This window comes from Xenopus laevis, chromosome 2S (genome assembly GCF_017654675.1).
Source record: "Xenopus laevis strain J_2021 chromosome 2S, Xenopus_laevis_v10.1, whole genome shotgun sequence".
In the NCBI taxonomy this organism is placed as follows: Eukaryota; Metazoa; Chordata; class Amphibia; order Anura; family Pipidae; genus Xenopus; species Xenopus laevis.
Genome location: NC_054374.1, coordinates 108,510,765 through 109,087,480, shown reverse-complemented (window position 1 = coordinate 109,087,480; position 576,716 = coordinate 108,510,765). Strand labels below are relative to the sequence as shown.

At 37.1% G+C, this 576,716-nt stretch overlaps 2 protein-coding genes and 1 pseudogene across 3 annotated transcripts; 1 reads left to right on the top strand and 2 right to left on the bottom strand.

Moving 5' to 3' along the window:
- Nucleotides 1-226,596: 226,596 nt before the first annotated feature.
- LOC108709742 (transmembrane protein FAM155A-like) lies at nucleotides 226,597-470,139 on the bottom strand. Its single transcript, XM_041584257.1, has 3 exons — nucleotides 468,424-470,139; nucleotides 231,973-232,144; nucleotides 226,597-227,425 (listed from the first exon to the last, which is right to left on the bottom strand). The coding sequence occupies exons 1-3, from the start codon at nucleotides 469,153-469,155 to the stop codon at nucleotides 227,136-227,138; spliced, it is 1,194 nt and encodes a 397-aa protein (XP_041440191.1). The 5' UTR covers nucleotides 469,156-470,139; the 3' UTR covers nucleotides 226,597-227,135.
- Nucleotides 470,140-510,173: 40,034 nt separating this feature from the next.
- On the bottom strand, nucleotides 510,174-512,858 carry LOC108708968 (annotated as a pseudogene).
- A 1,029-nt stretch (nucleotides 512,859-513,887) lies between these two features.
- abhd13.S (abhydrolase domain containing 13 S homeolog) lies at nucleotides 513,888-522,634 on the top strand. 2 transcript variants are annotated; one of them, XM_018248203.2, is made up of 4 exons: nucleotides 513,888-514,035; nucleotides 514,707-514,742; nucleotides 516,622-516,746; nucleotides 517,889-522,634. In XM_018248203.2, the coding sequence occupies exon 4, from the start codon at nucleotides 517,913-517,915 to the stop codon at nucleotides 518,921-518,923; it is 1,011 nt and encodes a 336-aa protein (XP_018103692.1). In that variant the 5' UTR covers nucleotides 513,888-514,035; nucleotides 514,707-514,742; nucleotides 516,622-516,746; nucleotides 517,889-517,912; the 3' UTR covers nucleotides 518,924-522,634.
- The last annotated feature ends 54,082 nt before the right edge of the window (nucleotides 522,635-576,716 follow it).

Below are 576,716 nucleotides of genomic sequence, written 5' to 3'. Positions count from 1 at the left end.
CCTTAAACTAAATAAATACAAAATACCATTTCAGTGCAAGCTTCTCTATTACAGGGACAATATATCATTAAACTCTATGTGCATGTTATATTTGTCTCGTTGCGGTTCATTAATTTTAATTTGGCATTGTCAGTATTACATAAAAAGAGATGTAATTAAACCTGTGACTAGAAAAAGGAATATTTTCAGGCTCTGATACCCACCAATAGTCAACCTGCGGTTGTTAAATTATGATCTAGAGCTCAGTAAAAATGTATTTGACACAAGATATTATCAAAGTGCAGATGTAAAGTATAATTTAAATTTCATATCTGAGGTGCTAATTAAACATAGCACATGTCAGAGAACAATTGAAACACACTGAGCTGATACAGAACAAGGCAGATATCTCTGAGGAGATAAAAAAAAGAAACATATATGAGGGTTGCAAGTGAGATAATGTGATTGACTTCTAAGGGTTAGGCCACACTGGGCGTTTTGGGGAGATTTGGTCGCCTGGCGACTAATCACCTTGTGTTTGCGGCGACCAATCTCCCCAAACACCTTCCCTGACTCTGCACCGGCTAAAATGAAAAAAAAAACACTGTCGCTAATCACACGCGGCGATTCGTTTTCCGAAGTCGTCTGAAGTTTCCTCATGAGGCAACTTCGGGCGACTTCAGAAAACGAATCACTACGTGTGATTAGCGCCGCCGTTTTTTCATTTTAGCCGGCGCAGAGTGAGGAAAGGTATTTGGGGAGATTGGTCGCCGCAAAGATGAGGTGATAAGTCGCCAGGCGACCAAATCTCCCCAAAACGCCCAGTGTGGCCTTAACCTTTGGGCAGTGACACACCAGGAGATTAATCGCTAGCGATAAATCGATGCTTCTCTGGGCAATTAATCTCCTGCACTCTCCAGTAAAAAGCTTTCCCATAAGCAATAATGTGAAATACTGGTGGTAAAACCCATGTGTCGCTCCAGTCTCCCAAAAGAGGAAACTTCAAGCGATTTTGAGTTTCTCCTCATTCTGTCTTCATTCAGGAGTTGGGTGTCATATGAATGATCCAATATATCTTATAGGGGGCTCAGTTTGCCTAGAGGATGAATTAGAGCTCACTCTATTAAAATTACCAGAAATATATATCTTTACATGCAGAATTTTTGCAAAGGGCAGTTATTTTGTTAGATTTTGTTTTTCTGGAATCAGTTATTTGAATGAGCTCTAATTCACCTGCTAGGAAAGGGAGCCCCCCTATAAGATATATTGGATCAGTCATCTGACACCCAACTGCTGAATGAAGACAGAATGAAGAAAAACAGATGCTGTGAGAGGAATAGTCAATATAAACTTGATTATGGGAGGAGCAGCGGATTCTCGGACTGCAGAAAAACGCAGTCCGAAATCCACAATCGTCTGGCCCTAGCCTTAGGCCTTAAGTTGAATGTGCTGTGGAACTATATTGGAGGCAAAGCAATGGGATCAACTCTATTTTACTCACCAGCTGGGTGACTAAACTTAGCAAAGATCTATAAACTATATCTGGCAGCTTCACCAAACAATGTGCTGTCTACCCTTGTCTGCCCATCTCAGCAGAACAAAGCAAATACTTAATAGAGTCATGGGATCGGAAAACCTGTTATTCAGAAAGTTAAAGGGGTTGTTCACCTTTGAGCTAACTTTTAGTAGGATGTAGAGAGTGATATTCTGAGACATGTTTTTCATTTTTTATTATTTGTGGTTTTTGAGTTATTTGGCTTTTTATTAAGCAGCTCTCCAGTTTCTGCAATTTAAGTCATCTGGTTGCTAATCCAAACTACCCTAGCAACCATGCACTGATCTGAACAAGAGACTGGGATATGAATAGGAGAAGCCTGAATAGACAGATAAGTAATAAGAAGCAGCATTAACAATACATTTGTAGTCTTACAGACCATTCGTTTTTTAGATGGGATCAGTGACCCCTCCATTTGAAAGCTAGAAAGACTTATAAGAAGAAGGAAAATAATTCAAAAACTATAGAAAAGAAACAATGAAGACCGATTGAAAAGTTGGTTAGATCCACCCCTTTAATGTCCTTTATAAGGAACAATTCCTTATTTTTAGCTGGTTTACATTTCACTCTGAAATAGAAATATGGTACTTTGTACTTATTGTTAACTAAGCAAACATGAATCCATACTGATGGCAAAACTATCCTACTGGATTTTGTACCTAAACTGCTATGTACTTATGTGAATGTTTAGACATGCATAGAAGATAAAATAGAAATATTTAATCATGGTTTGGGGGCATTAATCATGATTTGGGGGCACAATAGTAGCCGGATAATATGAACCAGGAATAGGAAGAGGATGAAAGGAAACTCGTTCTGTATGTTTTTCTCACAAATCCTTTTGTAAGATGAATATGGATCTAATTTGTAAAGTAAACAAACTGACTTGGATTTTTAAAAGTGTTTATGATTCTACCTTACAAAAGCTGTCTGTTTAAAAGAGTCTATGTTATACAACACTGACAGGTTTCCTGGTGCAATCACACACAACTGCTGTTGCATTGTCAATCATAGTTATAAGTAGAAGTGTGAGCCAGCACTAGGGAAATTGGTAAAGTCACTTCATGCACTGCCTTTTTCTTTTTATAAATCAAGATAATTTTGAAAAGTTTATTTTCACTTCATTCTTCTACAACTGTAAAATATAGGGACATTCTGCGTTGAAGCCTTATTTATCTACATTTCTTATGTATGTATGTATGTATATTTTTATTTTTATAGTGCTCCTTGTGGGCAAAGCAATGTACAGCATAACAATAAGTTAGTACAGGTACTGTATATGACATAATATCAAAGACTATTGTGATACTAAACTCTATAGTTAGTATAGATATGGGTATATAGAATTTATGTGAAAGTAGGGAGGGGTGTGTGTACGGATGCTGGGTTTTCATTTGGAGGGGTTGAACTTGTTGGATTTTTTCAATCCGATTTAACTATGTAACTATGAAATAATTTTAAAAATGTGGATTATTTGGATAAAATGGAGCCTATGGGAGACAGCCATTCTCTAATTCAGAGCTTTCAACCCTACATACCTGTAGTAACAAACAAGGGATCACTGCAATACTAAGTAACAATGAATGCATTATTATACATAGAATTCATATCAATATAAAATATAATTACAAAACAAATTAAGTGCTCAGTGTCATGGAGAAGTAAACTTTGCCTTTGGCAACCTAAATCTGAGAGCAGCTAAATTTTTAAAAATCGTCCTCGGCAAGTGTAGACTGAAGGTAAACTGAAATGTCCTTTATAAACTCCAATCAATAAATGATTTTACACAAATTATATTGCACATGGTTAAATGATTAATAAGCTTTTCTAAACAAGTGTTTCATTAATCTGTTCTCAGAATTAATTTTGCCATTAAAATTATTCCTTTCTTTGCATTTAATTGATCAGAATAATGGTGTAAAAAATACAGCAGTAAGTTTGCTAAGAGCCAAGACCAATAGTTGGCATAGCACACTGGTACAAAGAAAGTCCAGAAACACAAACCACTTTCACTATTTCATGAATTAATAATCCAGGCAAGTATACAAAAATATTTATTGGCACTAGCCTTTTTGTGCTAAATGTATTGGCATAAATGGCCATTTGTTTATTATGCCAAATGCACTGAGGTTAATGGGTGTTTTTCCTTAAATTTTCTTCTGGTGCCAAATGCATTTAAGTTAAAGGGTCATTTTTCACAAGTTTTTTGACAATAAAAACCCCAGCAAGACAAAATGTGGCAAAATTAATTGTTGATTTGTGAGAATTCGAGAAAAAACTAAGTTGAAATGAATCCTGGCAAATAAATTTGCTTATTCCTAGTTACTGATTGGAGTACGTAAAGAAGCTGTATTTGTTTTTTGTATTTACATACTGTATACAGTATACTGATTTATGTATCACCTACTGTAAAATATAGGGATATTATAAGGTCATGGAACTCTATGTCTTCTAATACCTTCATATTTTACAACAGGGGGTACATTATTATAATACAGAAGTTTCATTAAGTGGTACATCACTAAACACCAATTATAACTGATGACATCAGTAAGTACCATTTATAAGAATATTATTTACAGGATATTCATGGCTCTAGTGTATTGTATATATAAAGGGGGTGCTGGAGTCTATGGCTGCATAATTATTTTGACGGCGCACCCCACAAAATATATTCATATTTTACAAAAGGGGGTACAATATTATAATAAACAAGTTTCAGTTGGGGTCATTTATAAAGTTTGTGCAGGGCCTATTTATTTCCAAATCGTTGTATTGCCCATGGTTCTTCCTGATATTAAAATATTGCACTGCTGTGCCCATCTTTCCATCTTTGTGAATTCAAATTGCGAATAGCTTTTCACAAATGAGATGGGTGTTTGCGTGAGTGTGGCCACTGTCCAAGGCTATTGTGCGTGAAAATAGCGTTGACAGCAATTTAAATTCTAAATTTGCTAAGCCGTTTTACGAAAAAAATTTCCGCTTCCAAAGTTGTAGCTTAAGTGTGTGCATAAGTATTGAAAATTGGGATATTGAAATTTATCATGTACTGTCTCTTTAAAAATTCGACTTCGACCATTCGCCATCTAAAACCTGCTGAATTGCTTTTTTAGCCTATGGGGGACCTCCTAGAACCCATTTGGAGTCAATTGGTGGACTTTGAAAAATCTAAGGGTTTTTTTGGAAAAACGAATCGAATTCGGTCTAATTCGCTATTTCTTCGATTAGTATGATTCCAATTCATCCAAATATGGACCTATTTGACCAAAAAAAAAAAAGCCTTTGACTTAATTTGGTCATTTTGCATTAGAATTTCGAAGTTTTTTCAATTAAAAATTCGACCCTTGATAAATATGCCTCTAAATACACCACTCTTATCCAGCTTTATGAATATAACAATGTGCAAGGCAAATATAGACACTCTGCGAATCATTTTGCACAGCTTTGTAAATGAGCCCCAGTGAGTCATGTGACAGAAATGATATCACTAAGATTATAAGCAACAGCCATTTATAATGATGTCATTTACAGAATATTCATGGTTCTTGTGTGTCTATCTATCTAGTGTAAAACTAAAAATGAATGAATATATAATAATATCTTTATATCCTTTCCCAGATATTGTCCTGAACATAAGAATAACTTTATCTCTTCCCTGACCCAAGTTGCATAAATATATCTAGCCTCTGGCCAAAATCTGTTCCTGCTTCTCCCAAATAGACTTGTATTTGTTATGACAGGCATAATTGGTGAGTGTAAGGCAAGATCTCTCTCTCTCTTTCTCTGCCTCTAAATATCTTGGTGTCAGGAATATTTGAAACAACTTTATTCATCAAATTCTTTTTCAAACATTCTAATTCTCACCAGCTGGAAGGTAATCAAAGTTGATACATTTTTTTATTCAACAGAAATCTTGAACCATATTGATAATGTCTTATTTTGAGTAGGGATGCACTGAATCCAGGATTCGGTTCGGGATTCGGCCTTCTTCAGCAGGATTCGGATTAGGCCGAATCCTTCTGCCTGGCTGAACTGAATCCGAATTCCCCTTCCCACCCCTAATTTACATATGCAAATTAGGATTTGGATTCGGTTTGGTATTCGGCCAAATCTTTTCAGAAAGAATCAGGGGTTCGGCCGAATCCAAAATAGTGGATTTGGTACATCCCTAATTTTGAGTTACTAGAAATCTTTAGGCTCAGGGTGTTACAGTCTCCATATCATTCAATGTAGTACCTTTTTTTAGTACTTATCAGCATACAGTATATCCTGAATACCTATGTACTCACAAAGCAACACTCTTGGGTGTAACAAGTCTCTCTCCTACTTGCTACAAATTACAAACTGTAGGAAACTCCAAATATTTAAGTCTAATTTTCTCTGGGCACTGGATGAAGAAATTAATGGACCCTGTGAATAGCAACATTTGAATCCATGTTGTAGCTACCTCTAGTGAAAACTAAGCAGAAAGTGGTAAGTTGGCTAGGTGGCCCAAGGCTCTAAAAGGGGACATTCCTTTTCTAGAGACAAGCCGGGGAAAGAGTTGCTGGGAAGAGGTAAGTATTTAAAGTTGTATATTAAATAAATACATGCTATGGAAAAGCAATCACCTGGCCCCAAATGGTCATCCACATGGTGTTCATGGAGTTATAGTAGTACTATGCACCACCATGTACAATCCACCTAGACAGGAGGAACTGTATTCCTTACCTCTCTTACAACATAAAAAATTACCCCTAGAATAATCCATAGTCTAAAGGTGGCCATACACGTAGAGATCCGCTTGTTTATCGATCTCCCCAAATGAGCGGATCTCTCCCCAATAAGCCCACATTGAGGTGGGCAATATCAGGCTCATCCGAAAGTCGGCCATGGGGCCCAACGATCGCATCATAATGTTGCCAATACGGGTGGTCAGATCGTGGGACGGCATCAACTAATAGATGCGCCCACGATCCAACAGAATTTTTAACCATGCCTGATAGACATCTGGTCGACTTTGATCCAGATATTGATCGGGAAAGCCCGTCGGAAAGCCCGACTCGGCCTGTCAGCAGCTTTTATCGGCCTGTGTGTGGCCAGCTTTAGACCCAGTGCCACTAATAGAATATACTGTGGGAATGAATTTTTGATTTATTTATAAACTACTTGCTGGGAAGTCACAAGTGGATAATTATACAAACACATATATGTGTGTACACACTCTTGGGCCTTGTCTGGTGATTAGACTTTGGCTAGAGGTAATTGTGTTTGGCACAGAAAGGGACCACATTAGTGGCTATTTGCAATATTCTGGGCTAACTGTGAGTGTCTAGCCTTCATACCTAATATTATATATATATTATATTGATATAGTTTTTCAATTTTCATTGCTTAGGGTCAGGAGTTATTTCTGGGCTCAGCAACCTGTGGTTATCCAGCTGTTGTTGGAATATATCTCCCAGGAACCCCAATAGTCAAAGGTTTCTGAGAGTCATGCCTCCCAAACATCTGCAAGGCCGCAGGCTCCAAGTCTTTGGTTTATTTGTAATGGAACTAAAATGCAATGCTAATAAACAGAGAGAAAAAGGATAGCATACCATAGAATAGTAGTTAGTAAATCCAATTTAAGCTTATATTGTTGTGGGATTTTGCTAAGGCAAAATAAAATTAGTATGATAAAACTGTAGGTTCTCTTTATTGCATATATGTGTAGGCTGGTCCAGCGAACTCCACTCTTGACATTGCATCACTGCACTGGTACCTTTATTTGGCATTTATATAAGAGGGAATCAGTTAATAAAGCCAAGCAAATGCAGAGCTGTCATTGCTTACAACTACACCTAGGTTAAGTGAGCAACAGGTAAAATTAAAAGGCAATCTGTATGAATGCAAACTTCTGATTGGTTGCAGGTCACTAAACCTAGACACAGTAATTTCGGTTGAAAAACCTCCCACTTATCTATCATCTTCAACCTTATGTCTAAATGTAAATTTCCTATCTCCTTTTATTAAACATTCCATTAACACCTAGTTGTTATGGTAAAAGAGCCCCTGCTAAATATGCACTTTGTTGACAGGTATTCCTTATAAATATAAATAGCTTTGCTGATTGCCTTAGAAATCTGTACTGCACTTTAAAATCGACGCAGTATGTCTTTTGATACAAATACACACAGACAAACCCCCATCAGGCTTCACAAAGCACTAGCTCCCGTTGTATACTTCAGATTAAACATAGTGATTATTTTCTTTGAGAGAACTGGTAGTAATTTTCCTCTAGTGTAAAAATGTAAACACAAATAAATTGGCGCACAGTGGTAATGAATCGGAAGGCTTTACTTTCACAACTCAGACAAACTCAGCTCAACATACACAGTCACGTAGCAAAAATAAACTTTGCTTGAGCTGCAGTGAAATTGATAACGCCAGATTCCCAAATGTGTAAGTTAAGCAGGAACTTTCAATTTTGGTGTACATTATTCTACATTCACTGGATGACTGAAATCTGTTTGTACAAGTTGCTTCTTTCATGTTTAATCACTAACAAAATAACATTTCCTACATTTCTTAAAAAATGTTAATTGGGGAGAAGAGATTTACCTTTTTCTCGTTCAAGCATAATTCCTGTGGCTAGCGCAAATGAATGCAAAAAAATCTCAGAAGTGGCATTCCCTGAACTCTAGTTTAAAGGGAGGAGAAAAAACTTGTCTATAACAGGCAGCCTTCTGGGTTCATGCTGATTCAGTTCAGAAGCAGCTGAAACATTGATGGCTGACCATTTCTGGTCTATACATATCGGGCCCAGGAAACAAACAAGACTGTACTTGAAATGATGTTATTATTACTGTTTTACTTCAGATAATGCAATCCACTATTGAAAGCAATAATAGTTTTTTTATGCATTATCTTGTTTCTGATTCAGTTCAGAAGCAGCTGAAACATTGATGGCTGACCATTTCTGGTCTATACATATCGGGCCCAGGAAACAAACAAGACTGTACTTGAAATTATATTATTATTACTGTTTTACTTCAGATAATCCACTATTGAAAGCAATAATAGTTTTTTTATGCATTATCTTGTTGAATATATTAAGTCCCCATGTGAGTAATACAGGGTACTTTATTCAGATAGGCCACTGCAAGTCTCTGTACCATTTACCTTTTCCATTGTTTGTTCATGTGTGACCACCTATGACCCCATAAATGGGTGATTCCAGGAAATGCATAAGGTGTTTGCCTGCATGTGTGAGTGGCAGCATATTTCTCATTCAGTGACTGCCAATAGAAATGATTGTCTTGATTCACACCAATCAGAAAGATCTCTATAAAACAGGCATTCCATATTTTTTTCAGACATCAATCATTGCGGGTTAGGTCTGGGTGTGAATCAGACTTGGGAAGTTCTCTCCTCCACTACTCCTGAAGGTTACATGTCTTGGAACCAGATGCATGCACAAAATTAGCATACGGAGCAAGATGACCAGGGTACTGGTGCAGATCCTACAATGGCAACATTTTTCTGGTTAGGATTATGTGAAGCTTGAGTGTTTCTTGACCCACACATCTCTAGTACACTGAAAACATTGGAATGCCCAGGTCTTTAAGATTACTTTTTACCCTTGTATTCCCTTAGCTCAAGATTCTTAAAAAGTAGGCAAGGTAGGAAACTTTTTAGAGAGCTGTCAGTAGCCCAGTGTTCCTACTCCATGAAAGACTTTTTCTAAATGTAATTTTCCTGATATCCCTGCAGATGACAGCCTACCATGATAAGTACAATCAACAAATTCTAAGATCATGTCCAAGGCCTATAAGACTACAGACAGTAACATGACCAACTTATTGAACATGCTAAACATGATAAAATGAAGCTTGCCTTTGTGAAGGGCATGATATGGGTAGATTATTAGGGCAGCCCACTAAATCATACTGCTGACATCTGAAGGGGTGATTGGCAGCTTGGTTTGCAGACAAAGTTAGCAGATTGAGTTCCAGTGTCAGCTGACATTTGTACATCTAGTTCATTTTGGGCCGGTACTGTCTGGGATAAAACAGTGTTCCAGTCTTATAAAGTCATTTTGGAAGCCTATCCAAATAAATATGATTATACTTTTGTTTTTCATGGGAAGCAAGTAGACAAAAAGTCCATAGGAAAATTGACCTTATCAATGCAAGCCGTGAAAAGTGTAATCAGAGTTGTTTATTTTTTTTTATTATTTTTGCAATGCAAGTCAGAACATTTCCTGTATAACATATGATTTATCAGTTTGTGAGAGAAGATCTCCTGTGCATATTTAAGAGATGCATTATTTCTCCTTTGTGTTATAGCACTCATCTCTAATTTATAAATTCAATTTATGAATAAACAAATTACAAAAAGCATAGGAAGTATTATATTTATTTGACCTTGCAAAGTGTATTAAATTGCTGTGTTCGAGATGTCCAATGCCTTGCAATACATTTCATGGGAGACCTTCCTAGCCCTTTTGGATAAAAAGTGACGTTTCTCTTGTTTACTTCAAAACAGACACTGGAAAGCTAAACAATTCTCTTTTCTATATTATGAAGAGACTTTGAAGAAAGAGATGCTATGACAATATAGATGACCCTCTATAGAGAGCTGATATCCTCTTTAGGCTGTATTGTTACTAATCATGGCTTCAGTCCAGATTTTCCTACTACTGAAACATGAAAACAATGGAGATAAATATAGCTGCTGCTGGGAAAAGGATTCCACTTCACTATCCAACCAGCCCTTTAAAGCCACGCCAAAACAGCAGCTTCCTTTATCTTCCTCAGGGATAGCTACTTGACTAACGTATTTTTGCAAACTTAATGGAACTTGAACATACAAAACAATTTGTTGCTGGATATATGATTTCCTACAACTCACATTTTGAAACCACATTTTCTTACATACATTTTGTAAAGATGTAACAAGGAAGAAACTCAGCAATACATCTGCAGGGATTGAATTTATGTTAAATAATGATACAGTGCAGGATTTTTTAGGTACGTGCAGGGCCGCCATCAGGGGGGGACAGGGGGTACAAGTGTCCCGGGTCTGGGCATGAAGGGGGGCCCAGCAGTGCTCCAGTTTTGAAAAGAGCTGGGCCCCCCTTGAGAGTGCCAAAGCAGTGCGTTTTTTTGGTTTTTTAATCCCCTGGCCACCAATGTATTATTTTAATATTCTATAGGCCCCTGCCACCAATGTTTGGGGGTTTTTTTTCAAATTTTTGGGCCCAAATTTTTTTAACTTGTAAGGGGGGCCCTGGTGCCAATGTTTTTTTTTTAAATTTGGGGCCACAATTTTTTTAATTTGTAAGAGGGGCCCTGCCACCAATTTTTTTTTTTCCTTTTAAATTTTGGGGACCCAATTTTTTGTAACTTGTATGGGGGGGTCCTGGCACCAAAGTTTTTTTTTTACATTTGTTTTGGGGCCCCAATTTATTTACTATATATGACATCATGAGAGCTATAAACAATATTTGGAAATCTGGACAATACAGAATCAATGCTGCTTCATGACAGATACGAGTAATAGAAGATTTCAACCTACAGTAGAACCTTCTTACTCAGTGTAACCTACAGGACATGGCCACCATAATATTGCAAAGGAGATGGAGATGGATTGGACATGTATTACAACCGGACATCTTTAAGAAATTGATTGAAATGTTTCACCCAGACTCCAGATAGAAATTACCTGCAAAATATTAGAAGTCACTTAGTAGCAACATGGTCACAGAGCATTTGGTGACTAATAGCAAACAAGTTGCTGTTACTAGAGTTTGAGGCACTTTTATTACATAACCTTATAGCTGTCACCAAAGGGCTCTGTGACAATGTGACTGTAAATCAAATGCCCTTTGACAAACAAGTTGTTTCATCATTAGTGCCTTATAATTTACAATTAGGGCTATATAATGTCTTATACTGTACCTGACAGCATATTTGAACCGCCATCTGCTTTTGAAATACCTCAGTGTCAAACTAGTTTGTGATAACAAAATCTGTAAAACTTTCTTTTAGACTTTATCAAAACAATTTCCAACTATTGCCGTAAGTAATGGGTTGTGTTTACGAAGGAACAGGCTTTCAGCCAAGAAATAAGATCTCACTCTTGCTAAAGGAAGAACATTGTTCACCAAAATAGTTTGTCTTTGTATGTCAAAGGAAATCAAATTGTAATCACGGGCTGAGAATCCACTGAAATTATGAAGGCGGACTTGCTTCTGTGTTTGGCAACTTTACATATTCCCAGGCATATTAAATATAATTTATAATAGCAGGGGACATGAACTTTCTTAAAATACCTAATATTTGTGGGGGAAAAAAGTATTTGGACAAATCATGGAAGTAATTAGTTGACACTTATTTAAGTGCATACATACATATCCAAGAATCCTAAATTTGTAGAATAATAATAGCTTTCAGGGTTAGTAGGCTGTAAAGGTGTAAAGTAAAGAGTATGTTGTTAGATGGAGCAAACTGTACTCTTAGGTGAGCAACGCCAGGTTTCCTAAAGGCCCAGCACAAATGCACCTTTTTATTTATCTTAATGCAGAAGGCTGCTGCACCGCTTTGCACTGAATGCAGCTCAATGCAGTTTTAGTTTCAGCCCTTTGTCCCCCCCACGTGCTTTCCACATTCCCCTTGTGCAGCCAACCTTGCCTACTTCTCTTTCCACTGAGCAAAGCACAACGTGCCACCCCAAGGTACAAAGTAGTATGATGCTCTTTCACATCAGCCAGATTGTAGTAGAAGTAGAGAAGGTCACAGCAGAGAAACAATTTAAGTTAAGTAGGGGACAAACGAAGAGCAACAAATCTGAGATACATAGAGCATGCACCTATCATTTACACAGCAGGGAGTTGCTTGAAGCATTTTTCTACAGGGGGATATAAGAAGTAACTGATTGTGTTCCACCAATGCCTATTGTCCAGTTTAAACAGTAATTTGGTACAAATCTGTAGCAAATTGTTACCATAGCCAACAATCAGCGTGTAGGTCATACCTTTCTATTAAAATGCTATAGATACCTGAATTAGGAATTCATACCGCATTTATGCCCTAATGTATAGCAGCAGAGCCCATAACATCATGCTAGCTTCAGTGCAATGCTATATAATGCAAAGGGCTGGAACATGATGTTATTATGTCATATGATATCCATTATGGCAGCATGTTGCAAGTAGTGACACATTTCACTTTATAGAATAAGCAGACTGTACAAAAAGCATTATAGTTGACCTTTAGCATATACAAGCCGATTATTGTCCTGATTTTTTCCTCCTTCCCAATAGGCTATGTATGCCTAGGTTATATGCCATGTAATCCATTTAGCATTACCCCGTGGAGCTAGGAATGCACTTAACCCTTGCTATTCTCTTTGTTGGAATGAATTCTCTCCTGTTTAGGACCCATCTGTTGGAAAGTTTTCAAAACATCATGTCATGCTTGTGAATACCACATGTGAAGTGGCTTGCTGAGAGGTTCCATGGTGTGCCAAATGGAAAGTGGTTTCTGCAGACCATCCATGTTAGTAAAACAGGTGTATTGTGGATGCTATTTTTGTTCTTACTCTTTGGTCTTCAGCTTTTGTAAACATTTACCAACCAGATGGCAAAGTTACACATCATTATTTATCAGTGAATCATCAGTTAACACCAATATCTTTTCAGTGCCAAATGCACACTCTGTCTAAAATGTAAATTGTGATTATTTTAAAGAGGTGACTGTGAGTTCTTCTATTCTGACCCCTGAACAAAAGCCATTAGTGATATGTCAAGGTAATTAGGTGAAAATGAGTACAGACATGTTTGAAGCTCATTAAAATTAATATAATTCTCCTTGAAATTAATATTTGTATCTTCTTGCAGAAGGTAGAAATGAACTAAAAATGCATTTTAAAGTTATTCTTGCTTTGTTCCCCTGCAGTGGATCTCTCTTGTGTTCTACCACATCAAGTTGCCTTCCACCTGTGTTTTGCCAGTGTATGAGTCAAGTGAATTGGGTCTAATTCAGCTGGCAAAGCTTTATTGTATTGATTCATAGACTGTATTAATCAATTGACAAGCAGTCTAGGACAACTTTTCTATCCTGTCCTCAGACCTCTGAGACAAAATGTAGAATTAACCATTTTTTATTTGTTAATACATATTTGTATTTGTATCATTTTTATTACTGTGTATCATAACTCCTATACAATTTCAACAAGATGTCCGACGTAGAAACTTTTTGTTGCCACTTTTGTTTTTTTGTGTTTGCTTTATTAGCATATATAAATCCATAGTTTGCGTTACATACAGCTCTCCTAGGGGCAAATTCACTAAGATTCATAGTTGTGCCAGGCGCAACTTCGCCGCGCTTTGCCGCGCTTTGCCGCGCTTTGCCGCACTTCGCCAGGTGTAGTTTCGCCAGCGCTCCGCAAATTCACTAAAATCCGAAGTTGCGCACAGGGGTAGCGTAAGGTTGCGAAGTTGCGCTAGCGTTGATTTGCTAAGTGAAGCAAAGTTACGCTAGCGAAGGTTAATTTGCATACGGCGCCAAATTCAAATTTCAATGGAGGAATACGTATCAGCACTACAAATGCCTAGAAAACCTTCAAAACATCAAATAAAAATTTTATTTTGCCCTACACATGTGCCCACTGTATAGGTAAGTTGCCATGAGTCAGGAAATGTAGGGGGGAAGGAGGGGAGCCCTAAAAAAAATTTCGATCTTTTTCAGCCTATCACCCATAATGTAGAAAACACGCCAGCGTTTTTTGGGACTTAGAAAATTTTTTGACTTTTTTTGAAGCAATCCCTATGTACTCTATTGCGCTTCGCCTGGTCTGAGGTGGCGAAGGAAGTCTAGCGTAAGAGGTAGCATTCAGTACACTGCGCGCGTTAGTGAATTTGCGTAGTTACGTCCGTAGCGAAAATTCGCCAGGCGTAAGGGTGTGAAGTAACACTAGCGAATCTACGCCAGCGTTCGTTAGTGAATTTGCGAAGTAACGAAAATGCCCAACGCTAGCGAATTGACGCTAGCGTTCGGCGCTTAGTGAATTTGCCCCCTAGTTGGTATATGGTTTTCATCAATTAATATGACATTTTATCATGTACTATATTAATTTCTGTCCATAAACCTATAACACTGTAATTTATTACACAGATCTTCTTGGTTTAAGCGGTGGTTACATTCACATTATTTAATTATAACCATATGCATTGTGATTATGTTTTATGGAAAACACAGCTTTTATTATGCTTATTTCTGGGAGATTTAGAAAACAGAAATTGCTTTGGCAGAGTATTTGGATAATTTGATTTAATTTTTGCCAATATATCTTTTGTGTCTCCTGCAAATATACAGAAAAACAGAGGCTGCACATGGCATATATTACGGATAGATTTATTGGAGACCTCTCATTTCTTACCTTTGGCCCGTATAGGTTGGTACGGAAGGCAGCACATTTATTAAAAGTTCTCAAAGGAAGCAAAGGCAATAATTCTTTCATGCTAGTGTGAAATTTATTGCTAACTGTGTACAGATTGCTATAGAAAAACCCTAACTGGCCTTCTGTGCAGTGGGCCAATCATACCACCAACAGAGAGCTGTTTCATTCAAAACTCTCCTCACAGTAATCTCTGATTCTTTTGCAAATCATTCTTAGCCTTACAACTTTATGGCCTATTGACAAGCTACTGTGGGTGGCTTTAAAACATCTGGAAAGCCAGTGCAAAGGAGTGTGTGTTGTGCACTCAGTATAAACACAACCCTGAGATTGGTAACAAAGTCTTAATGAGAAATGAATGCAAAATAATGGGATTGTTTAAAACATATATTTCCTCAGACATAATTAAGACTTGCACAATAGTGCAGTGGTTTGGTCTTACACAATGCCAGGCAGAGGAGCACCTTTTAATAGCTACACTCTTTTCAGTGTAATAATATTCATTGTTTTCTGTTAATGTAATCATATATAATGAATATTCACCTAAAATAACTTTTAATAGTTTAAGTTAATGAACAGAAACCAAGCAGTAGATGTCAGGCATATAAAATTTAAATCTTTATAGTTTGTTTGGCCAACGCTGGAACTCTGGTGAACGCTAGACTAGTATCACTAAGGGATTATTCAGTAGTTATTAAAGGATGCTAGATTTTGTACAGTTTAGGTTTATGTAATGTTTAAATGATTTTTAGTAGAGAAAGTATGGAGATCCAAATTACAGAAAGACCCCCATATCCAGAAACCCCCAGGTCCCGATCATTCTGGATAACAGGTCCTGATCATTCTGGATAACAGGTTCCATACCTGTATAATGAAAGAAAATATAATTATAGGCAACTTCCTTATATGCACTCATTAAAAAATTTGAGTGGTTTGTTTGTAAATTTAATTGATATTGAAAGCAGTGTTTCTTTATCCCTTTCAGTTCTCTGAGTTGGACAGACCGAGTCGGCAGCTTATTGGCCCGTGTATGGGGCCCCCCGACGGGCTTCCCCGATCGAGATTTGGCTGAAAGTCAGATCTCGATCGGATGGGACTAAAAATCCCGTCAGATCGCAGCCGCATCTGTTCGTTGATGCGGTCCCGCAATCCGACCGCCCGTTACTATTCGTTACATCTAGGGCCCACGATCGGATCAGCCCGATATTGCCCACCTCAAGGTGGGCATATCGGGGAGAGATCCGCTCATTTGGCGACATTGCCAAATGAGCGGAGCCAAACGAGCGGATCTCTCCTTGTATGGCCACCTTAAGAGGAGTCAGATATCCTCTGGGTATTGTCAATAAACTGGCTTGCAACATTGTTTCAGGAATCAGAGACAGGAGTGCAGAGATGTAAACGAAAGTCAGATTCCGCTTGCAATAGCAGTTTAATTCACAAATATCTTTAAAATTCGCGGAAAACCTTCAATTAATGTAGGCTGGAAAGTTGTTCTTTCACTTTGCAAAAAAATGGTCATTCCCTTGCTTAAAAAAAGTCCCTCAAATGTGACAAATGGCCCCCTATGGTGAAGGGTACACAAGAGTTTGTTTGACACTTGCAAATGAATTATTTTCACTTTAACACACTTGCAAGGGTTGCCACTTGCCAGACAGAAAGGTTTTTATATTTGAAGTCACTTTGGCATTGCGACCTGTATGAAGGTACTTGGTTTGCAGCATTGTGGTCACACATAAGTGACTACGGGTGTAATGTAATAAAAAATATTTTTTCCCCTGTGATTATAGATTTGCTTGTCTTAGCTAATGCAGTACATTGAATAACTTATTACTTATTTAAGAGTATTTAAGCGGGTATTCCTTATTTTATGGATAATAAAATAAATTGAATCCCAGACTAACATTCAATATGCGCATTTCTACATACATATTTTAAAACACAGGCTACTGAATATGAAATGTTATTTTTTAAAATATACAGCATGGCCATGACTAGTCCTCCCTGGAGATATTAAAGACCCTTGTTGATGGGAAAAGCATTATTTTGCACAGCTGATTTCATGCTTGGATGATCCAGGAAGTCCTACTGTAGGGCAATTGTATGCCTATTGTGTACAAAGCAGAGGTTGGGTGGGGGGATACGCAAGAACTTTGTGCTATGGTGGTTACAAACTAAACCACAGCAGCTGACAGAATGCTTTTGTTTCAGTACAGGAGCCTAAGATTTTAAGTCATTTTCCGTACTAGGGATGTCTGAATGTATGGGATTTGCCCATCCTGGATTCACCGTCTCTTGAGGGTGGTTATATTTTAGGGTTAACAACATAGGTGCTGAATTGCTCCATTGAAATTATGCAAAATAGCCAATTAGCACTTAGTTTTGTTTGGTCCACTATAACTTATAAATGAAAGCCAAATGCTTCTTTGCTGCCATAAGTAGTTGCACTGGAGCAATTTAGCACCTGTGTTTGTAGCACTGTTAAGTTCTACACAATCCTGAAAGTTTCTAAATCAAGTCTTAGTTTGTTTGAAAATTCAAGCTCCGATCCTGAGGTAGTTAGCGCCCCCCTCAAGATTACTCACAGACAGGGAACCACGGCGCCAGGCTAATAACTGCCTCTGCTTCACACTGAGGCAAAGCATTATTTTATAAGCTTGCTGGTGCTATATACATAAATTCATGGACCTTATGTCTAATTTTTGCAGGGTGATCTTGCACAAAAAATGTGCTCCATGTGTTTTGCACTTTCAAAAAGAAGTAGTTGGGTTCAGATTGGCTTGGATCAGCTTTTTTCGCCATCTGAAATGACACACATATCGATTTGTCACCCATGGGAGAGCCCATTACCCATGGTGACAAATCAATACATGGCTCTGCTTTTAATGGCCTAGGCCATTATAATTAGGAATTGTAGGTGTTGATGTGGGAATGACGGAGAGATAGGAATCATGGACTGTTGTGAGCACAATTAAGGAAGTAGTTAGGGACTCTTCAAGGAATTGGAAATGACTCTATTCCCCAGTCAGGCTATGAGATAGTATAGCAGGAAATGCGTGTTGAAAAGAAACCATGTATTCCCATGGGAGACAATGCTATTCTGCATTCTATGCTCACTACTGGCAATATGTATTGTTATACTACAACTGATCTATGTAGCTTTTGCCTGATGAATTATTCTGAATTATGGGGGTTAATGTAACAATGGTTGCAAGATTTGCTACTGGTTTAATAACCCTTAGCAACCAATCAGCAGGTAGCCTTTTATAGTCAGCTCGGTACTATGGTTTAATAAGGCTAACCTGGGCAGACTTTGAGACTTTTATTACTTTACCCTTTCAGTCTCCTGCCTAGAATTTCTACTACCCAGATAATGTTTGAAAGTGAGCCTATTTGCTTGTTTTCATAAACAAAGAAACATGTCCGACCTGGTTTGAGCATAGCCTGGAGCATGGGGAAGCCAGTGGCATGGTGCTTGCATAGGTAAATGGTATGTTTATACTTTATCAGGTGCCGTATTGCTCATTGGTTCTGCAATATTCAAAAGTATCAGATATTACCTTCTAACTAAATAGGGGTTCTCCTGTGTTTTCCTTGCGCTCATATTACCATTTAAATATATATTATTTTTCTTGATGATTGTGTTTTATTTTTTTTTAATAAAGGAGAGATACTTTTGTTGATTCCCTGTTTGTTTGCCATACAACTAAATATAACAGAACCTCTTTAAAGTGTTTGCAGCTCTTTAAAAACCTGCACAGTTTGCATAGCAACCAATCAAATCTCTTTAAGAAAACAAAGATAAAACACACTGACGAAAGCCATATGCAGTAACTTCCCTAGTGATCAAATATAGATTTGCCTGCTCTACTGAGATTCTCCCATCTCATAGTCCTTGTAAGAAAGCAAGTAAGGTAAGACTACGCCTTTAATATAACAGTACCTATAGCAGACTACATAGCACCCTAAATATTATTTCAATAAACACTTTTTCTATGTGCTTCTTGTGTTAGGTATTAAGTCTCCTTTATAAGTTTTTGGTCATTTAGATTTGTTTTAGGTATAAATCAGGACAGTTTGTTTGTCCTGCCGCCCTCCTTTCACATCCAATTACAGATCTGAAAATCCTACACCATCTGCTTGTGTTTCATCTATTATTAAATTTTCCACACACAGATACTCATGTTAGTTTTTCATCTGTTTATTTTAAATTAGTGATTCTCCTTAAGTTGAACCTTAGGGCCAAATGGTTCCTCTGCTTTTAAAACCTCTGTTTTTTAAGTGCTGAATGGGTGCTTCTGAGTAGTGAGATAGCTGCTATTGCAAACACTTGCTCCCACAGGCCAAAAGGAAGTTGCCACATCATCAGAGCAGAACATGGCAGTTTCCTATTTGAAGGACGCAGAGGTCAGCATTTATTTTCCTTTCATTATTGTAAGAGAGTAAATGTCAAATATTGCACAAATCAATTGGGTCATCATTTCGTTTTATGTTTTGCTTCAGAGAATAATTTAATAGAAGCAATGTATTAATTCTTAAAAAATAGTCATTATGGCTATGTCATCTTCATTTCACCAGGAACAAATTGTTAATTATATCCTTATAAAGGCCATGTTCCTATGTCAGAAAGCACCATGTATAAGTTAAAGAGACACTGTTCGGCATGTCTCTCCTAACATCTGCCACCCACTGCTCTAGTATCACCTCTTGCCAGATTTCTCCTCCATCCATCCAGCCTTATAATTACTACCAGCTGCCATTGTTTAGATCTCTTGGCATCTTACCGCCCAACCTGCATCTTTTTTCCCGGTGCCCTTGTGCTTCACTGTACCATCTCAGTATTCCTCTGTCCTGGCTCTTTCTCACCTGCTGCTGTAATCCCATCCCTGTCCACAAGCAGCACCTCTGCACACTTGCCTCCATGCCTCACCTCCTTGCCAAATGCCCATTGGCCACCTGAAGTAGGATGCAGCAAGAAGGGTTGCATGGACAGGTGCTTGGTATTGGCAGAAGGGGCTGGTAGGGGTTGTTTATAACTTGTTCTTTTATATTGGTCACATAACATTAGTTTTGGGAATAGATGGTAGCCTGAAGGAAGACATTTAAAAGAGCTGTAGATTATATTGAATAATATATTCCCTAATAGAAGTGACCGTGGATTTACTTGACCTGCGGCCTTGTGCTTTTATATGGTCATGTATCTATGTATTATGGTGACTTCTAATATCTTTATTAGGGATGGGAGAATTTTTTTTTGTTTCACCGCAGAATTGACGCCCATAGACTTGTATGGCGTTGTGCGTTAAAAAAAAAAAAAAAAGACGCGCAACATTTTTTTGATGCCCATAGACTTGGATGGGCGTCGGCGACATTTCGCCGGCGGCAAATTTTTGAAGAAACGGGTCAAATTTGCCCATCCCTAATCTTTATAAATGACAGTAGTGGGTATTTTATCCACTATATATACAGCAGTTTCAGATGACTAGAGCAATACCTTTCAGTGATATGTGATATCTTTCTTTTGTAAAACATTATGAGAAGTCACACATATGTGGGTGTGATGTGATCAGCATTAAAATCACATGAATTTGCTGTGGCAGATGTGAGAAACACTCATGCTGGGAAAAGAACTCACAGGGGTGTCCTTACTGACCTACCAAGAAACCACATGATATTTAGAAGCAATGTGGATTTCAAAACCAGAAATGGCAAATAACCCTATATAACGTGTATAAAAAATCCTGACACCTGCCTGTCTTATATCTCATGCCAAATGGTATTAATATGAAAGTTGATCCCCTCTTGGTTTTTATAAAACCCTTTACTCTTTTAAGAAGGCTTTTCACTAGAAGTATGGGGCAGATTTAATTCAGCGATAAAAACTTTAATGAAAAAGAAATGTTTAATTACTGGAGGGTGCAAATTTGTTAGGCACCTCCAGTGATTATTATTGCTTAGTTGAGACCCCAGGCCTCTGTTCCTGTCCAATGAAAGTTGCACTGAAGAGGGGTGCTAATGTATAAAAGGACTCAAAACAATGTCCTTCTTGGAAAGCAAAGGAGGGCCTTAAACTTCCAAAGTATGAAAAAGTCTGCTCTAAATTAAAACGAGGCATGGTTTTTCCAATACAGATTGCTCATGCTGTAATAGCAGCACAACAATACATTCATCTAACCTGTTTAACAGTTGTAGCAGATTTCTATAGAGGTGTCTCATTTTAGCACCTGCCACCACGCCGGTACAAAACATCTGCCAACGTTTTCATAATATATCTTTCAATTTATATATATATATATATTTATAAATATAGACGTAATTGGTGTTCATTGTTCTGAATCCACATAATTTACGGGCCAGTGGTCCCCAGTAATGAGTACATTTTAGAAATGAAATTGTGACTGTTTAGCGCGTCTATGATTTATCTGCACAAATGAAAAATAGTTGCACATTTTCAGTTTCCTTTAATTGGAATTTTATAATTTCAATACCAGATGCTTTCCTTACTGTTTAGGTAGGCCTAAACCATATGTATAATTACATTGGTGCGTTCCAGGTTTTATGCTGTGCAAGTTTGCAACTGAGAGACAGCTGTTTGATGTTTTCTTTATCTTGAACATATGGAAAAGGATAGAACCCTTAATATTAAAATGATTGCTGTATGTTTGAATGTTAACGTTTCTGTAAGATTTCTGACAGATAGGGTTACTAAAGTCATCTGGTGCAGACACACAATAAGAAAACCAACCATCTTATGTGAACTATAACGGCACGTATCAGTTTTTCCCCTGCCTTGTGTTTCACCTTTCTCATCACCCCTTTGAGATTTGTAGGAAGAAGACAATTAAGAAGAGCTGCTTATCTTGCTTTGGTATAAAGTTCTTGCAAAAGAGGAAGGAATCTGTATTTTTATGATTACTTAGATCATGATATTTGCAAAGAAAATACTATCTTTTTCCTTTGCTGTTTGTCATCTCATCCAATATTTCCTTTGTAACTTGGAGTCTAATATATAGCAATGTCATCTGAAGATTAGCAAAGAAGCTGAGGCTTCAGTTCTGTTCCTAAATGAGTGTGTCTTGAGAAACTTGTTGGATATTTATCATATTTATAAAAATACATTCATCTTTACAGCACATATGGTATGCATAAAGATGAATATATAATACACAAGAAATGAAACTTGTGTGTTATAATAAATGATGTACCCATTATTATGAGAATGTAAGCTAAACGGGACAGGAACCTCCTTTCACTTGTCTCTTTGACACTTAGCTCTTAATCTTTAATGTCACTGTACCGTGTATTTATTTTTATTTATTACTGTATTGACCCTTATTTGTTCTATTAATTAAAGGCTATCACCATATTAAATAGATACAAGATATAAAAGGACTCATGTATGTTCGCAAGAATGCCACTCACTAAAAACAAATTGACTTTCATGCAACTACATCCAATTGTGCTTAAGTACACCACAAATCAAGTGTCATGTGCGTTGTCCTATTTGTCACCACAATTCCGGGAAAAATCGCTGCGTTATGAGGAAATAACATGGTGATTGCAATCAAAATGGCACTTTGCTCGCTGCACTTGCAGACATACAGTACATGTGCTCCATTGGGTTCTATCATGCATGTATAGCTGTGCCATAATAGTTAGAACTTGATGTCTCATATTAAATGGCATATTAACTAAGGACTTTTCCATATCCAAATCTGTTTGCAATGCACTTGTTAGGACTGTTTATTTGCTTCAGAAGTTCTGATGCCGTTTGTATTACTATGTTGAACAACATTAGTGTTGGATACTGCCAGAGACACCTGCAGAGTTTAGAGCCCATTCTGCATAGCAAAAATCAATGTTTTATAATATAATATATTCAGGGGACAAATAAACAGGTCATAAACATGGGACACATATGGTTCACTTTGTATGATTCACTACAAAATTATATGATTAAACTTCTTTCATACGCAAAATACAAACATAGCTGCCAAAAATATTTTATTTGCAGATGTTAAACAGATATTATTTATAAATAGAATTAAAGCATATAAGTAAAGTAATTATTTTTTTCTGTTATCAGCCGTTTGATGGCTCAACATTTGCAGACACTAATTTTGTAAGAATGATAGCTAGAATCTCAGCCAAGAACATGAAAAGCTGCTGCCTTGTGGAAGATGATAACCACAAATAAACTAATTTGCAAGAGTAGTTCTGCAGCAATGATAATCTTTACATCTCTGAAATCCCATGTAGTTACCCTCTGGGGCGCATGGATGCATGTAATTTCCAAGGAAAGCTTTTTGATGTCTTATTGCTTCTTCGGGTAATGATGGTGGCAACTGAGAAGTTTCTTAAAAATCCATGCATAGGTTTTGATGGGATTTGTTCATAAGGGATCACAATACATACTGTACAGTATATATCATAATATGCATATTATCATCACTGTGGCACTTGTACATCACTCATTATCTATTGGAAGGCACTGTCTATTTGTTAATAGCGCCATATATATCAAATCTAAATCAGATCAGAACATAAAAAATAGATTTTTGTTTCCTTAGAGCAGTGATCCCCAACCAGTAGCTCGCGAGCAACATGTTGCTCTCCAACCCCTTAGATGTTGCTCCCAGTTGCCTCAAAACAGGAGCTTATTTTTGAATTGCTGGCTTGGAGGCAAGTTTTGGTTGCATAAAAACCAGGTGCACTTCCAAATAGAGCCTCAATGTCGGTTGACAATCCACATAGGGGCTACAAAATGGCCAATCATAGCACTTATTTGGCACTCCAAGAACATTTTTCATGCTGGCGTTGCTCCCCAACTCCTTGTACTTCTGAATGTTGCTCACGGGTTCAAAAGGTTGGGGATCCCTGCCTTAGAGCCTTATAATATTGATCCTTCAGTTATCTCTTTCACGCCTGACGAACAGTGATAAGGACTGACTTGCTGACCTAAGTAAGACTTAATCGCATCCCAATTTTGCCTGCACAGTATTCCAATTCTTACTTATATAGCCAGCCTTACCACACTCCAATAACATACAGATCTTGAGCAGGTTCTCCACTGAAGTCATCTGTTCTAAAAAAGATAATTTATTGCATTCAGCAATAAAAATTTTCAAATCCATGTTCTCCCAAAAAGCTTTTGCCAACCATGGAGCTCTCTTCCTGGTAACATGCATGGGTATGCAGGCAAGAAGATGCCTCAGAGTTACAGTCTCACCCAGTTAAAGCTCCCAAGTAAATATGAGCAGAATAAAGTGACTAAATGGGAAATTGTGTGCATTCTATTTATACATATTTTTTACACTATATAAGTGTCATGGAGGTACCCATATCAAGTAGACATTCAATATAACAACAGAGAGGTTATATTTTAATTGTACTTTTTATAAAAGTTTTTCCTATTAATTAATTAGCAATTGTAGTCTCAACATTGTTACTAATGCATCTCCATTTTTTAATAGAATAAACATTTGTTCGTTTAGGACAGGCCAGCAGATTGAGCTAGGTGTAGACTAATCAGAAATGTGTCAAGAACAAAAATTACATTTCAAACTTTTTTTTAAAGGTTAAAAGAGTAAATATTTAAGAAATATTCAACATAGTGAATAAATAGTGTAGCTCTGTTCCCTTAAAAAAACCTCAAGAATTTTAGTAAACCTAAGTAACAATATTAAATATCTCCATATGGTTTCTGGGATTAGCTGTCACAGTAGGGCTTTAACCAATAAATGGGGTATGGAAACTGGAGATAGACAAATTAGAGGTGAAGGGAAGAGCTGCTCTGCTGGAAGAAAAGCCTTGAAAAAAATTGAATGTAACATGCTTCCTGCAACTGAGACAAACAAAGCATTGTCTTCCAGAGTATTTCCACTTCCTAAACACCCTACGGCACAGAAGGTATCAAGACAGTAGGAAGCAATTTTGGATGGCTCAGTTCTGAATCTTACAAAACACTCAATTCTTTGCTATGTTTTGTTTTCTTATAAAAAACAGCTCTGTAATGAACATTTTAAAACATTCCTTGTTATTACATAACTCAGGATTATTCTAAACCTATTAACTGAAAAAAGCTAAAATGATATATCTTTGGTAGGCACTGAGCAACAGGCATCAAAATGGCACCACAAACTGAGCAATTAGCCAGTGTTGCTGCAAATTACTGACGTTGATAACCTGATACCAGCAGGGGGATTGATTCCGTGTCTTAGGGATATTGTAAGCTTTCTGGGTAAAATAAAAAAATATACTTGAAGCAACTGTATAAAGTTCATAGAAAACACAGCATACATAAGTTAGAAGCAGATACTGGTTGTTAATGATTCAATTTGTAAAGTCTACAGCACAAAGTGCATTTAGAAAGCGCAAGCTTTCATTGACTCATATTATTATTATTATGAATTCTCTCAGAGTCCAGGGTGTTTCCTTTTTTTATTTTGAACTCAACCCTGTGGGTGACCTTTTACAGAAATAGAGGCAAATAGTGGGAAATGTTGCAAAACAGCAATTTACAATCAGAGTGGGTTCACATTGCATATCAGAGGAAGACAATGCCTGTGAGATAATGCTATGGGTCATATTGATAATATTAACTATTTAAGGGCACAAAGTATGCAAATGCATAATACACGTACATAATACAGACCTGTTATCCATAATGCTCGAGACCTGAGCTTTTCCAGATAATGTCTCTTTCCTTAATTTTGATCTTCATACCTTCTACTTCTACTAGAAAATCATGTAAACATGAAATAAACCCAATAATCTGGTTGTGCTTCTAATGATGATTAATTATATCTTAGTTTGGATCAAGTACGAGGTTATATTTTATTATTACAGAGAAAAAAGAAAAAAATAATAATTTTGGATTATTTAATTATAAAGGAGTCTATGGGAGACAGCCTTTCCATAATTCTGAGCTTTCTGGATAACAGATAACAGTTTCCGGATAATGGATCGCATTACATTTTTGTAATAAAGACAGGATAGGAAAATATACAATCATTTAAAACAAAATATTCAATATAAATCATACAAATGATTATGTTGGAATCAGGTGTAATTGACATGTTCCTATAATTGGTAGGAAAATGTCATTATTACTTGTAATCAATATATGAAATCTTCTTCCTTTACAAATGGTCCCTAAGCTGCCTTTAGCTTGTTAGACTTAACGCTCTCAACTGGCATAAGGAAACTGTGATGACTGGAATCAAATGTGGTAAGGCAGTGATTCCCAACCAGTGGCTAGTGAGCAACATGTTGATCACCAAGCCCTCTGATGTTGCTCCCAGTGGTTTTAAAGCAGGTGCTCATTGCTAGGTATCTGCCATAAAATTAGGGCATATGGCTTGATTATCAAAGTGAAGAGAAGGGGAATAGTGGGCATTGCTGCCAAGTGAGAGGCATCTAACTCTTTACTATGCTACCTTGATGATATTGGGAGTGAAACTGTAAGGGGGTAATTTATCAAAGTCCAAATTTATCTCAATATTTTCTAAAAGCTAGTTCTCCAGTGCTGCAAAGCAGCTTTACTAACCCCTATGCTACATTCCCCATATTAAGTAGAAAGGAGGCCCACTCAAAAATGAGACCTTCCAACCAACAACTAACTGTGTTTTTATCCCCCCAATTTAAAGACTACATACGAGCATTCACTGAGACTTCTTTGCGTCTATGGGGAGCTTAACCTAACCAGGAATCTAAATGTGTCGATAGGAAAGAACAATCTTGCACAGTAATATTATTCCCTCCCTCGCACAAAGGCTTTATATTGCTAAACTGAATTTTAGCACATAAGCTATAACTATGTTAGAGGAAGCTTTTGAAGCATAGTGTCCCAATGGGAATTTATATACTGCCAAGACTGCTCTGTAAAATGCAAAAGTATTTTCTTGCTAGTCTGTTCACTTCCATAAAGTGAATAACAATGTGGCAAATGCTTCTAGAAGACCTGGCATGTTTATTGGGAAAAAGAATACCCAGGTGAGATAAATAAAATGAGGAAAACAATGGTATGATGAATTTAGTCCACACAATTACTCCTGAACACAGGCAGGGTTATCCTACAAGCATGGATGGACATCCAGAATGGCTGCTAAACTACAGCTCCCAGCAATGCCAGCCAACCAGTACAAATAAGAGGCATAGGTTTAAGGTGACTGTAATAAACATGGCACTGGTATGGATGATACTGTGATTGTGGTCTTATTTTTTGAGAGTTTTTATTAGCAGTTGGACCTGAAAGATTGCAGAGAATTGTAACTAGAGGTAAGCAAATTGATTTAGTTCTTTATTTACTGCACATGGTGAACTGGGAGGTGTATTTTCCATCCGATTTGCATTAATTTGCTCCATGACCTAGTCACAGTTGTATGATTCAAGTGATGTACTAATTCCTTGGAATTGACTGTGAAGCATATTGTGGCTGCATTGCTCATGTTGAGTATAATGAACTTGCTGTGAACTAAGTCACATTTGTTTTCCATCTGCGTTGATCTCTTTTTGTACATTGATTACTGTCTATCTGTGCATTTGTATCGGTGTCTTGTTTAACATTTCAGTTATGGATAACAGTGTGCAGTTCCAAATGTAATTTTTTTTTCTATTATTAAAGGAAAGCATTATTATCTTCGTATTAAATAACAAAAACGTTTTGCTGTGATATTTCTGGATTGATAAAGATAGTGTATCAAGATCATTTTATCATTGCAATCTACACCTTGATGCCTTGTGGTGTGAAATATAGTGGATCAGTGTTTTTTCAACCAGAGTGAAGACACTGGGACAGATTTGAATTGAAAATTTGAATTTTTGAATTAAAATGTTGACTTTATTTTAGTGTAATTCGACTAGGGAATAGTCCAAATTCTATTTGAGTTAAAAAAAAATTTTGAATTTTGAAATTTATCACGTACTGTCCCTTTAAGAATTCAAATTCGTCTATTCGCCATCTAAAACCTGCCGAATTGTTGTTTTAGCCTATGAGGGACCGCCTACAATCAATTTGGGGGCAAATTAATCAAGGGTCAAATTAATTTTTTTTTTTTATATATTCTTTATTTTCAAGAAAGCAAAGAAATCATTGCAGAGCATATAAGTACAAGGAGATGCAATATGATAACACATTAAGAAAAAATATGTACATCGGTATCAGCATAATCGGAAGCAAGTTCCAATGAGAGCATATTTCGTTAGTACAAATAAGCTTCTGCAATATGCCATCAATCAAATCAAAAGACATGATAAACAAAAAAAAAAAAGAGAAAGGAAAGGATGAAAAAGAAAGAAAAGAGAAAGAAAAGAGAAAGAAAAGTCACTTGGTCACTCGAAATTTCGAAATTTATCATGTACTAAGAATTCTAGTTTTACTAATTGTGATGCAAAACCTGTCAAATTGGTGTTTTAGCTTATGGGGAACCTCCTACTATCAATTTGGGGGCATGTTTATCAAGGGTCGAATTTTGAATTGAAAAAACGTTGAAATTCGAATTCACCGAAATTAAGTCGAAGTTTTTTTGGTCGAATAGGTCCGTTTTCGATTGAATAGGTCGGTATTGGGCCGAATTCGCATAGTACTAATATAAGGAATAGCGCATTCGACCGAATTTGATTCAAAGTTTTTCCAAAAAAACCTCGATCCTATTCATCCGTTTTTTTAAAACAAAATTGTTTTTTTAATACATTTAGATTGATCTTTTTTTTTCAGATTTCGAGTTCATGGGAGTCGATGGGAGTTTTTAGAAACTCCCATAAACTCGAAATTCAACCCTTGATAAATCTGCCCCACTATGTTACCCTATCCTTAGGGCTGCAGTGTACTCCAATGTGAGAACATTATATGAACGCTAAAAGGGATTTATAAATATCATGTGAGATGTTTATAAAATATGTTAAGCTCAAAGATGTGAAAATCTTTCCTGCTAACTTATATTTTTAAACTGAGATGTGATACCAGTTTTTTACATTTGAATATTTTATCACTTAGCTGCAAATGGGTAACAATTCCTCATGCAAAGTATTTCAGAATTTTAAATTTATAATGGCTTGCAAATCAGTTCATTGAACGCTGTGTGTGTATTTGTTTCTTAAGGGGAATTATACCTAACAGTATATTTAATAACTATATTCATCTTTTAAAAAGGTTAGAAATTAAGCAATTTGAAATAAGAGCTGTTCTTGAAATCAAGGTTGACTGATTTAGATTAAAATAAAAAAAAATCCTTATTTGCTTTTGAAAATTCAAGAAGTGTGTTGCTGCATATGGATACAATAACATGGGATCAATTTTAATTACATTTAGCTGACTCCATCGCTTCATTCATGCATTGCTTGCCTGTGATAGAAACACAATGATATTTATTAGTGAACTTAAAAGTAAAGTCCCTTCCCAAATTTACAACAAAGCTATTATTTTTTTTTTCCCATGATGGAGTGGATTTCCTTATGTCAGAACAAAACTGCTAGTCAGATCTGTTTAGCTCAGTTCACAGTGATTTTTGGTGCCTTTTTGTCTGCTCCTACCGTATGCCTTCCTGCTCGGGAAGCTCTTCACATTAAAGGCTGTATTTTTAAGGTTATGCCTACTAAAATCTATTGCCTGGAAAGCTGTGTATCTACGGATGTGTCTCAAGAGGGGATGTGAACAATCATCTGTTTCTTTGTGCATGGAGGTAGAAAACCAGATCAAATAATAGTGTGGGAAAAAGACAGCAAGGTTAGAAAACACTTGTAGTTGTCCGTCAGTGATGTTGCATTTCTACGCAGTCAGGGACATTTCCCAAGAGCTCACTTCAAGGGTAACAAAGGCCACAAGCTAAATTCAGTGTAAAAAAGAGAAATATTGATTGATGTTACTGTAGCTGTAGGCTATATATCACAGTTATTGCAGGCATTATAATTCCAGTAAATTAGGGTCCAAGTGCTTTCGCTTTTTTATTCTTATTTCCCTATCCATTTAATTTAGACCGTGGGTTCTTCATTCTTTCAATAATTTTCCATGACCTGAAGGATTCATCGATCTGCTTGCAATTATTTCACTCAATATTTCTTCCTCTTAGTGAAAAGGTATGCATCAGCAGCAGTGCATTAATAAGGGGGAGCTGTGGTTTTCCATGATTAGATCTCTGTGTCTGTGGGATGTTACGAAAAAACAGCTAATAGGACTGGGAAAATGCATGAATCATGTAGCTTCACATATTTTATATGTTGATGTTGTCTGTTACAAAAACATTAGTCAGATACTCTATAAACAAAATAAAGCCTCATTTACAGTCACAAGCATGTGCAAAGTTCAACGTTGACACAAAAGGTGCAGAATTGGGTGTGCCTTGATACCAGTCTCAAAGATATTTGCACCCATACTGTATATTCTCCTAGTAACTTATATCCAGTGCCTGTGCACCCAGCCTGATTTGATGAATTACTTGCGATAATGGATGTGGTGGTAATTCTATGGTTCCACTTGTGGATTGCATCAATAGCCACTACTGATGGGTTACGTTAGATGCTAACATGGATGGTGCCAGAAGTCACATTGGGCTCATTTATCAACACTGGGCAAATTTGCCCATGGACAGTTATCCATAGCAACCAATCACTGATCAGCGTTTTAAAGCCAGCTGCATGTAGAACAATGAATCCAACAATATGATTGGTTGTCATGAGTTACTGCCCATGGGCAAATTTGCCCAGTGTTGATAAATGACCCCTACTATCCCTACTTTGAAAGTGTTTGTTGCAGGTTCACAAAACTAATTAGAACACAAATCACTGCAATGTGGGTAAAAAGCATGGCCATTTGCATCCGAAAAAATTGCACTTTACACTGCTTTCACAAATTATGTTTATAATGGTTTCTTAGTAACCATTTTGAATTTTAGATTTCGATTTTTACAAATAAATAAAAATAATGAAAACATTAGTGCAAAAGTTACAGCATCTTAAGAGGGTGGCAACAGAGGGTAGATCCTCCCATGATTTTTGAAGTTCTATATCAGGATCTCAGAAGAATCTCAGATAATGTTCTTGCATTTCTTGATTACATTCCTTACAGTTGAAACTGACAGTTTAAACCTCTGAGATATATTTTTGTAGCCTTCCCCTAAACCATGATACTGAACAATCTTTGTGATTAGCGCAGGCGATTTTTCATTTTATCCAGGCGCAGAGTGAGGGGAGGCATTCGGGGAAGATTGGTCGTGGAAAGTCGCGGCGATTAGTCGCCAGGCGACTAAATCTCCCCAAATCGCCCAGTGTGTCCCTACCCTTAGAGGAGAGTCAAACAGAAGCACAACTTGCAATTGACCACCTTAAATACCTTTTCTCATGATTGGACACACCTGCCTATGAAGTTCAAGGCTTAATAAGCTAATCCAACCAATTTGGTGTTGCCAGTAACCAGTATTGAGCTATTACATGCATTCAAATGAGCAAAATGTAAAGGTTACCCATATTTTTGCACAGCCAGTTTTTCACTTTTGATTTAATTTCATACAACTGAATACTGCTTCACTAAAAATCTTTGTTCAGAAAACACCCCTGGGAAATGAAAGACATACCACTATTATCTTTTTTTTTTTTGTTGCTGAGAGGGGTTCCCAAACTTTTTCATATGACTGTATATATATATATATATATATATATATATATATATATACACCCTTATATAATTTTTTAGGAGCTGCTTTAAAAAAAATAAAGAACACCTAAAACTGACTGGTTTTCTTTTAACTCGTTACCGCCAGTCCATATACATCAGCAATGAATACAGTAAAATGATTCTCACAGGTATCATTATAAGCACAGCAGTGTCTGCCAGAACCCAGTAAATCTATACCCCAGATCTGAGATGGTTGGCAGTGCTATGCCCTACCAAGCGAAAAGAGAACTGTGCTAATGTGAATTTCAGAATTTCATTGACCTGGATCTCGTAAACTGAACCATCAGCCTACAAAGATCACAGAGAAAGCCTAATTAATTTTCCCTTTTTTATCTTGGTATTTTGTCTACCGCTGATTGGCACATTATGAATACTACAAGGTTTACAGAAAATAAATTGAACATCTGGAACTAAGCAGAACAGAATAAAAAGATAAAATAAAAAAAGAAGGAAATAAATGAAAGCCTGGTAATGGGAATCTATTGGAAAAACAGCTGTTTAACTTCAGTGTGTACACTGTTCCTTAACTGTATTCCAAAGCCTTTCTCTCTCTCTCTATGCTGAAAGCCATTCACTGATAAAAGCAGTGCATGTATTGATTTCCAGCTACTTAAAGAAGCAGATTCTGCAATTACCTTCCAAAAAGCACCAGCTAGATTTAACACCCTGAATGGCAACCAGCTTTATCATGGCTGTATATCCACTAAGCAGTTTTATTGCTAGCAATCAGTGTTAGATCTTTATTGGCAGTTGATCATTTTTACATCAGGTCTTTGTAGAAACATATGGCTTCACCTGTCACAAGCTGAAAATTACAAGCTGCGTTGGTAGCAATGCACTTTCCTGTTAATGCTTCGTTTGATATCATAGAACCTCACAAGAATGAAAGAGAGGTTGAGGATACCTGTGCATAAAGAACATATATAGTTACATAGTTACGTTGGGTTGAAAAAATACCAAAATCCATCAAGTTCAACCCCTCCAAATGAAGCCAGTGCACATACACACACATACTCACTCAAACCTTTCCATATTCTCACATAAACTACATATACCAATATCTTTCTTAAAGTGGAACTGTCACCCAGACACAAAAAGCTGTATAATAAAAGTCTTTTTCAAATTAAACATGAAATCCAATTTCTATTTTTTATTAAAGCATTCATAGCGGTTGTAAACTCTTTTAAAAATCTCAGCTGTCAATCAAATATTGACAATTACTTTCACTTTCCATTCAGCACTTACTAGATGTCACTGCTCTCCCCACATTCCGCCCAATCTCTTAACTATTTCATTGTGTAGCCAGTGCATGGGGATGGACATCAGGCCCCCCATTCTGGTGCACAAACAAGATTCTGAGATGATACAAGGCTTGAATTAATAACAGTGTCCACAAAATGGCTCCTGCCCGCTTGCTATAATTATGAATTCCCAGACTGATGGAAACAAGATTCAAATAATTTATATAGTGTAATTAAAGTTCATTTTGCTTGACTGATGTGATAAAATAGGAGTTTGAATAATTTTATTGAGTGACGGGTCCCCTTTAAAGACTGGAGCCCAAAACTGCACTGCATACTCAAGGTGAGATCTTAATAGAGACCTATACAAAAGCAAAATATTATGTTTTCATCTCTTGAGTTAATGCCCTTTTTATGGACTTTATATGAACTTTATTTGCTTAAGTAGCCACAGAATGACACTGCTTGGAATTAGACAAGTTGTTATCTACAAAGACCCATAGATCCTTCTCAATTAGGGAAATCCCCAACTGTACATATATATTATTTCTACCAAAACGAATAACTACAGTTGTACAGTATGGCTTACAACAGAAGGTTTGTTTACTAATTCTTAGGTTGATTCAAGAGGAGGCATGTTATGATAGCTCCCTATTTTTTTATTCTAGGGAGGCCACATGGCTTTTAGGTGGCATCCCTATTCCCTAACATCACCATGGGCCATTGGCTGTAAGAATCTAAAAAAAATCTCATGTTTTATTAAGTATTATATATATATATATATTTAACTTTAGGGGGAAAATGTAATAAAAGTTGCAAAGAGAATAACAATTTGCACAAATAAGAATACACATTTGTAATATTCTGCAATATTGCTTGAAGGTGGCGTAATTGTTTGGAGCAAACTTTTTCTGTAAGAATTTAGAAAAATATTATTATATTATTTATATGTGAAATATATACAGTGTACATCAACCTGTGGTTGATCGAACCCCTCTTGAAGGTCTAACCTTTGGTCAGGGCTCCCTTAGCTCTTGACAAAGTTCTGTGTTTCAACCACATTTCAAGAATATCTGACTCAGCAAATAGGTTTTCACCACTAATATCACCCTAACTGACTTTCAAGCTGGGCATTTAGATTTACCTGGAAAAGCAATCTCACCAATGTTACCCTAACTGGCCTTCAGGCTGAGCCCCTCCCCCATCCTTGCTCCAACCCTCCCCCAACTTCCACTCCCTTCCATGGCCCTTGCAGCCAAACACAATCTAGATAGATATATAGATATACTGTACATTAATAGTTCATCTAATACAATTCCTATTTTAAATTTGTTTAAAACTGTCTCAACAAATCTGGCTGCTCAGAGCAAAATGTCAGTGTAAAAAAATAAACTTTCAGTACTGATGCTCTGTGAGTCTGTTTTTGTTATCTATCACCATTTATGTCTATCAATGAACCTTACAGTCTAAAAAATGATTTATGCTTGAGATGCTGCAAGAATTTACCACAAACACATCTACATGTTGTCTGATTTTTCCTTGTTCTTTTGTAGTTAAACTCCAAAAAAACATTTGAAGAACATTTTCTGAATGGTGTGTTTTCTCAAGTCTGGAAGAATAAGAGCAAAAGTGTCTTGCTGTGCTAGTTGTCTTTAAGTAATGTCCATCAACATAAGGGATGCTTGCAACAAAATCTTTATCTGGCTCCCTGCAGTGCCTTTTTTATTCAAACTTCCTATTACCAATGTTACTGTGCCTTCCTGTTCCATGTAAGCAAAAGTAAAAAAAGGGTCTAGTTTTATTGCGTGCAAAATTCTTCCTTCTTTCATGGTATTCTCTCTTTCATTTGCCCACCTCACAGGGATTCTCACTAACAGACTGAATTCTAGGATTCTGAATTCTTTTAATGGAATAAGTCCCTATTTTTGTTGCATTTTTATTGCATCTCTTATTAAAAAAAGTTTGTATTTTCAAGGTTTGTTTTGCATAACATTGTAAGCATTTATTGTAAATCTCAGTGGTGGTATCCCTTAACTGTATTGTTGAGGAGGAAATAAATTAAAGCTTTTTCCTAAATAAAATATTATGTATCTGGAACAATGTTCCTTTTTCCTAATGTTCCTTTTTCCTGTTTTTATTTGTCCTTTGTGACATACTAGGCTCATTTATAATTAAAGGTAATAATTCAGCAGTCACTGCAATAATTGTTTGCATCAATGGAGAATTAACATTTTAAAGGTCATTTACCAGACCCCATGCAGAAATGCAAGAGCACAAAGTGACACAAGAGTGCACCCCATAGTGCACCATGCAGCAGATAATCTGGCACAAAATGCAGAGCACAAGCCAGCTCTGTCCATATCACCAAATCTATAATTTAAATTATAGTCCAGCATTACATCTATCTGCCATTTGCCCATTTTACGAATTTTATGGCGAAACGGGACAATTCACCCATCACTAGTTGCAATTTAGTTGCCCCACTTGCCCCAGAAAACTGTCACCTATGCAAATAGAACAACCTTGTTATGCTTTAAGGCTGATTATACACATATACACTATAATTAGCCCCATTCAGACTAAGTTGGCAGCTTATCTGCTCATGTATAGGCTCTCCCTGCTAGCTTCCACATTTCTATTCTGCAGGTTTAAAAATCCTGTTGGTCGGGGACCGATTTGGCATGTTGATGCAGTCTTCTCCTAACGGATCGACTCTGATATGACCTTGTAAAATGAGTGGGTGGTATTGTGTATGACCAGCTGAAGAGGGTGGTATCACCTGCTCTGAAAACAAGATAAAATACATTGGCTCCTTGTGCACTTTAACATAACAGTAATGATTTTGCTTGATCAGCCACAATGTAAATATCAGTACAGCATCATACAGAAACCATCCATTTACATAATTTCGACAGTTAGCACATTACAATGTAAGGCCTGTCTATCTAATTAACCAATTTTGCTTCAAAGAGTTTCTGAGACATCTCATTACATCCCATCCTCCCATAAGGGTTAAGTGTCTGTTACAAGAAAAAAAAAACACAATTTCCTGTGATGAAAGGTCAATCAGCTTGTTGGTGATTTTATAAGCTAATTACAATTTACATCATAATGTAGTATTGCCCATGCCTTAGTAAATGTACAGCCATTCATTGGTAAGTGTTAGTGTTTAACTGCTCTTGTGGCTTGATGCAGGATAAAAGCAGGTGGCCAAGCACTTTGCCTTCTGTGAGCCACAACAGCAGGTCACTACAGGATTGAAATGCCACAGCTTCATATTGGACTGACTTGAAAAGGATAACAGCTGAGTAGTTTGACCATAAAACACATATGGCTTCACACGGCCTAGGAATGCTTTTCAGCTTCTCTTTCAAATGTTTGCTTAATGGCAAGTAGAAGCAATCAGCTGAAAATATTTCAAGATGCTCCCTTCTTTAGAACACTTACCCTTTTCCTTACCACATTTCTGGTTGCAAGATTCAAATTGCACACGGTTTAATCTTCTGAAACCATACTTTAAAATAACGTTTATTATGATTTCCTTTTACTATATACAGAAGTGTAGGGTGTGATCTGTAAAATGTTTGCTGTCAGTCTTTGCATGCATGCCGTTCTTTAAAGTATCCTCCTGCAAAGAATTAAAAGAGTGAAATTCCTCATCAGCATTGGAGCAGCACCAGAAGTGTACAACACACACCCAGATGTCATCAAATGATAGGGTACATCACCAGCTCATGCCTGCAATTAAGCTGAAACATGGTACTTATACAAAGAGAGCAGTTTATTATTCATAGTAATCATTGTTCATAGGGAAGAATCTGCTATGATGTAAGTACTGTTCTGCAGACAACAGCATGTGGGCCATTATATGTGTTGTTCCATCCAGACTGATCATGTCACACATTGGATAGAAATGCCCATCATGTTGCATTCCCAGGAACTTGTTGCACACATTTATAGGTTGCAGGTATTTGAGGCAAATAATCAAGAAGCAGAATAATATAAATGGTTCTAAGCCTCCCCTTCTTAATTAACTGGGTCCTTGTACACTTTAGCACCTCTGAGATAGATAAAATGATAGATAGATAGATAGATAGATAGATAGATGATAGATAGATAGATAGATAGATTGATAGATAGATAGATAGATAGATAGATAGATAGATAGACAGATAGATAGATGATAGATAGATAGATAGATAGATAGATAGATAGATAGATAGATAGATAGATAGATGAGAGACAGAGACAGAGAGAGAGAGAGAGAGAGAGAGAGAGAGAGAGAGAGAGAGAGAGAGAGAGAGATAGATAGATAGATAGATAGATAGATAGATAGATAGATAGATAGACTGATGATAGATAGATAGCTAGATAGCTAGATAGATAGATAGATAGATAGATAGATAGAAAATATATAGATAGATAGATAATAGATAGTGATGGGCGAATTTGAGCCGTTTCGCTTCGCCAAAAAATTCGTGAATTTCCCGCTAAATTAGTGAAATGGTGAAAAATTTGCGAAACAGCGCCGGCGTCTCGTTTTTCGACGCTGGCATGCGTTTTTTCGCCAGCGAATTTTCGCGGGTGTTTCGCAAATTTATTCGCCGGCGGCGAATCGCGCAAATTTGCCGCAAATTCACGCTTGCCGAATAAATTCACCCATCACTAATAATAGATAGAGAGAGAGAGAGAGAGAGAGAGATGATAGATAGATAGATAGATAGACAGACAGACAGACAGACAGACAGACAGACAGATAGATAGATAGATTATGAATGCAGACATCTGATTGTTTGTTTGAAATGAGGCAAGTGTTATTACATTAACCTAAAAGTGTTTGCATCCCAAAATGTAGATAATAGACCAATGTAAGTTGCTTATTCCTAGCGCTTACAGAAGGGAATTGTCACGCTGGTTGTTCAATGTCACTTTTTATAAGCATAACTAAAGGTAACTACATCACTGGTTTTTTTTATGATACAGTTGTATTTATATAATCTCAGACAGAATTTTTTTTCATGCTGATTTAGTTATTGATACAATACACATTACTTACATTAATCGCTTTCCTACGATCTCATAAAGCATTTGCCTGGTTGTAAAACATGGAAGCTATAATACAATAGTGGTAGAATAATAGCTAAGAGTAGCTAAAATCTGTACAATTGTTTTTTTTTTATCTGTTAATTCTATTGGAGGAAGACACAAAGTACCAGCTCCCATGTGTTCATTCCAAGTAAAGTAATTAGTAAAAGAATGGAGAAAATGATTTTTCCATTACTTGACTGACATCTGTAAGAATATTTACAGCACAACTTTCCCATACTCCAAATTTGATAGTAGTCCTACTACAGAAAGAAAGGGGCAGGGGGGTGGAAGTACATTTCAAAGTCAAACCACCAACACATTTCTCTGTTTTCTGGCTGGACTTTTGTTGCTTCAGGTGTTGCAGGAAAAACAAATCTTTCATCTGGTTTGGTTCCTAATAGCTGCAATATAGGGAATCCATGTGCGCAGCTGATACTGCCTTTATAAGCAATGAGAAAAGCACCATTCATATATTGATGCACTCTCTGTAAAAAGGATTATGTTTCAATGTGTTTGAAGGACCTGAGAGCCCTTATTATTTTTGTTTGTAGAGACACTGTGGAGCAGATGAAAGCGGGCCAAACTGTGGTCTCTGCTAGCTGGTCACTGATTGCCTTTTTGTTCACTTGAAAAGCTTCCTGCTTGATTGATTTGTGATCTGAATCACTGTTTTTCCCCTTTTAGTCTATGTTTGCTGAATATCTGTTACCATACTCTAAGAGTGCCATTCAGGATATAGATAAACGCAGGAAAAAGATCAATAGTGGGAATGTAGTCCGACTAGTGAAGTTTTGATAAGGAAAGTACCACATTGGAATAGAAGTATTTCTATAAAGGCTCCCCCAAAACACACATAAAATAGGATGTCAGAGGTTTCAGAGGTTTGGAGCTGTCATTTGAAGGGTTGTCATCATATGCTCCCCCTCTTTTTTTTAATTATAAAGGCAGGGGCGTAACTACAGAGGAAGCAGAGCCTGCGGCTGCAGGGGGGCCCAGGAGGTACAGGGGGCCCCATGAGGCTCTCATTGATGAGCAATTTGAACATATATTGGTAAAACAGGACAAACACTGGATATGTTGGGGGCCCTAACATTAATTTGCTGTGGGGCCCAGCAACATCTAGTTACGCCACTGTATAAAGGGGTTTTGTATTATTTTCTGCCATTTTAGAGGTTGAGCTGTTATATAATAATACAGTTTGCATTTGTTCACTTTGCCTTAGCTAAGAGCAATTTTCAGTACAGCTTACTGATGGTGATTGCACCCCTGAACCAAAGGGATCACTCTGGGTTCCTAATTTATATTTAAAGGAAAACTATAACCCCAAACAATGTAGATCTCTATAAAAACATATTGCATAAAACAACTCATATGTAAAGCCCTGCTTTGTGTAAATAGACCATTTTTATAATAATATCCTTTTTTTAGGAATATGTGCCATTGGGTAATCATAAATAGAAAATTGCTATAATAAGAAAAAAGGGTCATCCCCTGGGATCCTAGGATTCAAAGTGCACACAAACAAACCAAACACATTAGATCCCACGATACAATTAACAGACAAAGTTCTGTCTTTTGCTTCAACACACAGTTAGAGCTGCAGTATTTCTGGTCAGGTGATCTCGGAGGCAGCACAGATGATATCATAAAATGGGGGCTCAATGGAAAAGATTTAAAGGGGGCCATGTTTACTTACTATGTACTTTAAAATAAATATATATACCAGTTTGGTAAGATTATTTAACATGTCACTTAATATGATATAAACTATCTGTTGCTTAAGTATTTATCGTTGGGGGTATAGTTTTCCTTTAACTACAAAAGGGTTTGGGGAAGTTTTAAGTTTTAAAGATTATAAACAGAAAGAAATGTTTCCACTGCTACTTTCATATTGGAAATGTTCATTTGTGAAATTAGTTTCAAGTTGATCATCCTCGTTATCATTCTGCTTTCACCCCAGGTTCTGTCAGTGATAATGACAAAACAGTTAATGCAAGTTGTTGTCTAAAGTAGAATTGTTGGGCAAGACATCTAATATAAACTTATAAAAATACTGCATATACATTTCAGTTGCAAGGGATATTGGGGCAAATTCACTAAGATGCGAAGTTGCGCCAAGGCAACTTCGCCGCACTTCGCCGCACTTCGCTAGGTGTAGTTTCGCCAGCGCTTCGCAAATTCACTAAAATCCGAAGTTGCGCACAGGGGTAGCGTAAGGTTGCGGAGTTGCGCTAGCGTTGCTTCGCTATATAAAGCGAAGTTGCGCTAGTGAAGGCTAATTTGCATACACCGCGAAATTCAAATTTCAATGGAGGAACACGTATCTGCACTACAAATGCCTAGAAAACCTTCAAATCTGCAAATAAAAATTTTATTTTGCCCTACACATGTGCCCCCTGTCTAGGTAAGTTGCCATGAGTCAGGAAATGTAGGGGGGAGGAAGGGGAGCCCCAAAAATTTTTCGATCTTTTTCAGCCTATCAGCCATCATGTAGAAAACACGCCAGCGTTTTTTGGGACTTAGAAAAAATTTTGACTTTTTTTTAAACAATCCCTATCTACTCTATTGCGCTTCGCCAGGTCTGAGGTGGCGAAGGAAGTCTAGCGTAAAAGGTAGCGTTCAGTACACTGTGCAAGTTAGTGAATTTGCAAAGTTTCGTCGCTAGCGAAAATTCGCCTGGCGTAAGGTTGCGAAGTAACACTAGCGAAACTACGCCAGCGTTCGTTAGTGAATTTGCGCAGTAGCGAAAATGCCAAACGCTAGCGAATTAACGCTAGCGTTCGGCGCTTCGCGCCTTAGTGAATTTGCCCCATAAACTTTGGGGTTCCAGCAGTTGCAAAGCAACACCTGATTAAATGGCACATGAATTTTAAACTAAATCTCTATTAATGTTTGTGAGAAGTAATATATTTTTGTGGAAACCTACTCCTACTAAGGGACTTAGAGGCAATCTGGGAACAACCCAGGCCTTGGAATTATACTTTGTATATTATGACAACAGGCAGCTCTCCAGCTCTGCAAACTGAAACACCTCCTGTTCCATGTCCACCTTCAATCTTACCTAAATGGTAAAGCACACATTGCTCTATTCTTCAATTTTGCATACATTGTGGCAGACTTATTGATGATCTTAATAGATCATATCTAGTTATATAAGTATATAGTTCTTTAGTTAATATTGATATTCATGCTCCATAGACTTCTTTGCATGATATCATTATTTTAATTGAAATCGGCCCTCGGTCATGTTATATAAGAAATAATCGTCCCACTACATGTAATAAATTGGACAGCACTGAACTAGGATATAGTAGGCCGTGGCTGTAGACAGCTACCTGGTAGTATTCAGGTGTCTACTTTTCTCATAATACTCACTAAAGGGGGCTTAAACAGCTTTGTCTGTGACTCGTTGTGCTTCTTTATTTCCCTCTATTATACATTGATCTGCACATTTTCTCCTGAGACTTTCTCCCTCTCTACGTTATCTGTCCTAGGTTTTTTCTTTGATCTGCTGTGGTTTCTGCTCTGTTGCCCTCTATACATTTCTGACAATAAACATGACATGTACCTAGCTAGTAGTGAAACTACACATTGTTTTCTGAAGGCTAGGACAAGTCAGAATTTGCTGTTCTGTTGTTGCCCACTGATAACATTATCTGGTACATCATCTGACTTTGTAGAGCCTACTCTTTCATTCCTTTCACCCTTCCAGTAGGCATGCAAAGACAGATCCTTCATGCTTTCTGAGGATGCTTCTTCTCTTTCCTGATAACATCCGCTTCTTGAAGACTGCCATCACTCATTGCTTACCCCCCCAACATTCTTTGTTGCTTCACATTTTGCTGGCAATTTAATGTCTGCTGTGTCATAGTGGTTTCTAACTACTACCTTCTACTCTGTCAAAACCTGCTTTTATCATTGCCCAGACTTATCATTTAACTCCTCTCTGGTCCATTAGGTCCTCATTACATTAAACATTAAAGTTCTTATAGAATTACTACAACATAGTTTACCCATGTAAACCTTTATTTTTACCATATGCCTCCTATGCAATGTCCCTGTCTTGTCAGCCTCTGTTCTACTGCATCTCCCACAACCCTTTAAAACAACTATCACTGCAGAACTACATACACGAAATTGGTGATAGTAACAAATATATCAAACTGAGGTTGAAAAAAAGACACACTTCCAAAAAGTTCCCAGTGTACAACCAAGTGCCCAAAAAAATAACTTTGCACCAGGATGAATGTAAATTGCTGCATGTAAAGCAGTTACAGTATCTCTGGTAAAATGTAGCATAAGGCATTTTTGAGTGATTAGGCAAGTTACATGTAGCAATTTTCATTGATCCTGGTGGAAAGGTATTTTCTGACAAACTGTTACTCACCAGGGAGACCCATTTCCCATTGGAGACAAAGCACAATATGCCATCACCAGTGCCGCCATTAGAAATTAGGGGGCCCCGTACAGCAAAATTTTTGGGCCCCCCTGCCCGCCCGCCCACCCCAGCCCCCAGGCTCCACCCAGATCCCGCCCACTCCACACAACAGCTTGTCAGGCAGTAGATAAGGACTGACCACTGGGCAGCATATGAGCAATAATCAGCTGGAAAACTGGGGCAGGTTTCTAAAACAATATGTTGACAGATGCCAAAACATGCCACAGCCCCATAATAAAAGCATAATGGGAAGTGGCGTGTTAAATATCAGACAACAAAGGTCCCTAGTGCCAAGTTATGAAGTGGCCACAGCACCAGCACGTCACTTAAAGAGCCATTAGGCACATTTCCTATCAATCCCCTGAAGGAGACTGTCTTGGTGGGTGGGTGAATATATATTAAACCAAAACATTCCACTGGGAACAATAGATTATGAATAAACACAAAAAGAGTGTTAAGAGACAAGAGGATGGAGGTCTCTGCCCCAGAGAGCTTGCAATCTAAGTGGGCAGGGTAGACATTTAAGCAGAATTCTGTGCCCCAGAGCTGTCACCACTCATGTGTGTACCTCAGTGCCAGGCCTTCAAAAGTCAGAGAGCAAGCCAACATTATCTCTATAGTTAGTGATTCATCCTTCCAGTCACGTCTTTGCCACTTTGTAAACTTTTGTCTGAGTGTTAAATACTTTACCTATGTTCTACAGCAACTGCTCTCCCTCCTGAGACACACTACTGTAGTTACTTCCTAAACTACAATTCCAGGCAGCATTGCATAACAGACAGCCTGCTGAAATCACCGGGAGCTGGAACTCAACAGCAGCTGCCGCGCCGCAGGTTGAAGAGCATTGCTTAAGGGGAGTGCATCAGTAAGTAGCAACTAAAGAAAACTTGTCGCGCATATAATAATAAAAATCCCCCCACGTGTGAGAGCCCAGGTCCATGCAGTGAAGTTGGGATGAGCGAGCCAATTACCTGTGGTGCGCAGGGAGGAATCGATTGTGACACGGGCTTGGAATTCACAGGACAGGGTGCAATGCCTCTTGCTCCCTCACTTACCTCTCCAGCTCTCTCTCATTTGTTCGCTCAGTCCCCCACGTCCCGGAAGAAGCCAAGACATTCCGATCAATTCTGTAGATGGTCGATCTCCAGTGGGCACAGGGAGGCAAGCTTAGGAATTCTAGCGAATGTTTTCAGAAGCACTGCCTGGCCCCCCCTTCAGGCCCGGGCCCGGGACACTCGTACCCCCTGTCCCCCCCTGATGGCGGCCCTGGCCATCACCATAAGATCGGAAGGATCTAATGAAGGTAAAACATTGTAAAATGTATTGTATGTTCTTCTTGCATATTTATACAGTTATCAAATCTCATAAGCATTAAGCAACTTTCTCCAATGTAAACAGGTCTAAAATGGCTTTATAACATTCTACACACTATGCACTTCTTAAGACTTTCTCTATTATTAATATGCCTTTTGAGCACTGGAGACCAAAACAACAATGAATGTTCTAAATAGTGCATTACTAATGATTTGTCCTTCATAAAGCATTACTGATGACTACTTCTAAAGTCATTATCCAGAACATAATCTTGAATGTAATCTCTAAACAAACATCTCACTGCAGATGTCAAATTTACAGGCCTACAGGCCTGTGACATCAGCCCATGTATGAGGATAGTCTCAGCTTGGTATACATGATAGAACAGTAGACACAAGTAGGTAAAATAGGTCTAGTTAATGATGCTCTTTCTTAGCTATTTCTCCTTAAGATTATTGATGCATGAAGTTTTATGTGCAGATATAATATAGGCCCAAGTCTATTTCTTCTTTTTAGTTATCTTGCATTCCGGTACTGTACTATTTGAACGTCTAGCAGCCAAATATGACCTTTGCACTTGTAAACTGTTCTACCTGATCATTGGGAGGAAACATAGGATCATACAGTCACACATGGACAAAATACCTAATCCAGGCATGTCAAACCTGAATGACACAGTAGGTCAAAAATCTGTAATCTCGCCATTTATAATTTGGTGCTAGACCAGTACCTCAGCTGCTAAAAAACATAAAATGGCTCTCTAGAATGAACATTTTCAGAAGTTGAGACCACATTCAACTGAGAATAAAAAAGGGCAGTGAACTGTAGGACAGAAAGGGCACAAATCTCTGGCCTACTCCAGTCAGATAGCCCACAGATTAAATGATAGTTTCACACAATGATTGCTTGGATTGATTAGCTACTGCAGCTTCCTGTTGGATGATATTGAATGATATCCTTTATACAATAGATAAATTATGATTTTTTTCAGCATAAAGAATCGTATTACTGTATATGGCAGTCAAGTAATGATAAATGTCAAACATACAGAGAATAAGCCTGCCAATTTCTTCAAAAACAAAATTTGCCGACCAATGATCAACGTAGGACAAAATTTAATAGTCTTCAAAAAAGAGCACTCAAAAAGTAAGGTTATATTGTGTATGGAACACACTGCATGGCTCCAGGTAAATTAATAACAGTATAGCTAAGAATGGAGATATTAGCACGTCACATCCCTTAGTTATCTACTTCTAAAATATGTTCATAATTAGATGTGGTCGTATTCTAACCTTGTCCTAATGAGGCTTCGCTCATTTGTAAGAGCAGCAGTTTATTGTGTTTTAATAAAACCTCTTGATTCAGTAACAGTAATAAAGTTAAGGAGGAGGGAGAAGAAACCTGAAAGAACTTCGGACAGCAGGGAGTATATTCTAGGTCAGGTCCCTGCAGGATGCCCCTAACTAAACTTTGTGTTAGAGCTGTCACATGTATTAACTTCTAGCCCATTAAACCTCCAATAGGCTAGCCTAGCTTTAACTAATGAAGCGGCATATCACCTCTGCTTGGCCTCTTCTATCTCTCCCTTTCACATATAAGAATAGCATACAAAAGTTCACAGAGGAATCATACAGGGGGGTTGTTTCTTTTAAGTTTCTTTAAACTTGACTAGAAGTCACAGTCTTTTGCTTTCATAATAATCTATTTCTTCAGCTTGTTAATTTTCTCTATTCATTTTCTAATTACTTGCTTTCACCAAAGGCTCATTAAGAAGTTGTGTTATTCTTTAATGTGTATTATAATGATATGCATTTAATATTAGATCCGTGAGAGAGAACTAATGACAAAAATGTGTTAATGCTGAAGTACTTAAAGGAGAACTGAACCTTAAAAGTGAATATGGCTAAAAATGCCATATTTTATACACTGAACTTATTGCACCAGACTAAAGTTTCACCTTCTCAATAGCATCAATGATCCAGGACTTCAAACTTGTCACAGAGGGTCACCATCTTGGAAAGTGTCTGCAACACTCACATGCTCAGTGGGCTCTGAGCAACTGCTGAGAAGCTAAGCTTAGTGGTCATCGGAAATCATCAAGCAGAAAATAAGCTGATGCTACAGGACTGATTATTGAATTCTGATGCTAGTTGCACTGGTTTCTGTGCTGCCAAGTAGTGATTATCTGTATTAATTACTAATCAGCCTTATATTGTGACATTTACAGTATATATTCTATGTGTACTGTATATTGTGCTTCAGTGCCTAAGCTCAGTAAAGGTGGCAATAGACGTAGAGATCCCCTCATTTGGCGATGTCGCCAAACAAGCGGATCTCCCCCCGATATGCCCACGTTGAAGTGGGCAATATCCGGCTGATCTGATCATGGGCCCTAGGGCCCAGCAATCGGATCATAATGCATCTGATACGGGTGGTCAGATGGTGGGGCCGCATACATGTACAGATGCAGCCGTGATCCGACGGGATTTTTTAACCTGCCTGATTGAGATCTGGCCAGATATCGATCGGGGAAGCCCATCGGATGGCCCCACACAAGGGCCAATAAACTGTCTGTGGGCAGCTTTTATCGGCCGGTGTATGGGGGCCTTAAGTGAAAGCAGCACAGAGAATTTGCAGTGAATCACATGCCTGGATTTGTGGAAAGGCCACAAAGGCCTAGGGTGGCAGAAATTTAAGGGGGCGGCATGCCACCCAACCACACGCACATTGGTTTGGAAGCACTGTGTGGTGTTAATACAAATGGCCTGTAGATGTCACTGTGCTCAGATTTATACTATGCATTCTTTCTGACAGCTTAAAAAGTGAAAGTGAAAGTTACTGTTGTATAATGGCTGCATGAGTCTCTGCTAATAAAGCACTGTTATACTCTACTCATCCTCGGCTACCCAAAACATAACACACTGTGATTTGCAGTTTTTTCAAATTTCCTGTGCACCAATCCCCAGTACTCTGAACCCGATGCTGAAAATTTGCGCATTTGCACAAAGGTAGGGAAAGAGACAGGGTCGATGAACGGCAGCGGGCCTAGCGGCGTCTACTATGTGAATCCAGCCCTAGTGAATCAGCAAAAAGAAGATGTGGAGCTACTGGGGCATCTTTGGAGACACAGATCTGTACTGATAAAGGACTGTGGTTGCCTTGGGCTGGGACAGAAGCCAAAACATAATGTACAACATTTCTAGCCTACTTCTTTAATTAAGCTTTAGTTTTCCTTCAATGCTAGAACACTTTTTCAAAATGTGAGAATTCACCCACTTTCTATTGCTTCCAAAGGGGTTTTTAGTATCATATTTGTCAAATGGTGAATTCATCTAATGAGAAATACACTTCAAAAAATCCCATAGGAATGACTAGAAGGTGTGTGAATTTTCAGTGAAGAGCTTTAATCTCACATTTTGAGAATTCTGCCCCTAAATGGCATTCTATATAGCATCAACATAGCTAAAATTGCATCTTTTGTGTTTTTTTTAGATACCATTTTAAAGGAGGATATTGACCAATACTGATTTTGAAATTCTTGCCTGGTTAAGACAATCTGGCCTAGATTTATTAAACAGTTGGAGGCTCTTAAATTACTACATCATTCAATAGAGATTAATTGTCAAAATGTCTAAAAGTCTCTTGTATTTTCCAAAGACTCATGGGGTCACATATGTTTAAATATCTTGTATGCCTCCACTAAATTCTTTCATTGATGGAGAATCTTTAATACTTGAGGATTTTATGTATAGATCCTTGGGGAAAGCATCTGCTGCTATGAAGGTTTTCACAGTGGGACCTTAGTTTCCTCGTGTATGGAAATGCATACTCTTGGCAGGGTTTCGTACATAATTTCAGACTGTCATCATACAACTGTGTCCTTCAGAATGTGGTTTAACAAAAAATGACTTCTTCAAAATATTTTCTGTATACATTATATGTAATGTACATACATGTTACATTTGATAGAAATATTTACAGTTCAGTGATCTTTCTTTTCAGTTTACTTTCCGATTGATTGTTTTAGTCATCGCATAAATAGAAAGCTGAAAAAATGGGGTTCAGTTACACTTATAGAGTTGCATTCTTATAGAAATAGGAGAATATTTATAAAGCTAAGTAAAACATTTATAGTATTTTTGAGATTCTGCACAAGTCTTTTAAACTTGCAAGGAAATTTTCTAGTTCAGGTACCCATATATTTTAATCAGCTTCGCCAACTCCTAGAATTATGTTAGTCAGTGTAGTGTGAGAAAGATTTCCATGACATACAGGTTTTCTAATTTGATTTTATGCTAGACCTTCATACTGCTCATACAACAGCAACATAACAATCAAAAATGTTATACCAAAAGCATATAAAGATAAATACATAATCATCCTTACAACTAAAAAATGTACTCTCTTGCTTTGTTGCTTTAGAATGATAACATTCAATATTTTTGAGAAAAACATTCACAATCCAGCTTTCTTATAGTGCAGGGTGATGGTTTGTTATTTTGCTGTAAGGCTTATTAGTGACGCAGAGGAGAGATGTGAAACACTTCTTTTTAAAACAAGAAAATTATTTTAAAGGCTTTACATCATTCACATCACGTTTTTTTATTGTTGGTTTAGTAACATGTTTTCACTCTCAAGATGTTATCTTTACTCATACATCAATAATTTCATCTTTCAGCAAATATCCCTTCAGTGTGAATGGAAGTTAACTGTCAGAGAAACTTGTTACCCTTCAGCTATCACTATTCTTGCCATCTGTTGATGGACAATTAGCACTAAAATCATGGCTACTTTAAACAATCAGCTTTAGCCAATGGAATTGCTGCTTCTTCACGGAGCCACTTCTTGTCTGGGAATGCAAATCTTTTGATCAATAAAAAGAGGGGAGATGTGTGATATAAAAGAACGCTACATGATCCCTCACATATCTGTTTGACTTTTCAATAGCCATAATTCACATCTACAGTACCTAATTTACATAGTAAGTTAGCCCAAAATAAATTAATGAGGAAGGTAAACAAAACAATACAAACAATCATTTTATCCTCTGGAAGCAAATGAATCCTTCTTAGCCCCAAAATGGCAGTCTGTTTGCTTCCTGGGTTAATTATTGATAGTTATTATTTGTCACAAAAGGGCAACATATATACCATAACAGAACATGGTGATATAATGTACTGTATGTCATATGATTCATTGATATAATTATTGTATTAGAAAATTTGTCCTTAAAATACAGTTAGAAAAAAGTTGCCTTGATAACTATATAGAAGCAGTAAGCCCATGTTTGAAACCCATAAAAACATTACAGATATTTGCAATACTAAAAAAAGATTATTAGTCTTATTAGTCTTAAAGGAACAGTAACACCAAAAAATGAAAGGGTTTTAAAGTAATGACAATATAATGTACTATTGTGCTGTACAGTACTGTTAAAACTGAAGAGAAAAAGCACAGGATACACAGCAGATAACAGATAAGGTCTGTAGTATACAACTTGATTCTTCAGAACATATCTGTTATCTGCTGTGTATCCTGTGCTTGAATGGCTGCCTCTGTGCTACACAGCAGCTTGTCTATATAAACTATAGTTGTTTTACTGAAGCAAACACACCTGTTTTACCAGTGCAGGGCAACAGTGGATTATATTGTCAATCATTTAAAACATTTTTGAAGTTACCATTCCTTTAAATAAAATATGGTCTCTAAACACTCTTTTCCCCATAAATATTAATGGAACTTTGCATAGGTAGATCTGCACAATGAGCGCTTTTGTTTGCACATATTCTTTTGCGTGTGACCTACCACCATGCAGAACCAGTTAATACCCCATAATCTCCAGTTTAACATCAGCTTCTGAAGCCCAAATTGACATCCAAAATGGTAAAACTCTATCTTAGTTTTGCCACTCTTAATTTTAATGGAGTAGCTTATAGTCATTGGAGTACCATTATTTTACTCTATAAGAAAATCTGTATATGATTTTATTCTTTTTCAAAATGAGTAAGTGATTGCTATATTATTTAGTGATTGACTTGCTTTTGGTAGTTGAAGTATTAAGACAGCATTGTTCTGAGAGTATCCAGGAGCTGTCTCACGAGGCCTTCTTGTATCCACCAGATGTCTCACCCTCCACCAAACCTTTAAAAGAGCTGTGCTCAATCAAGCAAAAATGCAAAGAGTCATGCCTTCAGCAGTAAGCCAAAGGCCAGGGACCCCCTGCCGGACACTCCACAAGGCAAATCTTAATAATAAAAAAAGCTACAGACACCACCCATGTGAAAGCCATAGAGGAAAAATAATGGCACAGCCAAATAATTTAGATGATATATTAGGTATATTTTCAATAGGATATTACATACAAATTCATTCAAATTCCATAGTAGAAGGAACATTACAGAAAGAAATGCAGTACAGGAAAAATTTTTCTATCTAGGACAAAACTGTTCCAAAAACTACAGCTGGACTAAATAGTAGGTTGGGATCTGTGTGTAAAGCGCACACATGGGGGCAGGACAACATGACTTATGAACAATTGAGAGGTTCTGAAACCATGTTAAATTCTTAAAATACACCATGCAATTAAACATTTTTTGTATTTCTTAATTTTTGTAGACAGATAGATATCAAGGTTATTTATAGTGAATGATTTCTATCGAGTTAGCTGCATTTGTCCAGTTCTAAAATGTTCTCCTACTATCTCATTATCTCACTGACGTAGCTCACCAGCCAGATCTAAAATGTTTTGGCATCTCTCTGATGTTCCTGGAACTAAATGAAAGATTATATAATAATTTTTGGCAACTATGTTATGACACTAAACTCTATTGCTGGTGCTGCTGGGGCGCCTAAGTCCAATTACCCTGTCTGCTCTTTCAAACCTCCAAAAATCAATATTTTAGCTCTGTGTTTTAGACCTATAAAGTTTGAAGAGTAAAGAGGCAAATGTGCCTGCCAATTCCCATGTGCAGTGTTATGTAGAGTTGGTAGTACTAAGAGAATAAAAAATATATTTATTTGTATGTAATCATTAGGTAATCATTTTATTTGACGTTATTTGAAACAACATTGTATGTAGTGATTTGATTAATTAACATCACTGCCATCATTTATAGGGAACCCAATCAATTTTGCATTAGTCAGTAATTTTGGGGGATTTATCAAATGACTTATACATGCAATTTCTACACTAAATGCTTCTTTTATGTATGGGGTAAAATGAGTTCTAAGTACTGACTCATTATTGTATCTCATCTTTAAGAACAGGCAATGCGGAAATGATTTTATCTGACCAAAACAAGACCCCAAGAGGGCCAAACAAGGAATGTAGTTTAGGTCTAACTCTTGGGCCACTGGTTTTCAATAAGAGAAATCTTCTTTGTAAACAGTGTCTTTCATTAAGTATGGTGGATTTAAAACTGCAAGTTTTGAGTTAAAATTTAGTTGAAAGCCTCTTCTGATCAGATTAACTCTGTTGTATACTATGCAGAAGCTGGATTAACCCCTGAGAAACTCCCCATTGTTCCTCTTCATTACATTTATCCCTCTGTCTCCTATTATCTTTCCCTTTCAGTGGACAAAATGGTACAAAGTTTAATCCTTGATTAGTTCTTGAACTGGGGGCTTTGTTTGGCCTTCATCTATGAGAGTTGATTCTGATTTTAAAACAAACAAGCTGTCGGAATAAATAACTTTCCAACCCCTTAATCAAAAGTGCAAATAGTCAAGCTTTGTAGTCTCATAGCACAGAAAGTAATATGACATCACCCAGATGAGTCAATTCATTTTATTTTTCAGCTGAAAATTTTAGAGTGACTTCACCCCCTCTTCCTTCCATTACAAACATGGTACAGCTTGATAATTACAAGTCCAAAATAAATCTGTATTTTCTGATAATTACATGAATATTGAATGTTTTGCCAAAGTCTACATGAACAGGAAACACTAGCAGTTAAATAAATCAGCAATGATGTGGCAGAATCTGACACAGAAACCATGTTGCTTGGCCAGCGGGAGCCCAATCTACATAATTTAATCTGTAAGAAGAAAAAAATATATAATGTGTTTGTGTGTGTGTGTGTAAACTGTATATACAGTACATCCAGTATATAAAAAGGCCAAGAACACCGAGATCAATGCTTGAACTTTGTGAATTCAAAAAAACATTTATATATTACCAACATTTTAGGATTTTTTTTCATAGTAACAGAAAATGTAATTCTAAGCAACCTTTATATTTTAACTTTTATATTTTTAACCTTTTATACATTCATTACACATTTTCAGCAATTTTAAAATATGTAATTTTAATTGAATTGAAAGATGTGTCTGTCTGTTTCTATTCTGTGCACTGCTAGTTTTGACTCTTTAAACAATGTAGCAGTAGCCATCTGATCATCAGACCTGCAGAAAGTGATAAATAAATAAATACAACTTATTTTATAATAGCAAAACATATTTTTCTTACTATATTACTATGTTGCTTCCTATGAGCTGTATAAGACATTTAAAAAAATTAAAAAATTATTGTATCTCCAGTGCATCCCCAGTGTTTTTGAACCAATGTGGGTGTGGTTGGGCAGCATGCCGCCCCCCCTAAAATCCTGTCACCTTAGGCCCAGGCCTAGGTGGCCTTTCCACAAATCCGGGCCTGTGTACACTGCAATTCCCACAGCTATCCTAATGTGAATGATAAAACGTAACCTTTATTATTTGAGCAAAATATCACATTTAGGCTTCAGTAACATGACAGTGGCAGCATCAACCTGACGGGTCCCTCCCAACAACACCAAGGGAGTTATTTACTAAACTCTGAATGCAAAATTTTTCAGAATTTATTAAACCCAGAGGATGGAAAAGTCCAAATCTGAAAATCTGGCATCTCAGACCTGTCGAGGTTGCATATACTGGAAGTCAATGGGAGAAATCCCAATGATTTTTTGATGTGCGCTGGGTTTCGGGCAATACCCCAACGTTTTTGGAGTTTTCGGGTAAAAATCACCAAAAAATCGTGAAAATTGGATGAAAAAGTCAGAAAAATTAGTAAAAATCAGATTTTTTTCCTGCAAAGCAAATTTTCGGGAAAATGTAATAATAAATAAGCATTAAAAACCCGAGCGGATTTGATCGCAGTTTGTAGCAGAAAATATTGAGATAAATTCAGACTTTGATAAATAACCCCCGAAATATCGCCCTCCCCTGCTTTCCATAAATAACAAACCAACCACACCTGATATCTTGGGTGAAAAGGCCACAGCTTATTTATTAAAACACATAAATAACGACAACATAAACCAAAAGCATTGAGTGTCGGGCAATACACCATCACATTTATCAAATATTTAACTATAAACTTACTTAGCCACTGAACAGAGCCGGGCCAACCCAGCCAGGCACCCTAGGCAACCTGGCTGGGTACGGCGCCGGCTGAGCGAAGTTTCTGGCGCGCATATGCGAAACTGCGCTCTGGCACACATGCGCGAAACTTTGTGCGCACATGCGCAAAGGCGCAATTCCCCAAAAAAAATATGCGTGCAAGTTGGGGAGAGACGGGACCGGACAATGGGGTAGGCGTCAGAGCAGGTACGTGCCTGGCGCCCCCCCAGCTTTGCGCCCTAGGTACGTGCCTACTCTGCCTACCCCTAGTTCCGGCCCTGCCGCTGAAGGCTTCAAAGAATTGTACCCAATAATGAGGGGCCTGCCTGCTGTCCTTACTAGGCGCGGCTTTCCTTCATAACGCATGCCCCTTCCACTGGGCCCTTTCCATCACTTTGTCACCAGGCCTCTCACTGGCTCCCGCTTAGGGGAGTGCCTTCCTCTGCAACATTATGATAACACTCCCACTCCCCCCTTAGCCAACTGCCCCTCTATTATGGGGAGGACGATTGTTCAAGGTAAAAGAGCATGCTCCCTTCACTTCCTTCCTCTTTTAACTGCTTGTGTCTCCACCCACCCCAATAGTGACCCAGGAACTACAACCCCCATAATCAGGCCCGGACTGGCAATCTGTGGGTTCTGGCAAATGCCAGAGGGGCTGCTATAAGGTCCCATTGAAAGTCAGTATTTAGTGGGCTGGTGGGGCTGTTTGGGCCTCTATGTGGGCTGAGTGGGCCTCTGTGTACCTGAAATGCCAGGGCCTAATTTAATTCTCAGTCCGGAGCTGCCCATAATCCTTAATCTCCTCTTCCAGTTCCCTCATTCCTAGCCCTGTCATGGCCCTGTTGTTTTCTGTTCCTGGCTCACTACCCCGGGCATTCTTTACATTTAACTGTTTACGTTAGCATGAGCCGGCAGAGAACCCATATAGACACCACAGAATCACATATACCACAGGTTTTCAAAATGCAGAAATGCAAAAGCACTGGAAACCCCAGTAGATTTTGAATATTGTTTATTTCCTGGAAAAGTGGAAAATGTATGTGTTTTATTCATTAAAATACATTAGCTCAAAGATCTGGCTGCAGAACTGAACGGGTTAATAATTTTCCTCTTATCGCAGCAGTAAAAATACCTACTAGCCCCTATGTATTACTTTGCAGTGACATTAGCACACACTGCAATATTTTCAGGCTTAAGGTATGCTTATCAATAAACTGTGTTTGCCACAGGCCTAAAAGTCTATTATACAGTATATAAGCAATGATTGCTGCCCATATATATGAGTGAATGCAATATTAACAAGATAATTGAAATAATTTTATGAGTCATATCAGTCGAAAATCTCTGATATTACTGGTGCCTATATTGCATTTGGTAATATTTTCTCTGAAGTATTCTATTCTTAGTTTTACATATCTCATATGTGTGTGTTGTTTAATTCAACAGAATATAATTGTTTCAGGAAATGTGACTCAAATGCACACATAATACTATATTTTCAACTTTTGAGGAGTACAATTGCACAGATATAAATTGGGCCATCTACAAAGTGAAATCCACCCTCAATTTGAATTGCTCATTACCAAGGAAGCTTATCAGAAGGAAAGCTATAAATACAATTTAAAAGGAGACTTACACAACTGCAGGCTTTACCTGTCCCTTAAAGGAGAACTAAACCCTAAAAATGAATACGGCTAAAAATGCTATATTTTATACTCTGAACTTATTGCACCAGCCTAAAGTTTCAGCTTCTCAATAGCAGCAATGACCCAGTACTTCAAACTTGTCACAGGGGGTCACCATCTTGGAAAGTGTCTGTGACACTCACATGCTCAGTGGGCTCTGAGCAGCTGTTGAGAAGCTAAGCTTAGGGGTCATCGCTAATTATCAAAGCAGAAAATGAGGTTGGCCTGTAATATAAGCTGATAGTACAGGGCTGATTATTAAATTCTGATGCTAGTTGCACTGGTTTCTGTGTTGTCATGTAGTAATCATCTGTATTAATTACTAATCAGCCTTGTATTGTGACATTTCTATTCTATGTGTACTGTATATTGTGAGTGGGTGACAGCAGCACAGAACATGTGCAGTGAATCAGTAGAAAAGAAGATCGGGAGCTACTGGGGCATCTTTGGAGACACAGATCTTTCCTGCTAAAGTGCTGTGGTTGCCTTGGGCTGGTAGAGAAACACAAAACATAATGTACAGCTGCAGTACAAAACTGCAGCAATATGAAATATGTAGAAAAAAAGGGTATGGAGGGCAAATTATAAATTCCTCATGAATTATGCTTTGTACAAGATGGCCAGTTCTGATTGGTTGTTTCTGGTAACTGCAGTTAAGAAAGTACCCAAAAGACCATAGATCCTTGAAAGAGGTCATGTAAAATAAAGAGAAAAGCAGATATAGTTTTTCTCTACTAAGGATAATATTTCAAGTTTTTTAAAGTGATTCTGTCATGATTTTTATGGTTTACTTATTATTTCTAAATTACACTGTGTACACTGCAAATAAATCACTCTACCATGTAACATTGTATAACTGTAATATTAGTCTGGAGGCAGTTCTCTTAGCGCATTGTGCCTTATTCTGAGCTTTGAGAAGGAGCCAGGACTTCAGGATGGAACTGTTTTGAGACAGCTATTGTTTCTCCCCTTCTCATTATACATAACTAAGACCCACATTGTCCCTAGCCCCACCTAGTAATAGACATGAGAATAGCACCCAAGCAGGAAAAAGCAGGGTTTCTGGGGCTAGGGAGCACTTTTAGCAATGCAAACAAACCCTTCAGCAGAGGTGTCGAGTAGTTGCTATCTGGTTAGCTGCTTGTTGTTCTGTTGATAGGCTGCTGATGGGGGGGAGGGAAGGGGTGGAGCAGTAAAGAGTGACTAAAGTTTATCAGAGCACATGGTTCGGTGCACCTGGGAAATGGACATCATATCTAGTCCCATGCTAAATTTGAAAATGACATTTTAAAAATGCTCTTTTAAAAAATAGATTTCAGCTCAGAATACTGATGAAGTAGCATTTTTAACTGATGCGTTTTGAAAAATAACATGTTTTCCTGTGACAGTATCCCCTTAAAGTTCTCATTCAAAAGTTCTCAACCAGACGAAGGGAGGGTGTATTATACCTCACCGAAACGTTGATACTTGTGGTGTAGCAATAAACGGGGTAAGCTCCCCAGCTGCATTAATAGAATATGTGCGGCTCCATATTTTGCAACATTTCTACATGATGTCGACAAGTATTAGCTTGGGAATTTTCATATTAGTAATTGTCACAGTTTTGTCGCATAAGCTTTTTTCCCAACAACTTTTGTCATCAGCCCGACCCGAAAAAGTTTTGGTTTAAAGGACCAGTAACATCAATCTTTTTTATTAAAAAAATTGTTAGTGTAGAACGAAAAAAAAAAACACAAAGACATATTAAACTCTTAAATCACTAAGCCTTTATTAAGAAATAACTTACTAAAACTCCGCTTGCGCTTCTCTTCAGAAAAGGCGATTAGGCGATCCATTGTGCATCGCTCAATTTCTCCTCCCTGCTTTCCTTATAGGAGATATCCAGAGAGGAGAAATCGAGCGCTGCATGATGGATCGTCACTGTGTCGCCTTTTATGAAGAGGAGCACAAGCAGAGTTTTGGTAAGTTATTTCTTAATAAAGACTTAGCGATTTAAAAGTTTAATATGTCTAACAATTATTTTCATGTTACTGATCCTTTAATAAATCAGCTCCACACAGTGATAAGGGCCCTGACATATAAAGGATCAAGTTTCACATACACTTTGCCCTATCTGGCACATATAGAGAAATAATTAATAGGTTATGGGGTATAATATTACTCTAAAGTTAAAGACAGGTATGGGATCAGTTATCCTAAAAAGCTCAGAATTATGGAAAGGCCATCCATCTCCCATAAACTCTATTTTAGCCAAATAATCCAGATTTTTAAAAAAAAAAACATTTCCCTTACTCATAAAATATTAACTTATACTTGATCCAAACTAAGATATAATTAATCCATATTGGAAGCTAAATCAGCCTATTGGATTTATGTAATGTTTACATGATTTTCTATTAGATTTAAGGAAATTACGGAAAGGTCTGTTATCTGGAAAACCCCAGATCCAGGGCATTCTGCATAACAAGTCCCATACCTGTACTACAGAAAAGGAGAACTATTATAACTAATACCTACTACATTTAGGTTGGTTGTGGGGCTTCTAAGAATGTTTTGCTGCCCTCTCAGCCCAAACCATCCTCAAACATATTTGTATGATGTCATTATTTATATAGGTTTAGGTCTGCTAACACATAATTGACTGGATAATTACTTTAAACAATAAATTCTCAAACCAGCGTGTGATCCTAATGGATTGTAAGAACCCAGTTTGATGTTATTTATTGGTATTTACTTGACAGCTCCTGTATTTCTACGTTCTGTGCTTTTAGAGTTAATGTAACAGCATAAATCATTCTATTATCAGGGTTGTTGTTAGTTTCTCAGTTAACAGAATGTCCCAGTTAATTATCTACACTGGAGGACTACTCAATGTATTCTTCAGGAACTACATAACTGTGTTGTGAATTGTTTTACTCAATTATTGTAAATGTATTTTTTATGGCAGCACAAACTTTGGGAGTGTTCTTCTAACCTGGTTTACTGAAAACCAATATTTAGAACTGTAATTTACACAGGGACCATCATATCCTTCTTGCACAGACAGACCAACTAAAGACTGGTTGGTTTCTCATGGCACTATTCTGGAAGATTAAGTTAGCGTTTAATTATACTTGAGTGCCATGCTTTAAGTAGCTGAAAAAAGTTGTGCCAAAGTGCATGCAACCACCCCATTGGCTTGCATATAAATTGACTGCAAATCCTTGTTAGACAATAGTTTCCTGGAGAAGAAGGTATGCCTCTTTACTCATCCAGCTAAAACAACACACGGTTTTTTGTACAAGTTCTTGCACTCCACAGGAAAACAATGTTCTCGTTTCTGTCCTCTTACTGTTTATTTTGTCTATGCTTTGTTGTAATAAAATTTTAATAATTATTGTGCACTGGATGAAAGACTTAAAGGGATACTTTCATCAGAAAACATGTTTTTATAGTTAATAGTGCTACTCCAGCAGACTTCTGCACTGAAATCTGACATGGGGCTAGACATTTTGTCAATTTCCCAGCTGCCCCTGGTCATGTGACTTGTGCCTGCAGTTTAGGAGCGAAATGCTTTCTGGCAGGCTGCCGTTTTTCCTTCTCAATGTAACTGAATGTGTCTCAGTGGGACATGGGTTTTTACTATTGAGTGTTGTTCTCAGATCTACCAGGCAGTTGTTATCTTGTGTGAGGGAGCTGCTATCTGGTTACCTTCCCATTATTCTTTTGTTTGGCTGCTGGGGGGGGGAAGGAAGGGGGTGATATCACTCCAAATTGAAGTACAGCAGTAAAGAGCAATTGAAGTTTATCAAAGCACACGTCACATGACTTGGGGCAGCTGGGAAATTGACAATATGTCTAGCCCCATGTCAGATTTCAAAATTGAATATAAAAAAATCTGTTTGCTCTTTTGAGAAATGGATTTCAGTGCAGAAGTCTGCTGGAGCAGCACTATTAACTGATTCATTTTGAATTTTTTTTTTCCATGACAGTATCCCTTTAATAAGTGTAAGGTATTTATTCTGGTAATGTACAGTATGTGTTTACAAGTTGCTACATATGAGACAATCTAATTAAACTGTTCCTCTGGTTATTATACTTTCGTGCACAAATTTTTTCATTTTAGCAGCAGGGAAAAAAAATAAAAAACCATTTCATTTACTGATATTCTTATATAGCACAGCTAATTGTATACAGATTTATACACACCCTTACATTTTAGCATTTTGTGGCTCTAGGTAACTATGGTAACACCGAGAAGGCAGGTGTAAGGGCTGTGTCCTCATGTTTCTTTAGAAGACAGGGCCGGCCAAGCCAACCTTGCACCCATAGCAACCCGGCTGCCTACTCACCCCCCCCACCCCCATGTGTGCATAAGGAGACACAGGGCAGAGCATCAGAGGGAGGGAGAGCAGCAGATGGTAGGAGAGGAGGGGGTAGGAAAGAGCGAACACGGAGTGGGGGTAGGCAGGAGACCCTTTAACAGATACCTGCCTAGTGCCCCCTTATCATTGCACCCTAGGCATGTGCCTCTTCTACCTACCCCTAGTTCTAGCACTGGTTGAAGATCTGGCAGCAAACATTTGACCAAGCATTTTCAACCTGGAGTAGAATTAAAAAGACAGACAATTTCTACTGACAATTTCTTATGCATTTATTCTACATTTTTCTTCTTCTTTTGTTTTTATATATGATCATGTGCCAATAACATCATCAGCCAGTTGGATTTACCAACATGTCTAAATATCTTAGTTTGATCCAGACACACAGGCAGGTAGAAAATTGGCCAAAGAGACTGAGTTCATCCGCTCATCATGTGTACTCAGCTTAAACTGGAATGTATTTGCTCAGAGAGCTAATCAGATTATAACATTGTTTACATTATTGACCTACTTGGCCAACTATGTGAAACATCCACTTTGATACTGCAACTTAACGCCTAGATGCTACCTCAGTTTCCATTTTCTCCACTAAGAGCTACAGTAAATAAGGAGCATTTGTCAAGACATTTTCTTATGGCCTGTTCTATTGCCATCCCAAGTAGTAATGAAATGGTGCATTACATCAATTTTGATACTGCAAAAAATGTTCTTTGTGAAAACTTTTCTCAGCGAAGTGATTCTCTTGGTTCTTTTGACAATAATGGGACTGGCATGATTAGGTAATTGTGAAATATAATAAACGTGCTCATGTAGCAATTTGTATCTATCATTTTCTATGATTTGAGTTTTATGATTTAGGGTTTTAATAGAACACAAATCAAAAGGCAGGTTATATGCATCATAGAGGATTACAGGTTACCCATATCACACCTGATGGCATGCAGAAATTACATTTCAGTCTCGCTGAAAATGACTGGAGCAATTCAGTTTGTTTGTGTTCAATTTTTTCCTTGATTAAATGCAATCAGAATGAACCCATTCCTAGGTCCCTTGCTTTTCAACTTGTTTATTAATGACCTGGAGGTGGGCATTGAAAGTACTGTTTCTATTTTTGCAGATGATACTAAATTGTGCAGAACTATAGGTTCCATGCAGGATGCTGCCACTTTGCAAAGTGATCTGTCTAAACTGGAAAACTGGGCAGCAAACTGGAAAATGAGGTTCAATGTTGATAAATGCAAGGTTATGCACTTTGGCAAAAATAATATAAATGCAAGTTATACACTAAATGGCAATGTGTTGGGAGTTTCCTTAAATGAAAAGGATCTAGGGGTCTTTGTAGATAACACGTTGTCTAATTCTGGGCAGTGTCATTCTGTGGCTACTAAAGCAAATAAAGTTCTGTCTTGCATAAAAAAGGGCATTAACTCAAGGGATGAAAACATAATTATGCCTCTTTATAGGTCCCTGGTAAGGCCTCATCTGGAGTATGCAGTTCAGTTTTGGACTCCAGTCCTTAAGAGGGATATAAATGAGCTGGAGAGAGTGCAGAGACGTGCAACTAAATTGGTTAGAGGGACGGAAGACTTAAATTATGAGGGAAGACTGTCAAGGTTGGGGTTGTTTTTCTCTGGAAAAAAGGCGCTTGCGAGGGACATGATTACACTTTACAAGTACATTAGAGGACATTATAGACAAATGGCAGGGGACCTTTATACCCATAAAGTGGATCACCGTACCAGAGGCCACCCCTTTAGACTAGAAGAAAAGAACTTTCATTTGAAGCAACGTAGAGGGTTCTTCACAGTCAGGACAGTGAGGTTGTGGAATGCACTGCCGGGTGATGTTGTGATGGCTGATTCAGTTAATGCCTTTAAGAATGGCTTGGATGATTTTTTGGACAGACATAATATTAAAGGCTATTGTGATACTAAACTCTATAGTTAATATAGGTATGGGTGTATAGAATTTTAATTAAAAGTAGGGAGGGGTGTGTGTATGGATGCTGGGTTTTCATTTGGAGGGGTTGAACTTGATGGACTTTGTCTTTTTTCAACCCAATTTAACTATGTAACTATGTAACCCATTTGGGGTTTTTCTTATATAATATCATGAGGGGAAAAAGCCACCCCATACTCTCCTGTCTCACTGACCTGCTTTTTGATGCTGAAACCTCTTTTACTAGAAGTAACAAGTGGTTTTGCTTCTTGTCAATGGCAGAAACAAGGAAAAGGTAAATACACTGGTGGAGAAATGTTATTTGTCCAAATGGTAACCCACCAGCACACCCTGGCCTCTCAGCAAAAGTTAATTTGGTGCACAGTAAGAGGGATTGGCACCCTCCAAACTCACAATGGGGCGTGCCCTCAGAACTTTACACTTCAATAAACACGCAGGGGTTATCCCACTTGCATGGAGTCCTGTGTCCCGTTATTCTTTTCTTGGTGAATTGTCATTTGTGGCATTAAATTATATAACCCTATAGGTAATAAAAGGCCATATATTTTTGTAGGCACAGTAATCCACAGCTATCAATAAGATGTTTACTTTTAAACTATTAACCAGTAAATTGTATTTGAACTCAATGTTGTGTTGACCTAAAACTAAGATCTCCCAAGTCTTTTGTCTGGTAGATGCTAGAACAGCTTTATCTGGAGAGCACAGGTAGGCCTAACCCTGCTATGAGGCATAAACATCTCTAGGGCAGCTGTGCTGTTTGTAGCCATAGTGTTTTTCATACTATGGATGTGTAGACAGTCATGAATGACATTTGACCCCCAAATCCTCATCTCTTTACCACGCCTGTAGAGAATCAGTTGTATTATAACTGGATTATCTGTTATTTGCTATGCAAAGTAAGCTTTAAAGCCATGTCGGACAGCCGCTATAACTAAAACATTAACAGCGCATAAGTTTGGATCTTTTGAAATAAAAGTAAATATTGTATCAAAGTAAATAAATAGACTAAATTAAAATACATAATAGCTACATTAATCTCTATGTCAGTCATATTTTGTGACCTTGGTACCACTATAAAAATAATTATGAACGACCAAGATAATCTCTTGATTCATGTATTGATACTGTATTTTGGCAGGGCCGAACTGGGCCTTCTTAATTTTTTGGTCCACTGATAGTTGCTGTGGCTGCTACCCCTATTATTATTCCCCAAGGTGTGTGTGATTTTTACTGAAAAAAAAGATATAATCTTGAAATGGTTAGCCTACATATAATGTTGACACATTTGAGTAACCTCATTGCACAGATTTAACAAAATAGACCAGTCATTCAGATTCATATGCAGAGGTACATGTGCACATACATGTCCATGTAGTTCCGGGTCAGCAGATGACCTCACATAATTGATAATGAAAGTCTCTAGTCAACCTGGTTTTCTGTTTTGGTCTCACAATGCTAAAGTGCAGCAACATATTGTTTGTTATGCAGATTGTGTGAAAATTACCACTTTGAATGAAACTGTTGTAGTGTTGCGTATTTGTGTTCCATTTCTGCATATTTGTATAGCTAAATAATGGTACTTTACTTGCCTTGGCAACAGGACTAAATTGAAGGAATGTAATATGGCAGCATCAGCTCCCCTATAAAGTACAAAGAGGAGAAATGCTCTGTGCTCGCAATGTGCTGGGCCCTTATAATTATGCTGTGGTTCTGCCTGGCTCAGCAGCTAGTTGTGCCCACCCTAACGGCTGGTTACATGGAGACTAATTCATAGTGATGAGTGAATTTTTTCAGCTAGCCATGGATTTGTGGCTATATTCTGCACTTTGCCATCTGTGAATTTCTTTTTGCAACATTGAGGCAAAAATCTGCAGTGAAAAATTTTGCCTCGACAAAAAAAGTCACCAAGACAAGTTAGAAATAGCCATAAGAAAAAATGGCCATTTAGTTTAATGCATTTGAACAAAAAATAGACCACAAGAAAAATGCCCATAAAAATAGTTTCAAGTAAAAAAAAAAAAATGTTGAAGCCTTGACTTCAATGCGTTTTGCAAATTTTTTGCAGTTTCACGATTTTTTTTTTTGCAGTTTTGCAAATTTATTTAGTGACGCGAAATTGGAAAGATTTGCGTATCACTATTTATTTACTAAAGGTCGGTTTTTAGTGGTTTTAGAGGTTTTTGTAGCCATGACTAAACTCACAAACTCTAAAACAATGATTGTGATTGAATTTATTAAAAGATCCAAATAAAAAATGTACGAATGAAAAAAGAGCTGAATGATGTGCTTAAAAATCTGAATACCTTGAAAAGAATCCCTAGCGAAAAAAATTGGAAAACCTCTAAAAGTCTGAATTGATTAAAAGCAGTCCAATAGGATCGGAGCAGCTCAGATTGACTTCTATAGGACCTTGAAAACATTTACGTTTTGTCATAGAGGTTTAAGTGGCTTTAATGCTTAATAAATAACACATTTTCAGAGCTTTTAAGAAATATAGAAAAACTACACATGTTTGAGATTTGTGTAAATAAATAGTAATTCACTTGTTAGGGTCTTTTGTGTGGGATTTCGTGTATACACTTACTTGCTATCCCAAATATATTTTCACTAAATGACTAATAATGTTTTCCAGTATCTGGAACACTGTTACAAGCTAAAGGAGTTGTGACCAGTTGGACTTCTAAAGGAGCTTGAATGTAAAAAAATCATAAAACCACTAGAAAAAGATTGATACAAGGTAATATTAAAGGAGGTCCCTACTCAAGAGTAGATAGAAGCGTTTGGTTTTAATGTCCCATTTGAACAGAATTAACAGAATTCACAATCCATGTGATAGCAGTGTTTCATTTATTTATTCTGTTTATCATTAAGGATATGCTAAAAAGAAAAATAGATACAAATATTACCTCCGACATACTATCTGCATTCCTAGTCTTCTCTCCTTTCCAGTTTTCCCAGTTGCAATCTCAAACCATAAATTGTGGTTCTATATTGACTCTCATCTGCTTTTTAGCAGCAGATATTAAGATGATGGACAGTTCCAGTATGTGCACTTAAACCTCCACCTCCCCCTGGCTGGCTAGCTATTATTTGTATGTTATAAATATTGCATGATTGCTTTTCCACTGCCTTCCAATTACATTGCTATATATTCTTTGTTATCTAATTTTCTGTTCTTTTGGAAAAAAAAAAGAAACAGCGAGCTTTGCTGATATATTTTCAAACCAATCTGGCCATCTCTATAATTAATTTATCAATATAATGCTACATGTTCTGGAACTTTAATGAGTATTTAAAATATAATCTGCGCTTTTTTCCCCTGTTCTGTGGATAGTGCATTGGAGATTAGCAATGGATATGGGCACATATCTAAACTGATATATATATTCTTACAATCACAGGGTTCAATTGTAAACTGAACTCTGTTGGGCAATTTTAGAGATGCTGCTATGGAAAACAAAATGCTCTACTTAAGTTTCCAACAACCTTAAACATTTCTCCAAACAGTAACTTGGTCAGCATCATGTCCAACAATTATCCCTTACATTGTAAGAGCCATAAAATCTCTTTGCTAGACAGCAGCCTACAAATGTCACTTATTTGTTAACTGAAATGACCCAAAAGAGAATATGCCCCAGAAGCAGAAGATAATATTTTATGCAAAAAACAAAAATACTTTTTAGTGTTAAATATATTTTCTTTATGATGGATACTACAAAAGTGAGACTATAGCTCACAATGTTGCAGGAATACTGACTTCATATGTTTCGATCTTGAAAACTTTCCGCAGGGTGCAAATAACGCTTGCATTTTTGACAGTGTTTTTATAATTGATTTGATTGACAGTTTTTTTGTGGGTACATATGGACATGTTTTCTCTCCTCCGGTGGTATCAGCTACAGTATATGGAGAACATTTGCTCTACTAACATGTCATTAAAAGAACATTGTAAAGAACAGAAATCACTTTTAGTTTCAGCATAGTTTATAACGATGTTAGTTCTGTGAATTTTGTTGCTAATAATATGTTTCATTGTTCTAGCTATAGCTGATCATATTCTTTACAATGATATTCCTAAAAGAAGCACATGATTTCTGTGGGGCAAGTGACAAGAACATCAGTCATCCTTGCCTCTTGACCTGTATGTCCACATGATTATTCTCAGCTATAAAGTCACCTTCAGCTAAAAAGCAGTTTCAGCCAGATACCTGCTATAATTGTATTGACCCAGCAGAATGAAGTCTGTGCTCCACATGATTCGCTGGATAATATCCAAGCTTTTAGCTACTTAATACTCATCTGCAGTCTTTGGACTTCCTAAATATTCGCACAGGACACATTTTTCATACAGACTGACAGTGAATGGCTCATCAAAATAAGTGGTTTTGGCAAATAATGTACTGTGCAAAAAAGATTGTTTTTTTTTTTCTAAGATAGACATCCCTTTTGGAAGTGATACAGAAGTCAGATTTTTAGCTTATTATGTTTTACACAAAATATTTGCAATAAAATATTTTCTATATTTATAGTTATTTTTCATGAATTAAATCTGTCCTTTGTCATTGTATAAACCTTAAGGATAATGTCAGATGTAAGTCTTTGAAGCCTTGGGCAATACTGTCCAAAAAAAAACATTTTAATCCAGAAAAATTGGGATTGCCGCAATTCATTTTAAGGCTATGGGCACATAGGCTAAAGGTTCTGGCTATTTTCAGCAAGAGTATTTTCTGCAGACTGAGAGAAGCAGATCTGCTCCGTGCCCCTGCTCCAGTGATTTGAATCTGATCAGCCTATGTTCGCTCACACACAGCGTAGCTGATGCTGAGGTCTGCTCAAATTCGTAAAAGGACGCATCTCCGGGCTGACCTCAGCAAGCACAAGCTGTTTTTATTAAATCACTGGAGTAGGGGCACAGAGCAGATCAGCTTCTCTCTGTCTGCAAAAATACTCAGGCTGACAACAGCTAAAACCTTCAGCCTGTGTGCCCATAGCCTAAAGAGTAGAAGGCTTTTTTCCATGTTGGATGCCACATATAAGGTGCTTTACATACCAAATGGACTTAAATCCATAGTACTTAAATATTGGTCTGGATCAATGGATCGCCATTCATGTACACATCATTTTGTATGATATTATTGGTATGTGTATGGCCAGTTTAAACGTTGCCTAAATTATCTGTAAGTCAGCTATGAAACATGTAATTTTTTACCAATATAGACTAGCACTATTCATTAACACTCTACATTAATTGCAGCTTTACTTGTATATTTTCTCTTTTGTGTGATGGCATGTACGTCCTATTATTGCATTGTTTAAGCATACAATGGGACATTGTATTGGAGCCTTAAAGCCCATGCTAAAACAAAACAATTCTGAAAAAGAAGCACAGGAGTTTCCATCTGACTTGTTTGACATTATTGATCTGATTTAAAGGGATAGTAACACAAAAAAAGTATTTGCATTTATTTTGTGGATAACACTAATACCTTTACTTTTAAGGGTCAGGGCAATCGCTCAGATTTGGGGAGATTAGTTGCCCGGCTCCAAGTGCCAGCCAATTTAAATTAGATTTTCGAAATGTATAATGTTTGAATTTGACTATTTGCCACCTTAAACCTGCCGAATTGCTGTTTAAAGGAAAACTATACCCCCCAAAATGAATACTTAAGCAACAGATAGTTTATATCAAATTGAATGACATATTAAAGAATCTTACCAAACTGGAATATATATTTATATAAATATTGCCCTTTTACATCTCTTGCCTTGAACCACCATTTCGTGACTCTATCTGTGCTGCCTCAGAGATCACCTGACCAGAAATACTACAACACTAAGGGGCCGATTCATGAAGCTCGAGTGAAGGATTCAAATTAAAAAAACTTCGAATTTCAAAGTGTTTTTTGGGCTACTTCGACCATCGAATGGGCTACTTCGACCTTCGACTACAACTACGAATCGAAGGATTCGAACTAAAAATCGTTCGACTATTCGACCATTCGATAGTCGAAGTACTGTCTCTTTAAAAAAAACTTCGACCCCCTAGTTCGGCAGCTAAAAGCTACCAAACTCAATGTTAGCCTATGGGGAAGGTCCCCATAGGCTTGCCTAAGTTTTTTTGATCGAAGGATATTCCTTCGATCGTTGGATTAAAATCCTTCGAATCGTTCGATTCGAAGGATTTAATCGTTCGATCGAACGAATAATCCTTCGATCGTTCGATCGTAGGATTTGCGCTAAATCCTTCGACTTCGATATTCGAAGTCGAAGGATTTTAGTTCCTAGTCGAATATCGAGGGTTAATTAACCCTCGATATTCGACCCTTCATACATCTGCCCCTAACTGTAACAGGAAGAAGTGAGGAAGCAAAAGGCACAACTCTGTCTGTTAATTGGCTCATGTGACCTTACATGTGGTTTGTATGTGTGCACAGTGAATCGTACGATTTCAGGGGGCGGCCCTTGTTTTTTAAAATGGCAATTTTCTATTTAGGATTACCCAATGGCACATACTACTAAAAAAGTATATTATTATGATAATGGTTCATTTACTGTATATGAAGCAGGGTTTTACACATAAACTGTTTTACTCAGTATCTTTTAATAGAGACCTACATTGTTTGGGGGGTATAGTTTTCCTTTAAGCCTATGGGGGATGTTCTGGGATCAATTTAGAGTTGTTTGCAGCGTTTCAGAAAAAAAACTTGAATCAAATTAGTTTTCGAATCCGATTTGAATTGGATTATAGTTTGCAGGTCAATTTAATTTACCCGAGTATGAAAAATTAGATTTTTTTTTTTTGATAAATTTCAATTGGTTGTTTTTAATTCGAATTTCGAGTTCATGGGAGTTTTTACAAACTCCCATGAACCTTTTTGATGAATTATTGAGACTGAGTTATTGCTGCCCTTATTGTGGTCAATCTATTATGGCTAGTTTGCTCTAACCCTCTTAAGGAGCCACCAAGGATTTTGTGATTGTCAGTGATGAGGGACTGGCACTTTGTGACGATGACCTCTGCATTTTGCTACCACTTAATGGGAGGGAAAATCAACATGATGGTTTCCTGAAAGCCTCACCTCAGGCTGCTACCTTTTCTGTTGTAAACATTTCTGTAATGGCGAAAGGTTTATAGTTTTTCACTGTTTGTTGTTTTAAGATATGTTTTCATCGGAAGACCTGTTTCTGAATTCTTTTAGAATGACTTGTTTTGAGGTAAATTTAGAAATGAGTGATACCTGATGTTTGCCAGAAATAACATGCTCATTTTTCTCATTAATTTAAATTACTGACAGGCAGCTGTATTTTGCTCATTCCAAACAGTCTCACTGACTCAACGAGTTCACTTGCCTATTTCCATATGACACTTTGCCCACAATGTTTCTATACATGGCAATAAATAACATCTAGAAGAGTCAGTTCTTAATGACAGCTTCCATGTAAGAGACAGGTAATAAGCTGTAGCAGCCTGTGCCCTCTGAGTTTATATTTTCATTATACGTGACTGGTCATAATAATTGTCTTATTTTTCTTCTTATCAAGAGTTATAAAGTTGCCCATGTTTCTTCACACCTTTGTGAAAATAAAGAAGATGGTGCATGCAACAACATATACAAAGACAGATAAGTCAAAGGGCGATGCACAGATTGGCTATTTTTGAAATGGAAACCAAATTAGCATTAGTTGCATCTTTGAAACTGTAAAAAAATCAGACACTTATTACCACTTATAGAATTCACATGACAATTGAAATTGTAACCATTTATAGCAAATACTTTTGCTTTTACTGGTTCTTTTGTGGTTTTACTGGCTCTGTCTACAGTGGTTTAAAAATATATGGTTCATGTTTTGGACAGATCCCCTCTAATTTCATAACATGGTTGCAGTTATCTTGAATATCCTGGACAGAAAATAAGTATTCCTCCTAAATGTCACCTTATTGTCCTTTGACTGGGTTTCTAGAAATATCGAACACATCAGAAATGATTCACTGCATCAAAGCCTCACTGACACTTCAAGTTGGGTCCCATTCACTGCTTTGCTTCTCCACCATGGGTCTGCTCCACTGGTTTTGGAAATCTATGATCTAGGACAGTGAGCCACAAGTAATGTCTCGTGAGCAACATGTTTACCAAACCTTTGGATAATTCTCCCAGTGACCTCAAAGCAGGGGCTTATTTTTGAATTCTTGGCTTGGAGGCATGTTTTGAGTTGCATAAAAAACAGATGTACTGCCAAAGTGAGCCTTCTGTAGTCTACTAAATAGCAATTCATGGCCCTTATTTGTCATCCCATCCTTTTTTCATGCTTGTGTTTCTCTTCATTTCTTTTTTACATTTGAATGTGGCTCTCAGGTAGAAAAGGTTGGGGATCTACTGTAGGAGAAGAAAAGTAAAATAAATGTTGTTTTTAATGAGGCACCACAGGCACATTAGAAACTGAAACTGGGATTCTCAATCAATCCTTGTCAGGAAAATCTGCTTTTTTACAAGGGTCTTTTAAGTTGTGTTTTATATACAGCACCTCACTTACAGCAGGTATAAAATATATATGCCAGATTCTCCTGCAACTCTTCCTCTTCTGACCTGCCAGAATATTGTATTTTATTTCATAGTATGACTTTCTGGCTTCCTGATTAGAGAGGAAAAGCACAGGAGGGCTCAACAGAGTAGTGGGGGTCATGCTTTTCTACGCCCTGACTAGGGCCAGTAGAAGACAAATTAAGGTTATGACACCATTGTTAGACAGGTAGGAGCTGCAGGTTGAAATTGTCAGCAAGTCCTAGTCAGAGGATAAAAATAAAATGTTTTGATATGTTGTAAAAGAGAGGGCAGCAGGAGAGCACAGCCTCAGGCACAATAGAGGACATCCATGGAAACCAAAAATCTTCTTGTCATCTTTCTGGCACGGTCAGCCCAAAATCTAAATAACAGCAAATTCAGCTAAGAAATGTAGTTGCTTGTAAGTTCCTAAAGGTACTAGACAGACACATGCAGTCCCTTATCTTGTGCTAACTAAGGCCCACTAGTCAGAAATATGAGAAATTCCAATGAGAAATATTAAACTGCAGTTAGAGTGCAATGGAGTGATGCTTCAGGGACTTGTCTGTGGGCACGTCCTCAGCCCTCCTCCCACAATGCCTGTAGAATGATTTATCACACTGGAGAAAGTGATAGCTGCCCTTGTCACAATGGGTGAGAAAAATCACACAAGATATTCTAACCTAACACAGAGTAGGTTTGTGAAAAAGAAAAAAAAAACATTTGTGTGTTCTTTGATCTAATTTGTTTTAACAAATGCTATTTTTTAGATTTATTGGAATAATTAAATATTTGTTCATGTCATTATATAAATATTAAGCCTTAATGAGCTTATGAGAGAACTGATGATAACTAAACAATGTAATGCTTGGGTCCTCACAGCTGTTTTTAATGAACTCTCAGTCTCATTGCTCCTACTAACAAATGGCTTCGCTATGAAAAATATTGTTTCAAGTTAATCTCGCTTGTATTTGTAAATCAAATTCTACTTAATCCATACTGGATATGGTAAAACAAAAATACTGCTTGTATTCATACGTTACTTTATCTTTGTTATTTTGGGCGGTGTAGCACTGTTAACAGTCTATTCAACGGCCATTACATGCATATTAGGTCTTAATGGGTTTATGAACTAACTGACGATAACTAAACATAGTAATCTTTTGCGCTCCACCAGGCAAACAAATGACAAGGAAACCAAAGTACTTTGTCAGCAAGTAAGCATGAGATTCCTGGGATGGTTTTAACATAACTAGACAAGTTTCAGTGTCTGGCACTCATAGGATCAGAATGTCACTATGATTGATCACAGAGCAATTGAAATTTTAATACCCTGGAGAATTGAAGAGTGAATAGGAGCCGAAAAGTCCAGATGTAACTTCTTTTTTTTTTTATATTTTTATGAAGCATGGTTTCTATAGTTACAGAATCACAAAAATCATTGTTTTGGTAAGCCTAGCAAAATCTTTTTTGCATGAGAACACTGTGTAAAATTTAGAGAATACAAACCATGCTGGAAAAATTATTTTCATTTTCAAAAATGTATAGTTGTGTGGGCAATGTATTACATGCTAATTATTGCTGATGAAAGAATCAGTTAATAGGATACTCCATTTGTTGCAGATTATGGTGTGTCTGATGCCAAGGAAATCACTGTGCTATATTGTAATGGGATTTTCAGTGATTTGCAGCTGATTTGCACAGTTCTAGTAAACTCAACATTATGTTCTATTTTTTTTTTTCAATGTGTCATATAAAATGTCAGTGGAAGCCGTGTAGAAATAAAGAGTGGAACCAACTAAAATGCTGATTTCACCACCATGAATTGCTGATGGAAATTCCTGTCTTTCTTTCTGCATCCCTTTGGAACTGGAGCGGGAACAGAAACCTAGATGCTTTCACATATCTGGACTGACTTTATATGTGTGCATATATATCTGTATAAAACTGGAAAAAAAATAACAATTTGGGGAAATAAGTAACGTCAGCATTAAGGGACATGTAAAGCCTACATTTTCCTACATGTATATAAGTTGGGCATATCTTCCCCACCCAAACCACATCATAAGTATTGCATATACCCCCTCCATTTGCCAGTGCCATCACATTTCCCTAAAACAAATAGCAGCTTTCACCTGGCGACCATTTTCACTCTGACACATCATCAGTATAGGACATGGACATGTACTGTATGCTGTAAAGTTCATGCAATGCAGAATGCAGGCTTTATACAAGAACAACATACTCTGATAAAAAGTTCTGCTGGGGTTGAGCACTTTAATGGAAAAGGAAAACTGTAGCCCTAAACAATGTAGGACAGTTCATGTGTAAAACCTGCTTCATGTAAATAAACCATTTTCATAATAATATACGTTTTAGTAGTATGTGCCATTGGGTAATCCTAAATAGAAAATTACCATTTTAAAAAATAAGGCCCGTCCCCTGGGATCGTAGGATTCACTGTGCACACAAACAAACCATACATGTTAGGTCACATGAGCCAATTGAAAGACAGAGTTCTGTCTTTTGCTTCCACACTTCTTCCTGTTACAGTTAGAGTTTTACTATTTCTGGTCAGGTGATCTTTGAGGCAGCACAGAGACCATCACGAAATGGTGGTTTAAGGCAAGGGATGTAAAAGGGCAATATTTACTGAAATAATAAATAATAATATAATATATATACCAGTTTTATAAGATCCTTTAAAATTCCACTTAATTTGATATTAACTATTTGTTGCTTAAATATTTATTTTGGGGGTAAATTTTTTCTTTAGTTACATAGTTACATAGTTAAATCGGGTTGAAAAAAGACAAAGTCCATCAAGTCCAACCCCTCCAAATGAAAACCCAGCTTCCATACACACACCCTTCCATACTTTCACATAAATTATATATACGCATATCTATACTAACTATAGAGTTTAGTATCACAATAGCCTTTGATATTATGTCTGTCCAAGAAATCATCCAAGCCCCTCTTAAAGGCATTAACTGAATCAGCCATCACAACATCACCCAACAGTGCATTCCACAACCCCCCTGTTCCTTCAAATGAAAATTATTTTCTTCTAGTCTGAAGCACCTCTGGTGCAGTGATCCTCTTTATGGGTAAGAAGGTCCCCTGCTATTTGTCTATAATGTCCTCTAATGTACTTGTAAAGTGTAATCATGTCCACTCGCAAGCACCTTTTTTCCAGAGAAAACAACCCCAACCTTGACAGTCTACCCTCATAATTTAAGTCTTCCATCCCTCTAACCAGTTTAGTTGCACATCTCTGCACTCTGTCCAGCTCATTTATATCCCTCTTTAGGACTGGAGTCCAAAACTGCACTGCATACTCCAGATGAGCTTAGTAGAGGTGGTTAGGAGAAAAAAAAGGATCAGACAGCTAGAGTTTCTATGGGAACCAGCAATGCTATCTCTTCATTGGCTGTAGACTGAAGGGTGTGTTCAGTAATATGAGCTGAGAAGAACTGAGCATGCTCATAAGACAGCCTAAGTAAATTCCTGAGGGAGGGGGCAGAGTAGGTTAGAGGAGGAGAAGGATTTCTAAGTGTTTAAGGGGATGCTGTAGCATTACTGATAATATTTTAAAAACAAAGAATTGCAGGTATATAAAGATTTCAAAGAGGCTGTTCACTGATTAAATTGTTGTGGGTGCGGTTTACATGTCCTAAGAATACACTATTAACAGGTTCTTACCCACCGGGTTTTAAAGAATGATACTGTATATGAAATACAAAATGCAGTGGTGCCAGAGATGGAACAGTTTAGAGCAAATTATGAAAAATAATGTAATCCCTGCTGTGGAAAATAAGTACAGTAGAATCCTCAGATGACCTATATAAATGTCCTCTCTTTAATACACTGACTTCTAAAATTCTTACTTTTCAGAGTAATAGGATAATATATACAATATGTAGAATATCCATTTGCCAAAGAGCATAAAACTGCAAGCTAAGACATTAACACCTTCATAAAAGGTAGAGGGGAAAGCTAACTAGTTCAATCATACACATCTCAGACAGCACAGGTAAAGATTTTGGGCATGCTGCCTAGTTTTGTCCAAGTTCAAAAAAGTGCAACAAAAACCACTAAATAACACATTTATGTCAACTGGAATTGTGTGAAATCACATTACAGGGTTTTTTATTAAGCTCCAAATTTTTCAGGTCGGACTTTTAAAGGGGAAAATACAATTTAAAAAAAAAAAACTTGAATTTTTCGCGATTTATTAAAGTCCGATGGTGTCAAAAGTCTGAATAAAAAAGTACTCCAACTCAGACCTGCCGAGTTTATGTATATGTCAATGGCAGATGTCCCGTTGATATCCTGATTTGTGCTGGGTTTCGTTCAAATAAGATTTTGTGGTTTCGGGCGTCATATCTGAAAAAGTCACAGTTTTTGCCAACAAATCTGAAAACGTGTACAATTAATGTTTTTCATGATTTTCCACAAGAAATTTTAGAAAAAATGTAATGATAAATAGGGTGGAAAGGTCTGTGCAGATTTGGTTGAAGTAGTTCTCCGAAAATAGTGAGAACTTTTCGGATTTTGATAAATAAACGTGTTTTATGGGTGAATATCATAAAAATACTGTGATTTTGTAGGTCAAATTTTAGTATTTGATGCAAATTGTTAAGCTCAAAATACAAAATGCAATGTATTAATCAGATTTTTTGGCTCTATAGTTTAAAGATCTAGTTATATCATATAATGAAGCAATAGATAAGAGGCATTACATGTGGCCACTAACCGCACAAAAGTGGCACCACCCCCAAGGTGCCATACGTGCCAAAATGATTGGGATATGCATGGCCGGCTTCAGTTGGAAAGTTGTGTTCCTTAAAACTTCTAGCACCTCTAACTGTGCTACTGATGAAAAAAAACATCAATCAGGTCCAGACTCCGGACATCAAGAACCAACTGTGCACGACCGATTCATCTCCTCCCCCCACTGCTACACCATAGGTTTTAAAGTCAGAGAAGTCACTCTGACCATTCATGTTATGAAGCAAATATGATACTTTTGCATAGTTTAGTTGAATGGAGGCAGTAATGCATAGCCACATTGTGTTGAGGGAAGAGCACACTATGCAGCATATTGCCTTGATAGCTTCGGATCACTATACAGTAAAGGTGAGAGATGTAAAAGCGACTTGGAGTCATCCCGTACAAACTGAATCTTCTCAGTGCAACAAGTTCCATAACAATCTGTGGAATGGCTGCTTTTATAAATATGGAGTCTTAATTTGTACCAGAATTAATCTACCTTTTTTTTAATATTCATGTATATTAATGAAAAATAAAAAATGGAATGATAATATTGATTTGGGCCCTTGCTTAGGTTAATTTTTTCAGGTATTTATTCAGGACTGAACACAAACACATTTAGCCATGGTACTAGATAGCCCTTTACTAGATAAAATGTTAAGATTAGACATTTTTAGAACCCCTTTTGAATTACATTTTTTTATAAATGAAACTCCTTGCAGGCAATACAGGTAACCACAAGCACAACCTCAACAACCATTAACACACATGCACATGAATACAGCTGTAAATATTAGACTAGTAAATCTTTTTGCTACAAATGCTATATCTATGAAACCTCCAGAGACAATTTAAAACAAATTATGTTCTTCTATTCTCCAAACTGTGATCTAATGTCAGAATAGTAAAGGTGATGTCATTTCCACGTTCTGTTGTAAAAGAGAGAACTGATATTTCAATTACCAATTCAGAAGTCTTTTATTGGATAGCCAAGCCCGCACCACATGCTGTTTTGTCACTATTTCATTGGGGAGCACTAGGAAGGCTGCAAGGTGTAGTTTTAGCACAAAGGATAATACAGTAGGTCCGACTATAACAAAGCAATATGCTAGATTTTATTATTTTTTTATCCCTCTTGGGATGTTTTATAAAACGCAAAGCCCAAAGACTTCCTGGAGGCTAATCCCTTTCTGGGTCACATGGTTCCTTTGAGATTTCATCAGAAAAGTGTTTTCAAATAACAATAGATTCTGCTGTCTGTGAACTGGAGTAAATCCTGTGCTTTAGAGCTAACAATAAGTGGAATTTCGGTGCAGCATGGCTGTTTGCTTAACACAATGGAAGTTGGTATAGGCTGGACTTGGAAGTGTCAAAGAGTCATTGTGGGAAAATGTTTATTACTGCAACTGAGTCAACAAACATTTTTTTTCTAGAAAGAATTCTGGTCTAATTACAATGTAAAAGATCAGTACAATATTTCAGTGTTTTATAATTTCTGTATGGAGATCATAGATTTGTGTATAAAGACATAGATTTCATTATGTTTGACACATGCCAAGGACTGGAATATTATAGAAGGAATTTATATTTAAAAATACAGCATACAAAGTGAAAAAAAAGAGACCATATTGTGTGATATTTTATAAAACGAACTTGTCATAGACCTGAACATGCACCATGAATGACTACAGCAGTATTCTTTTATTGTTATTTTCCAGGTAATTTGCTTTTATTTTATTTATTTGTATGACTTTTTTTGACAGCTATATTCATATATACCCTGTTATTTCTTTATTTTTCAACATCTGGGGGTGATTGTAGACTCTCTGCATGCCACTATCCTAGCAAAAGGCAGCCCAACTAATAAGTAATCCTAAATCTATTAATATTTGTAGAGTGCTCTCATTTACATCAGTGGTATATAATACATTGAGATACAATACAAAAAGTGCAGTAAAGAAAGTCAAGTATAAGAATAAGTTAAATTTAATATTAAATATACAATGGTCAATTAAAATAATTTTATTAAGGGGAAGACACCTCTAAAAAAATCCACATTTCAATGGTGAATCATTTTCCTCCATTGTTAAAATTCAGATAGACAGTCATGCCAAGAAAGTACATATTTTGTAGAAAACAAGTCTTTCAAATAATTCAGAGAGTTTTAGTTGTCGTGACACAATTCCTAAGAAATCCATTTGTACACAATGCACTGAAACTGAATGCATTTTGCTAGCTCAGTGTTTATACCTGAGATCAGATTTTATCTGAGGGTGAGATAGTGCCGTCTTTTAAGTACACCAGCCTGTAAGATGTGAAGTGGTCTTAAGTGAAATGACTGCCATTTTCAGCACACGGAAATGTCTCTTCTAGAACACAATGTACATACAACAAAATAATGCAGCTCCTTGTATAACCTGATATTGTTCCATAACAGAAGCACTCATGTTAAAACTTGCAATTCATTTAATTAGTAATAACATCTAACAATTTTTACTTTATTAAACTTAGCATTTTTTTATATAACTTCCCACCTCTCAAACTAGAATAATCATTGTAGATGTAAATAGCAATTTTTTAAGGCAATGGCAGATAAATACATTTTTTACACATTTTTATAAGGAAAAAAAAAAACAAAAAACAAGTAAGCATGCATTTTGCTTATAACCACAGAGTTTTTGTCTATTATGGTGCTTTTCATGGACCACAATGGGAAAGCCAACTGTAGCAATTAAGGTACTTTGTCCTGGGAAAAGCAACAGTATCCAGCTTACCCTTGCAAGAACCCATGGTAATGCACACTAATGACTTGAGTAAGATTCCAGTTCCAGACACGATGAAATTGGCTGCAACTGAATTAAATCACAATCATCACATTGGTTGAAATGTCTTGTGCCCAACTTATTAATCCTGACAGTCATTTTAACTGCCTATAAAACTCATTCTACTCTTTCCCCTCTCTTCCCTTCCTTTACTAAAATGCTTAAATTAAACATTTATAATGACTTGCTGGCATATAAAAAAATATTTTGATTTCTGTCTATATATATATATATATATATATATATATATATATATATATATATATATATATATATATATATATATATATATATATATATTTCCTTCTTTAAAAATCTGAATTTCCCCATGTGTCTCTTTCTTGCTGATCCAATTACACAGGGATAGGTGGTGCTGAAAAGAACCAGTTGACTGGGGTACTTCACAAATAATTTCGCCCATCTTTTGGCATTTGTTACTCTTTGTTTGTTACTCTTCTTCAACTTCTGCATTTAGGGGTGGTGCAAAATCTGATGTAGATATATATATATATATATATATATATATATATATATATATATATATATATATATATATATATAGATATATAGATTTTTTACTTGTATTCCAGAAACCTATTATCCAGCAAGCTCCAAATTACAGGAAGGCCATCTCCCATAGACTCCATTGTATCCAAATAATTCAAATATTTAAAAATTATTTCCTTTTTTCTCTTTAATAATAAAACAGTACCTTATACTTGATCTAAACTAAGGTATAATTAATTCATATTAAAGGCAAAACCATCCTGTGTTTTTTTAATGCCAAATTACTGAAAGATCTGTTATCGGGAAAACCCAAGGTCCCAAGCATTCTAGGTAACAGTAGCATTCCTGTACAACAGGAATATAACATTTAGGGGCAGATTTATCAAAGGTCGAAGTGAAAATTCAAATTAAAAAATTTGAATTTCGTGCTTATTTTTGTGTACTTCGACTAGAGAAATTCGAATTTTGAAATGTATCATGTACTGTCTCTTTAAAAATTCGACTTCTACCATTCACCATCTAAAACCTGCCAAATTGCTGTTTTAGCCTATGGGGGAACCTCGTAGAACCTATATGGAGTAAATTGGTGGACTTTGAAAAATCGAAGGTTTTTTTGGGAAAAACTTCAAATAGTACGATTCAAATGTGCTATTACTTTAATTTGTATGATTCAAACCTTTTGAGTTTATTTAATGTTTAAAGGATTTTCTAGTAGAGTTAAGGTATAAAGATCCAAATTACAGAAAGATCCATTTTCTCAAAAACCCCTAAGCATTCTGGAAAACAGGTCCCATACCTGTACTGTTAGCATGTTCTTATGGGTTAGTACTATTATGTTACTGTAATGCATTCCGATATTTTTGTATAGAATGTCCAAGAGAGAGATTCTGTTGCAAACAAAAGTAATTGGTTGTATCTTGTTTGTCATCTGATTTTCACCCAACCTCACTATTTTACTCTTTTGTATCAATTATACATGTGTTGATAAGGTTCTGTCAACATGTTTGTACCCTAAGGACCCATTAAGTTGCATGGAAGTAGAGGGTGCTATGAAAGGTGTGTAGAGTGGGGTCATTCACATTCTTGAGTAATCAGAAAGCAGTTCTTTTCTTAGCTGAAATCTTAGACAGATAGGAAGAGTAGGTACAAAATCTACTCACCAGGGAGAGCTAAAATGAATGAGGGAAGGCAGCTGTAACAAAACAACACAAGGTAACAGTGGCAGGGTTGTACAAGTCAATGTATAAGGAACAAATATGGATGAAATTAGACAGGCTTCCAATAAACCTTAACTGCAAATAATAAACAAACTCACCAATATGCTTGGGTGGGACATTCTGTATTTATTTTTACATATTAATGGTGTGGGATTAATGAAAGGCTGTTTGGTTGCTGTGGTTTAATTCACTGGTGAATATTTTAATTGCAGTAGTAGTAAATAAGCTTCATTTTGTCTTGATGTACAGCTATGGCCTGTGGAGTCTGACAGATCACTGTGCCCCCTCATGTAACATAATTGGTTTGAGGACCAAACTTCAGTATATGAAAATGCTAATGCCCTTAAAAGAAGTGTATGGACTGCAAACCTCAAGTTGTACAGCCCTGAATTATGGCTCAAATCCTCTTTATCTTCAGAGCAGTAGGATGCTAGGAGCCCAGTACTTGTGTATCTAGGGCAGATTTTATGCAGCTTCTCTTCACTTCCTCATCTGCTGAATAACCATTAGCTAGCAGACATGGTGCATTGGTAGACAAAATTTTCAAACCATATCAATATCCATAGTAGCTACCAAAAAACAGACACAACAGGAGTACAAGGGAAGGCAGGGATACAAGGGGAGGCAGGGGTACAAGGGGAGGCAAGGGTACAAGGGGAGCTGGATCCTGGAGTCTGCTGTATGGTAGCTGTCCCTCACCTGCACTTTAAACTTCACTGCCTGCTCACTTCTTTGATGTCGGCAGAAAGGGACTGTCATACAGGAGGTAATGGAGTCTTGTAGATCAAATGTTTCAATGTCCTTAATACATTGATAATGGGTTGAGTGCAGAGGACCTCTTGTATTTGTCTATGGGAATTTTGTGGTCACAACCTCATTGCACCCCGCTTAATATTTTTTAAAAAATTAGCGGTGAGCACAACTTTCCCTTGTTTCTTATAATTTATACAGGAGCAGTGTTGTAGCTCCCACCCTTGCCAGCTAAAGTCAGATGATCCCACTGGTGGCCAATAAAAGGGCAACAGTTTGGGAGTTTTACTTTGAAAGCAGAAAGTGAGTTTCAGGTAAAACTTAGTCCCTTTATAAAATGGATATTGAAGCAATAGAATTCTTAATGAATCAGATGCAAGCTGAGTGTAGGAACTGGCCACACTGGGGATGACTTTGACATAGTTGGCCAGCTTAAATATATTGCAATATATACAAACAATCCCTGTTTTATTTAAAGTTTCAATGTCCTTAATATATTGATAATGGGTTGATTACATAGGACCTCTTGTATTTGTCCTGTAGAACAGGCCCAGTACAGTTAAGGTATACCACTTGAACATGCGGCGAATTAGCGCGTACTGCCGTCTGCGAATAAATTTGCTGCAAATTTGTTTTGACACCTGTGACGATTAACGGGCGCACCCATTTTGTCGCCGACATCAAAATCTGCATTCCGCAATTTTTTTTACCAGTTTCGCGAATTTTGCGGGACATTCGCGAAATTTGCGGCAAAGCGAATCGGGACAAATTCGCCAATCACTAATTGTAAACTCTTCAGAATAGGGATCTCATACTCACCATGTAACTACTGTAAATGCCTTTCACATATGCATTTACTCTCTGTACCCCTATTTTTGTGCTTCTGCCTTGCAAACCACTGTGTACATTTGTGGTGATCATGTATTCATTCCAACTCCTAACAAAAAAAATATTCTTCTGGGATTCTGAAAAATTAATCTGCAATAAACCATTGTTAATCAAGTATTTGTTTTAAATAATCCACATTCAGACTGGTATGATTTCTCTTCTGCATGCATATTGCACCTTACTATAAACATACTTTCTGAATGCAGCAGAGGTAAAAGCACTCAGTTGTGGGTTTCTATATTTGGCAAAGCTGGCTTTCAGCCTGTTCCCATTTACAGCAGTATGTGAAAGTAACAATCATCAGAGCAGATTGCCATGGAAACTGTGTCTCAATAATACAAAATTAACATTTGACTCCCGCTCTTGAAATCATTGGTTTGGGCAAGTCTTACTGTAAGTAACCAAAAAAAGGAAAAGATTAATTTCTATATACAGTTTGTATAAAGGAGTGAAAAATATGTTTATAATTATTATTCCTAGTGTTGACATGTGCATCAGTGCTTTATAGAAATTATGCATTATTCCCACCAGTCCCTTCTCTGGTGGAGCTTACAATTTAATGCCCTTATCACAATCACGCACACAATGGTTCATTTAATCAAAAGACAATTAACCTTTCTGTATTGGATGTGTACCATTATTAGATGCTGCTCTTTTTACACAATAGCCCAAGTACAAACCTAGGAAAAGTGTTTCTATCATAAACCATAATGGGCTGCTTCTGACTGCAATGAGAGGAGCTGTAATTTGTTCTTGGTTCATAATTGTTGTCTAAAAAGCCATTTTTCTACATATAGAGGCACATTTATCAAAGGCTCAAGTTTCGAATTCATGTGAGTTTTTTTAAAACTCCCATAAACTAGAAATTTGACCAATCTAAATTTATTAATAAAATCAATTTTATTTTTTGATCCCTAGACCTTTTCCATTGACTGAAACAGCAATTTGGCAGGTTTTAGGTGGCGAATAGTCAAATTCTAATTCTTAAAGGGTCAGAGTAAATCTCAAAAATCAAATTAATTTTTTTTTTAAAAAAACTCGAATCAAATTTGGATAACTCCATTGTCGAATTTGCGACCTTTGACCATAAAAAAATTGGAAAATTTGAATTTTCATTTTGACCCTTGATAAATATGCCCCATAATGTAGTGAGATACTGTAGATTACTTTTATCTACCTAGCAGTTTTCAGTATTCAAAGTGTCTGCAAAGAAACCACTGCAGTGTGCAGAAGACATCTGCATTAATTTCTAGTTAGCCATGCATCATATAAATCTAGTTAATGGAGAAGAAGAGAAAAAAACTGTGATATACCTCTAAGATTTTGGACCTATACAAGGGTCTGACTGGGTCAGTGTGTAGAATTGAATTGAAAGGAGAAAAGAGAAAGTACCCCGTATATTCCCTAATTGCTGGTTATTAAAAACCCTTGAATTAAATTTACTTGACAAATCAATTCTTTAACCTCTAACCGATCAAATCACCAATTTAATTAATCTAATTAAGACTGCCTTGATAAAGCTTTTTTAGCGAAACGCGCGTCGGCAAGATTTAAACTTTTAAAGCTATTTTTTAAAATAATTTTTTCAATTCTATCAGAACTCTTTTTTACCTTAGTGCGCCTTTGTCCTATTAATAATCGAAGCACTGAAGGGTCCTTTTTCTCATAGAAGTTGGGGCAGCTGGTTACCCGGTGGGGCTCCCTAGGATTTGGAGTGGCATTGGAATTCATTATCTTCTCTTTTTCTCTCTAATACTCTTAAAGGTTGCTGGATTTGTGGTCTTATCATTTAGACAGCTCTTCATGAGTTATCTTAAAATAATATCACGACTACAGTCCAGTATAGGGATTGAGATAGGGATCTTGGGACGATCCACACTCTATAATTTTTCCTTTTCTATCTATTTCAATGAACTCAAGAGCTCAATTTATTTCATTTTTAATTCGCTATCTGATCATTAATTCATTTGTGTGGCATAATATAAACAACTGTAGGATAATTTGATGTAATCAATTGAGGCAACTGGCACTTTATATTTATTAGAGATTAATATTGGGGATAGATGAATTCTCCCTTGGATTTGAGCATTTTGCACTTTTTGTTTTTTAGTTAATGAATCACCACTATCTATCTAATATCTAAGAATGTTTTAAAAGGGAATAATGTTGAATTAATGAATGAGGAAATAATTAATTACTAAGCACTTTATTTTTTAAGTCAAAGAAAGCAATAATCACAGAACACAAATGATGGAAATAATTTAATACCTTTTTAAAAATTTTACTGCGTAAGATTATCACATACAATTAATTGAATTGGTGATTTGATCGGTTGGAAGTTAATGAATTAATTTGTCAAGTAAATTTAATTATAATTATATACAGGGTACTTTTCTCCTTTCAACATGTATGAAATCTGTTATCTGGAATTCTTGGGACCTGGGGGTTTTCCAGAATAGGGGTCTTTCAGCACTGTTCCTTAAGGCTAGAATTTCGTGCGAAATTTGCGAAACGGCGAAAAATTTGCGAGCCGGCGCCCGTTTTTGTCAGTTTTTTCATAAAAAATGTTTTTTGACGCCGGCGAATTTTTGACGCGAATTTTCGCGGGCGTTTCGCGCATTTATTCACTGGCGGCGAATGGCGCAAATTCACGCCTGGCGAATAAATTCGCCCATCACTACTTAAGGCTGCTAAAAACTAATGCATTAAAAGAAATGGAAAGTCAAATTCTATGGAGGAAGGTGTTTTTCAGGGGGGTCCAAGTACCAGTAATGAAATAATTTACATTATACCCTATGCCTGCATGCCTATTTTGTAACATTTACACCAGTCCTTGTTTATTTCCATCACAGCACCATAGTCCCATTTTCTGTCAGTCTCCCGGAGATCCCTTGCACCACCCTTTATGAATGCAATATAGTAATTTTAATATGCACTGAGCAAATAAACACAGCAAATGTAACTGCTATTGAACTTACTTTCCCTTCACTGTAAAATAAATGAGAAAAAATGTCTATGATTAGACATTTCAATATCAAAGTAGAATGGCAGTTTCTAGGGCAGGGCAGAGTAGATTAGAAATTCAGGAAGCACCATGCATCAGAGTGAAACTGCTAAATATCATATCATTGTGTGTAGGAATTGAATGATGTGTATTCTACAGTATATAGCTGATTTTTATTGCTATGATAATAATTCATTTGGTTCCATTTTTTCTGAAGCAAAGTAAATATAATATATGCTTAGAATATCTGAAAGAAATTGCCTAGCTATGGCTTACTGCCGAGCTTCTTCAGTCCTTCACTGAAGAGGTGACATATTCTTAGTATATTCCAACTTGCCATCTGTAAAGCATCTCTCAGAAGAAGATCTCATGACTCCATGACAATTGTAGTGAAGACACACATCTCTGTGTTGATAATGTATTACCTTTGTACTTCAGAAAAGCACCAGCTTTAAAGGTCAATAGATATATGCTTTCAACAACATGCTTTAGAAAGATATTTTATTATTGTGCACTCTCAACCCACATTTTTACTGGTACAGCTTATTATTTGAACCCAAGGCATTAAGCATAGTCCCTTTGCTTTAATAGGCAGAAATATTAGGTTGACAGTTCAGGAATACAAACAGTAATTCCTGGAAAAAATAATAAAGGAAAGCCCTGGAGCTATAAACGCAGGGGCTGCATGAAAAGGGATCCAAATGACCAGCAGCCAGAATATATTGGTTTATATTTAAAGATTTGCAGAATCAGATGCAGCTGGGATTGGGTGAGAAGGAATGAGTTAAGGCAGGGGAAAGCTGGGCTGGGGGCGGAGAAAGACAGGGATATGATGTCAGAGGAAGAAGCAGTTCACTTCCTTATCTTCTGAGCAGGTAGAAACATTCCACCCAACCTCTCCTCTTTTTGCATATATTGTGAAATTTAAGGTGTTTTTCTTCTTTATGTCCTCATATTATCTATAATTAACCAAAAGTGGATGTTTTTCTGCATGCATGTTATATTGTGGTTTCTGTACAGTTATACAGTATAAACGTGAGGTCTGCATGGTATTAGTCATGTTAAATGAATGTCAAATGCTTGATCCAGGGAATGTTTCTGATCGCCACCAGGGTAAGGAAGTATTTTTCCCCTCTTGAGGCATAGGGGTATATTTATCAAAGGTGAAGTTAGAGATCACCCCAGTCCTCTAGAGTGAAATTCTGCCACTCTCCAAAGGATTAACTTTCACCCATTGATAAATACTCTTTTAAAAATCCCATAAAAATTAATGGAGAGTAGTGGATTTTCACTTTAGAGGACTGTGGTGACCTCTGACTTCACTGTTTGATAAATATACCCCTATATAATTGGCATTGGCTTCAGGCTGAATTTTTTTCCCCTTCAAAACAGTGGATATATGATATATAAATCTGTGGGGTCTGGCAAATGCCAGAGGGCCTGCTGTAAGTAGCCGTAGACAGTCACTATATATTGGGCTGGTGGGGGCTGCTTGGGCCTCTGTGTACTTGGAATGCTAGGGCCTATTGTAAATCCCAGTTTGGACTATTATTCTAAATTTTGACAGAGTGCTCATCTCAAGTGAGGAACCACACAGCATAATAGTGATCTCTTGTTAAATTCTGGCTTTGAATATTGCCTTGGGGTGAGGCTGGCAAGGTCCTATTTATCTGATAAAATGTGAATAAATGCTGTGGCCATTTTACACCATTTCTGGCTCCTGGTGTTTCATAAAGGTAAAGTATGTAACAATCGGGTTCAGTGGAATGGTTGAAAGCGAAGGGTCAGTTGAGGAGTCCCCTTGTCAAGAATGTTATCTTGACTTGGTTAAAATTTATGAAAATCTTCAGTAACTGCTTACTAATAATTGTGCAGTTCTGCCAGTATGCTGCAGCAGCTAAGGACAGGTTATCATACCACTTTCAGAATATATTGATACACTAGCTGTAGAATATATTGAGAAGGGCCATTTTACACATGAAATCCAACTTCACACCTGTTGGAGTGACTAATTGCCAGGTGTGCCCTTACCTTTAGAGAACATGCATTTTGTGTCCTCTTTGATATACAAATTTACTTTTTTCTCTTATGTATGTAGGTATGTTCATTTTTATTTCTATAATCCTATTAAAGGACGACTAAACTTAAAATAGCTGGGGGGTACCATAATGTTCTTTGTCTTCAATGTGAACTTGTTTTTTGAGTATTGATCTTTAAAATAGTCCATAGTTAAAACATTCATAACTAATGATGAGCTAATTTTTTTGCCAGGCATGGATTTGCTGTGAATTATTGCATTTCGCCATCTGCAAATTTTTTTGCAAAACTGCAGCAAAAATTTACCATGAAAAATATTGCTGCAACAAAAAAGTTGCCATAAGAAAAACGTCCATTGACTTTAATACATCTGGACAAAAAAATTGCTGAGACAAAAAAGTCACAGAGACAAAAAAGTCGCTGAGACAAAAAGTTGTCACAAGAAATTGAGTTTCACAAATTTTTTGCAATTCCGCAAATTGTTGCCAGTTTTGTAAATTTTTTAGCTAAACGGGACACATTCGCTTTTTGCTATTCATTAGTCATATACACCTCCCCTACTACTTTTTGTGAACTGTACCTCTATATCTGTTCCTGCACTGCTAACCATCACATTTACTTCACAATTCTTGTGTCGGTTTACAAATCCCTTGACAAAATTGCATCTTGTGATAACTCCATTGTGATGTCCATGTACACCACCAGACACCAATTTCACTTTGTGCATAAAATCCTTCTTTTCTAATGCCTTTTCAAATCTTTTCCTACCAGTCATGGCTCTGTGACTAGATCATAGCTTACTATTATTTAAGAGCTAACACAGGTGGTTCAAATGCTTGGAATTCAGAGGATCTGCCCATGTGCTTAAAGCTGACCACACACATGCTGGTTTATACTATTTGGTCATGTGTCGGCCTCTTTAAAAAGCAGGAAAAAACTAGGATGAACTATAACCCTTAAAGACACATGTATTGGATCATAAGGCAAACTTAACTTCAGCTCTATTTCAGCAGAACCAAATCAATGCCAGTTAATTGGAATTGACATACATTTCATTATGGCTAATTTGCTCATCTCTACCTCGAATCATGAAACAGCATTACTAAACTGTTCCCGTACTACACAATTGTCTATCAAAAAATTCATATGTGCCCGATTTAAAAAAGTGAATGGTAAATGTGTTATGTTCACAAATGATGACACACGTGTTTGGCTGTAACTACTGTGGAATTCTAAAAAACAGCTGCATTGAGTAAAAACATGGCAATATTTTATACTTTACCACAATGTTACCACAACCATCAGTAATAAATAATAATCAGGCTCGTTTATTATGATACTAAATTCTATAGTTAGTATAGATATGGGTATATATAATTTATGTGAAGGTATGGAGGGGTGTGTGTATGGATGCTGGGTTTTCATTTGGAGGGGTTGAACTTGATGGATTTTGTGTTTTTTCAACCTGATTTAACTATGTAAGGTGCAAAATGAGAAAATGGGGAACAAAGCTCTTTTTTTTGTACTTTGTATCTTGCCCCCATAGAATTAGCTGCTTCCATCCCATAGGTGCAACTGTTTGGTCTCGCAGAAGGAGTGTGGCGACATACACAGCACACAGTTGTCCTCTACCTTGCATTATATTCAATAAGCCAGGAGAATTGGGCGCTTGGGATGCCTGCACTTACTGCCTGCTTATGAGTGTGGTTAAGTATTGGGCTCCCTTGTGCCTTTCAGCATAATGCTTTCCTAATCAGTCACACAACACAATTACACTGCTGGTAGGTTAGGATATGACTCTATGAGACACTGCACTCCTAGTTTTGCATAAATGAAGCTGTATATATTTTCTATGAACATTTTGGATGCTTACAATCAGGGCAGTTGATGTGCCACACCACTCCCAACATTTGGGGGCCATTTTCTTCTATAGTATGTTTCCATGAAGTGAGGGCCTAACACAAGTCCTGCAATGGAGTCCTTCTCTTTATTATTCTACCAATGCACAGGAATATATATTTTTTACTGGAAAAAAAACTAAACATTTTTTTAAAAAAAAATTAATTTTGTTGGTTTGTTTCAGTGAAATTGACACTGATGGAATTTGTTTTTACCAGTGAAGATGTCTTAATAATTACTCTTACAGAAAAGTGTCATTATTTAAGAATACAAGACATATATGCACCCTTTATTTTTTTTACATGATAATTTAAGAACAATCTGTGGAGAAGCTCAGTGTATTTGTTAATGTAGAGCAGGGTTGCTGTTAAGTAGACATCCTCCAACAAAGACTGATCTACAGGTACCATTGTCATACATCTGTGACTTTCTCCTATTAAGTGATGGATCATGTCCCTTAGGTCGGGAATACATTCATCATGCTGTCAGCCAGACACTCACAAAGACACAATTACTACAGTACAGTGTGCTATAATTGCAACTGCCTGTGTCACAGATGCCTCTTGTTTGGATCTTGAAGAATATTTTTCATGTCCACTGCAATTTTAAAGTTTTATTTAATGTGCATAAAAAACCTTGCATTGAAATTAAAATGTTAATACTTTCATGTAGGGTTGGTTAATAGAGAAACCATTACAGTTAATGTATAGTTCAAGATACAGTATGTCTAATGCTGAATGTCAGTGGCAATGTTGTAGCATATATACTTGTATGATGTACATTTAAGAAGTCTAGAATGTTGAATGCCCGTGTGAAAATGTACAGTAAGTTAAATGCAAGAGGGATCATTTACAAATGCCCTTGACACAAATTCAAAAGAATCCCTTAGTGCTCATTCACTTAGTACTTGCATCTGGGGCCAACCATATGATTTCTGGTTACCCCTAACTTGTGTGTCTGAATGTTATGCAAGTTAAAGGGGGATGCCAATATTCCTCCCAACTGTTATATACATTTGGAAAGCATGGGTCTTTAATCTTTGTATTGGGCCACAAGGATCTGGATCTATGGGGAGCTTAAGGGGTTTGTGACCAGTGCAACGCTCACAGTGAAACCTGCAACAAGCTAATCATCCATCTTCTTCCCATTCACATGAGTGCAGAATGTGGATTTTGATGCTATCTGAAAAAGAAGATCGCTTTCGAATGCAGCATGTGTCCTATTTATATTAATGGGAAATGGCAGAGAAAGTCATTTTACTGAGTGAAAATCACTGTGAGCTAATGGGGGTCTGGTCAGGTATTGAACCCTAAAGGGGAGAGGGTATTGAACCAAAAATGTCTGGAAAAGAAAAAATTATATAAAGCTGTACCTGGCTAAAAAGAAGATTCTATCATTTTGACCATTGTTTTTTATATTAAAACACAACTCTACTGCAGTAAACATAAACATAAATTACTCCATGCGTGAATAGAATTAGAGTTTAAGATTAAATGCAGAATACAGCTGGGATAATGTCTAGTATAAACTGGATGGTCTAGACAGAAACCAACAGATCTATATTCAGACAAATGATTACCAGTATGACAGGTCAAAATGTACTGAGACATATGTACAGTAAGTGGGTGAAGGAGTGAAGTATAAAATAAGCTTGCAAAGGAAGCACAGGTGCCCAGCTAGCTAAGAATATGGTTAGGACTCCCAGAAAGTAGTTCTAAAATTACCGGTAATGCTAAATCCGTTTTTTTTTCTTCTCTGTGTAATAGATGGATCTTATGGTTACAGAATGTAATGATTTGTCTTTTTTAATGCTCTCTTTTCAAGTATACTGTTTGAATTTGATGAGAAATAGTACCAAATCACTGTCAAATTTATTTGTGTCAACATAAAATGTGGAAATGGAAGTTAAACACAGAACATTTCCCTGAAAACTGTATTCAGCCATTCTGTCTGGCTGTCCAAATATTGTCATAAACATGAGCAGTCTGGCTATTGCTACATGGGTATTTGTAATCATTGTGTTCCTCTTAGGGTAAGGTCACACTCATGAGGCAACTTTGGGTGACTTCGGAAAACGAAGCACCGTGAGTGCCATGCCACAGGCGATTTTTCATTCTAGCAGGCGGAAGACAGGGGGAAGCAGTTCGGGGAGATTTGTCGCTCCAAAGAAGAGGTGATTAGTCGGCAGGCGAATCTCCCAGTGTGACCTTACCCTTAGGGAGAGCAGACTTCAGATAGGATTTCCTGCTGGAAAAAGACTTGTCTAGTGATATACCTAAACCTACTTTGTCAGATTTTGTGTGTGCATTTCACCCAAAGTACTGACGTCTCTTAGGCTCTGTTTATTTGTGTATTATCCTTTAATTATACTGCAGCCTTCTACTATTTGCCTCCTAACTTCCTCCTCTACAGTCTGCAAGAATCCTTCTCCTCTGGCTCCACCACTATTTAAATCCTTATTATGGCTCCTCATTAAGTAAACAATAACATACAAAACCCCCTTCTCACTACATCTCTTACATATATTGCTGGATGTCTCCTCCATCCCATATAGAGCCACTGTCTTTTCACACCGACCACTTTCATTGTCATCTCCCATCTTAATCCTTTCTGTCTTGCTGCTTTTTACCTCTGGAAATCCATCCATTAATTCCTGCCAAAAACAGATTCAATCCAAGCATTTATGAGCATGTGCCCCAACCACTGTGATGACTGTGTGTATAAACCCTATCATCCATAGCAATCTCTTTTCTATTGTGACATCCACACTGGAATTACATTTCATCTATGAAAAATCTCCCATTGTATTGATTGTGACTAGGTCTCTCCATTATAAATGATCATCAATAAAACAAAAAATGTGTTTCTGCTCCCATGAAACAGGGGACATAAGCAAGTACAGGAGGTGGGGGTTACTGGAGTCTGGAATGCTCTTAGAAAATTAGCAAATGGGATGTTGAAAATATGAGCTGCAAAACCATTTGCAGTATCCAAACTTATTCTGATGTTATGAAAATATTTTCTTAGGCAAATAAGAAATCTTTACCCTGTACCTGTACAAGGAAATTATTATTTTGGTAAAATGCAACAATGGTCATCCCAATCTGAAAATCCTTATAACCAGGAACACAGACAGTACAATATTTCCATAAACTATTTTCAGCACCAAATCTCCATGCCCTAGACCCAGTACCCATGAACAAGTAATTCTTCATTATTGCCTTATTTGCTTTGTTTCTGTAACAACAATAATATATTGCTATTTATAGTAACTAAGTAAAATGATCTAATAGAAAAATCCCTTAAAATAAATTCCATGCCTTTTTTCTAAACTATTTTGTACAAGAGGGACTGATTTATGATTTCTTTATTTCCTGCATCAGGAGAGAATATAGGATCAGGCAACTGCAAGTACACTCATCTCTCAGGGTCTCATGCCCCAAGGGGACCCCTAAATGCTATCAGCACACTTGTGCTTTTTTCCCCTGGGAATATACCACTGACACACACCATAGCCAGCATTCCTACCATCATGACCATATGGACACCAAAAACTAGGAGGGTGGGCGGGAACACTTTTATAGCTTGCTTACTAATGTGAAGTATGCTTCCCTTTGACAAGCTGCTTCCAATCCCAACTACCAGCACCTTCTTCCACTTTCACATTCCAAACTATCTGAGCCCCTTTATGTCCTACTCCTTCCATACCAGACAAACTTCCTTCTTTTATTCCTGTTAGTTAGAGCACCATTAGCAAAGATGAACAATACCATATTTTTCTAAAGTTCCTTTCCCTCTGTAATCACTCACTACAACAGAGAGAAGAGATTTTCTGCATCATTAAAAGAGAAGGAAAGACTGAATTTACTTGGGGGTTCCAAAAGTTAGGCACCCTCAAGTGATTGAATATACTTACCTGAAACACCAGGCCAGTGCTCCTATAAGCAGAAAACTGCACCGGTCCGGGGTTCTCCTAGTGAGCACCACGGAGCAATCGGCTTCCTTCTTCTTCTTTCTTCGCATGGGTGCGCATGCACAGTAGCGGGAAAAGTCAAACTTCAAAGAAGAAGTCGGCTATTTCATTCTACTGTGCATGTGTCTGCCCCGGGTAATTTGAAGAAAGAAGAAGAAGGAAGCCGATAACTCCATGGTGGTCGCTGGAATAACCCCCGGACTGGTACAGTTTTCTGCTGATAGGAGCACCAGCCCGGGGGGTTCAGGTTAGCAACATCCCACAATGGACCACTTACAGTATCGCAGTTGACCATATTCTAATGAACTGATACATTGATAAAACAGTAAGCCTATTAATCATGTTGGGTAAAATTAGATTCGCCAACACAAAGGTGTTAAACCTGTGTAAAATAAATGGCAAATTTATCAAGGTGTGTGATATTTTACGCCATGCGAATTCCAGATTTTTGTTATTTTACACTGCTTCTGACCTTCAGAATTTCTGGTGGAAGTTGCTCAAAGAAAAAGGGAGTTCATTTGAAACAATTTGAACAAATTAAACTGATTGGAATACTTCTTGTTTCCCCAATTTGATATTTAGCAAATCTGTCCCATAGTTTAAAAGTATTTTTGAAGGCATTTAAACTAGTTTTTATCTTTTTATTAACACTGATACACTATGATAGTGAAGTATTTAAGAAAAATGTAATCCCAAAATATATATATTTGTTAGACAAAAGGACATCAAAACACTACCTTGCAGCAACTGCCCTGGTGCTAAATTCAGCAGGAGTACTATAGAAATGTTATTACTGGTGTTAGTACATAAAAAAGGCATTCCACCAAATGAGCTATCATTTGTTCTGTCTGCAATCTTGCTGACAAAGTTTGTCAAGCCCATTGTGTTCATTTATGTCATCTTATAATAAGCTGCAGTATGAACAGCGAACAACAAATTGTGATAAAAGATTCAGAACACCTGCTAATAATATACAAAGTCAACATGCAGCTCCTTTATTTTTCAGATTTCATTGCTCTTTCCTCGGCTGTACGCTGTGCCATTGATACAGCCATATTTAGCTTTAATTGGAAAAAGAGAGACAGTTTTGCTTCAAGTGGCAAATCCAAACACCTTCATTTATCCAGAGACTTACAATGTTATTTTAAGGACTGGAAACAGGAATAGCTTAAAGGGAAGGTAACACTAAAATATAATTTACTGTAATAGAACATTTCATGTTGTAATATCACTGTATATACAGTATAAGGAAGGTAAGAGCTGGAGAATTATATTCCACCTATTGTAAAATATAAGGATATTAGAACTGATCGAGGAGTTCCATGACCATTTAAAAGCACGAAGCAAAGAGCCTTTTTCAGTGAGTCATGTGAAACAGATTACATCACTTGAGAAAACCAGATGACATCACTGTTTATAAGGATATATTTCACAGAATGCTCATGGCTCTTGCAAATATATATTTATATATGTCATGTTGGCAGAGTGAAGAAGTATTTCCTGTTTCTTGCAAGGATGTAGTATATAGTGATGGGCGAATTTGGGGCGTTTTGCCGAAAAATTTGTGAAATTTGCGAAAAGGCGAAAAAAAAGTAAAACGGCGCTGGCGACCATTTTTTTTTTGATGCCGGCGAATTTTCGTGGCGGTTTCACTTATTTATTTGCCAATAAATAATTTGCTACGAATTCGCGCCTGGCGAATAAATTCGCCCATCACTAGTAGTATACTGCAAAGGCAAGTCATAGCAGGAAGTCCATAAAGTCCATAATTTGGCATGAATTCTAGAAAACCATACATGTGGTATGGAAGCAGATTACCCCTTTACAAATAGCGAAGAGCGAATAAAAATTGTGCACATAAAAATTTGGAGTAAAAAAAAAATGTTGTCGCCTATTGGCTTCAATGCGTTTCGCAAAATTTTTGCTGTTTTGAGAATTGTTTTTGCAGTTTTGCAAATTTTTTGACAAAGTGATACGGGACAGATCACTACAAATGTCAAAGCAAGAGAAGGCTTTATTAATGCAAATAACCTTATTAACAATCACTAATCATCGATTGATAGGCCACTCTAGGGAAAGGGTTGTTTTTCCCAACTAAATGCAGTCCATGATGCTATCTGTAGTATATAATAGCATGGTCAATATTGTTGTAATGTACATTGAATTTACATATTTGTATCAATAATATATACATAGGAAACTTTGTATTTGAATCTATGTGCAAGAATACATTGATCGCTAGTATTGGAACTGTAGAAGATTTTGCATCACTTGACATCTTTAAGTTGTGTTCTCATGGACAGCACCGCGTCTTACAATGTATACAGTATTCTTCTGATTAGCTAAAGTGAGACACACATGAAATGTGCCTCATATAGGGCAGCACATAGTTCTTATTAAAAGGGGTTGTTAGTAATCCTACAAGGAGATATAAAACGTATAATCATAATTATAAAAACCTCTATATATTTAAGCTATTTTACTGGTTCAGAGTTCCAAGACTCATATGCAAAGACATTCATCTGTTAGTAATTCTAGTGAGAGTCTGGGCTTGGTTTCACTGACTTAAGTGATGTTTAATTGATAGGTACCCCAGGAGTAAAGCTCACAAGACTCTAATTGTTATTGATAAGGAACTCATTGTACCATTATTTTAAGAATATAGCTTTCTATATCCATCTTACCTTTTTGTATTTTTCTCATCATCATTGTGTCATGCTAATTATGGATTAGGCCATAGATCATCTGCTTCCTTTCTTTTTGACATTCCCTAGCTCTAGGGATAACCCTCCTGTTCCCTTTCCAAATAGCTAAATGATAGATGATCGACATAAACATGTTCCCCTTCGCCCCTTCATTCAGTTGCCTGATAGATATTCTGCAAATAGAAACACCATGGGAGGTAAAGACCAGGAAGGCACTGTACACAGCTGGATTTATTTCAATTCCAAAGGAAGGGATGTGGGACACAAGGACAGAAGGAACATCTACATTTGAAAAGTCATTAGCAGTGGTCTAAGTGCCAAAGTATTTCCACCATATAATTATGGCATAAAAGTACAGTATGTTAAAATGAGAAAATTAGTGGGGAAATGGCTTTAGAATGGAATACCAACTGTTACATATCGAATGATGTTTCAATAGTGTCATACTGGCTTGCAATTAACTGCTATTCCGTTGTATATATATTTGGAAAAAGATAACTCTAATTCTAGATTAGTCTTTAAATAACATAATCAATATGTTGCAATTCACTTGTCCCATTTAAATTTTCATAGTGTATTTATCTGTGTTTGTTTATTCACAAACAGTGAAAACTGTCTGAATAATGTTACCTGTCAGAGAAAGCAGTTCACTTGCCTATATTTTGTAAAAATGTTATTCTCTATCAAACATATTTTTTATTAAAGCCCAAACAAAAATGCCTCAATTTCACCCAAAGTGCCAAAGTGCAAAACACACAAAGTGCATTAAAGGTGCAGGTAGACCTGTCCTAAAAAAGACAGGGTCCCAAAAAGACACCACATCGCACAGCCAAAATGCCCCCAATGAAATAGAGTTTTTGGACTCCTCTAAGCCTAAACTGGGGGGGGGGGGCTTTATCCCTATCCCCCTGGCCAAAAGGCCCGCAGGGGGCAAAGATTCAGATACCCTTTGTTGCAAGGCTAGGGGGTCCATTTATTCCCCTTCTCCAGCAAAGAGTATTCCATGGATAGAAAAAAATGATCGGCACTCCGGGGAAGTCCCATCAACTTTTGCGCCCATCCCAGGGGTTCGGGGGAAGGAGCCTTTGCACCAGACCCAGGCAGAAAAAAAAACACATGAAAAGAGTTGAAGTAGTGTAAAAGAATAAATAAATGTAATCATAAAAGTAGCTGTAACTTTAACACCCAATACCCAACATGCCAAAGGCAAAAGTGTATAGCACCTTCATCATGGTCTTGGTACACCTCAGTAATCTTTGGCACAAAAGAGTTTGGACTTCAAATCTGCTGGCTCCTAGCCAGACCCAATGTTTAGCCATCCCAAAGCCAGGTTCCCCAATACCTCAACTGAAAAGAACAGGTATTACACTAGATCTTAGTGATTGTTGCAGTGGAACATTGCCATCTGCTGGCCAGTGTACTTTGAGTACACCACTCAGACTCCTCTAAGATATAATAGGGCACATTGGAAAAATATACCGGCCTTCCTATATTTTTATCTTTTTTTCCCTATTATTAACATTGGCATCAACCATAAATTTTACCGGCCAGGCCGGTATAATACCGGCCAGGTGGCAAACCTATTTACAACCCAGGGGGTGCAATTGCAAGAGCACTCCCTCAAAGCTCATTTAATATAACTTGTGCCCCATGGAGTTGTTGCTCTCTGCATGGAGTGCCAGATTGAAAATCAATTGCTCAGTGCAAAGAGCAGCATTGGGAGACCCAGCTCAGCCCTGTCCTTACCACCTGCTTTTAAAAAGGCAGTAAATACAAGGCACTACCTCCTACACCTGCCCATTTTAAATATAGCGAGGCCTAATACATGCCATCCTAGATTCAAACAGCAGTCTGCAGATCCCTGGCCAGAGGTCTGTGGCTATTTACACAATGTCCTGGATGATTGCAGCCTTTTTTCACTGCATGGGGCATTGTAAATGACCCCCTCATATATTTCCTTTAAACAAATAACTGTATGCACAGTATAACCTTATTTGGAATGGTATCACCTAAGGCACCTATGCCCTTACAGTTCTAAATATTTATCCAAATTATTTACCCATGCATGAGAGAAAAAATCAAAAAAAAATCATCAAATAGTTTCATAAATGTATGTCTACGTAATCTTTCAAACCACTCTGTGTGGCTGAGGGTTCAAATTGGTGTATGTGGGTACAACAAAGACTGCAACTGTGCATGTCCCTTTGTTTAAACTTATTACATAAAAAGTGTATTCATGAATGCAAATACTATGTGTAAAATCGGTTCTATTTTGCATGCCGTTGAACACTGTTACCAAAGGTACTTGCACTGCACAGATTCAAGGAAGTCCTGAAATTAACATCTAGGTTCCCTTAGCATGTTGTTCCAATACATGTAGCTGACTTGCTGCAAGTGAATTACACGCTAATGTGGTTATTGACACCACATATATCATTGTACAATAAGTGACTTTGTAGTGAGTTGTGGACTGTCACAATAAAGTCATTGAATTATCCAGGTGGAGGAGATCAGATCTGAATGTGCATAAATATCCTTATCAGGCCAGTAGATACTAATATGCCAAGGCTGGATGTTTTGCCAACCTTGTTAGCAATTCAAAATTTACAGTATTTGCCCTGCATTCTGTATACAAGCTGAAGATAACCTCTACTTTATTTGAAAGTTAGCCCTTAAGATTCCAGTTTATGTTTCATACTGTACAATATTTTTTATCTCTCAGATCACCTGAAAATGTTTTTTAAACTGCATAGATCTCCTCTGAATTGCATGACTATGTCATGTCATGCATGGCTGAGTAGCTGATTATTAGCAATTGAACCGGAATATTGATGGGCGAATTTATTCGCCAGGCCCAAATTCGCAGCGAATTCGCGCGATTCGCCGCCAGCGAATAAATTCGCGAAACGCCCGCAAAAATTTGCGTCAAAAATTCGCCGGCGTCAAATTTTTTTTCTCGAAAAAACGGGCGCCGGCGTCAAAAACGGGCGCCGGCGTCAAATACGAGACGCCGGCGCTGTTTCACGAATTTTTTGCCGTTTCGCGAATTTCGCGCGAAATTCGCAAATTTTTCGGCGAAACGGCGCAAATTCGCCCATCACTAAACCAGAACTATCCCTTTTATAACCTTACGGTAATGTCAGGAGTTATTTTACAGTTAAAGCATCCAGCTTTAAAGTAATGTTGGGAAATGTTCCGTTGTTTCATTCTGAAAAGTGTTCATTTGCAAACCAGTAGAATGGCAGTAAAAACAACTAAAATCTGCATAACAAAAACCTCCTCTAAAGAAATGTAAATCTTTGAGGGAGCCTGGTTACACACCCTCAAGGCTACCCATGGGGCACAGCTCGGATTTCAAGCATGGGTCTCTCCAGCCAAGGAGACCTATAATTTACTCTACACTTCCAGTGTGTAAACAGCTGCTGAAATTAAAGGTTTATTGTTACAGCAAGTAAATAAGACCATTAGCCATTGATAGAGATAACGCAAAGGGCACACACCACTTTTATCAGAACAAAATTAAAAATAATTTTAACGGTAAAGCACAAGATGGTGGTCTGATCACTAATCACTTCCATAAGATCACTATCTTATGGTGTTGACAGCCGCAGTGCTCTTACGTGACAAACATGGTGGTCAAAACACCCTTTTCTGCCTGTCACCAATTCACATTTAGAAAGAAACACTATGGATATTAGAGACACCAACTGTGACAGATGGGTGACATTCAGGATTGCTAGCTTGAGTGCGGGCTAAATACAACAATCAGCTTCAATATTTGCCATCTAAAAATACAAGGGTAAGAAATGCTTCCATGTGATACAGGTTACCCTTTTGTGTTTTGCAAAGTAGTTCAAACTGATCATATTTTGACCATGCAATGAAAATGGCTTCATTTGAAAAATCTGCTTAAAAAGGTTCCAGTAACATAAGTTGCTTTAATTATGAAACATTTTTTAATGGAGGGGTAAATGACATAGGTATTGCTTGGTAAGATTTCATTCCCTTAATATGGTAATTTCATTAGTTTTCAGAGAGGGTGGTCTCTTATTTTGCACTTTTCATGGTCTTTTTCCATAGTGGAAGAAAGTGAGTGGAATCCCAAAGCTGTTTATAGTGCAGAAAGTGAATGAGTGAGTCACAATGATACAGATGACAGATGCTAAGAATTAAGACAGTAATACTAAAAACACAAACACTGATTTGCCTCATCACAATACTATTAAAGGTGTTTTTCTAAACATTCACTGTCTAAGAGCCAGGTGCTCTACTGGGCAAACATACTAAGATTTCACCCATTGAAAGCTCACTGTGCTCTGCTCAAGTTACAAATAACATACCTTTGGTCCTAAGTGAGATCAAAAAGAATACCTGTTGGTAGCAATTCACACCAAACTAAACAGCTTCATCTACATTTCTATTTATGCACCATAATGTAATACTGCTCGCTATTCTAAACATTCTTCCAGCAAATCAGTATTTAAATTAATAGCCCTCTCAGTGCTTAGAATTGTCTAACTTGTGGATTGGAGTGTATTTTCTTTACTTTACCTTCATGGATGAAATAGTGACTCATTGTTCAAATGCTTTGCAGAAGCTGCCCTTCGGTTATTAGGGTTGCAGTGAACAAATGAGGGTCCATGTCACTGTAATACATTATTTACTCGGGCATTGCCTTGAGTAAAGTTGCAGCATACACTTCCAGACAAGGTGCTACCGGAAGACATAATAGGCATTAAAATAGTATAATAGTGTAAATATAGTATAATAGTGTAAAAATAGTTGGAAAGATTCAGAGGAAGATACATATTCTATCTATCTATCTATCTATCTATCTATCTATCTATCTATCTATCTATCTATCTATCTATCTATCTATCTATCTACCTATCATCCATCTATCTATCTATCTATCTATCTATCTATCTATCTATCATCTATCTATCTATCATCTATCTATCTATCTATCGATCTCATCATCAATATAATGTTAATTCAGTCCAATACAATTTGATTGTATAAATCTACATTTTCCCCTAAATGAGACAAAATGTTGAATTCATTCATGTCCTCTGTTCTGCTATCTCACACTATCTGTAGGATAGAACAGTTATCGTGGTATAGTCACAAATCTGTATTTTACTTATACGTTTATTTACTGTGACATCAATAAGGACATTTTTTTCCAAAGAAGAATAATCAAAAGTGATTTATTTATTTTTTTTGCAATTTTTTTAATATAACTAAAACGGAAAGGGATTCTGCAAGTCAACCTGTTCTGAAAATGACTTAATCAACCTGTCATCTGTCTGGACATGTTCACTTTGCTGACAAGAAAAATACTTATTTCAGATTGTGGCGACACTAACATAGAGCACTTTGGTGCAAAACTCCAAGAAGGAAATTACATAAAGGTCAAAAGTCAGAGACAAAATGACTTTTCTTTTGACAGGACACTAGTTTTGACCAATTTAGCTTTGAACATTTACACAGTTTCAGACCTTTTTAACTTACAACTTATGGGTATGACAATATTTTTGTTTTTCCAAATAAAGGCATGTTATGAATATATTTACTGTATCAGTTTAAAATAAGTTATGAAATATGAAAAATTGCCAGCTGTGTGCATAAGTGAACATCTTTTGTCCCAAGAGCAACAAAAATGTCAGCAATAGTAGTTCTATTTGGCTTCTGCTCAAATGTAAAAAAAAGTAGGGTTTACACTATAAGTGATAAATATAATGAATCTTCTCAGATCCCAGGGTTAATGCAAAATAACAATATTCAGATTTAGTAGAGAACATGTTTCCCGAGAACTGAATATGTTTTCAAAGTCCTTCAGAATGAATTTAGAACTCAAGTTTTAAATTCAGCAGATAGAGCAGCTCTGGACTGAGATTCAAAATAGGCCCTGGCATTCCAAGTACACAGAGGCCCATACAGCCCCCACCAGCCCAAAGACAGCATTTTTTACTAGAGCAAGGCAATGCAGCATTATATTTTTATTACTTTAAAACAATTTTATTTTTTGATGTTACTGGTCCTTTAATAGTCACTTTCTATGACATCTTACAGCAGCCCCTCTGGCATTTGCCAGAACCCAAAGATTGCCAGTTCAGGCCTGAGATAGAGTATTATAATTCTACAGTTAATGCTGCCCATAGACGTGCAGCTTTTATCCTCATATTCGACGAATGATCATTCATTGCAATCTTCCAACGTACAACTAACCATTTAGATAGATTGAATAAAGTTGTGAATAGAACAGATCAAATTATGTTCTGGCCATGAATTGACAGACAGCAATTGTACAAATGTTATGTCCTACAAATAGCAGTGATAGTCACCCATTGATATTGTCAAATAAGCAATACATGCAAAGATATTATCGTTAGCTGACAGAAATCTTACTGTCTGATCGACTAAACTAAGCGGCCGATCGGCATGGTATTAAAAATTCCGGGATGATCTTCACATGGTTCCGAAAATTGTATGAACCTTAATTTCTACGACTTTATCTTTTGTGTCTGTGCCCAGCTTAAGGGCCCTTACACGGGCGTTTTTACATGCACTCCCCTGCATTGTACTTTCTTCCATTCAGCCGCAGGGGAACGCAGGAGTAGACACAGTCAATTATTTTGAAGGAGGCTGTACTCACATAGACGCATGTAAGCGCCAAATGCAAATTAAGACGCAGCATGTTGCATTTCACCTGCTTTTGGTGCATACATGCGTCTGTGTGAGTACATCCCCCTTCACAATGATTGAATGTGTTTACTCCTGTGCTCCCCTCCGGCTGAATGGAAGAAATCACAATGCAGGGGTGCGCAGGTAAAACCACCCGTGTGTAAGAGCCTTTATACAGCTTTATTACATAAAAACATGGTATCCCATTACCTTAATTACCACCACATTTTCAGGTGTTAACAATTTAGGTGACTTTTGTAATTAACAAATTGTAGGATAACAAAGAGTATCATTGCAGCAGGTGACAAGGTGAATGAATACCTTTTGTCACTGTAACAGGATTTAGGAGGCAATAAATCTGTGCTAGTAAACAGAACATCAATAACAATGCATTATAACATTATTTTAGCTGCCCTATTTGCAGACATTGTAGCTGTAACAATAGTAAATTAGTTTGTGCAAAATAATCCTATCCAACATTTGAGGGGGGGATAATAATGTAAAAACAACAAATATTGTCCCAGCTTGTTGCTCTCATAAGAAATAAATATTCAAAATATTCAAAATCAGTTGCTCCATCTGTCAGGAGGCCTTGTATTTTCAGCTATTGGTAAATAATGCTTTGTGTATACTACTATTTATATATACTGCAATACAGTGCCGGGTCATATGTTGGTCTCATACATGGGCACATTTGTTTTTTGGCTTTCAGGTTAGTTCCTGTGGAACAAGGCAACAGCAGTAGGATCATACTTATTTGGAAGTCATTTTCCCAGGTTGTTAAAGAACCTTTTTTAAGAATTCAAAGCCCTCAGAGCATATAGAAATCACAAACATATCACTTTATTGAAACAGGAGTGCCAGACACCTAAACATAAAATACATTTCTTGGAAAATAACGTTTCTCTTTGTTACCATTTGTATTATACTTGACAAAATGAGGGAAATTGATGCTTTGGAAGCAAGCAATTATATATGGTGTATACGAATAAAATCAGGTACAGAATTTAAACAATACAATCTGTCAGAAGTAGGAAAAACACTATTTTCTTAATTCTTAATTGGGATAACTCTAAAATCAATGGCGCAAGGTGGAATTTTGGGTGGTTTAGCCTCAATTATATTTTTTAGCTCAGAAGATAGGCCCAAACTGACCAGATTTACCCACAATAACCATGACAGCAATTAATTAAAAAGAATATGTATATGTGTGTGTCAGGTGATTGTCACGTGCATGTGTAGCTTTTTGTTTGTCCCAAATCAAAATGCCCAGAATTGCAGTGGATCAGATCATATTGACTGCAGGGCAAAGCCCATATTGGGATCATCCCAGGAGATGTAACAGAAAACATGGTATGATTCTAATGCAGTAAAATGAAACGACTGGTGGCAGAATAGCACAAATTGAACACACTGTTAATCATATGCAGTTTATTAGACCAATGTCAGAAAAACTCGTTCCAAAGGTGACTAATTGTTTAGTACAGTTCAAGGCTCACAAGATGAGACAGTCACTCCTGCACCACATCTGCTGTATAATCTCCTGCCGTAAGGTTAGGTTCTCCTGCACCTTGAGGTCCCTGGCGCTCTATAACCAGCACATCTGAATAATGTCCAAGATAGGGTAGGTTTCATGGGGTACTCACATACCACTCATCTCCTGTCCCTCTGGATGCAGCACAGCATTAAGTCGATTCTAAGATCCCGAAGTTTTGTGCCTCAGGGTGCAACTTGCAAAGTGGGCTCCTTTTGCGAACTTTCCGATTGCCCCATGTGAGGTCTGTGAGGTCCCATCTGTTTTACTGGTCTTATTCTAGACTATAAAATTCCTCAGTGTTTATTCCAACATATTTAGCATTGGAAAATTATAAACTTCTTGTGTCTGAAGCAGAATGTATTCTAGTTCTGGTGCTATGTTCATAGTAATGTATAGATACAAGTATATGTGGCGTACTGATGCTAACATAAAAGACTAAAATGGCTTTAGTGCCATATGATTCACTCTGCATCATCAAACAGTTCTGCTGTGCATATAAGGAAAACATGGGACATTTTGGTTAGGAACATATAAAAAATGAAGTATGTGTTTCAGACTTGAATCCATTTATCCTCCCTCTGTCCCCGGTAGCGGTGACTGAAGTGAGCGCCGTGCAGCCTCCCTTCTAATGCCTTAATCTCGGGTGTGACAGTGAGTGGAAAACTCAGCAGTTAAATTCACTTCATGGTGGGAAGAAGTGACAGCTCTATCCTCCCCTGCCAGGTCCAGTGAAGAAAATGTCATCCAGTGCCTGCAATCTACATAGAAGGGTGAATATTTTCAGCTGTCAGATTCAGCTTGATGCTGAGCAGGGTTGGAATAGATAGCGGATTTACTTTGTAGCTGCCTAATGCAAAAGGTGTATAAACTCGGTTTCACTTGACCTGTTACTAGGAGTTTGTCTTTAAGATATTGCTGGTATTAGATCCCTGCTTTGTGCTTGGGGCTTTGTAAAAAAGCATATTTCATACAAAGCACTTCTGGGTTTTTACCGCACACAGCACACAATTTAGTAGACACAGAGCCTCATTTCTGTGCATGAGACACAGAGATATCAAGTGACTTGCCTAAGGATAACCGAACCAGCCAACAATGCGTCACAGATCAGCATACAAGCCCACAAAGACACTCCTCACTGCCACTGATTTTTTTTATTGAGGAGAATATGAAAACATTGCATTTTGTGTTTTCTTTCTTGTCTTTTGGCTCAAGGAAAGAAGTAGCCCCTCCGAAGAGCCTGTAATTTCTGCATAGGGTTATTACTGGAATTATTGATAGTATAGTTTATTTTGAAGCACAGCACTGTACCACTGGGACGTAATCATTGATACCAGAATGTTGTTTGTCTACAGGCAGACCTGAATAGCAGCTGGTGGAGAGGAATTGGAATCTAGTTAACACTTTGCTAACAGGAAGCGTACTGATAAAACATCATGAACAGTTTTAATGTATGTATTTTTTAAAAGGAATATTATATTTTCTTATCATGGTTGCATTCAAAACATTTTGCACTCTGAGATATGCTTAGGCCAAACATTATTACTTTATAGGGTTTATAGTAGCTCAGCAGGCACCACCTAATTGTCCATAAGTATCCCACACTGCCCACCGTAGCAATTTCCTGAATGTTCTAGTGCAGTGATCACCAACCAGTATATCATGAGCAACACGTCGCTCTCCAACCCCTTGGATGTTGCTCGGAGTGGACTCAAAGCAGGACCTTATTTTTGGATTCCAGACTTGGAGGCAAGTTTTGGTTGTATAAAAACCAGGTGTACTGCCAAACAGAGTCTCAATGTAGATTAATAATCCACATAGGGGCTATCAAAAGCCAATCACAGCACTTATTTGGCACCCCAAGAACATTTCATGCTAGTTTTGCTCCCCAACTTCTTTTACTTCTGAATGTTGCTGACAAGTTCAAAAGGTTGGGGATCCCTGTTCTAGTGTACTGAAAATCAGATAAATAAATCCAGTGCAGTAAGACAATGTTTAACTGAGCTTTAGCATAAAATTTATCTAAACATGACAAAAATTGGCATTCTTTCCTTTCATTTTCATCCTCACTTACCAGACTAGTTTCATGTGTTAACATTGATTTACTTCTTGTATCTTTAAAATTCCTTTTTTTATCTAAGCAAATATAAAAGATAAATATGAATAGAGACGGGCTGACATAGATTCACCCCATCCTGCCCTCTACCTACCCCCTAACTTAATTGTCATTCAAATGTGCAAATTAGGGAATGGGCGTGTGGTGCAAAGAAGCTGCGGTGCAGAGTGCAGCAATGCAACAGATGCAAGTGGACAATTGCGTTTTCTTTTATCTGGGGAATTAGTTACTGAACCCCTTTGTATTAAATGATGTACAATGATGAATCTTGCACACACACATACACACCCCTCCAGAGGTGATATGATTATCTAAATAATAACCATCAGCTAAAATACTACAGCAACTATATTATATTGATACCTGTATCTAAATACAGAGGCATTTGTAGCACCATTTGTTCTCTTCATGTTATTCTTATCATATGCACTTCAATAAATACACAAATGGGTGCTTTTACATATAGAATTGAAACACAGTGTATGGAATTTGATATGTTCTCCCTGTGCTTGTGTGGTTTTCTTTTGAGTACTCCGTTTCCTCTTACACATACTGGCAGGTTAATTGGCTTCTGATAACATTCGCCATAGTGAATGTGATAGGGATCTTAGATTATAAACCCTACTGGGGCAGGGACTGATGTGTTTGATGTATAATCTCTGTAAAAGTCTGCAGAATAGTCTATCAATAATAACAACAGAGGTTTAGAAATACAGGATATATTTACTGCAAATGTTCTGCTTTTTTTCCAGACGTAAGTTACATTTACCTGATGGTTTTACTAAGAACCAGCTTCCCAGTTTTGTTTTTAAAAGCCGAAAGTAACATCATAAAAGACAAAGGACAAACACAAAAGCATTGTCTTTGTAGGCTTTGTTGACTCCATTAAATAAAATTAACATCAATATAGTGTCATTGGTATCCTTACAGAGGGTCAAAGGTGTAAGCAATGCAAATGATTTAGGGGAGTAATTTGCAAGCAAGTTCTATTAAAATTCTGGGATGTAATTGCCTGTGATATGCTGCCACCTTCTGGTTACCATGAACAGCAAGTAAACAATCCATATATTTGTAACAACCGTATGCAGAAAGAAAAGTTTGCATTGTGTTAGATAAAGGCAATATGTGTAAGTGGATACCTTAGTTTTAAAGATGCAGAAAGCAATAATTTTATAGGTAAACGTAAAAGAGTAAATATTTATGTACGATTAAGTTAAAAATAAAAATAAGTTTTGGCAAATAGAAGCATGTATGCACACGCTCACACTGAGCAATTTCAACAAAGGTGCCCTGAAATAGTATTTACTAGCTAGGCATATTGTACTGAAAGTAATTAGGCATTTACCCCCAGGATACCTTCTCATTTCCACACATTGTGCACACCTTCATATCCAGCTTGCATTGTGTGATCAACTTCCTAGCCTATGGCAGAGGGTGGGTCACACTGACGTTGTGTATAGTTTGTTCCTTCCTTAGTGAGTCAGGGAAGGAGTCTGTGAGTCATAACAGCCCTAAACTGTCAGTTACAGGCTCCTTAACTGTATTTTCATAAAAAAAACATAAGCATTGAAAAGTACAGAGTAGCATTAAAGTGACTTTAGTATACTACTTATTCAGTAACATGTAGTTGTAATGTATCTCAGCAAATAAGGCATAGGGGTTATCCTTGTACAGTTATGAGCATACTTGTAGGTGGTTTAAAGTTCTGCTGTTGCAATATATGGCTTTGCTCAAACCTTTCCTGTCCAACTCTTACTTTCTATAATATTAATTAATAAATTGCTCCTTATCAGGGCCACACTTGGATGCAGTGCAAAAAGTGTATGCAAAGTGCCATATTCTTTACCATAAAATACAGCATTTTTTTTTCTCAGATTGCTAGTGAAATTTAAGGTGCCCCACAAGTTGTATCCCATGTGATACAATAATATAAACACACATTAGCATAATATTGTCCCTTCATGGGCTTCAGTGGCATCATTTCTGACACACAGGGTCAATAATGGTGCACTAATTTGCAACAAGTCGTTTGATGTAAGTTAGTTGGGACAACTAAAGCAACCCGCTAAGGGTCTACGCTTCTAAAAATTCCAGGGTTCCTATTTATCAATCCATGTATGCTATTGATCAGAGCAATCTGAAGGGGCACGTTGGTGCTTCCAGGGAGTCGCAAAGGAGTGTGTATTGACAAGTCACTGATTGCTAAATTATGCATATTTGTATTTGCATTAGTAAACAAGCCTAATAGTTTAGTGACAGGGGGACCTCCATGAAAAAATGTTCTATGCTCTGTGTAAGCTCATGTATGTGTTGACAAAGACTTGCAGTAGAAGCTGAGAAGTGAAACAGCTTGGCTGCAGATATTAAAATATTTGATGGCTTATACAGTCTCAAGAGGGGACAGAAAGAAATTAATGGGTTTCTTTAGTCATGGTGTTAAATGGTGACAAATTATATTTGTATATAGGGTTGTCACCTGGCCGGTATTTTAACGGCCTGGCCGGTAAAAATGATGGTTGAGCCCAATGTTATTAATAGGGAAAAAAGTTTAATATATAGGAAGAGTGGTATTTTTTTCTAGAAAAGGTGGCAACCCAATTTGTGTACCAGCTTGATACAATCACATGCAGATTTTTAAAGCCTCTAAATGTAAAGGAAAGAAAAGAGCAACCCGTCTGAAGAGGAAGGACCTTGGGCATGGTGTGATATCAGCATAATGAAAATGATAATCAACAGAGAGATGTGATATGATGTTTGTCATACAGATACAGTATATGTTTCATTCAAAGCTTCCAGTTAGGTTCAGTGAGGTGCTTGTTCCATTTGCGATTGATTTATATATATAGGAAACCTCATTTAGCTAAGCAAGGAACAGGTGTACTGTCTGATTATGAGTCTGTGGAATTTTCATTTAAGCACATTTTAGATCTTCTAAGTAAACTATGTAAGAGACTTACCGTAACTCATTCTAGACAATAACAGTCTACACCAGAGCTGAGCTTTTCTTATTTATAACAAAATTTGCCTAACCCATATTCAGCAAAAAAATCTCTGTATTGCACTTTTCAGTGCTGATCAACGGAGCTGGGGAAAGGAATGGATCTGATTCTCTCAGCTTGCAAAAAAAAAAAAAGCAGGCTGAGACCACCGGAGCCAAATGTTTGGGTGCCCAGGCCTCTAAATGCTGGATTTCCAATCTGGTGCTAGCTACAGAACACAGCTAGACACCGAACGCAAGTGCATTTTATTTCCCTTAGTGCTCTAACACAAATGTAATTGTTAACGACCACTTCTGGATTTGTAAAATCTTCCTATATGATTAAGACCTCCAGGTCTCTGTAGGACACAAGGATGTATATTCTTTGATGGGATTCCCTGGCACAGGAGATGACAGGGCTTTTAGTTTTGTGCTAGGCATACAAACATAAAAAAAACAGTAAATACTGTACTCCAGTTTTGCTGAACCATTTATCTCATTGTATTCAACCAATGAGAACTGCAGTTTAGCATTATCTACTGGGCAGCAAGTTGCACAGCTCTAATGTAAAAGACTGAGCACAAAACACCAATGGACAGCAATATGCTTTTTATTTAGAAATAAGTAAAAATGACTACCATGAACCAGCCAATCACTTATGTGCCCTAACAGAGTTTAATTTTGGTGAAAGGCTGCCTCTGGGTTCTGAGCTTCGTTTTCAGCCACATCTGGTTTGTGAGTTGTGGAATCCACTAGAGCTTTTATAGAATTCTGTTAAATGATTTGTATCATGAAAGAGCCTGTAAATCAGTGCGATAATAAGAATGAAACGTTGGCTAATGTAAAAAGTGTTAAGTAGTCCCATATCTTTCAAAAGAAATGCAGCCTGTGGCATAACTGTAGGTGACTGAGCCCTAGAACAAAATCTTTTGAGGCACCCAGTCCCAAACCTCTATGAAATCATCAGTCAGGATCAGGGTCGGAACTAGGCATAAGCAGAAGAGGCATGTGCTTAGGGTGCAATGCTGTAGGGGCGCTGGGTATGTAACTCCTCTATCTACCTGCCTACCCCTAGTCCCTCCACTCCAAGTGGTCTCCTGGCTCTGGTCAGGACCCCTACTGATTCCATTGTGCTCCTGGGTCCCTCCAGCAGCCACTGAGTTATCGTCCTTTTTGTAACATCTTTGAATGGAGTTTTCCTTTTGATTTGGAATATAAGAATTAAGCCCTGTGCAATAACTGTGATTGTATACAAAAAGCTCTTTTCTTTTCTATATGGAAAGTGTCATGTAAGTTTTATATTACCTGTGCATTACTTGAGGGATATGGTTACAATGCAGATAATAGACATATCAAAGTAGTGATTCTTAGTTGTAGTACCACATAGTCCATTAGTTATATGCTTTTTAATAGGAAAATTGACTCTTACAATGCTGCCTGAGGTAGGTTCTGAGCCAAGTCGGCTCTCAGTGGGATACGGGGAGTTGTAATCTAACAGTAACAGCAGGTCTGGACTGGGAGTCAAAATGTATCCTGTGATTTCACGTACACAGAGGCCCAACCAGACCCCCACCAGCCCACTCCACAGTGACTGTCTATGGCATCTTATAGCAGCCCCATCTGGAGTAACAGATGTTCTTCGGGGGGAGGGGCTGACATTCATACAGTTTATACAGTACATATCAAGTTATACAGTATATAATTTCATCACATTGTGTTTGAATGCAGCACCATTCTGTTCTACGTTATATTAGAGCTAAGGTGAAGCACTAAGATCTTAAGATCGCTATACACTGGCCTGCCCTATACCTACATCCAACCAACTGGCCCATGGGCTGAACAGACAAATACTTTAAGAGGGGCCATACAGAAAGAGATGCTCTTAATTTTTTCTGTCCAACCAATATAAAATCCCCCAATTACTTTCTAGCTGTGCTTCTATTAGATCCCTAGGAAAACAAATAAGCAATCTCCCAAAAACTCAACCTTACTGTCACCCATACTGGCTTTTAGGCTGGGCATCCCCAATCACTGCTTGAGGCCTCTCAAAGGATAGGGCGACAGAGGAGACAGAGGAGAAACTGCACACAGACACCATGCTTCTCTTGCTTCAAGAAGACATAACTTTATTAACACTTCTGCAGTAGTAGACAAAGATCATGTCACATGACACTTTATCAGTATCAGATCAGTATGAGATCTGTATGAGCGCACACATATTAATACATATCTTAACAAATTGCAATCAGTGCAGCCAAGCAACATAAAAGTGGCCCTGATTTTTCAAGTGAAAAATATACTTATGGTAGCTGCCATTCAAGTGCCATCTGGGCTTTAGGGTCAACATTTATACACCATATAGACAACAAGCTGTTTAGAATGCAGTAGTCAGACTGTAGATGCTAACACATATTTTATTTTCACATGCTGAACAAATAGACGCAACCTTTAGATGTAAATAATCTATATTCGGTTTATGGTCCTTTAAGCCCTCTCCCGTTTGAGCAAATTTACTAATGGCTATGTTCCTGATTACAATGTCTCCTCAACTGCAAACTTTCTGTGGCCTGTTTCCATATGATTTATTATTGTAGAGAACATTCATTTTCAGAGATATACAAGTGGATATAATAGTTTGTGGAAGGCCTTTTAGACTCATCTGTCATATCTTCCCACTGTTTAAAACACTTGTTTTTGGCTGTACGTCACTTTGAAATAGCCCCTCTGGAGTCTTATCACAGCAAGTTGTTAATCTATCATTGTCCCTGATAACATTTATATATGCACATTATCACTTTCATCTTCTCTTCTCCGTAGGCCTCTATATATAGCTTGGTCATAATTCACTGCTCCTTCCTTATCCCCTGGTGCCTCAGTAAAAAAAACAATCTGTTCTGTAAATCTTCAGGTCAGCGCTGGGTACAACTTTAAATTACAGTGTATAACCTCTGTGTTTAGATACAGATCACTTTACTAAAAGTCCTCATCTATCGGAATAAGCTACTTAAATACGCAGGAAAAACTTTTCAGAGATATTGCTGCACACTTAACCTTTACAGTTCTAAAACAATCTAAGCTGAAACTTACATTGTATGATAATCATAAGCAAACATTATACTCAACTACGTACCGAACACTACAATATCTATATACTCGCGTACATTTTTTCTTGAATTTCCTACAAAAAACATTCAACAAAGCGAAAACTGTAGGTCATTTTTGGGTCCCAAAGCTGATTCTGCAACATAACAACTAATGCTGTATATGAATGCTCCCTGTTTACACAACAGAATCATCAAACATCATTCTACCCCCCCCCCATGTAGACATGGCCAATCTAAGGGAAAATAGTGCCCTGTTTAAAATAGTGTAATTACTGCCTAACAACAATTAAAAAGAAGAAAAGCAATATAGAGAGTATTACGCCCAGAAGCATAGATCAAAGGCAAAGTAAGACAAATATAGACTGTTTTGTAAAAACCACATCTAGAACTTGTTTCCCTTCAAATTTTATACCGCCCCCCCCCCCATCCAAGTTCAAAGGATGCAGCAAGAGGGATGTTTTCTGCTCCTTATAACTGAAAAAGGAGGGATGATGTTCCCCTAAAGGTAAGGGCCAGGGCCACCATCAGAAATCACGGGGCCCCTTACAGCAAAATTTAATCTTTTACTCTCAACTGGACTGTTTCCTTCTCAACTAAAACATTCTCTTGTCACCCCCATTCTGAAAAACCCCTCTCTTGATCCCTCCAATCTTGACAACCTCCGACCTATCTCTCTGCTACCTTTGATCTCTAAACTTCTTGAGCTCCTAGTCTACAACCGACTAACCTCATTCCTCTCTGACAATAACCTGCTGGACCCCCTACAATCTGGTTTTAAGCCACAACACTCCACGGAAACTGCCCTGACTCGACTGACTTCTCCCTCTATACTTCCTCCCTCGGCAAATTAATCAACTCGTATGGTTTCCATTACCACCTCTATGCTGACGATGCTCAGATCTATCTCTCATCTCCTGATCTCAACCCAGAACTCCTAACTCGCGTCTCCTCCTGCCTGTCCGCTATCTCTACCTGGATGACGCAACGCTTCCTTAAATTAAACCTCTCTAAAACTGAAATGGCTCTCTTTCCTCCAACTAACACCAGTAACATCCCAGAAGTATCCATCATAGTTAACAATTCCACTATCACCCCCTCTCCCCAGGCCCGGTGCCTTGGGGTTATCCTAGATTCTGCCCTGTCATTCACTCCTCATATCCAGTCACTTATTAAATCATGTCACTTCCACCTGAGGAACATATCCAAAATACGATCATTTATCACCCAAGATGCTGCCAAAATTCTTATTCACGCTCTCATCATATCGCGTCTAAACTACTGTAACTCTCTTTTAATTGGCCTCCCCCTCTCCAGTCCATAATGAACACTGCTGCAAGGCTCATAGACCTCAGCAACCGCTCCTCCTCTGCCACGCCATTCTGTCAATCCCTGTCAATCCCTGCACTGGCTTCCGTTACCTTTCAGAATCAAATTCAAATTAATGACACTGACTTTCAAAGCACTTCATAACTCTGCCCCACCCTACATCTCTGAACTCATCTCTATATACTCACCCAATCGCTTACTACGCTCCTCTACTGACCTGCTACTCAACTCTTCTCTCATTACCTCCTCACATGCTCGCATTCAAGACTTTGCAAGGGCTGCACCCCTCCTCTGGAACTCTCTCCCACGGTCTGTCCGACTTTCTCCCAACCTATCTGCTTTCAAGAAATCTCTGAAAACGCATTTCTTTCGAGAAGCCTACCCTTACTCTTACCCTTACCCTGCTTAACTACCAAACGCAACACCACATACAATATCACATTTCTCACCCACTTAATTCGATCTTGCCCACTCCCACACCTTGTGTATTACTCCCTTCCCTTTAGACTGTATGCCTATGCATAGGGCCTTCCTCACCTTTATGTACCTGTATTGATTGTGATGTTTGTTACTCCATATGTTCTATGTATGTAATTCATGTGATTTAGTTGTATAATCGCATTTACTTTACTGTGCTATGCAATATTTTGGCGCTATATAAATACATGTTAATAATAATAATAATAATTCCTCCCCAGCTTCTACTATTGGTTCTTTCTTAAGTCCTGGTAGATCTACACAGGGATTGGATAGGCCGGAGGATGAAATTTGACCTGCCCTCCCAGCTTATCCAATCACCATGCGGCTCTACCGGGACTTCATGAAACTACCAATAGTTAAGAAGCTGGGGAGGGGAAAGATGTGTAGAAGAAGCTCCGCCCTCCCCACCAGATTCTACAGTTTCCTGACAGCAGTGGGGGCTTGGCTACAGAGTGAGTACAGTGGCCTGGCCCCCCTAAGACCCAAAAATCACTGGTCCGGGACAACTGTCCCCCTTGTCCCTCCCTGACAGAGGCCCTGGCAAGGGCACATATACTGATTCATCCACTGACATTTTTTTTTCAGGAAGAGAAACACTAGTGGCTGCCCCCTACTACCTCTACCTTCTGCCATATTCTTTACTAGTATCTGCCTTTCACTGCCTACATAAGGCCACTGTAGCCCAACCTTGAATGTTTTTGGGCCAACGTCTACTCCATGTGCTCACTGACAGTCAAATACAAGCAAAATGCACAGCATGATGTAAAGGCAGCATCTGAAAACCAATGACATTTCTCCACTAGTGTAAAATGGCAGCAGAGGATCCAAAGATAGGTGTGTCACAAACTGAAGACTATAGCACTTCCATGCCAAGCCCCTGTTCCACCCATCTCTGCATAGAACACTCAAAGTAGCTGAATGCTATCCTCTACCCCAGTCAACTACACCCCAATCAGCAGCTGTAAACAAGGGGAGGGGGGTCTTAACTTTAATTTTTCATGTCAATTTGGTCATTTATGGTCACTGAGTTCACTTATGGAATTTTACTGAGAAGGTATAGAATGGCAGCTCTAACGTATATGCATGACATAACAGAAAAATACTCCTGTAATACAACAACATTCGAGTATTTACTTTAACATACAGTATATAGAAAGTGAATGCAAAGCAGATTTATATGTACTGAATATATATTCCCTTTAATACCAGTGTACAAAACACTGTTCAGTATGAAGCTATTGCCCTGGGTCAGGAAACATAAAGTGCACATTTCTCATGCACTGGGCTCTTTTCTTTTCTTTTGCCTGGCATAGCCATTTGTTTCAGGCATACACTATTGATTTCATGATCTCATGCTATTTTCCTGTTTATCATTTTTAATTGTCTCATTGTTGCCTTGAGTTTGCACTTGGTTGTTTTTCCCACGCAGTACACAGGAAGCTGTTCTATGGAGTTCGGCTTCCTTGGATTGATTCTCACAGAGACCAGGACCTGCCTACTCCTGTGCGCTTTGTAATCTGTGAAAGAGTCCTCGTTTATCCGACCTCAGGAGACTTCCTTCCTAGGACCTGGTATAGACAGTAGCCTAATCATGTCTGTTCCCAATGAGAGTTCCCCACGTAATGCTGATATTCTTATCTCGAGGCCTGTCATGTCATTTGGATATATATTTACTTGTCATTTTACCTTCACTCTCTATAGAAAATGTCTGCAAATGTATTAAAATTACCATAAAATACATCCATCTGTAAACCAAACTATATACACTTTTTGTTTCACCTTATAGCACAGCTTAATTGCTCTACAAATATATAAAAAACTTGGTAACAGAATCCCTTGTAAGGTAAATGAAGATATACTGAACTCCCTGTGCTCATGTCATGTTTATGAGCTATAAGCGAGAAGGACTGCTCCAATAAAACAGATAAAATAATCAGATTTTTAGGAACTTTGGCTTGAAATGAAATGCTGTTAGTGTCATGCAAACGTTTCTGTTTTACAATAAAGATGGCAATCCTTAATAGCTAATGGCTTTTTCCAGACACCTACCCATAAGGATTCATTTCAGGCATCCACAGGACATACCTCCCCCAGCAACTGACCACTCTATGCAGGCTCCCCACTGAGAACTGAAATAACTAAATGTGTAATATTGATGCTTATCCTGAAAAAGAATGCTTTGTATCACAGCAGGGCTTGTATGCAGAACCAGCAGTCGAGTGCAATGTCAATATGCTGACGCTGTCTAATAATTATATTCCTACAGGTTTGTTTTGAGAAACCAAAACTGTTGTTTATTGTGTCATCTCTTTCTTACAGATATCTGATCCTTGTTCTTATGTGTTTATTTTCATGCGAAAAAAAAAATGACAGCAATTAAAAACATAGAACCGTCCTTACATAAATAGACTGTGGAGCTGTTGTTAGGATGGGGTGATTAAACTCTTGTTTTGTATTGCTACAGCCTACAAACATGATCCAGTGTTAACCCTGTTCTGTGAGTGATGTAGTGCTGTTAACAATTATTTGTACAAGTTCTTGATTTCCATCACAGTAATTGTTTTAGGCAAAAGGTAATTAACACCCCAAAAAATGTACAGGTACGGTTATGCCTTATCTGGAAACTTGTTATCTAGATAGATAGATAGATAGAGAGAGAGAGAGAGAGAGAGAGAGAGAGAGAGAGAGAGAGAGAGAGAGAGAGAGAGAGAGAGAGAGAGAGAGAGAGAGAGAGAGAGAGAGAGAGAGAGAGAGAGAGAGAGAGAGAGAGAGAGAGAGAGAGAGAGAGAGAGAGAGAGAGAGAGAGAGAGAGAGAGAGAGAGTGAGATAGATGATAGATAGTGGCAAATTTACTGAAGGGCGAAAATTCGCCAGCGTGACGTAATTTTGCCACTTCGCCAAATTACTAACGGTGTCCCTGGAGAAAATTTTGCTAGCGAAACTTAGCACCCTAACGCCTGGTGAAGTTGCACTCTTGCGAAGGGGCGAAACTACGCAAATTTACTAACTTTTAACCGCTGATTGTGACATCGCTAGCGCAACTTCGCAAACGATCGGTAACTTGTGCGCAACTTCGGATCTTCGTGAATTTGCACAGCCCTGGAGAATCTACGCCTGTCGAAGAGCTGTGAAGTGCAGCGAAGGCTACGCTGGCTCAAATTCAGAGGTAAGTAAATTTGCCGCATAGATAGATAGATAGATAGATAGATAGATAGATAGATAGATGATAGATAGATAGATAGATAGATAGATAGATAGATAGATAGATAGATTTTTTTACCATTGGTTTTAGTAACTAATACATGACATGGGCAGAGACAAATACCTGCCTTCTTACTCCAAACTGGCGCAGAAATAATGCACTCTTACCATTCCCTTTACTATTGGAATATTTTAGGCCACAGCTTTATTGCACAAATACATAAGTGATAACAATGCATAACATAAATATATAAATACCATTTCCACATTAACAACAATATAACCATACCAAACATCAACAGTGATATAACATAACTCATTTATCCTCTGCAAGATCCCTGGCAATGGACCCAATTAGGTGTATGCTACCGTACCAGCCACAAGCCGCTTGTGCCTTCCAGCATGGTGGGTATGCTGGATTGCATGCTTCAACCAATGTAACATACCCTCCAAGAGACCAACGCTGAGGAACACCACCAACCAAGTCCCATTAGTCAAATAGGGAACCACTTCCTTTTGCACAGCAATGGAAGAAGCAGACCCTTTAGAATGTTAAGAAAAAGCACACACAGGCAGATATTGTCCTGTCTGGAATAAAATGTTAAGTGTTGAGTGTTACTGAATTAACACAAAATAAAAACTTTTCACTACAACTTTTGAAACTTAAGTCTTCAGTATTTTTCACATAACACAATGTTAAGCACCCACCAGTGCATTACCTGCAAATAGTTAGTATGTTCCAATGGTGCCAAAAATATACTGGTACGTTAACTGGTTTCTGTTGGCTGGATTTTCTTTAATAAGGAAGACTGAAAACTCAGTCAAGAACTGATGTGTATGATTAAAGTTATGTTAAAGCTGTTCAGGGACCACAATACTACCTACATCTATGGTCAAAGGTTATAGCATGAAGAATATGTTAAAAATATAAAAATATGTATGAAGGTCATTTTAATGCCTTCCTTCTGCAGTCTATTTGTTTTTTTTGAACAGTTATTTTCCTGAATTCTGCTGGAGCCATTGCCAAAATATTACATGGTCATGTGTTTTCACATGTTTTCCCATAATTGGGTAGGTGATATCACCCCAGCAGTAAATGATGTGATATCACTCCAACTTGCAGTGCAACAGTAAAGAGTGACTGAAGTTTATCAGAGCACAAGTCACATGACTGGGGGAACCTGGGAAGCTGACAATATGTCTAGCCCCATGTCATATTTCAAAATTAAATATTAGAAAGTCAATTTGCTCTTTTGATAAAAAAAAAAAGTATTTCAGTGCAGCAGTCTGCTGGAGCAGCACTATTAACTGATGCATTTTGAAAAAAAACATGGTTTCCAATGACAGTATCCTTATAAATTCAATGGAGGATTGGTAATGTTTTTAATTTAATATACTGTATATGGTATTTTACCCATTATCAATGCTTTATATTGTAATAATAGCTATAGAAAAGGTGTATGTACAAATAAGGCCATATCCTGTAAATAAAAAAAAAACAATTTTCCTTCTTTACTTGAGGGCATATTTATCAAGGGTTGAATTTGGAATTGAAAAAACTTCGAAATTCAAATTCAAAAAGACCAATTGAAATTAAGTCAAAGTTTTTTGGGTCGAATAGGAACGTTTTTGATCGAATAGGTCTGTATTCAGGGGAATTTGAAACGTTCGAATTAATAGCACAATCGATCAAATTCGATTCAAAGTTTTTCCCAAAAAAACCTTTAATTTTTCAAAGTCCACCAATTGACTCCAAGGAGATCCCCCATAGGCTAAAACAGCAATTCGGCAGGTTTTAGATGACGAATGATCGAAGTCGAATTTTTAAAGAGACAGTACATGATTAATTTCGATATTCTAATTTTCTTCAAATTCTAATCGAATTTCGATGATTCCCTAGTCGAAGTACACAAAATTCTAATTTTTTTTATTCGAAAATTCACCTCGGCATAAATCTGCCCCTTAAAGTATAAATTTATTGAAATAAATATATATTGTGATTCCAGCTCTTGCTAGATGTGATCCAGTGACATTTTTAGGATTTTCTAATTAAACAACATACTCCACTTGAAAGATATCAACTTTGTAGCTGCTATCTTATCAAGTGAAATCTGATATCTGACTTTACCCTGAAATTCCAACATGTGTGAACATGGCATTTCCTGATTTCAAATATAAATGAAGTCAGTGAAGTAAAGACTGATGTGCTGTCCTAGAGTACTTTGTGGTTTTTGCTTTTATAACCCTGACAATTGTCAGCGTACTTTTCTCATGCATTTTTTCTCTTTAAATAATACTCTGACGTGAGAAGGCTTGCTTCTAGTTTTCTGTGAAAGTTTTATTGAAGGAATTTCCATAAATACATTTTTTAATAAATGCAGTAGGGATTTAGAAAGCAGAATTAAGAGGTATTTGCAGTATGGATTTTCCATTTACCTACATTCCATTAACATTTAAAGGATTTAAAAACAATAGCAAAAATGTAGCATACAGAATAGGGCTCATCTAATATGATGCAATGTAATGATCTAGGATGATTATTGTGAATCCCAGAAGAAAGGAAGCAAGAGGTATAGAAATAACAAGTAAATGAAAAAACACAAAACCTTTTTATGGTAATGGAACACATAGGAGGTTATTTATTAAAGTTCGATTTTTTCTGGTCGGAGTTTTAAAGGGAAATTTTCTTTTCATAGAACAAAAAAAATAATTTTTTTGAGATGTCCCGTTTACAATTGAAGATATCCTGATCTGCGCTGGGTTTCGTTCAATAATCCAAAGATTTTGTGGTTTTCAGACGATAATTCGAAAAGGTCACAGGTTTGGTTGACAAATCCAAAAAATTTATACCATTCGGATTTTGTCACAATTTTATAGAGTCTTTTCCCTGCACAAGAAATTTTCGTAAACATTTATTGATAAATAGGGGGAGAAAGTCCATGTGGGTTTCTTCGGAGTGGTTCTCAGAAAACTTTGGATTCTGATAAATAACCCCCATAGCATTTCTCTCCTCTGTACCACTTTTTCATTTACATGAATGGGAACATGTGTAAAAATGGTGCTATGCCTTGTTGTGAATATGTTTGCCTATGAAAAGCAGAGTTTGCCTATAGCATTGTTCCACTTGAGACCAAGCAAAAGGTCTTGTTAGAGTGCTTTAGTCACTTAAGAAAAAATCTACTGATAATATCTCTATACTTCAGTTACAGTTACAACCTAAATAGAGCTCTGTTTGTTTGCTTATTTGAAAAGTATGAAGGAACATCGCCAAGAACATCTTTAGAAATGCAAGGGAGATTAAAAGACTACACAGCCTTTACCTCTACTGGGTACATGTCATACTTTAAAGAAAAACTATACTCCCAAAATGAATACTTAAGCAATAAGTTTATATCAAATTAAGTAGCATATTAAAGAATCTTACCAAACTATAATATATATTTAAGTAAATATTGCTCTTTTATATCTTTTGCCTTGACCCAACATTTAGTGATGGTGTCTGTGCTGCCTCAGAGATCACCTGACCAGAAATACTACAACACTATCTGTAACAGGAAGATATGTGGAAGCAAAAGACACAACTCTGTCTGTTAATTGGCTCATGTGACCTAACATGTATGGTTTGTTTGTGTGCACAGTGAATCCTACGATCCCAGGATTTTTTTATATGATTACCCAATGGCACATACTACTAAAAAGTATATTATTATCAAAATGGTTAATTTACATGAAGCAGGTTTTTACATACAGTATGAACTGTTTTATGCATTATCTTTTTATAGAGACCTACATTGTTCAGGGGTTATAGTTTTCCTTTAAGGCTGCTGTACTTAAACATTAATTAGAAAAAAAGTGTATAGCCTATTCTAGTTCTCAAGCCTTCGCCTAAGCAGACACCAAAATTCAGTTACTACTGCATCATCACAGTCAGACTTAGAGCAAGGCCAGACGTGGCGTTTTTGCGGTGTTTTTACATTGCGTTTTTAAAAAAAACCAGCCAGGCATAAATACGCATAAACTGCACTACCACTGAAACTAATGGAAAACGCACTATGTCAATTCACACAGGGCGCTTGCAAGCTGAAATCCGCCGCAGGATGCCAGTATTGGCGTTTTTTAGCAGAAACACCAATACTTCAAGAAACTACCAAATCAATAGACTCTATGGGATCTGCACGTTTGAAACCACACTTTGCGTAAATACGCAACATATTTTAAATATGGCTTCCAAATTCTCAATGAGAACAATGAGAACAATGAGAAGTGCATGTTGGGAAAAGAATCCTATGTGCTGAAAAACGCATGAAAAATCGCATGTTGATGGTCCCATGTGATTTCAGTGGTGTAATTACGCCTGCCTGTTCTTTTTTAAAAACGTAACGTAAAAACGCCGCAAAAACGCCACGTATGGCCTTGCCCTTAGGGTCACATAATCTACTCAGCTTCTACTTCTGCCATAGAATCTTTTTTGGCAATCCAGTCCAGGCATCTTTTCCATCTACAGTACTTCACTTATAGGATGCTGTAAATAGGAAGATGTATCATTCTTGATCTCCTGAATTTTTAAGTTTTTCCAGCACTGCAGATGAAAGGTCTTTCAGTCTGAATAAAGACAGCTGCCTATTTTTGCAATACATAAAGGAACCACAAGTGTAAGTCGATTTTATATGTAGAAAATAAAGCTGAACAAATGCAGATTTAAATGGATTTGAAAGGATTTTGGATCTGCTATTCCTTGTGTGTATAAAAATAAAAAGCAGCAGGTTACAAGATTCAGCCTTCAATTTAAAATATTCTATTAAATATCTAATTTGTAATAGTATAACTCAGTTGGTTCCAAACATTGGGAATACATTAAGAAAATAAATATACTGTAAGTATTTGGAAGTCATTGACATATTAAATACCCCACATTAGTAAGTATATGGTAAATATTAATCCCATAATTCCCTAAATAAAATCTTAGGGTAATGGCAAATTACCCTGTGCTTCCATTTGGCAACAGATCTTTCACGGTGAATTGGTAGCACTTTGACATATGAATCACGGCATAACCAATGGAAATTTTCTTCTCCCACATTTTCCAGCAGTTAAATGATTCATATGTTTTACCACCAGTGATCACACCAATGCTAAAGTATTTAAAGAGATTAAGGGGTAGATTTATCAAAGGTCGAGGTGAAATTTCGAATTGAAAAAATTATAATTTCGAGTTATTTTTGTGTACTAGGGAAATGTCCAAATTTGATTAAAATGTAAAAAAAAATTCAAATTTCGAATTTTATCATGTACTGTCCCTTTAAGAATTCAAATTTGACTATTGACCATCTAAAACCTGCCAGATTGGTGTTTTAGCCTATGGGGGACCTCCGACAATAAATTTGGAGTCATTTGGTGGACTTTTTGAAAAAAAGTGAAAAGTGAAAAAAAGTGAAAAGACTCGAATCGGATTTGATCAAATTTGCCTATTGGTAATTTTTTTTTTTGAATTTTGAGTTTACGGGAGTTGATGGGAGTTTTTAGAAACCATAAACTCGAAATTCGAATTCAAAAAGACCAACCGAAATGAAGCTGAAGTTTTTTTGGTCGAATAGGTCCGTTTTCAATTGAATAGGTCCATATTCGCTCGAATTCGAATCATGCGAATCTAAGGAAAAGCGAATTCGGTAGAATTCAAGTTTTTCCCCAAAAAAAGCTTTGATTTTTCAGTCCACAAATTGACTTCAAATAGGTTCTAGGAGGTCCCCATAGGCTAAAACAGCAATTCAGCAGGTTTTAGATGGCAAATGGTCGGTCAAATTTTTAAAGATGATAAATTTCGATACATGATAAATTTCGATATTCAAATTTTCAAATTTTTTTCAAATTCTAATCGAATTTGGACTATTCCCTATTCGAAGTACACAAAAAATAGTTTGAAATTTTTTCATTGACCTTTGATAAATCTGCCCCTAGGTGTGTAATATATTAAAATCCGAATAATTCTCACTATTTTCAGAAAACTACTCTGACCAAATCCACACAGACTTTTCCCCCATTTATCAAGAAATTTTCGGAATCCTCTGATTTTTTTCGTATTTTGTTCCTGACTCCTACAATTTTTTTTGTTGTAAAATCACTCGAAAGCTACGATTTTTTCAGAAACCCAGCACAACTCAAAAAATCTTCCAATTATTAATGGGACATCTGCAATTGACTTTTGCATGTTCTCTGCAGGTCTGAGTTGGAGTACTTTTTCCATTGGACTTTTAACACCATAATAAATCTAAAAAAACCCACATTTTTGTCCTCTTTAAAAGTTGACTAGAAAAAGTCAGAGTCCACAGGTAGTACAGATTTCTCAAGAGTGACAGTTCTGCTCATCTGCCATTTCACATAACACTCAACACACAGATGTACATGCCATACGTATTTACTCCTTGAAACCATATTATTCTCCTAAACTAGATTAGTTGAAGTGATGGGCGAATTTGCAAAACATTTTGAATAATTTTGAAGCACAGCAATTTTTACGCGCGCAACTATTCTGTTGCACGTCCAAATTTTTTCGAGGGCAAATTTTTGCAAATTTATCCGGCGGCGGCGAAACGTGGGAATTCGCATTGAATTGGCACCTGATGAATTTATTCGCCCATCACTAATTAGCTGTCCTTCTATAAATAATTGCCATTGAAAACCAATGGCTCATTCTGTAAGGCCGATAAAGTGAACAGTATTTTATGGTTAATGAAGTACAAGTGCACTCACTCATTTTTCAGTTTTATGCCTTTCATAGAGTGCATTTTCTCCTGTTTGCACAAGAAATGACTCAAAAGGTTTAATACCAATAATGCCATACCTTATTTCATGTACCAACTAGCTCTACCCACTTCTCAATCACTGAGATGGTGAAAGTGTTTTTCATCCAAACAGCTGGTCTTTTTATAAAAAGGTGTTTAAGTAAAGTATTACATGGGATTAGCATGTTTAATACAAATTCATCATGATATACTAAAATAGTTCCCGGGAGATTAAGTTATAAAAATGGTGTAATTCCATTTCATCACTTTTTTTGTAGACACTAAGGTACATTCTCAAAAGCAAAAGATCTGTTTCATAGGGGAGATCTTATTGCAGATAAAGGCTTGAATGCTTTAGCAAAGCTCCTCGTTCATTCTTTATCTATGATGAAATATTGGTGAACACCTGACAGGTTATTTCAACAAGAGTGGTTGTTGTTTTTTGTCTAACATCTGACTACTTCCTCTAGATAATATCACTTTTTATGAGTCATGTTTCAATACCATGTACATCTAATTGTTTTTAAGAACAGATGTGCTATTTTCAAAAGCAGGCATAAACAAAAAACATATATTTTAAATTGGGAACAATGTATATCAGTACAGATTGTTTTTATGTGAAATATTAGCCTCCTCAGCTATCTATTTGCTGTTGGACTCCTTGTTGGATCCTTAAGAATCATGGATTGGTCTTAAATTGATCTCTGCTTGGACATATCTGAGATGATAGAACATTTAAATTTAGTCATCAATGCTACATTAGACACACACAAACACACACAAATACAACAGAGGGCTAATAAAAGAGCACAAAAAAAGAGCACTAATGTATAAATAATTTGTGCCTAAATTATAGTTGTAGATAATAATCCATTTTAAATCTGTTTAGTGATGCAAAGTAATAAACCAAATACAAAAAAGCATATCTTTAGAAAAAGTATTTTAAATATTTAGATAAGATCCTTGTGACTTGTCCAAAGTGGCCCTATATGGTGCCATCTGATATAGTAGAATGGGTAACAAAGGGGAAAAACATTCATCAACATTGCTCAAATTTGCCCATGAGCAGTAGTCTATGGCAACCAATCACATTTTTGCATTCATTGTTCTACCAGCAGCTGCCTGAAAAAGGCAATCAGTGATTGGTTGCTATGGGTTACTGCCCACTGACAAATTTGCCCAGTGTTGATAAAAGTGATTGTAAAAATGTTTTTGTAAAGGCTTACTATGTTGTTTCTATAGGTGAGAAAACATGCATGTCATTATTTACAGGATTTTCATACTATAATGTATATATGAAGACCAGGGGTGTAAATACAAAGGAAGCAGACCCAGGGCCCAGGAGGTATAGGGGCCCCATGAGGCCCTAATTCATATACAATGTGAATAAATATTGGTAAAACAGCTCAACCTCTAGACATTTTGGGGCCTGAAAAATAATTTGCTGTGGGGCCCAATAATATCTAGTTATGCCACTAATGAAGACCCCATCCATTTGCCAGGATGAATCAGTGTTCTGATGAAATGTGCACAAGAGCGCCTACTAACGCATAGGCACCCTAAAGCTACTTCTAACCTGAAGGTGGTGGTAATTCCAGTTTTCCCACTGTGGGCTGTATCCCTTCTGTCTACAGAATACCACACCCACAGACAAAGCGCTAAATATTCAATATTTATGTTCACATATTAGATCACACATTTTCTAACACTTTTTTAGTGATAAAGTGCCCAGTGTTCATATTTGATGGGTATGAATTGGTTCAGCTTTTATCTGTAAAAAAAGCAATTCATCTGTTTTACATGAATTAAACAAGCAACTATACAGCTTGGTCTCAAAGTATTCAGCATAACTAATTAGAGGAATTCATTATAGAAGCATGAGACAAACGATACCTTGTTTAATGTTCAAAGATTTTCTTTTATTCTAATGTGTAATTGTTTGATTTGTGCCTGCTCCACTCTTCTCATCTTTGGAAAGAATGTTCTGTGACTCTAAATCACAAGCTTCCCACGCTGCTTATTAAAAATTAGGAAGTGCCAGTCTGTAACAGTGATAGGTCTATTTATTACTTGTTTTTAATTTGTCCAGAGACTGCCAAATAGCTGATCATAAGCAATTCTGTTTTTTTAATACAAGCATTAGGCAGTAGATTGGGACCACCAAATAGCTGTGTTAGTTGTTGCAGTATTAGATTGCCCTACATTTAATTTTATCATGAAAATAAATCATTAATAATGATATAATTAATTGCCATTACCGTGCAGAAACACCATAAAAATGCAATGCACGATGACAGATGCATTGTGAAAGGCTCATAATGAAGGAAGGTATAAAGAAGCTGCTGCTATGGCTGCTGAAGCCATAGCAAATGTGTAAAGGTAAGGAAGTAGTAACAAGCAATGAAAGTATTCTTACAGAACGTGGCATACTGGAAATATTATTATTACAAATCATGTGAATGGCGTTCTCCTTCTTTTGGTTTTTTATATGTATATATATATATTAAAATACATATGTTTAAAACAAACATAAAATGCAGGCATGGGACCTGTTATCCAGAATGCTAGGGACCTGGGGTTTTCCGGATCTTTCCGTAATTTGGGTCTTCATGCCTTAAATCTTCTTGCTACTAGAAATTCATTTAAACATTAAATAAACCCAATAGGCTGGTTTTGCTTCCAATAAGGATTAATTATATCTTAGGTGGGATCAAGTACAAGCTACTGTTTTATTATTACAGATAAAAAAAATTTAAATTTGGATTATTTGGATAAAATGGAGTCTATGGGAGCCATTCTGTAATTCAGAGCTTTCTGGATATCGGGTTTCCGGATAAGAGATCCTATACCTGTACCAGTAAGACTGTAATGCTGTAATGTAATGGGGAAATTTAAGCATTGTGGAGTTAGTGACCCAAACAAATAACCTATTTATTATAATTTCTATAGAGCTATTCCCCATAGTGTTTTACAGAGTAAGGGACTACAAATGCAATTTCTATATACAGGCATTTCAACATAATAGGTTCTCATTTGCATATTATGTTGAGAATTGTTCAGTTTTTTTTACCACACTTCTTTTTTATGCCTTAATTCTGCTTTAAGGAATCGTTAACACCAAAAATTAAAATGATTTTGTTACCTATTTTTAACTTGCGCAATCACATCTGCAGATGTCTCGTGGAGTATGGGTTGGTGGAATTTGGTGGCTACATACAGTATATCAGCTGACCTGTTTAAATGCTGTATGTAAAAGGTTTTAACAATATAAGTAAATGGAGGGCACACCTAGTTCCAATAAACATAGGCAAATATTAAATATGAGGTGCACAACAAACCATGAGTCGCCCCTACCGAGCGACCAAATATAATAAGTACAGAAAATTGGGTCTGCACACTCAAAAGGAATTTTCGACTCAGGTGGTGAAATTTAAGATATGCTTTACTTAATAAAAACAGACAATGACATCGTCATCACAGCGAACAAAAAACATTTCACATTGTCATAATATACATACCACCCTTAAGTACAGAGAAGGCAGACAAGGGAATACAAGTAGCGGATACACCTGCCTAAATGAGAATGACCCCAACGTTTCGGCAAAATAGCCTTTGTCAAGAATCCCCTTGACAAAGGCTATTTTGCCGAAAACCATCTTCACATCAATACAGTGAGTGCTGATCCTTCTTGTTCTATATATCCTGTATTTGATCGTGCACCACGAACCTGTTTAAAGATCGGAGTGCTGGTACTGTGGGACTACATATATATATATATATATATATATATATATATATATATATATATATATATATATATATATATATATATATATATATTGCAGCTCAACATTAGGTGATTAATATCACTCACTTTACTTGCAAAAGAGAAACTGAAAACTAGTGCTGATTCCGAGAATCAGCCTGTGGGGCAATGGGTCAAATCAATTAAAGGAGGTGTAGGGAATTCAGCTCTGTGTAGTTCTAGATGGCCCTTCACATGCTTCAGGGAAACAGTCAGCAAGATATTTGGAACTTCGTGCATTTTAATTTGCCACTTTGTTGACAGGTGCATTACATGCATTTTACTCACTCTCCCCAAAACTTTAGTAAGATATTTTACAAGGCTATATTGAATTTGGTCATCAGTCAGGGCACATCTGCGTCTCTTTGTATTACAGGTCCCCTGTATCTATCCACCTATAGCTGTGCCTTCTCTTAGACAGTGTGATAATTCAATGAACAAGTCTAATGTGTGACCTGGTAGTCAGGTGAAAAGGCTGATGAAAATTTGTGGCATGACCTAATCATTAGGAAAGTGACTGTATAAGTCCAATGGGGGAATGTAATGAAAGTAACAAAGAGTAAAACAATTTGCACAAATAAACTTTGCATTTAGCAATGTAATATTCTTCCTTAAACTGTTATTGCATTGCAAGGTCTGGCAGGATTCATTGAGGTCTGGCATGGTGCCGAGAGACTGGCGAATTGCTAAAGTGCTGCTATTCAAAAAGGGAACCCGTTCTCAGACTCAAAACTATAGGCCAGTTAGTCTGACGTCAGTGGTAGGAAAGCTTTTCGAAGAGTTAAAGGATAAGATACTGGACTTCATAACAAATCATAATACTATGAGTTTGTGCCAGCATGGTTTTATGCATAATAGATCTTGCCAGACTAACTTAATTTCTTTTTATGAGAAGGTAATCAGGGACCTCAATTCTGGGATGGCAGTGGATGTGATTTACTTAGACATTGCTAAAGCATTTGATATAGTGCCACACAAAAGGTTACTTGTTAAATTAAGGAACGTTGGCCTGGAACATAGTATTTGTAGCTGGACTACAAAGAGTGGTGGTAAATGAAACATTTTCTAATTGGACCAGTGTTGTTAGTGGAGTACCGCAGGGCTCTGTACTAGGTCCCTTGCTTTTCAACTTGTTTATAAATGACCTGGAGGTGGGCATTGAAAGTACTGTTTCTATTTTTGCAGATGATACTAAATTGTGCAGAACTATAGGTTCCATGTAGGATGCTGCCACTTTGCAGAGTGATTTGGGAAACTGGGCAGCAAACTGGAAAATGAGGTTCAATGTTGATAAATGCAAGGTTATGCACTTTGGCAAAAATAATATTAATGCAAGTTATACACTAAATGGCAGTGAATTGGGAGTTTCCTTAAATGAGAAGGATCTAGGGGTTTTTGTAGATAACAAGTTGTCTAATTCTGGTCAGTGTCATTCTGTGGCTACTAAAGCAAATAAAGTTCTGTCTTGCATAAAAAAGGGCATTAACTCAAGGGATGAAAACATAATTATGCCTCTTTATAGGTCCCTGGTAAGGCCTCATCTGGAGTATGCAGTGCAGTTTTGGACTCCAGTCCTTAAGAGGGATATAAATTAGCTGGAGAGAGTGCAGAGACGTTCAACTAAACTGGTTAGAGGGATGGAAGACTTAAATTATGAGGGTAGACTGTCAAGGTTGGAGTTGTTTTCTCTGGAAAAAAGGCGCTTGTGAGGGGACATGATTACACTTTACAAGTACATTAGAGGACATTATAGACAAATAGCAGGGGACCTTTTTACCCTTAAAGAGGATCGCCATACCAAAGGCCACCCCTTCAGACTAGAAGAAAAGAACTTGCATATGAAGCAACGTAGGTGGTTCTTCACAGTGGGGACAGTGAGGTTGTGGAATGCACTGCCGGGAGATGTTGTGATGGCTGATTCTGTTAATGCCTTTAAGAATGGCTTGGATGATTTGTTGGACAGACATAATATCAAAGGCTACTGTGATACTAAACTCTATAGTTAGTATAGATATGGGTATACTGTATATAATTCATATGAAAGTATGGAGAGGTGTGTGTATGGATGCTGGGTTTTCATTTGGAGGGGTAACTATGTAACTATGTAACTATATAATTGCAGATTTTAATTGCATACTTTAAAGAAGTGCATGAAGGTGGTGTAATCTTTTGGCAAATATAACAACTTTTAACAATTTGCCATTACTGAATTTTATCAGTCCCACAGGACTGATAGGAAAGTAGGTAAGTAGGTATTTTCTTATCAGCTTTGTACTTATAGGTACAGATGGATGGAACTTGTCCCTCTCTCTAGTCATTATTAATCAATATATAAGGGGTTGCAATTTCTTCTGCACAAAAGATGTCAGCAGTTGCCAACATCTCAACATCCCAACAACCATGCTTGTGGCACTTCCATATAGTTGCACCTGTGCATTATCCCAACCTCCTGTTCTGAATTGTGCATAAGAGCATGTATTGCCTGTGTCCTCATGGGCAGACATCCTTTTGAATGTAATTTTGCCACAAGTTAGGAAATTGTCATCACAGTTGTGTTCGGTTTGGGTCAAAATGTATGCACAATTACAGATATAGCATCTAATATACAGAATGATCAGGATGTGGGGGTTTCAGATTAAGGATCTTTCCATAATTTGGATCATCATATCTTGCACCTTCACAAAATCATTTAAACTTTATATAAACAAAATAGGAATATTTTTCCACCAATATGAAATCATGCAGCTTAGTTAGAATCAAGTACAAGGTACTGTTTTGTTATTACATGAAAAAAGGGAAATCAATTTTAACTTTCAGAATTATTTGCTTAAAACATACTCTGTGGGAGATGCCCTTCCCACAATGTAGAGCTTTCTGGATGGCAGGTTTCCAGATAAAGGATTCCATACCTGTAAGCTGGAAGGATGGGAAAAACACTGCACTCTAAGTAAAAAAACATGTTTCTTAAATTGCACTTTGCACAGCTGCATTGCATAAGTAATTTCCCCTCATAGTGTTTATTGATCTTTTCACCATATAAATATATAAGTAGAAATACATTGTCTTCATAGATATATGCTATGCAATGATAGATGACAGGTACATACAGTACACTGTGGAAATTCTTTATTTCACAATATATTCCTATAGTCATTGTGATTAGCCATGGGTTCTAAATGGAGAAAGAGTTAACTGCCTTGTATTGTTTATTATGACAGCTGCATTGGTAAATCTGCAGTACAACTATTAATAGCGTGAAAGATTTATATTTCTTGGATAATGGAGCTGTGATATTTTCACGCTGCACAATTTATATAAATATAGCCGCTCTTTATTTATATTGGATAAGCAGCATATATGTTTTAGTGGTTTAATGTAGGACGTTAGAGCTGAGATTCATTCCAGCATCTATTTATTGCTGTACAATGAATTAAAATGAAGGAAATTAAAAGCCTGATATTTGGCCATAATTATCATTGCTGGAACTTTCTGTTTTAAAATGACTGTGCAGTGTCATCTAACAGTCATTAAAAGACGGTATTCATTTTAATTAACTTTAAAGAATTATATTTGATATCCCCACAGAGAAAGTTTCTATTATAATCTAATTTCCTATTAAAGCTACTGAGCTATACATCTTTATGCTGCATTCAGAGGTTCTCAGGATTTTAATCTTTGCAGAATGGAACATGGAACATGCATACAAATATGCCACCAAAGATTATTTATAATGGATTATGTTTCCCTTATGACATGGCTTTAAAAACATGCAAGGGAAAGGAAAGCAAGGGAAAGAAAAGCCTTTACCCAGCAAGGTGAGGGCAACTCCTAGGAACTGTAAGCAGAGCAGGCATTACATGTGACTCTTACCCTCAGGATGATCTCTTGCGATAATGGTGGAGGAAAGGTGTTCAGGTTCAATATATTTTTCATGTAGAATAACCTCAAATGGATGCCAGTAATTTTTAACCAATGACAACTACTGAGAAACTATTTATTTCTTAGAATGTATGTCAGTCTCTTTGGAGGATGATTAAAAAGTATACAGATATGGGATCCATTATCAAGAAATCTGTTACCTGTATGACGGAAAGGCCCTCTCCCAAAAGCACATTTTAAGCAAATCATTCTGACACAATTCGATTTACCCATTGAATCAAAAAGTTTAAAGGCATTTATGTTTCAAAAATATTTTGTTCTTAATGGTACCTAAAATATAAAGAGAAAGGACTCTGGTCTTATTAAGAAGATTCTAAGCAACATCTTGTACTTTTCCTCTAAGCTTTTTGTATTGGCCTCTTCTGTGCTATTACAAGTTCTTGCTTTCTAACCATGTTCCCTGTCAGTGTCGCACTGGGACACCAGGAGCCCACCAAAAAACCTTAGACCAGGGGATCACTCAGTAATATTTTCTTCCTCCCCTCACTCAACCTCTATTCTCCTAGTCTCTTTTCTTTACATACTATAATCTATTATTCCATCTATTTAGCCTCTTTGTTCTCATAGAAATAGGGAATGGCCATGTAACAGGTTTAGCAGCATGAGGCCCACTGACACCTTGGCCCACCGGGAGTTTTCCTGGTATCCCAGTAGGCCAGTCCGTCACTGTTCCCTGTCATCAGGCCATGATTCTGAGCACTAGGCCATTCTGCAAAGGCTTTCCATAACTAGAGGTTTCTAGCACAAAACTGGCACTTTAAAAAGGGGATATATTTATCATGCAGTGTAAAAAAGCAGAGTAAAACATTGCCTGTGATGTTGCCCAGAGCAACCAATCAGCAATTAGATTTTAACAGTTAGAAAATAAAAGCAAAGATGTGTTTGGTTGCTATGAGCAACATCACCGGTAATGTTTTATTCAACTTTTTATACAGCATGATAAATATACATTATAAAAAATAAATAAATAAAAATATATATTGGGATGGTATTGGGTGATAAGGAGTATGAGAGAGAGAATAACCTATTCAAGGGAATAAACAGCAACTGGAGTTCAGCTGAACATATTATTCCAATAATTCCATTACACAAAATTCAGTGTAATGCCATTAAAAAAATAAAACCACTATTTTTGCAGCACAATCTATCGTGTTTGCTTTTGTTTTCATGCTTCTTGCAATGAGAAAAGTATATTTGTGTACTAAATATGTCGAGTATTGAGCACAGCGATCCATCTCTTAAAGCCATACAGTGTGTGTTCTGCAGTGCAGTGTTCAGTTCCAGTTTGTGTTATTCAATTATTTCTACATTTGTTCAGGGTTCTATTACAGATATCATTTTCATGTTATAGAACTTCATCTGAAAACTGTGTGTGGGGAGTTCATTGAAATTCAGTGCTTTAAAATTAAAAAAACTACATTTGACAATGTAATATTCTTTATTAGTTAATTGTACTTTTTAATTGTGCATAATATATGTTTTTTCTTAAAAGTGGCATACGTTTTATTTTTTTTTACATTTAGGGGCAGATTTATCAAAGGTCAAGGTGAATTTTCAAATTAAATTAAATCAAATCAATTACACATCACCCAAACTGTAGGTACAAATATATCAGAGCTGCTCCTGCCATGAGGCAAGGTACCAGGGGTGGCAAAAAACAGCTTTCTGTAACTTTTTATCATGGGTCGAATGGAAAATTCGAATAAGAATTCTCTAATTTTTTTATGGTCAAAACTGTCAAATTCGACTAGGGAGTTATTTAAATTCAATTTGAGGTTTTTTTTTTTTTAAACTTTAATTTGATTTTGAGATTTATCATATTCTGGCCTTTTAAGAACTCAAATTTGACTATTCACCACCTAAAACCTGCCAAATTGCTGTTTAAGTAAATGGGAGAGGTACAGAGATTAATGTTGAGACGTTTGAAGCCTTCCTGACATTCAAGTTTTTTTTCTGAGAAAAAACGTGAATCGAGTTTGATCGAGTTCAATTCAAATTCAATTGGAATTTTCAGGATGTTTCAATTCGTTCAAGTTTAAAACATTAGATTTTAATAATACATTTAGATTGGTTGAATTTCAAATTTATGAGAGTTTAAGGAAATTAAAAAAAAAACTCATATGAATTCAAAATTCGACCTTTGATAATTGTGCCTTTAAGAGTCGAATTTCCGTTTTTTAAATCTATAATTTGGCACCAATTGTGCAGAGATCGCTATCGCTCTTATTGGCCCACTTTTGACCCGCTCCGTTGCTAAAGTTTTAAGTGTTGAGTGGGGGGGGGGCAATTCATATAGCCCCTGGACTATATGAATTGATAGCCAGTTAATATTAGTGCTGCTAAGGCACTTCATTTATATAGCAATAAAACATATTGGTTGATGTATAAAATGAAACATAGTATTCTAATATGTACCAAGTTCGCACAATAAGTTCCAATTAAATACGTTTTTGGACAAAATAAAAAAGACACAAGATTGTTTGGAAAATAAGGGGCAGTATTTACCTTCATCAGTAGAGTAGCTGCTTCTACTGTATGTGTTGTGATTGTAATTTGGAACAGTATAAACAGAAAGAGAAAGAAAAAACAAAGGCACAGAATGTTTCAGATAGAAAAGAAGAAAACAGTGGGGGAAAGCCACAAATGGTTAAGTACTTGTTCAGAGATACAAGTGTAATACAGAATACTCTGAGGGAAAATTGTTCGACAAGATATAAAAAAGCTATTTACTGTTTGTAATTGTATTACTACAGAAACTTCCAGGTTTAAAGCCATTCAGTCGTTAAACCTGATACTTATAGAGAAGAATCTTGATAAAATTTAAAAGGCAGCAGTGTTAGCAGGAAACAAAAAAACTAATATTTTCTAACATGTCTTCTCCAGAACGCTCTGATGGGAAAGAGCGTAATATACTCTAGAGCTAAACTGTATTATATGATCTGGAAATATGTATTGTCCATCCATAGAAAGACAAGAAACTGTATAACCAGTGTACATGTTTCAGACTACTTTGCCATGTTTTTGGAAACACATGTAATATGTTAAGTATTTACATAGGGGCCGATTTACTAAGGGTCGAGTTTCGAAGTTAAAAAAACTCAACCCTCGAATTGAAATCCTTCAACTTTGAATATCGAAGGATTTTTAGCGTATTCGATTAAATAGAATCGAACGATATTAGCGAAGGATTTCTATTCGATCAATAGTAGCTTTAATTTGGCGAAATATGAAGTCAAAGTTTTTTTTAAAGAGACAGTACTTCGATTATCGAATGCTCGAATAGTCAAACTAATTTTAATTTGAATCATTCGAATAAAAGTCTAAATTGAAGGTCGTAGTAGCCTATTCGATGGTCGAAGTACCCAAAAAAAATACTTCGAAATTTTAACTTTTTTAACTTCGAAAATTCACTCGAGCTTAGTAAATCTGCCCCATAAAGTGACAACATAAGTTTTCCAGGTTATTTTTCTGAGTAATTAAAGTTAATTTACAACAACCTCCTTTGGTCTTTTGGAGAAAAGTCAAAAGTGGAAAATTTAGTAAGTAAACATAAAGAGCAAGAGCAGAGGCAAGATAAGAGAATTAGCACTAGAAGCCAAGGAGTGTAGAGGGCCCAATCACACCCTTAACATTTAGGAGACCTTACAAGTAGTTTGTTGTAGGGTCCAGTAAGTTCTAGCTAGGCTACTGATTTCTGTTTATCCTTGCTTTTTCAAGGACAAGGTTTAAGTGAATTTTCCTTCTGATAACCTTGGTGATTACTTAATTTGGAATTAATATTCCATAGTTTCTTTTCATGGTAAATTATTAGTGCTATTTGGACTAGAGGAGAAAATTTACTTACAACTTATTTACTTTTTGCTTATTGCAATATTGAGGCAAGCTAAATGGTTTCTTAAGACAGAACATGCATTGGACAGTAGCACTTGCATTCTACAGAACTACTTCCCCTAATTTAATTACAGCAAAGATATTGGATTATGACACTTAAAAAATCAGTTCTTAATAATTCTGAAAATCACATTTCCTATTATAAGCTAAGACCATATTTTTTTCTGTGCACCTGGACAGATGTTACAGATGTTATCTCTTATTTCCTAGGGCCTTGCCGAAATCCAGGATGAGAGTTTCTGGATAGAAGGTAAATCCACATTTATATCCTCACAAACAGCTTATGAGATGTACCAGTATTATTGTTAAGTCTGAAGCTAAATTGTATATTTTCCTTATTCTGGCTGAATTTTCTTTAAGTTCAGTGTGCTAGAATAACAAAAGCAACTGAGGGATTCCACTGCTCAGTGGTATGTTTTTCAGCTCAATCTATATTTGAAGTTTTTCCTAAAGCTCCATTAATCTTTCCATTACAGGTATGTGCTAGCTTTCCCATCTTGTGCTCCCCATTTCTATCACTATTATGAGTAAAAGGCATAGATTTATATCATTCATTTTAAAGCAGTTATTAAAACAATGAATGCTCAGATAAATGTATGAATTAGTGCTGTGTTCTACTGCTGAAATATAAATGGACTGGGAATTTGCTAAATACAAAGAAACGTGAAAGCTCAGAGACATAGGGAAATGAGTTTGTGAATTCTACCAAACTTGGGTCTTCTGGGATACTTCATCATACTCCGTTATAAGGGATTTAGATTGTCATTGTCCATGATCTAGGGATTACTGAGACACAACATAGAAATTTAGCTTGAATTAGATTTCTAGCAATTTAAAGCATTTCATGCTTGAGCGATACAAAAACAATTACTTGTCAAAGTCTAAATTTCATGTAGGGATGATTACATTATAAGATCAGCTTTATATTTTAGTAAAAGATTCTCCTCTGAATTTCATTCAAAGCACTTATATAAATTGTGTAAACAGTTACATCTGCCTAATCGATGAAATGACAATTCTGAAATCCAAATACAACTGTAAATATAATTTAAATGTTTTCTCTGCTTCATGCAAATAGTTTCCAAACATTAAATGCAAAGTTGTCAACTCCTGCTATTTTTTTGGGGAGTTACTGAATATTGGCTCCCTTCCCACCCATTCTCCTGTTGCCCTACAACATTCTCCAGATGTTTTAAAGGTTCTCTTTTCAATATTCTGCATGCATAGTAAGCATTCAATGACCTCATACAGAGCATATGTGCATGCATGGGTAGCATTCATCAGCTTGAGTAGAGCATTTGTACATAACATCACTTCTGGATAGTGATGAACATATTATCATCCCCTCTGCCCCCCCAGCATGCACTCTTCCATAGTTGACAGCTGTATAAATCTTTTGTATACATGTTTTCATTGCAATACACAACGTGGAATCAAGAATTTAGTTTTAAGTAATGATTGTATTTGTCATTCTTGTCTTACTATTTTTATGCTTTCAGTAAGCCTTTAGTTTCATTCACAATTGCACTTGCCATGAGATTATTTTCAGGATCTGCACTGCATGGTGTTCAATAGGAAAATATATTCTGAAAAAGCTTGTCCATCCTGTGAACCTCCAGCTATTGTTGAAGTACTATTACCAGGATCTCTAGACAAGTCAATACACAGAGCAGACCATACATCAAAATTCAAGCAATATCTCAATTCAGGACCAAAGTATTAAAATCACAATACTACACAAGAGCCCATGACATAACACAGTTATAGCAGGCACAAATGTTCATAAACATACGAATGTGCATACATATACACACTAGTGTGGGCCAAGCCCCCTGCAAAAGCGAAGCACACAGTGATGCCTAACTCCCAGCCTCCTGTCTACATCTCCAGGCCACCTACATCCTTCCTCCAGCTTACAAGTAGGAGAGCAGCTGGGGGTTGGATAATTTCCAGCTATAAATAAAGCAGACTCCGTGGTCCGGGCTCCCCTGCGACCGTGGGGGTTTGCTTCCTTCATAATTACATGCCACTGTACACACATTAAAATACCTGGCCAGTGGCCACATATTACTTATCCCCTTTCACAGTTCTTTTGGAGTGTTATACCTGCCATAATGGTCAGTAGCAAGTATGTCCTAGTAACGCTAATCTTCCATTTTTTGAGCCTAGGCACAATGATCAGAAACGACTTTCCCCTTTAGGTTTTTTCAGGGACTGTACAAAATAATACTATAAAGTTACAACAGCAGAGCTCTTCCACTCAACTGAGCACAATTATAACCATTTTAGTGTATAGTGCTCCTTTAAGCACATACATGAAAGATAATCTTTTTTTGAAGGAAAAGTGCAATAAGCACAGACATGATGCATAACCAATCATTCATAATCTAGCATCAGTCTATGGCACCATTACTTTATTATGCTTTTAGATAAGTATGAAAAGTATAAAAATTATGAATTAAGTTGTTTAGCCTGAAGACATTGCTTGCAAACACTGATACTAAGATATTCATGGTTTTCCGATGAGACTCTTATGGCTTCTTCATTTTAATATTTAAAACTTTGCATTTAACTTGCGAATGTTCATTTGTTATATTAAGAGCATACTGCACTTAGTGGTTGGTCCCTGCTGTGCCCATCTTTTTAGACTTTACCAAGTCCATTATGAAGTAATTAGGATTATTAAAGAATAATAGGAATGAATAAAAAACAGATGTAGAAGCATGTAAAGGAACATGAAATGAAAAGAAGATAAATGGGAATATCCTACAATAATTAAGCCCAACCGAATGTAAAAAGATCTGCTCAAGAGGACACAGATAAAATGTTTTCATGCAGCCTATTGCAGTACTAGGTAGGCATAACAAACTGCAAATGACCACATAAATAATTTTCAGTATGAACCTAGTTTAATTAAAAATTAATAACAATCTATGTCTACCATTATTCAGCTATATATATGGTACAATCCAGCAATTTGTGCTCACTAATGAGCTCCCTTGCTCTATTATTATACTAGGCACACCAAACAAAGGACCTAATTCAATTATCTGCTAAACTTGCAAGGGAACCATTTTTTTTTTTAATTTTTCCTCTAATTAATTGATCTTATTTTGTGCGTTTTGGTCTCCTTTAATATGGCTACCTCCCAATCACTTTCACCTGTGTTCCTTTTCAGGTGAGCTGGTCAATATCTACAGTAATTAGTTTAAATCTACCCTTAAACCTACAGCCTCCACCCAATTAAAACTTACTTCAAAGGTACTAATTAGCAATCTGTTTATAATCTTATAATAGGGCAATACTTATTGTGGTGTTAAGTTCAAAAAATGATAGCCTGTAGCATTTAGATACAAAACTAAACTTTTCTCTCCCTGTGGGCAACTTCCAAAATCCAGTGAATGACCGGATAAAAAGCTTATGGATATGTGACAAATGGTCGTTATGTACTACTTAGAGGTAACTCATTAACTGGTCATCAGAAACCTGAACTAAGCCTTAAATACAAAGAACTGAATTCAAGTGCTTAAATAGATCCATTAATAAACTGATTGCAAAACAAATGTTCTTACTGCTATAAATATTTGTATATGAAGTGGGAGCGCAGCAAGGATGTGACTACATATATACACAAAATAATTCTCTGCATTTGTGCTCTCAACATATTAAAGAACCCTAAGGCATTAGTTCAATGAGACAAACACATTTCATATCACGTGAAAACTCTATTAAGCTCTATAGGAAAATCTGGAACTGAAATAGGAGATGTTTTTCCAACTGCATTGAATCTGGGCCATTATGTTGTATACTACATTCATAATGCCCTCATCTTTATAAAAACAGAGATTGTTAGTACAGTATATTGTAATATGATCAAACTTGGTCTATTACGGTTTAAAACTCCCCTAGCAATAAAACGATTTTTCTAATGGAAATGTGAAGAGATGAATTTATAATTCTTTCCCCATTATGTTATTTCCACTAGGTTCTGTAAATGTGTTACTGGCTGCTTGTTATTTCAGCCTCATCTCTTCTTGATTCTAGAAGCCAGCAAAAGAAAAATACTAGTGTCCAATTTTCCAGACCATCTGAAAATGTTCTTAAATGGAAACTCTGGGCATTGATTTTTAGATGCTTTCTGGAAAAACATGAGATCAAACATATTTTAGCGTAGCTATAGGTGAAAATGATCAGAGACTCCATGCTTAACATAATCTGCAGTACCATCACCAATCTATCCACAGCTCATCTTCCACCCACTATCTGCATTCCTGACTAATAACCTTCATGACAATACTACACCTTTAGAATTTACTGATAATGTCACTGGATTGGCCATTTATGTTTTGAAACTAAATAACAATGTTAAATAAGACATATTGGTTTCTATAATTCAGAAACCACATTTATGTTTACAGTGTTTTAATTATATTACAAAATGTTTTGAAGCTTATTTTTATAGATGTCATCCTATGTTTCCCCTTTACAAAGAAAGGAGGGGGCACTCACTGATAGTAGGCGAATTTCTACTGTTTTCGCTTCATTGAAAAATTTCGAGAATTTACTGCAAAATTTTCGAAACGACGGAAAATTCTAATTTTGACGACAGCGTCAATTTGGACGCCCATGTCAATTCAATTTTGATGCCGGCATTAAAGTCAATGGGTTTCCGAATAGTGTTGACGTGCAATGGTTTTGATGCGAGCGACTCTTCCGACGTGTGTCCAAATTTTTTTGAACCAGCAAATTTTCACTGGAGTTTCAGGAATTTATTCGCCGGTGGTGAAGTGTAGGAATTCGCCACAAATTCAGGCCTGATGAATTTATTCAGCCATCACTACTCACTGACCCTTGAAGTATATTTCACTGTGCTGCTACGTGAGTCCTTAACCCCACAGCGTGAATGATCCAACCAAAGTCCTTAGACACAGACACTTTATTGAATATTTTTTTAAAAACATGAATGGAGTGCACAATGAACTACACACTTGATGTGTTTCATGGGTAAAGCCACTTGCCCACGTACTTGCCTACAAACTGGGCTCCGCATATGCAGGTAGCCAAGTAAATGACGCATTTCGAACGACAATTAAAGTATTGTTTAATGGTATAATCTTTACCAGTATATGTGAGACATTCAGTACTTTACATGCCTTAGATCTATTTCGACCACACTTATACGTGCCTTTATATGAATCTCAACCAAGCTGAATCCATGTTACATTCCTTGGATTAATATCGGCTAGGAGATAACCAGGATGCTAAAGATTTCCCTTCCTGAAAAACAAAAGAAGGAGATTGGTCTAAAGTATCTTTTAAGATCAGATCTTGTAGCAATATGCCCCAATGTCTATGAATGCTTTGTTGTATATTATAAGCATCTCTGGTAAAAACTGTGCTAAAACACAATTTGGAACCTCGTTCTTGTACCCTGGTATTTTTCCTCTTTAATAAACTTTTTTCATTCTGAAGAGGTTTCAATAATCTTCTGATGGTTCTGTAATATGAGAAATCACACATTAGAATTTATACATTTTGGTGCTTAGGAGAGTATATGTCAGTGTTGCATCTGCTTCTTTCCTTAATGGATAACTAAAGCTTAACAGAAGAAATAAGACAGAAATGTTGTACATTATGTTTTGGGCTTCTGTATCACCCCAAGGCAACCACAGCCCTTTAGCAGTGAAGATCTGTACCTCTGAAGATGCCCCAGTAGCCCCCCATTTTCTTTTTTGATTCACTGCACATGCTCTGTACTGCTGTCATTTACTGAACTTAGGCACTGATGCACACTATATTAAATATATATATATCATATAACGTCCAAATATAAGGCTTATTAGTAAATAATTCAGATTATTGGTACATGGCAGCACAGAAACAAGCACAATTGGCACCAGAATTTAATTATCAGCTGTGTAGGATCAATTTATATTATAGACAAACCTAATTTTCTGCTTGATGATTTGTGATGACCCCTAAGCTTAGCTTCTCAACAGCTGAGCATATGTGTGTCTCAGACACTCCTAACAAAATCCTGTGACAACTTAGGCTGGCTTTAGAAGTTTAGCATATAAAATAAAGTATTTCTAGATATATTCATTTTTATATCAAAACATCACGAAGTGCCATAGTTTATACAAATGTAGGATTCTCATAAGCTATCAATACCTATGGAGACCAGTAGTAGTAACTTGTAGCTGCCTATAAACAGGTTCAATGCTCCTTGCTGGAGTCGTCTGAGATCGAGTGTTGTAGAGATGCACCAAATCCATTAGTTTTGTGTTTGTCTCTTGACAAAAGATTTGGGCAAATACCAAACCAATTCTGAACCCTAATTTGCATATACAAAAATGTAAGATGAATTTTAAAACCTGTGAACACAAAAGATATGTGTCAGATTCAGTTGCCCAAAGCTTGTAGTAAAAAAAAAAATCCACAACTGAGACAAATGTCCATGATTTCAATTACAACTGTGAATTTCTGAGAATTGAACCTTATTTTTTTTTAAATAAATGTCTTAATCAAGATCAAGTTAAAGCCATTTGAAGAGTTTGGAGACAGTAGGGCTCATCTACAATGTCCCACGCAGTGTGCAAAGTGCCAAAAAAAGCCTCACTCAACTTCTTTGTGCTTTATCCGCTCCATGGGGCATTGTGCAAATAAATGCAGGCCTCTGCTCCCTGTTTCAGAGATAAGGGGGGTGGACAGGGGGGAGAGATGTAGGAATCCTCTCCTTCTGCCCCCTACCTGACTCAACTTTGAACATCCTTCCACCCCTACCTTGACTTAACTGTGGCAAGATGTGTAGAGCACATTGGGACCCTGATTCTTCCTGTAAGGACAGTGCTGAACTGTGCACCCTGCACTTTTTACTGAGGGCTGTATTTTTTTTTAGCCTATGTGGTCTTTGATTGACTTGATTTTCTGCCAGCTGATCAATATCTGAATGACTATAAGAAAATACCACTCAGTAAAGGCAATGAAACTGGTCCCAAACACTAGCCAATGGTCTGGCAGTTGAGTGAAGAAATGCAGTTTGGGTCACTTTACACAAATATGGGTAATTAGCTGAGTAGTGAGGTTCTAAATTGGTGAATTAAGAAATACACTAAAGGGAATGTAATTAAAAATTGCAAGTGTTATGGCATTTTTGTGAATGTTTAGCGCTGCTCGCAATCTAAAATAATTTGCTGGCAAATATTACATCGCCAAGAAAAAGTTAGCATTAACACCTGCTAATGCACTAATGAATGTTTGGTTGGACTACTATAAACAAGGTAGTTAAAGGTATAAAATGTAGATAAAAGGTATGAAGTGTGAAAAGTGACTAAAATGACATTTTACATTACTGTAACCTTTTAGTCAGCTAAAAGCAAATATATATTTTTCTCTCAAGATGATGTCCATTTAGTCAAATGCAAATGTAACTTTGTATGTCTATTCTGCATTTTACATGCATTTCCATGATACAAAAAATGGTGCATTAAAACGGTAGCAATCATATTTTCCTTTAAAGGTGTAGCATTGGTGGGTGGAAGAAATATCTAAAGTAAGTAATGTATAAGCTACACAAAAAGATTTTCAGTAAATTTTGCTTTTTAATACATTTTTTCAATTCCAGAATTAGTCTGTACCACACACTAGCGAACAAAGATAGTAATAAAAAGGTTTAAAACAAGCATATGGTTGCTGCTCCTCTAAGGTGATCATTACCCTGCCCAGTCCATGTACAATAATAGCTGGGATGATAGATTTAAAGAAGATGTGTCTGGTATGTGTGCGGATAACTGATGATGTGTTTAGGATATAACATTGATATTATCCATGTGCACACAGGAGCGTGCCTGCCATGTAAAACTTAACATTTTGTGGGCTGAAATTCTTTTATTTATTTTAACTTCAGTATATTCATTTCTTAGATCAGAATCATTTGTCTGATGAATATGGTAACCAACATATGTTGCTTATATTAACTCTATTTCATGTATTAGAGACTGATTTTCTTTATCTGCTCTCTGGTAAGCAGCATCTGGTCAATCCCTTGACTATTGGAAGGGCAGCATTTATACATGGAAAAGGATAAAACTACATGCACAGGACCTCTTTTCCAGAATCCTCAGGACCAGGGGTTTTCCAGATAACTGATCCTTCCGTAATTTGGATCTTCATACCTAAAGTCTACTAGAAAATCACAAAAACATTAAATAAACCCAATAGGCTACTTTTGCTTCCAATAAGGATTAATTATATCTTAGTTTGGATCAGGTAGAAGCTACTGGCTTATTACTACAGGGGAAAAAAGGAAATAGTTTTTTAAAAATTTGGATTATTTGGATAAAACGAAGTCTATGGGAGACAGACTTTCCATAATTTGGAGCTTTCTAGATAATGGGTTTCCGGATAATGGGTTTCCGGGTAATGGGTTTCCAGATAACGGATCTCATACCTGTACTTCGATGTATTTTAATTCCACCCTAAGCCTATATAATAAAGTTTTAAGATAAACAAAAATGAAGGGAAAATAATATAAATGAAGGTGCACAAGCAGCACACATTACTTTTTTTGTAATTACTATAGCATTTAAGTCCAAGTTCAAAATTCAGAAAGAAGTTTGAAAACCTACTACTAGTTTCTTTAGTCTGCCTATGTTATTATGGGGCAGGTTTATCAAGGGTCGAAGTGAAAATTCGAATTCAAATTTTGATATTCGAATTTTCACTTTTTTTGTGAAATTTGACTAGGGAATAGTTAAAATTCGATGTGCGTTTTAAAAAAAATTCTAATTTGATTTTCGAAATTTATTATGTACTAGCCCTTTAAGAATTTGAATTTGACTATTCGCCACCCTAAACCTGCCGAATTGCTGTTTTAGCCTATGAGGGATGTCCTGGGATAAATTTGGAGTTGTTTGCAGCCTTCCTAAAATCGAGTTGTTTTTTTTTGCAGAAAAACACCAAATCGAATTCGAATCAAATTCAATTTGAATTTAATTCGAATTGGATTCGAGTTTGTGGGTCGATCCCATTCACCAGAGTTTGAAAAATTCTAATTTTTTGATAAATTGCAGTTGGTTGAATTTTGAGTTCATGGGAGTTTGAGAGTTTAAAAAAACTCCCATGAACTCTAAATTCGACCCTCGATAAATCTGCCCCATGTATCTATTACTATAAAATTTTGTCTATGGAATGTCTACAATTTTTACAATTTACTTGTTGTGTTTTGAAAAGAAAGTTTTTGAAGGTTATATATAATAATATATTTTGTTTTTTTCTGCTTTAGTGGTTTATATAACTTTGTTTACTTGAGGGGAAAAAAGCGGCCTTATCACCCAAGTAGTAATATGTATCTGAAAAAAAATGTTTAAACAGGAGAAAACATTTGCAGATAGTTTCTTTATATAAGTTTTTGCCATTGCTGTAGCTGTTTATAGCTAGTTTATAACTACTGCAATGAGAAGAAACAAGTAATCGTAGTTCCTTTACTGCATCCTATAGCTCCTGGCATTAGTGAGTGCCCTTGCAGAACAGGTTTGTTTCCTTATGTCAGTCTGCAACTACCAAGAGAGGTGACCCATATAACCTTATAGATAAACAATACATTTTATGGATATTTAAATGTAAAGTAGCATGTTGTCCAATGGACTAAGGATATGACTGTGCCCTTTTTAATAGGGAATAGCAAAAGAAAGATAAGGTGTTGCCATAATAAAAATAAGTACAGGTATGGGATCCATTATCGGGAAACCTTCTATCCAAAAAGCTCCCAATTATGGAAAGGCCATCTCCCATAGACTCCATTTTATCCAAATAATCCACATTTTTTTTAAATTATTCCCTTTTTCTCTGTAATAACAGAATAGTACTTTTGTACTTTATCCACACTTTGGAATAATTAATCCTTATTGGAATCAGAACCAACTTATTGGGTTTATTTAATGTTTACATGGTTTTCTAGTAGAATTAAGGTATGAAGATTCAAATTACAGAAAGGTCCATTATCCCGAAATCCCCATGTACCAAATATTCTGGAAGGTCCCATACCTGTATAATAGAATAAGTATTAAAGTGAAAATTATCAGTGTGTTTACATCAGGTGCCTATATACAGTAGCTTAACATTGTTAATATGGATAACTGCAGATTAGAATATAGAGTGCCACTATACAATATGATTTTCTAGCTCATTTGTCCTCAGCAATGCAGAAAACTATACCTTCCAAAGTTTGAATAGCAAACATTTGGAGCATAGTTACATAGTTGCATAGGTTGAAAAAAAGACCAAAGTCCATCAAGTTCAACCCCTCCAAATGATCCATCCCCAGTGCATATACTGTATATACACATACTTATACTGACCTATCTATACACTCACTGGCTGGATAAGGGAAAAAGTGTGCACTAATTATCCCTTGTAACTGTAGCGACTAGTAGAACCCTGGAATAAAATCATTTTTTTAGTAGAGCTGATGTTAGCTGTTTCCTGATAACCACTGTTCCAGTAATAATAAATGATTTGTTTAATTAATAAATAAATAATTAACATGTATTATAACAAATATTACAGGTCATTTGGATGATTCTTCTAGTTGACTTGTGCTTCTGTAATTAATTGTCATATTACTATAGTCTCTTAAGTGTGCAAAATAAAATATGAGCCTCTGCAAATATTTAATCATATGCTGTATAAGCAGAAAAGGTGAGTCACAAAGCTGTCCATCTAAAAAGCAACAAGGAATGAGACTAGATAGAAACTAGATTTGAATGTAGCAAAGGAATACAAGTCAACAGCCCTGGAGATATTATCTAACAATCTTGTGTCTCTTCCTTAATCCACTGCACTACTCTCATTACCTAGACCTTTGAAGATTACTATATAAGCTCATCTCAAGATCAACCAGTAAGACCCATTCAATTTCTCTTTGGCATATCTCAACCTGGAAGATAAGGGCCGCAATTGGTGGCAAGCCCTGCAGCATTGCCCATAGAAGCACAGCTTTGCCTTTGAACTGACCCCATATTTTACTATGCCTTCGATGTGTGAAAATATAGTTTGAAAAATACTTCAAAAAGCTTTTTTCTAACTGGGTTAACTGCCAAGACAATTCAAGAGAAGTGGACCTTAAAGTGAATCAATTCTCAGAAGAAGGTCAATGATTTACATGAGTAATTAATTTAGCATGCAGAGCAGAACAGTTGCACTTGTAAGTACATAGAAGATCTTGCCAAGCATGAACAACTTCTAAATCATACTACAAATCATGTTACTATATATTTTTTAACAAAGTCCAAAGTAGCTGTAGCACACGATTCAGTTTTGTCAATGCAAAAAGTGACTTTTATTGGCTCATTGCAAACTTCAAAAACATGGCAACGTTTCGAGCCGCACAGGGCCCTTTCTCAAGCCTAAAATTACATTCAAAGTGCTGTGTTAAATAGACAATTGAAGGGGGGTGGTGTGACAACCAAGTGGGAGGGACCAGGAAATTATCCAATTAACAATTTGTTAAACTGCATCCACATTTGTTAAACATTTGCAGATCCAATGTATTCCACTTTTATCTTTAAGGTATATAAAAATATTAAAAAAACGTCCATCATACAGACACCTTGTGCAAATTCATGTATCTTCATAAAACATTAAAACATCAGTGAAAATAGATAGTGCAATTATCATTTTCTAGAACAAGTTTCTTACAAAATCTGAGAATTTTTTAAACAAAATTTGAAAAAATTGAAAATTTTTTTGTTAAAAATACAGCAATCTGAGACTCAAGGTTAGTACCTCTACCGCATCAAATACCCATTCTTTCAAAGTATTTCGGGGTATGTAGATCATGTGCTGGTACTGGTCTTCAGATTGTTCTCTGTTCAGTGGCCTTAAAAGAGAAAATATCTTTAGTAATCATAAATATAAATAAATTCAATAAGATACAATTATGTACAAAGAAGTCTGCGTACCTACTGGTAAATAAACATTGCTGGTGTATAGTCCTTATTTAGACCCCGTGGCCACACTGTGTCTAGTCTATGAATCCACTGCATCTCTAGTTTGTGTAAAGCCAGTAATCTATTACCTCCCCTTCTGGGTATTGGGACTGTGTCAATAACCTGATATTTTAATTGACTCACTGTGTGGCCAGATTTTTGAAAATGTGCGGGTACAGGTAGGGCAGTTTGTCCTGTACGAATCGTTGATTTGTGTTTAGATATACGATCTTTAATTTTCTGTGTTGTTTCCCCCACATACAATGGGCCGCAAGGGCACTTTAATGAATACACCACAAAGGACGATTCACACGTAAAGTAATGTTTGATATTGTATTGTTTGCCAGAGTGTGGATGATGGAATGTGCTCCCTTTTATTACTGAATTACACTGACAGCAGTGGAGGCAGGGAAAGGTGCCAAATTTAGGATTTTGTAGAAAAGGTCCCTTTTGGGGCTTCCGACTGCCCACATCAGCTTTAACCAGCCGATCCCTTAGATTTTTAGCCCTTTTATAGGCCAACATTGGTGGTAGGTTGAAACTTTGAACTTCTGAAAGACAAGATTGTAATATATGCCAATGTTTGTGAATGATCGTGCCAATCTGTCTGCTAGCTGTATTATAACGGCTAACAAATACAAGTCTCTTATTATCATCTCGTCTATCCTGTTTCTTGGTTAATAAAGCTTGTCTATTGTATTGTTGGACTTGATCTAAGCACTTAGTGAGTGTTTTTCGAGGGTACCCACGTTTGTCAAATCGTGACATCATGTCATTTAAAGAGTTATCACATTCCCCTGGATCACTCACTATCCTTTTAACTTGCGTAAATTGCGATATGGGAAGAGAATTTTTAAGAGAATTTGGATGGAAACTATCATAGTGTAATAGATTATTCTTATCAGTTACTTTTCTGTATAGACGAGTCTTGAGATGATTGGCATCTTTTGTTATTTTAACATCCAAAAAATTAATATATGTCAAATCATAATTAATTGTGAATTTGAGAGTCTCCTCTATATTGTTCAAAGATTGATAGAAGGTCATAAGACTCTCACTATCCCCATCCCATAGCAGTAGCAAATCATCGATATATCGAATATATATAGGATACAGTGGGATTTGAAAAGAGGATTATTGTAAATATTAGATTCTTCCACATGGGCCATAAATAAGTTAGCGTAAGCGGGGGCTACATTACTCCCCATGGCTGTCCCCCTCTGCTGTATATAAAAGTTGTCTTCAAAGAGGAAGTAATTTTGATGCAATACTATCTCCAACAAATCCAGAAAAAACTTTTTTTGTATACATGAATAGTCTGTTTTGTTCAAAAAGAAATTAACCGCTGCAGTCCCTGACTCATGATTAATAGAGGTGTACAGACTAGATACATCTAAACTGACTAATAGAATGTTGTCATTAGGTAATGTGATTTGTTCCAATATATTCAAAAGGTGTGTAGTATCTTTCACATAAGATTTAGTATCTTGTACCAGGGGTTGTAGTATTTTATCCAAAAAAGTGGCCAATGGACATAAAACTGAATCTGTGCCTGCTACAATAGGGCGTCCTGGTGGATTTTTAGGGTCCTTGTGAATTTTTGGCAAAATGTAGAAGACAGGGGTAGAAGACAGGAGTAATTAATTTAGCATGCAGAGCAGAACAGTTGCACTTGTAAGTACATAGAAGATCTTGCCAAGCATGAACAACTTCTAAATCATACTACAAATCATGTTACTATATATTTTTTAGGATTTGCACAATCCCTGCATGTTTACTCTAGCTCCTGTAGATGGTACACAAGCACACAATATTACTTAAAGGTCAGCATTTTTACTAAACAGACTATATGCAGATAATACAAAACTGAAGGCACAATTTACTGTTTATTCTTTTATCAGCCAAAAGCAGCAGATCAGTCCAGATTTACAATCTTTTCTGGGGTTGTTTGCAAATGAATTAACTTGGCATTTAACCCATCTAGAAACAACCTCTTTGAAGTATTATTCAAACAAGTAAAAGATTTTACAATTCACACGAACATTCCGTAGGCTTGTTGTGTAGCATATAAATTAGCTCAAAATGGATCCATGATAGCATGAATCAGATCAGTAACAGAGTTTTTAAACATGCACAATCTTAGCCTATAGGATATTCATGTTCTGGAAAATACTTTCTCATGTTGAGGAATGTTAGAAGAATGAATAAATCAGTAAAATAATTAACAAAATTCTAGAATGTCATAAAAAGTTAATAATGTGATAAAATTAGAAGCTGTGAACATTCTGGGAACATACAAGGAATCCCAATCCAACCTTTGATAAATCTCTCCCTCAGTCATTTAGTAAGTGTATCACTGCAGACAGCCACCTAAAATATTCAACAGAACCATAAAGCCTGAACAGCTTTGATGTTAATCATCTAAGATCTTTCTTTCTGGGCCCTTTTGCTGCAGTACCAGTGAGAATCCAACTACAGCAAACACAGATAAGACAACAACTTGTAGCACCAAGAAATACAAGGGCTTTAACTTTTTCCCTCTAATAATAAAACAGTACCTTGCACTTTATCCCATGTAAGATACAATTCATCCTAATTGGAAGCAAAACAATTGTATTGGGTTTATTTAATGTTTAAATAATTTTTTAGTAGCCTAAAATTTGGACCTTCTATCCAAAAAGCCATAGGTTGCCAATATTCCATACCTGTACTCGATTTCAACTAAGATATAATTAATGCTTATTGGATGAAATCAATCTTATTGGGTTTATTTAATGTTTAAATTATTTTTTATTAGACTTAATGGAGGTCCAAATTATGGAAGGAACCCTTATCTGGAAAATCCCGGGTCAAGAGCATACCCATACTATCCCGGGTCAAGAGCATACCCATACTTGTATTACATTCTTAAGAACCGGTCAGACAAATATGATTCACAAATAAGAAGACAGGATGGTGTTGGCCATAAATCAAGAATTCAATGGTAAGTAAACAAGACATATCCAGAATTGTGCAGGATCTAAGGCAAACAATCAGCATGCTCATCATCATCAATATAACCATCATTTATTTATATAGTACCAGCAAGTAACACATTGCTTTACTTTAAGTATCTAGGGGTCCGTTTACTAAAGTGCGTTAAAAATATTCGCACAATATATAGACAGAATTTTCGCCAAATATGTTATCGCCAGTTTACTAACCTGCGGTAAATATAAATTTGCGAATTTTCTTGCGCAAGAATAATTGTTCGCCAGTTATCGCATTTGCTGAAAATAACGCTACGTACACATTAACGCATGGTTTACTAAACAGCGAAATGTGCTAAAGACAAAATTAACGCCAGAATATTCGCAAACTTTTACCGCCACCTATGAAGTGGCGTAAAAGTATTTTTTCCGCCAGAAAATTCTCAAGGGGCAGGAAATATCCCATAATAATGTTTTTTTTTTTACCCATCATTCTTTGCTGACAGGAGACAGATCTGTAGCTATTGCTGACAGGATGTTTTGGCTTCTGCTTCTATCTGGTGCAACAGCAGCAGTTTCAGCTCAGAGGTGTATTATTGGCAGCGGCATCACAGTCCAAGGATTCGTCAGCCTCTACACTTTTTTGGTTTCATTGTGATTGGCTACATTAAACTGTGCATTTCTATGAAGCAAAGAGATTGACTGGTATCATTTCCTATGATTCTATTGGCAGAAGGGTTTATATGATGCATACATGTTTGATTGGTGTCACGCTGGTGATGTTGTTGGATGGTATAATCATCAGTCAATAAAGTTTATGAGTTTTGAAGATGCATTTCTGGCCATAAATGTCACAGTAAAAATTGCCATAATAACCGCCATAAAACAAGACTATTTTATAGCATAAATATTCGCAAAAACGTAATTTTTCGCCAGAAAATTCGCAACTCGCTAAAATTACCGCTAACGTAAGCTAGTTCCTTAACGTAGTTACCGCAAGTGATCGCAATGACTTCTGAGCGCATCGCTGTTTAGTAAACTTAGTCGCTGCGAATATTCTGGCGTAAAAATATTCTCAGCGATAACATGCGGAAACTTAAAGTCAGATTTACCGCACTTTAGTAAACGGACCCCCTAGAATCTGCCTATAATTTATAAGTGTAAATGTATCTGTATATGGGTAATTGCACAAATTATATCTGTCTCTACAGACAAGCAGGTACAGTGGTACAAATGAAAGTGTTGCATATTAATACGCCTTACTGAAATAACAATAAATCTCTAAATGTATTTGGAATTATTCCAAACAGGACAGACAATAAAACAGAAGACACATCTAGTTCTGTTTTCCTAAAAAATATAACCAGGTCCCTTCTATCAAAAATTATATTTCAGAGAAACTTATTTAAACTGTTGATATTAATTATTAAACTCGTGGTATTCAACAGAATGTGTTTGGTTAAATTAAAAAGTCATGGTTTGCTTACTTGCCGATAATTCACTTACATGTGTTTCACATATGAGGCAGGATTTTCCAACAATGAATCCTCACTTACAATTTTTTTCCCTGTGTCCATGCATAAATGTGAAGAAAGTTGAGTTCAGCTAATTTGACCTGTGGGGAATAAAAAAACATTGATTTAATCACTTCAAGGATTGCAATTTAAGACACACTGCAATCATATCAAGTATCAGCACCTTGTTATTTTTAAGCAGTGGAACAAGCCGAAAACGAGACATACACATAGAGAGTGATATAAACAAATGCAAAGGCTCATTTTAACAGAATCTAAGCCCAGGAGCAGGTCCTTTACAGACCTGAAAGGCAGGTCCACTGCTAATACAAAGCACAATATATCAATAATATTTAGAATTTCCTTCATAGTGGGGTCCAAATCAATAGATGGCAGTATTTCAGAATACTCATGAATCAGGATAAGACTTGGGGATTTCTTATGCTAACTAATAGATACTTTTAGAGTTATAATTACCACTAGGTAAAGCTAACATTCAAGTTAATGAGTCATATACATGGATTTGTGGGGTGGGTTATGAGCTTATGGGTTATGTTTTGGGAGACTAATACCACCAAAATTCACTTCTTCTAACACCAACTAAAATTGAATTTTTCTGTACTTCCTAACATTATTTATTTAGTTATAAACTTTGTGCTTAGCCATGCCCATGGTCCCCACATTTAAGAGCTAAAAGATTACTTGTATTTTATCCAGTTTTATCACACAAAAAGTAATCTATTAGCCCCTGGAAAGGTAACTAATGGCATAGGGTCATAGGATATGATGTAGAATAACTCCAAGGACAAAGTCTCGGCAGACTAATAATTAATATTATGTTAAGGGAGGTTAGAGGTCCAGTTGGCATCTCCTAACCACATTTACTGTGCAACAATGTATCTATGTATCATATTCTAAGAACAACATAGATTCAGTAATTACAAATGATTATGGGGCCCAAAGATATATAAACCAATTATCAGGTTAATTAAAATGACAGAAGGTATTCCCATATATATGATTTATGTAACAAAGCCTTCCATCCAGAACATATCCATGATCATTATTGTTATTCAGGAAAAAGAATGTTTTCTAGATTCCACTAAGTTACATCAAAAATATATCCAATGAACAACTTACAATATACACTACAAATGCAATATTATATTTGAAAAGGCTAAAGTAATTTAAAATTTTTGAAATCATACACAAAAGCCTGAAGGCCTTTTAATGGTCCTAGTCTGCTCATTTGGACAACTTTACTCCTTTCATAAAAAGTGTTTGATATTTCTCATTGTATAAATCTGAAAGTCTTATATGTCTGTTGTCTTTCCAAATAACGGATACCATACCTGTAGACAAAGGACCCTAGACATACAGTATACACAGTATATACTATTCTAGTACCTCAGGCAAGGGCATTTCTGGGGTTTTTGCCGCCTTTGCGGCCTTTCAGTAGATGCCCCCAACACCTGGTGGCTACCTTTCCAAGTGCTGGAGTGGGTCGAGGGGGCCACATTACTAGTGCAGAGAACGCAGTTGCACTCTCTGCATTAGAAGAGTCTAAATTCTGATTAAAAAAACTAAATTTCGGCTCTTTAAGTTACCAGCAGCAGCTTTTTGCTGCCCCAGTAACCTGTGAGCTGCTGCCATCTGGGGCGAGTTTCTCAACTGTCCTCAGGGTCCCATGAGCTTGCAATTATTTGTCTAACTTTAACCCTTTTTCCATTTTATACCTCTTAAGTTTAAAACAAAAGTGTCTTCCTTTGGCAGACATATAACCAGCACTATTTTCGTTTATGGCTCCCAAGTATGGTATTTGAGCAAAACTGTAATTGTTAATACAAAAGACAGACTCCATGACAAATTTATTATGAAGGTAAAGCTAACATTAAAGTTAATGAGTCATATATATTTATCCCCTGTCCCCCCCCCCATGTACCACCTTTCGCCCTATGCGGCGTGACTGAAGCTCTCCAAATATTTCCTGCTTGCTTCGGGCTGCTTTTGAGTATTAGACATGAAAGAGGGATGTGGCTGTTGCTTACCAATGTGATTGGGAGCACTTAAGAAACCACTTCCAGCAAATGGGATTTAAATCAGGCAAATAGAATAAGCTGAAATGCCTGAGGCAACAATTCATACCATAAATAAAAGAATTCCCTATTCAAAGAAAATGTGTTTATTGAAAGGGATAAAGCTTAAGTTACTAAAACCTCTCTCAATAAAGAGAATGGGTTAAATAAACACGACACACATCTCCTCTTACACAAACTGTGTCACTGATGCTACCTTGGATGCAGTCTCTGTTAATAAAATCTGCACACTTCTCTGTTATTCATTCACCGCATTTGTTTAGGCTGAATATTTCCGTACAGTGCTGGAATTAGGTTTTTCCATTTTATGAGCGAGATAGACAGCATGTTGTTAAACTCGGCAGTGCTAAAATCCAAGCTGCATGTTATGTATGCTTATAAACTTATATCACTATTAAATTCTGTTATCTTATTAACAGCTAGCAAAGCAATCATATTTATAGAAAGGGAACACACAGAAATATGTTGTAATAATGTCAACAACTGCATAACCATAACCATCTATTTTTGAGTTGTGCTGAAATTAATAACCTGATAAAAATTCAACTGTTTTAAAAGCTTTCAGATAAACAGGAGCAATGGTGCTTCTCACTGACAATCAGCTGCTAATACTTACATCTCAACACCAATTTTGTAGGTATTTTTATATATGCCCTTTTTGTACTTGTCTTTTCTTTTATCCCACCCACCCTTTATAGTACTGATTCTTGAACTGGTAATGGATATGCAAGATCTAAATGTAATTGTTTTTGTGTAGGGTTATTGTATATGAGGACCATTGTAATAAATGGTCCCCCTCCTCACAGACATGACAGACACAGAAACATCCCCCCAACTGGCATATAAGGTTCTGCTTGGTTTTTAGGGTGCTTTATGTTCTTTGGAACTACATGAATAGATGGCTATCCAGAGTAATGGTACATTTTTAAACCCCCTTCCTTTCCCAATATGCATGCAGGGGCACAAGCACTGCCTGTCACAAACTGTAACGAGTTACTGTATATCAAGGGTCAAAGCAGTATTATATAAATAAATACTGATTTCAACTGTAATTGCACATAGGAAAATACAGGACATGTGTTGCCAAGAGATAGCTTAGGTGTTGGCTGTACAGATACACATTTTAAATAAAAACAAATCACTTAATAAAGTTAATGATCTTTTAGAGACTGTACTAATACAGGCCCTTTTGTACCTAAAATGGTCACCATTCAAGAGTGTAAAGAGTATCACAATCCCCATCTTGTGACCAGGTGATAGCATAGCATGTAGTTCTAGACAGCACGTACTTATATTACTACTTATTTATGTCCACAAGCACAGTGACCAACTTGCGATTTTGAGTCAAGAAGAACGGAGCTGGACACACATAATTATGCGCAGTCGGTGGCTTACCCCATTTATTGTGACTACCTGTGCATCAGCTGCTCAGGTGGTCACAATATGGGGGGTATTGCCCATAATTATGTGTGTGCACCTCCGTTCTTCTTGAACCAATGTGAAGACCTTGCCGGGTATACAGGAGACCAGATGGCACACACTATGGCAATTGTGCTAAATCATTATAGCGATCTATTGAGATCTCCACACAACATTTCGGTGGTACAACCTCCTTTCTTAAGTGCTCTTGAGAAAGGAGGTTTCATGATAATGATTTAGCACAATTGCAAAATATCCAACGGTTTACTAAGAAAAAGCCATAAGCAGATCTTGCTGCAAATCTGCTTATGGCTTTTTCCTATTAAACCGTTGGATATTTTGCACTTGATGTCTACACCTGAGGCGGGGGTGTGTACTGGGAATTAAAAGCCTGGAGTGAGCCGCACTTAGCTACCTGCACTGACTTGATTTAGCACAATTGCCATAGTGTGTGCCATCTGGTCTTCTGTATACCTGGCAAGGTCTTCACATTAGGTCAAGAAGAACAGAGGCGCACACACATAATTATAATTATGCATTATATGCATTTTTGAAACATTTGTGTGCAGCAGAGTTTCCAGATTGAGCACCACATTTAATTGCACACAGAATCTTGGACTTTTATACTTTGATACAGGAGACCAGCACCACTAGTGCAGTATGTGTGTCTACAAACAGGTCTTGTTGCGCTTTTCCCTGCAATGAGTTGCATCTAAAACCACTTTAATTAAAGGTACTTGCATCAAAATACTATTTTGCAATCACTTTGCAATCTTTATTCTTTTGCTGCAGCGTCTGACCTAAGTGAACAAGGTTGTACACCTGGAAATAAATAGTACACCAGCCATGATACTCTTATTCATCACCAATAGAATAAGAACTTTCAGTAAGTTGTTCCTACATGGCTTTATTATTTAGATTATGATTTACACTGAGATTAAAGAGGCTAAGCAGTTCCTGTGCATCGGGTTTATTTAGCTCATGAGATATTCTTTAGCTCAGACTTTTGATGCAACAAAAAACAGCACCATATGACTATACCAGAAGGAATAAGAACAACCACTGAAAAAAACCCATAGTCTGATTATTATCTAATATACAATAGGTTTTATATTATAACAAATGTTTACAAATGACAACAAGTATATCAAACTGCCTATAATTTGTTAAATTAACTGCAGAATGTAAATTTTTTTTTACATTCTTGATATATGCAACCGCCACACTAGAAATGCCCTGTACAGCATGTTAGGATGTGTAATTGTTCCAATATGTTCTTTAAAACAACTGTGAATTGCAATGGCAGCTAACACAGCATCTGTTTATAAAAACTTGTAAATAGGAAACCTTTGGCACGCCAGATGTAAAATAAAGAAATATAGCTCTCAGCAATCTTCCAGTGATAATGGGATGTTTGGAACTATCTTAATGCTGTATTTCCCCAAACAATGCCACCTAAGGCCAATGTCCAAGCAAAGGGATTACTTTGGTACCTTCAGGTGCAACCATAGACAGTAGAAAATAAATGGTCATCATCATCAAAAATAACAATCCTATATCTAGAAGCATAACATCAGTGAATATAAAAGAAAATAATTAGTGCCATAATAAGCCTGCAGCACCTGCAAGTATCTTGGCCTCACTATAATCTGTGCGTTCTTACAAACAATTCAGCAAATGACAAGAAACATTACTGGACAGGAAGGAAGTTGTTTAACCCTTTTGCTCTATCTGCCAAGTTAGCTTGACAGATTTCTGGACTCCAGAAAGGAACACTGACAGTTATTTGCTCTAAAGGCAACTTGTCATTAGCAATTTGTGCCAACAATTATATGGCCAGCTACCGTATTTGTTTCAGTCTCATGATGTCCAGGAAACAGGCCTAATTAGCAAACTGCTGTTTTTGGTCTTGAAATTGGATCTTTACTTGGAATCTAATGTCAAACTGAAAAAGGAAGAACCTATGTATGGGTCATAACATTAAATATGTGGCCCTAGAAGTGCTATGTTACACAGAGCAACATGTCCCTTAAATGCGCTTAATTTACCAATAACATTTTTCGAAAAAAATCAGCTCAACTAAATCGAGTGACAATTCAAATCAACTTTTTCGAATTGACGCTTGCAAAAATTCAACTTTATCAAATTATCGAACAAAAACCAGAGCAAACAGCCCAAAACTATTGAGAATCCTGAAGGTAAAAACCATGTTCCAATTGTTAAAGGGACAATCTACCATTGACTTCTACATGATTTTGACAGGTTTTAGCTGGAGCATTTTCAGATTCAGTTTTTTAGCAGCTACAGAGCATAATAAATCCTAGGGTTTCCCCTTTAAAAACCCGGCCAGAAAAATTTGAAATGTAATAAATAGGCCCCTTAGTGTGTGTAACGTTTATAAATGACCATCAGTAAACCACAGCAAAAGACTGGGCTAGAAATTTTCTGCAACATCAATTTTTTTTTTTAAATTTGTTAGTATACAATGAAAAAAAAGCACAAAGACAAATGAAACTCTGAAATTGCTAAGTCTTTATTAAGAAATAACTCACCGCTCGATTTCTCCTCCCTGGCTATCTCCTATAAGCAAGGCAGGGAGGAGAAATCGTGCCCCGCATGATGGATTGCCGGATTGCCTTTTCTGAAGAGCAGTGGTGTAACTAAGCAGACCCTACCATCACGCAATGGGAGAGGGTTGGATAACAGGAGGGCCCTGACCACAGGGTCTGCTTCTTACCTTCGGCCGGGGAAGTGGAATGCCGACAGCCTGGGAGACTCTGGGGCAGGAGGAAGAGGAGTGTGGGCAGGTAGTGGTCAGGGCAGGCAGCGAGCAGGAGTGAGGGGGTGGATTGCAGTGCTCAGTGTCCCTCAAAGATTTTTTAGCAGGGGCAAGCACACTCTATTGATGCCACTGCTCAACAGGCAATTAAGCCACAAGGTTTCTAAATGTATAACCTTTTGGGCAGCACCCCTGCAACAAGGCATTCATTTGAATGACTGAATGGTGAATACACGAGTGCCTAACTCTAAAAACAAGCCATTACAAATCAAGCCTTATAATCCATCTGCATTGTTGCTGCCATAGTCACTGCATTTTCCTTTCAGAGAGAGAGAATAAGAAAATGCTAAAAGTTACAAAAACAACTAAAGTAAAATAACAAGTAAGATTGATTGTAAGGTTGGTATAATCGCTTTCATCTGCACCATACAACATTACATTTAATTTTGAACTTTTCGTTCATCTCTATTTTCTCAGCTATATTGATTCACTTGACATGCTTCCTTCTTGCAAGACGCTAGTATACACCTTACCCTTAATTCAGCATCAGCTTTACTGAAGAATTCGAAATGAGAATCAGAACTGAATTTAATTTTTTTTTTTTAACAATACAAAACAAACTAAGGGTTAAGAGTTAACCAGAACTGTGAAAATACAGCGATTATGTTATTTCTATAAATTGGAATCATCTGCAAGTTACTTCGCAGCTTCCCTTACTGTAGGCCATGAAGCAAGAAATGAAATGTAATACAGCATAATACACAAGAAATTAAACACAGAGAATATATTTATTAATGACAACATGCTGTCTTAGCAATTTATAACAATAGAACAGTTCCTGAGCCTCATGCAGAGTCCATTTGTTAAGAATAAGCAAAAGCTTCATGACTATGACTTACTGTATAAATGTTTTATGTTTTTCTCGGGGGATTAAATAAGAAAATTACAAGTACAGTAAATCTACACTGTAAAATTTGGTACAAGGAAATCATACTTACTATACTTCCCTTGTTATTTCATCCAAGTCTTCTATAACTTCCTCCCAGACTTTGTCCCCTCTGTTTTATTCTCTTCAGGATGTCAGCACAGTCAGGACTTGAGGGAATTGCGAAGCATGGTTGGTTGTATGCAGCAATAACACAAGGCCTTGCAATCCTAAGCCTTTTTAATGTGTACTCACAACATCTGGTGTATTCATAAGTAATGTAAACTGAGAAATAAGCAAATATATTGCTTAGTCTTGTAGTTTTTATTTTCTGTTATTATACGCATGCATTGGTTAACAAAGGGCCAGATTCAATGTGATGGGTGAAAATCCGCATTGAAGTCATCAATTTGCTGCTAAATTTTTGACGCGAGCTTCGATTTTTATATGACTATTTTGTCCAAATGCATTTAATTCAATGGGTGTCCGGATAATTCAACTTTTATTTGTCTGGCCGTTTTTTTTCGCAGGCGAATTTTTTACACAGTTTCAAGAAAACATTGGCGGGTGGTGAAACGTTGAAATTCGCTGCTTTGAAAAAGTAGAATGCTAAACTTACTTTCGATTCCAATAAAAAAAAACATAGTTATTTTTTAGGTTGTGAGAAATACCTTGGAATGCCATTAAGTCAATCTGATTTGTGAATGGTTCAAAATGTTTTTTTTTATTGCATATCAGTTTCAGGATTATTATTATTATCATGTATTCAGTGTCTGGGACTAGGATGCCAGGGTTCCCCCCCAGAAAACCTTAGACTGTGGGGCCACTTTTCAAACTATTATTCCTCCTCTCAACTGCTTTATTCTCCTAGACTTTTATATCTACTTACTATATTCTTCCGTTTTTTCCCATAAAGAAACAGGGAATGACTTGGCATACACGAATCATTTTGGCATACACGAATTTGCTGCAAATTTCTGCATTTCACCGCAAGTGAATTGATTCACGTAACTGCGGTGACAATTTAACGGTGAAAAATCACCTGTGGCAAAAAAAATTGACACGCATCAAAATTGTTTGTTGAATTTTTGCATTTTTCCAGATTTATTATACCCCAGGGATGTAAAAAGTCTTAATCTGAAAATCCGGCATCTCAAACCTACCAAGGTTGTATATAAGTCAATGGGAGAGGTTCCTATCCTATTTGGAAGTTTCTGTAGTCTGTGCTGGAATTAGCCAGAAAATACGACTTTTTACGGCAATAATCTGAAAAATTTGTTCTTTTCAGAAAAAGTCAAAAAACATTGTGTGATTCGGGAAAAAAATCGGATTCGGATTTTTGCCTGATTTTTTTCTTGTTTGTCCCCGATCCGATTAAATCATGTTTTTTTTTAATAATAATTAAGGTCCAATCATGGATTCTATTTTGGTTGGACTTTTTTAATTTAAATAATCAGAATAATTTGGATTTTGATAAGATTTTAAAAAAAATGGATTCATAAAGCAACAACACATTCTGCAACATTATATAACAGAAATGTGTCTTCATCAAACATACAAATGACCTACAAATACTGACAGATACAGAAGGTAAAGAGGGTTCTGCTCATCAAAGCTTGCAATTTGAAAGAAGAATGGGGTCAGAGATACAAGGTGTTTCATCTTTTTCAAAAGACTGCTCTACCAGAATTGTTGCTAATGCTATTCATAAATGTAATGTACAATACAGTCATAATCCCCCTTCTCCTGGATCAGCTTAAAGCTACGAAGGACCAAAATGTTGAAATGGTTTTTTTTTTTTTCAAACTAAGATACCATGTGACTGTAACCAAACCTCTTTAGAAATATGAGTTCAGTTTTATGACAGGTCATTGGACACAAGCAACTGATTTCAGTTTAATAAGGACAGCAAAATTAAAACAATGTTTAATGCTAGATAAGTGGTTCTTGCAATGTGTTCCAGAATCTGAAATTGGCAGCATGGTTCTTGTCCCCTTCTCATTCGTAGGGCTCTTACAAACGGGCATTTTCTCCTGCGATCCCCTGCATTTCTTCCGTTCAACCGCAGCAACAGTAGACACACTCACTTATTGTGAAGGGGCTGTACTCACACCCCGCATGTATGCGCCGAACGCAGGTGAAATGCAACATGCTGCGTCCCACCTGCATTTGCTGCTTACTTAAATGCGTCTGTGTGAGTACAGCCCCCTTCACAATAATTGAGTGTGCTCCCCTGTGACTGAACAGAAGAAATCGCAATGCAGGGGAGCGCAGGAGAAAACGGCCGTGTGTAAGAGCCCTTAAAGGGCATGTAAAGGCAAAAAAATAAAATCCCATTTTTACTTTCTTTAATGAAAAAGAAATCTATCTCCAATATACTTTAATTAAAAAATGTGTACCGTTTTTATAAGAAACCTGACTGTATGCAGTGAAATTCTCCCTACATTTACTGCTGTGGATAGGAATTGTCAGATGGTCCCTAACTGCTGAGCAGGGAAACAATCATACTTATGAACAGCAGGGGGAGCCCCTGCCTTACTTGCTAGTCATACAGAATTCAAGCAGCTTTGTTTATGACGATCCCTAAGCAGCCCAGACCACACTGAGCATGCGTAGGGTCAGGCAAAGATGTTTAACAAAGTTACAAGATGGTGACCCCCTGTAGCCAACTTTGAAAGCATAAATTATTTGTTTGATTAGGCTTGTGGTGCAGTAAGTTCATGTTTATATCTAGTATACAAAATACAGCATTTCTAGCCTTATTCTATTTTAGACTTTACATGCCCTTTAAGCTTAGCCCTGGTGTCTCTGGTTATGGTGCAAGTTTCCACCTACTGTCCATCAGTCTCTATTTTCCTCAAAAAATTAATTTTTTTACATGCTTTCATTTTACTTTGTAATTCTTAGTACCCTATACTTGATCACAACTAAGATATAATTGATCCTAATAGGTGGAAACAAATCGAATGGCTTTAATTTAATTTTTTTACATGCTTTCATTTTACTTTGTAATTCTTAGTACCCTATACTTGATCACAACTAAGATATAATTGATCCTAATAGGTGGAAACAAATCGAATGGCTTTAATTAACGTTTATATAATTTTTAGTAGATGTAAGGTATGGAAATACAAATTACAGAAAAAAACCCTTATCCAGAAAACCCCAGTTCCTGAGCATTCTGGGAAATAAGTCCCATAATATAGCATTACTTCAGCAAACATTTCCATTAGTAGTGTGACATGCTTAATATATGACAAGAGTAGCACGAAAATTTGCCCTTTAGTTATACGTTCTTTCAATCAATATCAGTAAATTGTGAGAGTACAATGTTTATAAATGAAACTGTGGCACACCCTTATGGAGAAACAAAGTCAGAGCAGGATTTGGCTGCAGATGCCTAACAGTTATTTGCATGTCTTTGGCCATTCTTACCCTTTGTGTGTGATCACTAGAGCTAATCTTAATTAAATAATGCCTTAGGTAAACTTTCAGTTAATGCCTAGGTGGAAGGTTATGTCAAGCGTCTTGGGAGAAAAAAAAAGATCTTTATTGTTCAAAAGAAGGAAAACTGGATATTGCCATTAGATAATGATCTAAGTGCAGGTGCTGGGAGTTGAGTTAGCAACATGCTTGATGTTTCTTAACAAAAAAAAAGCCATGTAAAGCAGTAGTGTGCGATAGTAACTGAATAGGTTTTGTTCGTTTACATACATATTGTTTTATACACATGATTTTGATGGACAGATTTGTATTGTTTGCTAAAATCTGATGATGAATGCTACAACTTTCTTGTCTCCTCCAGCTTTTAGAGATGATGTAAACTAGCAGGAAATATATGAAACCCAAAGCTGCAGGTTGTGGCATCAACCAAAATCTGATCAACCAAATCACTTGTGTAAACCAGGCCTTAAACTGAATAAATATTAGACATTCTAAAGCACTTTAACCTGTTTTAGTTGGATTTAAATTTGCATTACACCATGCAATACATAAACTGTATTCTGTGAGGAGGTTGTTGCACAAATATATGAAAATATATAATATCTGATGCTAGCTTCACAGCTGGGGCAACGAAACCATGCAGTGCTTAAAGTGATACTGACACTTTATGGCAAAACATGCAGACTATATTGTTATAGATGCAAAAAAATGATAAATAAAAAGGAGATAAATGGAAAAAGCACTACTGTGAGACAATCAATACAAATTGGCAAGGTAGTATTCTTCGTTTTTGCACTGCTAATTGTGACTGCGCATAGCATACTTTTAAGGTGGCATAATATTTTGGAGCAAAAATAACTTTCAGTAAGACGTTTTATTACATACACTAGGCACTGGTGTAAAATTGTATAAATCAGAGTTTTTTTATAAATAAGGGTAAGGTCACACCTGGAGATTCAGGGAGATTTAGTCGCCCGGCAACTAATCTCCCCGAACGGCTTCCTCCTGTCTTCCGCCTGCTCGAATGAGAAATGGCATTTGGGGTGCTTCATTTTCTGAACTCGTCCGAAGTTTCCTCGTGAGGCAACTTCGGGCGACTTTGGAAAACGAAGCGCTGCGAGTACCATGCTGCAGGCGATTTCTCATTCGAGCAGGCGGAAGACAGGGGGAAGCCGTTCGGGGAGATTAGTCGCCGGTCGACTAAATCTCCCCGAATCTCCAGGTGTGACCTTACCCTAAGAGTTTTTTGTTGAAATTTGGAACAGTAAGATTTTAGGGTTTAAATGCCTATCTCTCCTGTTAGAAGTTTTAAGAAACTTATATAATATTATATAATAAGTCGATGTTGCAATACAACCATCTTCTCTACAAGAAATCTATCAAAAAGGGACTGAACATTTCCAATTTCCATAATCATATACAGAATAAGGTTTCTTCACGATCGAATAATTCACTGCACCGGTTGCTTTTTTATTTAAATATTAATCTGGTTTAAGCACTCTTCAATCAATAAATTGGATTATATTTCAGATGGATTTAAAGGGGTGGTTCATCTTAAAGTTAACTTTTAGTATCTTATAGAATGGGCAATTTTTTTCAATAGGTTTTAATTTTAATTTTTTTTTATTGTTGTAGCGCTATAGTAAACTGAGTGCACCATTCTCTCACTATAAGCTTTACCCCATTCTTTTGCTCTGGATGAAACCTTAATTATCAGGGGGTAAAACCTTGCAAACGGTATGGAGGCAGGGTGTAGTACAACTGTAACTTGGTGAAGTGCACAATAATTGGGCGCCAGTGGTTCTTGTAACTTAACCAGAGAATATATTTATTGAACAGAATAATCCACAAAGGAGTGTACATATAGAGCATCGCTCATTTGGATGAAGCCATTCGGCAAAACGCATCAGCGATAGGATGAGAGTGTGGAAGCGGCAGCCTGGTGACCTGAGGAAACTACACTGGACTAAGGTGAATGCATCGGATGGTTCAGTTACGCAAAGGACTCGGAACAATAGACTGGAATACCACATTGGTTTTAAAGCGATTTTACTGGAGGAATGCTTTTTTAAGAAGAATGATTGCGGACTGAGACGCTCAAATTACATATGCCTGTATCAACTTCTTGTAAGTATAAACACCTGCCAGACACACTAGGATCGGAGTGTGGGCTTCTGTGCAACTATAACTCTAAACATCACGGGTGTCAAAACTTGGATATATAAATACGGACTATAGCTGAAATACCTCTAGCACCACTTAAGTTACGAACGTTTACACTGGTTAAATATTAACTCCTGATGGTGGTGCATGATTTTTTATTCACATGCGGTTATATTCGAAAATAGCAATTTCACTAAAAATATCATAATTTATTTTGAAATACTGCACTATATATATTTTATCTGTTTATTCCCCCTCAAAACCTTGTGGTTTTTGAGGAATACAGCAATCTCTTGTGGAAATTGTACATATAGAGCAAGCAGGATCATACAGCGACAGGGGATAGGCATATACTCACAACACCTTTAATCAATATCAGTGCTCACAGGGAAGAGAACATACACAGAGGACTGCTCCTCCCATGAGGTAGACAATGTTATGATAGATAAATAGATGGTTACATTTCTGGTGTCAGTATCTTTTTAAGGGTTATTTATTTAAGTCCATTTTTTCTAATTGGAGTTTTAAAGGGAAAACACATTTTTTTCATAGGAACAAAACTCAAATGTTTTTGTGATTTATTAAACCATGAGGCTGCTAAAAGTCAGAATAAAAAAGTACTCCATCTCAAACCAGCCGAGGTCATGTAGAAGTTAATGGTAGATGTCCTGCTTACATTTGGAAGATATCATGATCTGCGTTGGGTTTCGTACAATAATCCAAAGAATTTGTGGTTTTCACGAATAACCCGAAAAAATCTGAGTTTTAGGGTGTCAAATCCAGAAAAAATCATAGGATTTACAGTAAATTTATTGATAAATACGGTAAAAGTGTTGATGGGCGTTTGATCGAAGTGGTTTTAAGAAAATTATGAGACATTTTCAGATTTTAGTAAATCACCCCCTTAGTCTACTAGAAAATGATGTAAACATTAAATAAACCCAATAGTTTGGTTTTGCTTCCACTAAGGATTAATTATATCTTAGTTTGGATAAAGTACAAGGTACTGTTTTATTATAACAGGGAAAAAAGAAAAAAACATTTTCACTTGGATTATTTGATCATAATGGAGGCTATGGGTGACTGCCTATTCTTCTTCTGAGCTTTCTGGCTAGTGGGCTTCCGGATAACAGGTCCTATACTGGTACAGTATAACCTGTAGACAATCTCTGCCGGAACACCACGAATGTGACGCAGAACCAAGTGGCCTCAGAGACAAAAAATGTCTTGCCAAAATAATGTGCTGCTATCTTAAATTATTAAATTATGACTGCACTGTGTCAAATTGTATCTCTTTTATTGCTTATGGGGGTAAGATTATATTTCTGTTGATCTAAGAACAAAAGTCAATAGATTTCTGTATAATTATTTTTGTTAATTATATTGCTCCTAATTAAGCATTAGCAGTTCTCTCAAGGAGGCACATATTATTGCTGATTCAAAGACCATCTGTTCCACTTTAACTTATACTTTATTTTCCAATAATTTTTTTGAGGCCTGTTTGCACACCTGAAAGTTCATGTGTTGAAAAATACTTTAGAACCATGTTGGTATAAAATTAACCCTTATAAGTATTTTTTTTTTTCAGATATGGAAAATTCCAGAACAAAGTCTCTTGTTTTGGCACATTTTGTGATTTTATTTGCATTCTCTCAACATAAGCTCTAACACCTACACACATAACATTCACACACATCCTTCAAAAACAAACCAGTCCCATGCAAATACTTACAAAGTAGCACTCTTCTGACTTCTGTCTACAAAAACTTTGCACTCAGCAGGCTTACGGATCTATTAATAAACATTCAAATTAGTTTTTCGTTTTTTTTAAATGAAAACATAGATAATCCATGCAAGGGCACATTAACTTACCTACAGTAAGTGCTGTGAGCAAGGTGCCTTTTTTTAACTTATAAATCACCTGTTTTTCCCAGAATTCCTTGGTCATTATGATGCAGTTGCACTGCACCTACCACAATTACATTTGATTAACCAAAATGGACACTAGACTTGTGTTTGTTCTGGTGTACATGTATTTTGACACAAGTACCTTTAATGAAAATGGTTTTAGTCACAAGTCACATTTGGAAAAATGCAAGTTGCCCACAGCACTTGTGAGACTAAATGAGCCCAGGTAACAATCAAACCCATAACCCCTTTGCTAACTAACGAGTTACTGTACTGTACTGCTGCCTTGCCTACATTAAAATGCATTGTCTATTTTGTATGATATTCACACAATTAATGACATTTCTATTAGTAATAAGCAAATCTGACCCACTTCGCCAAAAATTCACAAAAAATTCTTAAAAATACATTGTTTTGATGTGCGTTGCAACACTTTAAAAATTTATTGTTTTTTATTTTGTTTTTTTCATCTATTACCATTTATGGGGATCATTTTTGCAGTGAAACTGCTTCTTAAGGCACAATTCTCCAACCTTATCAAACCCAACTCTCTTCATAACTGTAATCAAACCTCTAAGGGCTAAACTCCAAAGGACTTTTGTAGGATGGTTATGGATCCATAATACACATCTAAAAAACTGTATGGGTCAAAATATAATGGGACTGATGCAAAACTATGTTGTGTTAACTACATGGAAAATTTTGCATCCAGTGCAACAGAACTGTTGGAGGAGAATACTGCATGCCGATTCTTCATCTGACGAGATAAAATCTGATGATGACTCAAAGACTTTTTTTTCCCATTGAAATCCCATTGAATGTTGGATGTAGATGCATGAACAAAACACACCATCTGAATTTATCTTATATGACTTTATCATGACTTTAGCTATAGGGGGATCAGATATAGTAGGATCCTACAAATCTTGTGCTGTTACATGGTGTTGCATGGCAAGATCAGATCAAATCTGACACACAAAATTTGATCAAAATTGTCCATGTAGTTAAGCCCTAATACATTCCATACTTCTATAAAGTGTATATTCTGTTGTACCAGTATATAAGTTAAACAAGTGTTGTGACCTTTAGTTGTTTATTAGGTGCAGATATGGACAAGTGAAATCCCTAATTGTGTCATCACTCAGGGGCCTAACTACAAAGCACCAGGTCCGACAGCAAAAAATATTAAAGGGCCTCAGTACTAACAGAATCTTGCTTGCGTCCCCCACTCCTGGGGTAAACTTCTGCTTTACCGTTTTCTGCATAAACTATGGGGCAGAATAACCAAAGTGTGAAATTAGTGCTCGCTTACTTTACATTTAAAAATCCCATAGGAATGGATAGAAAGTGGGTTAGATTTAATGTGGTGAGCTCTAATTTCATACTTACTGATTTCATACTAGTATATCTGGTGTATATTTTAAATATTATGTCCAGGTTTGTATTTTATTTTAAAAGGGATTCTGTCATGATTTTTATGATGTCGTTTTTATTTCTAAATTACACTGTTTACCCTGAAAATAATTCATTCTACAATATAAAATTTAATTCCTGAACCAGCAAGTGTATTTGTTTTAGTTGTAATATTGATGTTTAGGCACCATCTCAGGTCATTTTGCCTGGTCATGTGCTTTCAGAAAGAGCCAGCACTTTAGGATGGAACTGCTTTCTGGCAGGCTGTTGTTTTTCCTACTCAATGTAACTGAATGTGTCGCAGTGAGAACTGGATTTTACTATTGAGTGCTGTTCTTAGATCTACCAGGCAGCTGTTATCTTGTGTTAGGGAGCTGCTTTCTGGTTACCTTCCCATTGTTCTGTTGTTAGGCTGCTGGGGGGGGAGGGGTGATATCACTCCAACTTGCAGTACAGTAGTAAAGAGTGACTCAAGTTTAGCAGAGCACAAAGTCACATGACTGGGGCCAGCTGGGAAACTAACAATATGTCTAGCCCGATGTCAGATTTCAAGATTAAATCTAATAAAAATTTGTTTGCTCTTTTGAGAAATGGATTTCAGTGCAGAAGTCTGCTGGAACAGTACTATTAACTGATGCGTTTTGAAATAATAATTTCCCATATCAGTCTCCCTTTAAATACTATATTTACATGCTAAGATAATTTCACCTAATCACTGAACATGCAGATCTATGGTTATTCAAAAATTAGTCATGTACAAAATTTTACAAATCTGAGGGGCAAATAAAGGGCACAAACCACCATGCTGGTCTTGGGCTCTGGACTTAGGTAGCATTTCCCCCATGAATACAGTAATGCGGGCATTTTTAATCTCTTTAGCCCTGTGAAGAGAACCACAAAATGGTTTTGGCAGAGTAATTAGCATATATAATCCAATGCTGTCATTCTCCCAGTCCTGGCTTTATGTCTCATCTTTTCTAGAGAATGGTGTCTATTACAAACATTATTTCAGCTTTGGCCATAAACTGGACAAGAAAGATGCAAGATGTCTATAATTCAGATGCTGTAACAGCAGGTTACTGAACCCCCCTGTATGAACAAGCATAACACCGCTTTAAAGAAAAAAGTAAAGGCCTGGCAGCTTGGCAGCATCACATATATAAAAGAAAGTGCCCTAAATATTAACAGTGAGAATTTGTGCAGCAGTTAGATTTATTTTTTACAGCTGCAGGGTTGGAAAAACATCTGGATACTAAAAAACGTAAAGATTTAAAGTGTCCTGTTACAGTACACCAAATTAGACATGCACCTGAATATTAGAAAGGGGTTGTTGGTACAGGAAATCGCTATAGACTCTTTTTAGTTTTGTTAATTGGGTGCTCATAACACATTTTAGAAAGCTGAAATCACTTATGGCACCTTCTGAGCTAATGAGGAGCTAGGGAAATTCAATGCTAAGCTATTGTGAAAACCCAAATGTTCCTGTATGCTATTTCATTACAACAATTTGATTTAATAGTATATTGTTATGGTAAATTAACTGATACCAAATTACAAGGAACTAATGTAGACTTTTTTTTTATTAGGAAGGTTAATAAAGCATGGTTTTCATTAGCAGCTTACATATAAATAGAAAAGCATAGCAGTTGACATTTAAGAGAATAACAATGCACACTCTCCAGGCAAGTAACAATATTAACATGTGTGTATTTGTGTTATTGTAGATGTGTCGTCCATGCCTTGTCTTTTAGTGAATGTGATTTGATTTGTACTGAATGTAACTTCCATTCGGCAGTCTATTAGGGGTATGACTCTCATCACTGTGCATACTTAAAGGTTTTTTTCTGAACCATATTCACAGTAGATTCTAGTCATGCTTTTATTAATTAGAAATAAATACTAATGTAAAAAATAATTACACAATATCAGCATGTCATTTTTACTGCTTTTAATAGCTGAAACATAAGTACGTTACTGTACTGTAATTATATGTACAGGTGTGGGACCTGTTATCCAGAATGCTCAGGACCTGGGGCTTTCCGAATAATAGATTTCTTTTGTATTTCTTCTTACCTACTAGAAGAAGTAGAAGTCTACTAGAAAATCATGTAACCATTAAATAAACCCAACAGGCTGAGTTTGCTTTCAATAAGGATTAATTATATCTTAGTTTGGATCATTTAAAGGTGCTGTTTTATTATTACAGGAAATCACTTTTAAAAACTTTGATATATCTGTATAATTTATTAAAAGTAATGGCAAATGAGGCATAAAAGCAAGCACTGAAATGTCTACTACTAATACTGTCATACTTTTGTGAATTGATGGATTAATGAGCAGTAACCCCCAAATACTTCAATGCAATAAATGTTTTAAAATGATTTAACAGAGGCTAAGAAACATGCAGAGGAGTTCTGTGTCCTAAGACAGCAATGTGCAGTATTAAGCTAAAGCTAAGTCCAGGAGGTGGTCTGTGTCATCATGCCACTGACATTATCCAGAAATAGCAACCAATTAGAGCATTACATTTCCCTAAATTGTTAGGGGAATATTTTGTATTTATACTAGTGATAGAAATCTAGTTCTGGCATGGCATTAAAGGACAAGCTTTTCTTTTGTAAAATGAATTTATACAGCAATAAAAAGGAGATAGGAACCATAATCCTTCCATAGTATACAATTCAGAATGGTTTAAGAAAGACTTCATAGTCTAAATAATTTTGCTTTAAATAATCTCTATTATCAACAACCCTGTATGACAAAGTAAATGCTGACTTAATGGAAAACATCTTCTAGGGGCGCACAACCCCAATATTTTCCAGGCATCTAACATTTAAAGGCTTATTTATTAAAGGCTGGATTTTAGTGGTTTTAGAGGTTTTTGAAACTCACAAACTCTAAAACCATGAATGTCATTGAATTTATTAAGAGTTCCGAATATAAAAAGGGTAAACAAAAACGATGCACTAAAAAATATGAATACCTATAAAATCTCCAAAAATTCGAGTTTTCAGACAATTCACAGGGAAAAAATATCAGAAAACCTTTAAAAGTCTGAATTATTTAAAATCTGTCCAATAAGATCAGTGCAGCTCTTATTGACTTCTATAGCACCTTGACAACTTTTACTTGGTGAAGTTTGGTATTAAAGGTTTTGTGGTTTTTTCATTTAATACATTTTTAATATTTAGAGCTTTTTAGAAATGTAGAAAAAACACAAATTTTTCAAGAATTGTGTAATAAACCACTAACTGTTAGCGAATGGGCCCCATAGTAAGGATGGGGACTCAAAAGGCATTTGACGCTGGTTAAACTAATTTACCCCTAGACCCAGAATTAATTTAATGAAAGCCTATAGATGATCTACTTTAGATTTAAGTGGATTGATTTGGTCCCTAAACCCAGTGAGTACCTAAGCAATATATATATATATATATATATATATATATATATATATATATATATATATACATACAGTATATAACCATAGAAAGATATAAACGCACTCTTATATCCTATGGTTGTATGATACCTCATTAAGTAGCACCCAGCACAATTATTAAAGGTCAAATTTCAAATTCATGTGAGTTTTTTGAAACTTCCATACACTCCCATGAACTCGAAATTCGACCAGTCAAAATTTGTTTGTTTGTCAAAATGAATTTTATAAACTAGGGTGAATGGGATCAACCGGAAAACTGGAATTGAATTCAAATCGAATTTGATTTGATTTTTTAGAACTCGATTCAAGTTTTTTTCTCCGAAAAATTTAGAATGTCAGGAAGGCGGCAAACAACTCCAAATTGATCCCTGAACATCTCCCATTGACTTAAACAGAAATTTAGCAGGTTTTAGGTGGCGAAAAGTCGAGTTCTTTAAGGGCCAGAGTATGATAAATCTCTAAAGTTTAATTACAGTTTTTGGAAAAACTTATATATATATATATATATATATACACACATACACACATAATGCATTAATTTTGCATTAATATACAATGTTTAAGGGGCTTGGGGGCCCTGATGTGGAAGCCCCGGTGGGCCCAGGTCCCCCCCAGTCCAATGCTGGTTTCTTCTGAATGTATCCCTGTCTCCCTTGGAATTTAATGAGAAATGCTTGATGAACCAGTACTACAGATTTCAGCATGGAAATGCTGGAAAGGACTAGCTAAAACGTTCTCCGTGTGCCATCATACTAAAAACTCAGCAAGTTTTTATTTTTTCTATGAACCATTTTTGTCTTTTTATTTTAATTTCTTATTTCTTTCAGGTTTAAAAGACTTAATAAAGATGGAAAATATCTTAGCATTGGCAGCTGTGGACTTAACTGTTGGGCTGGGCTCAGAGATGAGTGAGTAACAAAAATTCAAGCTATGAAAGGGTTTTGTGATATTTTATGCACTGCTGTTTCTGGCACATAGTAAATGAGTAACGAGCAGCTAAAGATTAGTGAATACTTGCAAATGCTGACAACTCCCACATTTTCCTTGTAAGCTTGATATATGTTTTTGCCTTCATTTGAAAACAAATTTAAATGGCTAAAAATGTTCCTCGTCCGTAATCATTTTCTAGAATTATCTCTGTCTTCACCTCTTCAATTATTTAGTCTTGTCTAATATTGTAGCAATTCAAAATGACTATGTGTTCATATAATATGCTTGTAATCTTTGGACCCTAAGTAATCAAAATAAATTATTTTAAAAATACTTTTACAACCTTTGCATTATTCTCGCCTAGTAAAATATCATCTGTCAAGATTCACATATTTATTTGGCTCTAATTTTGAATAGGATTCAGAAGAATTCAGGCGGAAAAACAAGCAAGAGTGGTATAAATGTGATCCCGTTTGAAGCAAACTGTAAAAAGATTATAAAGCAAGCTTTCTTCTTCAGACCAACATAAGATCAAGACCTGAAGAGGCGAGCACAGTCCTGTTTTATTTTTTCCAACTGTTGGCTAATAAGTAAACTATCATGAAAACAGAGAAACAAAAATATATGAGCCTCGTATCCAGTAAGTCATATTTTGATGGACTGTTAGGTTATACCCTAAAATTAAACCCTAAAAATTAATATGGCTATAAATGCCATATTTTATATATTGAACTTATTGCACCAGCCTAAAGTTTCAGCTTCTCAATAGCAGCAATGATCCAGGACTTCAAACTTGCCAAAGGGAGCCACCATCTTGGAAAGTGTCTGTGACACTCACATGCTCAGTGGTCTTTGAGCAGCTGTTGAGAAGCTTTGGGGTTGTTGCAAATTATCAGAAAATGAGGTTTATCTGTGACAGAAGCTGATACTACAAGGCTGATTATTAAATTCTGTAAATTCTGATTCTAATTGTGTTGGTTTCTTTGCTGACATGTAGTCATTATCTGCATTAAGAACTATCAGCCTTAAATTGCGTACTGCATATTTTGAATCAGTCCCTAAGCTCAGTATCTGACTGCAGCACAGAGCATGTGCAGTGAATGAGCAGTGGAACAGTTACTGCTAAAGTACTGTGGTTTTTTTAATTTCTTTAAGATGTAGCTTTTATTAAATGATCTTTTTCACAATATCCCCCCTTTAAGTTCAGCAACATTACAAATTGCCTGTTATGCTATGTGCACGTGGGAACATAGCAAATAGAAAAATACTACAGTACTGTGATTTTTCTTTTCATATGTCAAAAGGAACTATATTAAACAGCTGGGGAAATAAATAAAAGTCATGGACTGAACAAACTTTTAAATGCAAACAATTTTCCTTTTGCTCATATTAGTTTTTATTCAATATTTTAAACCCACAGGTATGCACTGATTCATTTGTTAGAGTTAAAAAAAGATTTTTCATGTTGCATTTTGTCCTAATGAATATTATAATACTAAAATAACAACCCTTACATTGCAAAATTAACATTTTTATTCTTCTTGCAAATGGTATTCTATATAAAATTGTGCTACTTTAAACCAGACATTTGCTAATGCGTTCGTAATAAATCTTGCACTATAGAAGTATGCTATATATGGCCACACTACTATTATCTAATTGAATTGACAAGAATTGTGAATAAGGATAGTCTGCAAAGTTTATCAAAAGTTCATAGGTGATAAAAGTCTGTGAATTAGTAGCCCATATAATTGTTACAACCTGTATGAAATTCTATTTAAGGCGAATCTTATTGTGACCATTAGGTCTGGCCAGAGCTTGCCATAAAAGGGCAGAAAAACAAAACATGGTGTTTTAACAATTTATTGCAATACAATCATTCTTTGAAATTCCGATATCATTTAGAAGTACCAAATGTCCTGTGGCAAGTAAGAATAGTAGTGTGCCCACAGGCAGAGTCCAACTGAAGTACAGGAGTCCTTGTCTTTTGCGCACAACCTCCTCCACCAAGTCTCCCTGTTGCTCTATACATTCCCCAGCTAGCGCTACCTCCCAGCAAGTACATATTGTTCTGAGGTTGGTGTGCCCATGCGGAGCCCATGGGGGAAGATATTACTTATCTGACCTATATTGTCTTCATTGAGGACTGTGTGGTCAGGACCTTTAACTCTTGAACTGCTGCCATAAAGAAATCAGTGAAATCCACAGATTCATCACACATATCAAAATAGATCATGCTGATTCTATGACATTGGAGAAACAAGAAGAAGAAACCAATAGCAACACCAAGGGGCCTATATATTGCCTAAAACAAAGTTCTCCTAAGAAAGGTTTAAAAAGCTGTGAAAAATAAATGGCATATTTATCAAGGTGTGTTTTATTTAACATGTAGAGACCCTGAGGTTAAGGTATAGTTTTTTTTCCAGGATGTGGCATACTTGCAACAGGATCTTACCAGACTGGCAATCAGCTAAGTGGCAGATGAGATTCAATGTTGATAAATGTAAAGTCATGCACCTGGGATGTAAAAATATCCAAGCCACTTATACCCTTAATGGGACTGCACTAGGCTAATCCATATTGGAAAAGGACCTTGGCAGGGCCCTACTGACCCAGACCACCACTCTCCTACAGCCAAGCATTGCCCCCTAATTGTGCCCCCCAGCCACAGCCATTAATGTGGCCGCAACTGCTGCACAGGTACAAGCTGGAGCCAGAGGGGGGGGAGTTGTGGCTGGGGTGGGGGGCCTCTGGGGAGTGGTGACTGGTAGGGGCCGGAGGAGGGGGCCCTGTGGCGGAAGCCCTGGTGGGCCGCCGGGCCTCCAATCCGATGCTGGACCTTGGAGTCCTTGTAGATAATAAACTTATCTGGGCTGTGGCAAGCAATGCCAGTCAGCAGCATCTGCCTTACTTACTATGTCACTATGTTACTATGTATATAACAAAAAGTGAAATTGTGAACATATATCAGACATACATCAAACAAAGAGTGAAATAATAAATATCTAAAACTAGCATACTTCAAAATAAGAACACTCTAAGGTTAAAATCTATATTGAGACTGCAAGGAGAAAGATACTGTATCTTATTTTTTGTATTCACCAACTCTCGCATTGCAAAGTACTTGTCACAAAATCCCGCTCTCCAATGGGCTTTAACTACACAATTAATTAATTACCGTATGCATTAACATAGCAAGGGAATAGTATTTTATCAAGGCTTGTAACCATATTGTGTTTAATTTGTTAACCCTGTGCATGTTTATCTATTGAAACACCTTCTCCGTCTCTACTTCCACCCTCACCTTTGCTTATCTATGATGCCTATCACTTGAAATTTGGGTTGACTAATTGAGTGTCTGGCTTGATGAAAGTGTACATGGCAACTGGTAAGGTAGTTAGTTGTCTACAAATAGCCAGCTTGTGTAAGAGATGCAATGATTCATTTACAGATGCAAGCAAAAGTGCAGTGCTCTTAAATGGATGACAAAGGACTGCATTAAAACATCCTTTAATCACTGAACTACATTGTGTATAGTGTAGAATGGAACAGGTGCCAAATTTCAGACATTGTAAAAATAAAGTAGCCTATTTCATGTGACTAGCAATATCAGTTTTCACCTGATGTCTCTCAGATTTCTGGTTCTTTTATAGGCTGTTAGGGGTTCTCATTTTGTTATGCAATCCACAATCCATTGTAAACTATGCGGATGACAACAAACAGGGGAGAAAAATGAAATAGTGTACAATGCTAATTTGATCAGAGTCCCACCAGATCAAGCCTACTGCCTACAGACATGTATTTTAGGAAGCCAACTTTTTATTTTATGCAAAAAAACAATTTGTCTTTTTTTTAACAGGGAACAAACAAGGCAACTCTTGCAGAAAACACATGTTTTCTCAGTTATTTTGAATGAGACCTACAAAGCACTACAAAGTAAAAATGGAAAGGTTTCTGTTGTTCTGTGACACAATATTAGATGAACTTTCAGAAAGTTTTAATATAATAGGTGTTGTTGTGTGTATATATATATATATATATATATATATATATATATATATATATATATATATATATATATATACACATTAATATATTTTAAGTTCCTATATATATATATATATATATATATATATATATATATATATATATATATATATATATATATATATATATATATATATATATATATATGTCATATATAAATTAGCACAAGTGCAACATTGCTCATATCATTTAAGTCCATAAACAGAATATTTGATAATGTATAATATGTGGCCAACTGTGCTGTGTCTTGAAACACAGGATGTAACAATCAATTTTTGGATGAAAGTTTGAAAATAGATACTTTAAATCATTTATTAACAAATAATTGTATGTTTTTACAACATTAAAATATATAATTATTTCTACAATTGGACATTTAACATTTATGTTCAAAATGGTTTTTTTAATTCTAATAAATGGTAGAAATTATATTCTGATATTCTTTGCACGGACCCCTTTTTCATTTAAAATGCACTTGTGAAATACTGTTTGTATTTGAATTGAATGACTTCTTAAGATGTGTTATCCAACCCCTGAGTAAGTTCTGTTTTTTTCCCTTAACAAAATAGCACTAAACAAAAGGCAAAATAGACCCCCTATAATTTACCATTTGTGTATAATGGCACCTATATTTAAGGGATTATAGTTTAACCACAATTAATTTTTTTTTCTGTCTGTAAAATTGTAAGGAACCTTATGTCATTCAAAGTCTTTAGATGCATAAGAAAGTTACAGACCATGAAGAATTTTTCAGCTTAATTACTATTATTCTGTTACCATCACCTCTTGGTTAATCAAACATTGCCATTTGGACCCGGACCGACAAAAACAGGAAGGAAACGTGTAAACGTTAATGGATAACTATTTTACTGAGACTATTATACAGGCCCAAACAGGGACATTAAGGAAGCATTGCACATTTATAGACATACAATTTGTTATGGAAATAGCATATCCTGTAAAAGAGTGGTATAATATACAAAAAAGACCACAGTCCCTTAAGGACAAACTATGAATTTTCTCAGACCCAATTTGTTCTAAAGGAGAATTGTAAATTTTAAAATAAAAATGTATTTAGAGTGCCAGAAACCATGCACATAAACATGTTAAAAATATATTCGGTTGTGAAGAAAAAAAATCTGTTGCCAGTGTGATAGGGATCTTGGATTGTAAGTTCAACTGAGACAGAGGCTGATGTGAATCATGTATCATTTATGTAAAGGGCTGTCTACAATGTGTCTGCACAGCAAAAATATTTAAATTTACAGAATGTACGTGTCCAATAGTATAAAGCAACTACAGAACAAGAAGTCTTCCATTTTCTTCAGTGGGAAAAAGGACACAGACTTAATTTTGATTATTAGAAATTTCCAAATATTTTATAGAAAATATATAACTTTCAGAATACACGTAACAAACATTCAAAATTATGAAATACTAAGAAATGCTTATAAAATTATTCAATAAATTATCTTTATCAGAGATTAAAGTACCTTGATCATGTTTTTCCAAACTAGAGTCTATAGTCTAGACTTGTCTTGTTCAACTTTTCCTATTAGATTGAATTAAGCATTTTCAATTCATTTATGAGGTTGTTTTCTTTTATCCAGACAAGAAACTGAGAGTAAGAATGTATTACAGTATAATGCAACTGCAAGTCATACAGAAACAGTTGACACTGCCTTCTGAGCAACAAGTGTACAACTCACAAGAGATGCAAAATTACCTGGTAGTTCAGGTATACAGAAGGTTGCATTCTCAGGTGGCAGCATCCCAACAGTTCAAAATAAATCATGGGTGGTTCTCATCAAGACCTGTCCTCTCTCCCCTTTACAGATTACAGTAATTAAACTCCTACCAAGATTATATGTCAGGAAATAGTTTGCGATACACAGTAAGTTGCAATTAAATTCTCACTTCATGTAATTGAATTTGGATCTACACAACAAAAATATCCCTGTGACTTTATGATGTACATAAATACAATCCAATTTTTAATAGAGAAAAATGCATTGCAATCACACTTTATTTTGTGTTAATTTAATTATTTACATTTGTTACCTGCATCTTTCCAATCTAGAATTTAAAATGCTAGTGCCTGATTTCTGCCTGGAAGGGGACATTGACATTGGCAACTAGAAACAGATAGCAGTTTATACAGTATATGTTAGAGCTAAATATCTAGTTGCCAGGGTCAGTAATTACTAGAGATTGCTAGGGTGTTCCTTTTCTGTATGACAACTTCTTTGAGTCAGTATTATAAGCTGCCTTGAGCTTGGACTCAGCACTTTAATAGAATACTGACTTCAGCATCTTTGCAGTTGAGTCAGTAGTTAGTAACTATAGTAGTTTATAAATGTTGGAAAGGCAGAAAATAATTTATGTTTTTTATGGAATAAAATAATTTGAAATTAATGTAAAACCCTAAGGGGCAAGCAGAATACGATTTCATCTGTGATTAGCATTAGGGATGTAGCGAACTGTTCGCCGGCGAACTTGTTCGCGCGAACTTCGACCGTTCGCGTCCGCCGAATGTTCGCGAACGTCGCGCGACGTTCGCATTTTGAGTTCGCGTTCGATTCGAATACAAATCGTTCGACCATTCGACCATTCGAATTCCTTCGACCGCTAAAAATCGAACGATTTCCATTCGTTCGAACGATTGTAAGCATTCGATCGAATGAAAAGCATTCGATCGAATGCTTCGATCGTTCGATTCGAACGATTTTAGCGGGTGTTCGAAGTTCGCGAACTGTTCGCGAACGTTCGCATTTTTTGCCGGTGTTCGCGAACGGCGTTCGCGAACACCAAATCGGCAGTTCGCTACATCCCTAATTAGCATTAGCACTATAGTTCTGTGGCACTTTTTTGATATTCAGATGTTGGGAGGCATGCCAGAAAGGTGTTTATGTTTTAAATGTGTGCCATATTGAATCAAAGTCTTAGGGCTATGGCATGGCTAAGCCACATAAGTTACACCTTTTTTATTGCAAACCTGTACTCCCGACTCTATTTCCTTCCTTTACAACAGAGAGCAAAACATACCATATAGAGGTTTAACTTTAAAGGAATAATTTGAAACCCAAAGATGCAAGCAGAATAAGATTTCATCTGTGATTAGTATTAGCCCTAGAGCTTCTGTGGCACTTTTTTGATTTTCAAATACTGAGAGACATGTTAGCATTAAATACTGATTCTAGCAAGACAAATACTTAGTTAAAAGCCTTCATGTATGAAGAGCTAGATGCAAGTAGAGGAGTGCTAAGGCAGCAAAAATGTAGTTGCATAAAAAAACTCTAGTAGTGCTGTACCTGTTTGCTGTGAACTCTGATCTTGATTAAAAATCCAGTGCAAGGTACAGAATGCAATGCTGTTAGGCAAAAGAGTAACTTTCCACAGTTCTCCCAAAGTTGCATGTTCTGAATGAATTGCAATCTAATGACATTCCAGGGTATTTCTTCCATTTGTCCCAGCTGTAGGCTGAACTATATACAGGCAAAGATGCAACTCTTTGAATTTAAATTAGAGCAAGACTCAAAGTGCATATTGAATACTTCCCCTTGGTATTTTTTTGTAAATGAACCCTAATATGTTTTCTCTTCTATACAACTGAATGGTAACTTGACTAATCACCATAAAGTGTGTGTCCTTTAGATTGTTCAAGCTGACTTTGCCATTTAGTCTCTTTAAAGCTTATTCCTTACAAAACATACATGCTAAATGCTTAGAAATAAGCTTACATATGTATAGGGACTTAACCTATGTTTTACCTGCATGAGTTAGCATGCCTCCCCAACATGGCTACCATCTTGTATAGTGAAATTATTTTTGTGTGACCTCCATTCAGAAGAAACGGTTTCTCCTAGATTTTTAGAAATTATATGGAATGTGATAATATTATGAGGGGTTGTCACTGGTGTTTGTGTGATTGCTCTGGATCATATAGGAAGCAAATGTTTAGGTTATATTAAACCCCCTTTGCTGTATGATACAGCGGTTGTTCATCTTTATCTGAGAAATGAAGTGTTAGATGTTTGTACTAATTCATCTGTTAATATAATGACTTTAAATTGGATCTGTAGTATATTCTTGTATTGTACTGTCAAGAGGGATAATACTGTGTTGAGGCTTGAGCGCTAAGTTCTTTTTTCCTGTAACAAGAGGAGACTCAGGTCTATTTTTGCCAGCAGGGGCGCCATTTCACCTACTTATATAGTGTAATACATTTATCAGGGTTACATGTGCAATCCATGATGGCATAGAAAACATAACAGTTTGTTTCAGACAGCTTTAAACATTTTCTTTTACTTATTTGTATTAATTTAATTTAAGAGATAAAAGTGGGACATAAGTGTGTGAAACACATAATTTTAAAACTGTCCTGCAACTTCAGTTTGATTTAGCATCATCTATAAAGGCAGATTATAATTTTAAACAGCTGAAAAAAATATCTTTTGACAAAAAATGTAAATTTAAGTTCCAATGTACCCTTTTGTAGAGATTTAAGTTTAGAATGTTGAAGAGAAAACCATTTAACATCTCCTGTTTATAGCAAGTAATTATTCACCTACTTCATGATTAGTCCCTAATATACAACAGGCAGACTACATATTCTTTATGATTACTCCCCTCCAGTTTCCTGCATTAAACAGCAAAGTAAAACAGAAGTAAAAATCTATACATTTCAATCAGGTCTAGTGAAATGGTTTTAGATTCTCTTCAGTAGTAGCACTTGAAAACCTTTATTAAAGTTATTCCGTAGTGATTTTCTTCTCTAATGCAAGAATAAAAATCCAAGTAATCAAATTTACTGGGAGGAAAGGCTGCTATGGTATTTTAGTAATGAGGTGTGACCTATGCAATTTCACTCTTAACAGTGATATTAAATTAATAATCTGTGAAAGGTTTTAGTTTAACATGGACAAGAATTGCCTTTTTTCATCATTGTGTTTCAAATGTGCCATATAATTTACTATAATTTAATTTATGCAGAGTTTAACAGTTGCACAGGTTACTTTGTGATTCAGTAGGATTCTTTTTCTATACAAAATATCATTTTGCAAAATAACTTTAAATTCATTCACTATCTCAATTGCACATTTTACAAAATGTGTGGTTTCCCTGGTGTCTTCCCCCCCCCGCTGCAGAATAAATACAGTATTTATACACCAAAATCGTTAGCACACACTAAGGATATAATACTGCCATGAGAAAAAGGGATATTATATACATTGCTAGTCATTATGGAAAAAAATTAAGAAGAGATAAAGATAAGAAGATGATGGTAAGCAGAAGACATTTTTCTCTACTTTTTTTCAATGGCGGGTCTGTACAATGGAATTAAGATATGCAAGAAAGAAGTAAAAAGAAAACTGATACAGGCAAAATATGCTGGGAATATAGATTGACATATAGATTGAGAGGTATAGAAAGGTAGCAACTGTGACAGATAACTCAGAGATACATGCACAGACATGATAGTGGCCGAGAGGATAGGGACAAAATGGACAGCTATGACAGGCAGCAAAAACAGGGACATGTAAAAATAGTAGAAATAAGATGTAAGGGAATTATGAATGGCAACCATGACAGACAGCCCAGAGGAACATTGACAGGGTATGACCCTATTACTTTCTTCTCTTCTTCATATAAAATATTACACACAAAAACTTGGTTCGCGCACAAAGAAAATTACAAAAAATCATACTTACTAGGAAACACTTATTTGTTTTATATAGGATAAAATAATAATACCTATCTAATTCTGCCACATAGTTTCCGGAGTAGGAACCAAAAGTTCAGTGAATATGAATAACCTAGAGATACGGATTTTAATAGTGGTTACATGTCAGATACAAACAGGGCTGGATTTCCCTCAGTGGCCCCTGAGGACGATCGGTCCTAGCACCCACCGTCTGCCTCCGCAAGCACACCCCGCCCCCGGGAGAACATGTATGCATGTGTTGGAGCACCAAGAACCTGTGCATCTCCAGTGCACCTTACTATCGGCTGGGCAGCATTCTACCCCTAAATTTCTGCTGCCCTAGGCCCGGGCCTTTGTGGCCTCACCACAAATCCGGGCCTGGATACAAATAACGTTAAAACCATTGACATTTACGTTACAGCGTAAGTTCCACTGGGGCAGGGACTGATGTAAATGTTGTATAATCTCTGTAAAAAGCTCTATAGAATATGTTAGTGCTATATACATAAAGTATAAAATTAATAAAATATTTCATTATTACTGTATACAAAACCAGTTTTTTGGGACCCATTTAAATGCACTCATTGCTTAAAAGGTCTTTCTTTTATGGCATTAGATAGCAGCTTGCTGGTCAGACATCCTTTTGCATTTCATTTCAGTCATTCACTCACATTAAATGTTTGTCATATTTACCTATTAAGACCAAGTTTGTGTATTATATTGTTATGAGTTAAGAAAAAGCCTTTAGCCAGTAAAAAGCAGCAATGAAGGTTAAAGAAGGCATCTTATAGCAATATACCAGAGGAGCTGCTTAAAAATTAATCTTCTGCTTACAATTCATCGCACCAACGGTCATTCAACCCTGTTATTCAGCTATAAGAGAGGAGAATTATAAGAAATTCCATTAACTGATAAATATTTTACTATGAATAAATAATGAAATATGATGGTAATATGATTGTCTCTATGCTAACCTAGTGTTATTTTTACTTCACAGCCATATGTAGTGCCATATGTGTAGTATGGATATTGGCCAGAAGAGAAAAAGTGTCCTACAAAAGTAGGTTCAACTTTGATTTGGAAATTCCATCACAGCAATAGAAGTCAAAGGGGGTCATTTATAAACTTTGCGCAGGGCAGATTGGTGCGCAAAGTGAATATATTTGCCCTGTGCATGGTTATATTTATAAAGCTGAATACGAGGGTGCAAACAGAATTGCGATTTTTTTTTACAATGCGAATGTCTATAGGAGCTTTTTAAATATGTCACAATTCGCAAATTGCGAATATTTATGCCCACACTCTGCAACCTCAATTACGCCACAACTTTGGTGGCGGATAAAATATTCGCAAAACAGTTTTCGCAAACTGCGAATTTAAGTTACTGTCAACGCTATTTTCGCGCACACCAACCTCGCACATTGGGTGCGATCGCGCAAACTCCCGTCTTATTTGCGCGCCATTTGCGAAAGTTTATTCACACTGTGAAATCGCCAAAAACCGGAAAGATGGGCAGAGCAGTGCAGTATATTAGTGTTCAGGAAAAAACATGCGCAATACAACCATTTGCGAAAAATATGCGCTGCGCGATCTTTATAAATGACCCCCAAAGTCATCAAAGGACATATCCTTCTTTGCTAGTGTCACTATCATCAGAACTGGCAGTGTAACTATGTAAACCTTACAATACAGGGTATTTTAATTGTGTAATGGCTAAATGCACACAGTTTCATTTAGATATAGAAGCATGCCTGCAAAGAAGAGTTCTGCTAGGAAAGTATGAATAGTCCCATGCCTAATGTACTGTCACGTTTGGCACCCTAAATCCAGATTATCCAAGTTACAAACGCACACCCTGGCCCTCCTGGAACTCGAATCCCTGGTGCCCAGCAAAGTAGTAGATCGGCCAACCCCTCAAAAGCACAAAGGAAAAAAATTCACTGGCACTCAGGTAATGCTAAAAGGGTGAAACCGTTGCTTTAAATGTATTTAGTGCGGCCACTAAATAAATTTAAAGCAAGGGTTTCACCCTGCAAGCATTACCTGAGTGCCAGTGAATTTTTTTCCTTTTTTCTTTTTTTACCCTAAATCCAGAACCAGTGCTAGGCACCCTGGTCTTGGCACTTGCTTCTGCCTAAAACAGCCGCCTTTCACTTCAAGAGGAGCCCTCGTTGGATGCCGCCAGGTCTTAATAAGAGAGAAGCAAAGCAAAATGTTCTGGATGAGCAAAGGGGCATGATCATTTTACCAAGGATACTGGATGGAAGACAAAACAGCTCGGAAGACAGGCCAGACAATATAGCATGGACAGGCAGGCCGGGCTAGCACAAGCAGAGTTGAGAATACAGGACGGTGCAGGCAGTGTTCAAGGAATGGTCAGACAGGCTAGGATCAGGATTAGTGAGCATACAATAGTCAGCAGGCAGGGGTCTGATTGGAGACTTCAGAATAGTCAGCAGGCAGGCAAGGGTCAATAACAATAAAGCAAGTTGGATTCACGAAGAATACACACCCAGAAAACTAATGAATAGAACCTAATGTGTGTAATACAAAATCCCTTTAAATACCATTACGTCATGACGCCAGCACGTAAAACCCGCACCATAGGGCGTCCCCGCTGGAGGTGCGGCAGGCGTCCCTGCTGGCCACTAGACCACCAGGGTGAGTCCTTACATGGACAATGTTAAAAAAAGTCTTGTTGAACAAGCATTTGAAAGGCAAGAGAGGCAGCCTTGAAAGGCTTTAAGGGGCAGTTTACCCCATTCTTCAATATAAATTCAATAAACAGAGCTTGTGCTGAACATAATTTTACCTTTTGTTTTAATCATGAAAAAATCTATGTTCTTTGTTATTGCTGTTTGAATGATTTCAGATCACCATAGGCTGAATTTGCCCAAGGAGATAAACTTCCTTCTGCTCTTTCCCCTAAATAAAGCCATAAAGTCAACTTACAAAGTCAAATGATATATTATGTGTGATTTTTTAATTATATTTATAAAACATTGACTTAAAAATCTGTAACACTTTATTTCATGGGAAAGTTTAATTATTTACTTTTTAAGGACAAGGAAAGGCGGACTCACTGGGCAGAGTTGATATGTTAGACATCCAGCTGTGAATACAGTTAAATAAATATTTTCCTGGAGCCAGTGTTCCATTTGGAATTAACTGTAAAGCCTATCATATCATTTGGCATCATCAGTGGGCGGGAGGAATATGCATATCAACCCCTACCTCTGGCTATAAAGATACCTTTTCTTTACCCACTATGTTAGGTGTTAACACAATAATACAAGGACACCAGTCTTGGGATTGAAAAGGATACAGCTTTAATGACAAATTTATGTAGTACAAATATCTCCCTCAGATTTGCCTCTCCTTGCCCCTTTAACACCCCCTGACTGCACGCTACTCTGACCTTCCTGTGGCTCCCATTCCAAGACGTGCCCAGCTTGGGCTTGCAGAAGTTTAGAAAAATAACATTTTCCAAGTTTACCCTACTTAGCATGTGCAAGTGTGAGCAGTAGGACATTCTATTTAGAATAGTTATATGAAGCGCTTCTAATGCACGTGCATTTTTTCCTAAACTGACCACCACCCAGTGAATCTGCCTTTTCTTGTTTTTCAAGATTGACAACTCTGAATGTAAGCATTATTTTGTTATTTCTTAATTAACAAGCATCTGAGTCGGCTGCTCTTGTATTTTTCAGCAACGGTCTTCAAAATCACTGGTGCCACTGTGTATTAGGAGCAAGGAGTCTACTTGTGCCACATAGGGATGTAGCGAACTTGTTCGCGCGAACTTCGACCGTTCGCGTCCGCCGAATGTTCGCGAACGTCGCGCGACGTTCGCATTTTGAGTTCGCGTTCGATTCGAATACAAATCGTTCGACCATTCGACCATTTGAATTCCTTCGACCGCTAAAAATCGAACGATTTCCATTCGTTCGAACGATTGTAAGCATTCGATCGTTCGATTAGAATGAAAATCGTTCGATCGAACGATTAAAATCCTTCGATCGTTCGATTCGAACGATTTTAGCGGGTGTTCGAAGTTCGCGAACTGTTCGCGAACGTTCGCATTTTTTGCCGGTGTTCGCGAACGGCGTTCGCGAACACCAAATCGGCAGTTCGCTACATCCCTAGTGCCACACCCAGCATGCCTCTGACCTTATGTCTTGAGAAACATTTCAGGTACAACATAACACTTTTGTCATACTGCATTGTGTGTTGTTTCTAGTTGTAGACAGTCATACGCAGGCATATTTATGCCAGCATATTGGTTCTACCACAAAAGTTAAAAAAGAAGTAAAATGCCAGGTATATAATAAGACAGTTTAAAATTCATATTTGCAGAGCTGCTGCTATAAGATAAAAGAAGAATTCAAATGGATGAAATAGCATTGTTCTGTAGTAAGGAAGAAAAAGCAAGAATTATAGACTTGTAATTCCACCAACAGCAGAGCAAATATAACCATCAATTCAACACTGCATTGAGCCATGCCAAGAATGTTTCTCTTTAAGTCTTCGAAATAAAGGTTATTTATTTTCTCTATGCATGACAAAACATTCCAGAAAAACATGGAACACACTGACAAGGGCAGAAAAAAAAAATGTAAAAGAATTTCAGGCTGAGTGCATCCTAAAATAAAAGGTTCCAAATTATTATATGTCTGACATTCCTCATTACCTTGAGTGAGTCTGTTCTACAGCAGTAGGTCACAAGGGGTCCCAAAATATGTGAGGAATTAAACAAAAGAGTCATTTGCACTTTTTAACTAAAACGCTTTAACAAAACGCTGGTACACCTTGTCTCCTTATAAACATATAATACAATTCATTGGGGTATAGCACTCAGGGCCTTTCATATTAAATGCAAGTTATTTTCATTCAATTTTAAACTTTGAAAGGAAAATAATTATAAAAACGATTTAATTCATACCTCACCTATCACTGGTATAATAGAAGACTAAGAAAATACTGGAAAACTTGTCGTGGCAGAAAGGGCAGAAAAAATATCTGATGAGCGAGAGATGCTGTCGAATCAGATTTGTTTTATGAATTCAAGAAAAATGTCACACAAAACAGACTAATGCAGTGCAGATTTACCATATTTCTTACTTTTGCAGTGATTCCTCAGAAGACTACTGCATGTGTAATATTACTGGATTTTACTTACTTGTAAGTCTCTGCTAGCAATGCCTATATAAACTATGTAAGATGGCAGATTGTCATTGTGCTTTTTTTTCCCAGGATGCATTTTTTCCTAAAAAAGAGCACTGGCCCAAGACAAATTATTGGAGTTGGATTCACTGGGGGGGGAGGGGGTACCCAGTATATTGGACCCCTTCCAATGAATCAGGTCTACCTGGTATGCAAAAAGGAAAAGTTGTGGAAAGGTTGTGGCTAAATACTAAAATACAATGGAAGTTCTACTGATCTGGCCAAATTAACTACAGACATAGAGAAAAAGAAGAGAGATTGATCAATGCACATTCCCTGGTCCCCTGTCACATAAGTAACCTATGCATGTATTTACAAAGACAGGGGTTTTTTAGTTACAAAATTATGATCATAAAATTGATAAGCTACCATATCACATCAAGGTAATACCCATACGGCGGTCCCATAACTATTTACCACTAGTCATAATACTCAAATGCTAAAGCCTCCCGGCATAACAGCATTACCTGCAATAAAGGTTTCCCGACCTGGGCATTACTTTCAATCAGAGGGCTTAGTCCTCCCCGCCATTAGCTTTCAAAGAAGAGAGATAACCTAGACCACAGCATTGGTTCCATGAGATTAATTCTCCCCTACTTGCGGCTTTTAAGAGAGAGAGAGAGAGAGAGCCCAGACCAACACACATTCCAAAGGCATAGGGCCACCATTTAAAGGGATGGGTGTGGGGGTGCTACAACCACATGGAAGCCTGACCTGCAGCATAACTGATGAACTTCCCAACAGAATAGATCTGCTACAATACAAAATGCAAAACTAAAAGGTTGTGGGAGCACTCCATGGCTAAATACTAAAATACAGTGGAAGTGCTATTGATCTGGGCAAATTAACTAGACATAGAGAAAAAGAAGAGAGATTGATCAATGCACATTCCCTGGTCCCCTGTCACATTAGTAATCTATGCAGATGCATGTATATACAACGACAAGAGTTTTTTAATTTAAAAATGATGATCATAAAATTGATAAGCCAGCAGTGAGTGTTGGACTGGGCTGGCAGGACACCAAGAAAAAAAAACTGGTGGGCCCTTGCCTTCATGGACTCCAGTGACCCAGCCTACTTGCCCTTCAGCTTCCCCCCACCTGCTGCAACACCCAAAATGTAGTCTTTCCCCAGCCTGACTCGACAGCAGTAAGGAGAGAAGGTAAGCATCATGTGCAGGTTGGGGGTAAAGTTGGACACTGGTACTTGGAAGAGAGCCCTTTAGTCTCAGTCCAAGTGGGTCCTGAATGGCCCAGTCTGACCCTGTACCTTAAGCACTTCCCCCCATATGTAATAAAAGGCACCAAGTTTGCACATGTGCAGTAACCTACAGTATAACAGCCAATACAATGTTTGCTTTTAAATAAGTAACCAATAAATGCTACCTGCTGAATGGTTGCTATGTGTGATTACACCTGCAGCCAATTTTGCACCTTTTATTACATAAACCCTTTTTATTTGCAAACTGCAACTATCATATAGTGAATTGTGTAAATAATATCAAATAACTCTGGGCTACAAACAGGCCAGTGAAATTTACCAATATTGCCAAATAATATTATTCTCTGTATTCTCTATTCAAAAAAGGATCCCATTCTCAGCCTCAAAACTATAGGCAAGTTAGTCTGACGTCAGTGGTAGGAAAGCTTTTAAAAAAGGTTAATAAAGGATAAGATACTGGACTTCATAGCAAATCATAATACTATGAGTTTGTGCCAGCATGGTTTTATGCGTTATAGATCTTGCCAGACTAACTTAATTTCTATTTATGAGAAGTAGGGATGCACCGAATCCACTATTTTGGATTCGGCCGAACCCCTGAATCCTTTGTGAAAGATTTGGCCGAATACCGAACCGAATCTGAATCCTAATTGGCATATGCAATTAGGGGTGGGAAGGGGAAAATCCTGGATTCGGTGCATCCCTAATGAGAAGATAAGTAGAGACCTCGATTCTGGGATGGCAGTGGATGTGATATACTTAGACTTTGCTAAAGCATTTGATACAGTGTTAAATTAAGGAATGTTGGCCTGGAACATAGTATTTGTACCTGGATAGAGAACTGGCTAAAAGATAGACTACAAAGAGTGGTGGTAAATGGAACATTTTCTAATTGGACCAGTGTTGTTAGTGGAGTACCGCAGGGCTCTGTACTAGGTCCTTTGCTTTTCAACTTGTTTATTAATGACCTGGAGGTGGGCATTGAAAGTACTGTTTCTATTTTTGCAGATTATACTAAACTGTGCAGAACTATAGGTTCCATGCAGGATGCTGCCACTTTGCAGAGTGATTTGTCTAAGTTGGAAAACTGGGCAGCAAACTGGAAAATGAGGTTCAGTGTTGATAAATGCAAGGTTATTCACTTTGGCAAAAATAATATAAATTCAAGTTATACACTAAATGGCAGTGTGTTGGGAGTTTCCTTAAATGAGAAGGATCTAGGGGTTTTTGTAGATAATAAGTTGTCTAATTCTGGGCAGTGTTATTCTGTGGCTACTAAAGCAAATAAAGTTCTGTCTTGCATAAAAAGGGCATTAACTCAAGGGATGAGGGGGGGTTGAACTTGATGGACTTTGTCTTTTTTCAACCCAATTTAACTATGTAACTATGTAAATTTAACTATGTATTGCCATTTTATGTCAACTGGAACCCCAAATTTAAGTTTCAGGTTATATCATCAATGAAGACTACTAGCTTTTACTGAGAAGAGGCATTGTTTATAAAATCTTGCATATGTAGACAATAATTCTAAGCTTTTAAAATGTCATTCCTTTAGGACAGTGGCAGATATCACAGTATCACAAGTGTCTGATCAGCACTGAATTACACTCCATAATTACCTTGGGAAGGTTTCCACTGGCTCTCTATTTACATTTATACTAATGAACATTTAAATGTTTATTTTGTTTTAAACATCTGCCTGAGCCAAAAGTTTAACTGTGATTTCTAATTCACGGAGCTCTGCTGTTATGGAAGTGATGTAAGAACATCTTCTCTTATGTGTCAACAATAAAACCATGAAATCCTCTATTTTCTAACTAATGTACTTACCAGGGACAAATGGAATATTCAGCAGTTTAATCTATTTAGGTATTTATTAAGACTTTCTTGACTATTGGGCTGTTGTTTCATTCATTGTTCAGTTCTAGGTTTTAACAGTCTCTGTGAAAATAGGAAACATATATGTTCTAATGTAATAAAAAGTCTGCCCACATCTAGTAACCCATAGGAAACACATTTTTTTTTGTAAAACTGATTATTAAATGCTACTTGCTGACTTGCAGCTATGGTTTACTAGACAAGTAACAAACTTATGAGGGTTTTTTATGCATTACATCAATATAAGGGCTGGAACTAGTGGTAGACTGAAGAGGCACGTGCCTAGGGAGTAAAAGTGAAAGGTGGAGCCGAGCATGTACCTCTTCCACCCATTAACCCCTAGTCTGGCTACTCTTCTGCACACTATGTGAGTTCTCTGGTGCCCCCTCCATGAAGTCAGGCACAAAGGTAGGGTGGCCATCCAGGTTGCCTAGGGTGCCCAGCCAGCTTGGCCCGGCATGGATTAATAGACAAAATAAAAATTAAGCCCTTTAAGTAATTGATTCTGTTACAGGAATTTTTTTTATGAAAATGCTTAAGTTAATAGCACTCTCCTAAAAGAATCGTGCATTAAAATCTAATTTTTAAAAGAACAAACATATTTTAATTTTAAAATGTGATGTGGAGTTAAACATGTTCTTTATTTCCCAGGTAACTAAACTAAATATTTGCTAAACTACAGTCTTCTTCTTTACTGCTGCAAAGTCTATACTGCCCAAAGTCTATCAGCATTGCATTACTAAAAATGCTCTCATGCCCCATCTAGTTGCAGATATGAGAATAGCAGTAAATAGTAAAACTCCCAAATCCAGTCACGACTTCTTCAGTTACACTAAGTAGGAGAAACAATAGCATATCTGAAAGCAGTTCCATTAAGAAGTGCTGGCTTTTTTTTTTTTTGAAAGCACATGATCAGGCACAATGACTTGAGATGGCTGCCTACAAGAATGTTCCCAGCCTGATCTAGTGATAGATATGAGAAGTACTCAATAGTAAAAAAAACAAGTCTGGCTATGATGCCTTCAATTACATTAAAGGACCAGTAACATCAATTTTTTTTTAAATTCATTAGTATACAACGGAAAAAAACACAAAGATGAAGCTTTGAAATCGCGAATAGGGATGGGCGAATTTGACCCGTTTCGCTTCGCCAAAAATTCGAATTCGAATTTTGAAAGCAGAGGATTAGGCACAATGACTTCAGATGCTGCTTACACAGCAATATTACAACTAAATAATTGTATTTGTTCAGTAATAACATTCTAAATTGTAGAGTGCATTATTTGACAGTGCAGTTTAGTAATAAAAACTACACCATACAATCATTACAGAATCCCTTTAAAATTGCTTAACCCAATTCTCATGTGCATCTAAATTCTTTTATTGAATAAGTCCCCATCACATCTGCAAAAAGGTGATTCTGTGTATTAAACACCCTTTCTTTAATCAAGTGTCTCTTAAAGAAGAAGGAAAGCTCCAAGACAGTATATTGTCAACAGATTAGCCACAATCGTGCAAGCTAGAATGCTATATTTATTCTGCAGAATGCTTTACCATACCTGAGTAAACAGCTCTAGACACTGTCTCTGTTTGTTTAGGATAGAAGCTGCTATATAAGCTTGGTGTGACATCACTTCCTGCCTGAGTCTCTCCCTGCTCACTTACAGCTCTGAGCTCAGATTACAGCAGGGATGGGAGGAGGGAGGGGGAGTGAAGCAAACTGAGCATGCTCAAGCCCTGCCCTGGAGGTTTATGCTGAAAACAGGAAGTCTGGTACAGAAGCCCATGTGTACACAATAGAAGGAAAGAAATGCTGTATTTATTTTGACAGAGGACTCAGAGCAGCATTACTTTGAGGGTTTACTGGTGTATTTATATAGACCTTTTTGATAAAGCTTACTTAATTTTAGCCTTTCCTTCTCCTTTAATGTTACATTCTTGTTCAAATGTTAGAGACTATTTTTCACCAGATGAGAACTTGAAGAAAACAGACGAAGGGTGCCCCCTACAGAGGATGTCATAGCACTTACCATTTCTTGTGCAATTTCTTTATTAAGCCAGTATTACCACAAAGAACAAAGTTCTGGGGAGGTTGGCACATTCCTTTGTCAGGTAGATGAAACACCAGCAGAAAAAAAATAAGCCTTTATTTTATTAAAACATTAATATCTGTTTGTAGATAAGGATTTTCAAAACTAAACACCATGTTCAAGGGAAGAGTGGTAATCACAAAAGTCTGAGCTGGGGGTTGTTGACCTGGGGTTTTCCGGATAATGGATCTTTCTGTAATTTGGGTCTTCATGCCTTAAGTCTACTAGAAATGTATTTAAACCTTAAATAAACCCAATAGGCTGGTTTTGCTTCCAATAAGCATTGATGATATCTTAGTTTGGATCAAGTACAAGCTACTGTTTTAATATTACGGAGAAAAAGGAAATCATTTTTAGAAATTTGGATTATTTGGATAAAATGGAGTCTATGGGAGACATTCCGTAATTCGGAGCTTTCTGGATATAAGGGTTTCTGGATAAGGGATCCTATACCTGTAGTAATAAAACAGGAAGTTCAAAATATTTTGGTAGACTTTTCAACAAAATTAAGAATAACTTACTAATTGTGTACAAAGTGCAAATTTAAAAATTTTCATAATGTCCTTCATGTTTTTTATTCACAATGCAGACTTATTATCTAGAATTGTAGCATAAGTGCAAATGTCCTTAAAGTGTCACCCACACATAAAAAGCTGTATAATATGTCCTTTTCAAATTAAACATGAAACCCAAATTTCTTTTTGTTGTTAAAACATTCTTGCCAGATATAAAAGCCTCAGCTGTCAATCATATATTACCTACCCCCTCCTCTATAATTTAGGCATAGGGGTGGGGCAGACAATAAGGGGCCCATTCATTCGGCCCCCTAGTTCGCCACCTAAAAGCTACTGAACTCAATGTTAGCCTATGGGGAAGGTCCCCATAGGCTTGGCTAACTTTTTTTGGTTGAAGGAAAATCCTTCGATTGTTGGATTAAAATCCTTCGAATCGTTCAATTCGAAGGATTTAATCGTTCGATCGAACGATTATTCCTTTGAACGTTCGATCGAAGTATTTGCGCAACGTTCGATCGAAGTATTTGCGCAATATCCTTCGACTTCGATATTCAAAGTCGAAGGATTTTCATTCCCCAGTCGAATATCGAGGGTTAATTAACCCTCGATATTCGACCCTTGATGCATTTGCCCCTAACTTTGAATAAATGCAATTTTCTATGATGAAATCCAGCTTTTTAACAGTTCTTCTCTTCTGCATCATTTGAAATCCTGGCAGGGAAGGAGGGACTAAACACTGATGGTACAAATTGTAACAACTTCTCCACATCTTACAGACAGCATGCAGCACTACATAACCCACAATGCATTGCACTATGATGTTCTGTTCCTTATTGAAATTACGTGTGCAGGGATTTGGAGGATGCAGGCTAAGGACAGATGGCTGCTGATACCAAGTAACAGTAGTCAGCCAGCTCAGCAAAGTAGTCAGACAGATCAGCAGGTGAGCAAGGGGCTAGGCTTAGGGAACTGTTCCAAACCATTAAAAATCATAAAAAGTCTGCATATTTTTTGATTCACGTATAATGCAAAATTGCTTGAAATTGTGTTTACTTTTCAATAAGCTTAAGTTATGTTTGTGTGGAGCTTCTTCAAAATGGCACCTGCCTATCTACTATAATTGTGATAGTCCCAAGACTAAAAAATACAAGATTTCAATAATTTTTTATAGTGTAAGTGAAATGTTTTTTATTTGACTAACATAATAAAATAGGATTTGCACATAATTTATTAAAGCAGGTGCTAATGTGTATTGGTAAATTGCATGCCACAATTGTACAGGATTTGTTTTTAATTCATAGGTCAGTTGTGGTGCAGTAGGCCAGTGGTAATTACTACCTACTCAAGGCAAATGTTAATGTCAGGGTTCACGTAGGTCCATGCAACTTGTACTTTGCACCGTGAATATGAGCAAAACAGTGAGTATGGTGCAAGATATAAGTATAGAGAAATATGCATTTGCACAAATATCTTTGTTAATATCATTTGGAATGACACCATCTTGCATGCATTGCTGTATTTGCTGTATCTTCCTATTATATATATATATATATATATATATATATATATATATATATATATATATTCACACTTTTTTCCTTCGTTTCGATGGGTTTAATATCCATGCTTGCTTTTGTTTCAAACTGCAGTTAATATGAGAGCTGAAGCAATAAATTGGATACTGACCAAAGGCATAGCGCAGTAGCCTTTAGATCCAGCAATTTGCAAAGGTACAATGGAACAAAAAGTTCTGGGAAACAGTGTATACTTGTACGTTATTGTAGGTCATTGCCAATCACAGTATAAAGTATTTCACTCTTCCCCAAGTAACATGTTTTTACATTTCAATCAAATGCGGGCGATACTCAACAATAACTCACCGCTTGTTGTAGCATTGGGTGCAAGCTGCTGATCTCCCTGCCAGGGACCCACTTATAACTCCAAGAAGCACACGCTGCAGCAATCTGAATCCTGTGAAAGTGGTTAATTGTGCCAACAAACTAGGCAACGTTTTGGGCCAAGGCTTGAGAAATGGCGTTGACCCGAAACGTTGCCTAGTTTGTTGGCACAATAAACCACTTTCACAGGATTCAGTGTGCTGCAGCATGTTTCTTGATGTTTTTACATTTCATTTACCAGTGTTCTCTGAATACCATATGAAAAGCATATGTAACATTGTTTTTATTTAGCCTATTGAGAAGCCTCTCTCTCTCTCTGAAGGGTTCTAATACAGGGTCTCCAAGCTGATACACTCACACTTCATAATTCTTCACAATAAAGAAGTGCCAGGATAAACAGTAACAGATGCCTTATAGCTGATACAATCTTCAAGAATGTGCCACGTACTATTTAAATCTCCTCCCACCCACAGGGTATAGCTATGCTTGGGGTTAACATATCTGCTCTGTAGCTAGAACCAAATAATTTAATATAGGCAGACATGAAGGTGATCTACCTTCAATGATACCAGTAATCATAGTATAGTGGTCTAGTCAAAAAAAATTACAGGTTAACTCGTTTGTAATGGAACATAACAAAAGTGGGATGATAGTGATACTTTTATTGCTTTACTAAAATGATAATATTTGTAAGCTTACAGCATAGAGAATTCTGACATACATTATGTAAAAAAGAAAAAGAATATGTATAAACATAAATAAGAAGCACACACAGGGCTGGGGCAATGCAGACACACAGAAATATGACATAAATGAATTAAGATCAAATTAGTTGAACATAAATTTCAACACACATACAACACTTTTTTCTTTAAATAAATAAATAATACGCAAAATATTATACGTGGAATGAAGGTCATGTGACATACTTCAGTATATCCACGTTCAGTATTTCATCTAAAGCCAATCATTTTGTCTAACATGTTAAGTAATTTTCAGTCTTTTTTGTTTTGTTTAATGGATGTGTATTTTCTTCCTTTGACTTTTATGGAGATTAGTCAAGGACATTAACTTTCTTATTGTTAAACCATACAAATGTACAGTAGTGTTGGCCTTGAGGGAGAATTGCAAATTTGAATGGTAGCCTAATTACAATCATTATTATTATTTTATAAATAGAAATGTACAACATATAGAAATTCACAGGAATTTAGTACAAGTCTGAAAGGAGTCTTGCTAGGCAAGTGTTTATTTAATGTCTTGCTAGGTTAGTGCTTATGTAATGAAGGAAAAAAATAAGCATGAATCAGGAAATGATTAAATGTAATTGCCTGTGTATAGTTATTTTAGGCCAAGATGTAGCAACATTTACAAATCTTTATATAATTTTTATATCACTAACATACTAGTCAGAATTTGGCTGTTGCTGAAAAATAAGTACCTCGTTATGTTGTTACAAAATGTCTGTACAATGTGGATCAGCTCCATTTTTTAAACTATAAATATTTAAAAACACACGAATATTTACAAGGAGTTTATGAATAAATGGGAAGTTCTTTTTGCCGATATGAAAGGGTCATTTATTAATGATGTAAGTACAGATGTAAGTGTTCATTTACCCAGCAGTCTGCCCCTCTCCCAAGATAAAAAATCTGAACATCTTAATGACATGATGCTATATTCGTACAGGAAGTACAGGTCCTTGACTCAGTAAAGTGTCTGGACATGCACCTACAGTCTTTGATGATGAAGAAGGGTGCCTCCTTATCTTTAAATGAGACATAGGGGCAGATTTACTAAGCTCGAGTGAATTTTCAAAGTTAAAAAAGTTCGAATTTCGAAGTAATTTTTTGAATACTTCGACCATCGAATAGTATACTACGACTTCGAATTTACTTTGACTTCGATTCGAAGTAAAAATCGTTCGAATATTCGACCAGTACTGTCTCTTATAAAAAAATTTAAAACTTCATACTTTGCCAAATTAAAGCTACCGAAGTGCAATGTTAGCCTATGGGGACCTTCCACAGCACTTTTCTAAGTCTTTACACATCGAATAGAAATCCTTCGATCGATTGTTAAAAATCGTTCGATTCAAACTATTTAATCGTTCGATCGAACGATTTCTATTCGAATACGCTAAAAATCCTTCGTCTTCGATATTCGAAGTCGAAGGATTTCAATTCGAGGGTCGAATTTCGAAGTTTTTTTATCTTTGAAATTAGACCCTTAGTAAATCTGCCCCCAAGTAATAATTATTGTTTATTTGAAAGCACTTAAAATAATCCAAATATCCATTTGATGCTAAGCTGATTGTATTTACATTGAAAAACAAAATAGATTTTATTAGAAAGGAAAATCCCATAAATAGCACTGCAAATCTATATTAGCTTGCATATATCCTGAAAATATTTGCCAATCACCATCTTGTCTTTATCCAGTTGCTTTTTGTGTGTTACTTTTCAATATGGTATCACCCATCTTGTTTTATTAGCCACAATTGTAAAGAGTATGACTCGTTAATTGTATGTTATAATAGCAGCTTCTGTATTAAAAATGTATTTCTATAGATATGCCTCTGGAAAAGAACAAAGTTTCAAAGGGACTCTCAGCAGCAACCAATAATGTGCTCGTCATCCAAAAAGATGAAGGATTTTTTTCTACTTAGTCTATATTGTATAAACACATCCACATAAAGTCTCCTAATGTCCAACTATACTGTAGTTTACTTCAATATGAGGAAAGAATGCAATACACATAATATATTAAGGTTAATTACATTTTCATATAGGCAGTATTGGTGATGTAGGAAGTAGAGGTAAATTGAATTATGGGTAACCTTAAAGGAATTGTTTAAAAACTTGGCAAATAGGCTGTGCAAAATAAAAAAAGTTTCTCATACAGTGTAATGTATAAAGGCTGGAGCGACTGGATGTTTAACATTATAACCAGAACACTACTTCCTGCTTTTCAGCTCTCTTGGTTTCCACTGATTGGTTAACAGGCAGTAACCAATCAGTGACTTGGGGGGGGGCACATGGGCCATAACTGTTGCTTTTGAATCTGAGCTGAATGCTGAGGATCAATTGCAAACTTACTGGACAGTTATGTCCCATGTGCCCCCCTCCCCTTCAAGTCACTGACTAACTCAGAGTTAGAGAGCTGAAAAGCAGGAAGTAGTGTTCTGTTCTGTTATGTTAGACATCCAGTCACTCCAGCCTTTATACATTATATTTTTGGCTAACTTACTATATTAAAAACATTTTTTATTTTACACAGGATATCTATTTACCCAGTGTTTATTTTTACACTGAAATGTTCCTTTAAGCTATATCTATTTTACATGAAATGTAAATGTATATGCTTCATTTCAATATTTATGAATTTCTGTTAAATGTTATTTATTAATGTGCAAGCTGTACATACATTTTCTGAAGGCTGGTTTTGGTGTAAATGAATGAAAGAGATGCTATCATAAACATAAATGGTATATTTTGTCAATGTCAGCTTCTGTACGTAAACATTAGATTACATCTGTAGTCGGAATCTCCTTATCAATACTAATGTAAACTGTTATGGATTTGGTGACCTAAAGGGAAGGTCAATTTAATTTTCCCTTAGTGTTTTAAATTACATGCCATAGCCAAGATTATCTACAATAATGTTATAAATAAATCACTTTCTTTAGCGGTATATATTAAATAAAACAGTTTCTTTCCGGGTATACAATCCTGGATGAGCTTCCTGTAAACATAGATAATAGATAGGTAATGACACTACAGAGAATGTGAACTTTATAAAGGAGCTTTCATGAGTCGCTTTGGCTTAGGAAGATTGAATTTTTGCTGGTCTAAGATTTAGTGAAGTGTATCTGCCTTATTTTCTTTTTTTTCCCTCAAGTCCAGCTCTTCTACCACAAACACAGTTTGGGCCACAGCGAACCTCCAAAAAAGTGAAATAAAAAAGTGAAATATATTAAAAAAGCTGAATTCATGCAGCAACAATACTATACTAGCAAAAGGAAAAATATATTCCCATACTGATACATTTCTGCTATTGGAGATCACAGATAAGGCCAAATTCTTACCTGCAGTGGCTGCTCAGAAACTTCAATCCAAACTGAATTTGTTTTGGCTTTGTTATACTATTTATATGTTATTAAAGATTTGTTATCCTCTTAGGTTTGGGGATATTAAAATGGGATGCACCAAATCCACTATTTTGGATTTGGCTTAGCCCCCGAATTCTTCGGCGAATACTAAACAATTCCGAATCCTAATTTGCATATGCAAATTAGGGGTGGGAAGGGGAAAACATTTTTTACTTCCTTTTTTTGTGACAAAATGGTCACGCTATTTCCCTCCCTGACCCGGATAGGGTTCGCCCGGGCAAAAAGATTCAGTCGAATCCGAATCCTGCTGAAAAAGGCCAAATCCTGAACTGAATCCTGGATTCGGTGCATCCCTAATTATTATTAATTCAACTAATCAGGCTTACACTAGAATGCAGTGCTAGTAAAAAAAAAAACAAAGCATTTTGTTTCAGAGATTATACTTTAGCCTCTGCTCCATGGGAGCTTATAATCAATTACACACTATGGTTATTTGCATCAGGAGCTAATATACCTTATGTTTTGGAGTACATAAAGAAATCAGAGTACCTGAAGAAAGACACACAGTTATGGGCACCTAACACTTTGTACAACTGTAAAGAAGAGCCTTACCTAAGTTTGAGGTTCCCAACAAAAGTATTCTAATTGAAGTTTGCATTAGCACATGAATTGCTGTTTAAGAGCCCCTATATCAGTGTAATTATTTATTGCAAAGGCAAACCTTTCACTAATAATACTTGATACTTTGATACCGAAATTGATGTTGGTTATTAAAACAATGAAGACTAAATAAAATATCACATTGCACAGACTTTTATGAGAATTTCTCTGACTGAGAGCTACTGTGATAATAGCCTACTTCTGGCAGTGCTGGTACCATAATGAGTTTAATGCAAAAAGCAGATGGATATTCTTCCAAATATTTAGAGCTTGTCTATAAGATACATATACATTATACTAGTGCCAATTGCTGCAAAATGGTATTTTAGTGTCAAACACATGCAGATGTTTGGCTGAACCATAAAGACCTAGCACTTAGGTCCTAGCAAACCAAATCCCTTAGCACCCCTTTTATTTTTACAATTTCTTTAGGAATTCCAAGGGTGTCAGTTAAAGGAGAAGGAAAGCTACGGAGGCATTTTATTGCCAATATATTAGCTGCAATCGTGCAAGCTAGAATGCTATATTTATTCTGCAGATGTTTTACCATACCTGAGTAAAAAGCTCTAGAAACTCTCTGTTTGTTTAGGATAGCAGCTGCAGTATTAGCTTGGTGTGATATCACTTCCTGCCTAAATCTCTCCCTGCTCTGTGCTCAGATTACAGCAGAGAAGGGGGGGAGGGGAGAGGAGAAAACTGAGCATGCTCTTGCCCAGGGCAATGAGGTTTAAGCTGAAGGCAGGAAGTCTGATACAGAAGCCCATATGTACACAATAGAAGGAAAGAAATGCAGTGTTTCTTTTGACAGGGGACTCAGAGCAGCACTACTTTGGGGGTTTACTGGTATATTTAGATGGACCTTTCTGAAAAGGCTTACTTAGTTTTAACCTTTCCTTCTCCTTTAAGCAACCACTCAAGAGATCCGCAGAACATTGCCCTATTTCAGATATCCTTTCCAAGGTATACATAAAACTTTAAAATCAAAAACCAGTATTTAATCAATTCAGCCTCCTTTGAACTTGCCTCAATGTTTGGCAGGAAAATAGAATCAACGGCAATGGCAGGTGGGTTTTTGGATCTGCAGCAAATAACCTTCTAACTCAACTACTGCAGGAATGCACAGAAGTCTGACTGTTGAAAATAACGTTACAAGTATAAGCAGCCCACACAACAATAATTGCTGTAAACACAGAGGAACACTCTGTTTCTCATGTAAATAGCTGCAAACTAGGTAGAAAGCTGTTATTCCAACAAAATCAAGTTCTGTGTGGGTAATTCACATGGCACACATGTCTAGCTGCTTCACTTAACATTTGAATTATGAATTATGTATCATCACCATTTATAAACCTTTTATTTGTAACCTGCCCATCACTGCGTTCGTTTAGTGCTGTATTCAGTTGGAAAGCTAAAGGTTTTGGAGTTTATAGACATGCACCCATTCCTAAGGAGCAGAACGCAGTGTGCAAAGTGCAAAAAAAGCACAATTTCAGCCATATTTTGTACTTTACACACTACCATGGTGTTTCAGTGGTTCTTTCTGATGCCACCCCAGCACCCATTGCATACCATTTAGAGTGTTGGATCTGGTGTAGGGGGCCACATCACTAGTGCGGAGAACACAATTGGGCTCTCTGCATTAGCTGAGCCAAAATTCAGATTTAAAAATCTGAATTTTTGCTAATAAGGTTACCAGCCACCCCTGGTAACTTGTGGGCTCCTGCCGCCTAGGGTTTCTCAACTCGCAGCACCCCTGCACACTGCATTCTGTTTTTTAAATCACCCCTTATATATTTCATTTCAAATAACAGAATCCATAGGTACAATTTATGAACTTGAAGCTAAAACAGAAGGTGTAGGACACTAATACAGGACAAACAAAAAGAACAGCCATTAATATGTTTTCCAGTTTGAAAGGGCTTCTCCAGGAATCCTGATTAATACAAACATTATTTTGTTTAGCTTCAATAGGAACAAAAAATGATTTTATTGTCTACTTTATAAGAGCTTACAAATTGGTAATGAATCTACATCATGTACCTCATTTACATAAAAGTGCAAATTATACTGACAAAATCTCAACTCTGAAAAGACCTCATTTCTAGAACGGGTACATTTTTCGTGTTGAAATATTCATCTGCACTAAAGATTTCATACTGAAAGCGATTCAGTTCAGTTTTTTTTATGTATATTCGGGGGAGTTTTCCGCCGAGACATTTCAAGGGAGCTGGAACCAAATTTTGTCTGATGCAATTAGTCCTAACAATTTCTTTTTCATATGCACAATATCTCAGCATTTCTCAAGAGTCCTAAGTTGTAGCTGATAATTATCATCTGTACTTGAGCTATTTCAGTCACATAATGATTTCATGAAAATACGAATGATGGTGTATGGTTAAGAAAATTTGTATAATATTGCCATCTACTGGCCAGTTTACTAAGGACCAGTGTCACTTATGAATGTGTTCTTTTGTTTTTACCCTTTTGCTTTAAGGCAGGCAATAATGTTAATTCTTTTATGCAGTTCTATAAAATAATCAGTAATAGGAAACTAAACATATATCCACTGTGTATTGTGGTGTCTTAACTGCCGTCTGAACTTAAATTGGAGGCATATTACATTAAGCATAAACATTTGCAGACTAAGGGGCAGATTTACTAAAGGGCGAAGTGGCTGTCGCTAGCAAAAATTCACCAGAAATCACATCCGCAGGGATATTGCCAATTTACTAACAGGCGTAGAGAATAATTTGCCATCGAAAGAGACCGTGGCTAGCGGAGTTTCGCACCCTTTCGCCAGGCGTATTTTCCCTCAGGCGAACGATCGTTACTCGGCAAATTCACTAAAGTGTGAATTTTACAGAACTTTACCTCTTTCACCAGAGTTTCCTTCACCAACTTAGACCAGGCGAACTAATAAGATGAAGCTACATCCTCCTCAATCTTATGTCAGTGACATCATATCCTGTTTGCCGGAAAGTCATAAAAATTATAAAAAAAACGCTGGCATTTTTTCATATTTTAAAGCGTGATTGTCTTTAAAAGCTTTAACTATTAAACATGTTTTATTTTTAACCATTTGAGGGGCATGTCACATTGGTTTTAGGGTGGACTCATGTCTAGGAAATTATCTTTTGCCTATATTTTCTTCCTTGAGCATTCTTAATAATAAGTCGCCACTTCAAGCATTTGCACCAACATCTCTAATAAAGTCATATATATGACCTACTGTATATGAACCCATCCTATTCAAATTGACCTTAATAAAGTAAAAGTAAAGTAATAAAGTTTCTCTAGGCATAAACGAACATTAGAGAAAGTTCGCTATGAAACGCTCTTGCTGACGAATTTACTCTAGCAAAACTTCGCCAGCGTTTGGCTGCAGAGACGAATCAAGATACTTTTTTCTTCACATTGAAATACATTGACTGATGCAAACACATAAACAAAAGACTCCATTCGACTTTATCTGATCTGAATTAACATTCTAGCTATAGGGGTATCAGATTTCGTAGCATCCTACAAAATCTCTTGTTGTTGCTTGGTGTTGCATGGCATGATCAGATAAAATCGAACCCACGAAATCTGATCAAAATGTCTGTGGTGTTTTACACTAAAGTAAAGCTAAAGTCTTTTAAATGAATCACTTTTCACAGTTTCAAAATGCACTTTCCACAATACACCATTTAGTGAGTCTTACAAGGAGTGGGTCAGTTATCTTGATATTAATACAACTGCATGTCTAATCATCAACTAATCAACTTTGATTAATGATCATTAATGGTCTAATTAAAGATTACACATCAGCATTTAAAACATTTGTTTTAAAAATGGGAATTCTACTCTTAAAGGGATACTGTTATGGGAAAACATGCTTTTTTTAAAAATGCATCAGTTAAAGGAAAACTATACCGCCAAAATGAACAGATAGTTTACATCATATTAAGTGGCATATTAAAGAATCTTACCAAACTGGTCTATATATTTAGTAAATCTTGCCCTTTTTCATCTCTTGCCTTGATCCACCATTTCGTGATGGTCTCTGTGCTGCCTCAGAGATCACCTGACCAGAAATACTAACAGGAAGTAACAGGAAGAAGTGTTGAAGCAAAGGACAGAACTTTGTCTGTTAATTGGCTCATGTGACAAGTATGGTTTGTTTGGTATCTTTGCGTGTACAGTGAATCGTACGATCGCAGGGGCGGCCCTTATTTTTTAAATTTTCTATTTATGATTACCCATAATATATATTATTATGAAAATGGTTTATTTACATGAAGCAGGGTTTTACATATGAGCTGTTTTATGCAATATCTTTTTATAGACACCTACATTGTTTGGGGGGTATAGTTTTCCTTTAATAATGCTGCTCCAGCAGAATTCTTAATTTTGAAATCTGACATGGGGCTAGACATATTGTCAGTTTCCCAGGTGCCCCAATCATGTGCTTGTGCTCTGATAATTGTCACTCTTTACTGCTGCACTGCAAGTTGGAGTGGTATCACCCCCCCCCCAGCAGGCCACCAGTAGAACAATGGGAAATAACCACCAGATAACAGCTCCGAGGCTGAGAGAAGCGCCCAGATCACTATAAAAAGTTTTTTTATAAAAATAACCCCCCAAGGTTTTGTCTAAAATGGTATAAACCAGTGAAAAATTGGCAAGCCAACGCGCGTTTCGCAAAATTTCTTTTTCAAGGTTGTGTGTGCAGACCAGATTATAGGAGATTCCTTATCCGCATTCTTGTTTTACTGTTTTCACTATAAGTGCTCTGGAATTTGTGTGTTTTTTTAGAAAAGATAGCTTCTCAATCTAGCTAGTTAAAATAGAATTGAGACCACAGTTCCAGAAGCACTGACTTCTCCTCCTTTGTGGGGTCCCGCAGTTAGTAAAACAATCAGCTAGATAACACGGGACTTCTCCACCCATCTACCAATTTCCTTTTCCTACCTTTTCTTGGAATCAGAGATATTTATATATTGCACTTTAATTAATTCATATGTGAATTAATCACAATTGGTGGCACTTTACCATCCTCATTGGTGTTTTAGCTGGTTGTTAGTAATTCATTAATTAATGTTAAATGAATTGTTTATGAGTTAGAAATCACTAAGTATACACAATATTTAAAAGGAAAATTAATTGTGTCTTAGTTTTACCCCATTTAATGTTATTTTATTGAGGTTAAGCACTAGCACTTTGTGGGATGAATTATTAAGGGGGGAACCTATAGATACTGGATCACGAGACTAAATGGTTTAACTGAAATCAAATCACACAGTGATAATATATAACTTTTTGTGTTTTTTCTGATTAAGAAGACGGGGATACTTTCTTTCTTTTCTCCTATATATGGATATTGTGGAGTAAAGATGTCCAATGTTTTATACACATCCATTAGGCATCCATTATATTGAGGAGGCACTGCTTACCACTTTGTTTCCTCATAATATGGTAATATTTACTTTCCAATTAAACTATTATCGTTTGTGCTTACATAAAACTACTTCCACTTTGATACAGAATATTATGTGCAGGAACAATGCACGGCTATGGGATGTAACTTTGCACCTATCTACTGTATGCAAAAATGTTTATGCACTTTATTGAAAAGAAAATAATTTTCAGGAATAGTAAATTGAAATCTAATATGAAATCTTACCTTCATTTTGTGGATGATATTTTTATGCTTTGGGGCGCTAATGAAAATAAACGGTTTGAATTTTTGGAATATATTAATTCCCAACATTCAACTATTAAATTAACTACTGAGAACAGTACCACCTCATGCATTATCTAGACATGAATATCATTAAGACCCAGTTTTTAAGAATACAGAGGATTGCGTCAGGTTCGGTATCCCAAAACCAGGACAGACGCCAAGGTTCTGGTCACAGCTCACGCTTCTGCCTATAACAGCTGCCTTTCACAATGGAAGGAGTCCTTCACTACTTGGATCGCGTCAGGTCTTAAAGTGAAAGAACCGAGGTGAGATTCTGGGCAGGCAAGAGAACCAGAATGTGTGACATGAGAAACGGGGAAAGAGCAAAGCATAGTCGAGGAAACAGGCCGTGGTCAATAACCAGTCAGACAGAGCAGTACAGAATCAGGATCCAGAAGCTTATTCAGTAAACAGGCAATCGTTGGTACAGGCTGCAAAGTGCAATGGTCAAGGACAGGCAAGGGTCAAGAACAGCAAATAAGATGGTAAGCAATGGATAAAGTACCTGCAAATACTTTAATTTTTCACCATTGCGATGACATCACGTTGAGCGACCAGTATAAAAAGACACGCGCAAGTGGCGTGTACATCAGAAATGAGCGGCATGCAGAAGGGGAGCCCATCGCCACCCAGATAATATCACAGATTGTTTCGGATGATTAAAGTATGCCAATAGTGCTAATGGTGTCTTTGATATGTTGGTATCTAGGGGGTATGAAAGGGGTCCACTAGTGAAAATTCGAGATGAGGTACTTCAAATCGAAAAGGAATCACTGTGAAATAAAACTAAAAGCAAAAAAAACCTTTCAGAAATAGTAAAAAATTAGTTGCACTTAAAGAGATTCTGTCATGGTTTTTATGGGGTAGTTTTTGTTTCTAAATTACACTGTCTACACTGCAAATAATTCACTCTACCTGTAAAATTTTTAGTCATAATATTGGTGTGTAGCCAGCCATCTCAGGTCATTTTGCCTGGTCATGTGCTTTCGGAAAGAGCCAGTGTCGCACTATGGAACTGTTTTCTGACAGGCTATTGTTTCTCCTACCCAATGTAACTGGAGGAGTCACAGTGGGACATGGATTTTCACTATTACATGCTGTTCTTATATCTACAAGGGAGCTGTTATCTGGTTACCTTCCCATTGTTCTGCTGCTGGGCTGCTGGGGGGGGGGAGTGAGGGGTTGATATCACTCCAACTTGCAGTGCAACAGTATAGAGTGACTAAAGTTAATCAGAGCACAAGTTACATGACTGAGGGCACATGGGAAACTGACAATATGTTTAGACCCATGTCAGATTTCAAAATTTAATATTAAAAAATCAGTTTGCTCTTTTGAAAAAAATGATTTCAGTGCAGAAGCACTATTAACTGATGCATTTTGAAAAACAAGCATGTTTGTATCCATTTAACTTAACTTGCATTTTGTCCAGAAACAATGCTTTTTGTATTTTTACACACCCATTAGGTTTTTGGACCCAAGTCATGAATATGAATTGGCAGGAGTCAGCTGAACAGCAAAGGAAAACTTGATGCCTATAACATGCAAAGGCAGCTTAGCTGATTTCCAGTCCAATTACATACTAAATGTTTGATTAGAAAACAGTGAAATCTGCAGTATCCATCTGAACTGATTGCTAATCAGCATCTCAGCAGGTCTAGGCTTATTTTAGACATAGGACATGGTAACAATACCCCATACAGAATGAAAAAGGGCTTGTTTATGCAACCAAAAAAATATGTTAGGCATACATGGCCAAAAACATAAAAACTTATTTGAGTGCAACAAAAACAAATCTTGTAAAGGTAAAGTACAAATTATGATTTCTCATTTTTCTGACTAATCATTGTTTATTATTATTGAAAACTCATTATTAGAATTGTTAAGGATCCTTGAAATCTTTCAGAAATTGTCAGCCTTATAGAAAGTATTATAAAATATCTGCAGGTCTCAGTAACATTGATGTGATAAAACCTTTTGTAATGCTAAGCTGGGTCAATAATAGCAATAAAAAGAACAAAGACAAATAAATTCTGCCAGAGCTAAGCATTCGTTGGAATTCAAAAACTTTTATCATAACTTTAGTTTTATACTTTATTAAAGTAAGCACATATTGATATAATTGGCAATATCTCCCATTTCGCTTTGCCGAAAAAGTCGCGAAATGTCGAAAAATTTGAGAAAAATCGTGAAATCGGAAAGTTAATGAAAAAATCATGAAATTCGGAAGTTTTCACAAAAAAAATTGTGAAATTCGGACATTTTCACGAAACATTCGAGCAATTCGAACGTTTTCACAAAAAAATCCAGCAATTCGAACGTTTTCACAAAAAAATCCAGCAATTCGAATGTTTTCATGGAAAAAATCTAGCAATTTGAATGTTTTTACGGAAAAATAGTGAAAATCGGAAATTGACGCAGGCAAATTTTTCGTGGGAGATTCGCAAATGTAATCGCTGGCGGCAAAACTCTGGAATTCACAGTAAATTCGTGCCAGGCGAATTTATTCGCCCATCACTAAATATAACTCTCTTTAAACTCTAGTCCAAAGAGACAACAAAGGTCATAACAATCTTTATGCCAACAATGTTATAATTATAGTTAAAGGGATCCTGTCATGGGAAAACATGTTTTTTTTCAAAACACATCAGTTAATAGTGCTACTCCAGCAGAATTCTGCACTGAAATCCATTTCTCAAAAGAGCAAACAGATTTTTTTATATTCAATGTTGAAATCTGACATGGGGCTAGACATTTTGTCAATTTCCCAGCTGCCCCTGGCCATGTGACTTGTGCCTGCACTTTAGTAGAGAAATGCTTTCTGGCAGGCTGCTATTTTTCCTTCTCAATGTAACTGAATGTGTCTCAGTGGGACGTGGGTTTTTACTATTGAGTGTTGTTCTTAGATCTACCAGGCAGCTGTTATCTTGTGTTAGGGAGCTGTTATCTGGTTACCTTCCCATTGTTCTTTTGTTTGGCTGCTGGGGGGGGAAAGGGAGGGAGGTGATATCACTCCAACTTGCAGTACAGCAGTAAAGAGTGATTGAAGTTTATCAGAGCACAAGTCACATGACTTGGGGCAGCTGGGAAATTGACAATATGTCTAGCCCCATGTCAGATTTCAAAATTGAATATAAAAAAATCTGTTTGCTCTTTTGAGAAATGGATTTCAGTGCAGAATTCTGCTTGAGCAGCACTATTAACTGATTCATTTTAAATTTTTTTCAGTATCCCTTTAACTTACTAAACTACTAACTTACCCTACCTACACTTTTTGTAATTATCTTGAAGACTACATACTACATGGTCAACATTTAAAACACAAGCTCTCTCAACTGAATTGGAAAATAAAAAACAACATGTGGATATTATTCAGACTTTGCCACAACATGCTGGGTCAGATTAGGACCCCTTTATTCTGACTGGGCCAAATGATGAATCATAATGTGGGCACCTGGAGACCCATCCAGAGTGGACTACAGTACATCAACGTACCAATGAAGCCCTTGTGTATATACCTGACTGGGTTTTCCCAGATATCACTTGGTAAGGTTTTGCCACGCTGCTTGCATTTTATGGCTATAGTGCATTAACAAGTTAATGCAAAAAGTACTAAAATTAGTGTAAATTACCATCTTCCTATCAATGCAGATTTTTTGTTACAGAATTACAGTGTCATTGCAGACCTCCAATAATATTAGCATCTGACATGGCTGTGCTCATGTGGAAAAAGCTATTTTTTCTTAACACGTTTGTGTATGAATTATACTATTTCTAGTGTATGTAGTCATTAACAGCATTAGAGTGCAATTTAGTTGAGTATGTACTATAGGTGCAACAAATTAAGTGAACCCTTGACACCTCCTTAAACAGGTGTTACTCCCAGAACTTGTATTTGTGCTTAATGCATGCATTAACTCTACATGGAAGTTGATGTTACTTCGCGCCACTTCGCCATGCACAAATTATTCTTGTGGATTTTAACTTCCATTTCGATGATGCTTCATAAATCTGGCTTTCTTGTTTTCTCCACCTAAGCTCCTCCTTTGAGCTCCAGCAGTGGACAAACACACCTACTCAGAAGGATGGCCCCTTTCTGGATCTAGTCTTTACTAAAAATCTATCTCTCTGGTTTTAACAGTGACCCCATCCTCCTTTCCAATCATTATTTGGTTCCAATAATTATTTGTTCCTTGGGGCAGCCCTTCAGGCACAGGATACACAGTAGATACCATGTTCTGAAGAATCCAATTGTATACTATAGAGCTGATCTGCTGTGTATCCTGTGCCTTTTCTAATTTTTTTCAGCTTTGGATGGTTGCCCCCATGACTACACAGCAACTTAAATATAAACTATAGTAGAGTTTCTGAAGCAAACACACCAGCTGTACCAGTGCATGGCAACATTACAATATACTGTCATTTCTTTAAATCACTTTAATTTTTTGGTATAACTGTTCCTTTAAACACCGTGCTACTGCGCTTACTCAGCACTTACTCACTTTTTCAATACTTTTCTGGCCTCTGGAACCTTCCCCTCTCCATTCAAACAGGCCTATGTAAAGTCATGCTTGACCTGTCCTGTCTGTCAAATTACCGTCCTGTCTCACTTCTACCGATTGCCTCTAAACTCCTAGAAAATATTGTGTCCTCCTGTATTACTAACTTTCTATATGCCCATAATCTGTTGGACCCTCTGCAATCTGGATTCCGGCCTGGTCACTCTATTGAGACTGCCTTGTGCAGAATTACAAACGATCTTCAGGTTGCCAAAGCCAAAGGTCACGTCTCTTTCCTTATCCTCCTTGACCTATCATCTGCATTTGATATGGTTGATCACTCTCCTGATGCAAATTCTGTATTTGCTTTATATCTGTAATTAGGCTGCATCTTGGCTTTCTTCTTACCACTCTAACAGTTCATTCAGTATTTCTTATGAAATGAAACCTCATCTCCAGTTCCACTTAATATAGGAGAACCACAAGGCTCTGTATTAGATTCATTGTCACTCTCCCCTATACACTTTGTCTTTGGGAAATCGTATCTGCTCATTTGGCTTTAATTAGCATCTGTATGCTGATTATACCAAAATATATTTATCCACCCGTTCATTAACAGCTGAAACTGAGGCTCAAATCTCCTTCCTAGCAATCTCCAACTTGATGAACCAGCACACCTCAATCTCAACCTAACAAAAACTCAACTAATCTTCTTTCCTCCTAAACCTGGCCCTTCTCCCCCACTTAGTGGGGCTCATTTATAAACTTTGCATATTGCAGATTGGTTCACACAGTGAATATATTTGCCCTGCAACTGGTTATAATTATAAAGCTGGATAAGAGTGTGCAAACAGAATTGAGATTTTTTTTCAAACAAATGTCCATAAGAGCTTTTTAAATATGGCAAAAATCACAAATTGCAAATATTTATGAGCACACTGCGAATTATGGCACGACTTTGGTGGCTGAGAAAATATTCGCAAAATAGTTTCACAAATTATGAATTTAAGTTACTGTCAATGCTATTTTCAGGCACAACAACCTCACACAGTGGACATACTCATGCAAACACCTTTCACCTTTACGACCCATTTGCGAAACTTTATGCTCAATGCAAATTTGCAAAAAAAGGAAAGACGGGCAAAGCAGTGCAACATGTTAGCGTTCATATAACAGCATGGGCAATACAACCATGTGCAAATAAATTTGTACTCCGTGAACTTTATAAATGACCCCCACTATCTCTATTGATGGCAAGCTCATTAACCCTGTCAACTCTTTCTCTGATCATATTAACACCACTGTCAAGACCTGTCATCTTTTTCTTGTGCAATCAGGGCCTGATTTACATAGTGGGCACCCTTAGGCCCGCTGCCATTCGTCGCCCCTGTCCCCTCCCTTTTATTCGCTCAAATTTTCATCATCGGGACCGGAACAATGTGGATCGGTGCACAAGAAATTTAGAAAATCTCCTGCGCATCCCCAGTGTTTCTGAACCAATGTGGGTGTAGTTGGGCAGCATGCTGCCCCTAAAGTCCTGCCACCCTAGGCCTTGGTGGCCTCTCCACACATCTGGGCCTGTGTGCAAAAATCTTTCACTTGCTACAGCCAAGATGCGCATGCATGCTGTCATCCTATCCTGACTAGGTTACTGTAACTTTCTACTAACTGTCATCCCTAACTCCCATCTCTCCCCTCTACAGTCTGTATTAAATACTGCTGCCAGAATTCTCCTCCTCTCATCCAAAATGGTACAGGCCCCTTTTCCTACTGAAATCCTTATCATGACTTCCAATAAAACAAAAAATAAATTACAAACTCCTCCTCATAACATTTAAAGCCCTTCATCCTTCAGCACCTAACTACATTGCATCTCTTATCTCTCTTTATGTTTCTGGCCAAATCCTCTACTTCTCTCAGAGCAACCACTCAGTTGCACCCCCACTGCTAGTTCTATTTCCCACATCAATCCCTTCTGTCTTGCTGCACCTTATATTTGGAATGCCATTCATCAATTCCTTCAGAGAGAATCTCAATGTCTTCAGAATTAAACTCAAAGATTAATTCTTGGAGCACTTGCATAACACCTGAACTGGAAACTGGCACTTATACAGCAGTATCACCCACTATATCGTCTGTAAATTACCCTTCAATTTAGACTGTAATATCTAAGGGGCAGGGATTGCCATCCTTTTGTCTCCTTTGACACTAAGCACTTAATCTGTATTGTAACTGAACATCATATTTATGTGTATTGTGTTTTTGTACTTATTTCTAAAAATACACATACATACATAACAGCCAATGTCCTACAAGTTTATTGTTTTATCTCTGAATACAAGAATTTTTGATGGCAGTGCCCATTAATCAACTCCTGAAACATCCATGTCAGCATTCCTTTATCAAGATCCACTTCATTCTTGTGAATCTAATACTTAGTGACCTTCTAGTTCATATTGAATACAGAATAAAGTATACTTGAAATGCTAAGATTAATTTTATCTATCTATTCAAGTAAGCATTCTTTTATTACGCCCACCACATATTCTGCCATTGACTTGAACTGGTGTCTTTATAGCTAACTTAAACTGCTGAAGTGAATGCAAAGAATAACTATTCAGTATCAATATTCTTTTGATAAAACCGTATTCTGGAGGCCATATTCAGTCAAGTAATCCATACTAATGTAAAACAATGTGCAGATATGCTCCGATTCTTCATCATGTAGGGATGAGCCTTTATCCATTGTTTTTGAGATCCCTGTTCATTTCTCTGTGTTATACATGCATGAGCAGAAGGCATGTAGCCATTTATGTGAAATCATGCCCTATGGGTGATGGAGAGATTGTTATTGGTGCAGAGATGTCAGCTGATATCCTTTAATGGAATAAAAAGTATGGGGTAACAATTTTCTCATGGAACAGTGTTTATGGTGCCAGAAGGAGGTAAGTCAGCTGTATACATTAAGGACATAAAACATGTAGTAGCTAGGGGTAAGCTAGATTTAGTTCTCAGGTCTCAAGCAATAAAACTCACCTATTGTGAGAAGAGGTCCAGGGGCATTGCCTGAACCTTCTGCTAAGGGAGCGGACAACCATGTAGAGAAAAAAGAGCAGGCACTTCCAAAGACCAATCTTCCAGGCACACTTGTCAAATCATAAGTAATTTATTTCAGTTCACAAGGATACATCCTTACGTGTTTCATATCATTCAGATACTTAATCATTGTCATGTACTTACCATTCTTCAGGGAGATGCGGCTCTTCGGCGTGATGCATTCCAATGATGCGTTCCAGCGACATCACAACATGTGCGCAGGGGATTCGCTGGACGCAGCATATTGACGCAGGCGACACTATTTCTTTTGTCCAGTGTGCGGACATCATTTTCCTAGCTACATTGAGTAACTTACTCTGATTATTCTTGAACTTTGGTTTTGACCCTGTTTTTGCCTGTTTGACTACGCTCCAGCTTTCACCCTGGGAACCCTCTTCCTGTGGATACTTCCATGAACGTGACACCATCTGTTCAACCAGTGAGTCTAGTGAAGCGGTTAATTGTATCATCTGTGCTGACGTCATATCTGCCGACTGCTCTTCAATATTTGCCTGCAGTTGACGCTAAGATGATTGCTGCACCAGTTTCCTGTGACGTCCTCCCTACTCTTAGCTACTCTCACAACTAATCCTGCATCTTCCTGTACCTCTACAGACACAAGACCTGTTCCTCCACAGACCGGCGCATCCTGCCAGGAATCTCAGGCTCCCATACTACACCTTCACTGATCTCCCTCTGTATCCAGTTGAGGGTGTTTTGGTAGAGGAGCTGTAAGGGTTGTCTTCCTCACCATCCGTGGTCCCTTCCGGTTCGGTAAGTTTGACAATCATAGTGTTTAAGTATCTGAATGATATGAAACACATAAGGCTGTATCCTTGTGTACAATTGAATTACTTTTGATATTCCACTCTATGGGCTTAAGTGAATAGACTTAGGATAAAGGAGAATCTCTTTGAATATATGTACACCTACCTTCAGTTACTTTCTGCAGATTAAAGCAGGTGCTCCTGCAAAATTCAGGTTGAGGTTTGGTTAATTGTTGCATGTATAATTTTAGAGAGAAATAGTGTACAGGAGAACATCTACAATAAAAGCAGTGCACTGACATGTACACTGACACTTCCATATCTGGGCATTGTGTAACACCAGAGAGAGTGGCTTGTCTAAATGTTGTTTCTTTGATATGTTTTCTATCTGTTTGTGGATATACTGTTTTAGCTTCATTTCTGCTTTGCTGTCTTTGATTTTCATATACTTCCTTCATGAAATGCACATATATAGGTAGCCATGTTGGAGCGCTAATAAATGAGGTTTTAAAGCATAACCAGTGAGTTCTACACAACTTCCACCATGAACACAACAATTTTTGTGGCAATGTGGATTACATTTCTGCTGTGTGGCTTGAGCAGCAGTATAGGAAAAGTATATGGAAGAAAGTATATGGAAGAATAGGAACCTCTCACAGGAGAAACTATAGATCCACTGCAGAGACGGCTGCCCTGGGACACATGGAGGAATTTGATGTAAGTGACCCTGCTTCTTGCTAACCATTTTACAGAATTAAGGCACTTAGCAGAGCACTGCCAATTTGGAGCATTCCTAAATTACATGCAGTGAGACCAATTTGTCTGTGTTATTCAGGAAAAGGCATTGGCAGCACTTTTACACACTAAGAAAATTAATTGCACTACAACCAGTGTTCAAATCATACAATCAGGGAGAAGACATTGATTTGCTAAACAGAAGACTATTTTGCAAAAGACGCTTCATCATTTTTCACCTTGTATAGGATGTGGTGGTCAGCATGCCCTTTTAGGAATGCTAGCTGTCATTAAGGCCATGTTATATGTGTTTGTAAAGCAAAGATTATTTAGGAAAAGCCAACTGATTATGCAACGTTTAAAAATAAAAATCCTAACATAATGCTCATACTATTATCACCCATTGGGGTAAATGCAGGGTAAAGTGCCTACAGTTTGGAATTTACACTGCACCAGGAATATTGTAGCAATTTATGGAAACCTTGTTATCCAACATTCTTAGTGTTGTACCATTTTTTGATGATGTTCTACTAATGGGGGCATCTGAATGTATATTGACTTCCATCTAAGAAAATTACTCTCTCGTTTTGATTCATCAGGCATTCGGTTAAAGAAAGAAAAGTGTGAGATTGCAGCTATGAGCTAAACTTCTTGGGGTACCATATAGATGCTTCAGGCATTAGTTATACAGAAAGTAAAGTGAAAGCTATTCATGATGCACCTAAACAAACGCTTCAAGCATTTCTTGGGTTGTTCAATTTCTATCACAGCTTCCTTTCTCAAAATACAACAGTGGCAGAGCCTCTTCACTGCTTGCTTGATAAAGGGGGTCCATGGAACTGGACCTTCTTCAAAGTTAAACAGTTGATGCCATCTAATGCTCATGTTGTTCATTATAATGAATATCAGCCATTAACCCTTACTACAGATGCATCTCCTTCGTATGGTGTTTGTGCTGTTCTCAGTCACGTTCACCCAAATGGAGAGGCACCAGTTGTTTACAACTCTTGGATCATGATATCAGTAGACAGAAACTATGCACAAATTGACAAAGAAGCATTATCTGTCATAGCTGATGTTAAAAAGTTTCATAATTACCTCTATGGACATTTGAAAATCCACAAGGATCACAAGCCATTGTTGGGTATGCTCTCAAAAGATTTAATAAACTTTGAATACAGAAAACCCGAAAAATTCCAGTTTTTTAGTATAAAATCAGAATTTTTAAAAAAAAACATGAATTTTTAAAAGTGTATTCTACCCCGAGGATAGAAAAAGTCAGAATCCAAAAACCCGGCATCTCAGATCTGCCAAGGTTGCATATAAGTCAATTGGAGAAGTCCCAAAATGTGTTTGATCTGTGCTGGGTTTCGTGCAATAATCCAAAATTTTCCTGGTTTTCAGGCAAAAATCTGAAATAATCTTGAGTTTTCGGGGTGGAAATTCCGAAAAAAAATTTCAGGAAAATAAAATAAAAAATCCATTTTTTTTTCTGAAAATAAAATTTTCTGGTGTTTAATAAATAAGCCAAAAAAACCTGTGCAGATTTGGTCCCTGTTTTTTTTTTCCAGAAAATATTGAGATAAATTCAGACTTTTATAAATAATAATAACTCCCCTAATGTTATGTAATTTTGAATGCTCAGATGGAGTATCATGCTAAGTGCTTATGAGTACACCCTTGTGCACAAACCTGGGAAATGAAATGCTGATGCTCTGAGTTGTTTGCCTTAACAAATTTATGACTGCTACCCTTTACTTGAAGTACTAATGCTGGAATCCCTCCCTGATTCTCTATTTGAAGCTACTGAGATTGCTCATGTGACTGCAAAGGATCCGATCCTTTCTCAATCGAGTGTGGAGGGGATGGCCAAATGAAAAGTTGTCTTAAGCATTCCATAATCAAGCCATCAGCATGAACTGTCTGCACTTAAAGGGTGTTTATTAGTCATCCCTCAAAGAGGAAGCAAAACTGTTCTTGACGTTACATGCAGCTTATCCAAGACTTGTGCTGATGAAAGCTCTTGCAAGGAGTTATGTCTGGTGGCCCAGAGTTGACACAGACAGAAGAGGCTGTACATCTGTGTTTCACTTGCCAGAACTCTTACCACAGCCTCCCTGCAGCACCAGTGTATCTTTGGGAGATTACAAAAAAAGCCTTGGTCAAGACTACATATTGATTTTGCTGGACCATTCCAAGGGAAAACTTTCTTGTAGTGGTAGACTCTTTCTCAAAATGGTTAGAGGTCTTTCCAGTTTCATCTCAGACATCAGCAGTAACAATTCCAACACTTCATCAGCTGTTTGCAACACACAAAATACAAGATGTAGTAATGAGTGAAATGTTTCTCTGAGTTTTGCTGCAAAAATAACACCCATAGACTCCAATGGGTGAAAAAAATTGTTGTGCAACAAAAAAACCTCATTGTGCTACAAAAAAAAAATCAATGCCCATAGACTTTAATGCATTTTGGCAAATATTCGCCGTTTCAAAAAATTTTGGCGAAGATCAGATTCGCCATCACTAACCAGATGTTATTGTACCAGAAAATTGAACTGCTTTTACTTCTAAGGAATCTAAGACATTTACCAGTAGCAACTTCATTAGGGCAGTAAGCATTGCTCCATGTCAACCTCAAGGATATGGACAAGCTGAAAAAATGGTTCAAACTGCAAAGGATGCACTAACAGGAAAATAAAAATTTGCAAAACACCCTTTGCACCTAGAATGTTGCAAATCGATTTGCCCCCCAAGAGGTAATTTTTTATTCCTAGGAGTAGTAGCTGAAAAGCATTAAGGAACACACCTCTAGGTGCTCACTTATCAAACACATGTGCCCTAGGGAATGAATCTCTCTGCACGGAGCACAGGATTTGGAGCAGTGAGCAGAAAATGCAGCAGAGCCCTGTCCTTACCACTTGCAGTAGGGCAGACTTAATGCTTGCTTATAGCAGGAATGCAGGAATCGTGCAAAAGGCAGAGCACAAGTGCTCAATGTATAAGTTCTAAGGTGAGCAATTTTACCCCATGCTTGCACTTTACAATGGTAAATGAGCCCTTTTAACTCTTTTAGCCAATATTTCTTATTGTTGTAGGGGTGTTGTAAACAAAACATCCCCAGCACATGTCTAGGTGTAGATCCAATCTGCATGTCTTCATGTGTCCTATGTTACAGAAAGCGCCATATAATCCCCCATGTGATTAGAAAGCAGTCTTGATTTATTTCTTGGTTCCCCTCATGGGGCAGAGTGGATGTGTTTTCCACATCTGATCTAGGAGTTTGGGAACCTGGCACTGAGAAATAGATAGTGGCAAGTGTGGAAAGCAGCTTTCTAAATTGATACCAACATAGGGTTTATATGTAAGGCCGTATTTAACATATAGTCACTTGAGGGCCTGTGCATAGAGGGGCAGCTTTAGGAGGGCAGCCTTTGTGTGTCAATATGGTAAATAAAAAAAAATAAAAAAACACCCCACCACCACCACTTACCAACTAAATCTGGAGGCCATGAGCAAACAGAAGTATCTACATTACATTACTTCCATACTGTGATGAGGGAGGGTGCCTAGCTCATCACCAGACCAAAATACAGCACGGTTGATAAGACAAGGTAGCTGAGCACCCAAAGTTCCAAGGAAGTACAGTCCACATACTACCCCCAATGGACAACTTCAAGTCATATGAGTAGGGGAGAGAGTGAGAGAGAACTACGTGGTATCACATTATTTTAAGTTGTAGTTTCCTCCATTGTGTGAACCTCTGAGTCTGAGTGTAAGAGGTATAGCAGAAAACCCAGAAAAAGACATTCCATTAAAAAAAATCAAGCATGTCACATCCCAACTGTCCTGTTTTTCGCGGGACATTCCCGATTTTGACAGCTCAACCCGCAGTCCTGGATTGTTACTTTTTGTTCTTCTTTCTATATCCAAAATGTTGGGAGGTATGATGTCATAACCATTGTTTTGTGTACACACATAAGTGTGTGTCATGATTTTATTGCATTCCAAACCTTTCCCATTGTGTTTTTACATCTAATATTACCCAATCACACATTTGTGACCTTTATTATATTTATTATTATATTCTTATCGATAACTATAAATGATAGAATCACTACAAGTCATTAAATAGATTGTGATGAAATTAAGATTCACCACTAGAGGTCGGCAAAGTACAGCATAGATGTTTAATGCAACATTTCTCTGTTGTTGCAGCCCAAAATTAATTTATATAACTGTATCTGGTAACAATATGAGTATTTGAATTATTACTGAGGTGCTTACGGGTAGATTCTTTTAAAGTAAATTGTAATTCTCTAAAAAGCTAGTACTGCTTGTGATGAAATTTATTTTTTATTAAATTTAAAAGAAGAAGAAAAAGCAATATCAAAGAATATTAATGCGACTGAGGAACAGGATGTACAAGTCTTTAAAGTAAAAGAACTGTGATTTTGGGTAACCTGTGACCAATGCTCAAGTCAAGGTTGCTATGTCTGTAGAAAAAAATTGTAGAAAAAAACTTGCACTCCATAGAGTTCTAACTTTCCAAAACAGTGCAGCCCTGACCATAGGTAGGCAAATAACCTCCCCAAGTAGTTCTGGCATTCTTTTCAAGTCACGGATTTAAAATTTAGAGATTTCCAAACCTTCATAAATGACACCTCTTATAATGGGGACCGTTTTAGGCTCAGGAAGACTCAATCAATGTCCTAAAATGAGGAGTTACAAGTTAACATGGAAAAATATAAGAGATATATCGCCCATTCATCTTCAGGGAATATCATCAATCCTCAGCTCCTCAAAAAATGAAAAATAAAAGAAGAAAATAAAATAGACGTTCGAAACATAATTCAAATTCAAAAATAAAAAGCAATGTCCAAAATAAGTCAATGGATACTGAGTGAGTTTAATCAGGCTCGACATACATAGTGGGCATTCCTAGGCCTGCTGCAGATAGTTAGCCCTGTCCCCTCCCTTTTATTTATATGTGTTCATGCACAAATTGTATCTCCTGTGCAGCCTCAAACTGTATGTGGTTGGGTGGCAAACCGCCCCTATAATCCTGTCACCCTAGGCCCAGGCCTTAGTGGCCTTTCCACAAATCCAGGCCAGAGGCTCAGACTCCTCAATAGTTGTTCAAGCCAAAAATATCTAAAAAATAGATACACTCCCATAGTGTAATACAATTAAAAGACTGTGTTCCATAAGTATTGCACTTACAGAGGGAAATAATTCCTCAGTATTAGACACAATAGTTAATGGCTATGAAATGGGCTATATTGTCCAGTGTATAACTCTGCAAGTGCAAATCCATTGTTGTAATTGTTTTACACTATGGGAGTGCCCACCTCTCTTGCTGCTAGTTTAGAAACAGTAAAAATACTAGTATCCCTTTTAAAAGTCTGCTGAAGTTAATAAATTTCCCACAGCAGCCTCCAAAAGCAATAATGATATAGTGAATAAAGTACCCCCTCTTGTAAAATATAAGGATATTATAAGTTACCGAGGAGTTTCATGACCATATAAAAACACGAGGCCGAAAGGCCGAGTGTTTTTATACAGGTCATAGAACTCCGAGGTAACTTCTAATATCCTTATAATAATATTCATGGCTTTTGTGAATTATATATATATATTGTAGTATAGGGAATTTTCATGGTCAAGGGAAAAAAAATGAGGGGCAAGCTACCACATCCTGCTGGGTCACTGTGATAGGTTACTAGGTTATTATCAAACCCCCATGATTATTTAGATGTACAGTATTTTACCATTAGAAGCAACATTGAACAGCTGCATATTAAACACGACATCTTTCCAGTGACAGTATTTCACATCAACGTCACTTCTCAGGGGGGTGATAAAAACAGGGAGCAATGTAGATGTTACAAGTTGATTGTTTTGGTGCTACATTTTGGTAAAGCTTATGCTTATATTTTGTTATTTCATGACATTGTAATAAAAGGCAAAACATATTTTCATATAAGAAAAAGAAAAGTAATCAAATCAGTTTGGTTTTAAAGTTTTAAACAAAACTCTAAGGAACTCCACTAAACAAAGCTAACATCTCAGGACACCTTTGATAACAATATGTTGTAGATTATTTATTGCAACAAGATCAAATTTATTGTTGTCTATCCTTTCATGGGGTCAGTATTTGTCATTTTCTGAAAAGCAATACAAGGTTAGCAGGGTTTTGCAGGGACTTATATATTCTTTTACATTCAATAATCACATTTGGCTCATGTTTAAAAAGGAAAAATTAATAACATCATTTACATTGAGCTATCTTTCCTTACACAGTCAAATTCAAAAGGATTTATTTTATTTATGGCATGCTAATCTTCCTGTGCTGGAATAGTTTTTCAGTGAATTCAACAAAACCATTTAATGTAGTTCTCCTGTGTACTACAACTATGGATAAGAAGTTATTCAGAAAGTTACTATTAATGAATCTCTTCTACATAAGGAAGGTAAACAGTAAACTTTCCTTTTATAAGCACCTGCTTGTGAGCTTACAAACCATTTGACCTATAACCAAGTTGCTACCCAGACCCAGGTGGTCATAATTTTTCCTTATAATTCCCATGCTCTTATCATCTACATGCATTTCTTCTTATCCCTTCAGATGTAGCAATTTGGTACTTTGTAACAGAATTTAACTTACTGGATCTCTGTTCTGAGTAACCAAATAGCAACCAATGGGTCAGGAGACAGGAGTTGAATAAGATCAGGGACATGCCAGAGTAAAGAAAAGACAAGACAGAACTATAACAAGGAACAAACTAGTCTGTTTCTGTTTCGAGTATCATAAATTTATAAGACTTATGGCACACCAGATAGTCTATATAAATCCTTTCCCACCTGTTTCCTGTTTTGAGTAGAGTAGAACATAAATTTGAAGAAGGCTGAAGTGCAATAAAAGAGAACTAAAAAACAGAATGGAAAGATATCAATGCTGCTATGGACCGGGGCATTATTCCATATTCATACTACTTGAGCATTTGATACATGTGGATTCACCACAAATTCTTGATATCAGTGGTTCTGCTTTGTCATGGTTGTCATCCTATTTATCTGTGCACATATTCAGTGTAACCATTTCTAATAGGACCTCCCAACCTGTTAACCTCTCTTTTGGTGTGCCCAAGGGTCTGTCCAGAGTCAGACTGGAGCACAGGGGGCCCACCAGGTTCCAAAATTCCAGGGGCCCCCACGCACATGCACAAATGCTGGCACACACAACGCATGCACGAACTAAAACACGCATCGTTTTGTTTTGGGGCTTGCCAGATTAGGGGAGTGGGTCTGGGCCCGGTCTAGTCCAATCCTGGGTCTGTCTCTACGGGAAGCACTTATCTGTTCTTCCATCTGCAGTCACAAATCCTTGACCTATGTACTTGTTACCTACCCCTTTTAGTGGTGCAATCTTCCCCAATAAAAGCACTTTGCAGTGCAGTCACAGTTGCTGCTTTGGATTTGTCCTGCTTTCTACTTATATATTGAACCTACCCCTTTTTGTTTCTGTCTGTCTCCACTTTGTAATAGATTGTAAGCTCTTTGGGACTAGGACCTCATACCAACTGTGTATTAAAACACTGTAGTACTTAAGCATAGATTTAATAATTTTCACTGTATTATTACTAAGCACCTGTCTGTGTTTATGCTTTGTAAAGCACTGTGTTGTTATATATACACACGAAAACAAAAAAAAGTAGGGAGAAAGAAGAGAGAAATATAAATTGACAAAAAGAAGAGCATATGGGAAGTAGCCAGTGGAAAGAGCACAATACAAGACAGAGTGAATAGGAAAGTAAAAATAGAAAGGGGGAAGACAACAGTAGAGTGGAAGACGTTCAGTGGAAGTCGTTCAGTGGAAGCAGACTAAAAGATCAATTTTATGATCATAAACTATAACTTTAAATGTATGTACTTATTAAAAGAACAATATAGCATCAAAAGTGCATTGGTCATTCCCCTCATTTTTGTATGTTTCTAGCAGATTTGGCCAGATCAGTTACATCTCCATTACAGTTTATATTTTTTTACTTAGCCTTGGAGTGTTCGCAGAACGCCCTCCTTGGCCTTGCCATATATATATATATATATCTATATATGTATAGATATATGTATAGATATATAGAGATACATGAGAACATATTTTATTTCTATTTTAGTCCCTAGCAGAAACTCTATTGTTAAAAACACTTTTACAAACAATATAAGACTTTGAAACCTGTGAAGACAGCTAAGATTTTTAACAATACTAAATGGCATCCAACAAAATGAGTTTTTTTGTATGAAAGTCACAATAAAGAAGAAACAGTGTTATCACACCAACTTGGAAGATTTGTTTAGCACATCATTTATAACACAGAAACCATTTTGTGTTCTGGAATAGTGAAAAGAAATCAGGCACCAGTTTTGCTGTTGAGAAAAATCGCTGAAAACATGATTATTTAAAAATGTAAAATATAAAGTTTGATTTGTTTAATTCCTAAGTAAAATAATAATGTAATAGAATATACTGCAACATTTTTATACATAGGCAGAAGAGTATTAAAACACATTTTTTATGTGGGAACCTAACAAAACACAAGGTGAAGATGGAGAGCTGTGTGAAAAGGAGTGGTAACTATTTGTCAAGGACAGCACAGAAAGGAACTCTTCTGGATGAAGGAATGCATGCTGCTTCATAGACATCCCTGAAAAAAAAATATTGAAGTTGTTGTGCTGGATTTATCCAATAAACACCTTATGTATCCACCTGGAAGCCAATAAGGATATAGCAGATGCAGCACTGTATAAACAATGTGCTTTTCTGTTTTATACACTCCATAGGAATGTAAAGTAGACAGGTTAAGTTGTATGTTTGTCCAAAAACTGGTATCTATGAAAGTTTAGCTTAGCATTCACAGTCTGAAAAACATTACAGTATGTTGCATTCTGACTTTCATGTACATACCATGTTTATTCCTCTTCTAAAGTCTAAAGTTGTGGTTTCTTGCTCTGGTTTATCTCCCATTAAACCACCCCAGTTTCCTTATATGCCCATTATCATTTCTTCTTCATGGGAATTTAGATGAAAACAACATACATAAATGGAGGAGTAGAAACCCAGCACTATTCCCCCATGGAAAGACTTGTTCAACCCCAAATTAGGACCAGTTCCACAAAGACAAAATACAAACTTTAACATTGCAGATCACTGGATAACATTACAAAAATAATTCCAATGAATATAATTTGTTTGAATATTATAAACACACCCAAGCATCTTTTTTTTTTTTTTTTGCATTGCATTGCAGACCAGTTTCTAGCCTGGCAGGTAATGTAGTTCAATTTGAATTTAATAATCCCCCACCCACTCCTTTGAAAAGTTCTTATTTTCTTTCTTTAATAATTCACTTAAAGTAGCTGGTCTTTCACTTATGGTAATGAAATATTGCATTTACCCCAAAAATCCTAAAAAAAATTTGTTTGTAAAAATCATTATTTATTATGAACGTTAAAGGAAATGCACCTTTCGGCTGCTATTATTAAAAATTGGATATTATCTTTTAATGAAAAAAAAAATCCCAGAATAAAATAACACCTTATGTAAATGCCTGTTTAATTAATAACATGTACGTAGCCCTGATAATGTAAAGACATTTGGATTAGTGGTTTCAACATATTGCACAGAATGTGTATTTTGCCTATTGCTCAAATTAAAGTGACAGTAATAACCTGTGCAACAAGAATACAAAAATAAAACAGGTATTAGGACTTGCAGAAATATTATTTTGTATTTTGATTTTTGCCATTTTTAATCATGTATGTATCAGCATACAGAATGGGGGAGTGGCCAAAAGATGGAAGTTACAATGGTGGCAAGATGCAAATTCATTCTGGCAAAGTAAGATGCACACAACACAAGCATGCTTAAATCTGTGCTTCAAAACTATTACTTATGGCAAAGGAATGGGATGAAATCTGCATCATACATGATTACTGTTTCAGTTCCAATGCATGTTTTGTCTGCTAGCAATTTTATACCTGTCTCCAAATCGGAGATGCATACCACACTGCTAAACTGGAAGTCCTGTGTAGATAAGGATACCACTTTATACAGTAGTAGTCATCCCTTTATCTCATATAAAAGAAAAAATACATTTTAAAGAGCAAAACAAGACAAAATGATCAAAGAAATGTAAAAACGTAACATACAATTAAAAACTGCATTAGGGATACATAGGAAATTCAATCAGACATAAAAAGGCAATAGACTAGCAATGACAACACCTGATTGGTAAGTAAGACTGCAATTACTTCTTGCTCCTGTAAAACATATTTTTCATTAGAGATTCATTTCTTCTGGAATAAAATGCAACATTTGGAAAACATATCCAAATATTTTGTATTTCAACCATTACAAAATGAGTAAATACTTACATTCTAGTTTATGTTATTTTGAGTTTAGGATAGTGACTTTACTGGAATGTAAGGCAAGATAAAGTGTGGCACAATAAATAAGAGATTGGGGGTCTCCAGAGTGAGTGTCTCGAGACTTTAGCCAAACCATTTTGAATCCCTATGCCCTGGGCTCCACAAATAGGCTTTAAGCTCAATGGATAGAAAATGAACTTGTAAAACTAGATGAAACGTATCAATAATCCTTGTGTGTTGTTTTCAAAATGTATAAGTGATTCCTTCCACTTTTAATATATATATATATATATGTTTGACAGGGATTGGCCAGAAAGCTTGGGCTTCCTTCTGAAGGCAGCTGCCATATGGACATTCATTTGTGATCCCCATAGAAAGTATCAGAATTTCCAGTTAAGCCAAACTCTTCTTTTAAACATCATATCAGGGCTGTCACAGAATGTACACATACTATTTCCTTTCAGAGATACAGTATGTTTACTCATTGACAACATATAGTTTTAGGCAGCTATTGGCTACTTTCTAAGACTCGCTGCACACTATACAGTATTTACCTCAAAACAGAAGCAAGGAATAAAATAAACAGTTTTATTTACCAGTGACAACGTCAGGGTATACAGCAGCTCAAGAGTATCCAAAAATATTATTTAATTATTCTGAAAATGCAAAAAAAAACACTTTCTTGATATGCTTTAGAAGATCCGGGCTACTGTAAAGGTGCTTTATGTAAAAATGTAGATGAGCATGGAATTTGGTATGACACAAAATATACACAACACATCACTCAGAAAAAAAGTTGAATGGCCTTTGCCCAGCAGAGGTAGATAAAGTTTATAACAAACTGTTTACTAACCATAAACACTTAAATAGTAGATCAGTTGAACAAGAGCTCACCAAGTAAGTGCTTTTTGTACAGCGCCCTATCCTGACTCTTTTCTACAGTACTAAAGTACTACCCAGTTATTGCTCCACTATATTGAAATACACTATATACTAAAGATCTACATTCTAGCATTATTTAAGGCTTTTTATTTTTTTATTTTTCATTCTACAAATCTTTTTGCAAAGTTTAAATAAAGTCACAATATGACCATCCCCCCACCCCAAGAAAAAGCACCATGTTCATGTCTAAATAAAACTGGTCTTGAAATCGGCAATGGACAACATAGGTAAACAAAATAGTATTTCTCTTTTTTTGACTGGTGCATTTTCTTCCTATTGCATCAATATGTACAGTTACCTCCAGAATCACATTTAAATGTGTCTTTTCTGATAAAAATTCAGGAGAAGACTTTTTCATGTGAAAAATGCATAGTATAAATACTTTTAAATGTTTTTCTGTTATTACATGACGAAGAGGCTAGACCAGGGATGCCAAATATGGGTAGTAGTCCAGCTGTCCATCTGCATTAGCAAGCATCCTCATAGAGTAAGAGACTTCTGGAGCCAGCTGTATTTGACAACACATGGAGGTCCACAAAATAGATATTTCAGGATTAGATGACAATAACTAACCATATAAAAAAGGTGACCTTGCTGTAATGAAGTGGTCACGCCAATTTAGTTTGCTTAGAACACATTCCCTTATAGTTTCCTCATATTTCGGCTACAAACATCACTGAAGTGCAATTTCTAGAAAAGGAAGGAATGTTTTTTTTTTGTTTGTTTCTTTAAACAGCCCTTATAACTTTTCCTCCCATAGCATTTACTGTAAACAATAACAAAAAAATGATATCACTTTCCCTTGGGGGTAAAAATACATCTCACCAGTAAGAAATATATATAAACTAAAAGTATTAGTAACTATATTAAAAGAGGATTTACTATATGAATAATTATTTTAGTATTGTTTTGAAAAATCCAATTTTTTTTTTCATTTTCACATGAAGATGATATGCTCTTATATACCTTCATGTGGTAGAATCAATTTCTTGATAATTGTAAATGAAAAAGGATTCACAGTTGAATGCGAAAGGGATTATGGATGGCATTCATCAAAACATTCACCATTTTACCAATATTTCATGATGAGCATGCAGGATCTCATACAGATACCAATGAACTCACTGTGATGAAACTTGCTTTTGTATCAAGCGCCATAACAGTGTGCTCTAATGTATTGAAAATCACCCATACTGAAGATAAACATAGTTAGAAACAACATATACTAGTATGTGTGAGGAGTCTAACTCCATGTATTACTGATGTCCTTCTAAAGCTCTACTACGATCAGTCTTTTTTTGATGATGTTGGACTGGATCGAAGAAAGGACATAACTGGAGAGAAATGCACATTTACAAATTATTAATTCTATAAAACATACTGTTATAAGACTTTGATGCATGGTATTAGCCATTTTTACCAAATAAAAAAAAAATATTTTAAAAATCAAAACCCATTTTCTTTATCTGCTTTCCAAGCGTCCCACTTCAGTATGTCATTATAAGCTGGTTAAAAAGGTGACTGTGGCAGAAATTAAAACGTAATTCACAATGAATGCCAACACTTTTACCTCCAATGTGAAGGTCATCAACCCTTTTACTCTCTGAGCTCAACTGGTTCCACATACTGAATCCTAAAGGCTGCTCCTGTTCAACTGACCAGTTAAAGACTGGACATATTAAATGGGAACTGGAGCAACACAGTTTGTTATAGGTTCACGAAAAAAAACTGGGTAACTGTTCAACTATCTTAGGAGAGATATATTTGTCACTGTATTAGATTAATGACCCTCTCCCAACAGTAGACTGAAGGGTAGATGTAAAGGATATGTGACCTAGCTGTTACCAATTTACAATTCCAACCCTATAGAAAAGAATGCAGTAGTGTCTGGCTGAGAATGGCAGGAACTGTACTTTGACATAATTAGTCCCCTCCCTGCTATTGGTTTTATTCAGTCAGCTGATTTGTGCAACTGTGGCAGAGGCACACCACAATAGTGTGCACCCATTCATTGTGATTACAAAGACAGAACCAAGCAGATGTTTGTTTTATTTTTGCTTTGGGGAGATGAGTAAAAGAATGGTTTGATGGAAAAAATGGACATTTTCAGTTTTGTTTGCTATGGATGTATTCGTAGCATTCATTTCCCAAGAGTAGAAACTAACAAGACAATAAAAAAAAAAATGTTATCAGATGAATACATAAAATGACTAGAAATATATAGACAGTGAAAAGGTTTCGTTTTCAGAAACCTTTCCCGAAAAAGAATTCCTGTATTAACAAGAGCAAAATCAAACAAACAAACAAAAAAGAAAACCCAGATGTTAAAACACAGTGTATAAAATGGAGTGAGAAATTTAAAGTCATCATACAGCCTTTTAGCCAATAAAAAGCTGTCCCTTTGTGTCCTAGAAATTTGGAATCAGGCCCAATTATTTCAGCTGTATCCTGAATGCCATGAGAAAATTGGTTATCAGGTACCAACACCTCGCTTCTTTCATCATTGACTGTGGTACCATTCTGCAATGGGCCAGCTGTTTATATATTTTTTATGTAAATCCATTTTTTTTCTATTCCTCATTTGTTGAATTGTCTTCCAGTATGATGCTTGCAAAACCCGGTGCTGTTGAGTTTTGTGCTGCTGAGACTGTTAGTACTGTATGTAAGAGAATCAGTACAAGAACACACAGTTTAAGTCTGCTGTTACACAGTCTGGATGCTGATGAAGCTGCGGGTGTCCTGTGATGCAACGTTGAGTCATATGGTTTTTTAGTCCCTTTGGATTGGTTATCTGCTAATAATTTCCATCTGACATCACAGCATTCTGGTTCTGCATTGGTTGGATAGTTTTCATACAGCCCTGCAAAATAAGGTGCACATGGAGTTGGTAGAACATAATTTGTTTCTAAGTTATGAAAGAAAACAAAGGCACAATTCCAGTCTATATGGCTTTAATATAATGTGGGCTTAAACATTAAAATTATCAAAATATATGTAACTAAGGAAGTCTGTTGATATTATGTCCCTGATCCATCCCCTATATGCTAAAAAGGACATAAGCTTACCTTGGTGCAGTAACCCATAACAACCAAACTTCACACATTGTATTACATACCCCCTGTGGGTTGTTTAACAGGAAATATGTTGACATGCTTAAGTTCCATTCCAGGGCTCTGTGCAACCCTTAACCAAGACTAATACAGTACACTGAATTTAATGAAAAAAAATTAGACTTTAACCATAACATGACTAAGCTGCTGAAGACTGTCCTCATTGTAATAGCAAGCGTACCATAGTGTAACACCATAAGCATGAGATAGGCCTATGCCTTCTACTACCCATGACACACTTGTTTTATTGTACTGCTTGACAGAACCTAGCCTAGGATCCCTCACATCCAATGAACCCCTTAACAAGGGGGATCCCTTTTTGGTGCCCACCCCAGCATACCTATAATAATTTGTTTTGTAAAGTAAAATAAAGAAAAATATCTAGATGTAGCATAATGAAACAACTAGCCACCAATATTACAGAACCACTCTAAGTCATGCACCCTCTATCTCCTCTTTTCAAGCTTGCTTCCCAGGAGGCCCTTTCATTTTCATGCAGTCACATGATGGAATAGTGATTAGGATTACTGCTCTGTAACACTTTGAGGGTCAAGGCATTTTAAACTGAACACTACCTGCTTACAGTTCTAATGTACCACACATCTAAAAGTAAGAAACACTATACAAAAATGACTTGTAGATTATATTGAATAACAAGACTCATAGTCTAGGTATTACTTAAAATATTAATCAAAATGTCGCTAGTGTAATATTGTAATATCTGTATGATCAGAAAAATATTCTATTAAACATACTGTATTCCTACAATCACCAGATTGAAACTACTGTATATCATTCCCTGTTTTGGCCACATGGAGGTGCTGGATTCATATAATAATCTGTTTTGGAAAGTAAAATGAAGAAACATATCTAAATGTAGTATAATGCTAGAGACATTTTGAATTTTAAAAGGAAACATTGGTACATATTATAACACACCAAATGACAGGAACAATATTGAAAAATATTAGGTGAGGATTTTAAGAGTTATAAACTGAACTGGGAGCCACTGAACAAAGCTTTTGATGAAGTTGAATGTGGCAGTGGATGTTATTTTAGGTAGCCATCGGTTGAGCCAAAATATCTGTTGGTTTTTGTATAAAAATTTTAAAAAATAACATAACTTTTAAGATAGGATAAAACAGGATAGTAACATGGTGTGAAAATGTACTTTAGAGTATGGAGTATAAGAATGTAAGAAAAATATGTTTTTTTTGGATTTATTGCAATTTTAAGATTAAAATAAATTATAGGAAGATGAAATTCTGTAGGGTCGACGGTTGCATTAGTCCTGGTATTGAAATAAAGAAAGGGTTTAGCAGTTTCTTGAGAATGAAGGAAATTATCTCGTGATACTTCAAAGAAATAAAAGAAAGTCAAAAGTGGAAAGATAGAAGTGCTAAATTGGAGAATTGCCCCCCCTTCCACAAATTTAAATAAACCTGTCATCAAATCTAGTTCCAATCTAAATAATAAAATAGTAAGCTTCTGTTTAGGGAGGGAAAATAATTAGTTGTGGTTTTTTTCTATTTTTACTAAATTTTAGTTGAGATGGTGTGTTATCCAGGGTATAGCCTAAGGAAACAAATCCAAAATTTTAAAAGTTATGATTGGAGTGGAAAATATCATCTGGCCATAGATAGTACTTTGAATTTTTTCAACATAATTATCATCGTAACTTTGCATGAGGCTAGCTAGCTAGCTAGATTTTTTATTTATCAATACATTTTCACCAAAAAATTTTGTGTGGGAAAAGACTAGATAAAATCATGAAAAAATCTGGTGTACAATTTTTATTCACATTTGACTCCTGAAAAACTCAGACTTTTTTGGATTATCACCAGTAAACCATATCATATCTTCAGATTATTGTATGAAATCCAGGGCAGACCAGGATATCTTTAAAATGTCAACAGGACATCTGCCATTGACTTCTACATGGTCTGGCTAGGTCTGAGTTGGAGTCCTTTTTATTCTGACTTTTAACATCATCAGAGTTTAATACATTTATATTTTCTCTGAAATTTTTTTTCCCTTTAAAAAGTCTGACCAGAAAAAAATCGGATTTTAATAAATAAAGTATGGAGATTCAAATTAGGAAAAAACTCTATATCCAGAAAACCCCAGTTCCTGAGGATTCTGGATAGCCAGCATGTTACATTTCAAAACTTTTCTTAGTGATATAAAACATTTTAGTCAAAACTCTACATGGCAGTCCTTTTAAACAAGGATTCACAATTTTCAGTGTGTAAAGGGCTGTAGGTAAAACCTTATTATCTGAGAAATGCTCAAGTACAGGGAAATTCAATTGTCATTTTTCTTGCATGTTGGAAGGAAGTTGTATGCCCTATCAAGGTGATAACGGCTGTAGTATTCATTAATTAACTGTTATTATTGTTAAGCACTTCTATGAAACAGCACACGCAGAAGAGGTTTGTTAATGGCTGAACTTGAATGACTTATGTCCTTCTCTCAACCTCAATAACTATGTAATTATGTAATAGCATGATCATTTTAAGAGAGAAAACAGGCAAAGTGTCAATTCCACCTCTATAATTAATCAGACACATGTAAAAACAAAACAAATGGCTTGTCACATCAAATACTAATTGCAACAGAGAAGAAACTTGAGATTAGTTACTGCAGCAGTCAGAGATCATTCTGGTTCAAATTCCTTTTTAGTCAGACCTTCAAGGGAATTGAACATGAAAATAAATGTCACTACACCACAGAGACTCTGATCCACTCTTAAAGGGGAAGTTGAATTACCTTTTTATGAAGCTGAAGAGACTATTTGCTGCAACTTACTTTGCAATTGTTTGTAGATGAATGGGGCAATGTCAAATAAGTGTCTCAAAGAGCAAAACAATTTACACAAATAAGAATTAACATTTTGCAATGTTATTCCTAAACTGTTATTACATTGCGAATTTTAAGATTTTGCATTGCCTACTTTTAAGAAGTGCTTGAAGGTGTTGTAATATTTTGGAACAAACATAATCACAGGATCACAGAATGGTCTGTTAAAACTGACCCTCATGCTAACACACGTACAGTGCATACAAGGATCTGACTCAAGAACTAAAAATGTTTTTGTGCTATTAATTTACATTTTGCCCATAAGTCACATTTCTAGTTTTTGTTAATTTATGTAGGATCCCTTATGCAGCACCCAATTACAGGAAAGTCATCTCTCATAGAGCACATTTTAAGCAAATAATTCTAATTTTGAAAAAGTATCTCTTTTTTCTCTGTAACAGTGTAAATAAAACAGTACATTTTACTTTATCCTAAACTGCATGAACTCATATTGGGGGCAACATGATTCTATTGGATTTATTTAACACAGGTGTTATTATTTATACATGTACCGATTGCTAACTAATCGTAATAGTTAACAATAAGGGGGGGGGGAGGGTATTTTTCTATAATAATAAAAATTCTACCTAATTGCCAACTGCAATTTGGCTTAATTAACTAAAAAACATTTTACGTGTAGGAAAAGTTTAGACTAAATCGTGCGTCAATTCAAACCGTGATATTTTTTAAAATTGTCTTCCGAAAAACTTTTTTCGAGCAAAAACCAGCATCAAGCAGCCCAAACCCCTCAATCATAAAAGGGGACATCTGCCATTGACTTTTACATGACTTCGAAAGTACTTGCAACTACTTATTGTAATAGTGACAATTCAGCAAGGTATTTGGTGGTGCACCTTACTAGTCATTTATTTACCTTTTGCACTGCTTATTTATTAATTTATGTATTTATTGGCTAATGAATGAAACTTTTAGTATATCGGGAATGGCTAGAGTGAGCTAGTTGCATTTTTAGGGGCAGATTAATTAAGGTTCACAATGGAAATTCGAATTCGAATTTTCAAGTTGGATTTTTGAGTTGATAATAACTGGAATTCAAATTTGAATTCAAGATTTATCATACCTGGACCCTGGGAACAATTCAGATTCGACTACTCGCCACCTAAAACCTGCCGAGTTCATGTATAAGTCAATGGGAGAGGTCCAGTGACATATTTGAAGATGTTAAAAGCCTTCCTGACATTCGGATAAAAAACTTGATTAGAGTTTAGTCAAATTAGATTCTAGTTTTCAGGTCGATAATATTTGTTTGAGTTTTAGGTATTCAAGTTTTTTCTTAAATAATATACGATTCTAATTTTGAGGTCATTTGACTTCATATGAGGTAAAAAAAAAAACTCATTGGACCTCAGGTCCCAGGAATTTCAGATAATAGGTCCTAAACCTTTGTCTTTTACTCAAAATAGTACATGTAGCTTACCTGTACATATGAAACTTGATAGGCCTCCATAGACAACATCATCATTATCTGGTAAGATAAAGGGACACCTTTTTTGTACCTCCAAACAGTATTGCTTGCATGGGATTTTGCTAATGCATTCTGACTGGGTGACTTCAAAATACACAGAACATAGCCAAGACTTATAGACAGCCTGAAAAAAAACATAACAAAGGGTAGATGTGTTAGGCAGATCCATTTTTGTTACTTTAAAGGACATGTAAAGCTTCTCCACAAAAAATAATTAGTGAAATATTTAGATAACTTCCACTCTGGTTGTAAAAAGGTTACCAGTAAGGTTGCAACATCCCCTTAATCACTTAGAAATCCTTCCCCTCCTCTAACCCACTCGGCCCCCTCTCTTGGGAATTTCCTTTGGCTGTTGGTTTATGAGCATGCTCAGTTCTTCTCAGCTCAGATTACTATACACACCCTCCAGTCTAACAGCCAATGAAGAGATAGCATTGCTGGTTCCCATAAAAACTCTAGCTCTCTGATCCTATTTTTTACCCCAAACCCCCTCTCCTGAGCTCAGCTTAACCATTACAGTTCTCAACCCCAGCAGAACTTTTTATCAAAGTATGCTGTGCCTGTGTAAACCTGCATTCTGCATTGCATGAACTTTACTGCATACATGTCCTGTTTGCAAATGTCAGTGTTACTGATGATGTGTCAGAAGGAAAATGGGCAATGGGTGAAAGCTGCTACAGATATTTGTTTTAGGTAAATGTGATGGTGCTGGCAAATGGAGGGGGTATATGCAGTACAAATGATGTGGCTTGGGTGGGGAAATATGTCCAACTTATATACATGGTAGAATTTACATGTCCTTTAATGCAATAAATAAAGCATGTGCAAGTATCTGTAAAACGCCTGAGAACCAAAAACAGATAAAAAGCATCTATAAACATGGGAAAAAAGGGTCTTGATTCATTAGAATTTTGTAAAAGATAGCTAATTATTATGCTCAGAAATAAGTAATATAACTAGCAAGCTATATACTGTAAGGCTCAGATGCAGTTTTAAGACAAGCTGCAGCAGAAATATAGGGATTGCTGTGACTTCAGGCAGAGCACTTTTTAACCAGGCCCCTATTGGAATGTTGAAAACTACCAGTTATTAATGGAATTCATGTATGTACAATTTTTTCTCCATTTCAGTCAATTCCAATAGTTGTTGCTTTGGTAAATGAGCCTTTGTATCCTCATTCCAGACACTGCTGTCATTAAATCAGAGTGGCATAAAACCCATTGCTTACTGCAGGGAAATAGGTCAATTCTTGTATTATAGGTAAATATTTTGTATTATTACATTATTGTGAGTCTATTAGGTGCCTGCAGATATAATTTGCTAAATGGGGGAGGCTTATTTATCACAATTCTAATTTGTTTTACAAAAATGTGATATTTTTTTTTTTGATTAGAGAAAACTTGAAATCTAACCAAACTCAAACATGAGTATAAAAATTCTATACATCATTTTAATGGGTATACCAACTGTCAAAAAATGTAGAAAATGCCCCAATAGATTAAAGTTCTACAGTGATTTACTAACCACTGTCCAAGCCATAGTTATAATTTCTATACATTTTGGTTTTTTCTTTTGTTTTCTTTTAATTTACTTATGTTTTTTGCTTTAATTGTTTTTTATTTTTTATTGATGATCAATTATAAATAAAGAGATTTAAAAAAAAATTTAGAAAATTTTAAACACTGCTCACATTTTGCCTGGGATAACACCAATTGACTTCTACATGAAATCGCCAGCATCTGTGATGCCACTTTCAAATGCTACTTACAAAAGGGTTTCCCATTGAATGGGCAAGTTTGCCATCAACTCCAAGCTATAATAATTAATGGAGTGCATATTCTTTTTCATTTTCACCTCAAGCCATATGATTCAGATATTATGCTCAGCATCCATAGTGTCTTCTCACTGATTCACATGGGGGAATTGGGTGAACAATCAAAAAAATAAAATAATTATGCTTTATAGAATAAGAAAACAACTGGCAATGCCAAGACCTTTCCTTAATAGTATTTCTTTGTTTATGTGCATCCAGGCATTTGCATATTATTCTTGCATGTACCTCCTATTTTCATGAGTTATATACACAAGAATACATAGAATTTACTATTAGTATTCGCCTTAAATTACACACAGGCATCAGTTAACTAACAAGATGAAACTCTGACAATGTAATTCATGTATTTGGAGACAAAAACATTGATACTAATTAATTTTATTTGCAGGAAAGTACAGTAGCTCATATTGAATCTTCCCAAATGTGCTTATGTTAATAAATTAATAGGAAACTCAATTGATGAATACTGCTCATAAGAAACAAACAAGCATCAATTTTAATTGAAAGAAAGAAGGCCTGTCATATTTGTAAATCTATAATTAGATTCCTTTGCTTTGCACATAAAAATGTTATGTAATATAACTTTATGGTTTTCATAATCAAATGACGTATTTTTTTCTTTTAGAAAACAAAATGTCCTCTGTGTTGCTGAAGTTCAGCTTGCCAGCCTGTGAGCACGTCTGGCCATTTGCATCTAATGCCTGAAGGGGACATGCTACCAACATCTGCTGCTTCATATCAAAAAGAAAAGAACCCTGAACTCCTACCTATGACCCTCCCATATGTCTGTACATCTACACACCAGGTACTGGAATGTGACATATAATATAACTGAATGAATCAAAACATGTCTGCTATAAAGAGAGTCTTGTTTCTGGCTCTTTTTTTAATTGCAAATAATGAATATTTTTGAAGCATTTTCAACCTTCTTTCTCCTACAAGGACCTAAAATGTTTCATTGCTTATCTGTCACTCTACGTCAGAGTAAATGCATTAAAAGCACCAACCATGAACTTCAAAGGCTAGATAGGCACAGTTAATTGAAGATCCAGGAGTGTACTGGTTGCAGCCAATATAGACTCTTGTCAAGGGCAACGTACCCTTGTATGAGCAAAACTTACCATTCACGAGCACTGAATACACAAGTCTGAGCAAGTGCTGAACTATGTGTGTGCATACAAAAATGTTTGTTCACAGGAGGGGGTCATACCTGCCTATGATTGAGGGATTGTATCCCAAAACGCGTAGGGCATTAGAACCTTGCAGGAGCCTGCAATAAACTTGCTACCTCCCTGAACTGAGTGCCGTCCATCCTTTTGGCTTTGAAGGGGTCATACCACAGTTCCATATGCCAGAACACTCAGGTGCATATATACTATGCTGTGTAAAAAACAGGGGATATTACAACATTTTTTTGGCGAATTTTGTTTTCATAGCATAATAAATATGCGCCTAAGAGATGCAAAATCAATCCCCTTAGTGCTCACTCAGTAAGAACTTGAGTATGGGGTATACTGGAGTATAGAGCGCATCATATCAAGCGCAAGGCAGGACATGTTTGACAAAGGGTATGCTTCTGAAATATTACACTGTTTGCAAATAAACACGCAGGGGATTTTGCCCTTTTGCAACCACAAAATGATCTGGCTCCTCAGGAAGCAAAGGTAAGAAAAGCCTTATTCACTGAAGAAGGGGGGTCTCATAATGTTAATTTATTTTCCTAGGCTGGTGCTCCTTATTGGAAAAAAATTGCACTGGACTGTGGACTTTCTAAAGAAGTGCTTACCTGACACAATCTTACCTGACTCTTCCAGGCATTCCTCTCTGACTTTGAATTATACAATAATACAAAAAGAAGCACCAGCCCAGGAAGAAATTTAGCATACAGAAACCCCTCCCCCACTGAATTTTTCTATGTCCTTTAAAGGAAAAGTATAACCCTGAACAGTGTAGGTCTCTATAAATATATATCACATAATGCAGCTCATATGAAAAAAACACTGCTTCATGTAAATAAACCATACTTTTTTTTAGTAGTATATGCCATTGGGTAATCCTAAATAGACAATTGCGAATTTAAGAACTAAGGACTACCTCCTGGGATCCTTTGATTCATGGTGCACACAAACAAACCAAACAAACTATACTTGTTAGGTCACATGAGCCAATTAACAGACAAAGTTCTGTCTTTTGCTTCCACACTTCTTCTTGTCACTGGTCGAGTGATCTCTGAGGCAGCACAAAGACCATCACAAAATTTGGGGCTCAAGGCAAATGATGTAAAAGGGCAATATTTACTTAAAGGAGATCTCAAAACAACATTATCCACAAATCTAAGCCTTAATATAGTCAGAAACATATTCCCCCAGCTCAGCTTCCTGTTGCTTATTTTGCCTATGAAATGGCAAAGTCGTGTTACTAAACTCAGTACCTGTTCCAATCCTGCTCAGCTTCCCATTCTCCCTGAACATAGATTTCCCAAAACACTGCACAGCAAAACGTGCCCTGAATTTTTTTCTTTCTTTCTGCATTTGCATATTGAGCTCATATGTGCTGAAATGCAGAGGAGCCATGGGAGGAAGTGACATGAGCTCTTTTAAAATGGCGCCTGCAATCTCCCAAAGAAAGAGGCAACTTACAAAGTACATAACTTGATTAAAGAGGAGACTAGAGTTGAGCTAATATAACAGAGCAGGAGGCACAAATCTGGTAAAACTTTTAATGCCATTACTGTTTCGAACCTTTCCTTCTCCTTTACATAAATATTCCAGGTAAAATTCTTTAATATGCCACTTAATAAGATGTAAACAATCTGTTGGATTAGCTATTCATTTTGGGGGTATAGTTTTCCTTGAAGCAAAGCCAGTTTTGATTTCATTCAATGGAGGGTAAAGTTAACAGAACAAAAAAGAAACAGAAAATACCAGTTTACTTAGAAAAATCTGTAAAATACAGATTTCATTCATATAGAACATTTACATGCAGACACATCATTTCTAACACATACGTTCATAATAATTGTATAGGCTGTTATTAGGAGACCATATTTACAGGTGTCATTTTCTACTGTGTGCTTATAGCGTTCTGTTTTGAAGATTATATTAGGTGAAGGGCACAGAACAGAAAAAAATACTAATTTTAAATATCTTCAAGGGTAGCTATATTTAGGGGCAGATGTATTAAGGGTCGAATATCGAGGGTTAATTAACCCTCGATATTCGACTGGGGAATGAAAATCCTTCGACTTCAAATATCGAAGTCGAAGTATTCTGCGCAAATACTTCGATCGAACAATTGAAGGAATAATCGTTCGATCGAACGATTAAATCCTTCGAATCGAACGATTCAAAGGATTTTAATCCAACGATCGAAGGATTATCCTTCGACCAAAAAAAGTTAGCCAAGCCTATGGGGACCTTCCTCATAGGCTAACATTGACTTCGGTAGCTTTTAGGTGGCGAACTAGGGGGTCAAAGTTTTTCCTTAAAGAGACAGTACTTTGACTATCGAATGGTCAAATAGTCGAACGATTTTTAGTTCGAATCGTTCGATTCGAAGTAGTAGTCGAAGGTCGAAGTAGCCCATTCGATGGTCGAAGTAGCCAAAAAAACACTTCAAAATTCGAAGTATTTTTTCTTCTATTCCTTCACTCGAACTTAATGAATGGGCCCCTTAATGTCCACTTTTGCATTTAGGGCTGAATGTACAGTATAACTATTTAAGCCTTGCTTTGTTTTTCTAGTTTCTATACAGCATACTAGCTTAATCTACAACTATGAACATCCTTTAGAATTATATCATGTACTGTAGTCTGTAACTTCTAGAATTCAATATGTGTATGGTCTATGAACTCAGAAGGTATCATCAGGGGTCATTTGCTACTTGCACTTTCTTACCTGCAGGGCAGGGTGCAAAGTACAAAAAATATAAAACCCAATCTGGATTTTATCTGATGCAGAGCATTGCCAGACTCTAGATACATGTGCATTCTAATGAGCTCTTTTGAAACTTTCAATCGTCTTGCACTTGTGTCTGGGGGTCTAAGTACATGACCCCAACCACCCATAATCTTGCAGACTGGGATGGGGTCATTTAAACGTCAAGAAGAATGGAATGTCCCAGGCACTAAGGCATTCAGCTTGTACTGAAAGATAAAACATTGCAGAGTAGTTATTTTTCCCCTAGTAAACTAAATTCTGCCAGAATAAGCTATTTAAAATCTGCAAAAAGATGATAATATTCAGATGTCACTCAATTCTCATAAGCTCTAGTTTTTCGTAAAGTGTGCCAAATAAAAAGATAAAAATCAGAACATTTAGTAACATAACTGAAATAAAAGGGACTGATAAAAAGGGACCATTTGCAGAAATAAATCATAAGATGGTAGTACACTGCAGTAGAAAATTCATAATTTCATATAAAAAAATTAAATCAAGTGTAAATGAAGGCAAGCTGGGAATCAGTATTTCAAATTAAAGTTTGCACAAATACATACACTAAACATTAATCTGGATTGCAGGAAACTACGGATGTCAGAGACATAAATAGCAAATTGCTTTTTAAGTCTGTACCAACAGTTTATAACATTATTTATGAAAAAAAAAGTTACATTTAAAGAAACACTATACCCCCGAACAATGCAGGTCTCTATAAAAATGTATTGCATAAAACAGCTCATATGTAAAACCCTACTTTATGCAATTAAACCATTTTCATAATAATATACCTTTTTAGTAGTATGTACAATTAGGTAATCATAAATAGAAAATTACCATTTTAAAAAATATGGGCAGCCCTCAGGGATCCTATGATTCACAGTGCACACAAACAAACCAAACAAACGATACATGTTAGGTCCCGTAAGAATGGCCTAATTTTATACTATAATAAAAGTTATTTGAAGGTAAGCCACACCTTTGATAACACATTTGAGTTCAGTAAATTTTAGAGATTTTAGAGATTTTACAAATTAAAAACAATTCTAGAAATATACAATTTTGAAAAATAGGCCTCCCTGTGTTTTAGGGGCATTGCTTGTCTTCCACTTAGCAAAAGAGTCCATTGACTGTTCTTTTCCGTATAGCCTTCCTATTAGTGGCAAAACTTTAGGATAAGAACGCAAAGTTGCAGAGGGTATTGGAGGAAAAGCAGTTGTGTAAGGGTCCAAACCCTGCCAGATGTATACTTAAAGAAGGTGCTGGAAGTATATATATTTTTATATTGAGGTATCCCCTGCTTTTTTTGTTTATGTACCAAAATTTCCTAACATCCAGTAGCCAGTACCTAAAATTACACTTGTATTCTACACTACAATACTTCATACTAGTGGTTCAACATAACTCATTTAAATATTACAAATCACCACTTAAAAATATAGACTACACAAAATGTATAATGTCAGCAGATTTTTTTTCCCCAGTGCTCAAAAATGCACTGTATCTTGAGTCACAGTAAACAGAGACTAATACTTGTATATTTTGTAATAATCCACCAGGGATAAAAACTACAAATTGTTCCATAGAGCCATGTACAATGTTATTATTATAAGACTTCATTGCCGTTTACATTTGTGTGGCAGAAGGGGATTACAATAAGAATGCAGCGTCTTAAGGCAGTGATATTTTTTTTATGAAGAAGCTGATTATACAAGACCAAAGGTTGCACATATCCCCATCTGTTAAAAATATATTACTGCAATAACATTCTGATTTGGAATGCATATCCATATGTAGGAAGTTCGCTTATACCTACAGGCTGAAATGGGGTATTTGGGGGAAAAAATGGAAAAATAGCATTTTTTTTCTAGTGATACAACTACAGTGTATATGTGCCTAAGGGAATGTTTCTGACTATCAAGGAAAATGCTCCACTTGAAAATACTGGCTGTAAATTATACATCTAGCTAGTAACAGAGGTCAAGAATACTGTGTTGTTTTTTTTTTACAAATGCTTATTCCTTTAAATGTGTAAAGAAAATATATACATAGACTTTTGCCATAAGGTTTACCTATGCTGGCATCAGTACATATTTACTGTAACTAGAAAAATTACAGGCATTAAGATGTGTGAAATGAAAATTATGGTGCCAATTTTGTTCAAGGTGGAAGATAAATAAGATTACATATTGTTGATTCTTTATTAGTAGCTTTTATTTTCTACGGAATAATGTACACTGACAAGAGCAGCATCAATCCCTGTGGGAGAAAATGCCTTTTCCTCTTTTCCCAGAGACACAGTAATGACATACAAATCTTAATTAAAAAGACCACAGCTTTAATTACAATTCAGTACTGATACAGTCATACATTAAATTAACATATAATGCACAATTTTAAACTTAAATTCCCATTCATTGAATGCTTGCCTAAAATAAACCCACCATACACCTGACATGCCAGCCTCCCAACCCCTAAGGGGCCATGTTGGCAAGTAAATACAGGCAACCAATTGTCACCACTCTTGTGTAACTCCTGCCTGCAAAGAACCTACATACTACTAGTTGTATACTTAGCGGTAACATTCACTGACCATAGGCTCCCCAAGACAAGTACTCCACTTCCCACTGTGACAAAATTGATGACCAAACACCCGTATGAAAAACCCCTGCCTAGTCACCTAGACCAATCCACATGTAGGTGGGTGGGATGCTGCTCCAGATCCTCCAACAATGGCGCTGAGCTTCACTTCCCGCCACTAGCCAACTTTGCCAGCTCCTACACCCTTCCCAGCCCAGTCACTAGCCTCCTCCCAGTATGCTGTGCTGCCTGTCTGAAATACCTATTAAGAGTCACCACAACATATGGTCTGCAGGTACGAGGAGTATTTAGGGGAGTATTTTTCAAAGATTTAAACTACAAGTAAGTGATTGCCACAATCTGCCAGCGTGACATTCCACCACTCTCTTCTTTACTTACACTTTCACCCATTTATAAATACGCCCCCAAATATCACATAAAACTTAAATATACAGCAATTATGTCTTTATTTGGTTATAGAATTCCTCATATACTTTATACTTATGAGTATCGAGTACAATGGGCTAGATTGAAACAAATAAAAAAATTCACAGGGCTCCTTTACGTCCACAAGCGCTGTTATGGCTCCGGCACTTTCCCCGCAGTCAGTTGCCCATAAAACCATTTAATTAAAGGTACTTGATCAAAATTAGCAACTTCCATATCATTGTGCTTCACCCTACTTAGTCCCTCCTTCCTTCAGTTCTGAATCAACCACTGCTGTGCTTATTGACACATGGGAAGCCTCAAGCTACTGTCACCTTCTGATTAGGCAATAGCTCCATAGTCCCCTTCATGTCCAACATCAATTGGTGTAGCACAGCTGCTCCTAAAGAATTAGGCACAGATGTCTCTCACACACCAAAAAACGGAAATGAAGCCATATGGACTCCCGCTACATTGCATCTAAATTAGGACAAAAGTTTTTTAATCATCTTGATGTTGATAAGCATAGCAATGCAATTGCACAGTAAAACAAAATAATAACTAAAATAATGTGAACTCAGAAAACAAGCCAGATGGGATGCACTTAATGTTACCTACTGTACTGTGATTGCTAGTTTCATCTAGTCAATAAGACCATTGAACATTGAGCCATTGAGCATGTACATGTATATTTCAGCATTTTTTTTTCTCTCCAATATTTGATTCCTCCACATTTAACATGATGAGATTTGCGTGTGGTATTGACAACATTATACCACTAAGACTGTGTTTCCTCATTAGCATTCTGATTATTTTGTGTATACCTTTGTGCTTGTCATCCATTCAGTGTAAGCATATCATATCCCCAACCTAGCAAAATCTTGCCTAAAGACTTTTCCTTTTTTAAGATCACATGACTGGGATATAACAGCTCTATTCATCTTGTCTACAATGGCCGTGATTGGCTTGGTGACTTCTTTGTCTGTCTGAACCAACTGCCTGACATGACATTTCCTAATGAGCTCCTTGTGTAAAAGCTAACAACAGGCATGGCAGCGCAGCACCCTCTTTTTACTTAATGACTACTTCATATTAAATCAGTAACTGTCAAGTTCAGCTTTGACTGCTGAAGTTTATGTTGTACACATTTGTTGTAGGGTTGAATCTTCTTATTAACTCATTCATTCTGCCTATAATACAGAATCATTTCAAGCAGATGCCTCGAATCAATTTAGCACATTTTTATTCTACTTGTGAATCTGTTGTTTTGTCTCTGAAATTCTATTAGTATTCACTACATGCTCATACTTTCACTCATACACATCGCCTAATGCAGAATCTTCCATGCTGGCCTGTGACATTTTTATACCTGGCCAGAGTTTGCAATTACACTAATATTGAAGTATTTAAGCTATAGCGTCAGATAACAATTTAAGTTAAAGGTTACATGGAAAATCTAATACTGTTACACAGCAGAATAATACATTATGGGATTACATAGTAACATAGTAACATAGTAAGTAAAGTTGAAAAAAGACACATGTCCATCGAGTTCAACCTTTTTTTTTTTTTTCTTTTTATTAACTACCTATCTGCCAGTTGATCCAGAGGAAGGCAAAAAACCCATCTGAAGCCTCTCCAATTTGCCTTAGAGGGGGAAAAATTCCTTCCTGACTCCAAAATGGCAATCGGACTAGTCCCTGGATCAACTTGGACTATGAGCTATTTCCCATAACCCTGTATTCCCTTACTTGCTAAAAAGCCATCCAACCCCTTCTTAAAGCTATCTAATGTATCAGCCTGTACAACTGACTCAGGGAGAGAATTCCACATCTTCACAGCTCTCACTGTAAAAAACCCCTTCCGAATATTTAGGCGGAACCTCTTTTCTTCTAATCGGAATGGGTGACCTCGTGTCAGCTGGAAAGACCTACTGGTAAATAAAGCATTAGAGAGATTGTTATATGATCCCCTTATATATTTATACATAGTCATCATATCACCCCTTAAGCGCCTCTTCTCCAGTGTGAACATCCCCAATTTGGCCAGTCTTTCCTCATAGCTAAGATTTTCCATACCTTTTACCAGCTTAGTTGCCCTTCTCTGTACCCTCTCTAATACAATAATGTCCTGTTTGAGTGATGGAGACCAAAACTGTACGGCATATTCTAGATGGGGCCTTACAAGTGCTCTATACAGTGGAAGAATGACCCCCTCCTCCCTTGACTCTATGCCCCTTTTAATACAGCTCAAGACCTTATTTGCCCTTGATGCTGCTGACTGGCATTGCTTGCTACAGCCAAGTTTATCATCTACAAGGACTCCAAGGTCCTTTTCCATAATGGATTTGCCTAGTGCAGTCCCATTAAGGGTATAAGTGGCTTGGATATTTTTACATCCCAGGTGCATGACTTTACATTTATCAACATTGAATCTCATTTGCCACTTAGCTGCCCAGATTGCCAGTTTGTCAAGATCATGTTGCAAGGATATCACATCCTGGATGGAATTAATTGGGCTGGATAATTTTGTGTCATCTGCAAACACTGATACATTACTTACAACACCCTCCCCTAAGTCATTAATGAACAAGTTAAATAAAAGTGGACCCAATACTGAGCCCTGGGGGACCCCACTAAGAACCTTACTCCAAGTAGAGAATGTCCCATTAACAACCACCCTCTGTACCCGATCCTGTAGCCAGTTTCCTATCCACTTGCAAATGACTTCATTAAGCCCAACAGACCTTAGTTTAGAAAGCAGTCATTTGTGGGGCACAGTATCAAACGCTTTGGCAAAATCCAAATAGATCACATCTACTGCCCCCCCACTATCCAGAATCTTACTTACCACATCATAAAATGCAATCAAATTCGTCTGACATGACCTATCCTTCATAAAGCCATGCTGATTGTTGCTCATAATGCCATTCATTAGGACAAAATTTTGAATGTGATCCCTTAACAAGCCTTCAAATAATTTGCCCACCACAGATGTCGAGCTTACTGGCCTATAATTGCCAGGCTGAGATCGTAATCCCTTTTTAAATATTGGAATAACATCAGCTTTTCTCCAATCCATAGGCACCATACCAGATGACAGTGAATCTGAGAAAATCAGAAATAAGGGCTGGTCTAAAACTGAACTAAGCTCTCTTAGAACCCGGGGGTGTATGCCATCAGGACCTGGAGCCTTGTTTACATTAATTTGTATTAAAGCTTTTTGAATCATATCCTGAGTCAGCCACTGACTAGATTGAGCTGAACCATTCGTGCAGTTATTAAGTGAGCCTGTGAACCCAGACTCTTCTATTGTATACACTGAAGAAAAGAACTGATTTAACACATTTGCCTTTTCTGTATCTGTTGCAACCATACTGGTACCATTATTTAATGGAGCAACACTCTCAACCTGCATCTTTTTACTATTAATATATTTAAAAAACTTTTTAGGGTTAGTTTTCACCTCCACCGCAATTAACTCTTCATTTCTTTTCTTAGCCTTCCAGATTGCTGATTTACAACATTTATTACAGTGTTTATATTCATTAAATGCAGCTTCTGTCCCTACAGATTTGTAGTTTTTAAATGCCTTTCTCTTCTTTCCCATTAACTTCTTTACTTCTGTATTAAGCCACACAGGATGATTCTTAGAGCTTCTACGTTTAGTCCTTAAGGGAATAAATTGAGAACAGTAATGGTTTAATATCATTTTAAAGGACAACCATTTCTGTTCTGTGTTTTTAGCTGAAAACCTAATGCCCCAATCAATGCTCTGTAGGGCAACCCTCAAGGCACTAAAATTAGCTTTTGCAAAATTCATGGTTTTTGTTGCCGCAGTATATTTTTGTTTTTTGCACCAGACATTAAAAGATATAACATTGTGGTCACTATTACCCAGGGGTTCAATGACTTGCACATTTGCTATAAGTTCTGGGTCATTTGAGATCACTAAATCAAGAATAGCATTTTTTCTGGTAGGCTCCTCAACAACCTGTGCTAAAAAATTGTCGTGCAATAAGTTTATAAACTTGTTCCCATTAACTGATCTAGCAGTACCGTTGCTCCAGTCAATATCTGGGTAATTAAAATCCCCCATTATCATTACTTTACCCAAACTAGCAGCCTTTTCTATTTGCATTAGGAGCTTTGAGCAGAAGATTAGAAAGCAGAAATATTTGTAATTTAATAATATACAAATATGATACTGTTACACCGCAGAACAATACATTATGGGATTAGAAAGCAGAAATATTTGTAATTTCATAATATACAAATATGATGTTGCTGTTTGCAGATCGAAAGAGATGAAAGGTCCGTTAACCCAAGTGCTGCTTTTATAAAACATGATGTGCATGTGTGCATCGTTGAGACCTGCAGTCCTCTCCCCTCATACAGTAACCAGACACTGAGGTTCAGAAGGAAAGGCTGCAGTGTTATGTCAAGTCCAATACAGAGGTATACTCTTTCCATTAACAACTGCCCGTTTTAATGTCCCCTGAGGCTCTGACTTTAGCCACCCCAAACCACTATGACATAAGGAACTTACATGTCCTGTAGAGAGAATTGTGCTCCTGGTTGCCCGCCTGCTGAAAGGAAATCATGAATCTAGCTTCAGGGCCCACCCAATGAGCCCTAACCTTGGATCCCTTGCCCAATCCATCTCCAGGAAGTGAATGGGAACAAAAGGTGGGGTACTATTTGACTCCATTTTATCCAAATAATCCAAATGTTTTAAAATTATTTCACTTTTCTCTGTATTAATAAAACAGTAGCTTGATCCAAACTATGGTATAATTAATCCTTATTGGAAGCAAATTTTTTCAAGATTTTCTAGTAGACTTAAGGTACAAAGATCCAAATTATGGAAAGATTTGTTATCCGAAAAACCCCAGATCCTGAGCATTCTGGATGATAGGTCCAATACCTGTACCAAGCATATCAAGCACTGTTACTGCTGCACACTGGCTAGCACCACAGGCTTGCAGAAGAGCTGTAAAAATTGAAAATTCAAGTAGTTTATGAAACCTAGGGCACAGAGAAATAGACACACCATGCACAACAGAGCCTAGTTTATCTGTGTGTTTATGTTTTTATGTGATCTCCACAAATGTCCAAAAAGGACAGTCGGTTGCAATATAAGTGATCTGCAGTATTATCTTTCCACCCAAAACCTACTGCGTTACATCAAAAAGAAAATGCATCTGCATGACAGTGCAATACATTTGCAGTATAATGTTTTCTCAATTTTGTTCCTAGTCTTTTTTATTATTCTTAATCTTTATTCCGGAAGAGCACAGAGCTACAAAAAATTGGATAAAGGGTTGGCAATGCCAGGGCTAGCGAAAGTGCACCAGCACTATACAATTCAATTAAGGCTAATGTTATAGGACAGATTCAATCACACGTTTTCTCGGCTGTTAGAGAAATGCCTTCTAATTTGGAACTACAGCTGTTATAAGTACACCCCAAGCCTTTGATTACAATTTGAATCCAGTTTTCCAGAGCTAAGTTGTTTATATTGGATTTTGATGGAACTGGAGCCCAGTAATCATGTTATGTTTGTTACAGTGCATGTTGGTGCTTTATGAGTATTATGACCCCATTCTTTCCTACTTCTGAAAATATGAGATATGAGGGGATGGAAAAACAGACTTTACATTCCAGTGCTTATATCTTGTTATTCTGTATGGTATCTGAGGAAACCATATTTCCTCTATATTAACAATGTATCATTTTGAAAAAAAGTACCGAAAAGTTGCAGTTGTTGCATTTTAAAATACAAGTTGAAATGATTTCTTTGTATCACAACATAGTTATTTTATTCTGTGCACCTTCTTAAAGTCTTTTACTAAAACGTAAGGGGAAACAATCTTTGGACAATGCAAATCAGCTAAAGGAACATAAAGAATACATTTTCATATCTAAATGTTCCTATTTAATGTAATTTTTGTATGTATTCAATTGTCAAAGTATTGCAGGTCTCTTCAAGCTGAAAATGTTATTAATTAAGTAATGATTCATGTACTTTAAGGTAGAGCAAGTCAAACACTGATTGTAATTGCAGTTGATTTCAATTGCAGTTAATTGGTTTTAGCAAGCAGATATCCCTGGTGCAAGGCATGATAGGCCTATAGCAGTGATAAAAATGAAAATGATAGGTAAAACTTTTTTCGAACAGGTACAATGAACACATTAATCAAAACATTAATCAGAACAAAGTCTGTTCTTGTGAAACAAACTGCATTTTATAGAAACTATTATAGGAATAAATTACCCTACTGTCACGGATAGTAAAGACTGATAAAGGATGTACTTAGGGAGTATGTAAATTTAAAGTAATGGCAAGTCAGTAGAACTCTTATGGATCATGCTGTGTCAAATAAACTACTCTGTATGAAAAGCTGACTACAATACATGGCAAATATATCTATGTGTGTATTGTATTTTACTATAACACACCACTAAGGGGCCGATTCACCAAGGGTCAAATATCGAGGGTTAATTAACCCTAGATATTCGACTGGGAATTAAAATCCTTTGACTTCAAATATCGAAGTCGAAGGATTTTAGCGCAGATAGTTCGATCTAACGATCGAAGGATTATTCCTTCGATCGAACGATTAAATCCTTCGAATCGAAGGATTCGAAGTATTTTAATCCAACGATCGAAGGATTATCCTTCGATCAAAAAAATTTAGGAAAGCCTATGGGGACCTTCCCCATAGGCTAACATTGAGTTCGGTAGGTTTTAGATGGCGAACTAGGGGGTCGAAGTTTTTTCTTAAAGAGACAGTACTTCGATTATAGAATGGTCGAATAGTCAAACGATTTTTAGTTTGAATCCTTCGATTCGAAGTCGAAGTCGTAGTCAAAGGTCGAAGTAGCCCATTCGATGGTCGAAGTAGCCCAAAAAACACTTCGAAATTCGAAGTTTTTTTATTTCGAATCCTTCACTTGATGTTAGTGAATTGGCCCCTAATTGTTAAACCATTAAGCTGGGGTTCAATGAGGCTGTGACCACAGAATTCCTACAGACAAATACAAGAGCTCTTCTACTATTATCCCATTATCAATATATTAAGGCCATTAAGACGTTTTGTGCCTTAAGCTACCAAAAATGCCCTTCCAAAACAGATATTGCTTGTCCATTTATTGCAATATATTTGGGAGTTTTAACCTTGAAAGCAAGCAAGTTGCAGCTAAAACTTAGTCCCTGTATAATGAAGCAGTAGAATTCTTAATCAATGTCAGAAATAACACAAAATCAAACTCTGGACTGTGAACAATACCTGCCCAATTCTCCTGAGCCACTGGGGGATCTTAGCACTTATGCTGGACATTCCCCTGAACAGACTTACAATAACTCTTCCTGCATTTATGACCCTTTATAAGCCTGTGCATTGCTTGATCATCTGAGTTCCTGAGCCTGATCTAGCCTCTGACTTCTGTAATTCCTGGTTCCTGTGTTCCCTACCTGTTTCCGTGCCCTTGTTCACTATTAGCCTCACTACAGCCCTGTATTTGTGACTCTGTGATTTTGTGTCTGTTTTCATTATTTTCTTATTTTGCTAATTCAATCTATTCATTTTTACCTTACCATGGCTCCGCAAATCCTGCCTGGTGGTCAAACCTGACAATAAAGTAGGTGAAAGTTGAGTGTAGAACTGGCCAGACCAGGGGTGACTTTGAAATAGTTTGCCATCTTAAATATATTGCAATATATGGACAAAGAATCCTTATTTTGTTTACACAGTCATTTCCCGTCATTATGTTAAGATGCAATGATAATCTGTTATAGCTAATGGGAAAAACTCAGACGTCAAGTTTCAGCAAAAGCAGCTCTGTTTAAAAAAAGTGTAATAAGTATGATGGACAAATGCCATATTTTCCACATATCATATTTTCAATGCGCTGATGGCTTTTATGCCAGATTATTACACAACACCTGAAATCAATACACAGCCTTATAAATGCACCATTTTTCTCAGTCTAATGCATGATGTATTTGGTCACTGTTTTTGTTACACGGCACATTAAATCGGCCCTAAATGAGCTGCCATGACTTGAAATTTAACACATGGATTAGAAGAAGATGATTAATATTTTGGATGGAAAGGGTGAACTCATTATGATTCAAGAAATTATAATGAAAAAAACTCCCATCCAGCTTTAATGGAACAGACTGAACCGTATTAGTAGCAGGTATCTCCTCTCCTCAAAGTGGCAATAAATTCTAAAGGAGAAGGCTCATTGCAACATATATACTACCCATACAAACCTTCATGTTGGGTGAATAATGTAATCACAGCTGTTCACAAGTCCAAGTTAATAAATATGAAATAAAGCTGTACAGATATAAAATCCAGTAATTTGTCATATGTTTACTGCCTAAACTATTTTGAATCTCAATTACAGTTACATAACACATATTCTGAAATTAATTATGCGAAGACTTGTTAAATGCTATATATCATATAAACAAATTACCTTGCCTGGTGCAGCCAAAATTCTAAAGAAACCATTTAATTGGTCACTATGATTTATTGATTTGTTAATTTTATTTGTTTATTTTTTTTCTCAGAATTACATAATTACATACTTAATTTAGGTTTTGAAAAAAAATACAACAGTGCATCAAGATCAATCCTTCACTGTGTTCTACAGAAGAACATTTTGACAATTACAGTGTTCACATTTTGCTTCCAACTGATACTGACCACCGATATGACTTAAAAATTCCACTTTTGGTCTAAATTCTGTATCTTCATGTGTGTCAATTATCAACAAAAATTAACTATACTCGTTTATAAATGCATTGCAAGGTGTCTGTTGCTCTGTTGGTTCTAATAAGTGACAGCAATTGAAGAACACTGATATCTGATTTTCATACATCCCCTTCCCATTTCTCTCTGCTGCCAATTCATTATAAAAGGACAGATGAGAAATGGTGGGCAGTAAATGTCTGTAAATGTGAAGGACATTTTACAGATGACTGGCTGTGCACAGTTTGTTTTATGCACAAAAGTTTATCTCAGGCCTTGGAAACGATTCCATTAAATGCATAACTATTTTTATAAGATGCAGTCAAACTGTAAGGACTAAAAGTGTTTGATAACAATAATAAACAAAACATTTTTAAAAAGTAATAACATAACATAGAACTAGACACTAGACATACGTTAAAGTGTCTGTGCTTAAGCCAATATCAATGCAGGGTGCATAGTCAAATCCTAAATTATAATTTATGCGTATCAACCAATATTCAAAGCAAGTGAAATTATATTAAAGCATTACCTTTTTGCATAGTATCTGATGTGTTGGTCCCAAACGCAATGATGTGATTTAATACAATTTTATAACATTTTACTCAATGACTGGAACATTGTGCAATGAGGTGATATATATTTATGTATATAATCTTAATGACATTCACACTATGCTGGTATGGGCTTTTTTATGCAAAACTCCAAGAGATATGGTTTAATTTCAAGCACCATGGCTTAAGGCTATTAAAAACTTTAAAAAAAAAACCCAAAAGGACTGTTTTTTCATCAGTATGAATCCATGCTTGATTACCGCCATGTACACAGTTCTACAGAAGGAAAAAAATTTATTAAAATATGACATGATGGGGAAATGCAATGCTATATTTCAGAGTAGTTGGATAATGGGATGAAATATATGAGAGAGAGAGAGAGAGAGAGAGAGAGAGAGAGAGAGAGAGAGAGAGAGAGTGAGAGAGAGCCATGACAGTACTAAATTTCCAATGAATACCATGATGAAGAACAAATATGTCCCCAAATGGACAGATTTATATAGAACAAGTACTGAATACAGGTGGCAGTGCTCAATGAAGTTCAATATGCATTGGCCAAAAGACAACACAGTCGAAAAGAGGTTATTTCAATTTAAAAAAGCTTGGTGATCACCAAGTTGTTATTAAAAAAATAAGAAGTCAAACCTGGGATAATATAAAATAATTTTAATTGTAATACATGAATAAACTGTGCTAAATATGTTAATTCAGCAATTTATAATTCAAAGAAGACCTAGACTATGTCATTCATAAATATTTAGATATATTTTATAGGTATATGATCAGTCATTAGTAAAAAACATATTTCCATCTATGATTTGAAAACACCCTTCACAGCTTGTTTGTCTTTCCAGTAGTGCAATGTTGTCAGTTTATTTAATGCCACAACACCAGCTCAAGTATATCTCAAATGTTTTCTGTCAATGTGACAGGATTGTCAAAGAGAAATGTTTTGTTTTCTCAAAGATGACTTTAATGCTTCATACTGCCATGATTTGGTCAGAGAACCACATTTATTTAGCAACACTGTGTCCTATCAAACTGACTCAACAATTTCTCTTGCAAATACTGTAGATGTCCATTCAATAAAATGTTAAGTTTTAGAGGCTAAAACATATTACCCAGTCCAATCTTCCCTCTACAGGTATGGGATCTATTGGGACATGAGGTTTACCATTTACATTTTTACTGCAATTTGTATCATCACCATAACTAATGTCTGCTAAAAACTATTTAAACATTATGGGGCATATCAAGGGTTGAATTTCGAATTGAAAAAACATTGAAATTCTAATTCTAATTCTTGAAGTCTAATTTTTAAAGAGACGGTACATGATAAATTTCGATATTCTAATTTCTGAATTTTTTTCACATTCAAATCGAATTTGGACTATTCCCTAGTCGAAGTACACAAAAATAGCTCAAAATTAAATTTTTTCATTCAAAAATTCACCTCGACTATTGATAAATCTGCCCCTAAATAAACCCAATAAATCAATATGGATTTATACAGCTTAGTTAGGTCAAGTGCAAAGTTTTTTTCATTATTACAGAAGAACTGAAGAAGCCACTTGGATCAGTGGTGAAAGGTTTTCAAGAATACTCAAACTCCAGTTGCTTTAGACTTACTGTAACTTTACTAGATACTGTATATTACAAGCTGGGTGAATGAGAATCTCCATAGACATTAGAGGACAGAAAACAATTAAAAACTGGAATGCTTTGCTTAAAATTAACTGTATAGGAGATGCCTGTATGTTTATTTTTTTTAAACACAGTTATTAGTAAGCACAACATATAATGGGAGGGATTTACATTTGTGTCTGCATGCATGTGACTTGTGTCTGCACTTTAGGAGAGAAATGCTTTCTGGAGGCTGCTATTTTTCTTTCTCAATGTAACTGAATGTGTGTCAGTGGGACATGGGTTTTTACTATTGAGTGTTGTTCTTAGATCTACCAAGCAGCTGTTATCTTGTGTTAGGGAGCTGTTATCTGGTTACCTTCCCATTGTTCTTTGGTTTGGCTGCTGGGGGGAAAAAGGGAGGGGGTGATATCACTCCAACTTGCAGTACAGCAGTAAAGAGTGATTGAAGTTTATCAGAGCACAAGTCATATGACTTGGGGCAGCTGAGAAATTGACAATATAGTTAGTTACATAGTTAAATTGGGTTGAAAAAAGACAAAGTCCATCAAGTTCAACCCCTCCAAATGAAAACCCAGCATCCATACACACACCCCTCCCTACTTTTAATTAAAATTCCATATACCCATACCTATACTAACTATAGAGTTTAGTATCACAATAGCCTTTGATATTATGTCTGTCCAAAAAATCATCCAATCATAAAGGCATTAACTGAATCAGTCATCACAACATCACCCGGCAGTGCATTCCACAACCTCACTGTCCTGACAGTGAAGAACCCTCTACGTTGCTTCAAATGAAAGTTCTTTTCTTCTAGTCTAAAGGGGTGGCCTCTGGTACGGTGATCCACTTTATGGGTAAAAAGGTCCCCTGCCATTTGTCTATAATGTCCTCTAATGTACTTGTAAAGTGTAATCATGTCCCCTCGCAAGCGCCTTTTTTCCAGAGAAAACAACCCCAACCTTGACAGTCTACCCTCATAATTTAAGTCTTCCGTCCCTCTAACCAATTTAGTTGCACGTCTCTGCACTCTCTCCAGCTCATTTATATCCCTCTTAAGGACTGGAGTCCAAAACTGAACTGCATACTCCAGATGAGGCCTTACTAGGGACCTATAAAGAGGCATAATTATGTTTTCATCCCTTGAGTTAATGCCCTTTTTTATGCAAGACAGAACTTTATTTGCTTTAGTAGTCACAGAATGACACTGCCCAGAATTAGACAACGTGTTATCTACAAAGACCCCTAGATCCTTTTCATTTAAGGAAACTCCCAACACATTGCCATTTAGTGTATAACTTGCATTTATATTATTTTTGCCAAAGTGCATAACCTTGCATTTATCAACATTGAACCTCATTTTCCAGTTCGCTGCCCAGTTTTCCAGTTTAGACAGATCACTTTGCAAAGTGGCAGCATCCTGCATGGAACCTATAGTTCTGCAGAATTAAGTATCATCTGCAAAAATAGAAACAGTACTTTCAATGCCCACCTCCAGGTCATTAATAAACAAGTTGAAAAGCAAGGGACCTAGTACAGAGCCCTGCGGTACCCCACTAACAACACTGGTCCAATTAGAAAATGTTCCATTTACCACCACTCTTTGTAGTCTATCTTTTAGCCAGTTCTCTATCCAGGTACAAATACTATGTTCCAGGCCAACATTCCTTAATTTAACCAGTAACCTTTTGTGTGGCACTGTATCAAATGCTTTAGCAAAGTCTAAGTAAATGACATCCACTGCCATCCCAGAATCGAGGTCTCTACTTACATTCTCGTAAAAAGAAATTAAGTTAGTCTGGCAAGATCTATTACGCATAAAACCATGCTGGCACAAACTCATAGTATTATGATTTGCTATGAAGTCCAGTATCTTATCCTTTATTAACCCTTCGAAAAGCTTTCCTAATACTGACGTCAGACTAACTGGCCTATAGTTTTGAGGCTGAGAACGGGATCCTTTTTTGAATAGAGGCACCACATTAGCAATTCGCCAGTCTCTCGGCACTATGCCAGATCTCAATGAATCCTGAAAAATTAAGTAAAGAGGTTTGGCAATCACAGAGCTAAGCTCGCTAATTACCCTGGGATGAATACCATCTGGCCCTGGACCTTTGTTAATCTTAACATGTTCAAGTCTCTTTTGAATTTCTTCATGTGTGAACCATGCATCATTAGTTGTATTACTAGAATTGGGAGTGTTAAGAAGGAAACCTTCACTTACTGGTTCTTCATTTGTGTAGACAGATGAAAAATACGAGTTCAGAATCTGCGCTTTTATTTTGTTTTCATCAACCAGCTGACCCCCCTCTGATAGTAAGGGTCCCACCCCTTCCTGCTTCATTTTTTTACTATTGACATATTTAAAAAATAAAAATATGTCTAGCCCCATGTCAGATTTCAAAATTGAATATAAAAAATCTGTTTGCTCTTTTGAGAAATGGATTTCAGTGCAGAAGTGTGATGGAGCAGCACTACTAACTGATTCATTTTGAAAACATTTTTTTCCCATGACAGTATCCCTTTAATAAAGTCGGTCTTTCAAAAACAGTTACAGTAAGTAGACCATACTGACCACGCTATTACCTCAAAATATATTCCAATCAAGCCCAAATTCTGCATACCTAAGCAAGTTCCACCCCTTTCAAGCTGTACCATCATCTGTGTGAGACAACCACTGTGATATGACCCCTGACTAAACTCCTGCCTTTTCCACCCTAATGGTAGCCTTAGAATTATTTTTCAGGTGTATATTTAAAGTACTCATTTAGTATAGAAAATCCAAAGGAAGACATAAAGTAAATAGATACAAAGACTTTAGCTTTTCCAGTTAGTGTAGTTTTTATTCCAACACTGGATATTCTGTTTATACTATATATAATAAATAAAGTTTTATCGATGGAATGAAATTAATACATTATAGACAGAAAATCCCATAATTTTTTTCAAGATTTTTTTCAGCATAAACTTTATGTTGGCTTTTCAATAAAAAAATTGTTCTTGCACAACATATATTAATGAGAGATGCCTTAAAAATGCATTCACTTGTATTTATATATATATTGTTCTGGAAAGACAAAAAAATGTCGTTACTAATGCTATGTTACAGTATATTAACAATATCAATACATCATAATAGCACATGTAATAGTTTAAAAAAATGTAACCCGTTTTTGATAAACTTGCCCTAACAAATTTGATATTATTTTTGTAACTTATCAATACAAAGCACAACTAAACCCCAGAAAAATCTTTCCAGCATGGTTCAACAATCTATAACTTAACACAGAAGTGTAACCATTTCAGGAAGATTTGTGGCCACAAATAATGGTTTTGAATGTATTGTAAATTATATTTTAAAGTATGAGTAAATTTCTGTTTTTTATGCAATTTCTACAAGCTCTGCGATTTTGGCTAATTCATGAATTTCATGAAACAAAGCAAATAAATAATTTCTTTCTTTACAAACAGTATTACAGGTACCATGGTACAAATACTACAGTTGTTTCCTGTCCGGTTCATTTTGTTTTAGTATTTCCTTCACGTTAAGTGCTGTGAATATCACAGTATATTACTGGAATTTGCTGCCCTGTAACCTTCAATGAAACAATGAAACAGTCACTGCTGCAATGGAACAGATATTTTACTGCCAATAGCATCTGCTAATATAAATTAGACTTTCAGAGGCAGCACAACTGTGGATGTCAGTGCTGTACAATAAAAGAGTCTGAAATGAAATGAACTCTAGACAAGGATATTTTTCAGATTTGTTAATTTATCATGACACTTAATATATAGATAACAGTAAAAATGTTTTATTAATACTATAGAACCTGTCCTAAATCAAGCCAAAAAGTGAATTCAATATTGTTTACGGTTGACAGTATTTGTAATTGTTCTGCTTGTCTTCTGAAGTATAATTTTTGGTATATGGGACTGCACCTTTATACTGACTATTATCTTTGTGTAAGTGGCTGATTCAAGAAAACAATTATAGATAGACAAACCCAAAAGAGGATATACACGTATTTGAAATCTATTTGAATACAGAATTACATAGACAAAAAAATGTAAAAGATGAAAATATTCAAATATGTAGCAAAATTATATTATTCAAATAAGTTTTTTTGTAGATATACAATGTGTATCCTCAGTTTTTCTGTTCTGTAGGTTAAGTGGGCCCATAAATTAATATGACAGAAGTAAAGTTAAAACAGGGATATGTAGACTAAACACCTATTTAGTACACTAACAAAACAGTAAACAGAAGTTCATTATTTCTATTCAAATTAAGATAATACATATGTGTAATTTTTGAAGACTATAGATGTCATCAAAAATAAATTATGTTAAACACTTTACAAGTTGTTTCAAAAAACATATTTAGGGGGTCATTTATTAAAGTATGACTTTTTTTGGTTTTAAGGGGCAAAAAAATATTTATTAAACCCTGGTGCTGCTAAAAGTCCAAATCAAAAAATACTCTGTCTCAAACCTGTCTTGTAGAAGTCAATACAGAGGTCACTTTTACAATTGGAAGATATAATGATCTGTGCTGGGTTTCGTACAACAATCCAAATAATTTGTGGTTTTCAGGTGTCAAATAAGAAAAAAAACTAAAAATTGGTCTTTTTTCCGCACCAGATTTTTTCGAGTTAATTTATTGATAAGGTAAAACTGTTGATGGGAGTTTGGTCGAAGTGGTTTTAACATAATGAGAAATTTTTGGATTTTAGTTAATAACCCTCTAAGACTCCCAAAAGGTTAGTTGACCATTCATATATCGCAGATATCAAATGAATATATATTCAGTTGGAGTAATTTTTGAGTGCAATTTTAAGCACTTGATATGTCTATTTTTCTATCTCATTAAAAAAATATTTAGATATTAAAGGTTGCTTTAAATATAGTTATCAGCATACATTGTCATTATTTAAGCTATAACGAGACATATAGGGGCCCATTTACTTAGCTCGAGTGAAGGAATAGAGGAAAAAACTTCAAATTTCGAATGTTTTTTTTGGCTACTTCGGCCATCGAATGGGCTACTTCGACTTCAAATCGAACAATTCAAAATAAAAATCGTTCGACTATTCGACCATTCGATAGTCGAAGTACTGTTTCTTTAAGAAAAAACTTCGACCCCCCTAGTTCGCCACCTAAAAGCTACCGAAGTCATTGTTAGCCTATGGGGAAGGTCCCCATAGACTTTGGTAGCTTTTTTTGGGTGAAGAAAAATCGTTTGTTCGATGGATTAAAATCCTTCGAATCGAACGTTTCGATGGATTTTTCATTCGATCGAACTATTTGCGCTAAATCCTTCGACTTCGATATTCGAAGTCGAAGGATTTAATTTCGATGGTCGAATATCGAGGGTATGTAAATCTGCCCCATAATCATTATACTATGCAATAGAAAGAGTTGTTTTTACAGTATTCATTTAATATCAGAATATGTAATGCATTACACACATTACAAAATATGCCAATAAGTTCTTTCATTAATCCACATTAATTTGTACAGTAATAAAACAATTACTGAAAACAATTGCTGAAAAATTTCCAATAAGGGTAAAATACTAGACCAATCCTTATATTGAAAACATTGATTCAGCAAGAGTCATCCTGGAAGCCTGGGTGTGTATTCATTTCCACTATCTGGGCAAATTGATACATCCAGTTGAAAGTACACCAGTCTGATTTATGTGTTGTAAACAAACAAAAGCATATTACCTTCATACAAGGGTGTAACTACAGAGGAAGCAGACCTTTCAGTTCCAGGGGGAACCACCCGGCCCAGGAATGTAGGGGGACCAGTGCACTAACGATAAGTAATGAGCAATTCCATTAAATCTTGGTAGATTAGATCAATTTACCAATGTTTTGGGGCCCTAAATTGAATTTGCAATGGAGTCCAGTAAAATCTAGTTAGACACTGTCTACATAAAGTATAAGGAAGTCCTTCAGAGTTATGTAACTAATACTCATTGTTTATGGTAACTTAGAAACACATTCCTACATATGCAATATGCAACCAATATGATGTTTGCATTTAAACAGGTGACCAGTAAATTATACCTGCTGATAGGTTGCTATGGGTTACTACATTTGGGCAAAATATGTGTCTTTTATTACATAACCCCATATAAATTTACCTAAATGAGGCTCATTTACTAATACTGGGCTAAATGGCCTCAGTGAGTTTTCTCAGTATAACATAACTGTGTGGTGAGAAATAAGTAATAAAACAATAAGGGGCTCAAAATTTTAAATTTTTTTTTGAATGTGAGATTTCTGACACCTCGACAATTGAAAAAAGTTCTAATTCGAATATTCACCACCTAAAACCTGCTGAATTAATTTACAAATCAATGGCAGAGGTCAGTTGACCCATTTGAAGATGTTAATAGCCGTCCTGACATTCAAGTTTTTTTTCTGAGGAAAAATAGTGTCTCTCAAACACTTTCTACATTTTGGTAAACTCGCCCAAGGGATTACTTGTCCCTTCTGACACTTCACTTCATCGATCTCTGCAAAACAACAAACCTCATTCCTCTATGAAGAACTTCTGCAGCTGCCACATAACCAGTTCAAAGTTGAATACATTTAACACATCTCCTTTTATATGTGATTTATCTTATATTGTCAACTAAAAATGTTTCTTTAATTTTTAAGTATCCATGTATTTAAATGATGTACTATACATCTGTAATGGTAACAGGAAAATATCTGATAGATATGTATAATCATATCTGGGCATCCAGCAATATGAATGACATTTTTTTGTGGTTATCGGGTCTCTAACAAAAAAAATGTGGGTTCTACATTTCTGTTTAAGCTTAAAGGGGTGGTTCACATTCAGGTTAACTTTTAGTATGTTAAAGAATGGCCAATTCTTTAACAACTTTTCAATCGGTCTTAATTATTCATTTTTTATAGTTTATGAATTATTTGCCTTTTTCTCCTGACTCTTTCTAGCTTTCAAAAGGGGGTCACTGACCCCATCTAATAACAAATGCTCTTTAAAGCTACAAATTTATTGTTATTGCTACTTTTTATTACTCATCTTTCTGTTCCGACCCTCCCCTATTAATATGTCATATTCTCATTCAAATCAATGCATGGTTGCTAGGGTAATTTGGATCCTAGCAACCAGATTGCTGACATTGCAAACTGGAGAGCTGCTGAATAAAAAACTAAATAACTTAAAAACCACAAACAATAAAAAATGAAAACCAATTGCAAATTGTCTTAGAATATCGCTCCCCACATCATAATAAAACTTTACTCAAAGATGAACAACCCCTTTAACTGCTAGTCCCTTTTGTGTTTCGCCATAAATTCGCCACCGGCGAAATGTCGCTGACGCCCATTAAAATCTATGGGAATCAAAAAAATTTTGTACAGTATCTTTTTTATTTTGACGCACAACGCCATACAAGTCTTTAGGCGTCATTTTTTCAGCGAAACAAGGCGAAAAAATTCGCCCATCCCCCACTGTCAAACAGTAGTTTTTTATAAACTAAATTAGGGCTTGCAGTAATAATTATAATTCTGTTTAATTTTTTTAAGCAAATGCTTCAAAAGTGGAATTTGTTCAGCTGGAAAATAAAATGTTGAAGATTTTGGAGTTTGGTTTTAGAATAATGTGATTTTTTTTAAACTCTAATAAATTACATTTTATTCACAATTCATATGGTATATTATTTATGACAAAAATTGATAGTTGGAAAATAAAATTTTGAATATTTTGGGGCTTCGAATGATATATTATTTAAGAAAAAATGCGAATGTCTAAAATTCGATTGAATAGTCCCAACCTAAAAATTCAAATAAAAAAAAAAACTGAATATTGCGCAATAATTTTTTTTCTCACATTGGAGTCTATTGTGCATCATTTTTGCAGCGAAACTTGGCTAAAAATTTTGCTCATCACTACTATTAACATCTTTAAATAGTTCAAGGGACCTCTGCTATTGACTTCTACATGAACTCGGCAGGTTTTAGGTGGAGATTATTCAAATTTGGATTTTTGAAGCTTCTGACTGTAATAAATCTCACATTCGAAATGAAATTCGAGTTGGTGGTTTTAAATTCAAAATTGTGAGTTTTACTATTTAAACCTTTGTAACTAATTGTACATTTATTGCCTATTGAAAATAATATCTGTCTAAAGCTGTATCTGTACTGTATGTAATGTATTTTTGGAAATCGAAACCTGGCTGGAAGATAGCTACTGTAAATTCTGCTGTGTTGTTTCTGTAGTCCTAACTTGCAGTGCAGAAGGATTAGGCATACAATTATTTTCTACTCTCTTTTAAGAAATTCAAATAGAAATATGTTTTAAATATTAAAACAATATGATAAACATATATGACACAAGAACTCAAGTTGCTTCTTTAAGCCCCATGAGTTGGTAAACTAAAATAGAAGAACAGGAGTTAACTTAGTTTTTAACTACTTTTCTACTTCAAAAAATACCTTCAAAAACTAGTAATAAATTATAACAAAATGTTCAATAACAAAATAATCTTCACTCCATTAATAATGAAAACTATAAATTGATTTAACAAATTATGTGGAAAAATGTCAGGTTTACTCACATCCCTTTCTTCTCATCTTCTTCCTTCCTTTGGCTTATCTGTAGAAGCAAATAGAAATTGCTTCAGTGAGCCCTAACTATTCCTGCTATCTTTACAAAATACTTATTTGATGGCATTTCTAATAATGCAATGATTTTATAACATAAATGACAAAGTTATGGTGACAGAATTGTTATTTATTTGACAAAATCCTAAAGCATTAACAATCTATTGGCATAAGCAAATGTCTTAAAACAAAGCAAAAACATCAATTTAGTGAACAAGATGTACAAGAAAGAATCAAATCATCCCAGTCAAGAAAATGAGTCAAGTCACATTGCGTGCAGTAATTGATTTTCTCCATAAAATGAATGTCTTAAGGCATGTCTCTAGTGACATTTGTTGAGAAAATGTCATAAAAATTGTCTACAGGAGGACTGTCAGGAAATACAAAATAGTTTTGTGTGTTTTGGTTATCAAAAATGCTGCTCCTAATAACTTGCGTTGTGGCAGAAACATAATATAATTACAGCTTAAAATAAATGCAAGCATTAAGTTTAAAGGTACACTAAAGGCATTAGAACCCCATAACATATCAAATGTAAACTATCTGGATTCACCAAACTGTTAACAGAGCGCACCACCAACATCTTCTTAAAAGCCTTTATTGAATTAAGGGTTCTGACCCGGGAGCCAGCATTGTTTCAGATCAACACAGGTCTTTTATGAAGCTACTAAAAGCAGCATGTGCTCAAAATTTCATATATAATCCATCACAATGACCTCTATTGGCAAAAACACCACATTGCACGATTATACAAACATGATACATAATTGCAATTCAAAGTGCAACAGATCAAATTCAAATTATAGTGTATAATCCCATCACCAATTATCAAAAGTAGTTTGAGGATACTATCTAGATTCAAGAGAACCCTTCATTGGATAAGTAAACAACCTGCGTATGTATAAAATATATGTTTTATATGTATAACTGTGATACTCAAATTGTATTTTTAACCCAGAAACTAATATAGTGGCTTTAACATATCAGCAGAAACATATTTAAACCTTAAAACTTCATTCACTTTGAGATCTGCTTTTTGGCAACGTTGCCAAACAAGTGTCTCTTTGCCTGATTTGGCTACCTACATCCTCGGCCAAATTGGAATAATACTGCAGGTCTACAGAGACTCAACAAGTAAAGGCTGTATAATTATACCTACTGTATGTGGCCATCCTCCAGCAGGATTTTCAAACTTACCCAATAGATACCTGTAATAAATGAAAAATGTTCTAGTTTGACCTATTCTTGTAATGGAGTATCTTATTGTTTTTCATTGTGATCATCAATAACCTTGAAGTTGGCATTGAAAATGTTGTATGAGTTTGTCTGTCAGTGACAGTAAATTGTGTGAAACAATGAGTTCTATACAGGATGTTTCCAGAATGCAAAGTGTTAGTGATGGGCGAATTTGTCCCGGTTCACTTTGCCGTAAAATTAGCGAAACGCATTGAAGTCAATGGGCGGCAAAATTATTTTAATGTGCGTCTATTTCGACGCCCGCAACAATTATTATACATGCGCCTATTTTGGCCAAATGCATTAAAGTCAATGGGTGTCCGAATCATTTTGAGGTGCAACAATGTTCATGTGTGTGCGCCCAAATTTTTTCGACAAGGTGGATTTTTTGCCAGAAAATTTTTGTGGCAGTTTTGTGAACTGACAGCGAAAAACAGAAGTTCACCGTGAATTTGCGCCTGGTAATTTTTCCTGGCCACTCCATATTAGCATTACATACGGGGGATTCCCCGTCCCCGCCCCCTGACCAGATAGTCCCTCCCTCCTAAGCCTTTAAAAGGTACCCCTGGAGCACACTCACCTTGTCTTTTTTCTTTCTGTCCTCACTCTTCTTCTGACCTGAGGGTTTTCTCCTGGTTGGGTTCATTCCCTAAGCCCTCGAGCTTTACAGGTGAATTTGGGCAGAGTGCTATGCCTTCCCCCCATTCGTTTTAAACGTCTGTGTGTAAGGCCTAAGCAGGAGGGACATCCTTACCACAGCACGACTCTGCTTTTCCTGCTGAGAGAGGTGTGACATGGAGGTAACTCTTCAAAGTTGCCTGTGTCACGAGGAGTTCCTTTTCCTTTTCTCTTACTACTGAGACGCGTGCTATTTCCTGTCTCAGTCAACTTCCTGTCCAGCGGCCATCTTGTGGTTGGCATGCTGCGGACCTTTTCTTTCGTATGGGGAGGAGACGACCGCTCCGGTACACAGGGGGTTTCAGAGGCCAATGCGGTCGCTACGATTGCATCGCCTCCTCATTAGCGCCTAGCGCGCTCTCCCTGTGCGCATCCTCGCGCTGGCGGCGGCCATTTTGTGCTTGGCGCACTCTCCAGGCGGCCATGTTTTTTTTGGAGGGGCGGATTTTAGAGGGCCGGCAGTATAAAAGGCCCTGACAAGGCAGCGCTCGTGCTGCTCACTTCCACCCTCTGCCTTCCAAGGAAAGGTTCGTGCTTCTTTTCTCCCCTCAGCCTTACAGGTAAGATTCTTTTATCGTGGCATCCTTAGCCCTTAAGCATGTGCATTTTTTCATGCTCTCTTCTCCTGCTAGGCTTTGTCTTTCTTGCTTCATGGACTCCTCAGCCTCCAATGCCTCTGCCCCCCAAGCTAGGTAGGTCCCTCAATTGGGTTGTTTCTATCTTTCTTGTCTCTCTCTCCTTTTCTAATTAGCTGTCCTCTCTCTCTCTTCCTCAGCTTGCCTGAAGAAGGGACTTCTAGAAAACGCAAAGCCGCTGCTGTCTCCTCTCACCATCCAGAATGCATGGGATGTTTCAACCCTCCTCTTCCGGGCAAAAAATTCTGCAGCACCTGCTGGAAGGATTTCTGCAGTTCAGCCTTTCCTCCTTCAACCAGAGTTACGGAGGTTTGGGAAGATAGCCAGGAGAACTCTCCGTCCAGGGATGCAGTCTGGGACACAGCGGAAGCCTCCTCCGAGGAGGAATCGCAACAAGAGAGATTTTCAAATTCTTACATCGATTCAGATGAGGACTCTGAGGGGTCCAGCGGCTCCTTTGACTTATCCTTGGTTTCTCCTCTCATAAAGGCAGTTAAATTGACCCTGGGAGCAGAAGAGGATCCAGAGGGTACAGTATCTCTCAAGGTGCTTCCAAACCCCTCTAAGAGCCGTCAGACTTTTCCTCTCTTCCAAGAGGTCTCGGACCTCATAAAGACGGAGTGGAAAAAGTCAGCCAAAAAAGTGTCATTTCTATCTCAGGGTACGAGATTTTCAAAACTTTATCCTTTTAAGGAATCAGATGTCAAGGATTGGATCGCTGCCCCTGCCGTAGACCCGGCGGTTATCCATTTGGCAAAGAGGACTACCCTACCAATAGATGACAGTTCAGCATTGAGGGATCCTATGGATCGAAAGGCAGAATCAGACCTCAGGAAGAGCTTTCAGGTGGCCGGAGCGGCATGTAAGCCAGCAGTGGCCCTCATTTCGGTGGCCAAAGCTATGTCCTTTTGGATAGAAGGCATTGACAAAGCCCTTTCGGAGGGCGCCGACAAACAAGAAATTTCTTCTAGCCTTGCAGAACTCAAGTTGGCGACCGGATACATCTCTGAGGGGGCAATAGACCTGACTAGACTTGCAGCCCGATCTATGTCCCTTGCGGTTGCAGCACGAAGAGCCCTCTGGCTCAGAACCTGGTCAGCTGACGTCTCTTCAAAGATGAGTCTTTGCACCTTACCCTTTGAAGGGGGACGACTCTTTGGCCCCAGGCTAGATGATGTCATAACCAAGGCCTCGGGGGGAAAAAGCCAATTCTTGCCTCAGGAAAAGAAAGATAAAAAACCCGTGCACATCAAATCTCCCTTTTTTCGCGGCTCAGGAAGATTCAGGGGCGGACACCAGCAAAACAGGTCTTCTGCAGAGGGGTTCAGACCTTTTCAGTGGAAAAGAGGACAGTCCTCTTTTCAGGGAAACGATAGATCCAGACAGGCACAACCTAGCAAGAAATCCTCCTGACTATCCGTCGGATACCATTGGAGTAGGGGCCAGACTACAGCTTTTTCAAGAACAATGGCGATCTTCCATCACAGACCAATGGGTGTTGGATATCCTGTCGAGAGGATACCGTCTCGAATTCCTCAGGGTTCCTACGGGGAATCAGTTTGTAACTTCAACATTTCCGAAAGAGGGGGAAAAAAGAAGAGCCATAGACCACTATCTGCAGTGGCTTTTAAGGGAGCATGCCATATTACCAGTCCCACAGGAACAAAGGAACAAGGGATATTATTCAACACTGTTCCTAGTAAGGAAGATATCTGGAGGATGGAGGCCTATTCTAGACCTCAAGGTAGTAAACAGATACTTGAGGATCCAGAAGTTCAAGATGGAATCCATCTTTTCCATCATTTCAGCGGTCCTTCCAGGAGACTGGCTCCTCTCCATCGATCTGAGAGATGCCTACCTGCATATTCCCATTGCAAGTTCCCATCAGTGCTTCCTTCGCTTTGCCATTGGGGGAAGACATTTCCAGTTCAGATGCCTTCCGTTCGGCCTGTCCACGGCCCCGAGAGTTTTTTCCAAGATTCTGGTCACCCTCATTGCCCAACTAAGATTGGAGGGAATATCGATCTGGCACTACCTGGACGATATCCTAATATCAGCCAAAGAGGAGAAAACTCTGATCAAGGACAGAGATCGAGTCCTTTCCTATCTGAGATTCCACGGATGGATTATAAATTGGGAGAAGAGCCAACTAGTCCCATCCCAGTCCCTGGTCTATCTAGGAGCCTGGTTCAACACATTGGAGGATTTAGTTTCACTTCCTCCCCAAAAGATCTCGAGTCTGGTCAACTTAGCCTCAGAGACTCTTTCGAAGGACAGGTTGTCGGCCAGAGATCTAATGTCTTTGTTGGGATCCATGACTTCTACCATACCAGTCACAAGATGGGCAAGGTGGCACATGCGTCCAGCCCAGGCCTTATTTCTAGAGCAATGGAACAGGGAACAGAAGGACTGGGAGCAATGGATTTACCTCTCCCAATCATTCAAGAATTCCCTACACTGGTGGACTTCGGAAAGAAACCTAGCGAGAGGGTTTCAACTGTCACAACCTCAATGGAAGATTCTGACTACGGACGCATCATCCCGGGGTTGGGGAGCCCGGTTGGGACCAGAATGGGCACAGGGGCTTTGGCCGTCTCTTCAAACCAATGTCCCCTCGAATATCTTAGAGATACGAGCGGCAAAACTAGCTCTATTCTCTTTCGCCAGAGTCCTAAAGGGATCATCAGTGAAGATCCTCACGGACAATACAAGTGCGGTGGCCTATATCAAGAAGCAGGGAGGAACAAGGAGCAAATCTCTTTTTCAGGAGGTTCAGCCTATAATCCAGTGGGCAGAGAGCAACTTGTCTGCTCTGACGGCGGAACACCTCCCAGGGGTAAGGAATCAGGAGGCAGACTTCCTGAGCCGAAACAGCATCTCAAGCCACGAATGGGCATTGAACAGAGAGGTTTTTCAGAGCATAGTGGGAAATTGGGGTCTACCAGAGTGCGACCTCCTAGCCTCTCACCTCAATGCAAAAGTCCCGAGGTTCTTCTCGAGGAGATATTGCCAGACAGCAGTAGGATCAGATGCTCTACTGCAGACATGGTCTTTCAAGCTGGCGTATGCATTTCCTCCATTCCCTCTAATACTGAGAGTTCTTCAAAAGCTCATTCAGGAGAGAGGAGATCTGATTCTGATTGCACCAAACTGGCCACGCAGGCCTTGGTATCCCCTGCTCCTAAAGTTGTCAACAACTCCTCCTTGGCCACTACCAATGAGGAAGGACTTGCTCAGCCAGGGCCCTATTCTGCATCCGAACCCAGCAGCCCTATCCCTACAGGCTTGGAGGTTGAGCGCAAGAGATTGGCCACACTAGGCCTCCCCAGGGAGGTGGTAGACACCTTACTCAAAGCAAGGAAGTCTTCAACATCTCGCACATACTACAGGATATGGGAAAGATTTATGCTCTGGCGCTCACACAGTGAATATATCTCGGATAACATCTCCCTTCCTCAAGTCTTAGGATTCCTACAGTCAGGTCTGGACAAGGGCCTACAATATAGGACCCTTAGGGTGCATGCCTCAGCTCTGTCAGCTCTATCTGGATCCACTTGGTCTGCAGACCCGACAGTACAAAGATTTTTCAAGGCAGTCTTAAAGATACGACCTCCTGTCACCAAATCTCCTCCGGCATGGAGTCTTCCTTTAGTCCTAAAATCTCTATCAACAACACCGTTTGATCCCTTGGAATCAATATCTACATGGCTACTCACTCTTAAGACTCTATTCCTGCTGGCCATCGCCTCAGCTTGCAGAATAGGAGAGTTGCAAGCCCTCTCTTGTGCCCAAGGACATATCTCCTTTTTTCATGACAGGGTTTCTTTAAAACCTACAAGATCCTTCTTGCCGAAGGTAGTCTCCACATTTCATCTGAGAAAAGAGGTGACTCTTCCCATTTTTCCGGAGAATTTGGAAAACTCAGAGGAATTAAGGAAGATAGACCCAGTCATCTGCCTAAGACGTTATCTGGAAGTTTCGGCTGCCTTCAGAAAGTCAGATACTCTTTTTGTTATTCCAGCTGGGAGTAGAAGGGGGCAGGCCGCTGCCTCTTCTACCATCAGTAGATGGATTTCCTTGTGTATTTCCAAGGCCTATGAAATACAGGGCAAGCTAGCTCCGGAGGGTTTAAGAGCCCACTCTACTAGGGCTGTGTCAACATCCTGGGCAGCATTGGCAGATGTTCCTACCCCACACATCTGTGAGGTGGCCTCCTGGGCTTCGGCACGAACCTTTGTGAAACATTACAGGCTGGATATGTCCTCCTCGAGCAATCATTCCTTTGCTACTGGAGCTCACTTGGCCTTTACGACTCAATAAAACCCTTGCATATTAGTGGAAATTTTACTTCTCATTTTTTTTTTACCCACCCCTTGCTTAAGGGACATGGCTATATACATCCGTATGTAATGCTAATATGGAGTGGCCAGGAAAAAGAAGAATTCCTACCATACTTACCGTAATTCTCTTTTCCTGGCCACTCTCCATATTAGCATTTCCCACCCCTTTTTGTGAGTACAGATGCTTTTTATTAGACAAGGTGAGTGTGCTCCAGGGGTACCTTTTAAAGGCTTAGGAGGGAGGGACTATCTGGTCAGGGGGCGGGGACGGGGAATCCCCCGTATGTAATGCTAATATGGAGAGTGGCCAGGAAAAGAGAATTACGGTAAGTATGGTAGGAATTCTTCTTTTTTTCCCCATCATTAGAAAGCAATATAATTGAAGGACTGGGTAGCAAACTGACTACACACAGGTGCAGTTATATACTATATGGAAACCTGTTTGGGGTGTCCTTAAAGGGATTCTATCACAGTAAAACGTGTTTTTATCAATATGCAGTTAATAGTGCTGCTCCAGCAGAATTCTATACTGTAATTGGTTTTTCAAAAGAGCAAACAGATTTTTGTTTTGAAATCTAACATGGGGCTAAACATGTTGTTTGTTTCCCAGATGCCGCCAGTCATGTGTCCTGTGCTCTGATTAACTTCAGTCACTCTTTACTGCTGTACTGCAAGTTGGAGTGTTATCACAAGATAACAATTTTATATGGTACAGTGAATTATTTGTATTGTAAACAGTGTAATTTGGAAATAAAATCTACACCATAAGAATCATGACAGAATTCCTTTAAATGAACAGTAACATCTAAAAATGAAAGTGTTTTAAAGGAATGCCAATATAATATACTGTTGTCATTTCCCTATGGGACCAGACTGTAAATTATATCCTTATAAACAGCGCGTTCTGATGTCAGAATGCACCGTTTATAACAGGGGCCCCAACCAAATTTGACGCATTGCGTTTGAATTTGACGCTGGCCATCCGAATTTGACGCCGCTCTTCCGGCGCGCCCAGATTTGATGCCAGAGACCAAAATTTGAGGCCAGCGACCAGAATTTCGACTGCGACCCCCCTCCCGACTCCCCCACAGAATGTAGATTATAATGCATAATGTACCCCCTACTAGAAATTTATAAAGATATCAGAAGTCACCTCGGAGTTATGTGACCTGTATAAAAGCATATATGGTCACATAACTCCTCGGTGACTTATAATATCTTTATAAATTACAGTAGGGGGTACATTATCCACTATATATTTATATATATATATATATATATATATATATATATATATATATATATATATATATATAATAAAATATGTATTTTATTCATTAAAAACATCTTCAGAAACCAGATAATTGAACTGGTGTCATTTAACTACTTCTATATAATCTAGTTAATGTTTATACGTAGACACCTACAAGAGCTCTGAATTATGGAAAGGCTGTCTGCCATAGACTCCATTAAAATCAAATAATCCAGGTTTTTAAATTTGATTTCCTTTTTCTCTGTAAGAATAAAACAGTAGCTTGTACTTGATCCAAACTACGATATAATTAACCCTTATTGGAAGCAAAACCAGCTTATTAGGTTAGTGTTTACATCCAAATTACAGAAAGATTTGTTCCAGAAAACCTCAGGTCTCGAGCATTCTGCATAACAGGTCCCATACCTGTATTCAAAAAAAGGACATGTTTCAAGGAAAGATCTTTTGCTTATTTGCTTCAGTCCATTTTTTTGATATATTTGATAGATTTTAACAGCAAATCAAAGACTTTGGAAAAGAGCTAGCTACTGTTGTTGACATTCAAAGCTATACTCAGCATGTCCCCCCATAACATTTGCAACCTTATCTTTAGGTTTTCATATAATTAATCTAGTATGTGAAAAGCTGCTACATAATGGCATCAAATGCTCTTTCATATTCAGCAGACTTTTCTCACAAATCTCGTAGAGGCTTATTTATCTCATTTTAGTAGTTTCAGAGGTTTTTGAAACCACAACTAAAGTCACTTTCTCTAAAACCATGAATGTCATGAATTTTATAAAAAGATCTGAATATAAAAAGTACCAAAGAAAAAAGCTCTGAACAAAAAAAAATATGAATACCTAAAACCTTTTAAAAATGTGAGTTTTTCTGACAATACCTAGTGAAAAAAAAATCTGAAACACCTCTAAAACTCCAGATTGATTAAAAACGGTCCTATAAGATCAGTGCACCTATAGGACCTCAACAACTTTTACCTGGTGATTTTTCTGCATTTTCATGGATTTTACACTTAGAGACATATTTATTATGCTGTGTAAATAGACTTTGCAGAAAAAACATTTGCTTTAAAATTGTCCAATAGGATCAGTGCAGTTACATTGACTTCTACAGCACCTTGACAACTTTTACTTAAAGCTTGGCATGAAAGGCTTTCATGGTTTTTACACTTAATAAATCTCAAATCTTTAGAGCTTTTTAGAAATATAGAAAAACCACAATTTTTTCAAGGTTCGTAGAAAAAATAGAAATTTGATTGTTAGTAAATGGACCCCTTTATTACATAATTTTACAAGTTTTTGTACCTAGAAATTGTTTCACAGGTTGCATTGTAGAAGCCTTGAAAAAGTAATACAAGTATTGAGGGGAAACAATAAATTGAGACTGTTGCTGTGGATAAAATACAGAGCTAATAGCATATATTGTAGGCATTAAACTACATACATATTAACATAACATAGTAAGTTAGGTTGAAAAAAGACACACGTCCATCAAGTTCAACCTTTTAACTTTTTTAAACCTGCCTAACTGCCAGTTGATCCAGAGGAAGGCAAAAAAAACCCCATCTAAAGCCTCTCCAATTTGCCTCAGAGGGGAAAAAATTCCTTCCAGACTCCAAAATGGCAATCGGACTAGTCCCTGGATCAACTTGTACTATGAGCTATCTCCCATAACCCTGTATTCCCTCACTTGCTAAAAAGCCATCCAACCCCTTCTTAAAGCTATCTAATGTATCAGTGAGCACGACTAATTCAGGGAGAGAATTCCACATCTTCACAGCTATCAATGTAAAAAACCCCTTCTGAATATTTAGTGGAACCTCTTTTCTTCTAAACAGAATGGGTGACCTCATGTTAGCTGGAAAGACCTACTGGTAAATAAAGCATTAGAGAGATTATTATATGATCCTCTTATAAATTTATACATAGATATCATATCGCCCCTTAAGCGCCTCTTCTCCAGTGTGAACATCCCCAATTTGGCCAGTCTTTCTTCATAGATAAGATTTTCAATACCTTTTACCAGCTTAGTTGCCCTTCTCTGTACCCTCTCTAATACAATAATGTCCTGTTTGAGTGATGGAGACCAAAACTGTACGGCATATTCTAGATGGGGCTTTACAAGTGCTCTATACAGTGGAAGAATGACCCCCTCCTCCCGTGACTCTATGTCCCTTTTAATACAGCTCAAGACCTTATTTGCCCTTTATGCTGCTGACTGGCATTGCTTGCTACAGCCAAGTTTATCATCTACAAGGACTTCAAGGTCCTTTTCCATAATGGATTTGCCTAGTGCAGTCCCATTAAGGGTATAGGTAGCTTGGATATTTTTAGATCCCAGATGAATGACTTTACATTTATCAACATTAAATCTCATTTGCCAGATAATATTGTTCCTTAAACTGTTATTGCATTGCAAATTTTAATAGCACATTGCCAATATTAATTGCGCACTCTTAAGAAATGCTTGAAGGTGTCATAATCTTTTGGAGAAAACATAACGACTTTTTCAGTAAGAAGTTTTATTGCTTTTACTGCACATTACAGTACAAAGTATCCACCCTGTGCTTCAAAGCAAACCAGTTAGGTGTAACACTCAAACAAATTATCAAGTATTTAAAACTTAACATTTAATTCAATCATTCTAAAAATTGAAAGCGCTCAGTAACCACACACTCACTGCTGTATTTTGCTATCAGCAGTGCTGGTTGTAAGTAAACACCTTAATACATACCCCTGTGGGGTTATATTTCCATTACGCCAAAGTTAGAACCCACCCTTCCGTTTGTGACCCCAGTGTGCAGAACCTGCCTAACTACATAGGGACAGGGTAGGAGCTAAGCTTTCCACCGTCCACCAATACCACCCAACGCGTTTCGCCGACTAGATCGGCTTCTTATGACTAATGCCCCTGAAGAAGCCGATCTAGTCGGCGAAACGCATTGGGCGGCATTGGTGGACGGTGGGAAGCTTAGCTCCTACCCTGAAAACCTGTCGAAATCATGTAGTCAGTTGCAGATGTTCCCTTTAACAATGGGACCATATTTTTTTGCCTTCAGGATTCTCCATAGTTTCGGGCTGTTTGACGCTGGTTTTTCTTCGATAATCAGATAATTCGAGTTTTCTTCCTGTTTTCTTCCGAGTTTTCCTGCATTTATTTTTTTGAGGAGATTTATTGGGAGATTAAGGGAATTTGGGTTTATTTTTGAATTATAGTGAGAAAAGGTTAAGTTTTAGTAAATACCCCCCTATAACACTAATGAACAATGCAATTTATTTAGCTTCTTACTTTGTGGAAAATATTGGGGAAAGCCCTTTGCTTGTCCTCATAGACAAGGTGAGTTTGCTGAGCAATGGAAGAGCTTGTGTTTGGCCTACATAGATTCCTAAGCCAACTGAACACTTGCTGGATAGACTGGAATGCTAGTTTTAGCATTTCTTTTTATGAGATGTTGGATAGACACATATCCAGATACTTTTGTAAATACAGGGTCTCAATTTATAATACAAAGTGTATGGAGATATATGCAGGTCAGTGTTAGATATGGTGTATCCACCCATTGTATTAAAATATTCTAGGGGTACCCACATCACTAAATATAGATGCTACAAACTTAAATCTACACAGACACTAAATGAGAACTTTGTAGGCAATTTATTATTTCTTTGCAGCAATGCAAACCCTTTCTGAGTGTAGCAAACATATTGTAGTCACAAAATAAAAGGAAAAATGCTCCAGTCATGATTTCAGTAAACTGTGTATGTATACAAAAACACCGTCACATAGCATAATAAAGCCAAGCATCATAATTATATACATATTTAATAACATGGGTAAGTGGGTATTGGAATTTGGGTTTCACACTGAACTGGAATGTCAGTGCAGCATGTTGGAGTGTACAATAAGCTATAAATATTGATGCATTTGGCTACCAGTCCGCAAGCCTACTGTATTGTCAGCTGTGGCCTTAGAAACAGGAAGCCAAGGAAAGTTATTTAACAGGAATATAATCCATATATATTTCAATAATTTCATTTGAAAAACAAAGGGAAACTATTTTTTTACTTTTAAGTTCTTTTTAAAGACTGTTTGTGTTGTGTTTTTGGGTAGATACCAAGTATTTTTAAATCTTTATTCTAACATGTTATTGTAGAGTACCATTTATAAAGCTTTTCGTTTCATAAATCAATATAAAAACTATATATATATATAGGGATGTCGCGGACTGTTCGCCGGCGAACTTGTTCGCACGAACATCGGCTGTTCGCGTCCGCCGCAAGTTCGCGAACGTCGCGCGACGTTCGCCATTTTGGGTTCGCCTTACCTGGCGCTTTTTTTTGACCTCTCACCCCAGACCAGCAGATACATGGCAGCCAATCAGGAAGCTCTCCCTCCTGGACCACCCCCACACCCCCTGGACCACTCCCCTTCCATATATAAACTGAAGCCCTGCAGCGTTTTTTCATTCTGCCTGTGTGTGCCTTGGAAGAGCTAGTGTAGGGAGAGAGCTGCTAGTGATTTCACTGATTTGAGGGACAGTTGATAGTAAGTTTGCTGGCTAGTAATCTACTTGATACTGCTCTGTATTGGAGGGACAGAAGTCTGCAGGGATTTGAGGGACATTTTAGGGTAGCTTTGCTGGCTAGTAATCTACCTTCTACTGCAGTGCTCTGTATGTAGCTGCCTGCTGTGGGCACTGATCTCTTCTGATCTCATCTGCTGACTGCTGTAATAACCAATAGTCCTTGTAAGGACTGCTTTTATTTTCTTTTTTGTTGTTTTACTTTGCTACTTTAACAGCCAAGTGCTATTAGTCTAGCAGTGTTGGGGAGTGGGACTGGTGTGCTACTGTGCTGCTCCTAGTAGTTCAGCAGCACCAACCCGAGAATATTTTTTTTTTTAATATACATATAATTTTTTTTTATTTTACTTATCTTACTGTTCTTTAAGGTGTCCAGTGCTGTTTGCTGTTCTTCATAGTAGTGCACCAATAGTAGTGCACTTGCAGGCATTATTTGCCCAGTGGCCATCTAGCTGTGTGAGCTTGTTCACATTCTGTCTAAATATCAATAATAATACCGTCTCCAGAAACACCACCTGAGTGACGTTTTTCAAGCAGCAATAATATATTCCGTATCCACCACTGCTGTAGTGTATACGTTGACCTTGTAGGCATTATTTGCCCAGTGTGTTCTTCATTTTCAAACCACTGCCACTTAGCTGTGTGAGCTTTTCACATTCTGTCTAAATATCAATAATAATACCGTCTCCAGAAACACCACCTGAGTGACGTTTTTCAAGCAGCAATAATATATTCCGTATCCACCACTGCTGTAGTGTATACGTTGACCTTGTAGGCATTATTTGCCCAGTGTGTTCTTCATTTTCAAACCCTTGCCACTTAGCTGTGTGAGCTTGTTCACATTCTGTCTAAATATCAATAATAATACCGTCTCCAGAAACACCACCTGAGTGACGTTTTTCAAGCAGCAATAATATATTCCGTATCCACCACTGCTGTAGTGTATACGTTGACCTTGTAGGCATTATTTGCCCAGTGTGTTCTTCATTTTTCAAACCACTGCCACTTAGCTGTGTGAGCTTTTTCACATTCTGTCTAAATATCAATAATAATACCGTCTCCAGAAACACCACCTGAGTGACGTTTTTCAAGCAGCAATAATATATTCCGTATCCACCACTGCTGTAGTGTATATGTTGACCTTGTAGGCATTATTTGCCCAGTGTATTCTTCATTTTCAAACCACTGCCACTTAGCTGTGTGAGCTTTGTTCACATTCTGTCTAAATATCAATAATAATACCGTCTCCAGAAACACCACCTGAGTGACGTTTTTTCAAGCAGCAATAATATATTCCGTATCCACCACTGCTGTAGTGTATACGTTGACCTTGTAGGCATTATTTGCCCAGTGTGTTCTTCATTTTCAAACCACTGCCACTTAGCTGTGTGAGCTTGTTCACATTCTGTCTAAATATCAATAATAATACCGTCTCCAGAAACACCACCTGAGTGACGTTTTTCAAGCAGCAATAATATATTCCGTATCCACCACTGCTGTAGTGTATACGTTGACCTTGTAGGCATTATTTGCCCAGTGTGTTCTTCATTTTCAAACCACTGCCACTTAGCTGTGTGAGCTTTTTCACATTCTGTCTAAATATCAATAATAATACCGTCTCCAGAAACACCACCTGAGTGACGTTTTTCAAGCAGCAATAATATATTCCGTATCCACCACTGCTGTAGTGTATACGTTGACCTTGTAGGCATTATTTGCCCAGTGTGTTCTTCATTTTCAAACCCTTGCCACTTAGCTGTGTGAGCTTGTTCACATTCTGTCTAAATATCAATAATAATACCGTCTCCAGAAACACCACCTGAGTGACGTTTTTCAAGCAGCAATAATATATTCCGTATCCACCACTGCTGTAGTGTATACGTTGACCTTGTAGGCATTATTTGCCCAGTGTGTTCTTCATTTTCAAACCACTGCCACTTAGCTGTGTGAGCTTTTTCACATTCTGTCTAAATATCAATAATAATACCGTCTCCAGAAACACCACCTGAGTGACGTTTTTCAAGCAGCAATAATATATTCCGTATCCACTGCTGTAGTAGTGTATACGTTGACCTTGTAGGCCTTGTTTGCCCAGTGTGTTCTTCTTCTTCTTCATTTTCAAACAACTCCCATCTAGCTCTGTGAGCTTGTTCACATTTTGTCTAAATATCAATAATAATACCGTCTCTAGAAACACCACCCGAGTGACGTTTTTCAGGCAGCAATAATATATTCCGTATCCACTGCTGTAGTAGTGTATACGTTGACCTTGTAGGCCTTGTTTGCCCAGTGTGTTCTTCTTCTTCTTCATTTTCAAACAACTCCCATCTAGCTCTGTGAGCTTGTTCACATTCTGTCTAAATATCAATAATAATACCGTCTCCAGAAACACCACCTGAGTTGTTGTTGTTTTTGTTTTAAAAATAATGCCAGGCAAAGGCAGGCCGCCACGCAGAGGCACTAGGGGCCGTGCTGCTATGCTATCCTGTGGCCCTAGGAAATTGCCCAGTTTTAAAAAGGCAATGACCCTGAACTCCCAAAATGCTGAAGAGGTAGTTGACTGGCTTACACAGCACACCCCATCCTCTACCGTTTCTAACTTTACCACAACATCCTCATCCTCCACTGCTATGGGCACCCCACGTAACACTTCCTCCACCACCGGCGCCCCTTCTTCACTGGAGTCAGAGGAGTTATTTTCACATGAGTTTCTTGAACTGAGTGATGCACAACCATTATTGGCAGAAGAAGATGAAGGAGATGAGGACGTTACACCAGATTTAATTCTGGCAGAGAACACAACAGAGATGGACATAATGAGTGATGACGAGGAGGTCCCCGCTGCTGCTTCCTTCTGTGAGCTGTTAGAAGAAATTGATGCATCTGAGGAGAATGATGATGAGGAGATTGATGTTTTGTGGGTGCCCAGTAGAAGAGAGCAAGAGGAGGATAGTTCAGATGGAGAGACGGAGAGTCAGAGAGGCAGGAGGAGAATAAGACTTAGAAGAAGCGGGGAGGACAGCTCGCAGGGAACAGTAGGGCAACAACATGTATCGGCACCTGTGGTCAGCCGGCCAACGCACCCGCCATTGCTGCCAACGCCGCCGACTTCTACTTTTACCCCCAGATTGCCAGCCTCAAAAAGGTCAGCAGTGTGGGATTTTTTTAATGTGTGTGCCTGACAAAAGCGTTGTAATTTGCAATGAGTGCAGTCAGAAACTGAGTCTTGGGAAGCCCAACAGCCACATAGGTACAACTTCTATGCGAAGGCACATGAACGGCAAGCACAAAGCACTTTGGGAGCAACACCTCAAAGGCAACAGGCAAACTAAAAGCCACCCTCCTTCTGGTCCAGCATCTTACTGCTCTACCTCTGCTGTCCTTGACCCGTCTGAACCACCCTCCACTCCGCCTTCCACCTTGACCACCAGTTCCCATTCCCAGTCATCTGCCCCCAGCCAAGTTTCTGTGAGGGCCATGTTTGAGCGTAAGAAGCCAATGTCTGCGAGTCACCCCCTTGCCCGGCGTCTGACAGCTGGCTTGTCTGCACTCTTAGCCCGCCAGCTTTTACCATACCAGCTGGTGGACTCTGAGGCCTTCCGCAAATTTGTAGCAATTAGGACACCGCAGTGGAAGGTACCCAGCCGCAATTTTTTTTCAAAAAAGGGAATACCACACCTGTACCACCATGTGCAGAGCCAAGTCACCGCATCTCTGTCACTTAGTGTTGGGCCAAAGGTCCATATGACTACTGACGCATGGTCCTCCAAGCATGGTCAGGGCAGGTATGTCACCTACACTGCCCACTGGGTGAACTTGGTCATGGCTGGGAAGCAGGAAATGTGTGGCTCAACAACGACAGTGGAGTTGGTGTCACCGCCACGGATTGCACGCGGTTCTGCCACCACCTCTACTCCTCCTTCGCTCTCTACCTCGTCTTCTTCCTCTTCTTCGTCCTCTGCTGCTGGGTCCTCCTCCACACCTGTGCACCCCCAGCTCCCCCTAGGCTATTCGACGTGCCAGGTACGCCGTTGTCATGCTGTCTTGGGGATGACGTGCCTGGAAAGCAAAAACCATACCGGATCTGTACTCCTGTCATCTCTGCAGTCACAGGCCGATCGGTGGCTGACCCCACACCAACTGAAGATCGGAAAAGTGGTGTGTGACAATGGAAGCAATCTGTTGGCAGCACTGAGACTGGGCAATTTAACACATGTGCCCTGCATGGCACATTTTCTGAATTTAATAGTACAACGTTTTGTCTCAAAGTACCCAGGATTCCAGGACGTTCTCAGGCAGTCCAGGAAGGTGTCGGCCCATTTCAGACGTTCCTATACAGCCATGGCACGCCTTGCTGACATTCAGCAGCGGTACAACATGCCAGTCAGGCGTTTGATTTGCGACAGCCAGACTCGCTGGAATTCAACGCTCCTCATGTTGGAATGTCTGCTGCAACAACAAAGAGCCGTCAACGAATACCTGTTTGAACTGGGTGGTAGGACTGGATCTGCAGAGCTGGGGATTTTTTTCCCCCGTTACTGGGTGCTTATGCGCGATGCCTGCAGGCTCATGCGCCCTTTTGAAGAGGTTACAAATATGGTCAGTCGCACCGAAGGCACCATCAGCGACCTAATACCCTTTGCTTTCTTCCTGGAGCGTGCCGTGCGACGAGTGACAGATGAGGCTGTAGACCAGCGTGACGAGGAGCAGGAAGCGCACGATTTCTGGTCGGAATCACCAGAACGAACCCAGGCACCTGCTGCAACGCAGGGAGAGGTGTCAGAAGTGGAGTCAGAGGAGGAAGGTGGCTTTGTGGAGGAGGAGGACCAACAGGAGCAGGCTTCCCAGGGGGCTGGTGGTGACCTTTTGGGGACCCCTGGTCTTGTACGTGGCTGGGGGGAGGAGACCGTGGATGATGCAGTCCTTGATAACGAGGAAGCGGAGATGGATACCTCTGCATCCAACCTTGTGAGAATGGGGTCTTTCATGCTGTCATGCCTGTTGAAGGACCCCCGTATTAAGAGGCTTAAGGAGAAGGACCTGTACTGGGTCGCGACTCTACTAGACCCTCGGTACAAGCATAAAGTGGCAGAAATGTTACCAACATACCACAAGTCTGAAAGGATGCTGCATTTACAAACCAGCCTGCAAAAGGGTGATGTCACTTCAGGAACTCATCAACATTCCAGGGGCAGAGGTGCCAGTAATCCTGCCACGAGCGCACCTGCAAGGACAAAGCACTTTGGCCACTCTGTAACGTCAGACATGCAAATGTTTTTCAGCCCAAGGCAGCGGCAGAACCCTTCGGGATCCACCCTCAAAGAACGCCTCGACCGGCAGGTAGCGGACTACCTGGCATTAACTGCAGATATCGACACTCTGAGGAGCGATGAACCCCTGGACTACTGGGTGCGCAGGCTTGATCTGTGGCCAGAGCTGTCACAATTTGCCATGAACCTCTTGTCTTGCCCCGCCTCAAGTGTCCTCTCAGAAAGGACCTTCAGTGCAGCAGGAGGGATAGTAACTGAGAAGAGAACTCGCCTAGGTCACAAAAGTGTGGATTACCTGACCTTTATTAAAATGAATGAGGGGTGGATCTCGGAGGGTTACTGCACGCCGGAAGACTTGTTCTGAGTTTCTGATTCTGACTCCCCATGCAGCTGTCCTTCTCTGCACGCCTCATGACTCCACATACAGCTGTCCTTTAGCGTCCTCCTCCCTCCACCACCGTTACAAACTAGGGTGCAAACCCTACTGGTTTAATTTGAATCCAGGTAAATCCTGAGTTTTTCTGGCCTCTGTGCTTCAGTGGCTGCGACCAAAAAAAACAGAATATTTTCAGCATTTATATGGCATATTTTTTCTGGCCTCTGTGCTTCAGTGGCTGCGACCAAAAAAAAACAGAATATTTTCAGCATTTATATGGCATATTTTTTCTGGCCTCTGTGCTTCAGTGGCTGTGACAAAAAAATTAATATTTTCAGCATTTATATGGCATATTTTTTCTGGCCTCTGTGCTTCAGTGGCTGCGACTAAAAAAAACAGAATATTTTCAGCATTTATATGGCATATTTTTCCTGGCCTCTGTGCTTCAGTGGCTGCGACCAAAAAAATTGAATATTTTCAGCATTTATATGGCATATTTTTTCTGGCCTCTGTGCTTCAGTGGCTGTGACAAAAAAATGAATATTTTCAGCATTTATATGGCATATTTTTTCTGGCCTCTGTGCTTCAGTGGCTGCGACTAAAAAAAACAGAATATTTTCAGCATTTATATGGCATATTTTTCCTGGCCTCTGTGCTTCAGTGGCTGCGACCAAAAAAATTGAATATTTTCAGCATTTATATGGCATATTTTTTCTGGCCTCTGTGCTTCAGTGGCTGCGACTAAAAAAACAGAATATTTTCAGCATTTATATGGCATATTTTTCCTGGCCTCTGTGCTTCAGTGGCTGCGACCAAAAAAATTGAATATTTTCAGCATTTATATGGCATATTTTTTCTGGCCTCTGTGCTTCAGTGGCTGCGACAAAAATAAATGAATATTTTCAGCATTTATATGGCATATTTTTTCTGGCCTCTGTGCTTCAGTGGCTGCGACTAAAAAAAACAGAATATTTTCAGCATTTATATGGCATATTTTTTCTGGCCTCTGTGCTGCAGTGGCTGCGACCAAAAAAAACAGAATATTTTAAGCATTTATATGGCATATTTTTTCTGGCCTCTGTGCTTCAGTGGCTGCGACTAAAAAAAACAGAATATTTTCAGCATTTATATGGCATATTTTTTCTGGCCTCTGTGCTTCAGTGGCTGCGACCAAAAAAATTGAATATTTTCAGCATTTATATGGCATATTTTTTCTGGCCTCTGTGCTTCAGTGGCTGCGACAAAAAATTTTTATATTGTTAGCATTTATATGTAGGGATGTAGCGAACTATTCGCCGGCGAACTAGTTCGCGCGAACTTCGACTGTTCGCGTCCGCCGAATGTTCGCGAACGTCGCGCGACGTTCGCCAATAGGCGTTCGCGTCAAAAATCGTTCGACCATTCGACCATTCGATTCCTTCGATCGCTAAAATCGAAGGATTTTCGTTCGAATCGAACGATCGAAGCCATTGGATTGAATGAAATCATTCGATCGAATGGCTTCGATCGTTCGATTCGAACGAAAATCCTTCGATCGAACGATTAAAATCCTTCGATCGTTCGAATCGAACGATTTTCGGATGTTCGAAGTTCGCGAACAGTTCGCGAACTGTTCGCATTTTTTGCCGGTGTTCGCGAACGGCGTTCGCGAACACATAAACGGCAGTTCGCTACATCCCTATTTATATGGCATATTTTTCCTGGCCTCTGTGCTGCAGTGGCTGCGACCAAAAAAAAATTAATATTGTTTGCATTTATATGGCATATTTTTTCTGGCCTCTGTGCTGCAGTGGCTGCGACAAAAAAAAATTAATATTGTTTGCATTTATATGGCATATTTTTTCTGGCCTCTGTGCTGCAGTGGCTGCCACAAAAAAAAATTAATATTTTCAGCATTTATATGGCATATTGTTTCTGGACTTCTGGTTCAGTGGCTGCGACAAAAAAAACATAATTTTTCAGGAAAGTACACATGCCTAATTTTTCAGGGTTCTGCAACAGTGGCAAAATCGCATCTTTTATGGTCACCGCAGGTGATCAATAAAGTAGACCAAAACTGGGCCCACACTGCAGAATCAGTGTTTATTGGTTCACTTCACTGTACATTGAATTACCTCTGCCTGACCGTGCACGTGCGCACAAGCACGGTGACTGCTAAACACACCACTACAGAAATATTGCCACCAACAGGACGAACATCCTGGAGGTGACAAGCAACTAGTAATTAAAAACTATTATTTGCTCACTTGACGGTATCATTCATTAAAGCTCTTTGCGTCTTTTTGCGTTGCAGTAAGCACCGCGTTTTGTCTTTGCGTGTGAACAGGCTGTAACTTTTACACGACTTGATTGGCATGTAGACGCCGGACGTTTTAAAACATTTTATTACACAGGTTTAGAAATGTAGTGTGATTTCTGCCCTTTACAGCACAAAACGCAGCGCTGTGTCAACAATGGATTTTTTAGAAACATTTTTGCCCTTGATCCCCCTCTGGCATGGCACTGTCCAGGTCGTTGCACCCTTTAAACAACTTTAAAATCATTTTTCTGGCCAGAAATGTCTTTTCTAGCTTTTAAAATTCGCCTTCCCATTGAAGTCTATGGGGTTCGCGACGTTCGCGAACCGTTCGCATTTTTGACGCAAGTTCGCGAATATGTTCGCGAACTTTTTTTCCGACGTTCGCTACATCCCTATATATATATATCAAATTTCATAATTTTAAAGTGCACATTCCTTTACAAGAATGCAGTGCAGCTTTTATATTGTACAGACTATGCAGCTGAAATTCCAGTTCACCTCCGTTACACTTGTGAAATTAGCTTCTGTCGAAAACCTGCCATACCAACAGATGGGTAGGATTATAGACAGCCAAGAGACCATATATATGGCTCATCAAATGTACTTGTTAAAGGCAGAAACCCTTGCCAAGAACACGCAAATGGCTATTTAACCAGTGTTTAGTGAAGAATGAGACAGCCATTTTAAAAGAGAACTTTGTTCTTTTCCATTTCTGTTATTTCTGTATGTTACTCTATATGGTACCACCCATGTTGCTATTTCGAAAAATACATCTTGAGTTTCAAAGTTATCTAGCAAATGGATACCAAATTAGTGACCTTACAGTTTTAGGGAAGAACCAATGACCATAATTCTAGCTAAGGATGTTGGGATTTGTACTTCATAGCAAGCAAAGGGCCATGTATTTAATATTCCTGGTCTATATTTTACTGTGCAATATTTCAGCAAAACATGACAATGTCACAGACTATCTTGTGCATCCTTATCCACAGGATAACTAACTTAAAACCGGGACCCTAACAACAACCTCCATTCAACCTCACAAATCTATTGAATCAGCCCTACCTCAAAGATACTATGATGACGTGGTGGTGATGAAGATCGGTATACTTAACAGTGGCGTAACTAGAGTTTGTGGGGCCCCCCTGCAGAGGAACTTTCAGGGGCCCACCCTGCGAGTAAGCTTTGGTGCCCCCTCCATTTATATTAGTCAATGGCAATGACGATATCAAAAACACATTTTTTCTAGGGCCCAACTTATCCTATCCATATGCAGTTCTATTTGACATAATTAAAGTGGATCGCTGCTAGATGGACAAGGGAGGGGCAGAAGGGAAAGGAGAAAAATGGAATTGCTAAAACAAAAAAAAGGTATGAGAACACAAAAGAAAAACAGACAAGCATAAAATAGGGAAGCTGAAGAAAAAATTAGAAAAAGGACAATAGCATGTACAAGGGAAGAAGGAATTAGCAAAACAAGAAAAGTGAAAGCATAATATTAAAGTGCTGGAAGTATGATGAAAGCAGGAAAGGCAATAAATGGGGCAAAGTATTTATGGAGTATTAGAAAAAATGGAAGAGCAAAAAATGAAAGCTAGAACTAAGCAAAAATCAGAACAGGTGAGTAGGAGGTAAAAATGGAGAGAAGTGGGTATGAGGGAATAGAAGGAAAGGAGATAATGTGAATTTAGAGAACCAAAGTAAAGAGCAGAGGGCTAGAATGGGAGGGCATGGGAGATAGGGGTATATTTATCAAAGAGTGAAGTTAGAGATAACCACAGTCTGCTAGAGTGAAATACCGCCTCTCTCCATTCATTTCTATGGGATGTTGAAAGGCGTATTTATCGAAGCGTGAAAGTGAAAGGTCACCTTTTGATAAATACAAATTTAAAAATCCCATAAAAATTAATGGCCTGGCCGGTAAAAATGATGGCTGATCCCAATGTTATCAATAGGGAAAAAAGATAAATATATAGGAAGGCCGCTATTTTTTACCAGAAAAGGTGGAAACCCTAATTACATGTATAATACCCCCTGAATGCATAGCAGGGTGGCACAGAGGCAATTACATGTAAATACCCCCAGAATTCATAGCAGGATGGCAAAGAGTCCCAAATGATACCCACCGAAAGCACATTTATAAAAAAAAAAAAAAAAATAACATCACATTTTCACAGGTAATGGCAGACAACAAGGAAAGAGTTAAGGCTAGAGTTCTCACCGGTCTTCTCCTTATGGGGGGGGGAGAGAATCTGGAAAGCAGACAGCCATAAATTCTTCCCACCCCTCATCAACAGGACCCTGTGTTTAGGCGGGAAGTTTAAATAAGCAAAACGGTAATATGTGATGCAGCTCTTTAGCTGTTTGTCCTGCTGCCTACTTGCTCTCTCAGGACCAGTGGTGTAAAGGAGGCACCCGGGGATGGCCCAGGGCCCTTCAGGACTCGCATGCCCCCCACATTGCGGGGTCTGTGGAGGCCTTAGTTACGCTACTGATACTACATAAAAATGACAATTCTCATGACATAATATACAGTATTAAACTCCTCCCTCTGCATCTGCTGTGGAAAATTATAATGGTTGTAAAGGAAAACCTCTTACATAAATATTTTATGCTATGCCTTACAACCATGTACACTTCTTCATGCAAAACAATACTCATCTTACTATCACAGCCTAGGTGTAAGAATAACAGCAGGGTTAATGTAACATAAGATTAAAATAACCCCACAAATATAATCTAAAGGTTATATGAGGGTAATTCAATCACTGAAACATACTGAATATATCCAAAATCCCCGCAGATCTCTTTCCTACTAAAGATTCAGTGCTTCCAGCCACTATGCTCATTGATGGATGAACAACATGAAGTTTTGATTTTTTCGTGTGGGTGAAAAGTACAAAGAACAATATTGTAATGAAAATAAACCTCTGTAACTAAATTTATTTTACTTTCAATAGCTAAATGCTGATGTGTTATTCCAACCTGCTGTTGGATTGCTTTGAACACTTTTATAGTCATTAAGCATACACATAGGGGCACATTTACTAAGCTCGAGTGAAGGACTCGAAGTAGAAAAACTTCGAATTTCGAAGTTTTCTTTTTTGGGTACTTCGACCATCGAATAGGCTACTTCGACCTTCGACTACAACTTTGACTTCTAACGATTCGAACTAAAAATCGTTCGACTATTCGATCATTCGACCATTCGATAGTCGAAGTACTGTCTCTTTAAAAAAAACTTTGACTACATACTTCGCCACTTTAAACCTACCGAACTACAATGTTAGCCTATGGGGACCTTCCCCATAAGTTTTCTAAGCTTTTTCTGACTGAAGGAAAATCCTTTGATCGATGGATTAAAATCCTTCGAATTGTTCGATTTGATCGATCGATTTTAGGATTTGCGGTAAAAATCCCTCGACTTCGATATTCGAAGTCGAAGGATTTTCCTCAAGGGTCGAATTTGAGGGTTAATTAACCCTCGATATTCGACCCTTAGTAAATGTGCCCCATATATTTTACAATATATTTTATTTTACTAAGGGGCAAATTTACTAAGGGTCGAAGTGAATTCGAAGTGAATTTTTGAATTCAAAAACTTTTTGGGTACTTCGACCATCGAATAGGCCAAAATTAGAATCGAATTGAAAAAACTTTGAATATTCGACCATTCAAAAATCGAAGTACTGTCTCTTTAAAAAGCTTCAAATTCGACACTTTGCCACCTTAAACTGCCAAATTGCTATGTTAGCCTATGGGGACCTCCTAGAACCTAGTTTTTAGAAGTCAAAGTTTTTTCTTTGAACATCGTTCGATCAATAGATTAAATCATTTGAATAGCTATGATCGACCAAATGATTTTAATTCGATCGAAAACAGCTAAATTCAAACAAACAAAAAAACTTAGACTATCAAATTTTCAATCGATGGTTGAATTTCGAAGTTTTAGCACTTCGAAATTCGACCCTTAGTAAATGTGCCCCTAAATGTACATTCATTTTTTAGAATAATCATCATCAATAAGTTTTGAGATGTTCCAGTACTGTACCAGTGGTTTTGGGTGGAAACCCAAAAGCAGATTGCAAACATGTCAAGAAAATATGCTTGTGTTGCATTCTACAAATGGGATTAGAACCCTTATAAAAACATGGAAAATTAGATTTCTATAATGAACATATTCACTATAGTTTGAATCATCATAAAATCCAAAGATTTGGAATATCAGGAATTACCTTGTCATTGAAACTATTAATGGTGATTATACAAAAAGATAAGTTGAAGACAACTTGCCTTAGGCACAATTTACAGTAAATGCTCTCACTAATCCCCTGCAGCCATTTTCAATCCCTAGAGTCTATTTTGCAGTGACTGTGCGATGCTTGAAGAATATTAGGACAAAAAGAAAAGAGTTAATATACCCTTTGTCTGTTTTTATGTCTTGTCAGCCATTTGGGAATGAAGTGCATGGACAAGATTCCCAGGATAATATTTAACACACATTTAAAATTCATTTTTTAGTTAGAAACCATGGTATTTATTTTAACCAGCACATTATTCATCTACTGTTTCCTATATAGTAGGCAGGTAATAATTCTTCGGGTGGCATACAACATTATTGTGTCTTCTAATGATTTGTAGAAGCCTCTGCACACACAATACTGTACACACACCAATTAATTGATGTGTTTTTAATTCTTGATTTCCCCTTAGTATTATTGAGTATGGTTTAAGAACTGAACTTTGGAAGTAGACAAAAAAAGCAAGAAATCGGTTTGATTTTTCGGTGCAAAACTTTCTTATTTTAAGGCTGTCTTGAATACGAATGGCCACTTATTCTATTTTATTTGGATGCATTTAAAGAGAAAATAAACAAATGGTATTAGGAAAAGCAAAAGACCTTGCTGATACATACACCACAGGGAATGAAATTCACTCAGAGTTACTGACTAGGGCACATGAGATTTTATCATTAGCAGCAATGCATTTTTTTTTAGATCCAATTTCCTTACAGCCTAAAAAATGACTGACACATTTTATAGAGACAGAAATGTAAACAGAGGCACGAACATTTGAAGTCAGCAAAACACTAATTTATTTTCAGGCACAAAATAAGTTTACATACAAAAGGTTAGCTTAACTCAAGTATGCTTACAGATGGTGAATACATTGCTCCTTGTAGATAAAGGGACCTCTTATGCCTCTTTCAGAATAACAACGTTTCAATTAAACATCAGGGGCAGAAGATTAAGTGTTATTGACCAGTTAAGTGCCATCAATTCTGTGACTCTACAGAGATCCTTTAACTACAATGTCACTTTATATTCCTTTAATTTACTTATTACATTTTGATTAAAAATGGTTTGTTCTGTTTCATATATCCTGGTCATACAGATGAAGCCATCATGATTTCACATTTTGTCCAGACACCAATGTTTAGTGCCAAGTCCTGCGAAGTACAGTTTTGTAGTTTGGCAAATGTTATGTTACTAGTCTAAAGGGTCTGAATAGAATATTGAATTGAGAAACAAGGCTAGTCTTTTTGTACAAAGAAATTCAAGGTCATATATATATATATATATATATATATATATATATATATATATATATATATATATATATATATATATATATATATATATATATATATATGTGTGTGTGTGTGTTCACATAATAGCCAGCACTCTCGAAAATATATTTCAGCTTGCCTGGGTGCAGTATCTGTATTTGAGAAAGGCCTCAGAGGAGGCCGAAACGTTAGTCTCGTATGTAACAATAAAACTTTTTACTTTCTACATAAGACCTGAGAGTGCAGACCGTTCTTGCTGACTATATATATATATTTGTATATATATATATATATATATATACACAAAGTGCTTTGTAGGGGTCACCACAAGATCCCGGTTGGACAAAGAAAGAGGAAGAGAGGACACACCAGAAGGGGGAGGTACAAACCCAAGAGGGAAACACTCACGGGGGAAACAAATGCGATATTCAATTCAAGTCAACACATCCTTACCCCTGGTGAATTCTCTCTCCTCAACAAAGGCCTTTCATTTATACCCTGTAAAACACCTGAACCAATTGACATCCTGGGGGACATCCATAGATTTCAGCGGAAACTGAAACTTCGGGAGCACTTCAGGCACAAACCTAGAACCACTGCCCCGATCTTTAAAACAGCCAGTAAATTTGACCCTCCAAATACCCCTGCCTCTATACGCACATTCAGCAAAATGTTGTCTAAAGAGATGTCTCAAATAATATTGCATTCCAGACCACACCAGAACTTATCGCCCTTAGGGCTATTCCACACGGGGAGATAGCCTTGCGTTTGCGGTCGCGGCGACAAAGCGCCGCGCCAGTCGCCGCGACCGGCGCAGGCGACAGTTTTGTATGGGCGCCTATGTAAAAACGCCTGTGCTAACCACACGAGTCGATGTGCTTTTCAACAGTCGCCTGAAAATGCCTCGCCAGGCTTTTTCAGGCGACTGTTGAAAAGCGCATCGCCTCGTGTGGTTAGCACAGGCGTTTTTACATAGGCGCCCATACAAAACTGTCGCCTGCGCCGGTCGCGGCGACTGGCGCGGCGCTTTGTCGCCGCGACCGCAAACGCAGGGCTATCTCCCCGTGTGGACTAGCCCTTAGAGAGACAAGCCATCCACACATTGACACATGACAATGACCTGGTCATTCGGCCAGATGACAGGGGAGGCGGGATTGTACTACTGAGCTATGACTATTATAAACAAGAATTACTAAACCAGCTGTCTGACATTTCGACTTACAGCACCTTACCAGGGGATTACACAGCAACTTTTAAACGTGAACTGGACAGTTTGCTGCAGTTAGCACTTTCCATAGGTTGGATAGACCCTGACACACACACGTTTTTATGCTCAGACTTCCCTCGTATTCCCATTATATATACGCTCCCAAAAATACACAAATCCCAGTCTGCACCCCCAGGACGGCCCATCATCTCGGCTAAGGGCTCCCTGTTCCAACCTGTGGCAGAATTTATTGACTATTTCTTATAACCACTTGTCACTAAAATGCTCGTTACGGGCATATACCCGTTATGCCACACACGTAATCAGAACCCTTAAAGCACTGGGGGAATTACCAGATAACTACTTACTAGAGACAATGGACGTAAAAAGTTTATACACAGTTATACCCCATGACCTAGGCATTCATGCCTGCAGGATAGCACCTGAGACACGCACAGACAAACCGACAGAATTCCTACTACAGTTGTTAGAATTAACACTAACTAGGAACTACTTTAGATTCGAAAATACCTTTTATTTACAGGTATCTTACACTACATTGACGATTTGATGTTTATTTGGAAGGGCGATTCTGTGCCCCTGCTAAACTTTGCGGAAAAACTCAATACACTTGACAACCCTATCAGACTGACACAGAATTTGGATAACCATAGCATTAAGTTCCTGGACCTATTTATATTTAAGACAGAACAGGGCTTAGGTACCAGTCTGTATATGAAACCAACTGATCGTAATACAATCTTGCATGCTAACAGCGAACAACCACCAGCCACTTCCAGAGCCATCCCATACTCACAATTCTTACGGACTATACGCAACAACAGTAATCCTCAAAAGACACGGTTACTAGGGATGGGTGAATTTGACCCGTTTCGTCAAAAATTTGCTGTCGACGACGCCCATTAAAGTCTATGGACGGCAAAACAATGTCGTTGCGCAGCAAATTTTTTTTATTGGCGTCATTTTTGCGGTGAAACAAGGCGAAAATTCGCCCATCCCTAACTGTTTCAACTTCAAGAGACATTTACACGTTTTCTAGACAGGGGCTATAATGAGGATCTCTTACACCAGCAGCTGCAGAGGGCCCTAACACATACTCAGGCGGACTTGATAAGTGAAAAACCGCATGTTACTAAATCAGAGAAAACACAGTTCATTTTCACCACCACATACTCACATCTGTCCAAGGACCTAAAGAAGCAAAAAAATTGGCCAATTATTGCCATGGAAGAAACACTTTCCCTACACCATGCCCAAGCACCTATGTTTGACCACAGCAGGAATCGTAGCCTGAAAGATATCCTGGTTAAAACTGACTTTGTGAACAGAACTAAGGAAGCCCTGAATTGGCTCTCGGGTCAACAGAATTTGGGGTGCTACCGGTGCCCTGACTGTACGATGTGTAGATCTATGCTTACTGGCAAAGACTTCCCCCACCCACATACTGGAAAACGCATAAAAATACAGTATCGCTTGACTTGCACCACATCGTTTGTGGTTTACATTGTAACTTGCCCGTGTGGCCTCTATTATGTAGGCAAAGCCACTACACAACTGAAGGATAGGATCGCAAACCACTGGTCAGCTATAAGTAAAGCCCTAAAAGAAAAAACCTCTAAACAACCTGAGGCAAGACATTTTCTACAAATGGGCCACATCCTACCCACTTTCCATTGTATGGCAATCGATCACCAACCTCCTCTGGCGAGAGAGGGCAACAGAGATTTGGCCCTCCTTAGATGGGAGTCGAGATGGATATATCGCCTAGACAAAGTAGCTCCCCGTGGATTGAATGAACCCCCCCCCCCCTTGGATGCCTTATCTGAATCCTTGGATTGAACTTTTATATGGGGATAGCTTATATCACTAAGTACATAACTCTGGACAATGGCGATATTGATACATTTGTAGTTATCTTTACCTGTTTCAGCTTTATGATTTCTATCGCAACATTTCTTTGTGCTTCATCCATCCGTTAACCCCCATCTTTCCTATTGTTCATGTGCTGTCCTGTTATTTGTGTTTTTAACCCTACGCAGTACTGGGGCACCAGACCGACCAGTAGCCACTAGACTCCTATGTGTTCCCATACACGACGGGTCCTAGCAGCACAGTAGCATGTGGGTTGTGGTCAAAGTACTCTGTGTACCTGATAGCTGCCCACTCCTTGCCGGAGTGGCGCAGTGCCAGGCATACCATCCCCCACCGCAAGGTGGAGTACTGATGTGTACCAACAGTAATCCTTTATCCCAATGACAGGCCTGGAGTTTATTTACCCTCTAGTTCTTTAAACTTTCATGCAGCGACACTGAGAATCGCTTTGACAGTGATCATGTCCTGAAAATCACACACTCCATGGCTGGGCTGGGTAAGTGACATGCAGAACCGTTTGGACAGCGGTCGTGTCTTAATTACTGTACGCTCACTGAGATGGTTATTCGCCAAAAGCACCCGATAATGCAGAAGTACAGAGACCTGGTAGAAGCACAGTATACACCCACCGCTGCTCAGTGATAGGTCGCCAGGCCCGCCTTTGACACGCACTGACAGTTAGAGAAGGAGTCGGTGGAGTGGCCTTTATACTGACACTGTGCACTCACAGTACTGCACTCTTGTTTTCTTTTTGTTTTCTTTTTCTCTTAATCTTTTTTGTGCATTTCACCCTGCTGTTATACCTTTCCCTATGTGCCTTTTAGATTATATCACTGGCTAATAGATTTGAGCACTTTCACTGTCACCTGTATGGTTGCCTAGCAACAGATTTTGGCACCATTTCAAGGCTTTATTACCTCTGGGGGGTTGTGGGTGCTGGATGTTTGTTTGTTTTTGCTCCTGACGAGGCTTAATAATGAAACATTTTTTTGTTTTTTCACTAAAACCGTGTGAGTGCCGCAATCCTTGTTCACTGCTTATTTCCCATGCTGGCACCCAGGTATTAATTTTGTCTATGGAGTGCACCATTCCTTTGGTTATATATATATATATATATATATATATATATATATATATATATATATATTTATATATATATATGTGACCAGTCATGCATTCTGTAGTTCACATAATATTATATACAATTAGTTTTATGCATACTAAAAACCGAATACTAGCTATTATTTTAAATATATGACAAATAGAAAATGAGAACCAATAATATCTTCCAGGTTTTATACTAATACTGGCAGTACTTGATTTTCCAAATCAATTTCTTTCAATAATAGGGAATAGAAAAGATGGGACAATGCTATCATTGTGTTGAATGGAAGAGTGTCACTTACTTTTTCTATTGCCAAGTACGTACTTAGTACACATATTGTAGATTAGAGATGTCGCGAACTGTTCGCCGGCGAACTTGTTCGCGCGAACATCGGGTGTTCGCGCTCGCCGGAAGTTCGCGAACGTCGCGCGACGTTCGCCATTTTGGGTTCGCCATTGTTGGCGCTTTTTTTTGCCCTCTCACCCCAGACCAGCAGGTACATGGCAGCCAATCAGGAAGCTCTCCCCTGGACCACTCCCCTTCCCTATAAAAACCGAAGCCCTGCAGCGTTTTTTCACTCTGCCTGTGTGTGCTGAAGAGATAGTGTAGGGAGAGAGCTGCTGCCTGTTAGTGATTTCAGGGACAGTTGAAAGTTTGCTGGCTAGTAATCGTTTTGATACTGCTCTGTTATTGGAGGGACAGAAGTCTGCAGGGGTTTGAGGGACATTTAAGCTTAGGTAGCTTTGCTGGCTAGTAATCTACCTTCTACTGCAGTGCTCTGTATGTAGCTGCAGTGGGCAGCTGTCCTGCTTCTGATCTCATCTGCTGACTGCTGCAATAACAGTAGTCCTTGTAAGGACTGCTTTTATTTATTTTTTTGTTGTTTTACTACTACTACTACTACTACTACTATAAGAGCCCAGTGCTATTAGTCTAGCAGTGTTGGGGAGTGGGACTGGTGTGCTAATCTGCTGCTCCTAGTAGTTCAGCAGCACCAACTTTAATTTTTTTTTTTTAATATTCATTTTTTTTTTATTTTACTTTTTTTTATTTTACTACCGCTGTAGTAGTGTATAAGTTGACCTTTTAGGCATTATTTGCCCTGTAGGCATTATTTGCACACTGTTTTCTTCAACCCGCCATCGAGCTGTGTGACCTTGTTCACATTCTGTCTAAATATCCATAATATTACCGTCTCCAGAAAAAACACCGGAGTCACTTTTTTCAAGCAGCCATAATATATTTTACGTAATCCGTATCCACCGCTGTAGTAGTGTATACGTTGGCCTTGTAGGCATTATTTGCACACTGTTTTCTTCAACCCGCCATCGAGCTGTGTGACCTTGTTCCCATTCTGTCTAAATATCCATAATATTACCGTCTCCAGAAAAAACACCGGAGTCACTTTTTTCAAGCAGCCATAATATATTTTACGTAATCCGTATCCACCGCTGTAGTAGTGTATACGTTGGCCTTGTAGGCATTGTTTGCCCAGTTTTTTTGGCCGCAGCCACTGAAGCACAGAGGCCAGAAAAAATATGCCATATAAATGCTGAAAATAGTAATTTTTTGCCATACGTTGACTCAACGTATATGGCAAAAAATGACTATTTTCAGCATTTATATGGCATATTTTTTCTGGCAACTGTGCTTCAGTGGCTGCGACCAAAAAAATGCATATTTTCTGCATTTATATGGCATAATTTTTCTGGCCTCTGTGCTTCAGTGGCTGCAACCAAAAAAATTTATATTTTCAGCATTTATATGGCATAATTTTTCTGGCAACTGTGCTTCAGTGGCTGCGTCCAAAAAACTGGGCAAACAATGTCTACAAGGTCAACGTATGGCGAAAAATTACTATTTTCAGCATTTATATGGCATATTTTTTCTGGCAACTGTGCTTCAGTGGCTGCGTCCAAAAAAACTGGGCAAACAATGCCTACAAGGTCAACGTATGGCAGTTGTTTAAAGAGAACAGTAGATTACTAGCCAGCAAAGCTACCTAAGCTAAAATGTCCCTCAAATCCCTGCAGACTTCTGTCCCTCCAATACAGAGCAGTATCAAGCAGATTACTAGCCAGCAAGCTTACTATCATCTGTCCCTGAAATCACTAACAGCTCTCCCCCTACACTATCTCTTCCAAGCACACACAGGCAGATTTTTCAGATACATTTTTGCCCTTGATCCCCCTCTGGCATGCCACTGTCCAGGTCGTTGCACCCTTTAAACAACTTTAAAATCATTTTTCTGGCCAGAAATGTCTTTTCTAGATGTTAAAGTTCGCCTTCCCATTGAAGTCTATGGGGTTCGCGAACCGTTCGCGAACCGCTCGCATTTTTGCGCAAGTTCGCGAATATGTTCGCGAACTTTTTTTCCGACGTTCGCTACATCCCTATTGTAGATGAGCGTAGAGCATAAAATCAAAAGTTAAATAGAATATGATACTGTTTCCTACTTTATTGAGAGATTTACAAGTTCTTACTTTTGTGTTTATTCGCCACTACAACTATTATAACTATAATCATACATACATGGGAGTGTCCCACCCAATCTTGCTTTATTTTCTTTACTATTAACATATTTAAAAACACATTTGGGATAATTTTACTCCATACTGCCATACCAATTTCATTACTTTGTGCATGACTGGTAGCCTTTTTGCATGCTTTACTGACCTCTTTGTACCTAATAAAATTTGTAGCTTTCCCAACTAAAGGGAATGCAAGTTTTTTCCTTTGCCTTTAAAAGGCAAAAAAAAGCTATGTCTTTCCTAGCTTACAAGGGTAAATACGATATGTATATTTGTTAAGCAGCTTCTATAGACTATTTTTCTTCTGTGTTTAACCCTGTGAAAAGTCTTTCACAGTTAATATGTTGCAGAGATATCCTTATACGGTCAAGGTGTAAAATGTCTAAAATTTAATGTATTAGTTACTCCTTAAAGAGTTGCCTCTGCAACATAATCTTAAAAAAGACCATGTTATGATCACTATTCCCTAAATGCTTACAAAATGGAAATTCTAGAGATGAATGACAGAAACTTTTCTAGTAGGTTCCTGAACTACGTGAAACAAAAAAATTTTTGATAAAGGGCATATAGCTTGCCGAAACGTCGCTGTACTGATGTATTGAAACTTAATAAACACTTTTGCAAAGTTTTGTGTTCCACTTCATTCCATATCCAGTTTGTTTCAATTACATCTGCAAAATTTACATTTTCTCTAAGTAAATATGCCTTTCCAACATATCTGTGTCAAAAAATGTTATTGCATTAGGTATCTACCGAACCTTTAGAAATATATATCTGAAATATTCCTTATTATCTCTGCCACATGAGACACATAAAAGGTATGTAGGCAAAGACACTTTTCCCCTCTTTTATTTAAACATTGTTTGCTAACTCATCAGCTTTGCTCCGGATTTTGCAGTTGAAAAGAACCGCAGCTCATCCTGTTATAAGGTGAATTGGGAGTTCTCAATTCTGAAAATACTTGACTCTCCAGAGCCTCCTAGGTTTCAGATGAAAAAGAAAAAGTACTTTAATGGTTTATTTCCTTATCATATCATAATGATCATCATAATGATCAATCAAATACTTCTGGAGAGATTTTGGTTGCGAAACAAGCAATACAGAAAATAGAAAGGACGTGAGAAAAAACTCTCATATATAAATGTGTTTGAACATGCCCAGAAAATATTGGATATGCTCAAAAATCAATGTCTACATAGAAAGTGAAAATTGAATAAGGAATAGTCAGATGGTGTCAGTGAGATGAAGAAAATCTGCAGCATTGCCTTTAGAGCTACAATTTATTCCCTATGAGCAACAGCTGACAGATATACTCTTGTCAGCTCTATTCTGGGATTGGACACAATCCGATACAGAAGAACTGTAATAAGCATGTGTAGGCAGAAATACAGAGAACTGCACACTCTCGAAAAAGAGAGGTAGACAATAATATTTCCATCCCACTAAGGTAGATTGCAAATGCAGAAATGTAGGGAATATTTGTCTATGAACATAATAAACCCTGATTAGTTACCATCTATTTAAGTAAAAATAAACATGGGTATATGATCAATTTCATTTGAAACCATTGGAAAATCTATTATCCCTCCAGAACTACATCTAGTGCTCCCTATGCAACTTCCCCCTATCCCTGTACCTAAGCTGAGAAAAGGGGTTTTGACAGCCGCCGTATCTGCCCTGCAACTAAACTGGTTACTGGGATGGAAGACTTGAATTAAGAGGGTAGACTGTCAAGGTTGGGGGTTGTTTTCTCTGGAAAAAATGCGCTTGCGAATGGACATGAGTACACTTTACAAGTACATTAGAGGACATTATAGACAAATAGCAGGGGACCTTTTTATGCATAAAGAGAATCAATGCACCAGAGACCACCCCTTTAGACTAGAAGAAAAGAACTTTCATTTGAAGCAACGTAGGTGGTTCTTCACAGTCAGGACAGTGAGGTTGTGGAATGCACTGCCGGGTGATGTTGTGATGGTTGATTCAGTTAATGCCTTTAAGAATGGCTTGGATGATTTCTTGGACAGACATAATATCAAAGGCTATTGTGATACTAAACTCTATAGTTAGTATAGATATGGGTATATAGAATTTATGTGAAAGTATGGAGGGATGTGTGTATGGATGCTGGGTTTTCATTTGGATTTGATGGACTTTGTCTTTTTTCAACCCGATTTAATTATGTAACTATGTAACTATGTATCTGGCAGCATCACATCCAGCAGAAGTAGCATGCACATTAGAAATTGATCTGGAAGTAGACTTTTTCAATGCTGTGAAACTGCAAACCGGACAAAAATTAGTCATATAAGATGGACACCAACCCTGCTGCACTACCCTGCATTGTTGGTTTAGGTATGTGGCAAGTGTGGTGGGGGGGGCAATAGATGTGGTTTCGGAGAAGGCTCGTTCTGTGGAAGGCACTTTTAAATAATTGTTAACATGGATTTCATTCTGTTTTAACAAGTGGAACACTATTTTTGCCAATACAAACTTCAGTATAATATGGGTAACACAGGACTCTGCAGAGACTTTCTATACATTGGTGAAAGGGATCACAGTGTCCCACAATAATATGGACACCAGTGGAAGCACCAGTTGGAAGCATTGTATATAAAAACAGATGGAGTAGATGATGCATTAATCAGATCTTATTTAAGTGATTGGTTTTTTTTAGTTAATGAAGACAAACATTAAGTATTTTTTGGTTTCTTTTTACAAATAACTAAACTTGGAGCTTAAATTCATTCACAGTCTGAACAGGGACTTTTTTGATTTGATGTTAATTTGAATGTCTTTTAGTTATGAAGGCTATTCTCTATTTTTGCCTTTTTTCTTTAAGCATTGAAGCACTGCAGGTCTTTGTTTCAACCTGGTTTGAATTACACTGTGACAGGTCTTGGTTCAGTCTCATACTGGGTTCACTTTTCCATTAAAGTATAAGAATGATTTTATTTCAGCAGAGAAGAAGCATAATACAAATACGTACAACAGATAAATCTGGCAGTCTGTGCAGAATATTTTAGATCCATTTGTTTAACTATGCTACAACAAAATGGGATTCGTTTGTCCTTGTGGCTAAAGGCTGTCTCTCATTTTATCCAAATAATGCAAATTTTTCAAAATGATTGCCCTTTTATCTGTAATACAGTAAAACAGTACCTTGTACTTGATCAAAACTAAGATATAATTAATCCTTATTGGAAGTAAAACCAGCCTATTAGGTTTTTTAATGTTTACATAATTTTCTAGTAGACGTATGGTATAAAGAGCCAAATTACGGAAGGATCTGCTTCCGGAAAGCCCCAGTTTGTGAGAATTCTGGATAACTGGTCCCTTACCTGTAATTTAATTTTGGGGAGTGATTAGAAGGAAGATTAACTCACTTGCTCACAACTTCCTATGATATTTTAATTGTGGCTGCAAAGGCTTTTTATTGCATATATGATGGGATTATTCAAATATACAGAATTTTGGGAAAGTGCCTTTGATTGCATAGAAAAAATTAATGCCCTCCAATGGTCTCTTGATCCAGGCATTGCATTTTGGGATTTTCCCTCCTTAAATGTTTGAGTAAAATATATATATAACACATCTTCTTTGCTTATAGGATTGCTCTAGCAGGAGATATAAATCTACAGAACTTCCTACAATCTTTAAATTTTAATCAGAAATAAACACTTATACAAATTCTGTTTTGCTAAGACACAGGATCCTGGGAAAAAAACACAAAATTAAGTAAGCAATGGAGATCCTTTTCCGGCTCTACCAGCTGGACAAACCAGCAGCCTTACACATTTCTGGACCCTGTACAATATATTTTACGGGATATTTTCCCTGCAACCTGTCAAATTGTCTGTCACAATTTTAGCTTTAATTTGTACATTTCTTTTCCTTGCCAAAAGTGAAACAGTTCTTCTATTTCTCCATTCCTATTCTCTTTTTCCTTGTTTTCTTCTCTCTCCTTAAACTCTGTTCCCTCTCCTCCTCCAACAGATATAATGAATATTTATTTAAACAAACTATTGTTACATTTTGAAACCTAATAAAATGCTAATTACAAAGAAAGCAGATACCTTTAAGTGAGCTGAAGGGGTGTATGGCAGGAGAATATAGAAAAGAGAAACCTAGCTGCTGTGTTCATAGACAGTATACAGCTGCATATCTTGGTATACCAGATAAGATAACATTTACTAAACTTTAAAAAAGGACAATATTCTTTTAATTGACAAGGCATACAGTATAGTAGTTTATATAATAAATACATGAGAAAATTCAGGATTATTAACAATATAAATATTGCACTGTGTAAAGCACTGGTGCTACAGTATATTAATTAAGTCACCAGATATGCTTATGGTTAACAGTTAATAAATAAGAAAAGAGAACCTTCAACATTGTTAGACGTATTTGCTAGGAGACAATGAAATCATACTAAGTGGATATTTCTTTCCTTCAGGAGAAAATCAACCTAAGAAACAGAAGGAAGCTGGTTTAGCCACTACTAATTAAAATGTTAATAATCATTACAATGTCTTGGACCTAGTTCTCCTTGAGGGCAAAAAGTTGACAATTTGAACAAATCATTCAGCACAAGCTGTCTGAAAGTATTATGCAGTATATTTCCAAGACGTGGCTTAAATTACATAATGCAAAATAATATTTCATTTTTTTTTATCGGAAGGAAGCATAATAAATGTAATAATTAATTTGGACTCCTACACAATAGCAGTGATAGAGATCTGACATCAGCAGTCTGTATAAAAACTTAATTTGGCAGTGACTCCACAATCCTAGTTTATAACAGTCTCATGCCAGACTGTTTCTCAGGTACCTGTACTAACAAGTTGGAAGAGCAAAAAAATAAAAATAAAAGGGTAATTCCACTTCCACTTTTCCCAATGTATTTCTGCAATATTACTGGATGATATACAAATGGTGGCAAAGGGTGCAAAGTGCAAAAAAGGGGCAAGGTTTCCATGTTTTTCACATTTTATACCCCTCCACAGGTGCCTGCATTTTTGAGGGGTGAGCTGGGGGTGGCATGGTGCTGACTCCCTTCCTGCACCCTAACATGAAATTCAATAGGGGACAGGGTGCAAATTAGCCCCACTGCCTGCCATATGTACATGTATTTTTATTACATTGCCACCAGAATAAAAGGCATACTAGATGTTGTGTTTAAGCAGTTTAAGTGCCGAATATTCATAAAATTAAAATAGACTTTGTCAAACAGTTCTTTTTTTATCCTGCTACTCCAAATATAATTCTTGAAGTGACAAGAAAAGCTACATTTAGCCACAGAAATGTGATGTGACACTTTTTCATTCCGAACTGTATAAATGCAGGTGATCTAAGAATGTTTACAGACAATTTTATATAATCTTTTCTGGTTTACATTCCAGTTGCTAAGAATATGTTATTACATATTGTGCAATGTATTATTTTTCTCTTTGTGGCTCTCAATTTATTATAACTTAAAAACACCTCTTAGCTATAAATACATAATCCAGGGATATCATATTTGTTGTGACTATTCAGCTGCTGTAAATTAGATTTCCCAGTGCTCTTCCCTTATCTCTACAGCAAGGTCCAGGGCCTGTCAGTTCTGCTATCTCTTGAAGTTATAATTAGTGTGCTCTGTTGTCAGTGTGTGCTCTTTATAAGCTTATTATTAACACATAGCTGTCCATAAGGATTATATCCTTATGTTGACATCAAAACACACTATTTATATCTTAAAGAGATAGAAGCACTCCAATATAGAGGTAGTCGTATCACATTCTGGGTTTGTATTCGGTCAATCAATTCTTGTAGCCATCAAATAAAACTTGACTTTATTGATTCCAAACATATAGCAGGGCATGGAGAGGACAGCTTGAGTTTTATTTGATGGCAACCGGGTTTGATTGTTCGAATACAAACCAATGATGTAATTAGACATTGATATGTTTACACTACGCAAGTCATTCAGACACACAGCAGCACTGGCAGAACCACTAACATCAACACACGTTACTCACAGCACCAACAAGAGCACTGGAAGCACCAACCAGAAATGCTTCAAATAAAAATCTGTCATTGATAAGTAGTTTGAGCTCTTCTGTTGGCACTGCAGTAAGACCTTCTACTTGCAGCTCATCTGTGGCACTTCAGTGTGACCTTGACTAACAGTGTACGCATATTAGTATCTATCTAGTGTCATGTGACAGGTAAGATGTCTGATAAGTTTGGGACACAAAGGGGGTCTAGTGCTAGGAGTCAAGCATGAAAGTGAATGTGTGAGTACTTAGGAAGTTGTGAATGACTGTGAAGAAGTTAGATAGTTGAGTGTCTGGGGTGGCGGGAGCAACAGCAAAGCTTTAGGGAAGCAGAAGGGGGGTTCAACCAGAGATTTGTGCATAACAGTGCTGGAGATCCAAAAACTGTGCAATTATACATTTTTTACCTCACAGCTGCTATTTTATAAAAAAGAAAAAAAAAACTAACAATTAAAATTTGTCAGGCTCTGCTGGGGTTTGAACCTGTGACCTCCTGGTTACTGTCTGCTTGCCCTAACCACCAGGAGAGGAGAGCAGCTAGCAAGTTCTTGTTTGCTCTTCTGCTGGGTCTCAGGTTTAGCCATTTCATCCAGCATCCTTATTGGTGGGTTAGGGTCAGACAATCAGGGCTGACCCTGCCCTATATAACGCCAGCAGCCTCCTCACCACCAGGGCCTGAGCATTGGTCTTACTGAGCACTGAAGTATGGTCCCTAGCTCTGACCCCTGACTGTACCTTGCCTTGGCTGTACCTTACCTTGCCTGTACCTTACCTCGCCGGTACCTTACCTTGCCTCTTCTAGTTTCTATACTGTTTCTGTTTCTGTTCCTGCTCCAGCCCTGTCTGTCCTGCTCTATTCCAGTCCTGCTTTGCTTAGTCCTCTCTGTACGTCTGCACCATCCTGTTCTGTCCTGCTCTGCCTAGTCCTGTCTCTATGCCCACACTATACTGTCTCTTTGACCTCATCACTCTGATCTAGTCATTTTCTCTCCGTGTTCTGTGTGCACAAACAGCTCCTACCTTTCCTACCTCTGCCTCCTCAGTGACCCTTACTAAAATGTAAATTTCACCTTGGAATTCTGTGCACTTGGCTTGCAACCTTGTGCTCTTATATGGTAATGCAACTATCTGTGAATTTTAGCAGGGGGTATATTACACTCTGCATATGCAACATTTCAAAAGAAGGCTAGACATCTTTTACCTAAAGCCACCCTTTTGTAAAGCCAGGTCAGAAGCTAGAGACTGCAGTCCAAGAATGTATGCAAATTGTTTATACATATTACCTGGCCCAGCAATAAAAATATATACGGCAGCTAATTGTAAGTATTAGGACCTCTTGGGTAATATAAGATATAATTTTCAGCTCTGCATGGATGTGGAAACATACTGTATGTGTTAAACGAGCTACTAACTAGTATGCGCCGTTTGTGAAATGTGGATAAAGCAGGTAAAATGGTTCAGACGTTTCAGATATGGTTTAATAAGTGCATCATCTGTAAACTGTAGTTCTTCAATAACATTAGGGTTGGTCATATTATTTTAGAAATAAACATCTACAAGTATCAGAGAACTCATTTACTAGAAAGGCACAAGTTTTTTTGTCCACAATAATGTCTCATTTTATGAAGGCGTTGATTCTGTCTAGAGAATTACCTTCAATTTTCCAACAAATTATCTAACAAGTAGGTGGGGTTTTGGTTGGTTCAAGGGTATTTGGTCAGAACTGACTGGAGACACAGTCTAATATGTCTTATTTTTCTTTCAGTTTTCTAATATTGATAAGTATGAGGTTGTTTTACCATCAGTGATATCCCTGGACATTAACTATCAAGCTTGCTTATATAGATTTTTTACCCCAGTAAGCCATTTGGTAAATGAGAACCAACTTGAACCTACAAATAAAAAATTAACAACATTTATAGTAAGCATTGCAGTTAAGAAGATAAATAACACTCAAGCAGTCACAGATGTGACAAATGACCTACAGTCATTACTATTTCAGTTTTATGGGATTTCCGTCATATTTTGGTGAAGAATGAAAACAGAGTTTACCACAATTATTACATAAATCAACATAAAATTGCATCAATTTTTATTCACTCAAAAGACCCAGATAAATGGCTTGAAATTGTGGAAATCATAAAACATTTTAGCATCCACAGAGAAGGACAAACAAGACATCACTCTTACTGGGCAGAACAAAAACTGTAGCAACAAGGTAGACATATAATAAGGTTTATAAATAAGTGCATACTTTTTTTAAGAATCTTGGGACAAATGAGAGAGATAGAGTTGAATATACAAAAATTATGTTACAACTGGCATTACTCAGACCTGGTAGAATGAATGTGACTGGGCTGTGAATTTAGATTATAATTGCATAGTTGCTTTGAGCTAAAAAACTGAAAAGTCCATCAATTTCTAATCCCCCAAATTACACTATTTGGTATTTGGTTAAACTATGACCATTTCTATCTCTATTTTTTTTTTTTTTATGCCATTTCTAAGTCATGCTTGTACTTAATAAAGACTGACACTCTACAGTCATCTGTGAGCTTAGGGTTAAAAAAATGGCTTCCACTTTTCTTTGGCAATTACCTCCAATGGGTTCTAACCTGCAGTGTAGAGAAGTTAGATTATACTGTAATTTGGATCATCATTACAATAAATCAGCAAAAAAAAATATTTAATTAAATCAACCCAAAAGAATAGTTGTGCCACTAATGTGGATGCATACAAAGTACTGTTTTATTATTACAAAGAAAAAATAATAATTTTTAAGAATTTTAACTATTTGCTTAAAGGAATTGTTCAATATAAAAATAAAAACTGGGTAAATACAGTAGGTTGATTTTGGTGCAAAATAAAAATGTTTCTAATATAGTTATTTTTTTATTTTGCACAGTCTATCTATTTACCCAGTTTTTATTTTTACACTGAACTGTTACTTAGTCCTGCTGGAGGTGCTCTTCCCTTTCGGGTTAAGGATCCCACATCTGAATTTATAGAACTAAAACCTCAAAATATCTTCTATAAATATTTTCTCATTATATAAAACCAGCACACAGGGTTAAAAGGAACTCATTAAATGATTATAGTGCGGACAGTCATGACATTCAGATCCTTGTTAAAATATTAAGATTATTATAAGGAGAGTTGTAAGAAACAGCATTTAACTGCTCCAGATTATAATTGTTCATTTACACTTTAATGAATAAATTAGTATGCTGCATGAGTTCTGTCTAACAGTCATGGCAATACATACATAGATATATGCTGTAATGATTCTCATTATCAGCATTGGAGTGGCAGTTAGAAAAATTGTTGCTGTAACAACAACTGCCTTTTTTAATCAAAGCTCTATGTTTCTATACCCAAATTCTTCTGAAATTTAAAAAAAAAAAAAATACTGACAATGTGGAGTGTGGCAGTAAGAAGGATTGCTTGATTTACTCATTTCTAAACAAAATCTGGTGGAAAATTAGAAAAAGTACCTCAATTCGAATAAAGGGATATTGTCATGGGAAAACATGTTTTTTTCAAAATGCATTAGTTAATAGTGTTGGTCCAGAAGACTTCTGCACTAAAATCCATTTTTATAAAGAGCAAACAGATTTTTTTTATATTTAATTTGAAATCTGACATGGGGCTAGACATATTGTCAGTTTACCAGGTGCCCCCAGTCATGTGACTTGTGCTCTGATAACCTTCAGTCACTCTTTACTGTTGCACTGCAAGTTGTAACTGTTCCCTGAAACTGAAAGTAGAAAAACCTTTTAAATAAATACATCATATAAAATGCCCAAAGCATTTCAACCTAGTAAGGTCTTTATCAGTGGAAAAAAGTGGCAGAAGGAGAAATAATCAAAATTTCATCATTAACATGCCTCACTACAGTCTTCACATACCTATTACTCCCGTCCTTGAAAAGCAAAGTGCTGAGCTGTTTGGTTGATTACAGCTTCCTGCTTCTTCTCTGCACGATCAGCCTCTCTCCCCCTCCCTTCAGAAAGAGCCTTGACGCTTGGCGATATGCACATGCGCACTTTCTAGTAGTTAATCTTGAGCATGCGCATTAAAGGACAACGAACGGTTAACAAACATGCTGGGTCACTTTGTGATGCTGTGTAGCCCGCCCACCAGCCAATAGGAATCGGTGTGCCTAGTCTCCATGGCGACGCTGGATTCCTTTCCTTACACAGAGCCACGCAGGGAGCTGTATATTATCCCAAGAGCTGTGAGTTGGTAACATTTTTAGTTCAGGGAGCTGTATATTATCCCAACAGCTGTGAGTTTGGAAACAGTTTTAGAGCTGCAAGGACACGAGTGCCGAGGTCCGAGAAGTGCAGTGAATATATAATTATATGTTAATGAGGACGCGCACCTGGGTTCCTTTAGTAAGATGGTGGCTCCGTTTTCTTAAACAGTCTGCAACTTCAGAGCTATCTTTTATTAAGAAAGTAAATGTGTTTTGGTTAAATACTTAAACATAGAGATTCTGGAGGGGCATATGAGTTCTACAAAATGGGACAAGAAGTAATGTTTGCCTTTCGTTCTCCTTTAATCATTCCATGTATATGAGGACTAAAATCCAAGGAACGAGTGGCGTTTGATGCCACTTCCTTTTGCATCGCCCAAGGCAGGAAGGGCACTACTGTCCACAGGAGTAATGGCATGTACTGTATATGCATTCCAAATGTGTTATTGTGCATTTGTAAGAAGACCACAGGTCAATAGTGAAAGTGTATGGGGAGCTTATGTAACTATTTCAGGTTATGCTTACACAAGGGCCACGCTACCATTATGCAATTAAATGTATAAGAAGTCACAGTACTCATCACAAGTGCAATCAATTGTTTAGTTAGCTAGTGTTATCACAATGAACAATATTTCGGGACCTCCCTTCCTAATATGTTTGAGTGCCCTAAAAACATCCTGTACAGTCTCCACAAGTTGGATGCATATATTTCTTTTGATGCAGATGTGCTTTTCACATATATAATTTGTAGATGCAAACTTCTACAGTCATGCTCTTACTGGAACCGGTACAATAATCAGCCCTCACTAACACTGATCTATGACCAAGACTGACAATCAATCAAAGCTAGAAATGACAGTACATGTAAGAACAGTGGTGCAAGCAACAAAGCTCTGGAATACAAAGAGATATACACAAGCAAAGTGGCAAACAAAGACATTAGACACTAATACATGAAGAAACACGTATGTGCATTTTAGCTTAATCTATCCGTCAATTGGCTACTTTTCTGCTCTAAATTCTCGTAATAGCAAGATTCTTCCAAACCAGAAAGTAGTGAGATTTCCCTCAGCAACAGTCTGCAAGACAACAGTCAGTACTGTTCTAATTTTCCTATCAAGGGCACAGTGAAGAAGTTACAAATTACCTCTTCATTGCTGCACCATGTTTTTCTGCCTTTTGCATACCTTTGTAATAACGCGGGTTGTACAAGGGCTTTAAAATACCCCCCTGTTCTTTGTGTCAAATAAAGGGGCAGATTTACTACGTGTGCTGGAGGGGCATATTTTAAGCATTCTACATGTGCAGGAGTTAATTGCTATTACTAAATTGTGGAGGGGCCGTCCTCCTATACCCCAAGCACCGTGTATAATCAAGTGGAGAGGCCAGGTGTGCAGGTGCAATCTACTGCCTAACAAATGTAAAAAGAACAAAAATTTTGCCAAAATGTGTAAAACACAAGATGTTTAGGACATTGATGTAGTTTGAAATGAGGATTTGTGTAATTTATCCATAGAAATGGTAACTGCAACTAGTCAATTTGCATTCATAAATGCAATAGCAAAAGATCATCCTGACCAGGTTTTCACTGAAATAGAAGTAGGAAACAAACATTCACTGATAAAGTTCAAACTGGATACAGGTGCACAAGTAAATGTGATACCTTTAAATATATTTAAACAAAAAAGGTTCTCAGAACCACTCAGGCAACCAACCACAAGCTGTATGGATATGAGAGAGAACACCTAGATTTGAAAGCTATTTGCATTTTGCACTGTACCTATAAATGTAATATACAGAAGCTGCAAATTTATGTTGTCAAGACTATGGCTAATCCTGTTTTGGGACTTAGGGCCTGTCTATATTTAAAGCTAATTCAGCTGCTATTATTAGGGGCACCTGATAAAATCTGTTTTGATATTCGTAATGAATACAAAGATGTATTCCATGGACTCTGGCATTTTCCAGGAGAGTACAAAATTCAGGTTCAACTGTACATGCTCCCAGTAGTCCTTAAATAAAGACCTCAAGGAAGGTACAGCTTTACCAGTCTACCATTTGGAATTCACTCAGCTCAGGAAGTGTTCCAAAGAAAAGTTGATGAAACATATGCAGGTCTTCAGGGTGTTGTTGCTTATGTGCATAACACATGAGAGCTTAAAAATGTAAAACAGAGCACTGGATATATTCTACTGGCCAGACATGAATGCACAAATAGAGAAAATTATACTTACATGTCCACTTTTTTTACAGCATTGTGAAATCAAACTGCAAAGAGCTGATGAGTAAGCTATAGCAGCCATGTGTATCACATATGACACTATAACAGCACCGAAACTTCAATGTCTCATGTATTATAGTAAAGTTTTTAAAAACCTAAAATGGGAACACTAGCTCAAGAATTCTGCCCTCTGTTTTGTATCACTTTCAGTTTGCCTTAATGTCAATTCAAAAGTTTAATAAAAAAGCAAAATTAAATTAGCCTAGTTATGCTAAAGATTACATTTATGGAACTTTATAAATACTGTACATGTTTAAATTTGCATAAAAAACTACCCTATACATTTCATATCTTTTCTTTTCCACTAAAAATGATCTTTGGGAAGTACTTCTGCTGTACCCAAGCTCAGCTCTATATATGTTTTCACTTAACCAGCATAATCAGAACTCTCACTTCAGCACTTTTTGGTTGGAATACAGACTCAGTGGACAAAACTAAGAAGCATATTTGTATTTAACATTGTTATTTTGTTTGTTTCCTTTAAATGCATAATCATTGTACAATAGATGGAAGATGTCTGTATGGTCCACATCCTTTGTAGAGGAGATAATCACATCCTTCCAGACGCAGCTATTATCTATTGTCAAAGCTAATGAGAAGTTCAAAGATATTAGAATATTATTAATGAAGGATTGTCAGATAAACTTCAGCATCACTGTATATTTCATCTTATTTAAAAGTCTTATTAGACAGCTACCCTTACATGAGCTAGTGGATTAGTCTGGACCAAATCAGGTTACTAAAGTCTAGGATTTATAACTGCACAAAACATTTAAAGGAAAACTATTCCTCCAAAATGAATACTTAAGCAACAGATACTGTAGTGTACATCATATTAAGCGGCAGTACTGTACTGAGCTACAAGCTACTCCCCAATATCAGGATCTCTAACACACAGTTCTACATAAAATATAAATATACTTATTAGGCTATATAACAATACTTTACCATCTGACACGTGCAATCATGCAGATGCACATATAAACATATAAAATATTAAGTCAGGATCTGTATCATTCTTTATAAAGTAGAGTATATATAGCCAGGTTAACACACCATGCAGTGTTAGACTGTCCCACCGAGATACCAGAAAAACTCATAGTGGGCCCAGATGTCAGTGGACCTTCCTGCTGCTAACCATGTGTTCCATTTCAAAGTCATTATCTATTTCTGTATGGGAACAAAGAGGAGAAACAGATATAAAGATACATTACAGTCTGTATCTATTTCCTATTCATTACCTATTTCTGTATGTGAAGAAAGAGGAGAAATAGATATAAAGATACTTTATAATATGTAAAGAAAAGAGAATAGCAGCATACAGAGGTTGAGCGAGGGGTCGGGAAAGTGGAACAGTAGTCCAAGGTTTTCTGGTGGGCCTCTGTTAGCCCTGTCTAATACGGATACCACACCAGGCTTCTATATTATGTGTGAACTTATTATATTAAATTCATATAACCAAGATACGTTAGAAAGCAATAACAGTATTTTAATTATGATTCATAACAATTTGTAATGAACAATAAATTGACAGTACCTAGCAACATCTTCTACTCTATGGTTTATTCGCATTACTTAGCAACATTCAACATGGGTAAATTATTCATTAAGATGATCTTCAATTAGTTTAAGTTGTGGAAGTAATGTGTTTTTTGACACAGAGCTGCACAAATGAACACATATCACTTTGACTACACACCTGACATGGCAGACATATTTGTTATATCATTGGGGAGCTATGGATGCTGGTTATGGTCTAAATTAAAACAAAATATTTTGCGAGATTGTTGCATCTCTTATAGATTTAAAGCTTTAAAGATTTACAGAAATGCATCCACGTTGGGGCAGATTTATCAAGGGTTGAATAGGAAAATTGAATTCGAATTTTCAAATAGTTTTTTTTTGGTCAAAATTCACAAATTCAAATTGGGAATAATTCAAACTCGATACAAATTGAAATTCGAAATTTGAGATTCATCAAACCTTTACCCTGGGAATAATTTGATTTGATTTGCCACCTAAAACCTGCCAAGTTCATGTAAGTCAATGATAGAGGTCCAGTGACCCATTTGAAGGTGTTATAGCCTTTTCAACTTTTTATTTTTTTTCGGTGTAAAACTGGATTCGAGTTCGACTCAAATTCAATTTGAGTTTTCAAGTCGGTAAAATTTGTTTGAGTTTTAGACATTAAAATGTTTTTCTTAAATAACCTCCCAATTGAATTTAGAGTATATTCGAAATTCAACCTTTGATAAATGGGCCTTGTTTATCGCCATAATATTTATTTTCAATAATATTTATTCTCACTTTATTTATCCATAACTAGAATAAATATCAAGTTTGGTTTATATTGTTGTTAATATAATCCAGGGCTGTCCAGCTAACCCCCCCCCCTTGTGTGACCCCCCACATGAAAGTCTGCCTGCTGTGTCTTCTTACCATGTGTAAACTTTAAACAAAGATTAACTGGTCCCGGAATTGTTTAAACCTCATTCAGGCTGTAATCCCCTGAATTGTTCTCATATATAATCCTTCTGAATTGTTCACACCTGTGACATTTCTATTGTTCACACCCTAAAATCCTGTACTGTTCACACCTGAGACCCAGATTGAAACTGCCCATTGTTCACCTTTTCACACTCATACAAACTGCTGGAGGGGCACAAGCACTGTGTCACTGTATGTAGTATAGTACGAACTGTCCATCATAGAGTCCTGATAGGTTTCTCTGTCTCCTGTTCTGCCTTCTCTATGCTCCCTGTGTGTGTGTCATTCTCTGCCTTCTCTGTGCTCCCTGTGTGTGCCATTCTCTGCTTGCCCAGTGCTGCTTGTGTGTGCCATTCTCTGCTTGCTCAGAGCTGCTGGGGTGTGCCATGTTTACGAATTCCTTCGATTCGCCGCTGGCAAATAAATTTGCAAAACCGGTGCAAAAATTTGCCTGCGTCCAAAAAAAATTATTCGGCTAAGCAAAACGCCACGGATTCACCCATCACTACATACCAGTCATTTTTTTTTCAGAAAAAAACAAACCATTCTTATTTTGATGACAGTATCTATGTACTAAAAAAACTAATAATCGTATTACTAAACAGTTCTTTTTTTTATAGACAAAGGTAATAGTAACAGAAATTAATCTGAAATTAATTAATAATAAAAAAAAATAGACCAATAGGGCATGCTCAATGCAGGGAAGAGAAATGTAATTATGCAATGCTTGTCTCACATAATATTTCAAACAATCAGATAAAATCTTTCCTCTCTGTTCTTATTAGATATTTGTCATCTACATTTTTCATTTTTAAGCCCATTAGAATTTCAGCTGAGCTACAGTGTATATTTATACAGCAGAGAAGAATTGTAGTCCAGCATCAACTAGAGAGAAACTGTTTATAGATTCCTGGCCTAGTTTGAATGCATGTATGCTTGCCAGTTTCCCAATATGGAACAATGCACAAAGCTTATTTTTGGTTAATCTAATTAATGCTGTTTTTTTTTTCTTTTGCTCTCCTCGTCTATTATTCCATAGCATGTCTATATATATATGAACACCCACCTACTGGGGAACTGCTGCATCCCTCAAAGACAAAACAGAGGTGAACGGTGATCCATAACAGTTGGAGGGGCTCAGGTTAGACATTCCTCTTCTACAAGGACACATGACAATGAAGTTAGAACAATCTGGGCCAGCAATGCAGCCTGCTGCCATAGCAAAATAACATGATTTTCACTTGCTGAAATTTGATGCAAATGTTTGTGTCATTCCTGTCAAGATCAGTGTGCCCTCTGCAGAGTTAATCCTGTTTCCACTATACAGTATTAGCTGCTATTGTGCGTGGGAGAGTATAGAACAAAATGTTTGTATACAGTCTTTGCCTTTGGATATAATCTTTGTATACAGTCTCAGTATGCAATAAGCAAATTCAGAAATCCTAATTTAAGTTAGTCACCAGGCGTTATTGTTGGGATTTTTAAAAGAAAGCCCTGCCGAGTATGTAAATGTATAATACAAATAAGCCATATCAAGGCAAAAAAAACAAGAGCATGATTTCTGATATGAAAGTTATCTTATTTTTACATTTATTATTATTATTAACATGTATTTATAGAGCACCAACATATTTTGCAGTGCTGTAAAGTAAATGTGTTTATACAACTAAATCACATGAATTACATACATAGTACCAATACAGGTACAAAAGGTGAGGAAGGCCCTGTGCAAAAGGGATTTTATTGCATTTGGTAGTTAAGAAGAGTGAGGGTAGGCTTCTCTGAATAAGTGCATTTTAAGAGATTTCTTGAAAGTAGACAGGTTAGGAGAAAGTTGGACAGACTGTGGGGGAGAATTCCAGAGGAGGGGTGCATCCCTTGCAAAGTCTTGAATGCAAGCTCTTGATTAGGCAATGAGAGAAGTGTTGTGTCCATGGAATATAGTGAAACACACAGACAAGAAGCTGCTGGAGTAATTGTGTAATGCTTAACAGGAAGGAAACTCCATAACTCAGTAAGATAAAAGTAGCATAGAAAACATAACAGCAGATTCAACAGGAAGCCATATACATAAGACTCGAGTACTAGAACAGCATCAGCAGATTCAACAGGCACAATTACTTTAACTCATATTTAACAAGAAGAGTTGATTAGCAGGTCATTAGAGGAGTGTAGTAAGCAGTTGGGTGAATATATAGAGATGAGTTCAGAGACGTAGGGAGGGGCAGAGTTATGAAGTGTTATGAATGTCTGGGTCATTAATTAGAATTTTATTCTGAAAGGTAGCCGAAGTCAGTACAGGGAGTGGCATGGCAGAGGAGGAGCGGTTGCTGAGGTGTATGAGCCTGGCTGCAGTGTTCGTTATGGACTGAAGAGGTGACAGTCTCTGACGGGGAAGGCCAATTAATAGAGAGTTACAGTAGTCTAAACATGAAATGACAAGATAATGTAAGCATATTTTTATAAGCCCCCCTGACTCCAGGATAACTAATATCAAATATGTATAGAATTTTGGAAAATTTTGACTTATATAGTCCAAATACCACCAGAATACAAAAACGAATGGCACGAATGGCAAACTCACAATGACAAACTGGATTCCTGTGATTTTTTTTTTATATAAAATCAGACTTTTAAAAAATCACGAATTTTTCAGAATTTATTAAACCCTGAGGGTGGAAAAGTCCAAATCTGAAAATCCGGCATCGCAGACCTGTCAAGGTTACATATAAGTCAGTTGGAGTCCTTTAGGGCTTAAAACCCCACTTTGAAGCTACCATTTATGCTGTTCAAATGTACCTGCAGTTATCATGAATTCTAACTAGTAACCATAGTATTTTTAGAGAAAGATAATTTAACACACAGTATTATTTCTCCACCTTATGTGTGAAATTCTTTTGTAAGCTTATTTATTCCAGGGTGTTAATTGGATAGGATGGCTAAACTTGGGATCTCCCACAAGGTATCTTATCAGTTAGAATGTAACATACATTTGTGTATATCTGCAGTATGATTTTGCCGGTATAAGTGGCAATAAAAATCTACAAGTCTAAGATCCCTTATCTGGAAATCTGACATCCACAAAGCTCCTAATTACCCGAAGGTCATGTCCCACAGAGTCCATTTTAACCAAACAATTCATATTTTGTAAAGGCAACTAAGCTACATGAATCCATATAGGTGGGGGAACAATTATATTGGGTTATAATGTGTAAATATGTTTTGAGTAAGGAGATTCAAATTAGGGAAAAAATATCCCTTATTCATAAAACCTCAGGTCACAAGCATTGCAAATAATAAATAGATCCCAGTACCACTAAGTTTTTAATATAAAATAGAAAACTTATGTAACGATTTCTTTGGTTATTCAGCACACAGATAGTTAAGTGTCCAGCTAACGTATGAGCATGGGTTACACTGCGACTTACACAACAGGGCTAGGGCCTTCGCCAAGTGGAAGCTTCCCCTTAAGAAGTAGTTGAACTAAATAACACAAGCAGTTTAAGTGCATAAATGGATAGAATGGACTCCAGGAGGTTTTTAGTAAAACAAAAGAGTTGGATTTATTGTTGGAAAGGCACAATAAAGGTGACCACGGGTTTACTCACGCAGGATTCGGTGCATATAGCATATCTCAGAGGAGGATGGATAGCAGAATGATGATGCAGCATGATGTAGACTGTCACTCCCATAGTCAAAAAGAATATCTCATTCCCAAAGACCGATATACCAGTGAGGGGGATCGGGATCAATCAGTTAGGGTGCAGGCAGTCCACTGCTAACCTAGATTCCCTATCACTGAGTTCCCTGCTCTAAAAGCCATTTCTGGCTTTTAAACTATGGGGGGAGCACTATCTGTTTGTAATGTCTTGAGAAAGGCACAGAACGGGACTGAAACGTTGACAATAAATTTTCTTTTCTAAACTGCACTATGAAGCCCTGGAGTGCATCAATCTTGGGGAACTACTTTCTATATATATATACACACAAACACACACACACACACATATATACAAATATACAAACAGTACAGCACACACATTCAATTAGAGAAATAACAGTGGCTTCCTTTCATACACTTTTTGCTACAGTTTATGCATTTGAACTCTGCCATCAAATCATCTATCGTTTATCTTCATGGTTACCAAGCAACTGTTATTTAATTGTTATTTTACCAACAAATTGCATTATTAGGCAGTTGCTGCTGATGTACTACCATTTTTGTTTCATTTCATAATCAATATGCACAAAATGAGGTGAGCACAATATATTGAAAATGTTGTATTCCAAGAATTAAATTAACTTTTTTTTATTCTTTTTCATCAGAAATAAATTGTGACTGTTGTTCTCAGTATGGTAATTAAATGAAATTCAAACCATTCAGTCACAGGCAAAATTAAAGAAAGGACACAGTCTGAAAGCATTTAACTTATTTAAAAAAAGAAATATTACCTATTAAGGCAGAAACATACTGTATCCTAAATTTGAATAAAAAGAAAACCTCTGATTTAGAAAATAATCTACTTTGCATGTATAATTTTAGTCTTATAACTCACTCTTAACACCTCTTGTAGCTGTTCAATGAAAAACTTTTATTAGCAAAATATTTTTTCATTTGGTTATTACACAGATGTTTCAAAACTATGGTTCTGTCCCCTATTGGGATCTCCAAGGGTGTTGGTGAACGGTATCAAGCTGGCAGACATTGGCTAGAGGTTGTCACTCTAAACTGGCACCCTATGAGTTGGCCAAATTAGATATGCTTGTTTTGGTGCCTTCCTGTATATGTTCAGTTTAAGATCTGGCTACTTCAAGCAACAGTAACACCAAAAAATTACTGTTTAAACATAAAAACACAGTTACTTTATTCTGGTAAAACTAACCCCACAGCTGTATGGCCACAGGGGCAGTCATTTATAGGGCAAAGGCTCAGTTTACATAGCAGATAAGCACTGTAGAATATAAAAGTGAGTTTATCTATTATCCACTATTCAACCTGTGCCAATCAGCTAAATTTTGTCTCCAGTGCTACACAGCAGTGTATTAAAAAAACAATAGTAGTGTTTCTGAAGCATACAGATCAGTTTTACCAGTGCAGGGCAGCAGTGCATTATATTTTAATTAGTTTAAAGCATGTTTATTTTTTTGGTGTTACTGTTTGACAACTGGAAACTCAGACTTATTGCCCGAAAACCATAAAATTATTGTTAATTATTGTAGAATTATTGTACAAAACCAAGCGCAGATTAGGATATCTTCAAAATGTCTAAGGGACATCTGCCGTTGACTTCTACATGATCTCGGTTGGAGTTGGAGTACATTTTTTATTCAGACTTTTAAAACCATCAGAGTTTAATAAATCATGAAAAAATAGAGGTTGTTTTCCTTTTTCCATAAAAATAGGACTTTAATAAATAACCCCCTTAAATGTACTGTGATACAGGTATGGAACCTGTTACCTGGAATGCTCGGGACCTGGGGTTTGCTAGATAATGGATCTTTCTGTAATTTGGATCGTCATACCTTTAGGGTAGAACTACACGGACGACTTTGAGGCGTTGCTGCGCCCAAACACAGGCGTCAAGTCTTATGCGACGTAAATTAAAGTAAACAATAGCAGTCGGATGGTGTTGCAGCGTTCAACCGACATGACACGACTGTCGGATGCAGACGCGTCTGCATTCAACAGTCGTGTCGTGTCAGATGAATGATGCGACAAGATCCGACATTTGGATTTCTTACCTTATTTTCCGTCGCATCCAACTTGATGCCTGCATTTTTGGCGCAGCACATTGGATCCGTCGAAAACGCACGGAAGTCGTCCGTGTAGTTCTACCCTAAGTCTTCATGTATTCATTAGTGATGGGCGAATTTGCGAGAAACGGCGCCAGCGTCTCGTTTTTGATGCCGGCGCCCGTTTTTTCGACGCCGGCACCCGTTTTTGACGCCGGCGTCCATTTTTTTCGAAAAAAATTTTGACGCCGGCGAATTTTTTTCCGCAAATTTTCGCGGGCGTTTAGCGAATTTATTCGCTGGCGGCGAATCGCGCAAATTCGCCGTGAATTCGCGCCTGGCGAATAAATTCGCCCATCACTAGTATTCATTAATAAACCCAATAGACTGGTTTTGCTTTCAATAAGGATTAAGTATATCTTAGTTAGTACAAGCAACTGTTTTATTTGTACTTGATCCAAATTAGGAAAAAGGAAATTATTTTTATGAATTTGGATTATTTCGATAAAACGGAGTCTGTGGGAGACAGCCTTTCCGTAATTCGGAGCTTTCTGGATAATGGGTTATTGGATAACAGATCCCATACCTGTATGTATGTTTATCTTCCTAGTCCTTAGTGCTTTTCTACTTTAGCACTGTCCCATAAGTATATCTAGATATACAGTTACTTGTAATTAGCAGTAACTGGGGGTTCCGTATAAACACTGGGCAAATTTGCACCTTGGCAGTTACCCATGGCAAGCAAGTAGATGTTTGCTTTCAATGTTCAAGCTGTAGCTGGTTGAAAAAAGCTAGTCACTGATTAGCTGCTATAAGCTATTGCCCAGGTGCAAATTTTTCCAACTGTGACCCACTGTCTTTTCAATAAAAAAAAAGTAAACAATTGTTCTTTTCCAGGAAACTCACGTATTGCCTGTTACATTATGTGCAAGCAAATGTAAGTAAACGATGCACCTTTGAGGGCAAGAAAACTAAATAAACCAGGTTGACACTTTCAAGGCTCAAGTTTCAAACTGCTGTGTAAACTGATCCCAAAACTCATGTTACAAACTGCTGTGCAGTTACTTTGATTAATTAGCCTTAGCTATACTAAAATGGTTGAAAGTAGTGCATATGTATTATAAAATATTTTTATATAAATATATATATATATATATAAATGTTCCATTAACTATATTAGAAAACTGCTGTTATTTCCAAATAGGCAACATTTGGAACTACAGCTAGCCCTGAGAAAGTATCTAGATATGCAGCAGATTTTTAAAACACAACAATTTACTGACTATACAGAATATTAAATACCATTAACATCATTAAATCACTTATTATTTGTACAGGTATTAACTGAAACTCAGTTAATATCTGTTGCAGTTGCTTCCTATTTTGACTGATTTGATTTGACTTTGTATTGATAACAAAGTACCCTATAATTCCCATTTATTAACCCCCAAGGTCTCGTATATTCCTAAAAATACATCCTGTCCTGCATATAAATATATACAGGTATAGGATCCCTTATCCGGAAACCCAATATCCAGAAAGCTCCGAATTATGGAATGGCTGTCTCCCATAGACTCAATTTTATCCAAATAATCCAAATTTTTAAAAACGATTTCCTTTTTCTCTGTAATAATAAAACAGTAGCTTGTACTTGATCCCAACTAAGATATAATTAATCCTTATTGGATGCAAAACCAGCCTATTGGGTTTATTTAATGTTTAAATGAATTTCTAGTCGACTTAAGGCATGAAGACCCAAATTACGGAAAGATCCGTTATCCAGGAAACCCCAGGTCTTGAGCATTCTGAGTATATATATATATATATATATATATATATATATATATATATATATATATATATATATATATATATATATATATATATATTGAGGGGATCAAAAAGTACTTGTCTGTCTGTGATATCATTCAGCCTGGAGAGCAATTTGATTTGTTGGGAGCCCCAGTGCATCTGTGGGAGAGGAGGAGGACATACGGGAGTACCTTGCTTTGGAGCCAAATGTACAGGGTTTAAAAACCCCTGCTGCAGCAGCGAGTCAGAGGCAAAGAGAGGCTGGGAGAGACAGCAGAGAGGGTGCCAGTGCTGCCTTGTAAGAGTGCCCAAGGAAAGCTGAGAGAGGGCTCCAGAGCGCTCTGTTTGAATAAGCATTTGAGCTTCAGACAAAAAGAGAGCCCCGTTTGTCTGCTGCTGTGTGGATACTTTGACCATATGTTATTCCCCATGGTAAGGACAGATCTTGCTCGTGTACCTGCTACGAGCAAATACTAAGTCCAAAAGGAGAGGTACTTTGGCGGCAGGTAGCGCTACCTGGCAGGCCCGGACTGGCAATCTGTCAGTTCTGGCAAATGCCAGAGGGGCTGCTTAAGTTTCCATAGACAGTCACTATTTATTGGGCTGGTGGGGGTCTGCTTGGACCTCTGTGTACTTGAAATGCCAGGGCCTATTGTGAATCCCAGTCCGGGCCTGCTACCTGGGGACATATGAGCTCTTGGGAAGGGGACAAATTGCCAACAACTGAACTGTGCTAATTTACATTTTCCAGTAGAGTGTGGAACTGTGAAGTTGAAAGACTGTGCTAGGGTTTTGGTAGTCCACACAGGTTCCCAGAGGCAGTGTTGATATTGTTGCTGCTTACACTAACTAACATTTGTTATTTCTTTGTTATATAAAGTTAAATTGTTTTACTGAAAATTGTGTGTTTTTTTTCCCTAGTGGAATCCCCCCCTGTGATGTGCTCCTTAGTGCCCACTAGGTGGAGGCATTGTAAATATCAGTTCCCAGTATCTTTCATATGCAAAGAGAATTTGGGGTCCTGGATTGCAATGGGTTGATGGATATATAGCAGAGAGTGCCATAGCGTTTTGTATCTATCTGTCTGTCTGTTTATATAAAGGACAAATAATATCTTGCTTCTATTTTTACCTTGAATGCAAGCACCTACCTTTGTCTTTGTAATATAATTTCCATGTCACTAACTATACTTGTCAAGCTTTGGTATACAATATTAAAGAGCACAGGTGGGCATGACTTAATGCAAAGTCACTGACTTCATCAAAACACATGTTCTGTGATAATTGTACTTTTGGCAAGTTCCAATTATAGCTTTAGCAAATATTAAAAGACACTCTGGCATAATAAATGTTTCTTATATAAAACTCTAAAAACCTTGCTAAGACAGATTGAAGTCAAGGCACAACAAAATATGAAAATATATTTATATTTCTTAATTAAAGAGATACTGACACCAGAAAATAACTTTTTTTGTATTTGTCATAACTTTGTTTTTGAATGCTATTTATAATTAGGGATGTCGCGGACTGTTTGCCCGCGAACTAATTCGCGCGAACATCGACCGTTCGCGTCCGCCGAATGTTCGCGAACGTCGCGCGACGTTCGCCAATTTGGGTTCGCCTTAGCTGGCGCTTATTTTTGCCCTCTCACCCCAGAGCAGCAGATACATGGCAGCCAATCAGGAAGCTCTCCCTCCTGGACCACCCCCACACCCCCTGGACCACTCCCCTTCCATATATAAACTGAAGCCCTGCAGCGTTTTTTCATTCTGCCTGTGTGTGCTTGGAAGAGCTAGTGTAGGGAGAGAGCTGTTTAGTGATTTGAGGGACAGTTGATAGTAACTTTGCTGGCTAGTAATCTACTTGATACTGCTCTGTATTGTAGGGACAGAACTCTGCAGGGATTTGAGGGACAGTGAGTTTAGGTTAGTTAGTTTTGCTGACTAGTAATCTACCTTCTACTGCAGTGCTCTGTATGTAGCTGCTGTGGGCACTGCTTCTGATCTCATCTGCTGACTGCTGTAATAACCCAATAGTCCTTGTAAGGACTGCTTTTATTTTCTTTTTTGTTTTTTTTACTTTGCTACTGTAAGAGCCCAGTGCTATTAGTCTAGCTGTGTTGGGGAGTGGGACTGGTGTGCTGCTCCTCCTAGTAGTTCACCACTACCAGCACCAACCAGAGTCAAAATTGTTACAAAGTATCTTATTTGCACCTGTTAGCTGTTCTGAGCTCTCTGCCAAAAGCCAATTAAGTTAGAAACTGGTTTTTTTCTGGCTGTTCAGTGCAGAGAAAAGAGGGACTTTCCAGTACAAAAGAGGGACAGGGGGTTGAGTGGTCAAAAAAGGGACAGTTGGGAGGTATGCAAGTGCCACCTAGCTGTGTGAGCTTTTTCACATTCTGTCTAAATAACAATAATAATTCCGTGTCCGTAAACATCACCTGAGTGATGTTTTTACAGCAGCAATAATATATTCCGTATCCACTACTGTATACGTTGCCCTTGCAGGCATTGTTTGCCCAGTCTTTAACCAAGTACCACCTAGCTGTGTGAGCTTTTTCACATTCTGTGTCCAGAAACATCACCTGAGTGACGTAGTGTGATTTCTGCCCTTTACAGCACAAAACGCAGCTCTGTGTCAACAATGTATTTTTCAGATACATTTTTGCCCTTGATCCCCCTCTGGCATGCCACTGTCCAGGTCGTTGCACCCTTTAAACAACTTTAAAATCATTTTTCTGGCCAGAAATGTCTTTTCTAGCTTTTAAAATTCGCCTTCCCATTGAAGTCTATGGGGTTCGCGACGTTCGCGAACCGTTCGCATTTCGCGAACATTTTTCCCGCCGTTCGCTACATCCCTATTTATAATTTTGCCATAAATGTATTTGCCTGATGCTTTTCTATTACCTTTCTTACTATTCTGTTCCTCTATGAGGGGGCTGCCATATTTGTGCAGCGCTAGTCCTTTAGCATTAGAAACTCTAACTGACAGGCTGAGAAGAGACAGTCAGGTTTAGGAACTTCAAGTAGCAATTACTTACAAAATCAGAAGTATCTACGAAAAATGATCAACATGACCCATAGGCAACTTTTAATGTAGATTAAAATTTTGAAAAGAAAATTTTTAGTGTCAGTATTATTTTAAGTACGTTGGTAGAATAGACATTCAAGCATACATTTACACGTTGCTATTGTTGACTTGTTTTATTTAATACTTTATGCTGGATTGCATTTTCATGAATTTTACAAAAGAAACGAGATGTTACTACCATATACTGATATGGAAAGGCAAACAAATAGTATTACCTTTTGATAGCTGCTTTGGATTAGGACTGTTGAGACAGTTCCTTAACTAAAATTTATATTAAACCATCAAGTCACAAGGTATATAGGATATTCCATTTTATAGATAAAATATATGAGCAAAATATTTGGGGGTATCCAAGAAAAATAACATTGTTGATTGTTTTTCTGGGGTTGAATATTTTTATTAGAACCTCATACAAATTCAACAAGAGGATGTGGTTTTATTAGAACAAACCTCTCGTCCACCTTCCTCGTCCTCCCTCTTTTACCCTTCTATGTAATATTTTTAAAGCACATTAAAGATTATCAGATAACATATTTTGTTGTTTGTTTCCCAAACCCAAATATTTGGGTAACATGAAACATAATTATTCTAATTACAAATATGACTGCTCTTAAGAAACTATTGAGAACCATCTGGTAAATTAACAAGTCTGTACTGTAGTTCCTTAACTGAGTAGACCAAATCTCAAAGGATGGCTAGATATGCTTCGGGTCTCTACTGAACAGATCATGCTGCTTTGGGTCAAACCTGCTCTGTGATAGTTTCTAATTTGCACTAGTATCTAACATGACCTGATCTGAAACCACACAATACATTTCACAAGAGATTTCATTTCTCTTCCATAATTGGTCCCTTTGTTGAAAAGCCAACACATTTCAAGAAACCCTTTGTACAGTTAAGCCTTAACATAGTAAAAATGTGTAGTTTGACTGCAAATTATGTTTAGCAGTCCCAACACACACTCACACACATAGGAATGAAATTCTAGGTATAATCAGTTACATTTCTATTTTTTACACTTTATTTTTCAATTTAATTGCTGTCTGTGCTAACATTAATAAAATACCCGACTTGTGCTGCTAACATTTTGAATATGCAATTAAATTTGTCCAGATCCCATCCTCAAAATAAAAATGATGAATGTGAATCATGTCATATCCACTGAAATTAAAACTCTAAGCCAATAAGTGACAGTTTATAATTAATTGAATTTTTACAGGTTTTGATCAATGATGCCATTTTTAAGATCCAAAAAAAGTGTTAGTGATGGGTGAATCTGACCTGTTTCGCCTCTCCGAAAAATGCATTGAAGTCAATGGCCGAAAAATTTTCTTTGACACAAAACAATTTTTTTCAACCATTGGAGTCTATATGTGTAGTTTTCTCAGCCAAACCTCTGGTGAAAAATGGCACTCATCACTAATTCTAAGGCTTTCATCCATAAATGACTGATTTAAATGTGCCCATCTGAAACCATGCTCTCTGACAAAGAACTCACATCTATCATCGCTTTCAAAACTGAATGGTTTTTCAAATAATGGCAATTTAAAAACTGTCCTGGAGCTTCTTCCCTTCTTTTCTAGACTGCACAATCCTATAGTGATGTAAACAAGAAGCTTCAGCTACCCAGACATAGTCTGCTGCTTAAACATTAGTAGTACTAAAAATATGTTTATCAATATGTGGAAAGAAACTTGTGCATGAGTTACCAACAATAACCAGTCAGCTACAAGTTTATTAATGAAAGCAAAGATTTGATTGGTTGCTATGGGCCCCTGCAGCTACGTGTCCACCCCCATGGACTCCAGGATAACAGTTCTATGATTAGAATTTAACACTATTACTGTCAGTGACAGAATCAAAATAACTAAAGGTACAAAAAGGTACAAAGAAAAAATTAAGCAAGAGGGGGTGCAACCATTTAGAGGAAGGTTCATGAGAACAAGTAATAATCTTTGCTTGAGACATTTCCATAACCTTATGCATTTTGTACTCCAGGCATCATGGGCTTTTTAGCTCTATTTTTGGTGGCCTATATGGATTCCAGAGTGAGCCTTACCTTTTTACTTTTATGCATTTCTCCTTCTATGGCTGGGGGTGATGAATCTGACCCACACTTAATTTTTGTGAATTTTAACATTACAATGTGTTCATATGTTTGACATATGTATAGGATTTATGAAAAGCTAAGATTTTAAACTATTACTTTCCTTCTGTTTGTACAACTAAAGAACCATTTAATGAAGGCTTCATTTTTAATACATCCAACTGTAATAATGTTAGTATTAATGGTTGTTTGACTCAGGATGAAGTTCAAAAGAGACTAGACATGTGAAAGGAACTGGTTGGATAATGTGATGCCATTACTAAAAAAGGGGACCTGTTCTCAGCATGTTAGCTTGACATTTGTGGTAGGAAAGCTAATGGAAAAATGTGTGTTTTATTTCTTAAATGTGTGGTTTGTTTCTTAAAGGTTTTAAGTGTAAAAACCACAAAAACCTTTGTTGCAAAACTTTGTCAAATAAAAGTTGTTGAGGTGCTATAGAAGTCAGTGGGAGCTGTGCTGATTCTATTGGACCGCTTTTAATCAATTTGGACTTTTAGAGGTTTTTGGATTTTTTTCCACTAGGAATTGTCTGAAAAACTCATTTTTAGAGGTTTCAAGGTACTTTTTAGTGCATTGTTCAGCACTTTTTTTAAATTTGTACTTTTTATATACAGATCTTGTAATACATTAAAGGACATTTCTGGTTTTTGAGTTTGTGAGATATTCATGGTTTCAAAAACCTCTAAAACCACTAAAAACCGGCCTTTCATAAATAAGCCTCTAACAGTCATGGCAATGACAGCACACACTTTCTAGAAAAATTAATTAGCTCATTACTTACACATAGAGGTTACTGGCTATGAGGTGAGTTTAAACTAATTATCATTTAATAATACTATAGTTCCATTAAACCTGAACTATGTTTTTTTAAATTTTTGGAAAAAAACTGAAAAACTGTACACTTTCTTTACATAAAGTAAAGTGGTTTAATTAATTTTGATTAAGTTATGGCCTCAATGGTTATATACAGTAGATCAGCACAATTCTTTATTGTCAGAAGAGTTCCAGTCATGAGCATATGGTTCCTTCCTATTTTATTTTCCACCTGTTCCCACAGAGATTCCCTTTTTATAAAGAACATTTGTTGATCTCTAAGAAAATACATTGTACAGCACTGATAACATCAATAAGAGAATTTAAATGGTATCATTAAAGTGATTAAAGTCAACCAACAGACCAGTAAATGTCAACTGCTGATGGTTGCTATGAATTACTAGAACCGGAGAAAACTTTATGCCTATTACATTACAGTATCATTTCAGTTATACCATACTTGAATAACATATAAGATATATACACCTATTTGCAAATGTGTACCAAAGGAAAACAGAGGAGAGGAAGCCAGCAGCTGTATTGAGCAATAAGCTTGCTGTAGATAGAGGTGCCATTGTAATAGCAGTTATAACAGGTAAAGCACCGAAGTTCCAGTGATAGTAAACTTTGCAATCACTGAACCACTATAAAGACTTATCTAAAGACTCTCATATCCATGTTGTGGTATGAGACATACATGCCACGTAAATGTTTTAAAACATAGTAAATGTTCATTTCTTATTTTCTATATAAAACAAATTCTTATTTGCTTTATATAGCCTAGGTCTAAGGCAGTGATCCCCAACCAGTAGCTTGTGAGCAACATGTTGCTCTCCAACCCATTGGATGTTGCTCCCTGTGGCCTCCAATCAGGTGATTATTTTAAAATTCTTGACTTGGAAGCAAGTTTGGTTGCATATAACCAGATGTACTGCCAAACAAAGCCTCAAGGTAGTTTGACAACCTCATAGGGGCTACTAAATGGCCAATCACAGCCCTTATTTGGCACCCTAAGAAAATTTTTCATGCTAGTGTTGCTCCCCAACTCCTTTTACTTCTGAATGTTGCTCACGGGTTCAATAGGTTGGGGATCCCTGGTCTAAGGATTTGTGAACTTAATTCACTAACTGGCATCAAATTGAACTCCATCTCTCCCCACTACAATGTGCTATAAATTCTGCTGCTAGAAATCCTACTCGCCTCATCTAAGAGAGAGATCATGCCCCTCCATAAACTTCGAAACCACGAGTAAACTCTACTTCTCTAAAACCACGAATGATAAGAATGTTATTAAAAGATCCAAATATTAAAAGTATGAATGGAAAAAAATGCTGAACGATGCACTAAAAAATATGAAAACCTGTAAAAATGGTGCACAATTATTAGCGACTAAAAATACTAAGACATTTAAAAGTTGGAATTGATTAAAAATGGTCCAATAGGATCAGTGCAGCTTCCACTGACTTCTATGGGATCTTGATAACCTTTACTTGGCACAGTTTTGTTTTAGAGTTTTTAGTGTTTGTTTTTATTCACTTAATACACCACACATTTAAGAGTAATGCAATAAAACGTGAATTTTTGGAGAAAAAATGATTAGTGGAAAAAAAAAGTAATCTGAATTTTAGTAAATCAGCCCGTCAGTTTATTGTATTGCCAATAGCATAATTATTCAGATGTACAAAATATTAAAAACTGAAAGTGTAAGGCATTTTACTATATTCCCAGAAATATAAAAACCAGCCTATTTGTGGATGATGTTCTGATTTTCCTATCAAACCCTGGAACAGGCCTACCAAAATTACAAAGTATCTCGATTTTGGATTAGCTTCACTGTACAAAGTTAATACAACCAAAACACAATCTTGCCAGTAGGCTTTAGCGCTACCCGAATACAAAAATGAAAATGCCAATACAAGTACGATTGGCAAGAAATAGCTCTTAAATATTTAGGGACAAAACTACCCAAAAATACTAGATGCTTCTGGGTAGACTAGTGACCAACAAGATGCTAATACTACCTTATATCCTCTACCTTTTTCATAAACTCCTGGTGAAGTTCTATCTTACATATATAAAGAGCAATCATCAAACTTTCTCGAACTACATACTGTATGAGCAAATTAAAGAGCAAGGATTTCCCTAGTGCTGTTACAAAAACATACCTGTATGAATATGGCAGGATTAAGAATTCTAAACATTAGAAATTGATTATTTAATGGCCCAGTCTTCAGTCTGGTATAACACAACAGACCTACCAATATGGCTCATATGGCTCACATTAGAAAGAGAAATAACTTCTCCAAACTTGTTACAGTAATGGCAACTTCTAAAATGTTCTTTTTACTATCTTGCCTCTATGTAATACTAGCTCAGCAATTATGCCCCTGAAAGGATAAACCTTAAGGGAACAGTAGCATCAAAAAATTAAAGTGTTTTAAAGTAATAGAAATATAATGCAGTGTTGCCCTGCACTGGTAAAACTGCTGTGTTTGCTTCAGAAACACTACTATTGTTTATATAAATATGCTGCTGTGTAGTAATGGGGGCAGCCATTCAAAGGAGAAAAGGCTCCAGTTACACAGCAGATAAGCTCTGTAGAACATAATGGTGTTATCTGGTATTCACTACTTAACCTGTGCCATATAGCCTTTTTTCAATTTTCACCATTGCTACACAGCAGCTTGTTTATATAAACTATAGTAGTGTAAAGCAAACACACCAGGTGTACCAGTGCAGAGCAACACAACATTATATTTTCATTACTTTAAAACGCTTTAATTTTTTGCTGTTACTGTTCCTTTAAACATACCTAATATGGATGTGTCCTTTTGGAAACAAAAAACCCAAGAAAAGTTGCGTCAGACTTAAAGGAAGGACGTAACACCATTACTCAACTTCAGAATGAATTCTGTATCCCACAGTAGACCAATTTTCACACAATTTCTAACACCTCAAATTTAAAAGCATATTACCTCCTGCTCTCCATCCTGAAGTTATGATTCGAAGGGCCAAAAATACTATGCAAATGCTACCATATACTCATAAACCCATAGATATTCCCCAAAAAAATCCAAGAAATGATAAAGTAGGTCAAACTTGTATAAATGCTCCAATCACATGAAAAAATACAGAAATCTCCTATACAGGTGGTCTCTGGTACCAAGTGTTTTAAACAAAATAATCCAAGTATCATCCCCCCTACCATGCAGAGGATGTAATATGGCAGGATATTTCATGCATATGTGATGGTCTTGCTTAGCCATAAAACCATTGTGGATAAAAATATTCCACCGCATATCAAAGCCAACTGGTTTTACCCAACCTAGCTCTGACACTGTTATACCTTAATTTAGATACTTTGCCATCAAAATCGCAACATACAATTTTCCACCTTTTAATGGCATCAAGAAACAGCTATAGATCAGCGGTGAAAAAAATCTGTGTTTCACCTCCATACCAGAAAATAATTCCACCAGTTTCTTGGAACTGCTACCACATAAGATTGTTGGCATCAGCTAACAGAAAACAAACAAATATTTAATTATTTTCCAGAGACATCCTTTAAATTTCTGCATAAAGTATTTTTCTATGAACTGTAATTCTATAAAAGACCTTGAGGTAAACAGTATTTTTAATGTCCAGTATTAGGTTTCTGATATCATAAACCAATTTTGACATTTTCGCAGCTCTGCCAAAATCTTTTCTCACTGTATTCTCTTGCTCATTTACAAAAAAATCCCAATATATTTCAATGCCTTTACTAATTCCTTCTATACAATGGTTTCTAATTACTTTGCTAGTATCTCATTTTCTTACACCTCACTTTAATGCAATAAAAATCCAGTGAATGAGTGTACCCAATTGGAAAATCCCTAAGCTTAGTAATAGATTTTTTTCCTGGTTAAATGAAAATACACATTTTGAATATATTGTGTTTTAGAAAAAAATGGGAATGCATTCCTGCCATAACATATATAAAGCAATGAGAAAGAAACTACATCATTCATGTAAAACTGGACCAAATGTTTTCGGAGAAGTACTACTATTGTAGTGTTTAGTACTTATAGTGTAAATATATACCATTGTTTAGGAGGGTGTAGGTAGACATTTAAAATACATTTATATTTGTGAAGAGCCTGAAACAGGCTGAAACCACCTATACATACATAGGTACTAGAGATGTCGCGAACTGTTCGCCGGCGAACTTGTTCGCGCGAACATCGGGTGTTCGCGCTCGCCGGAAGTTCGCGAACGTCGCGCGACGTTCGCCATTTTGGGTTCGCCATTGTTGGCGCTTTTTTTTGCCCTCTCACCCCAGACCAGCAGGTACATGGCAGCCAATCAGGAAGCTCTCCCCTGGACCACTCCCCTTCCCTATAAAAACCGAAGCCCTGCAGCGTTTTTTCACTCTGCCTGTGTGTGCTGAAGAGATAGTGTAGGGAGAGAGCTGCTGCCTGTTAGTGATTTCAGGGACAGTTGAAAGTTTGCTGGCTAGTAATCGTTTTGATACTGCTCTGTTATTGGAGGGACAGAAGTCTGCAGGGGTTTGAGGGACATTTAAGCTTAGGTAGCTTTGCTGGCTAGTAATCTACCTTCTACTGCAGTGCTCTGTATGTAGCTGCAGTGGGCAGCTGTCCTGCTTCTGATCTCATCTGCTGACTGCTGCAATAACAGTAGTCCTTGTAAGGACTGCTTTTATTTATTTTTTTGTTGTTTTACTACTACTACTACTACTACTATAAGAGCCCAGTGCTATTAGTCTAGCAGTGTTGGGGAGTGGGACTGGTGTGCTAATCTGCTGCTCCTAGTAGTTCAGCAGCACCAACTTTAATTTTTTTTTTTTAATATTCATTTTTTTTTATTTTACTTTTTTTTATTTTACTACCGCTGTAGTAGTGTATAAGTTGACCTTTTAGGCATTATTTGCCCTGTAGGCATTATTTGCACACTGTTTTCTTCAACCCGCCATCTAGCTGTGTGACCTTGTTCACATTCTGTCTAAATATCCATAATATTACCGTCTCCAGAAAAAACACCGGAGTGACTTTTTTCAAGCAGCATTCATATATTTTACGTAATCCGTATCCACCGCTGTAGTAGTGTATACGTTGACCTTGTAGGCATTATTTGCACACTGTTTTCTTCAACCCGCCATCTAGCTGTGTGACCTTGTTCACATTCTGTCTAAATATCCATAATATTACCGTCTCCAGAAAAAACACCGGAGTGACTTTTTTCAAGCAGCATTCATATATTTTACGTAATCCGTATCCACCGCTGTAGTAGTGTATACGTTGACCTTGTAGGCATTATTTGCACACTGTTTTCTTCAACCCGCCCATCTAGCTGTGTGAGCTTGTTCACATTTTGTCTAAATATTGATAATATTATCGTCTCTAGAAAAACCACTTGAGTTACTTTTTTTCAAGCAGCATTCATATATTTTACGTAATCCGTATCCACCGCTGTAGTAGTGTATACGTTGACCTTGTAGGCATTATTTGCACACTGTTTTCTTCAACCCGCCATCTAGCTGTGTGAGCTTGTTCACATTTTGTCTAAATATTGATAATATTATCGTCTCTAGAAAAACCACTTGAGTTACTTTTTTTCAAGCAGCATTCATATATTTTACGTAATCCGTATCCACCGCTGTAGTAGTGTATACGTTGACCTTGTAGGCATTATTTGCACACTGTTTTCTTCAACCCGCCATCTAGCTGTGTGAGCTTGTTCACATTTTGTCTAAATATTGATAATATTATCGTCTCTAGAAAAACCACTTGAGTTACTTTTTTTCAAGCAGCATTCATATATTTTACGTAATCCGTATCCACCGCTGTAGTAGTGTATACGTTGACCTTGTAGGCATTATTTGCACACTGTTTTCTTCAACCCGCCATCTAGCTGTGTGAGCTTGTTCACATTTTGTCTAAATATTGATAATATTATCGTCTCTAGAAAAACCACTTGAGTTACTTTTTTTCAAGCAGCATTCATATATTTTACGTAATCCGTATCCACCGCTGTAGTAGTGTATACGTTGACCTTGTAGGCATTATTTGCACACTGTTTTCTTCAACCCGCCATCTAGCTGTGTGAGCTTGTTCACATTTTGTCTAAATATTGATAATATTATCGTCTCTAGAAAAACCACTTGAGTTACTTTTTTTCAAGCAGCATTCATATATTTTACGTAATCCGTATCCACCGCTGTAGTAGTGTATACGTTGACCTTGTAGGCATTATTTGCACACTGTTTTCTTCAACCCGCCATCTAGCTGTGTGTATTATCGTTTCCAGAAAAACCAACTGAGTTTTTGTTGTTGTTGTTGTTTTTTTAAAAATAATGCCAGGCAAAGGCAGGCCGCCACGCAGAGGCCGTGCTAGGGGCCGTGCTGCTATGCAATCCTGTGGCCCTAGCAAATTGCCCAGTTTTAAAAAGCCAATGACCCTGAACTCCCAAAATGCTGAAGAGGTAGTTGACTGGCTTACACAGCACACCCCATCCTCTACCGTTTCTAACTTTACCACAACATCCTCCTCATCCTCCACTGCTATGGCCACCCCACGTAACACTTCCTCCACCACCGGTGCCCCTTCTTCACTGGGGTCAGAGGAGTTATTTTCCCATGAGTTTCTTGAACTGAGTAATGCGCAACCATTATTGCCAGAAGAAGATGAAGGAGATGAGGACCTTACACCAGATTTAATTCTGGCAGAGAACACGATAGAGATGGACATAATGAGTGATGAGGAGGAGGTCCCCGCTGCTGCTTCCTTCTGTGATGTGTCAGAAGAAATTGATGCATCTGAGGAGAATGATGATGAGGAGATTGATGTTTTGTGGGTGCCTAGTAGAAGAGAGCAAGAGGAGGGTAGTTCAGATGGAGAGACGGAGAGTCAGAGAGGCAGTAGGAGAATAAGACTTAGAAGAAGCAGGGAGGACAGCCCGCAGGGATCAGTAGGGCAACAACATGTATCGGCACCTGTGTTCAGCCGGCCAACGCACCCGCCATTGCCGCCAATGCCGCCAACTTCTACTGTTACCGCCAGATCGCACACTTCCAAAAAGTCAGCAGTGTGGGATTTTTTTAATGTGTGTGCCTCTGACAAAAGCATTGTAATTTGCAATGAGTGCAGTCAGAAACTGAGCCTTGGTAAGCCCAACAGCCACATAGGTACAACTTCTATGCGAAGGCACATGAGCGGCAAGCACAAAGCACTTTGGGAGCAACACCTCAAAGGCAACAGGCAAACTAAAAGCCACACTCCTTCTGGTCCAGCATCTTACTGCTCTACCTCTGCTCTCCTTGACCCGTCTGAACCACCCTCCACTCCGCCTTCCACCTTGACCACCTGTTCCCATTCCCAGTCATCTGCCACCAGCCAAGTTTCTGTGAAGGCCATGTTTGAGCGTAAGAAGCCAATGTCTGACTGTCACCCCTTGCCCGGCGTCTGACAGCTGGCTTGTCTGCACTCTTAGCCCGCCAGCTTTTACCATACCAGCTGGTGGACTCTGAGGCCTTCCGCAAATTTGTAGCAATTGGGACACCGCAGTGGAAGGTACCCAGCCGCAATTTTTTTTCTAAAAAGGGAATACCACACCTGTACCAACATGTGCAGAGCCAAGTTACCGCATCTCTGTCACTTAGTGTTGGGCCAAAGGTCCATATGACTACTGACGCATGGTCCTCCAAGCATGGTCAGGGCAGGTATGTCACCTACACTGCCCACTGGGTGAACTTGGTAATGGCTGGGAAGCAGGGAATGGGTAGCTCAACAACAACAGTGGAGTTGGTGTCACCGCCACGGATTGCACGCGGTTCTGCCACCACCTCTACTCCTCCATCGCTCTCTACCTCGTCTTCTTCTTCTTCTTACTCTGCTGCTGGGTCCTCCTTCTCCTCCTCCACACCTGTGCACCCCAGCTCCCCCTAGGCTATTCGACGTGCCAGGTACGCCGTTGTCACGCTGTCTTGGGGATGACGTGCCTGGAAAGCAAAAACCATACCGGATCTGTACTCCTGTCATCTCTGCAGTCACAGGCCGATCGGTGGCTGACCCCACACCAACTGCAGATCGGAAAAGTGGTGTGTGACAATGGAAGCAATCTGTTGGCAGCGTTGAGACTAGGCAATTTAACACATGTGCCCTGCATGGCACATGTGTTAAATTTAATAGTCCAACGTTTTGTCTCCAAGTACCCAGGATTCCAGGACGTTCTCACCCAGTCCAGAAAGGTGTCGGCCCATTTCAGACGTTCCTACACAGCCATGGCACGCCTTGCTGACATTCAGCAGCGCTACAACATGCCAGTCAGGCGTTTGATTTCTGACAGCCAGACTCGCTGGAATTCAACGCTCCTTATGTTGGAACGTCTGCTGCAACAACAAAGGGCCGTCAACGAGTACCTTTTTGAACTGGGTGGTAGGACTGGATCTGCACAGCTGGGGATTTTTTTCCCCCGTTACTGGGTGCTTATGCGCGATGCCTGCAGGCTCATGCGACCTTTTGAAGAGGTGACAAATATGGTCAGTCGCACCGAAGGCACCATCAGCGACCTAATACCCTTCGCTTTATTCCTGGAGCGTGCCGTGCGACGAGTGACAGATGAGGCTGTAGACCAGCGTGACGAGGAGCTGGAAGCGCACGATTTCTGGTCGGAATCACCAGAACGAACCCAGGCACATGCTGCAACGCAGGGAGAGGTGCCAGAAGTGGAGTCAGAGGAGGAAGGTGGCTTTGTGGAGGAGGAGGACCAACAGGAGCAGGCTTCCCAGGGGGCTAGTGGTGACCTTTTGGGGACCCCTGGTCTTGTACGTGGCTGGGGGGAGGAGACCGTGGATGATGCAGTCCTTGATAATGAGGAAGCGGAGATGGATAGCTCTGCATCCAACCTTGTGAGAATGGGGTCTTTCATGCTGTCATGCCTGTTGAAGGACCCCCGTATCAAGAGGCTTAAGGAGAAGGACCTGTACTGGGTCGCAACGCTACTAGACCCTCGGTACAAGCATAAAGTGTCAGAAATGTTACCAACATACCACAAGTCCGAAAAGATGCGGCATTTACAAACCAGCCTGCAAAACATGTTGTACAATGCTTTTAAGGGTGATGTCACTTCAGGAACTCATCAACATTCCAGGGGCAGAGGTGCCAGTAATCCTGCCACGAGCACACCTGCAAGGACAAAGCCTTTGGCCAGTCTGTAACGTCAGACATGCAAATGTTTTGCTTCTGTCCAAGGCAGCGCCACAACCCTTCTGGATCCACCCTCAAAGAACGCCTCGACCGGCAGGTAGCGGACTACCTGGCATTAACTGCAGATATCGACACTCTGAGGAGCGATGAACCCCTGGACTACTGGGTGCGCAGGCTTGATCTGTGGCCAGAGCTGTCACAATTTGCCATGAACCTCTTGTCTTGCCCAGCCTCAAGTGTGCTCTCAGAAAGGACCTTCAGTGCAGCAGGAGGGATTGTAACTGAGAAGAGAACTCGCCTAGGTCACAAAAGTGTCGATTACCTGACCTTTATTAAAATGAATGAGGGGTGGATCTCGGAGGGTTACTGCACGCCGGAAGACTTGTTCTGACTTCTATGCAGCTGTCCTTCTCTTCAAGCCTCATGACTCCACACACAGCTGTCCTTTAGCGTCCTCCTCCTCCCTCCGCCACCGTTACAAACTAGGGTGCAAACCCTACTGGTTTAATTTTTTCTGGCCTCTGTGCTTCAGTGGCTGCAACCAAAAAAACTGGGCAAACAATGTCTACAAGGTCAACGTATGGCAAAAAATGACTATTTTCAGCATTTATATGGCATATTTTTTCTGGCAACTGTGCTTCAGTGGCTGCAACCAAAAAAACTGGGCAAACAATGTCTACAAGGTCAACGTATGGCGAAAAATTACTATTTTCAGCATTTATATGGCATATTTTTTATGGCAACTGTGCTTCAGTGGCTGCGTCCAAAAAAACTGGGCAAACAATGCCTACAAGGTCAACGTATGGCAGTTGTTTAAAGAGAACAGTAGATTACTAGCCAGCAAAGCTACCTAAGCTAAAATGTCCCTCAAATCCCTGCAGACTTCTGTCCCTCCAATACAGAGCAGTATCAAGCAGATTACTAGCCAGCAAACTTACTATCATCTGTCCCTGAAATCACTAACAGCTCTCCCCCTACACTATCTCTTCCAAGCACACACAGGCAGATTTTTCAGATACATTTTTGCCCTTGATCCCCCTCTGGCATGCCACTGTCCAGGTCGTTGCACCCTTTAAACAACTTTAAAATCATTTTTCTGGCCAGAAATGTCTTTTCTAGATGTTAAAGTTCGCCTTCCCATTGAAGTCTATGGGGTTCGCGAACCGTTCGCGAACCGCTCACATTTTTGCGCAAGTTCGCGAATATGTTCGCGAACTTTTTTTCCGACGTTCGCTACATCCCTGATAGGTACCGGTGAAGTTAGCCATAGCGACAAATCAGATCTTTTCTTTCATTTTCTAGCTTGCAGCAGACTGAAAGCTAAAAACTGTACTTGAGCCTTTATGGCCTTGACAGCTCCCCATCTTTCACACAACCAATGCCACACAAAGGGGCAAATTCACTAAGCGCCGAAGCGCCGAACGCTAGCGTCAATTCGCAAATTCACTAACGAATGCTGGCGTAAATTCGCTAGTGTTACTTCGCACCCTTACGCCAGGCAAATTTTCGCTATGGATGTAACTACGCAAATTCACTAACGTGCGTAGTGTACTGAACGCTACCTTTTACACTAGACTTCCTTCGCCACCTCAGACCAGGCGAAGTGCAATAGAGTAGATAGGGATTGCTTCAAAAAAAGTTCAAATTTTTTCTAAGTCCCAAAAAACGCTGGCGTTTTTTCTATATCATGGGTGATAGGCTGAAAAAGATCAAAACACTTTTTGGGGCTCCCCTCCTTCCCCCCTACATTTCCTAACTCATGACAACTTAACTATACAGTGGGCACATGTGTAGGGCAAAAAAAAAAATTTATTTGATGTTTTGAAGGTTTTCGAGGCATTTGTAGTGATTCTACGTATTCCTCCATTGAAATTTGAATTTGGCGCCGTATGCAAATTAACCATCGCTAGCGTAACTTCGATTCGCTTAGCGAATCATCGCCAGTGCAACTTCGCAACCTTATGCTACCCCTGTGCGCAACTTCGGATTTTTGTGAATTTGCGGAGCGCTGGCGAAACTACGCCTGGCGAAGTGTGGCGAAGAGCGGCGAAGTTACGCCTGGCGCAACTACGGGCATATGGCACACTGGATGTTCTTACTGCAGATCAACAATCAAAATGCCCCGTCTGCCTGTCACTGTTCTTAATGTTTTGAAACAGAAAGCACCCTGAATGATTGAAAAATGACTGAGCATATGGTTTGAAGTTCTGCCTGTCACCATTCCATATATGTCAGCCAGGGCAGATTCTATTCAATAATATTTAGAGTTATGAAAGATGGATAGGGTTGTTTTCTCTGCCACTGATCACTGGATGGCAGCAACTGTCAAAACTTGGATGTGCCCATAGCATTTCAGTTGATGTATCATTAAATTCCATCACAGATACATAATTTTGTAGTGCAATAACCCACCACTGTGCTGAGATAAAACATAAAATCTCATGCATTGTATAACAGTATAATCATACTCCATATGTGTTTAGAGTTGTCACCAATTCTTCAGGCATGTACCAGACGATGATATAAGGGGTGGATCCAAGAAGAAGTAGGGCCATTACATCACAGGTGTCAGCTGTGATGTTGCAGGGGTGGGGATAATGGAATTCAATGCAAATTCAGTAAATATGTATGGTTTTGGGGAAAGTTATTGGAGGGAAGTGAAGGTTTTGGGAGAGGTTGTAGGCGAGCTGGGGGCTGCATATCTAGGGGTTACAAATTTATAACTCCTGCAACCTATATGTGTATTAATTATTCTGCTGGTATAAAAACGTTATTTCACATCACACACGGCTAAGGACAGGGCAAGTGGACAATTCCACTAAGAAGTACCTCATTTTGCTATTTCTGTATTCTGTATTTTGACAAAAGAGTAAAAGGTAAGAAGCAAAAGGAAAGGAGATCAACATACATTTTAAAGTAGATGAGGGCAAGATTACAGCATTCTGCTCTGTTTTCACAGAAAAGTAGAAGTAACCAGGTCAGGAGTCAATCTCTTGTCACTGCTATTAAGGAGGTGCAGAGTTGCACAAACAGGCAGAAGTAGGTAAAGCAAAAACAGCTGTAATTAAAGATAAACAAATTGTATCAAATTGGTTTATATTAATATAGGCTGATATAGGTTGAATCAAAATAAACTCAAAGTGATTATTTACAGCAATTGTCTTATATGGTATTTGGTGTTTTGCAGAAGATTACTGAAGAATACCTACTCTTCGAATGCTATTGATGACTGAGATTTCTAGAAATAACAAATACAAAAAAATACATAGTATTTATACAAGTATTGCTTAACAATAAAAATACATTGCAAGCTTTCGGGGCACCAAAACCCCAGGTTTTCAGGCAAAATACAAATGAAAGCTGGAAAGGCAAAGCATATACTGTATACTGTTAGATCAGTGAAAGGTATTCATGGGCAATACATTAAGTTAGCCAATATAGGTATCACTTCTACGATACTTTTTGTATTTGTTTTTTTATGTATTATTTTTGCTACTGGCTAACATGGTACCACAGTTTTTGTTTTGAGATTTTTAGAGAGATTCTACATCAAATGATCTTCCATGAAATTGGTGGATAGCAATAATTCATACACAACAGTACAAAACATATTAAGGATTATCGTGGACTATGTGAGGTCCCTGCTTTACTCTAGAGTTAAACATCTCTAAACCATGTTCTCTGAAACATTAAAATCTGAAACGCAAATTGTGCTTACGGTGTATTACATATTTATTTTCATTACATGAATATTTATATAGACATGAAATGAATTCTCATGAACCACTTTAACCTACTGAAATTTGTAGTAAATAAGCAATAAATCATTGTTTTACCTGCCTGTTTGTCTTTGGAGACCTGCATCTATCAGACCTTTTAAAAAATGCTGATTACATTAGGACATGACGTTTGATTAGCCAGGCATGAAATGATTAATTTTACTTTAACTCACAGAACTGCACAGCCATTTAGCAATGATTAGCAGTGATTCTTGTGCAATACTGCCTGAAAGGGCTCGGTAGAACAACATAAACAAATATACTGTATTAATTCAAAGCTTAATCGGATTATAACCTTTGCTAACTGCATTTCTACTACAAAAAGTTCATGAACACTGCAATTTCATGACTTTTAGTGATGGACAAATTTGTCCTGTTTCGCTTCACCACAAAATTTGGGAATTTCCTGCAAAAATTTAATCCATCGATCGAAGGATTTTCCTTCGATCAGAAAAAGCTTAGAAAGCTTTTGGGGAAGGTCCCCATAGGCCAACATTGGTGCTTGGTAGGTTTTAGGTGGCAAAGTAGGTAGTCAATTTTTTTTTTAAAGAGACAGTACTTCGACTATCGAATTGTAAAATAGTCGACCGATTTTGAGTTCGAATCGTTCGTTTCAAGTCTAAGTCGTAGTCGATGGTCGAAGTAGCAAAAAAAACCTTCGAAATTCGAAGTATTTTTTATTCTAATCCTTCACTCGAGCTTAGTAAATGTGCCCCATAATGTTGTTCTGAAAGAAAACTTAAATGCATTTCGTCATGATTTTTATGGTGTCGTTTTTTATTTCTAAATTTACTGTTTAAAATGCAAATAATTTATTCTACCATGTAAAATGTCATTAGTAACCAACCAAGTGTATTTTTTTAGTTGTAATATTGGTGTGTATGCAGCCATCTCAGGTCATTTTGCCTGGTCATGTGCTTTCAGCAAGACCAGTGCTGCACTATGGAACTGCTTTCGACAGGCTATTGTTTCTCCTACTCAATGTAACTGAAGGAGTTACATTGAGACATAGATTTTTACTATTAAGTGCTGTTCTTATATCTACAAGGCAGCTGTTATCTGGTTACCTTCCCTGCTGATGGGCAGTTGGGGGGGGAGGGAAGGGAAGGGAGGGTGTGATATCACTCCAACTTGCAGTGCAGCACTGAAGAGTAACTGAAGTTTATCAGAGCACAAGTTACATGATTGGGGCACCTGGGAAACTGACAATATTTCTAGCCCCATGCTAAGATTTAAAAATGAAAATATAAAAAAAATCTGTTTGCTCTTTTAAAAAATGGATTTTAGTGCAGAAGTCTGCTGGAGCAGCATTATTATTAACTGGTGCATTTTGAAACAAAAGACACTATAGGGGGAATGTAATATTTCGTTAGCTCAAAAGACGCTTGCAAAGACAATGTTAGTGACCATGTTTGCATCCTTTTTGACCAATTGCAGACCTCAACGACTTCATTGCAGAGTTGGTGACCAAATGGCATTTTCAAAAATTTACAGCGTATGTAATAAAATTGAACAATTGCAAAGCATATTTTGTGCGAAAATGTAACAAATTCCAGAGCAGGTTTTAATACTAACCTTTGCTTAACAATGTAATATTAGCCAGCGCCTGATTTTATTTTGCAAGCAGCACTAAACATTCCCAAAAACTCTATTTTAAATAATACCTGCAATTTTTAATTACATTCCCCCTTACATACACTAATATGTGACCTATCAAAGAATCAACTTGGCTTGTAGATATCAATAAATATTTTCCTTTCACATCTTTTACACTGAGCCACCATGTTGTAATGTTCTCTGTGTGCCACCCACTGATCACACGACAGGAAAAAATGCAGGCTCTAACTGTAAGAAGTATGGGAGTTAAAGACACAGCTCTGACCAATTATTGAATGATGCAACCTAGCATGTATGTGTGCCCTTTCTTTTAATTCCTTTTATATTATACTTTATGTTTGGAACATTTCCCCATATATTATTAGAATTTTCATTAAATGTTACAGACACAGGCATTTATCTTCTAAAACACACTTTTTTAGTTGATTATATCCTGCATTTGTCATGAACAAAGACTTGTTTTGATTTCAAAATGTAGCACTGTTGACCAGTGTTTCCCAAATTATGTGTTGCCCCTCCTAAAAATCTGGGGGGCAATGTAGATACATTAACATATCAGATGCAGTATGCAACTTTTGGAGGAAATGTGGCATGTTTTTTCCACAGTGCAATTGAAGCATATAGGCAAAGCCCACTGTAGGCCTCATAAGGGAATCCTGGGACATCGTATGCTGCCTAAGGGTGCATGACAGGAGCGGGACAAAGCTGCCTGGCAGGGGGGTTATTATTTTGGGTTTAGTTACTTAGTGGAAGGGGTGGAGTTAATGGAGCTAATGTGAAGCAGTAGAAGTTAGGGAGGGCATCCATTTTCAAAGAGAAAAGGAGTCCCACCCTCCCTCCCTTGGTTTACCCTTTGTGCTAGTTGTCACAATTGTGGCCTGAGTAAGTGGGATACAGGTTAAGTCAATGTGGAATAGTGAGTATTTGGGGTTGATGATTAAGCTGGGCAGCGAGGGGAAAGCCCATTGTCACAGACGGGCAGCGGGTTGAAGCATGCAATCCAGCGTACCCACCATGCTGTAGGAACAAGCGGCTGGAGGCTGGTATGATTGCATACACCTAATTGGCTTACTGCCAGGGATCTTGCAAAGGATAAATGAGTTATGTTATATCACTGCTGATGTTGTTTATGGTTATAATGTTGTTAATATGGAAATGTTATTTTTATATAGTTTGGAATAAGAAGGCAGGTATTTGTCTTTGCCCATGTCATGCTATTCTTCCAAGGCTAGACCTCACAATGTTCACTGTTCCAATTACTGCAGTATTTTGCACTTACATATTGTAAAGCTTTGTACACACAGGCACATTTGGACAATGCTTGGCTATATTAGTCAATTAGTCAGGACTAAATTACCGGTTCTGAATAGATAAATGTTTTCTTCCTGAAATAATTGCTTAGGTGACCCATTGAGTGGATGGTCCCTGCACTATTTGTTTTTAAATGCATGGGTGTTTTTAGGCCAAAAAATGCATTCAATGCATCATAATATGCCATTCATTATGATGTACCTTGACTATAGTATATTGCTATAAAGAAAGTGAAGAAAGTCTATGGGGCAGATTTATCAAAAGTTGAAGTGAATTTTCGAATTTTCGAAGTAATTTTTGGGTACTTCGACTATCGAATAGGTCAATTTCGACTTTGACTCGAATTGAAAATATTTCACAAATTCGACCATTCAAAAATCGAAGTACTGTCTCTTTAAAAAACCTTGACTTTGACACTTCGCCACCTTAAACCTGCCGAATTGCTATGTTAGCCTATGGGGACCTCCTAGAACCTATAGGCAGTATTTGGCTAATTTTTGAGTCAAAGGATTTTTTTGTAAAATCGTACGATTCAAAGTACGATCGTACGATTCAAAGTACGAGTGTGTGTGTGTGTGTGTGTGTGTGTGTGTGTGTGTGTGTGTGTGTGTGTGTATGTGTGTGGGGGGGGGTTTGTTTTCATGCATGTGCGTTTGTATACACATTTCTGTTCAAAATATTATTCCCACCTCCCTAATCCTAAAACTTCATTTATAGGGGCTGATTCACTAAGGGTCGAATATCGAGGGTTAATTAATAATATTCGACTAGGAACTGAAATCCTTCGTCGAAGGATTTAGCGCAAATACTGCAATCGTACGATCAAAGGATTATTCCTTCGATCGAACGATTAAAGCCTTCGAATCGAACGATTCGAAGGATTTAAATCCAACGATCGAAGGAATATCCTTCGATCAAAAAAAGTTAGCCAAGCCTATGGGCACCTTCCCCATAGGCTAACATTGACTTCGGTAGCTTTAAGATGGCGAACTAGGGGGTCGAAGTTTTTTTTAAAGAGACAGTACTTCGACTATCGAATGGTCGAATAGTCTAATTTTTAGTTCGAATCTTTCGATTCGAAGTCGTAGTCGAAGGTCGAAGTAGCCCATTCGATGGTCAAAGTAGCCCAAAAAATACTTCGAAATTCGAAGTTTTTTACTTCGAATCCTTCACTCAAATTTAGTGAATCGGCCCCATAATGTTGTACAACAAATTATACTAAAGAAATTATTTACTCAAATTGGCAGCTATTGCTTAAGAGGTGCTATTTTATGCAAAATACAGCAAAAGTTTAATAAAATATTTTTTGAACAGGTGGCACGTTCCATTTGATAAACAGAAAACAGTGTAGGAGAAAATTTTCTAAAAATGTACTATTAGCATAGAATTGGCTTTAAAATGTGTAAACAAGTCAGTAGAAATAACTATAATTTATGTATAAACAGCTCTTTGCATCAGCCTCTTACCCTTTTGCTTCATTAAAATATGGTTTTTAAAGAGATACTGACAACAGCAATTAAACCTTTTTTTTACATCAATCATAATATTGTCTTCACATACTATCTATAATTTTGCCATTAAAGTATGCTTTTACATTACCCATCAGATCCCCCATGTTCCTCTCTGAGGGAGCTGCCATATTTGAGCTTCAGTAATCTTTTAGCATTAGAAATTCTAACTGACAGTCAGGTTGGCAAAACAGTCAGGCTTAGGACCTTCAAGTAACTTCAAATAACAATTACATAGCAGCCCTATGAGTGAAAAACATGAGCAAGGTCGGACTGGGGGGCCTGGGGCCCACCGGGACTACTGTCCGGGGCCCCCCCCACCCCCTATGTGTTCCTGCTTGAGGGCGCTATGCGCATGCGCACATGGTGCTGCGAAGCACGCCTAAGGAAAAAAATTTCCGCATATAATTTTATTGAGAGAGAGGTCTGGCCTGGCGGGGGCCATTAAGGGTCGGGCCCACCAGGTTTTTTCCCGGTATCGCGCCGGGCCAGTCCGACACTGAACATGAGCTATAGGTAACGATTGAGGTACATTAATATTTTGAATAATAATTTTTTTAGTGTCAGTATCACTTTAAGGTGTCTATGATAAAAAAGCATTCTAAAAATGCAATTTTCCATGTGCTGATATTTAAATATTTAGTATATGCTGGCATTTCTTTCTGACTGCAATTTTTATAAGAATAAAGGACAGTTTCCACAACTGGAAAATAATTTCCAGGGACACTGCCTAGGGTTCCTAGCTAGCTTGTGTTTTAACTGCCAGACCTGTAAAAGATCCTTGATACTAATTCTTGATACTGATTATATTATTAAAAGGGAAGAAAGCTAAAAAGATACTATTATAACACTATATTTCCTACATGGGACCACAGTTCTAGCACAGAATGTAGATTACAGAAGTTTAGGTATAGGTCTTGTTGCAAGCAACAACACAGAGATAATACAGGATTATACACACCAATCTTTAACTTTGAGCAGAATACATCTTTCTTCGGCAAAATAAATAGAAGCTCTGCCTAATTTTTTTAATAAAAATTTGCTTTGGAGAGGAAAATGGGAATTGTGATTCCAGTTCCCACAAAATCAGCTTATAATAAAGAGGTCGTTTTATAAGTAACTTTCTGAATAAGAGCTGCTTGTTGAAAATCTCATCACTGCATATAATCCTGTCTACCAGACATTACTCTTATCAGTAAACACAAACAGCTCACATGGATACAACTACCGGTTATTATCAGACTAGACTTCTTTGCTCTGCTAAACGAATGTAGAATTTAACCATAAGCCGCACATTCAGCTGAAATACAGAGTAGAGCCCCTTCATACAGTGCTTTCAGATCAATACTACTGAATAATGCAAGGAACACAAATCCCACTTCTTTCTCACAGTACAAACATGCAGCATTTTCCCCATTAAATATTTACACAAAATGAAAGTATTGCACTTGCCATCAGATTGATGCTTTCACAGTAGTAACACTGCCTGGGTACGTTTATTGCTTTTCTTAACATATAAGCGAAATACATTTAATGATATGTCAGAAATTTTAATGTAATTTCGTTAAAAAAATTCAAGCAACCATTGTTTTTTTTCTTAGAAAAAATGTCACATTTTACTCAAAGTAATGATGAGTGAAATTTTTTTTCTGCAAAGATGAATCCCATAGACTCTAATGGGTGAAAAAAATTGTTGCGCGTCAAAAATTTGTTGCACGATTTGTGACATGCCAGCAAAAAAATGTCAACCATAGGCTTCAATGCATTTCGGCAAATTTTCGCTGCTTCACTAATTTTCGGTGAAACGGGTCTGATTTGCCCATCGCTAATAAAAAGTGCTTGATGCAATATAAGTTCTTTCACTAACACCCTCATTAAAATATAATGGTGCTGTTAATGTTAGCTACCAATACTAAAAAATACTTTTCTGTCATTGATTTAGATTAGAAATGTGGGGGCGTAAAGCTCTGTCAAACACATGGAAACATGAGTGTTTGAACAGTAATCCTTTTATCATTCCAATTACTTCGGAATATATCAAGAATTGTAGAGGAAAAATAAAAATCTAGAAAAATGTTGACATGTATAGCATTTGCTGCAAATTATATATATATATATATATATATATATATATATATATATAATATATATATATATATGTATATAATGATAAAATGCTAAAAATCCTGGTGTGCATCAGTATTCTATTATTATACATATATCTATATATATATATATATATATATATATATATATAAATATATATATATATATATATATATATATCCACAATCCCAATCTGGAGCACTCCCAAGTAATGGTCACTGCCTGGGTGCTGGTTAAATTATGAATAATCAAATCGGCGAATAAACCGCACTGCCAGGACTTCCATAAAGTGTGAAAAACAAAGAAATTTTTTATTTCAAGGTTTCGGCTCCCAACTAACACCTCCTGAAGACGGCTGAAGTTGGGAGCCGAAACGTTGAAATAAAAAATTTCTTTGGTTTTCACACTTTATGGAAGTCCTGGCAGTGCGGTTTATTCGCCGATTTGATTATATATATATATATATATATATATATATATATATATATATATATATATACATATATATATATATATATATAAATATATATATATATATATATACATATATATATATATATACACATATATACATATATATATATATACATACATATATATACATATATATATACATACATTTTTATATATATACATACATATATATATATATATATATATATATATATATATATATATATATATATATATATATATATATATATATATATATATATATATATATATAAGATGATACAATAAAAATAAAAAAAGCATTCATTTAGGAATCTGTATACTACATATCTATTCAAGTATATTCTAAGTTGAAGTCTGGTTTGGCCATGTATGCAAGCTGCCCTCTGTGAACTGTGACATACTAGGAGATGAATAACTAGGAGCAACACAAAAGCATTTTGTGCAGAGAAGTTCATTGCACATTGATGTTGACATAAGATTTTCCTTTGTTTGGCTCCATTCCATTTCCGATGAATGTTTGCAATACTTTAAAGATATTACTAGAAAAAAATATATCAAAGCCACTATGGGTAAGCAGAGAGCAAAATGTTTTGTACATACTATAACCTATTTGCTGCCTTTCTATATTGGAAACCGCCTATAGAACTCAATGTCTCGCATACAGTGTGCAAACATCCTAGTTCCATTTAGTCATGCTAAAACAGGCTTTGGGCCACCTGAGATGCATGAAAGTGCATCAGGTCTGCTGTCCCAAAAGAGACATTCAAGTGAATAGGGGTCAGGAGGGGCAATTAAATGCACTTTACAGCCTGCTGAGAGACACAAGTAGAAATGTGCCCCATGACCCTACTCAAGAGAGGATGTCAGCATTGTTTGCTCAACCAAACTTTACTCACATTTTGCTGAACTGTAAATCCTGCAAACACTAACATAGCATCAGTGGTAAAAGGATGATGTAAAGTGTAGTCCAGCAAAAGAAACTAACACATAGGGGAAGATTTATCAAGGGTCAAATTTCGAAGTGGAAAATACTTCGAAATTCGACCATCGAAAGGCTTTACTTTGAATGTCGAAGTCAAAGTTTTTTTACATCGAATTTGCCCATCGAATTTGCGGTCTAACGATTCAAACTATTTTATCGTACGATCGTAGGATTTTACTTTGACTTCAAAAAAAATGCTGTAGAAGGTCCCCATAGGCTAACATAGCACTTCGGCAGGTTTACTTTGGTGAAGTATTGAAGTTGAAGTTTTTTTAAAGAGACAGTATATCGATTATCGAATGCTCGAATAGTAGAACGATTTTACTTCGAATAGAATTCGAAGTTGTAGTAACCTACTTGATGGTCCAAAAAATTACTTCTAATTTCGATTTTTTTTTACTTCAAAAATTCCCTCGAATTCACTTCGACCCTTGATAAATCTGCCTCATAGCATTTGTTTGGTGCACATTATAATATGAAAATCTGTAGTCCAGCAGCATCACGGTTGTCTACTTAATACAGTTCCCAGTCCATTAAATGCAAGATAATTATCCAATGAGAATCCTTTTTGCTTTATGTTTTTCTATAATTGTAACTGCATTAAACAAAAGAAAAACTATATATATATATATATATATATATATATATATATATATATATATATATATATATATATATATATATATATACAGTATATTCTTTCAGGAATGTCTCAGAAATACCTATGGACTGTGACTTTCTGATGAAAAAGACATAGGTGATTTTTCATTCTTAACATTCTCTGACTTCTCTGAAACATCTGACATTGTAGATCATGACATTTTAATATCGTTTTTTATAAATGAAATTGATGCATGTGGCATACTCTCTCTGTCTCTCATTCTCTCTCTGCATGTTCATCTGCACCAGTACACCTGTTATGTGGAGTGACACAAGGCACTATATTATCTCCAATATTATCAGTAGGCATGACCTTGGCTAACATTGCTCTGCAGATGACAACGACTATTCTTTTATATCGTACAAGACAAAATCCTTCTTTAATCATCCTTTAGAAATCTCCAATAGATGAGATTTTAGAGACTAATATTCAGCTAGGAGAAAGATGTTTTAAAGAATATGATCAATAAGTAATTTTTTATTTACACAACATTTTGCCCCAAATGTGACTTGTATATACAGACACATGCCTCAAGTGTTTTTTGTAGTTTTCTACTTGAAATGTGTTTCAATCCAGGAATATCAGAAGAATTCAGTAAGATTGCCAAGAGTTGACAAATGCACAAATCATTGTGAGGAAATTTTAAGGGATCAGGTGTATTGACTTTATATTTTGGCAACAACTGACTACAGATGTTGTAGTTAAATTAACTTTTTTTTTTTTAAATATTTTTTATTTCAAAAGTTTTTCACAATCGTAGCCATTATAAAAGTACATATACATTTAGTGAAATAGTTGACAAAAGCTAATGACAGATGTGATCCTCGTTTGGTTTTACCAAACATTAGTGATGGGCGAATTTGTGGCATTTTGCGTCGTCAAAAAATGCATGAATTTCCTGCGAAACGGTGCCGCATCTCGTTTTTGACGCCGTTGTCCATTTTTTTTGCCACAGGCATCGGTTTTTTTGACGCCTGCACAAATTAGCTGGCGAAAATGCGGTTTTGCGAATTTATTGGCAGTGGCGAATCGCGGGAATTCGCCGTGAATTTGTGCCTGTCGAATAAATTCGCCCATCACTACTAAACATTGCTAAATATTCTTGAGTGGAGGGGGTTTTATCCCCATTAGTCAACAATTCACAGTTCTATATGTTATGGTAACATTCTGTACCTTTTTAATTAGCTAAGTATCACAATCCAGTAATCAACTGCTGGTAGGAGTGAAGAGTACTTATCGTGTCATGGAAGATTTTGTGAAGATCAAGTATCATGTTACAAAGATAAAATCACCATTAAAACTTAAAAAAGGACAAAAGAGAAAAGAAAAAAAAATCAATAAACTCAAAACTAATGTTACTTTAACTGATGGAGTCTTGTTCTTGACTGCCTGAGTTGAATAAGTGTTCTGCTTATCAGTATTGGGAGTCGTTATTATTATAGTGTGAGTAGGCGGGTGGGGAGAGTACCATTAAACCTATATATAATCCATGGATGCATATATACTGATCTGGATACTGTAAGGAGGTCATTCTAGTCAGTTTATTGGAGGGTTAAATCAACTTTTAGTATGATGTAGAGAGCAATATTCTGATATAATTTGCAATCGGTTTTCATTTTTTATTGCTTGTGGTTTTTGAGTTATTTAACTTTTTATTCCGCAGTTCTCCAGGTTGCAATTTCAGCAATCTGGTTGCTTTGGTTCAAATGACTCTGGCAACCGATCACTAATTTAAATAAGAGACTGGAATATGAATAGGAGGGGGTGTGAAAAATATGTAGCCTTGCAGAGCAATGGGGTCAGTGACCCCCATTTGAAAACTGGAAAGAGTCAGAAAAATAAGACAACTTTAAAAAAAAAAAAAAAAAAAAATGAAGACCAATTGGAAGGTTGCTTAGAATAGACACATTCTATAACATACTAAAAGTTAACTGAAAGGTGAACTACCCTTTAATCTTGAGCAAAACCCTCACCAAAGCTTTCATGCATAACTGTAGGGTAGCAGTAGTGGGTTAACAATGTGTAGTCTTATTTAACTTAGGAAAACAGGTAAGCAGTTATAGTTTTCATAACAGTAATAACCCAGTGTCACTTTAATAAAGTTTATATTACCTACATATAACACTGATAGGGGCTTAGAAAACTATGACACACCATATATCATAGGAATTGGAGCTTTCTATCATGTCAACTGTGTAACTATCATTCAGGGGGTTTTTTTCCCAGTGATGTCACTGTATGCAAATGATTTCACTGAAGATGCTAATTAGGAGACTAAACGGAAGTTTCACTTGAGTGACAGATGCAGTCCTTGTAAATTGCTCACAACTCTACTTTTAGAGACGCATATGATCAGCACATTGTATCTGCTTACACAATATGACTAAGAATTAAGCTTCATTATAGAAATGCTGATTGGGTTTTGCATGAATGCTGTAAGGTGGATGTGCTTCTTCACAACATGTTTACCAACCTGCTTTGAAATTTAAACACAGATTTACATACAGTATTTTTCTATTTAAAAATGTATTGTATAATCTTATGCATATCTAGACACAATGCCCCTCTTGCAACCACAATTATGCTGTAATCCTCAGGAATGCTACTGAATCTGAGATTGTATCTCCATTATCTATTTTTTAAATCATCCCAAGTGTTGCTTAATTGTGTAATCTCTTCTTTAATAGTAGCATTTTCATGCTAAGTATGCACATTGTTGCATAATTTCATCAGCATAGGTCTCAATTCTGTCTGTGCTTTCCACTAGTTCTACTAGGCTCCTCTGTAGTTCTCTGATTGCTGGCATGACTAGTGTAGTAACTGTTTGTCATATAATTGTTGTTAGTTCATTTTGTAACCATGTGAGTTGGCCTGACAGTCCTGAGCAGTCACTCAGTTCTTCTCAGTTTTTAGTAATTAGGTTGGGACTTCATACGCTGGGCTGAGACTCTTAACACTGGAGTAATAGTAGGTGGTAATACAAATGGGGTGAAGCTTCTTGGATCTTTAGTCTGGCAGCCTGGTGCAGGTGGTTGTTGAAGGAGTGGGAGTATGGTGGGTTGGTCCCAGTTACACTTCTTACTGTAACAAAAGGAATCCCAAACCCAGAACTAACTCCAAGGTTCCGGTCTAGGCCCGCTCTTCTGCCTGTAGCAGCCACCTTTGGCTTTGGGTGGAGCCCTCCGCTACTCAGATGCCACCAAGTCTTAATGCAGGAGAAACAGAGGGAGAGATCTGGGCGAGCACAGGAACCAAAGGTGCACAGGCAAGGGTCAAGCATGAATTTAAGGGACAAGAAACAGTATCAGAACGCACCCAGGAACAAAAGAACCTTTACATTGGGCATTTTCAAAAGGTACTTGTGCCTTTAAGTATTTGAATTTCGCGTGCATGCGCGACGATGTTACCAGCGCCGCTCGCTTAAACCTGGAAGCGAGTGGCGCATACTGCCCCTTTGCGCATCAGTGCCAAAAAAGAAGGACATGGTGGGGGTCATTTTCTAACATATGGCACATAAACTATACACTGGGCTCATGTGTAGGGCAATATAACAACTCTATTTTCTTTTATTAAGCTTCCCTGGGCTTGTGTAATGTAATGTGTTTGCTGTAACATATACATCCATTCAACTTTAACTTCCCGCCGTATGCAAATTAGCCAACGCTAGCGCAACTTCACTCTGAACGCTAGTGCAACTTCGCCAGTGTTCGGCGTCCTGAACGCAACTTCGTATGTTAGTGCATTAGCGTTGTCTGAGTGAATTTTCGCCTGGAGAAGTGTTGCGCTGCCTGCAAAGTAGTTGCTGGCGAATTTTCGGCGCTTAGTAAATTTGCCCCTAATTGTTAATCAGCAGAAGAGAATTTGGTCAATGGATCATGCATCACCACAAACAATTCAATTCACGAATTAAAGCTGTTAAATAAGTAAATGCTATGTAAGGACTAGATAGTTGGGCACATAATCATTTTAAAAACAATCTAGTTGTGTACAAGACTGGATTGAAAAATAAAATATATATGAAGATATGATTTCATAATTACATGTTTTTAGTATAAAGGCAATGGGGCAAATTTACAATAAGGCGAAGTGGCCATTGCTAGGAAATATTCCAGAAATATCATCTGCAGGGACATAGGCAATTTACTAATTTACCAGTTTCGCCCCATATTGCCAGGTAAATTTTCATTCAGGCAAACATTCATTACTCCGCAAATTCAGTGTAAATTTTACACAATGTTACCTCTTTCGCCAGAGTTTCCTTTACCACCTTAGATCAAGCAAACTGATGAAGCTACATCCTTCTCAATCTTATGTCAGTGACATCATATCCTGTATGCGGGGAAAGCCATACAAGTTCTAAAAAACGCTGGCTTTTTTCATATTTTAAAACAGGATTACCTTCAAAAGTCCTTTTTATTAAAGATTTTTGTGTTATCATTTTTTCCCAATGGTTTGAGGGACATGGCACACTTGTTTTAGGGTGGGCTTATGTCTAGGGCATTAGAGGATCTCTCTTGTCTTTATTTTGCTTCCTTGGATATTTGTAATAAAAAGTGGCCACTTCAAACATTTGCACCAACATCTCTATAATAAAGACGTCTATACGACCTATGTGTACCTGCCCTATTCCAATTCAAGCATAAGAGAACTAACAAAGTTTTGCTAAGCAGAAATGAACGCTAGTGAAAGTTCGTTATGAAATGCTTGCACTGAAGAATTAACTCTAGCAAAACTCCGCTACAAAGACGCACCTTCGCATGTAAGTGAATTAGCGAAGTGATAGCGAATTTGCACCTGGTGAAATGGCGCTGAGTTTGGTGAAGCCTTCGCAACTGAAAATTTGCCCCTTTTGTGAATTTACCCCAGTCTGCTGTTAAGGGCATTTAATTCTGAGATTACTATAGTTATGATGATATGGCTATGACTATTTCAGGACTACTGTACATTAGATGTCAAATCAGCCTCAAACTGTACCCATATATGCCATCTGGCAGTGTTGTTAAAGAGGTATCCACTGGCGACAGAGAAAATACAGAGGGAAAAAAAGCCTCTCATAGGAAATGAAAATCTGTCTGTATATTTATTAAGAGTTTGTTGGTAATATACAAGAACAGCTGTATTGAAAAATAAAACAGTTGAAAAGGATTGAAAATGGATTGTTGATATCTCTTGAGTTTGGTATGTTTGTTTATGATCCGTCTGTTAACATATTGTGAGCTTCTTTGAAGTGAAGTGACAACATGCTTTCTTTTAAAAACCAAACCAAAGCTGCCAGTTTAAATTAAGATACAAGTATATATATTGTGCAGAGGTTTAGAAGACAGTATCCCTCTGTGTAAACTTGTCATATATATAAATAAGTAAATAAATATTCAAACGTTAAAGAGTAAAATAATAATATATTTATATATTTTTAATCTTCCTTCTATACCTTATTGGTGAGCCAATATATAACATGGAGCAAATCAATAGGGGTACCAAAGCCAGCTATATGTGGCAAAACCTATGTATTTGGCAAGGTCACAAAATAAATGTCTTTGCTTTTTAATTTGGCCACACAAGGGACAGGACCATTACTGACAATATGATCATTCAAGCCCTCAGGCCAATGATAAGATTGTACTTGTATGGTCTAATGTTATCCTTGCCCAATAGAATTTTTTAAACATGCAGATTAAAATCTCAATGAGCCCTGTCCCATTTCACTTTGCTGAAAAATTCATGACACAGGAAAAAATTTCCGAAATGCATTGAAGTCAATGGGCGTCAAGATTTTTTTTACACACAGCGAAAATATTCTTTTCACTCCAAATGCATTAAAGTCAATGGGCGTTTTTTCCTATGGCGACTTTTTTTCCAAGATGCATTAAATCAAGCAAAAAAAAAAGAAGCTGTATAAAAAAAAAGCTATATACAGGCCAATATGCTAATGACAATTGTGGCATTCAATGTATTAGTCAATGTATGACCAGAACACTGAGCAGCTGCACTTTGATACATTTGCAATAATTTAAGACAACTATTTAAACAAGTCTCTTAAAGGGCAATTTCACCTTCATTAGCAAAACTGTTATAACACATAAAACATGGCCCTAAAACTCCCAGAAATATGTACACACTTTCATAACCAAAATTCTTGAAGTCGAAGGATTTACCGCAATTAGTTTGATCAAACGATCAATTAAATCCTTCGGATCAAATGATTCAAAGGATTTTAATCCATCAATTGAACGATTTTTCCACGACCAAAAAAGGCTTAGAAAGCCTATGAGGACCCTCCCCATAGGCTAACATTGCACCTCGGTAGATTTTACTTGCCGAAGTAGGGGCTCAAAGTTTTTTTTAAAGAGACAGTACTTCGACTATCAAATGGTCGAATAGTCAAACGATTTTTAGTTGGAATCGCTCGATTCAAAGTCAAAGTCGTATTCGAAGGTCGAAGTAGCCAATTCGATGGTTGAATTCTATTCTATTCCTTCACTCAAACTAAGTAAATGTGCCCCCTGGTGTTTTTGTCCCTCGTTGCATTATGTAAATTTTGGGAGATATGTGTATATATATATATATATAAATATATATATATATACTCACATCCAATAAGGTCCGCACTCTCAGTGCTGTTTGATAAGTTTAAAAGATGATTTTATTGTAGTAAGAGACTGACGTTTCTAAGGAGGTTTTATATATATATATATATATATATATATATATATATATATATATATATATATATATATATATATATATATATATATATACACACACCCACTGGGCATATTGGTAGTATTTATTCTGCACATAGGACAGACAGAATGCAGTATCAATGACCTGTTTTAAATTTACATGCAGTTGCTACGGAGGGCTGTGTGATGGATATGACCCTCCAGTAGAATTGTTTTCATGCTGACCAGTTTGCCTTAGGGTTCCTCAGACTTCTCTGTATTAATTGCTGACTTTATTATAATTTGCCACCTCAAACATGTACAAGACTAAGTTACCATGTTTTTTGCCCTTTGAACACTGTACTGCCACAAGTGTCTTTTGCTTCAGATTATTGTGCGGGGAGCAAGGTGTATAAAATTCCCCACGGAGATGCAATATAACACCTGCAATGGGAAATTGTGTCCAAGTTGAATCACAGTATTTCCTTAGTCCGCATGCGCATGAATGGCATGGTATTAACTAGAGGACCATTTGTTCTATATTCTGCATATAGTCTAAGTGGCTACAATTTTGCAACGAATTAACATTGTTATGGGGGCAGCCATTCAAGCACAGGTTATTCCATAGATAACAGATAAGTTCTGAAGAATCCCATTGTATACTACAGAGCACATCTGTTATCTGCTGTGTATCCTGGGCCTTTTCTCCTTTTTCAGCTTTGAATGGCTGCCCCCGTGGCTGACAGCAGCTTGTTTATATAAACTACAGTAGAGTTTCTGAAGCAAACACATCAGTTTTATCAGTGCAGCGCAACAGGACATGATATTTTCATTACTTTGATACACATTCATTTTTTTGTATTAGTGTTCATTTAACCATAACAATAACTATTATATAAATCCCAGTAAGAATGTTCAAATAATTAATACAAAGAAGAATGGATTTCAAATTCAGAGATAAAACTACATGTTATCAACGAATAAACATAACAGATGCTTCTTGGAGTAAATCAAAGACAAAACACCACGGTTAAACATAACAATATATGTAATACATTCACAAATATAAAGGTGTTGGAGTCAATGTACAAGGTACTATGTCCTACACCTAACAGCTCTAATCAGAGCAGAATTCGCACATGAATGCTCAAATACATTACCAGAGAATCCTGCAGAAATCTGAAAAGCTATAACATTCTAAATCAATCAATACTAATAGAAAGCACTTCACTGACCATGCATGGCTGTAATAGTAGAGAGTATCATGATATGTGCACATCTCTGAATATTTGCTCTAAAGTCCCTTTACAGAGGAACTCTACAGACTTTATTATTAAACTTACAAAACCTTAATCTTCAATGGATGGCTCGCCTTCAAGTTAACTTTTAGCATGGTATAAAATTGCCTATTCTTAGCAATGTTTCAAATGGTCTTCATTTATTATTTTTTAATAGTTTTTGAAGTATTTATCTTCTTCTTTTTTTGCCTCTTTCCAGGTTGCAAATAGGGGTCATTGACCCTGGCTGGCAAAAAATTATTGCTGTGGCTACAATGTTATTGTTGCTGATACTTTATATTATTTACCTTTCTATTCAGGCCTCTCCTTTTCATTTTCCAGTCTCTCATTTACAACCCGGCCTTGTTACGAGGGTAAATAAAAAAAGGTTTAGCACAAAATCACTGCTGAAATTCCAAACTGATGAATAATACAAAAAACAAAGAATAAAAATGAAGACCAAATATAAATTGTTTTGGAATATCACTGCCAACATCATACTATGGGGCAAATTCCCTAACCGGCGAAAATTCGCCAGCGATGGCTTCTCAGCCATTACAGCACTTCACCAGGTGTAAATTCGCTAGGACAACGCTAATTTACTAAAGTGCGAAGTTGTGTCCAGGGCGCCGAACACTGGCGAATTTTCACTAGCGTTACTTCGGCAATCAAATCGAAGATGCGCTAGCGTTGCCTAATTTGCATACAGCGGGAAATGATAAAGTTGAATGGACGTATATGTTGCAGCAAATACATTACATTACACAAGTCAAGGGAACATTAAAAATAAAATAGAGTTGTTTTAATGCCCTACACATGAGCCCACTGTATAGTTTATGTTCCATTTGTTAGAAAATGGAGGGGGGACCCAGTTACCTAAAAAAAAAATATATATATATATGATGGACCTTTGCAGGCTATCACTCAGAAAAAAGGAAAAGACGCCAGCGTTTTTTTGCGCTAAAAATTTAGGAAGTCCTGTGTACTCCATTGCACTTCACCTGGTCTGAGCTGGCGAAGGCAAGTCTGGTGAATGAGGTAACGTTCAGTAAAATCTGCATCTTTTTTAATTTGCGGAGTTACGTCCATTCGCCAAAGTGAAAAGCAACGCTATCGTCTATTTCCTTCACTATCGAAGTGACGCCTGCGCCCGTTAGGAAATCGGCAAAGTCCATGTGGGCGGTAATGCTAGTAAATTGACACTAGCGTTAGCCACTTCGTCCTTTAGGGAATCTGCCCCTATAAATTAATTAAAAGAAGAATGAACCCTTTGGGTTACATTCATGGGGTTTATATACAAATTTGATTAGTTATTGGAGATTTGAGTGCTATATGAATTCCCATTATAACTGAACTGTGATATTAAAAGCACTGCATGCATTGTTATAGTATTCTATGTTCAAGGTACTCACTTTTTAAGTGTAGCCCTTTAAAGGAATTTAAAATATGATCAATTAAAAATGATTTCAAAAGACAAAGAAGTTGACACTACGCTTTAACTTGTTCATAACATTGTAAAACTTTGATTACTGATACATAGCCTCCTACACTCTTTGATCATTTACCATCAAAGGCACGCTGTCACAGCCGTCACAAAGATCAGGTTCTCCTCCTCTATTCTGTGTGATCATCCAAAGGGTTTTAAAGAAACAGAAAAAAAACCTCTATTATTAATTAATCCAGTATAATTCCTGTTATTAAAATATTCTTCTGAACGGAGACTTTGAGTAAAAGTCATAAAAGCCTTTTCATTTGGATTTTGCTCTAGTTTTCTTCAGTATTAGTAGTAAACAAACACATTCAACTGGGAATGTTTATTACATGATTAATTGATTTTATGACAGAAAGCATAAGTTTAAAAAAAGACTATGCCAAAAATCTGTTCTAGGTGTGAAGCACTTAGCAGTCAGATAGAGCAAAAGAAAAGAGGATCTGTATGCAACACGTAAAGACGGAATTTATAGCATCCACACCCACATAAACGGGGGAATGTAATAAAAATCGCTAACGGAAAAACTATTCGCAATGCGAAAAGTTATGCCTTTGCGCGAACAAATTTTGCTTTGTGCGAATTTAATATAGCTTTTGCGAGCCCGGAAACTGTTTAGCGACCACTTCCGACAGTGAAAGACCGTTTGCGAATTTTATAGTTTGCGCCAATGCGCAGTCAATGTAATAAAACTTCTTACTGAAAAAGTCGTTTGCTTGCTCCAAAAGTTTACGACACCTTCAAGCACTTCTTATGAGTGCGCAATTAAAATTCGCAATGCGCAATGAAAATTCGCAATGCAATAACAGTTTAAGGAACAATATTACATTGCGAGATGTGGATTTTTAGTCTTATTGGTGCGAATTGAGTCTTGGCAGGTGGGGTTGAGAATGCTGAAATACCAAACAGGTATCAAAAACAAAAGGTAAGAAAAGTTTTTTTTTTAGCCCATTTAATGTGTGCTTGAAAACCTGTGAGAGGCCAGTTACAATGGCCTGTAAAAAGCTGCCTCTTGTAACTTTAAGAGCTGAATTTCCTGGTTTTAACACAGAAATTCGGCTCCGCCAGTGCAGAGACCGCTATTGCAGCCCCCCTTTGACCGACTCTGAAGCTGATGTTTTAAGTTTGGAGCGGGAGAAGGGGGCAGCATGAAATATTTCACTTCATTCCTAGTAACAACCACTGCCAAGTTTACATGTAGAAATAAAGGGATGGTGAATAGCAGATCAAGTAACAGTTACATACAGAGTTTATTTGGGTTGAAAAAGAACATCAGGTTCAACCCCGTCCAGTGCATATACACATGCTAATACAAGCCTATACACTAACATGTATAAACTATATATATGGGTATACCTGTAGTACCCGTAGATCTTAAGATCACAATAGTATTGGATATTATGCTTGTTTAAGAAATCATTCAAGCCACTATTAGACATTAAGGGGCAGATTTATCAAGCGTTGAATTTCGAAGTGCAAAACACTTTGAAATTTGACCACCGAATTTGAGTACTTCGATAGTCAAAGGGGGAGGAAGAGGAGGATGAAGAGAGTGGGGGGTCCCATAGTGGGGGTGAGAGTAGGGTAGGGGGGGTCCCGTAGTGGGGAGGAGAGTAGGGCAGGGGGTCCCATAGTGGGGGTGAGCATAGGGCAGGGGGGTCCGATAGTGGGGGTGAGCATAGGGCAGAGGGGTCCCATAATGGGGAGGAGAGTAGGGCAGGGGGGTCCAGTAGAGGGAGGGAGGAGTGTAGGACAGGGAGGGAGGAGTGTAGGGCAGGGGGGCAGGAGCGTAGTGTAGGGAGGGTGTCCCCCAGCCCATGCAGGGAGTCCCCCAGGGAACGCTGCGTGTCTCGCTCACCATCTGGGGCATGCAGCATGTCACGCACCCCACGCAGGACTCGGAGAGGCTCCCCCAGAAGGAGGCCACGGAGGCTGCCCAGCAGCGAGGAGGAGGAGGCACCACCAACTGCCTCAGAGAGGAGGAGGATGATGGAGGAGAGGAGGGCCCCACCACCAAAATGGCCCGACGATTTAACAGTTACAAGAATGGAGCACTGGTGGACAAGGTGGTAGCGCGATGGGATGTGCTGTTTGGGAGTCGGTCCCATTGCAACAGTGCTGCCAGACGCCAAGAACTCTAGCAGCAGGTAAGTAAACACTGTAGGCGCTTTACACAGGGATTGCCCCACTGTATACAAGCGCTTCAGTGACCTGAAGCATTGACTAAGGGCAAAGCTAGTTACCAGGAGAGCTAAAGCCCAGAAGACCGGCGGAGGGTGTGTCCCTCTACTCAGACTGCAACCCTATGAGCGCTAGCTTCTGGACATTATGGGCAAAGAGGGCTGTGAAGGACTGGACACAGACTGGAGAAGTAAGTAGACTTTTATAGAAACAAATATCTGACTCCTTTTTTTCCATATACCCATCATTTAGATAAATGTCTAATTTCCCCTTTAGCATTTCACTTCTTTGGTAAAATATTGCTCCTGTTTTGCATTAGAGGAGTTTCTTGTGCTTTTCTTTACAGCTTTGCGGTTTGTTTATTACTAATTATTAAGTGCAGCTGTGACATTGACAAAATCGCAGCCATTTCTTTATTAACCATTTCCCCACTATAGCACAAATGTTTAGAAACTGTATTAAAGGGGTGGTTCACATTTAAGTTAACTTTTAAGTATGTTATAGAATGGCCAAGTCTAAGCAAGTTTTCAGTTGGCCTTCATTATTTATTTAGTATATTTTTAAAATTAAATGACTCTTTCCAGCTTTAAAATGTGGGTCCAGAAAGAAAGGCTCTGTAAGACTACACATGTGATGTTATTGTGAGTTTTTCTTATTCATATTACTAATCAGAGCATCCCCTAATTATATCCCAGTCTCTTATTCAGATGAATGCATGGTTGCTATGTTAATTTGGACCCTAGCAACCAGATTGCTGAGATTGCAAAATGTAGATCTGCTGAATAAAAAGCTGAATAACTGAAAAACCAAAAGTATTGTCATATATAACATTCTCTCCTGCTCGCATCATTGAGAATGTATTTAAGTTTTAACCATTCCATCTCGCTTGCTGTGCCATTATAGATTCAAGTTTAACCATTTCATCTCCCTTGCTGTGTCATTATGGATTGAAGTTTAACAATTTCATCTTCCTTGATGTACCATTCCATTGGAGTTAGTATTTGTAATGAGAAATAAAATATATTTGTAGCTTGTGGGAGATCTCTACGCCAGGCTGCTAGCTGAGTACACTTGCAAGTCCATATAATTTTGTCTTTTAATACCTTTTTGCTTTCTTTATTCACAATTGCAGGACCGCCGCAAACATCGCGGCCTGACTAGGACAGTGACCAGGACCAGGATGACGCTGCTCAGCAACCCCAGGAAGAGGGTGAGGCTGAAGAGCCAGATAGAGCCCTGGAAGCTCAAGGTACAGACATGTTCAATGTTGTGACCAATGTAGTTGCTCCCTCAACTTGTTTAGAGCATTACTAATGTCCTATTTCACATTACAGAACACCGAGCTGAACGCCATGCCCAGTCACCATCCGTGATTCCTGTGGTTCCCCCCAGACGTTGTTTTTAACTAATAGCCCCTATTCCTTTATTTGTCTGTGTGTCACCAAAGATGCTATGTAATGGTTAAGCTGAGCTCAGGAGAGGTGTTTAGGAGAACAAAATAGGATCAGACAGCTAGAGCAGTAATGATATCTCCTCAGTGGCTGTTAGACTGGAGGGTCTGTTTTGTAATCTGAGCTGGGAAGAACTGAGAATGCTCATGAGCCAACAGCCTAAGCAAATTCCTGAGGGAGGGGCAGAGTGAGTTAGAAGAGGAGAAGGAATTCTAAGTGATTAAGGGGATACTGCAGCCTTTACTGTTAACCTTTTAAAAACCAGTGGCAGGTGTCTGAAGCTTTAAAAGAGGCTGTTCATGGTTTACATTTTTGTGGGGAGGGTTTACATGTCCTTTAAAACAATCTTTTTTTTTTTACTAAAAAAACATGTTTTCAAAGCTACAGACTGGTGTGAAATTTCCACTCTAATGTTGTGTTTATGCCACCCCCCCAAACATAAGCACCACCCCCAATCTAACTTGGTACCTTTTGTAATATTTTCTAACCTTTTGTTTGTTATGGGTTATGCACATGTCCAATATATATATTTATATTTTATTTTTCTTATAGGTCGTGCTGCTGCCACTTTTGCTGCTGCAGCAATTGAGGGACCACCACAGGAGGAAGGACGGCGACTGGGTGATCAACCTGCGGTGCAACCGGGGCTCATCAGCACAATGGTGGCTGACATGCAGCCTATGCTCCATCAGCAGTCCCGCCAGGAACTCTGGATGAGGCGGTGGATGGCCCAAATCCATGCTGACATTCGGGAGACCCGGATGACCATCCATCTCACCGACCAGGGGGCTCTGCTAAAGGGTGAAGTCGCTGGTCCACCTGCTGCTCCCCCTCCACCCCCAGAAGCTCCTCAACATCAGAGGGAAAGGGGGCATGGAAGGGGACATGGTCCTATCCGAGGGGACAAACGTCCCTAGCTTCAGTCTGAGTCATTTTCCAACTGACACTGGCCTCTTTGTCTATTTTCTCCTGGTAACAAACTTTGCCCTATTGACGCTTCAGGTATCACTTTGTCCATTACCCAGCAATGGGACTGACTCCCAAACAACACATCCCATTGTTTACACTGTGCTCTATTCTCGTCACTGAGGGGTGCCAACTGTGTCTGTTTCTTTTTTCACTTTTGCTAAGGTGGTTTCCAAAAATGCAATACACATGGATAATGTCATTTGAAAGGTACATCATTTTTCAGGGTATATACCTAACCCCCTTTTTTGCAGAGTTAACACTTCAGTTCCAAGTTGGACAACAGAAGAAGAGGTTAAATAGGACCAAAAGCCTCATGAACTGACATATAACCCCCATGACGAGACCAACATATTAAGGCCAAACAACAGACCTAGGTATTAGTGCATTTCAGTCATTATTGAGTCAATATCGATGAAGGCTCCTAGATAAGCATTGATAAGCCTCTCACACACTCTTCTCTGTGGTTGGTTAGCCCTCCGTCTGCCAATATACCCCAAAATCCTGGAGTTGAAGATCCTCATCAATATCCGTGTGAGGCCAGGCTGCACTGCAACATGACAAACACAATGCTGAGGTGCATCGTAAGTGCAATTTCATCATCAACTTGGTGGGAAACATGCCTTCCTTTCCTTATTAGTTAATTGATTAACACACATCCAACCTCAAAGTCAACCAGGTACCATTAATTACAATCCCTGCCAAAATCACTTAATTAAAGTAAAGTACAAGTCCCAAGAAGCATAATTCATGTATTGTTACAAAATTGTAGCTAGTCTATGCCAAATACATGCACATTCCTTTAAAGGAATCTTTCAAATGGCTTTATAGAAAATATAACATATAACTTACCCACAAGCCAGCCCTCTGGCATTTGTTCTTGGGTGAAGAGGTGATTGGGAGCTGAGTGAGGGAGGATAGAAACATCCTGGACACTTCCAGGAAACACAGATTGTTGTAATGGGAGCGCTTAAAATGATGTTAGTGCTCCTGTTGATGGGGAGGTGGTGTGTGATCAATAGATGAATGCAATCAATGAGTCATAAGTAATTAGGGAATTGTCCAATTTAGAAAAAGTCCTGCTTCAATGTTATCCACTCTGCCTGGGTTGTAGATAACAAAATGGGCCTAGGTGATGGCCTCTAAGTCGAATAGAAGGATCGTATAATCGAAGGAAAAAAAACATTTCGACATTCGAAGTTTCCTACTTCAAATCAAAGTTGGACTATTCCCTAGTCGAAGTACACAAAGAAAAGCTTGAAATTCAAAGTTTTTTACATCGAACCTTCACTTCAACCTTTGATAAATCTGCCCCTAATTGAATCTGCCAGCACAACATCATCCAGAAGGGGCATTTTACAAATTTACTTTCTTTATACCTGCTACATAAAATGACAAAAAGTCCCTTTCTGGCCCACAAAGGATTTTCTTCAGTGAGTGCAGTCAGCAATTTAATTAAGGAGAATTAAACCTTAAAAATGAATATGGCTAAAAATTCCATATGTTATATACTGAAATTATTGCATTCAGCTTCTCAATAGCAGCAATGACCCAGGACTTCAAATTTGTCTCAGGGGGTCACCATCTTGGAAAGTGTCTGCGGCACTCACATGCAGCTGGTGAGAAGCTAAACTTAGGGGTTGTCTCAAATTATCAAGCAGAAAATGAAATTGGTCTGTAGTATAAGGTGATGCTACAGGGCTGATTACTAAATTCTGATACTAGTTGCACTGCTTTCTGTGCTGTCATGTAGTAATTATCTGTATTAATTACTAATCAGACTTATATTGTGACATTTCTATTCTATGTGTACTGTATATTGTGAGTGGGTCCCTAAGCTCAGTAAGTGACGGAAGCACAGAGCATGTGCAGTGGGGCATCTTCAGAGGCACAAATCTTCATTGCTAAAGGGCTGCCGTTGCCTTTGGGTGGTTCAGAAACCAAAAACATAATGTACAACATTTTTGCCCTACTTCTTTAGTTAAGCTTTAGTTCTCCTTTAAGCACTTAAAGTAAGTAATATCTTTAATTTACTTTTATATAATCTACTAGCAAAAGTCATTTATAATAGCATGTACTTTTGTGAATTTATTCTACTTATATTTCCCCTTGAGATTCATCAGAGAACATACCATCACTATAAGTTTTACATGGATAAGTTTATTTTTCAGTCTTTTTTATGTTGTATTGAAATGGCACACATAAATCCTCCTAATGTATTCATTATAGTGAACCATTTAAATATACTTGTAAAAAACCCATAGGAATGAAAACAGTGGGTATTTTTTTTCTGTGGTGAGTTCTAATTTCACATTTTGATAAATCTGGCCCTTAATTCCACCCCCACCTCTCCCTGTAATCAGCTGAGCTAGTCTCTTCACCCTTTGTTGTTTTTGTCTATGTTGTAATGAGAAGCAGAAATTCATTAGGCATTGGCATTATCGGTGCTTTAGCTAAAATCTAAGCAATTTCAGCTTCATTGTTTCCCTTTTTAATAAAACCTAGATGTCTTTTAATTAAACAAGCAACAGTATTTTAAATACAAGTCCTATTAAATTAATTAATGTCCAAAAAGGGTGTATACTGCCCCTGATCTAGGACTGATCTTTTGTTTATTCACGTCAATAAGAATTAAAGCTATGGGACCTGTTATCCGGAATGCTTGAGATCTGGGGTTTTTCAGATAAGAGAGTCTGCAAGAAAACATCATTTAAACATTAAATAAACCCAATAAGACCAATATGGATTCACGCTGCTTAGTTACCATCAACTGTTTTTTTATTATGGAATATTTAAATATTCATTGAAAATAAAACCATGATAGACCAGTACACATTGGTTCCAAAAAAATCCCACATAAAAAAGTATACTCCTTTATAAAATGGTATTTTTGACATCATGAGTGCTGTCATGCTTCTTCAATCTCATTATAGTCAATGGAGTATTTGCTTTAAGTCCCTGATGCAGAACTTAAACCTAACGTTTTGGCCTAACCAAAAAGTCTTTCTCACTTTGAGAAAGGCCTAGGGTTGGGCCGAAACATCATGTTGAAGTTCTGAAATAAATATTAATTTTTGTCGAGAGTCCCGGTAGCCGTCAGGATTATATATATATATATATATATATATATATATATATATATATATATATATATATATATATATATATATATATATATATATATATATATATATATATATATATATATATATATATATATATAAACTATTGTTATTTGTATCTGTGCAACAAAAATATTATTGTAGTAATTTTAACCACAAACATACTGGTTGCGATCCTTAGACTGTTGTGTATTAAAAAATCTCGCTAATGTTTTTCAAATGTACTTCATATACTTATAAATAGACAGATAATGGATTCACCTATTATTTTCCTCTGATCTTACAGATCAATAACTCAAGGCTAAGTGATGTACATTTTCCTAGAAAATTTGATAGGCTGTTTGTTAGCTACTCTACAGAGGTCAAGTGTGTGGTAACATCTAGAATCCCATTCAGTCAGGGAATATATTAGCATTGGATTTATGAAGCAAAAGGCTTGTAAATGTATATATAATGTTGTAAAGCATGTACCGTTTCTAGTGACCAGTAAAACACATGCACACCGATAACACACCAGTTATTTTTATCCAGTGCACAAAACTATATTTAACATCTTTTGTTTATTGCATAAAGATTGTCACCATTTTAATCTTAGGCCCATTGTTTTTAAAATGGTCTAAAACTGATACACAAGCCCCCTACAATTAGAAAGGAATGGTATTTAAAATAAACTAGTGGCAATATTACAACCTTTTAAAATTTTTTAGCATGAAATAATATTTGCTCTGCATTGAAATCACTTTTTTTTTGTTGTTGATTCTGCCATGCGTTGTTCAAATCATCCTAAAGATGATTCACTAGCCTGGCATATAGTACATCTGTGGGCAGCGTTCAGTTGTTTGATATAATAGTGGTTGCTATGGGACACTGTGCTGATGAACATTTTCATCTACATTTAGGGGGTTATTTATTAAAGTCCAAGTTGAAAGGGGAAAAAACACCACTTTTTTGTAGAAGAAAAAAACATTTTTTTTTCTTCTAAATTTATTAAAACCCGAGGCTGTAAAAGTTCTGAATAAAAAGTACAGCATCTCAAACCTGCCGAGGACATGTGGAAATCAATGGCAGATGTCCCATTTAGAATTGGAAGGTATCACGATCTGCACTGGGTTTTTGCAATAATAGGAAAATTTGTGGTTTTCAAGCGATAATAGTCTTTTTGTCCGCATCAGATTTTTTTCAAGTAAATTTATAAATAAATAAGGTAAAAATGTACATGGAGAACATTTTACAATTTAGTAAATAAACCCCTAAGTAAAACATGTACCATAGTTCTACACAGCTTTTCTATCTGAATTAACCTGTTCCCTGGTTTTTAGGGGCAAATACACTAACCTCCGAAAATTCGCCAGCGACGGCTTCGCTCACATCGCAACACTTCGCCAGGCATAGTATCACCAGGACAGCGCTAAGTCATTAAATTCAAAGTTGCGTCCAGGGCGACTACCCCGGCGAAGTAGCGCTAGCGTTACTGCAGCAAGCGAAGCGAAGTTGCGGTAGCATTGCCAAATTTGCATACGGCAGGAAGTTAAAGTTCAATGGACGCATATGTTGCAGCCAATACTTTACACTACACAAGCCCGGGAAACCTTAATTAAATAAAATTTTAAAATAATTATATTGCCCTACACATGATCACAGTGTATAGTTTATGTGCCATATGTTAGGAAATGTAGGGGGGAAGCCGGGTACCCCAGAAAAAATATTCGATCTTTTGCAGCCTATCACCCTGAGAAATTAAAAGTCGCCAGTGTTTTTTGGGACTTAGAAAATGTTTCTACTCTATTGCTCTTCGCCTGGTCTGAGGTGGCGAAGGCAAGTCTGGCGCATAGAGGTCACATTCTGTAAAATCTTAGTGAATTTGCGTAGTTACGTCCATTCGCCAGAGTGCAACTTCCCCAAGCTTAAAGGGCACCTATCACAGCCAAAATCAAACACATATTAACAATCTAACCAGTAAAAGCTAAACACGTTTAATCAAACTACATTTATAGTTTTTTGAAAAAACTGCAGGTTTTAAAAAAAATCCCTTACTTTGTCAAATTGATTCTTTCACTGAGGGAGGCCATACTGTGACTATAACAGAGACTCTAATATGCAAATTTCAGGAGCATGCTCAGATTGTAACACTGCTTTGAGTATTCTACCCAGAATGCCTTGTTTTAGTAAACTCCTCCACTAGAAGTATCAGGAGATTTCCCTATCTTGTCCCCTGCTGGTAAAGTCATTATGCAAATGAAGGACACACACTAACTTCCAGCAGGTGGCAGCACTACTGAACAGCAGCCAACACAGAGGTTTGGCTGATTTGAAAATAGTTTAGAAGGGTTGATAAGCAAGCAGGGAATATCAACTGAGCACGTGCGAGATTTCAAAGCTGCAGTTGGCTGGGAAGATATAGGTAGGAGGAGCCAGTGAAATCCAAGATGGCTGCCTCAGCTAGAACTGCAGGGGAGATAGGGGAGATCTTTCAGAAGGTATAGTGAGCTGATCATTTACATTATACAAACAATTGTAACTGTTTTAAAAATCGGATTTCTTGAACTTTCACATAGTGTATTTACTTGGAAAATGATTTTGGTCATGATTGGTGCTCTTTAAGGGAGCAAATTGCCACTAGCGTCTATCTCTTTCGCTAGCGAAGTTACGCCAACGACCATTAGTAAATCGGCGAAGTAAGGAAATGACGAATTTATGCTAACGTTAGTCACTTTGCCCTTTAGTAAATCTGCCCCCTAGGGTCTTTGTAGTTATGGCTGCCAGGCAAGAGAAGAACGGGGTTTCAAACAATGACCATGCAGGAACAAAAATGACAATTCTGTAGTTCAAAGAGGGCTATATGTACATCAATTGTTCAATAAAATCTGAAAATGAACTAACACCTGTCTTCAAACATTATTATGAAAAAAAAGTTTAATAAACTCACTTTGTCAAAATAAATGTATGTTCTTTTTTTTTAGTGTAGTGCACTGCTGAATTTATTCTAGCATAGCTCATATTCTTCAGAAATGCTATAATCTGAGTAATTATATTTATCGGTGTAACAGCAAAAAATGTAAATGCTTTAAAAGAAAAATACAATGTACTGGTGCCCTGCACTTGCACTTGTAACGCTAGTGTGTTTGCTACAGAAATTCTACTATAGTTTATATAAACAAGCTGCTGTGTAGCCATGGAGGCAGCTTTTCAAGCATAGGATACCCAATAGGTAACACTAAGGTGTTTATTTTCTGGTGAGTGATATACCAAGCCATACAGATCCTTACTTGGGAGCATAACATTTCATTAAGATTAAGTCACATGACTGGGGGCACCTCGGAAACAGTATGTCTAGTCCCATGTCAGATTTCAGAACTAAATATAAAAAAAAATCTGTTTGCTATTTTGAAAAAAAGTGCAGAATTCTGCCGGGTCAGCACTATTAACTGATGCATTTTGAAATAAAACATTTTTTCCCCATGACAATATCCATTTAAGGGAGCTGAAAAGGCTGTCTTTTATTTTATCAGATGCATTTTCTGCAAATAATAAATTATCTGCCTTACAGTGCTCCCACAAAACTTTTGATTGCCTTTTATAGCTCCCATTTATTTAAATGGGGTATCCATGACTGCGTAAGCCTAAAAACTCTCATAAAAAGTTACTTGCAGCCATTCTCACTCCTGGCCCGCCAGGATTCCATGAAAAAACCCGATGGGCACAGGTGTCAGTGGGCCTCTTGCTTCTAACCATTTGTCCTATTTCACGGTCATTCCCTATTTCTTTTTGGGAAAAAAAGAGGTTTAATAATGGAAGAATAGAGTATAGTAAGTAGATATAAAAGACTAGGAGAATAAAGAGGTTGAGTGAGGAGAAGAGGACTAATAGTTGGAAAGTGGAAAGTTGGTCCACAGTTTAAGGTTTTCCAGTGGGCCACTGGCATCCCAGTTTGACACGACTCCTAGTACTTTGCTTCTATGCCCACCCAGTTGCTCCTTTTACATATTTACAGAGGTATTACTAAAGTTATTTCCAAGTGAAGTAAATGTTCTACTTTTTGTTCTTAAAAAACTCTATGAATTTTAGCAAGAGTAATCCTTCTAGTTCAACTACACCGCCTATATCCAAGTGGCTCAAAACTGTGACTGACTAATGCATTTTAGCCCAGCTAACACTTTTTCATGTTATCCTATAAATAAGATCCAGTGTGATGAATTTTGTGGCATATTTAATCTAACCCAGTTTTGACCCAAATAGAAAATGTGAGTTCCCTGCAGACCGATACAATTGCGAAAGTAGGGCAAATATAATCTGCATGAGACAGAGTATATAGCTGGATGGATGATTGCCCTAATGAATGTTAAGGATTTACCTTATACCGTAATATTTTGACCAGGCTCACTCTGTTATCCTTTAAAATATGACCATGATTTCTAACAAAAATATGTTTTTTTATTCTGTAAATTCTACACTATCTGTGGTTTGTAGCTAAAACAAAATCAAAGTTCTTGGCAACAAATCTACATTAATAGAAATACATTTGGAGAAAATGGGAGTTGGACAAATTATGTCACAGATTGAGCAACTGTATATCAGATTGAGGGAAGGGATATTCTGCTTGACTGACACATCATGGAAACAGGTTTTACTAATAAAAGTCTCAAAATGTTATGAACTACTTTAAGAGATAGGATTATATAACTGTTTTGGATTGTTCTGACACCCTGGAGCTGTTGATAAATTGATAAAAATGCTTTATTTATTTATAAAGAATACATATGGCACTGAAGCAAGACTGATATGGTCAGTATTATTAAAGCTACAGCACTGTCTAACGATTTGTATTTTTCATTGACTAACACTATGCCGTATCGTGTTGTGTACATTGCATGATGAGGCACTCACAGGTTATTCCTATGGGTTTTGAAGGAATAGGGATGTTTTTTAACCATTTGGTAGAAAAAATAAATTACATCAGTTTTTATTATTTTATTTTATGTTTTGTATATTGATTCTTAATTATTAACTTCCTTGACCACAGTCTTTAATAGGTTTAGAAATGATAAAGAGATTTTGCCTGCGTTTTAATTTAAGAAATATTAAGTGGGTGATTAGCTACACGTTTAACATAAACATGTTTTCTTCTGAAGAGAGCATCATTTATTTATTTCTAGAGTTATTTCTAGAGTTTTTCAAAAAGAGGTGTAGAAAGATTGTTAAAGAGATGTATTTTTGTTGTTCTGGGGAAATTGATTGCCTAAACAGCAGGCCTGGTAATGTATGTGACAATACAGCAGCTAGGGCTCTTGTACAACACTTTTCAGTTAGATTTTCACCTTAGGGCATATGACATAAGGAATTTTCAGCCAGGAAAGAAGCAAATGATCATGACCATTCGGCCTGCCTTTTACTTAATTGAAATCTGTCTAGCAGTGACAGGCAGTATTTCAGGCAGAAAATGTGAATGCATGATATGTGCCTGTCAGTCCTAGTGACGCCAGGCAGATTCCACTGAAATGAATGATATGCTGAATGGTCTTGAGTAAGTCCTTAAACTGTGTCCCATGTGCCATTGGCCTGAAGGCCCATTTTTTATTCAGGGAGAACAAAGCCAGTTAATACACCTTCTGATGCCTTTAGCTTCTTTTTATTTATATTAAAGGAAAGTTGATTGTACCAAATGCTGGGGAAGTCAGGAAAAATGGATATGGGTATTTTCAAGCAATCCCCACTTAACTAATTTAAACGGAATGGCTTATACACTACAGTGGGAGGTCAGCAATAGCTTTAAAATGACACAAACACTGTTACCTTTTACCCCAAATGCTAGTTGGAAAGGCTGATGAAGAGCCTCTAGTTAAGTTAAGGATTCCAAAATACATCTGCAGTGAAGTATCAGCAAAAAATAGAAGAAAATGATCTCCTATAAAAAGGAATGGCATGATAGAGGAATTAAAAGAAATACAGTCAGTACTTTTTTCTGTAATAAAAACGTTAAAAAAATCTCAACAAAAGTAAACAGATGCGATGTGAATCAAATAAGGTCAGAGACTGAATTACGTTTCTGCAAGAATGGCAAGGACCAAACTAAAACTGAAGGAAAAAAGGAGGGAATGTCCTGATTAATTTGGGGCACACATTGAATACAATATTGAAAGCAAAAGGAGCAGGTTGAAATGTAACGGCCTGTCACGAGAGACTATTCAGAATAAAGAGTTGAAGTGAAGACTTACATGGCTGTTTACAAATGTATCTGTAATGTCAAAGTTAACCTGGGAAGGTGAGTAATCTGAGTTAAAGTGATTAAATAGAAACCTTGGCAAATGGTGAATATAAAAGTTATCCAGACTGTGTAGGCAACGACTTTATTTAATTTTATTTGCAAAAATTTGAAGCACAAGCAAATAAAATGAGATAAAGGCTTTGCTATAAAATTTTGTGTGCTCAGTGTTGGACTGGCCCACCGGGTTACCAGGAAAACTCCCGGTGGGACCAGGTATCAGTGAGCCCTCCTGCTTCTAAACATTTGGCCTGTTTCATGGCCAATCCTTATTTCCTTAACAAAGAGGCTAAATAGATGGAATAATAGATTATAGTATGTAAAGAAAAGAGACTAGTAGAATAGAGGTTGAGTGAGGAGAGGAAGAAAATAGTGTAGAGTGGACCCCTGGTCTAAAGTTTTTTGGTGAGCCCTTGGTTTCCCAATCCAACACTGGGTGTGCTTCTTCTGTACACTGCCTGGTTGACATAATTGGCTTGGAAGCAGCTTGGGATATAAATGCACTCTGCAGTGATAAGTAAGTGGTGTGCTGCAAGAAAAAGTTGTTGTTGAATATAAAAGTTATACATACCGAAATGATGATGTTGTATGATAACAGAGGAAACCGAAAAAACAGAACAACCAAATGATAATCAATGACAGGTTGAAACTAATTGAATTTAATCTTTAAGACAGAGGAAATGAGATTTTATCAAAATATGGTTTGTAAAAGTACATAAAGAGATGCTTAAACCAATGGAAGCAAAAGGATAAGATTCAATGACTGTGGTAAAAAGGAAGACACAGACTGAAGCAGTCAGGATTGGAAGATGACATTCTGTATGTATAGGGTACAACAGACAATAGCTGATATATTAGTGTTATACATTAGTTAGTATCCACAGCATATTCCTAAAAAAGTATTTATCAAAATGTCTCCACTATCAGTATTTAATTCCATATTTAAATTGATCACTTAGGGGCAAAATCATGTGCCCTTTAACCCTAAGAACACTTGGATATGGAATTAATAAATCACATCTATATTTATTGTTCAACAAAAAATTGTAACAAAAGTAAAATCTTCCAAATTGCATGAATATGTATTCAAATGAATGAGTTTAACTCATAAAAAGTAAAAATGATGGGTATTTGTATTATATAATCCAGACTTTATACAGTAGGTGTTCCTACTGAAGAATTACACTGCTGTTGAACATTGAAGCTTTTCATATATTCATTATGTGCCTTTTCCTATGCAGCTATAAAATGTTTTTTGTTTTTAATACAAGTAGGCAACGGTAGTAGGGAATATGTGTCTTCACATTAAGTAGCACCTTTTTGGGGAGATATATGTCCTTTTTTATTGTTAGAGCAAGGTCATGCTGCATAACTAGTTAAGGCTCTACAATCTGCAGGCCCTGAACTTAATATTCATGTTGTATTATAATCTCCATTCTGACAAATGTTTATATAATCAGTGCTCTTTAAATGATGCCAGTAACTCATGGAGTTACTGGCATCATAGCAGAGCATCACACTGTGCTAATGCTAATGAGCTGATTAGCAATTTACTTAATTAAATTAGTGCAATTTGATGAATTAGGGTTTTTACTAACTATAAGACCTGCAAAGAATCATGACATAAATGTCTCCAGTGGACTTAAACCCACTGTTACTCTGCTTTCTATACTAAAAACAGCTTGATCCTCCTGTTGTGTTCTGAAAATGTCTAAAATAAAGAAATCGATATGTTTTGATATTATCAATCTTCTCCAGGCAACACACCATGATAAAACACATTTCTTTGTAGCTCTGCCTATCAATATCTCAATCTGTTCATGATATATAAAACAAATTGTTAACCCTACATTTTTATCAACATTGCTGTTATTTTCTCGTCATTTTCATAACTTTCCTGTGTCTTCAGATGGACAATAAAAACTTAATGCATAAGAACACTGACAAGGTATACAGAGATGATTTCAATATTCTAACCCCAGGACCTGATACTCTACATTTTGTTTAAAACCCTTTATTTTGGGGCTACAGTTAGGCAAAACAGTTAACAGTTAATAAAATCTGCCAACCAAATTCAAACTCAAAAAGCAGCCATATTCAAATGACAGTGCTCCATAGTCAATACATTTAAGGGCATGTAATGCCAAATATTAAGTATTTGGAAATAAAAGTTACCATCCCTACAATATCAGGTCCTTGGGATAGCACTAGTGATGGGCGAATTTATGCGCCAGGTGCAAATTTGCGACGAGTTTGCCTGTTTCGCCACAGGCGAATAAATTTGCTGTGCGTAATTTGCTGGCGACAATAAACAGACGCCCATTGACTTTAATGGGCGCCGGCATCAACTTTTATGCCGGCGCCCATTTTGACGCTGGTGAATTGTCCCCAACGTCAAAATTGCCATTTCACAGATTTTTCACCAGTTTCGCGAATTTTGCTGGAAATTCGCAACATTCATGGCGAACCGAAACGGCCCAAATTCACCCATCACTAGATAGAACTGTTAATATTGAAACTATTTTATTATCCCTTTATGAACAATAAAGGGAGTTAAATACATTGGCAGCAGCATCACAGTATTTAGGCTGCTTTCAACAGTATAAGTAGTGTCAAAAGAATCTGTCCCGCTTTGCTTTGCAAAACCATGAAATGTCGAAAACTCGCAAAATTAATTAAACATTTTTCAAGGCAACGTTTCTGGCACAAAACACATTGAAATCTACAGGCGTTTTTTTTTGCAGCAACTTTTTCAGCACAAAATATATTGTAGTCTATAGTTTTTTTTCATGTTGACTTTCTTCCAGCTTTGGGTTTGGGAATCTAACAGATGAAATGCTAAGAGACCAAACAGTGGAAAAAATAAACTCACCTCGCATTAGAGAGAGACTGTTCCTAGAGCAGGATTTAACCCTTGCAAAAGCTATTACAGTTGCTAGCCAAATTGAAACAGCAGTGGCAGAGGCTAAAACTGTCAGTCAGGGAACTGCTGGGAATGTACAGATTGTGAATTCAGTACTGTGGCCTAATAATGCACAGTCACAGGCAAAATACAGTGCTAAGGAAAGGGATTCACCTACACTGCAAAACCATGCAGCAAATATAAATAAAAAATACTGCTTTCGCTCTGGTTCAAAACAACACACTACAAATCATGCTACATGTCTTGCAAAAGCTAAACGGTGCCGCAAATTCAAAAAAGTAGGACATTTTGTTAAGATCTGCCGTAGTTCTGCTAAAGATGTTCAGGAAGTCACTACTACAAATGTTACAGTATTAAGTGTGGATAAAGCTGGTACATTTATTCCAGACAACTGCACTGTCTGTGTCAGTACTGCTTCTGCTGACAATGGACAATCCATTAACCTGATGCTTGATACATCTTCAGCTGTTTCTATACTACCAAAAGGATATTTTCTTGAAATACCTTGCAAAAGATCCGCTTGTTGCACCTGCCGTGAAACTGGTCAGTTACTTAAAGGATCCAATCCCTGTGCTTGGTTGCTTGCCAGTGACTGTACAATTTGAATCAAATACTGCAAAATGTGACTTTTACATTGTGAATAAGGGTACTGCTATACTTGGAAGGGATCTCTTTGCTGCATTAAACCTACAATTAATTGATGGTCTCATTACTACAGCACCAGTGCCTGCCACACAGCCAGTGTCTAAAATTTCACCACAAAGCAACACTTCACTGGGCTGTGAAAAGAACTTTATAAACAAAGTTGAGACCAGATGTAAAAACAGTACACCAGAAATTGAGGTGATTGCCCTACTCTATAAGAGAGACTGTCTCACTGAAACTAAAGAAACTGGTAGAGCAAGATGTGATTGAAAAATCAGAATCCTCTGAATGGGTTTCACCAATTGTTGTAACAATGAAGAAAACTGGAGGTATTCGATTGTGTGTTGATCTCCGTGAACCTAATAAAGCAGTTGTTATGGATAATCATCCCTGGCCACACATAGAGGAAATATTTTCAGAACTCCAAGGAGCAAAATTCTTTTCTACTCTGGATCTTCAGAGTGCTTATCATCAAGTATTACTGCATGAGGAAAGCAGAGACCTCCCTGCATTTATCACCCATGATGGTTTGTTTCAGTTTAAGTGTGTACCTTATGGACTGGCTTCAGCACTGAGTTGTTTTCAAAGACTGATGTCTTCTATACTCCATGGCATACCTGGTGTAGAATGCTACTTGGATGATATAATTGTCTACGCTCCAACTATGGATCTTCATGACAAGAAACTAGAAAAGGTTCTGAAATGCATTGATTCTGCAGGACTGAAACTAAACCTTTCCAACTGCCACTTCAGACAAACTCAGCTGTCATTTCTGGGTCATATAATCTCACAAGATGGATTACTGCCAGACCCTGACCATGTCAACGCTGTTACACAAGTACCTCCTCCATCTGATTTCCAGACTTTACGAGCTTTCTTAGGTCTTACTTCATGGAATTCTAAGTTTATTCCCAACTATGCTTCAGTTGTGGAGCCACTTAGAGCACTACTACGTGGAACTTTAAGGGGCACATTTACAAAGCTCGAGTGAAGGATTCGAATAAAAAAAACTTCGAATTTCGAAGTGTTTTTTTGGCTACTTCGACCATCGAATGGGCTAGTTCGACCTTCAACTACGACTTCGACTTCGAATCGAACGATTCGAACTAAAAATCGTTCGACTATTCGATCGTTCGATAATCGAAGTACTGTCTCTTTAAGAAAAACTTCGACCCCCTAGTTCGGCAGCTAAAAGCTACCGAACTCAATGTTAGCCTATGGGGAAGGTCCCCATAGGCTTGCCTATGTTTTTTGGATCGAAGGATATTCATTCGATCGATGAATTAAAATCCTTCGAATCGTTCGATTCGAAGGATTTAATCGTTCGATCGAACGAATAATCGTTCGATCGAAGTATTAGCGCTAAATCGTTCGACTTCGATATTCGAAGTCGAACGATTTTAGCTCCTGGTCGAATATCGAGGGTTAATTAACCCTCGATATTCGACCCTTAGTAAATGTGCCCCTAAGTCTGGTGTGGTCAGAGTCTGCTCAACATAGCTTTGAAATAATGAAACAGCTAACTGTGAACAGTCCAGCGCTAGCTTTATTTGATCCTGCACTACCCACTATGGTTACTACAGATGCTTCAGACTATGGTGTTGGTGCAGTTCTCACACAGATCCATGTTGATCATACAGAGAAAACTGTAGCATTTGCATCCAACACTTACAGAGACAGAGCGTAAGTATTCCACTGTTGAAAAAGAAGCTCTAGCATGGGTTTGGGCAACAGAAAAATTGAGAACCTACCTATGGGGTAGAGAATTTACCTTATACACTGATCATAGCCCTTTAACTACACTGCTTACAACAAAGGGACTAGGAATAGCTGGAATGCTTATAGCTAGATGGTCAGCAAGGCTACTGAATTTCAACTACAAAATGCAATACAAACTAGGTTTGAAAAATGTTACTGCTGATTGTTTGTCACGTTTACCTTTACCTGCAGCTTCTGATACACTGGATGAGGACATCGAAGTTGTAGCATTGACTGATTTACTATCATCTACAGTTACAGCTGCTGATTTTAAGCAAATTTGCCTCACATGTCCAATTCAAGTAAAACTACGGGACATCTTACAAAGCAAATGGCCAAATGCTGAGAACAACTCAGTCCTGATCTTCAACCTTACTATAGGATTAGACACAAACTGTCCTTAGTAGATGGCTATGTTGTCCATGGAGCTCACCGCTTACTGGTACTAGAGACCTTGCGAAAAAAGCTCATACAACTTGCACATGAGAGTCATCAAGGAATTGTACATACAAAACAAAGACTACGAGAACTATATTGGTGGCCAGCAATGGATGCTGATGTGGTAACTGCCATTTATTCTTGTGTTACTTGTCAGAATCATGACAAAACATCTATCACACATACACCACCACTTCAGCCAGAACCATTCCCTGATTCAGTGTGGGAAAAGCTTGCTATTGATAGTGTGATGTCCTTTTACAGATGCTCCAATAGACTGTAGATTTGCTATAACGGTGATAGACTATTACAGTAAATGACCTGAAATTGCATTTGTTTCTCATATAACATCAGCTACAGTAATAACATTTCTGTCTACAGTCTTCATCAGAGAAGGTAATCTAAAGGAGTTAATATCAGACAACGGACCACAATTTGTCTCATACGAGTTTGAATCCTTTCTGAGTGAGAGGAATATTGTGCATAGGAAATCTTCAGTGTATTACCCACAAGCAAATGGAGAAATCGAGTGATTCAACAGAAATCTGAAAGAAACACTACAGACAGCAAATCTTACTGGGAAATCTTGGAAAGTATTTACAACAGAGTTGCACATAACTACAGAGCAACATACCATGCAACAACCCAAACATCTCCTGCTGAATTATTACATGGCAGACAGATGCGCACTAAGTTACATGTTGCAGACAACAAACTTCCACAAAATACTGTGCCAACAAAATCATATACTGCTGACATTGTGAAACGTCATCAAGCCAAATGCAAGGCTTATACTGACAGAAAACGTGGTGCCAGAGAAGTACACTTTCAGCCTGGATCTTTAGTCAGAATTAAGAAACCAGGAATGCTGAAACAAGGACAATCTAAATTTACTACACCACTTGAAGTGAGACGCCAGCGAGGACCATACACATATGAACTGTCTGATGGACACATATGGAATGCAAGTAGTCTTGCTCCTGTTAGATATGACTTTGGAGAAGCTCCATTTGATGAAGGACATTTTCCTACTCCTGACATCAACTGATGTCAACTGCAATAGGCCTGAAGAAAGTGAACCTATAAAGCATACTGAGAGAATCAGAAAACTACCTGCATGGACCCAGGACTATGTGATGTGAATAATGTATATTATTGCTTTAAGATGCATTTTTGTTGTTTATTACATTTGCCCAAATGCTTTCCTACTATAGGGGGAATATGTGGTGTTTATACAAATGGCCTGTAGATGTCACTGTGCCCAGACTTATACTATGCATACTTCCTGACAGATTAAAAGTGAAAGTTACTGTTGTGTAATGCCTGCAGGAGAGCCTGCTAATAAAGCACTGTTATACTCTACTTATCCTCGGCTACCCAAAACATAACACAAATAACACACACATAATAATACATACAGAAGGTCTAAATAGGTCACTGCTCAATAGAGTTCAATAGAATGCCTTCACAGAAAACATTAGACTTGAGCATATGAGCTTAAATTTGGAGCTATTGTTTTAGAAGAAAGTAAAGGAAATTACAAACAAGAGAATATAATTTAAGACCTTTGCTGTCGAAAACTCACAAAATAAATTAACATCGATGTGCATTTTTTTCAAGGCAATGTTTCTAGTGCAAAATACATTGAAATCTACAGGCATTTTTTGCAGAAACTTTTTCAGCACAAAATATATTGGAGTTTCATGGTGACGTTTCTGTGGAAAAAAATTGAAATGTGGAAAATCACTGCAAATCCATACCTGGAAAAAATGATTAGTCAGTTACTCACTGCAGAATTGTCTTTATTGCATGGTATGTCAGTGGGTGGCTCACAAAATAGCGTGGTCATTCCAGAGTGCCAGTGTAGATCTGACTATAAAACAAACACAAAACTCATCCTTTGTGGGCTTTTAACAATTTATGGTATATGATGCCTGTGTGAAATTGTAACTACTTTCCTAAGGTGTTTAATCACCCTGAGAATGTAGTCCATCGAAAGTAAAAATAATGGCTACTAAGCAACACATGTTGGTTCCTTTGGTTCCAAAACTTTATTTGTGTCTGTTCCTAAACTTTCTCAAATACCCATTAAAGTCTTCTACGTGGCTTTCTGTCACCATTGTCTGTTTTCTTAAGAAATGTGTTGATAATAATTAGACATAAGGATTTTTAAAAAAAATGTAAAAATCATATACACGTTCAAGGGAAAGATGTGACTTTTCTTTTATAAATAACTGCCATTTTTGATGTCAAGATAACTTAGAAAAAAAATAGTATAATTATCCTATAACTATAAAACAATGCAAACAAACAATAGAAAAATGGCATTCCTTTTAAACTTTGACATCAGGAATACAGTATGTTGATAAATGATTAGTTAAATTTGGAATAGATAGATGGGAGCAGTATATGTTATTTTACTGTCAGATAAACCACCCACTATCTTCCTTGTTCAGAAAGCAATTCTTATATGTATAGTCTCATAGGAATAAATGTCTTTATCAGGTATGATAAGGGAACAATTCAGGGTATAAAAAAATTGTGACTGGACCAGAAATACCATTTTTTGGTTATATTTGCTTTAAAATGACATCAACATAGTTATTCAGCTTACGTGTAGCTTTCAAACACTGTTACATACATTTTGGTCATGTGATTTTCACATCAATGTTTTTCAGTTTACGGTTTCATGTTTTTCCTTACTGCTTTGGTATAAATCTAAACAATACATTTCTAAGTATTCTTGATGTGGATTGGTGATCTTGCCAGTAACCTTCTGTGTAGCTTTACACTACGAAGGAGCTTTCCAAGTGGGTCCTTTGGCTACTCCATAACATAGCTAACAGTGAGCTTTGGATCACAATGTTTGTTTTTTATAAATGGTGTAAACTCTATGCAACTGGTTTGTTTTATTTATTTGTGCATATAGTAAAAGTTGAAAAGACCAGTTAGCATAGAATATCTAGAAAATAAATAATTTTGACCCATGAAAGCACAAACATATGCTGCAGCACTGTACAACAGAATTGTGTACACATCAAGCATACAGAACAAATCACAGCTGTATGTACAAATAATAATAAATACAGAAGGTCTAAAGAGGCACCTGCTCATTAGAAAGCCTTTACAGAAAACATTAGACCTGGGCATATGAGCTTAATTTTGGAGCTACTGTTTTATAAGAAAGTTAAGGAAAGTACAAACAAGATAGACCTTTGTTGTTTTTCACTTGGGCAACACAATGGTTTTAATAATATGTTTTAATTAATATATGTTTTCTATAAACCACAAAACATATTTTTGTCAAAGAAAGAACAAATTAATGTATTTAGGAACAAAATCTGACAACTTTTTTGGTTAGTACTTAACAAAATATAGCACAGTATTCTTAATCCTTGCATGCAGAATGCAGCCAAGTGCTCTATTTTGCTGCAACCTTGAAGATTTCCATGTGTTCTTCTGTTTGTATTGTAACCCAGCAGGGGGTTAGAATATTGAGATGAAATGCTGGCAAACTCTTATTTCAGATGTTACTATGTCATGTCAGAACACTTTCCTGCAGTAATGCACTTTCAGTTACCAGTCAATAGGGCACAGCATGGCATAATAGCATTCATATCATTATCTAGAAGGAATGGTGTGTAAGAATAGTGGGGAAGAGACTTTGGGATTTTTCTGTATCATTTTTAAAATCCTGTAACCATTACACATCAATTTAAAATATCTAAGTCTTCCTGTACACGGAGAAATCCTATTGCAACATCACACAAAGACAAAAAGCTATTATTATGTAATGCTGAAATACAAAGCAAGCTTCAGGGTTGTTCTTTAATGAGTGCAGTGTGTACATATACCAATACACACATACACATTTATTTGGGACCTGAGGTTTTCCAGATAAGGGATTTTTCCATACTTTGGATCTTTAAGTCTAGTAGAAAATCATGTTAACATTAAGGGGCAGATTTATCAAGGGTCGAATTTCGAGGGTTAATCAACCCTCAAATTCGACCCTCAAAGTAAAATCCTTAGAATATCGAATTCAAAGGATTTAGCTCAAAAGCCTCGATCGAATGATCGAATAAAAATCGTTAGATCGAATGATAAAATCATTCGAATCGAACGATTCAATCGTTTTTAAGCGATCGATCGAAGGATTTTTATTCGATCAAAAACAGCTTCGAAAAGTGCTGGGGAAGGTCCCCATAGGCTAACATTGCAGCTCGGTAGGTTTAAAGTGGCGAAGTATGAAGTCTCTTTTTAAAGAGACAGTACTTTGACTATCGAATGGTCGAATAGTTGAACGATTTTTACTTCGAATCGTTCGAATCATTTGATTCAATCGAATTTGACCCATTCGATGGTCAAAGTACCGAAAAAAATACTTCGAAATTCTATTTTTTTTCATTCAAATTCTTCACTTGAGCTTAGTGAATCTGCCCCCAAATTAACCCAGTAGGCTGGTTTTGCTTCCAAAAAGGATTCATTATATTTTAATTTGGATCAAGTAGATACTACTGTTTTATTATTACAGAGCAAAAGGAAATACTTTTTAAAAATTTGATATATTTGGATAAAATGAGTCTCTGTAATCTGGAGCATTCTAGATAATGGGTTTCCGGATAATGGATTCCATATCTGTACCATACTAAAAGAAAACTATGAATGATTTTCTCTTTGTATATTTATATACTTTCAATGAAGGAAATATTTCTGAAAAGTCACTGGGTAAACTTTATTCAATGCCACAGGTGCCTAATATAGTTCTAGTAAACAGAAATGTTTCTCTTCCCATGATCAACCGATGCCAAGGTATCTGTGTTTCATGCAAGGTATTTAGAATAATGTGCAAATCATGTGTACAAGGTTTTCCATTCAAGGAATGAATATGCCTGAGAGATATGAGAGAGATCACATAACTTTCTACTGCAAGGGAGTATGAAATAACAACTACATCAGATGGTCCTATTGGAACTGATAGGCAAAATAAAAGAAAAAATAATTTAACATACATCTGATAAAAATAACATATCCGTTATAAATATAACACAGTAGTGAAGGTAAGCAGGAGAAGTTTTGGTACGTTTTAAGAATATCATCTGCTGGCAATAAAAGCATTTCAAACAGGTCTAACATTTTTAATGCAGGAAATACAAACTATTATACATTGCAAAATGTGCTTTTTTCTATCTAGTTTTCTTTAAGTTTCATTCCACATGACGCCAGCAACAAAGGGAAAGTTTACCTTGGAAATTACTTTTAATACAATGTATATAGCGTTACCGTATTTTAACACTATAAACAGTTTGTTTTATTCATTTTTTTAGGTTTTCTGTAATATTATACTTATTGATCTGCAGCACAGAAAAATCCCTGAGACTGTTGCAAAATATGATTGTCTACATCGCACCAAAAGTTTATTCTAAGAACCATTATTTTTAGCCTATATACATGTATATATATATATATATATATATTTCTTTATAACAGAGATTTGCTCATGATTAGAAAAAACAAACATGTTTTTGTTACACTTTGTTACAACCATACTATTTAATTCAGTGCAAAGAAAAACTGCCATTCTTGTAAGTAAAACTCTTTTATGCAAACAATGTTAGCTTTGACTGCTCTTATCGCACCACTTTAACATTTTCAATAGCAGCGTGAAATATTGTGACAAGTTGGCTAAATATTAATCATAGGCATCATTTGAAACAATCACAAATTCATTTCTAGCTCTTTTATGTTGCTTGTCCCTTCTGTTATTAAGCGCCACACGGCAGGGCTTACTCAGGTGGTTGCCATGGCTTAGACCTGCCAAATCTCATTCATGCAGAATTAGCTTCACTCACTGCCTCTGTTTCCAAGCTACATTGCCTCTAACATATAGTGATAGGAACAGGATGTGAAGGGATAATAAAAATAAATCTTACTCTCGGGACAAATCAAATGAAGATTACAAGTAGCACAATTGCCTACTGTGTACCATTGAAGGAAAGAGAGAGAGAAAAATTACACGACTTATCCATTTAGCCAGAACTGAAAGGAAAGTTTAATCTGGTATCTTTAACAGGAATTCTCCTTTTAGGTGTCATTTATATAATTTACAAACTATGGTGATGTGTGTAGTAGTGATGATATATTAATGAAGTTTACAGATTTAACCAGCCGATTTTTTTTTTAATCAAAAGTAATCATCCACCCAGATGCATTGCACAAAGTTCTGACAGGTGACGCATTCTGCCATATTGACATGTGTCCAAATCCACTACACGCATTTCTGTATAGTTGTGCTCAGCACTACTGCCTTTAGACCAACCTCCTGTTATGAATTCTTGCAATTGCAATTGCATACGAAGGGGAACCCCTACTGCCGCCTCCGATTGATGCAGCAAACTTGCACCTGAAGAATCAGGCGCCGTACATCATTTTGATGCTGAACATCATTTTGACATCACTGCGCTGTGATGACATATAAACTTAAAAACTTGTCAGCATTCTTGCATCAGAGTGTGTCAGTTTTGATGCATCCTATGGAATTACATCAAGTGCATAACCCCTCCAGGTTGCAATGACGCTGGAATCATGGGAAAAAAACATTGGCAAGCACATTGTAAATATGTTGTAAATCTGCTTTAGGGTTATAGAGGCTGCAGAGCACAAAGGGTAATATTTGAACCATACAGCACATAGATAATATACAGTAATATAGAAAAAATGTAAACTATTAAAAAATATCAACAAATATTTACAGTGTTGCCATAGTAATCATATCAGGGAAGGTTTCATTTATATGAGATAAAATAAAAACTCAGTCTAATATTATTTTTATGCTAATAGTTGTTTTTTTTGTACACATCACAGTCAGAAAGTAACTCTTAGTAACATATCAATGGATGCACAATGGAGTTGTCTTGCATATTTATTTGTTGGCATTCTGAATCCTCAAAAGATTGAAAATAAAAGGTTAGAAAGGCTTCATTTGATAACAGAAACATTTGAAGGTCACAGAAATAATTGCCCAATATTCAACTAAACAGACCAAATGACCAGAATCAAAACAAACCATTATACTGTTAAAAATAAATTATACTGTAATACATATTCTTAATAGATATTTTCATTTCAATTTGCCTACCATTAACATAGATTTGACATACTGGTAGGTAAAGGGCTGTTGCTGTGAATAGCCAGCTATATAAAATCTATGTTTATTGGCACTTCCTAAATGTCATCCCAACTACTGGCTGAGCCGTTGGTCCGACTTAGCAGTATAAAAATGTCTAATATAAACAGGCATTTAAGCAAATTTCAAACGTGGTTAACAGAACAAGTTTATCTCAGTTTTCTTTATGACTTTACACCTGCTTTAAGTCTATTTATAGCACTATGATAGACTTTTTTTTTAATTCACCAATTACAGTATGTCATATAACACCAATATTAAGCATGGCGGGAAGCCATGTCTCTTACTGGCTTTTTGTACAGGAGTTCGGTAGGCTGTAAGAATGGCTGTGGTCATTCCTTCTGAGACAAATGCACTAAAAGTGCAATTTAAGCCAGCTAAATCTTAGTAGAAGAGATAGTAATTAAGTAGTGATCCACACATAGGTTTACATGCACCATAGTTATAACAATTATAAATGACAAGCATTATAGTAACAATCACGCAACATAAATAGCTACATTTCTTTCTTTATCACACACACACATTATTGTAGTATTACTGTAGTAAAGTCTTACTGAAACATGCTGAACATATGGATATGTTCAATATTAAAACCTGTAGTAATGAATTCTCAAACAAAATGGGACTCATTTATCAACACTGGGAAAATATGCCCATGGGCAGTAACCCATGGCAATCAATCAAATTGCTGCATTAATTGTTCTACTTGCTGTTTGCTTTCAAAAGCTAATCAATGATTGGTTGCTTTAGTCAACTGCCCATGGGCAAATTTTCCCAGTGTTGATAAATGAGCCCCAGTTTGTCCTATGTTTTTAAACAGGTTTGATTGGGTTTTATTAAACCTTCATATTATAATAATTGTAGTCATTAGGATACCTAATGTTCTCATTTCAAATAACATCTTCAAAGTGTAAACTCAGTCATAACAACAGACATCACAAGAAGCCAAAGACAATATTAGAATCATCCAAGAACAATATGGAAAATAATACCTGTAGCCTAAAGCTGATAAATAAATATTACTTTATAGAAACATCATATACATTGGAGCAGGACTGACAGACAGTACTGCTAGGGTGGAGATGATGGTTTAATGTAGTTCACTGATTATATGCCCTGTACAGGTATAGGACCTGTTATCCAGAATGCTCGGGACCTAGGGTTTTCCAGATAACCGATTTTTCTGTAATTTGGACCTTCATACAATAAATCTACTAGAAAATCATGTAAACATTAAATAAACCCAATAGGTTGCAAAGTACTGTTTTATTATTACAGAGAAAAAGGAAATCATTTTTATAAATTTGGATTATTTTGATAAAATGGAGTCTATGGGAGATGGCCCTACCGTAATTCAGAGCTTTCTGGATAATGGGTTTCCAGATAATGGATCCCATACCTGTATTATGTAAATATAATACTATAAAACTGCCCTTAGATAATCCCATGTTGTTGCTCTAAAATAATTTCTGCCCACTGTTTTACAAGGTGCTTGGGTGGTTTTCTATTCTGGAGCTTTTGGTGTTAGGGCATAATGAAAAATACTGCCATTTGTGAAATGGAGTGAAGGTCCCTACTTTCGCAGAATACACAATAAGGTTTACTGCAGGGATGGAATTTTAATGTGTTAGGAAAGCACTGTGCTGAATACATAAACAGAGAAGTAACCAAAGAATCAAAACACGGGGTATACCAAACGTCGCTTTTGAAGAACTGTATAAATTATGGTATGCATTGCACAAATTCTCTACATGCTCAGAAAATAAGTTAATTTGTGACATACTGTGGTACCCTGATTTAATTAGCGGCGATTTTCAGTTGTTCCAGGTGCTGCTAACAAACTCATCTGATGCTCTGTGATTGCTGCTGTGCTGTAATTATCTCTTTTGGTGGTAACAAGGTAAAACCATTGATCAGTTGGCTAATTACCTAATTATTTCATGAATCTTTTGGTCCCATGCTTAAAATCTAGCAACCTTTAAATAATACCGCTTATTGTAAGATAATCAACAGTTTGGTCAGAAGTAAAGACAATAAAGCAAGTTTGTTTCTAATAAATAATTAATCTGTAGTGTGCACAGGAATACTTATTTTAAGAACTATACAATGATCTTAAATTTGGTCAATTTATTTTATAAATCGCAATACACATAGAAACACATTTAAATGTACATTTTGTAATTAAATTGATTACAATTTAAATTGAAATAATTCACTTTAGACTAGTACAGGTATCGGATCTGTTATCCAGAATGCACGGAACCTGGAGTTTTTTGGATAAGGGGTGTTTCCTTAATTTGGATCTCCATACTTAAAGTCTACTAAGAAAATTATTTAGATATTTATAAAACCCAAATAGAATTGTTTTGCCTCCAATAAGGATTAATTATATCTAAGGGCTCTTACACAAAGCCGTTTTTTCCATGCGCTTCCCTTTCTGTTCAGCTGCCGGGGAGCACAGGAGTAGACACAGTCAATTATTTTGAAGGGGGCTGTACTCACACTGGTGCATGTAAGTACCAAACAAAGGTTGCGGTGCAGCATGTTGCATTTCACCTGTGTTCGACGCATACATGCGTCTGCGTGAGTACAGCCCCCTTCAAAATAATTGACTGCATCTACCCCTGCGCTCCCCTGCAGCTGAATGGAAGAAAGAGCAATGCAGGGGAGCGCAGGCAAAAACGGCCTTGTGTAAGAGCCCTTAATTAGGGTCAAGTACAAGGTTCTGTTTTATTATTACAGGGAAAAAGGAAATTAATTGTACAATTTTTAATTATTTGATTAAAATGACATCTATGGGAGATGGCTGTCCCGTAGTTCAGAGGTATCTGAATAATGGGTTTCCAGATAATGGTCATTTTAGAAAATTCACACCCTACTAGATTTGCATATCTTATATTATGTGGTTCTAGTAATCCATAACAAACAATTATCTTTTACACTCTAGTGGTCTGCTGTTTAAAAGTAAATAACAATATATTTACTATGGATATAAAGACCTAAAGAACATTGTTTATAAAGCTCCTGGCCCATCACTTTAATTCTGTGTTTGATCCAAAGATGGTAATTTTTATTTATAGCTAAAAGACAACATTTTTTTTTTGCATGTATGTCCGTTTATGCTTACACAGAGAAAAAACATATCACAGGTGGGATGGGTCATAAATCTTGCAGGTATAGAGTATAGTCCTTGTACCTTTGTGAGGATCCAAACCAATGATCTAGGCAGGTTTAGGCAGTTGTTGTAAACTTGAGCTTTGATGTTTCAAATATCAGATGGAACCAGTAGCACCTTTATAAACCCTTTCCCTTCCTTACATCCTGACCTGAGCATTGAAGCTTGTCCCTAACTCTTGGCTTATCCAGCCATTCCTAATAGAGTTCTACCTTGTAAACCTTATTTTATCTTTGTGGTTTGGGTCTAGTTTTTAACGATTTTCTGCAATATTATATATTTTTCCCAACAGAATGCTTAGGTCAGGAAATGTGAAAGGGAAAGGTTTTTTTATAGGTGGTAACTAACACCTATTTATTGCAACTTTAATAAGTCTGATGAGAAAACATGATGTAAACCTATATTCCCCAGTAACCTTGTGATTGTATCAATATGTCCTCCCCAGAGCATATATGAATTTTACTGAATCCAGCTAGAGTATTGCAATCTATACTCCATGTCAATAGAAGGTATGTCCTAAAATAATGATGCCACCTCTGGAGATCCCTCAATTCAACTTTTTATAATTGTTATTATACTTTATATAGTATAGACATCCTACTCAGCAGTTTATATATGGATTATACATCATTCAAATCAGTCACTGGTCCAGTGGACCTTACAGTCTAAGCACCCTGTACACTGTATGATCAATTTTATCAGGAACTAATTAACCTTATAGTATGGGTGAGATGAAACTGGAGTTATCTTTTACACTCTAGTGGTCTGCTGTTTAAAAGTAAATAACAATATATTTACTATGGATATAAAGACCTAAAGAACATTGTTTATAAAGCTCCTGGCCCATCACTTTAATTCTGTGTTTGATCCAAAGATGGTAATTTTTATTTATAGCTAAAAGACAACATTTTTTTTTTGCATGTATGTCCGTTTATGCTTACACAGAGAAAAAACATATCACAGGTGGGATGGGTCATAAATCTTGCAGGTATAGAGTATAGTCCTTGTACCTTTGTGAGGATCCAAACCAATGATCTAGGCAGGTTTAGGCAGTTGTTGTAAACTTGAGCTTTGATGTTTCAAATATCAGATGGAACCAGTAGCACCTTTATAAACCCTTTCCCTTCCTTACATCCTGACCTGAGCATTGAAGCTTGTCCCTAACTCTTGGCTTATCCAGCCATTCCTAATAGAGTTCTACCTTGTAAACCTTATTTTATCTTTGTGGTTTGGGTCTAGTTTTTAACGATTTTCTGCAATATTATATATTTTTCCCAACAGAATGCTTAGGTCAGGAAATGTGAAAGGGAAAGGTTTTTTTATAGGTGGTAACTAACACCTATTTATTGCAACTTTAATAAGTCTGATGAGAAAACATGATGTAAACCTATATTCCCCAGTAACCTTGTGATTGTATCAATATGTCCTCCCCAGAGCATATATGAATTTTACTGAATCCAGCTAGAGTATTGCAATCTATACTCCATGTCAATAGAAGGTATGTCCTAAAATAATGATGCCACCTCTGGAGATCCCTCAATTCAACTTTTTATAATTGTTATTATACTTTATATAGTATAGACATCCTACTCAGCAGTTTATATATGGATTATACATCATTCAAATCAGTCACTGGTCCAGTGGACCTTACAGTCTAAGCACCCTGTACACTGTATGATCAATTTTATCAGGAACTAATTAACCTTATAGTATGGGTGAGATGAAACTGGAGTATGTGGCGAATATCCAAGTTTCTTGCAGACAATGTCCTTACTAGGATCAAGCCTAGGATGCCAGCACTGCAAGGCTGCAAAACTAACCCAGCTTGGCTTGTATTATTGTAATGTAACGTGAACTGTTAGTATTATTACCCATTACGCCCTCTATGTTGAATACAACATAATGTATGCAATCTGTTCTTAGTCAATATACTTTTTACTTTACAGGTATAAAAAAAGGGTTAAATATTTTGGGTAGATGATTGACTACCAAAATAACTTGATGGGATGGATTTTTCTTGCTATAGTTGCACTAAGGTAAATATGTATACCAGATTTATTCCAAAGAATAAGTGTCACGATCGGCACCCAACACCAGAACAAACACCAGGCACCCTGGTCTCGGCTCGTGCTTCACCAGTAGTGTGACCGCCTTTGGGCCTCGGGAGGAGCCCTCGGCTTACTTGGATGCCACCTGGACTTAAACGAGAGGTGCAAGATGAGGGTTCTGGATAGGCAGAGGTGCACGACTGTAAAGCAAAGTCTTTGGACAGAAGATTGTAGTACAAGGCGTTAGGCAAAAGAGTAGTCAGATCAGGCCGAGTCGAGGCAGGCAGAGAATAAACATAGTCAGGCAGGCAAGGGTCAAACCAGGAAGTCAATCAGAGGGTTAATCAGAAGAGGTAGTCGGTAATCAAGCAGGGGTCAGGATCCAGAAGTCAGAATAGTCAAAATAGCCAGGCAGGGGTCAAAACAGGAATCAAACAGGTTCAGGATATAGCAACAAATAGCACAAGGCTCAGGCGCACCAGGAAACACAATCCTATCACGGGCAATGATGTCTAGTAAAAATGTCCCTTTATACCTTTAAATTTCGCGCCATTGCGCGCTGACGTCATCACTCCAGCGCGCATGCGCGCACAAAACCCGCGCGCGCGCACTAGGAAGGAGCTGGAACCAGGGAAGAGGAGCGGCGTCCCCGCCACACCACTAGACCACCAGGGTGAGTCTCTGTTACAATAAGTCTTACAGCCATTGTTTATTGCTATTCCTTCCTAACTACTAATTAGAATAAACAAGTTAATACTGTATTCGATATCTTTGTCACTTAATGTGGAGGTCATTTACTGCAAAAAAATCCATGACAGAAGATGTTAGTTCAATTAAAATCATTTTTCATTTGCCATTAGGACAATCTGGTTTGACAGGCTCATTTGTTGGAAACTATCATCTATAAAAATGCCACTATTAAAAATACAGGGAAGAGTAAAGTAAGAAGAGAAAATAAATATGTGAGCACTATACTGTATATTTATCATGGGAAACTGTAAGCATGATGCAATGTTACCAATAAGTATTGTAGATAATGGGAAATCTGTATTCTAAATGAATCACACTAAAAGGGCTATTGACATATTTAGGACCATGCCATCACTGTGTAAATAAAATAGTTGCCTTGAATCCCAATTTAACAGCTGTAAAATTTTCTATTGAGGTAATTGAAAAACCAGACCCAAACGAATATGCATTTTGCAATGTAATATTCTTTGTTAGACAATTACATTGCGTATTTTAATTGCTCATGGTTCACTTTTAAGTAGTGATTGGCAAATTAATTCGCCAGGTGCTAATTCGCGGCAAATTTGTGCGATCCGCCGCCTGCGAATACATTTGCGAAATGGCTGTGAAAATTCGCCAGTGTAAAAAAAAATTGGACGCCTGTGTCTGAATTTTTGGCGAAACAGCGCAAATTCGCCCATCACTACTTTTAAGGCATGCTTTAAGGTGGTACACTCTTTTGGCATGAAGATAAAATGTTTTAGATACATTGTCCACAGGGGTAAACTATAAAAATGTGCCATCTTTTTGTGAATACTTTTTGTGTTAACAAAACTTTAGTTATCTTTTTTAACCATGAAAATCTATGGTTTTTGTTATTTCTGGTAGTAAAAAGGATAGGTAAATTTATGTTATTCCATGTTTGAATAGCCTGGTTCTTTTAATGTAGCTAATTAGATTACCAGTGCATAATGTACCTCTCTTGCATAATACACTTCTGCTAATTGGCAAGTTAACAGCTGCAAAAAAAAGAACTGCAAAAAATGGATTGTTTATACAAAGATCTCTACTTTTGTTAACTTTGCTAATTACAGGGACACGTCAAAACAAAACAATGTTGTGTTACTGCTACAATAGAAAATATACAATAGACTTTCAATCATCCAGGTCATGATATACAGTATCTCATGAAGAAGCCACTCGGATGAGTGGTAAAACAGTTTAAACCACTTAGCTAATCTAGTTGCTTTAGACTTATCTCCAGTAGATAATTTATGTTTTTTCTTATTAAAACAGTATGCAGAATGTATTTTCAATGCCCTTTCTAGGAGAGTACATCTATTGTACAAACGTAAACGCAAGCTTCATTTATGTATTTGGCATAAGCTTCTATGAACCATTGAGCAGGTAGCATTTAAAAGATAACCCCCAATAAGAAAAGCAGATACCTACTACCCTAGGTAGTCCCACCTCCCTGCTTCCCCCTCACATAGTTAGTTACCCCTGAAATTGTCCCTAAGGGTTCCTAACGTATGGGTGCAGAGTAAGTGCAGCAGAGCTCATGGACGACACTTTTCAGATCTCCGGTCATCTTCTCTAAGAAAGCGCCAGGCGCATGCACAGTTGGAGCAGTCTTCTGGTTTATAGCAACTCCGCATGCGCCAACAGTGTTGGAAATAGGCGAATGGAAGAGGACCAGTGATCTGGAAGATGGCAAGCTCCGCTGCACTTACTCTGCACCGATATGTAAGCAAACTCTTAGGGGCCATTTCAGTGGTAACTAACTATGGGGATTTTCTTATTGGGCGAGTAATTTCTCTTTTAATGATCATCTGTTTAAATGCAAACATCTTAGTGTTTGATATGGGCACACTGCATGCCTTTTATTTCATATGGGTGTTAAAAAATTTTTGGTGTTGTTTTCCCTATTCAAAAGTTACTTTTAGGAAATGTTTAGCCTGTAGGACCAATACACTGCTAATGAAGAATACGGCAATTAGTTGGGACCACAATATGTGGTATACCTTGACAGGAGTATGGTGAATTATTTATTACCTAAATGTTTGACTAAAACAAAAACACACTGTAACTGTTGATAGGGCTAGAGATTAGGTATCAATCAACTGTTCTGATTAATACGTGTATAATGACAGTAGGTCATTTAGTTTACAAAATCTAATAATTATAGAAGAGGCTTAAATATGCATTTATTATCCCTTGCCCCATACATATTTTATAGGTTATGCCTAGAGATTACTACTGTTTAATAAATGTAACTGGTAACACGGATAGACAGAAATGAAATATCATTGTGCTGGGTAACAGCGGTTACATACAGTAATTTTATTATAAAGCTATTTCCTTCTGCTAGTGGGCCTTACAAATAGAATGTGAACATGTAATTTTATTTCTGTTTGTTTTATCTATCCGGACTTCAATGAACAGGGAAAATTAATCTATACAGGCTTTGCCATACAGATAACCTTTATGAAAATGAATTAAATGAGCCTTATTAATTCATTGTTCTTTAAATCTTGCTTAAGTTTTCACAACAAACACAATATTAAAGTATTACAGATTGAATATAATTCCTTGTATTTGCATAAAATGTAAGGATTTTAATTACACATACTAATACCTAGTAATACCTAGTACCAATTAAATGGGTTGCCCAACTTTCCCTATTTTCAATAGCATTAGATTCTCCCCACAACCTGACCTATTTAAACTAGCATTATCATAAATATAAAATATTATATATAAAATACAGAGGAAAACAAGGTCCAATAATGGATTCATTCTTTATAGAAATAAACGGATGAAAGGTTTATCCAGTGCAAAATGATATGTGAATAAATTTCAGGGGAAAAAAACCTGACTTAAACGTTGAGCTGTCAAGATTAAATGGCACAACTGAGCGGTATTGTTAAAGCACCTTCCTCCTTACTCTCATAATGTAAACTCAGTTTCTCAGATCCAATCGCACATGTATTTCATTAGTCTATAAAGTTCAGTAATCCAAAGCTCATTTGGTTTACGTGACTTTTCTATTGGAATAACAACCTACATAATTATTTCAAATGCAACCACTCTCTGCAAATTAGAATAGCCTATTGCAATATTTGCACATTATGAGAAAAAGAAAACTGAATTCACCAAGGGGCCTATTCATGAAGCTCGAGTGAAGGATTCGAATGAAAAAAACTTTTTGTTTTTTGGGCTACTTCGACCATCGAATGGGCTACTTCGACCTTCGACTACTACTTCGACTTCGAATCGAACGATTCGAACTAAAAATCGTTCGACTATTCGACCATTCGATAGTCGAAGTACTGTCTCTTTAAGAAAAACTTCGACCCCCTACTTCGGCAGCTAAAAGCTACCGAAGTCAATGTTAGCCTATGGGGAAGGTCCCCATAGGCTTGCCTGAGATTTTTTGATCGAAGGATATTCCTTCGATCGTTGGATTAAAATCCTTCGAATCGTTCGATTCGAAGGATTTAATCGTTCGATCGAAGGAATAATCCTTCGATCGTTCGATCGCAGGATTTGCGCTAAATCGTTCGACTTCGATATTCGAAGTCGAACGATTTTAGTTCCTAGTCGAATATCGAGGGTTAATTAACCCTCGATATTCGACCGTTCATACATCTGCCCCCTAGAGTCTTATTAAATTTTATAGAGAAATAAACCTCACAACAGTCTGTCCTTTATATCTGTACTATCAGTGATCATACATTTTTAATGACTACCTCTTTCATTCTGCTTTTAATATTTCATATTTGTCATGGCATCTGCTTACAGTGCTTTGCAAACAATTCATTCCTTAAGTACCCTTTTCTTATTTTCGTTTACAGGATTTATTATGTACCAAGTGATTTTTTTTAAAGCAGACCTGTCACACATAAAAATCAGCATAATGAAAGTCCTTTGCAAACTAAACATGGTACCTAAATTATTTTCATTAAAACATCCCAACCCTTATAAAGGTGTTTAAATATCTGAGCTGTCAATCAAGTATTACTAATCCTGCCTTAATGCCTGAGGTATAGAGGTGGAACAGTCAATTACTTTCACTTTCCATTCAGCAATCCCTAGATGTCACTGCTCTCCTCACACTCCCCTTCCCTCCCCATACATTAAGTCCCCCATTCCGGTGTTTACACATGATTTGGGGGTGATACACAATTTGTCTTAATAAAATTCTCCACAAAATGGCACCTGCCTGCTTGCGGTGGTAATTACAAGACTGAAGGAAACAAAATTTAAATAACAAATACAGGGTAAGCAAAGCTTATTTTGCTCAACTAACACGATAGAAAAGAATTTGGAATTATTTTAGGTTGACTGGCCCCCTTTAAGCTATATGATGGGCAAGCAATACCATTCTTTATCAATTAGCTCAATTCTTCAGTCTGCTTGCAAAGCAGAACATAGCAATTGAATGTTGAAGGTCCCCTACATCACAATTAAATTGTAAGCTCTTTAGCTTATATACTATTTTTATGTAATTCGTACACTACTAGCACTAGGCCCACAGATTATGATAGAATATTATAGTAAGACTCCTAAAACTGCTTAATAAGAATTTAATTATTCTCAAGAATGCAGCTTTAATGAAAAAATACTTACTTACACTAAAACAAACCATACTGTAATGGCATATCCGTTAGCATTGTTTCCTTGTAAAGTCCTAGGTTCTAATGTTGTCTGGGCACTAACTATAAGGTGTATGTCCACCCTCCTTACATCGGTTTCCTCTGGGTGATCCGGTTTCCTTCCACATTTAAAAAACGTAGAGGCAGTTTAAATATTGGTTAGCTGAACTGTGATGTAGTTTCAACATTTTATGACATAGGGGCTATTTTATCCACGCTTCACTTTGTATATTTACCAAAATTCAAGATTTTTGTGCTAAAAAATTTGAAACCCTAAAATGTAAAACTTCAGCATCGAAAAAATTGTCCTAGACACAATTTAGGCAAGTTTTTTTCCATTTGTGTTCTTCGCTTTTTAAAATGTATTTGAAGACCCATAAAAAAATTGAGTAGAATAAGAATTTAATTCATTCTGTTTTTTTTTCATGGTTTTATTGTATCCAGTTGTTACAGTTTTTTTAAAAATAAGAAAACATTCAAGTTTAGTACAATTTCACACTAATATGAATTTTTATAAATAGTCCTCTCTGTGTTATTTAACTACGGAAAGCTGAAAGTTAACTTGTCTGCTTTGATTTTAAAATAATCATTTCACTTTAAAAGCTATAGGTTATAGCTTTGTGTTCTGGAAATTCAGTTTTCAATGGACCATTCATTTATCATCACGTTTCATTAGCCTAAAGGGTCCAAATAACCTCACTCACAGGCATTGACATCTGCTCGCTAATAGATGCCTGAAAGTAACACATTTTTGTTACTACCTTTCAACTATTATTTATTCTTTTTCATGCATCACAAAAAGAGACAATGCTAACCTGCTGGAGAGACAACACAGCAATTTCCAGCATTGTCAAAGTTAAATATTTAACATTTTACAAAGATGGGCCCTCATATAGTTAAAGTGGATGCAAGTTGTACTAAGAAATACGGTTCATCCAATCTACTATAATAAGCAGGGACTATGGAAATATTATTTTGTAGTAACACATTTATGTTGCCAGTGGGTATTATGGAGTCCCTGTATTTTCTTAGGGGGTAAAATATAATCTGGAAGATTAAGAGAGGTCAATTTAGATCAATTTAAAGTACTTTAGTGAATGGTCCTTCTCTGTCCTTTTTCTCATTTGAGGTTCACTGAATTAGGCTTTTTTTCTCCTGTATAGTGATGGGCATATCTATTCGTTTTGCCAAAAATTAGTGAAAAGGTGAAAATTAGGCAAAATGCATTGAAGTCTATGGGCGTCAAATTTTTGGCGCAACAATTTTTTTCATCTATTGGAGTCTATTATGGGCAAATTCACTAAGATGCGAAGTTGCGCCAGGCGCAACTTCGCCGCACTTTGCCGCACTTCGCCAGGCGTAGTTTCGCCAGCTGGAGTACTTTCGGATTCAGATTTTTAGCAGCTACAGAGCATAATAAATCTGGAAAAATTCAAGTTTTTCCCCTTTAAAACCTCGACCAGAAATTTGAATTGACTATTCGCCACTTAAACCTGCCAAATGGCTGTTTAAGTCAATGGGAGAGGTCCAGTGATCAATTTGGACATGTTTGCAGCCTTCCTGACATTCAAGAAACCCATAGAGCGGAGTGGGGCATGACTAAGGGGCGAATAGGACTGTTTGGTGGGAGGTGCAGTATTGTAGTAAAAGCAGGCACGAGTGAAGGAGAGGGGGCTTAAGAAAGAAATAGGGGTGTGTGAGCCGGGAAATCAGTCTGACCAGGAGGAGGCACGGGTAACAGCGTTTCCCTCCCACCCGCCCGAATAAAGGGGGTTGGTTAAAAAAGTCACAGCTTTGGCGTAGTGGGTAGCCAAAAGGGGTAAGGTGAGATTGGCCTGGGGCTAGGCTTAGGGGAAAGGAGGCACAGCAGACATGGAAATAAGTGATGGAGGCCTAGTTTAGGCTGGAGAACGGGTTGATTAACAGGAATACTGTAAATTATTGCAAATGTGTATCAAATGCTATATGCAGCCTTTAGCGGCTATTGTGTTTGGCTTGTATTTTACATATGTCAACATGTTGCTCATTTTAGTATATGCAGCCTTCAGCGGCTATTGTGTTTTTACACATGTAAAGAATGTTACTTATGTGTTATAAGAAAAATGATGGTGTGGTTGTGGTGAATAATTTACATAAATTTGAATAAAGTTATGGAATGAGCTGCAGCCCTTTTCACCCAGAACTATTGTGTGGAGTATTTATGGGGAGTTGGTGGGTTGGAGGGCTGACATTGAGCTATACGCAAGTCAAGTTGGAGGAAAAAACTTGAATCGAGTTTGATCAAATTCGATTCCAGTTTTCGAGTCCTTTCAATTTGTCTGAGTTGAAAAAATGTTCAACTTGTTTCAATTTATTAATAAATTTCTATTGGCCGAATTTTGAATTTATGGGAGTTTATGGGAGTTTAAAAAAACATGAATTCGAAATTCGACCCTTGTTAAATGTGCCTCTAAGTATAGATTCAATTGACTAGTCAGACACTGTAAAAAATATTTCAGGGAAAAAAACAATAATGAAAATTATTTAAATCTATAAATTTAGTGAGTTAGGAATATTTGAATAAAATGCTGAGATTACCTAGGGGTGATACAGTATACAGGGATCAGAGTTCAAAATACTATGTATTTGGTGTAATGTAGTGGATGATGTGGGGCTCAGCCTGAGGGCCAATTAGGGTAAGATTTTGGTATGAAAAATGTATGTGCTGCCCTTAATAAAAAAATTGATTAATTATGAAAATATATGCTGTAACTGATACAAGGTGAGCGCAGTCCTGACTGGACCTGAAAGAGGTTATCTTTGAAGTAACTTAAAGGTATTTAAAGCATTACAAGACCCTGAATGGCAGTCTCCACCTCTAAAGAGAATGTTAAGTATAGAAACAAACACATTTTTAGCATTAGGGGCCCTGAATATGATACAATGATATTGTTTATTGTTGAGCAGTGGCATGTACTGACACCCAAAGGAAATGAATGTGTTTGACTGCTCAATCAATAATAAATCTGCAGACTGAATAAAAAATCTAGTCACAGAGTATAATACAACCTTGACATATCATATTATTGTCCAGTTTAATATAACCATGGGGCACTGTTATTATGTCTCTGTTCACCACGGAAAATTGGATCCATGCCCAGCACATGAAATAAATTTCCTTTTTATTACTTTTATTTCTCATTTAAAGCAGATGGAGATGTGCAAATTAGTCTTAGATTTATCTTCTGGAACTGTGTGAGGACAGCTCAAAAACCAAATGTTCAATCATCAAGTCTATAAATGTATATGTTGTACCAATTAGGAAAACATTTTGTCTTACTGATGCATTTTAGAAAGTTAAAATGTGGAACATATAAATGTTATTGTTACGGTCTCTTGTTCTGTCCCCTCATTTGGAACTGGACTGTAATGCATATGCAGTGGAACTGTTATATCAATTATATCCTTTCTAGAGAGATGAACTATTAGAATAAGTCCAAGTAAAGGAACTAAACTGGGAAAACTAAGCAACTGATTATTGAGGTAAGCATAGTATTCATGTTACAAAATCATGGACTATACACCACACCTATTTAGTAACTGGGTAAACTTAAGGTTGACTAACCAAGTGCCTCAGCAAAGAGGCACAAATGCTGCAAAGTAAACATCAGGAGGATGGGATGAAAGGGAGTCAAAAAATGTGTCTGTTTCTCTGGAAAGATTCACTGATGAACAAAGCAGCAAAGAGTTTATTGTATAGTCAGTTAAAGAAGATGGTGCCCGTGAGCTCCGCTGTGTTTCTCTGCATGGAGAGGTCTGCGACACTTTTTTAAATAGTGGACTTTTCAGGGAGGAGGCAGGGAGGGGGGTGAATGGGGGCTATTCGATTTGGACACTCTTTAGGAGGGGAGTTTAGTTCACCTTTAGGAACTTTTTGCTAAATGTAAACAAACCTAACTTGCCCATTCTTTCTTCACAATTGAGATTCCCATTGTTTTTATCTGAATGAGCAACACTATTTTGCTAGCGAAGGCTATACAGAATAAACTAGATGAGGATATACAGTAAAATAGGATAGCAGTGGGCATAAAGCACACAATGCTGGGTGGGACATAGCATTTTTTGATGAAGACAGATTACATGTTGAGTAAATGAATTTGTTTGGAGAATGAAGAAATCACACTGCAGAGTGGGGGAAAAGGTATGCTAAACTATGGCTGAGTGTGCTGCACTGCTGAGGGAAAGGACACATTATACTAGTGGTGGGAATACATAGGGAGAAAGCTCTGCAAAAGGGGTGAACAAACAGAATATGTGAATTAGGGGATGGGCAGTAAAAGGAAGCATAGTTTCGCAAATACTGAGAAGGATTCAGGCTAGAGAGAGAGGGAAACTGGTTCATTATTTAGTTGCTTTCTGCCGATAAATCCACTCACTTTATGAACTCTGCAATAGCCCCCTAAATTAACCTCTCTGATGCCAACATAATGTTTGATTACACTCAGTCAGCAACAGGTTAGTTTGCAAGTACATAGCTATCTACTTAAAGGAGCAGCAACACCAAATAATGTAAGTGTTTTATAGTAATGAAACTATAATGTACTGTTGCCCTGCTCTGGTAAAACTGCTGTTCAGAAACACTTCTATAGTTCATATAAACAAGCTGCTGTGTAGCAATGGTGGAAACTGAAAAAAAGGCTATATGGCACAGGTTAAATAGTGGATAACAGATAACACCATTATGTTCTACAGAGCTTATCTGCTGTGTAACTTCAGCCTTTTCTCCTTTGAATGGCTGCCCCCATTGCAGCTTATTTATATAAACAATAGTAGTGTTTCTGAAGCAAACACGTCAGTTTTACCAGTGCAGGGCAACAATGCATTACATTTGTATTTCTTTAAAACACTTTTATTTTTTGATGTTACTGTTCCTTTAATAAAAAGATTTATGTTTAGAGGCTGATTTAACTGTTATTCATTAACGTTTCTGCCAAGTAATTGTTGATTCAGAAGTAATCAGAAGATGCCTATCATTATGAAATGATACATATGCGTCTGTCTTTCTTTCTCTTTAATCACAATTACCCAGCCAACCTAAACAGTCCAGTCGTGGGCACCTCTGGTTGCTATGAGCAACAAGTTTTAAAAGCAGCAGTAAATCATGTAGATAAAGCACCCAAAACTGCTCCACATTGACCTCGGTTATAGTCACTGATCAACTGTTCTGTAAAATTAAATTGGGCCCTAGGCTCATGACACATCTCCACAGGCATTTTCAGCTGCCGTTCCCAGACTCAGTTACAGATACAGCCTGTCATTTGCATTCCTGCATGATTTTAAGCTAAAATATTGAACACTTCCTCACTATGTGAAAAACTACGGCAGAAAATATACCAAGTCTGCCATAAGCATTGGTGCCTGTGTTTACATTTCTCAAAACATGGATCAAATTTCATTTGTTGATTGATAAAATGTATAAAATAGGATTTAGAAATGTTAGATGTTTTTCTGTAGGTGCTGGATAAACAGATTTAAATGTAAAAATATATTATTTTACGTGATAAATTTTGAAATACGAATTTCAATTTTTTTTTAAACTCAAATTGAATTTGGACTATTCCCTAGTCAAATTACACTAAAATAAATTCAATTCTAATTTAAAAATTACAATTTCCTATTCGACCCTTGATAAATCTGCCCCTTAATGTCTGGTGTTTAATGTCTGGGATTAATGGGTGATGAGAAAGGGACAAGTATAACTTATTTTATCACAGTGTGTTACAAGGGAAAAAAAATCCTGGCTTTATATGTTAGGCATTTTTATATAGTCCTCATTAACATAATAACATAATAGGTTTAATAAATATGAAAACAGAAGCTTTTACTAAACAGACACTGTCATGTTTTCATTCCTATATCACCATACAAATGACAAAAGGGGACTTTTCCATGTGGTTAACTGCCTCAAGCCCTTTTCCGTTCTTGCAGTATATTCATGACTCTGTTCTTTAATATTTCAGCACTGAAGCTAAATCACTGAACTGGAAATCAAGTGTGGAGCAGCTATGGAGATCATCACTCATACAAGAAAATGTACAATAATTTAAATTAATAATTTATTCTTTTTTTCTGAAAGTCCAGGGAATAGGAAATACATTGGTTTATTAAAAATGTGGTATATTTTAATTTAGTCTGCGACAGACTACAGCGCAATATTTATTTAATATTTTTGAAAACATGAGGGACAATATTCAGATCAAGTCAATGAACTTAGAAAATGTACATTAGCCTACATACTTTAATTCCACGCATGGTCTTACAGTCTGACTTTAGGTAGGTTTTTGCAGTACAGTAAAATAAATATTTTGAGAGATGTGCATATACTATATATAGTTAATAGTAATATGTACTGATGGGCAAATTTATATCTGACGTCAGCGACAATTTAGAAGCGGGCGATGATTACCGGACGCCCATTGATTTTAATGGGCACCGGCGTCAACTTTGACGCTGGCACCCAGCATCAAAATCAGCGTTTCGTGGAGAAGTGAAAAGGGACAAATTCGCTCATCTCTAGTAATATGTTAGTTTGACACAAAATGTGATTATTACCAAAAAGCGGGGTGCTCACTGTACATGGAGCTACCTGTTAGACCCCATAATATTCAAATCAGAAAGAAGGTAGAGAACACACCAACATTAGAAAAATAGCAAATCTTTTATTCCATGATATATCAAAAAGCTTCCGAATGTGTTTCAACCCCATGTAAGGGACCTTCATCAGGGAAACGCGCAAAAATGCACATGACAAAGGCCTCTTACATGGGGTTGAAATGCATTGGGATTCTTTGTAAAATATTATGAAATAAAAGATTTATTTTTCTAATGTTTGTGTGGCATCTTCTTTACCTTTTTTCTTATATACTATATACAGTAGCTGGGATGTTCTGATTTCTGTGTCATGATGTGAAATTGAAATCTGCCACTCGGTGGGATCACTCCTACAAACCTCCAAGCAAACACAAGGGAGATGTTAAGTGAACAAAAAGCAAATTAAGTGTTGCCTTAGCTGAGATTTACAAATCAGCAGGTAAACATATACAGTAATTTTGGGGTATGTGTACATTGGTGTTCAACCTTCCTCTAAAAAGAGGTGTTAAAGAGATTGTTTTTTACAAAGTGTATCTGCTAATAGTTCTCCTTCAGTGGAATCCTGCATTGGAATCAGTTATTCAAAAGAGCCATTTTTAATATTTAATTTTGAAATTTGACATGAGGCTTAGCATGTTGTTAGTTTCCCAGGTGCCCTTAGCCATGTGACTTGTGCTTTGATGAACTTCAGTCACACTGCTGCACAGCAAGTGGGAGTGATCATTTTACCTCCCTTCTACCCCTCCCAGCAACACATGGGCAAGTTAACAAGATAACAGCTCCCTGACAGTTGCCTTGCTAAAATGCTCCCACGTCCCACCTAGTGGTCCGTCTATGGCTCCTCCAGTTACACTGAATATGAGGAATAATAGATTTTCTGAAAGCAGTTCCATCGTGAAATGCTGGCTCTTTCTGAAAACACAGGATCAGGCACAATGACTTGACTTGGTTGCCTATGCACCAATATTGCAACTAAAAAAGTTTTAATTGGTTCATGAATACATTATTAAATTATATAATTATTTCCAATGTGCATAGTGTAATTTAGTAATACAAACTACGCCATATAAATCATGACATAATCCCTTTAAACTTAAAGTAACTGTGTACACTTAAATTTTCATTGCACCAATGGTAAACTTCCAGCAACCTATAAGGCATGCCTACCCCCTCTTCTCTATGCACAAAACTAGTACTATATCTTAGACTACAGAATGAAATTGGGGCATACAACAATAATTGGGCTAATGTCCAACTCAAATAAGAGATATGGGGAGCACTACTTACACTCTTCAAGTGTTGTTGCATACAGTGGTGCTATTCCTTAGACGCACGGCCACATCCACATTCAGCAACATTTCACAGGAAAGGCACTTCACCGCTTCTTGTTGTGCAAATAATCCTATATTTTAGCCAGTTTTTCCACCCCAAGTACAGAACAAAGGGAGGTGCTAACCCCCGAAACTTTGTTCTGTACTTGAAGTGGTAAAACTGCATAAAATAAAGGATTATTTGAAAAGCAAAAAGTGGTGAAGTGCTTGCCTTTCCTGTGAAATTTTGCTAATGTCCAACTCCGCTGTGCATTCAGTGTGTTTACCTTAGCAGAACTATGGCTTTTGCAATATACAAAGATAGGTATAAGGTGCTGCATATATAAATATTTTTATTCTTCATGCATACCTATATTGCCATTGTGTTTAATATCATTATGATTTTTAACTTGAGGCAGAATTAAGTGGCATTTGGGAACATTTTGAATGTGCTTTGATGTTATGAAATATGACTGCCAAAGAGAAGTAATTTTGATATAGTCTCAGTAGATCAAATTGTTTGGCTCATAATGGGCCTAGATCAATTTACTCTGAACAGCAACTGCCAAACATTACAGTAGTCTGAGGAATGCTTCTTTGGTCAGAATATTTGGAACATGATTATACTTGATTAATAAGGGTTTATAACTAGTGATGGATGAATCTGTCCCATTTCACTTCAGTGAAAATTTGCGAAACAGTGAAAATTTGCCAAATGCAACAGGCAACAATTTTTTTTTTGAGCAACATTTTTTTTGCCGGGAAATTCTTACATCATTACTTGCAGTCTTTAATGGTGCATTTAATTTTATATTTGCAATGACATTGGCAGGTTTTCATTCCCTACATTATACTAGCAAAAACATTATTTCAAGGCAGAGCAATATCAAATAGCTATTATGTAAGCATTATATAACACTATATAACAAAGCAGCTGAGATACTGTATGATAAATACTTGGAGCCACCAAGATAATAGAGAGGGGTTACAAACACCTTAGATTTCTTGATAATTTAACTCATTACTCAAGGAGATGTAATTTACACATCAGTAATAAATCATTTAATGACTGGACTTCACATGAATACATAGTATATATTGTTTATAATGTTGATTTAAAAAAGTAATTTCTTCATTCTATTAAAGTGTTTGTATGTGCAAACAATTTTGCATTTTTTTGTCTAAAATGAACCTTCCCAAAAAACTCGTGCCTGCCACTAAACAATTATGTGTCACTCTAACACTTGAGTAAGACATGGATATCTTCCTTGCACTACATTCACATTCAATGGAAGAAGGGCCAGTGGATACGAGGAATTTTGGACATAAGTTCTGATAGACAAGGTCCTAATTTGAAGGGCACTAGTACTGCGTTTATGGTACAATCCATAGAGCATTACAGAAATATTTCTCAGACACCAACACTGATTTACTTTACGCTGACTTTACACTATTAACGCATAAGGGCAGAGCAAGTGATAAAATGTATTTGATCTGTTCCAGCCTGCTGAATCTAAGATGCCAAAACATGTTTGGAGTTGATCAGTAATTGCTTAAAAGGCAGTATCATTTTCACCTTATAATTGATGATGCATATGGGATACAAAAAAAACCATTCATTAAGAGTCTTCCTGTATTATTTAATTATTGCTATGAAATAAGCAGATTCATGTGTTTATTATAGAAGTTTCCATTCATGTATGTAATAGACGTATTAATATTTTTTCATGCAACCTTATTTCTATCTATTCTATTAAAGCATATTGCATGTAGTGAAAAGCAAGTCTGTCCTGTTTCATTTTACAAAAATTTGAAAACTAAAGAAAACTTTCTGATATGGCAAAAAATGTGGCAAATATACTGACGTCAATGGGCATTTTTCTCGCATCATCTTATTCTTTGCAAAATACATTGAAGTCTTTGGGTGTTTTTTCACCCCTACTTTTTTGTAGAGTCTAAAATGGCATCTGTTCTGAAAAATGATGGTAATCACTATCCATTGTATGTAATGCTCACTGCTAAGCATTTTTAAAATATGAAGAAGGGGTGCAATAAATACTGTTTATTGCAATATATTAACAAAGAAAATTGTGTTTCATGTAAAGGAAAATTTCACTTTAATTAACTAATATGATGTAGACTGTGATATTCTGAGATTGAAGTTGATCTTTCCTTTTTGTGGTTTTGTGTAATATCCTGACTAGAGTCAAATCAGTGACCTGGCATTTCTATATTGTCTGCATTACCTCTGCCATATGTGAGCACACAGCTAAGGTACTGGTTCACTCCTATTACTATCCATGTAATTACAAGTAAGCATGGCTTGTTTCACCTGTTGTCAATCTGACTACAGGTGATCTGTGTAAGTCATTAGTCTGCCTATAAAACCCCCTGCTCTGCACTGACTCATTGCCCAATGTAGGTCTATTCCTGGGTGTGATTCTTGTCTGATCTTCTGTTCCTGACCCCTGCCTGTTTTGACCTTTTGCTGTATCGATGCCTGAACTGACCCTTGCCTGTTATTGACCACTCTTCTGGATTCCGATTCTGTACCATGTTACTGACTGGATTGACCCTGGCCTGTTTATCCTGACTATGTTCCGGGTTCCTGATCCTGTACTGCACTGTACTGTCCCTGCCTGTTCCATGACTGTACTCCCTGTTCTCCGTACTTCCTGTGTACATTATGTTTCAACTCTCCAACAAATTCCTCAAAAGCACTCTTCTTGGTCATTTGAGAATGAGATATCGGTTACATAGAAAGTTCTGCCTTCTTAGACATAGCATACCCACACTACCCCTGGTCCCATTAGTCAAAGTATTGGGTATTGATGGAAGCTCCATAGGATGTGGGTTAGTGTCTTTCAAATCTGAAAATCTTACAATGCCCATGGGTTCTAATCACTCAGAACACATTTTCTTTTTCATTATTGGTTGTCCTCATACTCATGTGATCCTACTCCTTCCTCTGTAGAAGGTTTATCTTCCTGCTATTCATGCTCCCCCTGGTTACCAAAACACAACCCCAAGTGGATTGTATTTTTAATAAAACCTATAGGCTAGGGAAAGGGAATGCTAAAGCAGATACCCTTTCCAGGAGTTTTGTCTCTAATCTTCAAGAGAAATCAGTGCATAATCCCGCTGTCTCTGGGGAAGTGACAATGAAACTAAGACCAGATTTCTATTCCTCTTTCTATGAAGCTCAGGGTAATTCTAAGGTATCTGGGCATCTGGGCCACAGTAAATTTGGCAGAAAGCTTAAGCAGGTTATTAAGAACATACATCTGCATTACTTCCAAATTTTTATCTAAAAAAGGAAAATCTATTCCAATAAACAGATCCTTTAATGAGTATTTAATTTTCCTTAAAGCAACTGTTTAATTGCATTTAAAATCTACTTGAAAACCTCCTTTACTTGAACTTCCATTAAACACAGCGCTCACCAAAACTAATTTTAATAATGTTCCAAAGATCAAAAATATTTGTAATTCTGTTTTTTCTGCTTCAAGCCTTTTATAACTCTAAATTTTATTCTGATATTCACTTTGGCATGTATGGTGCTCTTATGAAGGCAAGCTCTAGGATGAAATAAAATAATTTATTAAGATTGAAAGGTACAGGAGATTTTAATTCAGTCTCCGAAGATCATGTTTTGAAGGTCTCATTAAAAGACATGGTCCTCATCCAACTTTTAACTCAAATCATATTTAAGAAGCATTACAAAATAATTAAATCTTATGATGAAATGAGCATATATAGAGTGTCTTATTTTTCTAAATGGGTTTATTCCAACTTCACTAAATTGCTAAGGGCCTGATTTTATATTTCATTCCCATACAGGTAAAGTATGCACAGCAAGTCTGATTCCTGGTTGGTGTATTTGAACTTGAATTTGAACTGTGCAACATTCTTTGAAAGTAGAGGTAACTACCCAAATAACCATTGACATAATTGATTTAATGCAATGCTTATTTTGAAAAATGCCATATGGTCCTGTTATATTCACCATAAGTACTTACTTTCAGGGCCTATGTTACTACTCTTGCTACCAGGATGTCTGGCCCACTTAGCCAGTAATCTGCAGAATGTTTTGTCAAAGCCTTTGACATAGCTTTCTACAGATGAATGAAGTGTGCTTTGGGCAGCTTTCTTTGTATTTAAATGTAGGGACTGGATATATGGTCATTGTGAATGGGATGCAAATCATCAATAATGCTAGTTGGCTTAGAGGTGGTTCACCTTTAAGTTAACTTTTAGTATGTTATAGAACGGGCAAGTCTAAGTAACTTTTCAACCCCTTTTCAATATTTAATTGTTATTGTTTTTAATTTTTTAGCTTATTCTTTCCACCTTTCAAATGGGGGACACTGACCCCAAATACTCTGTAAGGCTACAGATTTATTTTTATTGCTACTTTTTATTACTCATCTTTCTATGTAGCCCTCTTCTATTCATATTCCAGTATCTTATTCAAAGCAGTGCCTGGTTAGTGCTAGGGTAAATTGGACACACATTAAAGTCCAACAACAATTGATTTTTGCAGCAAAACACTTAATTGCCTCTATAGGGTGCATCCACTTCCCAGACCACTTACAGGCCAAATATACCATCCAGGCTGCATATAGGGATATAGCACACCAACTCAGACTGGCAGTTGCCTTTATCACATTTTATTGCCAACTTTGAAGCACAAGCTTTCAGAGATGAAACCCTTCATCAGGTGAAATACATACTAGTGAACAAAAAACACTTTAAATACCATACAGATCATGTGACGCTAACATGTGATCCATTTAACCGTATCCCAACCGCATAATCATAAGTCCCATGTGGCTTCACACACCTCAGTTTATAACATTCAAACAGTCCAAGTTCATTACATTTGTTTTATGTGTAAACAATAAATGATAAGTATCAGGGTAAATTGGACCCTGGCAACCAGATTGCTGAAATTACAAACTAAAGAGCAGCTAAATAAAAAGCTACTAACTCAAAGACCACAAATAATATAAAAACAAAACCAATTCCAAATTATCTCAGAATATCAGTCTCTACAAAAGATGAATTGGCGATTTGGAGTGTTTGTAGAACGTCCGTTTCTACGAAACATACTTTTTAGCGCAAATGTACACATTTTTAGTATAATTGCTTAAGCCACAATTTTTCTGTAAAAAAACCATAAAACCTATCAATACAAAAAAAACAGTAAAAAAAAGCTGCTGAGGTCATCTAGAAGTCAATGGAGGTTCCCCTTCTTCCCTTTTCTTGCAAAGATCAGCCTTTTGTTCATGGTTTTAGAGATTTTCGAAGATCAAAGTGTTCGTTGTTGTAGGAATTTTTAATCGGTTCACAAATAATTTGTTTTCTGATTTTTTCAGCGGCTATTTTCATTTGTACTTTTTGTGTTACAAGGCATTTGTGATTTTAGAGAAGTTTAATCGTAGTTTTAAAACTTCTGAAACCACCGGGTTTCAAATCAACCCGTAAAATGTAATCCATAGGTAAATAATCAAAACAAAAATTGTACTACTGTAAGTTGTACAACTCAACGAGAGAAGGCTTTAAACATGATAGTGTGCAAACCTTGCATAGGTTGCAATGGCTGTAGGAGACAGATGTATTCTTTTGGCACAATCTTGTTCAGGTTACATTTTAAACTTTATTGTGCATCTCTCTCTACTGCCAGTTTCATTATGCTGTATTTGGATTGTGCATTTGCACAATTGTTGTGACAAAGATGCCTATCTCCCTGCTTGAGCCCTACTCAATATTAGCTACAAATGAAAACAACGCAACCCATTTAAATAATAGCAGGTATTTTTGGTTTTTTGGTTGAATATTTGTTTTAATACTCTTAATTGTAATTTTTTGCATTTCCTGAGTGGAAATTGTTTCTGTTTTCAGGCAGATTACAATGAGAATGAACCAGATAAAAGAACATTTTTTTAAAAGAACTTTTATTTGAATTCATTGGTGGTTTCTTGTACGATCCTTCAGAACTAAAATTTAGAAGAGTGGAGCTTGTTGTTCTCACATTAGAAGATTAATCTAGTTAAGCACACTTATGAGGCTAATTGAAAAATTGCAATGCACTACTTCAAGGTTATGATAGTGTAGTTTTGAGATACCAGCATTGTTGCGGTGTGAAAAAGCATTAATATAGCTGAGTATAAAGTATAAAAGTAATATAGAAAGCAAGCTGTGAACTAATGCACACACTAACAATGCAAAGAGCTGCTGCCAGCTTGCCATAATCAAATGCAAATCAGCACACCTAAGGGTAAGGCCACACTGGGCGTTTTGGGGATATTTGGTCGCCTGGTGACTAATCGCCTTGTCTTTGCAGTGACCAATCTATCCTAACGCCTTCCCCCACTCTGCGCCGGCTAAAATGAAAAAAAACGCTGGCGCTAATCACACGCGGTAGTTCATTTTCCGAAGTCGCCGAATATAGAGTAGAGACAGAGTAGAGTCCTATCCTTAGTGAAAAAAATAAAGTGTTAAAGTGTTATCTTTGAGGGGAAACAGACCATACCTGCTTTTCTCTTTATTTAGCATGATCTCTTCCAAAGACACCATTAGGCGGGGGTTGAGAGAGCGAGCCTTTGTTTTTTTCACTTAGGATAGGACTGACTGATTTTTTTTTTTTTTGTACCTTTTGAAAATGACTAGTATTGGAATATTCAGGGGATTTTTTACTAAAATTCTACTTTTATCACTATTTGGCAAAAAAAAAATTCACCAAACTCCAAAACCTGAATCTGAAATCCCCTTTATTTTGCTGCAAAAAAGTTGCAACAAAATTGAGGGTCATTTGAATCGTGCAACTGTTTTGAATTGCTGCTCCAAAAACTAGACTTATATCTGGTCGTCGTCTGAAAAACTCGAATTTATCAGATTATCGAATGATAACCAGCGCAAACAGCCCGAAACTCTTGAAAATCCTAAAGGTAAAAAACATGTTCCAAAAGGTTAAAGGGACCATCTGCCATTGACTTTTACATGATTTTGGCAGGTTTTAGTGTATTTTTCATTTAAAATTTTTAGCAGCTTCAGAGCATAACTCGAGGGTTTCTTTTGGATCTTTTGTCCTTTTAAAACTTGACCAGTAATAAATAGACTCCTCAATGTTCTGAATGTTTACAGAAGAAAAAAACTTGCCAAAGGCATAGCCATAAAAATGTACACCTTCTTGGGAAAGGAAATCAGTCAACACCCATTAGGGTTCTGCTTTGGTGATATACCGTGTATTTTGGAGAAAAGATGTTTTGATTTGATTCATTTACGTCTTTATGGTCTCTGCACAATAAAGGCGAATGAAAACAACTCAAGGTCCCTTGAAAACTAGCTGGTAAATACATGGCACAGGAAATTTCTTTTGTTAAGTGATAAGTTTCCGAGTAAGCTAGTTCAAATTACTGTTGGGAATCGTAGCCGGGCTAATTAAAAAGAAAATTGCATTTGTGGATAGAAAGTCAGACAGTAATGCTCCACAATGAGCAGCTTGGTGCAGGATTTATCTGCGCTTGTACAACTGTGACTGGTGTTTCTGAATACAATTTGCTTTTCGTTAAATGAATGGCTTGAACTTTTGAACCTATAATTGTGCTTGTTGTATTACATAAAAGGCAGATCAAATATTTTCTTTTTTTCCTGCAATTTTATGCAGGAGAACGTATGCTGAGTATTACAGCAGCATTTACATTACCTTGTGCTAATGAATTTGTGTTTCTAATCCTGGCCCACTTTAGTACAGGTATGGGATCCGTTATCCGGAAACCCGATATCCAAAAAGTTCCGCATTGCGGAAAGGCCGTCTCCCATAGACTCCATTATAATTAAATAATCCAACTTTGTTTAAATGATTTTCTTTTTCTCTGTAATAATAAAACAGTAGTTTGTACTTGATCCGCACTAAGAGATAATTAATCCTTATTGGAAGCAAAACCAGCCTATTGGTTTTATTTAATGTTTACATGATTTTCTAGTAGTCTTAAGGTGGGAAGATCCAAATTACAGAAAGACCCATTATCCAGAAAGCCCCAGGTCCAGATCATTCTGGATAACAGGTCCCATACCTGTACTTTGTAGTAGAATCACCCCCACACACACCAATGTACAGTGAGAAATACTGCTTAAACATGTCCTTCTTATAATCTATTAGCGTTGTGTAATTTCAACATAATATAAATCTCAATGGAATCACTTTCTATTCTGATGTGCATTTCTATAGCAACTAGAATATCCACCTGAATCAAATGATCTCTTCAGACTAGGAAAAAAACAAATAGGCTGTGCATTGTTATGTCTACTGCACGCAATTTGACTTTTGAAAGCAAAGAGACTAAATAGCATAAAACAATCATCTAAAAGATTATTGAGAGTCTGTCAAATTAGCACCACGGCATCCCATCATTCTCAGCCGGTCAGCTGCTGGAATAGTAGGTATCTGCCATCTCTAAAGCTGCACTTGTCTGTCAAGAGAAATTTCATTCATTTATAAACATTGAGAAATACTGCATTAATGCTACAAACCCATAACAACCAGTAATTAAATATTATCCAATGCATGTAAGATACTGAAAGCTGATTGGCTGCAATGGGTTATTGCCCATGATTAGCAAATGAATTATGTTCTTGCACTGAATGAACTGTACATGTCTCATTTAATAATATTCTGTTAAATATATATTTTTAGAAACTTGAGTGTGGATTCTGCTTTATTCTTTTACTCCAGAATCACTCAGTCAATATTTAGTGAATTCCATTGGTGAATTGGCGAGTTTGTAGGGCCCCCCTGCAGAGGAACATTCAGAGGTTCCAGACGAAGAACGTGGGCGTGGGGCCTGATTGAGCGCAATTGATCCAGCATATTAACACCAGCTGTGCAGAGCTTCAACTTCAAAGTAGGAGAAATCAGGAGAAACACGGCACAATATGACCAACGCTGCAAAATTTCCAGGCCCAATAGTGACATTGGGAGAAACACAAGCGCAATTGAAGCCACTGACTACTTGCCAAGCATACACACATAGCTCAGATGATGTCACTGAAAACTGGGGGAATTCCTATTAGACTGGGGGAGGGCAAAATCAAGCATCTCCTGGGAAAATGGGGGGGTGACAGGTATGGCTGTGCCAGTATAATCACTGAAGATATGGACAAAAAGCACTACATTAATCCCAGACATGCCAATAAAACCTCTGAAAAATTACCAATGAGCACTTCACTCCATACATGCCAGTAAGATCACTGGAAATTACTAATAAACACTCTATTAACTCTACACATGCCAGTAAGATCACTATGTCCAATAAACACTTCATTAAAGGAGAACTAAACCCATAAAATGAATATGGCTAAAACTGCCTTGTTTTATATATTGAACTTATTACAGCAGCCTAAAGTTTCAGCTTCTCAATAGCAGCAATGATCCAGGACTTATCACAGGGGGTCACCATCTTGGAAAGTGTCTGCGACACTCACATGTTCAGTGGGCTCTGAGCAGCTGTTGAGAAACGAAGCTTAATGGTCATCTCAAATTATCAAGCAGAAAATGAGGTTGGCCTGTAATATAAGCTGATGCTAGAAGGCTGATTATTAAATTGTGATGCTAATTGCACTAGCTTCTGAGCAGACATGTAGTAATTATCTGTATTAATTACTAATCAGCCTATTCTATGTGTACTATATATTGTGAGTGGATCAGAGCATGTGCAGTGAATCAGCAGAAAAGAAGATGGGGAGCTACTGGGACATCTTTGGAGACACAGATCTTCTCTGCTAAATGGCTGTGGTTGCCTGGGGCTGGTACACAAGCCCAAAATATAATGTACAACATTTCTAGCCTACTTCTTTAGTTTAACTTTCCTTGTCCTTTAACTCCACAAATGCCAGTAAGATCACTGAAAATGGCCAATGAGGACTCCATTAAATCCTGAGCCAGTAGGATCAGTGAATATATTGAAAGCATTACCTTACACTTGCAGAATACCACTAGCATCAACTAGTCATCAATGAATCCATCTATTAGGATATTATTAAATCCATCTTAACTTTCTGGCCTCTGGTGAGGATTCAGTCAATTACTGATTAGTTCCACGTACACATATCTTCAACTTAAACACTGCCACTTCTTATTTTATCAATGTATTCAGTGCACAGTTTTTTGAATAATCAATTGATTCTGGCCCTTTCTCTTGAAATGGCCTTCCATGTGTGATTCTATTCATGTGCGGCCTGTTATCTGTGAAAAACAATTATCACGCTGTGCATGCTTAATTAACAGCATACGTTTGTAAACAACCGAAATGTGTGTATGCATGAGTGTATGTTCATCAAGAGGGTTGTACCAATTTCACTTACTAAATTTCTTTTCTCTTTGCGGTAGAGTAAAGGTCAACAATCTCATAAATTACTGGTTAAAGGGTTTGAAAGGTTTGTCAGTTGGATGTATTTGAAAATTACATTTATTAGAAACATTTTTTACTTAAAGATCTTAACACTGAAGGCTTTTTTAGTTACTTACTGCAGTTCCAGCTATATGATCATAGCCAAAACTAGTGCGATGGGGACCATAAAGTGCAGCAACTTGAGAGTTGATATAACTATTCTTAAAAATAATGTTTAGGCTGTGAAATCGGTGGATTCTCTTTAATAGAGAGCGAAATAATAAAAATGTCTATTATACTGTATATCTATATAACTTCTACTGTTCTAAAATGATAAAACACTTCTATCTGTCTATCAATTGATTGTACATATGTATATATGTAAGAACGTAGAACAGAAAAGCTTTCTGTACACCGTTTACAGCTTTATACAATGGTCAAGTTGTCAGTGAAAAAATAAGTGAAATGAGAATGGTGGTTTAGAAATTGGCATTGCTGAAGTGACATGAGAATGGTGGTGTAGTAGTTGGCATGTAGTTGTCTAAGTTTGCTCTAGGTACCCTGTTTTCCTATCACATGCCAAAACCATAAAGGTAGATCAGATGGCTCTTGACAAATTGCTGAAGGAGCCTGCCATTGGCTGGAGTACCTTTCCATTTGTAATTACCCTATCGAAGGATTTTGTTGCCCCCTTTGCCATCTTCGTTTTGACAAGCAGGCACTGCAGGGCTGCAGGTGACTTTGGCTATCCACAGCTTCATGTCACTCATTAGTAATACTGACACATAACTATAGATTCTCATAGGAATGTGTCAGTATTCCTTTAATATCATGAGGATAGTCTACAAGAAAAGTGTAAAATAATTTACTACCTAAAACCTACCTTTTATGCTGATTTGAACTCTTTTTGGTACAAAAATGTCTTGACTACCCTAAGTATAATGTTGCCACATGTATGTGCTTTTTGTATGTTCTACTGCCCTCATCTGTAAATTTACTACCATAAAGGTTAAAAGTAAAAATTTGCCTTGATTCCATGCATCAGCGTATTTAATTAATAAAGTAATTTAATGCACAGTACTCCTCAACAAAAGACTAATTAAATGTCATTTGTTAGGAGGAAATCCAGAAGAAATCCCCTGGTAGGCTATTGATATTTGCATGTATGAAGATTCTGCAATTAACAAGAGAAGTTGCCTTGGCTTCCTAATGTGTGCAATAATGTTTACTTGACATAATAAAACAAATTAAAAATGACTCCATGTCATTAAGTATCTGATATAAAAAGAAATATGTTTTTGCACTAAATGAACGGCACATGTCTCATTGAATAATATTCTGCTAAATATATATATATATATATATATATATATATATATATATATATATATATATATATATATATATACATATATATATATATATATATATATATAAATATATATATATATATATTGGTTACATTTCATTTATTATGTGTTGGAGAGCAACACAAACATGCAAAAAGCTCATTTAGTTCCAGTTAGGCTCTGTGGTTGACTATTGGTAGCCCCTAGGTTGACTGGCAGTCTGTGTAAGCCTCTGTTCTGCAGTACATCTGGTTTTATGCAACCAAAACTTGCCTCCAAGCCAGAAATTGAAAAATAAGCACCTGCAAAAGTCATGTAGGCATATTCTGTGAAGAAAAGCATAGTGGGAAGTTGTACAAATAAATCCATTATGCCCCTGAGTCACATTGATAAAAAAAAACACAATTTTTTGGCTTTCATTGTTTCATATTTTACAACAGTGGCCAAGTTATTTCCTATATAATACATTCTATGAGTCATGTGACAGTACTAAGTAACTTTCATAAGGATATATTTTACAAATGTACTTATGGCTCTTGTGCATAGCGAATGCCAACCATTAAACAAAAAAGCGGTGATGATGTTTATTTCAAGAAAACAGAAATAGTTGTATGATTACCTGGAATACGTAAATATCCAATGAAATTGAAAAGAAAAAGCCTAAAATAATTTTAGATGTAATTGTTCCCTGTTAAAAATATGAAAGAAATGAAATATGAATGGTCTAATATTAAATATTCGACATTATTTTGATGTATAATGAAACATTTTGAGGAGTGTTTTACTTACTGTACATAGGTTGTTAACTACAGAATGCTGCTGCCCATAGCAACCAATAAACAAGCAATTAACATAAATGAAATTTAGAAGCTAAAAGCAAAGATAAGCCATTGCTATTAGACATTTAATACATTTAAGATTGACTCGTATTCTCAGACTGCATTCGGTATAGGTGCAGCAATAAATGAAGTCGTACATTCTTAATACTCCATCATTACATCACAGTCGCATATTTTTTTTTCAACGAATGATGGAGAAATAATTAAAACCTTCCATTTGACAATCAATAATTATCACTTCACGTAATAAATATATGTAATTTATTTAAAATGTCAACGTCACCTCTGCGCATGAGAACTTTTTTTTTTTTCCTGATACAGAATTGCAGCTAAATTCCTGTTTTCAAAAACGTAACCCCGCATTTTGTTGCCTTGGTATTGCATGCATTTGGTGAGAGACAAAACTTGAGAAAAAAATTATCGCTGACTCCAATGCAATTGGCACTAGAAAAACATTTGAGAAAAAAATGCAACAAAAAAAATCCCATTGACTCTAAAGGGGAAATTTACTAAAGGGCAAAGTGGCTAACGCTGGCGAAAATGTAATTTCGGCACTTCACCAATTTACTAATGGGAGCTGGTGTTATTATGCTAGCGAAGGAGATAGACTCTGGCGCAACTTCGCACTCTAACACTAAGCGTATTTTCACTCTGTCGAAAGAGCGTTACTACGCAAATTCACTAAGTTTTTGTTTTTACTGAACGTTACCTCTATCGCCAGACTTGCCTTCGCCACCTCAGACCAGGCGAAATGCTGGCATCTTTTCCTTTTTACAGGGTGATAGGGTGAAAAAGATAGTAATTTTTTTTTCATTTCCTTACATATGGCACATAAAATATACTGTGGGCCCGTGTGTAGGGCAATATAACAACTCTATTTTACTTTATTAAGGTTCCTTGAGCTTGTGTAGTGTAATGTATTTGCTGCAACATATACGTCCATTGAAATATAACTTCCCGCCATATACAAAGTATCTAACGCTAGCGCAACTTCGCTATGCCTGGCATAGTAATGATAGCTGTCGCTGGTGAATTTTCACCCGTTAGTGAATTTCCCCCTAATGCTTTTGTGACAAATTTCAGTTGTTTTTTCAGCTGTTTTTGCCAAGGTGAAATGGGGAGTATCTTCATCACTAGCTACCTGAAATCTATCCTACATACGCTACAGCAGGGGTCTCCATTCTTTTACACAAGCGACATTCTTGTTCCCCACTAGTGTTTTGGAGCAACACAAACATTAAAAAAAATTCCTGAGGATGCCAAATAAGTGCTGTAATTGGCTATTTGTAGCCCCTATGTGGACTAGCAGACCACAGGAGGCTCTATTTGGCAATGAAAACTTGCCTCCAAACCAAGAATTCAAAAATAAGTCCCTGCTTTGAGGCAACTGGGAGCAACATCCAAGGAGTTGGTGAGCAACATGCTGCTTGCAAGCCACTGGTTGGGGACCACTGGTCTACAGTTATGCAGCACGTCCAGTAGTTGCTTTAAATCCTACTCTCAATAAACGTGTTACAGAATGTGTGCTCTGATCTAAGAGAAAATACAACAGGTGTGATTTATTGTTTAGAAATGCACGTTTCCCTTTTTTAAACTAACAATAGAAAACTAGCAAGCATTTACAGTTCAAAAAAGCATGCTGTAGGGTAAATGTTTAAAACCACTGTTTTATGATATAAATGAATGATTTATAAATGCATTATTTCTGTATCACACAGAAGGGCAACTTATAAAAGTCTATATTTTATAAGCTGTACTTTAATATAGTGAAATGGAAGTGAAATGATTTCATGTGCTTGCACAAAGAATATATCACCTGGGTGTGCTTCATTACCCAGCTCTATCAGACATGACCTCCAATACCTTTACGTGTGTCAAAAGACAGAGACTGACAATTGTAGCAAATTGCTGTAAATTGAGGATGCCACTGCAGGACAAGCATTCATTAAAGAGAGGTTTGTACTGTAACCTGATACTGTCATTTGAAATAAAACGATTCCTCAAATACAAAACAGGCACAAAAAAAATATAACACATTTACACAAATGTATGTAGTATATGCTCTATAACTATTACTAAAAACTATTATTAGGGATGCACCGAATCCACTATTTTGGATTCGGCCAAACCCCCGAATCCTTCGTGAAAGTTTCAGCTGAATACTGAACCGAATCCGAACCCTAATTTGCCATTTTTTGTTGGATTTTTGATCAAAACTCTCAAATTCAAGTTGGAAATATTCCAAACTCAAATTCGAATTTGAGATGTATCATACCTTGACCCTGGGAACCACTCGAAAACCTACCGAGTTCATGTATAAGTCAATGGCAGAGATCCAGTGACCCATTTGAAGATGTTAATAGCCTTTCTGACATCTGAGTAAAAACTCGACTCGAGTTTAGTCTAATTAGATTTGATTTTGAGTTTTTTTGGCGGTAATATTCATTCGAGTTTTAGACTCTCAAGCTTTTTTTTTTAAATAAGATACTATTCAGTTTCGAGGTCATTCAAGTTCATTTGAGGTAAAAAAAAACTATCACTCTACATTTGATAAATATGCCCTTAATAACAGGAGACTGTTCTGAATGTACAAGTGGTATAGTGCTCCTGTAAATGAGCTGCATCATGTTACTGTGCATACCTCACAACATTTTAGTAGGGGCAACTAAAATCTAGATGGCATAGCAAGAACTCATGAAACAAGACCAAAGTCAAATGGAGGCAATTCACAATGTGAATCAGTAGCATGTTAGTCTATTGTAGTGTCAGAACATTAGAAGGGAGAGTTTAAAGTGTTATTGTGTTCAAATATAACAAAACAAAGTACTGTATGACTGGAAATGAAGTACAAAGAAACAAGCACAATGACGACAGCAAATGTGTTCTTGAAATTTGTCCATAATCTCCAACCTATGAACACATATGTATGAGCCAGTAGGTTAAGAGATCCAATTAATAAATAATGCACAGCAGAATATAAATTCACCAACTCAAATTTGAATTTGAATGTGAGATTTATCACACTTCGACCCTGGAAACAGTTCCAATTCGAATATTCGCCACCTAAAACCAGCCAAGTTCATGTGCAAGTCAATGGCAGAGGTTGGTTGAACCATTTTAAGATGTTAATTGCCTTCCTGACATTCAAGGGGTTTTTTTCGAAGGAAAACTCGATTCAAATTCTGATCGAATGCTCAGGAAATGGGGTTTCTTTCCATCATGTGGATCTTCATACTATAGGTCTACTAGAAAATCATGTTAACATTAATTAAACCCAATATGATTGTTTTGCCTTCAGTAAGGATTAATTATATCTCAGTTAGGATCAAGCACAAGGTTCTGTTTTAATACTAGGAAAAAGGAAAACACGTTTAGTAACTAGAATTATTTAATTAAAATAGGGTCCACATGAGATGGCCATCCTGTAATTTGGATAACAGGTTTCCAGATAACACATCCCATACCTCTATTAACAAACTGACCCCCAGTCCATTAATCAAGTGAAAATTCATTGAAAACACCCAGTCTATAATGGAGACGTGTTTTATATTGCAGATCAAACCAAATAGCTCATCCTATTGATTATCTATACCTTTTTTTCAGCCTAAAATACTGCTGCATGTGTCCCTAGAACCACAGTAAGATCCCAATTGTGGTGACCATTCTTTAATACTGGTATGGGATATCTGTTATCCAGAAACCGGTTACTCAGAAAGTTCTGAATTACAGTCCCATAGACTCCATTTTAATCAAATAGTTAACATTTTTAGAAATGGTTTCTTTTTCCTGTGTAATAATAAAACAGTTACAAGAGGGGGGTTGTGGGTGCACTCCTAAGGCCATATAAAAATATATATAAATACAATAATCCCCTGTCTTAAAAAAAGAAAAACAGGGTTTTTTGTTACAAAGTTATGATCATAAAATTGGTAAGCCGCCATACCACGTCAAGGTAAACCCCATACGGCGGTCCCTAACCTGTTTACCTGTGATCAAAATTTAAAACCTTGGTTTCAATCTGGACTAGATCCTCCCCCGCCACCTGCATATGCGGCTTTTGTAGGGGAGACTGCCCAGACCAACGCCCATTTAAAAAAAAAAAAAAAAAAAAAATGTGTGATTGTGAAGAGACTATAATGAAGGAAAAGTAAAGTTGTATATATAAGTGCACACTTGTGTGTGAGTATAAGTACAGGTGTGAGTATAGATTTAGAGGGAGATGAAAAAGGAATATACTTATACTCACACACATCCACACACAAGAGTGCACTTATATATACAACTTTACTTTTCCTTCATTATAGTCTCTTCACAATCACATTTTTTTTTTTTTTTAAATGGGCGTTGGTCTGGGCAGTCTCCCCTACAAAAGCCGCATATGCAGGTGGCGGGGGAGGATCTAGTCCAGATTGAAACCAAGGTTTTAAATTTTGATCACAGGTAAACAGGTTAGGGACCGCCGTATGGGGTTTACCTTGACGTGGTATGGCGGCTTACCAATTTTATGATCATAACTTTGTAACAAAAAACCCTGTTTTTCTCTTTTTAGACAGGGGATTATTGTATTTAAATATTTTTTATATGGCCTTAGGAGTGCACCCACAACCCCCCTCTTGTACCTAATAATAAAACAGTAACTTGAACTTGATCCAAACTAAGATATAATAAATCCTTATGGGAAGCAAAACAATCTTTTTGGGTTTAATTAATGTTTAAATGATTTTTAGTAGGCTCCAACATATGTAGATCTAAAACACAGAAAGAATACTTATCTGGAAAACCCCATGTCCTGAGCATTCTGGAGAATTTCTGGATAACAGTTCCCATACCATTCTTAAAATAGGGCAGGGGTTTAAACCCTACCTGATGGTGTTTTATGCCAACATGTTTGTACAAGCAGGTTTTCATTTCACCATAGCACTGAGTTCTGTATCTGACCTAGGCTACCAACAAAACTAGGGTGGCACAGATTCTTACATATGACAAAGTTGGTAGCGCTATAATCATATCCTGGGCCCCTACCAGGACTAAAACTTATTACAATACAAGAGAGCACAGGGCATGTGTGAACCTGTATAGTATTACTAACATGCAAACATAAGCCGCTGCACTGTACAATAAATGGGTATACATAACATGTAAACCCTATTGTACTCTGTAATCCTTGTCCGTTATCCACCATTTATTCCCTGTTTGCTATAACTGCAGTAAAGCACTGCGTATCTTGACAGCGCTATATAAATAAATGATGATGATGATGATGATACAAGATTACAAAAACAACCAATAACCAATACAAGAGGTAAAGAGTATGTATAGTACTAGGACTATAGGATAGTATGTATGATTAACTGTAATCTTTTTTCTGTTGTTCAGGATGCTTTCTGCCAAGAGAAAGTGAGGTGGAAACAGAGGTGTTTTCTCAAGCCCAGAAGCATTTTACAGATGTTGTTGTTGTGTGACTTCCTTTTGAATCTATTAAAATGAATGTTCAATGTTTTGGAGATTTTGTATAAATACCTTTTAAGATGTAATTAATTGAAACAAATTATTTGCAGCCACATGAAGGCAGAACAGTTAGAAGCATAGATGCTGTATGACATAGGAAACATCTGCATTTTTATTAAAACTACTCAGTGTTTGGCTCTTGCAAGGTAGATAATAAGTTTCTCAGATACTCCACCTGCTTAATTAAGTCCTGTTAACAACAATCCCAACTCAAGGAGAGAGAGGGGTTGTATATGGGAAATCTTATCACTGACTTCAAAAGGACTAAACATGGAGTAGCTTCAATCTGCCTGTTTGTCTTTTTTAGTTCAAGAAATAACAAAAACTACAGGCTGTTCATGATAAAAAAACAAAAATTATGTTCAGCACCATCCCTATTCATTGAAATTATGTTTAACAAGGGATTGGGTTTACTGCCCTTTAAAGATTGAGTAAGTGGTGATGAGCAAAATTTTCCCCAAAGTTTCACCACCAAAATGATGCCCATAGAGTCTATGGGCATCATTTTGGTGGTGAAACTTTGGGGAAAATTTTGCTCATCACCACTCTAATGTGTGAAAAAATGTATCTTGTCTCAAAAAAAATGTTGTCACCCATAGACTTCAATGCATTTTGGCAAATTTTCACTGTTTCACTAATTTTCAGCAAAATTAGAGTTGCCCATCACTATAAGTAAGCGTTTTATCGTAAAATCATCTATGATTGCTCTTAACATCCCCAGAATAACATACATTTCTCCCTGCATTGAGTCGTATTTGGTTTCAAAATTACAAGCAGCTTACCTTTAGTTGTTTTAGCTACTTCCTTGTCTACCACAAAGCTCCATCACTTTTCCTTTCTGAGCTTTCCTTCTCTCTCCAACTATGAAGGACTCAAAGAGGAGCACTAAGCATGCTCATTGCCTCTGCGCCAAAAGAAATCAATCAGGCATAACCAGTCGGAGAAAGTAGGAGAGTTCAGGTGCAGAGCTTCACAATAGATAAGGTAGCTATGCTTAAACGTATTCAAAAAAACTGAAGGTAAGCTGCTTGTAATTTAGAAACCACATAAGACTCAATCCAGGAAGAAAGATTTGTTATTCTGTGGGATTTCAGAGATAGAAAACAGGTTTACTTATTCTTTAACTCCTTCACTGAATACTATAAAGCGAAAAACCAAAAGACATAAAGTTCTGCATGAGGTGCAATGTTAGCTCTAGTTGGAGCAAACCTACTCTGCCATTGACTTGTACATGAACTTGGCAGGTTTTAGGTGGCGAATATTTAAATTAGAACTGTTTCCAGGGTCGAGCTGTGATAAATCTCACATTCAAATTCATATTAAAGTTGGTGAATTAAAATTCAAATATGTGAGTTTTGACCAAAAACTATTTAGAAAATTTTAATTCAAATTTATCATTTGAATCTTAATAAATCTTCCCCTTAATGCTAAAGATGTTTACTCACCTTCACACAAAAAGCTTTTTATATTTACTAGAGTTCTGACACATACGTAGTAAAAGACAGACACGTCAGTTGCCTGGTTCCTAGTCCAGACCTTAATGAGGATCCACAGATTCAGTGGGTGGATCTGGAGCTTTATCTGACTTCAAGTGGGTCATGTGGTTACAGTTAATATAATTATTAGTCGCTGAAAATAGGTTCCTTTTTTTCTTGGATATAAAAGGCATTTAAAACTTGTGGTTTATTACCATTCCACCTCATTTAACACTCTCATAATACAAATTCAAATGGGAAACCTGTTTTCAGTAGTAGAATACGAGGGGGCGGGGAATACAAGCTCAGGTGTGAAAAAAATAATGATAATAAATCAAAGAAACCGTAGAAAGAATTTGGTGACGTATTATGAATGAATGACAATTATGATAAAGATGCAAATTTCAGTGATAGTATTGGTACAGTATTCAACAGCAAAGGCATAGCCAATATAGAAGATAAAATAAGTATTATCAGATGATTGCTATTCAAAGATGTCTCTTCTAAGAGTGCTTCAATCCAGAGCAATTTGTTGTTGTTACAAGCAGCATTACAAGCGAATTGTATGAGAAGTGCCCTAGGGAAATTTCTTTAGGTTTCATCAATACTTACAGTATGAAAAATAATCAGATATGCACAATGATTTTATTCTTCTGCATGCATACATATATATTTAGATATATATGTCCGAGGCTATTCTGAAAGTGCTAAATTGAAGATGCAGTAAGGAACCTAAGGAACACAGAATATGTGCACTAATGTCAGCAGTTATCATTTAATATTATTTTCAGTCAGAGTAAGGCACTTCCAAGGCAAAAACTGTAGACTTAAATGTGCGTTCGTTTCATATTAGACTGAACTGTGATCAACTTGGAACAATAAACTAGCCAAAATAAATTGTCAGAGAGACCAGTCAGGATTTATGAGAATCTTTCAATTACTCTACAGCCTCTATTCTATGAAACATTGTAAGACCATTTCGATTATTGGGTACTCTGTATCATGGGATAAGCCAAAATGTTTTGAAAAGTATATACTAAAAACCACAGCATGGGCAACTAATGGACGCATTAGTGGCCCACAAAACAACAGCAGATTAGTGTATTTGAATAATGCAATTCTCCTCTATGACTTTGTGTTAAAATACTTACTATACTCACTATTTTATTGCTTTAACAATCATTTCATTTGCAAATCTACCAAAAATGTACCAAAAATTAGGCTTTTGGGGGAGACTGTGAGAATGCATTTTATTTTTCCCTGGTGGCAGTTTAGACTTCAGATGCTCATATTGCATGTTAAAACATGTTGGTAATGGGGCCTAGAGAACTAGATTCCTTTAAATGAAAGTTTTAAATCAGTGTCCAACAGTTCTCCAGAAAGTTGATTATAGATTTCATAGATAATATCTCCATTTATATTGTATTACAATAGTCCTAATTTGCTGCTAAAATGTGTTTTATTTAACAAAGAATATTAAAATCCTTATTAATTTGTGTAAGGAGTAAGAAAAGAAGACAAGTTTAAGTTAGACATACTGTTACACACTGTTATTATTGCACTGCTATTCACTGGGGGGATAAAATCATGAAATCATACGGATGTTTTCTTTCTTTTTCCAATGGAAACAATTCACCTTTTACTGGATCAGCAGAAGAACACATGGGATTACTGTGGCTTTTATTGATTTTAAGATCTCTCTTCATTTTCTTTACAGCAGTCTTGTGTTTTATAAGGGACCTAGTGATCTGATTTTTTCTGTATCTACAAAGAATAAAGTCACTGTCCCAAAAGTCTTCATATTTTTGCAGAAGGTTGACATATTAACAATTGAACTTTTGCCAGTAACATACTGGCAGTCACACTTTTGGCTAAATAAAAATAAAAGGCTGGGTATTTAGGCCACACTTGATCCACTATGTTTCTTGTAATGAAGCTGTTACCAGACACAAGACTGAGCAGAACTTAGTTTTATTTCAGAGCTTTTCCAACATTTGTGTATATGGGCAGATTTTTTACTTCCTGTTACATCACCAGTGAGTCCTGTGTTGCTGTTACAGGTGCTCACATATTACAAGATACTACATTTCCCTTTTTAACAAAGACCATTGTTATACACATTCTTCATGGCATATATATAAATGTTACTGCTCAATTATGCATGCAACAAACATAACAAAATGACTTTAAGCCATGCATGTTACTTTACATTTTACTTTTCAATTATGAACTTAAAACTTTACTGCAACAACCTATCATGCACTTTATTACTCTCTGTATCTTTTAGGAAGTTTGATCAGTCTCCTGGATCTGGTTTTACAATTTTAAAGAAAACAGACTAGTAGAATAAAGAGATTGAGTTTGGAGAGTGGGCATGTGGGCATGTGGTCTAAAATGTTCTGGTAGGTTTCTGGCCTCCCAGTCCAATACTAAGCTCAGCTGTAAATCCATGTCAGAGGTTATGGTCAAAGGTACCATTATTAGGAATTACAAGGTCTCTCTTTGTACAGGTATGGGACCTGTTATCAAGAATGCTTTGGACCTGGGGTTTTCCGGATAACGGATCTTTCCGTAATTTGGGTCTTCATGCCTTAAGTCTACTAGAAATTCATTTAAAAATAAATAAAGCCAATAGGCTGGTTTTGCTTCCAATAAAAATTTGGATTATTTGGATAAAATTGAGTCTATGTGAGACAGCCATTCCGGAATTCGGAGCTTTCTGGATAATAGGTTTCCAGATAAGGGATCCTATACCTGTACTACTAATGTTTTTTTATGGAAGCTGGGTTTCATTTGGAGGGGTTGAACTTGATGGACTTTGTCTTCTTTCAACCTGAAAAGAAGATGTAACTATGTAAATATGGTCCTTCATTTTAAACTCTGTTTCTAATTGGTGAACTGCTGAATAAAATATGTATTGTAAATTTTAATGTACATTTACATTGAAGGATGTGTTAAACAAGACTATCAATAACTGATGAGAATTTCAACAAGATTAATTGAAAATAAGTGAGTACAAACAGCTGGGCTACATATCAATATTTTAGGACTTGAAAAATGTTCCCTATAAAGATTAATATTTATGTTCCTAATGAGGTTTATGATTGTAATATCATAAACAGATGAACACAGAACTATAGTTCTCTAAATCAATTTAGGAAGTTTAGGTTTCCACAAGGGGCCCATAATCTATGGTTCTGGTTTAGCATTAATGGATCCATCTAGATATATGCAATAAAAAACTCAATGGCTAAGTTTAAGCATAGAAAAAGGCAGAACATTTCAAAAGCAACTCCATTTCTTTCTATTAATGCAGCTAAGATGTCCTTGGTCTCAAGGGGTTAAAGTTGAGCTTGTTTAAAGGTAAGATGCCTCTGAACATCAAAATGATTGTTTCACATTCTGAGCTGCAGTGCGGTCTGTTGCTCTGCACCAAATCTAGTATTGTGTTACTATTTAATGCTGCAGTCTATCTTTAGACTCCTCTGATGGTTGCTGATAAGTCACTTAACATTCCTTTGTCAGCCTTCATAACATTGCCTCTTGCTAGACTATTACATCCAATTCAGAATTAATATTACTGTGAAGAGTCAAAATTGTGACAACAATATGTTGCATGGTATAGTCTACAAAGAAGAGAGATGCTCCTCAGACCACAATTCCATTCTTGTTAGATTTGAAAGTACATTCACTTTTTAAAATCTGAAATACTATAAAAGCTTGCATTAGTCATTCACAACCAGTTAACATCATGCCACATTAGCTTGGCAAGTTTTTCTTCTTTGACCTAATGCTAAATTCCATCTGTGTATGGCAACTGAACAATGTCAGTCAATTTAGATATTTGTAGCAATTGATAATTATTTATTATACGGTATAATATTATGGCCTGAATGCTTTCTATTAATTAAGCAATTGATATTTTTACATTATTACAAGACTAAATAGGAACATCAGCAACTAGTACTCATCATTCTATTTTTCCAATAAAACATTTTTAAGTAAATTGTCAAGGTACAGTATATATATTTTCTACAAGTAGCCTGTAAAATGTAGAACTTTGCCCCAATTTGCCCTCAGTCCATGTAGGAGTGGCAAGACATACAAATCTTTCAACAGTCAACATGTACCATATGTGACTTTATTCCATGTACAGTATGTATGCAATAATCATTAATCATTATGCAATAATCATTAGAGCACATTAATTGTATCTGCACTGACTAACATCCTTCTAAGGCAAAACCATTTGATGAAAAAAGTCAATCCCTCATGTAAGACAAAAAAAAAATGTATTTTCTTAAACATAATCCTAAATGTTATCTTTTCACAAGTCAGCTAATAATTCCCTCACTAAAAATGCTAAAAAAGCAGGTCTATCATAAATTACCTGAATTGCATCATCTTTGATCCTGTCCATTTGTCTTAATGTGTAAAACATCCAAGAAATTGTTTACTGACAATAGGGAGTATACAGTGCAAAAACAGGTATAAGTGAATTTTTTTGCACTTTAGCCACAGGTTAGTCCCTGTATTTCCCCTATAAATACAGCACCCCTTACCAGTGATGCTGGAAAACTCCTATTCAGGCCTGAAATCAGTTCTATACTTCAATAAAAGATATGTTAGAACTACTCACTTTGTACAAAACAGGGCACCCAAAAAGTAATATTTACTATCATTATGATAATTACTTTAAATCAGTAACAGAGAGCATTGACTTTGAGCATCAAACTGATGGTGTGATAACCTCATTACAGTTGGTTGATCAAGAATGTAAAAGCACACCATAATATTAATTCCAGTAACTAGTTGCAGTCATTTACTGCATTTACTGCCACAATAATACTGATGGCTGTTATGTATTAATAAAATTCATCTAATATTAACGTTGACCTTTCGTTTCAAATTAACAAATATGTATCAAATGGATAGCTCATACCAGGTAAGTAATAATTGATGTACATAGAACAGTTACTTGGGCTTCTGCAGAAGAAAAATGAATAATAAATGCATTGTTTCATGAACTACTTTCCAAATAGTTTTAGGTAAGTTGGAAAAAGAGTATAACTGCAGGAAATAAGGTTTTTGGTTTTTTTTACCAATAATACGTGTGTCGGACACATTGGTACATACTTTTCTCGAGTTCTTCCGACCAATAAAAACCAGGAGGTAGAATTTATTGTTCTACTGTTCCAAAGCAAACATATATTATGCTTAATTTGGAACCCAAAATGAACCAAGTGGAGAGTGGACATTGACAAAATTTATTAAGGTACTGGCATCCACATACATTCTTTACCTTCCACAATGTTGTTGATGCTTTCATCTGCCTCTCATGGATGGTCTGCAAGTGCATCTACTGACTCTAGAGAACCCTAGAGCTACCGCTAGCCTGGGCCTAGAGATAGCTTAATGGTTCAATGGACATCCAGTGAATCAGATGCAAATTCCGGGAGTAAGGCAACCCTTTATTTGTTGAATCAGGTGAAAATGTGATGGATGCAACTGAATGAACAATATGGAGAAAATTTATTAACAATCAAGTTTTTACTGAGATTCAAGTGTCTTTGCAGCAAAAATTGGGAATTCAAATTTAAGGTCCCAAAACTCAAATGTTTAAGATTTACTAAAAAAAAAAAAAAGAGAGAGAGCTGAAAAACTCAAATATATAAAAATTCAGCATATGAAAGCTGGTTATAGTTCATGTAAAAGTCATGGGAGTTGTATTAGCAAAATCCTAACTATTTTTCAATTCAGGTTTTTGAGACTTATCTGAAATGTGGCAGAAAATAATAGGTAGAATATGAGGCTTTTTTTGTTTAAGTTAAAGTTTTACATCAAGTCTTTAAGTTTATAAGTTTTTAATAAATAAACCCAAATTTGGTGAGTTTTCAAGTCTTTTCAATATACATTTTTCAAACAAAATTGGAACAGGTTTTGATAAATAGGCCTCCCCGCATCCCATATAATATCTGCAAAGAACTTATTATGTACAAAGTAGATGGGACAGCAACTCTTTTATAGTATAATTAGATGTCTCTAACTTGTTGGCTGATCCCCTTCTTGCTGGGCTTCCATTAAATGCCCAGATATGGACAGATGTAAATATAACCTGGCACAGGATTTTGGAAGTTTTCATGGTCATAAGTAATAGTAGTATAAAATTATTCCTTGTCCAGAACTTCTCATTATTACTACAACGTGAATATGATTTCCACCCTCTCAATAAGTACCTGGAGTCACAGTACAAAACATGTCTAATATATTTGCTTTTTAAATATTAATTCCATGCATAGTCAGGGGCTCTGGGGCTGCTGCCAACTGAGGGAGCGGGTCAAAGAGGGCAGCATCACAGTTCATTGAGCGCAATAGCGCTCTCTGCACTAGCAAAGCCGGATTTCCGGGTTAAAAACCAGAAATTCGGCTCTTAAAGTTACAAAAGGCAGCTTTTTGTCGCCCCTTGTAACTGCCCACTCGCTGCCGCCTGAGGCAAGGTTCTCACCTTGCCTCATGGCAGGAGCATCCCTGTGCATAATGTTAAATTAATAGAAAATAAAAAGCTATTAATACAATAGCTGAATTTGATTTTTATTTCTAGTTTGGTTAGAAACGTCGTCCAGATAACTAGTCTCCCTAATACCTATTATTACAGAACTGACAAACTATCTCGGGTACACAATAATTATGGCTTTATCTGCTTGTTTCTTTTACATTTGTTCCTTTAGCACAGTTGCAAGGCTTCAAAGGAGATTGTTAACCTCTGGGAAAGTACTAATTTATCACCAGTCAGCTCTCCAATGTGATCTGATGCTTAAAAAACATTTCATATATCGCTATAACATTCATAAGTTATTTTATATAGATGCAGGCATGTTTTTCCCTGCATATACTGTATATATAAATAAATTATATATATATATATACATATATATATATATATATATATCATGTGATGGTGAAGACAATATTGATCTTAGATCAACTTTTAGCATTTTTTATTTTTATTTTATTTTCTCAAATATTTCATCTTATAAGACCCATTATTTATCTGAACGTGTCCAAGGTTGGCTTTTCTAAATGATGCCATAAACAAAGGTCTCTGCAGTTCTTGAGCAGAATAGTTCTCTAGAAATCATTTGGATAAGAGTATTCAGTCCATTGGCCTGCATTTGGACAGCTCTGCTGCTACCTATAATTCCTTACCACTGTATCTCTCACCTGAGAGGGAAGTATACAAATAGGCACAGTAAACAAGTATTCTGTTTTAAGAAGTAGCATTAAATACAACCCCCCCCCCACCTCATCACATTAGTATTAGACTAAGGACATAGTGGGCAATTTCATCCCCTCAAGTTTTAGGAGGACGAAGGCGGGACGCAATACCAGACATGATGCTGCATGTGTTTTGGTCAGGGGTTGGACATTGCAAGGAGAACCCTAGTCTGACGCTGCCACTGACTAATAAATCATGAGAAAAACTGCCGATGCTAATGTGTGAACTTGTCATTACATTATTATCTACTGATAAAACCAATAACTTTAATGTTGTGTCAGTGGGCGTACAGGATATTAACTTATTAAGCAACCTGCAGTAATGTTTTAAATATTACCGAAATTATATGCCCTATCTATTAAAAAATCAGGGGGCATGAAACACTTGCAAATACTAATATTTTCTCTATCCTTTGGTGTTTACAGGTATATATAATATGCCAAACACCACCCATCAAGTGTGGCAGCTATGTGGCAGGGTTGCAACTTGACTGGCTGGTTAAACTGATAATTTATTCCACTGTTATTAATAGTAAAATACAGTGCATAAATGTGACAGAAAATATTCAGAAAAATTGGAAACCCTGATGATGGTAGTTGTGTGGCTGGTTTCACTTAAAAGAAAAACATGGCACAAGAATTAAATTTGCTTTTTTTGCAGAAAACTCAAATACAAAAATTCACCATGTAAAAGCTGGCAAGTTCATGAAGACATCAATGGCAGTTGTGTTATCAAAATTCAAGCCATTTTTCAACTCAAGCTTTCATGATTAATTCATAATTTGTCATGAATTTTGAATCATTAAAGATGATTTCACTGTGTTGTTTCAGTTATTTTTTTCATGTTTTAATGTGATCAAATGTTTGAAATTCATGTTTTTTAATAAATAATGACACATGTAAAAAATTTCAAATGATAAAAAACCTCAAAAATGTGGGCAGCAAAATGTACCATGTGTCATTACCCTTACATATCTAAGGTTGCCATTATTTGTGTACCTTGTAAATAGCGATGGGTGAATCTAACTCAGTTCGATTTGCCGAAAATTTAATACGGTGACAAATTTAATCCACTGAAGTCTATGAGCGACAAATGTTTTTTTCATGCGCAACAATTTTTGACATGCAACCCATTGGAGTCTATGGGCATCTTTTCGGGGGACAACCAAGCGAAAAAATTCGCTCATCACTACTTGTATACATTCTAGATAAAAAAAAACTCCCATACTCCGGGAAACTAAATATTTTTTTTGAAAATCTGTAACATCCAGCTATGTTAACAAATACTACTATATCACAAGTAATAATGAGAAATGTTAAATTTTATGTTTTTCAAAAAACAATAAGAAAAAAATTCTACAGGCATATAAAAAAAATCAAGCTGCATCAGTATAAGAATTATATCTAAATATTTGAACATTAATAAAGTGCACAGTTACCTTTTGAAAACATTTCTTTTACTGTACGAAAAATTAGAGCAAACATTTGCTGAGGTAAAAATTATACTTTCTACAAGCCAAAAACCATCTCATTACAGGGAATTCATACAGCTTCAATATTTTTCAATTTTGCAGACAGCAACATGCTTTGACAACATAAAGCAGAGCTGAAAAACAGAGATCTAAAAGAATTTTCCAAAAGGCAATTTCAAAAACACTATACAGGGAAACAAATCTGTTTAGCAGTGGTGACTGGCTCCATTGCCTTTTGTTTTCCTCACAAAGGAAATGTTATTGTTAGAATTTAGTAGTAATTTGCAAAGTAGCCTTTGTTTGAACACATAATGGGTTAAGCAGAGAGCACTTTTCTTTTTACTGCATTTCATTTAAAAGTGTGAATAACTTTAATTTGTCTTGCACATTGATGTAATCTTGATTGCAAATCTAAATATAATTTATGATACTTCCTCTGTTCCTCATAAAATTTCACATAATATATATATATATATATATATATATATATATATATATATATATATATATATATATATATATATATATATATATATATATATACCAAATCCAAAGGTGCACTCCGTTGACTCAGTAAAGACCTGGGTGCCAGCCAAAGTAGGTAAATATTTTTTCTAACGAGTGGAATAAAAAACAACTTACCTGCATTGAAAACATCCTGTGAGTGTCGCTCTTTTTCGCAAATATATATATATATATATATATATATATACAATTTTCAAAAAAGGTCCGCACACACAGGACTTAGATAAAAAAGAGAAAATATCTTTTATTCAACGTTTCGGCTCGGACACTTGAGCCGTCCTCAGGAAGTCTCAAGTGTCCGAGCCGAAACGTTGAATAAAAGATATTTTCTCTTTTTTATCTAAGTCCTGTGTGTGCGGACCATTTTTGAAAATTGCATACTATTGTTTTTTGTTCCAGCACCGAGGCATCCATTTTGTGCTCTGAGTGCACCGACTCCATGCTGTTTATATATATATATATATATATATATATATATATATATATATATATATATATATATATATATATATACCAATATGAACACTTGCACTCCAATCTCCAAGTCTCAAGCCGGGTGCTTAGTCAATATGTATTGTATATTTTTCAAAATGGACCAGCACACCGTTTATCTTCAATCAAAAATAGTGTTTATTCTTCATACACTGTGCATCCAACGTTTCGGCCTGCATTCAGGCCTTTATCAAGGCCTGAATGCAGGCCGAAACGTTGGATGCACAGTGTATGAAGAATAAACACTATTTTTGATTGAAGATAAACGGTGTGCTGGTCCATTTTGAAAAATATATATATATATATATATATATATATATATATATATATATATATATATATAAATGAAACACAATACATTTGTTGCAGTATGCACTGCAGCCTTTTCACCCCCAAATTATAATTTTATTGTTATATTTGCTACAATACACATGTATTAAACAGTATAAATGAATGTGTAGACATAAAGTATTATAAATGGAGAGGTATAGCATCTATTGTCCAGAATTCTTGGGACCTGAGATTTTCCAGAGAAGGGAACGTTCCATTACTTGAATCACCTTACTGAAAGTCTGCTAAATATCATTTAAACATTAAGGGGCAGATTTATTAAGGGGCCGATTCACTAAGGGTCGAATATCGAGGGTTAATTAACCCTCGATATTCGACTAGGAATTAAAATTCTCGACTTCGAATATCGAAGTCGAAGGATTTAGCGCAGATAGTTCGATCGAACGATCGAAGGAAAATTCCTTCGATCGAACAATAAAATCCTTCGAATTGAACGATTCAAAGGATTTTAATCCAACGATCGAAGGAATATCCTTCGATCAAAAAAAGTTAGCCAAGCCTAAGGGGACCTTCCCCATAGGCTAACATTGACTTCGGTAGCTTTTAGATGAAGAACTAGGGGGTCGAAGTTTTTTTTAAAGAGACAGTACTTCGACTATCGAATGGTCGAATAGTAGAACGATTGTTAGTTTGAATCCTTCAATTCTAAGTCATAGTCGTAGTCGAAAGTCGAAGTAGCCCATGCGATGGTCGAAGTAACCCAAAAAAAACTTCGAAATTTGAAGTTTTTTACCTTCGAATCCTTCACTCAAAGTTAGTGAATCGGCCCCCAAGGGTCAAATAGTACATTTTAGAATTTTCGAATTTTTTTGGTGTCAAAATTCTCACATTCAAATTCTAATCCCCCTATTCTAATGTGAACTTGAATGTAAATTTGAATGTGAGATTTATCACACCTCGACCATGTCATTGTGCACTATAAATCTACTAAAAAATATAATCCAACACAAATAAAGAATGTGGAGATCATCATCTCCTGAGTTCATTTCTCAATAAAACAATAAATAACTATAGTGCATTTGAAGCTGCATGTGAATGGGCGTAAAAATGCCCAAATATCAATATTCATTTTGATATTTCACCTGTACTAAGGTAAAATTAATTGGAAGCCAGAGTACCTGGAGGAAAACCATGCAGATACACAGGGCAAATACCAACTGCTAAAATTAGAATCAAACTTAGAACACCAGTGCTAACCACTAAACCACCTTACCTGATTTACTGACAGTTAATGGGAACAGGATGTATTGAGGTCCGTTGCCACCCTAGGCACCGGACCATAGAGCACCCCCCCCCCAATGTGCAGAATTACATCATGCAAACAGTGCCTTGACATCACTTCCACTGGAACGTCACTTTTGTCACTCCTACACTGGTCCTGTACCCCTCACCCCCCCCAGTCGTATTTCAGCTGTAAGTCTCTGTGGTGGCTGAGGGGTGAGATTTTATTTTTAATATGTTTTTAAATATATAGGCCACCACCCAAAAGCTGCTGCAATAGCCACAGGTCTTCGAACGCATATATATATATAAATATAAAGCAAAATTACATTCCCATTTCATCAATTGATGAAGGTCTGTATCTAGGGAGAGAAAAAGCACAAGAGCCGAGAACAAGACAAAATAATTATGTTTGTAAAGATTCTCATTCATCCAGGTCATGGTATATCCGTAGAAATAAGTCAAATCAACTGGACTTACTGTGGTTTTTTTCTTTTCTTGAAGACGTTTCACCAGTCATCCAACTGGCTTTCTCGATTCTGAATCGAGAAAGCCGGTTGGATGACTGGTGAAATGTCTTCAAGAAAAGAAAAGAAAAAAAAAAAAACACAGCAAGTCCAGTTGATTTGACTTATTTCTACAAATATAGAAAATGAACAGTAATTTAACTGAAAACAATGAGTGTAAAAATGAGGACAACACACAGACAGCAAAAACATTAACACAAATAAATTAACGAAAAATCTTCTAAAAAGTTTCATTGATTTCAGTAGAAGTAGGTGTCAACATTAAGGGGGTTATTTACTAAACTCATGTCAGGCTTTTTGGGACAAAACTAGAATTTTTCTGATTTTTTTTTTAAACTAAACTTTTATAGGGATTTATGAAAGCCCGAAGCTGCAAAAAGTCTGCATATGAAAATCCACCATCTCAGACCTGCAGATGCTGGATATAAGTCAATGGGAGAGATCCCTATCCTATTTGGAAGTTTCTGTGGTCTGTGCTGAAATTAGCTATTCGGGAGAAAAAAATCAAATGATCCGGATTTTCCCTCGATTTTAGCAAGTTTTTCCCTGAGCTGATTAAATCAAGCTTTTTTAATTATAAATAAGGTCAGATTGTGGATTTTAGTTTGGTTGGTCTTTTTTAATAGAAAAATCAGAAAAATTCAGACTTTGAGAAAATAGCCTAAATATAAATACTAAAATAGGATGCTAAGGAACCCTGGTTTAACCAGAAGTAGCAATGTATAGAGACTTAAAATGATAAATTATTTATACAGAATGTTAAAATGTGTGCAGATTGAGCAAGCATAATATTTACATCTGGGCATTTGTTCCTTTCAGGGGGCAAAGGAGTGTGACAAGTATAAGCCAGATGTACAAATCATGCATTTTTTATCTTTAATTTATATTCATAAAAATTTTTTGAATGTAAAATACATACTCAGATATGAAAGTAGCACTTTTCTATCAGTTCTATCATTTTTATTTATAAGACATGGTCATATATATTTATACAAAGTATTCATTCCTACACAAAATCACTTGTAAAACAATTAGGTTTTCAATTTGTTTAGCTATGTTATTTAGACTATATAATGTATAATGTGATTGTAAATAGGAAAAATCGATTTGTCAGGCCAGGCACAGAATCTGTCAAACATCTGTTTTAATATACAAAGGATCAATAAAGACCTTAGCTGGAAATGTTTTTTGGAATTTCTAGGTGCCTTTTATATTTTAAGCTAATGGTGACTGAACTGATTGACAGGATATTTAATAAAATGCTGCCCGATCGTTGAAGCAAAACATCAACAGAAATCAACAAAAGGATGAAATTATAATTTGGTAGAAAACAAAATCTGTATACAAATGACAGAACTTGTACAGAGGTAATATATTTGAAATAAGTGTGTGTTTGTTTGTGAGTGTGTGTGTGTATTTAGTATTTTGTTTATTTCAAATAATATACATTTCAACCTTTTTTGCCATATTGCTTTGTGGAAAAGTAATAGCAAGTAATAGCAAGACATAGAAGGCAACAACAGTGCTGTTATCAGGAATATTCAGCCAAAGTTCTTGACTTATAGGAAAACAACATCAATTGTAAGTCCCTTCAAAAATCAATCAAAGGTAGTAAAAAGTACAAAATATTTATTAGGACATAGTAGACAGTGGCCTAATGAGTTTCATGCCAGTTGGGGCACTTACTCATAGGCTGTGAGTGTCAGCCTATGAGTAAGTGACTCCAAAAGGCACGAAATGCGGTAGGCCGCTGTCTACTATGTCATAAAAAATATTTTGTACTTTTTACTACACTTTACCTTTGGACTGGGGTGAACTGTGAGTATATCCTACTACTTTTTGCTTTATTGCAACTCTATTTATTGTGGTAGTGTCCATATTGGCTTTAAGCACCTGCTTTTTTCGTTCTTTGCTTTCTTAACTTATAGGTCTGATGTCATTATACTGTGACAGTTTTTTAAATGTATTGCCCACTTTATTATGATTAATTCAGCAGACTATACATTAGAGAGAATAAATTGATGAGCCTATACTGTAGCGAGAAATTAACCATAGCTTGGAAGGCAGAAAATACTGCATATTTTTGTGGAGTTTCTACATCTCAAATCCTGTACATTTCATAAAATGTATATTTTCCTTTTTACCCCATTCTATAATTGCAAAGACAATAATGTATTCTCCAATTGCCACAACCACTCCCCTTGCCTTTTGAGTAATGTCCCTACTGTCTCTGTCTGTCTGTTTTCCAAAACCCACTGCCCGCAGTTTCTCTAAAACTGAAACTGCAAGCTGAATCAGTAGTACCTTCATGACAACTCAAGGTCTGGGGTAAATTACTTGCAGTACAGTTGTTTTTCAATATAAAGTTGATGGCACATCTCTGAGGAAGGTATCTGTTCATGTCTTTCTACTGTCCAAAGAATGTCCTCTTCATTAAGTGCTGAGATCAAACAGTATAAGTGTTATAAGTTATAAGTGTCAAGGGCAGTCCTGACATGCTATAAACACAGGTATTCCTACTTTCAAATTATATAGGATCAACACTTATTCAGCACTGTCTCTGATATTGCAGTAAGTACAACTCTTTCAGGCAGGTACTTTTTCAGAAAAGTGACCAGCAGGAGGCAATGACATGATTGATGCACTAGACCTATGGTCTCTATTTACTCCCATCTTCCTAACATCACAAAAGCATTTCATGTGAACGGGTGAATTATAACATTAGCACACATGCTGGTTACACATGACTTGATCTCTAGACATAGATAGCAATCCCTGACAAGAAAAAAATATTTTTGAAACCACTTACATGTCACATTCCGTTACAAATATTTCCATCCAGAAAATTAAAAACTTATTTTGATATGGTTATGAGATAAATAGTCTCGGAAGACATAAGTTAAGATCAATCAGCTGTTATCAGAATGGCTCATTAAAAGCATCGCCAAAGCTGGGAATTCAAGTGTAAACCATAAGAATGCTTAATTCAAGTATAAGGTAAACCCTGAAGTTCAAATTGCATACTGTAAATACTGTATGTTATATTTGTATAAAAAAATCAATATTAGCAGGAACTACAGTAGAAAAATGTCAACTTAAATATAAAGCAACTAACTTTAAATTCAAAATGTAACATTTTTCTATAGCTGATTAACATTTATGCCTTTGAATATGCTTTTCTCTATGTACAAACAGTCCTTTCTTGGGGCATTATTTTACAGCAGATTATTTTATGGGGGTTTAGTTAATAACAATAACATAAAAGTGCAAATAAATTATTTGTGCATAGAAATGATTCAAAGGCAAACATTACTAATCCCTGTTTTAATTTATTTGATAAAGCACTCCAATAATGATTGCACTTGAGCATTTGTGTTAGTGTTTATCCATGTTCTGGTCTTCACATTGTCTTCCCAATCTGTTAAAAAAGATTGGGTTTGTCACAAATAGAGAACCTTGCATTTGGTTGTTCTTGATGATCCTAGTAACATGTGTCAAAATAAAAAGATATAAATGAAAATAATAATAATAATAAGATATCTAACAAGCAAATAATTGTACAAAATCCATTGCAATGGAAATCTTTGGTCACACACACACATACATATGTAGGTTATATCAGCTAAATTAATTACAAGCATTGATGAAAAAAATTAATTGTAGCTTAAAATATTTATGTCCTACAGTTTTCGCCTTAATTGACTAGGAGGAAAAAACATGCTGTTTGTTTATTGAATAGGTAGTAGACTGTGTGAGTGCAGGGGTGATCCAGGTCTTTTTGCCACCCAAGATGACAGTTTGTGACAGGCTCAATTGGTCTCAGATGCTAGCTGTAGTGATGGGCGAATTTGCGCCGTTTTGCTTCGCCGATCAATTCACAAATTCCGCACGAAATTCGCGAAACGGCGAAAAATTCGCGAAACGGCGCCGGCGTCTCGTTTTTGACGCCGGCGCCCGTTTTTGACACCGGCGTCCGTTTTTTCGCTGGCGTTTCGCGAATTTATTCGCTGGCGGCGAATCGCGCAAATTCGCGCCTGGCGAATAAATTCGCCAATCACTAGCTAGCTGGTCTTCCCCTAAATAAACAAGGACCAATAAGCAGTAGTAGTAGTACTTCTGGATAAGCTGTAGGAAAGACATATACTCGTTTCATTTTCAGTTCACTGTACGGGGCATATTTATTATGATGTGTAAAAAATAGCAGTATATAGAGTGACTTCTGCCAGAAGCAATGTTAAAAAACTGGGTCAAATCTAGTGTTCGCATTGCGTAAAATTACACACACCTTTGCCATTTTTTTTTACACAGCTTTTTACGCTGTTTTTTCGTTTTACATAGCATAATATATATATGCCCCTATATTTTAATGTGGTGTATTGGTCTGTCACATGAGCTTGTTAATTGTTTTCCTTACAGCACAAGGTCTACGTATATGTGTTTTTTTTATTAATTTTTTTTTTTTTTAAATTAAAGGGTATTTTTGCAGAAAGAGGACCCAAGAACCAGCCCTAAGGAATTGTCTGGGAGTGCCTCATCTGACCTAAGTAAACCCCACCTACTCATCTCCTGCCCAGCCCCAAACCAACTTGATGAATACTCATAAAAGAGAATGCTAGAGACATTATATAATAGACTCAGGGGAGCATGGCAAACTACATTGTGAGTAATCAAAGCCCAGGGCAGGTGTTATTTTGTCTTTTACTTACGTATAAAAGGGCAAACCTATCAAACACAACGCAGAAATTACTACAGACAAACAGTGAAATTATAGTCATTAAAATGTTCAGTATACTATTGTTACAAAACAATTGTTTATCTTAGCAGAGAACTAATTGTGCACATATACTTTTTAAACCAGATTGTTTTTTCCTTTAAAAAGCATATTGTATGGTTGCAGGGTAATGAAAAAAAATCCAATTTTTAGGACTGTATTCTGTGGTATATATTATCTAAATACTGTAAGTGGACTCTTATCCCAATGATTATATCTTTTGATTAAGCAGACAAGAAGTAACAGTGATTTAGTAAACAAGTCAGTATACTGTAGATTTTTGATTCAGATCGCTTTATTGAAAGCAGATTGTAATGCAGATGTTCTATAAGTGGAAGGCAGAGGACACTCTGGAAAGCATAATACTTGACATCAGTTTTAAGCACAATAGACAATCGGTATGAAATTATCCACCTTACATTTTTTTGCAGAAAATGTTATCTATTAGAAAGATAAAATGGCTCATTTATGACTGCAGACATAACAGCAGTTGTGCAAAATGTATGAAACTTGTTGTGTGACACTACTCATTCAAAGCAGTTGCATCCAAAGCATCCATGCAATTCCTTATAGTTATACTATGCACTAATTTGTCGGTCTTGGCTCCTTTGAATTACAAGTGCGGCTATTGATGCAGTGGAGCCCTGGAGCTACAGTCACCTTCATGCTGGCAGTATTTCCTCTGCAGCCTGGATCAATAGGCGAAGCAGATTTTCACTCGGAATTATGTACCGTCATAATGGCAAGTGTGGGATATTATGCAAACCCACACTCTGACATATTAGATGAAATTGTGTCTGATTCACTATAGCACATACTGTAATTGCATGCTTTTTGAAATTGAGTCAAACACTACACTTAACTTGGCTGCAATGATGCTAGAATTTTGTTTATGTGATTAAAATCTTGGGAGAATTGCTTCTTCAATTACACCAATGGTCCAAAATGAGCCATATAATCTGTTTGTTGTAGACATACAGTATATAACAATTATTTACTATTTGGTGGCATGCTTGTTCCTAAAACCTCCTATCCTTTTAAAGGATAATTCAGTCCCCTCTTACTGGACTCTATTGCCCCTCCTCCTCGCTCCCTCCCCACACAATCTATTAAATTTAAAAGTGTACCTATTTGTGAACCTTCCATAAAAATGCATAATAGAGTAGAGTTCACAAGTGCCATCTTCTGCCCCTGCTCTTTGGGTCCTCTTCAGTGACCTTAGGCTTCAGGAGCATGCGCAGTTCTGGATCAAACTTCAAGTTTTCATGCTCCTGCAGGCTCTGTGTCAGCAAACTGTCAAAATGCTATGAGGCAAAGGATATCTTCTGTAACTATGCTGCACAACTCTTTACTTTTTATGTCAGGTTTACAAATAGGGACACTTTTGAATGTAATGCCCTGTTCAGGGAGGGTGACCAGTTAACGGGGGCTGGGGTTTGAGTTGAATACTCCTTTAAAAAGTTACTGAGGAACGTGACCTAGGCAGCACCTCCTGATCCATGGACCACTCATGTCCAGATACAGTGTATACTATAATGTAAATGATCCATGAGTCATTGGGTAAAGAGCTAGAAGGATGCAAGGGTTTCTTTGCAAACAAAATATTCAATATAAAGCATCACAGGGTTGATAATACTCACACACAGGTAGTCAGATAAATGTCAAATACAGTCACAGGTGTAGCAGATACAGACAGAATGGCACCCTTGAAGGAATACACATATTTAAAATATAATTTTGGATGAATGTTGTTTCCCTGACATACCCTTGTTAATCTCTTTCGTAGCTTGTCCTTTGCAATTCTTATTGACCCCCTTGTACTTTATAAAAGTTTAGGGTGTCCCAGCTAACTGAATGCCAAATAACTTAAAAACAATGTAGAGATTTTTTAATGAATGTATAGTGCAAAATTGCTTAGAATGTTTTCTTTTAGCAGGCAAAAAATTACTTTTTGGGTTGACATTCCCTTAAATTCTGGCTTTAATCCTGACAAACCTCTCTGCCCTTTTTAATCCCAGCCTAAAAAAAAGATTAAACCATTTAAATTTTTTGGCCAGTCACATGTTTCATTCCACCAGGTCTCAGTGATACCAATTATATCATAATGCAAGCTCTTCCATTTTACCAACAAGCTCTGTGCATTTTCCAACATACAGTGGACGTTACTACTTTTCTCTCTGATATTTACATTACTCATACAGTTAGAGTCATTTTTACTATTAGAAAGTTTTCTTTTTATGTAGGGCTGACTGTCTTACATTCAAAATGTATCTACATGCATGTATAGGATCTATTGTACAGATGTTTAGGACCTGGGAGTATTCCATAATGTATGTATGATAGGATTATTCTACCATCAGCATGTATTCATGCTGGCTTAATTGATATCAAATATAAGTTAATTATTGCAAAGAAAAGTAATTCAGTGATAATTAAAAATATTTTCTTAAAGATCACGCTATGGGAAATGGTATTTCCATGTATTCATAGCTGTATTTTAAAGGCATTTAAAGTGTTATACTCTGTTCCATGATTATCCTTACAGACTGGACCTTTCATTCGGTGTGGAATAATAACGGCAAGACCTCTTTTTAGAAGTTTCTCAGCTACTATCTGCAGTGCACAATTTCATTTTGATAAAGCAGTCAAAACAATATTCTGTTGTAACTGTACTTTGCTAAATGTGGGATGATAATTTCCTTACAGGAAATCACTCAACTAGGTTTCTAAGGAGACGGGACAAGCACACCAAGCTAATATCAGGGTTTATATGACAGCAAAGGCAATTTGCTGAGAGAGCAGGGGATTTTAAACAGGCAGGTGCAGGAAACATGAATGTTTAATCACTGGATCTGACAAACATCAGTATATGTAGATGCTTAATAAACACACACACACATATATATATATATATATATATATATATATATATATATATATATATATATATATATATATATATATATATATATACACACACACACATACAGGGTAAAGTTAAAGTGACAAACTATCTTTTTCCAGGATGTAGCACGCAATACATTTTTTGGGAGTATTTTATGTTTAAAAAAATACCTTACAAGTCAATAGACCAATGGAATATGGGAAGGAACAGGGACATACAAGGGTCACAACAGGTTTGGCCAAGATGCTGCATTTCACTTCAGATCTATATTGCTTCATTACTTAATTCATTGTTTTCTTCCAAACAAACACTGAAAGATAAACCCTACTTATAGAGGTGTATTTCCTTTTTGGCAGTACAATATATTATCATGCTTGTAGTGTTCTTTTAAAATTACATTATACTAATACCTACTTAAATATTTGAGTATGAACTGTCTGCAATGCAATTAGTATCAAATATATTACTGTGCAAAATTGCTTGTCTTTCTTTAAAGGAGAACTAAAGCTTAACTAAAGAAGTAGCTGGAAATGTTGTACATTATGTTTTGGGTTTCTGTACCAGCCCAAGGTAACCACAGCCCTTTAGTAGGGAAGATCTGTGTCTATGAAGATGCTCCAGTACCTCCCCTTCTTTTTTCTGCAGATTCACTGCACATGCTCTGTGCTGCTGTCACTTACTGAGCTTAGGGACCCACTCACAATATATATACAGAATAGAAATGTCACAATATAAGGCGGATTAGTACTTAATACAGATAATTACTACATGGCAGCAAAGTGCAACTAGTATCATATTTGAATAATCAGCCTTGTAGCATCAGCTTTTATTACAGACAAATCTCATTTTTGCAATGACCCCTAAGCTTAGCTTCTCAACATCTGCTCAGAGTCTGCAGAGCATGTGATTGTTGTAGATACTTTCCAAAATGGTGACTCACTGTGACAAGGTTGAAGTTATGGATCATTGCTGCTATTGACAAGCTGGATAAGTAGGCTGGTGCAATTAGTTCAGTATATAATATATGGCTTTTTAGCCACAATTTTTAGGGTTTAGCTCCTTTAATAAGCTGTTTCTAAAGCTTTGTGCAGAATCCATGTTTTTCAGAGAATGCTCCACTGCTGCTTTTGTGGTCTCCAACCTCACCAATTAAACATGTACAGTAAAATATGACTTAGTTTTGCATTTTAACCAATATCCAGTAGCTGGCAATGGTGACATGTAGTTAGCATGAAAAATGCTTCAAGATGTCGGGGAAAGCAGGGAAGGGGGCAATGTCTGAAATTATTGGGCGCCAGTATCAGGGGCTCTTTACTAGAGGAGGTACTCAGCAGCAGTGGTTTCAAGCTACTGGGAAAGCATCCTTTTTTAATGGCAGAGGGTTGTAGTCATAATCAGATTATGCAGGATAAATGACTCATTCCAATGACATTGTTATTGAAAAAAAGAAAAACGAAAACGTCTGTATTTTAAAAACTTAACTAGTTCATATATTTACTTGGCTCTTATATTTCACAGGTAATATAGTGACTGCATTAACCATCATACAGAAGTCTATAGTAATGACATTCATTTTCTTACAGTAATTGTTTGCCTGCCACATCTCACTCATGATTTCCAAGCCAATTTCCGTTTCTATATCCTTATGCTGTGTCAGTGCTGAAGATTCTGGCATTGGCAAATGCAAATGAGCTGAGCAACTGTGTCATTTTCTCCTCTCCTTCTTTCCAGAGATTTCCCTGTAGCTGTAGCTTGGCTCATTATACAGCTTGGACCAGCAATGCACTTATGGACAGCTAAGGTCAATCCCCTGCTCCCACCAGCTTCAGCTTGCTTACCGACCATGAATTATAAAACTGGCAACAGTTTATACAGCCAATTCTTATGACAATGCTATACACTATGGTATATGCTATGCAGCTAGAATAAACATGTGCGCGTGTATGTACTTCCAGTACACAAAGCATGAAGCAGTACCGGTAATGGCAGCAAACATGAATTATATGTTCACAGTGACAACATAATACAAGAATAAAGCAGAACCATACAGTTCTCTAAATTATGATGTAGTTATGGTTGCAGATTGGCAAGGGCAGTGTCATGTGATTTCACAGTTGCTGCAGTGATTCTATATAAAACACTCCTACTCTGTACCCCTCTTCCTTTGCTGTACTTATGTCCCAGGTCACATATCACACTGCTGGGAATTGTCGTGGGATTAATATGGTCAAACTTGCCTCTTGTTCGTTGAAAAATATAACTGATACATACCATAGCTCCTGATGGTCTAAGCATTTAGAGGACCCCAGGAGTCAGTTTGATACAGTATCCTGTGATTTGAATGGATAACAGCCAGTCTTTTTCAAAATGAAAATCTGTAGATAAAATTCAAAGAAGACACTGCTCTTCTTTATTTCCTCTCAGATGTACTCATTTAAGCAGATAGCTGGCCAGACTGTACATCAGCCAACAGCCCTAGTCTTATGGCCACCGTAACCTAGGCATACAATACTACAAGACTAGTAACTGGTAGAAAGTAGTAGCTGTTTAGGAATAACAAACTCACAAATCTGTATAATGCAAATAAAGTAGTTATGCAAAGTGCTCTTAGCATACATCTAAACCACATTTAAGCATACATCTAAGTAGAACTGCACATATCATTAGGTTATCCCAATACTGGAAAAAGGAATTGCAATGAGACAGTCATCATTTCAGTGTCTAATAGTTCTGCTTCTCTATATTAAACAGAGATGGGTAACCACTGGCTCTGCAGATGCATTTGAAATAATTACTCTTACCATCACAAAGACAACAACATCTGAAGGGCCAGCCTACCCATGCCATCCCTGATATAAAGAAATATATTTAACTAGGAATTTCATGGAACTCTTGTACAGTCCAATCTTATGATATTCAGCAAGGGAGAGTTGTGTGTGTCATATCTTCATTATATACAATATGTGTATATTTTATGTATACATTGTGTTGGGTATTGCATACTGTTTGGCAGTGCACCTGGTTTTTATACAACCAAAACTTGCCTCCAAGCCTGGAATTCAAAAATAAGCACCTGTTTTGAGGCCACTGGGAGCAACAACAATCAAGGGGTTGGAGAGCAACACGTTGCTTATGAGCTACTGGTTGGCGATCACTGATTTAGATCCAGCATATCAATATTTGTAATTTTCTTTATCAATATTTGTTATATATTATTTGTTGTTTCAGTGTTGTTTTGTATCTGTTATTTTATGTATTTGTTATTTCTGTAGATATGTGTCAATAGCTTCTGTAGATCAATGTACAGTTTATTTTGATTGAACTATCTCTTTCATGAAAGAACCCTTATAACCAGGAATACTTATACTTATGCACATGTGTATATGAGAATAAATATACATATTTACATAAATATATCCTAAGTCAACACAAGCACCGTTATCTCTTTGATGCATCCTAACTATGAAATACATGTGTGAGATATATTTTAATGGCCCTGCATGTTAACTACAGTAGCCATGTGACTACATTTCTTTAGCAATATTTGTTGCTGGATCAAGGTATGTACCTCTTTAAGTACTGTTCACAACTGGCATCATATGTTGTTAGGCAACTCGTTATTTTTCTATAGCGTTATATGTAACTTGGAAACATCGAGGTACTAAATAATAATGATAAAAAGTCTACAGGCTTGCCACATCTAGTAATCTATAGCAACCAATCAAATCTGAATGTGTTTGAAGGTGATCAGCCCCAACATATCTCTCTTTTTAAGAAATGTAACTTGACAGCAGTTTATTTTAATAAATGAATATCTATAGAGAAAATTATTTTATGAATGGGCCAGTTCATGTTTAGACATTTTTTCTAAGTTGAACATCCCCATTAACATTGCGGCAATGCGTTTGATATGATGATATGTCATCCATGGTTTGCCTACCAACAGCGTCAGGTCTCTTTCGGATCCTTGGCTATTGGTAGGTCTCAGATGTAATGAGTTCCTGGCTCTGTTCATTGATTTCCTATTTCCTGACTTTGATCTGTTCCCTAAGTATGTCCATCTGTGGCCTGTCCTGACCTTCTGACTTTTTTCCTGGGGACCTTACAGCCAAACCTGTAGCTTTAGATTACTGAAGGAGTTAAAAGGGGGTGCAAGACATGAAACGTGACTAGAAGAATTGTTGGTTTCCTGAATTAATTTGGTTGTTGCATCAAATTCTTGTGGCCTTTGGTAAAGTTATAATATAGTAATAATACAAAATACAGACCTGTAATATTCATAGGGCTGAGGCATGTTAGAAAGAATGGGTTGATGGTGCTACATGTATTCAAATATATGATAAATAGTGTTACTAAAGAGAACAGAATGCATTTTTGAAAAAATGGAATAGTCTGTCATTATGATAGCCTAAACTGTCAAAATAATCCACTGAGGGTGTTGTAGGGTGTACTTTGTTACTTAAATCATACCTCCCAACATTCTGGAAACGGAAAGAGGGAGAAAAATATTTGCTGCGATATGGGTGGCGAAAAAAATTGGCCATGCAGCCTTTTTTTGGCAGCCGCACCCCCCTAATTACCATGCCCATTTTATAAAATTTGCCAGGTTATGAAAGTTTGAACTAATGAAGGTGAATTGCCCTTTAAGCTGTGAGACTAACTTCTCCCAAGAGACAAAACTGGTACAAATGTATCTTAAGTATTTATTCTGGGCTCTCTGCCAAGAGCCAATTAAGTTAGAAACATTGTATCTTTTTTGGCTGTTCAGTGCAGAGAAATCAAGACTTTCCAGTACAAACGCCTGAGAGGGATTGTCCCGCTCAAAACGGGACAGTTGGGAGGTATGCTTAAATTATGATTGATTAGAACAGTATAGAATTGCCTACCTAAAACAATCTATTTATCTTTACCTAAATAACATGGGATTAACAATGCTACAACAGAAACTGTATTAAGGAAGATAGGATTTGGACAGCATAAACCAGTATTTGGATGCTGAGAGATTTTTTTGTACATTAACAGAGGGAGCCCAGGAAAAATACACCAAATATGGGGACCACCCTCTCAACTCTCAGTAACTAAAGACAACATCAAAAAGAAACATTCTAGATTGTTTATACAGTACCATTGCTGTATATATATAATTTGTCTTATGTACTATGATTTTGTCTTCTGGAAGTTTGCAGTTTTGTGGATTCTTCACTATATTCTACAACATTCTTGTCTGTTTAAATATTTCTCTAGTTTCATACTTTATTCACAGGCAACAATAGCAAATGCAACACCGTTTGTTCCATCAACTCCCCCTATATGGCACCATAGAAAATACAACAGAAGAAAATAAATCAGATTTTTATAAATATTACTGTTTCAGTCAGTTATTAAAATCTTACAATCAATAAGTCAAGTTTCTGCTAAGGGTAAGTGATTTATAAAATGTTGTGATTTATACGAACGACAAGCACTTTGTTAATGTAAAATTGCAAGCTGTGGATGGTTGACTGCATCAGAGCTATGTCAGTGCGCATGCAGTTTTGGGGATGAGCGCTTTCTGCCTAGGGACTTGCATATATTTTTCCTTTCAAAAACATGGTTCAGCCTGTCACACTGCCAGCCCAAGCTGCCAAAGGAAAAATGCTAGAATATTGCAGGGTGCACCAATTAGGAAAAATGATAGTAGAACAACATATTCCTATAATAACCTATTTTTAATATCCACAATACCGTTATTTATAATTATGACTAATTTATAGTGATATAACATAAACTGCCCAATAAAGAAAGTTCTTTAATAGTGCTATAACAATGACTCCATAAGAAAGGTAGGGCAAATAGATAAACACATTAGCATATAAAGAAAACAAAAGAATAAATGTTAATTGTGGTCCCATTTTCTTATTGGAAACTTTATTCTGTTTTATACAACAAAGTAAACTTTTATGCATTTGGCTTTGCTGCTGGCAGTTAACAATGGTAAAATTAATCATTCATTCATACTGCTCACTTTTTGGCACAATGTAGTAAGTAAAGGGGGCTGTGTTTGTGAAGCCATACAATACAAAAAAGAGACAGCTGGGAAGATCTGCTTATCTGGCAGTGTTAATAGAGCAGCAGCAGCAGATCCTGATTTATTCACCCAAGTGATGGGCCAAATGGATTTGCTACTTTGCAAACTTCTAGTAAACAAGAGTCTAGGGGGCAAATTCATTAAGCGTTGAAAATACGCTTAGTGAAAATACGCCAGGCGAAGTTTCGACAGGGCGCCGCTAATTCACTAAAATCCAAAATTGCACGCAGGGAGGCGAAAGGTAGCGAAGTTGCGCTAGAGTTAGCCGCTGCGCCCTTTGGTGAATTAGCCCCTAGGACTCTATTACAATATTACATCTTCTTCTTGCTTTAATGCAAAGAAATTGCAGCGATAAAACATGATCTCAAATTTTATTCCTGAATTTAAGTATTCCAAACTCAAATTTATGTTATCAAACAAAGGAGGTGTATTTTCAACATGCATGCTTTTTTTATTTTTGAAGGGATTTTTAAACAGTGAAATATGTAACAACGAATGGAACAATGTCATTTTGCTTTTTCCATATACCTGTATGGGATCCATTATCTAGAAACCCATTAAATAAAAATCTCCGAATTACAGAAAGGCTGTCCCCATAGACTCCATTGTAATAATGAAATAATCCAGTTTTAAAACTGATTTCCTTTTTTCTATGCAACAATAACACAGTACCTTTCTTCTTCATCCAAACTAAGATACAATTATTCTTTACTGGAAGCAAAACCTATTTGGTTTATTTAATGTTTACATGATTTTCTAGTAGACTTAAGGAATGAAGAGCTAAATTATGAAAAGCTCCATTATCTGCAAACCCCAAGGTCCCGAGCATTCTGGATCCCATACCTGTATATGGTAGCATCTGAGAAAAAGATAATCTCAAAAGTAATGGAGTTGATTCCAAATTGTCTTTAGTGATAGAGTTTAAAAAAAACTTTTAGTTAAAATTAGAGAATTAATTAATTTTGACATCCTGTTTCTCAACAGCATGACAACAAACATCCATCTACCTTTTCTTGTTTTGCCATCTTATTTTCTGGTACTCATCTGGATCTCTCTAATTACTGTCTTCCAGTCAGTTGATCCTACTGTTCTTGAGACTCATCTAAAAATTAGCCTTTTTAAATTATTCCAAAAGGCCTGATATAGTTACAGTCTATCTATCTATCTATCTATCTATCTATCTATCTATCTATCTATCTATCTATCTATCTATCTATCTATCTATCTATCTATCTATCTATCTATCTATCTATCATCTATATACAGTATCTATCTATCTATCTATCTATCTATCTATCTATCTATCTATCTATCTATCTATCTATCTATCTATCTATCTATCTATCTATCTACAGTATCTATCTATACAATATAATTATAGTAATGCTATGCCTCATTCTTATTCTTAAAGGAATAAATAGTAATTTAGAAAAGCACCACCGATCAAATCCAATTTTCTTCTTTACAGAAGGCAAACATCCTGCAAGGAGTAACAATGACATGCTTATATGGTTAAACCATTTTGAAAAAAAATCACATTGTTTTTCTTAAATAATAAAACTAAACATTACACATTGTTGTTAAATGTATGTACCTCTAGATGAAAGTGCTACTTTTGTTTAGCCCTATATAGTAGTATAGTAGCAAGTCTATAGTACGTGAAACACATACTCTAATCAAAATAATAATACTGTATGTGCCTATTTGCATTCTTTTAAAATATAATGATCTGTTTTAAAGAAACAATGAAAAATGACAGATGTTCAGAATTTTGTGTGTGATTAGAACGCTTCAATCACTACTATCTTTTCTTATCATTGCTGACAGGAAATTAATTATTGATAAAAGCTCTTGAATAATCACATGTAACCTGTTCCTTTTATTTTTCTCTGTTACAATAAAATATTTTTCAGCAACCTCTATTTGCACATTTGCAGACTCAATACATCCATTTTCTTACAAACAGAGAATAATGAAGGCTTAAGGCTCCAACCAGGGACACAACACCAGAGGGCACTAAGCGGCAGGGCAGGAGTTAAAGGAAAACTAAAGCTTAACTAAAGAAATGGGCAGAAATGCTGTACATTCGGAGTCTTCAAAATTTCCCCAGTAGCTCCCCATCTTCTTTTCTGCTGATTCACTGCATGCTCTGTGCTGCTGTCACTTACTCAGTTTAGGGATTGACAATATTCTGCATATACAGAATAAAAATGTCCCAATATAAGGCTGATTAGTAGATAATTGATATCATGGGTACATGGCAGCTCAGAAACCAACTCAGAATAAGAATGTAATAATCATACCTGTAGCACCAGCTTTTATCACAGGAAACCCCCATTGATTTGTGACGAACCCTAAGTTTTAGTTTTTCAACTGCTGCACAGAGCCCACTGAGCATGTGAGTGTTGCAGACACTCCTAATAAAATCCAAGATCAGAAACTTCTATGAATACATCATTATTACTATCTTACTACTATAGGGATGCGGAACCTTTAGGCTAGTTTAATAGGTTCAGTGCATAAAAAATGAAATTTTTAACCATATTCATTTTTAAGGTTTACTTTTCCTTGAAGAGGGGACTTAACTAACTGACATAATAGTTCAAATATACAGTATGGGGCAGATTCACTAAGGGTCGAATTTCGAAGTTAAAAATACTTCGAAATTCGACCCTCGAATTGAAATCCTTCGACTTCGAATATCGAAGTCGAAGGATTTAGCGCTAATCCTTCGTTCGATCGATCGAAGGATTTTTCGTTCGATCGAACGATTAAATCCTTCGAATCGAACGATTCGAAGGATTTTGAATTTAACGATCGAACGAAAATCCTTCGATCAAAAAAAGGTTAGCAAGCCTATGGGGACCTTCCCCATAGGCTAACATTGACTTCGGTAGGTTTTACCTGCCGAAGTAGGGGGTCGAAGTTTTTTTTAAAGGGCAAGTACTTCGACTATCGAATGGTCGAATAGTCGAACGATTTTTCGTTCGATTCGTTCGATTTCGTTCGAATTCGAACGAATTTAACCAATTCGATGGTCGAAGTACCAAAAAAATACTTCGAAATTCGAAGTATTTTTCATTCGAATCCTTCACTCGAGCTTAGTGAATCTGCCCCTAAGTGTTAAATTTGGGCATCCTACAAAATTTTTCTCTGGGGCCTTGTAAATGCTGTTGACCCTAATATATTAACTGAAATTAAAAACAACTTTTGCTTTAAAAAATGCTTTGAGCTCATGGCAGGAAAGTACTATCAAAATATTCCAATGTCACTATGAAAGATAAGATGAATATAGGGGTTACGTGGACGGTCCACTGACACTGGCTCACAACCCAGTAGTGATGGGCGAATCTGTGCAGTTTTGCTTCGCTGAAAAATTCATGAAATGCTTTGAAGTCAGTGGGAGTCAAAATTATTTTTATGTGCATCATATACGTGTCACTATCTGTTCCAAATGCATTAAAGTCAATGGGTGTCAGAATAATTTTGACCCTTGCCAATTTTTATGTGCACTACAATTTTGACGCGCATCAATTTTTTTTGACGCGCAGATTTTTCGTCATCTAATTGTTGCCACAGTGAATTAAATTTGCGCGCAGCAAAACTTGGAAATTCGCAGTGAATTTGTTCAACCCAGTAAATCTTGCACAAAAGTGACTTAATTGTCTAGTTACCCTGGAAACTTGAGTGGTTTCACCAGGTCCCACATGAAAAGCTATATTATTTTACTTCACAAATTTCACAGATCACAGAAAAAAGAGTGGATTGAGCACTTTGAGAAATAAAGGTTACAACAACTGTTTTCAGTTACCAAGACTATAGTGGGTCTTCTGCTGAACTGCAAGCTCCTCCTTGTCTCCTTCAATTAGATACATTAATTTTATGAAAGTTTAGTTGTAGCCTAAGGCTGGTATCTACTTCCCTCACAGTACCCTCCCTAGACAAAGGTTTGATGAGAGAGTATGGTTTATAAAGGTTTATATTAAAGAATTAAGCATAAATTATTGTAACATATGGTGCTAGATAAGTGTACTGTTTATTCACAAAACGTGAATTGTATTAATGAACCTAAGAAAAGATCTCAAGTATTTAGAGAATGCATCAGGTTAAAGGCCAAGATTATTTTGTTACAGGAGACACATTTTAAAGACTCTAGTATACCAAATATTAGGAGTCATAAGTATGGTTTTCAAAATGTATTTATGAGCAATAATCCAAGGAAAAAGGCTACTGGGGTTATGACTTTGATGCATAAAGATGTACTGTTTAAGTTGATTGCTGTTAAAAAAAGATAAAGAAGGAAGGTATTTAATTATTAAGGGTAACTTAAGTAACACAAAAATTACAATAGCAAATGTTTATACACCCAATATGGGCCAGGCATTTTTCTTTACTAGATTTGCATTAGATTTAGAAGAATTTGCTGAAGGCATTATTTTAATAGGCGGAGATTTTAATTTAGCTATCAATCCACTAATTGATTCATCTATAGGTAGATTTAATGTTTCCTATAAACAATTGAACCAGATGAAGAAAACTTTTCACAAGTTACATCTGATTGATGCTTGGAGATTTAGAAACCCTAAAATTAAAGAATACACTCATTTTTCTAAACAATTTCAATACTATAATAGGAAAGATTATATATAGATTAACCAAAACTGGCTTCATTTAATTAAAGAAGCAAAAATAGAAGTTGCTACAATCTCTGACCATTCTCCAGTAGTTTGTGAATTAGTTATACCGAATTCCACTAAAGCTGAATACAATTGGAAGTTAAATAATTTTCTTATACACTCAAAGAAAAATATATTAAGTTTAGAAGCGGAAATAAATCAAATAATTACGCAAAAAAATACTCAAGGAATAGACCCGGGAATATTATGGGAAACAATTAAATGTGTAACAAGAGGATATTTAATTGCGATGGGTGCTAGAGTGAAGAAAGAAAAAAAAGCAGTTATAGACACATTAATTGAGGACATTCAGAAATTAGAAATATCACATAAGGGTAATATAGATGCCAATATTTTAAAAGAATTAGAAATGAAATGAATACAATTAAAATCGATACTGGACCAGAATATACAAAAAGCGTATCTTAATTGCAAACATAAAACATATGAGTTAGGTGATAAATGCAATAGACATTTTGCGAGAAAACTAAAAAAATCACAAAATAATTCCTATATTGATTTAATCAAAGATAAACAACATCAAACTTATCGCACTACTCCTAATATAGCTAAGTGTTTCAAAGAATTCTATCAAGAACTATATCAACTTCAAACTAAACCAAACTAGGCAGTAAAATTAACCAAAATCAAAGACTTTATATTGAATGCTAAATTGAAGATGGGTACTTCATCAGAAACTGAATGGGTAGAGTCACCTTAGTTCAGACAATTAACTCCTTTTTCAAATAACAAAAATCCGGGCCCAGATGGATATGGTAGTGCCTTTTATAAAACTTTTTTAATAGTTTTAAAAAACCATTGTTGAACTATTATAATTCAATTGGAAGTGGTTGCAAAATACCTATACAGCCACAAACTGCCCATATTTCTATTATACCTAAACCAGATAAGGATCCAGCTTGTTGTGCGAGTTATAGACCAATCTCGCTCATTAATGTGGATCTCATAATTTATGCAAAATTATTAGGCAACAGATTTCGCTTGGACCAATGTGGTTTTGTTCCCAAACAAGAGGGCCAAGATAACACTAGTAAGGTTATATCTCTGGTACATTATGCACAAATAAAGAAAATTCCTTTGGTTATTATAACTACGGACGCTGAAAAAGCGGTTGATCGGATCTCATGGGATTTTCTAACTTTAACATTAGAAGGCTTTGGTCTAGTAAATTATTTATTTCTAAAATCATGTCTCTTTATGATGTATGAGAATTAGAATTAATTGTACTTTATCTTCCCAGATAAAAATGTATAATGGTACTCGACAAGGATGTCCTCTATCACCTACTTTGTTTATAATGGTAGTGGAGACATTGCTGAACACAATTAGAAATAATATAAACATTTCGAGTTTAACAACTAATAATATGGAACATAAAACTGCATCATTTGCAGATGATTTTTTATTTTTTATTTCTAAACCTATGACATCGCTCCCAAATCTAATGGTTATCTGTCTAATTTCAAAATAAATTTTTCTAAATCATAAGCACTAAATATTAACCTGTCGAGTCAACTAAAAGACCAGTTAAATGGCTCGTTCCCTTTTCAGTGGGTGGAAAAAGCCATTAAATATTTGTGGTATAAATATACCAGGTGAGTTATCCTACTTGTATAAATTAAATTTTGAACCTCTGTTGGTAAATATTACAAATTTCTTAAACAACTGGAGAAAGATCAAATTGTCAAGGCTAGGAAAAATCCAAGCAATAACGATGATAGCATTACCTAAAATATTATATATTCTCCAGACGTTGCCAATAGAAATACCAAAGAATTTTTCTAGGGAAATAAAAATCTTATTTTCAAAATTCATTTGGGTGGAAAAGAATTCTAGATTATCCTATTCTTTGCTCACGCAGCCTAAAGAGAGAGGTGGTTTGGCACTACCAGATATTTACCTTTATTATAAGTCCATCCATCTAGGGCATATTCATCAATGGAATTTGCAAGATAAAACAAAATTGTGGCTTGATATTAAACAGAGTGAGTCAAATGTTCCTTTGAATAATCATCTTTGGACGCACAGGAGAAATATACCACCTAATATTTGGAGACAACCAACCATTGCTGTTTCATTAAAGGAGAAGGAAAGCTACAGAGGCATTTTATTGCCAATAGATTAGCTGCAATAGTGCAAGATAGAATGTTATATTTATTCTGTAGAATGTTTTACCATAACTGAGTAAAAAGCTCTAGAAGATCTCTGTTTGTTTAGGATAGGAGCTACAGTATTAACATGGTGTGACATCACTTCCTGCCTGAGTCTCTCCCTGCTCTGGGCTCAGATTACAGTAGAGAAGGGAGGGGGGGGGAAGAGGAGCAAACTGAGCATGCTCTTGCCCAGGGCAATGAGGTTTAAGCTGAAGGCAGGAAGTCTAATACAGAAGCCCATGAGTACACAATAGAAGGAAAGAAATGCAGTGTTTCTTTTGACAGGGGACTCAGAGCAGCACTACTTTGGGGGTTTACTGGTATATTTAGATGGACCTTTCTGATAAGGCTTACTTCGTTTTAACCTTTCCTTCTCCTTTAAAAGTATGGTTTGATTCTTATAAAAAATACAATTTGGTATACAACCATTACTACAAAACTTGGATTTTCCCCCTAGTCTAGAAAAGGGAGTATTTGATAGATGGGGAACATACCTAGACAGACCAACTTTAATCAGGGATTTTATTGAAAATAATACGATTATTCCATTTTCTTTGATCCAGGAACGATGGGGCTCCCACCCGAGAGACAGTTGCAATTACACTCAAATTTATCATTATATTGTTAGACATAAAATGCTACACTCTGACCTCCAGGATACCTGGTGGGAACTGGAAATATAAGATGCTGATAAAGGAGAATATGAAAATTGTTCCATCTCACCAGATGAGCTGGGAGCAAGAATTGGGCATTAAATTATCTAATGAGCAATGGATTTCTATATATAAATCAATGCATACATCTTTTAAATCCTCTAAAGCAAAATAATTTGCATATAAACTGGTATCACACTGGTATTATACACCAGTGAAATTGAAACAAATGTTTCCTGAATCCCAGGATAAATGCTGGAGGTGTCATGGTGATATAGGGTCTTATAGTCATATCTGGTATCAATGTAAGGTTTTAAATACATACTGGAAACAAATAATAGAAATAATAGAGAAGGTTACACAGGAAGAGGTCTCAGATGATTTTTATTGAAATTAATTCTTCACTATGATCTTGGTACAGATGTTACAATTAAGAATCAATTGACAATTTTCATGCTGCACGAAGCAAAAGCTATGATTGTGAAAAAGTGGAAAGATAGGAAGCCCCCGACAATTCAAGACTGGATTCTCCATATGGAAAATGGAAGAAATAAGTGCTATGATTCATCAAAAAAATACTAAATATTGGCGGATATGGGACCCATGTTTAGATTATCTAAAAATAAAGGAGTGATAGCTCTAATAATTCTGCTATAACGAGGTTTTTATATATGTAAATTTAAGAAAGTTTGATATCTAGAGGGCAAATATGATTCCATATACTTTTAATGAAAATGCTTTTATATATATATATATATATATATATGGGTGAAACCAAAAATACTCTCTTGAATGTTTTGTTTCGATTGTACTCCCTCTCTGCATAGGGAAGGAGAATGATTTGTGGTAAAAATTACCCCCCTCCCCCTCATTTTGTCCCTTTACCCTTTCTAATTTCTGTACCCTTATTTCTTTTGGAAATTTTGAAAATGATAAAATAAAGAATTTATTAAAAAAAAAAAAAAGGCTGGTATCTAACCATTTTCAAGGGAATACAGACTGTAGGTGCATTTTTAACCAGTAAAGCCCTATACCACGTGTTTTGCATAAGGTTCCCAACTACAATAGTGGAAAGGACATTTACAGAGTCAAAATCAATGTTGGAATTGATAACTATCTTAGGGAATACCATATACAAAATTTTAGGATTTGGCAGAATACCATTTCTTACACAAAATATTCGAGTAATGAATTGAATCCAAACCCTCATTTGCATATTGAAATGTAAAAATTGCATCAGTTAGAAATAAAAAATAAATAAAAATAGCATGAACTAAAGTTATGTGTTTCTTACATGTTTCATTTTTTCTATTTAAAGGAAAATAATAGGGCCCCATTACAAACAGAAGTGCAATACCAGGTACAAAAAAGCATACAATAAAGTAATTCCTTCTGGTAAAGTTTGCGCCGGTTATATCAGCTGTTTTTATATTCATAAATAAATGGCACCATTTTTGGTCAGATAAGTATGCAGGCACTATTATAGGCCGATGTGATTTTCAGGACTGTATTGTGACTATGTGTTCTGTTCTCTGTCCCCTTCATACAATTACATGCATTTCAAAGCAAGCTGAAATAGGGCATTGAAGCTATCAAATGGTGAACTCTAACATTCGCCCATTGTTAAATATACTTCTAGAAATCCTGCAGGAATGAAGAGAAAGTGGGTGAATTTTTCAGTGGTAAACTCTAATCTCACATTTTGATAAATGTGTCCCTTATTGTAGCTTCCTATGGGATTGATTCACAGATTCTTTATCAGGATTTATTGTGGTTAGTGATGGGCAAATTTCTCCCGTTTTGCCAAAAAATTAGCAAATTCGCAAATTTCCTGCAATCTAAACGTTTTCACAAAAAAATCTAGCAATTCGAATGTTTTCACTAATATCGAGCAATTCGAATGTTTTCACTAAAAAAATCGAGCATTTCGAACGTTTTCACAAAACAATTAAGCAATTCGAACGTTTTCACGAAAAAAAATCGAGCAATTCAAAAGTTTTCACAAAAAATCGTGAAAATCAGAAATTGACCCCGGCGAAACTCGGAAATTCGTTGCAAATTCGTGCCAGCCGAATTTATTCTATAGAAACCTTTATAACCTAATGTATATCTGATCTGATACATCTGATTTGCCGCACACTGCCTTTTCCACCTCCTTTACAGTTTTGACACATGGACATTAAATTCTTGCCTAACTTGATGATATTCTCTGCATCCATACTAATAAAGCAGCAGCACACTGTGCATTATATCAGACCTGTGCTAACTGTACGTAAACATTTTTACCATAACAACATTTATGCCTAAGAACATGTATAATACCAGTAATAATAATAATAACTGTAACATCTGTGTGTATTTATTTGCTATGGCTGTCTCCCTAACAGTTATTACTATATGAGCAGGCTTATTGCTGAGGAATTCAAAGCATTGTGAAAGTGCCTGGAGGCACCTGAGCAGTTCAGACGAGTGGCAGGTTGAATGAGTCAGTTCAGACTAATTGTAGCTTGCCTTCTGAAGAACAACCTGTTAACCCTGTATGTGTTAGTTACCCTATATAGGAGATTTATGCGGCTTCTGTTGCTGGCAATCTGAGCTTACATGGTAAATATGACTCATGTCATATGTCATATCATGGCTTTGTAACTGTGTTGAATAAACTTTAGGTGTTGGCATAAATTAAACGCACATATTGTATTTTTAATTATGGGATTCAGAATGTTTATGGTTCACATAAGAGATTTTCACATGAAAACAGTAACTTCAGACTACAGATTCTTTCTTACAATATGTCTTAAGCCCTTACTATTCCAATGGGAACTTTTCTGAGACAATTCCATATATGTGTTTGTTATGAGTGGAAAATGCAGCTGGAAACACCGTGGTTGTGTTTGTACAGGTATGGGATCTGCTATGTGGAAATACATTATCCAGAGTTATGGGAAGTCTGTCTAACATACACTTCATTTTAATTAAATAATTCACATTTTAAAAAATGATTTCCTTTTTTCTCTGTAGTAATAAAACCGTAGCTTGTAATTAATTTCAGCTCAGATATATGTAATCCTTATTGGGTTAAATTTATGTTTAAATTATTTTATAAACCCCTTATCTGGAAACCCCCACGTTCAGAGCATTCTGTAAAACAGGCCCCATACCTGTACCTATGTTTTTTTTTATTTATTCCCTGATCACTGAACCCCTTTAACCCTGTATTTACATTATGGAGAAGCTATTATTTGAATCATACATAGGGGATTGGGAAGTTTATACACTAGAGAAGACAAATAAGGTGGAAAGCAATTCAATAAAGAATGGAGGAATGAGAGAATATAACACAGACTATTAATCTTATAAATGAACAGAGAATATCTGGATAAATAAAGTACTTCTAGATGCACATCATGTGTTGCACTAATAATATGCTCTTGTAACAATAAACAAATCCCTTTATTTATTTATTTTGACAGTTTGTTTTACATAATTGATTTCAAGAATAATTTCACATTCACTGAATGTTTGTTAAACAATGGAGCACTTGGAGATTATTTGTACTTGTCTTTGATCAAGTATTAGCTACAAATGCAGCCAAAACAAAAGCACTGGCATAAAAATCCACTCGTAGCTCTTCAATTTTTCCACCATAATCTCTCCTTATTCTTGTTACTAACCAACTCTGTTTTACTGCAATTCACAGCAATACTTGAAAACTGAAGATTTTTGTTCAGCTGATTCTTTGTCCAGATACTAAGGGGCATATTTATCAAGGGTTGCATTGCGAATTGAAAAAGACCAACCAAAATACGTTTTTTTGGGGTCGAATAGATCTGTTTTCGATCATATTCTGTCGAATTGGAATCATTTGAATCGAAGGAATATCGCATTTGATCAAATTCAATTTGAAGTTTTTTCCAAAAAACACTTTGATTTTTCAAAGTCCACCAATTGACTCCAAATAGGTTCTAGGAGGTCCCCCATAGGTTATAACAGCAATTCGGCAGGTTTTACATGGCAAATTTTTAAAGAGACAGTACATGATATATTTCAATATTTCAATATTCAAATTTTTTAATGTTTTGCAAATTCAAATCGAATTTGGACTATTTCCTAGTCGAAGTACACAAAAATAACTTGAAATCCGATTTTTTTAAATTCGAAAATTCATCTCGACCTTTGATAAATCTGCCCCTAAGAGCAATGCCACACTGTAAGATTTTGGACATTTTGTCCACTGCATTTTTTATAATTCCAAACACACAGCATCAAAATATGTGAAATGACCCACAATGATAAAGACTTTAAAGACCCCGTGCTGAAGCCTTAAAAGATGTTTTTTTATCAGAAAATTCACAGTACATGATATATTTCAATATTCAAATTTTCGAATGTTTTGCAAATTCAAATCAAATTTGAACTATTCCCTAGTCGAGGTACACAAAAATAGCTCGAAATTTGAATTTTTTTATATTTAAAAATTCACTTCGACCTTTGATAAATCTGCCCCTAAGAGCAATGCCACACTGGGAGATTTTGGACATTTTGTCCACTACATTTTTTATAATTCCAAACACACAGTATCAAAATATGTGAAATGACCCACAATGATGAAGACTTGAAAGACCCTGTGCTGGAGTCTTAACAGATGTTTTTCATCAGAAAATTCACACTGTGGTCTGTAAGTCTCTCTGCAAGGTCCTGCAAAACATTTCAGAGCAATATAGATAGTGAATATTAGTAAACCACAACAAGATTATATACTATAAATAGCACCAAAATATCCAACTGCATTTCATGTTGCTTCAAAGTTTGATCATCAAAGTCCTCACAGACATCAAACACACAGACATCCTTGTCAACTGGCACTTACTTGCCCTTTGTTTGGATGGTGTAGATATAAATATATGTTAAAATATATCTTATTCGCATATATCTGTTGGACGGCAGGCTGAAAACCATCAAAGTCATACAAGTCCCTCTGTAGGCCTGTATGTAGCCATTCAATGGATTTTATTTTACACATTTTGAATATGTAGGTAACCACAGAATAGTTGAATACTGATGCTGATCGGACAGGGATACTCACTTGTTGGAAGTAAGTTTCACTTGGCAGGCAAAAAAATATAGATGTACTATACTTATAGTTTATGTTTTTATGCTTTGCAGGGACATATTAGGATAGAAGCACCACTATAGAACCTGATCTAGCAGGCACTAGTGATCTGCGGCCGGCCTGATACCCACAGGACCCACAGGTCGATCCTGCGCCTGCTCGCCCGCCACTTTTGTAACATCAGCGATGGGGCCGCACCAGTCTATAAAAGGAGGTGTGGGTGAATGGAGGGCGGGCTTCGGGTGGGTCGGGAAAAACCCGACACGTACATCACTAGTGAGCACCACTGCAAGCAGTGGCAGATCTACTGGGGGAGCAGGGAATGCAAGTGTACCAGGGGCCGTACCACCTGCAGGCCACCAGTAGTTGGTGCTAGCGCGTAGGCGCTAACAAAAATGATTCCAGAAGAGGGTCGGGGTCCGGGTACAAGGTCTGCACCCGGGCCTGACACGCCGTAGTTCTATTACTGACTGTAAGTACCTGCAGCACTTTATCTGAGCTCAAGTAGACCGAATCATGTAAAAGATGCATTCAAGTCAGGTATGCAAAGATTACCCGCTGCTCAGTATAGCTATAATCATAAAAATACTAGATCATAAAAGTTAACATGGATTACAGGGTAACTGCATACACTGTACATGGTTCAACATAAGTTGCAGTAAATTAATATATTTATGGCATTATCAACTTAAAGTATCTCCAACCAGGAAGCATGAAGATATCTGGGCTATAAACATGTTAATGAGTGAAGAGAATATAATTTGTTCAAATGTATATTCCAGTCAAGATACCCCTCCCAAGTGAATATTGCTACCTAAAAGCGGAAATCATCCGTGATATTACATTGTAGCCTGATGTTAAAACAGGTTTTCTAGAGGCAATTTGTAACTGGTACTTGTTTTTTTTTGGCTGTTAATTATTTAAAATGTGCTTACACAGGACTCCAAATTGACATTTAAATCACTACCTGCTGCTAGGGCAGCCAGATAGTAGTTTGAATAAAATATAATGTCATTTTTCACCTTTTAAAGTACCTCGGGGGGGGGGGGGGCACTGACTCTTTTACTGTTCTAAATTGTTACATTTAGTTGATACATTTATTATCTTTGTCCCTGCTGAGCAGAATCCATAAGTTTCATTAAAGGCAGTTGATACAATAGTTGCTAATATTCCACAGCTATTGCTAAGAAATGTATCAATGAATTGTATCAACTAAATGTAGCAAATTGTAACAGTTCAGGAAACTCCTGGATCACTGAGAAACATTAAACTTACATTTTAGTAAAACAGTAAAAAATTAAAGATGGAAATCTGAAAACATCTGAACTGAAAAGGTTGTTGGAAGGCAGAAAACCCCTAAATGCCAGGGCCCTCATCAAGGTTTGGTTTCGTTAAAAAAAAATTTTCACCAATATAACTATGGTACATAAAGGGGTTATTCGCCTTCTAACACTTCTAACTGTTTAATTAGTTTCAGAAAATTTACCAGGAATAAAGCTTTCTATTTTCTATTTGTGACGTTTTTCTCATATTTAAATTTAATATTTCATGTTTCACCTTCTTATGTCTGTTACTGCTCTAAAATTGATACATTTAGTTGATACATTTCTTATCATTGGCCCTGCTGAGCAGAATCCCTGAGTTTCATTAAAGGCAGCTGTAAGAATTGATACAATAGTTGCTAATATTCTACAAATACTACTGAGAAATGTATCAACTAATTGTATCAATTAATTGTAGCAAATTGTAACAGTTCAGTATCTGCTCCTGGATCACTGAGCTGCCAGACTGAAACACTAGAGACACGAACATTAAAGTTTAAACTTACATTTTGGGAAAATTGTAAAAAATAAAAGATGGAAAGCGATTGAAAAAGTCTTTGTTTATGGTGAGAAATCGAAAAACAACTGAACTGAAAAAAGTCACTATTTGTGACCGTTTTTCTCATATTTAAATTTAATATTTCATTTTCACCTTCTTGTGTATGTAACTGTTCTAAAATTTATACTTTTAGTCGATACATTTCTTATCTTTGTCCCTGCTGAGCAGAATCTCTGAGTTTCATTAAAGGCAGCTGTTAGAATTGATACAATAGTTACTAATATAGCACAGATGCTGCTGAGAAATGTATAAACTAATGTTGGAAAATTTTAACAGACTGAAACACCAGAGACAGGAATATTAAACTTTAATTAAAAAGAAAATTTAAATTTAAAAAGAAAATTTAAAAGAAAAACGGTCAAAAATAAAACATGGAAAGCAGTTCATAAAAGTTTTTATTTCTGGTGAATAATCTAAACTGAAAAAAGTGTTTGGAAGGTAAACAACACCTTTATTATGGAAAATTTGCTATCTGCATGATTGTCACTTCTGCCAACATCACACAACTATAGGCAAGATACCCCAAACCAGGTCCATTTCTGAATTTACACATCAAGTCTCTAGCGGTAGCTGGGGAAATTTTTTTCATTGAAAATAATTTATCATTAAGATACATGTGGATTGCCCTCTAAAGCTGCTGCACTAGGCATATCTCTCAAGTGCCTATATTTAAATACAGCCCAGGGTGGGAGATGGTAACTTTACCCTGCCACCTTCTTATTGAATGATATGCTGCCAAACATAGGCAATGTTGTATTTATCTAGGCTAGGCAATGCTCTGCACTTAAAAAATGAGCCCCAGTATAATTTAAAGCAAATAATATAGACAAATATTGCACAGATACTAATTTACACAGTGTAACATTTAGTTATGCTACTTTCTTCCCAGCATATCAACACAAGCTGCTTAATTTTTTTTGGACTAAACACTCTCCAGAGGGCTAATTGGATACTTGGAGGAATAAATGAATACATCCCATGGTTGTTCTGACCTGATAAAGATAATCTGTGATAAAGCTTTTTTTTAATATTGCTGTTTATTTAATTTTTTTAAATTCACTTACAATAAAGTGTTATTTTAATGTTATTTCATTAACTGCCATAATTTTGTTTTCAGAACCCTATTACATTAGTCTCAGCTCTTTAATATCAAGATTAAACGTTGATTTTTGTGTTCATAATATAAAAACAATGCTTGCATAAATGTTATATTTACAGGAAGCAAAGTCGATCAGTGTCTATGTCCAGGTCTAAAGGTTATCTCTATATAGACAATTAATTCAAAGTTATTTGTAAATAGAGATCCTAATGAAAGCAGTATACTGTAAGTATGGCTGTTTAAATTTTCTGCATTTCTGATTCCTGACTCCTGAAACAATTTAGCAGAATGAGGCTGATTACCAGACATGAAGGAGAACTACATTGTTTTAAGACTCAGAATCAGAGAACAAAAAGGGATAAACATTGCATTAATTTCCAATTATAATTACAATGAAAAATATATGTACACTAGTTAACAAAAAGTATGTGGACATGTGCATGTCTAACATTTAATTCCAAAAACAAAAGTTTGGAAATGTATCCTCTCTTTGCTGCTACAAAAAGGCTCCCCACTAGATGTTTGAACACTGATGGTGGTGAGAAATGTAGAAATCAGTGCTCAATTAATCAAAAACTCAACTGAGTCTATGATTGGTGTGATAAGCATAGACTGGGCTACTGGTTTACACCCTAGGGCACCCTGTAAAGTTTTAACTTATGGAAGTGCACACTGGAAACTTATATTAGGTGCTTCAGATTGGGTGGCATAGAATGTCATATTTGGTAACTGAGCAAAAAGCTCTAATGATCAAAGTGTTAAATTGGCCATGATGAAATAAAGATTTTTTTGTCATGCAAACTAGTGCTAAGAGTCCATCTTGCTGTGCCTAACACTTATAAGCCATTTCCGCAACTACTGGGGATGAGATGAAGAAATGTGCAAAAAATATGGATGCAAGAAAGAACTGTTTTTAACAGCTGACACAGAAACATGTTACGTCCAGGTTTATACTTGCAGAGCACTAAACTATTAGAAGATGTATAGGAGGGATGATCCTCAAATAAAACCATGCACTTTGCACATAATGTACAGTGTTTACAATGGAATTTACCACACGTCCAATGTCACTGGATGTCCAATGTCACTGGAAATGTGGTGTGAATTAGGGGTAAAACCCATGGCAGCTCAGTCTAGTTGCTTTAAAGGAACAGTATCAACAAAAAAATAAAGTTATTCAAATATAAAATACTCATGTTATGCATGGGTAAAAGTTATGTGGTTGCTTTAGAATAGTGATCCGCAACCAGTAGCTTGTGAGCAACATGTTACTCTCTAACCCCTTGACCTCAAAGCAGGTGCTTATTTTTAAATTTCAGGCTTGGCGGCAAGTTTTGGTTGCATAATAACCAGGTGTACTACCAAACAGAGGCCCCTGTAGACTGCCAGTGTTCATGGAGGCTACTAAATGGTCAATCACAGCACTTATTTGGTACCTCCAGGAACATTTTTCATGCTTGTGTTGCTCCCCAACTCTTTTACATCCGATTGTTGCCCACAGGTAGAAAAGGTTGGGGATCCTTGCTCTAGAAAGAGTACTATAGATTATGTAAATAGGCTATTGTGTAGCCATGGGGCAGCCATTCAAGCTATAAAAGGAGAAAATGCACAGATTACTTAGCAGATCAAAGATAATATCTGTAATAGAATAAAGTAGGATTGTACAGAGTGCAGCTGGTATCTGCATTGTAACCTCCGCTTTGAATGGCTGTCCCCATGGTAACACGGAAGCTGGTTTATATACACTATTGTAGTGTTTATGAAGCAAATACACCTGTTGTACTAGAGCAGGGAAACAGTACATTATATTTGAATTGCTTTAAAACACTTTTCTTTTTTTGGTATTTCTGCTCCTTTAAATTATTACACAGTGCAATGCGTGTCTGTGACATACAAAGAGCGAAAATGTGAAAACACCTAGTTTTATTGTAAAACGAAAAGTAAAGTCTTAGTTAAAATGTTTTTTCAAAACTCCCGGTGATGAGTACAGTGTAGCCCTTATAACTGTATCTTTTTTCTAAAGAGACAAAAAACAGTTATTGAATCTTATAACACTGGGATAAAGTGGTCAGAGCAAAGAAATGTTATACTGGAAGGAGTCATTCATGCCTCGAAATTATGGCATTTTCTTCATTATTTATTCATATACCAACAGCAAGTTTACTCCCTAGCTCCATAATAATCTTATATACTGATGCTGTACATTCTTCTTTTGGAAAGAGGTATTCTTCCACTCTAATATGAAAGGTTATTTATAGCATCATTCCTTTTGATAGATACACTGCATTACAGTTGAATGAATCATTATATTCCTCTTTAAACTTAGGGCATATGGCTGACATTTGTCACTTAATGTGATCCTACCAGATAATGTGCTACCCAGTGTGCAAGTTACAGATGCTACAGGAACACTGGGACAAAAGGTCTGTAAAGATCTCATTTATAATACCAGCAAATGCAACTTATATTTTATTATATGTTTGGACCAATTAACAGGTAATAGACCTGTGCAGGTTGAAGTCACCAGTGTATTAGATTTTAAAACCATGAAGAAGTACAAGGAGTAAATGAGGAAATTTACTTATGCTACTTTTATAACGTACTTTTAGGGGGTTATTTATCAAAGTCCGAATTTATCTCAATATTTTCTGCTACAAACTCTGATCAAATCCGCTTGTTTTTTTTTATGATTATTATTATTTATTTTTACATTTTCCCAAAAATTTGCTTTGCAGGTAAAAATCCAATTTCGATCACAAATTTCACGATTTTTTTCGGAATTTCCCCCCAAAAACTTTGGAGTATTGCATAAAACCCAGCACAACATTTTGGGGGTCTTAAAAAAAATTGCTGTGGAGCCTAGTAAATTGTAATATCTAGTTACACCACTGAATAGCAATGACAAAGTAAAGATATAATAGGATAGGGTTTGAATTGAAACATTAGCAAAAAAAAAAAAAAAATCTGAAAAAATGTTTTTTTTTAAATAAATCTAGTTTATGCATAGGTGTTTATACTAGAAGAGCTGTTAACTTTGGCAGAGTGCTTGTTGGGGAAAAAATTCCCCTGAAGCAAATGCTCTCTGGAAGCTACTAAATGTTCCCTTTGATATCACTTAATGCTTAAAGTGGACTTTTAAAAAATCAGGAGAGTGTGGTCTGTTTGATAGGTTGTAAAAAGACATACATACGGTATATAAAGTATCAGCATTTTGTTATCAATGAATTATTCACAAATGATTTTATCAGGTATCAACCAAAAATTCTAATGGCCATGAAAAAAATGATATGGCTTTATTGTATGTGAGTAGAATCTACAATTTTCCAAATATAAAAAGATGCATGCACTATAAAGCACAGCAAGATATAAATGTATAAAAAGCAAAAAGTGCTAGATAAAGAGTTAAAGGAAGAAGAGGCAGAACATAACTGGAACCAAATTCTCAGAAAGAATGAGATGAGAGAGACAAAGGGATTTCTCCTTCAGAGAAAGACAAAGTAAAGGGATTTCAGAACCTTTAGTTAGATGTATATGAAGCCACTGTAGTTCTCAATGATCAACCGGTTGCTCATTATTCCAATGTAAAATTGTTCAAACAGTTTACTTAATCTTTCACTCAAGTATTTTGCTGTAAGAGTAAATCAAGATAAATAAACTTCATAAGCCTGCATCAGAAAGAATTACATCATGTAAATGTTATACAGTTACCACATTTCAGAGAATTCTCAATGTGGCTGACCCATCTCTTTACAAAACAAATAAGAAATGTATTTATGAGGCATACACGAATGTGTAAGAGCCAGCTTATTCCTACTCAACATGTTCAGGTTTTGCTGTATTTGTCTGCATGGGGTTGTATTGCTGTGTAAGACCTATTTCTTGAGTTGCTTTGCTGGTAAGGTCTTTTATGAGCTTGTTTGAATTTATATAAAAGGATAACATCAGTCTGTTTAAAAAGAAAAGAAACAATGATCTAAAGGAGAAGCTGGAGCTAGAGACTTTTTAATGACACACAGTATATATTTGCTCTTGTTCTGAATTGCCAGCAATGGCAATGTCGCTAGTGCAACTATAGAGGAAGCAGCCCCTGTGGTCACAGAGAGGGGCCCAGGGACAGGGGGGCCCGGACTATATAGTCAGCTTCCTCTCCAGTTAAAGGAATAGTAACGACAAAAAATTAAAGTGTTTTCAAGTAATTAAAATATAATGTACTGTTGTGCCTCACTGGTACAACTGGTGTGTTTGTTTCAGAAACTCTACTATAGTTTATATAAAAAAGCTGCTTTGTATCCATGGGGGGCAGCCATTCAAAGCTGAAAAAGGAGAAAAGGCAGAGGATACACAGCAGATAACAAATAAACTCTATAATATACAATGGGATTCATCAGAACGTATCTGTTATCTATTGTGTATCCTGTGCTTGAATGACTGTCCCCATGGCTACACAGCAGCTTGTTTATATAAACTATAGTAGAGTTTCTGAAGCAAACACACCAGTTTTGCTAGTGCAGGGCAACACTACATTATACAGTTATCCATTTTTTGGTGTTAATGTTCCTTTAAGAAAATTCTCTGCATGGGGGGAGGGGTAGTCAAACACTGGTAGATGTGGCATGCCTATTTTGACATCCTTGTACCGAGTGTTCAATTTAAATACAATTTCAGAGAATGTGCAGCTTCAGTACAACAAAAATGACCTTCTCACTGGTCAGTGTGATTAAACTGGTTGCTCATTGTTCCATTTTAGGGTGTACAAAGGATCAAAATAAATTTTTAGTCAATAGCAATGAAATTAAACTTCAGTCGTCTGCTAATTCCCAAGACTACATTATCTTTTACATCCCCCATGGCAGAAAAATGTAATCATATTCCGGCTGGAATGTCCACACATTAGAACTGATAGACAATGACCCTGCAGATAGATATGAGATTTGCTATGTGCTCTATTAGGCATCTTCTGAAGCACATCACATCTAAAGCATAGTGAGCTTTGGGTGCACCAATCATGCAAAGGTGCAAATGCGGGGAAGAGCATTTCTTGGTATTGTCAACAAACTGTACAGCACAAACACACTGTCATTTATACATGTGATACTGTACAACCTGTTTTTATGTATTCAAGATTTACTACTGCTCAGTTCATCTGCCATAGTCCAGAGAGAAATGTATGAATAGTATGAATAAAGAACAGAAAGCATTTTCTGTGCACCTTTTCCAAAAATGAGATGATCAATAACTGAATCCCTCAATAGCAGGGCAAAGTGTAGGAAGGATTAGCCTTCTGAGTAAACCACAGTTCATGGCAGTAAAAACAGAAGGCCCACTACTGACACAGAGACTGATCCTAGTTTCCTATAATGAAAAATAAAACTTGCCCTGGTGGTTCAGTGGTGCGGCGGGGGCGCCCGCCGCACCATCGACAGGGACACCCGCCATGACGCTCCTTATGCAGCGCCATCTTGGATCCTTAGGGCGCGCGCACCTCCTCATCATTTAAAGGCGCAGGCGAGCTTGCATGATGAAGCCAGTGCACAGTGGCGCCAAATTTGAAAGTATTTAAGGCTCCTTACAGCTACAGGACCTTGCCCGTGATAGGATTTGTTCCTGGTGCTTCTGAGTTTTAAGCTATTCTGTCTGAACCTGTTGTTGATTCCTGTTGTGACCCCTGCCAGGCTTTTGACTATTCTGACGTCTGGATCCTGACGCTTGCCTGAATACCGACTACCTCTTCTGCTTAAACCCTCTGATTGACTTCCTGGTTTGACCCTTGCCTGCCTGACTACGTTTATTCTCTGCCTGCCTCGACACGGCCTGATCTGACTACTCTATTGCCTTACGCCTTGTACTACTATCTTCTGTCCAAAGACTTTGCTCTACAGTCGTGCCCCTCTGCCTATCCAGAACTCTCATCTTGCACCTCGGGAGGGCTCCTCCCGAGGCCCAAAGGCGGTCACACTACTGGTGAAGCACAAGCCGAGACCAGGGTGCCTGGTGTTTGTTCTGGTGTTGGGTGCCGACCGTTACATTTCCAAAAAATGTTTTGAAAGAAAGTGAAAAAACATAATCCATAAAAGAGAGGATGTAAGAAACACTGTACCACTTTTTACATCAGTAGGCCCATCCAACCACAATATCCTAGTGTGCAAAAGTCAGAATATTTGATCGCAAACAGATATTTTGACAGATTCATGTATAATTTCTGTATTATGAAATATTTACCTTTTGGTCACAGAATGTTTCAATGTTTTGTTCAAGCACAGATAACTATTTTTCAAAGTATCTGCAAAACTGATGGTTTTTTTTAAACTGGATTCAGCATGAAGTGACACATTTATAAAAACTGTGTCTGTGGTTCAATTGTAGTGAAATCATAATCATAACTGTCCCCTTATTACATTATAAATACTAAACCCAAATTGGAATCATTAAAAAAAAATATCTATTCCATTGACTAAAATGCCATCATACAATTTGTGATACCTGCACTCAATTGATTTTAGCAATAAAATCAAAGTTTGTAAATATATCAATATATTGATCTGTCACGTTATGTCTATAATCAATGTCTCTTTTTAGTGATATACAAAAGCAGGAAAAATATCTTAAGAGAACAATAGTCAAATGCTTAATTTCTCCAACATATGTACTTAGTTTATTAACCTAGAATATTATTTAACATTGATATCCCTTTTGCAGTAATAAAATGGTTACTTTTTAAAAACATATTAAGAGAAAGTTGGAAAAGAAATAGATACAATATATATATATATATATATATATATATATATATATATATATATATATATATATAATAATTATATTGCTATTTTATTAGAGATGTTTAACTTGTTGGCTTGTCACTGCAGCTGTTGATATACTGCAATTATTAGCCTTGCTTGGAAAACAGCTAGGGAGCCCTAGATTGAAAAGCATTTCATCAGTATGTTTATAGAGATTTACTAGAACCAGTTAAAAGAAACTGCATTAACTGATATCCAGCATTGCCAATGAGCAGCCTTTTCAGCACTCTGGACAGCGCATAGCATAGAACAGCCTTATAAAGTCTATGTAGGGTCATCAGATGTTTTTTTTTTACTGGACTCGGGATTAATATCAGCCTAAAATATCATCCAGGCATTGAAGGGTTAATATTGCCTAAGTGCCTACATTGATAAATTGTCACCAAAAACACATTCCTAGATCAAAAATATGCGCCTTCACTATACTGACAAAATATGCAACAACCAACATAAGTTCAGAGGTTTCCACATCGTATTAATCTAACAAAAACATCAGGGGATAAGTATCAATAGGTTACTTAAGTCTAATGATATTGAAAAAATGTGATATTGCTATGTGTGAATGGCAAGCCATATCTATAACCATTACCCATCTGTTATGCATCCATTTCCTAATGAGAAATGTATCAACTAAATGTTGCAAAATTGTAACAGTTTAGAGTCTGCGCCTGAATTACTGAGCTGCCAGACTGAAACACCAGAGACGGGGACATTAAACTTAGATTTTGGAAAAACAGTAAAAAATCTTTATTTCTGGGGAACAATCTAAAAACAACTGAATTGAAAAAAAGTGTTTGGAAGGTGAACTACCCCTTTAACTGATACCCAGCATTGGCAGTGAGCAGCCTTTTCAGCACTCTGGACAGCGCATAGCATAGAACAGCCAGTCTATGCAGTGTCATCAGATGCTTTTTTTTACTGGATTTGGGATTAATATCAGCCAAAAATATCATCCAGGCATTTAAGGGTTAATATTGCAAGTGCCTAGATTGACAAATTGTCACCAAAAACACCATGCTTTTCAGCCGGAAACACACATGTAGGCCTTCCTCTTCATATACACCATAACAGCACAAAACTCACAGTTTATCTGCAGAAGAATAATGATCACACAAGACATCTCTGCAGGTCTAATATGTCTGGTTTACTTGCCCTTTACTCGGCTGTTATAAGCCCATCCAACCTCAGGTACATTTCTTGAGAAGTGACAGCAGCTATTAAAATGATTCTGATTAGTACAGGTCCCCCGGGCCACCACCATAAATTAATCACTGGCACAGAACATTTAGACATTCAGTGATCCCTCCTTGCTGCCAATCCAGAAGCCCAGAAAGCTGGAAATGTAGTGTGTCCTTGAGCTATAGAATGACATGCTCTGTGCCTCTGATACAGGATCAACCTGATCTCAACACACACAGGACTTTCGGTGTTTAATAATAAAGGATCTAAGGTCACCCACATGACAGTTGCAGACAGTGCAGTATTGACTGCAAATCGACTGCAAGGAGCACATTTGTATTCAGGAGGAAGCTCTCAACTGCTGAGCTATCTGTCCACTTAGCATAGACGACGTGTGCAACTTGTGATGTGATTCAATAAAATACATACTGTCTTCTTTTTTTTTGCATTGACAATGGGGAACATAGATATTTCGGCAACGTCTGGCCATGTATAGATAGATAGCCTTTGAGTAAGTGCCCACTTCTGGCATTAAACGAGTCAGGCTAACACATAAAGACTTTTTCTAATGTCACAAGAAACTTTTTGGCTACTATTTCCCCATTGGATGGTCTCTTCCTTCATGTGCAGTTTCTATATATTGCAAAAAATGACTGGCAAACCTATTGACTGGGGGTTACCTAGGTAAGAGACCATTCTAACAAGCAATTTTTTCTAATTTTCCTTCACTTTTTTTGTTTATTGTTTATTGAAATGGAGACATACACTATTACCCATGCGGTTAAACGTTTGGCTATGACCTAAGCAGAATTGAGAGGATATTGTAAATAATTTATTTGCACTAGAGTTCCAGAAGCAACAAGTTAACCTTAGTAAGGATCACTGCTGTAATCTCCAGCAGACCAATGGCACAGTTTAAGGCCAGTTTAAGGCCAGCTCATCAGAAACCTATGAAAAGCACAGGGAGATGACACTTCTCTGGTGCTTAGGCCAACCTCATGTTTTCCAACTGAAGAGCAGCTGAACAGGGCTAAGAGCAACACACATAGGCCTAATTAATTTCTCAAGTGACCATCACCAGCAGCCACATAACTTCAAGCAATGGGGTATCAAAGCAGCGTCCTACCTTGCATTCCTCAGAGCAGGATCTTACAGAATACTCTTCCGATTGCAAATATTTCTGTAGCAAAAGCTCAAACTCCTCATATTTCTCCTGAGCGTGCTGGTCGTGCATTTGGTAAGCCCGGACGCATTTCGTGCACCCAGCTACATCCCCCTTTTCCGCCGCATCCCCACTACAGCTCAACGTGTCCGGATTGGAGAATCCAAAAAACAAATCCGAAAGTGTATAGGAATTACAAAAGGGTAGGTAAAAATGACTCATGTTGAAGTGAGTGGGTTTCTTCCTTGCCCCCTCACTCAAGTTCCTACAGACAGATTCTGCATCGTCGACACTAAAACACTGACCAAATGGACTAGGTGGGTAAGACGCTTCTAGTAGCCACAAAGGTTTGGTAGAATTTCCTAGAAAAATAGCTTTTTTGCCCTTTCTGGGGCTCTTTTGAGTTGATTGAAGAGTAGGTGAAAGTGAATGTCCTTCCACTGCTGGGAATGGATGAGCCATAGTGGGTGACACTAGGGTGCCCTGCTCTTTGTCTCTGGTCCTTGTCAGTGTGGCCTCAGCACAGAACCACAAATGATCAGAAAGCAGGACTGTGAAAAACAAGAGAGATGCTAAAGACAGTCGCCATTTCTGAGCCCTCTCTGAATCAGTGAATGGTTTTTCGTTCTCCCGGGGTGCAAACCAGAATTTTAAGCCGTCATCATACTGCCGACACATCCAGGCACCCCTGGTCATATTTTGGGAAGGCGCTGCTGACTCCACCGTGAGGGCTCCTTTGTCAGGGTCACCACAATATTCATTGACTTGAGGCTAGGTTGGCTTCTCCCTGGATACCTTGGCTTTCCTTTGCGCTTGGCACAGGCAGGATGGGACTTCTCGCAGTGCTGCCGATGCTCATCCGAGCTACATCCATCCAAGTAATGGGGCGCAGGGAGAGTTGAAGGCGGCAGTAGCAGCAGCAGCAGCAGCAGAGGGCATCGTCACATCACGGTTATCCATAGCGCTCCCACTGACTGCACGTCTCTTCCCTTCCTCCAGCTGAAACCGCTCCTTTCCCGCAAAGCACTTTCATCAGCCTCCCCCTTGCTCTGGCTGAGAAGCCGCACGACGATTTCAACAGATCGCACTGGCGACACGCTTCAGCCTGGCGTCTTTTCTTTCGCAAACTGGGCGGAATACCCTGGGTTTTGCCTCCTGATGGCCACAGTCATCTTGGTCCTGTGCTAAGTTGCCGCCATCTTCGTCCGGGAAGACTTTTTGGGGGGAGCTCGCTCTTCTGCGTCATCCCCGGCACCGAGATGTCTATATCCTGGCGCATTGGCAGCTCTGAGCTGAATGGGGAAAAGATCAAGAAGGAGCTGAGGAGGTGGAGGCAGCAGAGGAGGGTGAAGGAAGGGGAGAAATGACTTGGAAAGACACATGCAGATCAGCAGCAGCAGCAGCAACAGCCTTCTATGGAACTTATCGACATCCCCAATCAGTTGCTGGTGGCAGGCTGCTCTACATCATCATGCCCGTTGCTAATGAAGGGACCAGGGACGTGACAGCATTGATTCAGCAGCAGCACTTGGTGCTTTATACCAAAAGGCTCATCTTTGTGCCCTAGCTCATCTATACACACACACACACACTGTGAGATCTCACAGCTGCTCTCACTATGTCTGGAGACAATATGCCAATATGCAAGAATATCACAGATCTCAGCTTTATACAAGAGATTGATATGCAGCAGAACTGACACGGACTTCTCGCTGGAGATGAGGCGCTAACACATTCGCCTGCTACTAATGCCTCTGTGTCATCCCCCCTCTTGCTCACCCTGCTCTATAGGATTGCATTGTTTTATTTAACTAGAATCTCTTGTTTCCCTTGTGTGCTGCTTCCTACAGTTCCGCAGCATTTGGGGGTTCTTGCGTTTTCTCTGCAGCAGCAGCAGCAGCAGCAGCATCAGTCCCAAATCTCTACCACCCCATAGTGTTAAAGTTTCACTCATAGCAAAGCCATGGCAGGGGTTTTCTCTAATGCAACAGATCTCCTGCAGCTTAAAGGAACCCTCGGCAATCGGCATAGATGGAGGCAACACGTGCCAACAGGAGCCTCATACCACCATTAACATATAGAACTGGCTGTAGCTTGCTAATATTACCATGAAACCCAGGCACATTACATCCGTTGAAAGGGTTAATCGGTGATTTACATTACACTAGCCCTCTGTGACAAACAAGTGGCACCCCCTCTTTTTCCAGGAATCTTCCCCATGCGGTTGTGATTGAAGCCGCCATCAAACGCGGGTGACAGCCCAGTATACAGGAGCTGGTAAAGGCGATTAGTAGGCTATTTGCGCAGGAGCCTCCACTGCGGCAGTGATTGTTTCTTGAGCACAAACAATAAATACACTGGCTGCTGCTACTGCTGCACTGCCGCACATTCCCTATCTCGGGATTGTACAATCAGCAAAGGGAAAACGATATGTGTACAAATGTAAGCAAATGGAGCTTCTCATCATGAGCCTCATTTCCTAAACGTAAAAAAAAAATAATGTTCTGCATCACAAGACCGTTACATTGGCTGTGCGATGTTATGCAGGCATATATGTTGTCTAATATGTTAGGATCCGACCATGCATGTCCATCTGTGCTGCAGTCATTACTACTGGGACACTGTGAGTGGTAGCAAATGAGCTGCTTTGCACTGAAATAATAATAGATACACAGAGGGCGTTTTCATAGAGCTTCCACCCCACCAGTTCACTTGTTTGCGCCAGGATCAGGATCAAAATAGCAAGACTGCTGCCACAATAAGAACGACAAAGCACATTATTGCCTATGACTTGGTTCTACCCAGTGTCCAAAGGAATTCTGTCACTGGAAAACCAGTTTTAATTCATAATGCATCAGTTAATGGTGCCGCTCCAGCAGAATTCTGCACTGAGATCCATTTGTCACAAATGCAAGCAATTTTTGATATATGTTGTCAGTTTCAAGGAGCCCTCAGCCATGTGACTTTAGCTTCAGTCCCTCTTTATGGCTGTACTGCAAGCTGGAGAGATGTCACCCCCACCAGCCTATCAACTGAATAAGGGCAGATACATAAACTGTGATTTGGGGAGATCAGTTGCAGGGCGACAAATCTCCTTTCACAAGGAAACTTCAGGCGACTTCGGAAAACGAAACACTCCGAGTGCCATCCTGCCAGCGATTTACATTAGAGCCGGCGGGAAGGCAGTTCGGGGAGATTAGTCGCCCCAAAGAATATGAGATTTGTCACCGGGCAACTAATCTCCCCGAATTGCAGCATGTGTCTCTGCCCTAATGGGAAGGTAACCAGATAACAGCTCACTGACACAAGATAACAGCAACCTGAAAGATATGAGAACAGCACTCAGTAGTAAAAATCCAAGTTCTGCTGCAATTCCTCCAGTAGGAGAAGCAAGGACTTACCTGAAAGCAGTTCTATTGTGAAGTGCTGGTTCTTTCTCAAAAAAGCACAGTGTAAGTAACAGTTTCCTGAGATGGCTGCCTACACACCAATATTACAATATACAGTACTTGTTGGTTCAGCAATACAGTTTTATATAGTAGAGTGAATTATTCATGATTGTAATCCTCACAGCTAGTAATACATATTGCAGCATTGAGGGACTGTTATGGTGTGAGATAGTATGCTATAACAGAAAAACTGGAAATATAAAAACTAAATGCAATACTACTTGATCAGGGGGCAGATTATAATAAAATGTAATCTGAAGAGATCAGTGGAGCTTTTGAGCAGTCATGGAGGCCATAAAATCTCCAGTTAGATAGCATTGGTCTACATTATTATTCCTGAATCGAGAGAGAGAGAGAGAGAGAGAGAGAGTGAGAGAGAGAAAGAGAGTGCAATTGTCAAGATGTTAGCCATGTTGTCGTCTTTATCTGGTCTTGCAGTGTCCTCTGCACCTTGGAATTAGTTCTGTTCTGTGCAAATCCTTACCCAAGCCTGAAATCCAAAATGCCTGGAAGACTGGAAAAAGATGGTGCTCAGCAAACAGTACCATAGGGTGCGTTTTTTTTAAAGAGATGTCCCAGCCCAGGGTAGCAGGTAAGTGACAAGGATCATTGAGGATTTGTCTAAAACATGGCACCCCCAGAAATTTTACCTTTCCTTGCCATTTATTTTAATCTGTTTCACAAATAGTAATTATTCTTTTTTTCAGGAACAGTTGTTTATATATTTAACAATTAATTTCACATCCTAATGCTTTTTCCAGGCCCAGCCAACACACTGATGCAGAGTCACTGGCAGATTTGACCTGATCTAACTGGCTGATTCAAGCACCAATCAGCAAACTATACTTGATTTACAGTATGTATACATGCAGGGAAGTTTCCACCAGTGTTTTTTTGTTTTGTTTATTTATTTATTTTTTTTGCTTGGCTCATTGAATACGTTTCTCATGAATGGGATTTTGTGCATGTTCAAACTATGCTTACAACAAAGGGAATTCCCTATCTCGGGGTTCTAATACCGCTACATTGTCAAAATACATACATATTGCTAGTAAAGAGAAAGTGCAATACATACAGTCAGGAGAGATACCTGTATTTAAAAAGTAAGAAACAGTTACAACATTGGTGTGTTATACATATAATTACTTTTTATACAGCAATGCAGCTACAGTTAGGGATCAGACCTTATCATTTTTCCTGACCCTAAACTCCCAGCATCCTAATGATCAAGCCACCAGTAGAATGGGAGATATATGCTTGATGCACACTGTTTGGCATAAACTGCCATACGATTTTAAATAGTAATACTATTATGGTGTGTTATGTTAGCAGTGAGACCCAGAGAAAGTAAAGTGAGTTCATCTGCTGTGTAAGCTATAACTACAGAGCAACCGCATCTCATTCTGTAGTTTAAGATCTATAAGGGGTCATTTAAAAGGACCCCAGTCAGAAAGCAATGCCTGGGGAAAATTAATTAACTAAATTAACTTTTAGTTTGATGTAGAGAGTGATATTCTGAGACAATTTGCAATTGGTTTTTATTTTTTATTATTTGTGGTTTTTGTGTTAACATTTTATTCAGCAGCTCTTCAATTTGCATCTTAACCAATCTGGTAACTAGGGTCCAAATTTCCCTAGCAACCATGCATTGATTTGAGTAAGAGACTGGAATATGAATAGGAGAGGGCCTGAATAGAAGGCTCAGTAATAGTGATGGGAAAATTTATCCGCCAGGCGCGAATTCGCAGCGAATTTGCGCGATTCGCCACCGGCGAATAAATTCGCGAAACGGCCGCTAAAATTCGCTTACGAAAGTTAGCCGGCGTGAAAAAAAATTGTTGCCGGCGTCCAAAAAAAACCGGAAAAAAATGTTTCGCAAATTTTTCGCCGTTTTGCGAATTTTTCGGGAAATTCGCAAATTTTTCGGTGAAATGACGCAAATTCACCCATCACTACTCAGTAATAAAAAGTAACAATAACAATACATTTGTAGCCTTACAGAGCATTTGTTTTTTAGTGACGCCCATTTGAAAGCTGCTAAGAGTCAGAGAAAACAGACAAATAACTATAAAACTATAAAAAAATAAATAATGAAAATCAGTGGCGTAACTAGATATTACTGGGCCCCACAGCAAATTATTTTTCAGGCCCCCAAAATGTTTAGAGGTTGACTTGTTTCTCCAATATTTATTGAAATTGTATATGAATTAGGGCCTCATGGGGCCCCTATACCTCCTGGGCCCCCCTGCAGCCGCAGGGTCTGCTTCCTCTATAGTTACGCCCCTGATGAAAATCAAATTAAAAGTTGCTTAGAATTGACCATTCTATAACATAATAAAAGTTACCATGAAGGTGAACCACCCCTTTAAGGCTAATTAAAGGGGTTATGTAACCAAACAGACTGCATCAGGGCCTGCACCCCCTCAGGGCCTGCTGGCGGTTCAACTATTCAAAATTATTTTATACAAGAGTATGAAGTATTTACATTCTTATTGCAGAATAGTTTTGGACCTTGTAGTAAGCTGTTTCCAAGTACATTTTGTAGCCCAATGTTTGTGAGAGAATAAGCAATGAAGTTGAATCTCCATCCTTCCTTGAAGTCATTCCCATGAGCCCACTAGGGTGGAATGTGTTTTTATTGTTGTCGCCTTATTCATTAATAATGCACCATTTTTCAAAAGCTAAAAACAAGCAAATGAAATATTAAATGGCTCCATGCATGAACCCAAGTAATAACACTGTAGGATATTCTCATCTAGAACAGTCCCACAGGAAGCAGTTGTGGAAGAGAAGCCAATTTATTAGGATAATCAGTTTATTACCACAATGAGTAGTATAAAACAATTTGTAACACATAGATAAGACAAGAAGTAAATTACAATATGTAATTGTATTATGCAGTAAAAAGATTTATCTTCTGAGTGAAATCATTTCTAATTTTACTAATATTGTGGGGGTTTTTTGGCCCGTAAATATTATTGCAAGGCAAGTTCTATACTATAGAATCTATGCTATAAATTGGTTTGCTGTGGATTTGTGGCCCATTTATTAATAGTGATGAAAGCATTTTTTTGTCAGGCATGGATTTGTGTTCAAATTCAGAGTTTTGGCAGTAGCATATTTTTTTTTTCCACAAAAAAATGCTGTGTAAAAGGCCTACTGAGCTCAATTAATTTTGCATGAAAAAGCACCCACTGACATTAATGCATTTTGTGTAAAAAAAAAAACGCAAAAAACGGAGAAAAACTTCAATTGACTTCATTGCCATTTCACGTCACCTACATAATGCCACTAGGTAATATATAGTGAATAAAGTACCCCCTGTTGTAAAATATAAGGACATATATATATTACACATAATACATTTCCCTGATTTTACATCAATATCAAACAATATACAAAAAAGTAGATATGGTTACATAGAAAAAGCTACCTTTGACTTAGAAAGCACATGAGGGAACAATTGCTCATTTCAACCCGAGGGAGCCAAAGCATTTAAAGGGGTTGTTCACCTTCAATGTACAAATCTTATGAAACCACTAACAATGTTCTCAATGTGTTAGAAAAACCATTTTCCATAACAAAAAGTAAAAATGCCATTGTAAAAGCTAATTTTTATACCTATTAACTTAGCCCTTCTCTTGTCTCTCAGACCAGTTTTCTGAAGTGATGGGAGTGGCCTATTTTGAACCTGACACACCAAGAACTTCCTATATGATGACATCATCATGCCCAGGCTTTGCCCTTACTTGTTTCCTATTGGATGGTGATACTGCCCTCCTCCTAGTAATTTATTGGTTGCTTGTGAACTGAAACCAGTCACATAATTTGAATGATCATTGGTTGATTACTCAATTGTAATGGCAGAGGTTAACAAACGCAGCATATAAACAAACCTGCCTTGCAACAATCACACAGCCATGCAAACAAATACTGCAGAAAAGGAAGGAGCAACATTGTTCTCCCAATTCTTGCACTCTCCTTCTGCCTAGACTAAAACTGAATGGAGTGCCAAAGGGGTGCAAACTTTTCTGGGAATAAATACTGACGTTTCTATATTTTTATCTTTTAATACCTTTGGCATTAGGCATAATGTCAGTTACAAAATTGCAACAAAACCAGCACTGACTTGCTTAGAAACATATGTAACTTACACATCTAGCAGGGACAGTAGGGCTGCCACCTCACCCTTTTAAAACCAAACACATATGAAATCCACAGCCTGCATGGCTAATTATCAACTCATTTAGATGCTGCAGACTGAACTGATTTCTGTGCAGCCATGTATCATGCATCTAAATGAATTGCTAATTAGCTATACAGGCTGTGGATTTCATATGTGTTTGGTTTTAAAAGGGTGAGGTGGCAGCCCTTAGTGACAGGCAGAGCAGTGTTGAGGGCAGGTAGGTTTTTTGAACATTTTGTTCTCCCAGGGGGGCGGTGATTTACCTAGGAAAATTATACCTTTTTTAAGTTTTTAAGTGTTCCACTTCTGAACAAGATTTAGAGCTCTAAATACCAAAAAAATGAAAAAGTTCTATTTTTTATGATATAGGGATCTATACCAGAAAAATATTTCACTTCATGCACAAAAATTCAACTTATTTGGAAAGCCTCAAGCTCATACAAATAGTCCTGGAAGTCACGTCAGCTGCTGAATAATGATTTTTTATGAGGTAAATACACAAAATAATACATGGACCCCCCCAAAATAATATATTTCTGGAAAGTACAAGTGTCATCTCCCATAGTATCCATTATAATCCAATAATTCAAATTTATAAAAATTATTTCCCTTTTCTCTGAAATAATAAAAGAGTTGCTTGTACTTGATCCCAACTGAGATATAATTAATCCTTATTGGAAGCAAAACCAGCCTATTGGGTTTATTTAATGTTTACATGATTTTCTAGTAGACTTAAGGTATGAAGATCCAAATTATGGAAAGATCCATTATCCATAAAACTCCAGGGCCTGAGCACCTCAATCCCCCCCATCTGCACAGTTGAAGTCTCTGCTGCACACAGCCCACACTCCCCCGCCCTCTCACAAACTTGTAACAGTTTCTCTTCAGTACCTGAATGCTGCTCAAATTCCCCAGCACAGGAAGCAGTGGCAGATTGACAGCAGACATAGCCAATAGGAGTTAAGTTAGCTGCCAGTACAATGTGTGATGTCATATAAGGAAGAGGAAGTGAACACTGTAGTGTTTTTGGGGGTCAGTGACCCCCTCCCAGCACAGCGTCTGTGTGGAACTGAAGGATTAGTACAGGGACACTTCTGAGGTGAATATCGCTTGAACTGTACTTTTTCTGTTAACTATTTCTATGGAAAAGTTTGTTCTATTCATGTGAACTGTTAGATTTGTCAATTTGTTACAAAGGTGAACAACCCTTTATCCAGAAAACCTCTTTTTGAAGTAGAACCCTGGATCTGTCTCCACCTCGCCTTAACAGGGGAATATGGTCAATGGCTATATATCTAAAGGTAGGTAACCTAAAAGTGTTTGGCTACCGGCTAATTGACACACCGTCCCTAAAGGCTGTACTTATGGGGTCTGGTCGGTTTTGCCCACATATGACAAACCGCATGGACAAGTGATTAGATATAATACATGACTTGTACTGCACGTGATATGATGTCGCATAGTGAAACGCCTACCCAATTGGGGATGCAAAAAAGACTGGCCCGGTGTCTTATATCTGCACAATGTACAGTAGGGGCACCAGAAACATCCGGAATTGGTCCCTGGCAACCATGTCTGTGTTTTCTTAGTGTAACATTGTATAGGGTCACTTTTGACTAACAAATCCCTCAGATTAGTGCCACGCTTGTAACATATCATAGGTGGTTCGGGAATTATTTTAGCCAATTCTTTATCAGTCTTTATAATATTCCATTGTTTTTTAACAAATCATAGGTCCTTGCAGCAAACATACAGTTTATTACAAAAATCCACAGGGTTAAGTACTCAAAAATCCACCAAAGAAGTTGCGCACAAGATGTAAATATCTGGACAGTTGTTACAAAGTCAGCGTGATGTGGTACCATATTGAGACAGCTAGGGAATCATAAGAGTCATCACTAGAATATTAATGCCCCATGTGGTCTAGATCCCATACAGTTAAAAAGATCAGCAAGAAGACTATGCCAGATTCCCTCTTCAAACTGTTGTCCTTCACTTAGGAAAAGTAGAGTCAAGATCATTATAACATGTATTTTTCACCAGTGTTACACAAGTAACTCCAGGGAAAATGTCTGTTGGTGTAGCAAGTAAGGCTGTATTATTTTGCCAGCTTAGGAAAAGCCAGATAAATGGGTCCCTGGAGGGAATGAAGGAGAATAGGGTGGGCCCTCCATTCTGTACTCCGTTTAGTGTTTGTAGTTGCCCAGCTGCAGGTGAGAATCAAATAAAAGAAGTGTGGAATTACACATCAGTGCTCTCTGGACACCTCCCTGTGTTGGAGGGGCTAGTGGTGTTGAGTGAATGAGAAGCCCATAATGTACTGGTGGAAGCCACCCTGAGTGGAGAGAGCCCCACAGGGGAAAAGTACTGAATATGTTTGTTGAAACGCTGTCCAACTGTTTTTCTGTGACCTATATGTTGGGAAGAGTTTGCCCAAGATACTGTAAACCTGTGTTTTGTCTGTATCCCAGTATCTATGCTCCTGATCGTACAAGAACCTACCTATCATAGTTAGTGATGGGCGAATTTGCGCTTTTACTTTGCCGAAAAATTTGAAAATTTCCAGCGAAATTAGCGAAACAGCGAAAAATTTGCGAAACGGCGCCGGCGTCTCATTTTTAACGCCGGCGTCAATTCTTGTGCCATCTTTTCAATGTTTTTAACTGTATGTGTATATGTCAGATATACTGAATGCAACCATGATAAGATACTGTATATCTTATTAAAATCTTTATAATTTTAGTAATTACAGTTTATTTGCAGTTGCTGCTAACTAAATACATTAGGACCAAACACACTGGGTATCAGTCAGAAGCCCTGGAATTATTTTAAGTGAATCCTATAGTAACAATCTGACAACAGAACAGCTTATGCACTATTCAAAAAAAAAAAAAAACCTTTAGCTAGTTCCATCAGATTCAACCTCATTAATCCTTTTTAATACTCGTGCTATTATTATAATGCATTGAAGCACATTGTATTTTTCTCTCTGATGTAGCTAAACAGCTTTTATTGGAATACAGAGTGAAAAAGAACATGCTTTTCCATTGAAAAAGAACATTTAACCTACAGTACAAAACATGAATTTTAGGCTCCCTGATCACACTTATCTTGTCCATTGTCTATGATTAACCTACAGTATGTGCCACACAGAGTTTTGACTTCATGTAAAATGCTTTTTTAAATGTCTATATGGCAGGTTTTGAGCTATAATGATATATTATTTGTCCTCTAATTACAGTTCTCTGATTTTTTTTTTTTTACCAATGAAACTGCTCAATGGTCATGTTAGCTTCTCATTCATTCTCTTATTCTCATTCTCATTCATTCTTGAAAACAGCAAATTTATAACGCTAAAAGATTTTTCTTGAGAGGAGGATAATTTTTGCTAATTCAGAGACTGGTACAGCCTGAAAGAGTCACATTTGAAAAGTATCGACCAGACAAAGCCACAGATTAACTTTGTTTAAACTAACTTTGCAATTGAAAACTAACTTTGCAGACCAGGTTACAAGACAGGGTTTGATACACAATTATACATTACCAGTGCACAGATAATCTCCTGTATAATGTACTTCTGCTAACAAAACAGTCACAACAATAGAGGAAGGGAGGGAGTTGCTTAATCAAATTATCTACTTAGCAAGGGCCAAACATGAAGCAGTTTTAATTTCCCTTTTTATCCTGCTGAATGATCCTGCAAAAACGAAAAACTAAAATATAATTTTTTTAAATGATTTGATTACTTGTGTAAAAAGCTGTGTAAAATAAATGGCGAGTTTATCAAGGTGTGTGCAATTTTACGCTATGCAGATGCCAGATTTGGCACCGTTATTTTACATTGGTTCCGACAGAAGTCACTCTAAGAAAAAACATGTAAAAATGTGACACTGTTTTTTTTACACGGCTAATCCTGGAGATATGTGGTGTATTATCTCTCTGTTTTTTACACAGTATAATATATATGCCCTTAAGAGCCCGCACATATATAAGAACAGCAAGAGCAGCATTAAGAGTCAGGCACTATGATCCCCCATTAAAGTCAATGGAATTGATGATACCAAACTTAAAGGAGAATTCAACCTGTGGGGAAAAAAACCTGTACCCCCCACCCCAGGTAGGCCGCCCTCCCTTCTCCCCCAGGCTAACTACCCCCCCCCCCCCCGGGGAAATGCCTCATACTTTGTACGTACCCCTCGGCGCAGATTTTTCCAGCGAAGTTGCATGCGTCCATCTTCCAGCACCTCGGTAAGATGACTGGCAATTTTCGTGTAATTCCGCACATGCGCAGTTGTCGCAAACTGGCAAACTGCTCCAACTGCGCATGCAAAGAAATACTGATCTCCCAGTCAGCGCACCCAGGACTCGGACGATGGATGCGTGCAATTATGGAGTATGGGGCATTTCCCTGGGGGGGGGTAGTTAGCCTTGGGGGAGGAGGGAGGGAGGTCTACCTGGGGTGGGGGGTACTGGGTTTTTTTCCCACAGGCTAAATTCTCTTTTAAACCTCAAAACCAGGAGAAGTAATGGTCTAAAGACTCATCCTCCATTTACTCATCCTCCACTGAAAGCAGTGGGTTGAGCACATTGTAAACATGTAGGGGGTTATTTATCAAAATTCGAAAACCTCTCACTATTTTCTGAAAACTATTTGAACAAATCCGCACAGACTTTCCCCGCATATTTATCAATATTTTTAAGATATGACGTCCGAAACCTCTGACTTTTTCGGATTTGTTTATTGAACAAATCCCACTGCAGATCAGGATATCAACAGGACATCTGCCATTGATTTCTATATGAATTCGGCAGCTATGAGTTGGAGTACTTTTTTATTCACCACTTTTTTATATACACCATCGGACTTTAATAAATCCCGAAAAAATCGGGGTTTGGTATTTTCCCCTTCAACCAGAAAAAATCAGAGCTTAATAAATAACCCCAATAATTATAAATGTAAATTGCACAATAAATAATCCTTGGCCTTTCTCAGACTAAGACACTTTCTTCAAAGACAGGGAATTACTACTTTAGGAAATCCAACAAAATATGAACTGAACTTAATATATCCCCAGAAGCCAAGGAGAAAAAAAGCTTCATCTATAATTTATGGACCTTGGACCTAAACGAGCCTAAAGCACAGCACAACTTAAAGCAGAACAAGATATTCACTTTTCTTTAACGGAAAAACAATACAAATTCACATTTATGCACACTACAAAATTCAAATGTGTCTTAGCCACTGATAACTGGAATTAAAGCTACAATGTGCATGGGCCTCAGACAAAGCCCTTACTCTTTGACACAACAGTTGAAACCTATGCTGGAGGCATTGTAGTTAGGTGGGAACAACTACATATTTGGCGGCCCTTTCAAATGCAGAATTATCCTTGTATGCAACCGGAAGCAAACATCTATGCCCAAAAGAGAATACATGTATATCAAAGATAAACAATCCAGAAAACAATAAAAACATTCAACATTTCCCCATTACAAAACTAATATGGGGGTGTGCAGTGACCCCATTAAAGGAATCTTTACACATCTTCTCTGGCTTTAGGAGCCCATAAATGTAGCCACATTGTGTATGCATCACTGAGGCAATATACAGTACAAGAAAAGCACTCTAGTAGCTATTGTTTCTAAGCATAGTATATTGAGCATTTTACAACAGATTTAGGAACATATAATGGCTGACTGGAGCACATATGTTACATTAACTGTCATTCATCAAACCTACAGTTGTTGCCTTGTAAAATATTTATAATATTTTTTTTACATACGCTTTAGCATAAAATTTAAATTATTATGAATGCTTATCCTTTCTCACTTAGTGACATTAGCAGACTTCAAAGCACTTAAGCTGAGAAGATTAAGTTAAGACATTTTTCCCTAATATAATCATTCGCTGTCTGCATGGCAATCAGCTCTGTGCTGCCAGAGGGAGTGCAAAAGGTGATAACAACCAGCAGGATTCAGGAGTTGCCATGTGAACATTCTATTGAAAGCCTGTGTGCAAGCTGTAAGTGCAAGGTGAAAAAAAACATCTGTTTGGTATTCATTGTAAAGTGTATCACTGCTGGGGGGATTGGATGGTGTTTTGGAAATATAATCTTCATTTGCAGAAGGTCTTTCAATTGATCCATTGCAGTTGTAGTTCTATTAAAGAATAGTTGTATACCACAACAGTGGAAGTGTTAGAAATCCTGTTGTATGACACAACAGAAAGGTACTTATAATTTATATAATTGAAGCCACTTTGCACTTTCACTATATGATACTGATTTAGAAATGTGCAGTCCATATGCATAGTGGGTCTGAACAATATAATTTGTAACAACATAATATACTGTATTAGCCCCAGGTTAAAGAGAAAAGTTAATCAAATACAATGTTACATGAACCCTTTTTAGCAGCGATCATATTACTTAAATTATCTACAGAAACATTCATTACAGCTTTTTCCTTAACTTACGTTTTTTCTGAGGGAAACTGCTTTAATAAGCCTTGCCTTCTCTTATGTAAAGTTCATTTTTAGTACTTCCATTAAAGTTAACTGTGTTAAATGTTTCAACTGGCCTGTAATTTTCTTTTTTAAATTGTTTTTGAATTATGTGCCTCTTTCTGCTGACTCTTTCCAGCTTTCACATGGGGGTCATTGGGAGAGGTGCCTATCCCATTTGGAAGTTTCTGTGGTCTGTGCTGGAAATAGGCTGAAAATCTGACTATTTCTGGCTTTTCATGCAAAAATCCGGAAAAAAATAGTTTTTTTCAATTTTTTGCCCCAAATGCCCAAAAAAATTGTCGGATATTCAGGGTAATTCCAGCACAGACACAGGTCCCTATCCCATTGGGAAGTTTCTGTGTCTGTGCTGGAATTAGCTTGAAAATTAGACGATTTTGGCCTTTTCAGGCAAAAATCCATAAAAATGCAGGCTTTTTGGGAAAAAGACAGATTCTTTTGGATTTTTGCCCAAAAAAGTCGGATTTTCAGGCTTATTCCAGCACAGACACATATTCCCTATCCCATTTGGAATTTTCTGTGGTCTGTGCTTGAATTAGCTTGTAAATGCAACTATTTGGGCTTTTGGGGCAAAAATCCGAAAAATCCAAAAATTTGGGCTTTTTGGGAAAAAGTCTGGAAAAAAATTGAAAAAAACATACGATTCAGGTTTTCGCTCGATTTTATAGCTTTTTCCCCAATCTGATTAAATCAAGGTCAAATCGTGAATTCTAGTTTGTTGGGAATTTTTTTAAATTACATAAATTAGAAAAATTTGGATTTTGATAAATAACCCCCTTATTGTTATTGGTACTTTAATTACTCATCTTTTTAATCAGACCATCTCCTTTTAATATTCCAGTGTCTTATTCCAATCAGTACATGGTCACTGGGTTAATTTGGACCCTAGTAATCAGATTGCTGAAATTGCAAACTGGAGGGCTGCTCAATAAAAAAATTGTCTCAGAATATAACTTTTTTCATCATACTAAAAGTTAATTTAAAGGTGAAGAAGCCCTTTAAGGATTCCAGAATATTGAATTACAACAAATATAATGCATAATGGTTACTGCCTTGAAAATCAAAAAAGTCAAAAATGACCCCTAAACAGTTTTGGTTTGATTTCTTAGTAAACTCTGTTAATGTATATCTTATATACAGTAGTAAAGGGGGTAGAAAATCAGAGTTAACATGCATGCTTTGGGACATCTATCACCCTGTGTAAGATGTACAGTAGTTGGAAATATAAGTGAGAAAAAAATAGGAATTGTTCGTTCTCCAGTCTTAAATGCATTTTTGTCCAATGCAAAAAAAAAACCAATATAGAAGTACCAGGATTTATTTAAAGGAGAACTCCAGCTTCCAAACCGAAATTTGATAAAGAGGCCCACATACAGTAACACAGAAACCCCTAATATACACAGCACAGGTACTCGTTTCTGCAAAAAGTACGAATAAACGCCATTGTCTATCTCATTCTGCATCATTTGAAATCCTGGCCAGGAAGGAGGGACTAAACACTGATGTTACAAATTGTAACAACTTCTCCACAGCTTACAGACAACATGCAGGAACTACATAACCCACAATGCATTGCACTGTGATGTTCTGTTCCTTATTGAAATCATGTGTGCAGGGAATTGTGGGGTTTGGAGGATGCAGTCTAAAGACAGCCGGCTGTTGATACAAAGTAACAGTAGTCAGCCAGCTCAGCAAAGTAGTCAGAGAGATCAGAAGGAGAGCAGGGGGCTAGGCTTAGGGAACTGTCAGAAACCATTACAAATCATGAAAAGTCTGCATATTTTTTAAATGATGTTTATTGCAAAGTTGCTTGAAATTATGTTTACTTTTCAAAAATCTTTAATTATGTTTTTGTGGAGTTCCCCTTTAAATTTCTCTGAAAGCCGAGAATAAGACCTAAGTGTATTTCTTATTTCAGACATGTGTATGACTGAGAAATGGTTGGTAACCTAAACCGCCTATTCCAACTTGAATTTTTAAGGCATAATGTAAGTCATCTGAAAGAAATATTACTCTTTGTGGCCTATTTATCATACTATATAAAAAAATTACCAAATACATCACACATTGCCAAGCTGTGTATAGATTTTTGGCATAAATATTTTTCCTCGTAAAATTGTGAAAATACTGTGTCAAAAACTGTGATTATCTAATGCTGTTTTTTATTGCAGGAATTTACTTGCAGCCTAAATGTTTCCGATTGACTTGAATGGGTAATGCCACAGATATAATGTTGTGCTGTAACTGAGTTAAATACAATAATTGGGCGGCATAACAGTGAATATACAGTTTCATAAATTCACCATTTATTTACACTGCTTTTCACTCCATTTTTCTGATGTAAATAATTTTACACAGCGTGATAAATTGCCCCCTTCATGTTATTTGATTGAATGAATAGTTTGGTCTTTGAGTAGATGACACAAAGGGACATTCTGGGTTATATTTACACTTGAGTTCTAAGAGCCCAGTGGGTAACAGCAACACCCATTATGCTGCAATTCCCAGGTATCACATGCTGGTGATCTGTTATTTAACACAATTGCTACAAGTTCAGACAAGTAACCCGCTGAGATGCCTTACAAGGTTTTTCATTGAACTACTGCCCATTCTTACATATTAGTTATGGCTATTAAAGCTTGTGAAACTGTCAATATACACAGTGTAGAGTCATAATAGCAATGCCAGTACTACTTTAATTTAAATGGCTACTCATCTTTTCATATCAGTTAACCACACTGTTCTTAAGCATTTTTTAACAAATATGGAGGGAGGTGGGAAGATTGTGATCAAACATTTATTCTAGGACAATCCCCCTCCCATACAAAAGCTCTTACCAAGAAGTCTAATTGCCTCAGCTATGTGCCAGACTCATTAATGAAGAGTGGTGGAACAACTAGAGCAAATGAGAAAGAAAAATATTTGTGTTATTGATATGTCCTTGGAATGAGAGGGAAAGACAGAGCAATTGAGTATTAGATCTTATATAAGTGGCTCTCAGGGGCAGTGCACCCCTTTGTCCAACATGAGTTCAATTAATCGGGCTTAAACTGAACATAATTGTGCCTATTGTTTTATTCATAAACAATGTATGTTTTTTTCCTTGAGCTAAAGAAGGAAAATGAAGCTCCTCCATGTTTGGTCCTTGCAAGGTATATAGTTGGAATACAAGTATACAACCCCCTTCTCTTACCCTTTGTTTGACTGTTTTGTAACCAGTAGTCCATTATACAGGGGTATTATATGGGCACTGGTCTTTTTGAGAGGCTTCAGATGTTTTTTTTTTGCCTTCCTCTGGATCAACTGACAGTTAGGCAGGTTAAAAAAAAGTTAAAAGGTTGAACTTGATTGGCGTGAGTCTTTTTTCAACCTAACTTACTATGTTACTAAGTACTGGAAATTCCTTCTCTTAACAGATGCAGATTTATTTAAAGTAGTGACCAGTATAATACAATAAAAGAACTCATTAACAAACGCAAACACTAAAGCATATGCAAATTTGAGCATATATACAGGCATCTTTGCAATTTATGGTGTAGGAAATCCATTTCTCAAAAGAACAAACATATTTTTTTATATTCAATTTTGAAATCTGACATGGGACTAGACATATTGTCAATTTCCCAGCTGCCTCAAGTCATGTGACTTGTGCTCTGAAAAACTTCAATCACTCTTTACTGCTGCACTGCAAGTTGAAGTGATATCACCTCCCAGCAGCCAAACAACAGAACAATGAGAAGGTAACCAGATAACAGCTCCCTAACACAAGATAACAGCTGCCTGGTAGATCTAAGAACAACACTCAATAGTAAAAACCCAAGTCCCACTGAGACACATTCAGTTACATCGAAAAGGAAAAACAGCAGCCTACCAGAAAGCATTTCTCTCCTAAAGTGCAGGCACAAGTCACATGACCAGGGGCAGATGGGAAATTGACAAAATGTCTAGCCCCATGTCAGATTTCAAAATTGAATATAAAAAAATCTGTTTACTCTTTTGAGAAATGAATTTCAGTGCAGAATTCTGCTGGAGTAGCACTATTAACTGATTCATTTTGAAAAAAAACATGTTTTCTGATGACAGGGTCCTTTTAAGCTTGGTTAGCAGGTTGCCTTATTGTGGCAGATAACTAGCAAGTAAATTCTTTAATGATACTGCACGCTGAAAAAACATGTTCTGCAACTTATGGCAATTTACCAAAATGATTGCTAATTAGCCTCCATATGAGTAACATAGTGGGCCCAGCAATGATGATAGAATTCCGGCAAGAAAACTCCAGCATTAAGGGTAAAAACCGTGGAACCATCTGAATTTTGTACTTGCTTTTATAATAATCCCTTCATATACAATAATATGCTTATTAATTGAATTTATAATTACATCTAGGATCCCCTCAATGTGTATATTATGTTTTAGTTTTGTTTTCATTGTTACCATGTAGATTAAGGTTCAGCATAGTAACTGTGACTAAATGTGATAATGACACAGCAGACTTTTCTGATGGTCTTTAAATGACTTTAGCCTTTAATCATCAATTATACAGGAAGTTACTTTTGCTGGTGACTAACAGACCAGGTCACAAAATGTAAGGATTAAAGAGCCAAAGGGGTGCCATAAGGACTCTCTGTGTTAATAACTTGATCTGATGTGTGCAATTGCTATGCTGTGTCTGTGCAGGACACAAGGTGTTAACTGTTACTATTTCCTGTCTGTGGCATAGACATGGCATTCTGTCACCCCATTCTCAAATATGCAGTAAAGTCAATTAGGGTGGAATTTAGGGGCAGATTTATCAAAGGTTGAATTTTGAAGTTATGTGATTTTTTTTAACGCTAATAAATTAGAATGTACTCACAACTCGAATGGGAGGTTATTTATGAAAAAACTGTAACATCTAATATTCGATCAAATATGAACGACCCGAAAATTCAAATCGAGTTTACTCTGAAAAGAAACTCGAATGTCAGGAAAGCAATTAACATCTTCAAAAGGTTCAACGGACCTCTGTCATTGACTTCAACATGAACTTGGCAGGTTTTAGGTGGAGAATATTCAAATTAGAATTGTTTCCACGGTCGAGATGTGATAAATTTCACATTTAAAATATGAGTTGGTGCTTTTAAATTCAAATTTGGGTTTTGACCAAAAAAAAATTGAATTTACTATTCGACCCTTAATAAATCTACCCCTAGTATAAACACTTATTTGCTATCTTTTTAGTAATATGACTAATATATCAATGTTTTCTTATATCTGTATCCTTGTTGGGTTGGCTAAGGGGTATAGGTCAGATAGGCCTGTTACAAGTCCAATAGCAGTTTGTGGAAAAAGGACAAGTTTAAAGGATTGAGGTATCAGATTTTCAATGATATGCGCAGATGATGGCAGTGCTATTTCATATTATGAAAAGAAATCATTCTCTGTAAGATTTCTGATCACCAGGCCAAAGAGGATTCTGAAAACATAAAATTCAGTATGTACGTGCTATTCTTATAATTTACTGGCAGTGCTGGTGGAAGTGACGGTCTTGCTGTGAGTAAGAGATTTTATATCACACACTAGTGAGAGTCGGCAGGAATCCTAGAAAGTATATGACTTACAGTAGTAGTGTGCAATTATTTGCTAAGTGCTTCATACAGTATTTACTGGTTGCCCTGATGAAAGCTACAGTCTTGTGGTAAGCGAGAAGCTTTAAAAAGCATGGGCAGTAGGTATCCTGGTAAGAAAAAAAATATTTTGAAATATATACTGATCTGTAATGCTTCGTGTATATGGTGTTCTGATGGGGAGCTCTGATCTTGACGAGCAAAAGGCTTCTGTTCTAAACAACGGAAGAAATTAAAGTTTTTAAAAGGACATTTGTCCTTTCAACTAAATATGTTTTGATGATTGCTTGTTCCATTGTTGGAAGCTCTTGTCCTGCAGTTAGGCTTTGATATCCCACACCACTGACAAACCTTGCAAAAGAAAGCTGAATGATGAAAGAATGCAAAGACTTGTCCAAATGTCTCTGCACAATGTACTTTCCTCATTATTGGAGTTCTAAGCTTGTGCACAGGAGAGGCCTTAGGAACCCCATACCAGTAAGCATTCTTTTAAGTCAATTCACATTTTTATTGCCCACTTTTTATATAGTACACATTTACACAGTGCTGTACAAAACATGGTCATCATTTACATGACCATTCCCTGACCGAGTGAAGCTTACAATGCTAGTTCCCTGTCACATTCTCATAACAAACAGTAGGGTCAATTTTATCAAGAGCCAATTAACCTGTCTGTATGTTTAAGAGGAAGGAAGCTCACACAGATATAGCAGAACATACAAAACATACACAAAAACTGCTCCAGCCTATACCACCATAAATAAGAAAATTTTCTGCTGTTTAATGCAGATATCCACTATTGTCTCAGCATTTAGTAGCACCCAGTAGGATGCTAAATGCAGGCAACACTGTAGTTGTGTTTTTAATAAATGTTTGCCCCAGTGCTGACATCTGTGATGTATGTTTCTTAGTGGTATTTTGGATTAGGCATATATAATATTGCATCTCATAATATACGTTGAAGAGACTGATATCTGTACATGAATTATAACAGATAGAGATTAGGGAGCACCTCCCATCTGTGAAAGGTTCCAAGAGATGGTGTGCAGGGTAAATAAATCATATAATCAAGAAGAGAGAAAGAGAACTGATCCATATGTCTGCACCCTCCCATCCATCACATCCAATAACTCACAGATGGTTTAATTAATAAAACGTAACCTTTAATAAATTATTAACCTTAAAAACCACATGTCCAGTGTGTATCAATCCTATTAAACGAAGGTAAAGGCAGGAGAACAGACCAACCGAAGGCAGTGGGTTGGTCTAGTGCATATATAGTTAATGGCCTATGGAAATGTAAAATTACCAAGTATGCTATATTGCAAATAGTAACTCAATATGGTAATGAGTTACCAGTCCGTTGTAGGCACCAACCCTTTCACCCCCATAGATCCGGTGGTACGGTTGATGCTTCTTATTAACGTGTGATAAGGACCTGTTTGTCAGTATATCAGTCTATGCTGTACCACAGGCACCAGTATTTGATAACTATCGGCTGAAATGAGCCTCAGGCACCGATACTGATGTCACTTGAAATCTGCCTTGGGCACCGGTAGTGGCTGACTCAAGGTCTCGGATCTGTAGAAGCCACCAACCCCTTCACTCGCATAGAGACCCCCCCCGATCCGTGAATCTGTAACTGCCCCAAGACCTGTGTCTGTGTGCGAACTCCTGCCTAACCAAAGCTAAAAAGCTGCGCCTGACTCGTGTTTCACCCCCTACTCGCAGGCTGGTAACTCATTACCGTATTAAGTTACTATTTGCAATATAGCATACTTGGTAAATTTACATTTCGATCGACTATTAACTATATATGCACTAAACTAACCCACTGCCTTCTGTTGGTCCGTTCTCCTGCCTTTACCTTTGTTTTTGATACGCACTGGACATGTGGTTTTTAATGTTAATAATTTCTTCAAAGTTACGTTTTATTCATTAAACCACCTGTGAGTTATTGGATGTGATGGATGGGAGGGTGCAGACATATGGGTCGGTTCTCTTTCTCTCTTCTTGATTATATCTGTATATGAATATAACAGAGACACAGCTGCAATGTTTTTTCTGAGTCTTTTAATCCACAGCAACCAACTAGATGTTAGCACTGAATATTTAATGCAGTTGGCCGATTGACAAGCTGCAATGGGCTACAAAACCTTATCCACATTTACATTCTTTGTAGGAAATCATTTCTTCAGTGGTGAGTAAATGTACCCAGAAAAGAGAAAACTATGTGTCCTAAAACTCCTGGAAAACCATTTGTAACTGCTTACATTCAAGAGACTATAGAAGCTATGGAGTTGACTGGCAAGGACCAACAATAGAGTCCTTGGTCCAAAACTGTACTCAGGACCCCATGGCTGTAAGGCAGAAGTCCTACCCACTGAGCCACTATGGTGCAGTTACTCTAGGGTTACTGATCCTCTGGCCTTTACTACTAGAAAATCAGCTGTTAGCAGTCTAAAAGAATCTAGAACTGCTTATTTCTCCACATAAACTAAAAATATAAAATTAATGTAAATTGCAAAAACTACTGAGAGTACCACTCTCAGCAAATTTAGAGCAATTTGATTTGTATTTATTTTTTTTAGATCCCCTTTAAGTAAAACTATTATTCCATTAGGCAACAGTGCTATAGGATGTTACTGTCACAAGAAGCCTGAACTTATAGTGGTTGTATCTATTTTTCTTTTTTCTGCATTCCTTTTGGCTTCAGGCAATGTCGTGCAGTGAGCATTGCCTCTGGTTTAGTTGCATTGTGCAAGATGCACTGAAGAATCTACAGACTATACTATCTAACTTTGCTCTATTTAAAGCAAATATACTGACTAATAGTGTATGTCTAACCACACTAACACTAAGGGGCACATTTATTAAGCTCGAGTGAAGGATTAGAATGAAAAAAACTTCGAACTTAAAAGTATTTTTTTGGGTACTTCAACCATCGAATAGGCTACTACGACCTTCAACTTCGACTCGAACGATTAGAAATATAAATTGTTCGACTATTCCACCATTCGATAGTCGAAGTACTGTCTCTTTAAAAAAAACTTTGACTACAAACTTCGGTAGTTTAAACCTATTGAGGTACAATGTTAGCCTATGGGGACCTTCCCCATCACTTTTCTAAGCTTTTTTTGATCTAAGAAAAATCCTTTGATCGATCGCTTAAAATCGTTCAAATCGTTCGATTCGAAGGATTTTATCATTCGATTGAACGATTTTTACTTCGATCAATCGTAGGATTTGCACTAAATCCTTCGAATTCGATATTCAAAGGATTTAAATTCGAGGGTCGAATTCGAGGGTTTATTAACCCTCGATATTCGACCCTTAGTAAATGTGCCCTTAAGTCTTATAGTATAGGCTAAAAAATAAAATGCTTTATTTATGCACTTACAATGTTCTACAGCTAATATAATTCTGACATCCATTGAGCAACCAATATGACAGCTAAATAGATTCCCAGTGCACAAACAATCCACTTGCATAATGGACTCCTGGTAAGAAAACAGTCATAACAAAAGGTGAAGGGTGGGTTTAGTACACTAGTATCTAATCTACCTTACAAGAACCAGACCTGGAGTAGCTGCAATGTCCCTGTTTGTCCTTTTTAGCATCAATAAATAACAAAACCCATAGAGTTTTCATGTTTAAAACAACAGCCAAATGGTATGTTCAGCACAAGCTCTATTTATTGAACTCATGTTGGGCTAAAAACGAAACTAAAAAATTGGCCCACCTCATAGAAAATGTTGGCGAGCACTGCTGTATTGTTCTTCTGTTCTGAGTGTCTAGGCCTACTGTAGTGAAGAAGTGGAATAAGAGGATCTTTAAGAAGAACCCAAGGCCAGTGCAGTTTTCTGCTGCTGGGAATATTGGCTCAGGGTATCAAGTAAGTGAATACAATCCCTGGGGGTGCCCAACTTTTGGAACCCTTAGTGACTGATGACTTTTCTTCTCCCTTAAGAAAAGCATAGATATCAAATAGTTATCGCATATCACATTGAAATATTTTGATCAAATGTGCCAAACAGGTGACTAGTAAATGCTGCCTGCTAATTAGCTGTCATGGTTACTTGACCCAGAGCTAATGTGGCCACTTTTATTACATCAGAGCCTTCTAGATGCTTGTTTAGACATCAGAATTTACTGATTACAAAGGGGAACATATTGAATGTATATACATCCTACTGAAGGTTAAAAAAGGACAAAGCATTTTATTAAATTTAAACCACCACCAATGCCCATCAGATATAACAAATCAGATTTCCCTCAGTGCAAGTATTTTCCCTGACATTTGCCACAGCATTACATTTTTAAAAATTTCTGCAATGAACTCAGTGTGTGATATTAGAGTGGGACTCAAGGGCAGCAAGACCTTTGTTCCAATATTTCAGAAGAGGTAATATATTGCAGTACTGTCTTGTATGATGTTGATATGGAAGCTGTTTGGGGCTGAATTATATGAAAATGGTACCATTTAAATTTCTTTGTGGGATGCAGCTTGCATAATGCCAGTGGATCTCGAGTTGGATGGCATTCTTGTATCTAAAGTAATGATAATCAGTTAGGTTAAGAAATTTACCAATTGCTGTTGCTAATTTAACTTAAAGGAACAATAACACCAAAAAATGTAAGTGTTTTAAAGTAATGAAAATATAATGTAGTGTTGCCCTGCACTGGTAAAACTGATCTGTTTGCTTCAGAAACACTACTATAGTTCATATAAACAAGCTGCTGTGGAGCAATGGCGGAATTTGAAAAACGGCTAAATGGCACAGGCTAACGAATGGATAACAGATAACACCATTAGACAGACAGAGCTTATCTGCTATCTGCTATGTAACTTGAGCTTTTTCTCCTTTGAATGGCTGCCCCCATTGCTACAGAGCAGCTTATTTATATAAACAATAATAGTGTTTCTGAAGCAAACACAGCAGTTTTACCAGTGCAGGCAACACTGCATTATATTTTCATTACTTTAAAACACTTTTATTTTTTGACGTTACTGTTCCTTTAAGAGAGTCATTGATTGTCACTGACTTCTACTGTCGTAGCGGCAAAACCATTTTTAGTATGAGATGTAAATATGTGGGACCTGGGGTTTTCTGGATACTGGATCTTTCTGTTATTTGGATCTTCATACCTTTAGGGGGTTATTTATTAAGTCAAATTCTTCTGGTCAGAGTTTTAAAGGGAAAAACAATTTTTTCAGAGGAAAAACATGTTTTTTTCTGAGCTGGCTTTTAACAGAGGCTGTTAAAAGTCAGAATAAAAAAAGTACTCCTGAGATTCCTGCCAGGACTGGGATAAGGATTACTGAGCAACAAGCCCCCTCCAATAGATGCAACTAAAAAGGCAGGAAGTGACGTCACACAGGAAACACAGGAAGAGCCACGGGGGGGAATACACATGCCGGCAGGGCCCCTAGATCGAGAGTGCAACCTGTGCAAATATTTATTCCTATGTGCGATCATTCTTCATACTAAATGTGAGCAAATTTTTTATACTTTTTTTATAAATGGTGTTACACTATCCTGGCTTTATACCTCTGCATGCCACCAATAAGAGTGGAAATTTAAAGGAGAAATACACCTCGAAAAAAACCTGGACACTGGGGGGCATATTTACTTAGCTTGAGTGAAGGAAAAGAATAAAAAATACTTTGAATTTCGAAGTATTTTTTTGGCTACTTCGACCTTCGATTCGAACTAAAAATCGTTCGACTATTCGACCATTCGATAGTCGAAGTACTGTCTCTTTAGAAAAAACTTCGACCACCTACTTCGCCACCTAAAACCTACCGAACCTCAATGTTAGCCTATGGGGAAGGTCCCCATAGGCTTTCTAGCCAATTTGTGATCGAAGGAAAATCGTTCGATCGATGGATTAAAAAAGAACAAATATCGCTACATCCTTGGACTTCGATATTCGAAGTCGAAGGAATTAACTTAGACGGTCAAATATTGAGGGTTAATTAACCCTCGATATTCGACCCTAAGTAAATGTGCCCCTGGGTGTTGGTGTGATATTGATACATATCGCACTATTTTGTGTTTCTGTCTCTTTCTCTGTTGCAGTAGGCGCTGATCTACATATATATTTTTGGATACATTTTTATGCATTATATGTAGCTGGTCAAATGTGACCACCGTTCGGTCCCCTTGTTAATGTCACATTTGTATTTAAAGAATGCAGTACGTAAATAAAAATATGCATAAGTGGTGCACTCCAACAATGAGGTTAATGTTAAACAGAGTCAAATACATGGAGACAGACATAACATCTGAAATTTGCAGCTACTGACCAAAATATATTTCTTTTTATCTTTGTCCAAATAAAAAAGAATATATCAAAAATGCAGTCATCCATCAACTACTTAAAACCATGTTAATCGCTTTAAAACCAAGTTCCAGAATGCAAAATTAACTTCTGAACTTAGGAACAGCCTTGATAGCTTTATAGAAAGATCACCCTTCCCCCATTCCTTCTGCTACTCAGTCTATTACCATATTTTCCTTGATAGTGGGAAACTGCTTATCTGATTTAATGTCGCCTGAGAAAGTCAAATTTCACAATATGCTGAATCCGAAGAAGAGGAATCACATTTACAGGCGTTTCCAAGGCCAAATCAAAGTATGTAACATTTACTTGGAATTCTTCGTCCAAAGGATTTGCATGAGACCCCAATATACTCTTGTATGTCATTCAAGTTTCTAATCTCAGTGGATGACCTTGCATTGACTCAGATTATATGCAAGATCTACTAATGAATTAAGCATCAGAGAATGTATTTTATATAGTACCTTTATATATTTATACATGGTTTATATTTCTTAAGTGCATCTTCTCCATCTAAATCTAAAAAGCATCTAAAAAGCATAACCATACATTTATCAACATTTCTGGGGTATCTATGAAAGTCTGAACACCAAAAAATTCAAGTTTTTTTTTACTATGAAATACGAATTTTTAGTGGAAAAGAAACCTTGCATTTTATTAATTTGAATAAAAATATAAAAAAATAAAACTCCAATTTTTTATACCCCATGGATGGAAAAGTATGAATCCGTTAATCTAGCATCTTGGACCTTCCAAGGTTGTTTATTAATCAATGGATATCCTATTTGGAAGTTTCTGTGGTCTGCGTTGGAATTAGTCAGAAAATCTGACTATTTTGGACTTTTTGGGCAAAAATCCGAGGGTCTGCTGAGCTGGTTAACTGAAGGGAATGTATGTGTATGTCTGATAAGAAAATGTGCGTCTAGGGAGTCATAAATGACCCAATAACAGTGAACCCAATACAGAACTCTGCAGAACCTCATTAACAAGCATACTACAAGTAGAAAATACATAATTGACAACTACCCTCTACACACTGCAGTACTTAAGTGAGTAAGTGAGAAAATAGGCATTCTCTCCCATCTGGCTTCCAGTCTGTGGACCACCCCAGCCAAGACTCTGACCTTACTTTGGGAAGCACTACTTTAGCTAGTATTCTGTTTATATTCAAACAACATTACAAGGCAAACAGTTTAGAACTAAATGTAGAAAACAATGTGGCAATGTATCAAAAAGCTTTGGCCTAACCCAAGTAGATAACACCTACAGCAAGTCCACTGTCCAAGTTCCTACTAACTGCATCATAAAAAGCAATAAAAATGTTTGACTTGATCTGCCATGCATATAGCTACTACTAATGTCATTCTACAGAACATACTGTACTCTTAATTTAGATCCCTTAACAGGCCTTCAAATAACGTGTCCATTAAAGATAGATGATAATCCCTTTAAACATTATGTCACCCTTTCTCAAATTCATTGGCATGATACAGAATACAGGAGAAAACTGATCTCAGCTCTCTATTGGGAATTTGGGCCCATTTATTAACAACTGAATAGCGTTTTTTCCAACGAATCACAAAAAATTGTGGTTTTCTTATATTTCTAAAACGCTGTAAAAAATAGAGAATCTATTAAGTAAAAATCACCAAGTAAACATTGTCTAAAGTGCTGTTGAAGTCAATGGGAACTGCTCTGAACCTATTTGACCATTTTTAAATCAATCAGAATTTTAGAGGTTTTCAGATTTTTTTTCACTATAAATTGTCCGAATAAATTCAATGACAATCATGGTTTTAGAGTTTGTGAGTTTAGTTGTAGTTTCAAAAACCTCTAAAAACACAGAGGTTGTAAAAAAATATAGTATACAGAATAATATTGATCTAGGAACTGATTATTTAACAAAAAGCACAGTTTAAAGGCATTGTTCAGTATAAAAATATAAAATCTGGTGAAATAGCCCATGCAAAATAAAAAGTGTTTCTAATATAGTTAGTAATATATGTATAAAGGCTGGAGTGACTAGATGTCTAACATAATAGAACACTACTTCCTGCTTTGCAGCTCCCTTTGTTTCCACTGATTGGTTACCAGGCAGTAACCAATCAGTGACTTGAGGGGGGCACATAGGTCATAACTGTTTTCCTTTCCCTACTTAACCAGGACAAGCAGACCTGCAAGCCGACCCAGACCCACCACCCACTATGCCCCACCACCCAGACCCACTACCCAACCCACTACCCAACCCAGCCGGCAAACAGCTAACTTTCCCCCCAACCCGGTGCCGGTGAAAACTGTAAGTGATGCCACTTTTAACCGGACGTGGCATTGCATGGGACCCTATTCCTCTAGGTAAGGAAAGAAATCTTACCACAAACTCAGGAGAGGGTAGGAGGGACCAGTCCTGCAACATAGCCCGGTACCCAGATGGGTTACCCATGGACTACCCGCACAATCAGGCACTCTGAAATTTCTGCCCAAAACCCGACCACCTTGCAGGTATACTGCAGATACCCGACCCGATGCAGGACTATAATCTGAGCTACATGCTAGGGATCAATTGCAAACTCGGTGAACAATTATGTAGCATGTGGCCCCCCTTAAAGGATAACTAAACCCCCACAGCCAAAAGTCCCCACTGGCCCCCCTCCCATCCCATTCTGTAATAAAAATAAAAGGCTAAATTAATAATAATAAAACAGTATTGGTCAAAATAATGGTATCAATATTTATCATTGGAAAAAAAAGAACTACTCTTGGTAAATCAAAACCTGAGTTTAATTAGTTGAATAATACAAATAAAAAAAAAGCCAGGAAGCCCTAAAACTCTTATGCAGAACCACATCCAGCCTCCAAGGCTGCAGCAGAACAGCCTTAGTTTACATTTAAATTTGTATTACAAGGGTGTGGCCTGCATGGGGTCCGTTAGGTCGCTCGCTGGGTGAGCTCCGGTCGGGGGCTGCCAATAATTCTGCACCCGATCCTGCAAACAGCTCACTTACCAGCACGGACCCGCTGCTATACCAGAGGGGAAACAGGACGTATCTTTCCCGGTGGGTAATTACATGGGCCTACTGCGCAACACCAATAAGAAGCGGGAGGCAATGGCGAGCACCTCACAAGATGGCGCCTGCTCCCAGGGATCTAAACACGTGGAAACGAGGCGGGGAAATAATGCTGACACCAGGACACGGGCAGCAGCACAAAAACTAGTGCAATTCACCAGAGGGGTTCAAAACCTAAACCCAAATGGAGGTAGGCAAGCACCCCCACAAACAACAATGTCTACAACAGCCCAGACACAGAGACTGTGTACACTACACCTAATGGCCAGATGTCACTCCACAGCAGAGCCCACACTCTCTGACATACTGGGTATCATGACCAGCAATCACACTGCAATCATCACAAAAATTGATGAGATAAAAATAGACTTTGCTATTTTAATACAAGATGTGCAGCACATCAGGGAAAGGACCAGGGAGGCTGAAACTAGAATTGGGGAGTTAGAAGACCTCACATCCCTGCTGCCTGACCGGATTGAAACATCAGACAAACGCATTGCTGACCTAAAGGCAAAAACTGATGACTTGGAAAATCGCCTATGCCGAAACAATATCGGCATACTAGGCCTCCCTGAAAGGGTTGAAGGCCCCAACATGGAACAATTTCTGTAAAAATGGCTCACAGACAAGTTTGGCATAGCAGCCTTTACACCGATGTTTACCATAAAAAGAGCCCACCGGGTGCCTGGTAGGACTCCACCCCCGGGAGCACCACCTCGAACCATCGACAGAGATGCTGCCCTAGCGGAAGCTCGGAAAGCTGGAGACATAATGCATGACAACCACAAAATATCCATATACCCTGACTTCTCCTCGTAAGTAAGCAAGCAGCGAGCCAAGCTCACAGAAGCAAAGAGACAACTGAGATAACAGCAGATACCTTACGTGATGATCTTCCCAGCACGTCTGAGGCTCACAGACCGTGGGAAAGCTCATTTCACCACATCACCTTAGGAGGTCATAACATGGCTGGAAGGCCATCCACAACGCTCCCCACCCCGCTAATCTGGGCAAAGTCAGTGGGACCCGTTCCACCGAGGCACCACTGCGAGCCACTAGATAACCCTAAAGACTTTGGATCGACACAGCAATTTCGCAACTGGCCCACCGACTTGTAAACACCAGTAAACCCGCGACGGCCTGATCGGATCAGACACTGAAGTGACAGTACAGTTTACTTTAGTTGGAGAACATCAACCTGCTTAATACATTGGTACTTTACTACACTGGCACCTAAGGAAACAGGGGCAGTCTATAAGATTTTGATACTTGACAATGGCTGAACTTAAACTGCTGTCCTGGAATGTGTGGGGGTTGGGCAATGCTATAAAAAGGAGACTGGTATTTGATTTCATGCAGAGGGAAAAGCCACAAATAATGATACTCCAAGAGACCCACCTAGAGGGAAGCAAAATTCAGGCTTTGAAAAAGCCATGGATTATAAGCACTTATACCGCAATACATTCCAGCTACCCTAGAGGCGTCTACATCTTAATTGCTAAAGCATGTTTGTTTAAAACGGATAAGATTATAACTGTTAAACAGGGTAGATATGTCATATTGCATGGTTCAATTCACGGTAAATTAATCTCAATTGTGGGTATATACGTCCCCCCTCCCTTTGATAATGTGGTCTTGTATGATGTAATGGGTAAAACACTTACGCTTCCAATGGCTCCCCTCCTACTATGGGAGATTTCAATGCCATAATTGATCCCACAATAGACAAACTTCGCCCACTGGTACAGGTAATCAACACTTTTCTAAATGGGCCACAACATATGGATTAGTGGATCTCTGATAAATCCACAACCCAGGGACCCGACAATTTACTTGCTATTCAGCCGGTCATAACATTCTATCCCAAATAGACCTAGCTATGGGTACCCCGGACTTAAACACCATGGTATCTGGAGTGAGGATCCTTACTAGAGGGCATATCCGATCATTCATGGTGCTCATGAAGACTGGAACTTACCACAATCTATGAGAGAGACAGTTATAGTCCTCATTCCTAAGACAGGCAAAGACCCTTTGGAATGCTCCTCATATAGACCCATTTCCCTAATTGACGTAGATGCAAAATACCCCCCCAAATACCTCACCTCCGTATCTCCTACCCCGCACTTGGAATTAATTTACCATATGTAGCTATAGCTCCTAAAATTTCTAAATCGTAACATATGTTTCATGATGTCTAGAAAGAAAGACACAGCAATGTAGGTTGTTTGTACTCTGTTTATTTTATTGATTCAGTTTTGTTTAAGTTATATACACTTACCAAAATGCATCAAGATAATCACTGTGACATACTGTACCTGAATATTCTTCAATAAAAGAAATATAAAAAAAAAATATATTACAAAGTCTGTTTATGTATTTCAAGTGCAAAAACTTTCATGTTTACTTTAATTATGAAATTAAATTTCTTTCAATTTCTTCTGTGAGATGGCAATAGGAAAGAACACAATTATGAGATTTTATTACAGTCAAACTAATTTAATGCTGGTTAGACTCGAGTAACGAAAATCACTAAATTTGGCAGAGTAGGTTAATTGTTTATTTGACCCCAGTCTAGAATTGCCTAATATATTATCAATGAGTCATAGCTCTTTCTGCTTTGTCACCCATTGCCATCTGTTCTGACACTCTTGTTTCATGAATATCTATACTTATCTTGTACTCAAACCCCCTTCCCCAAAATCAAATACACTCAAGTCTGCAGATCTTCATACGGAATTTTTAGCAGAAATAAAACAGAAAAACACCATGTTGCTGCCCACAAACAGAAAATAACTGAATCGCTTTATGTACAAGTATGAGATCTGTTATCTGGAAACCCATTATCCAGAAAGCACAGATTTTATCTCCCATAGACTCCATTTTATACAAATAACCAAAATTTTTATTAATGATTCCCTTTTTCTCTGTAATAATAAAACAGTACCTTGTACTTGATCCAAACTAAGATATAATTAATCCTTTTTGGAAGCAAATCCAGCCTATTGGGTTATTTAATATTTACATGATTTTCTAGTAGACAGAAGGTATGAAGATCCAAATTACAGACAGATCTGTTATCTGGAAAACCCCAGGTCCCAAGAATTCTGGATTACGGGTCCCATACCTGTATACAGTATAGTTTATCATCAAAGCAATCATTACAATAAGGAGAATGTGTGTGCCAAATTGCCTTGCTCTAGCAGCTGATATATGGGACATAACTGTTTAGATAGATTGTTTTTGATTTTGAACAAGTGGGTCAGAATCGCAAGCAAACTAACTGAACAATTATGTCCCCCCCCCCTTCCTAAGACAACAGTCCCGGTGGGCCCCGGGCCCCCAGTCCAACACTGGTTGTATACATTATACATGTATACACAATACTAGTCAATACAGGAGTTAAAGCAGGTCCTGTGCAACAAACCTTACAATCTACAAGAAGTTATAAGAAACAAGATAAGAGGAACAGTTTGGGAATCCAATCTTCCATTTATTTTAATAAACTGGCCAACCCCAGCTGAAGAAAATCAGACCCACCACATGAAATTACCACTATCATACATCAATGTTGGTATGTAATTTGATGAGTTTTCACAAAGCTATAAAAAAAACTTTTTTCATGGGAGGCTATTTATGAAAATTCAAATATGTGTCATTTAAGAGCAGGGGTTCCCAACCGCCGTGCCGCTGACAATCTTGAACTGGGCCTCTGAGACTAGCGTCCAATTAATGCGGCGTCCTGAATTGGACACCAGCTGCCGAATTGGACACCGACCCCTCCCGACACCCCCAACTCCCACCCAGATGTGCCTCTACACTGGTCCCCGGGCCAAAAAAAGGTGGGGACCGCTGTTTTAACGGTCTTTTTCAACCTCAAATACACTCTCATTTGCAAAAAAGCATGAAAGTCTGTCTACTTATATATTAAAAGATTTGAATATAAAAGCACAGAGTAAAAATATGTAACGGATCCAAACAAAAATATGAAAACTTCATCCCCGTATAAGATAATTATTTGCATTCATTTTTACTTCAGTGAAATCTGTATTTTGCAGGAATATACATTCCATTAATGTGAAGTTCCAATAATTATACAGCACTATTAACTATAGTGGTCAGTGTCTGTTGACATTTTCTGTGTTTGCACAAGTGTTCTTTGCTCTGTTATCTAATACAGCATTAATCATTAACAGCAACCTTTTATGATTTTAAGTACAAAAAACCTGCAATATTGGTCATATTTGTCTGTTCTCTCTTGGTCTGTGGCAACCTTGGCCTTTTCAGTAGGTTTATCTCTTAAATGCTGCATTGTCAATACACTGCCTTATTCTGTTTTCAGGGGTCCAGTCTGTTGTTTTGAAACATGCATGAATTTTATTTTTATTGCTTGTTTAATAATATCAATAAAGGTTTCCCAAGTTTAAAAAAAAACAAAAAACTTCTGCAGTAATTTGTTTTGATTCTTCTACCTAGTGCATGTAATAAATGCAACTTAAACACCAGGGAAGATTTGCTTATCCATACCTGCAGGATAGATTATAGTTTATTGATATTACACTTAGCAGTAGCTTTCTGACTCTACTGCTCATCATGATTATATTGTTATAGGGGAATGTAATAAAAGTCACAAAAAGCAAAACTATTTGCACAAATAAGAATAAAAATTTACATTTCACAATGTAATATTCTTGCTCAAACTGTTATTGCATTGCAAATTTCAGTTGTGCATTGGCCACTTTAAAGCAGTGATTGAAGGCGTTGTAATCTTCTGGAGCAAACATAATAACTTTTTCGGTACGAAGTTTGCAAGCTGGCACAAACTAAAAAAACTCCTTCCACTGTTGCAAGAGGTCACCAACAGTTTCCAGGTTCGCAAAAACTATATTAAATTCATGTAAAGGAAATTTGTTCGCGCAAAAGCAAAACTTTCCACATTGCAAATATTTTTTTCTTTACCAACTTTTATTACATTCCCCCATTAGACTTTATATGCCAAATGTCCCATTTCGCCAACAGTTCACTAGATAACCAATGGCATATTTCCCTACCTGTCTCCACAAATGTGTGATAACAGGCTAATTTCACAAACAACATATCATCTTCTATTGCCCCTTCATATTTAGGACCTTGAAGCATCTTGGGAGTGAGCTATGTTATGCAAAATCATCTTGGCAACATTTCCCTCCATCTGGAAGCCACTATGTTTGGCATTTGCTTATGCACTTTTATAATGCTCCTATTTTTCAGCAACATATTTATGACATAGGGGAACCTGAGTCTGAATACATCTAAAAGGAAGTGGCAGTGGAAAGTGGTTGGTTTCTGTAGCAATACAAATGTATCTGTTTTAGGCTTTCGCTGCATGCTCCATCTAGTGGCAAAATAAAGACTTTATAAATAAATAAAAAGAAAAATATCTATGAGAATAAAAATCCCTTTAATGAAACTGCATGTTATAGCAGTCTCATTTCAGTTTGTTCTGCCCTCTCTCCCTGCTGCACTAGGGTAGGAGTCACCAAAAGTCCCTCACTCCAATAAGGCTGTATAGTTAGTTGTTGCATTGATAATGGAAAAAGATCCATTGGAGCCATATCAACTCAGAAATACTGCTTGCCCTACAGAGAAAATAGACTGTGGCAGCCACATGCAGTCAGAGGCAAGGAAGAGGTTGAACACTGTGGTGGGAGATGATACTGTACATGTTGGGATTCAGGGTTTATAACAGGGTGGGAGGTCTCCATGGCTGGGGTGGTGGGCCCATGAGAAGGCAGCCCCCAGTTATTGGGCACTGGATCACCCAGGCTGAAACTTTCTAGAGTATGGTATTGGAAGCATGTCCCAGTGTAGGTGGCAGGTCCCTGGCAACTGTTAGTAGCAGATGATGATAGATTCCCCTCTAAGGGGTAATATCCCTGGGCGGTTTAACATACTGGAGGTCTCAGATACGTGAACCAGCATACCTACTATACTGTAAATATCAGGATACATGTGATATTGAGCATGGCCACAAATCCATTAACCCATAAATTGTCAGGGGAATGTGAATTTAATGTTATTTAATGTTACTGCTACAATTAAACTTTGCAAAGAAAGTAATCCTCTTCAATAATAGGTTTAACCTTATTATCAGGGGACACAGATAAAATCGGAAATGACCCAAAAATGTATTTGAAATTAATCCTTCATGTCATTATAATTATCATTCTCATTTGTCGGAAGAAATTTTAGTGAATTGAAGTGGTTCAAGGAGGCTCACCCTAAAGAGCAAGTGGACCAGTTTAGGGGTCCCAACTCACACACCAGGAATCACTGCTCTACAAAAATAAAAAATAAACATTATGACAAAATTATGACAACAGAAGAATATGGAACTTTGCATATTCTAATGATGGAGTTTTCTATATGAAATAAGCAAAAGACGTTCTCTGCACTGCCTTCTTAACTTGTCAGGAATGCATCAAATCCTCTTTTGGGTATATCGCTATCCCAATATCAAAAAACACTGTGGTTGTGTTTATTTAATGCTACTACACGACATGTTTCGGGTCATTACATACCCTTTCTCAAGTGTAACAAAAACAGAACAAACAAGGTTATAAAAGCCCTCCCATCAGGTGAATAATTAGCCAAAGAGGCGTGCCATCAATTACATTGTTAAAACATTAAACAAGAAATAATTTCTTAAAATGTATAAAGTGTCCATATATACCAACATAGTGTCATCTTCTATGTTCTCATCAGTGCTGTGGAATAATAATATATAAATACATATAAAAAGATTACAAACATACATATAAAATCCACACAAGAACAAGGCATACAATAAAACTGATACTGTTCGTAGCCTATCTATTGGAAACAATGTATGAAAGTCACATAATGTATGAGGTCAAATTGTAACTAGGTATTGCACTTTGATTAACCTGCTATGGACAGAAGCATCTGATTCATTGGTTTAACATAGCTTTGTATCAGCATTAAACAAACCTTACCATAAACTTTATTCATCTATGTTGATGTAAATTCAAGGCCAGCAAGATCAAAAAGAAGAATATACATGTAAAATTTATAAAAACGGTTTTAGGCTCCAACTGTCATTTAACCCCTCCGGAGTTAGTGTATTCAACCTTTTTATCCATTTCCCTTCTGCCTGAAGTAATTTTTTCTGTCTATCACCACCTCTTATGTCCATTGCAATTCCATCTAACACACACCACCTAAATTGCATTGGGTTATGCCTAAGTTCAATAAAATGTCTGGAAACCTGTGTGTCAGTCTGTGTTCCTTCTTTAAAATTTCTGATATAGCCTCTATGTTCCTGAATCCTTTTTTTAACCTCTCTTTTGGTTTGACCCACGTATCCCATGCCACAAGGACACTTTAACAAATAAACTGCATAAAAACATACGAGTTACAGGTGGCATGGCATCTTATATTGATTTTGTGTCCCTTAGTTGGATGGTTGATCCTAGGTCTTTTCATTAATGAAGAGCAACAATCACATCCTAAACACAGGTATGTTCCAAATTTAGGTTTGCCTAAATTTTTTTTCCCTTTATTTGGTCTTGTGTCCGACGGGCAAAGCATATCCTTTAGTGTACAACCGCGTTTGTAACAAAACAAAGGCAGCTTAACAATCAACTGACCATATAGTCGATCCTTTTGTAATAATGGCCAGTATTTAGTGATCACCTTTTCTATTCTATCACTATGCTGGCTATACGTGGATACGAATGCTGTTCTATGTTCCCTCTCATTTCTCTGTTTTTTGACTAATAAGTCATCTCTTGAGAGTGATGATGATTTTCTATATGTTGGTCTTTAAACACCCAATGCTTTTATATTTCTGCTTAATGCCTGATTGACAATTACAAGTATGGGACCTGTTATCCAGAATGCTAGGGACCTGGGGTTTTCCAGAAAATGGGTTTTTGTAATTTGGATCATTTTGGATTCAGTAAACATAAAATAAACCCAATTGACTGGTTTTGCTTCCAATAACGTTTAATTATGTCTTATCTGGGATCAACTACAAGGTACTGTTTTATTACTACAGAGAAAAAGGAAATCATTTGTAGAAATTTGGGATTGTTTGGATAAAATGGAGTCGATGGGAGAGAGCCACTCCATAATTTGGAGCTTTCTAGACAACAGGTTTCCAGATAAGTGATCCCATTCATTACATATTTAAGACCATACATATTAGTAAAAGTTAATGTCTGATTTTTATGAAGATCTACACATGAGAACTTCATTGTGTCAATTTATTGTTTGTCCACGCATGCTTGGCCATACTGGATCACTGTACACACACCAAACAAATCAATACCACATATTTTGGATTATATTTATTTTCATGTGCTCTTGCACTACAACCAACACAACAATCTAATACAATAGCAAAATGTTGACATTGCAATTACAGACAACTTTCTTAAAAGATAATTATTTCAAATCAGTTACTTTTCAGCATCCCCTCTTAGCAATCTCTCTTCATCCAAAATATCCACATTCCACAACTTCACTGTCCTCACTGTGAAGAACCCCCTACGTTGCTTCAAATGAAAGTTCTTTTCCTCTAGTCTGAAGGGGTGGCCTCTGGTACGGTGATCCACTTTATGGGTAGAAAGGTCCCCTGCTATTTGTCTATAATGTCCTCTAATGTACTTGTAAAGTGTAATTATGTCTCCTCTCAAGCGTCTTTTTTTCCAGAGAAATCAACTCCAACCTTGACAGTCTACCCTTATAAGTTTAGTCTTCCATCCCTCTAACCAGTTTAGTTGCTCGTCTTTTTATTCTTATTTGTTTCGTTTATGTAATACGTTTGATACTTGTCTAGTAAAGCATAACAGCCTATCGATAGGTAGCATTTACTGATTGTGTGACTGAAAATAACAACTTGCCCCTCTCTGATGTCACTGGAAGGCTGGGCAGGTGTAAACATATAAATAAGTGACAGATGTCAGGAGGAGAAGGAGTTTCAATATGTTGACTCACAGTGATGAGCAAATGTGTCCCATTCAACAGTCCCAAAATTTGCGAAAAGGCAAAAATTAGCAAAAATGCATTGAAGTCAACGGGCATTTTTGAGCAGATTTTTTTTTTACATTTCCGTCTTCTTTTTTTTTTTGCTGTAAAACCTGGTAAAAAAAAAAATTTCACCCATCACTAGAGCTGACACCTCACTGGTTTCAAGCTGGCAAGTAAACTCTACTCTTAGGGGGCAGTGAAGCAAAACTTAATTCTGCAACAAATTTTTGATTAAATTTAGTATGTTCCTTAAAAAAGATTTTAAAAAGAGCTTATATTATTTTCTTCTTATGAATAGTCCCCCTTTAACGCGTGACATGTTAAGTTTGGTGCTTAATTTAAAATTATTACATCAGTCGCATTGTGGGAAATTGTTTTCTTTTTTTAGCCAATTCACAGAATACTTAGAAAAGATTTCAGAGTGACAGTGTTGGAAATTGAACTTGAATTCATAGCAAAAGGGTTTAAAGTTAAAATTATAGCAGAGCTGGGAACATTATCAAGTACAGTCACAGCAGGAGTTACTCTTTCCTCCCAGTGTGAACCAATTAATTGTATGGAAAGCAAAGAAAATGCAACTCACTGGCAAAATTCCAGTGTGTGAAAATGTGATAAAATAATAATAAACAGGTGCCCAGTTTTTTTTTGGCTGAACAGTTCCTTTAAAGAAAACCACTTAGTATAATCTATGATGTTATGTGTGATGATGCAAAGCTTTTTGTATGCATACCAGGCTTTCAACATAGTTTCTATACAGGTTTGATATCTATTATCTGAAGTGCTTGGGATCTGTGGTTTTTCCATAATTGTGTCTACTAATGGGTTTATTTAATTTTTACATTTTTTGAGGATTGTTTTGCCACCAATATGGATTTTTGTAGCTCAGTTACCACTCAGTACAAGGTACTGTTTTATCATCAACTTTAAATGGACCCTATGGGGAAATGGCATTCCTGTACTTCAGGGCTTTCTGGATATTGGGTTTCAGCATAAGTGATCCCATACCTGTAGTATGCACTATATACTAAACCTTTGCTTTATACTATACAGTAAAAAGCTGCTTTCATGTTTCTCAACGGACAATGCGAAACAAACGTAAAATCTCTGGCTCTCTGCCAAAAAGTCTCTTATATTAATTACGTTTCAGAAACGTTGTATCTTTTTCTGGGGTCTGTGCAGGGGATCTAAGAGAAACGCTGGACATTTCAGTAAAAAAACAAGGGACTGCAGGTCAAAATAGGGACTGTCCCACAGCAAATGGCACAGTTGGGAGGTATGGTCAAAGGTATCCAGACACCCCTTAAAATAACACCCTCAGCTGTACTCTCTGCCTAGTCCCAGGTTGGCTCTGTGTCTGAAATTAACAGTAGCTGTTCATCAGGAGCATGGGTTTTTCTAGAGACCAGCAGAAACACACAAATACAGCATTACCATGCACAATTGCATGGTGTAAATGTTGCCACCACTAGACTCTGAAGCAGTGGAAATGTATTCCCTTGTCAGTCTGATAAACAAGTCCAGATTTGGCAGATGGTTGGTGTATGCTACCTACAGAACCTGATGTGTTATGTCAACTTGGTGGAAGATGAATAATCACTGAAAAGAGCTGTCTGAAGCCCAGGGCTGGGCCAGGCCGGGAGCCCTGGGCAACCTGGCCGGCAAGCCCTGCCCCTGACCGGAAGAATTGGACACTAATTGCAAGGCATGGTTGCAAAAATGGTATGTGTGAGGATGTTGTATCAGGACATGGGTAGTGCACTTCATAAAATCTTTGCTGTTCCAGAGGGTGATTGAGGATAATATGAGACAATCTGTCAGAAGACTGAAGTGCCATCCAAAGTGGACAATACATTTCAGTAATTTTACCAAGGGGGATTTAAAAACAAGCTTAAAAAGCTAAATTCAGTTTTAACTTATTCTACAATCAAGCATCCTATACCTTCTGTGAGCATCTCAATGCTCTCTTCTGTGTCACTTTTGTGACTAATAAATATGTTCCTACAGCTTCTAATTAAGAGCTAGGTTGATGATAACATATAGATCTCTTCTTAGCCAACTTAAATTAAACCTCTTAATAGTTTAGTATAACTTAAAAACAATGTCAACAGAGGTATTTAAAGGCAGTTAACTGGTCTTAGCCAGTTTCCCCAATGTTTTGTCTCTAAACTGTTCCAAGTCATCAAGTGTCATACACTCATACCATTCTTTATCTTTCCTTATTTTTTCAATGCCAAGGAATCTCATGCAAAATGAGAGTGCAACCAGTTTTGGACATATCACTGGTAACAATTTCTGCTGCTTTAATTTGCACAATGACAGAATTACAAGGTTGAAAGTGATGTTACTTAGACTTTGCTAAAGCATTTGATACAGTGCCACACAAAAGGTTACTGGTTAAATTAAGGAATGTTGGCCTGGAACATAGTATTTGTACCTGGATAGAGAACTGGCTAAAAGATAGACTACAAAGAGTGGTGGTAAATGGATCATTTTCTAATTGGACCAGTGTTGTTAGTGGAGTACCGCAGGGCTCTGTACTAGGTCCCTTGCTTTTCAACTTGTTTATTAATGACCTGGAGGTGGGCATTGAAAGTACTGTTTCTATTTTTCAGATGATACTAAATTGTGCAGAACTATAGGTTCCATGCAGGATGCTGCCACTTTGCATAATGATTTGTCTAAATTGGAAAACTCGGCAGCAAACTTGCAAATGAGGTTCAATGTTGATAAATGCAAGGTTATGCACTTTGGCAAAAATAATTTGAATGCAAGTTATACACTAAATGGCAGTGTGTTGGGAGTTTCCTTAAATGAGAAGATCTAGGGGTTTTTGTAGATAACACTTTGTCTAATTCTGGGCAGTGTCAGTCTGTGGCTACTAAAGCAAATAAAGTTCTGTCTTGCATAAAAAAGGGCATTAACTCAAGGGATGAAAACATAATTATGCCTCTTTATAGGTCACTGGTAAGGCCTCATCTGGAGTATGCAGTGCAGTTTTGGACTCCAGTCCTTAAGAGGGATATAAATGAGCTGGAGAGAGTGCAGAGACTAAGTGCAACTAAATTGGTTAGAGGGATGGAAGACTTAAATTATGAGGGTAGACTGTCAAGGTTGGGGTTGTTTTCTCTGGAAAAAAGGCACTTGCGAGGGGACATGATTACACTTTACAAGTACATTAGAGGACATTATAGACAAATGGCAGGGGACCTTTTTACCCATAAAGTGGATCACCGTACCAGAGGCAACCCCTTTAGACTAGAAGAAAAGAACTTTCATTTGAAGCAACGTAGGTGGTTCTTCACAGTCAGGACAGTGAGGTTGTGGAATGCACTGCCGGGTGATATTGTGATGGCTGATTCAGTTAATGCCTTTAAGAATGGCTTGGATGATTTTTTTGGACAGACATAATATCAAAGGCTATTGTGATACTAAGCTCCATAGTTAGTATAGGTATGGGTATATAGAATTTAATTAAAAGTAGGGAGGGGTGTGTGTATGGATGCTGGGTTTTCATTTGGAGGGGTTGAACTTGATGTACTTTTCAATCCAATTTAACTATGTAACTATGAAAGGACACTTCTAGTTTCTCTATTCCAGAAAGAATAATGCTGGGTGGGTCTCTTTTCCTATATGTTTTCCAGTGAGGAGCCAACTTTAAACCAAGATCAAATAATGCTTTCATTGTATAACCAGAGCCAACACAAATTGAGTGAAAAACAGATGGTTTTTCCCTAGGGCCAGAAGCTTCAGCAACACCACATAAGAAATGGGACATCATTCCACCACAGGAACCTTTTCCCCAGTAGCCTCCAATGATTAATAGGCCTAGCTCATACATTAAGCCATTTACATATACAGGTTTAATCTTTAAGTCATCCTTCCCCACATGTATCTGCTTTGTAGATAGACATTGGATCTTTAACCATAATGTCTTCTTCCCTTTTATCAATTGCTTCATTAAGTGCATCTACATGTGCTTGCTTCTTTTTTATCAACAATATGGAATCTGCCTGGAATTAGAGTCTGAGCATTTCATGTGCCAATTTTTTATCATTAAGCAGCAGAACATCAAAAACACAGTAGCAAGTTTGTAATTCAGAGTCCTCTACCATGCATTTAATATCAAACTTATTTCCTTTTTGCATGAACGTCTGAGCATTTGGATTGTAGGCCATCATTTCTCCATCTACAATGCAATTTTGCGTGTTCAGTCTAAAAGTATTGTGTATATATAGTGTCAAGGAGCCGTCAAGGGGAGATGCAACGAATGTTTAGAAGTAAAAACTTTGGTGGTTCATTTGTTTTTCAATACCCTGAATGTTGGCAACTGCAGCCAGCATTGGTTTAAAAGCAGAGAACATTGCTATAGAAACATCACTGAGACACACATCAGGATCATGCAGCTGAATGCAAACTTTCTCAAGATCGGTGGTAACATTATGCATTTCTGCTGCATCAGGGTGGAAGATGGAGAAAACGGTTTGCTGGCTGAAACCAAGTTTCATGTTGTTTATTATCTTTCTGATAAGCCACTTTTGTTCAAGAGCAGTTGTGTTAGCAATCAAATGCAGCAAACTTTTTCTGAGTTCCTTTTTTTTGGCTGCATTAATTTTTGCAATTGAATCTAAATTATTTACTTCTTGTATTGACAGGCTCCCATCTTTTCTGCACCGTGACTTGAGAACAAAATATGCAATTGCAGCAAAATCCCCTGCATCACTATGCGAACAGGTTAGTGTTCTATAATTTAAAAGTGTAAATGCATCTTTGCCTTCTTTTGACAAGCCTAAAACTTTAATGTACAGTTTAGCAAGCATGGTTTCTTTGATTCCATAAGCCAAACTCTCTCTTTCAAGTTGTGGAAGTACAAGACACATGGCTGGATAAAAAGAATTGGTTGTTTTCGGCCGATTTTTATGCAGGGCATCATGAAATTATTTCCAGGAATCAACTGTTTAAAAATATGTCTTTTGTCAGTTCTGTTTTTGCATTTTTGAATTTTTTCAAGAGTACAGCAGAGATCATCAAAAGGCACTTGTGAGGCCACAGTATGTTCGGCTGCAGAATCTGAGGCTTTTGGTGCAGACATCAGGCTGTTATACCAAGCAAAAAACATAAAAAGTAGCCCAATATACAAGTCTATTACTGACTTCAAACTCTAATGGAAGCACCTGTGCTATTGTGCATTTTTAGCAGTTAGGTCCAGGGAAGTGGTCCTTAACCAAAGGCTCTTCGGTCAATGCTGAATTGCATCTGTACTGAGCAACTATAGTGAAAAATCAATACTAGGGAAAGCAAACATTGCCTTTGGCCTTTCCTGATGAAACATATACACAAATAGTTCAGGACAAAAATTCCAAATATTGCAAATCTCCTCTCCAGCGTTTAGTAACTTGTTCAGAATACACAGTCAGTAATACTTTTACACAAGCTTCTAAAATAATTCTCCCATTTTTTTATCATAGTAAATGACTGGCCCATGATATAATATATATTGCCAAAAGGCTGTGGTTGACCTAGGAATCTTCTATTTCAAAGAGAACTCTCCTCTGCTGTTATGCTTTTTTATTTCTGGCTATATGTTTGCAACTTTATTACATTCCACTATACAAATTGATTTGTAAAAATAAAACAAAGTAGATAAAGGATGCTACACATTTTAGAAAAAAAGATCAGAAAGAAATTTAAAAAATGTATGCAATAAAAATGCCAATTTTTAATGTAGGCTTTTCATAATTATGCTGTTCTTCACAGATCATATGTATTAAACTTTTCCTATATGGAAAGCTGCCCTTCAGTTCTTACCATTCCCTGACAGCTAGGACTGCCTTAGTGACAGCTAGCTATAGGTTACTAGCAGGCCTGGACTGAGAATTACAATAGGCCCTGGCATTTCAGGTACACAGAGGCCCACTCAGCCAACACAGAGGCCCAAACAGCCCCAACCAGCACACTAAATACTGACTTTCTATGGCACCTTATAGCAGCCCCTCTGGCATTTGCCAGAACCCATAGATTGCCAGTCTGGGCTTAGTTACTAGTTGTATGGAGGAATCAGATATTACAACCTCCTCTGGCAAAAATATCCCTTTAAAGGAAAACTAAACCCTAAAAATGACATATTTTATACTGAACTTATTGTACCAGCATAACATTTCAGCTTGTCAATAGCAGCAATGATCCAGTACTTCAAACTTGTCACAGGGGGTCACCATCTGTCTGCAACAGGGACATGCTCAGTGGGCTCTGAACAGCTTTGAGAAGCTAAGCTTAGGGTCATTGGAAATTATCAAGCAGAAAATGAGATTGGTCTCTAATATAAGCTGATGCTACAGGGCTGATTATTAAATTTTGATGCTAGTTGCACTGGTTTCTGTGCATGTAGTAATTATCTGTATTAATTACTTATCAGCCTTATATTGTGACATTTATAATCTATGTGTACAGTATATTGAGTGGATCCCTAAGCTCAGTAAGTGACAGCAGCACAGAACATATGCAGTGAATCAGCAAAAAAGAAGATGGGGAGCTACTGGGGCATCTTTGGATCCTAAGATTACCGAAGAGAAGAAGATGGCGCCCATGAAGTCTGATGCCTGAATCTGCACCAAGGGGTACGTAAAACATTAGGGGTATTTGCCCAGGGTAACACTTAGGCTGGGTGGAGGGGTAACGTTAGGGTTGAATTCTCCTTTACGAGGGGGCATATTAATGCTGAGCTCACTATGATAAGCTGTTGTTATGGGCTCAGTAACTAGTGAAGCCAGGGCAGAGATGCAGTTTTCTAAATGTAAACAAGAAAAAAAATTAAGTATAGAAAACGGGTCGAGAGAAAGATATGTCAGTGCATATGTATAGCACATAACATGTACCACCCGTCCACAATTCACAGGCCCACGACCGACAACGAGTTAAACAACACCCGTCTCGAATCTATTATTTGCTTTCAGTCACTAACTCCCCCCTGTCAATGCCTCTTGTCTTTAGACTGCCGAAAAAAACAGGCAATACAAAACGTCATCAAGGTGCGACTTAATTGCGTACATACGTCACAATAAACTATTTGGGCTGGGAATCATTTTTTTATATAGATTAATAAATCTCATGAAAGAAATTTAAAGTTTCATTACATTTTTTTTCAAGATTTTTGGAATTCGTTGTTTTAAAATTACAGTACCCTCAAGAAGTCTGAGATCCCAGCGTCGCCCTTAATAAAAATGGCGCCATAATGCAAGTCACGTGTTACAGCTCTGTCTGTGTGTCATCCCGGAAGAGCAGCGGCAAAAGAATAAACGCTATGGGATGAGGAGCCGAGAAGAACCTGCAGCCCCCATGCCACGTGAGCAGCGCCGGCCGATTTCAAAGTCAGGTGGGAATTAAATCGATAGAGATATGCCGATCATCAAGCGCTTGTTTATGAAGGGTTGGCGTTGCAGCGGGCGCTTGTCCGTCCATTATGGAATGCACTGGTCTGTGTTTGCATGGGGCACTTATTTCTCCTTCGCCAATTTCAATATCGATCGAGACTAAAATCCTGACAACCTTCACAGTCTGCATTTCGAGCTGTCAAGGTGCAGCGATAATTCTAGTAGTTTTCTAGGCTAACAGCTGTATCTTGCCTACCATAATGGCCGCTGCACCCTGTCACTTCCCATTTAGTCTCTACGTGTGTGTGTGTGTGTTTTTATTTCTTTTGTTTTTGCGATAGTTCAACATGTAACATTCCATTTGTGATCTGAGCCAATAAGTCTAGATTTAATTGAAGAAATGGAGGAAGCAGATGAGCAGAACTTTGCTGCAAACTTCATTTATTTGAAATGTATCACAGTACATGTTTCTGGCAAGCATGCCCTCTTGTCAAGTGTACATGACCATGTCACAACCAGTACTAAATCAATTACTGCACAAGTCTGCTGCCTATGACGAAGTGCCCCTAAGGCATGAAACGCGTTGGGCTTTGTGATGTGTTTTGCTTAATAAATAAATACTTTTTAACTTTTTTTGCATTTTGTTTATATTCTCCATTCATGCTGCTGCTAGGTTCTTATTGTCCAGCTTGACTCACTGGCAGAAAGGGTAGGTAACCTGGGTTTATTCCCTTTATCAATTATTTGACAGGAAGCGCTACCTTTTCGAACAATGATTTGCAATGATGTTTACTTTGCGCCAATGTTTTCCAAACACTGTCTTCCCTAGGGAAACCCAAAATGACGGCCAATTACAGAGATATGGGACCAATATATCAACCCGCTTATTTGCTGTTCTCGATATTGTTACACTGATGTCTAAATGATAGAGCAATCTTTTCATGTATCTGTAACCTTGTTAATTAAAGTGGACCTGTCACCCACACATAAAAAGCTGTATAAAGTCCTTTGCAAATTAAACATTAAACCCAAATTATTTTCTTCTTTAAAACATCCATACCTTTTATAAACGCATTTAAAAGTTTCAGTTGTCAATTCTATATTGCCTGCCCCTCCTCTATGCCTCAGGCATAGAGGCGGGGCAGTCACTTACTCTCACTTTCCATTCAGTACTTCCTAGATGTCACTGCACTTCATACATTCCCCCTCACTCCCCACACTCTTTAATTGTGTAGGGTACCATGCATGGGCATTAGGTCCCCAATTCTGGCACATACACAAGATTTTAGGGTGATAAACAACTTGCCTTGTCACAAAATGGCACCTGTCTGCTTACAATGATTGTAAATTCCAAGACTGAAGGAAACCACATTTAAGTAAAGAATATAGTGTGAGTAAATATTTTGTTCAACTAACTTGATAATTTGGAATTCATTCTTAGGATGACAGGTCCCCTTTAAGCAGGCCAAATATTGTGCTGCAAAGGTGGGCTTGAATCCAAAAAGGCTGAGAATCACTTGCTTTAAATGATAGCACAGCCTGATCATAATCCATTTTTTCCCTAAGACTATAGAAACCTGGAGGAGTAACACACTGAAATGTTTCACTAATTCCTTCCTTGCTTGGTTGTTGGCGTGTTAGTCTCCAAAACAGTTAGAACACTAAAGCTTACACATGCAATTTAAGTAACTTGTGCCATACTCTCAGTAGTCCCTGGTGACTGAGGTTAGACGACAGAGAATTAAATTAATATCTGAGGAACTAGTTGTACAGTGTTGCAGTAAGAATGCAAGGTAGTTCATTTGTTGTCAGATGTTGAATACATTGGTACTTTTTAATCATATTAAATAAACTTTTGTTTTATATTTAATAAAACGTGGTTGTTTATCTCTTGCTTTTATCTATTCAATATATAATGGCATTGGCTTTTTTCCTTACTGAATGTCTGAATTCTCATTTGCTATTTATCCTAGAGTAGCAGCTCTGATACTGATTTCTAGCTCATTTCTGGCTGATGCTCTGAGAAGGGATTCCGGTTTCGCTCCTGAAATTATTTTCCATGCAATACTGTTTGCAAAAGCTTAAAATTTACTGCCCTCTGGGTTTTGAGCACAACCTGGGCAGCCTTTGTTGTGTATCCACTTCTCTGACTCTGCATTGCACTGGTTGTGCTTCAAAAGCCATTCCATTAAAAGCTGTTCCATCAAATGGAGACTTTGTTATTGGATACTTTTGCTCTACATGCAAAGGTGGTAGGGTCTCTCTTTAAATGTTGTTGAGATGGCTGTGATGCTCATTACCTATTAGTATCTGCATGGGTGACAAAAGGTTCAGGATACCCTGCAGTTTTCAACAAATGAAATTGCTGTGGGTGAAGTCATACAAAATTTCAGTTTTGTTCCCCTGTGCTCAAATGTGGCCGACAAAAGTAACTGCCCCTAGTCTGTGGCACATTAGACGAAAATTACTTTATATAATACAGAAATCATTATGATAAAATGTCTTTATTCTTTCTTGCAGTGTACTGCAATTCTGTTGAAAACGTGAAATAGTATGGTCTGATGTAAAATGTGCATATTTTCCTCTAGGTACTATTTATTCTGGAAGATTAACTGTTGCTCCGTACTTGCCTGTTGGCCTTACAACTTAAAAGAAGACTTCTTCAGACACTTCTGGTACTGGACCTGAATATCTACACTTATCTACTCTAAAAGTATGTGAACTACAAATATTTAGTAAGACAATGTGTTAGTTCACAACTAGTTGTTTTTCGGGTAGATCACCAGAAATAACAACCTTTTCCAATTACTTTCTATTTTCTATGCATCACTGTTTTTATGGTATTGAAGTGTAAAATTAAATTTTTCACATTCTAAAGCAGCTCTGTGATGGGGGGTCGCCAACCCTGTAAACTGTTCTAAATTGATTTAGTGGATACATTTTTTTATCTTTGTCCCTGCTGGCAGCTGTTAGAATTACTACAATAGTTGCTAATATTCCAAAAACGCTTCTCCGAAATGTATCAAGTAAATGTTGCAAAATTGTAACAGTTTAGAGTCTGCGCCTGAATTACTGAGCGGGCAGACTGACACGAACATTAAACTTTAAGCTTAGATCTTGGAAAAGCAGTAAAAAATAAATAATGGAAAGTAATTGGAAAAAAAAGTCTTTATTTCTGGGGAATAATATGAAAACAAACTCAACTGAAAAAAGTGTTTGGAATGTGAACAACCCCTTTAAGATAAGTGAGACTTTTTGTGCTATGCTTTTCATTTATTGAGTATGGTGTTAATATTTTTTTTTTTTTAACCTCTACATAATGATTTAAAAAAAAAAGTTTTTTGTGTAACTATGACCATATTGTCATGTGTCCTTCCATGTAGCTTGGTTATCCTTATAGAAATACAAATCTAAGCATAGAACCGACTGAGAAATGCGGGTAAGAATAAATTCACATGTTGCCATCCCCCAGTAAATTTGGCTTTCCTTGTTCTTTAAAGAGGAAGGAAGATAATATTTTTACAAAATATTTAAAGTTATCTTGATGGCATTACCATATCTGCCTGGCTGTCACCTTCAATTTATTATGAGTAGATGTACATTTTTGCTAATTTTGACCATGTTTCTTTATATCATGTGATTGAATCCTGAGAAGCAAGTGTTAAAAATAATTCTCATTAAGCTTAGGATTTTACAGTTATTGTTACTCTTCATTACTTCTGAAGAGCTCTGCGGTCAGCTCTAATCTCACATTTTGATAAATCTGCCCCTAAGTGTTTGTGGCTTACTAGTTGCTTGCTTGTTCTTACAATTCATACAGCATGAGCATTTTATTTATTTTTTTTTTGCTTTCAGGACACACTGAAGTGACCTTTCATAATGGAAAAACATTGGGTTTTATGGTCATGTGCGGAAAGATGGCTGTTGGCATTAGCATCATGGTCGTGGGGTCTCTGCCGAATTTGTCTCTTACCATTAATATTAACTTTTAACATGTATGGTGGAGTGATTTTACTTTTGTTGATTTTTGTTTCTATAGCTGGAATCCTGTTTAAGTTTCAGGATGTGCTACTGTATTTTCCTGATCAACCTTCTTCATCAAGACTTTATATTCCAATGCCAACTGGAATACCACATGAAAATATATTTATAAAAACAAAAGATAATATTCGTCTGAATCTCATCTTGCTGAGATACACTGGAGATAACTCAAGCTTCTCCCCAACAATTATTTATTTTCATGGTAATGCAGGAAATATTGGACATAGGTTACCAAATGCATTGCTGATGCTGGTAAACCTTAAAGTGAACTTAATTTTGGTTGATTATAGAGGATATGGAAAAAGTGATGGAGAGCCTAGTGAAGAAGGCCTTTACATGGACTCAGAAGCTGTTTTAGATTACGTCATGACTAGGCCAGACATTGATAAAACAAAGATAATATTATTTGGACGTTCTTTAGGGGGAGCAGTGGCTATCCACCTAGCTTCTGAGAATGCACATAGAATTTGTGCTCTTGTGTTGGAGAATACTTTTCTTAGCATCCCTCACATGGCAAGCACCTTGTTTTCAGTCCTTCCGATGAGATACCTTCCATTATGGTGCTACAAAAATAAGTTCTTGTCTTACAGAAAAATCGTCCAGTGCCGAATGCCTTCGTTGTTTATATCTGGGCTTTCAGACCAATTGATTCCTCCATTCATGATGAAGCAACTTTATGAACTATCTCCTTCCCGGACTAAAAGACTGGCCATATTTCCAGATGGTACACATAATGATACGTGGCAGTGCCAAGGTTACTTTACAGCACTTGAACAGTTTATTAAGGAGCTGAACAGCAATCACTGTCCTGAAGCCAATGCAAAGACTTCGAATGTCACTATAATATAGATAGTGGTTTCTCTTGCACTTCTGTATATATTGTTTGTGAGGTGTGACAACAGAATGCCATTTGTACTGCTCTGAACTGAAATTTCTCCCTAGAAAAACTTGAAAACGGTATTTTAAAATGATTCAGAACTGTGCTGATTTTTCCACATAAACAGATGTCCAAGAGCTTATGCTATCTTCAGATGCCTTTCATTTTAAACAAAGTACTAGCAGATCTCTTTCTTAAAGGTCAACTAAAAGCCCAGAAAATGTTCTAAAACATTGATACCTTTTTCATAGGACTGCTGTACCAGTCCCAAGATAAACGTTATTATAAAAAAAAAATGTGGAAGAACAGGAACTGGCCTTAAATTTGTAGCTTACTTTTGGCTCTCCCTCACCACCCCAAGTGGTTTTGTAACCCCTTAGCCTTTGTTCAGACCCTACTAAAATGCCTTAGATGGCTAATGCACTCATAGTTGATTTGTGCATGTCACAGGAGAGGGCAGCTAAGATTCCTATAAATGGATAGAGCACCAGAAAATTGATTATTTTACTTCCAGGCTGATACAGCATGTCTGACTGTGTTACTTTTGGATGTGTCTTTTTCTATACAGCTTGTGCTAATGTAGTTCATGATATCTTCTATAATCCAAACCAAAACATTTACCTTGGGCATAGGCAATGTAAGCTATTCACTACACTACATGATGCTGTTCATTTAGTCTCGTTGGACTGCAAAACTCTATTTAAATCTCAGCTGAACTTGTTTTGAGATGACAAAATATAGATGAATTTTGAGAAACTACCCTCTCAAATGAACTTTATTAATAATGATCTATAAACAGAACTGATTTTTGTTCAACCTTCAGTAATTATGATAATGATTTTAATTCTGCATTGGTGAGGCAATAATAAGGCAGCACTCATTAGGATACTGTCACGTATGGTATCCCAAACCCAGAACAAACCCCAAGTTCCCAGCCTCCGCTCACGCTTCTGCCGATAGCAGCCACCTTTGGCTTCGGGAGGAGCCCTCCACTACTCAGATGTCAGCAGGTCTTAAAATGAGAGGACCAGGGATAAAGTTGTGGGCAGGCAAGTGAACAGTAATGTAAACAAGAGGAACAGAGAGTGAAGTCGCGGAACAGGTGATGACCGTACCAACCAGACAGTTCAGAATCAGGAGCCTAGTCAAGATAAACAGGCTGGGGTCAAAACCAATCGGTAACATGGTACAAATACAGGATCCAGAAGAGTTGTCAAACAGGCAAGAGTCGGTTCAGGCAGCTATACAGCAAGGTCAAAAACAAGTAAAGGTCAGGAACAGAAAATCAAAAGAGAATCACACCCAGGAACTATTAGGAAATAGATCTAAGTTGGGCAATGAGGCAGTGCAGTGTAGGGGGTTTTGTAGCCAGACTAATGGCTTATACACCTGTGGCCAGATTGGCAAGAGGTGAAACAAGCCATGCTTACTTGCAATTACAAAGCATAGCCATAGGACTGAAGCAGGGACTTAGCCGTCTACTCACATAAAGTATTGGTAACGCAGACAGTACAGGAACATCCGGTCCCCAGTTCAACTCCAGGCAGGTTGTTACAGATACTTTTGTTTGCAGGCTGCAGGGGCTGAACAGACCAACAAGTACCAGGTTTATATGATGGGTTTTTCACCTTTTGAGGAACAATTGTCCAATATAATTACTCAACAAAAATCAATTAACATTGTATCACTAGTTAATATTGCCTCTTACCAGACAATCCTGGTCTTCCCTTCTGTAGAAGGGGGTTGCCAACCCCATCTATATTCCATTAATGCAGAGATCAGCAGCAGGTAGAAACTTCCACAATGACATGGCATTTTTCGGGTGATAATCCGAAAAAAACTGAGTTTTGGATGTCAAATCTGAAAAAATCGTACAATTCTGTTTTTTTATTTTCACAATTTTATCAAGTCTTGTCCCGCATTAGATGTTTTGGAGTAAATTTATTGATAAATACAGTAAAAAAAAAAAAAAGTGGTTTTAATAAAATAGTGAAAAGTTTTCGGATTTTAGTAAATAACACTCTTAGAGCCACAGCTGCCATCACTTAAGTTACATTCCTGATCTTCCTTCGCTGCTGATCTCTGTAAGAATGCTTAACCCTGTGATTAGGTAAGTGCACATTTTAATCTTGGATATCTTGGATATAATTAAAATTAAGTTTTGCAACATAAATCATTTTGAAAAAGTGTTTCTTTTGCAAAGTCCTACCGCTTTAGTAGATGAACAACCTCTTTAAGAAATATCTGTGGGCAAGTAAGGCTACAGCAGATAGCATGTTTTGAGTGGCCGTTAAAATAGTTGCGGATTGCTCTGTATTAGTTTCTACCTTTTCAGGAATAAATACTGGCTTTCATATTTTCTCTCTTATGGTATGAGGTATAATTTTCACCTCCTAGGCTGGCTAAATGCTGGCCAATTTGTAACCTAACATTGTATTGGCTTTTCTGGGATGAGTATCTTGTGAATACTCAGTGGTGCACGGTTTCCCCTGATTGCCAATACCTTTTAAATGCGATCTGCGACTGAATGCAAGCATTTTTCAATTTCCCTACCAAATATTCTCTTTTTTTTTTTTTTTTTTCTACATGAACATTAGCTTGCCACATAATGGAAATTGGATTTTTTTTTTTGTTTAGTTAAAATAATTGCAACTGTCTAAATGCAGCATTAACCAGCAACACATTACATGATTTTAGGAGATTTTTGATGGATACCATACTGTGATGTTTCATATGATATATTAAGCGGTGGCTTAGATCTCTTTGTAGTGCTCATCCAGGAGATACTTTTATTACGCATGCCTATAATTTTCTGTTGTCTGTGTAGTACACACAAACAATTTTCTTAGAGGAAATCATTCTGATTATTTTCATTGCCTTCCTATTCGTAATTCTTCCTTCCTGACAACTGAGAAAGGGTCAGCCAGTATATTTATTTTTTATTTGTTGTATCCATTTTATTAAATGTTTGAATAATGGATCTGAAGCAATAGTTACTTGTAGATGTTTTTTTCGTATTCTAGCTGGATATAATTAAGGTAGACTGTATTAGTTGTACTGAATCTTGTAATAAAGTCTGGTTAAAACACAATGGGGTATATTTATCAAAAAGTGAAGTTAGAGATCACCGCAGTCATCTAGAGTGAAATTCCACAACGCCATTTATTTCTGAGATTTTGAAAGGCATTTTTATCAAAGGGTGAATTTTCACTTTCACCCATTGATTAATGTCTTTTAAAAATCCCATAGAAATGAATGAAGAGGGGTGGTATTTCACTCTAGAGGACTGTGGTGATCTCTAACTTCACTTTTTGATATACCCAGATGACTTTTTCTTTTGGAGTAACTGCAAGAATGGCTAGAGGACCTGCAGCGAAGACATTTAAGTGCTGAAGCTGAGGAAAATAAAAATAAAATGCAGTACATTGCATTGCATGTGTTTATATTTGCATTTTCTGTGTCCAACACAGTGCTTAAATGTGGTATGAGATATTTTATATGATTTGTTTTCCAAACATTGGAGTATTATGGTTGATAGTATGTCGGACTTACAACCAAATGCAAGGGCTTGTTCATAACTGTAAGAATGATCACTTTGTATAACAAGTTATTTCAGGACCAATGTTTTATCCACATAAAGCTGTAAATATTTAGAATAAATGATTCATGATTTTGAAATTTAATGAGTTTTCTCCTGGTTATTGACAAAAATTAAACTGTATGCAGCGTTTTGTGTACTGCATATTATATATTGTGTGTGTGTGTGTGTATATATATATATATATATATATATATATATATATATATATATATATATATATATATATATATATATATATATAATAGTCTTTATTGAGGCAGTGTGGCCACAATGTTTGTAACCTATTACTCCAAAAAACAAAGCTAAAGGGAAATGGTTACATATACTGTATCAACTATTTCTCAACACACAAGAATTGTATTGAAACTTGCTTTTCCTAAGCCTCTGTTTTTACAGGCAACCCTTTAGCCCTAACCAACCTATTGCTTAAGGTGGTGCTGTTATAGTACAACTTAACTTGTAAAGAACCAAACTCGGATGTTAGAATATTCAGACTTTGTGTTTCTGGATGAGAATTAAATGTTGGCATCAGAAAAGATGATCACAAACACCACTGTTGTATCAGTTTGTCTCTTAGACATTGTACCGTTATCACCTAGCTAAAACTTTAGATTGCAACTCATCCAGGCATAACTGTCGATTTCCAGAGCCATTCCCAATTTGCATAACTTTTTACATCTCAGTACAAACACCCACGTAAGAAAATATTATGATGACTCATTTGTAATTTGAATCAATTTATTTTCATCTTTAATTTTTATTGCTACAGGTATGGGATCTGCTATCCAGAAACCCATTTAGAAAGCTCAGAATTATGGAAAGGCTGTCTCCCATAGATGCCATTGTATCCAAATAATTTTTTTTCCTCTGTAATAATACAGTACATTGCACTTGATCCAAACGAAGATATAATTAAAGAAGAAAGATTGCCAGCGCATGGTTTGCCTTTAAAAATAATTACAAAAAATGTAAAAAAAATGAGACCCCAAGCAAACCATTTGACTGAGTAGTAAGACCAACAGTGCACTTAACCTTAAAGTGGAACTGTCATCCAGACACAAATCTGTATACCGTATATACTCGAGTATAAGCCGACCCGAGTATAAGCCGAGGTACCTAATTTTACCTACGAAAACTGGGAAAACTTATTGACTTTAGTATAAGCCTAGACACAACTACAGCCCTGTCTCCCAGCAGCGCACATTCTGCCAAAGCGACCCCCCCAGCGATCAACCGGACTTCTTTGCAAAGTTGATGGTGACAGAAAATTGCCAAACGGATTACTGTGTGCATTGTCCCACTGTCCCACTACCATGTGCAGAGGGTGCTGTTTGATATTGCCATCACTGTTAATCTTTCGTATAACCAACAGAGGGCGCTGTGTGATATTGCAGTCACTGTTATTCTTTCATACAACCAACAGATGGCGCTGTGTGATATTGCAGTCACTGTTATTCTTTCATACAACCAACAGATGGCGCTGTGTGATATTGCAGTCACTGTTATTCTTTCATACAACCAACAGATGGCGCTGTGTGATATTGCAGTCACTGTTATTCTTTCATACAACCAACAGATGGCGCTGTGTGATATTGCAGTCACTGTTATTCTTTCATACAACCAACAGATGGCGCTGTGTGATATTGCAGTCACTGTTATTCTTTCATACAACCAACAGATGGCGCTGTGTGATATTGCAGTCACTGTTATTCTTTCATACAACCAACAGATGGCGCTGTGTGATATTGCAGTCACTGTTATTCTTTCATATAACCAACAGAGGGTGCCCTGTTATTCTTTCATATAACCAACAGAGGGCATTGTGGGATATTGCAGTCTCTCCCCAAGTGTACTGTTGGTATAGGAATGATTAAAAGTGACTGCAATCTCAGCTACTCGGGTACCGCTGACCCGAGTATAAGCCGAGGTAGACTTTTTCAGCACATTTTGGATGCTGAAAAACTTGGCTTATACACGGGTATATACTGTAATAAAATGAAATCAAATTTCTATCTATTAAAGCATTTATAACAGTTATAAGCTCATTTTAAAATCTCAGCTGTCAATCAAATATTGTCTGCCCCTCCTCTAGAGGCAGGGCAGACAATTACTTTCACTTTCCATTCAGTACTTCCTAGATGTCACTGCTCTCCCCACATTCTCCTGTTCTTTTAATCATTTAATTGTGTAACCAGTGCATGGGGATGGACATCAGGTCCCCCATTCTGGTGCACAAACAAGATTCCGAGATGATACAAGGCTTGTCTTAATAACACTGTCTACAAAATGGCTCCTGCCTGCTTGCTATAATTATGAATTCCCAGACTGAAGGAAACAAGATTCAAATAATTTATATTGTTTACTTAAAGTTCATTTGGCTTGATAAATGTGATAAAATAGGATTTTGAATTTTTTGGGTGACGGGTCCCCTTTAACTCAGGAGCTATAGTAAAAAAGCAGAGCTTTTAAACCCCTGACTATTAACATACACCTATACATAATTCACTTTTTTAAAGGAGAAAGAAATTCTGTAGAAAAAAAACCCATACCCTCCACCCCACGTAGACCCCCCCTTCCTCCAGGCTAACTGCCCCCCCGGGGAGACTGGGAGATCGGCAATCTCCGTCAATTTCATCGCATTTGCAGTTGTCTAAAGCCGGCACATGCGCCGACTTACCGAGGACCTGGAAGATGGATGCCGCTGCCAGAATCTGCGACGAGGGGTAATTACAAAGTATGGGGCATTTCCCCGGGGGGCTGTTAGCCTGGAGGGAAGGGGGTCCACTTGGGTAGGGTTTTTTCTACAGGGTTTCCTTCTCCTTTAAAGTCTGAATGGCAGCTATAGGCAATGAGGGGCCTTGACATGGCACATGAGCTTACATATTTTGGCCAAAGTGTGGTACTAACTCCGCATTTTATTGTAATAATTATTTTTAAAGGCAAATTGTGCACTGCCAATCTTTTTTCTTTTTGTGTACAAATATTGGCCTTTTATCATTTATAGCATCTGGTCAACCACAGAATGTGGGTCAGACCAAGCACTGGCCCAAGGGAATTTCTAACAGTTGGTCAACACCACATCGTGAGTGAGACTGAGCGCTGGCGATTTTTTTTTCTGTGTTTCGTGTAAGATTAATTCATTTTTATTGGAAGCAAAACCAGCCTATTGTGTTTATTTGATGTATATATGATATTGTACTAGACTTAAGTAATGAAGTTCCCAATTACGAAATGATCCATTTTTCAGAAGACCCCAGATCCCGAGCATTCTGGATAAAAATACATGGATTTATTTCAAAATGTGAAACAATCACACTGGTTTTGGCAAGTGTAAAATATCACAAAATGCGAAAAATAGTGGGTCAGAGAAGATAAAGATTTATTGTATAGAATATAATATAATCTCAGATATATACAGGGTGGTCTTTATTAGGGATGCACCAAATCCCGGATTTGGTTCGGGATTCTGCCTTTTTCATCAGGATTCAGATTCAGCCGAACCAAATCCGAATCCTAATTTGCATGTGGAAATTAGGGACGGGGAGGGAAATTGCGTGACTTTTTGTCACAAAACAAGGAAGTAAAAAATGTTTTCCCTTCCCACCCCTAATTTGCATATGCAAATTAGCATTTGGATTCGGTTTGGTATTCGGCCGAATCTTTCACAAAGGATTCGGGGGTTCGGCCGAATCCAAAATAGTGCATTCGGTGCATCCCTAGTCTTTATTATTATTTTATAGGTTTTTTTTTTTTTTTGTCTTATTCTTTTGACTCTTTCCAGCTTTCAGATAGGGGTCACTGACCCCATCTAAAAAGCAAAATCTCTGTAAAGCTATAAATTTATTGTTATTGCTTATTGTTTTAGAAACCTGTCTAGATCTAAACTTCCTTTTGAAGGGACAAACATGATTAGCTTAATTGTTTTGTGTTTTGCCCTGTTTAGCTCAAGAAATAACAAAAAACATTTATTTGACTAAGTGCAGCATAGTCAGACCAATCCCTATTCATTACTCATGTTGAAAAGGGGCTATACTGCCCCTTTAATATCCAGAATTCTACTATGACTGTTGGCTCAAGGAATTTCTCAAGAGATCCAGTTTCCCCATTACCAGGTAGAGAAACAAGAGGAAGGACCCAACACTGCAGGTAAAGATGCTAATTTTTAATTTATTTTCCAAGTCATTGTTATCTTAAGTACATTTGTTTGCTGACAAATTCTTTTACTGAATTTGAATAGGAAATGGATTTATAGAAGTGGTGTAGACAGTTGAGACTAAAAAGATCATATTCAAAAGGGCAAAGCAGAGAATAAGACTATGGGAAATTATACTAAATTGACTTCAAAGAGCACTCTTATAATAATGATGCTCTTAAGATTTTCAAAACTGTTGTGAAATATGTCTTCAGTAAAGAGAATGCAATATAATCTGTCAAAGGCTGAATGAGCTACTATTAAGACATTACAGAACAATCATAATATCGTCATGAGGCATACTGGGAATGTTTTAGAGCAGTTATTGGATTAAGGCATGAAAGGATGTTTTATGCGTTTAAACCAGTTTTATACACTGAAAGTGTGCAAATGGTCAATATTTGGAATTTTTGGTGTAGGATACAGTGTGCGTCACCTTCATTTAGTGTATATCGGGGAACTAAAGCTAAGAAGGCATATATGCGTTATCGTGATTTTTTTTCATGCTAGCTTGCATGCAATTTGATACACATAATACATTGGAACAGTTACGCATTCATCTAGGCCTGTGCTTTTTGGTTAAATAGATGTTCTGTGTTTTCATTATTTGATTATTTGCTACTGCACTTTTGCTGCCTGCACCAATGCTCTGCCTGGCCTCAATTTCACTTTTGGCCGGCTGATTTGGAATTGATGCTTGGCACTCCTGCCATGCCTCCACTGGTTGCTGCTCTGTTTTAATCTTTGTGACTGTTTTCCCCTTTGGGAGGTGTAGGAGTAGCTTACCTCTGCAGACTTTCTGTGCAAGGTACCTACTACTCCTGGTAGGGTTGCTACCTGTCTGTTTTTCACCCAAACAGCCTGGTTTTTGAAAGGGCTGTATGGTTAAAATTGCCTTTCCTGATTTCCAAATTTGGATCGCTGTATCATCGTTATGTCCCCTGATGTCACTCACCCTACCCCTAAAATCATCAACTCCGCCCCCTGAAAAAGAAAAGTTATTAAGGATTTAAAATAGTTGACTGGAGTTTAGAGTAACCATATAACATTAGACTGTTTGCCATCATACTTCAAGTGTTCACAATGTAACTGCCTTGGGAAAAAAAATTAATATGGCTCTTTTTTCATCATCATTATCAACTCAAAAATTAAATGTTTTCTAATGAAAGAAAATGTAATACTTGGCTACATTCCAATATACATTAATGAAAAATGTTCAGTTATTTCTAAATGTAATTACCTTTGAAGGAAGTATTTGGGTAGTGGAGAAAGCTTCATGACAGTATTGAATCTCAGAATCGCATAAGCTCTTATTTCCTAACTCAGCACTACTAGCAGCAGCAGATTAACACCGGTATTGAGTAAGCAATTATGATCAAATATTAAGGACAGGACTGATTAAGAACAGGACTGTAAACTTATTTTTCAGAAAGTAAGGTATTAAAAGTGAACATCCTCATTAAGTCTGGAGTCTATCAGCTTATAACGTATTAATTGAAGTTAGAATAAAATGTTGTTGATATTCAAGGTATCTGAATAATTGGTCTGTGGGCTTAGTGAATGGATTTTGCGCGATTTTGCTATCCAAATGTAAGGCAGTATTCTGTTCTCCCTGAGGTGACATTGATGTCAAGATGGTAAGGTATAGGCTGATGGGTAGATTCTAGACTTAACAAAGATGTTGGGTATGGTTAATGTCATCAGTATGAGCCACATGTGTTTGCAATCACACCTTTAATAAAACTGGGAACACCCACTTTGGCATTTAACAGGTACACAATCCATTTCTTATTTTGGGCACATGAGTTATATTGGCGGATGAAGAGGCCATGTGGCTACCTGTCAAAATCCCACATTTCTTATTCTTCTTTGTACATATTTGTTGGGTATATCCTGCTTGTTGCCAGTTTTAAGGTAGCCATATACATGAGGCTGTCCCTCGAGCCCAAGTGGTCAGTTTAATGACTGTGTATGGGGTCCTTCCTATAGCCCGCCCAATTGATAGACAACAGTCAGCCAGATGTGGTCCACTCTTATTGGATCTCCATGGCCCCCCATTATGGTCTGATAGTTGGCCCATGGGCCAACACACTGCAGAAATGCTATGTCACTTTATAAATAAGTCTACTGTATTTGCCCCTTCACATTGATGATATGTCAATTATGTATGTATACTATATTGGATGAAATATCCAAAGATCTGTAGTTAAATATAAACTACATACGCCAAATGTTTTACATATACTTATTATGTTTATGTTTCAGTCTTCCATTCTTGTTTACAGTTAATTGCTGATACAACAAAACAAGTTGAAGATGAAAGTGATACAAAATGACAAACTTTTCTGTATAGCTGCCTTAGCTTTCCTGTAAGTTTTCCATTCTGTGAAACATCCAAGATCTTAACTTTGTACGGGTAAAGAAATCCCTCTGGAAACATTATATATACTCTAACACAGCTGGCTGGTTCTAGCCTTAACTGTCATCATTCTATTGTTGATAGCAGAAGTGCACTGATTAAAACTTCCACGTAAAGGGCAACAAAAGTCTCCATAACTCATAGACACCAATGACCAAAAACTGCAAAAGAGTGTAATTTAAGGTGGAAGATTCACCAGTAGGTCCTTCCAGTGAATGTTATGCAATCCATTCAGATAGTTATTATTTTCCTACAGTGAGAGCTGTGAAGCTGTGGAACTCTTTCCTCAAGCCTGTTGTATTGGCAGACTTCTTAAATAATTTCATTGCCCTATTGGGATTCAGGAAGGAATTTGTTTCACCCTTCTGTGGTAAACTGGAAAGGCTGGGATTTTCCTTCCTGTGAATCAAGTAACAGGTAGATTTTACTTAAGCAAAAAAGGTTGAACTTGATGCAACTCGCTTGCATGGCAGGAGAGCTAGGGCAGATTACAATTACAAATTACAATTTCAAATTTATCAATTTCAAATACAGGAATGTTAAGTACAACATATAGAGTTAGACAGAGTTGAACAGCAGTTGGGTTAGGAACGCCCTACAAACTGTGGACATCTCATTGCCGCTCATCATTACCTCCGTAAAACAGTACAAGTATTATTTTATTACTACAGAGAAAAAGGAAATCAAATTTAAAACTGTGATTATAATGGAGTCTATGGGAGATGGCCTTTCCATAATTCAGAGTTTTCTGGATAACAGGTTTCCAGAAAACAGATCCCATACCTGTACTGGACTGATTAATTCAAGTAGTTAAAAAGGGATTATGGTTTCAGCCTGGCAATTATAGGCCATAAAGGTGGACATCTGTGGTTGGCAAATAATTTGAAGGTTTGTTAAGGGACTATATTCACAATTATGTTTTGGTGAATGTCATGATGAGCAGTAATCAGCATGGCTTTATAAAATATAGGTCATGTCAGACGAATTTGCTGTTTATGATGAGGTTAGTAAGAGGTTGGACAGTGAAATAGCAGCAGTTTAATATATATAAATATAAAATATTAAACTCTGATGGACATGTCTTTTTTCAACCTAAGGCAGTATGTTACCTCTTTAATATAGGACAATACCCTGCTTGCCATTCCTGCTGTAGGATTGTTAGGAATCACGAGTTTGGAATTGGCTGCAAGGAGCCTATTTGCTGTGTAACCATGTGAAAGCAAGTTAAGCACTCGATGAAAACCAGGAATGAACATATTGTGCATAAAAGAATGGTGTAATGGGCGGTGGTACCTGGTAACCTAAAAAATTTGAAACCATTGGCTAGCAGCCAGGGCAGGCGGGCAACAAGCACTAGTCTGTAAAACAGGCCGAAGGTCAGGGCAATTGGCAGGCATACATGAACAAAACAAAAACCCTCAACTGATAGGAATTCTTCTGCATTCCTTAGTTCAGTCTTTCATAAATCTGTCTCTGAATCACATCTGTTGCTTCAAGGAAATCCAAAGAGATTGAGTTATAAACATTCTTAAGAGTTATCGGCTTTGACATTGTGCCCTATCATGTAAATGGAACTGGTGTCTATCTTGTATCTATAGTCTGTGTGTTGCTGCTGAGTCTTAAGCACAGATGGTTGATGGTGTCACAGATGGTTGGTGTCACAAGGACCTCATGTCACACTCCTGAAAACCTGATCATGCCCAATAATAATTCATAATAATAAGCCAGTGCATGATTAACTTCTCCCTTACTTATTTCTCCACTGCATATCTCCTTTATGCCTCTACTTCTACAATGTGGCCCTTGACTGGAACACCCCCTCTTGATGATGTCCATGTACAGAGTGTTGGTCTGTCAGTTTGCTTACTAAAAACTATTTTTTATTTGAGTGTCCAGCTTTACTTTTCTTTTAAACCTTTCCCTTTAACAATGCAATGCTATGATGTAGACCCGAAGTGGTATTCTCAGTAGTGTTTTTATTCCGGTTAATGGAATATTTATTTTCTTCTTAGCTGTGTAAATATCATAAATAATTTATATTATATAACATTTTGGTACAATGTTTGTTTTCTGAAAGATGATTCAAGTATCATACCATGGCTGTTAAGCTTTCTACAAGGGACATCTTCGGAGGAAAGGCAAAATAAAATACAGTATATATCAAAGAAACTGGTAATTTTTTCATGTATGGGCAGGTAAGTTTTTATTTTACTTATATAAACTTTTTTTGCTTTAACTTTAGACTGAAATACAGCACATTAACAATGTTATTAAGATTGGAGTAGTTTCACGTAATTTTACTGTAAAACTACAGAGGATAATAATATGCTGTAGGTTCTTCTACCATTTTGCAAATCACAAGTGTAAAAAAAACACGTGTAAGACCCCCTCTGGGTTATTCTGAACGGCCAACCCATGGCAAGAAACACTAGTATACAAAGGGACACAAAAATAAAATTCCAGTGACACATTTTATACCATTTTGACATGATAAAGCCAATCTCTCTGAACCACTGCTGTAGCCATGCTTAGGACATGTTTGTGTTGTCAGTGTACACATTTCTAACTATCGCTTTTTTTCAATACTTTACATCACTCAACTTTATAAATACACTGGAGTTCAGTATGAATAGCTAGAATAGTACAGGAGAAATACTATAGGTGGCCATTTATTTCACCTGATGTGTCCATTTATTTCACTTTTAATCACTAGGTGCATCTCCAAATTGCACAGACCATTCTCTTAAATATTCTCATAATTAACTTGTATTTATAATGAAAACATCCTCAATTGTGTCACTGTACAACAGAAGAGTGTAAAATCAAGCATACAATAATATACAAATACTGATCATACAGTAGGAAAGTGTCCTGCTCGACGTAAATATGGCTTTACTGAAGCATTAAAAAGCACCCTAGGCATGTACACCATATCATCTTTAAGGTCTGCTCCATCTGTATGAATTTAGTTGCTATGTAACATCCCAATATTATTCACAGTCACAATAGGATTGTGTGGACACTGCAGAGAACTCTTATCAATACTTGTGTCAATAAAGGCTTCATTCTGATCACCATGCCTTCAGACTACATTGTTGCTTAAAGGCTAAACAAGTTAAACCCAGAAATGTGGGTACAATTACTTGAATTTCATGGCAATGTAGTCCATCATTTCAGGGGTACATTCACCCCATGGAACAAACTATAGACAGGAAGCCCTGACTGAACTGGCCTTATTCCTAATTGACTTTTAAGCAAGGAAGATTTTATGGACTTCAGAGGTTTAAAGTTAAAAAATGTTGCAAATGGACATTGAGGAGTAATCTCTCAGGGAAAAAACAGTACCACTTAAAGTCGCTATGTTGTGCCACCACATAGCCAAGTACTATAGCAGCTTCCTTTCTTTCTTGTTGTAATACAATTTATACCAGGACCGAGAACCACCAGATATATCCAGAACAGGAAATACGAGTCCCAATGTATATTCAGATTTGTATCTTTGAACAACAGAGTTTATGGGTGAATTTCTTAGTCCCCCTAATGTAAAGTAGTTGCTAGAATTACAAATGCATATCACAGCTGGAGTTCCAATCCATCCTGCAAAACTAGTGCGGGTGCTTGGCACAACATCACACCCCTTAATTTAGCTACTTGTGTTGGGGGCATTGCTATATTTCTATATCTCAAGCCAGGTGTAAGGACAGCAGTGAGGACAGGTCTCCTGTGTCCACAGCTTCTCCATAATTTGCTCATCTGCGGTACAAGTTAGGTGGGCAAAATGGGACATGCATACATGCTTTCCACTCCCCACATCTCATGAATACAGTGCTGCCGAATGCAGACAGTACTGTATTCATGAGGAAAGCACGCATCGTGGAAGCAAAGACCTGTGCCCACAAGCACTCACTGCAGAGGAGGCTGCAAAATGTTAAAAACATGATGCCTGTTTTTGTACTTTTGCACCCACCAAACAAAATTGACCTCTTTTGTCTGCTGTCCAATACATCAAATTAATCGATAGAGTGAGAGAGCTGACTGGAAATGTGTAGCTTGAATTCCTGCACTTTGTGCCGGGTGATGATCCCAGTTTAGTTACATTATTTAAGTGCTTTCAGAATATGCCACCTTCTTATCCAATTCATGCTTCACATCTGGTAAGTGTAAGGATCATACAGTAAATAATAATAGATATTGTACCAATGGAAACTATGATTCCCGCCACCTGTCTTATGATCACTACCCATTACCAGTAGGATGAGAAGTCAAAACTGGGGACACTTGCCCAATAAACATAGCTAGCTTTTGGGAAAAAAATATTTCTGCCTATCTGTGTCCTTTCTGTCCTGTGAAATAGAACCTGGGTTCTTTTAAAATAAAGAATAAATAAAAATGGAACATTTTAAAAGCAATGGAAAGTAAATGTAAAATAACATGCATTTTCTTCCTGTTCAGTCACTTTCCTTACTTTCAGGTTAAGAAGTAACTTTGCTTTAACATATTTTATATTTTAACTGCTTTATATTATTTCTGTTGTTTTTCAAATGATTTAGGGTTACAAACATACACACATCCAAAGCTTATTTTTAACGTTTTAACATAATTTTATTATCCATTGGTTTAACAGAGTAATATAATAAATTATCTTACATTGCAACATGTCTAGTAACCCATAGCAACCAGTCAGCAGGTTGTATTTACTGATCGTCTGTAGCATCTCATTGGTTGCTATGGTTTACCAGGTGTGGGTAAATGTAAAACTTTTTATTACTTTACCCCATTGTGCTAGGCTACATTAATGGACCATCACCTAGCATTTGTAAGAGGTGTTCTAATAAAATTATGCTTTACTACTTTGAAATAAGTAATAGACCAAAAAGACATTTTATCACTGTCACTTTCTCCCTAGCACACTTTCTTGCTTATACAGCATGGCGGTTTCTCTGGACACTAATTATTAAAGGGGAACTAGTATGTAAATGAAAACTTTATATCATGGAAATGAGAACCTTGCAAAATTAACCTTCAATGAAAGCAAAGATATCATTGAGTGGAGAAGGCACATTTTTTTGGAGCAATTAAAATTTTGTGAGCAAAAGCACACTTGCCCAACCAATAGTTTTTGTTTTTTTCCTGAAAACCCAACACAAAAAAAAAAAAAAACCCAACACACATGGTGCCTGCAATCACAACAGGGAATTTCTCTTTGTCTACTATGTTTGCTGAATAATCATTTACTATTGGCACACAAACTACCATTTTTTTTTAATTGTCTCATTTATTGTAATGTAGAAGAACATATAATTCAGCCCTTTTGCAGGGTTCTAACATCTGTAAGAGTATTTCTACCTCTGCTTTCATTTTTGCTTTGTCTATAGCAGCCATTTTTACGTCTGTGTTTGTGAACCATTTTTTCAACTAGACCCGACCCATTTCAAAAATGACCATTAGGCTATCTGGAAACATAAGTGCATTGTGTACATGTTTGCATTCCTCCACAGAAAAAAATAATATTATGAATGCAAGATACTTTGTAAATCAGTATAAATGTGGTTGCGGCATACTTATAAAGAGCATAGAGTTCACTTTGAGCATTTCAGAATTGTCAGTTATTGCCAGCAAGCGTAAATATTAGCACTGGGGCCCGGCATTGGGCCTGGAGCCCCTGATTACATTACAGCAAATACCAGCCTGACTGTACTTTGATAATCGGGGATAAAAGAATCACTTTGCAGAGCATGGCCTGATGTTAAACAGCGTCAAAGGATTTGGTCATGGCACAATGAAGTCATAAGAAAGTCGATTTTCTGAGGTTAAAGGGGTCCATCAAGTTCAACCCCTCCAAATGAAAACCCAGCATCCATACACACACCCCTCCCTACTTTTACATAAATTATATATACCCATACCTATACTAACTATAGAGTTTAGTATCACAGTAGCCTTTGATATTATGTCTGTCAACAAAATCATCCAAGCCATTCTTAAAGGAGAAGGAAACCCCCTGGGTGCAAAAATCCCTCCCCCACCCTGGCCTACCTGTCCCCCCGGGCAAATGCCCTAACTTGTTACTCACCTCTCTGCGCAGGTCCTGTCCACGGAGCTCACAGGCGCCATCTTCTCCCAAGTGGTCTTCTTCCTGGATTAATCGGCATCTTCTGGCGCATGCGCAGTAGGAGCATTTACCGGTACGGATCTACTGTGCATGCGACGAATGTCACGAAGTGAAATCGGAAAACTTTGTGACTTTTGGCGCATGCGCAGTAGATCTGTACCAGTAAATGCTCCTACTGCGCATGCGCCAAAAACGCCAGTCAAAGCAGGAAGAAGATCGCTTGGGAGAAAATGGCACCTGTGAACTCCGTGGACAGGACCTGCGCAGAGGGGTGAGTAAGGGGCAATTGCCCTGCGGGACAGGTAGGCCAGGGGGGAGGAGGAAGGGGGGGCAACACAGGGAGGGGGAAGGGTTTTTGCGCCCAGGGAATTTCCTTCTCCTTTAAAGGCATTAACTGAATCAGCCAATCCAACATCACCCGGCAGTGCATTCCACAACCTCACTGTCCTGACCGTGAAGAACCACCTACATTGCTTCAAATGAAAGTTCTTTTCTTCTAGTCTGAAGGGGTGGCCTCTGGTATGGTGTTCCTCTTTATAGGTAAAAAGGTCCCCTGCTATTTGTCTATAATGTCCTCTAGTGTACTTGTAAAGTGTAATCATGTTCCCTCGCAAGCGCCTTTTTTCCAGAGAGAACAACCCCAACCTTGACAGTCTACCCTCATAATTTAAGTCTTCCATCCATCTAACCAATTTAGTTGCACGTCTCTGCGCTCTCTCCAGCTCATTTATATCCCTGGGTCCTCCACTCAAATGTTATTTTTGCGTATTAAAAGAAATCAGATTTGAAACAGCTTTCCAATGTAGATTAACTTCAGAATTTGTATTGTTCTACAGTGTTCTCTGGTTCTAACAATGTAGCAAAAGTCAGTTCTACTCCAGGTTTGTTAATCAGCTGGTTTCTGCAACATTTACAGGATCTCAGGCAATATAAACCTATACTTCTTCCAAAAGCAAATACATATATTTTAAAAATTTAAAAATGACACAGCACTCAATCTTTATATGCAGTGAAATTGTATTACAACAAGTACCTCCACTCCTTTATCAAGCCAGGAATAAAGTGGTACACCAAACCCATAGTAACCCACTATTAAATGTTCAAACCGGGAATACTTACATTAATAGGTAATGATATCACCATTTGTATCTTGGCAACCACCAAACATCAACATATTACTGCAGATATAGATGAGATCAATAGGTAGATATAAGCAAAGAAGAACAAAGGAAAAATTAAACCTCACAGAGGAACTGTCTCAGAAATATACATACAAATCAAAATCTTTATTTAATATGTCATGTTAAAGTACGCAGCCTGCGTATCCACCAAACCTCATGCCACCTTAAAGGGGAATTCAACCCCCCATACCCTCCATAGTCCCCCCTCCCTGCTCCCCCAGCACTGGTGTTAACACATGTAAATGCCCCTAAACTCTAATTACCCCTCGTTGCAGAGTCAGCACAGGGGAGCTCACGGGCGCCATCTTCAGTGCTTCAGTGAGTAAGCGCTGTATCAGCAAATGCACAGTTGGAGCAGTCTTCTGCTTTGTGAAAACTGCGCATGGGATGAAAGTGACGAAAATTACCAGAGCACCGGAAGAAGACCCAAAGATTACCGAAGATCTCTGCAACGAGGGGTAATTACAGGATTAAGGGCATTTACAGGTGATAACACCTGTGGGGGGGATTATGGAGGGTGGGAGTTTTTATTAGTTGGGGGAGTTGAATTCTCTTTTAAGATCTGTTCCCTATCCCCATTCTTGGCATAAGAGTGAGAGATATGCAGTTTGATTTGCAAAGTGGTCTCACCAATTTACAGGAGACCACATGGGCAGACCAAGTTGATACCACAGACTTGGTCAAACAGGTGTGATATCCCCCAATACTGTACTCCCTCCCAGTTCCTGGGCGTGTGAAGGATCTGCCTTTTATTACAATTATACACGGGGAACATCATTTTGAGTCCATAAACAGGTCTGTACCACACCCCCTTGTGTATTTGTGTCTGACAAGACCAACTGGGATCCTATAGTCAGGGTCAAAGTTCAACCTGAAGTGTCTTTAGGTCACTCATACCTCTCAGCTCCCCACTTGCACCCTTCCCTGCTGGCACCCCTACTTCCTTACCTACTCACCACTGCTACTGGAGCAGGTCACCAGTCACTGGGAACTGAACAGGAGGGTGATTCAAGCAACTGTTCGCTTCTCCTGCCCAGTCCCCAGTTTAGATGCATCCAGTGGGAAGCATGAAACCCCCAAATCTTTGCCACACTAAGCTTGGGTCTTTGTGGCCTGACTGCAAATCTGGGTCTGCAAACAAAAATAGTCAGCACAACCTTATTAAATCTTCTTACTTTTCTTTGGATGGGTGCAGGTTCTCCAGTGGCCACTTTCCACCAGCAAATGCAGTCAAAGTACGATATGAACAGCACCACAATTGTAATTGAAGTTAAAATGCCTTTATTGCTCAAGTGACGGGCATTACCGCAACGTTTCAGGCCTCATTTGGCCCTTTTTCAAGCTAAACTGACAACCATTACACCAGTATTTAAACATTTAGTGCCATCTAGTGGACAATTAGAAACAAATTACAATCATGTGAAACACATTGTTACATTCAGTAAAAAAAGGTAACATTACATAAAAAGTATCCATCCGGTGAGCAGTGCAACAAGTATAGGTGAAGAAAGTTCATTTGTAATAATACTGCAGGAAACCTGCAAGAATACAAGATAAAAACAGTGTATAAGAAAAAGTTTTTTTTATAAAAAGAGAAATACTTTTATTTTAAAATTATTTTATCTAAAAATAGGCTTGAGATCATACTCTTTATTCAAACCCAATGGAAATAATGTCTCCAGTCTCCTGATCCAGAAGGCCTCTCGGTATAGGAGTGTTTTAATCCTATTCCCCCCTCGACGTTTTGGGGTAACCACTTCAATCACCTGGAATCTTAACTGGTTGACATTATGTCCTGCTTCAATAAAATGTCCTGCAACTGCTTGCTCCTTCTTACCAGTTTTAATGGCTGACTTATGTTCACGGATACGTTCTCGGACGGTTCTCGACGTCTGCCCCACATATGCTAAGCCACAAGGGCATTTGATGACATACACAGCATAGGAGGAAATACATGAGAACCGTCCGAAAATCCGTATGGGTGTCCCTTTTCTGGGATGATATAAAAATTCACCCTGTTGGATATTGGAGCAGCAGTTGCAGTTTAAACAAGGAAAAGTACCATTTTTACCTTTTTCTTTTAACCTTACACTATTTGCCCCTATATCTGTCTTCACTAGGGTTGAACCAATAGTTTTTGCTTTTTTGTAGGCAATTATGGGAGATCTTTCAAATGCTTTAATATTCGGTAAGTTGTCTTTTACCAGAGCCCAATGGGATTTCAATATTTTTGTGATATGTTTACTTAAGACATTATATTGGGTGACAAAAGTAACATGTTCACCAGTTTTTTTCTCTTTTTTCTCCAATAGCGTTGTTCTCTCTTTTGTTCTCAATTCATTACTCTGCCTATGTAGTAAACCTTCTGGATAACCCCTTGCCTGAAATTTGTCACACATTTCAGTCAGTCTCACTTCCGCAACCTCATCCGAGGCAACTATGCGTTTCACTCTCATTAATTGAGACTTAGGCAATGCCCTTTTTAATTGGGGTGGGTGAAATGACTGAAAGTGTAAAAGTGTATTACGATCTGTTGGCTTTATGTATAAATCAGTTAACAATCTGTCGCCTTGTTTATACACCCTGGTATCCAGAAATGCAATATCGGAAAAACTATAGTTCAAAGTAAATCGAATATAGGGGAGTGCACCATTAATTTCCTGAACAAATGCCTCAAGGGTCTCCTGTGGCCCCGTCCATAACGCAAATACATCATCGATATAGCGAATCCACTTGTTGCAATATCTTAAATATAGATCATTAGTATAAATAATATTTTTTTCAAAGTAGTTCATAAAAATATTTGCGTATGACGGGGCCACATTTGACCCCATTGCTGTGCCCCTGATTTGCATAAAATATTCGTCTTGGAACTGAAAGTAACTATTGTACAGAAGCAATGTGAGACACTGTACAATAAACTTTTTTTGGGTGCCATCCATAGAACCATCCTCAAGCAACTCCGACGTGACAGCCTCCACACCCCCATCATGAGGGATGGAGGTGTAGAGGCTCTCAACGTCAAGGGTAACAAGAATCCAATTTTCAACACTGTCAGTTATTTCATTCAGTTTAGTCAAAAAATCACTTGTATCTTGTATATACGATTGGTGTATTTCCACATACGGTCTGATTATTTTGTCTACAAAAATAGCAATAGGGGAAAAAACTGAATCTACATTCGAGACAATCGGTCTGCCTGGTGGATGTTGAAGATTTTTGTGGATTTTAGGTAAAACATAGAAAAGTGGGGTTAAAGGACACGATTGTTGTAGATAAAGAGCCAACTTGCTATCAATCACTTTTAAATTCAGAGCCTCGTCAACGAGCTCCTTTATTTGTTTTTGTATCCTAAACAAAGGATTACTATTCAATTTTTGGTATGTGGATGTATCAGCAAGTTGGCGCTTTACCTCAGCAATATAATCAACTTTATTCATCACCACCAACGCACCGCCCTTATCGGCAGATTTAATAATTATGTCTGGATTTTTTACCAAATTATTCAGTGTTTGTAATTCAGCCTTGGACATATTGTTAGGAATGAGATGTGTGTCACCCCTGCGAAATTTCTCTTCCAATTGCTTTACCTCTCTAACAACATGTCCAATATAGGCCTCCACAAATACATTATCACATTTTGGCATAAATTCACTAACAGGTTTTAGTCCCAATGTGTCCCCACAAAAAGTATTGCTGTAGACATTTCGTTGTTCAACATTTATGGTGTTAGCAAATTGTGCCTTAAGTCTCAATGTTCTAAATAATCTGAACAGTTCCAGATCCAATGTGAAAAAAATCAGGATTTTTAACAAGACCAAATGATAAGCCTTTATGCAATACCTGTAACTCCATGTGAGAGAGAATGGTGCTGGAGATGTTTACCACCGCATCCGGCGCCGTTTGGTTTGTTTCTGTGCTTTGTTTCCTCTTGTGCTTACGTCCCCCTCGTTTCCTTCGTCTGGCGCTAGTGACCCTTGTGATCCACTTAAAAAAGCCAGTGAGGAATCCTGTGAGTCGGAGCGCTCCGTCGACGTGCGGGTCTTGGCAGTTGCCGCATCCTTGTGTCCCCAATCCTTCGGACCGCGACCTCCTTTCGGTCTTTGGAACCTCTGTGGAGTGATCCAGGTGTAGACTGTGCCATTAGCGTAGTCCGAAGCATCGCGCTGAAACTTACTGCGCTTCCGTGCCTGTATCTCTGAGCGGAAGTGCTGGAGGTGTTCCGTCAGCTTCTTCCCTCCCTCAGAAATGACTGCTGTAGTAGCATGGTTCCGGAGTCCCGCTTCCAATGCCTCACTCTCCCGCTGGAATACAGGTAATTCTTTATGTATTTCCTCCACTATCGCCACCATTAGGTCCAATGAGCACTTGTTTAGTATTGCTTCCCATTTTTGACAGAAGCTCTCATTCTTGGCAAACATTGTGGGTCTCAAGTGGGAACGAAGGCCACGTGGAATGCGGTTACATTTTATGTATTCTCCCAATGTTTGTTGATGCAATTCATAAGCAACACATTTACGTTTGAGCTTTCCCAGCTCCTTAAATTCAGTCGCAGCATCGGGCATGCTCAGGAAATTATCCGTTTGTTTAATCATGCCAGTAATTCTAGTAATGTCCGCTTCAGAGTATACAAAAGTCATTATGATATGGTTGTGCACGACTTACGTGGAAAAACAGTATGCAAACAAAAATAGTCAGCACAACCTTATTAAATCTTCTTACTTTTCTTTGGATGGGTGCAGGTTCTCCAGTGGCCACTTTCCACCAGCAAATGCAGTCAAAGTACGATATGAACAGCACCACAATTGTAATTGAAGTTAAAATGCCTTTATTGCTCAAGTGACGGGCATTACCGCAACGTTTCAGGCCTCATTTGGCCCTTTTTCAAGCTAAACTGACAACCATTACACCAGTATTTAAACATTTAGTGCCATCTACTGGACAATTAGAAACAAATTACAATCATGTGAAACACATTGTTACATTCAGTAAAAAAGAGAAAAAAACTGGTGAACATGTTACTTTTGTCACCCAATATAATGTCTTAAGTAAACATATCACAAAAATATTGAAATCCCATTGGGCTCTGGTAAAAGACAACTTACCGAATATTAAAGCATTTGAAAGATCTCCCATAATTGCCTACAAAAAAGCAAAAACTATTGGTTCAACCCTAGTGAAGACAGATATAGGGGCAAATAGTGTAAGGTTAAAAGAAAAAGGTAAAAATGGTACTTTTCCTTGTTTAAACTGCAACTGCTGCTCCAATATCCAACAGGGTGAATTTTTATATCATCCCAGAAAAGGGACACCCATACGGATTTTCGGACGGTTCTCATGTATTTCCTCCTATGCTGTGTATGTCATCAAATGCCCTTGTGGCTTAGCATATGTGGGGCAGACGTCGAGAACCGTCCGAGAACGTATCCGTGAACATAAGTCAGCCATTAAAACTGGTAAGAAGGAGCAAGCAGTTGCAGGACATTTTATTGAAGCAGGACATAATGTCAACCAGTTAAGATTCCAGGTGATTGAAGTGGTTACCCCAAAACGTCGAGGGGGGAATAGGATTAAAACACTCCTATACCGAGAGGCCTTCTGGATCAGGAGACTGGAGACATTATTTCCATTGGGTTTGAATAAAGAGTATGATCTCAAGCCTATTTTTAGATAAAATAATTTTAAAATAAAAGTATTTCTCTTTTTATAAAAAAAACTTTTTCTTATACACTGTTTTTATCTTGTATTCTTGCAGGTTTCCTGCAGTATTATTACAAATGAACTTTCTTCACCTATACTTGTTGCACTGCTCACCGGATGGATACTTTTTATGTAATGTTACCTTTTTTTACTGAATGTAACAATGTGTTTCACATGATTGTAATTTGTTTCTAATTGTCCACTAGATGGCACTAAATGTTTAAATACTGGTGTAATGGTTGTCAGTTTAGCTTGAAAAAGGGCCAAATGAGGCCTGAAACGTTGCGGTAATGCCCGTCACTTGAGCAATAAAGGCATTTTAACTTCAATTACAATTGTGGTGCTGTTCATATCGTACTTTGACTGCAAATCTGGGTCTGCCAATGGTGTGGCATTTCCTGTATGGGAAAGACAAAAATTCTTCAATATCTGGGTACCCTGTTGGCAACGTATGATCCCAGTTGAGAAGGGATGCTGCTATTGGAAGAAAAATGTGTGTGTGTGTGTGTGTGTGTATATATATATATCTAATTTTTTTTAATTACTCAGAATATTTAATTAACAGATATTATTATTGAACAAGGTTGCTTAGAATATTTTTTTTTCATGGCAAAAATCTTTTTGAGTGGAATATCCTTTCAACACATGAAAAAGTCTAAAGAGGAAATAGGGTATTAAACATTTAATATAATTTTAGTGTACATAAATAAATGGATTGTTCTTGTTCTAGGTTTATTTTATTTTAGCTTTTACTAATAAAAAAAATTAACATAAGTTGATTTTCAATCAAACAGCCATGGAAAAGAATATATAATATACGGAATGGCAAAATGTGCTATTGCTGCGAAAAACAAAAGATATATAGATTTTTCTTATTCATCAACATAAATGTTTTCCATCTTATGTGAGACAAAAAGAATTTAAATACAGTTCTACATTATTTAAATACAGTAGAATGGAACATGTAAATGTTAATAAATAGATATGTGATATCACCACTGGGTGTCACTCTTGTACCTTCACAAAGCCATGCTTTCCTTCTATTACTTTGTTACCATGTGTCAGATTCATACTATTGTGTTCATCCTTCAGGTAAAACTATGTATCACCATTAGTACTTTATCAAATTGTTATATAAGTCTGCATAATTCTGTTTCTTTTCTGTTTTCTGTTGCACACTGAAACACAGAGCTTAATAAGGTTCTCTGGGCTCAGTGCTTGTTTGTTTGGTTTTGTTTGCCTAAGAAAAGGACTTATCTATATCTAATACTTCTGGGGGAATCATTTTTAGTTACTAACTTCCCTTCTTAAAGTGACGATGCCTGCAACTCCCTGCAATCGTGATCCAGCTCCTGATACATTCTCAGTTAGTGTCTCTGTTACTATACAGGGTTCTACTCAAGCCTCAAACCACTGGCCTGTACAAAACATTTAAAAAATGCATGGAGTTACCTGTATTTTATACATATGAGTATCAATTATACATTATTGCTTCAGGCCTTTGTTTTTTTTTCTAGATAAGAGTTTTTTTGGGAATGGGGAGCATCATTCGTAAGGGGTGCTGGAAAAGAATTAAACATTAAAAAAGGATTATGAACTTTTAACTTAGGTACCTGTGCAATTACGTTTCACTTTAAAATATTTTTTATCCTGGTACCTGTGCAATGAGATTTTACTCTGAATCTTTTTACCCTAGTGCCTGTGCAATGAGGTTTTACTGTGAACTAATTACAATGGTACCTGTGCAGTGAGGCTTTACTGGGAACCTTCTAACTCTAGTACCTGTGCAAAAAGATTTAGCTGTGTAGTTTTGCCCTTGTATTTGTGCAAAGATGTTTATCTCTGAACTTTCACCGTAATAAAGGAAAACTGGCACTCAGAGATCGATGCATGCGGGCAAAGCCCTGCGTGTTTATTACAATGTAACGTTTCGGGGGCGGGCCCCTTCATATCTCTGAACTTTCACCCTGGTAACTGTGCAAAGAAGAGGTTTAACTGTGAACCTTTTTAACCTGGTACCTGTGCAAAGAGGTGTTACTCTGAACGTTTCACCCATGTACTTGTAAATTTTGCAGCTCTAACCGAGGATAGAATAAAAAGAAATCCATTAATCTCATATAGAAACTGCATGGACTAATATCATTAACATATTAATTCATTCCTCATTTATTCATTAGCATACAAAAACAATTCAGTGCAGGCACTTTTTAGTAAAGAGTCCCATTTATTATCATTAGCACAATGGTGCATGGGATTTTTTGATAAATTACCAGTGACTAAAGGCTTCTTTCCTCTCTGCTGATTATTTCTGACTGACATTAGTGCCAAGCACTAAAAAGCTATTGGTAGATATTTTAATGGGAAATCATCTCTGACAGCTTTGGGGGCAAAACTTCTTGTTTCTACGCTTATGTAAACCTCACATAGCTTACCTCTTAGTTCCATGTTTACTGTATTCCACATTTAATTTCAAAGTTCAGGACTGTTCCTACCTGTCCCGCTGGGCAAATGCCCCTAACTTGTTACTTACCCTTCTGCGCAGGTCCAGTCCAGGGAGTTCACAGACGACATCTTCTTCGAAGCGATCTTCTTCGTGCTTTGAACGGCGTTTTGGGGCATGCGCAGTAGGATCATTTCGCCGGTACGGATCTACTGCGCATGCGGCAAAAGTCACGCGCATGCGCAGTAGATCGTACCGGCGAAATGATCCTACTGCGCATGCGCCGTTCAAAGCAGGAAGAAGATCGCGTGGAAGAAGATGTCGTCTGTGAACTCCCTGGACTGGACCTGCGCAGAAGGGTAAGTAACAAGTTAGGGGCATTTGCCCAGCGGGACGGGTAGGCCAGGAAGGAGGAGGGAGGGTGGGCAACAAACGGGAGGGGGGGTGTTGGGTTTGCGCCGACTAGGTTTCCTTCCCCTTTAAATGAGCTCCCAGCTCTGAAAGTAATGTTGTAGGTACATTCTACACAAATGAATGTGATCATGCTCTGTTAAAATAGAATATGCTTGACCAAACTTTTCCCTATTTCATGATGTTTAGTGGTTTATTTCTGGCCAACTGTTGTCGGTCTGTTTATAAAGCTTATAGGAGCAAAGATTAGAGCCAGTCTATAGTTGTTGATAGGTCCACACAGTATAAGAGTGCACTACCTGGTACCACTGTATATTTTCAGGTGCCAGGTGCTAAACAGTCTATAAGACCCTCTACTCAGGGTCAGAACAAAGCATAGAAAAGTCCAAAAATGCTGTAGCACACTGATCCGTTATTGTAATTGGTTTATTGGCTCAAAAAGTTTGTCGTCAATTCATGGCAATGTTCCAGGCCACACTGGGCCCTTTATCAAGCCTATCAAGCTTGGTGTGGCCGGAAACATTACCATGAATTGATGGTCAGGTCAATGTTTGCTTTAATTGCTGGTTGGGACAATGTTTAATGAAAACACACTAGTAAATTCATATAGTGTTATGTATCAAGGGACAATTAAGACAAAATAAATCTGTTGCAAAGGATGGAATATATTATAAATTTACTGTGATTGTGCCTCAACACAATTTGGTGTGTATAATATATGTTACAGATACAATTGTTTAGGAATAAACAATGACATTGAAAGGTGGAATTTTCTTTTTGTCCCACAATCTGTCCTTGGTAAATTTGTGATTTTTTTGGCTGGCTTGTAATAATATAAATAAGTATAAGCGAAGTCTTAAAAGCATGCAATTCCTATAGTTTTTAACATGACCTAGATACTTCTTGTGCTGTGCTAGTATGTCTCCCTGTTAGTATGTGTAGTGATAAGTCAAAGAAAGCAATCACCAGTGCTTGGTCGAACCCACACTATAACACTGACCAGCTGCTAGAGAGAGAGAGAGAGACACACACACACACACACACCCCCCCCCATTGCTACCCCGCCTAATGGTTTTAAAAAAATTTGTGGTAAACACAACTTTTCCTTGTTTGTTGTAGTTATACAGGAGCAGTGACCAGCTCCATGTTGTAGCTCCCACCCTTCCCAGCTATAGTCAGGTGATCCCACTGGTGTCTAATAAAAGGGCAGCCAAGTTTGGGAGTTTTACTTTGAAAGCAGCAAGTAAGTTGCAGGTAAAACTTAGTCCCTTTGTAAAATGTATAATGAAGCAATAGAATTCTTAATGAATCAGATGAAAATTGAGCATAGGACTGGCCAGATATGGGATTTGACGTAGTTGGCCAGCTTAAATATATTGTAATATATGGACAAACAATCCCTGTTTTGTTTAAAGGGTAAGGCATTTTTCAGTAGCAGTATGAACAAAATGTCTCTGTCTTAAATATATTGATAATGGTTTGAGTGCAGAGGACCTCTTGTATTTGTCTATCTTTATATATATATATATATATATATATATATATATATATATATATATATATATATATATATATATATATATATATATATATATATATATATATATATAAAATTGCAAGCCTCTGAAATGGAGACCTGCAGAATGCACTTTCAATGGAAGAATAACTATGTGAGACAGCACTCCATTTCATAGGGGCAAGCTGTGGGAGGCACGTAGCCATCCTTTCCTCCAACCCCCACTCACCCCTATCTTCAGTGTCGGACTGGGACACCAGGGGCCCACCCAAAAACCTTTGACCAGGGGCCCACCAATTAATCTTAGACCAGGGGGCACTCTTAGTCCTATTTTTCTTCCACTCCTCACTCAAACTCTATTATTCTAGTCTCTTTTCTTTAAATACTATAATCTATTCCACCAATTTAGCCTCTTTGTTCTCGTAGAAATAGGGAATGGTGGGCCAGTCTGACACTGCCTACCTTGCACGTTATTCTAAAGGGACCCTGTCCTTACTGACTTCACTAAGGCAGGTAAAGGACAGGGCTACACTGCGTGTCCTGACACTGACCTCTTTATCCGGTGCTCAGTATAGAATGCAGTGTCTAGGGGGGCACCAGTGGTACTAAAATGAACAGTAAGGGGTGTGCTCTTGCCCAATGAGGGGCCTTGACATGGCATTTGACCCACATATTTTGGCCAAAGTGTTGTTCTATGTTTATGTAGCAATTATATAGGTTTAGAGGAAGGTTAATAGGCTCCAGTGTCTTATTTTCTATTGGCCAGTGGTTGGATTTGTATGTACGCTTGTATGTTCAAAGTATGCCCCTTTATTGTATAGGGGGTGTAATGTTGGCACTTTATAAATACATGTTATTATTATTATTAGTAGTATAATAATAATAATATATTGCTAGAGTTTTTTCAGATGCATTGCTATAAATTTGGTCATTATTGCTGCTTTATTCTTGTGTTTTATTTCAACCTTCTCTTTGAGCTGATCACTCTTCAACAGTTAAAATACTTTTCCCATTAGTCATCATCTGACTTCATATTAATCATATTCACTGGAAGTACCATATCTGTTCAGAATTATCCAGTCCTTTTTATATTTGGATTCACTTTTTTTCCAGTTGCAAATTCCACCTCCACTTTCCTCACTGCCCATTCTTTCATACAAGTTTGTTTACTCTTCTAAGACCCAATGATGCCCCCAAATGGCAGCTGGGAACAGATGAAGTTGCTCTCCCAGAATTGATACGCTGAATAAAAAAAAAAAAAGATTTTGCTCTGTGACAACTATGTTGTACATTTTTAATTCCACACATACTGTATCTATACAATTATGTACTGAAATAAGTCCATCTAACAGTCTTGTACTTCTTGGAAGCTCTGATATTTTGTGAGAGATTTCACGACTGTTCGAAAGATATAAAAATCAGTACCTGTAAATGGCTGCTGTATAAATGTTCTATGTCTATAACAAAAGAGCAAAAATTAAAAAACAATTGGGTAACAGAAACAGTTTAATAGTAAATAAGCCCAGTATTAATACTATGAAATGATAGCAAATATAGAAGCTCAAAGAGAATAAAAACATCACTCAATGTGTACGTACTCACAAGTGTTAGTGTTCCTTCCAGTCTCAACAGTGGGTGACAGTCAAACACTTCTAGGGCATTCAAGGGTATTAGAAACTACAGCTTAAAGGGTCTGAAAAAGGTCAGCTGGAAATAACAAGTTGGAGCTCAGATGTCAGTGTGGAGATGTAATGGTTTATAACCAGGCACTTTGGTCATGCACCTGCTAATAATATTATCCTATTAACCCAGACAGCTTGACTAATTGTAAAAGTGAGAGATGGTGGCAAGGGAAATCCAAAGGTCTGTTCACGGTTTCTGACACAGATAGAACACATGCTGCAACACTGGGAACAGACTGTGTGCACGTGTCTGATTTAATTCTTTAATTGACAAATGGCCATAAATCGTTTGTCTGTAGCTTTCAGTGAACATGTTTTATATGTTTAATGGTATGTGCAGTGAAGGAGAATAAAATTCAGTGATGTAACTAGAGAACTATGTATCTCTGTGCAAAGTTTTCAGGCTTTAAACCGTTGTTCTGTCCCCATACAGCCATGCCCTCAGTTGCCACCAGTTTCTACTGACCCTATCCACACTTGAATCTCAGCAATTGCATGTAAGATGGCATGCTCCTTAGTCCTCCTTTTTAATGTCTATTTGTAATGTATAATTTTGTGCTGAGTGATGAGGGAATCTGTCCCGTTAGAAATCAAAAGGCGACAAATGCAGCTTTCCAAATGCATTAAAGTTAATGGGTGTTTTTGTTTCTGCGATTATTTGTCCAAACGAATAAATGTCAATGGGAGTTTTTTCTCACTCCAAATGCATTAAAGTTAATGAGCATTTTTTTTTCTTGTGGTGACTAGAATACTATCAAGGGCCATGGTACACAAGATTTGTTTCCTGTGGGTAGATTTCCAGTGGGGGCCAAATCTCTTTTTGTGCCATTGTCCTAAAGGGCTCCTTTATAAACATATGTAGAAAAAGCAATGCATAGCAAGCACTCAGAAGTTATTTTGATCATTTTTCTGCCAGTCAGTTTAGAAGTTAATTTATTAGTTTGGAGATGCAGGTAAATATGGTAACAGAAGAGGGAGCTTATGCATTTGAATTGAACCACTCATTGATCTACTTTGGCATCACTGTCTATGTTTGTGAAGTCCACTGACTACTGGAGTTGCAAATACTATCCCTGACCATCACTTATTATCCCTGACCATGCACAGTATTGGCTTCACAAACATTGACTTTATCTCCAGTCATTTGGATTTAGTTTGATACAGTGAAATGGTACATCCCCACACCTTTTTAATTGTAAAGGCTCATTTACAAAATGCAAGCAGAGATCAAAAATAAACACACATTGCAATGGTTTTACCCACAGTGCAGTATTTCCCCTCAAAAGTCCACAGTCATTTTTGACCTCTGCTAAATATCCTGTGACGCAACTTGATGATGTAAATTAGAGCAAAACTTCTTACAGGTATGGGACCTATTATGCAGAATGCCTGGGAACTGGGGTTTTCTGGATAAGGAGTAATTCCATAATTTGGATCGCCATAACTTCTGTCCACTCAAAAATTTTTAAACAGTAATTAAACCCGTTAGGATTGTTTTGCTACCAATAAGGGTTAATTATATCATAGTCAACTACAAGGTACAGTTTAATTATTACAAAGAAAAAAGATAATAATAATTTTTAAATATTAGAATTATTTGCTTATAATAGAGTTTATGGGAGATGACCTTTCCGTAATTCATAGTTTTCTGGATAACGGGTTTCAGCATAATGAATCCCATACCTGTAGTGCAAAAGACATTGTCAGTGCTATTAGTGTGAGATTCACTAGACCCAAATTAGCTGTGTTTGCAAGCACAACATGCTAGGGTGCCATTATAAACCAAACATGGGGGTCTGTTTACTAAAGTGTGTTAAAAATATTCGCACAAAATATAGACAGAATTTTTGCCAAATATGTTATCGCCAGTTTACTAACTGTGGTAAATATAAATTTGTGAATTTTCTTGCGCAAGAATAATTGTTCGCCAGTCGTCACATTCACTGAAAATAACGCTACGTACACATTAACGCCTGGTTTACTAAACAGCGAAATGTGCTAAAGACAAAATTAACGCCAGAATATTCGCAAACTTTTACCGCCACCTATGTAGTGGCGTAAAAGTATTTTTTTCACCAGAAAATTCTCAAGGGGCAGGAAATATCCCATAATACTTTTTTTTTTACCCATCATTCTTTGCTGACAGGAGAGAGATCTGTAGCTACTGCTGACAGGATGTTTTGGCTTCTGCTTCTATCTGTTGCAACAGCAGCAGTTTCAGCTCAGAGGTGTATTATTGGCAGGGGGCATCACAGTCCAAGGATTCGTCAGCCTCTACGCTTTTTTGGTTTCATTGTGATTGGCCACATTAAACTGTGCATTTCTATAAAGCAAAGAGATTGACTGGTATCATTTCTTGTTCCTATGATTCTATTGGCACTCTGGTAATGTTGCTGGATGGTATAATCATCAGTTAATAAAGTTTATGAGTTTTGAAGATGCATTTCTGGCCATAAATGTCACAGTAAAAATTGCCATAATAACCGCCAGAAAACAAGACTATTTTATAGCATAAATATTCGCAAAAACGTAATTTTTCGAAAAATTTGCAACTCGCTAAAATTACCGCTAACGTAAGCTGGTTCCTTAACGTGGTTCCTTAACGTAGTTCCCGCAAGTGATCGCAATGACTTCTGAGCGCATCGCTGTTTAGTAAACTTAGTCGCTGCGAATATTCTGGCATAAAAATATTCTCAGCGATAACATGTGGAAACTTAAAGTCAGATTTACCGCACTTTAGTAAACGGACCCCATGGTTCTAACAATAATTTAACAAACCTTGGTTACAAAATTATAATGGGCGCAATTTGTCATTATTGTATAAATATGAACAGAATTTCAAGATTTGCACTTGTGTTTGTTAGTGAACTTTTTATTCTTATGAGTCATGTAGACTGATTGTTAAGTAAAGTAACACTTAGGAGCAGATAGTGATAAGATTTGGTTAAGGAAAAAAGAAGGGTGCTCTGCCTGGGGCACAATGAACTCAGCCCAGCTATGATTTAGGCACCCCTCATGTCAATACTATTATATTATATTTTCTGTCTATCCCTGCATCATCCATGACTGATGCAACCCTGAACTATGACACCTGATATCTACCAAGTTCCAGCTGATAAGATGGCTTTAGTCAGACGTTCTTGCTGAGTCCAGGTTTTTGCTTCCACTTTGTTGCTTGGGGAGTGTCCATGGCAAAAATTAATGGACCGAATGATAAACCCTGCACTGATGAGTACAGGTCTTAAAACACATTAACATTTTCAAATTATATATTTACTAGTGAATTATTTTCTTCTGTATTAATAAAATGATGTATGTTTATAATGAAAGGATTTCAGTGCAGTTTGATGCTCAGACCTCTTCATTTGGTATTGTATCCTTGTGTTCCATTTTATCTCTTAACCGTGCAAATAAAACACACGATGACAAGAATAAAATAAAGATATAACAGTAGACTAAACACCAACAAACCCAGAATCAGAGGTAATTGTTAAGAGACTTTATGGCGCAAAGAAAATCTTTTTCTAACACAGAGAAAACCTGGTAACTAAATCCATCCATCACTGTTGACAGGCTTAAATTGGCAGCTGACAGGTAGATGCCATTTACATTGCTACTTATTGTCTGCAAAAACTGCTAGTAAGATTGAGATTGGTAATGTACTGAGCATAATGTAAAAGTGTGTGATGCATTTTCTGCTCTAATGTGTGTCATGTTTCCTGAAGCTTGAGAAATATTTACAATAAATATTGATTTTATTGCTTGCAAAAACTGATCACATGCTCATCTTTGTGTTGTATATAATGTTACTAATTTACACACGGGCGTTTTGAGCTGCGCTCCCCTATGTTCCGGTTTCATGTGTTCAGCCGCAGGGAAGCGCAGGGTAAAAGCACGCCTTTACTGTCAAGGGGGCTGTACTCCCAACCTGCATTCGGAGCTTACATGCTTCTGTGTGAGTGCAGCCCCCTTGACAGTAATGGTGTGCGTTTACTCCTTCGCTCCCCTGTGGCTGAACGAATGAAACTGCAACACAGGGGAGAGCATAGCTCAAAACGCCTGTATGTAAGGGCCCTTAATTGGCTGATTCTGAGGTAATATAAAGCACCTATGAATTGCTACCAATACATACAGTTGACTCAGAAGAAGCACAAATAAAGATAACATTATGCTGACTAGATTGCCATAGTGAGTGTCCCAAGTGCAATTGTGTAAATCCTATTGTATAATATGTTGGTTTTAGTAATGGAAGCCTGATGACCCCTTATAGGTCTGCATCATAGACCCAGTCTAGCTATGAATGTAACGGTAAAATTAAGTTGTTTATCCAAGTAGTAAAGAAGTTGTGAAACCCATGTATCATGCCCATCTCTTATATAACATAGTAAATTACTTTTTTTTAAAAAAAAAAGACAAAAACCCACACGTTTGGTCAAAAAGTTCAGCCTTTTTTCCTTTTTTTGAACCTAGTACCTTTAAAACTGTAATATCCTTTCTGAGGTTTGGAAACTAAAACTGCACTGCATATTCTGGATGTGGCCTTACCAGTGCTTTGTAAAGAGGAAGTATGGCCCTCCATGAATCTATACCCCTTTTAATACAGGGCAATACCTTACTGGATCTTCCTACTGCTAGTATTTGTCTTGCATATTTTTGTATCCCAAGATCATAACATTACATTTATCAACACTGAATCTCATCTGCCACTTAGCTGCCTAGATTAGCAGTTTGTCAAGATCCCTCTGCAGGGATGACACATCCTGGATGGAATTAATTGGGCTGCATAGGTTTGTGTTATCAGTAAACACAGATACATTGCCCTCCCCCAATTCATTCATGAACAAATTAAATAAAAATGAACCCAATTCAGAACCTTGTGGGTACTAAGAACCCTGCTGCAGGTAGAAAATGTTCCACTGACAATCACACTCTGGACACTAGCCTTAAAGAAGAACTAAACCCATGACCCCCTCCATCCCTCTTCACTGCTCTCTGCCCACAGTATTTATTCTTTTTAGAGGTTTCTCTTCTGCTGATCTGCTATAAATCTGCAGAGGTGTGCAGTTAAGTTCAAAGGGGCCATCTTCTTTCTGTGTTCTCATCCTCTTCTGACAGTTACCGATAGGGATCTTCCAGGAACATAGAATCTGTTTTAGGACATAGGTTTAAGTGTGCATGCTCCTCCAGGATCTGTGTCATCTACAGAAGAGGATGCAAACACAAACAGAAAATGGCCTTTGCACTCGGATGCATAACTCTGCAATTTTATAGCTGGTCAGCAGAAGGGAGAATTCTAAAAAGAATAAACAACGTGGACAAGGAGCTTTTAGTGGGGTAAGTGAAGCGAGCGGTGGAGGGGTCAAGGGTTTATTTCTCCTTTTAAGCTGGCCATAGATGTTGAGATTTTTAAAAGATCAGATCCTGATCGTGAGACCACGATCTTCTCAGAACGATCATACAATCGTACGAATTTACCATCAACTAAAAAGACCAATTTGCCAGGAAAACAAAGGGGAGCTGCCTGCTTGACCCTTCAAACATAGATAGATTGCACTGGGACCGACAAAGATTTTTTGACCTGGCCAATCAATTTCCTCACAGATGTCGGACGAAAAATCGTAAGATGTACGATCGTTCGAATCCCACTAATCGCACGATAATTTTGAAGGATTGGTCGGGCTTCCCTAAAATCGGTCGTTCGGCAAGAAGAATTGTCGTGTCTATGGGGAGCTTAAGACAGTTTTCTATTCCCATACAAACTATCTTTTAGACCTTAGTTTAAGAAGCTAAAACCAATTAGACCACATCTACTGCAATCCAAGTTTCTACTGTCCAAGTTAATACCTCATCATTATTATCTTACATGATCTGTCATTCTAAAAGCCATGCTGATTATTACATATAATGCCATTCTCCAGAACATAGTCTTAAACATGATCCATTAACAAACCTTTAAATAGCTTGCCCACAACATATGTTAGATTTACAGGCATGTAATTACCTGCCTAAGATCGTAATCCCTTTTTAAAATATTGGAATTCCACTGGCTACCCTCCAAGGTGCCATACCCAAGTATGTATGAGTTGGTAGCGCTAATATAGGATATATTGTTCCCTAAACATTTTAAAACTGCAGTAAAGGTAAAGCAGCAGAGCAGTGGCAATAATAACTAAAGGAGACAGGCACAGCAAATCACACTTGGTGAGTATGAAAACCACAGCAGCTGCCTTACAATTGCTGTACATTTTAGTGAAGAACTATTGGCAATACATATCTTATTTCCTACTTTGATCCTAAACAAAGGCACCTGTTAGACCAGCATGTGTTTGACAGAAATAAAACCCGTCTCAGCTTTTAGGACTGTCTCTTTCTATTAAAGATGAATGACAAGCAAAGTGTTTGATACATGGTAAATAATGGTTATGCTTTGTTTGTGAAATTTTGCCTTTTTTCCTTAAGTTTTTAAATAAAATTGTATTTTTTGACCCTAAAAAACATAATGATGTACAGACTTTTTTTCCTTATGTTTTTACTTCTAATCTTTTATTTTTTTAACCTTTAGTTTGAATGACTATATCCTCAAAATTGTATAATGTGGCTGGTGAATTAGGTGCTGTGACCAATGACCACACTGAGCAATGTTTGCATTCCTGTCTATTTCGCACATGCGCAGTTTTCGCGAACCGAGAAATTGCTCTAACTGCGCATGCATCGCTTTGCCAGTCTCTGTCTCAGATTACCAAAGACCTGGCTGTGAACTGCGATCCCTGAATCTGCACCGAGGGGTAAGTAAAAATTTAGGGGCATTTCCCCAGGTTAGCAGCTAGGCTGGGGGGAGGAGAGAGGGGGATCTACGTAGGGTTGGGGGTAGTTTTTTAGTTAAGGGTTGAATTCTCCTTTAAAGTGGACCTGTCACCCAGACATAAAAATCTGTATAATAAAAGTCCTTTTCAAATTAAACATGAAATCCAAATTATTATTTTTTTTAAAGCATTCATAGCTGTTGTAAGCTCATTATAAATCTCAGCTGTCAATCAAATATAGGCTGCCCCTCCTCTATGACTTAGGCATAGAGGCAGGGCAGACAATTACTTTCACTTTCCATTCAGCACTTCCTAGTTATCACTGCTCTCCACACATTCCCAAATTTCTCTTAACCATTTTATTGTGTAGCCAGTGCATTGGGATGGACATCAGGTCTCCCATTCTGGTGCGCAAACAAGATTTTAAGATGATGCAAGGCTTATATTAATAACAGTGTGCACAAAATGGCTCCTGCCTGCTTGCTATAATTATGAGTTTCCAGATTTATGGAAACAAGATTCGAATAATTTATACAGTGTAATTAAAGTTAATTTTGCTTGACTAACATGATAAAATAGGATTTGGAATCATTTTTTGGGTGACGGGTCCCCTTTAAAGGCAAGGATGGAGTTAACTGGTTAGAAAGCACAGAGAAATAAAGTCTAGCTCTAGGCAGGCAAAATAAATAGGTGCTGACTAGTAATAGTCAGAGCTGAGGCAAACCAGAAAGGTATGCAGAACTAGAATAAGCACACACCTGCAGAACCTCGGGCAGACTGAAGTGGAAATTCATCAGAACAAAGAATCCTGGTGCTTGCAATCAGCCTTTGTAGCATAGAGGTAAGGGCCAGCAAATAGGCAGCCAAAAAGGGGGACATACATGACAGACTAGTAGATAAGATATATTCACCAATGATTACTATGTGTCATCACTTCATTTTTGTTTTTTTTTCTTTTACTTTCATGATTATCATTGCATGTTTTGATGTCATTATTGGTGATTTGTATGGGACAGAAAAGTACCATTACAATATAACTAGTATAAAAGTATTCTAGTCTACAATTGCATACCTCCCAACTGTTTTACCTGGGACAGTGCCAATTTTGACAGTTCAAACCGCAGTCCCAGATTGTTACTGAAATGTCCCGACTTTCTCTTTGATCTCCTACACTGAACAGCCAGAAAAAGATACAAAGATTCTTAAACTTAATTGGCTTTTGGAAGAGAGCCCAAAATACATGCCGGCTGCACTTAGATACATTTGTCACAATTTAAGATAAGCAGGTCTCTTAGGGAAACTGTGATTTGCAACTTAAATGGCAATTCACCTTCATTAGCAAAACTGTAATAACACATAAAACCTGAATGTGTTCAAACTTGCACAACCTGCTAAATTTTGTAAAATGCACATAGTAATTAGGGGTGTGTGGCCATAAAATAGGCGTGGTCAAACAATATTCCCACAATGTGTTCGGCAAAACTTTTTGTCCCGCTTTCTATTTTCAAAATGTTGGGAGGTATGCAATTGTCCTTTCACAGTGTCATAATGTCATTCTACTCACAGGTGGGATTGTAAACATATATTGTTTACTATAAAACTGTAACTACAAAGTGTGCTCGAACACACAGAAGTCGGGAGTAACGGTTAAAAGGGACATGCACATAAAAATGCAATTTGGAATAAATGACGTATATGTAATATTGAGAAACATTATAATATACTGTACATTAACTAAACATTTTAATGGTTTTAAAGTTATTTGTAAATGTACTACTGGTTCTGACCCTCGAAAGAAAGCAGAAGTCAGCTCTCCTGCAAGTTTTCCCCATTGTAAACATGCCTTATGAGAGGGAGGGGGTGAATGGCACCAGGGAGCTTAAGAGGTCTCAGTAAGAACTGAACTGCCATAAAGGAAAGCAGATCAGCTGAGGGTGTGGAGAGGTAACAAATAAATGACCATAAGTAAGGTGTAAATGGTCCTTTAATACAAACTCTACAAGTGTAAGACAGCTGAACAGTATTTTTATATAGAGAACAAGAAAGAGAAAAAACTGACCCATGTATTTGCACCCTCCCATCAAAGCATGTCCACAAGCTCGTATTTATACACCATACACCATTAAAACTTCTAGAGCTTGCGTCTCTATTGGAACAACCCCCGTTGTGCAGCCCTTCGTCAGCCAACCCCTTCACCCACAGCACAACCCTCCCAGTTGGCAGATATCTGCTCTGATAGAATTTACTAAGCCTGCTTTTCCAACGATTAGCAGCACCTCTACCCATACTAATGTTGTACACATCGGGGGTGCTAACTAAGTGAAAGACTTACACAGTGGGGCCTAAAACCCCACCAATTTAGGCCCCACTGACCCTTTGGGTTATGTGCTTCTAAGGGAGCGATCTGTGTTGTATAACATTGCATGTAGTCTACTACCCCTATTACCCCCATATTTATGACCGAATAGTGTTTAAACAGAGTGTTTTGGGGTGACCTCCACTAGCATACATTTACCACTTATGCGTAACAACTGCCCACTACCCCTAGTTAATCCGTCTCCCTGGTCCTAACCATGTTTTAATTATTACTGAACTTTTTTATCTTATTTATCAGTAATAAAAGTTAAGTTGTAATGGTGTATAAATACGAGCTTGTGGACATGCTTTGATGGGAGGATGCAAATACATGGGTCAGTTCTTTCTCTTTCTTGTTCTCTTTTGAATTGCCACTTGACCCTGCACACCATCTTCTGTTTTTCTCATTTGATGGGAGGTGCTCCCCAATTTCTTTTCTGTTTTTTTATATAGCACATCATGAATAATGTTTCTCTGTGCTTTTAAATTTTTATTCTTTTTCCTAAAAATTTGATTAATTTTTACGCCTCCTGAGAAATATTTTACTGACAGGAAGGAAAGGGTTTTAACATCTATCGAAGCATGTTCAGCTTCTTCAATCATGACAATTCATCAGAACTGGTAGTCTGCATTTGTTTTCTTGGGGGCAATGGAATTAAACAGAAGTGCTGATCTATAAAACTGAAGTGATTTCAAAATTGCTCCAAAAAGGAACAAACAATTTGCTAATTTTAACACAATGCAAGTATAAAGTAGACTTAAAAAATCGATATTCCCTGTACTTTTAAGTATCATTTTATTCAATTGTATAGGTGGGGGGCAACTACCAACAGATCAGGCGTAACATGTGATAAGGTGAACCTTCACTAGAATGGTAGAGAAAGGATTTTGCAGTTTAACAATAACTCTGAGGTACAATAAACTTAGTTGGGTGCCAGTGGTCCTTTACCGAAAATCAGTGTTAGGATAATGATGCTAAGTGAGCCTTTCAGCCATTAATCGTGCAATATATCAGTAGAGACAGCAATGCAAAGTAACATACTCGCTCAAATGAATTAGAACAAATCAAACTTTAATTACTATGTTACTATGTAATAAACCTACTACAAACATCTGCAAATGAGGCAACTTTTTGATACTCAGACCACTAGGAAAATGAAGGCAACTCTCTTTGAATCCATTAAATCTTCAAAGAATATATGGAGAGGGGCAAATACTGACTGCAACTCAGAAACTAATGGTAAACGTTCAATTGCAATTCACCCACAAGCAATGGAAAACAGCATTGCTTTTCCTAACCTTGCTATTGTTTCAGTTTCCACCTTGCTTAGGACTCAATTGTTCTAAATGTCTTACTTCTTTCTTCTTTAACACTTGCCTTGGTCTGTATTAGGAAAATCAAGTCATGTCAGGGGTAATGGTCTGTCATTTGACAGTTTTTGGATTACTGCAGCAGGAAAAATTACTCATGGTACAAATTGAACTGTGTGATATATTAGACTTTCTGTGCATCAAATAATGTATTATGCAATGGTGTTTAAGGAGGTAGAATAAAGTTTAATAAGCAGACAAGAGGATGTGTCTGATTTTCAAAAGGGGGAAGTGTAAGGGGGTAAAAATAAACAATTTACTTTAATGTAAATAGTGAAGCTATGCTGTGGTGCAGCCAGAAGGTGACACTAATGGCCTGTAACATCTTGAAACAGCATCAGACTGAAGTGGCCAGATCCTTGGGAAGGTTGGTACTGTGAGGGCTAGCTAGTGGATAGTAGGGGCAAGTAAGAAACCCGTAGTGCAGCGAACCAGAGCCACAAGAGGCCCTGGAGATAGACTTTGGGGAGGTATTAGCCACCCCAGAGAGTGCAGAGGAGACCGGGGCAGTGCCCCCAAAGGTTGAGTTGGTTCCTGGACAGGATAGTGACAATTAAACTGACCTGTTTTCTACAGGTTGGGAGGAGTCTGACTGGGGGCAGCAGTGCCACCTCGCCTAAAAGCACCATGAGGATGAGGGTACCTTTTGGGTACTTCCCTGCCTGGCAGAAACCAAAAAATTCAGCGTGGTCTCCAAGGTACAACGAATAATTAATCTGGAGGCCTTTAAAGTCTTGGCCTACTATATGCCGTACGCGCCACTGTGGGTATATCAGGAGGTGGAGGAGAATTTGGATAGCTGGGCCCAAAGGGACATATTGTTGAGCCAAAAGCTCAACACACGGTCAAGAGCTTTGGCAAGAGGGAGCCGCTTCACTTTTTTTCTTTTTAGCGTTGACGTATCTTTGCTGGAGGGCCGCAAGACAGAAACGCACCACCTGGACTATTACATTTCTTTTGCGGATACCAAGGTGTCGATCCATAAGTTAATCTAAAATGGGACTGTTGCCCTGATAATGGTCCATTGACCTGTTCTACCTCTGCTAACGCTGTATAAGCACCTACAGTTTTCATTGTTATGCAAGTTATGGATTTATGTGAACTAATGGTATTGCTTCCACCACAGCAAGCGATTATACCAGAGTGGGCCGGTTGGTCACTCAAAAGCACATGTTCAGTTTTCACTGTGATATGATATGTTGAGAGATGAATGATGTGAGAATGGGTATGGATGTTGGACAAAATAAGACTGAGGTACTTATGAAGAAGGTGTGTTTTATTTTTGTTTTTATTGAACTCATAGGTGGCATCAGTGCAGTTTAATTCAGTGATGTTATAAAATAAAGACAGCTTGTAAAGCTGCAGGTGTGCTTAGATGTTACATTACAGGCTCATGTTATATTTGGGATTCCCTGTTTAAAAGGAATTTACTCTGGAGAGGAAAGGCCCATCTGTTCTCTGTAATGCTAATGAAGGTTTGATAGGTGAAAAGGTTAACACTGAGTATTAAATATTGTTGTTTGTGACACAACGGTCTTGTAGCTAATTCTGCTTCTTATAAATACGTGTAAATGCTTTATTCCCTGGTAGAGTTCTTCAGCAAGCTTGTTAAGCATACAAATTAAATACATTCAAACACTCTATGACCATTTAACCCACAAATGATATAACACAACCTTGTAAGCTTTCATAATTTTATTTGATTAAAGCACAGTAAGTGTTATCTCACAAAAATAAAGACCATTCTTCTAATGCATTGCACTTATAAATTAATTAAATTCTCCACGTTTTTTTGTCATTTTAAAGAAAGTTCAATTTCATGTTGATATTTTGCCTACAGAATATCTTGAATATCGTGTTTGTTATTAGTAATATGAATAAAACAGTGCACTGAGAGCATTTGCATTTTAATTAGGCCATGACCTCCCATTGCTAATTCAAGATTAATTTCAAAGCTCAACAGCATATTTGAATACTCTGCAGCTATTTTATTTACAAAACCTCTGGCTGAATCATTTTAAAAAAACATTAATGTAAATTTAATATCTAGAATCATTGGCTTCTTTGCCATTTGGGAATTTTATAATAAAATATAACTGCATTCCATGGGCATTTCTCAGGTTTTGTTGCAAACACAAAGTCTGTCTTTGCTTTTTTTTCACTTCTGGCTGCATAAAATGTGTACAGTATGATTGGCAACATATAAAAATCGCACAACTAAATATCCAAGGATAGATTCCCCCCTTGAAATATTGTATTGCTCTCTAATAGTGATGGGTGAATTTGCGCCGTTTCGCTTCTCCGGAAAATTTGAAAAATTCGCTAAACTTTTTTTTGGACGCCGGCAAATTTTTTCCGCCGAATTTATTCACTGGCGGCGAATCTCGCAAATTCGCCGGAAATTCGCGCCTGGCGAATAAATTCACCCATCACTACTCTCTAAGATCACATTTATTGCACTAATAATGGAGTTAAGAGCCTTGCAACTGGAAATTGTGTGGAAGAGTGATACACAATTTTGTTTTGTGAGTTGTCATTGGTGTCCAGTGAATACTAGCACCACGCAATAATATCAGTAAGCAAGAGCAATGGCGATATAGTTTACATTTCTACCCTTTACCACTTTTCCCACAATAGAATTTAAAAAAAAAAATCGAATACCTTTAAATGCACTTGGAATAGTGACAAATACAGTATATAAAACAAATGCTTGAGCTGCTGCACCAATTTAGTACATATTTTTTAAGGCTAAATACTTCACATATACAGATGTATAAAAAAGATATGGAGAAAAAATTACAACAGAAAACTCTTTAAAACCTCCTTAGGGTAGTGTCAGACTGTAGTGAATTTTAGTAACCATACAGAAGGCAAAATACTGTTTTTGTCCACATTGGGGTCATTTCCCAAGTAATTTTACTTACATTTTACTAGCTGGTTAATTGCAGTAAGGCTAACGATTGTTATTGGTTTCTACAGATTATTGGTAATAAACTACATTCCTGTTATGAGAACTCAAATCCCCGCCTTCTACATTGCACTATAATATCAAAACTCTGGCTACTAGGGGATACAACACAGTAAATTAAACCTCATTTGGGGATTTCTGTACTGAATTAAACTCCTATGTGAGTTTGATTTGTTTTAAAGTCCAGCTATATGAGGCAGCTCTCAGTCCACCTTGAAATGTAATGGCAGTAAAGGCAAGGCCAGATGTGGCGTTTTTGCTGCGTTTTTTCGTTGCGTTTTTAAAAAAGAACATGTTGATGTGGTCCGCACCCTGATGGCCTGTATCCCCATCATTATCCCCCTTAAAAGTGGGCATATTGGGGGGAAAATCCACTGCTTTGGCAACCTCACCAAACAAGCTAAGCTTTCAATGTACAGCCAGCTTTACCCTTCTGTTGGTTTAGAGAATAATATATTCTACAGAAGTCTGAGGTTATTTAACAACACTGGGTAAATATTCAACCGGGCTTTAGCTCATAGCAACCAGTCAGTGATTAGCTTGTAGTCAACTAATAGTTGAACAATGGAAACAAAAACTTCTTAGTTAGAGTTACTGTCAAATTTGCCCAGTATTGAATAGGTTGAACATGAATAGGTCAGAGTAAATGAATATAAGAAATTTGGAATGTTCATGAAACCATTTAGTTGAATAAACTTTATTTACTTTATTTGGTCCATATTTAGATGCAAAGTAAGCATCTAAAAAGTGCCATTTTCCATATATAAAACTTGTGTAAAACCTGCCATATTTAATAATATTGCACATGAGGGTTTCTTAGCTCACACAGTTTTAATTTCTACACTAGTTTCTATGCAGGTTTCTTATGCGTGGATTTGTTCCCATTGATTTTAAAGGACTTCATCAAGTCCAAAATGATGTAAAATGTTTCTTTGCCATATTTGCTTATATGAAGTTTTATGGACAATATTACATTCTACTATTTAAAATTGCAACTTATGGGAACTTCATTATAATTTGATGTATGCTTTCTCAAAACAAAATATATACGTATACTGTATATAGAGAGAGAAACACAGCACTGCACTCAGCAGGAACTATCAAATACATTTACATTTCATTCACAATCTGTAATCTTTCTGTGATCTTTCCATGAGGAAGATCACACTTAGGGGCACATTTACTATTGGTCAAATATCGAGGGTTAATTAACCCTCGATATTCGACTATCAAAGTTAAATCCTTCGACTTCGAATATCGAAGTCGAAGGATTTACCGCTATTCGTTCAATCGAACGATCAAAGGAATGATCCTTCGAATCAATCGATTCGAAGGATTTTAATCAATCGATCGATTTTTCTTCGATCAAAAAATGCTTCGAAAGCTTATGGGGAAGGTCCCCATAGGCTAACATTGATGCTTGGTAGGTTTTAGTTGGAGAAATAGGTAGTCTAAGTTTTTTTTTTAAAGAGACAGTACTTCGACTATCGAATAGTCGAACGATTTTTAGTTCGAATCGTTCGATTCTAAGTCGTAGTTGAAGGTCGAAGTAGCCAATTCGATGGTCACTCGAGGATACTAAATGTGCCCCTACGTGATCCAAACTGTAGACAGTTTAAAATAAATTACCTACTGGGTGCAATGCTATGCTCCTGTAATATTTGCTTTACCTGCACCCAGAAAAACTGGAACTTTTGTGTTGTAAGTGCTCCTCCTGGTTGCTTTTCTATACATTTTTTTCTGTGAATATTTTAAACAAAGTAAAATAATAACATGCAAAATGTCTGTCTATTGGCTTGTTAGTTGATACCTATTTTTTTTTAGAAAGATAGATAGAAAGATAGATAAACAGGTGTATGAAGAGCGGTGTCTTTAAGAAACGGAGATTCTCTCCAGCTTGGAGACACAGCCACAATTGCAACATCCCCATTGCTTCTTTTGTTTGCTCTCGTGTGACAGCCTGAAATCAACGGGAGCTCTTTCTCATGGTGATTAGAAACAGCCGAACATAAGATGATCTTTCTTTTCGTACTTCCTTCCTTCTATCTTTTGTTTTTCTTCTTTCCTGCCTTCCACGAGCTTTGAAATAAATATTGAGCAAGTTGGACAGACTGAAATGTAGTGAGAGGCAGGGCACCTTCACCCATGTAAACAAAAGAAACTAAGGAACAGTCAACTCAGGAAAAATCAGTCTGGGAGCCCACCCTTCTTCAGTGTGAATGCCTGGTTGTGTATGTTGGAGATCGTGACATCTACTCTTGGATATTTAGTATGCTGCTTCATGACAGTTTCATCTATGAGAACAGACAGTATATTTCCCCAAGGCTAAGCAGATTGCTGGAACATTTGTCTCTGAAGGTGCTCGGTGCTCAGGGAACTAGTGAAATTACTGGTGCCTGGGAGATATCCTTGCTAAAGAGGTCTCATTCTACTTCAGCTACATGTAGGTAAGGGCCAATTAATATAAGGATAATTGATTTTATTATGCACTTCTTATTTAATCTGTTTCAACATTATGTCATAGACCTTTCTGCCATGGTTGTTCTGTAACTATCAATCTCATTCTCAATTCAACCATTCAAACTGTGCTAAATAATATTTTACAAAGTTCCCTTTTCTCCCATGATCATTTTAATTTTAAGACAATAAACTGAAGGTCATGTATCTCACTCCCCCAACAGCAGTCCTGGTATCTGAGAGTGCCATGTGTGAGAAAGCTTACAGAAGGTAAATAGTGTCGTTGCCATGGGCAAGTACTGCTTGCGTATCAGAATGTGACATGTAGATATACTGTAGCTTTAGTTCATTTACTGACAACACATTGCGTTGAGAATTGTAAATATTAATGGCTTCTGTTGCCTTTGAATATTTGCTGAAAATGTATAGCATATTTAAAGCAAATTATAGCATTAGGGAAAAGTCAGAATGTCCTGTAAATGACCTGTGTTACATTAAAATTCTTGGACGTATTTAACACATAAATCTGAAATTTGCATTGTTCATTTCAATAGACTGAACAGTGTAAACTCCCACTATGCTATAATAATAGGAATTACAACTTTGTATGTAATGCCCACTTTGGGTATTTATATAAAAAAAAACAAAAAAAAACTGAATGTTAAAAACTCGAATGAAAAACGTCAGGAAAGAAAATTTAATGATCCAGTTCATGTCCTGAAAAAACTAGAAGCGCTCGAATTGATCGGGTCCCGAAAACTCGAATTGGTCGAGTTTTCGGATAAAAACCTTCAAATCAACCAAAAAACTCTCATTGACTTCTGCATGACTTCATCCACTTTTAGATGTCAAATTTTTACTTTCACATTTTTGAGGATTTTTTGCTTAACAAATAACAGACATTTGGGGGCACATTTACTTAGCTCGAGTGTACAAATAGAATAAAAAATACTTTGAATTTCGAAGTATTTTTTTGGCTACATCGACCTTCGACTACGACTTTGATTTTGAATCAAACGATACAAACTAAAAATCGTTCGACTATTCGACCATTCGATAGTCGAAGTACTGTCTCTTTAAAAAAAAAACTTTAACCCCATACTTCGCCACCTAAAACCTACCGAACATCAATGTTAGCCTATGGGGAAGGTCCCCCATAGGCTTTCTAGGCAATTTGTGATCAAAGGAAAATCGTTCGTTCGATGGATTAAAATTCTTTGAATCGTTCGAATAGCGCTAAATCCTTTGATTTCGATTTTCGATGTCGAAGGATTTAACTACGACGGTCAAATATCGAGGGTTAATTAACCCTCGATATTCGACCCTAAGTAAATGTGCCCCTAAAGTTTTTTTACAACTTGAATGTGTGAGTTTGGGAGCAAAAAAAATTTGAATCGTGGAAAAAAAAAATCTAATTTGATTTTTGATAAATCTGCCCCTAAATGTAATTTAGATCAGTAGTCCTTATGCTGCATGTGAAATGGGATTTGAAGTTATTTTCAAAGCTCAATTGGTTGGTTATGTCTTAATAACTTAACAGTAAGCGCAGCAGCGCTTGTGGGCGCCATCTTCTGGATCGTCAGCCTTCATCTGTAATAGAGCACTGTATTTTTACTTTCACATTTTTGAGGCTTTTTTGCTTAACAAATAACAGACATTTGGGGGCACATTTACTTAGCTCGAGTGTACAAATAGAATAAAAAATACTTTGAATTTCGAAGTATTTTTTTGGCTACATCGACCTTCGACTACGACTTTGATTTTGAATCAAACGATACGAACTAAAAATCGTTCGACTATTCGACCATTCGCTAGTCGAAGTACTGTCTCTTAAAAAAAAACTTTGACCCCCTACTTCGCCTCCTAAAACCTACCGAACATCAATGTTAGCCTATGGGGAAGGTCCCCCATAGGCTTTCTAGGCAATTTGTGATCAAAGGAAAATCGTTTGATCGATGGATTAAAATCGTTCGAATCGTTCGAATAGTGCGAAATCCTTTGACTTCGATTTTCGAAGTCGAAGGATTTAACTACGACGGTCGAATATCAAGGGTTAATTAACCCTCGATATTCGACCCTAAGTAAATGTGCCCCTAAAGTTTTTTACAAAAAAATTAGATTTTTGATAAATCTGCCCCTAAATGTAATTTAGATCAGTAGTCCTTATGCTGCATGTGAAATGGGATTTGAAGTTATTTTCAAAGCTCAATTGTTGGTGCATTAGAGTCTATTGAAAGCTGCCATTAACAACATGGATACCTACAATAATATTTGGTTATGTCTTAATAACTTAACAGTAAGCGCAGCAGCGCTTGTGGGCGCCATCTTCTGGATCGTCAGCCTTCATCTGTAATAGAGCGCTGTATTGCGCATGCGCAGTTGGAGCAGTCTTCCGGTTTGTACCGACTGCGCATGTGCCCAAAGTACCGGAAATCGCCAAAGAGGTCCTGACTTGCCAAAGAGGACCCGAAGAAATCAAAAAATCCGGAAGATGATGTCCACAAGCTCCGCTGCGCTTACTCTGCACTGATAGGTGAGAAATATTTTAGGGACATTTTCAGGGCTATTGAAGTATGCAGGGGGAAGCAGGGAGTGGGGGGGGGACTAGATTCTAGGTTAATAGGTAGAGGCTTTTCTTAATTGGGGAGTTGAGTTCTCCATAAAGCAAAAATGGAAGAATTATCTGTCCCATAGATTTTACAATCTAAATTGTGTACTCAGTAACAATAATCTCCTTATGATCTTGTCACATTCTTCATGGAGTTTGTATGATCTTTCAGTGTCTGTTAATAAACTCCATTGTGTGTATGTGTGCTGTAAAGTAGTGATATGCAGGTTGAAAATGTTTTAACCTGAACCTGATTGTTTCAGCTGCACCCGACCCAGACCACCATTTATATATCCTCACCTTCCCCTTCTCCAATGTCATTGGAGGGGATGGTGAGGTATGAGCACTTGTTTACCAACAAGTGCAGTTTGTCACTAGTGGGGACTGATACAGTGCTGAGGGGTCAGAAAGCATAGCAAGAGTCATGATGGGGCAAATTCACTAAACTGCAAAAATTTGCCAGTAACTGCTTCGCTCACATCCCCTTTGTGATGTATATTTTGGGCATGAAATAAATCACAGTTTAGACACAATTGCAACTAACAGGTGTGCATCCGAATTTCTTTTGTTATTTACCCACTGATCCTTATGCGAGGGAAGGGTCTTCCAGATAAACACCCTACACTTACAACAAGTGTTTTGGGATTGGGTCGAGCTCTCCATGTTCGTGCAATGGCTTCGCTCATATCGTCACACTTGCCAGTCGAAAATTTGCCAGGACAACAATAATTCAATAAAATGCGTAGTTGCTTCCAGGGCGCCGAACGATGGCGAAGTTTCGCTAGCATTAATTCAGCAACCAAAGCGAAGTTGAGCAAGCCCAGGGAACCTTAATAAAAGGAAACAGAGTTGTTATAATGCCCTACACATGAGCCCAGTGTATAGTTTATATGCCATATGGAAGGAAATGTAGGGGGGAAGCGGGGTACCCTAAAAAAAAATTCCGATCTTTTGCAGCCTATCACCCTAAAAAACTGAAAAGTCGACCAGCGTTTTTTGGGAATTAGAACTCCTATCTACTCTATTGCACTTCACCTGGTCTGAGGTGGCGAAGGCAAGTCTGGCGCAAGAGGTAACGTTAATTAAAATCCGCATCTTAGTGAGAACGAAAATTCGTCTGGCATTAGAGTGCGAAGTAGCATTACAGTCTATCTCCTTCGCTAGTGAAATTACACCAGTCCCGAATTTTCGCCAGCGTTAGTCGCTTCGCCCTTTAGTAAATTTGCCCCATGGAGAACTCAGCCTGCCTGCGATCTGCCTCTGGGGGGACAGTTGGTTAGCCCGAACCTGTCTGACCCTGGGGTCCTGCATGCTTTGGTTTAATCGATATTGTATGCAACATGATGATGCCATATAACATGTAATGCCAGTTTTAAATGCAGTGCTATACTCTGCTCTACTCTGGACAGATGACACTGTGTTTTCACCTTTACCTGCTCTTAAACCAGCCAGGTGATAGGCCATTCCCAGCAGAACAAGTATTACAAAAGACTCTAGCAGTTAGCAGTTCCCTCCATAAAATAGTGGGGGAATGGTAGCAACTATAACTCTCAGGTTGAATACAATGAATTGGGTGCCAGTGGTTCAAAAACATTAACAACAACTTTAATGAATTTCTAGAATAATGATGGCAAGCTGTCTGTTGTGACAAAATATAGTGTGGCTCCTAGGGAAAAATGATGGTAATGTAGCACTGGTAGGTAAGGAACAAGATGGAATGCACTAAAATACATCTGATGGCAAGTTGAATACTGCAGAGAGACTGCATTATTTGTAATTTTATGTCAAGTATTTTTTCTTGTTGCTTATCAAATGAAGCATCGAACATGTTTCCCTTATGAGCCAATGGCTGCATCTATAACAGCAGTATTAAATGCTGCAAATGCTCTGCAATGTTTGCTTGTAAGGTTGCTACCTGTAATTGATCAACTTTCTTTAGGGTAACAGCCTGGAGTTGAGAAGGCCATTACTATGTGAAGCAGACTTCTTATTCAAGCATGAGATGAACCAGGCAGACTATTATTCAGTAGTTCCAACACAGGGCATAGTACAAATATATATGTATATAAATATCAAAGCTCAACTTACCTGAACATCTTCAGTTACAAATCACTACCACAAATGCACTTACAATGGTCTCTCCATGAAGCCTCTTCTGCCCCTGTCCTGTGGATGAACACTTGCAGAGTGCCATTAGCCATTCCAGTTCCCTGAATGCTTAGTCCCCACCTGGCACATAATCACCCAGGGTACTAACCCCAATCACTACCTGCTCTTCAGGGCCAAATACTGCATTAGCTACCCAACGGCTGTCTGACCACCTCTGTGGTGATCCTGACACCAAACTCCTATTCACACTACTCTTAGCCAAGTGCAGCCCCCTTATTTTTTAGATTGGCCCAATTATGTGTACTGTCAACAGTTCATCTTAGGCCAAAACAGAATGTGCCTACTTGGGCATTCCCTTTTATAAGCTCCTAAAGGGGAATTCCCCTTTAGGCCCACCTGGGGTTTTGCTGACTAGCATATTGCCTCATCTATTTACATTAAAATAAAAAAATATTCACCTTCTTACAGGCTTATTGTCATTGTGGTCAATCAAGAAACAGGGGTATCATTGTCATGAGAAGATGTTTGTTCTGTTTTCATAATTTTTCATTAATTTAATTTAAAAGGATACATTTAGGCCTGTACATTCTACCCAATATACTTTGATATTTATGGTAATATAGTAACATACACATACTCTAACCCATGTATTGAAAGATATTTATATCACAGTTGTAATACATAGCTTTCCTTGTGCTCTTTCAGTATTAGAGATTGTTTTTTAACACTTCATCAGTTCTGACTAGGCCCTTTGCATATTTCTGTGTTCATTACCCTTCTCTCTATTCTTCAGTTTCTGGACTTCATGCTTCTGCTGACCTTTACAAGTCATAATCACATTCATTGTAGATTACCACCCTTGAGCAATGGAGGATGATAAATCTTCCTTTTTATTTTTTATTGGGTGCTCTCTAGCACACTGAACACAAATACTATTATGTAGTACTTCTGTCTTGCTGGCCATGGCTCTATTAAAGTCATATACAGTATAACAAATTGTTAGAACCTAATCCTAGTATAAAAAAACTCCTTTTAAAAATGGCCACACCTTGGACATAACATAGAAGTGCAATTAAATACCTTTTATTACTGTAGCACATTATGCAGTTTCAAAATACACACATATGTCATCATAGTCAAGAAGCATATACAGATAATAATATAAATCATAGCTATATAAAATAAATGATGATATCTAATATAAAGTGCAGCATTTTGTTTGCCTGTTTTGATTAGTTCATATACCCAATAAAACATACATGGTTTAGAGGGCGATAACCAAAGGAATCACAGCAAAGGAACAAAGCATTTTTGTTCCCACTACAGCTGCAGTGTCTGGGCTGTGAAATGAATATATACAGATCAAAGAGTACACATAAAGTAGAACTTATAGCCCACTATACACCGTTAGCAGTAAAAAACAGTAACCGGGAATAAAGTATACTGGGTAAAATTATCGCAGGAGTAGCAGAAGTTATAGAAGCATCATTAGTTATCACATTTACAGGTGCTTCTAAGGGGTCATGGTGATAACAAGACTGATCTTGGACTACATAAGTATAAGTAGCTAGTGGCCTTAGCCAGGGCCATGGTTTATAGTTATTCATCAAATTTGTAAGAACTTTGGAAGTTCCACACTGAGTCTATGAGGGAGATGGCATACATCTTCCCATGCCTAAATAGAGTATAATACATTACAGACCTGAACTGGTTCCCGATGCTTTCTAACAGAACAACTTAAAGGATTACTAACTGCAGTACCATATTCACCAAGTTTGGTAGACAATGTTTCCCTATGTGTTTCAAGGATTCATAACCAAATATTGAGAGCAATACCAAGAAAATGCATAATTACAGAATTGTTGGAACCTGGTAAAGGCAGGAACAGACACTTTAGTGGATGGTCATAACAGCTGTATACCAAGCAATCCCATTAAGTCTCCTTTGGCTCAGTAGAGAAGTGCCAAGCCACCTACTGGATTGTTCTAGACCAACTTATAAACACATATCAGTGTGGGAAGCATGGAGACAAAAATGTTAATAACAAAAATGGGAGAATTTAAAGGGACTATCGCCTTTAAATTAACTTATAGTATTATGGCGAGACTGATATTCTTATACAATTTGCAATTGGTTTTCATGTTTTACTATTTGTGGTTTTTAGTCAGCAGCTCTCTAGTTTGTGGTCTCCTTATAGCTGATGAACTATAAGAAGAGGCTTTATTAACATCCAAATTCGTGTTATATCCTCAATTAAAGTTGCTTAATGGCAAATTTCGAATGTGAGGTTCCGAAACTCAAATGTTTGAGATTTATTAAGTAGAAAAAAAAAAACGACATGTCGAGTACATGTAGAAGTCAATAGGAGTCACATTAGCAAAATTCAAGCAATTTTTCAATAGGTGTTTTTGAGACCTATTCAAGATTTGGTCAGCTCATTGAAAATGATGGGTAGAATGTGATTTAGCCACAGTTTTTTCCCCATATTTTTTTATGATGGAATTTTTGAGTTTTTAGGTTTGTTTTTATAAATAAGCTCACATTTGAATTTTCTTTTTTTTTCTTTAACGAAAAATTTGAAAATTCAAAATTAGATTTTTTAAAAATCAGCCTCTCCATCTATAGCATACGGTATATTTGTGGCGCTGCCCATGACTAAGCGCTGATGAAAGCATGAAACATGTCATGTTAAGGGTATGTCTTAACCCCTATGAATAAATAAATTGTTTTCCTTCAAGCCTATTTTGAGTGACTTTGCTTTCTGCAAATATACAAATGAGCCAAGATTGAATATTGTTTTTTGTTTGTTTTTTTTAAACATAGCTTCACGAAATTTTTTGAGCAGAAATCTATCAATATAAAAGGATCCGCCCAAATAAAAACATTGCATTTTATGCAGTGTGAAAATACAGACATCTGTTCACCATACTGCTAGTGGAGTAGCCTTTGCTTAAATAATATCACCATGCTACATCAGTTGCTATAGCAATAACAATCCAATGAATGAACCACATCACAGAGGAGTGAGGTGAGTAAGTGTGAAATTGATTCAGTTGTACACAGGAATATGTGGGATCCAAATGTGTCAAGATGCAATTTCTGGTAGGAGAAATACCTTTTTATTCATTGCTGTTATCACTGCTCTGCATACTTTAACTGGTACATATTTTCTAGATTTTATTTTGCATTTGCTTGCATTTAGATCAGTATTCAAAACTGCATGTCTTTCCAGCATGATTAATCCACCGTTTTCCTGGCTCAGTGATTCATTCAGTCTATAAATGTAAAAAGCACACTGGGCAGAAATGTGCAGGATAAATTCACTAAAAATACATTTAGGAATGGTTGAGGCATCAGGAATTTAATAGAAATATATATAGGCTTCTATATTTTTTTATTTATAATCTGGAGCAAATATTACACAGATATAAAAAAAAATTATATTTTATCTCAGCACATTAACCAAACGTTATAAGATCACACAGTCCAAATATTGATCTGCTTTTTTATATGCATTTCCATATAATATATCTTCTCGATTTGCATGATCAAATTTTATGTTCTCTATTAAAAAACAGCCAGAATATTAAATCTCATTCTCTAGCTGTTATATTAATTTTATCACTGTACGATTTATATCAGTGTGCAAGCTTTGTCATTACCTGGGTGCACACAGTCCTCTGCACATATGGATGCAAAGCAAGCAGTTCAAATATTGGAGAGATGCTCAAATATCTAAATTGTTAATGATTTGTTTTTGGAAATATATAAATGAATATTATAAAGGATTGTGTACATTTAGACTGTGTATGTAGTTTAGTGTAGTATATTTAGACTGTGTGTGCTCTGTACCTGCAGGTGGGATCCCCTGCCTGTTTAGTGATTCACTATAGTAAATTGGATAGTGTTATAATGCATACATATTTATATTCTTTGAAAATGAAACAGCAATAACTCTCCATGCTTTGTATGAGTGAGGATCATCAATCAGAGGTTTTGTACAGTCTATTAACTTTGAACCTTCAGAGATATTTTACTTTTGGGAATCCTTGCAATTTTCATGCAAATATTTGCCATTCTGATGTTAAAATGAATAAAATATTCCTGCCATTAACTATGTTTATGTCAGCAGAGGGCAAATGTTTGCAGCTTGCTTTTATTTTGTTGAGGAATGCAGTATGTATTTTGATGGATATGAGGAATGGACAGATATTGGCAGTCTAGTTAAGGTGCCCTAAGGCGTGATAATGATACATAGCTATGCTACCAGTCAGGTATCAGTAGGAACTTTTATGCAAATAAAAGAAAAAAAACAGGCCATTATTCACCTTTTGGCATCAGCTGCCAGTCAGAATTACTCATTAATTGAAATCAAAGTAAATCAATTTGCCTGTCCTTCTTGGAGCATTGCTGCAATGCGCTTTATTTCATTTGTGTGTTTAACTAGAGCTCACTCCCAATGCCGGTAGGAAAAAACGTTATATTTTATATATATATATATATATATATATATATATATATATATATATATATATATATATATATATATATATATATATATATATATATATATATATACACACACATATATACACAGAAACGCCTCTATATGGAGATTGAATAAACGTTGTTCAGGTTTTTATGAAAATCCTGTGCCGCGAGTACTTTCTACTATTGGACTACATGTTATTTGATCAGCACCTGGCAATTGCTATAGTAAGTTGTGAGTGCCAATTTGTGGAGAATATATAAATATAAGGGTTACATATAGTTACATAGTTAAGTTGGGTTGAAAAAAGACAAAGTCCATCAAGTTCAACCCCTCCAAATGAAAACCATCATCCATACATACACACACAGCTACCCTTCATACACTCACATAAACTGCACATACTAATATCTCTACTAATTGTAAAGTTTAGTACACTGTATCACAATATCCTATGATATATCCTATGATATTATGTTTGTCCAAGAAAACATCCAAGCCACTCTTAAAAGCATTAACAGAATCAGCCATCACAACATCAACTGGCAGTGCATTCCACAGCTTCACTGTCCTCAGTGTGAAAAACCACCTACATTGCTTCAAATTAAGGTTTTTTTTCCTCTAGTCTCAAGGGGTGGCCTCTGGTGCAGTGATTCTCTTTATGGGTAAAAAGGTCATTTGCTAATTGTCTATACTATCCTCTAATATACTGCATACTCCAGGTGAGCCCTTACCATAAAGATGCAATATAATATTTTTATCCTTTGAGTTACTGCCCTTTTTTATGCAAGACTAGCCACAGAATGACGCTGCCTGGAATTATCTACAAAGACCCCTAAATCCTTCTCAATCAATGAAACTCCCAGTACCCTAGCATTTAGCGTATAATTACAACTCCTAATGATTTTTTCCCATATAGGAAGGCATCTTCCTAGCTTTAGGACCCATTGCTTTTCTGGTGTGATGTGCACATACTGTACTTGATTTCCAACTTGCCTTTTCTGGAGAAGATTTTATTCACAATCTTTGTCTAAGTCTGTGCAACTATACTCATGCTGTGACTTGGAATAGCAGCACTCTTCATCATTTGGTCAAGCTGTATATTCTGTTATTCTTCTGTAAAGATTCGGAGTCTGCTTTCATCTCTACTGATGAAACTCTGGATTCATTTCAGCATTCTACTTAAAAATCTGTAGTGGCCTTTCAATCTCCCAGTGACTGCCACCACAGTTTTACACAGCAGTTGTCACGTATCATGCTGGCCTAACTCTTATTTAGGTTCACTTGCTTATTTAGAACCAACCCCTTGTCCTAATTTTGGAAATTAAATGTTTTCTCATCTCAAGTGATTATACCACTCTGCGGGGAACCCATTATAGGCCACTAAAGAGTTCCATGACCATTTTTATTCAGATCATGAAACTCTAGGGTGACTTTAGGGGGCACATTTACTTAGGGTCGAATATCGAGGGTTAATTTACCCTCGATATTCGACTGTCGAAGTTAAATCCTTCGACTTCGAATATCGAAGTCGAAGGATTTACCGCAATTCGTTTGATCGGACGATTCGAAGGATTTTAATCCATCGATCAAACGATTTTCCTTCGATCAGAAATTTGTTAGAAAGTCTATGGGGACTTTCCCCATAGGCTAACATTGATGTGCGGTAGGTTTTAGTTGCGAAGTAGGGGGTCAAAGTTTTTTTTAAAGAGACAGTACTTCGACTATCGAATGGTCGAATAGTCGAATGATTTTTAGTTTGAATCATTCGATTCAAAGTCGTAGTCGATGGTCGAAGTAGCCAAAAAAACGTTCGAAATTCGAAGTATTTTTTCTTCTATTCGTTCATTCGAGCTAAGTAAATGTGCCCCTAGGTATCCTCTTATTTTACAATAGTGGTTATATTATTTATTATTATATTATTATAATACACAGGTTTCAGTAAGTTATGTGACAAAATCAAGAAACTGATGACAACACTAAGCACTGTTTATAAAGGTATAATAGTTCAGGATATTCAAGGTACTGTTTTTTTTATTTCAGAGAAAAAGGAAATCCTTTTTAAAACTTTTGATTACTTGATTGAAATGGGTCGATGTAATTTGGAGCTTGACTTACTTATGACTCGATGTCGGCCCCAACATCCTCCTACTCCCAAAAATACTCCAGACAATAATTATGGGTGAAAAGGCCGCATTATTATCATCACCACATTGAGTAGCCTTTTAACATGCATAGAACATTAGCCACTAAAGGCTGCATATAACAAAATGAATAACGTGTTGACATGTGTAAAATAGTAGCCACTGAAGGCTGCATATAACATTTCACAATAACTTGTAATAACTTACAGTATTCCTGTTAACCAACCCTGTTCTCCAACCTAAGGCTAAGCCTCCATCCCTTCCTTCCATGCCTGCTGTGCCTAAGCCTAGCCCCAGGTCAATCTCACCTTAGCACTACAACACCCTCTCGGCTACCCATTAGGGGAGCCCCACTACGCCACAGCTGCGACTTATCTCCCAACCCTCCTTGTCGGCTGGGCGGGAGGGAGGGAAACAATGTTCCTCCTGCTGTCCCCAAGGTAAGACTGGCTTCCTGCCTCTCACCCCTTCTATTTATGGCCTAAGCCCAACCCCTTCAGCCCTGCTTACATTTCCTACAATCCCCATAATGCCAAGCGTTCAACCCCCACCATAGCCCTACTCGTCCCTCAGTCATGCCCCTCTCTGCTTCACCTGTTCCAGGGGCGCTTTGTGCGCTTCTTTCTGGATAGCGGGTTTCTGGATAACCGATCCTATGCCTGTGTGTGTGTGTGTATATATATATTCTAGTTCTACATTAAGGGGTTGTTTGCTTTCATCCTAGCTGTAGACACTGACCGTAGTATTCTAAGGCAACATTTGTAACATCTATGGTTTTTTTAATAACATTTCTTTTGTTCTAAAGTTCTCAGGCTTTGCATTTAGACTGTTATCTGATTCCTAGGACATAATTACCCTAGCAACCAGGAAAAATATCTAAAGTAAGAATGGAATAGGAAAAGGTCTGAACAGCAGATAAGTAATACAAATGAATCATTCCATTCCAGTCAATTACTATGCATTTATATTTGTGTTATTAATATAAATGATTATCATTTTTTTCTATGAATGCATAAACCATTAGTTCTGACACACAAATAAATGTTAGGTTGCTAGGGTCAGTGAGATTTTCAACCTGAATATACTTAGGACTGTATTTATGTGTGCAATTAAACAGACATCTTTATAGACATATTTAAATTCTTCACTGATATAAAATATGCCTGTTTACTAGGGATACACTGTACACATCTAATCCACTGTACAT

Excerpts from the sequence above, each read along its gene's own strand:
- LOC108709742 (XM_041584257.1), bottom strand. The coding sequence starts at position 469,155 with ATGACCAGGGGTGCCTGGATGTGTCGGCAGTATGATGACGGCTTAAAA. Across the intron at positions 232,145-468,423 it reads CCTGCTCTGAGGAATGCAAG|GCTGTCTATAAGTCTTGGCT; the intron begins GTAGGACGCTGC and ends GTTTTTTTTCAG. Across the intron at positions 227,426-231,972 it reads ATCAAGTTTCATATGTACAG|GGCTGTATGAAAACTATCCA; the intron begins GTAAGCTACATG and ends CTTATTTTGCAG.
- abhd13.S (XM_018248203.2), top strand. The coding sequence starts at position 517,913 with ATGGAAAAACATTGGGTTTTATGGTCATGTGCGGAAAGATGGCTGTTG.